The sequence below is a fragment of the Hemicordylus capensis genome, chromosome 4 (genome assembly GCF_027244095.1).
Source record: "Hemicordylus capensis ecotype Gifberg chromosome 4, rHemCap1.1.pri, whole genome shotgun sequence".
Taxonomy (NCBI): Eukaryota; Metazoa; Chordata; class Lepidosauria; order Squamata; family Cordylidae; genus Hemicordylus; species Hemicordylus capensis.
Window position 1 is genome coordinate 216409179 of NC_069660.1, and position 576716 is coordinate 216985894.

Consider the following 576716-nt stretch of genomic DNA (forward strand, 5'->3'; position numbering starts at 1 on the left):
CTGATTTTCTTAAATGAAGCATTGAATATTTCTATACGATTTTGATATTGCATAAGCTTTTCATAAATGCTAGCTGCTGTTGACATCAATTTCAGCAAATATATTTAGCACAATACACTAATGTGCTGGCGGTAAGCTGCTTAATGAGTCTTAAGGGAGCTCTCTTCGGTTTGTTTTAAATGGCAGCCGCAAAGAGGAGAACAATTAGCTTCCAAAGATGTGAGATTCTGTAGTGTATTCCTAAAGCACATTTCTCATCACTTTAGCAGAGCAATGTAGCACTCACAACATTATATGTGAACAACTGAAAATGCTAGCGCTAAATTGCACAAGCATACATTTCATTGTCATTGTGTATGGTATATTCTTTATGCAAGAATGTCTCATCATTCTCAATACTCTTTTCCATTTATGAGAGTCAGTGCACACAGTGGTTGTTATATCCACTCTTGGACCTCTGCATTTATTTGAAGATAGGCAGGGTGCAGACTAGCATTGCTCTTGCATCATGTGAGAAAACATGAGCCTCTAAGTGGTCTGTGCTACTCTGCAATGGTTCATAACCTCTAGTGGAAAAATTTTCAGACGTTTATGAGATCGCGTAATGTGTTGTGAAATGTGTAATATGCTTTGCAACAATTAGCTAGTGTGACATGTTGCAAAGAGGTAGTGCAACATCTGTGAGTAAAAGAACTAATCTGGAGCAGAGATCTGCAACATCCTTACACTGGTGAAGCAGGGTTGTGATAGCACACCATTAGTCTCAATCCTGCTCAATGTAATTTTGATAGCACGTTTGGAAGAACATGGGTTTGCTATTCCATTTGTTTTCATTATTAGAACCTTCATTTATTTTGTTATTCTTCAACTCACACTTTTATTCATAATGAATGCTGTCCATTTTCATTATCCCTATTCATTTTCACGAGGGGAGACTTACCTGTATTGCTGCTGCAATACACTGTTGGCAGCTTTGAATGAACACTTGGAGAATGGAGCAGACCCAGAGTGCTCAATCCTATTCCTCCCCTCCACATGTCCATATGGTGCTCAGGGACGGCCCTTTCATGAAGCGAGGTGAGGCGATCACCTCAGGTGTCAGATTATTGGGCACCACCAGTGGGGCAGCAAGATGTCCCCATTGCTATCATAGGAGTAGCTCCTTGGGACTGATCTAACTTTGCAAGGAGCACCTCTCCTCAGACTCCTCCCAAAACTTGCAAGAAGCACAAGGAGGAAAGAGGAAGCTGCTGGCAACCTTCCCCCTTCCCCACTTCCATTCCACTGCAAAGGTCGGTTTTGAAAGGGGGCTGGTCTCTGCTGGGTACATAGGGCAAGCTAGCATTTAGCGTTCACCTCAGTCACTAGAAAACCTTGGGCCACCCAAACAGGGATTGAGTAATCAGGCATATGTAGACTGGAGGGATAATTCTACAGTATTGTGCCAGCAGTGAAGATTTGTGTGCTAATTGTAGGCCTGTGTGATTTCAGAAAATCCAGATTTGGATTCAACGTGATCCAAATTTGACAAAATTGGATTCAAATTCTATGGGCTCTCGCAATATTAGATATCAGATCAGATTTAGAATTCAAATCTGAATTCTGATTTAAATTTGGATTTTCCCCAATAGTGGTCAGTGGGAAATTTTTAATTTTTTTCTTTAAAATGGCTAAAAATAGTGAGACGTGGCTTGCATCATGCCAGAAATTTACAAAAACTTCTGAAACTGAAGACTCCCTTGGACAATCACTCCACCAGCATATGGAGGAATCTGCCCTTTGCCTTCATGAAAAGGGGTCACAGCATGTTCCCTTAGCCTCCCTTTTATATTTCCGGACTGAATGAGCATGCAGTTATGAAATCTGGCACACATGCATTACACATTGGCAGGACTCTGTGTATTTATTTTTTTTTTAAGATATGGGCTAATCCCGGTTTTTGGTAGATTTTTTTATTAAAAATTCTAACAATTGCTAAAAATTGTGATAGCAGGCTTGTTTCAATCCAGAACTTTACAAAAAGTTCTGGATCTGAAGCCCCTCCTTGAACTATCATCCCATCCCCATGTGGAGGAAAAAGAACATTCCTTTGATTTATTTTTTCTTCTTCCCCACTTCAGGAACAGGCAGATGTTTTAAAAGGGATTAAAAGAACTGCACAACTTTTAATCCCTTAATGGCAAAGTGAGAGATTCTTTCTAACCACAAAAACAGAAATATTCAAAGAACATTCACTTTTACTGACTGTGCTTCTGCAGTGAGGAAGGTAAAAAATAATATAAAATCAAAATAATTTCCTTTTTCCTTCACGTGAGGGTGGAATGATGGAGGACTTCAGAGCCAAAACCTTTTGTAAAGTTCTGGCTTGAAACAAGCCAGGTTTAGCCCTTTTTTCTATTTTAAGAGGGTTTAAAAAAAAAATCTTTAAAAAATCAGAAGAGTTACCCATAGCCTGGGGCAGGGAGCGGAATACACAGAGTCCTGTCAATGTGGATTTCATGTGTGCCGGATTTCATAATTGTATGCCCATCCATTCAAGAGATATAAAAGGGGGACAAAAGGGGCATGTTGTTACCCCTTTTCATGAAGGCAAAAGGCAGATTCCTCTACATGGGAATGGAATGATGGTCCAAGGAGGATCTTCAGTTTCAGACATTTTTGTAAAGTTCTGGCTTGAAACAATCCAGATTTCACTATTTTTCGTATTTTAACAAAAAAAATTAAAAATTCACCAAAAATCAGGAGATTAACCAATTATTTTCAAATTCACTACAGAGGGCCCTGGCCCCCTGACCCACATGTGTGGCATGTTTCAAGGCTCTAGAACGAACCTAGAGTGTTTTTAAAAAAACAAAAAACAAAACAAAATCCCCATTCAACTGTAAGGGGAAAATCTTATTCCATTTTGTTAATTCTAAAATTCTGAAGTATTTCCAAACTTAATTTTTAATTTCATGACGGGGTGAGGCCTGGAATGGGCTGAAGACTGCCCGGACAGGGCAATTTTACACATAATGGAAGCCGGTGGGGGGAGGGGGAACTTCTGGAGATTCCCTCCGTGGCCACAGAGAAGTCCCCCAGAGGGGTAAGTACACACACACAAATTTTAATTGTTCATGAAACCCCCTCCGAACGGCCGGGTGGAGGAGTCGGTAGGACCAATAGGACCATTGAACCTATTCACACATCCCTATTTAGCAGGGGTCAACAGGGCAACACATACAACATGTACAAACCAGGTTCAGACCTTGGGCTGTAAGCATTTGCAAACCATTGTTTGTTCAGATGGAATGGCATTCTGTGGTTTATCTCAAGGATTAGTAGTTCCGCATTACTAATCATGGTGTGCAGTGGAAGGGGATGATGGGGGCAGGGGTGATGGAATTCACAAGCCAAGGCTCATTCTTATAAAGCATGGTCTGAATGGCTCCAGAGCTTTTGTTTATTAAACTATATGCATACCAATATGATAGATATATACATTGCTTTTCAACAAAAGTTCCAAAGTGATTAGATAGATAGATAGATAGATAGATAGATAGATAGATAGATAGATAGATAGATGTGGCTCCCTGTCCCCAAAGGACTCACAGCCTTTTAAAAAAACCAACCTATAAGGTAGACACCAGCAACAGGAGGGATGATGTGCTGAGGATGGATATGGCCAGTTGCTCTCCCCTGCTAAACAAAGATAATCACCATTTTTAAAAGGTGTCTCTATGCTCAATTAGCAGGAAAAGAAAAGAAACCTTTTTTTTCCCCAATGGAAACACAGATGTACGTATTTCTAATGCTGCACTAAGGTAAGAAACGGACTTTCAGAGGGTGGAATCCAAAGCATTGATTTTAATTTTCAGCTGCTAGCTGATCATAAGCTAGTCGCTGAAAATTAAAATCAATGCTTTGGATTCCACCCTCTGAAAGTCCGTTTCTTACCTTAGTGCAGCATTTTTCCCCTTTGGGGCTTATTCCCTTTGTATTGGCCGATAGCTTTCAGTCTTCCTGGACACAGGCACTGCTGGCAAAACTCTCCTCACTTGGCTTCTCTTTAGAATATTTGTTATTATTAGGATATAATCAAGCCAAGAAGACTCTCAAACAGAGGACTTGGACACTGAGCATCAAAATGACCAAGGTGTCATCCCGCAGATCACAAGTGGAAGCCTTGGCGATCTCAGCCAGGAACCAGCCAGTTATTTATTGACACACTCTCTATCCAACCATCAGAGAGTATTCCTCAGAGCAAGATATGATGCCTTACCATTGGCAGTTTTTTAATGGGAAATTTCTGAAAATTCCTTCGGCCAGGAGGATCTGCCCTTGTCGTCTGTCCACCACGTGTTGCTATATTGTCCCTTTTATAATGACAGTTGACATAGTCTTGTTACTCCCTTGTTATTATATTACCCCAGCCAAAGTGATGAATTTCATGTCACACTTTCCCTTGCAGACAGGAAATCTTCTATCACACACAAGGTTGCCAAATTTCATGCAGTCACTGTTAAGACCTGCCAATAATTAAACTTCTACCCTTTAGATCTTATCATACAACATTTACTCTGTCGGTGTACTGTATAATAGATTTCTTGTCTGAATGTTGTATAATATGTTGTGTTTACATCTGATCTATGATCGTAATAAAGCTATTCATTCATTCATCTGGATGTCTTGGAAATTTTTTTTAATAAGAGTTGAATCAACTTTACCCACGAGTCAGAAAGGAATATGCATCGTAAAAGGACACGAACAATTGTCTCAATGTCATCAGAGCCATGTGGACATAGCCACTGGGAAGCAGGAATTTTGCTTTAGATGTCCTCTAAAAATGCCAAGGAGAGAGAATTAAGAGAACTGATACTTAAAATAAGTGAGTGAGAATCGGTAAGCTGCTGGGAGAGATCTAAAGGACTAAGAGATTGGTGTATACTTGAAGTTTGACTTACATCGTTCTGGAACTCCATGTCCCAGTCTCATTGTTTATATTGGCCTTATCAAATACTGAGGATAATAAATATTCAGGAGAGAGGCCATATGAATGTGCTTCCACAAATTTGACCAGGAATTATCAGACAATATTAAAGAGATCAGCCCAATTGGAATTAGATTTAGCCTGGGCCAAGCAGTTAGAATAACTAGCCAAGCTTTAGCTTCAATTCTAAGTAGCCCAGCCTCCAATCTCAAGGCCGCATTAGTAACGCCTCTAGGAGGTCAAAAATAATGATCTTAAGAATCAAATTGTACTTTTTTCAGAGGCCCAAAATTAGAATAAGGGCTTAGTTGTGCTCCATATAGAAGCTGTGCTGTCGATTTTGCCATAAATAATTTAATGGCAGCTGGATGAAAATTCCCTCCATGAGTGCAGTGAAATTGAACTCATTTATTTGAGCCAATCTCCACTGGTAGTTATGAGAAGTAATCCTTAAAATAACCCTTTAAGGTTAGGCAGTATTATTACACCGAGAGAATCCTGTCTAAGGCTACTGAGTTCACAGCACAGTGGTGTGATTTGAACCAAGGACTTTATGATTCATCGTTTAGTCAGTCACTAAAGCCTGATATGATAAATATCACACACACACACACACAGAGCCTTCTTCAGGTGTTGAAAGACAAAGGGATGCTGTACCCACAAGCCCTGCCCTAGCACTGATGTGCCCAGAAGCCTCAATCCTACACTGAACACTTTTTAAAAATTGCCTGATGAGATTTTGTATTAGAAGCATTTCCAGACATGTGTTCAGTCTGGGATGGTCACACTTTGTTCATTCACTCTTTATACACAACATCATCATCCATCTGTTGTACACCTGGAATGGCATAGCCAGCACTGAGCAAGGGCATGCACTGCACCAGAGGCGTAACTATAGGGGGGGCAGGGGGGGCACATGCCCCGGGCGCCATCTTTTCTGGTCACGTGGGGGGCGCCGCCATGACCAAAAAAAAAATTATTATTTTTTTTTTAATTTTTTGTTAATACAAATGTTTCCTGCTCAGTGCAGCAGCGCTGCAGCAGTCAAGGGAGCGCGTCGGCGCCCCCTCCCCCACGAGCGGTCCCTTCTGCGCCGCCCGTGGCCCCCCCCCCATTGCTTTGCTGGCGCCTGGCAGCCAGTCAGTGGCCTGGCTTGGCGGCAGCGGGCACTTGTGAGGAAAAACCTAAGTATAATGTAGTATGTTGGGGGCACGGGGGGGCACCATTTCAGTGCTTGCCCCGGGCGCCATTTTTCCTAGTTACGCCTCTGCACTGCACATAGGCTGCAAGTGCCCATGGGTGGCTGGAGACTGTGCTTGCTGCCTCACCGCTGCCCTAGAGTGCTCACCCCCACCTTGGTGCCCCGCCACTGCCAGACTGAGCTCTCCCCAACTTCACACCAGCACAGCACTAATCCCAGCAAGAATAGATGATCCCTTTAAGCAGGCCTGTTTTCACCGGCAGTTGGGGTGAGCACAGCCCAGTGAGCAGGTCAGTGGTGAACGGTGAGCAGTGAGCAGCAAGCGAAGGGTGGTGGGGTGAGCAATGAGTGAAGGGGGCAAGGCGGAGTGGCCAGCGAAGGCGTGAGCAAAGGAGGGGTGGTGACATTGAGACAATTGGCTCCACTGACAGTGAGACAATTGTTCATGTCCTTTTACGATGCATATTCTTTACTGGCTCTCGGATTTTAAAAAAACAACAACTTCACATTTTGTCACTGGATGGCCACCAACCTAGCTATGCCACTGCAACCTGCACTTAAATAATAATCTCATTAATAGAGAAAATCTAACTTTTTTTAAAAAAAAGTTGCACTATGATTGCACATGTAAGCTGTTGCTAGCACTATTCTTTCTTTCTTTCTTTCTTTCTTTCTTTCTTTCTTTCTTTCTTTCTTTCTTTCTTTCTTTCTTTCTTTCTTTCTTGTCCAGATACAACAGACCACAACAAAAAGAGGAGGGGTAAACGTGGGAGGGTCAGTCTGCTGTGTCCCAAACACAGTGTCTCAGGGGTGGTCAACCTGAGGCTTCCTGGCTGTTGTTGGACTACAACTCCCATCATCCCCAGATACTATTGCAGCTATGGATGATGGGAGCAGTAGTCCAACAACAGCTAGAGAGCCTCAGGTTGGTGCCTCCTGCACAATATCTACTGCAGTAATAGATGGGAAATTGCAGTTCCGCATGCAACTGCAAGTTGGAAAGCAACAGCTGGTTGGTGCTACTACAAGGAGGCATCCAGAAGTGCCCCCCCCCATTTTCCATACTCCACAGGTACTATGGAGGCTTTTCTTGACATGGAGATACAGTGATGGGGAAGACTTCACCTATTGAATTTCTGCCTGGTGGAATAGTTGGCACAGGAACCCTTCCAGAAGAAAGGTGGCAACTAAGTCTTTCTTGCCTTTCCTTTCTTTTTCTACACTTGCCAATAAACACGTGAGAAGGGCAAATGCCAGCAAAGCCAGGTTCCTTTGGTGCTTTTTGCTTTTCCTTTTGTGCGGAAAAGCTGCTAGGACACCTTTGAGAATGTTGGGTCAAGCTTCTGAAGCAATAGCAGCAGCAACCTTTCTGAGCCAGTTTGGCGAGGAAGGAAGTGGTTGGTTGAGCAATCCGCTTATAGCCCTGTGTGTTGTTGCCCCTGCATTCAAAGGGGTGACAAGAAGATGGTCGTTCAGCAGGCAGGCAGCTCTAGCCCAGGGCAAAGCATACATTAGCAAGAGACTGGTGATTCCAGCCTCGTACTTGCACCCATCCAAGAAATGTAAAAGCAACATTTTAATCATCACTCCGCTGAAGCAGCTGTGTGCTAATTAGATTATGGCTTCTGAATTTCAAATCGAAAAGAGCCTGCCTCAAGCTGTCGTTCTCTCTCTGCATGACTTCATGTCTGCCTCCTGCTTCTATCTGCAAGCTCACCAGGCCCACTGCTAGGACACTGACATTCAGGGGGCAGATGGCATGAAGAAGGGTGCATAATTGTCAAGATTTTCTGAAGCACGTGTCCTCAGCTTCAAACAGTTTCCATCAAGCCCCTTAAAATCTATATCTATATCTATATCTATATTTCTATCAATCTGAAAAATATGGGAAAGCAAATCTCAGGATTTGTCTGAGCCATTCAGCCATTTCAAAGCTTTTAGTCTGAAGTGTGGAGTGGACTGAAGGAGAGGGGTTGTGCCCTTTGTTTGTAATGGACAATATCTGTGCCAAGGCACAAGTTCCTAATAAATCATATTCAGACTTATTATGCTGAGATGTTCTCTTTCTTCCCTTTGTTATGCAAAGAACTGGCTGGTGATTGCATTAGCCATGCAAAGATATATTGTAGTGGATGCACACTGGGGTTCTTTAGGATTACCACACCAAAAGAGAACAGGAATTCACACTTTTATGTGCTCACAAAGCACCATGAACAACAAGGTCCAGATACAACAGACCACAACAGAAAGAGGAGGGGTACATGTGAGAGACTCAGTCTGCTGTGTCCCAGACACAGTATCTCAGGGGTGGCCAACCTGAGGCTTCCTGGCTGTTGCTGGACTACAACTCCCATCACCCCAGATGCAATTGCAGCTGTGGATGATGGGAACAGTAGTCCAGCAACAGTTAGGGAACCTCAGGTGGGTGATTGCATTAGTCATGCAAAGCTATATTGTAGCATATGTGCACTGGGGTTCTTTAGGATTACCCCACTGAAAGAGAACAAGTGTTCATACTTTGATGTGCTCACAAAGCACTTTGGACAATCCATTTTTGGCTTGTGTTGGTAAGTAAACCCTAGTAAGCAAATGCATTTTGTATCACTTCAAGGACTTGAAAGGGTTTGTGAGCACAGACATTAAGAACACAGCCCTGCACTGACTTAAGTGGTGTACTTCGATCCTAACAGTGTTCAGTAAGACTTAAGTATACAATGAAGCTATATTTCACTGAGATACTCAATCAAAGGACAGATTTTGCAAAGGACAGATTTCGTTTCTTTAGATTATTTAGGTGGGGAAAGAGTCTGTAGTAACCTGGGGGGCCCTGGGCCAAAGGTAGTCCATTATTGAGGCTACCTAGCCCCCTCAGTTGCCAGCTAGAAGCAAGAGAGAGAGAGAGAAAGAGAAAAGTGGTATCTGTGGCAACAGAGCTTTCTCACAGGCGACTTGAGGTGATGGGGCTTAGATCTACAATGCAATGCTCCCCTTTTCAAAGTGGCCCTTTCTAAGAAAACTGAGCACTGATGAAGAGTAGAGCTTGACTCCTGGTTAGCGTTTCTTCTCAGTTACTGCCACTAACTGTACACTTTAGCTCCCTCTCTTTGAAACAGGAATAAAAGTAACCTACCTCACAGGATTGCTGGGAGAACAAAGCAGATAGAGTTATGCTATGCTATACTGTGCTATACTTCAGTTATACTCTTGTTAACCGAGCAAAGGGGCACTTCTGAAAGAGGGGACTTTCTTACATTTAGCTGGGAGATGACAACTGGCTAATTAATATGAATAATGGACTTAATGCATCTGAAGTGCAGGCAGAAGGTAGATGGGGATCTACTGGTAGTTCTCTGGGTAATTTGCAGTAGATTGGCAAAAGTTTCTTACTCCAGGCAACAATTGCAAATAAAGCTACACATTTTTTAAAAAAAAATTGTCATGACTAGCTTTGTGCTAATTTCATTCATTCATTCATTTGGGTGTTTATATACCACCATTCGACAAGTTTAATGTACCATATTTACCCAAATACGACTCTGGATTTAAGACTTGAATTTAAGACCTGAAGATCTGAATTTAAGTGAAATACAGGTTATACCCTTATTTCCCCCAAAAGCAAGAGGACTCTGAATTTAAGATGAACCCCTGGTTTCTAACATTAAAGAACTTTGGGGGAGAGGGGGCTAGTCTTCTCTTTGAGTAAATGCAGTATCTGGATCCAAGACTAGCTTTTTTCAGAAATCATGGGTCATCTTAAATTCAGAAAGGTCATGCACATGACCATTTTCTATGGGGCTGGGGAGGGCTAGCGTCTAGGGAGAAGGCAGGACATATCCTACCTTCCTTCACATGATCCTCGCTGCTTGGAGATCGCTTCCACTATGTGCCCACATGACTGGTGTGTGAGTGATCCTGGAGAAGTGAGGGGGTGGGGAAAAGCAGATGGTAGCCTTCTGCATCCCACAATGCACTACACGAGGAGTGAAGTGCATTGGGGGATTTCCCTGCTGCTGGGCACTCCTTCTGCCCGGCTCTATGGAAGCTCAGGATGCAGGCAACCTGAGCTTCCGCATGACCACGCAGTGGGGGAGGAGGGCCCAGGGATTCTTATGCCTTCTAATCCATTTAATCAGGCTACTAAAGATACCCTAGATTTCCCACAGTGATGATTTATGTGATACTCAGGGGCGTAGCTATAATTGAGCAAAAGGGTTCAAAGAACACGGGGCCCCAGCTCCTGAGGGCCCTCCAGATCCACCCCTCCCTATTTTCTTCATTATCTCCCTCACTCTGGGGGGCCGCCAGAGAGAAGGATGAACACGGGCCCCCTCTCCCCTAGCTACGCCCCTGGTGATACTATGATACAGACATGTCTGAAAAATGGAGTGTCATCATTCAAAGGCAAGCACAGGTAAAGGTAAAGGCTAATGTCTGAATTACATGTAACATGGAAGCTCTGTGGTCACCTGTGATCACCTGTGGTTCCACCCAGCCCCTTTTACTCAGAAGCATCTGTGCTTGAATTTAAACCCCAGCAGCAACTTTGGGGAGGGGGCCATTTAGATTGAGAAAGGGCATGAGGAGACTACCTCCCACACCTGAGCAAACTACCCACACCTGAGCAAACTGACAGCCCCCACCCCGCACCGCCATCGCTGTCAATTTCTAAGCAAAAGAAAAAACAGTGATTCAGTCCTAGATCTCCTGTATCAGATGTCATTGGGCTGTATATGGACAACAATAACTGAAAATGCATTTAATTCATTGCTGTCAGTGTTGAAAACTCATTTGCCAGCGCCTCAGAACACTCCCGACATATATTCAACTAAATCCAGGGAAATTTTAGCATTGTTTCTCACCCTTTCTATAGTGCTTGCCGCTGAGATGTTGACCTGACAGCTATGAGAGAAAGATCAGATGGTCCGATGTGCATGCAAGCCGCAATCTTGGACATTTATGCAAGCCAGATTGCTACACTATTCCTAACTGAAGGTGGGTGTTGATTGTCTCCACTCCAGGGCTGGATATATCTTTGCAGCCACCTTAGCTAATCAGCATTTATGTTAAATTGCATTTTCTAAAGCACATGATGTATCAGGACCTGTTGGTTGTCAGGACATAAATGTTTAGCGCTCAGGAAACAACTGCTTCTGAACTCCAGCCAGATGGACTGATTTGCTGTCGGCTTTGTGTATCACACTCTTATGTGGAGGAAGCCTCTCCTTACATTGTTATTGTTTTCTGAGATTTACGTGCACACAGGCTACCAGAGGTGCACCTAGGTAATTTTGGAGCGTGGACCTAAAAGGCTTCTGGAGGGTATTTTAAACACATTTTTAACACAACCACACCACCCAGAACATAATAAAAAGGATTTGGGGGCCCATAGGGGGTATGGAGGCTCTGGACCGGACCGGAAGTCAGCGGTAAGAGCACCTCTACAATCAGGCTACAATCCAGGCAGCTCCTGCAAAGGCATGTGCAAAGCTAGCAAGACCCCGCTTTGAACACCAGTCATGACCCCCACTACCACTACAGAGCTGACAGGGAGAGATTTGGACTCCACGTTGAGGTAACAGTGGAACTAACCACTTGCCTCTTTGCACAGAGCCACCTAGTAGCCCTAATGCTTATACAGCTAACACCACAATCGCTGTTTTGTAAGCTCTTTTAAAACTTCTCAGAATTTAAAATGTGATTTGCCTTGTGTGGTACATGGTAGGGCTGATTAAAGGCCTCACAGAAATAATTGTCCAGTTCTTTGGGCAGTAGACATAGGGGGGGTTCTCATGATCATTTTGGCATTGCAAATTGGGAGGAGGAGGAGGAGGCACACACTCCCACAGCATGTTAAGGATGTGCAGAACCAGTTTGATTGTGAACTGGACTGCTGCCAACTGGACCAGTTTGAGCGGTCTGATCACAAACCACTACGAACCAGTTTGAGCTGGTTCATCGACGTGACGGACCCAGCCGGTCAGTTCTACCGAACTGGTACTCATACCTGCGGTTCGGTCCAAATCCGGTTTGAGTTCAGACCAAACCATGGCAACCGGTCTGTGCACACCCCTACAGCGTGTATCATGAAAACCAGGGGAAATGATGTTGATGTTGGGAGGAGCTTATGCCATCCTGAGCTCTTCCCTTCACCAGTGATCTGGGATTTTGGCGGAGATGGAGTTCCAGTACATCGCCCTTTTGCACCAACTATCCTAATTGCCGGTAGGGGCATTGGGAGTAGAGGTAGTTAGTGAGGGTCTCCTTACCTTTCCCTGCTTGCCTCTACTCTATGACCTCTGCCTTGACTCCTCAGGTACTTCCTGTAGTGAGTCAGTCTTCTTCCTTTCCTCCTAGAGAGAAGATGGAAACATCTCTTCCCCCCCCCCCCCACTATTCATTATGCAGCTGATAGATAGGATAGGTCTTTCCTATCTCAAATGTACTTCACCGATAAACTAGTTAAGTAACTTAGAACCTACAGTGATCACCATGGTTGTTACTTAAATAGCGGCAACAACTAAACTCTTCATTCTGTAACTGGAGTGGTAGCATCCTTGGTGCTTTGCTAAATAATCACAAACCCCAACAGATTTGATGTTGTGTAGAGGACCTCAGGCTGGCATGAGCTCCTTCCAACATTGGCGCCATTTCCCCTAGTTCTCATAACATGCGCCACAAGATTATGCGTGCCCGTGCCCGTGCCTCCTCCTCCTCCTCCTCCTCCTCCTCCTCCTCCTCCTCCTCCCAACCTTTGGTGGTAAAATGATTGTGAGCGGAGGGAACTCCCAGTAACTTAACATGTGGATAAGGGCAGTTGGGCAAGTTTGAGAGACTTGAGAAAGATATGACAGGCTGGGCACTGGCACATGGTGGCAAAGTGGGGATCTGGAAAGGGTTTTTTTTTTTAAATCCCACTGGAGGGTCTTTGGATGGTTAACCCACTTTACCCTCAAATGTGGGACAGAAACTAAGGGAACTGCAGAATGAGGGGGAGTCATCAATCCAGAAAGATAAGCAGAAATCGCACTGGGGGAAAGCTAGGAACATAGGAAGCTGCCTTATACCAAGTCAGACTTTGGTCCATCTAGCTCAGTATTGTCTTCAGACTGGCAGCAGCTTCTCCAAGGTTGCAGGCAGGAGGCTCTCCCAGCCTATCTGGAGATGCCAGGGAGGGAATTCGGAACCAAATGCTCTTCCTAGAGCAGCCCCATCTCCTAAGGGATCTTGACATGTTGCTCATATGCAGTCTCCCTTTCAAATGCAAACCAGGGCAGACCGTGCTAAGCAAAGGGAATTTATTTTCTCATTTATTCATTCAAAATATTGATACTACACCCCTCCTGTACACTACTGCTCGGGGCGGCTCACAACATTAATCAAAAGATACAATGTAAAATAAGACCAATAAAGTTAACCAAATTTAAGTTAAACAAGTTTAAAAAACTAGGCTAAAACCACATTTAAAATCACAATTTTTTGAAAAAGTTTCAAATTAAAAGTTATTTTAAAAGCTAAAAACAGAACAATTCATGTTCACTCCCATAAGACCAGCTCTCCTCCTGTCATGCCAGATCAATTATGGTAAATCTGAACTCATAAGCAGGAAATACCTCTTTAGTCAGATTCTTTTTGTTGCAATTCCTGTTTCCCTACCAATAGCCCCTCAGTCACACCTCTGCAGCAGAACAGTTCTGGGGGAAAGGCTATGACACCTGCAGCCTAAAGAGAATGATAGATTGGTTTGGGAACACTAATGGTGAGTATCTATTAAGAGGGTTGAAACCAAAGTCTAGTACACCTCTGTAAAACTGATCTTTCTATTCCCAAGCATGTTTCCAAACAGTTAAGCAAATCAATGAATTTGATGGATCTAGGCCATGTGCCCTTTACTAATACAACTGTTCACATCTCTCTACTTTGTCTATTATATGTCTAAAATTAGACCATAGCTGGTGCAGGGAAAGGGGCTAGAATGAAAGCTTAAATATTTAAATCATGGCTCCTGTCAACAACTCAGTTTGAAAGCAAGGCTTTTGAAATTGTTGCTGTAAATCTTTCCTTTACAAATTTGGACATTGTTTTCTCCAGCCAAACAGAAATAATGCCTCTCCTTCCCCTCCATGCAGCCCCCTGGGGTGTTTTTTGTGGATTATAATTTAAAAATAAATCTCAGCAGTTTATATAAACAGGCACAGCTGGAAGCTTAACAGTCATGTTCAGGGTAATGTTCTCCTGAACACAGTACTGTACTCTGCAGAGATGGGATGGCTCAGGAATTCAAGACCCATGGTGATCAGCTTTTAAGTGTTACACAATGGGTCTGTTCACACATGCCGCCAAGAGCAGGCTAAGGCAGCCAAGCCCATTCTTGGCTACGCGTGTGTACCACCAGGAGGCGAGCAGAAAGAGAAAGTGGTGCATCAGCAAACCCAGTCAGGGAGCCCGCCATTTGGTCAGGGTTAAGGGTGCAAGGGCGCCCTTAACCCGGGTTAAGTGCTAGTGTGTCGGCGCCATGCAGCGCTGACACAGGAATGGGCTCCTGGCCAGCGCCCGGGGGTCCCCACAATGCACTGTGCACTTGCATGGTGCATTATGGGAGTTCCAGGGGGTGAGATGACATGTCATGGCCCCCAAACGACCCCGCTGCCAGGGGCAGCCAGTGTCCATGTGGGTGCGCAGTCTACATGCCCAGCACAGACCAAGCATTGTCTGTGAGGAAGGAAAGTCTAAGCAGCCTTCCCTGCCACTCCCGCCCTCTCACTCCGTTGTGAGAATGGGCTCAATAAATTGGCAGATACTGCCAATTACAGTAAAGAAATACAATAAATAAATAATTTACAGTCAATAAACTGTTTTGCATCCTAATCAACTGCATACACTGTTATTTTGCTTTAGCATCTGATCTTAAAAATAACCCATTAAGTTAAGCAATCCATCCATCCATCCATCAATCAATATCTTTATTACAGTACTTGACCAGATTTCAGCATTATAATACAAAGTTGACATTCAATGCAGTTGGTACAGTCTGTCAGATATCACAGTTGCATTTAGGTAGAGGAAATTTACCCAGTCAGGGACATCCTTACCTAACTTATAGCGGGGGAGGGGGTGCTTCACCATTGCTTGATGAATCTTGTATGCAATGACACATAATCTAGTGATACAAGAAGTAACAAATACAGTCTTATCTGCAAGAAGATAGGTTACATTGGTCCATTGGTCTCTGAAGGTTCTCTCATTAAGTTAAGCAAAGACTGAGGTAAGCCTGTGAAGTTAGATATAGCATTTTAGCACTAATGGAGGTGGCTTGATAGTGCTACGGATATCCTCTAAATATATATCCCAGGGTAAATTCAGGGGGTGGGGGGAGGCAGTTCTGCACACTGGCAAACCAGAGGAAGAACAGGTCCTCATAATATTACAGACATAACTATACATATGCAGAGTAGTGTTACCAGCTGTGCTTATTCTGCCCAGCTCCCAGGAGCCTCCCTGTTTGCAGTTGCACCTCCAGGCTTGGAGATTGCACTTTGGATATGCTCAGGAGCTTCATCATAATGTGAGCTCTCAGTTTATGGTACACATGGAGAACAGGTCACTTAGTTTGGCAATGGGCTAGTCACCCCTAGATTTGGCTGAAAAAAAGCAAATTGGAACAGGGTTCAAGATGCACCCCCCCCCCCACACACACACCCAGTGCAGGAGCCCCAGCTAAGCAGACTCCAAAGTTAACTATAGCAAAGTTAACTGGCATCAAAGGCCACTCTAAACTGGGGTGAACTGCCTTAACTCCTCTCATCTTCTCTCAAGAGATAACGACTTGCTAACCAGCCAATAATGCCAAGCAGGAAGAAAAGTAGATAAGGTAGTGAAGTAATGATCTCCCCATCACAAAAGGATGAGTCAGTGACGTAGACCAAGAGGTGTGTATTTGATTGAAATTATTGATAGGATTACTGGAGATCCCATCCAGGCACCGATACTCTTTTGCACATCTGCATACTCTGATTTTCTTCACAATCAGCCTTGCACATAGAAGGCAATTCCGTCATTGTTACACCAAGAAAGAGCAATCGGACACAATGCATTCCATGCAGGTCCAGCCTAGCATTTCTAATCAGGAGGAAAGGGCAAGAGGAATTTGCCCCCAATGCATGTTTTGGGATATAAGTATCCCCAGTTCCATCATTCAGTGTCTTACCACCTGGGACTCCAACAAGCAATCTTCATGCCCCCTTGTATGCTATACTTGGGACTCCATTGAGCACTCCTTTTGCTCTCCTGCAACCTACAAAGAGCTACTAGCAGCTTGGGAGATCTACTGTCCAACCACTGCTGCAACCGGGGGTGTCCAGTTTTTCATGCCACTCTCTGGACTGGTCCTTTTGCTGATCCATCCAGCTTGTCTAGCTGCCACAGGAAAAGCTGGCCCCATGGAGGTTCCCTTCTCATGGGTACCTCTCCCATTCCTAATATCTGCAACCTTCCTGCCTCTAATCATGCTGAGGAGCGAGACTCTGTAGTCCTTCCAGGAGCCCTGGGGTCTCGTCATCCAGATCAGGTATATGTGAGCCTTAACACCTCCTTGGGCCCAGAAACTATCTCTTCTCCCCTTTCTTAAATCCAACCCCATCTCTCTTTCTCAAGCCTTTTTCTCTTGCCCGCCTGGGATCTCACACAATTAGACTCTAAGCAAAAATGCCTCATTGCAGTTACAGTAATTCATTTAGAAATGTTTTTATTAGACTTTAAGCTAAAACGCCTCATTGCAGTTAAATGTATTTTTGATAGTAATATTGCCTTAACCACCTCTCTCTCTCTCTCTCTCTCTCTCTCTCTCTCTCTCTCTCTCTCTCTCTCCTTTTCCCCTCCTGCAATAATCCTACAATAATCCTTTCCCCCTCCTACAATCTTCTTTTTATTTTGAAACTTAATCTTGTCTCAATCCAATCATTTCTTGAGGCCAAACATTTGCACAAATTAAAACTGGTGGAAATGACCCCCTTAAGAGCTAATTCCCCCACAAAGCCCGAACATTGGGGTGCTGACCAAAAACACCAGGGCAGTTCCATTAACAGAAGAAAACAAAATACTGCTCATTGGAAAGGAGCTGGGTTTGTGGTATGAGAAACCAAACTAGTGAAGAGGGAATCACAAGCTGTCCCGCTGTGGGGGGACAGGGTGCAGATATTTTAAAAAGAGATAAATAAAATTAGGGGAGAGGGATCAAGGTCCATGGAAAAAAGACTGTGTTAATGTCACACAGTGTCCAAAGATAAATCTATGCATTTCTATTCTTCAGGATGTGATCTGAGGGTGGGAGATTTTCCACATTCCAAAGGGTAACCATGAGGCCAGTGTGTACTGTATTTCTTCATAATGGGGTTTCATGTGTTTTGGACCAGCTGAATAAATGTATACTTTGCCATAGTGTCCCATATCTTGTTGGTCTATTGTTGTTTGGAAGACTGGAGGAAGGGACTTCCAGCTATGTACAATGCATAACTTTGCTGCCATACAGAACTGTTTGAGGAGATCCTTCTGTAGGAAGCCCAGGACATCCTGCTTAGGGGAAGGATTCTTCACTCCTCACCCATGGGCCTCTTTTGCTGTTATAAACAGACCTCCCCACCCTCCTCTCTCTGCATGATCCAGGCCGATCCCTCTTTAAACTTATAGTCTAGTTTGGCTCATTAATAAACTGCAGAACTTGACAAAAGCTCTGTCAGCTGTAGGCTCCCGAAGAAATTAGGTGGAGGTATAAATGAAACCACCATGGCGCAGTAATCAGCGAGGAGAGGGACCGGACATCTTACTGGAGAGCACTGCGAGGTGACAGTGGGGATATGGTGTTCTTTGGACTGGACTTCCAGGCAGAGGTCCAGTCCCCCGCAGGCAGACTAGACCCCATGGCAGGATTGTCCATACAAAATGTGGTATCTCTCTACAAGTCAGTGGGAAGTATCTTATTCAGAATCTCTTCTAAAAATACCTCCCCAAAAGTGTTTCCAGCTTTCCTTGAGTGTGTTCTGGTGTAAAAAAAAAAATAGTGCATTGCAGATTATCTGGCAGGGGGGCAAGGGTGGCGGCGTGGGGTGCCCCGCAAAAGGCCTTCAGGCCCAGGCTTCAAAATTACCTAGGTGCACCTCTGGATATGATAGCTGCTGCCTTAGCACCATACAGCTGCCAAGTGTCTAGTATTGCCCATCATTGGCCCATGCTGGGTGTTGCCAGTCACCTAGCTGCAGTGTGCACGCATCGTGCTGGAGCAGCAGCCCTCTTGCCCCTGCCGCCACTTCACAGTGCTCTCTAGCAAGGGCATTGGGTCCCTCTCTTGATCACAGCTCAGTGCCAGCTGCATTTATGCATCCAATGATCTGCTACTGCGCTCATTAAGCCCTTTTCCCAGGGGTGACTCTCCCATGAAGTGAAAGGAGGCAATGGCCTACGGGAGGGAGTGCACTGCAGGGTGGTGAGTACAGGACCCCAATCGCTTGCACACCGCTGCCTGCCTACCCCGTCTGGCTTTGGCTGTCAGTCCCTCTGTTGGCATTGCCACTGCCATTGCTCCAGCAGCAATGAGGGACTTCCCCACTCACTAACTCACCTGTCTGTTGCTTGTTGTCTCTCCAGCACTGCACCTGTACGCACTCAGTGGGAGGTGGTCCACACAAACAACCCTTCTCACATAATTAGTTGGCAATGGGATATTACATCCAGATGGGAGGGGGCAACATGCACACTCAACTCCTCCTTCTTGTGACTGAGAGGGCCAGCCAGAACCATGGGGGTCCAAAGCGGGGGCAGGGGGGCAAGAGGAAGCTGCCCCCCCAGATTGATCCAGTTTCCATTGGATTCAATGGGGCATACTCCCAGGGAGGGAATATTGCATGCACGCGCACGCGCGCGCGCACACACACACACACACACAGCAAAAAGTCCTATGGATGCCTTGGTCAGAACACCATCTGAACCAGCTCACATTCAGTGTTAAAGTGAGTTATTCCTAATCATGCATGCTGTAGTATATAAACAAGAAATCTAAGAACGAGTATTTGATCAAAATAAAAACGATAGAACACGTATGGCATTAAACTATGGAACACTCTTATGTTCAGCCTTGACACACTTTCCTGGAGTGAGCCCCACTGAAGTCAATGGGACTTATTTCTGAGTAAACAGCACAGTTAGATTTGACATGTGCTCTATGTTAAAAGCTGACAGCAGGCTGTAAATTTAATATTAAATGTTAATATTGAAAATTAAATTGAAAGAGGATCCCAGTTGTACTGGCAAGACACAGCTCATGAATATTATTGAATGGTACTGAACAAGAAGCTCGGGCTCACTGTTCAGGACTGGGCTTCTTAACTCTGAACATCAGCTCACTCGCTCATTCTCTGGCTGCATTCACATGTAATGCGAAACTGTGGGTCCAATGGACCTGTGGCTCCACTCTCCCCCTCCCCCTGCTCTCACATCCAAATTCAGGCATAAAGGAAAGCTCCCTCTCTGCAGTCAACGAGACTGCAGAAAGTCGGGGGAACTGGCTGCGCAGCCTTCCTTCTTGTCTGAAGGACAGCCCATACAGCCAATCATTACCAGAGTTGAGGGAAGAGAGGAGCTTCCTCCCTCAACTCCAGTTGAAGGGGACGCAGCCTGAGGTTCTGCATTCAGATGCAGCACAGGCTGCATCTAGCCATGGGTTGAGCCAGTGTTCCCTCCAAGGTGTGTGCACATGCGTGCACTCACAACTTTTTTGATGTCCGCTCAGTTAATTTTAGATCCTGCTCAGGTTAAATCAGGAAGGCCCCATTCTGAATGCATGTGCACACACGCTGCCTTGATACTGTTGCCCAGAATAAAACTCATTCCGCACACAGATGAAGAAAATTTGAGAGAACACTGGTTGAGGCGACAAAACACTGCAACCTGAGGGTTCAGGCTGGAATTACAAATCTGAAACCCTGGGTTTGTCACCATGCCAAACTGCATTTCCACACATCTGGACATTATGCTTGCGGAACCTCTGGCCCATTCAACTGTGGTTCCATGTTATGTGCGAATGTGGCCTATCTCTCTCCACACATTAGCTGTTCTCAGCTCAGCTCCTCCCTCCACAGCAGAGTTCTGCTCTCATTACACAGCAAGCAAGGCTTTGCAGTTGAACTGAATGAACTGAACATCTCTCCCTCTTTTATCAAGCAGCCTTTACTACAGTAGGACTGTATTTTGCCTGATAATCCCTGGGGGAATTCAGCTCCAGGGATCACCAATCTTAGGAGGGCCTCTAGCCCTTTCTCAGAGGCGTTCTTACCCCTGGATTTCCAGGCTGAAGTCCAGGGCTTCCACAGCCCCAGGGGCCCCCCAAATCCTCTTTAGTCTGTCTCAGATGGTGTAGTCACCCGGCTGAACATGATGATGCTTAATTTGCAGGGGAGAGAGGGGGCCTCTGAAGGCCTCTAGGTTCAGGCTCCAAAATTACCTAGGAGCACCTCTTCCCCTTCTACCACCCTTCTTCCAGGGATATGTATATATGCTGACTTGTATAGCAGCAATCTGTATCTTTAAATAGCGTTACAGACTTTGAATTCTCTTATTATACAGCTTTTCTTCCCTTGTCAAATAGTCTTGAGGTAAGATGGAAAGCTGCAACATGGTTCATTAACAAAAGGCCGCTCTGTTAGCTTTCCTCCCACAGCCACCAAATCCATTAATAATCATTTAGAAATTGGTTTTGTGCTTTAGGGAACATTTGTGTGATTTTAAAAGGAGCCAGCTTCTAATGAAAGCCCTTTCCTTGAGAAAGAGAGGCTGCCAGTTAATGTCTTGTTCCTCTTCTCGCTCTGAATTACTACAGCTTTCTTGATTAGAGGTTGGAGACACTTTCCCAGCATGTTCCTTTGGCTCTGGAAACATTTGTTTAGTAAGTGATTCTGGAGATTTTCCAGTTAAATTGGAAACCATTTAACAGAACAGTTCTTTAAGTGGTGGATCACAGGAGGAGTCTTGTGGGTGGGTCTTCCAGTTGCTGGCACTTGGTGCTTGAGACAACAAAGCACAAAGGGATGAACTGATTTCACTCCTAGGTCGCAGTGTACTTTGTTGGTACTTTGCTGGGTCTCCTTCTGAATGGATTTCCACTATCCCAGACCTTCCTTAAGGTCAAGTTGTACCGTCAAGTCAGTGTTGACTCCTGGCAACCACAGAGCCCTGCGGTTGTCTTTGGTAGAATACAGGAGGGGTTTACCATTGCCATCTCCCGTGCAGTATGAGATGATGCCTTTCAGCATCTTCCTATATCATTACAGGGACGAAAGGGGATCTGACCTCTGAGTGACGTTTTTAGAAGGCTGCAGGGGGATCCATGGTTTGATTATTGGGGGTGGGTGGGTTGAGTTTTATGGATTTGATTAAGGTGTGCCTCCCCCCACAGCCAATTATCTGCCTTTAGCCTGGGTCAAACTACCCATGGCTGCTGTGCAACATAGTAAACAATAAGAAGCTCGCTACACACACACACACTTCCCCAAAACATGGCAGAAGCAAATTCAGGATTATTTGGTCAGGAAGTCATATATTGCCATCTGGCCAGTTCAAGACAAATTGCCACCTGCTGCCACTTGAAACAATATAATTACCATTTGTGGGAATTCACTGTGAATTACCCATGTCAAGCTACAACCCAGAGCAGCAACTGGTACAGGAAAGGTACAAGTGTGGAAAGTGAATACTTCCTTTTGATGTTTCAATAGAGATATCTGTATCAGGCAGTATAGAAATATGATAGATAGATAGATAGATAGATAGATAGATAGATAGATAGATAGATATCCTCTAATGCCTTCCTTCATCTACTTGGGATACTACACCAATTTCTGGAAGTAAATGACCTTAAAACAGCAGTACATATGCTGGTAACCTCCAGGCTTGGCTACTGTAATGCACTCTACATGGAGCTGCTTTTGTACGTAGTCTAGAAACTATAACTGGTACAGAATGGCCAGCTTGGTCTCTGGGACAACCCGAAGGGACCATATAACACTGGTTCTGAAAGAATTGCACTGGCTGCCAATATGTTTCTGAGTGAAATACAAATGTTAATCATTTATATATATAATTATCTAAGGCGTACCCGTGGCTAATCCTGTGTGTAGCAGTTCTCGCGAGAGTTCACAAGCAGAAGCATCTGATTGGGCAGTGGGGATTCCATATGCAGACAGGGAGGAGGAGCCTGTGATGGTTAAGGTCAGTTGGAATGCAACTGTTACTGGCCAGAAGATGACCTTGACTGTAGAGAGGAATCTATATATATAAAAGGATAGTGGGCAGAGGCAGTGAAGAGAGGGATTGTGAGGGAGGAAAGAGCCCCTTCAGGAGAAAGAAGCTGCCATTGTTTGAATTAGATGCGGAAACAAGATGAACAAGATCTGTTAACTCAGGAAGGAAGAGAGAGAGAGAAAGAGAGAAAAAAGGCGGGGAAGAAGAGAAGGGAAGAAAGACAGAGGGGAAAAGTGAATGGAGGAGAGAGAGATATAAGGGAAGGGAAGAGAGAAAGAAGGAAGGGCAAGGGATGGGCCTGAGCCTATCAGTGGCCTGAGGGGAACAAGCGGCCATGGCAGCACCTATTAGCAGTAAGGAAGGGTCCAATCAACCACTGCTGCTGGTTTGGGCTACTGAGGTCATTGGCGGAGCGAGGCAGGCAGGCAATGGATGGGCCTGAGCCTGTCATTGGCCTGAGGGGAACGAGCGGCCATGGCAGTGGCGACAACAAGGAAAGGCCCGGTCAACTGCTGCTGCTGCTGCTGCTGCTGCTGCTGCTCCTGTGGAGAGGAGTGGGAATTGGGCTAAGGTGAGGGTGGGGAGGTCTCTGGGGATGGGGGGCTGCAACTTGGCCAATAGGTGGCAGCAGCGCTGCAGCTGAAATCAAGAAGGGTGAGGCGGGGGGTGGAAGCAATGGGATGGAGTAGGAAGAGCAGAAGTGCAGCTCAGGTGAGGGTGGAGAGATCACTGAGGTGAGCGGGGCTGTGGCAGGGGGTGAGGGGAGCAATCAAGTACTAGCGCACAGATGCTCTGCATGGGTTACGCTAGTTACCTATAAAGCCCTGAATGGCTTCGGTCCAAGGTATTTAAGAGGCTGCCTTCTTTGTCATAACCCCTGTTGCCTGTTAAGACAATCTTGGGAGGTCCAGTTACAGTTGCTGCCAGCTCGTCTGGTGGCGACTCAGGACAGAATCTTTCTTGATGGCCACAGACCATTTGGCTTCAAACACTGTATCAAACAGTTTTGCTACAATTTCTCACAAAAGAACACATGAAAATAAAAAATATCGTACAGATTGGTCCACAATTTCCATTTCCCCCCCTCCTTTTCATCTATTTTCCATTAGTTCAATTTACTTCAGTCAGAGTGCAAGAAATGCATTCATCTATTTTCCATCACATTCACTGACTTCAGTCAGTGTGCAAGGAATGCATTACTGGAATGATCTGTATGAGAAATAACAATTTAGCAAATATTGAAAATGAAAGTTTTGCTCTATTCTAAGGCTTCAGCAAAATGAATTTGAGCTTCGGTAATCTAAATGTTTTACTTTGGTTTTTATTCTGCTGTAAACCGCCCAGAGACATAAGTTTTGGATGGTATAAAAATGTTTTAATAAGTAAATAAATAAAAATAAAATGATCCCTCATCAGTATATGGTTGCTTTGAATTTTGCACTTACTTGCATTCTGATATGCATTACCTCAGGCTAAATCTCTGTTTGATTTGCCACATTCTTCCTCATAAAGGCATTCCTTACTTGTAGTCAGTTTGAATTTTTAGTATAAAACCACTGAATGCCACACAATTAGATCCATATTAGCATGCTGGATCAGGCCGTACCATTCCAAGCAACTTGTCCACATCCTCAGGAGTCACAAACTGAAACTGATTCAGGGTCATCACATAAGAGGAGCTGCTGGACACCTCAGCATCAGACTCTGTAACAATTGTGGAGTTTGAATGCAAGTCAGCCTGAATACAAGATATTTTGTCCACACAAAAACTCATTAAAAACATCACAGCAAGTAATTGTTGGTTCTAAGTACTGATTCAAGGGGGAAGGGGTGCACATTAGCCCCTTCACAACCCTGAACTCCTCCTCCGGACGTGAACTTGAGGAGGTGATACGGGAGGAAAGCAATATGTGTCAGGCCAGAGACCACCTGGGATAGGCCCATAGTCATCATGGCCGCTATGAACTTCTGAGCCACCCTGGACAAATTGGTCCCAAAGTGAACATTGAAGTCCCCTGGCACCACAAGCCTTGGAGACTCCAATGCCAAGCCTGAGACAAAGTCCATCAGCTCAGTTAGGGACTCTGTCGGGCAGCGGGGCAATCGGTACACCAACAGAAGTCCCAGTCTATCCCTGGTCCCCAAACTTAGGTACACACATTCAATATGGTCAGACACTTAGACAAGGATCCTGGCAAGGGAGATATTGTTCTTGCAGACCACAGCCACTCCACCTCCCCACCCACTTCCCCTCCCCTGCTCCTCAACAGAGTACCCTGGAGAAAGAAGTCGGGACCAGACTGGGCCACCAGCCTCCCCAACCCAAGTCTCCGTAATACATACCAGATCGGCCCCTTCATCCAGAATCAAACCATGGATGATTTCAGGTTTATTCTGGACTGACCTGGTGTTACAAAGGAGTAAGACGAGGCTCTGTGGGTGGTTAGCATTGCTTTCCAAGGTCAAAGAGCTGGCAGGACAGCCAGAAGGGGAGACAGCAATTAAGTTTCTCATTTCCCTTCCTCTGCAATGGCCTCCTGGCCTGTCGTCACTTCTATTCCCCACCACCACTGGAATAGCTGCCCCATAATCAGTGGATACACCCCCTCTCTCCCCGTCTCCAGACAGACCCAGACACATTGAAACTCAACTCACCCAAGATTTCAAAGAGAAGCCCAGTTATAATACCCACCCTCCTTTACACACCCATGAGGGATCCTGAGCCCAACAGCCTGGCCCTCACCCTCATTATCCCCCAAAGTGGCTCCCCCCAAAGAGGCCACAGGAAGCGTTCCTAAAAGCCCAAAGCTGAGCTGGTGACCCAAGGAACTGCTGGTCCCAATCCTGCACACACTCCCCACAGATGTTACACAGAGGCAGCAGGCAGCAGCCCCACAAGGAAAGCAAGGGCAGGCAGGTAACAGCAGAAGGAGCCCACAGCACCCACCTGGTCTCTCACCCCAGCACTGGATGGGAAGCAAATGGACTCTCCTTCTCCCCTGCTGGGCTTCTAGCAAGCTAAAGTCACAGGCAGCATTCCTATAAAGCGCACATTAGGGACATCACAAGAGGAGGAACCCCTGCAAGAAACAATTTCCTCCCCTCCCCGGGATTGCAAAGATTTCCAAGCATTATTTAAAGTTGGTAGGGCCAACAATGAGGGGACTGGCTCTGGGAGAGGGTTGAGATGTCTGGAGAGGTGCTAGCCTGCTGAATCCCACTTAGGTGCCGCTAATAGGCTCTGGGAAGGACCTGCAAGGGAGATAGAGGAGACATGTGTGGAAACCTCCCTGCTTTCTAACCATGACGCTGAGGCCACTAGAGGGCAGGCAGATACAACCAATGGGAGACCTGACAGAGAGCTTAGCATAATATGGCTGAGACAGCTAGCACAATATGGCAGGAGGGTTCGAAATATAATATGGATATGCAGGCTTGGACTGGCTAACAGGGCGACAGGGCATGTTCCCGGTGTGCCCCACCCCGTGGGGCACTCCTGCGCCCCTCCACACTCAGCAGCAGTGAATACTCATAGGAACATAGGAAACATAGGAAACTGCCATATACTGAGTCAGACCATTGGTCTATCTAGCTCAGTATTGTCTTCACAGACTGGCAGCAGTTTCTCCAATGTTGCAGGCAGGAATCTCTCTCAGCCCTATCTTGGAGAAGTCAGGGAGGGAACTTGAAACCTTCTGCTCTTCCCAGAGCGGCTTCATCCCCTGAGGGGAATATCTTGCAGTGCTCACACATCAAGTCTCCCATTCAGATGCAACCAGGGCAGACCCTGCTTAGCTATGGGGACAAGTCATGCTTGCTACCACAAGACCAGCTCTCCTCTCCCACCATTAATTACCTATTCTGCTCAAAACCCGGTGCCCACCCCACAGACATTCCACCGCCCTCTCAGTGCCCCCAGTCTGGCCCTGTGGGTGTGTAGCAGAATATGAAAAGGACTGTAGTATACACCATAGAGGCTGTTCAGATACGCGGATTTTATTACTGTTGTTTTGCAGCTGTCACCCATATAAAAACTATCTCTGTGTGTAATGGAATGGAAGCAAGTTTAAAATAAATAAAAACAGCCTACATACAAAAGTACTGTAAGTGATGTGAAGTAATTCAGCAGCAGGTAAGCTTTGAGTTAAGTTTAACTATGATTTAGAAATTGCCTCTTACTTTTGGTCTTTTGTGTTCCACATATTTCTTGACCTGAAATGGCCTTCTGAGAGAGCTTAGAAGTTGCTGCCATCTATGGGTAGCATTACTGTAAGCCATATTATCTACTGTTCCCTCTAACTACCATAGTGTATTATTTCATAAAATAAAAGATTGTATTCATTATGTATACTACACATTCTTAATGTGTGTCAATAAATATCATGGCGAAAGCCTGATTATTATAAGAAATATCTTTTTAGGCTTCAGAAATGAGAAAGAAAAACAATGGCACTATATGTAAACATTTTTTTTTAGGAAGGTGGGAAAAGTTTTTGAACAACTGAATGCTTATACAAGACAGATTAGAGCTAAATCCACTTGGAATTGTTCTATTCTTTTGTCTCATCTGTTTAAAAAACAGGGAGTCCAAATTGAATCTAGTATATTTCCACTGAAGATATTCCTCTTGAGTCAGATAGAAATTTCCTCATGATATTCTTTAAAGTTGTGTAACACGAGGGAAACCTGTTTTGCAGAGATCTTCCATTATTTCTCCTTAAAGAGATTATTTCCATGTTACTTCTTCACAAAATTAGACTGTAGTTTTATCAAAGACAAGATTAATTAACAAAGCCAGACTTTTGTCACAGATAATGCTTTCTTTTGTTTAAATAAGACTTCTCTTCAGTTAGACTTTTTATGCAATCTGCATGTATTTTTAACATATGTAGTGCTTATGCGTTTTCTTAATATACTCTCTCTCTCTCTCTCTCTCTCTCTCTCTCATATATATGGGGATGGGTGGGTTCCTACAAACCCCCTTGGGGTTGTTGTGTAAAGAAATCAGGGACAGCAGGCAGCCCACATAACCACACTCACCCTGACAGCCTTGGCCTATAGCCACACAGGAAGCTGCCTTATACTGAGTCAGACCATTGGTCCCTCTACCTCAGTAGGGTCTACTCTGACTGGAAGCAACTCTCTAGGAGTTTTCAAACAAAAGTTGTTCCCTAACCCTACCCTCCCTGTAGATGCTGCCAGGGAGTGAACCTGGGAACCTTCTTCATGCAAGCATGCAGATGCAATTCCACTGTGCGCAAAGCAGTTTTTAAAACAATTCCCTATGATCCATTTGGTAACTGGCCCTATCCATCCCCAACACAGTACCTCCAGTGACTGTTGCTGGTGTCTATCTTATGATTCTTTTTAGATTGTGAGCCCTTTGGGGACAGGGATCCATCTTATTTATTTATTATTTCTCTGTGTAAACCACCCTGAGCCATTTTTGGAAGGGCAGTATAGAAATCCAATCCAATCCAATCCAATCAATCAATCAATCAAATCTTATTTTGAAACAAGTATAATATCAGACCACAAAATCATGTCTTTTGGGTGAGCTGGAGGAGAAGTGTTAATTTCCCCCCGCTTTGCAGTCTGCAACTCTTTGAAAAGAGTGAAATTAGGTGGATGTTTTATTCCAATGCAAGTTTATAAAAGTCTCATCTCTCCCCTGCCCAGGAAAATGTATGCCCTCTTCACACATTATCACCAACACTCTAAAATCTGGTCCCCCTTCCTCTGCTCTTCTGCTTGTTAGTCAAGCAATTCCCCGCTGCTCCACTTAAGGTGACTGCTTTAACCACTACACCATGTGAAAAAAATGAGGAAATTAAAAGGAGAGTGAGTAAACAATGCTGCTTTGGGCTTCATTCTGTGCTCCCTCCTCCCCCCACACAGCTGTGAGCTGCTGCTTTGTCAGACTGGGGGATGCTGGAGTGTGGCTAAGCTGCCGTTGTCTCCAAGCCAAGCTGCACCACCACACACACACCCAGGACAGGGGCTAAGCAGCTTGTAAACAGACATCCATTTTTTAGGTCCTTTGGTGCATGCAAAAGGATGTACAGCAGCAAATATGCCATCTGCCTTGAATATAAACATAAGGTTTTTGCCCATGTGGGGCAGAGGCACCAGAAACGATTCAACATGTCCTGTTATACTGCCCCTTTTACAAAGATTCCCACACAAGATTCCCCCCCCCCTACTGCAGATGTACCCAGACAGATTGGAGGGGTTCTAGACTAAGCTATTGCTCTCTGATACAAATCAAACTATAACCTACACGGTAGCTAAATTTTGTGTAGCAGCAGTGAAAATATGACAACAATTGTCACAGTCATGATTCAGTTGGTTGTAATTTGAAATTTGATATTTGATCGAAATAAACATTGATTGATATTCATATGCTTTATCTGATTGTTTTCTTCTGGGGTCATATTTCACCTAACAGTCATATTTTGAATGCTCTTTACTCTGATATAGCATTGGCAAGAGAATGTTATGGGGGATAGGACTTCTTACAAGAAACTAAGATAGTAAGTAACCTCAGCCATTCTTGGATAAAAGGTAACGGTGAAGTGTGCCATCAAGTCGATTTCGACTCCTGGTGCCCACAGAGCCCTGTGGTTTTCTTTGGTAGAATACAGGAGGGGTTTACCATTGCTTCCTCCCGTGCAGTATGAGATGATGCCTTTCAGTATCTTCCTATATCGCTGCTGCTTGATATAGTATTTCCCATAGTCTGGGAAACATACCAGCAGGGATTCAAACAGGCAACCTTCTGCTTGCTAGTCAAGCATTTCCCCACTACGTCACTTAAGGTGACCGTTCTTGGATGACCTCTGACTATTTTTGCTCAGAGCCAGCCACATTCAGAAGAATCAAGGAACTTCTGTATTTCTATTTATATTTGACAAGTAAACAATTAGCCACACCTAGGATATAAATTGACCCAAACAGTCTCTGTAAACTGGCAAAAGCAATTGGTTTCTTTTGTGGGTGTTTTATAGCTGCTTCCCTCATACACACAAAGCAATCTTATGTAGATTTAACTAAAGGTTTATTCATCAACAACTCCATTTTCTCCTCCTTTCCCCCCTTGTCCTTTCTGACTCCTCTCCCTGACTACAGGATCCCCTCTGGGATAAACGTCCAAACAATAAACAACTTGTTTGGTCAACAGCTTTTAAAAAGTCTTTAAAAACACATCTCTTCACCCAGGCTTTTAATTAATGTGGTTTTAATGGTTTTAATGCTGTTTTAAAATATTATTTTTAAATTTTTAAATTGTTGTAATGTGTGTGTTCCCCCCACCCCCATTTTTGTCTTAACAAATGTTTTACTTTGTTTTTATTCTGTTGTAAACTGCCCAGAGACGTAGGTTTTGGGCGGTATAAAAATGTTTAAATAAATAAACACATAAGATTACTGGACAGAATACAATACATCCCTCTCCTTTATAACAACCAAACATTGAGCTGATTTAAAATTTAGTGACAAACTATTGAAGTCTTTTAGGTGGCCACCTGTCATGCACAATTAGATTGTGAACCCTTTGGGGACAGAGATCCATCTTATGTATATATTTAATTCTCTTAGCCAGCATGCGTGTCCTGGATTTTGCGGTGGAATTCTCGCGACACATTGCAAGAGTTCCGCCGCTGAAGGGCAAGAGTTGCGGGCAAGAAAAAATGGCAGCGGGCAGTATCGGCGGGCCACAAAATAGCCTGAGGAGGCAGGCTCGGCTGGCCGCCAGCAGGCGGCAAGATGGCCTGGCCAAGTCAGGCCGTCCCGGGAAAGGACAAAGCAGTGGCAGCATAGCCTGGCCTGGCTGCCAGGAGTGGGAGTGGGAGGCAGCGGCGGCGGCAGGACGGCCAGAGGAGGCGCCGGCGAGAGGGGTGAGTGGGAAACAGGCAACAGCGTGAAGCCCTGGGCTCCTGTTGGAGGCCGGGGTGGGAGGGAAATGGGCAGTTGGAGGAGGTTCCCTGTTCGCCACCCGCTGAGGTAAGATGCACAGTGCGGGGGCAGGGGGAGGAAGAGAGGAACGGAAGGGGAGGGAGGACAAGAGAAAGGGGAGAAGGGGGGAGGGGGCAGGGGAGGGAAGACAAGAGAGTGTGGGGTGGGAGGGGGGCAAGAGGGGAACAGGAGGGAGGGGGAGGGGCAGGAGAGAGGGGGAGAAGGGTGGGAAAGCAGGGCAGGGGCAAGAGAGAGGGGAGAAGGAGGGAGGGGGCAGGGAGGGAGGGCAAGAGAGTGTGGGGCAGGAGGGGGAGGGGGGCAAGAGAGAGTGGAGGGGAGGGAGGGCAAGAAAGTGTGGGGCAGGAGGGAGGGGGCAGGAGGGAGGGGGAGGGCAAGAGAGTAGGGCAGAAAGGAGGGCGAGGGAGGGCAAGAGAGTGTGGAGCAGAGCGAGTGGGGCAGAAGGGAGGGCAAAAGAGAGTGGGGCAGGAGATCCGGCCCCAAAAAGTGCACAGATGCTCTGTGCGGGTAGGCTAGTTTATTTATTATTTCTCTGTGTAAACTGCCCTGTGCCATTTCTGAAGGGGCAGTATAGAAATCAAATAAATTAATTAATCATCATCATCATCATCATCAGGGCAGGATGCCTCTGAGTACCAGTTGCAGGGGAGTAACAGCAGGAGAGAGGGTATGCCCTCAACTCCTTCCTGTAGGCTTCCAGTGGCATCTGGTGGTCCACTGTGTGAAACAGGATGCTGGACTAGATGGGCCTTGGGCCTGATCCAGCAGAGCTGTTCCTATGTTCTTAAGTCTTGGGTTCTCTGGAACTGTTAATTGAACTGCCCTCAGGTGTTTGATCAGCACCCCAATGTATGGGCTTTGTGGGGGAATTAGCTCTTAAAGGTAGGTCAGCTCCATGTCAGTTTTAATTTGTACAAATGTTTGAACCCAAGAAATGACTGGACTGAGACAAGATCTAAATTGAAAAATAAAAAGAAGACATTTATTGTAGGAGGGGTACAGAAAAGAGAATTATATGGTTAAGGCAATATTACTATCAAAAATACATTTAACTTCAAAGAGGCATTTTAGCTTAGAGTCCTAATTCTGTAAGTTCCCAAGCAGGCAAGAGAAGGAGGCTTTTAGAGAAGAAGGGGGTCAGATTTAAGAAAGGGGAGCAGAGACAGATGTCAAACCCAAGAAGGGGCTAAAGCTCATATCACCTGTTCTGGATGGGGAGACCTCAGAGCTCCAGGGATGGCAGCAGAAACTCGCTCCTCGGGGACAACGTGGTTGGAAACCAGAAAGTTGCAGGGATTTGTAGAGGAAAGGATGCCCACACAGGGAGTTCCTCCATGGGTCCAGCTTCCTGTGGGTTCTTATGTCCCAAAATGAGTCTTGGGGGCAAATTCCTCTTGCCATTTGTTGTGGATTGCTCTTCCTGAGTGTAACAATGTGTGAATCGCTGAGGCACGCTGGGGCTTTTCTCATGAGAAATGGAATATATAGGCACCAAGGAAGGGGATCTGCATAAACAGAAAAGTCTGGTAATCTAATTGGGGCATCTCTTAGGCAGAGGTGCATGTAGCCCCCACCCCCCACCCACACACTACAAGTTAAGCATCATTTTTAACACATAGGGTCTTGAGGGCACAAACCACACCACCCAGGACAGTCTAAGGCAGGGTGGTCTTGGCAGCAAGTTAACTCATTTTGAGTTACTGCTGGGGTCTACTTAGAGTTAGGGAGGGTGTGCATCTACTCCCCATTCCAACTTGCTTGTTTAGGAGCCAAATCTAGGGGCAACTAGCCCTTTACCACTAAGTGACCTGTCCCCAAGTGTACAAACGGAGGGCTCACTATTACTGTGAGGCTCCTGAGCGTATATAGAGTGTGATCTCCAAGCCTGGAGACTTTGAACATTAGCAGGGAGCAGTGTTCTCTCTAAGGTGTGTGCATGTGCATTCATTTTTTTTTTAAATGTCTGTTCAGTTAATTTTAGCTCCCGCTCAGCTGTGGTCCCTCTAATTTTTTTCATCTGTGTGCGGAATGAGTTTTGTTCTGGGCGGCAATATCAAGGCAGTGTGTGCGTACCTGCATTCAGAATGGGGCCATCCAGATTCAACCTGAGCGGGATCTAAAATTAACTGAGCAGACATCCAAAAACTTGTGAGCATGCACATGTGCACATGTCTTAGAGGGAACAGTGCTGCTCAGGTTGAATCAGGAATGCCCCACTCTAAATGCATGTGCGCACATGCTGCCTTGATACTACCACCCAGTACAAAATTCATTCTGCACAAAAATGAAAAAAAGAGAGAGAGAGAGCGCGCGAGCACTGGCAGGGAGGCTTCTGGGAGCCTGACAGAAAAGCTTTGCTAGCAACAGCACAGGAGCTGTTTGGTCTTCTGGTACCGAGGATTGTCCATCACTTTCATAAGCTTCATCTGTGAGATCAAAACTTCAGCTCCTCTCTTGAGATTAGACTCCCTTCCTTCATGTCTCATGGTATGTATGTTGAGGTAAGTTGTGTCCCATTGTCAGTCACTAGTTCCTTAGGAAGACTTTCTCTCGCAAAAACTAATGTAATAATGTTGTCAGCAAATGAAATTTCTGGCTACCTGGAATAGTAATCCAACATCACTATAACAAATCTTTGTTTTGTGGATTGCTTATAAAAAAGCCCCATTATATCCAGGGCAAGTTTTTCCCAGGGTCCATTGGGATACTCTACTGGAGTCAAGGGGGTGGTAAAAAGTCTACTGTGGTTTGTGAGATATAGCACTAACCATACAGTGCCTGATCACATCTTCAATGTGCTTGTCCATACCTGGCCACCAAACACTTTCTCTGATTTGCCTTTTAGTCCAGCTCATGCCCAGGTGACCTTTGTGGGCAATTTTGCTCACCTTTGCTTGTAGGGAGACCAACAAACGATCAGTCCTCAGCACCAGCTCATTGAGAAAGGACAGCTCACTTGCTATGTGCATGTATGGTTGAAGATGTTCAGGTACCTTGTTTTTGCATGGCCATCCTGTAGTTATGAAAGGTTTACATTCAGTAAGCTCCGTATCAGCATGAGGGCCACTTTCCATTCACAAGATGTGATCACTTCATGAGTGAATGATGCTATTTGCACAATTAAGACTCCTTTATCCTCATCTTCTGGTATCTCCTCTTGGCCTGGAAGTGGAAGTCAAGATAAACAATCTGCAGTTGTATTCTAAAGACCAGGAAGATATTCCCACCTGGAAATCAAAATCCATAAGTCTGGTGATCTATTTGGCTATTCTTGGCGTTGCTTGGCTTGATCCCCAAATAGTAAATAAAGCAGATAGGGGTTTATTGTCTGACTGTAATGTGAGCTTTCTGCTCAACAAGTAAGTCCTGAAGTGCCTCACCACCCAGAAACATGCTAGAGCATGAGGATACATCTTCTCTGAATGGTAAGCTTCAGTAACTTCCCTGTCCCCTTTTTGCTGGGTCAAGACAGCACCCAAACCTTATTCAGAAGCATCATTGGTTACAATAGTGTGCGTGTTGGTGTCAAAAGAAGTGAGAATAGGGCTTTCAGCAATTGCTGATTTGATAGTCTGAAAACTAGCCAAGCCATTTCAAGCCAATCCATTCTCTGCTAATATAGCATGTTGTGATGGTGTTGCCTTTCATTCTCTCAGAAATAAACCAAATAGCTGCTTTCTTTAGTAATAAAGCACTTACCTCTGTGTGGGTGATGTTAATATCTAAAGGTTTTCTTTCCCTTTTTCTGAAACAGTGCAACAAGTTTTGTTCCTTATTTTGCATCATTCCTTACCTTGCGTCATGATTTTTATTATGAGTTTATTTTCTTAAACTTGGCAGAATCTTTTTTTTTTTAGCCTTTTCCAGATGTTCCCAAATCCAAGATGATTTTATTGTTGTCCATTTGTCTGTGGTTTTCTGTTTAAGTTGCTCTATTTGCAGGCTGAAGATTCTTTTCCAGGAAACATAGTATCTTTCCCCCTACTGTCTCTAGAACTAAGCATTGGCAAAGTTTATTTACAGAGCCAAAAAAAAAAAAAAAAAGGAAGTTAAAGATTTGACATTTAGAGATGCTGAAATACTTTCCTCCTCTGCTGGTTTGCTTGGTTTCAAACTGCCTCCAGCCATTACAAATTCCTGTTCTAGAACAAAAAGATAGTTCTTACCTGGCAACCATATCACTCATTTGTGTCTTTAAAAGCGCACAACTGCTTTGCCATGACTATCCCATCTATTCTTGGGGTAGGAGGAGAACCAAGCTGCCCCTGTGAGATAGATGCTGCTGCTTCCCCTGCATCCTCCACACTACTGAGTCTGACCTCAGCTTTAGCTATCACCAAAGAGACAATGAGCACGTCATAACAGAGAAACCATGTGTGCTGTCATAATTATCACCTGCAGAGGTGGGGGCAAAGTATCATCCTTCAGCACTAGCACTTACATGGAGATGTAAGTAGGGAGAGATGTAGCTGGAGAGATGTAGCTGGTGGGCCTCTGTTTACACTACAAACATATATATATGTACATATAGAGATGTGCATATCAGGCGGTATAAAATATGATAAATATTTAAATAAAATATGATAAATAATAATAATAATAATAATAATAATAATAATAATAATTATTATTATTATTATTATTATTATTATTATTATTATTATGTGTTTTATACCAGTTCTAACCTGAGATTTATAGTTTGGAAAGAGTACTGATAATTTTCAGAGTTATTAATCTGTTTGAGTTTCACATTGATCTCTGTGAGGAAATTATCTGATGGGGCCCATTTTCATATCTTACACACAGGTCCCTTCAGAGCTTGTCACACCACTGCCCATTTCTTATGTAGTTTGTCCCTGTGTAACTGCATTAACAAAGCCAAAGGATGTTACAAACTTGTATCTATGCATTTGTTCTTTCTAGAGATGGTCTGCATCTCTTTGTTATGAAAGAAACATTTATCTAAAAGATGGATCTTGGCACAGATCAAGAGTTCTAAGGGTTCTCATAAGCAGAAACCCTGTTTCCAGTCTTCATGTCAAAGGCTTTCCTGGGTAAGCCATCTCCACCTATCCTTTGAAATTCCCAAAAGGAATCTCCCATAGAAAAGCTGCCTGTAATCTGTCCCTTCACTATTTGCCCCATATGCATGTCATATGGTTGGTCTCTCTCAGCTCTGTCCTCCAGGTTTCCCGATTGTGCAGCAGCCCCGCCTGGAGGGTCGGGGAGGGGGCGTTGAGGTCATCTATCGAGAGACCCTCCCCATTTCCAGGTGCCTGGTCAGGCAATCTCAGAATTTTGAGTGTTTGTCCTTGAGGGTGGGCCTCCGAGATAGGCTGTGGATTCTGTTGGTGTACCGACCACCCCACTGCACTTCAGTATCCCTTCCTGAGCTGGCGGGGGTGGTCTCGGAGGTGGCCTTGGGTTCCCCCAAGCTTATTGTTTTGGGGGATTTCAATGTCAACACTGAGGCCCCCCTAGTGGGTTTGGCTCAGGATTTGATGGCCTCCATGGCAACCATGGGCCTGTCTCAACTGGTATCGGGCCCTACCCACATGGCAGGACATACTCTGGATCTGGTTTTTGCCGACTGGGGAATAAATGATCTGGAGGGGGGGGAGTTTGAGATAACTCCGTTGTCATGGTCAGATCATCATCTAGTGGGGTTTAGTTTGACTGCTCCATCTGCCCTCTGCAGACCTTTTGAATGAGCTGCACTGGCTACCAGTTTGTTTCCAGGTCCAATTCAAGGTGCTGGTTTTGACCTTTAAAGCCCTTAATGGTTTGGGCCCGCGATACCTGAGGGACCGCCTGCTCCCAAGGGTTGCTGCCCGCTTGACAAGGTCATCTGAGGGGGCTCCGCTCCAGGTGCCGACAATAAGAGAGGCTCGGTTGTCGTGCACGCAGGACAGGGCCTTCGCTATTGCTGCCCCCAGACTCTGGAATGCTCTCCTGGTGGCTATTCGCTCCTCGATCTCCATCACAGCTTTTAGAAAGAGTGTAAAATCTTGGCTTTTTGCCCAGGCATTTATTTGATTCACTGCTGCTGCTCTTTGTATTCTGTATTGCTTTTATGCTTTTGTTATAAATTTTTAATCAGATTTGCTTAATTTTTTTTCATTTAATATTTTAATTGTGTCTTTCTTACCATCTTGTGTTTAAATTTTGCTGTAAACTGCCTTGGGATTGTTTTAATGAATGGCGGTATATAAATTTATCAATCAATCAATCAATAAGCATGTCTCAGCAAGTGACCCCAACTAGTTGAAAAGACTTTGCATAAAAGTTTTATTTGAAGCTATCTTCAGTAGCAAAGGGAATGTTCATAAGGATTTTTAGTTCTTGTTTATTTAAGTAACATTGAAGTTGTAATGCAATATTGCCACCAGTCTGAAAAGGGTCAGAGCTGAGCTTTTGTTTTCTGCTGTTTTTCGGTTTTATGGGGAAATGTAAACAGACTGCATCTGTGTATGTTCTGCAGATTACAACTTTTCTCTTTGTATTTCCGTTGGAATTATAAGATTTTGATCTTTTGTTTCACAGACCAAAGGTCATGTTGTTTGTTTTTGTGACTCATTGTGCATTTGAGGCAGGAATCCACGTGGAAATCTAACGCATCCATGAGGATCTGTGCCTTTGATGTATTCACACCATGGCGACACGGGGAAGAACTGGATATATGACTTTTATGATGTAGTCTGTGGACACAGATGAAATCTGACTTGCTAAAAATCTTTAGAATTTGCTTAGAGGCTCTTGCCACATTCGCATGTAATTGGGCAGAAGTAGGGGCAGTTAAACGGGGAAAGAATAGGATTCCTTGTATGTCCAAATGCAGAGTCCCGTTCAAAAAGTAACTGAGGCTTCCTTCCCCAAACTCCAGTTTGAATCCTCAGGTTGTTGCAATTTTTAAGCTCCTATCCGAGGTTTGTATTTGAGGTTGTTATTTCCGAACACTGAACTGGAGGCAGACTTCCGCGAGACCGGAATTCTCCTCCCGAGTCCTGACGCTTCCCCTCCCTCTCTCCATTCCGATTGGCTGCCGAGGCTTTTTGCATTTTTCTTCCAGAGAAATTAATCTGTGGCAGCAAAAATAACTGAATCTTGTGACACCTTCAAGGCTGCCATACTTATTGCAGAATTAGCTTCCGTGCATTGTGGTCCTCGAAAGCTTAGGCTAGAGCGAACTCGTTAATCCTTATGGCGTCATCATGAGACTCCGCCTTGCCTTTTTCCTGCGCCTGCGCTCAAAAACAGCCCGCCTCTCACGGAAGCGCATGCGTACTGCCGGCTGAGCAGGAACGCATTTGTGCCGCCGGAACCAGCAAGCTAAGTACTGGGCTGGGCAGCTGGAAGGAACGGCGGGGCGGCTCCTGTAGCTATGGAAGAGCGAGGGAAAGCCCTCAAGCCTTGACCTCCACAGACGGCGACGCAGGGATGGTCAGAGGTCAGGCCGGAGTGGTGAGCTTCCTCGTTCAGCGGGAACGAAGCTCTCTCTTGCTCGGTGCCTCGCGGAAGCATGTCGTAGGCTCACCCCTCGCCCGCCGTTGCCTTGGAGACTGGAAGCAGACGAGTGGTGGCGCGCGCCTGGAAACGCCACGACTCGCCAGAAACGGCAGCGCGAGCTCAACAGCGCGCGGCGGCGGCGGCATTGGCAATTCCAGCAGCAAGCATGTCCTTTCCCTTGGGGTGGGGCGGCGCTCCGGGCCCCGCTTCCTCAGCCTGGGCGTGGGTCGTTGCCGGGCCGTGGAAAAGCCAGGTGAGATGGGCTGCGGCCCGAGGCAGGTGGGAGGCTGACCGGGGCTCTTCTGGAGCCTTCCTGCTACTGGGAGAAAGTGAGATCAAAATGATTTTTAAAACTCTGCGATAACGACTCCTGGGTCAACATCTAATCGTGAAAGCCTGCGCGACGTCGTTATAGCACTCACGTTCATGCAAAACGTTCATGAAAAGTGAAAGCTCATTCTCAGTTGAGAGTAGTGCAAGTGAAGTTAGTAAATTCTGTCCCATATTTGACAGTTCTTTATACATTTCAGCTTTGAAAAAGAGCACTCCCCTTCCAAAAATGGCAAGATACATTCTAAAAGCAATGTTCACATTTGGAAAACTTGTCACCAAACTCTTCCCACACCATACCACCTCCTTGTAAGGAAATTATCCTAATGGGTAATCCAGCCCTGCAGAAGCCCATTCTGACACATTTGACATATTAGGAGATCTGTATATTATTTGCAGTGCAAATATTACTACTACTACTACTACTACATTTTATATCCTGCTCTTCTTTCAAGGAGCTCAGAGCGGTGTACTACATACTTAGGTTTCTCCTCACAACAACCCTGTGAAGTAGGTTAGGCTGAGAGAGAAGTGACTGGCCCAGAGTCAACCAGCTAGTTTCATAGTTGAATGGGGATTTGAACTCGGGTCTCCCCAGTCCTAGTCCAGCCCTAGCCACTACACCACTCTGACTCTATAGATGTAAATATACATCTATAGATGCATCTGGGGGGGGGCTATGATTATGAGAATGCAAGTACTAGCTGGGTTGGGCACAGAGTATCTGCACCTTTAATTCTCCCCAACTATCCGCCTGCCCCTGCCACTGTTTCTTTCTTCTGCCTGCCGTCACCATTTTGCCCTTCTCTCTACTCCCGCCTGCTGGCACCCACCAGCACTGTCGCTTTCCTGGCCGGCCGGCCGCCTCAGCCGCCGTTGCCTGCCTGCCCTCGCTGCTGTTTCCTTCCTTCTGCTGCCAGTCGCCCCGCCTTCTCTGCTCAGCCGCGGCACCATTGTTTTCCCGGCCAGCCTCCCATCAGCCAGCTGCCGTTAACTCCCGGGCCCACTGGCTGGTTGGCTGCCGCCACCATGTTCTTTCCTCCACCATTCCTGTTGCTATCCTATCTGGCAGCATTCCGAACTCTCGTGAGAGTTTGAGAGCTGCTACGCATGGGATTAGCCACGGGTATTAGTGATGTGCCTGGACCAGTCCGGAGGCCATTCTAAAGGCCTCCAGAACAGTCCGGACCTGGGAGATTTGGGTGGGGGGTTGCTTTAAGAGCGGGGGGGGGTTTACTTACCCCTCCCACCGCTTTCCCCCTCCGTCGCCCGTAGTTCTGGTAGTAATTGGGGCGGCAGGATACCTCCATGCCACCCCTTCCCCAGTTTCACTTGAAAAGGCTCCCAGACCCAGAAGACTTATGCGCGTGCACATTGCCTGTAGTTTTTCAAGTAATTGGAGTGGCAGGATTCCTCCCTGCCGCCCTTTCCCCGGTTTCACTTGAAAAGGCGACCCAGAAGTCTTCTGCGCATGTGCACGTCACAGAGACGTGAAGCGCGCACGTGATGTGTGTGCACGCAGAAGACATCTGGGTCTGAGAGCCTCTGGGTCTGGGAGTCTCTGTGACGTGAGCGCACGCAGAAGACTTCTGGTTGCCTTTTCAAGTGAAACCGGGGAAAGGGAGGCAGGTAGTAATTGGAAAACTCCAATTACTACCGGAACTACAGGCGACAGAGGGGGAAAGCGGTGGGAGGGGTAAGTAAACCCTCCCCCTGCTCTTAAAGCAACCCCCACCCCAGTGCCGGACCGCAGTTCGGCAGTTCTGTGCACACCCCTAACGGGTATGCCTTAGTAAATTATATCTAAAGAAGAAGATTACCATCTCTTTGTATTGCACTGGAAGCAAGTACCAAGTAAGTGTATTTAGGATTGAGAGCCTAGTTATGATGGAAACTGTACTTTAAAAAACCCATCTTGGTTGTTTAAAGCTGAAACTCAACTGCTTCTTCCCCCTCTATGGCAAAATGAAAAATTGTTGCACTAGAGGTAAGGGATTTTACAGTGATTCAGGACTGCAAGTTTGGAAGGAGTTGCATGTCAGTGTACTATTGCTGTATTTTATTTTATTTATTTATTTGATTTATATACCGCCGTTCCAAAAATGGCTCAGGGCGGTTTACATCATAGTTAATGTTTTTGACACATTTCTGTGTGCTTTCCTTTTAGGTGTAAATATTTGTGCATCACCATTACAAATTGAAAACAGCAAGGGGAGTTTTTCCCTATCGGGAAGCAAAAAGCTTTATTTTGACACCCATGCCTTAGTGTGCCTCCTGGAAGAAAATGGCAAGTTTTCTGCTCTGTGTGTTGGTGTTATGAATAACTGGTTTTTGTTCTATTTAAATTTCTTGTTTCTTCAGGGATTGTGTGTGTGTTTGCATTTATTGTTGTGTTTTTGTGGGCACAGGTGTAAATGCTTTTCTTCCCCATTACATTATTTTAAGAACAAGTACCGTAGTAGGTGTCAGACAAAAGATCTGGTAACTTTATAAGAACATTTCCTTCTCATAATGCTGATTTTCCTTTTCCAGCCATCCCTGCGCTTTGGCAAAAGTAATTGTGTTTCATTTTCTAATGAAACAACCTTGCAGAAAGAAAAAACGTATCTAGATTGGGGAGTAGATGTTTGCAACATGTTAAATCCTCATGTAGACTAGTACCTGCATGCGTGATGATTTAAATGAAGAACGTTGCCCGTCTGCAAGCAATTGTGTCATGAGTTGCTAAGAGAGCCTTTGTTTCTGGGAATATTGTATGTTAACTCTTTCAGGTTCCAGACTATTTGTTTGGCCATGTTGTATATGAATTACTCATGGTTAATGCTTGTCCAATTATAGAGGTTTCTCAATTTTGCAATGTTCTGTATTGTTCTAGGATTCACTACTCAGCAATCCGAGATCATTGTACCTGCTTTAATGAACGTCATGAACAGTAACATGGATGTGATATACAAAGACATGGTCACAAAAGTACAACAGGTTAGATACAAAAAAATGGAAGTTTCTGTAACATATGTTAGTCAGATATATAATGGGTTTTGCAAAACAGATGATGTGAAAAACTAAATCCCGTAGCCATTTAACTATTCAGAATTGATGTAATATATCCACCCTCTGAAAGTTTGCTGATATGATTTAATTTAGACTGGATTCTTGCATTTACTTACCAAGACTGTGTAATCCTGTGAATGTTTACCAAGTTATTCTTGTACATCTGTGTGAATCTGACATATATCCATACGAAACCGCATATTGGCATACATATCTACATGAGTGTTGTGAAAAGTAGGCCAGGCCATGACAAACTTTCTTTTGACTTAGGAGCCAGATTCACATTTTAAAAAAAATAAAAATTGAACTTGTAAAATACTGCATTGGATACAATGAGAATCCAAAAGATCTAATGAAACAGAATACTATCAGTCTTAAAGAAAATCTAATAGAATTTGCAAATATGTCACCAATTATAATAGAGGCATGTAACAGTCCAACATTGATACTAGATGACAATAGGATTTCATTTAAGTTGTGAATGGGCAACTGAACCCAACATTGGGAGACTGAATTCTTGCAATCTTCAAGCCACAGAGGAAGACCACTAGAGGGTCGAATCACGTCTGGCTTCAATTTAAGAATCTACTGACAGTCTCTTTTATAATAAGTGTGTCACACAAGCTTTTGGATTAATGCTAGGACTTTTTCACGTGAGGACTGTCAGTTATTTCCTTGACTGGTATGGATTTGATTGTATCTCCTAGAAACACAATCATGTTTTATGAACAATGAATTGATATTTGTAATAACATCATCATCATCATCAAATATTTATATACTGCTTTTCAACAAAAGTTTCCAAAGTGCTTTAAATAGAGAATGAATGAATGAATAAATAAACGAATGGCTCCCTGTCCCCAAAGGGCTCACAATCTAAAAAGAAACACAAGATAGATGCCAGCAACAATAACTGGAAGTACTGTGCTGAGGGTGGATAGGGCCACTCTCCCTGCTAAATAAAGAGAATCACCACATTAAAAAGATGCCTCTTTGCCCAGTTAGCAGTAATAATGATTACTTTTCTAATTGATTTACATATGAGAGCAGTTATTTTTATTATATAGATTATTTGGACTGTTGCATGCCTTTGTTGTAATTGGCAACATATTTGCAAATTCTGCTATTTTTTATAAGATTGATAAATATTGCATTGGCCCAAGATTCAAGTCACTGGGATTTCAGAGGATTATTCTGTTTTGTACAGTTCCCATAACTATTTGCAGATGACCTAGCAGGGGAAACAAACACTGGGATAAGATCGTGTCTGTAGGTCTCCAATCTGCGCTACTGCTTCTGACTTTCTGGACAGAGCTTATGTGCATATACAGACAACTGAGTGCATACACAGAGTTTGGGGGGCAACAACCCTGGCCGCCTCCCCCAGCATATGTTCATTCTCCTTGATAGGTTTTCTGCAGTGGGCCCTCATTATTTTAGTCATTACATGCTGCATTAATGGAAAAAAAGTATTTCAAACGGATTTCTTTTATTTTAAAAAGTGGGATTTTTTCAGTATTTTTAATTACAGGCACAAGCAGGACAAGGATGGGTTGCTCCCTCTTCCTCCTGCTCACGTCTGCCCATCCATGGCAGTCATTCAGTCCTGTTACCACTGTTCCCTTGAAGCTGAGTGGCTGCGTGCCCATCCTCAAAATTTCTGCCCCCGCGCAGCAGTTTCAAGGAGCCACGCAGAAAGTCTTGCTTGCCCCGGTGCTGCGATGAATTGCCACCTGCTTGTTACTTCCGCCCCTCACCTTCCCCTCGCCGCCACTGCCTGCATTGGCTCTTGCCCTGGCCAGAGCGGGACAATTGGCTCTCCTACTCTGGCTCTGGATGGGCCCTGCTGCCATTATCAAGGCGTGTACATTCCTGCCGCCATTTACAGTAAAAAAAAATGCTCTTCACTTTTGCATGCGGCTTGAGGACGGAAGCGGAGTGACTAACCTTTCCAGCCAGGGAGAAGAGGCTGGTGCTGATGTTTCTGCCACCTAAATGTTAAGTCAGTTTTCCCATTTTTGAAAAAACTTCATGCAGAAGCAACTTGTCTCCCTCTTTCCAGTTGTTGGGAATTTGAGTTGTGTGTCTTGCCCCCCTGCCCCAGCTGCCCAAGCTGCGGCTGCCTGTGCTCTTTCTAAAGTGAGTTCAGGTCAACTACTTGTGCACATGCCCTCTAGCAACTTGGCTGGTGTTTTTGCACAGCCATTTTACCCACGTGCATCAGCGGCAGCCCTTTCACAGGTTACGCAGCTGCCCTTGTGTGAGTTCCAGTGAGGATAACACAGAGCTGGGTTGCAGGAGGTAGCCTCCTCCCAAGAAATGCCTGGTTTTTTGTTAACGGACGCAGAGTACTGAAGCACAGCAACAGCACCGAAGCGGTCCATGAGATTGCAGGAGGAAGGCAGGGTGTTGCTACCAACCACTGCCTAGAAGGCAAGTTGCGTAAATCCATTGTATTGCTGAGAGGCACTTTTGATTTATTTCTAAGACAGTATTTTGATTGATTAGAGGAACAGAAGTTCTCAGACTGTGCAGGGTGGGAGGAATTTGCCTGACAGACTCCACCTTTAAGCTCTAGACATGAGGGAGGGAAGGATCCTTATATTTTTTTTTTATCATAAGGAACATCTGGCAGACATACAGCATAGAGATAGAACCAAACCATGGGCAGTGCATGTTAAAGAACAACATCAAGACAGAATAGTGAGTACAAAGATATTCACCTTGGCTGTGGAGACAGATGTGAGGAAACAAAAAATCAGAGAAGCCATATAGATGGATAGATAGATAGAACAGTTGCACACAACTATAAATGTTAAAGAGGAAATGAGGGAGGCAATGAGATTCATTGGTTGTTGAGTGTATGAACTTCATTATGCTTTTGTGTTCTTTTCCCTCCTTCCACTGTCCCCCCCACCCCCGTATGTGATATTGGGAGCTGCACAGGATTGGTTGATTGCCTTCAGTTCTTTGGCTGGATCATGGTGTGTTGTGTTTGGGAACAAGACTCACCCACCTTTGTATGGCACTGCAGATGATGTCTTGCATCAAAACATTTGCTGTTTTGCTACATCTGTGGTTTAGTTTTTTGAGTTTTTAAATTTTTAACTTTTCAGTTGTGCATTAAAGAAGGTCATGGGGGGGAATCTTTGAAGTGTGGAAATGCATATCTCATTGCCCTTATATCATCTTATAATAGTATATACTAGCTGAGCCAGGCACAGAGCATCTGCACCTCTGGCCCCCCCACCTGCCGTCGCTGCCTTTTTCTCCCCCCTCCCCAGCTTTCTGGCTGGCCGGCCAGCCCACTCCCCCGCCCGCCACACTTTCAGGCTGGCAGGCCAGCCAGCTCACTTCTTCCCCGCCCCTGCTTGGCGCTTTCTGGCTGGCCGACCTGCCACCTCATCCCTCCTGCCAGCCAGGCTGGCCCACTGCCGCCACCTCCTCCTGTCGGCCCAGCCCACCGCTGCCTGCTGCTGCTGGCCGGCATCCCTATTTTCTCCCTCGTCCCCATCGCTATCCTATCTGGCAGCTGCTTGTGAACTCTCGCGAGAGCTGCCACACATGGGATTAGCGATGAGTACATTTAAGAGAATTATATATAAAGAAGATTGTTTATATTATGTCCATTATACTTATATTAGTATTTTTTAGAACAATCATAGTATTTAAAAATATATATATTAATGTATAATGGATACAAGTCCCTAATACTCGTTAGTTTGGGTTTTTTTGTCTCTCCCCCCCCCCCCCCCGTTACTCTCAGGCCTGGTCTTAGCATGAAACAAAATGATTAAACTCTGCCCCTTAAATTTGTTCATTTCTCTTTTTTGGAATACACACAGTATTGCAGCCTTTGTTACCAAAACTACAAGTCCCAGAGTGCGACTGATTATGCCTTGCTCTGGTCTCTGGTACAGCTGTTTTACAATAGCAATAGCGCAGCCAGAAACGTGTGTTTAAGGTATAAAACTACTCTTCCCAGCATACAAATAGGAGCAGGATTTGGCTCTGATTGGGTGAGCTGATGGTGGTGCTTTCCATGTTGTGGCGTGGTTCTCCTTTGAATCAGTTTCAGCAAGTATCTAGGGGAGGCAATGGCAGAGGAGCCTGTCCAGTCCATCTTGCTCGTTGATGGGTTTCTGGGCTGGCTGTGTGTTAAGGAGTGAAGAGGGTACAAACTGTGACTATTGAGGGGCAGACAGGTGGGGTTTTTTTTGTCACTCAGAGCATTGGGTGAGGGCTCAGATGAAGTACTGGTCTGATAAAGTAATCTGCACTGGAGGGTGATAGATAACTAGCATGGTAAAGCCTTGCTTGGATAACTGGGACTGAAACGAAAACTTCTTTGGGGCTGGAACAGGCAGGGAACTATTTTTTTAAAAAAAGTTTATATGGCTGCCGAGCACGTAGCACCAGAATACTCCCTTAGGTTTACATAGGGATTAAATGATTCCCTGTCCCCAAAAGGCTCACAATGAGGAGGAGTCTGTTTCGTATTTCTGTTACAACCATCATTCATGGCCTTTAAAAATCTGCTTCTGAAAATTGGGGTGTACAGTACTAACACCTGATGCATAAAAATCTGATTTTATAAAAAGATAGAATTGTAAAATAATACTTTCCTCCCATATTTATGGGGTGTGTGTATTCTATCATGGCACATAATAATGCACATGTGCACACACTAAACACATTAAAGTGGCAAGTGTGGATCGAAAGTGGCAAGTGTAAACTGATGCACATTGAGACAAAGAACTCCAACCTCAAGTATATGCTAATGGGATCTGAGCTGTTGGTGACTGACCAGGAGAGGGATCTTGGGGTCATGGTGGACAGCTCGTTGAAAGTGTCGACTCAATGTGCGGCCACTGTGAAAAAGGCCAATTCCATGCTAGGGATCATTAGGAAGGGGATTGAAAATAAAACTGCTAATATTATCATGCCCTTATACAAAACTATGGTGTGGCCACACCTGGAGTACTGCATACAATTCTGGTCACCACATCTAAAAAAGGACATTGTAGAATTGGAAAAGGTGCAGAAGAGAACAAACAAGATGATCAAGGGCCTAGAGCACCTTTCTTATGAGGCTAGGCTACAACACCTGGGGCTATTTAGTTTAGTAAAAAGACGACTGCGGGGAGACATGATAGAGGTCTATAAAATCATGCATGGTGTGGAGAAAGTGGATAGAGAGAAATTCTTCTCCCTCTCCCATAACACTAGAACCAGGGGTCATCCCATGAAATTGATTGCCAGGAAATCTAGGACCAGCAAATGGAAGTACTTTTTCACACAATGCATAATCAACTTGTGGAATTCTCTGCCACGAGATGTGGTGACAGCCAACAACCTGGATGGCTTTAAGAGGGGTTTGGATAATTTCATGGAGGAGAGGTCTATTGATGGCTATTAGTCGGAGGGCTGTAGGCCACCTCCAGCCTTGGGGGCGGGGTGTCTCTGGGTACCAGTTGTGGGGGAGTAACAGCAGGAGAGAGGGCATGCCCTCAACTCCTGCCTGTGGCTTCCAGCAGCATCTGGTGGGCCACTGTGCGAAACGGGATGCTAGACCAGATGGGCCTTGGGCCTGATCCAGCAGGGCTGTTCTTATGTTCACTGCCTTGCTACTGCTGCTCAGAACAAAACTCATTCCACTCACTGGTGGGGAAAAATTAGAGGGAACACTGCCTGTTACCAGCCCTGCAAACAAACAAGGGCTTCTTGTTAAGAAATGTGAGAGTTTGGTGCAGGGAAATCCCAGGTCATATTTGCTTCATGACAGTTTCTTCCATTAAGAGCAATGCTCTGTCCATGTCCTTCCTTGGCAGCCCCACAGATCAGAAAAGGTCTTTCCTTTTAAGTGCCAGGCACATTGATCCATTGTTGCTGCTGTTTCAAATCTCACAATCCCTGTGGCCCCACCAAAAAACTGCATGACCTGTACATTTCCATTCGCATCCACACCCACCCCACCCTACCTTGTAAGCAACTTGAGTTTGAGCTGGTCACAATTATCACTTCAGCATAACTTGCTAAGTTTCCAGACTGTGGCACTACCACTTGCCTCCCCTTGATAGATCATCTACCTAGACTAATCCCTGGGGACAGAATGGAAACCTTGCAGACTGAGATGAGGAAACAACTAGCAGCCTGGGGCACATTGCAGCAAACAGCAGTCTTGGAGTGGCTAGACTGGAATACAAGTGTGCATTTGCTTGCATAACAAAAGAGAGTGACCCTCCTCTTGAAAAGCATATGTGTAGACAAAGCAAGAGGCCATTGGGTAGAGTGAGGAAGTCTGTGCATACTTCCAGTATCCCTTTTTAAGAACTTGGGAAGTAGTAGGATCCTCCTGGCAAAAGACAGTTATATGCATGATTTGTATAAAATCTTTAATCTGCCTCCCCACCCACCCATGCATTTTGACATTGCAAACAAAGAGGGGAGAGGGGGAAGAAGCTCTTTTGAGCTCAGTGGGACCCTCTGTGTATGTGCGTTGTGTAGCCATGCTTCAGGAGTAAGTTGTTGGCCAATTTAAAATTACTGAATAGCAACTGTGCAAGATTCTTGAATATATAGGAACAGAGGGGTGAATATCTCAATGGAATTGGTGTTATTGAGCTAAAGTGGATGTTTTTGTGTCTTTCTTTGAAGGAAATTGCTCTTCAGCAGATAATGTCTCGTATTGGTGTTGTGAAGAAAGATATGATTATTTTGGAGAAGAGTGAATTTTCAGCACTCAGGGCAGAAAATGAGGTAAAAGCAACTTTGCTTATTCCAGAGTGCACATTCCAGAGTTATTTTAATGTGTTAAGTAAAACCATTGCTGCTTGTAATGGCAGAAAATTGTACGTCTATACTCCAATCTAAAGGGATAGATGGTGATTGTTGTTACTAAAGTTTGTTGATGAGCCTTTAGTTTTGCTGCATGCTATATATCAAACATTTAGGATTGTGTTTTTGTATTTTTTGAAAGAGTAAAGATAACAAAAGTAACTATGGAAAGCAATATAAGGAGATTACTTTTGACTCTAACTGGACCTGGACCTGGGGTGCAGTGCAAACAGTGGTGTTTAGTTGCTTTTTATTTGAGTGGAATTTTGGTTTATGTTGTTTCTGCACCCAGTTATTCAATTAGCTGTAAATACTCACTCAGACACAGCAGGCATAATTTAAGTACACTGGTGCTCTAGCCTAGGAGAAACCAAATGAGAAGTTTTGATTTTTGTGTGTGTGGAGGGGACACACACACACACACACACGGCCATCATTGCATACATAAGGTCTTACTATTGCCTGCCTGTCTGTCTTTATTGAAAAGCTCCGGAGCTGCTTTCCCCATTAGAACCCATAGTCTAATTCAAAAGCCCTAACCATGTAATAGGTATATAATTTAATGCAGGTCTTGATAATTTATTTCTGGATCTAGGAGTTGGCCTAAAAAAGTGGGCACAGGACAAAATTACTGGACTAGTGATGGACACTGAGGAGGTGGAGGGTATATGAGCTTCTTCCTATCCCCTATATAAGTAACATACCTAAAACAGAAATAGAACTGCCTGGCACAAACACATATTTTATTAAATAACTCTACCTGGATGCCATAGTTAAATTTCTAGGTGCCATGGCTCTCTGGTGCCTGTGATTTGTTAAGCCCTGATGTAATGTAACAAGAATTGCTAGATAACATTGGCATTCCAATATGAATGTCTCCAAAGTCCTATCATAATACCTCTCTCTCCAAATGCTCCATACTTTCAGTGTCTGCACGTGGTGCTGGGCTCTTGAGACAGGTTTGGGGTTCTGTTGATGCATCACTCACCTTGCTGCTCAACGGTTTCCCTTGCCCAAGTTGTTAAAGGTGGTCTCAAGTGTGGTGTTGAGAACTCCAAGGCTGTGCTGTATGGGGTCTTTTAATGTCCACTCTCAAGCCACGTCGTTAGGCCCCATTCGGAATGTCATGACAACCATGGGCCCAATTCAAATGATTTCTGGCTCCACACACATAAGGAATTGTATGTTGGTTTTCTATATGTTAGTGGATAGAGTTGATCCATGGGTCAAGCAGGTGGTGTCAAATACCATTGTCATGGATAGATCACTATCTCATTAAACCTTAACAACATAGGAAGCTGCCATATACTGAGTCAGACCATTGGTCTATCTAGCTCAGTATTGTCTTCACAGACTGGCAGCGACTTCTCCAAGGTTGCAGGCAGGAGAAGCCACTGCCAGTCTGTGAAGACAATATAGATAGTGATCTATAGCACGATAGCACTATTCAGACATTATTCAAAGAGATGCTGTACTTACTTACAGCGTCTCAAATGCAGCTGGAAGGCCTGGCCTGGTCACTCACCCAGCAGTCCATGATCCATTATTACAGTGGCTGTCGTCAAAGAGATGAACACTTCTATGATGACAGGCACTTCTGTGATCTAGAGGCTGGGCACAGTATGGTGTCTCTTTTTAATAACATCTGAATAGGACTCATGGATTGACCCACTCCATTTCTGTAGGGTGGGGGCAGTGATTATTTATTTATTTTACATATTTTTATACCGTCCAAAACTTTTATCTCTGGGTGGTTTTATAATATAACCATTATAATGGTAGGCTTATAGAACCTAGTTTATTTATTTGATTTTACTTGTCTGCTCAGCACTCTCAGTACTTGAAACTACCAACTCCTCCTTCTGGAAAATTCTGAACTACTTCTATTCCTAAACAGACTGAAATCGCATGTGCAAAGACCCAGTCTGGATAGTAGCGTAGTTGTGGTGCAGTTGGGCCAAGGCAGAAGAGTTAGTTAAGGCAGAGACACAGTACAGGAAAGGAGACAAAAAGAAACATTAAAAAAATAAGAGTTTTATGGACAGCCTAGGCAGCCAGAGTTCCCTCTAAGGCGTGTTTGCACGCTCACATGCTTTTTAATGTCTGATCAGTTAATTTTAGATCCCAGTCAGGTTTAATCAGGAAGGTCCCACTCTGAATGCATGTATGCTCACACTGCCTTGATATTGCCACCCAGAACAAACCCATTCCGTATACAGACGAAAAAAATTAGGGAGAACACTATAGACAGCTTGGGAGACTGCTGCAGTTGCATATGTGAAGCATGTATTGTACATATCATTTAAGATTTAATTTAATAAAATAGGTATTTTGTTTGTGTGTGATTTACTTCTTACCATTCCTAATGTATTGCTGCTGCATATGCAACGTGACACAGGTAAAGGTATCAATTACATTTTCTAAAAAGGTATGATTTACTAATATTTACTACTGCAGTGCACTCTGTTTGGGGCTGCCTTTGTATGTAGTCCTGAAACTACAATTGATTCAGAATGTGGCAGCCAGGTTGGTTTCAAGGTCATCTTGAAGAGACCATATTACTCCTATTCTAAAAGAGTTATACTGGCTGCCAATAAGTTTCTGGGCAAAGTACAAGGTGCTGGTTATAACCTCTAAAGCCCTAAACAGCATAGGCTCTGGGTATCTAAGAGAACATCATCTTCTCCATGAGCCCCATCACCCATTGAGATCATCCGATAGGTCCGCCTTCAGCTGCCACCAGCCCGTCTGGTGGCTACGCAGAGGCAGGCCTTCTCTCTTGCTGCCCCAACACTCTGGAATGCAATCCCTGCTGAGACGAGAGCTTCCCCATCTCTGCCAACTTTTTAAAAAATCATTAAAGACTTACCTTTTCACCCAAGCTTTTTAATTTAATCGTGGTTTTAAATTGTTCTAAGGTTTTTACTTTGGGGTTTGGGTTTGTTTTTATGTTGTTGTGAGCTGCCCAGAGATGGAAGTTTGGGGCAGCATAAATATTTGATAGATAAATAAAATACATCCTAAATGAATAAAAAATCAAGTTGTCTAAAAAACATTATACGTATACCCGCCTAGATGTTGTATATGCTTTACTTAGTTGTAAGTTGGCACGTTTTAGTGATCAGATCTGCACCATTGTTTAACAAATATGTGAAGAAGTATCAGTGGGAAACTTGATTTAAATCAGTTTTTTTCCTGTTCTTTTGGAGATTTATATCAGTGATTTAAAACTCCTTGATTTAAATCAACCTACTCTGCCTTTGGGGTCTAAAATGTTGCCCAGGGAAAAGAAATGATCCCATCAACTTATTCATATATATTGTGTACATATATATTTAATTGAAGAGATAAACAGTATCTGCATGAACCAAAGAAGCTATTTACACACATACAAAGGAGCAACATACACAGTTGAGTCTTTTGTTTGCAGTCAGTGAGTCAAGTAGCAGTTTAGTTTTGAAGCATTTTGAATGGTTGATTTTTAGAAGCTGTAGCAACAAAAATGACAGAAAATGTCCTGGCTGCATGTGTGATTCCCATTTGCACACACTCTGTCTGTGATCCAAGACTGTATTTGGCAATAAGTAGCATTACTCTTATATTCTTTCTTAATGTCTTTTTTATTATTATTGAAAGAAAATAAAACTTGAACTTCAGCAGCTGAAAAAGCAAGTAATGGTAAGATACTTTTTTGTACCTGAATAAAATAACTATATTAAGAATAAAATACTAGTTAGCCATATAATGTTTGTGTTTTTTCTGTAAGGAGATATTTTAAGACAACTGGTGCTTTGTGAGAACAAACAAGCAATTAGCATTGTCAAAGGTGGTGGTGGGAGCACCAACTAACTGCCTACCAGTCCAGCAGAGTTGCCCCTTCCCTCCCCAAACCATAGATGACTGAATGCAGGGTGTTTCTTCTGTGCAGCAGTCCTCTGTGGATAAAGGACCAGATCTAGAACGGCAATCCATGTGAAGCAGTCCATAGTGTTCTGTACTTCCATCATTGCTGAAGTGCAATTCAAAACCTCCTTTTGCACTGAGGGTATGAAACATGCCTTATGTCAACGATTTTTGTAGAAAAAATCTTGGTTATATCTGCACCAGCATTTCTGGGCAGGGTCTGCTGCAAATACCTGCTGTTGGAGAGCGTTTGACCCACAGTGCGTTTTTTGATGAATTCAGTTTAATTGGAGGGATGATTCCCTCCAGGTTCAGAAGGAGGACTGGGACTCCTCCTGAGCAAATTTGTGGGTCCCCAAGTGATGCCATTTAGTTTAGAGAATGGTGTGCCTGTTGTCATTTGCAAGGGGGAAAAAGGAAAACTAATGCCAAAAATGTCTAAAAGACAATATATATAATGTCTTTTAATAAGACAAGTCCAACCAAGATGACTTTGGAAAACAGCCCCCCCACCCCCATTGTCTTGTGAGTCAGTTGTATGGCATTGTCAATTTCTTGAAATGATTGCTTGGATTATATTTCTCATAAGAACAGCCCTGCTGGATCAGGCCCAAGGCCTATCTAGTCCAGCATACTGTTTTACACAGTGGCCCACAAGATGCCTCTGAAAAAACCACAAGCAAGAGGTGAGGGTATGCCTTCTCTCTTGCTGCTGTTCCCCACTACTGGTATTTAGAGGCATCTTGCCTCTGACGCTGGAGGTGGCCTAAAGCCACCAGACTAGTAGCCATTGATAGACCTGTCCTCCACGAATTTGTCTAAGCCCCTTTTAAAGTCATCCAAGCTAGTGGCCATCACAACATCCCATGGCAGAGAATTCCACGGACTAATTATATGATGTGTGGGAAAAGTACTTCCTTCTGTTGGTTCTAAAATTCATGGCCTTCAGTTTCATGTGATGACACCTGGTTCTAGTGTTGTGAGAGATGGAGAAAAAATTATCTATGTCCACTCTCTTTATGCCATGCATAATTGTATACACCTCTGTCATGTCTCCCCATAGTCGCCTCTTTTCCAAATTAAAAAGCCTTAGATGCCGTAGCCATGCCTCATAAGGAAAGTGCTCCTGGCCCCTGATCATCTTCTGCACCTTTTCCAGTTCTACAATGTCCTTCTTAAGATACAGTGACCAAAACTCTACACAATATTCCAAATGTGGCCCTAGCATGGAATTTGTCCTTTTCACAGTTGCCGTGCAATGGCTTAACACTTTCATTGAGCTGTCTATCACAACCCCAAGATCTCTCTCCTGGTTAGTCACTGACAGCTCAGATCCCATCAGTGTGTGTATGAATTTGGGGGTTTTTTTGCCCCAATATGCATCACTTTACACTTGCTTCCATTGAACCGCATTTTCCATTTTATTGCCCGCCCGGCCAGTTTGAAGAGATCCTTTTGGAGTTCCTCACAATCGGTTTTAGATTTCATTATCCTAAATAGTTTAGTGTGATCAGCAAATTTGGTCACTTCACTGCTTATCCATTGTTTTATTGATCGTTGTATTGAGTATATTTGTTACTCCTATTTCTGCTGGCCAATGGCTGTAATAAAAATTGTTGTTGCTTATCCCAACATTTAGATCATTTATAAAGGTTCAAGAGCACTGGTTCCAGTACAGATCCCTGGAGACCTCACTTCTTCCCTCCATTGTGAAAACTGTCCATTTATTTTTACCCTCTTGTCCTTACCAGTTACCAATTTCAGTGAGAAATATAATCTCTCTCTGAACTAAGCCATTTATATCTGCTGAATGAGTTAATCATTGACAGGTGTTTCCAGAAAGGATTGAGGAGGGCAATGGATATTGTATAATAATTACAGGAAGTGCATGTTGAGTTCCTCTGAATTACTGTAACTGAATTTTAAACTCTTAAGTTGTATACCCTTTCATCATTTGTGTTAAAGGCACAGCTGCATGAATACTATGCAGTATATAGTTTGGTGAATAGTTTCTAAACATTTTAGTATAATACTAATCCAATGCAGAATGTAAAGAAAATTTTAAGTATAGCATTATATAAATTTTGTGTAATTTTTCCTCTAGGATGAAATTTGCAAAGTTCGTACGGACAGCAAACTCGATTTCAACGTAGAAAAGAGCAGAGTAAAAGAATTGGTATGTAACCTTCCTTTTTAAAGGGTTTATATAAAGATTCTTTTGAAACACTTGGACAAAGATCTTTGTGGTCCGTGAAACTTCTTGTCTTAAAGATTATGTGAGATGTAATCTATGGGAATGGTGTTGTAGTGTAGGGTTATATGTAAGTCCTATTCAGACTTGTTATACCTGTGTTCAGATGGCTGTACACACATACATGTTTTTGTGTGAAAGACTGTACCTGCTTTCATTTTAAAAATGAATCTTGGTGCAGGCTCCCTGATATGCAGGATGCAGATAGGAAGTGCACTACTGTAGTTGCATTTAACATGACATGTGAATAGCTGTACCTGTGTAAAGGTCTGTATTTTGTACATTGTACACAGATTATTTGAGTGTTGGACATGATGTGCAAATATGGCTTTAGTCAGTGTTGGACATGTTGCTGAATGGAAACAAGGATTAGTAACTATGTCTTCATCTCCTTCAAAACATGAAATAAAGCCATTTCAGGACATTGCTTCAGCATATTGTGCCCTTTAGAATATGTGAGAAGAACATGATATACTTATCCATGTGTACACTTACTCATAAACAAATCCATTTTCCCGTATCCTACAAAATCATTGCAAACATAGTCTAAAAATTAAATTGACTGGTATTGAGTAGTCCTTCAAGTTCTGTGTAGCCTTTTAAATATTTATGTTTAAATGTTAACTAGTTGTCAAAAATAGCTATGCTTAACTAGTTGTGTTGACATGATCAGCATATGCAGAAGAACTTCACCATTCACAGAGCCAGCATCCGCAATTTCACAAACCTGTGGTTGGGTAATTGACACCCAACCTTGACATATGCAGGGGGGAAATGGCAAAAAGTGGGTTAATTCTGGTATCCATTTTGTGGATCATTTTTCTTTTAAAAGAACCAAAAAAACACTGCAATTTTTCACAGAAAAACCCAAATTAACTTTTGAAGGGCATTGCTGGACACCTGGAGAGCATGGCATGGTACGTTATTTCATGTATTTCTCTATTTTAAGCCTTTTTTGTCCTCCCAAGAACCTAACCCTCTTGAATCCCATAGCCTCAATGACTCGGTATCTGCAGTTTCATTATCCGTGGTAGTAGCGGATAACGGAACCCCGCAGATACTGGGGTTCTCCTGTAGATGAGTGTAGAATAGAATATTTTAAAGCCAAATGTTTGTGTTCGTGTTCTCTCTCTTGCACAAACGCACACCAATTTTGATGGAAAGTTCTAATGCAATAAGGCATTTTTAAAACAGAAGGTAATCAATTTCTCTTTTTCAGTATGCACTTAATGAGAGAAAACGGTTGAAAATGAGAACAGAAATAGTGGAATTGGTAAGAACTATACACTTAATAGTCCTCTCCATATCAGTTGTGCAGACATATACAACCACCATTAATGCGAATAATGGTGTAAAATAATGGCAAATTCCGATTTCTATGTGCTGAAGCAGAAACATGTCCCTGAAGGTGTAAAAATAGCTAGTTTTTATAACTGAATTGCAAAGAAAACAATGCAAATGCCTTGTTGTGGAAGATTTTTTCCTGATGAAGTTCAGCAAGTTCAAAATCACGTATGCAAAATTAGATGATGTCCTCTGTCCCTCCACCCCTCTGTAACTTCTGCATTATAGTGTCTTTCTGATTTGGACATAGAAAAAGCCCTGGGATTTTTTGATTTCTTTCCTGCTAGCTTACATCTTGCTTCAGTAAGTTACTGCAGTGCTGTACATGCCAATGTATATTTTAACTTCCCAGATTGATATGTCTCTTCCATTGGCAATATTAATGAAGACTGACAGATTCTTGAGGGCTTGGTTCAGGTTAGTGAAGAGCCTCTGATAAATAATATTTGATATGAACCTCCTAAGGACATATGTAAGAACAATACTTTCTATCAGCCCTTACTAGCTGTCCCTTTCTGGTGGGTGTCAGCTGCTTGGGGTCTTAATTCTCCCTCATTTTCAGCTGCCAAACATTAAGGAGATTCACAAAAACAGAATTTGCTGTATACGTATAGCAGCATCAAAATATGTTTCAGCTGTAGTCGTATTTACACTTACCTGGATGTAAATCCCACTCAACTCAGTGGGGCATGCTTCTGAGAAAGCATGTATAGGATTGCCCTGTAAGTAGGGAATTGCTATAGTTCTGAGGAAATGAAATCTTAGAAAACAGTTTTACTACTTTCATGTATATTAAGTTTGTTTGTAAATTTTGACTTCATCTTGAGCAGGTATGACCTAATCTTCATGCTTCTTGAAAATAAGTTCATATGATTTTGCAATTGCATTGGGCAGTTCTGATACGCTGGCTTTCCTTTGGAAGAGTTAGCTAATAGATACTACTTGGACAGACTAGACAAGCTACAGAGTAAGTAGGAATGGATTTTTAGCCTATAAATGCTCTGGAATAGTTGAGGATTAAGGAGAAGAGTATAAGCTAAATGACTAATTGTAGGAAAGCATTTTGTATACCATAGCTTCACAGCAAATAGTAATTTTGCATTGGTAGTAACAGGATAAAATCTGTACTAATGTAAGAGTAGTTCCAATAGTGCTTTTCAGGAAAGTTGGCCGCCTGCTTTTTCAAAGGAAATGTCTTAACTGTACTGAAACGTTGTTTGCTTTTGCTTCTTGAAGCATGCACATCAAGATCGAGCTTTAACACAGACAGACAGGAAAATAGACACTGAAGTTGCAGGCCTGAAAACTATGCTTGAATCGCACAAACTTGACAACATTAAGTATTTAGCAGGTAAGGAATTATATCATGATATATCTGCTTATTCAACAGTCTTGGTTGTCTGCTATGTATATGTTGTGTTTAATATTTGTTACATCGAATGTGCTGTTCTGGTTGCTTGCCTAGAGTTACTAATTATGTAATGGAGACATTACATAATTAGTATCTGGATATTAGCACCTTATCTGAGGTGTGATCCGTTGAATCCATAAAGCAATTTGTATAGACTATTTTTTCATACTTCTGAGGATAACTATCCTGGAATGGGAAGCTGTTCCATTCTCTTTAGCAGTTGTAGCTGTCTAACCTAGAATTCTTTTCTGCTTCCCACCCTCTACCTTTTTTCACTTGGTGGCCAAGCCCTCCTTCTAATTGTATTTGTATTCTGGAAATGTTGATCATGGATTGTGATCCTGCAAGCATTGGTTTCCATGTCTAATAATGTGTAGCTGCAGGCAGGATTGAAACATTTTAATATTTCTACGTTGCTAGATTTGTGTTTTCAAAGGATTGAGATCTAACTTTGTGTACTCTTCTTCCCCACCCTTATTTTCTTCCAGGTTCAGTATTTACATGCCTTACAGTAGCACTGGGATTTTACCGTTTATGGATGTAACAGAGCATCTGTTTAAAAAGGACTTGTACTATCTTGCCTTAGAAAAAACAAAGCTTCATTGTACCCTAGCTGGAATCATTTAGTTTTGTCTTCAGAGTCACTGCCATTGTATTTATTTAAAACTCTCTGGAATGTAACCAAAGAATGTGCCTGAAAATGAATGTGTATATATCAAAATATTGATAGAAAGTTGGCCTGAGTTGATCAACCATATTTTGCACAGCAATGTCCACCTATATAAATCTGGTTTTGAGGGGGAGGTGGCAGTTTCTGGGTTACAGTAATCAGGGGTGTCCTTGGGGCAGGGCAAGTGGGGTGACCGCCCTGGGCCCTGCTCTTTTCACCCCCATGAAAATTAAGAAGGGGGCCCCACATTGGCTGACTTGCACCATGCCCGGGCTCTCTAAGGACACCCCTGATGGTAATTCTAAAACATTGGGTTATATACCAGACACATCAAATATAAATATAGTTTAGAAGGAAAATCACCAAGGTGTCTTTTGCTAAGTTCTATTGTAGTATGCAAGACTGTAAAAGCAGAAGTCCGTACATAGTGAATGCAGGGGGGAATTGACTTCATTTCTTCAGAGCTGAAAAGTCTTGAGTTACATCAGAGCTCACATATTTCCTCTCTGTTAATAAAACACGCAGTAAAGTCTTGTTATCAGTGGCCAACTTCCATATTAAATTTGCACTCGTGGAAGAATGTTTCTCATCGCCCAGGGAAAAAACTCTTCCACAAGAGCTACGTTAGTCTGGATGTCAACCACTGTGTTTTAACAGACCAGCTGCTTTCATTGTGGTCTGCTGTTGTAAATTTTTCATCCAGTTAATCATGTTTTATGAGGAAGTGTAAAAAATAATGTTGGTAAGCAAATGCCAAATAGACTTGAAACTACATCCTAGCTGTTACCTTGATTCTAAAAATGGATAAAATAAAGCACAGTGAATTGTATTGGCTTTTTGCATGGGATATTGCAAGCCTCTGGCACTTCTTGATTGAGAGAGATGGACCTCTGTTCAAGAAAAAGGTAAAACCCCTTTAGAAGGAAAATAAGCTAGATGGCCTCTCATTATCTCTAGGCTAGCAATAAAGTTAAAGCAAAACCCAAGCTCAAATGCAACCCAGCAGCCTGAAAACTCATTAGACTGTTGACTTATTTTAGATGTCTTAAGTGTTTCAGAACATCTGCTAGAGTACTTTCTAGTAACTTTAGACTAACTGGTAACTTTAGACTAATTACTTATGGATTTTAACTCTTTTAGAGCAAAACCTTGGCAGTAAGTTTGGAAGCTACAGCTCGAATGTCTTTCCAGTGCAACAATTCTCAAATACTTACTTGGAAATAATTTATGTTGAAATCAGAACAGAATTGCCCTGATTCAGAGACTACGTAAGGCCTGTCCACTAATTTAAATGAAGAGAGCAGATCCCTGTATGAAAATAATGTACATATAGATTTGATCTCTCCATTGAAAGGACCTGTAAGAACTTGGTTTTTGAGGCCTGGGGCAAGTGTTCCGTAACCTGTTTCAACTTCCAAATACTTATCCCTCATTCGTCGAATCATAGCACTGAAGGAGAACTTGTAGGCGCCTATCTAGTCCAAGTCCCTGCTCAGTGCAGAAAATCCAGATCTCCAACAGGTGACTGTCCAACCTATGCTTGAAAACCTCCAGCAAGGGAGAGCCCACCACCCCTTTGTAACTGGTTGCATTGTCAAATGGCTTTTACCATTAAAATATTTCTCCTCATGTTTAACCAGTATCTGCTCTCTTGTAACTTAAGTGCATTAGATCTAGTTTTGCTCTGAGGTAATAGAAAACAAATATTTGCTCTATGGAACAGCTTTTTTCAGGTATTTGAAAGGTGCTATTATGTGTCTCTTCTCCTCCCCCCCACCCCCCGGCGATCTTTCCTTCTTCTGGCTAAACATACTCGGTCCTTCTCATTCATTCATACTCATTCCTTCAGCCTTTCTTAATGGAACTTGTTTAGCAGACCCTAGCCATTTTCACTGTATCCTGAATTCCTTTCAAATGTTTATATCCTTTTAATGTATAGCACCCAAAACTAAATGCAGTATTCCAGCTAGGGTCTAACTACTGCGGAATAAGGTAGAACAATTACCTTGGAAACCATAGTTCTATTAAAGCAGCCTAAAATCTCATTAGCTTTGTTCATCCCAAAAGCTTTCTCACATGTGCTAATGCCAAGCCAGGTGTTCTCCATCCTATCCCTGTGCATTTGATTTGCTTTACCCAACTCTAGAAGTTTGCATTTGTCTCTGCCTTACATTAGTTTCAACCAAGTTTTCTATGTTACAATGGTTATTTTGAATTTTATTTCAGTATTAGTTATCCCTTCTGTGTTGTCTGCAAATCTGATGAGGATTCCCTGAATCCATTCATCTAAGTCATTGATAAACATGTTGATGAGTGCTGGGCCCTGGGACAGAACCCAGTGGATTCCCCATCAGAACTTTTCTCTCATTTGATAAGAAGCTGTTGATGCACTCTTTAAGTCTAGTTTCCAAGCAGTTGTGAAATTCGTCTATTATCATCTAGCTTATATTTGACCAGTTTGCTAACCAAAATGTGGAGAACTTGGTCAAGCATGTTGCTGAAATCAAGATAAAGTATGTCTGTAGCATTCCCACAATCCACTAAGCCAATAACCTGATAAAAGTAGTAAGATTAGGATGGCAGAATTTATCCTTGATAAATACATGACTTCTACTGATTGCTGTCAAGAGACTTTTACAGACTGACTGCTTTATAATCTGTTCCAATATCTTCCCTGCTACCAAAGTTAGGCTGACTGGTCTAGTTTTCTGGATCCTCCTATCCCATGTACGATTGGTTCATTAGCCCATTTGTTTATACCCTAGGATGCAATTCATCTAGCCTTGAAAACTTAAACTCATTTAAAATAGAGAGGTATTTCCTTACCTAGCTATATAATTCTCCTACACGTACCCATTGCTAATCCCATGCATGGCAACTCTTGCAAGAGTTCGTGAGTGAGTGGCCAATTAGTGATGGGGACAGGCAGAAAAAAACTGCTGGCCAGGAGAATGGCCGAGCAGCTGGGGAGGAGAAGAGGTGGCCCAGCTGGCCATCCACCGAGGGAGAAAAAGAGGCTGCCCGCCTGCTGAGGGAGCACGAAATGAAGATGGGGAGGATAGGGAGAACTAGGGGCACAGATGCTCTGTGCCAGGTCAGCTAGTTCCTTATTCATAGAGAAGTGCAGTCCTGACCACCTTTCATACTCCTTTTGTGGGGCTGCAAGCAGTTCTTCTCTTGTGAGAAGACAAGACAGGAGTTGAGCAGTTCTGCCTTTGTTACCTGTTAACATTTTGCCATCCTGACTGAAAAGCAGGCCTGCCATTTCTTAATTTAGGACAGCAGAAAGAGCCCTTTTTGTTGTGCCTAAAATCCCTCTATAGCCTCAGCTCATTTTGAACGTTGGCTTTCTTAGCACTTTATCTACAAGTCTTGGCTACTCATCTGTATTCATTCTTGGTGACCTGTTCATCCTTCATTTATTATACATGTTGTATTTTTTTAAAAATTATAAACCACTCCAAGGGTGTTGTCAGTTGTGAAGTATACAAATTTAATAAATAAGTGCTTGTGTGTTCTGTTTTTCACTAAGCTTTTTGTGCAGTCACATTGGCTTTTTCAGATGTCTGAATTTTCTCTCTTTGAAATTGTTTTACTAGCTCCCAGTAAATTGCTCTCATCAATGTCTGCATAGCCAGTCATTTACTTGAAGTATTCTTCTCTCCCTTTGTAGTTCCCTGTCTTTTTATGGAAGAATTGACACCACCACCTGAACCTCAAGGTCCTTCCCCTCCCTTCCCTGTTCTTCATAGCTGGGTCTGATGCGGTTCGTAACTGTGCACTGGGAATCTGTTCCCAAATGAATTGGCAAGAAGGGATAATTATCCCTGGACTTCATATGTCTTGGCAACCTGTCCTGAATCTGCACACCAGAGAGATAGGACACTTCACAAGCTAACAGGTCTAGTCAGCAAACAACTGCCTTTGTACCTCTGTTGGGAATCACCAACCACACCACCACCACCCTTCTTCCTGCAGGTGGTACTTGAGACACATCTGTCCTTAAAAGGTTGTGAATTTTTTTTTTGTACCTAATGAAGCCTGCTGTATCTGTCTTCCATCAGGGTACTAATTTCTTACTTACAGAGGTTCACTGGCAGTCATTCTCTTCCATTCTCCCTCTTAAAGATGTTGTTTTCCTTCAGTCTCTTCCTGTTGTTGTCCTTGTTGCAGTGTCTCCTGCTCTGAGTGCAACAACTCCTCATCTTTGCTAATGTAGCAAAATGTAGAAACTCACTCCTCCTGTGCTCCTAACTTCTCTTCCAACAGAGGAACCAGCTTATGCTTGAATGGTTCATGATGCTTTTATTATGAAACCCAAGATAACACACACATTGCAAGTCACCACACAGAGCCCTATATGTTCTAACCGCTAACTCTACTGATGAACCGACCTTTGCTGCTTCTTTCTCTACATCACTTGAAAGTTGCCTGGGGTCCTGTGATTCACTGTTCTTTTCCCTTTTTCAACTGTTCTTTCCTTGTATTTTAAACTGCCAAAGATTGACAAGACAACCATCAACTACCACTCCTGTTTCAACAGATAAAAGTAGACTGCTGGGTTTATTATAAGTGATGTACTTTTATTTTAGCATCCCCTCCTCAACCCCCCCCCAAACACCCCACCTGTGGCCATTCTAGAGTGGTTGATTAGCACTGCTCAAAGTTGTTGTTTTTTAAGCAGATGAGTAGAACTTGCTGAGTAATAGTTAGATCTCCGTGTGCTGGATGGGGTTACACTCCCCCGGAAGGAGCAGGTATGCAGCTTGGGGGTACTCCTGGATCCAGGCCTCACTCTGGTATCTCAGGTGGAGGCTGTGGCCAGGAGTGCTTTTTATCAGCTTAGGCTGATTCGACAGCTGCATCCATTCCTAGAGGAGGATGACCTCAGAACAGTGGTGTACGAGCTGGTAACCTCCAGGCTTGACTACTGTAATGCACTCTACATGGGGCTGCCTTTGTACATAGTTCAGAAACTTAGCAAGGCTGGTCTCCGGGACAACCCGGAGAGACCATATTACGCCTGTTTTGAAACAGCTGCACTGGCTGTTGATACGTTTCCGAGCACAATACAAAGTGCTGGTTATTACCTTTAAAGCCCTGAACAGCTTAGGTACAGGTTACTTTAGAGAGCGCCTTCTTCAGTCTGATCCCCACCTCACGCTAAGATCATCTGAGGAGGTCCGGCTCCAGTTGCCACCAGCTCATCTGGTGGCGACCCAGAGGCAGGCCTTCTCTGTAGCTTCTCCTGGACTGTGGAATGTGCTCCCTGCAGACATCCATAATTTGAATTCTTTATTGGAATTTAGGAGAGCCCTAAAGACCTACCTGTTCGGTCTGGCCTTCCAGTGCTCTTAAATTGTTTTAAAGGGTCTTTGATGTTTGTGAACCACCCTGAGCTATTTTGTAAGGGCAGTCTAAAAATCGAACAAATAAAATAAATAAATAAATAAATAATATTGAAGGGGAGAGAATGTAGAGCATTCTAAGGAAGCTAGCCTTACAAAAACTTTTAACCTTTTTGTTGTCAGTAAACTTCATAAAATTATATTTGAAGAAATACGTAACTTGATCCAAAGCTGCTTTGTACCTAAGATTATAATATAGTTGAAATGTTTGTATAACTATGTTTCTAGTATAAACCTGTGATGAAGAATATTTTGTAAAGAGATACCTTGTTGAATGAAGATACCTAAAAGGTTAAGTGGTTAGAATTCACTTCATATTTATCATTAATGTAGTATAATTATGACCCTGTATGTAGTTATTTAGAACTGTGTTCTAAAGTGTGTCTGTGGGATGCACTCTTGAATAAGGTGCTTTGCATTATGTCCTAAGTCCCACGTGAATTTAGTGTGTCTTGCTTCAGAGTATATATGATTAGGGCTGGACTGTAAGTCATTATTGTTGGGTATGTATATAAACACACTCGAATTTACTCGTATTTAGGATTGGCAACATATGCAAGATGTTGCTGTTATTAAAAATGCCTACATGGTAGCTACTTAGCCCCTTTTTCTCGTGGCTAGAAATCCATCTTGGAAGTTACCCACTTTGATACAGTGACTCAGTTCAGATGAAACTTGGAACCAGTATTGAATTCTGGTTTTGTGTGACATCACCTAGCCTTAGTTGTGTGCACTTCCCCTTCACACATGAGGAAACATTTTATTTCCAATGCTATCTTAGAACAAGCCAGGCTGTCTCATTTGTCCAAACTGGGTTTTGCTGACTTATTCTAAGCAGAGTTTTAAAATAATGCAGGATCTGAAACTCTAACCCAGTGCTTGCTCCTGAGGCCAGGATTTAGTCCTGGCTCTGGGCCAATGTAACTACAGTACTTGTTAGTAGCTTCACATTCATTTCTATGCCCCACCATGCTTATTTATACAGTGATATCTATATTTGCAGTTGGTGTCTCAAATTACCCAAATCTTTGGTTTTATTCTTTACATTAGAGTCCAGAATTTTACATTCACACTTTTGTACTTCTGAAAAGTAAGATTTTCATCAATATTTAATTACCATAGACTCTCACTCTGGAATAGAGAATGAATGGGTAGGAAAAATGATAAGCATTGGCTTTAAATGGCATTGATGTCTTAGAGTAGTTGCAGGGGAGCAATGGCAGGAGAGAGGGCACGCCCTCAACTCCTGCCTGTGGCTTCCAGCGGCATCTGGTGGGCCACTCTGCGAAACAGGATGCTGGACTAGATGGGCCTTGAGCCTGATCCAGCAGGGCTGTTCTTATGTTCTTATGAGTACCACATGTCTATTTTTGTGATCCTAGGTAAGCTTTGATGTGCAGGGATGGAAAGAGGAAGTCAAGGAAATCTATTCCCCCAGTTCAGTTGCCTTACTTTTTATGAGCTCCCTTCTTTTTTCTCTCCCACCCTGTACTTGGCCTTCTGTGCTAAGCCAACACCCCATCCCCCCACCACACTTCTACCCTACATTCTCACACTGCTACTATTTTCTCAGTTTAATTATTAAACTAGCTTTATTATTGCAAGCAAGTTTCCAGCAACCTAGTTCTGAATGACTGCATCTTTTTGTTTCCCATGATGTAAAAGGCTTATATTAAACATGTCAGCAAATATGTTTAATCGTAAAATCAAAGTATTTCTGGGATTGTACTATATATGTAGGCTGCAGACCTGAAACTAGTTTGTGCCAGAATATTTATATATGAAACACATTATCTATGAATAAATGACTTCAGGCTGGTTTCCTTTTGCCTTTAATAATAATGTATTGTCTACTTCTGCAGAGTTTTGTCTGTACACCTAGAATCCTCTGCTTGATGTGAGCAGAACATAGTTGTGTGCACTTGATTCTTAAATACAGATTTTGCCACTGCATAGAGCAGGCAGTATGCCTGTGCAAATATTCAGCCTCAGTCAAGCCAAATCATTTTCATTTGGCCTTGCATGAAGTCAGCCACTTCAGGACTTGCCTCTACACAAGGCAGCTGAAGAGGGCTGCTAAAAGGGATCATCATCCATAGGAACACCCAGGGACATCACAGAAGCTGTGCAGGGCAGTATAGAGTCTCTCCTAGCACTTTCTGCCTAGGGCTCTAAATAAATAAGTAGTTATGGTAAGAACTAATCTGCCTGCATTCAATGTAATCGTAATTTATAATTACCAACTTTTGCCTAAAACATTCATGTGTCCATCTTTAATTGGGGTGGATGACATCAGAAACTATGCCATTGAGGTGTCCCTCAATGTACCTACATTGTAGGTATAATGTTAGGTACATTGTAGGTGTCCCTACAACTGTACCAAATTTGGTTAGCCCACTTACACCTTGAACATTCACACATCTGCCATCTTGAATTGTGGATGCCATCATTACAAACCATTGAGGTGGCCCTACAGCTGTAGCAAATTTGGTTCAGATTGGTTAGGCAGTTCACAAGTTAGCCCACTTACGCCTCAAACTTTCACATGTCCACCATCTTGAACTGGAGTAGTTAACATAATCACAGTCTGATGTTGAAGTGTTCATACAACAGTACCAAATTTGGTTCAAATCTGTCCAGACATTGTGAAGTTGACAGGGGCACAAGAGAGAGAGGTGATCTCATAAGCTTGCTTTCCTTAAGGAATGTAGGCTAAATAAAATGATTCAGTTTCATTGCTTTGAGCCTGAATCTTTGCACAGGGCTCTAGATGAAATCCTGTTGAAATTAATGGGACAAGTTAGTTATGACTAACCTGTAGGGTGTTACTCAGTACTATTTCTTTTCATGGACCTGCTTGCCCCAGGTGAGAAGGCTTAACATTTTTTTTTTATTATGGGTTAAAATATCAGTGTACATAAAGTAGCTTAATTTTATCTAGAAAACTTGTAAACTGCCCTTCAGCATATAGTTGCAATTTTCAGCTGATATGAATAAAGTGTATGAGAGGAACTACACTAACTAGTCAACTCCAATAAATTCCACTTATTCTTGAGTTCTGACCAGTCTCTGATGTTATGCAATCCAGATTTGTCTTTTGACCAGGAGTATGGTCTGGAGCATAATCTGTTGCAAACCACAAAGCCAGGGCATGGTAAATTCCTGCCAGATCTTGTTCATGTCCGTTTCAGTTCACTGAGTGGCATGTTAAAAATATGGATGTGTTTTGAAAGCCAGAGCTTTGAAACTACAATAGACATAATGGAGGAGGATCAGATTTCCCCAAATGAGTAACCTAGGAAGCATTAACTAAGTGTCTTGCCTCCTTAGTTTCTTCTGGTCACATGGCTAGGACAATGTGCAAGTTTCTGACAAGCATACCTTAGTATGTGAAAACTAAATATATATGTAAAAAGTAAAATTTTGTATCTTTCTGCCATGGAACACAGCAGTTTTTGGCATTTTTAAACAGTGCTAGAAACCTCTTAAGATTCATTACAAATCAATGAATAAACCGATATGTTTTAAAGTCTGCACTCTTTAGTCTTCAGCACACCAGGGTCAAAGAAAGCAGCAGGAGAAAAGGGAGGCTCTCTTGCTGCTTCCTTCTTAGCCCCGCTCCTCATCCTTCCTCCTACTGTCTTCTGATTGTCCCCTCAAGGCTTCTTTTCAAAGCCCTGGCTTCTCTTCTCCCTGATCATTCCTTGGAAGGAAAGGCTGCACCCTGGAAGGGAAAAAGTGCCAGTGTGCCACTACAGCCAGTTTAACAAGCCCCTCGCTACATGGAAGGTGGGGGAGATAACCCTAACTGCACAGCAGGGGCTAGGTTTGTGTGTGGGTGTGCAGCTAAGCCTCTTCTTCCCAAGAGACCCACCCAGCACTGACTTGCTGCTCACCAGAGGAGGGGGACTGGAACATAGGAAGCTGCTATATACTGAGTCAGATCATTGGTCTATCTAGCTCAGTATTGTCTACACAGACTGGCAGCAGCTTCTCCAAGGTTGCAGGCAGGAATCTCTCTCAGCCCTATCTTGGAGAAGCCAGCGAGGGAACTTGGAACCTTCTGCTCTTCCCAGAGCGGCTCCATCCTCTAAGGCAGGGTTTCTCAACATGTGGGTCCCCAGATGTTATTGGACTTCAACTCCCATAATCCCCAGCCCCAGTGGTCTTTGGTTGGGAATTATGGGAGTTGAAGTCCAATTACATCTGGGGACCCACACGTTGAGAATCCCTGCCCTAAGGGGAATATCTTACAGTGCTCACACTTCTAGTCTCTCTTTAATATACAACCAGGGCAGACCCTGCTTAGCTAAGGGACAAGTCATGCTTGCTTCCACAAGACCAGCTCTCCTCTGCCTGGCACTTACCACATCCTGGAACTTGCTGGTCTCCACTAACTTCCCAACCAGCCAGCCATTTGACTGAAGGTTTTTAGGTCTATGCCTCCACTTCCTCCAAACAAAAAAACAGCATGGAAAATCAGCTGAATAGCCAATGAATCAGCAAGGTGGAGTTCTCACCCTCATTTTTGCCTGGGGACGGAGACCAAGGGAATGCACTTGTGACTTGTGTCAAATATCATAACAAGGAATTGTGTACTACAAAGTGGTCTGTCCGAGTCAGGAAAAACAATTTTTAAATAGTAAATTATTGCAATGTAAAGGACATGTGAAAGACAAATGTTGCACATATGCAACATGTGTGTATTATTCCTCCAGCTAACTGCGCTGTGCTGAATAATCAACAATTCCTGGCTGCAATGAGCCCTCAACAGGCAAGATTGCTCGCTTTCATCTGGATCTGAAGTGTGCATCCAGTGTATGGTATGTAATAAGTACAAAAGAAAATCTTCTGCTGTATAACCTCATTCTCAGGGCTAGAAAAACATTTTCTCATTGTCCTCATGATCATCACCATTGATTTAAATGGATAGGGCACTCAAGTTCACTATTTCCAAAGTTCTTCAATATAATTAATATTCATATTATCCATCTCTTTAAATGTGTGATATGGAAAAGTTACTAGCTTAGATATATCCACTAAATGTTCAAAATCTAACAACAGGGATGGAGTTTCATTCCATCTGGACCAAAGAGCCCTATTAGCAGATGTTTAAGTTGAATCAACTGGAAGTTAGCTGTCTCAGATAATTCATATTCAACCCTATACATACCAAGCAATTTAAAAACAAAGTCAAACGTAATAAGCTGATCCAACATATTAAGGCTATTGGCACTCATGGAGGAAGCCAGCCGGCGGCCCGTGTTCCTTCCACTGGTGGCTCCCCGTCACGCCCCCTGCGTCTGACATCAAACAAGTTCAAAAAAACCCAGGCCACTGTCAATCAGGGGCCGCGCCTGGCACCCCAGCCACGCCCCTGCATCTGACATCAAATGCAGGGGGCTTGACTTCACTCCCAAAAGAGGCTGTGCAGCTCCGTTTGTGAGCATATTCTGGCCAGAGCCACATTCACAGCCTGGCCACACTGTGAACGCAACCTCAGTAAAACAGTGCCACCCAATCCCACATCCCTCAGGCGATCCAGAAGAATACCATGGCTAATGGTATTGAAAGCCACAGAGAGATCCAAAAGGATCAGCAGAGTCACATTCCCTTTGTCAATAGCTAGTTGGAGATTATCTATCAGGCCTACCAAGGCAGTCTCAAATCCATATCCACAAGGAAGTCATTTTGAAATGGGTCTAGATAATCTGCATAATCTAAAACTGCCTGGAGCTGAGAGGCCACCACCTGCTCAATCACCTTGCCCAACCATGGAAGAATGGAAACAGGTCTGTAATTCACTAATTCTGAGGGATCCAGTATAGCTTTCTTCAAAAGTGGTCTAATAATAGCCTCCCTAAGACAAGGAGGCATCCTACGCTCCTCAGAGAAGCATTTATCATATCTACCAGATGAGATAAGCCAAGTTGGGCAAGAATCAAGAAAACAGGTTGTAGGACGTACAGTCCGAAGCAGCTTGTCCACTTCCTCAGGAGTCACAAACTGGAAATGATCCACTCTACTCCCATAAGAGGAGTTGCTGTACACCTCCACAGTAGACTCTACAATAGCTGTGGAATCCAGCTTGGCCCGAATATGAGAGATTTTATATGATATATAATATATGATATATAAATATGAGACTGTACAAAGTCTTTACATTATACATGACATGGAAGTTAAGATAGGCACCTTAAGTTCTAATTTCCTACACAAGTGAGAATTGACAGCATCTTAATTCTTATCTGAAATAAAAGATTTTTAGTTTGCTGACTTTAATATTGTTTGGTGGTGGTGGCAAGTTAGGAGGTGGAGTTTTTAAAAAGGGACATATTGTTTGTGGTTCAGTTCAACAAAAAAGCAGCCCCGTTTTTGAGCAGCTTCAGCCGGCGCTGGACTCCCAGCCTGGCCAAGAGCACATCTCCTTGCCTTTACAAGCAGAGAAAGAGGCCCACACAGCCACAGCACTGGCTTTAATTTGCTGTTGACTTGCAAATGAGGCCACACCGCCCCGTTTGCAGACGCAGTCATATCCTTGCATGACTGATGTCGGACACAGGGGTGTGACGGTCCCTGAGTGTGGTGGCCCAGATTCTTTAAACCCACCCCTCGCACAATGGTGGCTCCACCCCATTGTAGAGATTATTATTGCTCGCCACTTGAGTTTGAAGAGAGGCACATTTACAGCATTTAGGCACCTTCTAAGCGGCCATTTGTGGGGGACATTTTGGAAAGTGCTCTCTTCAGGCCACTATATGGGAAAATGGCATGTCTCCCAATAGATTTGCATATGCATACAACATCCATCTGAACAATGGCACTGGTTGCTGGAAGTGAAATATTTTGGCAATATTTGATGTTAAGTTCCCCCTCTCCCAATTAGAGAGACTATAATACTTGCCTCATCTGCTGGATCGCTTGGTTTCAAACTGCCTCCAGCCATTACAAATTCCTGTTCTAGAAGAGAAAGATACTTCTTACCTGACGGCCTTACCGCTCATTTGTATCTTAAAAAGAGCACAACTGCTTTGCCATGACTTTCCCATCTGTTCTTGAGATAGGAGGAGGAGAACCAAGCTGCCCCTGTGAGATAGATGCTGCTGCTTCCCCTGCATCCTCCACACCACTGAGACTGTCCTGAGCTTTAGCCATCACCAAGGAGCCAAGGAGCGCATCATAACAGAGAAACCATATGTGGTGTCATAATTGCCACCTGCAGCATTGGGGGCAGAGTATCATCCTTCAGCACTAGGGAGAAATGTTGCTGGTGTGCACCTGTCTACACTACAAACATATAGGTGTTTTATACCTGTTCTATCCTGGGAATTATAGTTTGGAAAGAGTACTGATAATTTCCAGAGTTATTAATCTTTTTGAGTTTCACATTGAGCCCTATGGGGAAATTATCGGATGGGACCCATTTTCATATCTTGCACACAGGGCTCTTCAGAGCTTGTTACAGCACTGCTGGCAGAGTTATTTTGGGTGGTTAGAGGAGGACTATTATACGTCAACACACAAGGAAAGGAGGTTACATGATTCAAATACTTGTTATGGCTTACTTGCAATACACTTTGTGGACAAAATGGCTCACATCCATTCTGACTTGGATGCCACGGTTAGTGTGCTGCCAGTGGATGTGCCTTTTGGCATCTGCTTGTCCTGTTGGGATGAATACTTTTCAAGCTGTACAATCTGAGGGTGTGGATGTGTTGGACAACCCTTAGTGTGGTGAGATCAACCATATGCATACCCAACATTTGCTCTTCCTAACTGGTAAAGGCTAGGGAGAAAAGGCTGGTAAAGAGGGAGAAGGGGCTAGCTGTGTGGGGAAGAGAGCAATAGTGCTTCCTTGTGGGATAATATTGTTCCACCAGTCCTGAAGGATGCAGTAGTAAAATCTTTGCTGAAAAAGCCCTCCATGAGCCCCAATATATGCAACATTTTCTGGTCTCCTGTAATATTTGGGGAAGCTGTTCAAGCATGTGGTGGCATTTCCTTTAGTTGTGCTCCAAGGCCTTTGAATTTCTTAAGGACAATTGAAGTTTAACTCAGAGCAAGCCCATTCACAGTGGGTATTTCTACCCACTTGTTTAGCCATTTGTTGGGCCTGAGCTGTTCTTAGGAATCAGATTGATTGCCTGATCCAGAGATCTGTGTACTCAGAAACGTAGATCTCTTGTGCAGGTGGAGTCTTCAGTGGAGGAAATTGATTATTGCATGTGGAGTAATGTGTGCTACAGATCATGGGTCTTTTTAAAGGAGGAATGTATAGTATTAAGCGGAGGGCTTTTCATGCAGATGATCCCAGGTAGGGCTGCAAAAGAATGAAACTCTGGAGAGCTGCTGCCAGGCAGAGTATACAATATCGAACTAGATGGATCAAGGGTCTGGCCTGGTATGTCAGGTTCATATATTGATAAGACTGATAATATATTGTTAAGAAAATACAGCTGCAGATAAATGAACCTGTTATTGAAGGGCCAGAGTTCAGAGGGGTTGTCACATGGCCTTGGATCAGACTTCTTGTAACGTCAGAATACAAATAGTGTACAGGATCCAGAAGATTTTGTCGGCAGCCTGAAGTAATCCATGCATGCTGCCCTAATTATAGTGTACGACTAATAGTAGGAGATGGAATTTGGAATGCCAATGATGACAATTTGGATGTCTTTTTAAGGCAATATGGAGATTGCTTTCTTGTTTTCAAAACATTGTGGAAAGGTGTTCTTTGCAAACAAACTGGTCCTCGGATGAAGAGACAAGGACTTAATAATAAACATGTAAAAATGGAAGAAGCAAGGAATGAGTAGGGAAATTGAGATAAAAGAATTAGGTGTTCTTAATTAACTTAATTAGGTGTTCTTAATTAACTTAATTAGGTGTTCTTAATTAACTTAATTGGCATTGTTTTTCACTTTCTGTGGGCTTATCATTTTGCCTCCCAACTCTGAAATCTTTGAGACAGTGATATGGGAAACTGGGTTACTTGACTGAGGTGTGGGTGTATTGTTATAGGCCAGGTTGCTGGTTGACTAAGTGTACATCTGTCATTCTTTGGGCTGGCCATTAAAAGCAAGGCAAGCAAAACAGATTTCAAAACCAGGTCCAAGAGAGGCATGAACTTTAAGTAGATGCTAGTTTATTAATGCTGCTCAGTACAGAAGTCACAGCCTGTGCCACAGAGAAATGGTTAAACCTTTATGTGGAAAGAACAGAGCAAGTAACAGCAGCAGGTGTCTTGAGTAGAAGATAAATTGTACAAAGTGGAACTACATTTCCATTGCTGTATGGTGAAAATTAAAAGATTCTCTCCAGCAGACAATGGCCTACGGGAGCCCAGGCAGTTGAAAGTAGTGGTGCCAGCCTCTTTCCCCCCCCCTGGAAAGTCTCCTGTGCTTTTAATAATTGCATAGCAGCCAAAAATACAGCATCAAATACTATTCCTAGCCTTGCTGTGGTGGGAATCGCCTTGCAGTAAAGGGGAAGCTGTACGCTTGGTGGTTTACGGTAAAACAATAAAAATTACAACAGAATAAAGAGATCAAAACATTACAACAAATTAAAATTTTAAAACAAGGTTAAAAACTATTAAACAGTATTTAATTAAAAGCCTGGGTGAACAGATGTGTCTAAGGACTTTTTAAAAGTTGTCAGGGATGGGGAGGCTCTTATTTCAGCAGGGAGCACATTGCAAAGCCTCAGGGCAGCAACGGAGAAGGCCATTTTGTGGGGGGGGAGAGGCAGAAAGCATATCCTTCAAAGGGGAAACAACAAAATGGCACAGTATTTCTGTAAGGGAAGGGATAGTCTCATACTCCCCTCCCCCCCCCCTTTTAAAGCACCAAATGAGCACTTTTACTAAGGTGAGTGCATGCTCACCTTTTACCAAAAACAAAACCCCAAACTCTGCATATAGTTCCAAAACTGCTTGAGTACTGGAAGGTGTGAGACTTACAGAAATGTACATGTATATATATCAGTGCAGGAAAGGAGGGAAAGGCTTAGCAGGTACCTCCTCCGATGTTATAAGACAGAAGGGAGAGGGGAAAGTTGCCAGTGATTATTTTGCAAGAGGGGGCTGGAAAAAATGTGTTGGCTTGACATCTTGGCTAAATTACTAGCAGGACTTGTTAAGTAATCCTTCAGAGTAACTCTTGAATATTACTACTGACTAACTTAGTCTGGATGTCATCTTTTGCAATAAAATGAGGAAAGGAAGGCTTCAATTGCTTTGAACTTTGTCAGCTGTACAAATCCTAATTCAGGTACAGTTCTTATTCACAGTTGCTGTTCTTAAATATTTTAAGTGATTAGATCTATAATCCTAATGCATTCTTAGTAGGTAGTAAGCCCCATTTAACTTGTGAGCAGACATACTTAGGTTTGGGATATTAAAGAGCTTGACTTATGATGCATTATAAATAAAGGGCCCTTTCTCTAGAACTTTAAACCAGTTAGTGCTAAGCAATGTAAAGTATTTTTAAAGGTTTAAAAAATGCTTAGTTTGGAATACAGTAACTGGAACCTAATTTGCTAAGAATCCATGCTTCTATTACATTATGACACTGAACTCTCTTCTTGTCTCCTTTTATTGCTTTGCTCTTGGAACATAAAAGAGAATCCTAAAAGAATTAAGAGTTATGTTAAAAAATGCTCTCATCACTATCCATAAAATCTGCAAGGGGAAGAAATCCCTTCTATTCGTTACAGCCTCTTAATAAAAACTCTTTGCAATTTAGTTAAAAGAGACACTGGTATCTCTAAAAGAAGTGTTCTTTAATTCTGCATGAAAGCAATCATGCTCTTATCTGACAATGAAAGTCTTGAAGCATTCAGGCACTACAGTACCATTATATAGATTTTAGAATTGCATTGAACCTTTACATAATACACCTGGAGAAATAGCACTTTTAATCATTGGATTGGGGTCCCCCCCACAGGGGGCTACAGGTGCATCTTTGTCAGTTTTAATGGCTTTTTCTTTATACTTGTCACTTGGCTGCATGCCATGCTGTCATTTGACATGTGCACAATCATGTGGAGATCAATGACATTGCAACTTCATTTGATTTGCTGGTCGAATGACCGTAACAATAAAGATTTGATTTGACTTCATATGTGCCTTCAGAATAAGGGCCCATAAGAATGCAGGCCTGAATAAAGGAACACCATAAAAACACAGGCCATCATCCAGATTAACATCGTTTGTATTGAAAAACGTTGTGCACGAACGCAACAGGGGTGGGGGGTGATTCATGCCAACCTCCCCTTCCCTCTGGAGCCCACTGTGCCTCTTGAAAATACATCCTTGAAGGTCCTACAACACTCAGGGATATAATTTTAGGAGGCACAGTGGGGCCCATTAGTCTGGATGTCAGCCAAAAATACTTGCTTGTTCCTTCTATCTCCTTTCCGAAGTTGCAGCTGCTGGCGGTCCAGGGCAGCAGACTGCTGAAGTGAATTAGAGAACTGAAAGTAAGAGATGCCGATGATAGGGTTTTCCTTTTTGAAACCTTCAGTTTCACAGTTCTGTCATCCTGGCAATGTTTTCCTGCTCTTAAGTTGACTCAGTCCTTGCTGCCTCTTATTTAATGGTAACAGTGAACAAGTTAACCTGTATGACTAGTCAGCCTCTGAGCCTACATACAAGTAAGAAGGCATAGAATACCAGGTTGAGAGTTATTGGTAGAACAGGAATATCACCACAAATGTTTTGGAGAAAGAAAGCTTCCCCCAGACATTTGGACTGTTTTCTCAAAATGCTGTCAAAGGGGGCATGAGCTGTCCTTAAATTCCTTTAAAAAAAAAAAAAGGCCTGGGGCTAAGGCCTGCACAGAACTTGGATGCTATGGCATCTGTCCTGGAAGGAAACTCTGGTCCTTAACTGAGGAAAGGCTGTTGGTAAGAAATGCGCTCTGTACTTCCTCAGAGGTACTTTTGTTGTTTCACCTTTTTTTTTTTTTTTAAAGGAAACAAATATGTCCAAGGGTGGTGCTAAATGGTGAAATGAGCTCCCAGAATGTCCAAATGTCCTCCTAAGACCAGTTCCCTTCTATTCTTGTCCTATGTGCTGTGTCTTGAGTTTCTCGGGTTCACAGTGTGTTCCCAACTGTGGAGTAAACGGGTGCTAGGGGGTGCTACACTTTTTCTTACTTTGCTGTCATGCCTCGAGCAGCAGCAGCAGCCTGACAGAAATTTAGCTGCTGAACCTTTTCATGGCTTTGAGAACAGTGGTAGGAGAGGTTTCAGTGGCTAAATGTTGCATGTCAGGCTGCTGTTAAAGGCCAGGGGCAGACAAAAAAAAGGGGTGGGATGGGGAGGGCAGAAAAACTCTACATTTATGTCACATTTATTTATTTACTACATTTATATCCTGCTCTTCCTCCAAGGAGCCCAGAGCGGTTTACCTAATTTATGTTTATCCCCACAAAAGCCCTGTGAGGTAGGTTAGGCTGAGAGGTAAGTGACTGGCCCAGAGTCACCCAGTGAGTTTCATGGCTGATTTAAACTCAGGTCTCCCCGTTCCTAGTCCAACACTCTAACCATTACACCTCATATTAGAATCATTAAAGAATTCTGGACTATAGTCAGTAGATTTGATAACTTTGGGTTTTTTTGACAGCAGAGAGAGCTCCCTGTTCCACAAATGTCTCTTACAGTTGTCATGGTACAATACTGTGAGTACTAGGCCCTTAAATGGCCTGTCATAAAAACAGAGCACAGTGACACATCTCAAATGGTCATCTGTACAAGCTGCAACTTGACTTTTAATCCTTAATCTATTGGAAAGATCAGGGGCTAGAAGAGAAAGGAATGATTGCTAGAGATAAGTAGTGGTGTTGCATTGACATACCTTAAATCTGGCATTGTACTTGTTCACCCAAGGGAGAATTCTGTATTTAATCACATGATTCTACTGAAGCAGATTTCCTACTATGAAATATTTGAAACTGTAAATGCTGAAAGATGATTAGAATGAGATGGTGCCTTCCAGACTCGGGGTGGAAAAGGGGGTTAACAGATGTTAACAGATGTGTAAGACTCTGGGTAACTCCTAGCTGACTCATCATCCCTGATTCACCAGAAAAGATTCCATAACAGTTGAAATGTTGCTACTCAAAACATGCATTGCTTATTTCATTTCCCACCACGAATCATTACAGGAGGAAGAAATAAACAGCCCAACCTCCTCTTGAATAGGTAAATATAATGCCTGATATTTGGTCAAACAGCATACAGTGAAGGATATTCATTGCTCATAATGTCTCAGACACAAAACCAAGCATGTTCAGTTAAAACAAAAGAGCAGATGTTAAATAAAAGGGATTTCCCTCCCCTCCAAATTATTATACATTGGTTTGGGAATTTTCCAGAAATAAAAAGATGGTGTCTTTGTTTTTAAGGATAACTTGGTAAGGATCTACTGAGGTTGGTCAACCATCTTCTCCTTCCTTAAGACCCGGCAAAAGAGTTTTCTTCCAAAGTATCAAATACTGCTATGATAAGGGATGGAATATAGGGCGGTGTGGACTTTCTGTTGAGGAGGCAAAGCTGGCTTTAACTTATACTAGAGATCTAATTGGTTGTCAATGTGGAAAGCAATTTTTGTCTGTATCAGGCTGCCTACTGCTACAAATAATGCAGTGGGGGCAGTGTTCCCTTTAACAGGGATTCCCAGATGTTGACTACGACTCACAGAATCCCCAGCCAAAGGCCACTGATGCTGGGAGTTGTACTGAACAACATCAGGGTATCCCTGTTAGAGGGAACAGGCATTTGCTTTTCCCTGCAATGTGTAAATTATTTCTTGAAACTTTAAGGCATCTCTGGTCTGGAGCATCTTGTTTGTTCTTATTTTGCTTGTGATATATACTAATTTGTATGCAGGTGTGAGCTAGGGATGTGCAAGAATCAAGGTTCGTGCACTGATTGGAAGCACAGCCCAGACAGCTTTAAAAGTCAGGAGAGCTGGTCCATACGTGCTCCTCTGCTGCTCCACATGACTTCCTGCTGTAGCACACTGCCCAACACCCCTTGCACGCACACATACACATGGCCTCCATGCATGCGCAATGACCATTGGCATGGTCAGCATGGTTGCTCACTATGCAAATGGCCTCGGTGCAAGCATGGAGGCCATGTGCGTGCTGCCAGGCTGCTGCTGCGCGAGGAGTGCTCGGGGGCACAGTGCCGCAGCTGGGAGCTGTGTGGAACAGCCGAGGAGCCTGCTCTCCTCCCTGCCAAGGCTGTGCTTCCAATCAGTGCACAAATCTTGATTCATGCACATCCCTTATGTGAGCTGATAATGGAAGACTAGGACAATACTTTTTATGTCTAAGTCACAATCTGAAAGAGCTCTCACTCTCAGAAAAGATACCAACATTTCAAAATAGGCATAATATCTCACACACAGAAATTCTCTTTTGGTGAAAGAATGAGTGACTGATTAAAGCAGCTCTAATTAAAAGGCCACTTCTTAACACCATTTGGTTTTACATTATCACTAAGGTTGGTTGATTGGAACCCCTAGCTTTTACATTGATAACACTCATCCTGAAGAACTTAATACTTCTGTGTTTTATAACTGGTTCCCTCATACACATTAGGGAATCTTATGTAGATTAACTAAAAGTTTATTCAGCAACAACTCCATTTTCTCCTCCTCCTTTCCCTCCCTTTTCCTTTCTGATTCCTCACCCACTACTCTCTCTACAGCAGGCCTGCTCAACATAGATTCCCCAGCTGTTTTGGGACTACAACTCCAGGCAACGACGGGGGCAGGGGCGGCAGTGAGGAACGCTGCCGCCCCAAAAACTTTGTTTTAAACTGCAGCACCGGAGGGGGAAGAGCGGCGGGAGGGGTAAGTTCTACCCCCCCGCCCTTAAAGGTAGACCCCACCTAGGTGCCGGGGTGCCGAACCGCCGGACCGGTCCGGCTCCGAACCGGTCCAGAGGTCTCCAACATGGCCTCCGGAACGGTTCGTGCACATCCCTATTCTCTGATGTCCAGGATTGATAAAGAAAAAGTACCTTCAGGGGTTGTGCAGGTCAGGAAGGTGGAGAAACAATTAGCAGCAGCAATAGTAGAAAGCAGTACAGGAATGTAGGCCCAGTAATGTAATGAAATGAGGTTGTAGGAACATTCACAAGCATTGCAGGCTCATACACTTAACTGGTTCACAATCTCATCACCAAATGTTTTACAGCTGTCTCCCTCATACACACAAGGAAATCTTATGTAAATTAGCTAAAGGTTTATTCAGTAACAACTCCATTTTCTCCTTCTCCTTTCCCTACCTTTTCCTTTCTGACTCCTCCCCACACACTCTCTGCAGGATCCCCCCCTGGGACAAATGTCCAAACAAACAAATTGCAAAAGATTACTGAATGGAACACAACATTCTGGAAGATTGCTTTCAGTGTATAATTGGCAAATTATTTTCAGTCCTTAATATATTCAAAGAAAGAAAATGTTGTTTAACTTCACATGGTATCAACAAAAGATTAAGGTTTCTAAAGGCACTAGTGTCAGAACAGAAGAAAACAACTGTTCATTCTAGTGGCTATTAAGCAGAACCTTTTCACAAGGTTCATTAGTAACACTCTTCCCCAACACCACCCTTCAACTTGGCTAAGCCTCAAACAAATTTATGCTTAGCAATGGTTACACCATTGTTTTTTGCTCACACACATACTTGCTGCAAATTACATGATGCCCAAAATGCTATTTGTCTCCTAGGTGTTCTCTGTCAGACTCCTTGCTACTTTCCCTCAGGATGCGGGGTTAGGTAGCATAACAAACTAGACTCCTCCTACTGGACACTTGAGCATCAGGACCCAAGCACCTTATATTCTGTGCCAATGTGGCCAAGGAGGAAGCTTCTGGCTTGCTTTCTGCAATGCTTCAGTACCACCAATCAAGCTCAGCAATGATCAGGTGATGCAAAGGGCAGTGGCGGACTGGGTCTAAAAATATTCATTGCCAGGAGACAAAGGGGGCCCATCCACAACTATAAGGCTATCATTTACTTTTTATAAGAAATAAAAAAAAATTTCAAAAATACATAAGTGGAAAAAAGGTACAATTAAATTTTTTGCAAAATTTATATTTTTTAGTAATTACAGTGTACATACAGGTATATTGTACATATTACTGGCAGTATACAGTACAGATAGTTATAACTGAATTTTTAATTAAAAAAAATTAAATAAATGGTGGATATTTTTAAATAGTTTGCTAGTACTGAACATTTTACATATTAACAGGTTGTTCAAAAGCATATTTCATGCAGTCCACTATATTAAGAGCAATCGTTTGAGTTAACTAGATGATTGTGTGAATCTGTCAATAATTGCTTCTGCATCCAATTCATCTAACAATTCCTTTTTAATGGATAGCAACATGTATGATTCCAAGTTCTCCTCAGACAGTGAATTTCTGAGCCTTGTCTTTATGATCTTTAGCTTTGAAAATGTCTTCTCACAGTGGACTTGAGTAACTGATAGTGTGCAGATGACTTTATAAAGTGCATAAAGGTTATCATATGCCTTGTCATGAAGTCTGTTGGATGCCAGAATTTTTAGTACACACGATGGGCAAGTGCTACAAATTTTACACTTGTTGCAACCGGAATCCATATTCTTACCATCATTAAGCAAAGCTTTAATACAGCAAAGTTTGAAGCAAAAGAAAACAATTCCAATATTACTTTATCTTTGCTGATTTGCGGAGACAGCTTAATAATACCTTCCAATGCTTCATCTTCAAGGACATTCTCTGCAATAGTTTTAAACTTTGCTGGGTCCAAGCAGGATAAATCTTTATACAACTTTTTGTGTTGTACAAAGCGTGAATCTAGTGACTGGACAATGCGGTCCATTATTAGGTTAAACACATTTACTCGAAAATCAGCTAGAGAATCTGAGGAATTTCCTTCATCATCTATAAGCTCATCTGCCATTCTTTTCTTCTTCCTCTGCCTCTTAACTGGCAATGCTGTTTCCAAAGAGTCAATTTCCAATGTTTGATTTTCATCCATATTCAACTGTGAAATTTTGTCATTACATTCGTTTACAAATTCCAGGGCCTTGCTGTGAACGTTATCAAATGTTCTTGTCTGTTCCTTCAACTTTGTTGTAGCTGAATCTACTAAACTCCATACAGTAAACATATCTAAACCACTTGTCTGTAAATAACTAGAAAACAGGGCTGTAGTTTCAAATATATACAAGTAAGTAAATGCTGTCAATATTGTTTCATACTTTAGAAGACTTTGAAGTAAAACATTTGCTTCTTGTTTTGTTTTTGCATCAAACTTGTCTGAATCTTGTATCATTGATAAGCATGTCAATAGATTTACAAAAGTACTGACAGCAGCAGCATCAAAACGTCTAAATATAGTTGTTGCTGTGTTGGATTTTCCTGAACATCTTGTCTCACCAATTAGCTTTAATCGTTTCATTTTTTTCTTGTCCTAGATGTTTTCCAACAACTTCTATCCATACAGCCATTCTCTTGTATGATGTTTTCACAAAAGTTGCTAAATTGTGGAGCAAATTGAAAAAAGAAACTGCAGGCACGCAACATTTTGTTGTTTCAGTTATCACCACATTCAAGACGTGAGCATAGCACCATATATGAACATGTTGATCAGCCACATCAGTAATTTTACTTTGTAAACCACTATACTGGCCATGGTAGCTTGCAGCTCCATCTGTACTATCAGATAAACATTTTTTGGGATCAATTTTAAGATGCTGTAATGTTTCAGTCAATAGATCAAAAAGTCCCTGTCCTGTACCATCATAACTTGGCACAACTAAAAGTAGTCGCTCACAGATAACACCTTTAAGCACATACCGAATAATAATGCTAAATTGATTGATGGATGAATTATCTTGTGTTGAATCAACTTGAATAGAATAATAGTTTGCTTGAGAAACTTCATGACTAATTCCTTCTTGTATCATATTCTTCATAATTTGGATTAACATGTTAATAGTTGTTTTACTCAGGTATGTAACAAGTCTACCACGGCTTTTACTTCGAGCCTTTCCTTGTTGTTCTAATCGTTTGATTCATTGTGTAGACTTGTTTTGTACTGCAGAAACATGAGCTGGGTCATATTTTGCAATCAACTGCACTGGAGCTAAAAAATTGCAATGATTCAGAATCTCATTATCCAGAGTGTAGGCCGATTCATTTCTGTGACCTTGAAAAGGAAGTGCTTGCTTGCCTAACATCTTAATGATGCCTATAATCCTCATGACAATGCTCCTCTGCTTCAACACTTCTTCTCTATTTTTAATTAGTGAAGATGCAAAAAAATTATCTAAGGTGCCATCATTAACCACACTGATAAATTGCTGAACATTTCTTACATGTGTTGTTGTCGATTCATGTAAAGCCAAGCTCTGGCTAATACGCCTGTAGTCACTAAAGCCACGTACAAAGGGTGATGGATTACAAGTGTTGGGAGACTCAAAGGCCAAGCAGTATGAACAATATAAGCACCTATTTTCTTTGTTATATGTTAGCCATTTTCTTGGGACTGAGTCATTCATAATTTTCGTCTCATACAAACGAGCGTCAAATGGCAGATCATCAAGTGGCTGAAATGGATGTTCAGCAAAAAACTGTTTCAGATTTGCTTGTGATGGATATTGGAAGTTTCCAGCAGTTGATCTTGCATTTTCTTGTGTAGGTTCATTTATAGGATGTGCTTCAGAAACCAAGTCATTTATGCCTGAAGGTATATCTGATTCCCTGTAACTAGTTGAAGCTATGTGTTCAGATGTTGCAACTACAGGTAGTAAAGATACTGGAACAATGAGGCCAGAAGAAGTACTGGGCCTGGGTTGGTGAGTAAAGGATGCTATTGTCTTTGTCTCTACATGCAAAGTAGCTCTTTCCTGTTCTTGTAACTCACAAGTCATTGCATCATCACCATGAGTATTGTTTCTTGCTTCTTGATTGCAGAACTGTACATTGATGTGGATGCTTGTTGTGGTATTGTAAAATCTGTAATAGACCTGCATCGCTTGGCTGATTCCTGCCTTTCTGCTTCTTGTCGCTTTTTGCGTTTCAGTGATTCAGATTTATGCTTTTCCTTTTCCATTCCATTCTATTTCTTTTTTTCTTTTTCCAAGTCAAGCCACTGAACAAAGCTCCCCAGAGAACCCTGTCTCAGAGGAGACCTCACTTCCTGAAGGCCCAGCCAGGGTGTTACAGATTTGGAAGGTGCAGGAGGAATTGAACAGGGATTATATGGAACCTGTGGGAGTGAGTGATGAAGAGGTGGTGGGCTGGAGGGGCAGAAGTCCCCCTTATTAAGCCTGATCTGGTGCAAAAGAAGCAGTACTTGCCAGGCAGGACTTATAAGATCAAGGGATAAGAAGTAGGCCTCAGGCTTCTGAAGAGTAGACAGCACCTACAGAGCCCCAGCCCAGAGCAAACGATCCCAGAGACATCAATGCAGACAGTTTACTGCAAGGGGAGCATGCTGCTCGGCTGCAGTCGTGTTCTGCTCTGATCTACTGAGAACCATTTTAACAATCACTTTAATTTTAACACTCCACAGTAAATGATAGCCTTGTAGTTGTGGGTGGCCCCCTTTTGTCTCCACAGTATATCAGGGCCACAGTATATAAAAAATATTAATTAAATACATACCTTTTATAAAACACAGCAAGCATGAGGTGAAGAGCTGACGAAGCACACTCAAACTGAGGATGCCGACGCAATGAAAAATATTTGCTGTCTGTGCAATGTGGGCATGGGCAAGAGCTCGCAGGTCAAGGGCGTAGGGGCTGAGCAGCGACTCGTGGAGGATCTGCTCGAGGGCCAGCTGCATGGTGTCGCTCAGCGGCATCAGGCCCATGCTGGCCAGCGGGGTGGCAGCAGCAGTGGCAGCAACTGCCGCAGGAGGCGGCAGAGGCAGGTGGGGGCCGCGGCGGGCATGCTGCTGGAGGCTCACCAGCGCCCGCTGCCCTCCGCCAGGCGCCCCTGGCTGGCTGGGCATAATATTCTTAAATATAAAGTATCCTTGAAAAATGATTTTATTACATTTTAAAAAATTAAAATAGTAATACAACATAAATTTTAGTTGCATACAGTAATAATATTGGAACTTCTATTATATTTTCAAACTACTAAAAGGTCATTAACATTTTTAACATATTGTCTAATGTTTAAGGGGGCCCACTTCATCAGGGGCCCACAGGGCCCACTTGCCATTGGGCAAGCTGACACCCTGGCCAGTCCGCCACTGGCAAAGGGCCAATAAAATTGAAGCTGGTCCTATCAAGCTGTTTCAGACTGTGGTCAAGTTCCTTAAGTCGGAGCTGTAAGATGGGGTGGAAAACTATCAAGACACTCTTTTCTCAGCTACTTATAACGCTCCAGTAACATGATATGGTGGGCAAAATGTGCTAACTAAATGTGTCATGAAGGCCTGGGTGTGATGAGCATATGGGACATGAGGAATGTGTCTGCCATTCAGTGCTTTGTCTTCCATTCTGTTAGATGCTTCCTACTGATTAAAAATCTTGTGAACAGCACGAGGTAGGCAGAAGATGTGACAAGAGAAATAGTTGTTATCCTGTCTTGAGGAAAGCTATAGAAAATAATTTCTAACTTTGGATACCCAGTGTCAGGTGAAGTAAATAAGGTGTGTAAAGGAAAAAGAAAGGAGGGATTGTTGAGACTACTGTCACTAAAAGGTTGTGAGTGATCACAATACAGACTCTGATGAAGATGGGTGCAGAATTTCTCATCATACCACTGTACCGCAGTGAACATGTAAAAGAACTGAATTATTTTTATGTAGTGCTCTTTGAGTGCTTAAAGGGATGTAAGCTATTTCCTAATAAATTATGGTGACTGCAGGCACAGACTATAAACCATACTGGGTGAAGATGGAAATGCTTTAAGACAGAGACTGGTAAATTTGGAGCATCTTTTTGAAATGTTATCCTAAAATATCATTCCACTCAGACAACTCCAAAATGGGTTCCAGTCTTCCAGAGGTACAGTTAAATGCAAAAGAGCTTCCAGAAAGTGAGATGGTTTTATTGATTTGAACTATTGCCATTCACAATGCAGGTCTCATCTGGACAAAGATCAATGAAGTAATAATCCCAGCATGACAACTAGTTCTCCCAGTAGTATTTGTTATTTAGGAGGCCTGGTTCATTTCCCTTCTTGTCCTGATTATTTTATTTACACACACACACACACCGAAAGCCAAGTATCCAAGTGTCATTTTCTAGTTGTAGAAAGCAAGATCAATCTGCAGCACTGGGGGAAAATATGTTACTCATAATGGAATGATTGGCCTTGTTTTCAAAATTAGTCCCCGTTGCTAGCTAGTCTATTTATAGATGAGGCTACCAGAAGTATATATCACAGAGCTTACACTGAACTCCCATGAATGGCTCCGATTGGGCTAAAATTAGTTGCACTGACATCCAATTGAAATTGAATTGAAAATTGATTTTTTTCTAAAAAAAAAAATTAAATTGTTGTAATGTTTAAAAACTTTTCATTTTTGTTTTAACTAATGTATTATTTTCTGTTTTTGTTTTTGTTTGTAAATCGCCCAGAGATGTAAGTTTTGGGCGGTATAAAAATATGTTAATAAATAAGTGAATAAATAAAAAAATAAAATAAAATTAGGGGTGTGCACAAACCGTTATATTGCAAACCGGTCTACCACAAACTGGGCCAGTTCGGTCGCAAACCAGACTGGCGTCCAGGAGAGGCAGTCCACTCCATGATAGAACCGAAATGAGCCTGGTCCGTGGTGACTGGTTTGAATTCCCTTTTACAAACAAAGGGGAATCCTGGATTTAATAAGGCTTCTAAAGGGCAGCTGGGGGTGGGGGTAGCAGCGGTGAGAGGGCACCTTTTAAAGTAAATGGAAAGTGCTCACTGGTCTAACACCCAGCAGCCCACCCATGTGGCACAGTTCTGAAATTGACCTGGCCTCCACAGATGGTTCATGGACCAACCAGTTTGTGGACCAGTGGTTTGGTTTGAAATCAATATGTATTCAAACCAAACCGCTAAAATCAGTCCGTGCACATCCCTAATTGAAACCAACTTTGCTTAACTTCGTTGCAGCTAACTTTGGAGTTGCTATGTATAAGCTCAGTTCTACTTTATATGCTGCTTTTGTTGATTTTAGGTTTGTTTTTGACCTAATTTCCAGACAAAGGTTGTGTGGCAAGCTCAAGGATTCTTCGGTGGACCATTGCCTACTTCTTTTACTGTATAAGATCCATGAGAACTCATGTTTGAAAGTTTGTTGTAGTGCCCAGGGCCATTTCACAAAAGATGTTGCGACTTGCAGGGGAGTTAGGCAAGGCTGTAATTTGGCCCCATTATTATTTGATTTCTATATTAATTCTATAGTATTCCATCTGGATATTTTGGCTCATCACCCCCCATGCACACACACAAGTTGGCTAATAAGCATATCACAATCCCTTTTTATGAGGACGATGCCGTTATACTATCTCAGACTCCTGTTGGCTTAAAAAAAAACCCTACACTCTCTCGCCATGTATTGCAATGACCAAGCATTCGAGATCAATGATTCAAAGGCAAAGGTACTTATAACCACGAAACACCCAAAGGCCCAAAATTGGTCCTTGAATGGTCATAACTTAGAGCAGGTTAAAACTTTTAACTATCTGGGTGTTGTTTTCAAGCCTCCGGTAGACAGTGTGCACATCTTGACTATGTTCTACAAAATGCTCAGAGGTCTGTGTCCGCAATTCATTCCTTTTTTCGATCTGGATGTGCTTTATTTATCCCTGCTGCAATAAAGGTATTCCTAGCCAAAGCCTGAGCCCAGCTCCTGTATGGAGTGCAGCTCAGTCCTTATGGCAATTCTGCATTATTAGAATCAGTTCAATCCAAATTTCTGAAAAATATATTTCAGGTGGCCTGCTGTGTGCCCAATGCAATTCTCCATCAAGAAGTAGGTATAGTTAAAGTGGAGAGTGGATTGTGGATAAGCATTTTTGACTACAGGATGCTGGTCTAGATGGGCCTTGGGCCTGATCCAGCAGGGCTGTTCTTATGTTCTTAACACAACATTTTTTACATTTTAAAAACTGACCAATCAGGTAAGATTGATTGGTACTGAGTATTTGGGAAATCAAATACCACTCACCAACCCAAAGTTAGGGACAAAGGTTGCAAACCAGAGAAGAGAGCTCGTCTTGTGGTAGCAAGCATGACTTGTCCCCTTAGCTAAGCAGGGTCCACCCTGGTTGCATATGAATGGGAGACTTGATGTGTGAGCACTGTAAGATATTCCTCTCAGGGGATGGAGCGCTCTGGGAAGAGCAGAGGGTTTCAAGTTCCCTCCCTGGCTTCTCCAAGATAGGACAAGATTTTTTTTTTTTATAGGACAAGATTTTTTTATTGAACCAACGAACTACCAAAGCATACAGTACGTTGCCAAAGCACAATTATATACAAAGTGGTTGTTTGTACATGATATATCTACAAAGATTTACACACAAGGATTTGGAAACCCACAAGGTTATGAAGTATATGCAGATAGTACTGTAACTCGGGGATGGGGGATTTCAAGGCACATCAGGTAATGGTGGGGGGGGTCATTTCCACAATTTGTCCCATTGCTGTTTAGAAGAGATACTCTTGGATACACATAACCATACAAACTTTTCCAGAAGAGATTTACTGTCTCATCTGCGTGAACCTCTTGGTCACGTCTTCCCTCCCTATTCCTATGCAGGAGCATTGCATAAATGACATACAGGTTTACTAACCTGAGAGAGATTCCTGCCTGTAACCTTGGAAAAGCCGCTGCCAGTCTGTGAAGACAATACTGAGCTAGATAGACCAATGGTCTGACTCAGTATATGGCAGCTTCCTATGCATACTTATCTATGCATACTTACCTGGGAGGAAGTCCCACTAAGTTCAGTAGAACTCTTTTCCAAGTACAGTAAACATGCATAAGATTGGGCCATAGGACATCTATGTAACTTTCGTTTAATGATATAAGATATTAAAACAAATGATGAACATATACTTTCTATGGACGCTAAGGTAGTGCTCCTGGGACTGCAATCCGATGCAAAGACATTTACTTGGGAGCAAGTCCTACTGAACTCAGTGAGACTTGAGTCATTCCTGAGTAAACATGCACAGACAGGGCTTCATGCAGCTTCCATCAAGTGGCCAGGTCAAAGGATCTTGAATTAAGTTTATAAACATCTCAGGTAAACAGGTAAGGTGCTGTCCAGGGGCAGTCAAACACTGCAATCCCGCCCCCTTGGCACAGGTGGCCACTGGCAAGGAGCGGGGCGGCGGGAGGACAAGCTGTTCGATGTTGTTTTTCTTGCACACAAAGACCATCCCTTCTCGGCAGCAGCAGAATGAATACTGCAGGCGCCAGCCGCCGGCAACCACCTCCCGTGGTCTATCTCGCGGTAGCGCAGCCGGACCACTTCCTCCCTTTCCCCGCCCGCCCTTGTGCGCAGCGTGGCCAAGCCCCGCCCCCACCCTCACGCACGCACGCACTCCGTGTCACTGACTGGAAAGGAAGCGCCTCCCCTCAACATTCTGAGCCGCCGACGCCGCGCAGCAGCTCAGCTGATCTCGGGAGGGCGTAATCTGCGGCGGCTGCACCATCAGAAGCAACAACAGCAAAGTATACACCGCGCAGTCAGCAGCACCGCCCGGCGCTCTCACAACCGCGCCCCCCCCCGTCGCGCGTAGCTTCCCAAGCTCGGAAGCCGCTGTACGCGCACGCACGCGCGCTCTCGCGCGCCCCCCCCCCCCTCCGCTTGTCGGTTCGCGCTCAGCCGGGTCCCTCAATCGAGCTTCGTCCCTCAGTGTCTTCCCCCGCTCCTCCTCCTTCTCCCCTCCGCATCTCGGACTTGTCACTCCAGTTTAGGGCTGCCCGTGTAAACACCTCCTTCCAATCTCCTCTCAGCTCACTTCAGCAGCGGGCGAGGAGGCTGGCATGTCCGGGCAGCAGCCGCAGCAACTCCCGGCGACGGCTCCTCAAGCGCCGAGCAACCCTGCCCCATCGGCGGCCTCGGCCGCGCTTCTGCTTCACCCGCCGCCGCCTCCGCCACCAGCCACCTCGGCCCCGCCGCCGCCGCCGCCACCGCCGCCTCCTCCACCCGCTATAGCAGCGCCGACACCCTCCGCCTCGTCGTCGGGCTCCGCCGGGCCCATGTCTGCCGGGAGCGGCGGCGGCGGCGGCAGCAGCAGCAGCGCCCCGGCCCCTTTCCCTCACGGCGGTGACCCGGCCCTTAACGAACAAGAGAAGGAGCTCAAGCGGCGTCTCAAACGGCTCTACCCGGCCGTGGACGAGCAGGAAACGCCGCTGCCCCGCTCCTGGAGCCCGAAGGACAAATTCAGCTACATCGGCCTCTCGCAGAACAACCTGCGCGTCCATTACAAAGGTGAGAGGAGGGGGCGACCGACGAGGCCGCTGCCGCCAGCCAGCCAGCCCCCCACCCCCACCCCCCCGACACGGACCCCCTGCTGGACAGACTGACAAACTTCCCCGCCACGCACGCCAGAGGGACTGTGGTCACTCGTCAGGGGGCCTAGACTGTTCCCTCTCTTAATCCAGATAGATCGCTCCCAAACTCAGCATTTCGCCACGTCCCTCCTTGTTCTCCCAGACGAAACGCCCGTTGGACCAATAAATCCCTTTCTCCCGTGTCTGAAGTGAAATTGTCCTTGTCTTCCCCGCCCCACCATTTCTCTTTATGCCCTCGTCAAACAATATGCTTTCAGCTCCCCTAGGCCACCCTCACACGGATCGGATGGCACCTGCCTCCCCCCCGCGCACACACACACAGTCGACCCCTTCCTTGAGTCTTTTTGTGTTCCTCGTTGTTGTCCTTTTTTCCATTCCACCTTCCGCAGTTTCTCAACCCGTTCAGCATTGTTGTGTACAATCTGCTCTGTTCTGTAAACTAGGCCTGGGATTTCCTCTCTATCTTAAACCAGATCCCTTTACTCCTATGATGTTGGGGTGGAGTGTGTGTGTGAAAGATCAGAATAGGTATTTCACCTCTGAGACCTTTACTCCTCCACTTCTGCTTCCCCAGGTAACCGATCCCCCCTTGTTAGGGAGCAATTGTATTTTTAGAAGGAACCCCACATGGGGGAGGGGAAATGAAGAAAAATAGAACAACAGGAAATAATTCTCATTGGGTCTGCTGAAGAATTTAGGCAACCCAAGTGGATTCAGCCTGACTATATCCCTCCCCTTAGTTTGTTTTTCTCCACCCCTCTTAGATGTAGAACATTTGGATTCTCCTTTGCTTTCTGGTTTGGGAGAGGAGAGTATATAAACTGGCAGGTTTCTTCAGCTGATCAGTTCTCTTGTTGAATAACAGCTTGGGGTCAGGGGAGGAGAAAAGCAAGTCAGTCAGTGTGACGTGTCCAATTAAAAATAACCAGTTAGGGCAAGAAATGTGTGTTTGTTTAGCAAGAGAGCAAAGGTCAGTAGAAGGTGGAAGAACAACAGACGATAAACTATTAAGCATGGAAAAGAGTGAGGGGGGAAAGTTAGAACTATTGTTTCTAGGAATTTGTCATGTGTAATATCGGATTAAGAAGAATAACCCTAAAATATAGTTTGTGTGAGAGATTGTTTCTGATATTCATGAGGGGCAAGTAATGGTTGGAGAAAAGTAACTTAAAATATAACAGGAATTGAATTTTCTGATGTGCTGAGGATTCATGGGACAGCTGATATTTTTCTCCTACAATTTTAACTAGAAATGACATACCAAATGAAATGCATTTATGTAAAAGCAAAATAACATTGGAGGCAGCTGGTAAGTGCTTGTTGTAGGACTATGCTATTAAAACTCAAAGCATATGAGTTCATGCTGATCTAGAAAAACACAATTCTGCTGTTCTATTTTAAATCGTGTTCTGAATTGGTACCAAAGGCAGACTTTGGATAGATAATCAGAAGAATATAGACAGAGGGCAAAGTCTTCTAAAAAAAATTACTCCACTTTCTTGTAGAACCAAACCAAGAAGGCTTATAAAAATAAGGTACAGTATACAGAATCCTAAAAAACACACACCCCTAAACAGAAACAAAGCAAAACATAATGCCCACACATACAAAGTCATAAACAAAAAGCTAAAGCTCAGAAAGCAACTTTTTCTAACAAAATCAGCCTCCAAAAACTAATCAGAGAAGCCATGTTTTAATTTGGCACTTGAAGTAATAGAGCACAGGTGACAGGTGGGCCTCCAATAAGAGGGCATGGACACAGTTGGTAGTTTAACTGGAGCAAGATGGCAAAGGTCCCTAGGAGCAGGGGGTTTTCAAATGACTGGAGTGTGTACAGGAATGTGCACATGAACATGCGTGTCTTTCAATACACAAGTCACAAAGTGTTTAAGGCTTTAACAGTAAGAACCAGCAGCTTGAATTGATTCCAGAAACAACTGGGTAGCCAATGCAGATCAAATAACATTGCAGCATATATTGCAATTGGGGTAATATGGCTCCCAACAAATATTCTCTGCTAATAGCTGGATATGCAGCATTCTGGCCAGTTGAACCTCTTCAGGGCAGCCTTTTGTAGCATATATTGCAAAAGATCAATCTGGAAGTGGCCTGATAACTGCAGCTAGGTCAGACTTTTCAAGGAAAGGCTGCAGCTGACCTAAATAGAATAAAGAGTCCAGTGTGGTTAGTCATTCCAGAGTATACAACAGTGAAATTCAAGTGAAATCTTGATAAACATGTCACTGTTTGTTCAAAGTATAGGAATATTGTAGTGCAAATATATTGGTATTTGAACTCCATGTGAGGCTTGTTCTGTAAAACACTATTATAGGTGATAGTGTATATTAAGTACAAAATATTAATTAAACATTGTTTGCCAGCTGAGAAGAGCTGGTAAATTGATCATGATATTCCCTCTTAAGGCTAGAAAAATATTTCCATTTTCTGTACTTCAGCACTGAGGTTTTAGGAACCAGAACTGAAATTATATTCCATATCCCTTAGGTGTAAGCGTGACCAGAACTTTGGATGGCTAGAAACCCAAGATTCCTAAACCACTTGCTTTTCTTATGATATTTTTTGATGGAGATGCTCTGTCAGGAAAACTCTGTCTATAAGGAAGTGTGGTATTAACTTGCTTTCTGTTTGGCTTTTGTTCTGGTTAACATGCCTATAATGGGTTTAGTAACTTTTGCTTGCTATTATCTGGTGGCTTGTACTTTGGACTTAATGAAGTAGCAATATTTATGAAACAAATTTTGTTTTTTCTTTTTGTGTAATATTTAGTTAAGTAAATATAGCATAATTGTGGTTTGGCTGAAGGTAAAAGCTTGTTAGCTTTTTTCTTTTTTGTTGTGCTGCAGTACTTAAAAATAGTAGTGCTACACTTTCTTTAGACAACATGCAGGGTGCTGTGACTGCACCTCTGAAGAAAAAGAAAAGGCTACATAATTTATTACATGTAGACAAGTGTGCATCTCTTTGTGATTACTGTTACTGAAAAATACCTTTAGTTAACTGAAGATGTAGTGGGAAGTACATTGAAAGCTTGACTAGGCAGAACTAGTTCTAAGGAAACAACTATTTGAAGCAGAACTAGTTCTAAGGAAGAAGTTTGCTTAAAGAGAAGTAGTGTGAGAGGAGACTATAACTAATTCATTTAGGCTTATATAGAAAGATAGTGAGAGCTCTTTTTTCCATTGTTTGGGATGGTAGCATTCTAGAACAATTTCTTTATGTAGGCAACAGCCTGAGTATAAACTACTACAACATTTAGTGGTGCCAAAAATGGAATAAAATGATGAAAGCTATTTAGAGAAATAACATGTACTTAAAATAACCTATCAGTAAAAGATTGAGAGTTGGTCTTGTGGTAGAGAGCATGACCTGTCTCCTTACCTAAGCAAGGTCCACCCTGGTTGCATATGAATGGGAGACTACATGTGAGCACTGTAAGGTATTCCCTTAGGGCAGGGTTTCTTAACCTTGGGCCCCTAGATGTTGTTGGATTACGACTCCCATCATCCCCAGACATGGCCTTTGTGGCTGAGGATGATGGGAGTTGTAGTCCAACAGCATCTGGGGGTCCAAGGTTAAGAAACCATGCTTTGGGTATTGGGCTACTCTGGGAAGAGCATCTAGGTTCCAATTTCCCACCCTGGTATCTCCAAGATAGGACTGAGAGAAATTCCTGCCTGCAACCTTGGAGAAACCACTGCCGTTCCCTATAGACAGTACTGAGCTAGATGGTCCAATGATCTGATTCAGTATATGGCAGCTTCCTGTGGTTTGGTTATGAGAGTTGACAACTAGGAAAATGACAGTTGTATATTTGCATAGAATGACATTCTGAATAAGTTTTTGCATAGTATGAAGTTCTGAATAAGTTTGTTTTGGCAGCCGTAGCAATGAAATGTAAACCGTTTAGAAAACCTAGCATAAAATAAGCAGGGTGCCTTTATAAATCTAATCTAATCAGAGTTTGGACTTCATGAACATGTGAGAAATTTCTATAGCCAGCTTCATGATGATGGAAGAGTAAGAAATGGTGTTGGGTGTGTGTAAGATTTTTTTTTAGTGCGGGGGAGTGGGGTGGAGATTTATTTGGTGGTGTTACCTTGTTTAGGTCTTTAATATATTTTATAGCAATACATAATATGTCTGAGATAAGAAATTAAGCAAGACTTTGTTTACGTGTTTCTGTATATAGAGGTAATTTTCTCTTCTTTGAATACGTTAAACTGGAGCCCTAGAACAGATTTCAGTGGAGTTGCCCCTGTTTTTCAGATGGTTTAAGTTTAAATGGTCTGTGGTAAGCTCTCTATTAAATCCTCTCCTGCTCATTATTGATTCATAATGTTAGTAATAGCATATTTAGCTTTGGGTTGTTCGTAAATCATATATATACACACACACACACACACACACACACACACACACACACACACACATATTCACTAGAATGTTCATTCGATTTTAGAATGGCTCTCTACTTTTTAGATTCCACTAACTTTCAGAGCTGGTGTGTAGTAAGCTGTTTTTAGCATCCCTTCTGAGAAATCCCGAGTCAGTTTTTAAAAACTTCTAGTACACTTGATGGATGTCCTTTTCCTGAATTCCAATAGTAGCCTGGTTCTCCCCTTCTTCTCATATTCATCAGTTACTTTCTTCCTTTTCTGATGTTTTTTCCATTCAATGTAGATTGTAAGATGGATGAAACTGCATTAATTCAAGGAACCTTATAATGTGTGCTAGTAGAACAATGGATAATAAAATTGCCTTTTACCTTTGCTCTCAGAACCAGGATAATCTTGTAACAATGTTTAAGCAGGATTGCTCTGTCTAGTTTTACAGATGTTGTAATTACTGTTGGAATGTAACTTAGGTGTTCCATACTGACATACATGGAAACAGGAGTATGGGTGCTCTCATTTTTTTCCTTTGCATTGCAGGATGACTTCTGTTTCCCCCTTGTCTTTGCTCTTCAAAGGATACATATACCAGGCTCCAAAACAAATGCTGACTGTTGCTCCCTTCCCCCATGCTTTGAGCAGCCTGTCATCTTTGATTTTTTCCCAAGTACCTGTGTAGTTATCTCTTTTTAAATGTTTAATTTATATATATTTAATCTCCTCTGGAAGAGGCTTCATTGTTGACAAGAACCAACCAATCAGTAGGGATGTGCAAACCAGTTCAATATTGAACTGATTCACACTTGAACCAGGCCAGTTTGGATGTTAGACCTCAAACTGGACCCGGTTTGGTCTTAGGTTGAACTGAACCTGTTGGGCCGGTTTTGGCCCAGTTTGAGGGTGGGGATGAGGCGTTAAAATAGTGTAAAATAAGGAGTTACTTTATTTGCTGGTGGCTTCGAGGGGGTGCTGTGGCAACTGCGGCGGGGTCTCCCGTGGCTCCCCCATTGGCCTCCCCCCAAGTCTCCTAGGGCTGGTTCGGACCTCTGCGCATGTGCACAGTGGCCATTTTGGGGGGCACCACACATGCACGTGGGCCATTTGTGTAACCATGGTGTGGTCATGCAGATGGTCTGTGTGCATGTCTGGTAGCCCCTAAAATGGCTGCAGCAAGTTCAGAGGGCTGAAACGGCCATGAAACAGATAAGTAATTCCTTATTTTACACCATTTTAATGCCCATCACCATCCTCTCGCCAGGGCCCCTGTTCAAGGGGGCAAAATCAAACATGCCCAGTCCAAATCCGGTTTGGATTTGAACAGAACCGAGCAAACTGGCTTTGTGCACATCCCTACCAACCAGTGCTGTGTAGCTCCAGTTTCTGCTCCAGACCAGAAGAGGTTTCTCCTGAGCTTCATCGTGGGAGAAAGATGGTACATGTGTGCAAAATACAGTGAAGGCACTTCAGAATTAGGTTCCCTGCTGAAACCTATATACATTCTGTAGGCACTTTTAGGCTGTAATACGGTTCCCAGTTACCTGAAAATGAATACCGTGGGGCTTCTGAATAAACATCCAGGAGACTGGGCAATCTGTTTCCAAAAATATGCTGTGGCTCTAGCAATATTTTATACGACATATGATTGTTGCCGCAGATTAAGGCCATAGATAAAAATGTATACTTGTTGAACAGCAATTTGAAAGGGGTTTGCTGTTAAAATAAAATCTTAAACTATTAAATATATTTTAAATGTTTCTTCATACTGAAACTCTGTAGCACTAGATAAGCACTAGTGATGAATATTGAAGTTAACTATTAACTAATTACACAGTTTAAATATGAATGATGATTGAGATAATTTTGATACAATAGATTTAATGGCAGAAAGATAACATGTCAGATAGTGGCTATAGTCCTATATATTTACTTGGGATGAAGGTCTATTAGTTTCAGTGAGACTTATTGTAGTGCAAAAGATGAAGAATTACAAGAATTTCTTAAAAAGAAATGAAAAGATTGACAGATTAGGATTTTGTCGTGTGTGTGTGTGTGTGTGTGTGTGTGTAAAGCACATTAGTTTAATCAAAACTTGTTGGCTTTTCTTTTACTGGTGTCAAATATTTCTAGGTTATGGGTGTCAAATATTACTAGGTTATGGAAGTTAAATGTAGCTCTAACTCCAGAGGATTAAATATCTAAGGTCTGAGAAATGTTGATTATAGAAAAATTGTTCCAATATTGAAAGGATTCAAGGGGAAGGAAACCTGAGGAGTTTCTCAGGACCTGGTTTCTTTTTATTTTAAGAATGAAAAGGCCAGCCTGGTTGAGGTGTGTGTGTGTTGTGTTTGTGTGTGTTTGAGACCAGCCTAGAGTGATGACTGGTCTTCCTGATTTGGGCCTTGCCGGGAACTCAGTATAGCATCTGTATAGAGAAGGTAAACGGGGAGGTGAAACTGCTGTGATCTACAAATTCCATCTTGCTCACTGGGTGCCCACTCTGACAAACTACCTCTGTCAACTATTATGCTTGCTGTTTCTGTTCTAGGGGATAGATTAGGAATATTGGAGTACTGCCAACTTGCTACCTATTGAAATTTCTGGGGAGCTCACATATGTGGTCTTGGTCTTGGTGCTTTCAACATTTACACCGCCTTGTTAGGTTGCTCAAAACATAGTGGCCACCATATGACTGTCCTCATGTACTGGCATCAGAATATACTTGGAAGATCATACACTAGAGTTGGTCTTTTGTTCTTTTGAAATATTAACTGTGTCCATTTTTGAGTAGGGATGTGAAAAACATTTTGACATTAGAAACTGACTGTTTCAAGTGTTTCAAGCTCAAAACAAAAGTAAAAGTAAAGTGTGCCGTCGAGTTGGTGTCGACTCCTGGCGACCACAGAGCCCTGTTGTTTTCTTTGGTAGAATACAGGAGAGGTTTACCATTGCTATCTCCCACACAGTATGAGATGATGCCTTTCAGCATCTTCCTATATTGCTGCTGCCTGATATAGGTGTTTCCCATAGTCTGGGAAACAAAACAAACTGCCCTTTAAATAAAGGGCCTGTTTCGAGCTTAGAACAAAACAAACCCATTTTGAAGGCCCATATTCCTCTTGCTGATTGGTTTTCTGACACTGGCTTGAGATCCAATGGGGGTTTGGGGGAAAGGTTAAAAATGTGTTTAAAATCCCCTGCTTGCCCATTTCTGGTGGGCCACTGTGCGAAACAGGATGCTGGACTAGGTGGGCCTTGGGCCTGATCCAGAAGGGCTCTTCTTAAGTTCTTCTTCTTATGTTCTTTTATGAGTTGGGTGGTAGGTAGCACCCATCATGCACCTCCCCCCTAGCCACTTTGGTGTCCCTAGAAGCTACCCATGGGGAACAATGGGGTATTTCAAGTTTCCCCATAGTTCCCTATGGCTGAAACACTCAAAACGTTTCGAGATTTGTTCTCTTGAAACAACTGGGACGACTGCTGCTTTGACAAAATGTTTCGGCCATCTGTGATTTGTTTTGAACTTGAAACAAAATGCAATATCTGTTTTGTGCACATCCCTAGTTTTGAGCTGAACTTTTGAAGACTTCTGTTGAGTGGTCCCTCTGATTTTTCCATTTCTGTGCAGAATGAGTTTTGTTCTGGGTGGCGGTATCAAGGCACTGTGTTCGCATATGCATTCAGAGTGGGGCCTTCCTAATTCAACCTGAGCGGGATCTAAAATTAACTGAGCGGACATCGGAAAACTTGTGAGCGCATGCACGTGCGCACACCCTAGAGGGAATAGTGCTTCTGTTAACATTATTGGAGAAAGGAAGTCACAAGTGATTTCAGGTCTGCATGTGCAGACTGTTAAAGTAATGTGAACCATTAAAAGTAATTTATTTTGGTAATTTTGGGGGGAAATATTAAAGTTGATTAGATTGCATTCTGTGGAATATTTGAGAACTTAACCTCTAGTATTAAAAAATTGAAATTTGTAGACATTCTCTCAATGTGCAATCTTGGTGTCTTACTGCACAATTCTGTGCATATTTACTCAGAAACAAGTCCCACTGTATTCAGTATTGTTTACTCACTCCCTAGTAAGCTTGTTTAGGATTGTACTTCTAGAAGCATTAGATTATTAGGATGTTCACCAAAAGGCACGCTATGTTGTCTGTGAATGCTTACAAACTGTCAGTGTTTTGGAAGGGAAAATTACTTTCCCCAATATCTCCTATGTATGTATACACCATAGTCTCTACATGTGTATATAGCTTTGACCTCCTGATGTTAAACATTTGCCAATTCTAGTGTCATGGTTGCTAACACTACATTGATGTTGTGGCAGTTTGCCTCATCCATTTGCTGCCTAAGGAAGTTTCTCAGTTTGCTTTCTGTTCATGGTCTGACCCTGTACATCTTGGTTTTGTTGTGTAAACAGCATGCATGGAGAGCTTTAATGTGTTGCCCCTGCTGGATTCCTAGTCCATATCTGGGCCTTCCACATATGCTGTTTCATGCAGGGTCAAATTGTACATTAGCAACATATAGATGGACAGGATAGAAATGACTGATGTTAGTATTCTTCTTGTTCCTCGTGCAGTATTGGAATTAACTGCTCTTACAATAACAGAGCTGTAGCTCAGGGCTTGATGAATCCCAGGCACCAGGGAGCCATGTCACCTAGAAAGTTAATTGTGGCATCTCGGCTTGGCTATTCAAAGATAGTCAAATATTTTATTAATTTCCCCAGACAGCCCTGTTTCTGCACTAAGTATTTTACTTGTCAAGGCCTGTTGTAGCTTTACTTAACATTTTGATTCAAGGTCAATGCCCAGGTTTAATTTTTGAAAATACATGCAAATGTGTGTCATCCCATCTGTCATCTCATTGCCAGACTCCGTATAATTTGAGAGATATGGTATATTTCAGGATTGCAAGTGTCCAAGTAGCTTCTATATCTGCAAATATTTTGGTGCTCTAGCTAAATAATGATTTGCTGGTTTGAGAATTATAGTTAAATTGTCTCCTTAAGTATGGCAGGAATGAATACTTGTTTCTGTTAAGTCTTTTAAAAACTAATGTTTCCTTAATTTGTCAAGTAATTACTCATTATAGAAATAAAGTGACTGTAATATAATCATTTCAATATACTAGGACTACAATCTTGCACACTGTCAGGCTACCCATTGAGGTCAGTAAGATTTAATCAGTCAGTGTGCAGAATTGCAGCATGGATTATTAATACTGTGTTACATCGGTAGAGAAATATATAAGCATTATTTGTGGTCAAATAATGTGCTTTCAGCTATAGACCAAATTTCTTCATATATAATGTTAGTAAGCATGCCATACAAGAACAAGGATAATGCATTGTTGCTCTATAGCACAAACCAAAACAATTAGTTCTTGTGTTTCATGAGCACTAGTAAAATATTCTTGAGCATTTTCTTTAAGTAATTTTAAGTAAGCAATTTAAGCATATGTAAACTTGTAAGATGCTTCATCTTAAAAATGAGTAATTATACAACTCTGAAGTTGTATTTTCAAATGATCTTCAATAATTTAAAGCATGTTATAGATGGATTTGATCTTCTAGTTGGATGATATTAGGATAACTGAAACTTTTAAGCTTTGTGTATCCTTATTTCTTTTTAATTTGCTGTCTCTCTCATGTGACTGTTAAATTTAAGCTGTGTCAATGTATTTTGCAGGCCATGGAAAAACTCCAAAAGATGCTGCTTCTGTTCGAGCTACACATCCCATACCTGCTGCTTGTGGAATATACTACTTTGAAGTTAAAATTGTCAGCAAAGGAAGAGATGGGTAAGACTATTTCATCGTTGTTTCAAATGCAGCTTGCTTCATTTCATTTCATGTCAGCCAGTGTGGTGTAGTGGTTAGAGTGCTGGACTAGGACCGGGGAGACCCGAGTTCAAATCCCCATTCAGCCATGAAACTAGCTGGGTGACTCTGGGCCAGTCACTTCTCTCTCAGCCTAACCTACTTCACAGGGTTGTTGTGAAAGAGAAACTCAAGTATGTAGTACACTGCTCTGGGCTCCGTGGAGGAAGAGCGGGATATAAATGTAGTAGTAGTAATAATAATATCATTTATCAACCTGCTAAATAATAACTTTAATGAACATGCTGAAACATAAGATTCTAGAATGTTATGTATACCACTACTTCAGTTTTGATGAAAGGTATAGGGATTTAATGACAGAAATCAAGTGGTCTCTGCATATTTGAAGGTTTAATCTAAGTTATTGGACTGAAGGCTTTTACCACTACAGACCAACATTGTATCTTCAGTTTCCATATAGATAATTTGATTTCTCAGGATTATCTAGCTGACTGCTTTTTACGTTAAATAAACTGAATGCATTGCAGACTGACACTTTTAATTTTCACTGGTAATTATTTGCTTTAACTAGCAAGTGTAGTCTTGAATTTCCTGAGCAATTCATAAGGGAGTTCCACATGTGCTGTATGACAGCATGTGCATAATACAGATGTTTTTATGAACAGAGGCATAGCACCTGGTCACTTCTTGGTTTGTTCTGTCCTTTAACCCAAGGATCCTCAACGTTGGGTCCCCAGATGTTATTGGACTTCCAACTCCCATAATCCCCAACCAAAGGCCACTGGGGCTTGGGATTATGGAAGTTGAAGTCCACTAACATCTGGGGGCCCAGCGTTGAGGATCCCTGCTTTAAGCAGTGTAGCATGCTCAGGTTTTGCTTTTTGATATCACTCCAGAAAATTCAAACGTTGTAGTTTATTTTAAATATACCATCTTATGGATTGGGAGTGTGGCAAAGAACTAAAGGGTGTTTGATATTTTTCTTGTGTGATATTTTCCTGCTGAAAAATCTCGTTAGAGCTGCTATTTAACCCCAAAGATACCAAATGGCACAATCAGGGTTCAGTTCATTGATTTTTGATGGGAAAATGGTGTAGAGGTAAAGGGTTCTAACTCTTTATCTCTGTGCTGCGGTTCCAATCCAGATCAGGCTCCTGTTCGGGTACTATGCTTAGGTAATATATGCCCCAAACTAGAGCATGGTGCACTTAACATTGTATCTGCTTTGGCTGCTATTTACTGTTCTTGAGATTTAGTTAGTTAATGTGTCAGGTGGTAATGGATGGCTTTGTTGTTGAGGCCTAAGGATGTTGACAAAATGTTTGAAGGTATATATCTTACCACTTCATATACATCTTGTCTTATAAGATTGAGCAGGGATGGGCTGACCAGTTGAGTCTTGGGGGTTATAAATGCTTTCCTGCATGAAGATTTTTATGGTACGAGACCAGAGAACAAATAGAAACGAGGAGAATGTAGAATTACAGAAAAAACAATACAGCTTATAGCTTACATTACATCCATTTACAATATTATGGATACACTAAATGAATACTCCAAGACCAATACTTCCCCTGACTGTATGAGGAGACAGTTCTGGTTGCACTAAAGGAAACAGTTGTGCAGCTACTCCTGAAATTTTTATGCTGGATCCAGAGGATTGTGCCAAGTATTAACTAGTTGCTAACATACTCTTCTGGGGCAAGATGCATGCCTGAATGGTAGCCCAACAGTTTCTGACGTTCTTGGATCACACTGATTATACAGATCATTCTCCAGCAGAGGATAAGGAGTGCAACCAACAGCAGGTTGCTCCTAGATAGAATTAAATCAAAACAAGAGCCCTGGGTCGCTGACCTCCCCCCCCATGAGTGGGAGGAGCTTCTACTGAGAGCTCAGTTCCTCCCTGTCTCGCTCCGAGAAGGCAGGGTAGCCTCGATGGTCTTCAGTTTTCTTCTATTTCTGGCCTTATGGCCAACTAAACCAACTAAAAATATCTGGAATATTGATCAGGGAAGGTTTTTCTTTGAACTCCCTAGCCCATGGAGCAACCGGCTTAATTTAAAAAAAAATGTTTTTTTAATTAAGCCGAGGGGAACATGTCTACCAGGGAGTCAGGCCCTGAAGCAAACCGCTCTGAGGCGTCGACTGTTTCTGCTGGGCCTGCTTGTGAGGCTTGCAATGCAGGCTTTGGGGCTGAGCCATCACATTAAAAAATAATAATGGTGGAAGGCTCAGGCGTGCCATGTGCCTCCTCCATTTTGGGTGCAAAAACCCGCTTGGCAGCACCGCTTGCTGAGGGAGCCACATCAGTGTCGTCTTTGTCTCTGGCTGCTGCAAGTTGGGAGAACTCTGAGGAGGGAGGCTACATTCCATGCCTCTTGGAGGAGGAGGAGGATTGTGAACAGCTTTTTGTGGGGGATTACTCCCTTCCCAGTAATGTGCAGCAATGGCTGCAAAACATGGTGCTGAGGGAGGTGAAGGGCCTATTGGGGCAGCAGCAAGCCTGCCACAACGAGGTGCAGCACACGAAAGGTTTTTGGTGCCAAAGTGGCCCCAGTTGCTACAGCCCAAACACCCCATTCCTGCTCTCATTAATCAGAGGAGTCCGAGTGAGGATCACCAGAACCAAGGGGTTTGGGCAGGAGTGGATTGGGGAAACCATGTCTGGATGGTGCATTGCCAGTAGTGCCTGATTCCCCAACCAGAGTCCCCATTCAGAACCATCACACTTCGCCTTTACCTCAAGACTTGCTTAGAACAGTCAGGTCTGACAGAGATGTCTCCTCCACTTCAGGGGAATCTAGTTCGGGTGATGACTGGCAATACTTGTCTGAGGAAGAGCCGGATGGTGAAGTGGCGCCCAGTAGGCTCTTTAAACAGGATGACTTCAATGTTCTTCTGCTCAAAATGCTTAGAGTGCTAAAACTGGATGCCACTAGCAGTGGTGAGGGGCAGGGAGGCGCTTCTATTGAGGGAGAGTCTCAAGTGTTTCCAGAATCAAGAGGAGCAGATCTCCATATGCCATGCCAGAAATTCTTTAGGAAAGCCTTTCTGGAGGAGTGGAGAGCCCCAGGGGCTAGTAAAAATCTCCCACATGTGCGAAGCACTTGTATTAATTTGATCACAGTGCTATGGACCTCTTGATTTCCCCCCTTATTTATGCCCCAGTGGCGGCTCTGGTCAGTGGGGCAATATTGGCAAAGGATGGGGATTATTTCCTCAATGATTTTGAGGACAAGTGCTGCGATTCCTTACTCAATCGATCAATTCCTTTATTACAGTCTCAGACCAGCACAGTTTACAAACAGAAGCCCAACAAAAAAATCTACATAACCTATAGGGTTATGATACAGTAGTTAAGCATAAAGGTCAGTTAACAATGATTCTTAATGAACTCTTAACGAATTTTACTGGCTATTGAACAGAACTTAGCCACATTATAAGCTCTCAGTCCATTCTGGTCAGTTAAAAGATAATCAAGATAAAAAGAATCTGTACAACCTGGATGGCAGCTAATAAAAGGGGTTTTATTTTTTCCTCCATATATCTCAGTAAAATTGACAGTAAAGGAGCACATGAGCCATTGTTTCAATATTTCCTGATTTGCAAGGCATTGCATCATTCCTGTGTCAGAGCTCTACGGTATTTTGGCACCGTTATCTGGTTTAGTTATCTGGCAGGGTTGAAACTCAGAACTTGTTGCCCAAATGGACACCAACATGAATAGAGCCTTGTTTAATTTGATGCTCCATGTCATATATTCTTCGTCTGAGTTTGACCCTAGCATTTTCATACCCTAGTTTTATTGGTGCAAAAGGGGAGAAACCATTATGATGCAGCCTTTCATCCAGCTCTTTTCCACCTGGATTGATAGATATCCTTTAGCACAAGTGGAGCTAGACCTGCAGGATAGAAAACCAGCTTCATCCAGAATTCGAAGATATTAATCCATGCTCTGGCCTCTACGTTAAGTAGTCCTGCTTCCAGACAGCACTGGGCACACATTGGGGAACCTGAAAAATGTTCCTCAGGAACTCAGATTGCACAGCTTCTCCCTTAGAGAAGTTAGAGTACATGCCAAGTTGAGCTCCATATAGGAGCTGTGTTCGTACTTTGGCCAAAAAGAGTTTTATTGCGGAGGACACCCCGGGAGCAATGGAAAGATTGAATTGCTTGTGCACTCTTGTGTGCATTCTGCCTTACATATTCTCTGTGTGCACCCCTTCTATCTGAGGACTGGGACTAAGGTATTTGAAATATTTAACTTGTTCTAACCTGTGACCAGTTCCGAATCTTTGGTCCCTTTACAAACACCAGGATCCTAGTTTTGTTAGAATTAATTTCTAAAAGTTATTCTTTGCAATAGGTAGCAAGAGAGTGCAAAGCTCTTCTCAGCCTATTGGACAGCATCATCTGCATATAGAAGTATAGCAAGATGTCTGTCTGCTAATTTTGAGGGATAATGGTCTAGATAGATTATCTAAATGGGAGACGAGAGTTAATATAAAAGTTAAATAGCAGCAGAGCCAAAATACATCCCTGTATGACTCCCCTGAATGTTGGTATTTCCTTGGTGAGGTGTCCCTGAGTGCTGCACTGCACCCTTACATGAGTTTTTGGATAATTTGAACATCAAAAGAAGTAAACAGCGGTCTACTAATGATCTCAATAGCTTACACCAAAGTTTCTCGCTGGGGATCAGGTCAAAAGCAGATCTAAAGTCAACAAATCCTGCATATAGAGCAGAGCTGGATTTGGAAGTATATTTTTCTACTAGATGTAGTATTAAAGCAGGGTACATAACAGAACAGCCTGCGTGGAAGCCAATTTGCTCCTCAGCCAGGATATTTTCAGAATCCATCCAGTCTAGTAAACGCTCATATAGATGTATGCCTAGCATACATCTTGCTCACTATACTGAGAAGAATAATAGGTCAGTACTTTTCAGGTAGCTTCCTTTCACCCTTTTAATAGATTGGGATTATTGTTGCCCCTCCCCAGTCCTTAGGGACATGTGCAGTCCTATGTATGAAAGAAAATAGAGGCGCTAGGACTGGGACCCACCATGCCAGATTTTTCCTGATTACTTCCGCAGATATGTAATCATTGCCAGGGGCTTTGCCAAGTTTAGGCTGCCTTGCTCAGGATTCTATTTCAGTACAAGACACTGGTGGCCACTCGGGCAACTGACCTGCATCCAGATCTAGGCTTGTGACAGCTACTTCATCTTCTTGTGCAACGTTTGGTAATGCTCCTCCCATACAGGTGCAGGTATAATACAATCAAGGTAGGATAACGCACGCGACAGATGGGAGGCAACTATACACCAAAACAGGGATGAACTTTATGCCTTATTCCATGGTTGCATGCAGCCTCAGCCTTGCCTGTGTGGGCAGCTATGGCAATTTCCCTATTCGCAAGGGCTTCCATTATGTGGTCAAAGGAACTGATTGACCTGGTACCTCATGGTAATCCACGCCTGAAGCAGGGACTTACCAAACCGCATAATGCTGCTGCATATGTGGCAGATACCAGTATAGATTCTTTGCAGTTCTCTGCACGTTCCTTGACAGGAGATGTGTTGGTTAGATGGCAGCTCTGGTTGAAAAATTGGCAAGTGGATCACAAGCCCAGGTCTAAACTGGCAAACTTTCCTTTCGCAGGGGGAAAATTATTTGGGGAAGCATTGGCCCCTGTCCTGAGACAAAAGAAAAGAAGAAGGCTATGCCATCTTCGACTATCAAAGAGGAGCAAAAGGATTTTTGGCAAACAATTCCTTTTGTAATTCTTGTCCCTTTTGTGTTAGGGGGCAACCTAGACTAGATCGTTTCCAGTGGGACCGGGATAGGGGCCTAGCCAGGGATAACACCCAATTCAAGGGTCAGCAGAACATCAAGGGCTTTAAATGCCCACAGCAGTGCCAATGACTCAGTTCCTCCTCTGATTGGGGGCTGCCTGCAAACGTTTGCTAGTGTGTGGGTGCAGACGATATCAGACTGATGGGTTCTGGAGTCCATCAGGGATCAAGTGAACAGTGCGGTGGTGGTCTGAAACTCGCACTGGTATGTGCGCAGTGCTAGTCCGAATGTACAACATTATTTCATAAAATTCATTAATAACAGTGAATGGATGCCAATGCTACATTAGATAAGCTCAGCAATTTCAAAGTTGTAATTAATGTTTTTCAGGTGATTATATAGGAGGCGTGTGAAAGGGTACATGTGTTTTACTGATTTATTGCGTGCTAGCTTAACCCACACAGAGCATCTGCGCACTAGTACTTGATTGCTACCCTCACCCCCACCACAGCCGCCTCACCTCAGAGTTGTCTCTACTCTCACCTGAGCTGCGCTCCTTCTCCTCCATCACCCTCATCCCTCTTGGTTGCTCCTCCATCCTGTTGCTCTATGCCCCTCACCCCTCTTGATCGTGGCTGCTGCGTTGCTAGTGCCGATTGGCCAAGCCGCAGACTCCTAACCCCCAGAGATCTCCTCACCTGAGCCCTGCTTATCCCTGCAGGAGTAGCAGCAGCAATGGCCCAGGCCCTTCCTCACTGCTGCGGCCATTGCTGCTTGTTCCCCTCAGGACACTGACAGGCTTGGGCCCGTCCCTTGCCACTGCCAATGGCCTTTGTAGCTCTGAGCAGTGGCGACAGTTGACTTGGCCCTTCCTCGCTGCCACCCTGGCCACTCATTTTCCTCAGGACATTGACAGGCCCAGGCCCATTGCTTGCCCTTCTTTCTCTCTCCTCCACTCACTCCTCCCCTCTGTCTTTCTTCTCGTCCCTTCTTTTTTCTTTCTTTCTCTCCGTTCTTGAGTTAATGGAGCTTGTTCATCTTGTTTCCTCAGCTATTCCACACAGTGGCAGCCTCCTCCTGAAGGGGCTCTTTCCTCCCCCACAACCCCTCTCTTTGCAGACCCCTGCCCACTATCCTTATAGATAGATTCTTCTCTCCTCTACAATCTTCCCACCAGCAGCAGCTGCATTCCAACTGACCTTAACCGTCACAGACTCCTCTTCCCTATCTGCATATGGAATTCCCAGTGCCCAATCACCACAGTGCTCCTGCTCTGTTACCTCCAATTGGTAAAGCACTGTGTTGGCTTGCCATCATGGCTTGCCATGGACCACCTAAGCCTTTTAGATAGATAGATAGATAGATTCCAATAAAATTATTTCCACATAAAACTTTGAATTTATTTCAGTAAAATAGTTAAAGCACGTGAAGTGTCTTTGATTCCCCTCCCCCCAAATATTTTAGTTCAACTACTTGGCTATTTCAAAAACTTTAGAGATAGTGCGGGGAATCAATATGATGGTGGGTTTTTTTTTGTTTTTTGTTTAACTGCATAACTAGGTCAAATAACATGACAAATCAGATCATAATCTAGGGCATCAAAAAAACTTGTATAATTTTTTGAGGGGGGAGAGCAAATGTTCAGCAAATGGGCAAATTTCTCAATTCAAATTTTTACAGAAAAACTGCATCTCTGAATATCTCTGCTGTTTGAGGTTACACTTAGTACAAAACAAAGCTACTTGTTTACTGACTGACCAAGTGCATGGAATATGCATCGTGCCAATTTTGAAACGGCCGATTCCAAGCCATTTAGGATTTTACAGGTATCTCCTCCTGTTTGAATTTGCCCAGGCTCTAAGAGCCCATCCTTGTTGGTCCTGCTCTTAAACCCCTCACACCCACCCTGCTGTCTGACATGAAGCAGATGGTGACCAGAAACGGCTGCCTCAGTTATGGCACCTTGTGTGTGGTGTTCTCTTCCCACAGAAGGTCACCATCTCTATATTATTTTCATTGCCAGGTGAAACCATTTTATTTGCCCAAGCCTTTTAGATATTCTTGGTTTTATGTTGAGCTTTTAAACTTTTTATCTTTTTAAAGATAATGTTTAAATTGTGGTGTGTGTGTGGTCTATTAATTTTGTTGTGTACCACTTAGAGCTTTAACTGGAAAATGGCTGTTTAATGAAGACAAATAATTATCAGAATAAAAGTGGTGCATTGCCGCTCTGATTATCTGTGTTGGGATTGCCCAGAGGTATGCTTGTTCAGGTGTCAGGACTTGACTTGTCTGAGTTTGTGTTAGTTTTCCCATTATAACAGTATATGTATCCTAGTCTGTACTGTAGTCACCTTAAGTGGCTCAGCAGGGAAATGCTTGACTAACAAGCAGAAGTTTTCTGGTTCGAATCGCCGCTGGTACTATCTTGGGCAGCAGTGATATAGGAAGATGCTGAAAGGCATCATCTCATACTGTGCGAAAGGAGGCAGTGATAAACTCAGGGCTCTGTGGATTCCAGGAGTCGAAATCGACTTGACGGCACACTTTACCTTTACCATTATCATAGTCTGTAGATTAGGATCTAGCAGTCTGTGGCAATAACTGCTCTAACCAAAGTTACCACCATCTTCTGCAGGTAAGGTACAGATTAGGGATGTACACAAAACAGATTTTGCATTCTGTTTCAGGCTCAAAGCAAAACACAAAACAGCCGAAACGTTTCATCAAAACAGTGGCTGAGTCGGCTGTTTCGATGAAACAACTGGAAATGTTTCGAGTGTTTTGGCCAGAGGAATAATGGGGAAACTCAAAATACCCCATGGTTCCCCATGGGTAGCTCCTAGGAACACCAAAGTGGGTTGGCTGGTAGTGCATGATGGTTGCTACCTAACCCACAAAAGAAATGGGCAAGTGGGTGATTTTAAACAAATTTGTAACCCTTTCCCCAAACCCCACTAGGATCATATGGAGATTTTAGGGAAAGGTTAAACGTTAGTTAAAAATCACCCACTTGCCCATTTCTTTTGTGGGTTGGTTGGTAGGATAGCACCCATTGTGCCCTACCACCCAACCTACTTTGGTGTCCCTAGGACCTACCCATGGGGTGTTTCGAGTTCCCCTATTATTCCCTAAGGCTGGAACAAGTTGCACTCCGAGTGCATGCACACAAGTTTTGCATTGCAATTTGTAAAAGGGAATCTGTCCCTCCCAACACAGTGCACACATTTCAAACAGTCCAAAAATAAACAAAAAAGTATCACTGACCCAGAATTCACTGCCAGCCAAGTGCCTGTGCTGCAGTAACATCATTGGCACAAGTTGCTCTCTTAAACACAATTATGGCTCCTTGCATTATTTCCTAGCATTGCAACAGCTGCCACAGCAGCACCCTTACTTTGCAGCAAACATAGCCATAAGATGAACTAGAACAACGTCAGCCTCATTTTTTGCCTGAGTACACTTTGCAATGCAGATTGCAGAACAGACAGTGAAGCACACGTTAGTTTCAAGGCCAGACATGGAGCTTATCACAGCAATCACCAAGAAATATTATACAGTGTGTGTGTGTGTGTGTGTGTATGCACACAGAAAGAGTAAGAGAGTGCTGCAACTATCCATTTCTTGCCACAACACTATCTCACAAACAAAACCAAGCACAACTTAAGGAGGGCAGCCACCCATTCTGCCTTTGTCAATCTGAGATCCAGCAAAACCAGATATTTATAGCAGCAGTAGCACAGCATATTATACTCAGTTCTGAGAAAAGAAAACCACAAAATCAAACCTACATACCTTCCTCCTCTCCTGTCGTGATGTATCTTCTTCTTCAAGAGAGGCACAGTATAAGGGCTCTCTGCTTCCCAGTCCCTTTGAATACATTTTGGATTTGAAATTCCTTTCTTTTGTTTTCCCGCTTCCTCCTCCTTCACCTCAGGCAGTGGGAGCAGAATTGCCCATGTTAACAAGCCAACCAAGAAGCAAAGAGACTACAAGCCAATCGGAAGGCAGTGCTAGAAAACCAATAACCAAGAGAAAAACAGGCCTTCGGAATGGCACTCGAAATGTCAATGTTTCGATTGAAACAGGGTGGTTCTGCTCTGAGCTCGAAACAGACTCTTTAAAAACAGGTTATGTTTTGAGCTCGAAATGGCCCGTTTCAAATCTAAATGTTTTGCGGTCAAAATGTTCTGCACATCCCTAGTACAGATCTTTCAAGGATTACTTGAAATATGCTCAAGTAGTTTAACAGTTCATCTGCTCTTGCGTGTGTGTGAAAATCCAAGTACCAGGTGGATATTTCCTTTATGTGGCATTTTTTTTTTTAGCTTTCCTTGAACTTATGATATTTTGGGAAGTGTTACTAGGCTGATGGCTTATATGAGTATATCTTATTTACCTTCCTATTTGTGTATTCTATTTTTGATATTGTTTCCCTTAAGAGTTTGATTTTCTTGTGTTGCGCTAATCCATGTGCATGTTGTAACAAGTTCTGGTAAGAACTAATCTGCCTACTTTCTTTTCACTATAATCTTAATTGATAATTGCCATCTTCACAAGTTAGCCTACTTGTGCCTTAAATGTTCATGTGCCCTCCAACTTGAGTTGGAGTGGATGACATCATCACAAACTATGCCTTTGAGCCTTTGTGTCACTCAATACGACTGCACCAAATTTGGTTCAAATTGGTGAGACAGTCCACAAGTTAGCTCACATGTTCCTCAAATGTTCACTTATCCGCCATCTTGAATCAGGGTAGATGAAAAGAGACAGCTTTGGGAGGACATGATAGAGGTGTATAAAATTAGGCATGGAGTAGAGAGAGAGTAGACAGAAAAATTTGTCTCCCTCAGGGGTGTCATCTCCAGGGGTCATCCCATGAAACTGAAGGCCAGGAGATTTAGGACCAACAAGAGGAAGTACTTTTTCACACAACACATTATGGAATTCTCTGCCATGGGATGTGGTGATGGCCACTAGTTTGGGTGACTTTAAAAGAGGTTTAGACCAATTCATAGAGAGCAGGTCTGTCAATGGCTGCTAGTCTGGTGGCTATAGGCCACCTTGATCCTCAGAGGTAAGATGCCTCTAAATACCAGTTGCAGGGGAGCAACAGCAAGAGAGAGAGCATGCCCTCATCTCTTGCCTGTGGGCTTCTCAGAGGCATCTGGTGCGCTACTGTGTGAAATAGGATGATGGACTAGATAGACCTTGGGCCTGATCCAGGAGGGCTGTTCTTATGTTCTTATGACATCATTAAACTAAGCCATTGGGGTGTCCGCATTTGTGTCACACTACAATTTTACCAAATTTGGTTCAGATCAGACAGTTGACAAGTTAATATCCTTGCACCTCAAATGTTTGTCTGCCATCTTGAATTGGGGTGGATGACATCATCACACACTACACCTTTGCGTTGTCCCTTTGTGTGGTTCATATTGGCCCAAGCATTGCAAAGTTGATAGGGGGAACACACACACCGGCAGAATGCTGGGTGATCTCATAAGCTTATTTTTGATAAGGAAAGTGGGCTAAAAAGGGTTTCATGTAGTGCAGTCATCTTGTACCATACTTCAGACTCAAAGAAATCAAGATTAAGCAAACTTTCTCTTTATTTATAGAATGCTTCTGCAGCTAATACAGCTATTTCATGCTCTTCCTCTCAATCTCTTAAACTATTCACTCCACCCTTTCACTTCCTGTTCTTCCTCTCAACTCTTCCTTTCTGCTGCTGCTTCTAATAAAACATATTATTACACAATGAGAATGATAGGTCCCTGTACTAAAGGGTTTGCAATCTAACAATGGACAAAAGGGACACAGGGATAAATGGGGGAAGAACATGTGACTATTTTTGAAAACATAGTTAAGATAAATTGCAGTATAGAATGAAGAGCAAGAAGCTGGACCAAAGACTTCTCAGAAAGGTGGGTTTTGAGGAGGGAGCTGAAGGAAATAAATGTAATATACTTTGGAGATGCCTTGGGAGGCACTTCCAGGTATAAGGGACAGCGGTGGAGAAAGTCCTTTAAGGAAGCAGGACACCTTTGGATGGCTGGAGATGGTGGAGCTCAGACAAAGGTAGGAATAGGTCAGGGTATGAGATCTGGTGGGAGGGTGCAAGATTGTGGAGAGTTTGGGTTATTACAAAATCCAGAAGCAGACAGAAGGTGAGTGTAGAAAGAGGAAAATTATATGGTCAGAATTACTAGAGAGGTGAGTAATTTTTGCAGCAGGCATAGGAAAGTTGAAGGTGGCCCTGTTGTAAGATTTAAGGATGAGCAGGGGTGCTGGCAGCCACCCGCCTTTCTTTTTTCCTTTCCTCTTTTTCACCACTGCTGTCTGTCTGTCTGTCTGCCTATTTCCTTTGTTAGTGGCCTGCGCGCCTGGCAGCCTTTGCTGCCAGCCATCTAGTTGCCTTCACTGCAGTCATGGCATTGCTGGCACTGAGAACAAGCCTCCCTTAAATGGGCTGCCTGTTCTTGCTCAGAGTAACATTAGAGAGCACTGAATGTGGAGAGGCAGCTGGTGGCCCCAAAGCAGCAGCAGGGCAGTGGCAGCCCTGGTATGGCCACACTTACGGTCCCTATGCCCCTGTTTTGCAACAAAGTTCTAGATAGAGGTGAGGAGACTGAGATGAGACAATTGAAGACCAGAATAGGCTTGTAAATAATTACCTGATTGCCTAAGGAGAATAAGATTTTCCATCAGGTGATCAGACAGTGAAATGTAGAGAATATATTTCTTTTTGTTAACCCACAGATGATTAGCATAGCTATATATGGGCTGGTGCCATAGTAAAGGTTATTAACCTTTGTGGACCTATATGTAGGGCTGCTTAAAAAACTCTCTTAAACCCATGTGGAACTTAATTATGGCTTCCTAGGTATTTCTAATCAATGTATTCAGAAGATTCTATGCCTATCTGTCAGCTTCTGTAAAGATGCACTGGTATTTTTACAGATTACTAAAGTTACCTCAGGTTGAAGAGGAAGGGGTGCAGATGAGACTTGTATTGGACTGGGTAGATGTGGAGGATGCAGTGAAGAAGTGTGTATTAAGCATGTGGATTTTACTTGTGGAGTTGTAAAGGATTAAATAACCTTAGAAGCATGCTGGAAACTGCTTTGTACTTATTTACATACTGTTCTGATTGTGACTTAATTGGTATTTAACACCTGAAATTTGTGGAGGAGGGGGGAATGGCTGCAGTTATAGAGACAGCAGAATGGGACTTGGGGTGGCGGGTGTAAGGAGAATATAGAACTTTCAGTCCTGACCACTTTGTCCATGCTTTACAGGTAGACCTAATTATCCGCAAGGGTTTCATTCCCACAAATTAGCATGGGTAATGAAACCACAGATAACGAAGTATTGCAGTAAATGGGATTGCAGGGGTTAGGTTCCTAGACTCTGCAAACAGCACTTTAAAACAGGCAAAAACGGGCCAAATGCCTACTGTGCTCCACGGGCCTTCTGCAGTGCAGGGATGCCCCTGCCCAGTCCCAAAGTCCCTGAAATGCCACCAAAAAAATCATGTTTTTAAAAAAACACAAATGAGCCACAAAATGGCTCTTATCCAGAAAATGGTTATTTCTGGCTATCCCCAACATGTGGATACATGAGTTTAACCCTTCCCCCTGCTTTCCCCCCATGTATGCCAAAGTCGAGTGTCTATTACCTCACTGCAGATATGCGAATCCGCAGATGGTGAATCTGTGGAAAGAGAGGTTCTCCTGTATAGATAGTCTACATTTCTTCTGCAGAAACCTCATTTCAAATAAGATATCAGTTTGATTCTAAATGAGTCTCTGTAGTGATCAGCCACCCCTCCCTCTAAAGAATTAACAGGGAGACAATCCTTGTCTTGACTGATACGCTGGTGAACTCTAGGGTAGCCAATCAGTACACCAGGTGGGTGGTACCTAGTGAGGGGTTGTGGGGAATTCTGAGAACAAGAAGTACAGGTCTTTGTTAGGAGAGATGGACATGTGGCCATGGAGGATGGCTGCAGGAAAATGACTCTGCGGATCCTTGAAGGATAGGGGAGGAAGCTTGAATTCTCTTCTGGAGTTTAGTGACTTCAAGGAAAGGAAGCCTGAGCTTTGGCTTCGGGAATTTTAGTCTAGGGAAAAGATTGTTTAGTCAGACTTTGCGTTAGAATTTTTGTTTCTTTGGTGTGTGTTTTGCATATTATTTATTAACTACATTTTTATACCGCCTTTCTGCCTTGACAAAGGCACCCAAAGTGGTTTACAATATTAATCATATTCCTGATACGGTTTTTATTATAGTTTACCTGCAACGTAATTGAAATAAGAAACCCTAGCCTATGTCCATTCTACCTAGGGCGTTGCAAAAGCCTGTGTAGACATTTAAGCGTGCATTAACGCAACCTATTTTTGTAGTCTTACTAAGTATTCTTAACTGTATCTAAAAGCTAGAAAACCTCAAATGGAAGCAGTTTGCAGTAATTGAATAAAACTGTTTTTTAAAAGTTCTTTTCTTTTTACAAGCCTCTCCAAATTGGTTTTTAACTCAAGAAAAAGTGGGGGGCAAAGGGGGAGTCTTCTGGAGCAAGCATGTCCTCAGACATACAGCAGCTATCAGTTTTCACATCCCATGTAAGCTTACACGTGGAAGGTTTTTTTGTGTATGAGTGAATTTGCCCAGAGGGACCTTGGATTACAACACCCAATCCAGTGGTCCAGTTCTCTGCAAGTTTTAGGGTGCTTGGTGGGAGCAAGTTGAACCTTCCGGAAATTACAGGATAGTTTTAGGAGAAGCCTAGTCAGGCAGCTCGGCAGGGGTGATTCAACATTTTCTTTCCCTCCCGTGAGCTTGCTCTGAGACAAAGGCTTTAATCTGCTACAGTCTCCTAGCTTTATGTTGAATAAATAAATTCTCGCTGTTCAAGTGGATCCTTGGTTGTGTGAAAGCATAGCCACAGCATAGTTGAAAACAACTTACTGAATGTTAAAATGCAACACACCTGTGTTCCTCCAGGTGGAAGCTTGGCTTTGGCTAATATAAATAAGGGGGTGTGGGAAGGAAGTAGCTCCTGAAAAATGTGGGGGGAATTGTCCCAGATGAACCTGCTGGTAAAAAAGATATCTTTTGCATCTTTATTAGAATCCATTGCTGTTAGCAGGGTTCAGTAGTCCTTGTTCTGGTTACACCAGTTCCTTGACTCACAATCTGGGAAGGTCATCTGGCAGATGTTAATATGGCAGACTACCGTAACATTTCTAGTGATGTCGTCGTCCAGGTGAAAGAGTATAGAGGGACCTTGTCTGATGTATTGGTGTCACCAGCTTCACTAATTTGGCCTGTAATAAAAAAAAAAAAAAGCAGAGTATAGTCAGGGACTGGAAACATGGGGTACACTCCTGAGCACTCCTGTGGAAGTGCAGTTCTGTTCTTGCAAAGAAGAGGCTAAGGGTGTGCACCTGCCTTTTTGTGTGTGTCTGTTCTAAACACTAGATACGGCCATATCATTTTGGGTCTGTTATGTCAAAGTACATGATTTAGGAAGGGAGCACACTTGTAATACAGATGATAATGGGGACTTTAATTTCCATAAAATGGAAACGTAGAGCCGAGTGAATCACTGGGCGTACACTCTGACATGGCTGCATCAGGGGAAGCAATCGAGTATGATGTGTGGCAGTGGACACAAAGTAGAGGGAAAGGAATTTGTTTTCCATCTGAATTTGGATCAAAGAGAGGAGAAGCTGTAATGGGATGGTATCTCCTTGTGTGGTTTGTATTGAGAAGCATGCTTGCGGTATTGAACCCATAAAAGCTGGTGAGTATGTCTGAAAATGAACGCTCTAGTGCTGGTGGTGTGTCATCAAAAAGCAGTAGAGACTTGCAGTCCTCCAGTTCACCTAGCGCAGGGTAAACGTCACCATTTCTGCTGTGCACAGACTGCTTTTCCACCTCATAATTAAAAAGATGTTTTCTATGGCTCCATGTTACTGTTGCACCAACAGAAGCTTGATAGGAGCCCCCTAGGTGGTTGGACATCATAGAGAAAGAGCTAGGTTGGGCAGGTACTGGAAATGTTGCCCTTTCAGTAAAGATTAATCCAAGGGCTGCAGCTGCTGCACTTGAACCTACAATAAACATTTGTCCTACAGAAACAGGGCTAGCTTATCCTATATATTTCTTCTTACACCAGCTATTTTGGATGGTCATAGACATGCCTTTTTAGCCCACGTTCCTTAAGGAAAGTAAGGTTATGAGATCATTTGGCATTCTGTGTATGTGTGTCTCCGTGTGTGTGTGTCCCCTATCAACTTTGCAATGCCTGGACCAATATGAACCAAATTTGGTACAGTTGTGGGGGGACACAGGGATACTTCAACAGTGTAGTTTGATTATTTCATTCACCCCAGTTCAAGATGGATGTACATTCACCCCAGTTCAAGATGGATGTACATTTGATTATTTCATTTCACCCCAGTTCAAGATGGATGTACATTTGACGTGCAAGTGGGCTAACTTGTGAGCTGCCTAACCAGTTTGAACCAAATTTGCTATAGCTGTAGGGACACATAGGGACGCCTCAGTGGTATAGTTTGTACTGATTTCATTCACTCTGATTCAAGATGTGGACATGTGAGCATTTCAGGTGCAAATGGACTAACTTCTGGACTGCCAAGTGGACACATAAATGTTTGAGGCCACAAGAGGGCTAACATTTGAACCACCTAACTGATTTGAACCAAATTTCCTAGAAGTGTAGTGAGTGACTAATAGGGACAACTCAACAGGGTAGTTTGTAATGATGACATCCACCCTGATTCAAGATGGTGGACACATGAACAGTTGAGGCATGTGGGCTAATTTGTAGGCTGTGTAATCGATTTGAAGCAAATTTGCTACAGTTGTAGTGAGTGACACATAGGGACACCTCAACAGCATAGTTTGTGATTATGTCATTCACCCCAATTCAAGATGATGGATGTGTGAATGTTTAAGGCTGAAGTGGACTTACTTGTGAAGATGGTAATTATCAATTCAGATTATAGTGAAAAGAAAAAGTAGGCAGATTAGTTCTTACCAGAACAACTTGGATTGTGTGTGTGTGTATATATGTTTTAGAAGGTTGACTTTCTTCCTCTTCTGGTATAGCTTATTTTCATCATCTCCTTAGCCAGCCAACTAAATACTATCGCATTTTAGAACTGTTAACTCCTGGCCCTTCTGAATATGCAGTAGTTGTTGAACCACAGATGGATAAAGATTTTGGCTTCTACATCTGACTAAAACTTGACTTGCTTGTCTCTTTGGATAATTGTTATATCTGGGTAGAGGTAGTGGATGTAGCAAGTGCTTGGGGTACTCCCATAATTGACAATAATTTGTTCTGCAGTAGACCTGGGGGCAAGTAAGGAAGGTTGCAGAACCCAGAAATTATTTGGAGGCTTCACCAATATACTGCTAGACTACCAGGACAGCAGGTTTCTACCTGATTCAGGCCTGTTTTTGCAATTTGGGGGTGATTTGGGTTTTTTTTTAACGGCCTGGGAACCTAACCCTCTCGTTCCCATAGACTCAATGCCTCATTATCCATGGTTTCTTTACCCACGGTAATCTGCGGGAACGGAACCCCTGCACATAATGAGGCCTACCTATATTCCGCCTTTCATTAAAACAATCTCAAGGCGGTTTAGAAAACATTTAAAATAATATGACTATAAAACAGTTACACAATAAAAATATTAAATTGGAATATAAAAATATAAATCTAATCAAAAGTTTAAAAAACATACACAATAAAACCATAAAATAAAGAGCAGCAGCAAAAAAACCACTCATATAAAAAGCCTGGATAAAAAGCCAAGATTTAACTTGATTTCTAAAAACTGTGATGGACACTGAAGAGCAGATGCCCACCGGGAGAGCCAGGGGTGTAGCTATTAGGGATGGGTCCGGACCGGTCCGGAGGCCATTCTAAAGGCCTCCAGACTGTCCGGACTGGTCCGGACCTGGCTGGTTCGGTTCGGATGGGGGGGGTTCCTTTAAGGGCGGGGGAGGGTTTACTTACCCCTCCCGCCGCTTTCCCCCCTCCAGCACGCGTATTGTATGTAGTAATTGTGGTGGCAGGATACCTCCCTGCCGCCCCTTCTCCCTCTTCAGTGCAAAAGGCTTCACGGAGCCTTTTGCGCACGAGTTTCACGTCTCCCCGAGGGGTAAGTAAACCCTCCCCCGCCCTTAAAGGAACCCCCAACAAAGTGCCAGACCGCAGTGCTGCGGTTCCGTGCACACCCCTAGTAGCTGTAATTGAGCGGATAGGTTCAAAGGACCCGGGTGCCCCAGCTCCACCTCTCCCTATTTTCTTCATTATCTCCCTCATGCCGAGGGGCTACCAGGGAGAGGGGCGAAGATGGGCCCCTCTTGCTGTTTGTTCCTAGTAGCAAACAAAGAGCAATTTTGTTGCAAAGTGCAGTACCTCCCTTCTCCTTGCAGGGTGACAATAAGGGAGGCGAAAAGAGAGTTTGAGGAACATTTAGCTAAAAGTATCAAGGGGGATAACAAAAACTTGTTTACATCTGAAGCAGGAAATCTGCCAGGGAGGCAGTTGGACCATTAGACAATGAAGGAGTGAAAGGGATTATTAAGGAGGATATGGTTGCAGAGAAGCTAAATGAGTTCTTTGTGTCAGTCTTCATGGCAGAGGATACTGAGCATATACCTGTTCCTGAACCAGGCTTTTCAGGGATGGAGGCTAAAGAACTGAGTCAGATAGAAGTGACAAGAGATGTTCTCACATAACACTAGAACCAGGGGTCTAAACTGTCTGGAAAAACTGAAAACTAACAAATCGCCAGGGCTGGATGACATGCATCCAAGAGTCCTGAAAGAACTCAAATGAGAAATTGTCGACCTCCTTGCTAAAATATATAACTTATCCCTGAAATCAGGCTCTGTACCAGAGGACTGGAAAGTAACCAATGTAACACCAATTTGCAAAAAGAGATCCAGGGGCGATCCAGGAAATTATAGGCCGGTTAGCTTAACCTCCGTTCCAGGCAAATTGATGGAAAGCATCCTCAAGGATAATATTGTAAAACACATAGAAGGATGGGTCCTGCTGGGAGTGAACCAGCATGGCTTCTGCAAAGGGAAATCTTGCCTCACAAACGTTTTGGAGTTCTTTGAGAGTGTCAACAAGTGTATGGATCAAGGTGATCCAGTTGACATAGTATACCTGGACTTCCAAAAAGCTTTCGACAGAGTTCCTCATCAAAGACTCCAGAGGAAACTTAACAGTCATGGGATAAGGGGACAAATACATGTGTGGATTGCTAACTGGTTGAAAGAGAGGAAACAGAGGGTAGGTATAAATGGAGAGTTTTTACAATCGAGGGAAGTAAGAAGTAGGGTCCCCCAGGGGTCTGTATTGGGACCAGTGCTTTTAAATTTATTCATAAATTATCTAGAAGCAGGGGTAAGCAGCGAGGTGGCCAAATTTGCAGATGATACCAAACTCTTTTAGGTAGTGAAATCCACAACGGATTTTGAGGAGCTCCAAAAGGATCTCTCCAAACTGGGGGAGTGGGTAACAAAATGGCAAATGCGGTGGGAGTGGGTAACAAAATGGCAAATGCAGTTCAGTGTTGGCAAGTGTCAAGTGATGCACATTAGGATGAAAACTCCTAACTTCAGGTATACGCTGATGGGATCTGAGCTGTCGGTGACTAACTAGGAGAGGGATCTTGGGGTCGTGGTGGACAGCTTGTTGAAAGTGTCGACTCAAATGTGCAGCAACTGTGAAGAAGGCCAATTCCATGCTAGGGATCATTAGGGAAGGGATTGAAAATAAAACGGCTAATATTATAATGCCCTTATACAAAACTATGGTGCGACCACACTTGGAGTATTGCGTAAAATTCTGGTCACTACATCTAAAAAAAGTACATTTTAGAACTGGAAATGGTGCAGAAGAGAGCAACCAAGATGATCAGGGGCCTAGAGCACCTTTCTTATGAGGCAAGGGTACAACACCTGGGGCTATTTAGTTTTGAAAAAAGACTGTGGGGAGACATGATAGAGGTCTATAAAATCATGCATGGTGTGGAGAAAGTGGATAGAGATTCTTCTCCTTCTCACATAACACTAGAACCAGGGGTCATCCCATGAAATTGATTGCCTGGGAATCTAGGACCAACAAACGGAAGTACTTTTTCACACAATGCATAATCAACTTTTTCACACAATGCGTAAACAAGATGTGACAACCAACAACCTGGATGGCTTTAAGAGGGGTTTGGATAACTTCATGGAGGAGAGGTCTACCATTGGCAATAGTTGGAGGGCTATAGGCCACCTCCAGCCTCAAAGGCTGGATGCCTCTGAGTACCAGTTGCAGGGGAGTAACAGCAGGAGAGAGGGCATGCTCTCAACTCCTGCCTGTGGCTTCCAGCGGCATCTGGTGAGCCACTATGTGAAACAGGATACTGGACTAGATGGGCCTTGGGCCTGGTCCAGCAGGGCTGTTCTTATGTCCTTGTCCACCATGTCACCACTGTGTTCCCACCATTGTGGTTGCTGACGTTCTTCTGTCTCTTGCTGCTGCTATAACTATTCCTAATCCATGGAATGTAGTACAGCTCTGTGTAACCATCTGGTCTACCTTTGATCCATCTGTAAATCATCTGATTCAGTTTTGATTGGTACTTTTCAGATTGTGTTGCCTGAGGCTGTATACAGGTTGCTTTGAGGTCTGAGGCTAACCATCTGTGCACTTCACCTTTGTCCCTTGTGGTTTTTAGGTTTGCTAGGGGTGATTGGAATCTTGGATCTTAGGGGTGCTGGGAAAGACTTCTACCTGAAACCTTGGAGAATCAGTCAGTACTGAACTAGATGGACCAACAGCCTGACTCTGTATAAGCCAGATTCCTATATTCCTATAAGACATGCAATTTAGAAGCACAGTGGTGTTTGTAGTGGCATCTCAGCTCATTTTTGATGGTTATTGATTATTTAGATCATTTCCAATCCAGCTTCCCATTCGGTTTGGTCACCTTTGGATGACTTTTGCTAAGAGATTAATGGAGGGGATATTGCCCTCTTGATTTTCCTGGATATCTTGGTGGATTTTGGTGCCATCAAGCACAGTATGCTTCTGGATTATCTCTTTGTTGGGATTCCGGGGGCACTGTATTGGCGTGGCTGTTATCTTACATTGAGGGCCATACCTAGAATGTGGTGCTTGGGAACTACTGCTGCTCTCAAACTATTGTTTTACAGGATACTGTTCTGCCTCCATGCTGTTTAAAATATGCATTAAACCACTGGGGGAGGTCACTGTCGTAAATCTGTTAGCTCGGCTAACCCAACAGAATTTACAACCCCCTTCAGCACTCCCACTGTGAGTTAACAGAAAGTAGCAGCGAAGCTACGTGAAGGAAAATAAAAGGCTCACAAAGAAAATAGTAAATGAATTAAGTCCCCTGAACTGAACTAGGTACCCCCCCACTCAACAATAACTGAGTAATAACTGAAAAGAAAACACAGAGCAAGGAATGAAAAAAGAACAAAGGACACCAGAACAAGGAATTAACGGAACAAAGCAGGAAAGCACAAACAAGGGCAAACTGGAGCTCGGAAAAGTTTGGAATTCAAAATAGCACACGGTCTGCGGTCAGCAAAAGTTGCTAACAGCATCTGAGCAATTGACAGACTGCTAAATATATATGGCTCAAGAGAACCAGCAGCCAATCAGGCTTCCCTGAGTCAGCACTTCTGCTTCCTCTCTTGTGATCTCCTGTGCCTGCGTGACTCCCACTGAGCTTTCCTCTTGAGATGTCTTCTCAAGACAGGTGAAATCCCAGCCTCCTCCTCATCAGAAATCATTTCTGGCAGCTGTTATGAATCCTCAGCTCCAGAGTCTGGTCTCCCTGCCAAATCCTGTTGCTGTGCCTCTTAGCCCTCACTAGCAGGCGAATCCTCCCATTCCTGCTCTGACTCTTCTGAGTCAGAAGTCTGAGCCATGACGGTCACCCAAGATTATGGGCTGCAGTGTCACCAATATGCAGATGACTTGCAGATCTACCTGCTATTTGGAGAAAGTGCTTGTTTGGATGAGGGCAAAAGCTGAAACATAATCCAGATAAATTGGAGGTGCCCTGGGTTGGAAAACATGCCAATCTGGGTGGAGATTGCACTTCACTTGAAGGGTGAAGCCTGCAATCTGGGGGTATTTGTGGACCTGGCATTATTCCTCATTTTGTCAGTATTCCCAAGTGATATTAGTTGGCCAGAGTACCTTTTATCAGCTTCAGTTAGTATGCCAGTTGCAACCCTACCTGCTAGAGGTGGACGTGACTTCAATCACCCACACACTGATAACATGCAGCCTGGATTGCTGTTATGTGCTTTATGTGGGGATCCCTCTGAATTTTCTTCAGATTCAGTTGATGTGGAATGCAATTGCAAAAATCCTAGTAAGAACACTACAGTATGTTAGCATGAAAACTCTTCTGCACACATTGGTTTCCAATTAACTTCTGAGCCTTATTTAAACTTTAAAGCCCTACGTGGTTGTGGTCCAGATACCCTGGAGTGCCTTTACCCATACAAACATGCCTGGCATTTAAGGTCAACTTTGCAAGTCCTGTTCTTTGGCCCATCGTTATTGCTGTTTTGCTTGGCAGTGACCCAGGATGGAGTCTTTTCTGTGTTGGCACCATGGGTCTGGATGCCCTCCTGGCAATATTTGAGAAAGCTGCAAAGACCTCAAGGAAGATGTCTTTTAGTTGAACCAGTTCTCAACAATCTGTGTGGTTTTAATCTGCTGATGTTTTGACCTGTGTTTATTCTGTGGTGATTTTTGGTTTTCATAATGTTTTTATTGTGGATTTGAGGAAATTGTAAGATGCCTTGTGAAACCATAGTGTTTGAAAGGCGGAATAACAAGTTACATAAATGTGTATGTATGCTATTTCTCACTTTAGGCTTTCAGTGGGATTTATTTTGAGAGAAAGAGAGCAACTGCCTTTGAATAAAAGACTAAGATGGTGCTTAAAATAAGACTTTGGTTAACTATAGTGCATGTAGCCTTCATGTCCTCTGTACTAGAAGTGTTTAATTTTCTTATTGTCTTACTAAACTGAAAGCAAAAGTAATAAGTAAAACAATTATTTGAATAAAAGGCAAAGATTTGTGGCTTCTCCAGAAATTCAGTACATCTTTCTGCTTATTAGCCATCAAAATAACATGTTCCATATCAGTGCTATGAGAAACTAATTAGATAGTCTCCATGCCAGCCTGTGTATGTCTAATTAAATAGCAGCTTCTAGTAATATTGTATTTGAAGTGATATATTTATAAAATACAAAAGATAAATAAACTATCTCTTATTTCATTTTACAGTTATATGGGAATTGGTCTCTCTGCTCAAGGTGTGAATATGAACAGACTACCAGGTATTTATTGTTGTTGTTGTTTTCAAACATTTGTTTCTGTAACCAGTTCATTTTAATAACTTTTCTAAGGGAGAACAGTAATTGTTTTATAGTACTTGTAGTCTGGGATCCTTGTTGTGATTCTCTGTTTGTTCATAGATATTGGCATGCACTTGTGTCTGCACTGACTCCAGAATTTCAGAAGTGGTTTTGTGCAGGTTGAAGTAGGCTGGTTCTGCAGTAACAAGTGGGGATATTGAAGCTCTTCCTTCTATTTACTAAAATGTGACTGTAGCAGTAATAAAAATACCATCTGTGTGCATCTCTCCCCTAAATGCTGCTATGTTTGCTTCACATTAATACCAGTTCAATTAAGCACACCATCCAGAAGTTAGAAGAATGGACTCTAGGATATCAGTTTTGCATCTGTTTGGTGTGATAAGCTAGAAAAGTCATCCTCCAACACAGAATGCCTGCTTAATTATGTGTTACTTGAAGTGTTACTACTTGCACAAAGATAAACTTGGGGTAGAAATAAGCCAGAGATGTATACTGTGCATGCCACAATTACAGGAGAATGTTTTCCCCATGACCAGCTTTGCCTAGTAAGCCCCCAAATTTCTTTTTAACTTTGAGCTGGAAAAAGTAAGTAAGTAATAATTTATTATGTTCAATGACCAGTCAACATACACACCAAAATATAAATCAGCATAAAACAACACAAAATCAACAGTAAAACTTGATAACACCACATCAGGTTATGCAAAAATCTCAGTTACCACTAAGTTGCTCCCGTCTCAGTTTACAGGCTGCTGCACAGAATCTTGCTGTCCCCGCTGCGACAGCTGCATGTTGATCCACCAGAATATAGGAGATGTAATACTCTTCTCATTGACGAGGCCTATTTTTTTAAAATGGTTCGATCCAGATAGTACGAATGCCTCTACAACAGGCACAGTGTAAAAGAACATGTAAGACAGACTCAGTGTCACCTAACCACATGGACATAGCCCGTTCCTTAGCGGTATCCCCTTAAATCTGCCAACCAAAACAGCTGAAGGCAAGGCATTAAATTGTGCCAGTGAAAAGGCTCTCCTCTGGTTTAAGGTGGTCAAGTGGGTAAGGTATGCAGCTGGCTGGGGGTAGTTTGAAAAACCACCTAAAGTGCTACTGGTGATAACCAGACTTAAATCTACTTGCTTCTCCATATCTGCCACATGCTGCTTAATAATTTCTTTGGCAGCATCATGACCCAAAGCCAATAAATATTGTGGTGAGAAGCCATATTTGCCCAAATTGTCATAGAGGCTCTTGCACCAGGATGAGTGAAACTCATCTTTCAGAATCAAGGGGGCAGGGCCCTGGGGGCAGGCATATAATTTAAGCCAGTGGTTAAATGTACAAAGCCACGCCTGTGCCTCAACTCTGGTCAACCCTGTTTCTAAATGCAAGATAGCTGTTCTATGTAGGACTTTTAAATTTTATTAAAATTCCCACTCCTATCTATACGCATAGTTTTTAGCAGCCCATTACTGTATAAGCTTTCCTCCCTGGTCTTTTGGCATTAAGATATATCTTTTGGATCACTAATCTTCTTCTATATAATTATTTCTCCAAGACGTGCTGGAAAAAATGTGTGGCGGAAATCTTGCAAGAGTTTGAGAGCAGTACAGAAAATGGCAGAAATCTTGCAAGAGTTCACAAGCAGGACATAAAATAAGAAATAACAAGTGCGGCCAGTGGCGCCGCACTGACGGGCGGAGGTGGCCAGTGGGCGGGGGCAGCAGGTGGAGGTGGCCGGCTGGCAGGAGGAGGCTGGCGGCTGAGCCATGCCAGTGGGAGGTGGCGGGAGGAGGCGGAAGAGCGGAGGCGGGCGAGTGGGAGAAACAGGCCAGCAGGAGGAGGCGGCCTGCGGTGGCTGACGGCTGGCCCAAACTAGGGGCACAGATGCTCTGTGCCTGGGCCAGCTAGTATACCCGATTTTGTGTTGTGATCACTGTCTATTTCTGGACACTTCAAAATGATGTATGAAAATTCTAATATAATGATATGTTCACTTTAGGTTGGGACAAACATTCATATGGTTACCATGGAGATGATGGACATTCATTTTGTTCCTCTGGAACTGGACAACCCTACGGTCCAACATTTACAACTGGTGATGTCATTGGCTGTTGTGTAAACCTCATCAACAATACATGCTTCTACACCAAGAATGGACATAGTTTGGGTATGAAGACGACTTGTTAATAATACTTAAATTCTGTGAATACACCTAATGAAATTGTGATAGTGCTCCCAAGACAAATTAATTCGTCAGACTTGTAATTAACTTTGACAGGCAAACTAAAAAGGAGAGAGAGAGACCAAAAGTTCAGCAAGTAATGTTGTGTCAAATCTAGGATGGCACTTGGGTTCTTACATCAAGTCTCTTTTCAGAAGCTCTTTGAAGTTTGAGAGCAAATTTTTTGAAATGTAATATACAGTCACTCACCTGAAAGAAAAGTAGTAGTCAGATTTAAGGCAGAGCCTAGTAATAAGATTTATTTACTTACTTAACATATTTTTATACTGCCCAAAACGTGCATCTCTGGGCAGTTTACAAGAAAAAACAGAAAAGTTAAAACATTAGTTAAAACAAATAAGTGACAAGAACAAAAATTAAAACATTGGTTAAAATATGACAGCAAAAAGTTAAAACATTACAACCATTTAAATTTTTAAAACAATATTTTGAAGCAATGTTAAAACGATTAAAACAGTACAGTGGTCCCTCGACTTACGAACTACTCGACATAAGTATTTTTCGAGTTACAAACGGCAGTTTTAGATCCGGTTTTAGATGCGGTTTTTTCGACTTACAAATTTTTAGATGGGGTTTCCTCGACTTACGAATTTTACATGCAGTTTCCTTGACTTGCCTGCCTGTTTACTGCCTGTTTATTCTTGAAAAGAAATGTTCCTGTGCAGTTTGCAAGCCTTACTGGGGGTCTGGGTCTTTTTTCTAGGCTCCGGAACGCAGTAATCCGTTCCCAATGCATTCCTATGGGAAACCGCTTTTCGACTTACGAACTTTTCGACTTACAAATGTGCATTCGGAACGGATTAATTTCGTAAGTAGAGGGACCACTGTATTTAGTTAAAAGCCTGGGTGAACGGATGTGTCTTTAAAAATTGTTTAAAAATTGTCAGAGATGGGGAGGCTCTTATTTCTGCAGGGAGTGAGTTTCAAAGCTTTGGGGCAGCAGCGGAAAAGGCCTGTCCCCAAGTAGCCACCAGATGATATAGTGGCAACTACAGGCAGACCTCTCCTGATGATCTCAATATGCAGTGGGGTTCATGTCGAAGAAGATGTTCTCTTAAATACTCAGGGCCCAAGCCGTTTAGGGCTTTATAGGTTATAACCAGCACCTTGTATTTTGCCTGGAAACCTATCGGCAGCCAGTGTTGGCAGTATTGGCAGCAGGGGCGTAGCTATAATTGAGCAAAAGGGTTCAAAGAACACGGGCCCCCAGCTCCTGAGGGCCCTCCAGCGCTATTTTCTTCATTATCTCCCTCACTCTGGGGAGCCGCCAGAAAGAGGGATGAACACGGCCCCCCTCTCCCCAAGCTACACCCCTGATTGGCAGCATAAGTTGTGTTATGGCTGTCTATAGAAGGTCTGTGCAAATATTTGGCTTCAAGTACCCAAAGTTGAATGATCCACACAGCTGCCCTGGCACTGCACAGAGGTGATCATTATCACCACTCATCTCAGTGTCCTGCTGTGCTTTTCTCAGTGCTGGTGGAGCTCCTTAAAGAGAAACTGAGCCCCAGCAAGTCTGGGAAGGGGAGCACTGGCAAGTGAAGTCCTTTCCAGTGCTTTCTCTCTAGAGCTCTGCGGGAAAGCACTGTTTTGTAAACTGCCCAGAGAACTTGTGTTTTGGGCGGTATAGAAATGTATTAAATAAAAGGAAAGGAAAGGAAAATAAATGAATGAATGGACCCCACTTCCAAGTGATCACTACGTGCCTTCCTAGATGTCACTGAGGCTTCACTGGAGCTGGGAAACATACAACAGTGCATGGAGTTAAACAGTGGGATTGCCTCCATGTGGTGCTGCCAGGCTGTACAGATTATTCAGAGCCAAATATTTAGACAAGCCTAATCTAGAAATTGGAACTCATTTTTAACTCTTCTGTAGGCCTGATATTTCCCCAAGGCAAAAGTTGTTCTTGACAGAGTTCCATGTTTTTACTAGTCTCCCCCTCCCACTGCCCCCTGTGTTCACCAGGAAAATGGAGAACTAATTTAATCTACTAATTAGAATAGTGGAAGGAGATTGTTGTTTGGTAATACCTTTTCAGTGATATGATCTGATTAATCTGGATTGAGATCTGTTGAGATCCATAAAAATGGGTAATGCTCCTGTGCAGGACGCTTGCGGTAGAATGCTGTAGCTCGTCGAGGTGACTGAGCCCCGCCAACACACCTTCAGGGTTCTGTTTAAAGGTGTGCTGGGCGCCTGTTCTTCAGTTCTTTTCTGACCACCGCTGTGTTCAGTCCTCAGGCTATTGCTCCTCATTAGTTAAGTTCTTCTTTCTGAGTTTATCTGCAAGATTTAAAATATTGTACTGAATTTATTGGTTTTGACTTGGAAACAGCTTCCAAACTTCGCTGTTTTTTTTTTCCAAATTTGGAATGGAATTTGACTACGAGTTGGAATATCCTAAAAATGGCTGAGGAGAAACTGAGCTTCAAGAGGTGCACTGGCTATAATGCCAAGCTTCTCCCCAAAGATCTCTATGACTTGTGCTTAATCTGTCTGGGAGAAGAGCACAATGTCTCTTCATGCAAGATATGCCTGTCTTTCTCAAAGCAGATGAGAAAAAAATCGGGCCTTGTGGCTTTGCGCAATCATCTTTGATGAGGTGCTAAGCCCTTCAACATCGGGAGAACCCTGCCCTATGACCTCATCATCGACTTCGAAAACTTTGATGTCGACATCTAAGCGTCCTTCTACAAAAACACAGCCAGCAACATTGACCTTGGCTTTGGCATCATATCAAATCTCCAAAATTTCTTCGAGGTCTGCTCCCCCTGCAACACTGGAGTGTTCGAAGTCAAAACGAAAACATTTGGGATTGGAGGACCCTCCCTCTTCCCTGAGAATAAAGAAATCCAAAACAGTGGATTTAACTAAGGAAAGGACACAATCTCCTTCAGGTCTTCAGAACATGCCCTTGAAATCCTCGACCTCTGATGTCGGGATCAACAAGCATCACTCAACAACATCGAGAATTTTGACTTCTAAAGAAAAGGAGTAACCAGCATTGGAAACATTGAGTGTTTGATGTCGACTGCACATTGACATCGAGAGCCCTCCCACTATCTCCGGCTCCTACACCAATAAACTCTTTGCCTCTGTCGACACCTGCAGATCAACATTGAGAGACGCCTTCGGTATTGACCCAGGTTCTTAGGACTCCAAAAGTGTGAGTTTCTCTTCCAACTTTAAACACGCCAGTTCTATCGGCATCGAGGTTGGTGACTCCTCATTGTCAGACTGAGATACTAACTTTCGATGTCAAGTGGGAGGACAGGGAAGTGGTATTGGACTCTACCACTGCTCACACCTTGCTTTCTATTCTCGATTCCAGCTCCAGCACTCCCTTGACATCAGCATTCAAAGGTCCCCCCCACCCCCCAATCACTGGAAGCAGGAACTCCTGGGGAATCAGTTATAACATAGTCCTTGGGCCACAAAACACCAGGTACACTAACTGTTGCCCATTAGATAGACCCCTTGCCATGACATGTGTGTGGTTTTGCTCATTTATTGGCTGTGGGGGCAACACTGGCATTGGCAGCTATGAGGACTAGATCTTGTGGTTTCCCCTACGACTTTCAAGAGGATCAACCCTGGAAGTCTATTTACAAAAGCCTGGAGGTTAGGACACAAACACTAAGTATTCCAACTCCACGAAAAACTACTACTATTGAAACACAAACATACGTACCACCTTCTCTGTCTCATTCACCTTCTGATCACCATGGTTCTTCTGACTTGGAGTCTAAACCAGATGACCCAGACAACAGAGTTGATCCTCCAGTTGATGTGGCTCCAACCACTCTTGTCTCCCCTAATGAAATGATTTCATATCTTCATCATGAAATCTGAACTAGCCACTATTAATGACCCCATCTATAATTTTATGACTAGGTCTGAATCAACTCAGCCCATGGCTCTGCCTGTTCTCCCAATCATTTCACGAGCTGCACAATGTGCATGGGAAGTAATACATACCTCAACCCCCACATCTAAGCAACTGGAGAGTTTATATTTGGTACAGGTGAAAGACCATGACTATCTTCTAAAGCATCCCACGCCTAATTCCCTAGTCATCAACTGTGCTACATTGTCATCTTCTAAGTCTGGTCACAGACATACTACGCCTGTAGACAAAGAGGGGAGAAAAATAGACTTTTGGGGAGAAAATTTTATTCCACTTCGTGCCTATCTGTTAAGATAGCGAACTATTCAATGTGCACAGCAAAATATACTCATGGCTTATGGGAGGTTTTACAGAATGCTGTGGAGGTCCTCGCTCTGGAAGAATTTAAAAAGCAATTCCAAGACACGTTGGATAAATTGGCAGCACTTATCTGCCAACAATTAAGCATTGCAAAACACCTGGCCAAGTCTGGATCATGCTCTTTGGCGGCTGCAATCTCCCTGCGAAGGCACACATGGCTTTGCTCTACCAATCTGCAGTGTGACATGAAAGAAAGAATTGAGGGCTTATCTTTCAATGGTAAGGGCTTCTTCAGTAAGGACACTGACTCCACCATGGAGAAAAGGAAAAAATCGAAATTCACCATTAAAACTTTCACCGTGTCAACATCTGCCACCTCCTATGGCTCCAAATACTGTCCTTATTCAAGTCAGAAATCCACATTTAAACATCAGGAACACCGTGATTTTAGGAACCCACCTTACCACAAGTGTCCATTTCACGGCAAGGGGAAGTCAAGCCAACCCCAGCATACAAAACAGACTGAGCCTCAGAAACATCTTTGAGGTTCAGACCCACCCACTGTCACCGCTAGACTGCCTCCTTCTCCCGCCACCAGGGGCCACAACATCTTGGCAAGTGAGAAACACCAATCTCACAAACACTCTTCTCTCGCCAGTGACCAACATCAAGCTAGCATGCCATGCCCCCGCATGGCACCACATAACATCAGACTGCTGGGTTCTAAAGATCATATCTTCAGGCTACACCATAGAGTTCAGAACAACCCTGAAATTTACAGGGATGAAGTTCACTCAACCCTCCCAGGCGTTATTAGAAGAAGTGAAAGAGCTATTAGCCAAAGGGGCTATTGCCCCAGTACAGTGGGTGCACAGACAGGAGGGGTTTTACTCCAGATACTTCTTGATCCCAAAGAGAGATGGTGGCATATGGCCTGTCATGGATCTACACCACCTGAACAAATTTGTCACTGTGCAAAAGTTCTGTATGTTAGCGTTACAAGAGATTCTACCTTTTCTATACCAAGAGAACTGGCTTGTGAGCTGGATCTCAAGGACACATGCTTCCACATTGGCATCAGGGCACGACACAGAAAATATCTGAGGTTTGCAGTAGGAAATAAAGTGTACCAATACGCAGTCTTACCCTTTGGACTTGCCACCGCCCCCAGGGTATTTACAAAATGTATGGCTACAGTGGTTGCTTGCCTGCAGACCCAGGGCATATTGGTCTATCCTTACTGGACGACTGGCTTCTGGCTTCCAAAAACAAAGAAGAGTTACTTTCTCAGACAAAATATGTATTCTCTCTCTTCTAAGATTTGGGGATCCAAGTCAGTTGGAAAAAGTCCAATATAGAACCAGTTAGTGTAATCAACTACATTGGAGCAGTCCTAGACACAGAAACCAGGAGGGCATATTTACCTCAGGAATGCTTCCAGGGCATCAGGGACCTGGTTCTTCATTTCCAGCAACATTCATCTCAACCAGCACAACTAATTCAAAGACTCCTAGGTCTTATGACATCCTGCAACACAGTGGTGCGATATGCCTGGTTAAAGATGCACAAGTTGCAACTTTGGTTTGTGTTGGTCTTCCACCTGAATGTGGATCGTCAAGGCCTACGTCTAGTGATCCCAGATTAAATTCTTCGCTCACTTACCTGTTGGTCAATGGGCAGGAACCTGTTGGAAAGGGTTCTTTTTCAAATGATGACTCCTTCGATCTGGCTAACGACAGACACCTCTCTGCTAGGCTGGGAACCCCACTGCAGAGTACATCAGATACAAGGCAAGTGGACCCTTCAACAAAAACAATGACATATCAATTTCCTGGAGCTTCTGGCTGTCTTCAAAGCAATGAAAGCCTTCCTACCACTTCTACAGGAAAGCACTGTACAAGTGCAGTTGGACAAGACCACTAGTGATGTGCATGGTCCGGACCGGCACCGAGGGGGGAATCTCCCTTTAAGGGCGGGGGGGGGGGTAGAACCTACCCCTCCCGCCACTCTTCCCCCTCCGGCGCTGTAGCGTTAAGTGAAGTTTTTGGGGCGGCAGCGTTCCTCGCTGCTGCCCCTGCCCCCGTCATTTGTAAAGCCATCGTAAGAGCACTCTTAGAGCAGTACACATGCGCTGCTCTAAGGAGGCCCTAAAAGAAAGACGATGGATAGAACTTATAACAGCCCTTAATAATAAGGATGAAGCCAGTTTCTGGCGCTTAGTATCCGGGGTTAATTCGCTCCCTAGACAGATTGCAATTCTGGAGGAAAGATGGGTAAACCATTTTACTAAAATCTATGCTGCCCCACAAGTACACTTAATCTCTCCATTTCGGCCCAGCATCCCTCCGGAGGAGTTGCCTGTATGGCCTCCAGTTACCACTGAAGAAGTGGAGGATTTGATTGGACAGCTAAAGAGAGGCAAATCCCCAGGAAAAGATTATATCCCCCCCCGACTTTTTAAGGGCCAACGCCAGTTGGTGGGCTCCGCTCTTAGCTTCCATGTTCACTTACATAGACCAAACAACAAATATCCCGAATGGCTGGGGACAGGCAATTGTCGTCCCAATATACAAAAAAGGCCCGCCTGATGACCCGTCAAATTACAGGCCCATAAGTCTATTAAGTGTAATTGGTAAGTTATACGCTAAACATCTAAACTCCAAATTGTTGGACTGGATGGAGAAAGAAACCGTTCTAAAACAAGAACAAGCTGGGTTCAGAAAAGGGAGATCAGTGATGGATCACTGTTTGGTCCTCCAATATTTAATAGAGAAATACGTTGAGGGCAGAAAGGTGCCATTATATGTCGCCTTTATAGATTTCAAGAGCGCCTTTGACTCAATATCCAGGGACGCTCTCTGGAAGAAACTCGCGAATTCCTCTATCGATAAGAGATTGTTGACCCTAATATATAAACTGTATCAGAACACAAGTCTGAGAGTAAAATGTGATTATAATGGCCATTTATCCAGAGAGAGGAAGTGGGGTCTGGCAGGGATGCATATTAGCACCAGCTCTTTTCAATTTCTATGTAAACGGCCTAATCACCCATCTAAGGCAAGCTGAAACTCACACACCAAAGATAGGGGATAGGTGTTTACCTATCCTCATGTATGCAGATGACATGGCCTTACTGTCACAAACTAGAATCGGCCTAAAAAGAGCGCTAGAATGTCTGAGTCTGCACTGCAAAGAGGAATCTTTGGAAATGAATTACACCAAAACCAAAACTGTGAGATTTGCAAAGAAGCAACGGATCTTCAGATGGTCTATACGCGGAGCCAGAGCAGAGCAGGTGAAGGCTTACAGATACCTGGGCGTGGTGTTCCAGTTCAATGGGGGTACTTCTATGCACATCAGTGCTGTTAAAATGAATGCCACCCAATCTTCTATGGCAATTAGGAAATTTTTCTGGGCACAAGGTGGTGCCTATATTCCGGCAGCAAATAAAGCTGCTCAGCTGCTGTACGGGGTTCAGGTTAGACTGCCAAAAGACCTACAAGCTTTAGAAAAAGTCCAATCAGGCTTTCTGAGATCGCTTTTGGGGGTACCGAAATGCGTCCCGAACTCTCTAATAAGGCTGGAGACTGGGCTCTTGAAATTAGAGACCAGGGCCTGGCTTCTTATCATCCTATATTGGATTAAGATTTACCTTTACCTGGTAGGACTTATACCTAACCTCCTTGCCGTCACCCCACAACCCCGTTGGTGCTAGGCGGTTGAGGAGAGACTCCGGAGGATGGGTTTCTGCCCAGCACAATTGCTAGAGTGTGGCGAGTCAATGGCAAGACGCCTAGTTAAACAAAGGCTCGGGCACATAAACTGTCAGGAGGAAAGGGCCTCTATAAGTAGGCCTCCCCAACTGCTAAATGCTTAGAAAGATTGGGCCACTTATTTTTAAACAATCTATTCACCAAAACTTCGCTGGGCATTTACAAGAGCTTGCTTGAATGCCATACCCTCAGCGATGTTATCAGGGAGATTTGAGAGAAAACCTTATGATGAGAGATTAGGCCCTTGCAGATCTGCCCCTGAAACATTGAAGCATTCACTGCTACACTGCCCGCTTTATATCGCTGAAAGAGACTTGTTCTTATCCCAGTACCTGAAAGGTTTCAAAAGCCACTCGGAGGAAATGATTCTTACATATTTACTAGTAGATAGGGACCCAACAATATCCTTGGTGGTTGCCAAATTCTGTTATATATTAATCAAATTAAGAGAGGCTAGAACACAGCAATCGGCTACTGCCAAAGATTCTTGATTTTATGTATGTGACAATATTTTAGTTTCTGTTTTTGCTTTTTATTTACTGAGTATATTCTGCTTGTATTACTGTTTCATCTAAGATGGTAAATAAACAACTAACTAATATAAAAACATAGATTGTACTAAAAAGATTTAAAGTACAAGCATAAAATAACCATACAAAATACAAAGAAGCAGCAGTTAGAGACAATAATATAAAAGCCTGAGTAAAAAGCCAAGATTTCAAAGACTTTCTAAAAACTGTGATGGAGACTGAGGAGCGAATAGCCACCGGGAGTTCATTCCAGAGTCTGGGGGCAGTAACAGAGAAGGCCCTGTCCTGTATGCACAACAGCCGAGCCTCCCTCATTGTCAGCACCCTGAGCAGAGCCCCCTCAGATGACCTCATCAAGTGGGCAGCAACCCTTGGGAGCAGGCAGTCCCACAGGTATCCAGGGCTCAAACAGTTAAGGGCTTTAAAGATCAAAACCAGCACCTTGAATTGGACCCGGAAACAAATTGGTAACCAGTGCAGCTCTTTCAAAATAAGTGTGATGTGGAACAATCCACTACAACATAGTATGCAATGGTAGAATTTGACATTAATATAATGTCTTAAACTGGAACTAATCAGATATTCTCTAATCTGTTTAATCTACAATTTTACTTGATAGATAATTTTCCAACCCTGTTGTCCTGTCTCCAATGCACCCCCCCCCCCCGCTTTAGCCTACTTTCCAGTAGGCTTATGTGATCACCCAGCATTCTGTGTGTCCGTGTGTGTCCCCCCACCATCAACTTCGCAATGCCTGGACCAATATGAAACCAATTGGGTACAGTGTAGCGGCACACAGGGACACCTGTGTGTGGTTTGTGATGGTGTGGTTTGTGCTGATGTCATCCACCCTGATTCAAGATAGTGGACGCGTAAACTTTTGAGGTGCAAGAGGACTAACTTGTGAACTACTTAACCAATTTGAACCAAAATTGCTACAGCTGTAGGGACACATAGGGATGCCCCAATGGCATAGTTTGTGATGTCATTGTGATGTGAAAGGAAAGTAGGCAGATTGGTTCTTACTAGAACAACTTGTTTTTGCTATGTAACATTGCCTGACAGCAATGTTAGAGGTAACTTCTGGGTGCTCTGCTTGTATAAATAATGTCTAGGGACTTATCTAAACCACAAATATTCCCTGTCCTAGCAAAATATCTGAGATCTGTTGCTTCTTGCTTTAAAACAAATCAGTATTTTAAAATTCTTGTTCCATGCAGATCTTTACAGATAAGAGGATAGATCTCTTCCCCAGGGGGCTCACAACCTAGAAATATACACAAGGGAAGGGGAAGAATGTGCTTCTATTTCATGGGCATGTATTTGAGTTTAGTTACAGAGATGAGGGTTTTCTGGAAATATTTCCCATGCAAATTTTGTCCTCATTTGCATACAATTTGCATTATTTTCTCTCTCTAAAAAAATACTATACAAATTGCCCAGATGCCCTAAATAGATTATGATCCGATGTGGTATGCTTGTTTGACCTATTTATACAGTGTAAAATTTCAACCATATTTCTTACACTGTATATCAAAGTTTCAACTGAAATATTGGGGGCAGGGGGGCGGTATCAGTAAAGACACTTCATATACTTGTTATACTAAAACAAATTCAGAGCTTTCTGTAGAAAGATATTTTTATTATTATAATAAAAATTATTATTTTTATTACTCATATTGGTAAAACATAAGGTTTAATCACCTGAAGATATAATCCTAGGTATAATCACCTGAAAAACAGGTGAGTACAGTTTTGAAATTGCTGAACTTGTCTAATTGCATTGTCATCCATTCATTGTTGCTAATGAATTTTATGAAACAGTGCTGGACATCCAGACTCTTAGACATATTTTGGTGACACATGTTGGGCTTTGAAGGAAAGTGAATGTTTGCAAAAGTTGTCCCTTCCCCCACTCAAGCAACTGTGCAGCAGTAGTGTGGAACATTCATTGCTTCATGTGCAAAATGCTAGTCCGGATGTCAGCCAATGAAACTTTAGAATTGGAAAAATTTCCACTGGAAAACTAAAGTATGGGATTTTTTCTGGGACATTTTCCACCCCACATCTCTGGTTGCGGTAGGATATGAGGACTACAGAGTTCACAGAAAAGTTCACTTTTGAGGAGGGATATGAAGGAAGTTAGAGAGGAGGCAAGTGATCTGGAATGCAGTTCCAGGCATAAGGACCAGCAGGAAGAAAAAGGTGGCATCATTTGAGGGAGCATAAGACCTCTGAATGGGCGGAGGATCAAAGGTCATGGGCAGGATATGAGAACTGAAAGCTAGGGAGAGACAAAGACCATGGAGAGCTTTGAAGGTCGGGATAAGGAATTTGTGCTGGATCTGGGATTGAACAGGAAAGTCAACATTATGTCAGCTTATCTCAGAGTACCAGAGTTTGGCACTAAGACTTCTGTATTGACTATTGAAATACGTCTTTTTTGATTCGGATATGTCATAGCACAAATTTTAATTCATGTCTCTTGGTTACAGGTATTGCTTTCACAGATTTGCCGGTAAGATCAATCAATCAATTCTTTTATTACAGTCACCGACTAGCACAGTATACAAACAGAAACCCTTCTTCTGTGTTGCTGAAGGCTTTTTATGAATGCTCAGTTTTGATAAGTTTTGGGAAACTACTACAACTGCTGTCTCCAGTTTGCTGCTGTCTCCAACTAACAAGTTTCTCTGCACACAGAAATGTTGATGGAAGAAAACTGTATCACTGTTGAGATTGAATGTAGAGGTGGCAGGGAACCCCTATTTTTTTCTCTTATAAATGACCCAGGAACGTTTAAAATAGTTCTTTAGTCTGGCTTTCATATTTGGTGCTTAAATTCTGATTGTTCTTTTTTTTTTGTTATAGCTTACAGAAATTTTGTTGGTTTTTACCTTGCATAACTTGCTGAAATGCTGATTTTAAAATAAATATATTTGGAATTTGAGAAAGAAAAGTATTAATTGCAGTATTCCCTTGCAGCCAAATCTGTACCCTACAGTAGGACTTCAAACACCAGGAGAAGTAGTGGATGCTAATTTTGGGCAACACCCATTTGTGTTTGATATTGAAGACTATATGCGAGAATGGAGAACCAAGATTCAAGCTCAAATTGACAGATTTCCAATAGGAGATCGGGAAGGAGAATGGCAGACAATGATCCAAAAGTAAGGATTTGAAGATAATGAATATGTGCATGCTTTTTTAAACTATTAAGATTTAAGAGATCTGAAAACTCAGTCTGTCACAAATGCTATTCTGTATTTATGTAGTTACAAACTTGTGTGTCGATGATGGGTTAATTTACATCCTTTATTTAAAATGTGCTGTGTGTTTCTGAGGGAGATTAACTTATTTGGTAGATTTTGTTTCCAGTGTTTCTGTGCAGCTGGTGAATGAAAAGAATCATGGGGTGGATTCTAAGGAGTGAGAGTGGAAGGAAGTTCTCACAAGTTAACTTCCTCACCCCTTCCTTAACACAGCAGCCTCCCTGATCCCCTGAAAATCTGCTCCTGAGGGTCAGGGGACCCTTCAGAATATAATGGTATTGGATGCAGAAGACTGAAAGGAGATCAGCAAAAATCCTCTTCCCTTGTACAGATAGAATTGCTTTTCCTACACACATGAGCTACTTGGAATCTAACTCGTAGTTCTCTGGCCTGCTTCCCATGTAATGAATGAAAGATATGAGTGCACCATTGACTCATTCCTATATCTGAAAATACATTCAGGTATATTATAATGGTGACAAAGCGTTGATTCAGACATTGTGTGGAATTTTGGTTAAAGCTGGGTTCCATCTGCTATATATAAGTTTCAGGAGTGCACCATTCCCCCCACCCCCAAATTAGCATCCACTTCCTATCTAGGTTAAAATAAACTAAGTTTGGTTGTCACATTCAAACCTGATCACTGTTTATTCTAGCCTGCCTGCTTCAGTAAGCAGAGATCTGTACCCAAAGTTTAAAGTAAGTTTCAGATCTCTCTTGTTTTCTAATGAAGTGAGACAGAGATATGTAAATGCATTTTTTGCATTTGAGAACATGAAACACATATAAATGATAACTTTGTGTGGAAGTTGTTGATTCAAATTAACAATATTTGTAGTTTTATTAGTTATAAAAGGGCATATGAAGTTTCAATGAAGTCTGCATATGTTTCAGAGTAAACTTGCCTAATGTACTTATCAAGGATTCTTTAGAGTTCTTTGGTTGAAAGTTGCCTCTAAGTTATATTTTTACTTGCATATGTTTTGACCTTTTAACAGGATGGTTTCATCTTATTTGGTACATCATGGGTATTGTGCAACAGCAGAGGCCTTTGCTAGATCTACTGATCAGACTGTACTAGAAGAATTAGCTTCCATTAAAAATAGACAAAGTAAGCTTTACAAAATGCTATATTTTACTGTCTGATCTGCGATCGTATTAAAGTTACTTGCTATATTTTAAAATACAAATATTTAAATGTTCAGATTATGGGAAAGAATGCTATATTTGAACTAAGAAATTTCACCATGGAGTTTTTTCTTTTAAAAAATCTCATCAATTACCAGTTGTCTTATGAGCTTGTTTTACTATAGGTGGTCTGTTACCTATACCTTTAACGTGAAGTTTTAAAGAAAATAAATTGTATATCTGGACTGTTAACTTGATATAGCTGGGCTGTCAACTGATTTAAAAAATTGGTTCTTCGACGTGGTCTCTGTCTTTTACACAAATGGGCTATGCATCTGCACAGAGACCTCTTCGGAACCTAACAAGCTCAATTCTCCTGCTTTGGGCGGGAACCCCGCCCCCAGCCACTATATGCGGCTGCACCACTCCTCATCCCCTCAGTCTTTTGTCGTCTGCACTTCAGTTAACATTGTGAAATCTGCAGCTCAGCAACAAATAGGATTACTATCTATCCCCTTGTTTTTTCCTGCTTTCTTTATTACTTCTTATTTGTTCACGTAGTAGTGTTTTTTTTCTTGGTGTCTTGTTTTTAACGAGTTTTTTCCCTTCTTTGGAGCTCTGATCCCGGCTGGGACAGAGCGTGGTGGCCAGCCTACGGCGTTTATGCGGGGCACGATGAACTTCAAGAAATGTGTTCATTGCGGATCTAAGATCCCTTCCCCCAATACTCATACCAAGTGTCTTCTTTGCATGGGGGAATCCCACATTGTCGAGACCTGTCTTCACTACCAGAGGTTTACGAAGCAAGCTCGCAAGAATAGGGCTTCTCGCTTGCGTGCAGCCCTGTGGGACTTGGCTCTCCAATCTTCGGAAGCCTTATCCTTGAAGTGCTCTGTTAAAATGGCTTCTTCAGTACAGTCGGAGCGTTCAGAATCTGCTCCCGTCGAAGTCGAAAACCCGGTCTCTGTACCAGTTTCGGTGTCTGCTGTCATCGATCCCTCGATGGTTTCAAGTGCCTCGGCGTGTTCAGAGGACTTGCCTCAGCATTCTCTGCCTGTGGTGCCAGACCCTTCTTTGACCCTTTCGAAGCCAAAGAAGAAGATACTGAAGTTGCCTCATAGTTTGCTGGCAGGTCAACACCTCCTCCTATCCCAAAGGAGAAGACGGCCACATCGGTTCCTACGTCGAAGACCCTGACAGCCAAGAAACCTAAGATGGATTCTGGACTGGACCGTGCATCTCTGGATCGCCCAGCGAGGGCATCGGCCCCGCCGATTCCGAAGTCATCAATTTCTGTTTGGCCTAACTCGCCTCTGGCCGGGAATTCTTTCGGCAGGACGCCTGATCATGGCCACACAAGCAGGGAGCTGTCGGTGGCGACAGATGAATCCGAATATGCTTCATCCGAGAAGCAGGTGTATTCTCCGGACAAGCCCACTGAGGATGTGTTGTGGCTGCCTCAGTGTCGTTCGTCTCCTGGATGTCAACAGGAATGTCTCCCTCCTAGGGATCGGAGTTCCTGTTGGACTTGGAAGATCGCTCCTCTGATTATAGACAAGATCGGGACTGGGACCGTTATGAGCAAATGTATGCGGACCGGTACCGTGTGCTGGATCGCCGTTCCCCCTTGAATGAGGTTGAGCCACCCTTTTATGGTGTTTGTCGCCGATACTTGGGGACATATGTACGTTACCGAGTGGACTATTCTTCAGACTACTCAGATGGAACCTCCCGCCTTGGAACCAATGGCCCAGGATTCTTTGGCACCTCCCAAATTGGATTGTGAAAGCCATCCTAGCTCTCCAGGACTGGAAGCTGTCTCCCCGTGGTCGTCTCCACCAGACATACAATTGGATTCTAAGCCCATTTCTCCATTGGAGGACTATAAGCAGTACTCCGCTTAAGTGGCCCGTATGGCTTCTGCTTTGGGAGAGAGCCTTGGTACACAACAGAGGGGAGAATTGGATCCCTTGTTCAGCCGTATCGATGTGGAGGCCAAGGTACCAGCCGCTTTGCCCCTTAACTTGGCTTTGTTGGGGGTCATGCGGGGTCATTGGAAAAAGCCTGCAACCCTTTCACAACCCAATAGGCGCTTAAAGAACTTCTATAGGGTTCAACTGCAGGATGATACAGCTTGCTTGAAGAATCATCCCACCCTTAATTCTATTGTCGTTGAGGCGTCTCTGCAAAAGGCCAGGGGTCACAGCCAGTCAGCGTCGGGTGACAAGGAGGGCAGGAAGTTTGACTCCTTTGGGAGGAGGCTTTACTCGGCCTCGGCTCTCCATTTACGCGTGGCCATCTATGAGGCCTACAATGCCTGTTATAACCATTTTCTGTGGGAGTTGCCAATCTGGGGGCCCTGGTTTCTGTTCCTGGTACTTTATCATGCTGAAACTGGACGGAGGTCAGCGTCCTATACTGGACCTCAGGGCCCTAAACAGGCACCTGGTGTACAGCTGCTTCCAGATGTTGTCAGTACCGACCATACTAACTATCCTAGAAAAGGACACGTGGATGGTCTCCCTAGACTTGAGAGACGTGTATTATGTCTCGATACGCCCTCAGCATTGATGCTTCCTGCGCTTCCAGTTGGGGGGATCCCGTATCAATTCAAAGCCTTGCCGTTCGGCCTCATGATGGCGCCGAAGGTTTTTACAAAATGCCTGGCCCCGGTGTGGTGGCTTTCCTGCAGGGTTACAGGTCCTGCCATATCTAGATGATCGGCTCATCCTGGCGAGCACCAGAGGAGCGGTCCTCGACGCCCTTGAGATGGTCATGGATGCTCTGCAGGTTCGGTTTCCAGATCAATTTCGAGAAATTTCAGCTAGAACCGACCCGCAGGATACAGTTCATAGGGCTGATCTTTGATATGGCCGTGGAGGTCTTCCTCCCCAGCGCTCGTATACATATTCTCAGGAGGCTGGCCTCCGTTTTTCTAGCCAGGGGCCCACAGACTATGAGCTCGGTGCAGCGCTTGTTGGGACACATGGCTGCCACCACTTACGTGCTCTCTCAAGCATGACTTCAGATGCGTGTCATTCAAAGGTGGTTCTTGGACGTATTTGATCCCCTTCGGGACCAGGCTCATTTGGAGCGTATGCTTCCTTGGTGGGTGCAAGAGACTGCTTTATGGTGGGCCGAGATTTGCCATCTGAACGTTGGCACCCTTTTTAAGGCTCCCTGGTCATGTTGGGTGATTACGACCAACACGTTGGAGCTCGAGTGAGGGTATACTTGGACAGATTTTGCCTGAGTGGGCATTGGTCTCCCAGGGAAAGGACCCGGCACATCAACTATTTGGAGTTGTTGGCCATATTCCATGCACTCAAAGGGTTCTTACTCATGATTGCGGGTTGCTTGGTGACGATGCAAACGGACAATACAATGGCAAAAGCCTACGTTGACAAGGCGGCATGTCTTCAAGGAGCCTTCTGTTCCTTTCGCTGGACCTTTGGCACTGGAGCATGGCCTCAGGCAGTCTACATCCAGGGTTCCCTGAATGTACAGGCGGACACGTTGAGCCGATTTATGACTGCCATGAGTGGACCTTGCCATGAGTGGACCTTGGACCATGGGGTTCTCAGGGACCTGTTTGTAAAATGGGGTGTCCCAGCTCTGGATCTGTTTGCTTCCCAGGACAATGCTTGATGTGCCTTATATTGCTCCAGGGGAGAGGAAGGCGAGGGCTCTCTAGGTGATGCCTTCATGCTATCTTGGACGGGCCCTCTACTGCACGTGTCCCTTCCATTCCCCCTCATTCAGAGGGCCCTGCACAAACTGAGGGTGGATCATGCCAGGGCCATCCTGATAGCCCCATGGTGGCCCAGGAGGTCTTGGTTTCCAACCCTGAGGTGGCTAACACTGGCTTGGATGTGCCTTCCCGTCCTTCCAGACCTGCTGTCGCAGGAGAGGGGAAGGGTGCTCCACCAAGATGTTTGCCCCCTGCACCTGACGGCCTGGAAGGTCCTGCTGACTTCCCACTAGAACTCAGGGGCATTTTGCTTGCAGCCAGGAAGCAGTCCACGAGAAGATCCTATGGTCATAAGTGTTTAACCCTTCTGTGCAGGATGTCTGTACATATCTGCTCTCCCTTAAAGAGTCTGGTTTGAAACTCTCTTCCCTTAGGGTCCATTTAGCTGCCCTTTTGGTGCATGCCCCAACAACCCGGGTTTCTCAGTTTAAGGACTCGTTAGTTAAAAGCTTCCTGAAAGGTTTGCCCCATGTTTTTCCGGATGACCCTGTTATGTCTCTGGCCTGGGACCTATCTGTGGTTTTGGCTGGTTTGCTACGGCCTCCCTTTGGGCCTTTGCCTTCAATTGACCTCCGTCTCCTGACCTGGAAGGTTACCTTTCTGGTGGCCATCACCTTCGCTAGGGTGAGTGAATTGCAGGCCCTGAGGGTTGATCTGCCATATCTCCAGTTTCACAAGGACAAGGTTGTGCTCAGTCCAGATGTCCAATTCCTGCCTAAGGTGGTCTCTGTGTTTCACCGTTCGTTGCCACTTACTTTACCTGTGTTTTTTCAGAACCCTTCCTCAGATACAGAGTGCATTTTACATCGTTTGGATGTTTGAAGGGCATTATCCTTCTATGTCCAGAGATCTGCTGAGTGGGGGAAAACTCATTCCTTGTTTGTTCTCTATGATGGGCCACGTAAAGATCTTCAAGTGTCTGCCCAATCCATGTCTAGATGGATAGTCTTGACAATTGAACTTTGCTATCAACTGGCTCATAAGCAGTTACCTACAACCGTTAAGGCGCACTCAGGTCCGTAGTGGCCTCTGTTGCCTTTGATCGTGCGGTCCCATTGGATGCTATCTGCCAGGCAACTACTTGTGCTTCGCCCCACTCGTTTATCCTCCATTATGCTATTGATGCCAGGGCACGGAATGATGCTGTGTTTGGCAGGAGTGTCCTGCAGTCCATTTTCAGTTTATGTACCTGTTTCTGAAATAAATACTTCTGGCAGATTACATATTGTTTCCGTTTCTTCCCTCTTCCTTGGGTGCTAGCTTATGTGCCCATTTATGTAAAAGCCAGAGACCATGTTGAAGAACTACCTGTAACTTTGGTTCTTCTAGTGGTCATCTGTCCTTTTACACGCCCTCCCGTCCTCCCTGCAGGGTCTCCTGAAGCCGGACTGAGGGGATGAGGAGTGGCACAGCTGCATATAGCGGCTGGGGGCGGGGTTCCCGCCCAAAGCAGGAGAATTGAGCTTGTTCAGTTCTGACGAGGTCTCTGCATAGGTGCATAGCCCATTTGTGTAAAAGGACAGATGACCACAGAAGAACCAAAGTTACAGGTAAGCAACCTGTAGTTTGTTAATCTACCTTTTAATTGATGAATTAAATTTGAATGAATTACAACCTCAACATAAGCTCCTTCTAAAGATACTGATTAAAGTATAATTTACAATTTTTAGTCATCTTTTAATATTTTCTTTTTTACTACCCCTTATGATGTAGCAGAACCAAAATAGCCTTAAAAAATTAAATGCTGCTGCTAAATCTCTCGTCACCAATTACCACTGGACCGTAGTTATTCCTCAGTTTAAGTTGTGGTTTGGTTTACCTGCTAAATCAACTGACTGAAGCTTGCAGTACACCCTGTAGTTAGTCTTTTCCTTAGATCAGGGGTTCCCAACCTTTTTTACAGGTGTACCCCTTCTGTTTTAGACCTTCATCTCGGATACCCCATGGAGATTTTTAGTGTGTGTGCGTGAATGCACGCTTGCTCACTCCAATCATTGACTTACATCCAGGCTGAGTTACTCATGAGTACTCCCATTGAAATTAATGGGTAAGTTTACTTGTCTATTAATTTCATTAAGACTGCTTATGAGTAATTTAATCTGGATATAAGCTAGCGATTGGAGTAGCCTGTTGTATAACTAACATTTAAGACAGACAGACAGACAGACACACACACACTCTTTAAGTGTTACAGTTGAGACAGGCCACTCCATTTGCTCACATCCATGCTAAGTTACTCATAAGCTGTCTTATTGAAATTAATTAATTAAGCAAACTTCCCCCATTAATTTCAATGGGAATGCTATTTTTCTGAAGCCTGTCAATCAGGCTGAGGGGAGGGGTATGCTGATCTTCAGCAGGTAGCCAGCCAATCCTTGCCCTCGACCCCAGATACATCACTGAGGGCATGTTAGCTTCAAGCCAGCAGTCCTCAGATGGGGAACAACAGATAACATGACTGCAGCATGGGGAGACAGGAGGGCACTGGGCACTGCCTGGGAACCCTTCAAGTACCCACTGTTGGGAATCCCTGCCTTAGATTAAATGTGGTGTCTGTGATAACAGAAGGGCTTTCTTGATTAGTTCTGTCAGATGAAATTGGAGGAATTTCATTGCCTGGCTGCCAGTTTTCTTAATTGTCATTACCACTTCTTGTGTGTGTTTCTTTTCCTTTGCTTATTTTAATATGTATTTGGATTTTAAATCTGTGAACTGCCTTGTAGATGTAAAAGGCAGATATAAATGTTAAACTATGTGTATACAATGGAGAGAATATGCTGAATTGTGCAGTTATAAAACATGTAACATTTCCAGTAACACATTGCCCATCTGCTTTTGTTTGCTGTGCTTTTAGTTGTAGGGGATCCAGCTTTAAGGGCATAATTCAGTGAAAACTAGCTATGATTGATTTCCATAGGAAATTTTTCATCACATGCTTAATTTTTTCATTGAAATTAGTGAAACTTGAAAGTACTTAAATTTTTGGCTGCATTTTGCCCTAATCAGATTATTTTCTTTTTGTGAACAGGAATTCAGAAACTGGTTTTAGCAGGAAGAATGGGAGAAGCCATTGAAACAACACAACACTTGTATCCGAGTCTACTAGAAAGAAATCCAAATCTTTTATTTGCTTTGAAGTGAGTCTCTAAGTAAAGTGTGTGTGTGTGTGTGTACGTACGTACACATACGTACATGCACTTGGTCACAAATTTCAAGCTTCCCTTCCTAGTGAATTACTAGGTAATATGTATTAAATTACTAGTAATCTTCTTGGTTATACTTTGTGCTGCAAGACTATGGCTTGGATCCTAAGGTGCTCCTGATGTATAGAAGGCACAACCTTCTGCACAAGCCCCACCGCACCCTGGCACACTGCAGCCCCTTGCCTCACAGTCCTACACTTTGTCGGAGGATCCTTTGAGCCTTAGGTTGGTGTTATGGAGCTGCAGTGGAGTGGGAAGGCATGAAGAAGTGTCCTTGCAAACCGTTTGGGATCCAACCCTATTTCTGTGAAGTGTCTTGCTCTTGAGAATTTCCATTATTTTAAAAAAGAACACATTTCTGATCCTGATAGTTTTATGGAACAGTTTTAGATATGAAGGTAGTATCCGCTTATGCCTGGTCTCTGTGAAGCTTCTGGTAGCACCTTTTGCATCCCTGTCTTGGCACCTGGATGCTTGTTGCTCACTAGTGCCACAGAAATGCCACTGCTTTCTCCCTTCTGTAATTCCAGCTCCTAACCCCTACCACAAGCAGACATTACGATCCTCTTCGCATCATGAACGTGAAATTAAGTTAATAAGATAAACTTCTGTTAATTCCAGAATATGTTTAGCATGGGTTGTTTGTTTGTTTTTTAAAGTTAAGTTGCACTTAAAAGTGCCCCTGTTGTGTGTTCATATTCTCTGTTTTATCATGTATTCCTCTTAAAAAAGAGGAAAATGTAGGATTGTAATGCTACCTTTTCCCAATAATTAACATCCTATCATTTTCAAGAAATATTTCTCACTGGATACTTATTATTTCTAGCACATTCTTGAATGTCTTTTAAGTTAATTTAAAGCTAACTCTTTTCTCATGTTTTCTAGGGTACGTCAGTTCATAGAAATGGTCAATGGTACAGACAGTGAAGTTCGATGTCTAGGAGGTCACAGTCCAAAATCTCAAGATAGTTACCCTGTTAGTCCTCGATCATTTAGTAGTCCCAGCATGAGCCCCAGCCATGGAATGAATATTCACAGCCTAGCATCAGGCAAAGGAAGTAGCACACACTGTTCTGGTGAGTTGAAGATGACAAAGGTGTGTTTATAGAGCAGGAATTCTGAGCCTTCAGAGTTGTGTTTACTGTTTGTCCATTATGAGCATATGAAATACTGTGTTGCTGTCTTGCAGCATTTAATGGGTGCAAGGCATTAAATGATGCACCCCTCCCCTCCCCCTTTCCCAGGCAGCAGTTTTTTAGGGGAGGCTCTGCTCTTCTGCGCTACTCTCTTACCAGTAGTGGGGCTAGTCATGGGAGCAGTTCCCATTGTGCTGTATTTTGTATCCGAGGGTAGCCATATGAAGGCTTTATGTGTGGCCATTAGGTAGTAAAAGTGCATGGCTAAATGTTGGTGGCCCGTGCTGCCTCCCTTAGTTCTTCTACCACCGCAGTGATAGCATTGTGAAGAACGTTTTCTCTCCCCTCCCCTGCCCAGCATCACTTTTCTTTTAAATCCCTTTAAAACAATTCCTTTTTAGTCTTCCTTTTCTTCTCATATTTCCTTCTCCTGGTTTCCATATTTTTCATGTCTTCTCCTTCACATTGCCATTTCCTCTGCAGCCACAGGCTTATGGCACTACAGAACATATTAAAGTGCGAAACTTGTTGGGTGTAAGTTTCTTCTTACCAGTGATTATCATTATTGCCTCCTGTGTCAGCACAAAGTTGAATCCAGTAGGCACTTTGGCGGGCTGGGGGGATGCTTCAGGCCTTTGATTCCTTCACACACACGAACGAAGGCAGCTTTATCTGCCACTAAGGCACCTCCTGAACATCAGTCTGCACCTGTTCTCATTTCCACAGCTCCATGCATTTTCATCAAATGCGCAGTTGTGATTATTGCTTCTTTGTTGCCACCACATCACAATATTTTAAATATTGTTGGTTACTGATTGCCTGCTCTCATCATTGCCTTGCCCAGCCACCTTCATATAACCCTCTTGTCTACTCAACTGCCTTTTCAGCTGCAACAAATCAGCACTCCTTCCATTCAAGCCTGTTCTTTTTCAGGATCATGCTAGACTCTTCCTGAGCCACTCCTTTCTCCTCTTGGACTGTGCTCAGGCTCTCAGTTTTTGCATTAATGGTGAGCTTCGGGCACCATTCTGCCTTTGCTATCCAATGTTTCAGGGATGCCACCATGTCAACGGTGCCCTTTGCCATCTCCACAATAGACATTTGCAATGTTTGCTTTTAGACTTTTTCTGCACAGCCCTCCACCCCCAGTTTAAGCTGCTGCACATCCCAGTTAAAGTTTGCTGCTCTCTCCTTTTGTTGGCATTCCCTCGCCAGTCTCCTGGTAGGAGGTTTTGCACTGCCTTGATGCCCCATCTCACAGTTGCCTTCCCCTTGGGTTGCGATGATCACCGTAGAGGATACACAGTCAGTTTGATCTATGGACATTTTGGTCAGAGACTGAGTGGTGCAGATAGCTACAAATAATGTCGCCATCAAATGCTATATCAATAGTAATATGGTTCAGGATCCTGATCAGTTTTCTCTCATGTGCTCTCCTCTGGAACTGGTGTCTTGCCCACAGTGCTAACCCTTCTGTGATAAAATATCTGAGAATGTTCTTGCTGAAGTTCTTGGCAGGAACCTCTCCACCTCCCATGAACAGACACTTATGTGTCAAATTCTACAGCCCGTTTTCCGAATACAACCTTTTCACAGTTTGTATGAAGTGGAAAGGGAAGTAAGTTGGCTATGGGAGAAGAGCCCCCACCCCCCATTCCATCAGGTATCCTGAGACTGGAAGCAGATTGTTTTTTAAGATTAGCCTGTTGGCCACATTACACTACCAAAGTATAAGCTGAATAATGGTATGAATAATCAATATAAGCATAGGCTCTGCTATTTCAAATACTATGAAAATTGTTGTTAAAAATATGAAACATTTTTGTTTTAGGTTTTGAAAGTAGTTGCAGTAATGGGGTGATATCCAATAAAGCACATCAGTCTTACTGTCACAGTAAACATCAGTCTACCAGTTTGAATGTACCAGAACTCAATAATATAAACGTAACAAGATCACAGCAAGTTAATAGCTACACCAGGTGAGATGCAGTCTAGCTTGATGCTAGCCTATTAATGTCATGCTGTTTGTCCTTTTATGTAACACAATGTAATAATTATGTTTCAAGTATAGACTTCAATGCCCTGGTTTTCAATACATTTATACATTTTGTATTTAAGTTGTTGTTAGCTGCCCTGAATCTAAAAGAAGCTAGAAGTGAATGAGTAAGTTCACTTGCTCAGAACACTACATTCTGGTGTGCTAAGATGATTAGTTATATATGTTAGCAGCCAAGAGCCATAAGGAAAGAAATTCAGAAATATCCTTTCTTAAAATTAGAAAGGACCTATAATTGCCAAATCCTTGTAAACTGAAGCCACCTTGTATCTGCTTTTATAAGGTAAGGTGGGGCATATCTTTTTTAATAAATCAAAAGTATGATTGTACAAGTTTGCAGTTCTGAAACAGAACAGACATTTAATATTCTGGCTTTAATATATTTGAGTTACTATTTATCAGAGCTTCATCGTATTGAGTGCTAGACTAGCATGCTCAGTTGCCCCATGTTTCAGTAATAGTATGTTTTTAACATGTTATGTTAGACCCAATATAATATCACTTTTTGATGCTGAAGAGTCCAGATAGATTCCTAAACTACCAGAGGCTGAGCTCTCTTACCCCAGAGCTGTCTGTATCATCTGATAAGTGGTGAGGAGACTTTTACCATATATCAGGAGCAGATGTGTGGTAAGCTTGTCTGTATCCACCCATGGTTGGGTTGTGTGATGCAGGGAGGTGAAGATGAGAGCCAGTTCCAAATACTTATGCTTTTTTTTTTTTTTTTTTTGCTTTTCGGTAGCAATGATGTAGATATGGAAACAGATCATTATTCCAATGGGGTTGCAGAGACATCATCCAATGGCTTTTTAAATGGGAGTTCTAAACATGATCATGAAATGGAAGAATGTGATACAGAAATGGGTCTGTAAAAATATTTCTTACATAATACAGAATCATCATAAGAATGTTATATTCTATTTGCGGTGATTTCCATATGAAATTGAGACAATTCTTTTCTTTTCAAGCAACTTGCTGGATATAACTCTTAAATTTCTGGTCACCATATCTTAAGAAGGACATTGTAGAACTAGAAAAGGTGCAGAAGAAGGCAACCAAGATGATTGGGGGCATAGAGCACCTTCCTTATGAGGCAAGGCTGCATCACCTGGGGCTTTTGAGTTTAGAAAAGAGATGGTTGATGGGAGACATGATAGAGGTCTATAAAATCGTGCATGGTGTGGGGAAAGTTGACAGAGAAATTTTTCTCCCTCTCACAAAACACTGGAACCAGGGGTCATCCAATGAAACTAATTGCCAAAAAGATTAGGGCTGACAAAAGGAAGTACACACAACACACAATCAACCTATGGAATTCTCTGCCACAAGATGTGGTGACAACCAACAGCCTGGATGGCTTTAAGAGGGGTTTAGATAAATTCATGGAGGACAAGTCTATCAATGGCTACTAGTCTGAGAGCTGTAGGTCACCTCCAGCCTCAAAGGCAAGATGCCTCTAAATACCAGTTGCAGGGGAGTAACAGCAGGAGAGAGGGCATGCCCTCAGCTCTTGCCTGTAGGCTTCCCAGAAGCATATAGTGGACCACTGTATGAAACAGGATGCTGGACTAGATATGCCTTGGGCCTGATCCATCAGGGCTGTTCTTAAACTCTGATGAAAATGGGTGCTTCATGGAAGGGCTCCCTAAATATTAAATGTATGTCAGACATTTGGATGAAGACTATTTAGTTCTTCGGTGTTGGATTTTCACTTTGCTCTGGCTATATGTAGAACAAAAAGCCTGCATTGTGTTCTGTATCTATATGTAGACAAACCTGCATTGTCTCCTGTGCTAAGGAAACATTCTGGATTGTGATTTATTTTTCTAGATCTCTGGAGTGGATGCTTGAAATAGTGGCATTCGCTTTCCCAGCTCTAGTACAGTATCTTCAGAATTGGTGTAATATTGTGACATAGTTGAGATTGGATGAAGTCTACTACCTTGACCACAGATAGTGCTTGAGGTGTTTTCTGTTCACCACAGTTCATAATGTGCATGGGTTTGTTTGCATTTGCAAACATTGTTTGCCTGGGTGTGTCTTCACAACACTACATTTTCCTGGCTATAGCTGTTGTACAAACAGTCTGTGTAATGAGCTATACTGCTTGTTACAAAGATGGTGTTTTTTGTGAGAGTCCCCAAATCCCTTTTGTCCTGCAGTCTTATCAAGCATTAACCCAGGGTTTGAGATTCAGAATGATCTCATCTGTGTAGGTGGTCAGATAACGAGAAGCCAACACTACATACACATAGGAGGAGGAGAAATCAATGAATTTCAGTAGATGTGGATATAGGGCTTGGGGTAGTCAGACTTAGTGCTCAAAGCTGTTTACAGATGCGCTTTTCAGACTTGAAGATATTGTAGAACTGTCACTGCTGGCACCACACACATTCTGTTGTATGCATCCCACCCTGTCAAATTATCTGGTCAAATTATCTTTGTAAACTTTAGTAGTGTGTAGTGTTGTACCCTGGAACAAGGTACACCCATTTCCCTTCTCCAACCAGCAGTGCTATGCATGTATATTTTGGGGTGGTTGTTATTGACACACACTGTATCATGCCACACAACATTTGCCCCAGGCTGTAGAAATCATCATTGGTACCAGTGTTCCCTCTAATTTTTTTAATCAGTGAGCTGAATTAGTTTTGTTCTGGGCAGCAGTATCAAGGCAGTGTGCGCGCATGTGCATTTTTATGGGCCAGCGCCACTATAGCCACACACACACACACACAATATAGTGCTAAACCAGCAACACCAAATTCTCCATGATATACTGCTGTGTGTATTTTTGTGTGTGCTTATGTCAGATCAAGCAGTAAAACATTTTGTGTAACCTGTTCTAGAAAGACGTTTGAAGGATTGCACATAATCTTTTAAAATAAAACAAATTCTTTTTTTTTTTTTAAAACAAAACAAGTATTGTGGGGTGGGGATCCTCCTGCCCTGAGCATCATAGAACAAGGAGGTGAGGTGGTACCGTGGTGGTACGATAGGAAAAACACCAGCTCTCTGCCATACAGAACTCTGGGAAGTTTATACAATAATTGTTTTTTTTTTTTTTTTTAATTAAGTATTAGTTGCTGGTATGATGCTGTGGAAAGAATACACAATCTGGGACCTGGGTGCCAAATCTGAAATGAAAGGGAATTTTGCTTTTTTGAAAGTTGACTAAGCAGTTACCCAAATTAAAGAACAAACCGTGGTAAAAATGCTTTAATTCTCTTTTTTTTTAAGTAGGGAAGGTAAATTAGTTTTTTAAATATAAAAAAGATATATTATAATTTAATACTATCTATCTATATTATTAATTCTCCAAGACAGGGCCATGCGTGGGGAAGTGGCAGAAAGGAGGCGATTGGCTGACAGAGGGGGAGGGAGTTATGGAGCAGCAGGAAGTTTTGAGGAGCGGCTTGAAAGCAGTTGGCTCGGGAGCACCGTCAAGCAGCAGGGAGCCCGGAGGCTGGGGATGGCTTCGGGAGCTGGACAGTTGGCTCTGGGGGCTGTGGGAGGCAGACAGTTGGCTGAGCTGTAAGCGGCAGGGAACTCCGAGGATGTCAGGCGAGCGGGTGACAGTCCCTGGCAGTGGCAGGGGGAAGCAAGGACAGTGCGAGACAGAGATAGAAAGATGGAGAACAGAGAGAGAGACACCGAGAGGGGGGCTGTGGGGAGAGCGAGCAAGAGAGTTGTGGTGGTGGGGCGAGAGTAAGCGAGAGAGTTGAAGGGGCAGCGAAGGAGTTGTGAGGGTGAGGGAGGGAGTTGTGGGGGGGGGCAGATCATTGTGGGGGGCAGTTGAGCAAGCAAGAGCATTGCAGGGGCGGCAAGAGAGTTGTGGGGGCTGCGAGAGCGAGCGAGAGAGTGAGTTGTAGGGGCAGCGAGAGCGAGAGTTGTTGGGGCGGTGAGAGAGAGAGAGTTGTTGGGGAGCCAGAGCATTGTGAGGGGTGGTGAGATCGAGTGAGCAAGTTGTTGGGGAGTTGTTGGGGAGGGATGCCACAGGCTCAGTGCACAGATGCTCTGTGCAGGGTCAGCTAGAATTATATTAATATAATAAAAACAGCAGTGGGTGGGAGTCGTAATTTCACAGCTGGCGGCAGCAGCTGAGTGGCTGCTTGAAATAGCTGGAGGAGTAAATTTAGTGCACGGGCATGCACCTTAGAGGGAACAGTGATTGGTACTGTTGACAGTTTTTTCAAGTATTGTTTATTATATGCATATCCAAATGTAGCTCTTTTCCAAAGAGGAAATAATAAAGCTTTCTCTCAGGAAGCTGCCTCTATTCAATTAAAATTTTCATAGTTATCAAATTACCACTGTTGGACCAAGACTAGTGCTATGGCAGTGCTAAAGGGGGAGCTGCTGCAAGGAAATGATCATTTGTCTGTATGCAACTGAAGTCCACGACTGGGGCATTGACAATGACACTCTCACTTTAAGACACATGGATGGTGGTTCCTCATATTTTAAGGGTTAGGGATTTAATTCTAAGCAGATTTAATTATGAGACTTGCACTTAAACAAAACGCCAGTTCCCACTTTGCTGTCATAAGTTTCCGTCTTGTACCATGTTGGGCAGGAAGCAGAACCTTTTGTTTAAACTACACACTCTCCACTTCTGAATGGTAGGGAGACATCTGGAGTGAGACCCAAAGTGAGAGCCTGTATCCAGAAGGGGAAACTGATGCTGCTCTCACAGGCAAGACTATTTCAGGCATGGATGGATGGGCTCTTTTGATTCTGGCCTCTGCAACACAAGCATAATACGGGATGTAGTGATGCCAGATGTGCTGCTGCTGCTACTACTACACATATTTTTATAGTGTGTTTCAACAAAAGTGCTCGATGCCGTTTGCAGAGAAAAGTCTGAAAAGTGCTCACAGTCTAAAAGGAAATAAAAGATAGACACCAGCAACAGCTGCTGGAGGAGTGCTGTGCTCGGCTTGGATTGGGACAGTTTCTCTCCCCCTGCTAATTAGAAAACTCCCACTTCAAAAGGTGTCTCTTTGCTTGGTTAGCAAGGGCTCCTGCAATCTGAAATACTTGTTTCCTGCTACAGTAAGTCCTAGAATCAGAAATGTGGTACCCTGCATGATGAACACAGTGGCCAGGATTCAGAGAAATGTGAAACTAGTTTTCTGAATCCCAAGTAGGAGTTAGACTTGTTTCTCTTGAGCAGCAGTCCTCCATACCTCATGGACAACAGCTTTTGAATTTGAGGAAAATTTCAAAAGCAATTTGTAATGTGGCATAGGAGTAAACTCTTTTATTTATTTAAAAGAAAAATCCACTAGGCTAGCACAAACCTCTTTCATGGGCCTCGCTTGTTCCTTGGCTCTTGGCCAGTGCACCTTCCATGCAGCCAAGAACTCTTCTAATCAGATTGTTCTGTTTGTAGGGTACTAATTAAATTGGGTGATAAGGCCCTTTTGCAAGTTTCTCTTCTGAGGGAGGCAAGATTATAATGCATCTGTTCTGTGGAGCTCACTTCCAAGATAAACCCACCAGATCCTCATCCTAGGCAGTAAAATGTCTTCTGTCAGGCCTTTTGACACTTTTGTACTGGGGGTTCTGTGTAGTTTTTTTTGTTAAATTTTATCTGTTTTGTTAATTTTACTGTTAAACAAATATGCTGCTTTGGGAACAGCAAAGCTGAAAAGTGGCTTATAAATTCAAGTTGCTAGTAATAGATAATTCAAAGCCTGAATTATTCCCACCACCATTATTCTTTTGAATAATTAAATGAGTCAGCTGTGTGTTCTTGTTGCTGTGCTACCTTAGTGACGGACCCTTGTCATTCTTGCAGAAGTTGATTCCAGTCAGTTAAGACGTCAACTGTGTGGAGGTAGTCAAGCAGCCATTGAAAGAATGATTCACTTTGGCAGAGAATTGCAAGCAATGAGTGAGCAGTTAAGAAGAGAATGTGGCAAAAACACAGCAAATAAGAAAATGCTTAAAGTAAGTGTAAATACCTTGTCAGTAAAATGTAAGCTTTGGATAATTTCATTATATTAAATAGTAATATGTTGCCTTTAGATTCCAAGTCATTATTATTTCACTTAATCTGTGCCTTGAGAAGAGGGGTGAGGGAAAGGTGTAATTTAGTCAGCAGTGCTGAGCAGATAAGTTATCTCTGTACAGTGTGTTGATTGCAGCGATTTCCTTATATCACACAGGCCAAATAATAAATGCACTACAGGTTGTATCAGATACATAGAGATGGTAGGAAGAACTGTGGTGCCAGCTTTTCCTTTTGCATAAATCATTTATAGACTGTAGTGGAAAGTTCCCATGCAGAAACTATTGTGCACTCTGACTAGATGAAACCAGGTGTCCTGTTAGCATCCCTTCCTTAATCTGGAATATTTGATTCCAGATTTGACAAATATTAACTGGTTTGTTTGATTTTGGATTGAGTAAAATAATGAATACTGAAAACAGTTTATTTTAATTCTAGAATTCTATAAGCTTGGGTAGTGACAACATTAAGTCCTTTTTTCTTCACAGGATGCATTCAGTTTACTTGCATATTCAGATCCCTGGAGCAGTCCAGTAGGAAACCAACTGGACCCCATTCAGAGAGAACCCGTGTGCTCAGTTCTCAATAGTGCAATATTGGGTAAGCTCATGGGTTTTCTTTTTCATAACTCATTTCTTAAGGTAATCCAAGCTTAAAATAAATTTATATGTTTAAAATGGTGGATGAATGTGTTAATGCTTAAGAAGGACAGATGGAAATGTCAGAAGATCTTAATAAGTTTATTTATTGTCTGCCCCATAACAATTGTTCTCGGACATCAATAAATGTTGAAATAGTCCTTATTCCAGGACTGACCAGTAAAATACATTTACCATGTCACCGGTGTAAATACAAGAGGACGTCTATATTCATGGGGGTTCTGTTTCCCACTGCAACCGCAGATACGGAAACTGTGAATATAGAGTCATTGGGGCTGTGGGATAGGGTCGGGGGTTAGGTTCCTGTTTGTCAGAAAAATCGGCCAAATTTCAGGGGAAAGCTGCCTAGTGTCCTTCACTGGTCCCGTTGAGTTGAGCTGTGTCCCCGAATGGCCAAAAATCACAGGGTTTTTAAGCGGAGTCATTTTGAGGCTCTCAAACACAAAATGGCGGCCAGAAATGGTTAATTTTGCTTTGCCTGCTGAGATGATATAACTGAGTGTATACCTCTTCCATTAATGTCAGACCAGTACCATGAACTACTTGCTTCTCTTTTAGAAAGAAATGATTAAATTACAAGTATTGATGCCCTCAACATTTAGTATCTTCATTCAGTTAAAAGAATAGTGGGGAAAATGTTAATGCTCTGTTTCCAGTTGACATGCTTAAGCTCCTCAAAGTCCAGTTGAGTTAGTTTCCCCCTACCACCTTTGGAAAAATGTGTAGGGTAATTGTTTTTCTGGAGTACATCACAAACATGCATTATTGAACCTTTCCAGAGACCCACAATCTACCAAAGCAACCTCCACTTGCCCTTGCAATGGGACAGGCTTCGCAATGTCTAGGATTGATGGCCCGGTCAGGAATTGGATCCTGTGCATTTGCCACAGTAGAGGATTATCTACACTAGCTATGCATATGAAGATGTCCAAGGTGTATAATGTGGCATATATTCAACATGAAAGTAGATCAGCTCTGCCGATTGGAGTTGGATTTTTTTTTTAATTATGTACTAAGAACAGGTCTGTTGCTTTACATTGCTTCCTAGTTTACAGCATGACGCAAATGATTTTCTAACTTACTGTTGGGAGAAATTTTCTGTCCTTAACCAGAGTTAAATATCATCGATAACATCAGATTAAAAACCCTTTAAAGAATTATTCCAAACAAACCAAAAAAAAGTCTTACCTTCGTGGAAGGTGGGGCAAAATAGACAATGTTGTGGATGTGTTAGTATGTGGGTGATGTAAACTTCAAGCAGGATAATTTGCCAACTTCCACCCCCATTATTACATAGATCAATCAGTGTAATTTGCAAAATGCATAAATACCTGACAGTTTGGCTGTATAGTATTGATGGGAAGAAATGTTTTTAATGTGTACTGTAAAACTTGAAATACTCAGGAGCTGAGTAAATATGTTTGTTGCTACTTACAATCTCAACCTGTTTCCTAGTGGGTTTTGTTTTAACATGGTCTTTTCAACTCTGTTTCCTGTTTAATTGCAGCCAACTTCTGTAGACTCACCTGTTTAACTGTTGTATTATAACAGTATTACATGTCAACACAGTGTGGTTATGGCCTATTTATATAAAAACCAAATATTTAGTCAATTTCAGTCTTAATTTAATCTTTGTACACCCTGCATTTTTAAAAGTGCTTAAATTAGTACTCTATTGCAATAAAATGTAATATCATAATTAACCAGCCATTAAATACTTCTACATATGGTAGGATGGCTACCTTACCTTTTTGCTCATGTGTTCTGTTTTAGATCTTGAATAATGAATTTCTAAACCTCAAGTACATTGAGATACACCACTATGTAAAGTATAACGTGTCCATATGTGCACAGGGACAAGGTCATGTTGCTGCATCTGACTAGAATTGTTTATCCACCTCCCTGGTTTCTGGATTTCTAGCAGTTATTTCCCTGTGCTTGCTTTTTTAAATGAGAGAGTTCAGATGATCAGGAAGCTGAGCTCTTGTACCCCCAACCACAGAAGCAGAATATACACAGAGCTGTGCAACATTCCTCCCCTGGCAGCACACCCAAGCAGAGGAAAGGAGAATCCGTTATCCCCAGCAGTTTGGCTTCCACAGAAATTGGAGGAGGCTCTTTTGGAGGGCATTCTGTCTGCTCTTATGCTAATCTGTAAAACTAACTTCAGAAGAGTGGCTTGCTGCCCTCCTGTATACTGTGAAACATTGACTGCATTTGAAACATTGCAGATACACTTTCAGCACACTGAAAATAGCTGTAAGCTGTTAGTCCGGAGTCCTGTTTCTTAGTAGCCCTTTGTGTGTGTGTGTGCAAATTTAATTTTTTTGTAAAATTAAATTTAAAAAGAAAACTGAAGCATATTGGTGTCTTATCAGCTTTTAATCATGGTCACCAGTTCCATGACTCAAGGCCCTTATTCCTATAAAACTTGTTGGCATACCTTTTTCCTGTACAATGACCTAATCTTACCTACCATAATCATCTTGCTTTCTAAATTACAGCGGGGCAGTATCTGAAGTAGCAGCTGCACAAGGTTTCCAGTATTCGGCAAAGTGCAAGGGCTAGGCAGGCAGTCATGGGGCACTATTCCCACACACCATCAGTCGCCAACTTCTGTGCCAGTAATGTAGATTAGGGATGTTAAACATTAGGCAGTTAAGTGTTTAACTGCTAAGATGAGTCTTATCCCGTAGCGATTTCTAGTAAACAATTAAATGACCTTGCTCAATCTCTTACTGTGTGCAGGCCCTTTGGGGTTAGTGTACACACACACACACACACAACCTGAGACAGAAAAACATGATATAATTTTTGTCTTCTAGCAATCGGATGCTGCGGGTGATTCTTTCCTGTGGGGTTGGGGTTTGGTTTTTTTAATGCAGCTGTGAGTGTTTCCTGTTAATAACTTTGAATTGATTTGTATTTAAATGACACATCTGTAGTGCAGATTGAACATTTATGGTAACTATCCTCCTGATTTTTCAATCAGCTGCTTTCTAACTGATGGACTTGGGCCCTAGTCCCATTGAAAACAATTATAGAGTGATGCACCTTGAGGCAATAAATAAATATATTCCACTTTCACATCTGGTCTGAGCTCTTGGTGACCAATGAGGAAAGGCATCTTGCAGGCTGGGGGTGTCATGGTAGATCGCTCACTGAAAATGACTCCATGTGCAGCAGCCCTGAAGAGGCAACTTAGGGATCATTAGGAAGGGGGTTGAAAATAAAACAAATATATGCAATTGTACAAATTCACTGGGCTTCCACATTTGGAATACTATGTATAGTTCTGGTCACTGCTTCTCAAAGATTACAGAACTGGAAAAGGTACAAAAGAAGGCAATCAAAATGGTCAGGGAGCTAGAGTATATTGCTTACAAGGAAAGACTAACATTTGGGGCTTTTTTGTTTAGAAAAAAGTAAACTAAAGAGAATCATACCTTTATAAAACTATGCATAGTGTTTGGATGGTGGTGATTTTGTTCTTCCTCTCTTGCAACATTAGAACCAGAGATCTTTTCATGAAACTGGCAGGAAATGTAGAACAGACAGTAGTAGTAGTACTCCACACTGTGAAGGATCAGTCTATGGAATTTGTGGCCAGAGGATGTGGTAATGGGCAGCAGACGAAATGACTGTATGCTGTCTCCAAGTGCAGGGACAGTATGCTGCTGGCTATCCATTAAGGGGGAACAGGGTATGCTGCATACCTGTTTGTGGGCTTCCCCAGAGGCATCTGGGTGGCTCCTCTAGGAAACAGGACCCTGGACCTAGGCTAAAGCAGGGCTGCACAACCTTGGCCCTCCTGCCAATGTTGAGCTCCAGTTCTCATCATCCCTACTGGCCATTGGCTGGGGATGATGGGAGCTGTAGTCAACAGCAGCTGGAGGGCCAAGTTGTACAGCTGAGCTAAAACAGGATAAGTGACCTTATGATGAACTTGAGTACTTTGTCTAGTACTCAATTCTTAAGTAGACAGAATTGACAGCTCTGAAAAGCAGGGTGGTGTAGTGGAACAAGGTGCAAGAGAAACAAGATTAAAATCTCCACCAAGATAGGGCTAACTAAATGCGCACACTCACACACAATGTACTCCATTTGTGCTTCAAAGAGGCAGAGACAAACAAAGGCCTCAAGGATATTAAAAAACTGTTTCAAGGTGTAAGCATTCAGTATGCAGCACCTACAAAATTCAGTTTGAGAACTAGCCTTAGAAGCCCCTTTTCAAACCAACCCATCTCCTGGGAGCACGCAAATGGCAAAGTTTAAATATAATTAAGGAAGTGCTTATTTACAGCATAAATTATCTGAGATGTCAATGTAACAATTCTTTATTTCTGAAGGGGTGGGGGGGGAACTTGAATACAGATTTGTGCAATGTAAAGTTAGAAGCCGTTTTATCTTGGTCAGTTTTCTGGCACTGGTCAAAATGTAGCCAAGTTACTCTTCAGGTGGTTGCCTTTTTTGAAGAGATCTACCACTTTGTAAACTGTCTTGCTTTTTGTTTTTTCATTTTACCTGAGGTGAGCAGAAAGGCAGGCAGTTAAGTGAAGTGTGACTTGAGAAACTAATCATACTCAAGCCAGATTGTGCCCCTACCATCTCTTCCGTTCACTATGAACAATCACAGATATTCACTTTTGATTTTTAGTTACTGTACAGATGGGGATTAAATGTAATGCAAATTTGTTTTCTAGTAAACAAGTCTTTCAGTTACTACCATTGTAAAAATTAAGACTGCTAATATGAAATAGGAATTTCATTGGAACAGCAGAATTTCAATTGGAAAGTTAGGTCCAAATGATACAAGACTAGGGTCCAGAAATGCATAAATCAATACTTGTTATATAGAAACAAAGTATATGGTCTGGAATATGCCTGGTTCAGAGCTCACACATCATCCAAGGATTAAATAAATGATTTCCCAGCTTTAGCCCCTTTATCTGCAATATTTGGACAATACTTGTCTACCTTCAGGGTTACCATAAGAATTACTGAGAAAGGATGAAGCATTTTGAGCCCTATAAAGCACTGCATAGTGTAATAGTGCCACAAGTACCTCTGCTCAGGAACTTGCTGGCCCTGTAATGCCATCAAATAATGCCACCAGCTTAAATTAACTTGTCCCAACCAGCATCACCTGTAGTCAGAAAGCAAGATGCCTTAGGAGAACTTCAGACGGTTTGCCTAATTATCACTTCTGTGTAAAGCAAGTGTGTCCTGTGACAGTTTCAGCACATGCACCTTTGTCACACTTAATAGTGCACTTTTTCTAAGTGGAAGCAATACCCAAGGAGGAACAGAAGTGATGAAGCCTTTAACAGAAATACTGTAAGATTTGTTCTTGGCCAAGCTTTCCATTAAAGACAGTGGCTGATATGATACGCAGAGTTATGCAGCCACAACACTGCAACCTGGGGCTGCTAAAGGCTTTGAATGAGGTCCCGACATTATTCAGAAACAGAGATGCTACAAGCAGCACTCGTGCATTGCAGCAAGCGGGGGTGGGCGGACACCTGCACCACTGCTTTTTCTGAACAATGTCAGGGCTGCAGCATTACGGCTCCATAACACTGTCAATCATGTCAGCTAGTGGGTTATTTAGTGTCAAGCTTGACATTAAGACACTTGGGCAAAGCAGCAGCTTCCGGAAGACAAATTTAAATTCTTATGGACAGCATCTTGCCATGTGAATCATGGGATTTTATTCATGCCACAGTCAGTTTCCCCACTCCCCACACAAAATGTAAACTTACCCCAAGAACTATTCACAAACTGGAATGCAGCTTTTTTAACTGCTCGCTTCTTGTTTCCAACAGAAAAAAACTCATTTGCTGAAATGGCAAAAAAGTCATTTGATCAAACTATGCATGTAACTGAATCTAGAAGTTCTACAAATGCGTCCAGCAAAGGAACTTTACCAGTTGTTCGGTTGCTGCCTGCTCCATAGAGGTGCCTTTGTACAAACTCTTTTGCTGCTTGCTGCTGCCTGTTTAAGTCCTGATCTTTTAACCGCACAGCCCGATAGCTTTCCTGGAGTCTAGTGATGAAGCGGAAGGTTACAAGCTGCATTACAATGCATCTTGCTTCAGCAGAGTTACATTTGCCAAGCTGGAGTCAAGCACTTCTCTACTTCCTTGCATTTGATCAAATGTGCTATTTTCATGTTCCTATTATTTCCATCATCAAGAGGACGCATAGTTAATTTCACTTGGGATCAGAGTCAAAACTAATCTATTGCATTTGAAGAACTAGCTTTTCATAGTTCAAGAAGGTATTACTTAATGAGCATCACCTTACTCTCTATCTATCCCAGTTCTGATGACTGGTGCACACGTGATGGCACCCCACAGTTCCCAGCCTTGAAGTATGTGGTGCTGCCACTAGGTCAGTACCTGGGTCATGCTAACATGGGCCTTTCCTTCATGTAAACAGTTTCCTCCACATGGGTGGTGTATGTGTGGCCAATGAAAATATTATAAAGCACCCAGAGACAGATTTTGGGTGGGTAGTATGTGTTAAATCAATAACACATGAATGTGGCATGTTCTCAAGGCTGTGCTATTGCAAAAATTGCTCAAGACAAATCTGAATGTCTAGCTGACATACTCCTGTCCAGCGGATTGTTCAGGGTTGTGAGAGAGCTAGAACATGCCCCCTCTAACCTGAATCAGGATTTAGAACCATCAATTGTCCACTGTGATATTTTTGAGTTCAATCTCTCTTATTCGGGCCGACTTCGATGGCAGTGTCTGATGTGGAAGTGTCCAGGAGCTCCGCTTATGTGGTTAGGCTAGATTAGTTACATATTACTCCTGAGGATGCTGACAAGCTGCTTGGAGTGGTGTGGCCTACCACCTATTCTCTTGATCCTTGTCTAACATGGCTTATACTATCTGGCAAGGGGGTTAAGCACATGAGAACAGCCCTGCTCAGCTAGTGATACCAAATCAATAAGCTTTTCTCCCAATAAGATAAGACATACTAAGAAAGAATTGCTCAACCATACTTGGTTCCCAATATTTCCTCTTCACTGTCTTCCACTGTATGTTCTGCTCTCTCATTTTCACTTTCAGACTGAACATCTTGATCTATAAGCAATTTGATATTTTCAAGATTTCACAACTGCTGTCAACAAAGACCACATAGAAGCAAAGAAAGTATATTTCAGCTAGTTGCAAGTACATTCTAGGAATATTTTACAGCCTTTTGAAATATAAACCACTGGCACAAGGATATAAATTAGGGACTCCAGAAATACCTGTTAACAGAAGTACACCAGTTTAGACACATTTAAGTGGCTAAAGATGTCCATTATGAACTGTTTTTACTATACAAGCTTTTTGAGGGAAGGAAAAGTGACAAACACAACAGCAAAACATGAACCCGACAAAGTGAAAAACTTAGTATCTCTACTAGTAATGGCCAATGTTGTATTTCACTGGCACTATCTGATACAGTTCATCCCAGTTATCATATAATCCATGTATTATGCACAGTGCACAGTAAAGGTTTTTAATATTGAACAGGGTTTTACACATACCTTGCTCTGGTGTGTCAGATGGCTTGTTTTCACTAAGGAAATAATAACTATATTTAGGAAAATATTAATGAAGAACATCTTGACAACCATTCATGTATCCAGCAATGGCACAAGTTAATAGGGGGGTAATTAAAATATGGACATTTTAAAAAACAGTTACATTGCTAATATAGACAGACTTGCTTGCCCATCATGAGTTTAATTTAAAAAATGCATCTGGAAGGCTTTTGCAGATGTCTGAAGACAAAAGAATCCACCCCATCCCTACACATTTGCTATTAACAGAAGCACTTTGAAGTTTTTGCCATAATCCAGATCTCTTTTGTGCAGGAGATATGCCTAAGCCCCATGAGACTCCTGTTCTTTCCCCATTAACAGTGACCTGCCACTTCACAAGCAAAAAGAAACCTAAACACCACACCACACTTTTGGGTTTCAAAAGTGGCTTGTCATGCAATTGAGGGAACAGGTTGCTTTTTAAAGAAAAAAGCTAGATGGCTACATTGAGGTTAGTTATATTTTTCTGAACTACAGCCAAAGGCAGCACACAGTTCAATCGTACTGAAGCTGGAACACTCATTGGTTCATCTGCAGTTGCCACCGGCTCATCTGGTGGCTACTTGGGGATGGGCCTTCTCCATTGCTGCCCCGAAGCTTTGAAACACACCTGCTGAAGCAAGAGCCTCCCTGTCTCTAAGAACTTTTTAAAAGGCAGTCAAGACACATTTGTTCACCCAAACTTTTAATTAGATACTGTTTTAATAGTTTGATTTAATAGTTTTAACCTTTTAAATTTTAAATTGTTGTAACCTTTTTATTGGTTTTTATTGTTTTGTTGTAAACCGCCAAGAGACTTGGGTTTTGGGTGGTATACAAATATGTTAAAATAAATAAATAAATAAAATAATAAAAATCTGTACTAGAACATCTTTTGCTTACCTATTCTTTGTTGATGATGCCAACTCTTCTAACACATTTTCAGGAAGCAACTTTCTTTTCTAAACAGAATAAATAGCTTTTGACAGTCCATGTTTCTAGCAAACTACTTTTTACTAGACTATCACTCTGGACAGCAGTAATCACACATCTAGTCTTCAACTGAAAGCTTAATTGTTGCTAACATGTATAGGAGTGGACAGATTGGTGCCTAACAACATTTATAGTGGGAAAGGGAAAAAGGTTTCACCTGAAAATAATTTTTTGCTGCTGAAAGATCAACTGCCAGTGTATGCACAAGGTTGTGGCTCAAGTTAAAATCCAAGGCAATGTGTCCCTGTCAACTAAGATTCTGCTGGGGACAGAAAATAGGATATTACCATCATATCCTGCTTATACACAGCCCAGAGGCATCTGGTTGGCCATTGTTGAGAAGGACATTGGATCAGATGGAACTTTTGTCTGATCTAACAAGACAATTTTTTAAAACATTGTTTATTAATACAAACGTCCTATAACCATATGCAAGCTGATTCTCCCAAATACCTTATGAAACAAACATGTTGAACTGAGTGAGGTGGGAAGGGAAAGAAAGTAATATTTTATTATGGACAAAGAGGAAAAGGTGGGGAAATGGCAACGAGAAATTATCCTGCCCCTTCACTTTGTTTGCGGCAGCTTATAATAGCATATGTATCCAACAATACCTTTTACTGAATCACTGTTTTGGGAGGGTACTAGAGTTTTGAACAGAGAGCAAATGTTGAATCCTATGTATATATCATAAGCTGCCACAAACAAAATGAGGATACAAAATACAGATGAATAAAATACAGTGAAATAGTTGTCTTTAAAAAAGTACCGAAGCTGTAAGAAGTCTCACCAATTGAAGATAGAGACATGTTTCACACGCTTTTATTTTAAAAACACTCCTCAGCAAGCAACTTAAAGAAACAAAAAAAGGAGCAGCATCTATAAAAAAGTAGATCTATTATTAAGTATGGCCTTATTTTTTTTGAGATTTGGATGAATCAAAGTTAACTTGCACCTACTTTTCTAGTTTACAAAAGGTTTAGAGATTCCTCATATAGCACCTTGAACTTAATATTAATTAGACAGTCTCAGCCTTGTGTTGAACAAGTGGGGGGGGCAGTGTGTGAAGCTTTTGTAGTGTGGGGGATATTGATACACACTAAACAATGTAACATATAAAACAGCCCAAGAAGTAGAGACAAGGAAGTGAAGCATTATTACCTTTTGTTCCTTAAATAGTTCTTCTCTGTGTCGTCTCTTTTCTTTCAAGATAGCTTTTTCTCTAAGGAAACAAAGTGGGAAGAACATTTTGAGTGATTGCACAGAGTCTTCTCTAGGTAGGAAAGGAACGATTGTGCTGTTGAGTCAGTGTTGATTCCTGGCAACCACAGAACCATGTGGTTTTCTTGGTAGGATACAGGAGGGGTTTACCATTGCCTTCTCCTGTGCAGTATGAGATGATGCCTTTCAGCATCTTCCTATATAGCTGCTGCCCAATATCGGAGTTCCCCATATTCTGAGAAACACACCAGCGGGGATTCGAACCAATAGCCTCCTGCTCTTTAGGCAGGTTGCTTCCCTGCTGTGCCATTAGGTGGCTTCTTCTCTATGTACACATTTGAAAAAGAAAGAAGAGAGCAAGAAAAGGATGCTTGTTTACATGATCACAAGTGTCACAACTGTGATCATATTCCAACTAAATATCCCAACTAAAGAAGAAACAAATACTGGTGTTTGAACAAAAATTGTATATTTAATATCATTTGTAATCTGAATAGGAGAACATATGAACTTTCAGCACCCAACAAGGTTTTACTGTAAAATCTTCAGAGAAACCTAAATGTCAAGTTACTCCTGTAAAGATGTGGGGCTACATGAGGCAACATTTAACTCTTACAACTTATTGCATGTTAGTTCTATCTATATAGGCATGATCACTGCCTCAGGCACACTGTAAGTATTCCTTTATTAATCACCTGGATTTCCAATAAATAGTAGCATCAGCACACCATCACTTAGGAACCACCTCTGCACACTTCCATAAACCTGGTCCAACTGTACACTCTAAGTGGGCCTGTTAATGAGACTGGGTGAGGCAGTCAACAGATTCCTTGCAGACTCTCAGTGTCCATCCCCTCCAAACTTCCGCCACGGCCAGGATAGTCATAGCTGCCCTCTAGCGCTACTTTCCCACGCGTGTAAAACAATCGCTTTGTGTCAGCTGAGCTTCGTTGCCGACCACTTCCTGGTGGCCTTTGTTTCCCCATCGGAGCGCCTCCCGTTTCTTGGCGGCGCCCCACCTCCTATAACCGCGGCCGCCCCAAGTGCGAAGCGCGGCGGCAATTCGGTCTAGCGGCGAAATTCGAGTCCTTGCCTTACCTGCGCGCGCGCTCCCCAGCCAACCGTCGCGCATCCTCGGCCGCGACTCGCGCGCTTTCAAAGGTCACCTCCTCTGGGGCATCGTCGCTTTCTTCTTCTTCTTCCGAAGTGGCGGCCACAGCAGCTGTTTTCCCCGCCGGCATCCCGCGGACCCTTCTTGCCGTCATCTTCCTTCATCAACCTCCGACTGACTTTTCACCCCGTGACCGGAAGTAGCCTGGAGCGGAAGAGTCCCCAAACAGGAAGCGAAAAAAGCCGGAAGAGAAACGGGAGGCTTTCGTCGAGCCCGTCACATGGCAACCCCGCGCCTAGCAACATGGGGCCAGTGGATACTTTCCATTTGAGAAGCGACTTCGTTCTCTGTCTCTATGGTACAAACAAGTTCACGCGCTTCCGCCCGCTGCCTCGAGACTCTGAAAGCCGGGTTGCAATTGCGTGTGCGCTCCAGCGTGAGGCGCTAATCCAGGGAGATTCCACCACCACCACCCCCAGGAGAGGCGCCGCCTCTAGCATCTTTAAAATAATAATAATAATGATGATGATGATGTATATTTGTGGTTACAGCAGAAGCAGCAAAGAGCCGTGTGAGCTATCTTTTAAGGTGATCCATGAGATTTTGGAGCGTGTGCTGTAACTACATACATACTAATGCAGCTGCCCCTAGTCTGAAAGCCCCTCACTCAATACGAGGAGGGAGGCGGATAGTGATCCGGGGGGCAGGAAGCCTCGAGCGCTGAACAGGCCGCGAAGCAGCCGTCGAGGCGACGCGCGGAGCTCCTGCTACGACCGCCCCCACCACGCCAGATGGCATAAACTGAAGTCATCTCAATGGGGTGGGGGAGGGCGAGGGATTCGAGCGTGGAGAAGTACCGTAGCTTCAGCTGAAACCAGAATCTGGGAGGCTATCATCCAGGCCGGATTTATATTATATGAGCTATGTAAACACTGTCACCGACGACAACCCGATTACTCAGAAGAAACCCCGAGTTCAATAGGGCTCCCCCCCCCCCCTTTTGGCAGTTCTTCCAATTGCGTGTAAAAGCAATTGGGACGTTAAAACAAGTCTGAATCGGGCCAGCGTTAACCCTTCTCCATTGCCCTATGAACCCTAGAAAGAAGGGAATGTTACAGTCACTGTACGGCTCCCCTCAAAAATATCCCCCACCCAATACACCCCGAAGCAGCTATTTCTATACGAGAAGACTCGTGGGGGTTTAAGAGCTGCAGAGAAGAGGACGCCTCTTCTGCAAGTGCACCTTAGGGGTGTAGCTATAGTTGAGCAGACAGGTTCAAAAAAATAGGGAGGGGGCAGCAAGACACCCCCCCGCTATTTTCTTCATCAACTCACTCACTCTCAGGGGTTGCTGGGGAGAGGAGAGGACGCGGCCCCTTCTTCCCTAGCTAGCCCTGTCCCGTTGCACCTACTAGAATCTTCTCAAGAAATAACCCTTCACATTATTTGCTCAAATATAATTCTGTTTTTTAAAATCCACATTTCTGATTATTTTGGCTAGTCAAAGGAATTACTAAACTAAGGTTAGCCTTTCATTCAAAAATGTATTTGCATATTACCTAATTTCAAATATGTGTTTAAATTGTCTGTTTTTGAGAACAGACTAGGAGGTTGAAATTTCAAAACTAATTTTCCTATTGCTATGGCCCAAGGGGGGGGTGGCCAAGGTTCAGGAAAACCTGCATCCCTTGTACTACTAAGAATACATTTTCCTTTGTCAATAGCAAAGCTTCCAGTGAGCATAGCCAGCAGAGCAGATTTTAGTGCGGGATGAAGTTTAGAGAGGACCTTCTAAAAATTATAAGCAGGAGCTTCGATTCTTATACACATTCATATGGAGTTCAGAGTGCTACATAGATGCCGAAGTTATACACGCACTTTAGGTATTACAAGATGGAAACTCAAGGACTGTGCTCAAGCCAAAAAGTTAGCACTTTTGTTCCACAGTAACACAATATGCACCCCTATTCTGTTTCTACAATTAACAGATGTAAACAAATCATTGCAGCACTTTGTCTTGAGATTTATCAGCACACAACCTCACAGTTTGATCAGCAAAATAGTTTTGAAATAAGGCACTAAAATAAGTTAAATTGATGCACTAATGCAGCAGCAGCAAAGAGAATTCAAAGACTAATAAGTAAACCCATGAATACAGAAATGCAACATTCATATGAATTGTGAAAAGCATGTATACTATGCAAACAGATGCTGCTGCTTTTGTACCTTCAATTACTCATACCAATAACCACAAAGAAATGTGTACTCTGACACATGAAACCTTTTCTAGGAGTGCCCTGTCTAATAAGCAGGACAACCTTGTTTTATTGTGTTCCTAAAAAATCCTAATGTGAGCATTCATTTGCTTGCTTACCATTTTCAGAATTTTAGAGCAACTTTAGAACATTATTTTGCAAGTCATGTAGTCACAGAGTCATCCCTCTGAGTTTATGATTCATCAGAGATACAGTCTGACAGATAGGAGCACCAGTGTCCTCTTAGCACTACTATGATACTACACTTGGAACAGTTAATATTTTATTTCACACACGTTTTTGTTAGAAAAACTGTAACAATTTTTCCAATGTCCCAATTCATAATAATTCTTGTCCTTTGCTCTTTCTTGTAATCAATCAGGGACTCATGATTTGTTTTGTTCAGTGCCATCCTCAGATCCAGTTTCCCAATCATATGTAGACTGTTTTATGCAAGGTCCGGTCCTCTTGTATAGACACCCTGTTGAAATTAGCAATCAGATTCTTCTGTGCTTGCAGTGAATATTCACGAGATGATTTCCATTTTATGGCGAGCAATTGCTGGGGGCAGGGTGGTACCACAGGGCCCTGGAAAATGGAACCTGAAAGAAGCACAAAATTCAAGACATAAATAATATTTCATCAAACATCACAACAGATTTGCAATAATTTCTGGGTGGTTTAAACAATATTCTATCCTCCTAGCTCACCACAGATGGTGTGGATGTGCATGCACCATAAACCCACATGTCATATTCTCCATCACCAAGGACGACGACAACAACTAGTCACATTCCTGCATCTGGGAGCCAGATCTGGGCATGCTGAAGAGTGCCGGGGGTGGGGGGGTGTACAGGGATGCAACCATGGTAACATCCCCACCCCAGCATGCAGGGGCACCTCTTCCTTTTTGTGTTGGAGGGGGGAGCAAGGGTTAGAATTACAGACAAACTGCCCCCTCACACAATTAGAGTCTCTCCCTGAGTGAATGAGTGAGTGTAAAATACATAATAGAAATACAGACAAAATACTCTCCTCCCACAGAGAGTGGTGCCCCTGCATACAGGGGCGGGGGAGGGGGGCGCATCCTTTCCACAGAGTATTATTTGCACCAGTCTTGTATGTTTTTAAATCAGCCTTGAAAAATGGATCTCACATTATAAGAAACCTAAGTACATAAGTACATACTAACATGAAATACAAATCTTATCTTTAGCTACTATTAACCTCAAAGCTACTAGAAAGGAAGATGAGCTTTTTGCCAGCACAGCAAATCTTAAAAATGTAATGTTGGTAGAGATGTGCACAGAACACATTTTACATTCTGTTCTGAGCCCGGAACAGAACACAAAGCGCTGGAACGTTCCGTCGGCACAACCGGCAGAATGAGGTTATCCCTATGGAACAACCCCGTTCCGACCTGGAACACTGTTCCAGGTGGCCAGTGGTGGGGGGTAGGAGCGATAGGTACCTTTAAAAGTTGCTGTTAGCAGCGATAGTCCAAGAAGCATCGCAGCTCCTCTGACTATCACTGCTAACAACAACTTCTAAAAGGTACTGCCCGTCCTCAGCCCCCTCCCCCCACTGCCTGCCCGGAAAGTTCTGGGTTGGAACAGTGTCGTTCCGAGCCTGAAACAGGTTAAAATGGCATTCTATTTAGGGATGTGTGGAACCGGTTCAGGGTCGAACCGAACCCCCCCCCCAGTTTCATCCAGACCGGAACCAAACCCCCGCACGTCTGCAATTTTTTTTTATTTTTACCTTCAGCCCCTTCGGGGGGCTTCCTGTAGGCTGTGGGGGTGTGTGTGTGTTTCCACAAGCGTTCCCCCTCCTGCCGCTTGCCTCTCACAAAGCCGCCGTGGCCCATCCGGGCAGCCGTATATCGGCGCGATGGCCATTTTGGAGGCCACCGTGCATGTGCAAATGGCCTCTACGAGGCCTGACATGGCCCAGTGCCTCGCAGACATTTGCACATGCTCGGCGGCCATTTGTTTTGTTTTTGTTTTTAAATTAAAACTGGCCACCAAAAAAACTGGCCACCGCACATGCACAAAGGCCCAAACAGGCCCCACGCCGCCACTTTTTTGGTTGCCACCCCCACTGCATTCTTCCCAGCCACCCCTCTTCTTCTCCCCCTGCCCACAGCCACTGCATCTGCCCGCCTGCCAGGCCCACCTGCCATTCGTGGCTACTTCGGCCACCCACCATTTGCTGCTCTGGTCATGGTGGCCGCCTGTCGGCTGGGCCCGGTTACGGCCGCTGAAGCCACTCCAGCCACCGGTCACAGCCGCTCCAACTGGCCACCCACAGGTCATAACCGCCCGCCTGCTAGGCCTACCTGCCACTCAAGGCCACCCATCAGCTTTCTTCTCCCTGCCTCCCCGCCCCGGCCATTCACTGGCCGCTGCCCACACCACCCCCCGCCCCGCCACTCATGGGCAGCTCTCTTGTGAGAACTGCCAGGCATGGGATTAGCGATGGGTGTGCCTAAAAGAATTAAATATATAGATTATCCCACTGGCTTCTATACTGCTAACCAGGCTTCAAGGCAGGTGCTTCAAATTCACTGGTCTGTAGATTAGGATGCAAATTAGGGAATGGCATTGACTTCTGTGATAAACATTTCAATTGTTATATTAACATTAATGAAGCTCTCTCAGTAACAAAATAAATTAGCATTTTACCTGAATCTTTCTGTAGCTGGAGTGCTTTGCATGTTGAATTCTGCAACTGGCACTCCTCTGGCAGAGACCTGAGGAGCAAACATAGCAGCAGGATATACTATAGAAGAGGTGCCAACCTGAGAGAGGAGAGAGAGCACACACACATTATACAGCCAAAGGCACCAACACAATGACTGAGCTCAAGTATTAAGTAAACTTACCCACATTTTTGGCCCAATACAGACATCACATCTCCTAACTTCTTAAACCAGAGATCAAGAAAACACGACGAGTTCATCCCTACTTCTTTCCCCTTTTCAGCAATAATGATGGAAAGTTTAACTTGAGTTTCCAAACCACCCTCAATCTAAATCTAACTGTAGTTACCATTAACCACAGACAGGTTGCAGACATAACACTACACTATGGCTAACATTGAAAAAGAAGAGAGTGGAAAGCTCGTACAGGAGTACACGTCCATGTGTTGTTCCCCAACTCAAACATGTTGGTAGAGGTGTGCACAGAACACATTTTACATTCTTTGCCCTTTATGTTATATATCAGTGTTGTGAAGTATTGTGAATAATGTTACATTTCATAATTACCATCAGCATCCTTCCCTGACATGCAGTTAAAGTTAAAGTTATAAACCTTCAAGCATTAGAAGCAGAAAACCAATATATCACTTACTACCAAACAAAGGTCACAAATCTCAAGCTCTTTTTCAACCTCTGTAAGGATATCAGAATCCAAAGTTTCTCCAAACCACACAACATGAGGGCGCAAGAGGCCACTGCAGTCTTCACATCTGTTAAAAATAAAAAAGATATGGTGAAATTATACCTCAAACCAGAAGTAAAGCTGCAAAGTAAAACAATTAGAAATCTTCAGTTAATTTACTATGAAGTCAGTAATCATATCAAGGTAAAACAGGTTGCTTACCTGTAACTTATGATCTGGATGTGATCTGTTGTATTCATAAGAACTGGGTTTCTGCGCCTGCGCAGGGAGCTCCCGGGCTGACTAGCTAGCTCCTCTTCGCGCCCCGCCCATCTGCACGTGCCTTGCAGCTTCCGTTGGAATCGACGGTTGGGGCGCCTCTCCTTCAGATTTCTCGCAGACCGCCATATAAGTGACGATCCGTACACCAGCATCCACTAGTCCAGGCATTCTGCAGCGGGGCCGGCTGAGAGGGACTTATGAATACAACGGATCACATCCAGATCATAAGTTACAGGTAAGCAAACTGTTTATCTGGATTGTGATCCATTGTATCCATAAGAACTGGGTGTTTAGCAAGCTACCCCATAAGGAGGCGGGTGCAGATGACCCCCAGCTATGCCAACACACGTTTCAACACTGATCTTCCAAAATTCGCCTCCCTAGCCATCCGCAGATCCAGAGCATAATGCTTTACGAATGGTAGATGCGATGACCATGTCGCCGCCAGGCAGACATCTGCCATTTTAATGCCTGACAGATGTGCCGCAGACGTTGCGTAGGCCCTAGTAGAGTGAGCCCGAACCGTCTTTGGCGGTGTTATCTTCTGGCTTTTATAGGCGAGGAAAATCAGTTCCACTAGCCAGTGAGCAAGTCTCTGGCGAGAGATTGGACGGCCCTTGCTACGCCCCCGGAAGGAGAGAAAAAGCTTTTTACTCTTCCTAAAGTCATGAGTTCTCTCCAAATAGTATAGGAGTGATCTACGCACGTCCAACGTGTGGAGGGCCTTCTCTAAGTCCGTCTCCGGACTACTGAAAAAAGTTGGTAGCACTATGTCTTGATTTAAGTGGAAATCTGTTACCACCTTCGGCAGGAATCTCGGATCGAGACGCATCACAACCTTGTGTGGATAGAATTGAGTGTAGGGTCTATCCATCCGCAGGGCCGTCATCTCGCTCACTCTCTTAGCCGATGTAATGGCTACCAAGAATGCCACCTTCAAGGTCAGAAACTTCAGTGGAACAGTCGCCAGTGGCTCAAAAGGTGCCTCCGTTAGGGCAGAGAGTACTAAAGACAGACTCCATTGCTCCATTGGGCTGCGCACAGGCGGGTAAAGGTTATTAACACCCTTCAGGAAACGTTTACATTCCGGGTGGGAGAAAACCGTGGACCCATCCCATCCCCTGTGCTTTGACGAGATTGCAGCCAAATGCAGCTTAATGGAGACATTCGCCAATCCACTCAGTTTGAGCGATGTCAGGTAACGTAGCACATCCCGAGGGGTCGCACGCAATGGCGTGACACTCTTCCCCCTCATATAACTCTTGAAGCGGTTCCACTTGCAGGCATAACTGCGTCTTGTCGACGCACGCCTACTGTTTAGTAAGATGTTGTTTAATAGTTGATTCTCCAAGCGGTCAGCTTGAGAGAGTGCACATCGGGGTGTAACACCTTTCCGTGTTCTCTTTGTAACAGGTTTGGAGCCTTGGGGAACTTGTGGAACACTGAATGAGACATTCCCAGAAGTGAGGCAAACCACGGCTGGCGCGGCCACCATGGAGCCAGAAGTATGCATTTCGTTTGGTCCCGCAATATCTGCGCAACCACACGGCCCATTAACGGCAGCGCGGGAAAAAGATATAACAGTCCCGTCTTCCAGGCCCGTTGAAAAGCATCCCCCAGGGATCCTTGGCCTATGCCCGCACGCGAACAATAATTGACACACTTTTTGTTGGCAACCGTGGCAAATAAGTCTATCGATGGGACCCCCCAGATCTCGAACACCCTGTCGAGATACATCGGGTTGATTTCCCACTCGTGTCTTTGGTTGAAACTGATGTCCCTGCTGAGCCTGTCGGCCAAGCAGTTGTCTACACCCTTTATGTGTATTGCCACCGGGTGAATTGAATGTTGAATGCACCAGTCCCATATTTTTCTCGCAAGTAGGCAAAGAGACAGTGACACTGTCCCCCCTTGATGGTTGAGGTAGGCAATCGCCGTCGTGTTGTCTAACTCCAGCTGTACTGCTCGTCCCCTTATCATAGGTTCGAATGCCCTTAGGCCCTGGAACACAGCCAATAGCTCCAAGTAATTTATATGCTGAAGTCTCTGCAACTGGGTCCATGTCCCCTGCACGCATACGCTGGCGCAATGCGCACCCCAGCCCGCCATCGAGGCATCTGTCATTATCCGGGAGGTGGGCTCCTTGGACACAAACTCGACTCCTTTGCCCAAATTGCCCATGTCTAGCCACCACCCCAGGCTGGCGAGGACATGTGGTAATGTCAAGTGCATATTCTGGCCATCCACATTGGGTCGGAAGTTGTGGAGAAACCAATGCTGCAATGTGCGCATGTGGAGGCGCGTGTGTGACACCGTTGCGGTGCATGATGCCATCAAACCCAACATCCGCTGGATTTGAACCGCTGGCTGCCGTGGAGTCCTCTGAAAGTGACGTATGAGTTCATGCATTTGGGTAATTCTTTCCGCAGGTAAGAACGCCCTGGCCAATTCCAAGTCCAGCACCGCTCCGATGAAGTTCACTCGAGTCATGGGTTCGAGTCTCGACTTCTTCCAATTCACATTGATGCCGAGGCACTCCAATAAGGCTAGCAGCATCTGCACTTGGCGGGTAAGTAAACTCCTGTCGTGGCTCACCACGAGCCAATCGTCTAAATACGGATACAGCCTCAAGCCCTGAGTTCGTAGGTGGGCTACAACCACCACCATCACCTTTGTGAACACTCTGGGCGCAGTAGAAAGTCCAAATGGAAGCACCACATATTGATAGATCTGTGCCCCTACTGTAAACCGGAGGAACTTGCGGTGACTCTCCTGTATCCCGATATGAAAATAAGCGTCCTTGAGATCCAGAGTAACTGCTCACTGTTCGTTCACCAGCAGAGGCAGAATTCCCTGCAGCGTCACCATTCTGAATTTCCTGGTCCGAATGAAGAGGTTGAGCCCCCTCAGGTCCATTATGGCTCTTATTCCACCGTCTCTCTTTGGTATCTGAAAATACCGGGAATAGTAGCCAGTCAGTCTGTTCGCCCATTGCACCCGCGTGATCGCCTGTTTCTCCAGCAGCACCTTGACCTCCTCCCGCAACACCTCTGTGGCCGGCATATAGACCAGTCCAGAGAAGGGAGGCCTTGTCTCGAACTCCAACGCATATCCAGTCTGCACTATTCTTAGTACCCACCGGTCGGATGTTATGTTGTGCCATGCTGGCGCATGGCTTGCCAGTTTGATGTTGATCCTGGCAACTACAGGGCCGATGTAGTGGGTCCTGGATTGTAGCGTTGGACTTAATTGGCTGCTGCAAAACTGATGCAGTGGACGAACAGTCCCGTCAAAAGCTCTTGCTGGAAGCGTCCTTGTCGCCTTGACGAGCTGTTTTTCCTTTTTGTTTTTGGTTAAAGCCCTTACCGCGTTGGTAAGGTCTGAATTGCTTTCGGTATTCTTTGCGGTCCCGATACCGATCACTCTTTCTCTGATAATAAGTGCGGCTCCTTGCAGTTGAGCTGGAACCGCTCGAAGGCACCATAAAGGTGCGGGCAGTGAATTTAGATTTTTTCAACGTCTCCATTGACGTGTCCGTGTCCTCATGGAATAAGCCTTTGCCGTCAAATGGCAAGGACTCGACTTTCTCCTTCATGTCTGTCTGCAGGGTTGCTGAGCGAAGCCACGCATGCCTGCGCAAGCTCACTGCCGTCACCATTGCTCTCAATTCCGTCTCTGACAAGTGTTTGAATGCGCTCAGTTGTTGGCGCGTTATTGCTGTTGTTCTTTCGTACACATCATTAAATCTCCACTGGAAGTCCTCCGGAGATAAAGAGGATGAATCCTGTAAGAGCGCATCCCAAAGTAAATGGTTATAGCGTGCCATACATGCCGCATAATTAGCAATACGAATTGCTAAACTGGAGGTGCTATAGATCTTTCGACCCATAACGTCCATTTTCCTCCCCTCTTTGTCAGCAGGCGTGGAATGACGGTGTCCACTCTTGGTGGATGAAGCGCAACTGACAACCAAGGAGTTCGGTATAGGATGACGTAACAGGTAAGAGTTCTCTCCTTCAGTCACTCTATACAAATTCTCAATGCGCTTGGAAGTCGGAGCCCCGACCCCCACTGAGTCCCATGCCACCTTCGCAGCCTTGTCTATCCCAGGAATCATGGTGAGGGCAACAGGATGCGAAGTCTTAGACCGCTTCATCATATTATAGACCGGGTCAGCAACGTCCGCATCCGGAGAGCTTACGTCCATGCCCAGGGCTTCAGCGATGTCCCTTATGAGGATATGGTAAGCTTTCAATTCCTCAGTTGGCGAGGTGGATAGTTTTGGTGGCACATCCGAAGGGGGGTCCGACCTACGACTGATATCATCTCTGTCAGAGGCCGGTCCCGACTCATCGTCCTCACTGTCATCAGAGGGTGAAGATGATGGTTCAGAAGGAGGAGGTGTTGCTTTCCTCTTTCTTTTCCCAGCAGGTTTTTCTGGCATCCTCGTCTGGACCACAGGTAACTGTGAATTCTCTGGAAGGTAAGTTTGAACTTGCACCAATGGTGTTTGTATAGGCAAGTTCACAGACGGCCCCTGATGGTCTGCATGCTCTGACTGCAGCAGCGGCTGAGCAAGTTGTCCAGCCTGCACAAAATTCCGCAGCTGTCGACAGGAAGCCGCGAAACGTCGCACCCGAGGGGGTACTCGAACTCGACTCCAGCAGTTCTCTAAGTCCGTCCCCGTGTGTAGCCAGACTCGGAGTCCTCGGCATCGAGGGGGACTGTGCCGGCATCAATGCCGGTGACAAAAGATGAGGAATCCTCCTCAATGTCGAAGCCGTCAACACCGACGAAGGAGCAGTGCTCACATTCAATATCTGCTCCGGCACCGTGGACGCCGACGGAGGAATGGCATACACCGCCTGGGCAGTTATGGGAGGCTCCGAAGCCGAGACTTGCAAATGCCTCGATGCCGATATCGATGTCGATTCCAATGTCGATGCCTGTCCCAGGCTGCCTTGGTCCAATCTCGATGTCGACGCTGGTGTCGATGTCGAGACTAAAGTCGATGTCGAAGCCGAAATCATCCTGACCGTCGATACCGAAGGTGTCGACGTCGAGGCTGTAGGGGACTCAGCCGAGTCCACGTCGTAAATCTGTGCTGCCGTCGGTGAGGGAGTTCGATGTCGAGACTCCTCACGATGGCGACCTTCCCTCTCAGAAGCATGACGATCTCTATCCTTATGCTTCCGTTTTTTTGAAACCTCCTTTGGTTTCTTAAACAGAGTGTCAACAGCGGTTTTAGACTGCGTATCAGCAGACCCACTGGAACCCAATCCCGGGGAGCTTGATGCACCGCACTCCTTCGACACCGAAGCTCCCGATGTCGATCCGGAACTCATCGACGCCGACGGACGAGGAGTTGGCGGTCGAAGTGCCTCCTCGTATAACGCCGCTCGAAGCCTGAGAGCTCTATTTTGTCTAGTTTGTTTTGAAAACGAGCAGCATATCTTACACGCCGCCGTGTTATGATTCTCTCCTAGGCACATCAAACAGGCGTCGTGATAATCAGTCGAAGGCAACTTTGCTCGACACTTTTCACACCGTTTGAATGTCTTCTTAGCTTCCATTGTCCAAATGCCGTTCCAAGTCAAATTCAGTAAACAATCTTAGGAACAAACAAAGCAGAGTCCGTAATCAAGTCCGTTCGCCGTTCCGAGTCAAAACCGTCCTGTACAAACTTCGTAGTTAGAATCAGAGTCCCAAAATCAAGTCCGTTGTTCGTTCTGAAGTCAAACCAATTAATCCGCTCAGTAGAGAATAGTCAAACAGTCCGAAGTCAAATTTTTGATAACAATTGAGGAGCAACAGCCAAGAGGTGTAAGCGCTTTGGCGGTCAAGAGAAAACTGAAGGAGAGGCGCCCCAACCGTCGATTCCAACGGAAGCTGCAAGGCACGTGCAGACGGGCGGGGCGCGAAGAGGAGCTAGCTAGTCAGCCCGGGAGGTCCCTGCGCAGGCGCAGAAACCCAGTTCTTATGGATACAATGGATCACAATCCAGATTATTCTATTATTTACATTCTTTAAAAAAAAAACCCAAAAACTAGTGGAAATAATCTTACTTATTCCTAAAGCATCTCTAATACAAGTAATTAATACACTTCAGAAATGTTCACCCAATCCAAGAACTACCACTGAACAAACAAAGGGTGTAATCCATCCACTGACTGATTTTAATGTAAATACATGCATAATCTTCTCTTACTAAAACCAAAGGGGTAGGAAAGTGTTTAACTCTGGCTGGATCATGCCCAACTTTCAATTAATAATTAATCAAATAAAAGGCCAAGCCAAACTCAGTATGAAGAAAACTGTATCTAAAGCCAGCACTGATCTCTTGAACTTATTATCTTCTGCTACAATTATTATTATTATTATTTATTCTATTTCTATACCGCCCTACCAAATATGGCTCAGGGCGGTTTACACAGAGAAATAATACATAAATAAGATGGATCCCTGTCCCCAAAGGGCTCACAATCTAAAAAGAAACATAAGATAGACACCAGCAACAGTCACTGGAGGTACTGTGCTGGGGGTGAATAGGGCCAGTTACTCCCCCACTGCTAAATAAAGAGAATCACCACATTAAAAGGTGCCTCTTTGCCAAGTTGGCAGGGGTTAATGAAGATTAAAATAAAAAGTAATCCTCATTCCAACCCCAAACATCTTAAGGGGAGTAAAACAATGACAGCCAAAATTCTGTTTATTCAGAATACAGTCCCATTGAGTTCGATGGTACTTATTCTAGTTTCTCCTAACTTCTTCAGGGGTGGAGGCATATTAAGATAGTCCTCCCCAGAGACTTATGATATTGATGGCTTCTTGAGTGTCTCAGAGGTAATTTTCTGCCTATATCTGGTGGTCCTGTCGATTCATCCACTGGAATAGGGAGAGGCCATGAGCAGTCGGTATGACTGCTTCTAGATACCCTCTCCTGAACTGTAGGGCCTGTCCAGCTTCTTGGTTCAATGAAATGTTTGGGCAAACAGCTAGAGTGCGAATGATGGAATACTTGCGGTGAATCCAACTAAACACAGATTAGTGCCCATGTTAGGGAGTACTCTGTGGCAATGATGGTGACAATAAAATAAAATAAAATAAAATCTGCCACCACTGCATCTGCACAATATTGCCCAGCAGAGATTTTCTGAGTAGCATTTCCACAATCTGCCCTGCAGGGAAGCTGATGAAACTCTGGTTAATTCCCTGGTCTATTGACTTTGGAGACTGGCTGACACTAGAGTAGAGATAGGGTCTTCTTGGCGGTGCACCACAGTTGTGTAACACTCCCCGCAAGAAGTGCTGGCAGGCTCCTGTTCTTCCTGTTTTCAGATATTTGTTACATTTTTATACCACTTTTCTACCTTGACAAAGGCACCCAAAGCGGTTTGCAATATTAAAACAAGCAAATTACATATAAGTTGTAATTTAATTACATATAAGTTGCTTGTTTTAATATTGTAAACCACTTTGGGTGTTTTTGTCAAGGCAGAAAGGTGGTATAAAAATGTTAGACGATTAATAAAATGTCTCAGGCTGTTGGTCTTTTCAGGAGCGGAGGACAAGAGCTCGCCCGCCTGGGTGCCTCATTTCTTAAGATGTTTTAACTACCTTTTTATTCAGGCAGGCATTCAATGATTACTGCTATAATTGCTTATTACAGTTCATTTTCTATTTTCTGAATTGTTTTTAATATTTATTTGTATACCATGTTGAGTGCACCTTGTTGTAGAAAAATGGGATAAAATAAAAAAGTTTACTTAGGAATGCAGTTAAGACACACATTTATTTGGCTAGTTTATAGCCTGATTTTCAGCCAGTGTTCTCAAAGCAGGTCACAATGGAAAACTTAAAATGTCAATACAACTGCAGCAAGACCTCATTAAAATGACAGGTTTTTGTATCCCCAACACCCCAGTGACATGGCATCTTGGCCATGAAAGGCTTGCCTAAGGAGATTCATCTTGACAGCTCGTTTAGAAGAGTCAGTCTTCTGGATCTGTGACACTGGACTTGGTAGCTGATCCCCAAAACTGGGGGACTACTGCCAAAAGAGAGCACAATTGCCACCAACCTGATAGATGCTGGGACTGCCAAGAAGTTTTTGTTCCCAGATCTCAACAAGCAGGTAGGAATATGAGGGAAAAGCCATTTCCTCGAGTATATGGGCCTATATTGGGCCTAGCCCATAGAACTGAAGTTATGTGCTTGCTGCAGGTAACACCAGATATTAACCTGACTGCTGGATTTTAGACCAATCAAAGTTTTCAAACTGCTCTCAAGGGCAGCCCCACATAAAGTGCATTGCGAGAGTAAACTCAAAGATGTTTCCACAGTATGCATGCACTATATTGTTTAGATGCCTCTCTTCCAGGAACAGGTGTAGCTGGTGGATCAGCCAAGCCTGATAAAATGTACTCCTGGCTGCAGCCTCAACCTAAGAAGTCCAGATCTAGGGGCACCCTCAAGCAATTAAATCTTCTTGTGGGGGTGGGTAGAGTTTCATCCTCTTGCAGAGGCAGGCACTTCCACCACTCTACTGGAATTAGGGCTGCCCACTATTAGTAATTCTACCTTGTCTGAACTAAGTTTCAGTTTAGCCACTCTCACCCAGACCTTTATCAACTTCAGAAAGGTGCACCATTCAGAAGCTGGATGACCTGATTCAGATGGAAGAGACACCGAGTGGCATTTTCATATGGATGACAGTTCATGTCTCAGAATGACCTCAACCCACTGATTTTATGTAAACATTAAACAACATGGGAGACAGCATAGACCTCTGAAGAACCCACAAATGGGCTCCAAAGGAACAGCCCTTAGTATCAACGTCTTGAACCAACAGATACAGACATGCAGTACGTATGAACACACACACACACACACACACACACACACACACACACAATCTGTAACACAAATACATAGTGCTTGCAGTCAATTATGCTCTGTATCTCCATAGGATACAGTGGACAACAGATATTATAGGTTAAAAAAGAAACTGGCAAAAGTTTATTTGGTTAAATGTTTCAGTTTCTACCTTCAGCAGTAACACAATGCTCTTTGATTTCAAAACAGACAACCAAACCAACAGCTCCATGTTACTGATGAAGATGAAAACTGAAATATTTAAATAATGTTAGGTTTATATCTGTTTTGTTAAGTCACTTAAAAAAACACCACCACCACCACCATACACATATACACAAGTACAAAGATTTTCATGATCTACAGCAGCTCACCACTCACCGGGGAAGATCTTTCACAGGAATTCTGGCATCTTCAACATCAGGATCTGGAGCACTGGAATTGGAAAAATAAAGTTAAAATAGAAAATATAAACATGCAAAAAATCACATGCCATTTCATGCATTTTCTTTCCTATCGAGGACACATTTAGCTTCAGCTATTGAAAATAGGTGATCAGCAAAATATAGACCTTTCTTACTGAAAAGCTACCTTTACATAAGGAAGAACAATTACCGTGAGAAAAGTTTAAGGACTGAGTGCCAAATAAAATAATTGTACTCTTATGAAAAGTAAGATATTTGTGAAAACACTGATATCTGGAAAACTCTCATAAAACAACTTTGCCTTTCTCTCTCTTGTCCATTTACATTTGAAAAATTGTTCTATAAATTTGTCCAAATATTGGGCAACTGTTCAAAAGCCTAAAGAATGGGCAGGAAAAATAAGCAATACAATTTGACTTAACACATACTTGTTCTTAATGACCAAGTTGACTTACTCTGCTAGTGGAAGTAGTGTTCCACCCATTTCCCCCACCTTCTCCTCTCCCTATAACCCTGAGCCCCCCAAAAGTTGTTTGTGAGTCAAGGGACCCTCAGCACTGCGCTTAATGGTGGGCAAATGACTGTAGGCAGGGGGGAATTCCCAGGAACCAACTGGAGACACCTTCCATAGGCCAAGGTGTCTCTGCTCAGTCTTCTGAGATCCTGCTTCCTTCTGCAGCCACCTATGCTGCATCATAAGCTGTTGCCAAGAGCCCCTTAACCCTCACGATCAGCTTTCAGGGGGTGGGGGCTACAGGGGAGGAAGAGGGAACAAGGAAATTGGCAGAATATTGCTTCTATAAGTGCACTCAGTCTGGATGCTTCCCATGCATGTTCTTAGTTTCTACATCAGGCCTATGTATGTAGCCTTACTTAGAAGCTAAGATCTCCATCACTACCCATTGCCACAAACTGCAGGTATAATAGCACAGATCAATTACCCTTTTCCAGCCAAAGCAGGGCAGATTGGACTCTTGTGATTTGCTGACACATTTCCACAACTAGTGCATCGGGTTTTGAATAAGCTACCTGTGAGAATACACATTTTGAAGTTTGACTTAATGGTTGGTAATACAACATTGTTAAAACATACCAGAAGCATGACTCCAATACATCTTGAAAGAACTTAGAATGAACAACTTAGCAATTGCACTCTGAAATGTTACTGTAAAGCACCTACAAGTGAAAGTGTATTGGCTAGCTAAAAGGAAACTATTAAAATGCTTACTCAACATTTAACATACAGACTCCAAAACTCATATAAATCAGTATTAAGCTACATGATTAATATAGTAATTTCCCTCAGCAGTCTCCATTACTGTGGTTTGTTTCATGACTGCTCAATTATAGTACACAAAATCACAGGCAGCCACATTGATAAATTGTTTTTAAGATCCATCAAAAAAACCCCTTTATTATGACCTATTAAAATGCTAAAAAGTAGCAAGCAGGAAGCCTTTAAGTTCTTCAGAACTATTCAGCAGGCCGGATATACAGCAAAACAGCATGGGGTGAGGGAGTGGGAAGAATGGGTGTGACAGAAAAGCCCCAGGGTCTGTAGTTTATAAATTTAAGGTAGACACAGGAGACTGTAAACAAAACCAAAAAACCAAAAAAACCGAGGAATAGTCATTTGCTCCTTTATCCCATTAGTCCCCTGCAAAACATCAGTGTAAGTCTGCTTATAACCTATATTCCATCTTTGCAAGTATCTTGGGGCTTTTCCATTGTGCACCTTCTCCCCACCCTTGTTGAATTAACATACTAATAACTTTTTAAAAGAAATCACTGGGATATTTTGAAAGCTATTTTCCTTGAGGCAACTTATGACTGCTTAAACTTGTACAGGTGTAACTTGTTATCCACAGGGGTTTAATTCCCGCTGTTTTCTACAGATAACAAGGCACTGAGTCTATGAGGTTTGGAAGGTTAGGTTCCTACAGGGCAAAAAAAGGGCCCAACACAGTGGAAAATGGTGGAAATAGAAGCAAAAAAGTACTGTACCATGCTCTGCAGGTCTCCAACTGTCCAGCGATGCCCCTCCAAACCCCCAATTTGGGGGATTTTCCTCAATTTTATTTATTTATTTATTTATTAACAGAAGAGATCACTTCCAACCACCACAAACCACAGATAAGCAGGTATTAACCCTTTTGGTACCTGTGTATGCTGAGGTCGGGTGCCTATTTATGGACCGTGGATATACAGAACCATGAATAGTGGTACTGTGTATAGCGAGGTCTACCTGTACCAAGAAGGACAAGCTACAAATACAAGTTACACACTCTAAAAATAATATATTGTTAGATGCAAATCTTTTTTGTGAGCTTATTTTTTCAGTCTTCTATAGAAGGAAATCAGTTTTAAAAGCCTTCTAAAAAGTGAAGAAGAAATATGGCTTAGGGATGTGCACGAAACACATTTGTTTTGAGCTCAAAACAAAACACAGACGGCTGGAACGTTTGATTGAAATAGTGGTCAACCAGGTTGTTTTGATGAAACAAAACTTGAAACATTTCGAATGTTTCGGCCAAAGGGAAAAATGGGAAAACTCAAAATACCCCATTGTTCCCCATGGGTAGCTCCAAGGGACACCAAAGTGGGTTGGGTGGTAGGGTATGATGGGTACTACTTACCACCCAACGCACAAAAGAAATGGGCAAGCAAGTAATTTTAAACAAATTTTTAACTTTTCCCCCAAGCCCCCATAGAATCACAAGCTAGTACAAGAAAACTAATCAGCAAGGGGAAAACAAGCCTCCAAAATGGTGCTCGAAACATTTGGAATCAAAATAGGATTGTTTTGAACTCGAAACAGGCCGTTTACAGAGAGTTTTGTTTTGAGCTTGAAACAGCACATTTTGAGTCGAAACATTTCTTGAAAAGTTTTGTACATCCCTACTATGGCTGAAATCTAAAGAGTCCTATGCATAGCACTTTTGCATGCACAGACATTCTGCTGATTCTTGTGTCTTGCTAGAGTATCTTGGGTAATACCCCAGCTCTTGAGAAGTAACTATGATGAGAGGGTTCAACTTAAAATGGAAGTCCTAAACTACACTTGTCCATGCATGAAGCTATGTTTAACCCTTTTGATCCTTGCCTTGTTCTTGCATGTAATTCTTACTCTAACTGCAGACATTAATTTCTAATTTGCCTTCCAGTGACAATTTACACACAAGCTTCATGACTGGATCTCCAAACATCTTTTTGTTGTTGTTTTTAAATGAAATGAGCCCCTGGTGGCGCAGTGGTAAAACTGCCACCCTGTAACCAGAAGGTTGCAAGTTCGATCCTGACCAGGGGCTCAAGGTTGACTCAGCCTTCCATCCTTCCGAGGTCGGTAAAATGAGTACCCAGAATGTTGGGGGCAATATGCTAAAATCATTGTAAACCGCTTAGAGAGCTCTGGCTATAGAGCGGTATATAAATGTAAGTGCTATTGCTATTGCTAGTGCTAAATGTAGTTCTGAGAAGATGCCAGTTTGATCAGTGCAATGGCACTGGAGAAAGAAGTGTTTAGCTCTCTCTCTCTCTCTCTCATGCTGCTTTCCCAGTCACAATCCCTTCTTCCAGCATTTAACCCCATGAGGGAGAAAATATGGATACAGATCCCCCCCCCAATACATGTTTGTCCCCAAGTCATTTACAGAAGTTTTATTTTATGCATGTCTTCAAGGAGATCCAAGACAACATACAAATGGTGTTGATGTACATTGATTATACAAATCACTTGCATAAGGGACAATGAATGAATGAATGAATGAATGAATGAGACAAGAGACATTGCGGGGGATCCTTACCATGAATTTCTAAGAGATGCTTTGTTCCTGCTTTTCTGTGGAGTTCATCAATGTTCTGCGTGATGACCACAACACTCCTGCCTTGCTTGCTAAGCCTGGCTTCACACTCTGCTATGGCAATGTGTGCTGGGTTTGGATGTTTACTCATCATAAGCTCCCTACGGTAGTGGTAAAATTCCCACACCCTAGATGGATTCCTTGCAAAAGCTTCTGGAGTAGCTAGTTCCTGCAGAGGGAGAAAAAATGCATTGCTCTATTGGTGGAAAATACTCTCATATGATTATAAAGTCTCACATACATTTGAAAGCAGTTGTAAGAATACATGCTCAGAGATGTGCTAGCTAGAATTTTATGACTTGATAAACTAATTGAAAAAGGAGCCCAAGATGGGTGCGAGTTTCTGAAGAAATCACAACCCATCCCCATGAAAACATAAATGGGAGATATATAAGAAAGTCAGTGTGGCTACACAAGAGGTCTAGTGATTAGCCAAGCATTAAAAAAATGGACACAGAAGAAATGGAAGGAAAGAGAGGTCACCAAGGATGAATACAGGATAATAGCCCAGACTTGTAGGGACAGTGTCAAGAAAGCTAAAGCTCAGAACAAGCCGAAGCTGGTGAGAAACAGTAAAAGCAACAAAAAGCTATGATTGAAGTAAAAGGAAAAAGGAAGGAGATGGTTAGCCACCAGCAATGTGATACAGCTGCAAAAAAAGGCTAATGCAATTTTACGCTGCATTAACAGAACCATAGTTTCCAAGTCACAAAAAGTAATTGTTTTACTTTATTCCACACTAATCAGACCTCATCTGGAGTGATGCATCCAGTTCTGGGCATCACACTTTAAAAAGGATGTAGACAAACTGGAATGATTCAGAGGAGGTCAATGAAGATGGGCAAACAACCCTATGAGGCAAGGTTTTAGGACCTGGATATGTTTAATCTGGAAAAAAGAAGACTGAGGAGGACAAGAAAGCTATCTTCAAATACCTAAAAGGTTCACACAAAGAAAAAGACAAGACTTGTTCTCTGCTGCCTCACAGGGCAAGACTAGACCGAACGAGCTTAAGTTACAGGAGGAGAGATTTTGGTTGAACATTAGGATAAACCTCTTAACGGCAAGAGCTGATTGATGATGTAACCAATCACCTAGGGGTGGTGAGGTCTCCCTCACTGCAGCTTTTCAGGCAGAGGCTGGGCAGCATCTGTTGGGGATACTCTAGCTATGCGTTTCCTGCATCGAGCAGGAGGTTGGCCTTGATGGTCTACTTTATGATTCTAACAACTGCTTAGTGTTTATACAGTGCACTTCAGTTTCAAACTGACTGAAATAATCAAGCCTAAGTCCAGGTTTTGTTTTAAACCATATCTTGCGAAAAAGTGGAAAATTTAAACAACACAGCCTAGGCCAGTGTGTCACAATGTCAGGTTCCAGTATGTGTACCTCCATAACCCACCAGGGCTGCACGGAGGCAAGACTCCCAGGGCTGCACGGAGGCAAGACTGACTACAGCCAGTTCCATACAGTACCTTGCATTTCCAGTGCTAAGGAAGCTCTTCTATGGAACTGGAGCCCAGGAGACATTGGAAAAACATGTGGAGATGGCTGGGAAGTGTAGTCCTCCCAGCACTTTCCCCATGGGGAAAGCCATGTTGCCAATGTCCCTGTACACCTCACCAGCCATCTCAGTGGGCTCTGGTTCTGTAGAACAGAGTTTCTCAGTGAGGTACATGCTTGGGAGTACAAGACGAGGGGAAAGAGAAAAGTGCTGGCTTGCCTTTGCTGCTCAATCTTAGCTATTAGTTACTGCTCAGTTATGAGTGATAGTATCTAGGGGAGAAAGCCTCCCTCAGGAATACGGGGTAATAGTTGAGGGTGGGAAGAGAGGTGGGAGATAGTAAGCCTGCCTGGGACAGGAATTTGGGTCACTGACTGACCAACTGAGGAGGGACGAAAGGAGAAAGCCTGCCTCTAAGAGGAATACTGGCCATCAACTGGCCAATAGCTGGGGAAGGGCAGGAGGAAGCCTGCCTTGGAGGGAAATATTGGACTAGGCAAGACAGAATGAGACACAGAACTGAATCCCATGCTTGTGCCACATGCACAAACAAGCTATGTTGCTGCAGTAGAGAACACACATTGTGTAATCCTGCAAGAATTGAGAGTCATTACTATCTGTTGAAAGTGTTTAGAGACCATAAGAGCTCAGACAGAAAGCTGCACTCCTTTTGCTTTCATTAACTTACATAAACCTAAGGTGAATTGCAGTGTACAAATTCAGGTTCCAGTTGCTGCTGATCAAAAGTGTACGTAGCTTACCAATATGAAAGGCTAGGAGAGTGATTCAACTCCTCTTACCTTGACTGGTGGCTAAGGATTCTTACGTTTCTTGAAGCAAGTCACGCCTACTAAGCTAGGATAAAATACATAACATCTGCTCTTGTTGGAAGCTAAATGATGCCCTTGCCCACCCCCACATAACACAGGGGTCAGGGATTTTAGGTTTTGAACCTTTTTATTTGTTCTGGGGAGATGGGTTAATTTTCTCCTAGTTCAACTGGTCTGGTTAAGAAAGCAGGTTTTTTCCTGCTGCAGTTTACCTGGAAATTGATGCCAATTCCTGATACACAATGCATGCTGTGAAGAACTGACTAGTTAAGAATTGTTTTATGTTTTTATACTATGCTTGGTCTGAGAGTTAGTGAGGTAAGCATGGCAATTGTTGCTAAGTACTGGGATTGACAAGGAGAGTTCTACAGATCTTAGAACCTAGGAAGTAGAGTAAGTTGGAAGTTAAGCAAGGAAGACAGAGTCAATTGTCAAGAAAAAAGATAGCAGAAAGCAACTCAGACTATAGTATAGTAAACTGTATCTGGTTGTGCTTGGAACTGTGTATTTCTTGGGAAGAATCAACTTGTGTTCCAGTTGTTTTTGGTTTTTTTCTTTGTGAAAACAAGAAATCCTCTTTATTTTCACAATATTTGGACTTTCTCTACTGGAGTAACACCCAATTTTTAAAGCATTCCCCAGCTATCAAGGGCAATAACTATTATAAGAGGACTGCTGAAAATAAATGACAGCAGACAGAGAAACCATCACAGTGTACTACTATAGACAGATCTAATGCCAGCTTGTACCTCACAAGGCCCCTAATGAAGGTAAGAAAGTGAGATGTGGCCTTTTTGAATAAGAGCAGCCACAATCTTCCTTCTACTAAGGGCCATCCCCACAATTAGGGTTGCCACCTGTCCCCTCTCTGTCTTGCACACTCTCTCTTTTCCTCTCTCTCTCGTCCCCCTTCCTCCTCTCAAAATCATGGCAGAAAAATTAGCTGCACCATTTGAGACACTTTAGACTTTCCAGCAATACTTTGCTATGGCATGCTTTGCACAGCACTAGGTTCAGACCTCTTAGCTCTGGCCATCATCACTTCTAGTTTCAGGTAGATATTTTAGTTCGGCACCCCTGGTGTGAAAATCAGCAGCCCTACCCAAACTAGACTGGACATGTCATGATCCTATATATATAGCCCTCTTTCCAACACATGGTACACGTTACTGTAAATATAGAACCAACTGGAAAATTGAAGAGGTACTTAAATATTTCAGAAGTTAGGGGTACTTGCTATGAAAAGACTGAGAAACACTGCCACAAGAGGGGCTCCCCTGGTGCTGGAAGTGGCAGCTACCACTGTACAGGGAGCCGCCCACACTGGGAGTGCTTGCCTCCACGCAGCACCAGGGTGGTGGTACACATTCCGACGCACAGGCCTAATACAAACATAGGCCAACAACACAATTTCATACACAGAATTGAAAAGCCAATCAACAGGGATGTCATCAAATATAAAAAATTTTATCAGCAAGAGAGAGTTGCCACTCAAATATAGCCACTGGTACATAACATCTTGGTTAATAAGGTAAACCCTCCAAATGCACTGTAAGCCAAGCAGATATTAGTGACAATATTGATACACTTCTTGTCAACAAAAAGTTCTCAAAGCCGTTTACACAGCAAGCGGAATGAGGAAATGGTTCCCCATTACATAGCAACAGTCACTGGGAAGGACCCTGTGTTGGGTTGAGTAGGGACAGTTGCTATCACTCCGCTAAACAGAAGAAAGCCACCAGTTTAAAAAGGTGTCTCTTGTCCACTTAGCAGAGGTTGTTAATGTCCACAGTGCAGAAAGAGGAGCTGACGTTGGGAGATACTGGCTTGCTCAAGGTCATTGGGTGAATTCATGACTGAAGTGAAACTTGAACTGGGGACTTCACAGTTCTCAAACTTAGCCATTATGCTATTCTCATCCATTAATTTCTTCAGCTGCTTGGAACAAAGATCATATTCAGAATATGTGTAAACTACACAATCAACCTAACAGGACATCTCAATACAGCCTCAGCAACAGTCCTAGACTTAAATTAATCAGGGCATGCATCCAAAGCAAGGGTGGAGCCTGTCCTTTGTGCACTGCATAGAAAGACTTTTAAAAAGTGACTAGTCTTGGAAGACAGCTTAGTTGCTTGTGTCTCAGGGGGTGGGGGGTGGTAAACTGATGTATTAATATGCTGTAGGTGTTGCTAATATGTTTGTTACTTACTTTAGCCCAAATATGAAAAGGTAATGAGTGACATCTGGAGAAACTGAATAACATTTATGTTTGCTACAACTATGCAGTGGGACACAGTATGAGATTACCTTGAAAAACTATTCCAGTTGGTATCATTGCTCTCTTACCTACCTTCCTGTATATTAGTATATATGATCAGCCACACACCAGTTGTGTTGTTAAAGCTGGACTTTTGGATACAAGTCCAGAGCCCTCCACCCCATCCCTAGGGTTCAGAGGAACCTCACCCCGAGCTACAGAGATGCTTTCTCTCCCCGCCCCCGCTTCTTGCTGAAGAATCTGTTCAGGCTGAAAGGCAGCAGCCAATGGTTCACCAGGTGAGCTGCAGGTCAGAGGCTGTGCCAGGTTCTTGCCCTACAGCCGGTCTGAACTACTAGGCTCCCTTTTGGTGCCACAAAGGACTAGGGTCCCGAAAGGCTGCTGCAGAACTTTCTTGTATCTGTGGCTGCAACCTGCAAGACAAAGTTTAGACTAGAGCATGCATGCTGGGCAGGGTGATCATTGTTGAATGAGATGGAAGGTTCACGCTAAGCAACAAACTTGAGTATAGCTGGCCAGACCACCTCTTCACTCTCATATTATTTATCTATTAATTTATCTTATTTATCTATTATTTATTCTTCTATGCAAATTGCTTTGAGAACTTTTATTGATTAGGGTGGAGGGGGGCTCAACCAACTTTCACTGACTGGGGAAGGAGGGGGCCAACAGGGGGCAAGGCCATTAGGTCCAGAGTCTGAAATTATATAGCTGTACCCCTGCATTCACTTATGTAAAATAAAGTCTAACTGGCTTGCATTTCACAGTCAAGTCTATATTATGTCCTTAGGTTTATTAATTAATAGTTCTTGGCATCCTGAATAGGTGATTCAGATTTTAGAATTAGTTATACAATTAATAACACACAGTGGACAACATGAAGAACACTTAATGCAGTGCTTATGAAAAATCGTATGGGTGATCAATTTCCAGAGAGAAGCAAGGATATTTTTATGTAGTTTGAAGAAATAATGTCAAAACATGAAGAAGAGTCACCAACATTTACAGCTGCTGACAACTCCTAGAAGCTAAGAGTGGTACCTGAGCTTGCCATGTCCTCCAGTAGCCCCCTGCACCTCTGAAGGTTGGAACGCCACTCTCTGCACTGACACCAGCCCCTGTAATAATAGCTATATGCTTTGCTTTAGCAAATACTTCTTGAAAATCAGCCATATCTTTAAAAAAAAGGGGGGAGGGGGAAAAAGTCAACACATTCCTTTCTTTTTTTAAAGATAAAACATTTTGAAGTAACACAGCATTTTTTTTGTTTTTTAAAGAAAGGAGATCCCTAAATTGAAATTCTTTTCAATTCTGAAGATCACTGGATAGCTCAAGCCAACTCAGCCTAATCAGATCTGCATGCTTTTTAATTTTTGGTCTTAAACTTCTGGAGACCAGAACCTGAGGCCATGTTTGACAAAATGTAGGTTTGAATGTTGGCCCTACAAACATTTAAGTACACCGTAAGCTCTGAAAATAGTATATTAGGGCCACTGCAAATAAATGAATTATTTATTCATCTTAAAACCTCATGTACTCAAGAGGATATACTATCAATTTGTAAAGGTTATCCAGTTCTTTAAAAACATGAAATGAAAATAATTTCTTGGAAGTGTCTTTTGCATGTATAAAGTCTCAATTTCAATTTCCAGTTAAGGGATCACAGGTAGAAAGGGTGGAAAGTACTGAGAATTAAAACCTGCTGGCGATCCAAATTGAGAGCACTTCACTTTGTGGAACTGTAGCTTTATTCAGTAAAATGCATCTCTTCACATATTCTTACAGTATTTAAACATGCCAAAGTAAAAAACATGGATCTCTGTTGAATGGTGATTAATCCATTTTAACCAACATCTTATTTATCATAATTAACCAGGTCTTTCTGGGTGCAGAAATAATTAGCCTATTGCTGGGTAGTTCCATATATTTGTAATTAATTATGGACACATCCATTTGTAATTAATTATGGAAAGTTAAGCATCATAAACCCCTCCTGTATTCTACCAAAGAAAACCACATGGCTCTGTGGTTGTCAGAAGTCGACACCGACTCGACAGCACAAGTATACCTTTAAGCACCATTAAGTTCCACTTTACTGTGTGCTAGATTGTGCCCTATGATTTGAAAAAACAGGTCCAGTAGGTGTATCCAAACTCCAACTTCCATGCACACTATCTGGTGCTCATGCAAGTGAGGGTAACTTTTGCTGTTATCTTCCCTTCCCTCTGAGAGCTGGTCTTGTGGTAGCAAGCATGACTTGTCCCCTTAGCTAAGCAGGGTCTGCCCTGGTTGCATATGAATGGGAGACATGCGTGAGCACTGTATCTAGGTTAGGGCTATTGAAGAGCATCTAGGTTCCAAGTTCCCTCCCTGGCGTCTCCAAGATAGGGCTGAAAGAGATTCCTGCCTGCAACCTTGGAGAAACTGCTGCCAATCTGTGTAAACAATACTGAGCCAGGTGGACCAATGGTCTGACTTCGTATAAGGCAGCTTCCTATGTTCCACTTCCCTATGCATCTTCCTCGAAATTTATGGTTGGGTAACCCTCAGGAGAAGATTCTCAGGGGTGCAGTGAGTGGGGGGGATCAGCAAAAGTAATTATTTGCCTCTTGCATGAGCAATAGACAGTGCAAGTGAAAGTCAGCTAGCACTCATGAAAGATGGGATTTGGATAAACCCAACAGACATTGTAGGTTTATAGGAAATTCGTGCACAAATTCTCCCGCAACAAATGTACATATACAATAATGGTTTAAGAAAAGCAGCAGAACTGAGTAAATTTCAATGCACATTTTCAGACAGAGCTATAAGAAGAATACAGTGAGTTTTTAAAGGCTATTAAAACAACAGAAATGGCAAAATAACTGACATATTTTTACTCACCCCTAAAATAAGCAACTTACTTGAAAATGTCAATTTCTCCCTTAGAAATATCTTTCCGTTTCAGGGTGCAACACCACATTATGAAGAAAACCCAGGACTGGAATCCCTGTTTTCCCCATAAGGCAGATATACAAATGGGAGGAAGCACTTGTTAGTGTGAAGGATGCTTAGCCCTTCTCTGGTTTGCTAATTCTTCATTGCAAATGCCTCCTCAGGCTGTTTTTAAATGCCCTTTTCACTCAGCTGGGTTCCAAAGTTAGAAGAGAGACTAGCTGGGTGGGAGTGGCTTTTGTAGGGGGAATCTAGGTAAGCATGGGAGGATTTACTGCCCCTTCTTCCCACAAATTCTCCCTGCATGCTTTCTCCAAAACAGGCAGTTTCCCTTGGAGAGAGACAGAAGTTATTTCCTTGTGAAGATGATGCCTTAAGTACACTTTAAAAACCCACAAAAATAGTGAGTTTTTAAAAAAGGAACTAAGTCAAATGAACCCACTGTTTGTATGACAGTCTTCGTCAACAGTGCCTCTCAAAGAACAAGTGATTCAGATGGGGATGTGGATTGAACATGGCAACACTTCAAGTTTTTAGAGTTCAAGGTTCTCTCAGAACACAAGGAAAAGAAGGAACCAGTTTACAGATATCTTATCTTGTGCATACACAAAAACAAAAGTTTTCTTACTTGAACTGGGCCGAGCCATTTCAAAACAAGTCCTTTGTTTCTTGGAAGAAGCAGGTTTAAGTCCACAATATACTTGAGAAACCAGCCTTCGTGTAGTAAAGTGAAAAAGATTCATCAGCATCACTGTACAGCACTAATTCATGTAGGGGAAAAAATAAATGGAAAAGTTTCAAAATGTTTGTCTGACTAAATGGTAAAGAAAACTATACAAGTAAGGTTACAGGGAAATTGAATATCTTCATCAAGGTGCACTTATTTGGGATTTTCCAAAACAGATTGTGAGGAGCTCCAAAAGGATCTCTCTAAACTGGGTGATTGGGCAACAAAATGGCAAACGCGGTTCAATGTACGCAAGTGTAAAGTGATGCATATTGGGGCAAAAAAACCCAACTTTGCATATACAGTGATGGGGTCTGAGCTGTCAGTGACTGACCAGTAGAGAGATCTTGGGGTCATGGTTGACAGCTTGTTGAAAATGTTCTCAGTGTGCGGCAGCTGTGAAAAAGGCAAATTCCATGCCAGGGATCATTAGGAAGGGGACTGAAAATAAAAATATTAATATTATAATGCCGTTATACAAATGTATAGTGTGGCCACATTTGGAGTACTGCATGCAGTTCTGGTCACCATGTCTTAGGAAGGACATTGTAGAACTGAGAAAAGTGCAGAAGAGGGCAACCAAGATGATCAGAGAGGCCTGGAGCACCTTCCTTATGGAGGCAAGGCTACAGCATCTGGAGCCTTTTAGTTTGGAAAAGAGGCAGCTATGGGGAGACACGATAGAGGTGTATAAAATTATGCATGGAGTAGAGAGAGTTGGCAGAGAAATTTTTCTCCCTCTCTCACAACACTAGAACCAGAGGTCATTCCATAAAACTGAAGGCTCTGAATTTTAGGACCAACAAAAGGATGTACTTTTTCACAAAGTGCATAATTAATCTATGGAATTCTCTGCCACAGGATGTGATGATGGCCACTAGCTTGGATGACTTTACATGGGGTTTAGACAAATTCATGGAGGACAGGCCTATTAATGGCTTGTAGTTTGGTGGCTCAGAGGTAAGATGCCTCTAAATACCAGTTGCAGGGGAGCAACAGCAAGAAAGAGGGCATGCCCTCACCTCTTGCTTGTAGGGTTTTCAGAGGCATCTGGTGGACCACTGTGTGAAACAGGATGCTGGGTGGGCCTTGGTCCTGATCCAAGCATATGTTCTGCTCCCTACACTGGGTTTTTTAAATAATTCCTTACCATGCTCAGAAAGAGATTACTATTGCCACTGTGTACTATAGAGCTTTACAGCTCTGGGAGTTCCTGACACACTTGGGAGAGCATGGGAAGTAAAACACCACTACTTGTATGGTGAAACTTCATGGGATTAAAATGGGTTTATATGTGCATTAGGTCTGATGCATGATTCTGAATTACAGTCACAAATAGTGCTTGAGCACAGGGGTTCTTAGTCCTTTAATTTGGCCTTTGGTAACTCTGCTACAGAATTAACATTCAAAATTTCATAGTCCAGCTATCTTATCAACCTGTTTATTTGTCCTGTAGTTTTGATTAAATAATACATATAAGAAGAAAAAAGAGAATTTCATGTCTTCCTGAAAATACAATATACGTTAATAGTATATATTAAATACCGAAAGAAAAATTAACATATGATTATTGGCTTCACAAGGCATTTATTTCTAAAGGTTTCTCACATTTTCATTCCTACTTGTGTATCAGCATTATAATAAGAATTGAGGGGAAAGTTCTGCATGAAAATTCATTAGGGCAATTAAAATATTGTTTGTAAATAATTTTTTTACCATAGTCCTAAACTCTCAGTATGAGCAAAGTTAAAATATATATCACTTTCAAACACAGAACTAGAACTAGAGGGCTGTAAACATGAGACAATTTGGATTAGAATTACCATGTGTAAACAAACAAGGCCAAACACCAAGAAGAAGAAAGACCGACATTGCAGTTTGTGGCAAGTGAACGCTTAAATCACGTAAGTTCATGCATCTCAATATTTAAGTTAAGAACAATAGAAGCAAGAGTACAATTCAGGAAGTAATTTGCTGGCAAAAACCAAAGGCATTACTATGCACTGTACATGCTTGTTGCTTTGCTCACATTTTCCTTTCCAGAGGAAGCTACAGATTTTAAGTGACTCTGAGATTTGAATCACAAACTTTGTGCTCTGGAGCTTGGAATTAATCTAGTGAGCTGCATGAACTGTCTGTGGCAGCTCATTTGACAAGTCAGAGCAGTAGCAAAGAACTTGAGTACTGTAATGTGAACACCTGAAATATTAGGCTGTTTTAAGATGTTAATAATTCTAACCTTGACAGATACCTTCGTTTGAAGTAGTTATAAAACATTATTCTACTTGGGGGACTAAAATATATCACTCAACCCTGCAGTAACTCTGCCAACCCAACTAAACAATTCTCTTGTCTTGTATATATCTGTCCTGAACCATATTGGTGTGGCCTGAACCCATCCAACCCTATTCACACATTATGTTCAACATTTTTCGAATGTACAAAGGTACCAAAGGCATAGCTATAACTGAGCAGATGCGTTAGAAGAATACGGGCCTCTCAGGACTTGAGGGCCCTCCAGATCCACCCCTCCCTATTTTCTTCATTATGTCTCTCACTCCAAGGGGGCCTCAGGAGAGAGGGGTAAACATGGACCCTCTCTCCCCTAACTACGCCCCGACAGGTACATGATTCACACATTACGTTGAATACAGGTACAGAGTACACTTCTTCTCTGTACCATACATTCGAAGGACCTATACCCAGGTTCACTTTTAAGATGAAAACAGGTATAGTCACTCACACTGAAACATATACAAGTTAACAAATCTGTACACTCATACATCATAATGTGAATAGGGCTATACTTTCAGCCATATTTGTCCTGCTGCAGACAAGTTAGGGAGTTACCACTTCCTCCTCCTTGATCCATGTGTGTGTATGTGTACACACACACAGAGTTCTGAAACATCTTGTTTAATTGAAGAGTCCCTCAAACAAACAAGATTAGACAATATTATTATGCACACCATAGTCAGGACATTTTAAAAGCATCTGTTGACCTATTCAAGATGAAAAAAGAGGCCCATACATTTATATGCAGAATCTCACTCTCAAGTGTTTGGACACTCCTGCTCATTACACATAACTATGTATTAAGTCCCTCTGAAACCAGTAGGATTTGCTTTCAGATAGCAGCCCTATTCAGAGATTACATTGCATGTGCATTTGGGTGTCAGTACACATGTACAATCAACCACACAAACACCTGTACGTATGTTCATTCTAAAAGTGTCCCTCAGATGCACAGTACAGACAGAAAGTAAACTGCTGTACATATGTGTACTGACCTATACATGCATACACAGGATGACATACTAGTGTAGTTTCCTCACTTGTCCTTTTAATTTCAATTAGACTACTTTGAGTACTTTGAGAGCCAGCGTGGTGTAGTGGTTAGAGTGCTGCACTAGGACTGGGGAGACCCGAGTTCAAATCCCCATTCAGCCATGAAACTAGCTGGGTGACTCTGGGCCAGTCAGTCACTTCTCTCTCAGCCTAACCTACTTCACAGGGTTGTTGTGAAAGAGAAACTCAAGTATGTAGTACACCGTTCTGGGCTCCTTGGAGGAAGATCAGGATATAAATGTAATAATAATAATAAACAAGCCGACCCCGCACAGAGCATCTGTTCGCTCTTTGGGGCCAGCTACCTCTCCCCTACCCCCTCCTGCCCCAGTCTCCGGCCAGGCCAAGTGGATGGCCGGGTCCGCCATCACCGCCTTGTATCCGCGGCCAGGCCAGGCCCACCGCCGCCACGACCACACTGCCGGGCCGGGCCGCCCCCACCGCTGCCACCTCACATCTGCAGCCGGGCTGCTCCGCTGCTCCTCCCGGGCCCGCCGCCGGCCGGGGCCCGCTACTCTGCCCGGGCCCGCCACCTCCGCCTCGCCCGGCCTCGGCCTTGCCCGCCCGGGCCCTCTGCCTCGGCTCCGCGGACGGGCCCGCGGCCACTATGGCTGCCCAAAGCATGGCCCGCCGCTGGCTGAGTTCTCCTGGGTGCGCCTTAGCCAATCAGGCGCCTCCGCAGCCCAGCCAATCAGCTGGGCTGCCGGGACACACGTTCTAAAGGCACACCCAGGAGAATTATATATATAGATAATAATGTTTCTCAGTATGTTAGCTACTATACACAGACAATGTGCATTGAACATACCATGTGGAAAGGGTTTGAATGTTTAGGGTTATGAGCTCTATTCAGACATTATGATGAACGTTTGTATAATGTAGACAGCGTACACAGGTACCATTCTTCAGACGTTATGTTGAACACAAAAAGAGCAGTATAATTCCTATCTGTATCATGCAATTGAAGGCCTGTATCTAGGTTCACTTTTAAAATGGACACAGGTACAATCATTCACATAAAGAAGTCTACAGACATCTGCACACCCATACAACATCATGTCTAAGGAGGGCTAGTTTGAAGAATAATCTGGAGGTGCATACGAATATCAGTGTGTTAAGTGTTGAATCTGGACATTCGAAACTCCCTCTATTGGGCTGTTAAACTATTTGGAGTCAGCCTCAGTTTCCCAAAACTGCAAAATGAAAACAGCTGCCAAGGGCTTTTTACACCTTCAAACCCTGCACAATCACCCTTCTTCTTTCCACCCCTACCACTTCCTAAGAATTTCAGGGGGGTGGTGAAGCAAGTTTAAGAACCTAAAGATCAAGAAACGAGCTTAAAGGTCTATTTACTGCGGGAAATCTGCCATCCTCAGGCCTTTAGAGACTTCTGTCAGCAAAAGAGAAGTGTTTCGCCAGTCGGGGGGTGGGGGGGGGGAGAAAGAACAGCTCCCGCTGCACGCCCCTTTCTAGCAGTTTCTGTGGATGGGAAATTGGGGGCGGGGGGGCCTCCAAAACGCCGTCGCGGCCTCCAAAAGCCTCCAGAGCCCCCGCAGCAAGCGCCGCGCGTACTGTACTCACCCCACCGCGGTGGTGTCAGCTGAGGCAGCAGGTCCAGCCTCCACCAGGCAGAGCCGCAGAAACAACCGTCGCCACAACAAGACAGGGAGGAGGGCGGGGCACAGCCGGGGGAGCAGACCGAGGCGACAGCAGCAGCAGCCGCAGCAGCAGCCCCTCGTGACGCTCGGCACGTCTCACCCTCCCGGGACGCAACCTGACGGAGGAGGACGTCGCCGCAGGGTCCCGTGCGTCGCTAGGCCACGCCTCCAGCCCCCCTTTCACATGCCGTCGTCTTCCGTCCGTGCTCACATGCTCACATCAAGACTGAAGGCCACTCGCAGGCCTTTGCGACACCATCTATTTAGATGTCATCACACACACACACACGTTTTTACATCTACAAGGGCGGGAACTGGTGCTTTGGATACTTTCCGCGAGATGGCTTGGTTTTTGTTTCTAATCAGGGCGGGCCAATCCTGTATGAGGGTGATGTTTGTTCCAAGTTCCTTACATATAGTTTCCCAAAGTGCAGATGCAGTCAGTCGGTATTGCTTTCAGGGCCGTATAAAGAGATTTGGGGGCCCACTGCAAAGTGAGTTTTATGGCCTCTTGAAATATATGCCGCGCCTATTTTTGCTCTTCTACAAACCCCCTACAGCCCATGGCGAGGGCGGGGCGTGCCGGGCGGGGGTATGTAAAAAGTCGGAGAGAGCAGGCAGCTCTATAGTCACACTCACCCTGGCAGCCTTGGCCTATAGCCACACAGGAAGCTGCCTTATACGGAGTCAGACCATTGGTTGCCCTAGCTCAGTAGTGAAAAACCTTAAGAGAATTGCTGCTGAAGTTGTTCCCTTCCCTACCCTCCCTCCAGAGTCCAGGGGAGATGCTCTTCAGGGTGTGTGTGTGGGGAGCTTTTAAAACAATTCCCTTTGATCCATGATCCACTTTGTAAAATTGTATTTTGATGGAAGTATAAGATCAGAGCATAAAATCATGTCTTTTGGGTGAGACGGGGATTTTAATTTTCAGCTTTGCAGTTTGCAACTCTTCATTCATTATGGTCAACACTCTAAAATCTGTCCCCACTCCTTCCATCTATGCCTTCCTTCCTTCCTTCCTCCACTCCACTCCCACTTCCGGGAAGACCACAAGCAGGAGATGAAGCTCTAACCTTAATATCTCAGGCCCAGACTAGGCTTTTTCCAACCTTGCCCCTGAGATTCTTTTAACCTGACTCAACAGAAATGCCAAATTCATGTCAGCACACATCATTGTTAATTAAGAAATAAAAGTACCTTACACAGCATATCATAAAGGACTCCACAACTTGCCACAACTGGAAATCTTATAGAAATTATCTCTTCTCATGTATCTCAAACTACATAGATTAGAACTCAATTTATTGATTGATATTAGATCTTAAATTATACCTACAAAAGCCAAAATAATTATGATTGGACAACACTAATAAAAATAAGAGTCACAGGTGAATGTATAACAAATCTCAAGGCTTACTGAAGGAAGGCTCTTCCTTCAAGGAGCCCGGAATCAGCCTAACAGGGTTGTTGCAAATCCACCGAACAGGGTTGTTGTGAATAAGCATAGCCACGTGTTAGGTGGATTTGCAACAACCCTTTTAGGCTGATTCACAACCAGCCTGAGAGATCACTGGCAGAGTCACCCAGTTAATTTTATGGCTGAACAGGGATTTGAACTCTGGTCCTAGTCCAACATTTTGACCTCGGGCTGCACAACTTCAGCTTTCTTACAGATGTTGGACTACAACTTGTAATCCAACATCGCAGGAGAGCTACAACTCCCATAACCCATGACTATTTGGCCACTGTGGCTGGGGATGATGGAAGTTGTAGTCCAATAACAGCTGGAGGTTCAAAGTTGTGTAGCCCTGCTTTAATCACAACAATGGGGGTGGAGGGATTAAAAGGAAATATAATATAATATAACACTTCACTTACTATGCTGCTTGGGGCTTCATTTTGAGCGTCCTCCTCCCTCCACACTGTCTGTGAGCTGCTCCTTTGCTGGACTTGAGGCTGCTGGGGTGGGGCTAAGCTGTTGTGTTGTCTCCAAGGCAAGCTGCATGTCCACATATACCCAGGACAGGCGCTACGTTGCTTGTAAACAGTCACACATTTTTAGGTCCCCTGGTGCATGCAAGTGGATGTGCAGCATCAAATATGCCATCTGACTTGAATATAAACATATGCTTTATCTGATGTTCTTCTGGGGTCATATTTCACCTGACAGTAATAAGCTGAATGCTCTTAAAGCTGATATTGCATTGGCCAGATAAAATTATGGGGGGAAAGACTTAGAAGAAATCCAGTAGGATTCCAAGAAGTCTTGGAAGGATTTAGTGTTGGCTGTGCCAGTGATTCTGTTGATGCCCTGGTGGAGAACTGGAACAACAAATTCACCAGGGCAGTAGACATGATCTACTGCAGGTCAGAGGGTATACCCTCTGACCTGCCTCACAATTGGCCCTTTGGTACATGGAATAACTATGGGAGCTGAAGTGACAAGGTAGAGAACTAGAGCGCAAGTGGAGTGACAGATTACAACACAGAGTGCATTTGAAAACCTATGCTCAGTCCATACATGTGGTAATTCTTTTCTGCCTGCACTGCATCCGCAAGCTCATGTCCAGCGAAGTTATTTAGGGTTGTAAGAGGATTAGTACATGCCCCCCCCTTCCTTCAGTCAGTATTATTTGGGACCATCAATTACCTGTCATGAAGTTTTTAATGAGTACTTTGTGGATAAAATATCTCATATTTGGGCTGACAAACCACACAATAGTGTCTGATGTGGAGGTGTCCAGCAACTCCTCTTATGTGGTTAGGTTGGATCATTTTAAGTTTGGAACTCCTGATGGTGTGGATAAGCTTCTTGGAATGGTGCAGTCTATCACCTGTTCTCTTGACCCTTGTCCAACATGGTTTATATGGTCTGGCAAGGGGGTTGCTGTAGAAGGCCTGGTAGACATTATAAATGCTTCTCTGAGGGAGGACAGGATGCTTTCCTCTCTTAAGGAGATGATCATTAGACTTCTTCTGCAGAAGCTTACATTGGATCTCTCAGAGACTAGTTAAGCAACTATAGGCCTGTCTCCAACCTTCCATGGTTGGGCAGGGTAACTGAGAGGGTGGAGGCCTCCCAGCTCCAGGCAGTCTTGGAGGGAACTGATTATCTTCTAGACCCATCTCAAACTAGTTTTTGGGTGAGACTGCCTCGGTTAGCCTGATGGATGATCTCTAACGGGGAACTGACAGAGTGGGAGTGCGACTCTGTTGGTCCTTTTGGATATCTTGGCAGCTTTCAGTACTATCAACCATAATATCCTTCTGTACCATCTGAGAGAGTTGGGAATTGGGGGTACTGCTTTGCAGTGGTTCCGCTTCTACCTCTTGGGCAGATGCCAGGTAGTGGCACTTGGAGACCTTTGCTCTTCAAAATCTGAACTTTTATATGATGTCCCCCAAGGCTCCATACTGCCTCCAGTGCTTTTTAACATCTACATGAAAACGCCGGGAGAGATAATTTTATTCATTCATTCATTCATTCATTCGTTTATTTATTTATTGTTAAATTTATATACCGCCTTTCATTAAAGCAATCCCAAGGCGGTTTACAGCAAAAAATTTAAACACAAGATGGTAAAAAAGAACAATTAAAATATTAAGTGAAAAAATATTAAACAAATCTGATTAAAAATTTAAAACAAAAGCATAAAAGCAATACAGATTATAAAGAGCAGCAGCAGATAATCAAATAAATGCCTGGGCAAAAAGCCAAGATTTTACACATTATCAGGAGATTTGGTGCAGAGTGTTATCAGTATACTGATACTCAAATCTATTTCTCCATGTCAGCATCATCAGAAAAAGGCGTAACCTCCCTAAATGCCTGCATGGAGGCTGTGATGGACTGGATGAGGGATAACAGACTGAATCCAAATAAGATGGAGATACTTATTGTATGGGGTTGGAACATGGTAGACAATTTTGATCTGCTGATTCTGGGGTCACACTTCTGCAAAAGGACCAGGTACATAGTCTGGGAGTACATCTGGGCCCAAACCTCTCCCTGGTGCCTCAGGTTGAGACAGTGGCCAGAGGTGCTTTCTATCTTCTATTATCTTGCGATGAACAACCTCAGAATAGTAGTACATATGCTGGTAACCTCCAGACTTGACTACTGCAATGCACTGTATGTGGGGCTGCCTTTGTATGTAGTCCAGAAACTACAGTTGATACATAATGCAGCAACCAAGTTGGTCTCTGGGTCATCTCAAAGGGACCATATCTATATAAAACACTGAGGACATATGTGGCCAGCCCCACTCTTGCCCCTGGCTAAACCAATCAGGGCATTGTCGAGGCGGCAGTGACGCTCCAAGGGGCCAGAGGTGGCGGTGGCAGCTCCCGGCCAGCCCTGCACCCACAGCACAGCCAACCCTCAAGGCGGAGAAAGAAAGAGAGGTAGGAGCAGAACCTCTGTAAGACAGTGCCTTCCACCCCTAACACTCTCAGGCGTTCCAGGAGGATACTTTGGTCGATAGTATCGCTCCAAGCAGCTTGTCCACATCCTCAATTACGTTGATGTAAACCACACAGAGATGGAAGTTTGGGGTGGTGCACAAATATAATACATAAATAAGAAACTTAGATAGTAACTGCCAGCCACAGCTGTTCTTGCTCTGAGCCAGCCAGGTATTCAGAAGAATTCTGGGTATTTTGTTTTTCTATTGACATTTGACAAGTAAACTGTTAGCAGCACCTAGGATGTAAATCGACCCAGACAGTCTCTGTAAACTGGCAGGAGCAATGGGCTTCTTTTATGGGCTTTCTTGTTTGTTTCACATTATAATATTAACATTGCTTTGCAAAGGGAGTATACCTATGCACAGTGCACAGGAGGCAGCATAGAATCAGGAAACTAATGATTACATGGGGTAGAGCGAACGAGCAACACAGAGTGGGTAAAGTTAGAAGGGGACAGCTTTTGTGAAGTTGTACAATCAAGGGACTAAAAAGCATATGTATATTTTGCAGGGGTGGGGGACACTTTACACAGAACACTGAAAACAGGAGACATAGAACATTTTATATTTTGGGGCTTGCTTATTCACTAAAAATAACTTTCAAATCTTTCTCTAAATTCTATCTTTCTAACATACTTGAACTTAAGACAGCAAACATGGAGTACCTAGGTGGGTTGCTCTTCGGACATACTGGCCCAGGCCTGCTTAGTTTTAAGAAGGTTGCTGTTTCATATACCTTTCGACCAGATCATTAGTTACCAACGTTAACTGGCAGAGTGTAATTAAGGCGCAGTGGGGAAGTAACTTGCTTAGGGAGCAAGAGGTTGCTGGTTCGACTCCCCGTTGGTGTGTTGCCCAGACTATGGGAAATGCCTTTATAGGGCAGCAGTGATATAGGAAGGTGCTGAAAGGCATCATCTCATACTGTGCGGGAAATGGCAATGGTAAACCCCTCCTGCATTCTACCAAAGAAAACCACACGGCTTATGGTCACCAGGAATCGACACCAACTCGATGGCATAACTTTACCTTTACTATGAGGTTTAGAATGGCCTTGAAGATGAAGGCACATGAGAATCCATTGTTAGAACACAGGGATGTTCAAGATACTCTTTAACCCTCATTAGTATGTTCTAATCAAATGCAAAATTCTGAAAGGGGAAGCAGCTCTAGTTTTCCCCAAGCAATCAGACTCTGGCTATTCTAGCATAAGGAGGGGATGGTTGGATATTGATACAAATAACTTGTAGGATTCTGTAGCATAATTTCAAAGCCAAGCATTCTGCATATGGAATTATATGACTGCTTATGAATATTGGGGGCAAAAGTCAGAAAAAGGTACATGAGCAATCTGAGTTCCATTAATTTCAATCAGACTTTGGCATGAAATCACTCTGGATCTTGCCCCATGTGAATTATGTACGGAAAGTTGCAGATTTATAATTGTAGAGAGAGTTGGATAGTAGGCCAAATAAACAGTCTGTTTCCAAGTGCAATGGAATAGTGATCCACTTGTGCCGTTTCTTACTCAAGTTGGTAACTTTCATTCATGTAAACCAAAACAGAAGATAAACTGAAGCTCACAGAGATGGACAGCTCTGAATGGTTGAACACATTTTCTTGAATCCTTAAGTATCTATATCTAGCTTTTATTACATGCTAGTTGTTGCAAATGCCTGCATATTTCTAAAACTCAGTTTTATCTGCATCCAAAGAATGGGTTATGGAAAAATTTCTATTAATGCACACATATGAAAATGCATACTTGCTAGTGGTGGATGAAAAACAAAGCTGATCAGAATAATTTTTGACCAAGTTTTGCAAGTGACCTATTCTTTTAAATTTATATTTATTTTGAATTTTTAAAAAATAGACACCAAGGCTAAGTAACATAGCAACAGACTTATGTTCATTAAAAAACAAGCCAGCTGTATACAAAACAAATCAATTCCAGCATTTTCATAATACCTTGCTAAATACCAACTACAAAAAACTCTCCTGTTAATTTTAAGCCCAAATACCATGATCAAGATCAGGACATCAAAGCTATATGGGCTACATCTTCCAATGAAATGTGCATGTGTATGCATTAGTGGGAAATAATGTGCTTTGGAGTGCACGATATTAGAACTGACACACTAAAAGCAGTGGCTTACATCCAAACTAGCAGTTACACATGGGGAATTCTTCTGGGTGCAGACAGAGGAGAGGGATGATTTTTAATTATTCCCCCCCTTTCCCTTTGCAGCCACCTGTGTCTTCCAAACATAGAGGGTTGCAGGGTCTCAGGGATAGGTGGCTGCAGAAGAACCATTGAAAACTGCCCTTTTTGTCTGTGTACAGAAACATTTTCCAAATGCAAACTCTTTGTTTGGATGTAGCCCAATGTGTTGGAATCTAGATTAAAACAGTATTTGACAAGACAAAACACAAAAAAAATGTTTTGTAATGTTTAGGTCCACTGCAAATTCTGGCCCTCATAATAAAAAGAGATAAGATTCTTTGTGGCTACCCTTACAGTCACAGATTCAAATATGACTACACTATTTATCTTAAACGTTTCAGAAGTTCCAGCTCTGGGACTTTAAACATTTGTTTAGGACCAAATTCCAATGTTACAGTACATTTATAGCTTTTCCTATAGGCAAATATTTATTGCCCTGGGATCATTACAGTGATTATTTATTACTGTACAATGGTGAATTGCATCTACTATTTCAAATATGTGTCAATTTCAGCACTAAAGTACTTTATTTCAGTATGTGCAGATGTACTGAAGTGAACAGTAGTTACTTCACATTGGTTGTTGGGACAGTACAGAAGTACTGATGAAGTTATTGATGGACCAAACAACTATTTGTGACTATGGAATATAAACATAAGCAACTGGAGGTATTTCCTTGTAGCAACATACATTCTAACAATTTATAAATTGAATGTCACCTATATGGCAATAATATTATATATATCATAATCTGTTCAAGAAAGCACAATTATTTCATTGTAGGGGCTTTTGATGGACCCGTGATGAATACACTCCACTCTTTTAATACTGTATTCTCTTTTAAATGTGTATCAAAAGGTAAATGCAGCATATGCCAAAACTATGAATTAGTAACTAATTAAGTCTTTATCTCCAATAAAGTCTTGTTACAGAATGTGAAGTCAAATAGGCACAAACATCAGATCAGAAGTAAACCATCTGTATTCTAACACACAAATGTTCTGTACCAATTAAATACAGTATAGCAGAAATAGAATATAAATTACACTTATTTACAGTAAATTGTAAAATACTTGGAGTCAGCTTACTATACATATACATCAGAGAAGAACAGCAGCTTTTCTGTAAGGTCCCATTATCTCAATTACTTTCTAAAAAATAAAGAAAAAATACAGCAGGCCATTCATCTCTTCTCTTTTTACCATTTGCTACTTTACAAATATCCAAAATGGTATCTACACATGGAAGAGCTCTCCAAGAACTCAAAAGCATCATGCCAAATCCACAGTTAAAAAATGAACTTTACAGATCACTTCAGAACACATAATCTGAGCTTGGTCATAGCCAACAGCAGTGTACAGTTTGTAGTTGTGATTCACTACTGCTGCTTTGTTTCTTCTCCCTGTTTTCAAAAGAAGCCATTTGTTGAAAATTTTGTCCGCTTCCTCCTCCGCAGTAATACTATTTCTGCACGCCTGGATGGCCAGAGTTGGCACATGAAATGCCAGACATACAAGCTTTAGCCATTGCTAATATTTTCAATACATGTTAAGTAAGCACAGTGGCAGGCCCGTAGGAAGACAAAAAAAAAAAAGAGCAGTCTCTTCAGTGTGCTTATTAAACACAGAATGTAAGGCAGCATGGCGCCTGGTGTTAACCTCTACAAATATGGCACCAAGCTATCAGTTAAAACAAACATGTACAATAAAAATCAAGATATAAACAAAACATATGTCAGTCAAATACAAGTTCTTTGGTAATTAACAGCATATTGTCAAATTTTCCCTCAGAGAGAGATTATACACACACACACACACACACACACACACACACACACACACCACTAATTTCCCACACAATAAAATATCTTGTTTAAAATATGATCTAGTAACGAACAGTCAAGTACCTCACATTTTATCTACAAATTAACTGTAATGTATAGCTATATTTAGGCAAATGATAGAGTCATTCTCATATATATATATATTCAGAGAGTTATGTCCACAACTCAAACATTCAGCAAAGACAGATAAAACTATACAATCGCTTCGAAAAGTGTTTCCACACAGTGATGTGTGCAGCAAGTGCAAAAACAAGAACTGCAGCTTCAGTTAATCCAAGATTTCCTGATCTCCTGTTTTCTAGAAAAAGCAGAAGCAGCTGCATCTCCTGACCGACAGAGGGCTTCTGCTCCTGCTTTGGAAGAGGGTGACTCTTGAACTGGATTCTTCCACTTCTCCATGTTGGATGATACCTGAGACTGTGAAGTGCTACTGCATATCTTTGTTGGAATTGGTGCTTTAGTGAGGTATCCAGGACGAACAAATACCCCATGTCGTGGCTTGCATCGGAAGTACTCTCTGCCTTTTACAGTTCCATCGTGTTTCCCTTAAAACAAACGCACAATATTAGAGGACTACTTTGGCATGCTATGTTTGAATTCCAATTAAAATATTAGTCTAGAGCTAGAAACCTGTAACCATTAGAGGAATTAAATTCTGGAAATTTTCAAGAACATTTGTGGGGATAAATAATCTCACCAGATTGAGACCCAAAATTAAGAAATCTACGTATATATTTAATTCTCTAAGATGTACTCGTGGCTAATCCCATGCGTGGCAGCTCTTGTGAGAGTTCATGAGCAGCTGCCCGATAGCCATGGGTACGGGCAAGAAAATGACGGTGTTAGTTAGCTGGCTGCCGCCAGGCAGAGAAAGTGACCGGCAGACAGGCGAGAAAACTACAGCGGCTAGCAGAGAGGGCAGCGCACTCCCTCTCCAGCCTGCCTGCCAGCCAAAAAGGAAAGATAGCCCGGCCCGCCGGGTGGAAGAAGGCAGTTGGCAGGCGGGCAGATGAAGCTCGCAGGTGGTCAGAGGAGAGGGCTTCGCACACTCTGTGTGGCCTGCCAGCCAGCCAAAATGGCCTGGCCGAAGGGAAAAGTGGGGAAAGGAGAAGTGGCGGGAAGAAATGAGGCAGTGGGGAAATGAAATGGGGCTGAAGCGGGGGAGAGACAGGGAGAACTAGGGGTGCGGATGCTCTGTGCCAGTATATAAATACCAGTGAGCCTGGGCGTAGAGCATCTGCGTCTCCAGTTGGGCCCAGCTGTTCCCCACCCATGCTGCTGCCGTCTCACCCCCAGGGGCCAGGGCCTCCGCCTCGCCATCCTCCTTGGGGCGGCGGGGCTTCACCCGCCTCCTGTCATCGTCCTCCTCCTCAAGGTGCTGCGACCGCCTCCCTCCACCTCCATCATCCTCCTTGAGGCAGCGGAGCTTTGCCTGTTGCCCGTCCTCCTCCTGCCGTCCTCTCACCCGCCGCCCCAACTGGCTCCTGGAACACACTCCTCCCTCTTTTGCACATGTTGCCCCCTCTGGGCCCACCATTGGTTGTGGCTGCAGCAGGGGCAAAGCTTGCCATATCCCCATGCATCCCCTCTACAGGAATTAATTATATAGAAGATAGATAAGGATTAGGTGGTCCGTGGCAAGCCCCACCCACACAGTGCTTTACCAATTGGAGATAACAGAGCAGGAACACTGTGGTGATTGGGCACTGGGAATTTCATATGCAGATAGGGAAGAGAAGCCTGTGATGGTTAAGGTCAGTTGGAATGCAGCTGTTATGGGTGGGAAGATTGTAGAGGAGACTATATGTACACACACACACACACACACACACACACACACACACACACACTCCGACTATATATATGGATAGTGGGCAGGCGTCTGTGAAGAGAGGGGTTGTGAGGGAGGCTGCCACTGTGCGAGTTAGATGAGGAAACAAGATGAACAAGATCTGTTAACTCGGGAAGGAAGAGAGAGAGAAAAGGGAGGAGAAGAAAGACAGAAGGGAAGAGCAACCCCAGGAGGGGGAAAAAAGGGAGGAGAAGAGAGAAAGAAGGAAGGGTGAGGGACAGGCCTGGGCCTGTCAGCGGCCTGGGGGGAATGAGTGGCCATGGTGGCAGCAGCGAGAAAGAGCCTGGTCAACTGCTGCCACTGCTTGGAGCTACAAAGGCCATTGGCGGAGGCAGGGAGGCAGGCAAGGAACGGGCCCGAGCCTGTCAGTGTCCTGAGAAGAACAAGCAGCCATGGCAGCAGTGGCAGTAAGGAAGGGTCCGATCAACTGCTGCTGCTACTCTTGCGGGAAGGAGCAGGGCTCGGGTGAGGCGGTCTCTGGGGTTAGGGGGCTATGGCTTGGCCAATGGGCACTGGCAACGCTGCAGCCATGACCAAGAGGGGTGAGGGAGATGGAGCAACGGGATGGAGGAGCAACCAAGATGGATGAGGGGATGGAAACAATGGGATGGAGAAGGAGGAGCAGGAGCGCAGCTTAGTTGAAGGTGGAGAGAACTCTGAGGTGAGGGGACTGTGGTGGGGCATGAGGGCAGCAATCAAGTAATACCACGCAGATGCTTTGCGCAGGTTAAGCTAGTCCATAAATAATATTTTATTGAGAAACTTGTTCAAATGGCAATGAATTTACTGATAAAAATATATGTAATTTAAGTAAAATTAAATTTCATTGAGTATAGAGGCTGACTGCATGCTTTCAATCTCTTAACCATGGTTAAGCGATAAGGAGTATGCTACAGGATCACGTGTCCTTTCTCCAGCCCCTCTAAAGGAATTCTCTCTGCCAGCCATAATTAATCCCCCTCACTCTTTTACCATGGGTAACGTGTACATTAACACCAGTGTTAAGCGTGGTTAATACTCACCAAGATCCCTTTTAAACACAATTTGCTAACCAAAGCTGATCATGGAAGAATACATTTAAGTATTAGCAATGGTTAAAGGTTGATGTAAGTCTTAACAATGTAATGATGTAAGTCTTAACAATGGCAAAAGGACAAAGGGATTCATCAATTAGAGGAAGAAGCATGTGACCTGACAGCTCTGATACTGCCGTAAGTAGAGAAAAGGACTGAGAAATTATGTTGTCTCATCTGGTTATATACAGTGTTGAGCATCATAATAATTTAATACACCTTTGTTCACTGTACTTTACTGTGCCACAATTTGCTTATGTTGTTTCTTTAGTAAGTAATGGTCTTATATAGTGACCATGAGTTGTTATGGGCATGTTGGGTATTGCACTTGCTCACTCTCTTTCCTTGCTGACTACTGACTGTTATTGTTCATAGATTTCTTTTATCTTTGTATAGTTGGTTCAATGGAAAAATTAAGTGTAGGAAATTCTCCTTTTTTGGAAAATTTCCAAGCCCACATCTCTGCACTTAAATTAAGGGAACCAGTGAAAAAAGAAGCCCCCCAATACTACCCAAAATCCTCAGTAAATTTCTAAACATTCTCCAAATTTGTAGATATTCAGGGAATAGTCAACTTATTGAAGTAGAAATTAGCATTTAACAGTATCTGACAGCTGAACTTGCAAAAGATTTTAGCAGATTTTGTACTAACTTCATCTATCCATCCGCCAGTCAGGAATAATCTTCTTGAACATACACAAATAAGAAAATTTCAAATTTTAATGTCAAATTTTAACTCTTCAAATTTAGAATTTGAATTTGTAATCCAGAATTGTAAAGTTTGTAAATACTTCACATTTTGAATGTTTAACAATTTCATTTCAACTCTAAGCTAGTAGTAGGTAGAGATAAAGATTATTGTTCAAAAAGTAAAATCATGATTTCTTACCCATCTGGAAATGTAATTCAACGCCAACCCAGGTACCAGTTGAAAAATCCACAGGTCCAACATATCTTACTATGCCAGTCTTATTACTACCAATACACACTTGTTCCCCCACTGCCACCCAGTTAGGGTGCTCTTTGGAAGCAACATCTGTACAACCAGAGGAATCTAAATGTTTCTTTGCAGTAAAACCATCTGCTAGGAAAGAATCTGCATACATCCGACAATATGAAGCTTCTGTTACAATGGCAGCCAATAAAGGGGGTTCAATACTGTTGGACAGATGGTATTCCACTGGTGTAATGTCCAGATGGCTCACAGGATTGTCTTGGTTGCAAGTAGTTTTCGAGAAACCTGAGGCACAGTTAATGCCAGCTGTTGAGAGATTTTTTCTTCTACTAGAACCACCATTTGAACAGAACTGTGAAATTACTCCATATTCAAGTTCCTTTCCATCTTCAACACCCATGAATTCTGTAAATGCATAATCCTCAAACACATCTGAAGTGTGTTCAACTGTTGCTTCCCGAGATGTAAACTCAATCCCATGTGGTGTGCTTTTATTAGCTGAGGATTCCAAAGATGAACCATGTGACTTTGTGGCACCTGCTTCAGTGGTACATTCAGACAGTGTGATTTCTCTTCCTAAGGCACTGTTTCCTTTGATTGATGACACAGATCTCTTATCTTTAGCTAAGTCCTTTCCTGATTCTGAGGTCTCTTTGTTTGAAGATCTTAAATCATGGGCTACAGAATGGTCACTGGAGTCCAAATCTCTCATCTGATTGGCTAATTGGTCTGTACTATCACTACAAGGGACAAGCATATCAGACAAAGTTGCATTAGAGGCACTGTGGGAAAAATAACCACTAGTAATACTGCTAGTGGTGGGGCTACGGGATACCTCTTTATCAAGGACACGAGTGTTTACTAAGTCTCCTTTACAAGATAACCATTCCCTGTTTTCCAGGCTAGCATTGTAAACACTGAAGTCAGCAAACTCCTCTGGCACATACGGCTTCTTGTTAATGGCCTCCAACTCGTCATCTTCCTCAGAATCCTGCTGAAATGTTAAAGATGTATAGTTAGTTCTCTACAAAATTTTATAAAGTTTACAAAAATATTGCTTTCATTCCATAGCAAGGATGGTGCACTTTTTTCCTTTACAAAAAAAGAAAATGTGAAGTAAAAATTTAAGTTCTTGTATGAACAACAGGTATGATGAATACATAGTAAATAAATACTGTTTAGTCAACACGGTCTGGAGGCTCAGTGTAATACAACATACTAGATGTTTTATAACAAAACTTGACCTGTCTTGTCTTACTTCACATAAAACTTGAGTTTATAATTTTAATGTTTTACAGTTAATGAAAGCAATTTTGCAGCTGTTCTAATTAGAATATATTTATTTTCTTTGGCTGCAATTCCATATGCTTAAATGTAGCAGCATACAGCATTTTCAAAATATGTGCAATCAGAACAAAATAGCCACTCATGCAATTTTCTCACAATGGCAGATACAATTTGTGTGATTTGATCACATGAAATCAAAATATACAGAGCATGCTGTTGGGTATCCAAGAGGCAGAAGGGAACATGAAGGCTTTTCAGTTACTTAGGATCCGATTAATGGAAATGAGGCGTTGTTTTATTGGATGAGGTAAAATAAGTATTGAATTCTAACAAGTGGTTTCACCAATTTTGTTAAAGCAGAATTACTTTCAACAAAAGTGTATTAACAAAAATTGATCAAGTATATTATATCCTATAGTATTATATCCAAAAGGATTATATCCTACATAAAGAAAAATGGCATGTATCTTTGTTTAATACTGGGTGGTGGTTTTTTTTTTTTTTTTTTAGTAAATAGATCAAATGTAATGTTTACAGTTTTTGTACAAGACTACCCAGTTTTTAGCCAAACTATTATCTGGGTATCAGAGCAGCCACTTGGATTTGATTTCAGCTGTTCCTCAGTGGCTATTTTAAAAGCACTTGCCATCCACAGAGTTTCATTTTTGTGATAATAAAGATGGTTGCCTTTCCAGAACTTAGAAAAAAGCATTATGGCTGGGATAAAGGGGAGCCTAAGCTCACTCAAGGCTTGTGCATGTCCAATAAAAGTTTGATTTTTTCCTCCAGATCCATTCACTTCCAGTGCCATATCAAACTTTTTTTTTAAACTTCCCATAGCAAATAACAGTTTGCCATAAGGAAAGCAGTTACAGTTTGGGGTTCTTTTTGCGGGGGGCGGGGGGAACGGGGTGGGAATCTAAAGCTGTTTAGGCAGCTGGGACTAGTTGCCCAGTTCTTTGAATCCTAAACAAGAATTTGGTCCCTAAATTTTAAGGTATTATAAAATAAAATTGTTTGGTCCTAATTAAGTCCCACTGGTGACTGACCACACAGATTTTAATGCAAGTTATTTTTCCTCACCAAAAATACAATATACAAATAGTTTGTTTCTATTCTTTTCTTAAGGGTGTTAGTGCAGATAGAACTGGTGCTGTGGTGGGCTCTGGACAACTCACTTCCAGACCAGCTGCTCCCCAAGCATACACAGCAACCACATGTCAAGATGGCATTGGCAACTGTGAATTAGTATACGAGTTCCCTTTCGGAGGAAATGGTGTAACAATCTAATCCTGTCCATAGATTTACAATCAAAAGATGTACAGGACTGATAACATTTAATCTAGGAAGGGAATGCAGCATTGAGGTAATATTTTCATGAAGCTAGCTATGAAAAACAATTTACTCAGGAACAGATAATACTGACATACCTGAAACAGTAGGGCTTATAAAAGGTTCACCAGGCTTATGGCTCTCTCATAAAACTACAGGACTGCAATGCTTGCTTTTGAGGCGGTGAGATCAACCCAAATAATCGTTTGCTGCAGTTGCAAATGTTTAGGAGCTGCTTCCAAATACGAAATCAAGATGCACAAGACAGTTGTGATTTTTTCTCACAATGGTATAAAAAATTTTTTGCATATGGTTTCCTGTGTGCAGGAAACGTATCATATACAAAATGGCTTTAAGACTTTTAATTTTCTGGGAATGCAGAACAGGTGGCTCTGTAACACAGGCAGCCACCATCAACAGAAGAAATTCTGATCATTCAGACAAACTATGGAATGCTTTTGTTCTTTCTAAACTGTCTGTAGCACCATTTGCAGGTTTTATGCATTTATATACATCTACTCTATTATCCAGCTAAAACTATAATAAAAGAAAAACTTTGCTATGGAATTACCTAGACGAGGGTTTCTTAAACTTGGGTCCCTAGATGTTGGACTACAACTCCCATCATCCCCAGCCACAAAGGCCATGGCTGGGGATGATGGGAGTTGTAGTCCAGCAACATCTGGGGACCCCAGGTTAAGAAACCCTGACCTAGACTGTCTCCTGCTTCAGATCAATCTTTGCATGTTCTCCAGCACATATATGTGTGTGTACACACACACACACACACACACACCAAAGTTTGTTCTACCCTTTAAAAGGTCAGCTTTATACACAGGCCAACTGATTTGCAATGATATTGCTAATACCCATAAAGAGACACAATTTCTCATAAACTGAATTAAATAAATACATATCTTGTATGCTAGTCAATGGAAGAATATAATTGGTTGTATCCTAAGCAAAAGGAAAACTGTGTTAGGCAACTTTACCAAGCTCGCTTTCACACAGCAGACCCCTGCATCCCTGAAAAGCCCTCATGAGGATTTGGGGACCCTTGGGAACAGAATGACACATGGCAGAAGACTGCAGAGGGGAGGATTTTAATTCCATCAAAATGAGATGGAAGCACCTTCTGTCAGTGGAGCTCTACTCACAAAAGGTGCTCCCATCTCATTTTGAGCTGGTGTCCCCCCGCCACTTACCCCCTCTTTGGGTCCAGGTCGGACTCAAACCGAACCAGCCAGTTCCGTGCACACCCCTACTGCTGGATCAGGCTCAAGACCCATCTAGTCCAGCACCCTGTTTCATAGAGTGGCCCACCAGATGCTGCTAGAAGGCTATAGGCAGGAGTTGAGGGCATGCCGTCTCTCCTGCTGTTACTCCCCTGCAACTGGTATTCAGATGCATCCTGCCTCTGAAGCTGGAGGTAGCCTATAAGCCCTCAGACTAGTAGCCATTCCACTACTATTCCACTACTTCTATGTTTGATTCTGCCTTCCTTCTAGAAACACTCTCCTAGTAGTTTATCATACATGCTTGCAATAATGCATAAATAGCAGCATGAAAATAAATAACTTCACCTTTGCCCTAAAAACTGACAAGATACTATGCAGGGCTAGATTTATTTTGTGGAAAAAGTTCCAGCTATTCTACCTGTGGTGTTCTCCAAAAGCTGCTATGACAATTGGAGGACTTTTGCTGTGAACCAGTTTGCAATTAGGACTGAAGCTTGGCCAAGGTTAGATGGCAGGTCCAATTACCACTTTCTGAGAAAGTGACTCTAGATTATTAAAAACTACAGACTTGTTTCATTGTTTGGCTGTCAAGTAGCTATTTCTAATGAGTGGTACAAAAGGGTTTTTTTTGTTTTTTTTAAATGACTTTCACCTGTTCTCTCTGATATATTAATTCAAAATTCCACAATAATCCTCCTAATCTTACTTGGGTATATGAAAGCAAAACCATATAGTCTGCATAATATAATAGATTCAATTTGTGGTACAGTGCCAATACAAAAAATATTGTCAAGATGTACTGATCAGATCTTCAGTGCAGTGTTACCTGTTAAAATTGACTTTTATAACTTAGATCCAGTAATCTGCAAGATGGGGCTCACCATTCATCAGATTAAAAAATAAAAAATAAAAACTAGTCCAGTATAATCATTTCAGAATCTTCTTCCTTAATCCTCCACTAGCTCAGTTATCAAGTCAGCACACTGTGTCCAGTCAAGCTCCTGGAACAAAGGGAAAAATTCCTTGCAAACCTTTTCTACTCTAAAAGCCTCATTCAAAGAAAATACAAGAGCCAAGGGAAAATTATATTTGTGTAGGATTAGATGGACAGGATTAGATAAACTGAACTATAAGAACCTACTACAATATCTGATTTCTGTACCTTGAACAAAATAGTTTCCATTGATATCTAAAATTAACTAAATTTTCGAAGTGATTCCCCATTTGCAAAGTGTATAATCCACTCAAAATGTTCTTTGTGCATTCTTTGCATCGCAGTGTAGTACACTGTTCAATAAACCAGAAAGTAATATAGGGATTATGCCTGTTCCAATAGCTCATCATCAACTTCATTCAGCTGTCCATAGGCTCAGTATTACACAGAAGGATAGCAGCTGCTCCTAGAGCATAAGGCTGAACACAGTTGTCCAGACTCACATTCTCATTTGTGACCTTTGGGGAAATGTTACAAAAAGGGCATGGCATAATGGTTAACAATTCACACATATACCTGATTTTTATATAAGATCAAGAATGAAACTTGCCTATAGTCATTCCATTGAACATGTACTGCCTTTTGTTGTAATACGTTTATTCTTCAGCATTTTAATATTACTTTAGGGCTCACGGGTAATACTACTGCACCTCCAACCAACTTGTAGCTGTTCTGTTTTTATACATGATACACCAGATTTCTCCAGAGTAATCATACAGAAGACGGCAACACAAGAACAGTATGATCACAACAGTAGATCATTTAGGCCACCATAAAGATGGAATTGATAACAGACCAGATGAGAGCTAATAAACTGAAGCTCCACCCAGATAAGACAGAAATTGCAGCCCTATTCAGACACTATATTGAACATGCAGACAAATATCTGTACACATGTACTTGATTTTGTGTGAATTACTGTACATGTATTCACTTCAGAAGTGAAGCTGGGTACCGGCCCCTACAAATGCAGGGTAGGAAGTGTACTTGACAGGAAATGCACATTAAACATAATGTGTGAATGTGTACAGGTATGTGTGTATACTGCCCACATAATGTGTAAATAGGGCTTCTGTTGGCAGGAGGTTCCTTCTCCAGGGAAATGGTATTCAACCTGTTCTGGATAAGGTTGTGCTTCCCCTCAGAAGTGATCAAGTTTATAGTCTGGGGGTGCTGACAAATTGAGTACCATCACCCAACCCAAGACTCAATCACTCAATCCATGCAGTTGAATGCAGCACTTTTCAATAAGCAAGATTGGTGAGCCAGGTACAACCTCCTCTAGACAGTGAAAGCCTGGTCACAGTTATCAGAGAGGCCCAAGGTACGGCAACACTTAAAGCAAGATACCAAATGTAGTCTGCCTTGCCCCAAAACCTGGTGGTGGTGGTGGTGGGGGGCTAAACCCATTTCAAATCCAATCCCTCCAAGCTTTGAAAGAGGGATAATGGGATGGAGAGGAAGGAAGGTTGCCAGCAGCTTCCTCTTCTCTCCTTGTGCTTTTCAGAAGTTTTGCAAGGAGTGGTGAAGAGCTGCTCCAATGACAGCATCAGTGGGGGAGCATCTTGCTGGCATACTAATAATCCCCCACCTGAGGTGATTGTCTCATGAAAGGACCGCTCCTGACAGTTACCTGTGTCTTGGTAACAAGACAATTTAGGAGATTAGACTGTTGCAGTGTGTCACACATATGGCTTCCTTTGAAGACTTCAGTTGGTAAACTAACAGCCATATTTTGTACTAACTGGGACTGTTACCAGTATTGAAATGGCTCTTGGCCTGTCTGTGGATACAGTTCACAGTGATGAAATGGATTACTTTCAAAACCCTGAATGGTTTGGGACCTGTGTTCCTGAAGGATCACCTTCAGCCAAAACCTTATGCTCATCTTCAGAGACCCTCCTCAGAGTTCTTCACCCTCTGAGGTTAGGTGGGTAGTGACTGAGGAGAGGTCCTTCTTGGTTGTGACATCTAATATGTGGAGTACCCTGTCCAGAGAAACTCATCTGGTGTAAACTTTGATGGTTTTCTGACACTTTGCAAAGATTTGTCCAGGCATTTCAGCATGCTCTGCAGCAATTTAATGGTTTTGCTGGATTTTATTGATTTGTTATGACGATTGTTTCTGCAATTTTATATTGAATTTTACTGATTTTTAAAATTATTATTTTAAAGACTATGCTGTCCTGGGAGTTTTATACTGAAGGGTAGTGTTATTCACTTAAAATAAAATGAAAATAAGGACTGATAGATCTGGCAAATATGAAAGCCAGACAACATTTGGATTTAATGGTGAAAGAAAGTACAGGAATAGCATTACACACTTGCCTTCCATTATGCCACTAGGTTTTTAAGAACGTTCAAAGTAATCTATGTGGACTTGGCTGGAACTCGGCCCATGTGAAAAAAACATTACATTTCATAGTAACACACAGCTGTCATACAGCCACCAAATATTTTGCTGAATCAGCTGCTTTCTAACAAGAATAAGCTATATGGATCTCATCACAGGGTGATGCCAAGAGTATAACTGTATATAGTTGAAGAGTTCATGCAACCAAAGCAGTGAAGTAAATAGGAAACAGTACAAATACATTATATTTATCATTTCTTAATATACTGGTCGTGTGTAAAATAATTGTGATGAACCCTGACTTGGACTACAGACAGATATTTCAAATAGCTCTTGGACTTCAAACTGTATAGCTAATTTCAAAAATGTGCATGCCAAATAACTCACAGATTAGAGAATTAACTTGAGTTCATACTACCAGATTTAAAAATATTGCCCACAGGGATAACAACAACATGCAGGGACAGGGTTAGAAACACTAAGAGTTTAAAGCAATGGCAAATCAAATATTTCATGAATCTGACCACTTTTCCTCACATACTAGTTGCTCACCAGGTACTGAAATGCAGGTGCCCAAGCCTCAGTTCCTAAGATTTATTCAGTTTGGTTTCTTGATTTTCCCTTCCAAATACATTTTAGTAGAAATTATGGCTTATACAAAAATATTCAGTGCAAAACAGCTTTTACATGGATAATATTCAGAGTGAAATAGTTGTAATCTGTCATATTGTGTTTTAGCATTGTTTTATTGATGTACTGTGTATATTTGTTACTACCATTTTTGCTGGCCAATGGCCGTAATAAAACTGATGATGATGATGAGTGAAATAGCTTTTATTTTCCTAGTTGAGTGTTGATATCTCTGCTCTCATTAGTGATGCAGACCAGTTTGATGTTCTTCACAGTTAGATTCATCCCTTAAAATTATAACACCACTTATGACACAGTAAATAAATTTTTATAATGATCTCCACTATTCTCTACTTAATTATACTTTATGACATCCAGATAAAACATTCACATGTGTGGTGATCACTATGCAACATTATACTGTATAATGCTTTTTAAATTTTTAGGTTTTAATCTGTTTTTGACTTTTAAATTGTTTAAATTGTTTTAAGTTTTATGTATATTTAAACTTGTTTTATGTTATTGTTAACTGCCCAGAGATGAAAGTTTGGGGCAGTGTACAAATCTGACAGATAGAGAGATAGAGTTCACTAGTCATGCAAGGAAGCAGAAAAATCCTAACAATTAAAAATGCAAAAAATAATGGGCGCTTGGTAATTCTTGACACTTACTGGTAATTCTTAAGATTTTAATTGGGAAAAATGAAGAAAAAAATGACATTTACAGGTAAATCTGAAACCCAACAGAGTGCCATTGGTAAGAGAACAGGATTTTCACAAACAAACTGTCTTGCAAGAATACATACGAGTGATTAGGCCAATGAAATATCACAAATTATGCATTCTGTCGCATGCAAACAAGCTAATGTGCAATTAGATTATAAGCACACTTCCCCCTTCTCTCCACAAATGCCCGTGATAGGGCCTTAAACCACCACTAGGCATTATGACAGAAACTGATGCAAAACTTACAATCTTCTCCTCATGAATGCTATTGTGCTCTACTGGCATGCTACTGGCATTGCTTCCTGAAGGCATAACACAGCCAGCATTATGTACCTGAGATGATGGCATGCTCTGCAAAGGTTAAGACACACACAACATCACACAAAGAAGATACTGACATTAAACCCATGCAGGTTAGTAAAACAAGAGGACATTTTATTAAGAAAATAAGTTGAAAATTGTACTACAGCCATGTTAACTAAGGAAATGCATGCAACATAGTCTTTGGCTTAAGAAGCTTTAAATTGTGGAAAATATGAAACATTTTTCAAAAATTGCCCTGTAATTTAACAGGACAGATGTTTTTACACACACACACCCCCAATAGGACAGATGTTAATGCACACATGCACACACACAAATGTTTTAGACACACTCCGTGCAACATGTTTACCAAAAGGGGACAAAACTGAAAGAGGACATCATTCCAATAAAGAAAGAGAACAAGAACTAACACAATTTTAATATGAGATTCCAAAGGCTCCATATCATAAATCCACGCTTCAAACTATCTGTTAGGTATGGACAATTACTACTACAACAACAACATATATATATATATATAGAGAGAGAGAGAGAGAGAGAGCGAGAGAGAGAGAGAGAGAGAGAGAGAACTTAGATTTATTTCAACTACCTACCTCTTTGCTAAGTAGAGGTCGAGTTTCAAGAGAGGTCTTTTTGTTCTCTTCTTTTACAGGCATTAAGGGCTTGAAAAACTTGGGTGGCTGTGGAGAAAATGCTTTAAATGGGCTGACTATTGATGCATGTAGATTCTCCAACACATAACCTTGAAGAACAGGAAAAAAGGTTAGCTTTTCTAACATGTAACTGCAAAAACAAAAAGGAAGTAAAATAAGGTAGCCCAGAACATTAGACTCTTTTAATATGTTACATAATTTGGTATTTATGATCTTACTGCTTTACTCACAGGGGGAGGGAGCAAAAAGACCCTTCCTTGCATTTCAGGCCTCATTTTCATTGTTTTAGTGTTTGTTTTTACTGACCCAAGTTAAAAAAATAAAATAAAAAATTCTTACCAGAATCTTTATTTTTGTGAGGTGAATCTCTGGGCAAAGTACCATAACATGAAACATCTTGATAACTGGAGGAACAATCTAATACATCTAGATGGCTTTCTGACCAACCCTAAAGTTATAAGCCACCAGAAAAATCAAAGGAAGGAAGGAATTAAAAGGTTAATTTTTAGTTTGCAAGTCAAAGAGTTCTCTTTGAACAGAGCCTGTTTTCTAATATCACAAATGCTAATCTGGTTTATTTTGTCATAATCAGTTACAAATACACAATGAATCTCTTGTGTTTCCTGGTGAAATAGGGGGATTCCTAGGGTCTCTCCCCACTTCCAAATGATGAATTCATCATTCTTTAACAAACATAAGAAACCTACCATGCCCACCACTCCACCACCCACATAACTGAAAACATTTCATAGAGCCAAAACAAACTTTGCTGAGTTAAACAGAAATGACATAGTTACTCCAAGATTGTTGTTATTGCATGACTCGACAATAGTTAAGGCTTTCTTCTAGTGAAGATGAGAGAAAGGGTATTTCTGTTCTACTACATTTTCAGATGTCATAGAAGACTCAAAACTGTGTGCCCAGTTTGCTTTTATACCTTATCTTCTTCACAGCCAGAAAGATCTAACCGGCTACAGGATACCTAGAAAACAACAAACAGTTATGAGCCAAATTAATCTGATCAGCTTGATAAGCAGTTACTTTGGCTCCACAGAAGAACAGCCGCCTCGTCTCTCTTCACCTTTCACCAGCCTAGACTACATTTGTAAGTCCAAAATACAAGCGACTGACAAAACAGGGCAATAGAATTTCAGGGCCTTAGCATTTATCTCTCATTTCTCCCACACTTAGGAAAGGACTACTATATCTAAATTATTCCTGACAGATGACTACTGAACATTTCACCATTTCCATAATTTCCTCTGACAACTTACTCTAACTAATCACTGGGAGAGAAAGTCATTTAAGCAATTTGTCCTGCAGTTCATGCCTTAGTTCTAGATTGCCACAAAAGGCAGCTGGGAATCTATTACTGTCTTGTTTTAGCATCTCATTTGAAAAATGTCCCTTCCAATTATTTCCAAGCTCAAATATCTAAAACCTTAAACATTTTAGTAGTACTACTAGTTTGTCACCTGAAAGAGCACCTTACATTGTGCACATTTGGTGTGCTAATACTCCTCCGTATGTGTCGAGTCTTAGTAGAAAGAGCTTCTTTGACTGTGACTGCCTGTGTTAAGACAGGAGAGAGAGAAAGACTGCCAGTTTGTTTGTTTATTGTTAAATTTGTATACTGCCTTTCATTAAAACAATTCCAGGGTGGTTTACACAAAAATTAAGAACGACTATAAAAATGTCACTTAAAATATTAAGCTAAGATATAAAACAAATCTGACTAAAAAGATTTAAAATACAAGCATAAAAATGGTATAAAATACAAAGAAGCAGCAGTAGAGACAATCATATAAAAGCCTGGGTAAAAAGCCAAGATTTAACACGCTTTCTAAAAACTGTGATGGAGACCGAGGAGTGAATAGCCACCAGGAGAGCATTCCAGAGTCTGGGGGCAGCAACAGAGAAGACCATGTCCCGTGTGCACGAAAACCAAGCCTCCCATATTGTCAGCACCGGGAGCAGAACCTCGTAAGATGACCTCATCAAGTGGGCAGCAACCCTTGGGAGCAGACGGTCCCTCAGGTATCCCGGATCCAAACTGTTAAGGGCTTTAAAGGTCAAAACCAGCACCTTGAATTGGACCCGGAAACAAACTGGTAGCCAGTGCAACTCTTTCAAAATGGGTGTGATGTGATCCCAACAGGTAGCTCCAGATAAAACCCTAGCTGCCGCATTTTACACTAGCTGCAGTTCCCAGATATTCTTCAAGGGCAGCCCCATGTAGAGCGCATTACAGTAATCCAGCCGTGATGTGACTAAGGCATGTGTAACTGTGGCCAGATCTGCCTTCTTGAGAAAGAGATGCAGCTGGTGCACAAGCCAAAGCCCTGCAAAGGCACCCCAGTTATAAAGCCAATCAATTAAAGCTCATTTTAGAAAGGCTATATAAAGCTATATATATTTATACTGCTGATTAGGATGAGATAATATTGGATCTCTGTATATATTACTATTATATCATATGTGTATTACAATGTATGCTTTAAATTTTGGTCTATGACCGTAAATAAACATGACTGACTATTTATACAGAGAGTGCATTATTAGTTTTGCATAAGCAGATATTAGGCAAGATTGTAATTTTGATGCCTCTGAAGACAAAGGACAGAACATTGTACCAAAATTCTATCATCAAAGCAAGTTCACATCAATTGAATTTGCTACCACCTAATAGTAAAGGTAAAGAAGAGGAAGAGAGCTGGTCTTGTGGTAGCAAGCATGAATTGTCCCCTTTGCTAAGCAGAGTGCATCTTGGTTTGCATTTGAATGGGCGACTACATGTCTGAGCACTGTAAGATATTCCTCTTAGTGGATGGGGCCATTCTGGGAAGAGCATTTGCATGCTTGCATGCAGAAGGTTCCAAATTAGGTCCCAAGATAGGGCGGAGAGAGATTCCTGCCTACAACCTTGGAGAAGCCGCTGCCATAGACAATACTGAGTTAGATGGACCAGTGGTCTGACTCACTATAAGACAGCTTCTTATGTTCCTAAAATAAAAGTAAGGGATATCACCAATGGTCACAGTTTTTTTAAAAAAGCTATACAAAAGTTTGGAACTCATTTCTACTTGCCTGTCTTAGTCGTTCAAGACTCAAAATATTTTCCACCTGCAACACTCCACGTGTATACTTTTCAATGTAAGTTTCGCCATCAGACGTACCCTCATTTTCACTCCTAGCTGCCATTAGAGCCAGAGTCTCTCGATCTTCAATTTCTTCTGTGGCCTAAAAATGAAATTTTATTTGTTTAAAACCGAGACACAGTTTGAAGTGGTCTTTCTCTCAAACAAAACAAAGTAATGTTACATCAAAGGCTCTTAAACTGTATTTTGAAGAACTAGTTTGCACAGTTCTCCTTTACTTTGGCCTTCCCATTTATCCTAACCTGTTGAAAGAACCACAGTAGAATTTACCTTTGGTATATTGGACACTATTTCATAGGTCACACCACAAGCATACCATATATTCTTTAGGGATATTCTTCTTTTGAGACTCTGGGTAAAACTCTAGAAAAAGTAAAGGGGGAAAATTCAAAATACAGGAAAAAACATCAATTTTTGAAATACCTTTTGGCATTTAGTCCTAAAATTACAAATCTATGTTAATCCAAAAGCAGTTCACAACTCAGTTCATTTACACCTCTCTTTAATCAGACATATGTTTACCAACTATTACATATGAAATGGACAGAGATATCAAATGGAAGTTCTGCTGCATATGCAGCAGTTTTTTAGAAGGCTATCACCTCCTTGTCATGTTTTGATCAGCACACATCTCTCCCCTTTGCTGCATGGGAATGTCCAGTGAGTGGACAGTAAACACATGGCATGGAATTCCTCACACCCAGTGGGTATGAACCTAGTAACTGCCTGGACAGAGAAACAAATAAGTCATTCTGAACGTTTCAGGGAAGAGTGGATTACCCTGCAATTGGCTGTGTCTCTGTAATAAGCACACATGTGGCACAGCAGACACATGCAGCACAAGAGAAAATGGGACACTGACATCTATCTAACGTTGCACCAAACTGTAATTCTAAAGTTGCTTCTCTTCCTTCTTTATCTAGCAAGAAGGTTAAAAGGATAAAAAAAAAAATTCAATAGTTTGCAAAGAGGTGGGAGGTTAAGTCTAGAATTGTCCAAATTATCACCCTGGCCAAAGAGGAAGGTAACTATAGAAAGATACTCCCCCACAGACTGTACAGAGACTTGAATGCTTAAGACACCTGACCAGCGCTAGATCTGCTAAAAGAAATACTAGACATGCAGATACTGTGCCACATAGAAAGGTAAACATTAGACTTGTCAGATGTTATTCGAGTTACATCCTTAGGACTCAGATCCGGAATTTTGGCATTTTATACGACTGGTGGAAGCTCCTTCCATAAATCAAAGGAGAATTCTGCTCACTCAAGGACCCCTTATGTGAATGCAACTTTTCTGTTCACCTACAGAGCTTTCAGTGGTAGTGGTATTTTACTTTTGTACCAGATTGTGTAGGCTATAAATGTATGTACAAGAACATGGAATGGATGTGCTTCCTAGTTTAGTTTATTTACTTCTCATTTTCCTCCCAATTTATGGTTAAAAAAAAAAGCCAGAACAGGATATACAAAACAAAGGAAATCTGATTTATATTAATAATTCAATTACCTGTTTGTTGTAAATATTAGCTGCAATCCTTTTACGTAACACCAGCTCCATTGCAGCAGGATGGCTGAGCTGGACTGTAACCTTCACTATCAAATAGATCCGCTCATGTTGAGGTGTTACCCTATTCAAGTGCACTGAATCATGCACAGAAGAGTCCCAGGCAGCAGTGGCTGAAACCTAATAGCAGAATTTGGTAGAATATGAAAAAAAAATTGACCTAAATTGCTTCAGTGTAGATCTAAAATGCAGGATTACTGAATACAATTAATATACTATTTATTAATGCAAGCAAAAAACCAGGACAGCAAAATGGGGATGGCAGGGTACAGCACTAACAAGAGAATGGCTCCAGTCCAGACAGGGCTGTCCTTAGGGCATGGCAAGCAGGGTGACTGCCCCAGGTCCCGCTCTTTTAACCCTCATTAGAATTAATTAGAAGGGGGCCCCACACTGCCTGATTTGCCCCGGGTCTCTAAGGACAGCCCTGAGTCCAGAGGAAGATCTGAAACATGCAGCAGTACTTGCACTTCATTTCCCAGAAACATCCGCAAGCCCTCAATCCAAAAAATGCACCTCGAGATGGCATTTAAACTCAAAGGGGGTGAGGTGGCAGTTTTCAAAGTGTAAAAAAAATAGATACCCATGGGCGGGGTGGGGGGAGGTTTCAAGATGGCGACAAGTTAGCAGCTCCACTCACGAGCTCCTGCCCTTAAAGCAGCTTTCTCCCTTCTGGACCAAAGTTTCCAAGCAAAACCATGATGAACAAAGGCAGGAAAAGAACCAGGAACAGCCCAAACAGTGACCATCACAGAGACCACCTCTCAAAAAAGGCAGGGACGCAGATGAGAATTGACTCCTATCTCCCTGCCTCTGTGTCGAAAGGAGCCATGAGTACTTTTCTCTGCAATCCCCTATGATTTACAGTCCTAGGCATGCACTCCCTTCTTCTCCCAAGGAGCTTGCTACAAGTGAGACAGCATTACATCAGGCTGCTCTCACCATCAACTCCGGCCTGAGAAACTCCCCAGAAAAGAGCAACAGGGAACCCAAACGTCCCAGATGTGCCCCCAGCCTCCCCCACAAATTCCTTACCTAATGTCCTCCTCCTAGACACCTAATGTCTCTTAACAGCAGAAACGGCTATTCACATTCTAGGGTACCAGCTGAACTCGCCCTCGGCAACACTCTGACAGCTCCTTTCCTTGTTCTCTCTGCCAAACCCCTAAACAAGACACCAGTAGGGCCCCCTAAAACAAATTGCCCTGTCATCTCCTCATAAGTATTTCAAACTAAACAGGTTGCTTACCTGTAACTTATGATCTGGATGTGATACGTTGTAGCCATAAGGATTGGGTTCTGCGCCTGTGCAGGGACCTCACGGGCTGATTGAGTAGCTCCTCTTGACGCCCCGCCCTGCCTGCATGTGCAGTGCCGAGTTCGTTAAGAGTGGCGGTTGGGGCGTCTCTCCTTCAGTTTCTCGCAGACCGCCCATGGTGACAATCCGTAAGATGAATTGTCTCCCTCCTCCAATTAGTACTGCAGCGGGGATGGCTCGGGAAGGACTTATAGCTACAACGTATCACATCCAGATCATAAGTTACAGGTAAGCAACCTGCTTATCTGGATTGTGATCCATTGTAACTATAAGGATTGGGTGATTAACAAACTCTCCCTCTTGGAGGCGGGTGCAGTTGACCTGTAGCGTAAGCTAAAACCCTTTTTAGAACAGTTCTTCCGAAATTTGCCTCCCTCGCCATCCTCAAATCTATAGTGTAATGTTTGATGAATGGCTGTTGAAAGGACCATGTGGCCGCCATGCAGATATCTGACATCTTGATGCCTCACAGATGGGCTGCTGACGCTGCATAAGCTCTAGTGGAGTGTGCATCCACCGTTGTGGGTAGCGTGACCCCTTGACATTTATATGCTTGGAAAATGAGCTCTACTATCCAATGAGCAAGGCGTTGGCGTGCTATCGGAAGCCCTTTACATTTTCCCTTGTATGAAATAAAGAGTCTCCTACTCTTTCTGAGTTATGGGTCCTTTCTAGGTAATACAAAAGGGTTCTCCACACATCCAACGAGTGGAGTGCCTTCTCCAAAGCCGTTTCAGTGTCCTGGAAGAAGGTAGGCAGGATTATTTCCTGATTTAAATGGAAGTCAGTCATTACTTTCGTATGGAAGTGTGGATCTAGCCGCATAACTACTTTGTGGGGATAGACTTGAGTGTAAGGCTTATCCATACAAGCCAAGGGGAAGAAGACAGAAGGGGAACAGCTTGGGTGGGGCACTGACTGACTGCTGTCTTTGCCTCTGCCCCACTTTTCCTCAGGTGTGTGTAACATCTCCTTGGGCTGCTGCTGGGGTTTTGGCTGCTGCTGCTGCTATATAGGGCAGGCTAGCCCAAGGGCTCTCGTCCTTGTGGCTCTCTGCCATGGGGCGAGCTGCCTGAGGCCCAGAAGATCTCTCTCCTTCTGCCCTGAAGATCCGTCTTCCCACAATTAAGAAGTCAGCAGGAGACTATGCAAGCCTGGTTTTGTTTTGTTTTTTAATCAAGCCAAGAAGCCGTGGTGGGTTAGTCTGGGGAGATGTGTCTGGGAGAGCAAAAAAGTGGGTCTGGAGTGGGGGCAGCAATATCACAGGTAGTGGGCAGAGGGAGGTATGGCGGTGGGAGTTGGGCAGGCCGTTACAGGGGAAAACGGTCCAGGCAATTGAGGCCTGTTCCTTTTTCCAGCCCTTCTCCCAACCCTCTGACCCTAGGGAGCTCTGAGAACACTCCTTCGAGGATTAGGGTGCTGCTGCTGAATGCCAGGTCAGTTAACGCAAAAACATCTCTCATCCACGATTTGATTGTGGATGAGTGTGCTGACCTGGTATGTGTGACAGAGACCTGGTTGGATGCGCTGGGCGGGGTTGGTCTCTCTCAGCTTTGTCCTCCAGGTTTCCAGATCGTGCAGCAGCCCCGCCTCGAGGGTCGGGGAGGAGGCGTTGCAGTCATCTTTCGAGAGACCCTCCCCGTTTCCAGGTGCCCGGTTAGGCAATCTCAGAATTTCGAGTGTTTGTCCTTGAGGGTGGGCCTCCAAGATAGGCTGGGGATTCTGTTGGTGTACCAACCACCCCGCTGCACTTCAGTCTCCCTACCTGAGCTGGCGGGGGTGGTTTCGGAGGTGGCTTTGGGTTCCCCCAGGCTTATTGTTTTGGGGGATTTCAATGTTCACGCTGAGGCCCCCCTAGTGGGTGCGGCTCAGGATTTCATGGCAACCATGGGCCTGTCTCAATTGGTATCGGGCCCTACCCACGTGGCGGGACACACTCTGGATCTGGTTTTTGCCGACCGGGAAATAAATGATCTGGAGGTGGAAGAATTTGAGACCACTCCCTTGTCATGGACAGATCATCACCTGGTGGGGTTTAGTTTGACTGCTCCGTCTGCCCTCTGCAGGGGTGGTGGGCCGATTAAGATGGTCCGCACCTGGAGGCTTATGGATCCACTTAGATTTCAGACGGCCCTCGGGGAGTTTCCAGTGTCCAGAGCTGGTGACCCTGTCGAGGCCTTGGTGGATCTCTGGAATGGAGAGATGGCCCGGGCTGTTGACACGGTTGCCCCCAAACGCCCTCTCCGGCTTGGTGGAGCCTGTTCTGCTCCTTGCTTTTCCTCGGAGCTTAGGGCGATGAAGCAACTCGGACGACGGCTGGAATGACGCTGGAGAAAGAGTTGTCACAAATCTGACCGAACACGGGCTAGAGCCCATTTTAGGGACTATGCCGTGGCGGTGGGGGCGGCGAAGAAATGCTTTTTCTCCGCCTCCATTGCGTCTGCTCAGTGCAGACAAACAGCTGTTTCGTGTGGTGAAAACCTTGCTCCACACATCCCCCCGGACAATGGGGGAGGAGTCATCTACAGCTCTTTGTGATCGGTTTGCCTGTCGCTTTGCAGATAAAGTCGCTTGCATCCGTGCTGACCTGGACTCCAGAGTTTTGGCAGTTCCGGCAGACGTGCCTTTGGTACCATCTGGTCCCGTTGTGTTGGATTCTTTTCGGTTGGTGCGGCCTGAGGATGTGGACAAGATCCTGGGCAGTGTGCGGGCGACTTCGTGCGCGCTTGACCCTTGCCCTTCATGGCTAATAAAAGCTGCCAGGGAGGGGACAAGCAAATGGCTGGAGGTGATCGTTAATGCTTCATTAAGGGAGGGCAGGATGCCATCGTGCCTTAAGGAGGCGGTGGTAAGACCTCTGTTAAAAAAGCCCTCCCTTGATCCCTCCAACCTGGACAACTATAGACCTGTGTCTAACCTTCCCTTTTTGGGCAAGGTGATAGAGGGTGTGGTGGCGTCCCGGCTGCAGAGGGTCTTGGATGATACGGATTATCTGGACCCTTTTCAATCTGGCTTCCGCCCCGGGTATGGGACTGAGACTGCCTTGGTCGCTCTAGTGGATGACCTATGCCGGGAACTAGACAGGGGGAGTGCGTCCCTGTTGGTTCTGCTGGACCTCTCGGCGGCGTTCGATACCATCGACCATAGTATCCTTCTGGGCCGCCTCTCGAGTATGGGAATCAGAGGCACTGCGTTGCAGTGGTTCTGGTCCTTTCTTGAGGGGAGGGTCCAGAAGGTGGTGCTGGGGGACTACTGCTCGGCCCCGTGGCCGTTGGCCTGTGGGGTCCCGCAGGGTTCGGTCTTGTCCCCCATGCTGTTTAACATCTACATGAAGCCGCTGGGAGAGGTCATCTGGGGATTTGGACTGAGTTGTCAGCAATATGCAGATGACACTCAGCTCTATCTCTCCTTGTCATCTGATCCTAGGGAGGCGGTGGATGTCCTGAACCGGGGGCTGGAGGCCATGATGGGTTGGATGTGGGCTAACACAAACTGAAATTGAATCCGGATAAGACGGAGGTACTGTTGGTCAGTAGGAGAGCCAATCGGGATGAGGAGATTTTACGGGTTCTGGATGGGGTTGCACTCCCCTTGAAGGAGCAAGTACGCAGCTTGGGGGTACTACTGGACCCGGCTCTGCTTTTGGAAGCTCAGGTGGAGGCGGTGGCCAGGGGTGCCTTCGCACGGCTTCGGCTGGTGCGCCAGCTGCGTCCCTTTCTCGAGAAGACAGATCTGGCCACGGTTACCCACGCCTTAGTCATGTCGCGGCTGGATTACTGTAACGCGCTCTATGTGGGGCTGCCCTTGAAGAATATCCGGAAACTGCAGCTAGTACAAAACGCGGCAGCGAGGGTTTTATCCGGAGCTGCCCGTTGGGAACATATCACCCCCATTTTGAAAGAGCTGCACTGGTTACCGGTTCGTTTCCGGGTCCAATTCAAGGTGCTGGTTTTGACCTTTAAAGCCCTAAACGGTTTGGGCCCGGGGTATTTGAGGGACCGCCTGCTCCCAAGGGTTGCTGCCCGCTTGACGAGGACATCTGAGGGGGCCCTGCTCCGGGTGCCGACAATGAGAGAGGCCCGGCTGTCGTGCACTCGGGACAGGGCCTTCTCTGTTGCTGCCCCCAGACTCTGGAATGCTCTCCCAGTGGCCATTCGTTCCTCGGACTCCATCACGGCTTTTAGAAAGCTTGTAAAGACTTGGCTTTTTACCCAGGCTTTTACATAATCGTTTTTACTGCTGCTTCTGGGTGTTTTTATTTGTTGTATTGTTTTATGCCTGTTTTTATATGTTTTTATACTTTTAGCATGATGTTTTTATTGTGTGTTTATTGTATGTTTTTAACTTTTGTAAACCGCCTTGGGGCTATCTTTTAACGAAAGGCGGTATAAAAATGCATAAATAAATAAATAATACACAGAGCTGTCAACTCGCTCACACGCTTTGCCAATGTGATTGCTACGAGGAAAGCGTGAGAAGTATAGTTGCCAGAGGTTCGAACGGTTGTTCTGTAATTGATGACAACACCAAAAACAAGCTCCACTGCTTCATTGGTTCACGTACATGTGGATACAAACTGCTGAGGCCCTTCAACAAATATTTGCATTCCAGATGGGAAAACACAGTTGACCCATCCCAACCTTTATGTCTTGCTGAAATAGCAGCCAAAGTTTGATGGAAACATTGGCCAAACCCTGCAACTTTAGTGATGTCAGGTACAAGGCAACGGAGAAAACAGATATAGCAGTCCCACACTCCAGGTGTACTGGAACACATCCCCTAGGGACCCCTGTCCTATGACCGCACGAGAACAGTAGTTGGCACTTTTTTGTTGGGACGTCTCACAAACAAGTCTACTGAGGAGACCCCCCAGTTCTCGAATACTTCCTGGAGATACGTGGTCTTTATCTCCCACTCATGCCTCTGGCTGTAATCTGTGACCCTGCTGAGGCTGTCGGCCAAGCAATTGTCCACCCCCTTTATGTGGAGTGCTATTGGATAGACAGAATGCTGTACGCACCAATTCCATATTCTTTGGGCAAGAAGACACAGGGACAGAGAGACTGTTCCTCCCTGGTGGTTGATGTAGGCAATCGCCGTCGTATTGTCCATTTGTACTTGCACGTTTGCCCCTCTGAGTGGCAGCTGGAATGCTCTCAGGGCTAGGAATACTGTCATCAAGTAGCTGATATGCTGCTGAGTTTGGGATTGCATCCCTGCACCCCCCAACCCGTCAATGATGCATCCGTCGTCACCCAATGGGTGGGGGCTAATGGTGCGAACAGAGCATCTTGTGTCAGATTGCGCTCCTCCATCCACCAGCACAAACTGTTTAAAACTACCTGTGGCATGGTCAAGCGCATGTTCTGACTGTCTACATTGGGGCGAAAGCTGCGGAGGTACCAATGTTGTAGCGTGCGCATGTGTAGTCACGTATACTGAACAGCTATGGTACAGGAGGCCATTAGGCCTAGCAGTTTCTGAACCTGCACTGCAGGTTGCCTCGCAATGTCCACAAATGGTTGAATGAGCGAGTGTATCTAGCAAATGCATTCTAGTGGCAAATACGCCCATTTCTCCTAGTCTAGCACTGTCTAGCACTGCACCAATGAAGTTTATTTGTTTCATTAGGGTGAGATTCAATTTTTTCCAGTTGATGTTGATCCCAAGGTTTCCTAACAGGTGGACGGCCCATTGAATCTGTTGGTTCAAGAGTTCCTTGCTGTGACTGACCAGGAGCCAATCGTCTAAGTATGGACAGACCATCATCCCTTGCGTCCTCAGGTAGGCTACTACCACCACCACAACCTTGGTAAAGACTCTCGGCGCCATTGACAGGCCAAACGGGAGAACCATGTATTCGTATATTTGACTTCCCACCGTGAACCTGAGATATTTGCGATGGTTCTCCTGGATGCCTACATGGAAGTAGGCATCCCTCAGATCTAATGTTGCTGCCCATGTCCCCTGGACCAAGAAGGGCAGGATAGACTGTAGTGTCATCATTCTGAATTTCCTGGTCAAAATGTAACAGTTGAGACCCCTTAGGTCCATAATAGCCCGGATTCCGCCATCTCTCTTCGGAATCTGGAAATACTGGGAGTAATAACCCGATAGTCTGTTCCACCCACACCTGCGGAAGACATGTTCCCCCTACCCACACAGGCAGAAGCACCACCTCAGCTTCAACCACCAGCCATGTAAGCACCACAGCTCCAGCCGCCAGCCAGACAACCTCATGGCTGGTGGTTGAAGCTGAGGTGGTGCTTCTGCCTGTAACTGAAGAACAGGCCCCTGTGGCTGTACCATTGGTTGTGGAGCAGGGGGTACCTGCAGAGATTTCCAACCCAGGTAATCAGCATAGTCTCCTGGCAATGTATGGCAGAATCCGCAGGGGTGGGTTGGTTGCACTGAAGGCACACTCTGATGTGCCTTCTAAATGCTGTGGCACACTCTGAAGTTTTAAATGCTGTATCGATGTTGAAGGTTGTCCTGTAGAATGCAACAATGTTGAAGCAGGCACACGTATCTCCAATGTCTGCCGTAAAGGTGAATAGGAAGGGGTCCTGGGCAGTCGAACGGGTTCATCTTCATCACGGTCATCATCGAGCCCTGTGCTCAGGAACCCACGGAAAGCAGACAACGACCGAGTACTCGAAGCTGAGTCTAACAGGTCATGTAACTCCATACAACCCCCTCCATCTTGCGTTTCCAAGCCTGGTGTCCTAGGCATCGAGGGGGATTAAAATGGGGTCCGTGCTGGAGACAGCAGATGAAGGACCCTTCCCGCAGCTGCAGTCAAAATTGGTGCTGACGTTGATGTCTATGGGCTGCTATGAGCTAGGGCCAGTTCTGTCGTTGTCAACGTTGATGTCGATGTCAATGGAAGCTGAACCATCGATATCATGGACGATGTTGAGTTTGGAAGATGAGCCGTCGATGTTGTGGTCGATGTCGAGGATGTGCAATGGACTTGCGCAGCCAACAGCAGGCATGAGTCTGGTATCGTTCTCAATATCAAGATGGGAAGCTGTCCCGCCGATGTCTAAGCAGATTCGTCCGAGTCGCCCTCAAAAGCCTGTGCAGATACAGGGGAGGGGGTATGATGCGCCTTTAGTACTGGTGCTTCCAAACCCTTGGCATTTCCTTTTGGCTGGCGTTCACGATCTCTGTGTTTCTCCTTTTTATATACGTCCTTGGGTTTCTTAAAAACACCCTGTGTTCTTCGTTGCGCCTGTCAATGCGGTTTTAGACTGATTTCCTGCAGTTCTGCGGACATTTGACTCCGTCCCTGCAGTCAGGGAGCCCGAAGTGCTCAATGTCAACCAGGCGTTCCATATCGATGGGGAGTCTGGTGAAACACTTGGCCAAGATGTAGGCGGACGGAGTGCCTCATCATATAAAGCTGCCCGAAGGCGCAGTGCTCTATCCTGCTGCCTTGTTTGTTCTGAGAAAGAGCAACAAACTTTACACGTTGCAGTATTGTGCTCTTCTCCTAGACACAATAAACAAGTGTCGTGGTAATCTGTCGATGGAAGTTTGGCGCGGCATTTAACACATCTTTTAAAGGTTTTTTTCACCTCCAATGCCTGATAGCCGGCTAACAAAGGTAAATGATCCTTCACCAAATCAGTTAGTCCGTCACGCAAATTCAGTCCAATATCCGTTCAAAGGTCAAGTAACAAAGACTAACGATTTTCACCAATTTAGTTCCGTAAAGAGTAAATTGTAAACCAGTCCAAATCCTAGTTCAAATCCAAGTGGTCCGTGTATTATTCCAAATCCGAGGAGCAACAGCTAAGAAGTGTGATCGCTAAGGCGGTCAAAAAGAAATTGTAGGAGAGACGCCTCAACCACCACTCTTAACGAACTCGGCACTGCACGTGCAGGCGGGGCGGGGCGTCAAGAGGAGCTACTCAATCAGTCCATGAGGTCCCTGCGCAGGCGCAGAACCCAATCCTTATGATTACAATGGATCACAATCCAGATCCTCAAGTACTGCTGCATATTGCAATGAATCACATCCATGTCCAGAGATGGTTGCCTTGCAAGGCAATAACATTTTCCCTAAGCCAACTCTTTAATGGCACATAGACTTGGAATCTTTCCACTTCCGATCCAGTCATCCAGAATTCTGGTGTGTCTTGTTCTCCTTTTCTCAAGCAACTCTCTTACTAAAACTCATGTGAATGGGATGGGGTGGGGGAGAGAGATCTTCTCTTTAGCTTCAATATTACAGACATAAGAGTTTTCAGAGACTGTGCAGTTTGGCCTCTCCCAGAGAGAGCAAAGAATAATATTCCTCCTTCTGAAACTGACTTCGCTGATAAGGCCCCCATGGCAACAAACTCAGACTTCATTTAACATCCTCTCCAAACTTCAACAGATTAACCCTTTACAGCCTGAAGAGAGTGAAATCCAACAATCCATAGATTCAGATTTTGCTGAATTGATGATGCAACTTGCTGTTCGAAAGAAAGAACAGCCACCACTAGCCCACCTCTCCACTTTTCTGACTTTACCTCCGGTTCAGACAGTGACAGCAAAATGCTGTCACTGAGGCCTCCTCCCCAGCGCCTCCCAACACAATGAGTGAGTTTTTTCCTGAGCTTGCCCAACCTCCATCTTCTACCCCTCTATGGAAGCCTTCCTCTGACAATGAAGAACCCCAGGCAAGCCACATAATTACAGCAACTTTAGAGAAAGGGGTGTCCACTCCCCCTGCTGTACCCCAAGAGCCCCAACCACTATCTGCAAGCCCTGGGGATCTAGGAATTGGGGAAGTGCCTCCACCACCACTCCCCCAACCACTAGATACAGACATAGCAGCCCAAAAGATGAGGCCCTTGTATCATCTGCACAACCCCAAGAGCTGCAACCACCACTCAAAACTCTAGAGGATCTGCTGAAGCCACCTACACCCTTGCATAGAAACAATGCTACCCCAGAGGAAGGGGATCACACATCGATTCACTGCCCCAGCAGCAACAGTAGCTACACAACCCCCAGGGATACTGCCTCGTTTGCCATGGTCCTGCAATGTTGTTTGCCAATGATTCCCATTTTGACAACATCACTGCAATAATCTCCCCAGTCTGCCTGACCGAGTTGGGGGAGCTGCCGACTTCCTTTGTGGAGCCTGCATGCTCAGAGGGAGGTTTGGTGGCCCCTGAGGCGAGAGCACAAGAACATGCATGTGCTTCACCACTCCCATTTTTACAAGAGCCACAGTCACTCAGTGTCCCTCTTAGAATGCAGTTGGACTCAATTGCCTCAGAACCCAAACACATGAATACTCCCGGAGACCCTGGCACCATGCACACTCCCCCCACCTTGACCCAGGATACCCCACTGGCAACTCCCACACTGGCTTGAGCCCATAGCACTACACTCTGACACCCAAGAGACCAGCATAAAGTTTCCCTTCCATCCTGGAATGTGGTAGGCTGGCATGCAGCTGCAGAGATGTTTCCTTCACCAACTACATCTCCCAGAACAACATCATAATGGCACAGGAAACCTGGACAACTGAGGATCTCACACTTAATGGATTCTTCTCTTACTCAGAAGACCAGGAATAGAAACTGGTGCAGGATGGGGCAGACCCCAAAGGAAGACTGTGGATACTAATCTCTACTACTTTGCATACAACATCAGCAAGACTCTGCCCATACAAGCATTACGCTATGGCAGTGCCAATTCATTTCAGACACTGATCCCTCCTACTAATTAACATTTACTTTCCCCCACGGTGTCAGAAACTCCAGGTCAGAAATCTATGGGCTGAACTGGAAAACTGCCTTACAGACCTTCTCACCCTCTCAAGCTCGCAGAAAGACATCTCTACTCTGCTCTATGTAGATGATGCAGCAATTCCCTCTAGGACCCCCATAAGTCTCAGAAGAGCTCCGAGGGCCCTTGCCCAGTACAGCAAGGAAGACCAGTAGTAAACAATTATCACAAAACCAAAATCATGACCTTCACTAAGAGACCCAAGACACACTCCTAGCATATAAATGGGCACAAAATCAAGCAGGTCTCATGCTTTAAACACCAGGGGGTGAGCTTCTACGCCTCTGGCATGAGAAAAGCTCAGGGCCCCCAGGCTGCCCAAAACACATGCACCACTGCTACCCTAAAATTATTCCGATCAAGAGGAGGTCACTACATACCTGCAGCCCTTAAACTGTTTCAAGCCAAGCCGCTGGCACTGCACTCTAGGGTGCCCAAACAGGCCCCTTCTACAACTTTGCCCCACTGGAGCTAGTCAAGTCCAAATTCCTAATAACAGTTTTCCAAGTACCATGGTGTGTCTCTAATGCTAGCCTAGAGGCAGGTCTGGTGAAAGTGGAGGCCAGAGTTTGAATGGCCAAACTCAACTACTGGTTCACACACACTACAGGACAACTACCAGTCCATCTGGAAATGGACACTTCTTACAAAAATGTTATCCTTGGGGCGCTCCCCTCCTACTTTCCATGGGCCACAAACAGGCAAACACACTCTAATGGACATAGACATAACAGACATAGAGTACCAAATCAATTTATGCGGGTTCCCAAACTTCCTCATCAATAAGACACAGCACATCTCATGCTGTATACCTCACACAGCTGGAAGCCCCCAAATACATAAGGCTTTCACCCTAGCCCGCTATGGTGTCCTTCCTTCAACTATGCTAGAAGGTAGATAAAGGAAGATACCCCCCTTCCCAGAACGCCCTGTGATTCTGGGTAAATTTAAACAACAGAGCATGTCCTCCTCCTTATTTGTCCATTCTACAGACACATTGGTAATGCCCTATTAATCAAGTCCCCAGGTCCTCAAGCCAATTCTACATCTCTCTCGTGCTCTCTGACTCCAACCCAGTTATCATCCATAATGTTGCCAAGTTCTGCACAGCAGTGTGTAAAATTTGTCAGGTCCTGGTAGAAAGAACTATGCAGGCCCAACACAACACATGGTCACACAGCTTAGTTTTAAGTCCCATAGCATTTTATAGTTTTACAGATTGATTTTAAGATTTCAACCACTTAAAGCTTTTATACATTCTCATCAATTTTACACTAATTTTGCCGGTTCTAACTTCAGTTTCAAGACGGCTCACCACAGTTTAACAGTAGCTGTATCACCTCTCTACTCTCACAGTACCAGGCATAACCTGTTTTAATGCTGTTTAATGTAACCTACTTTATGCTGGTCAAAGTTTGTAATAAACACTGATTTATTGATAGCTACACACTTGCAAATTTATTAGTCCCTAATGATAATATTCTCTGCATTGGATACAATGTATTTTACATTCAAATGGGTATCATGATTTATTAGGAGGCGAGGCTGGATGGCTTTAAGAGGGGTTTGGATAACTTCATGGAGGAGAGGTCTATCAACGGCTACTAGTTGGAGGGCTATAGGCCACCTCCAGCTTCAAAGGCAGGGTGCCTCTGAGTACCAGTTGCAGGGCAGTAACAGCAGGAGAGAGGGCATGCCCTCAACTCCTGCTGTAGGCTTCCAGCAGCATCTGGTGGGCCACTGTGTGAAACAGGATGCTGGACTAGATGGTCCTTGGGCCTGATCCAGTAGGGCTGTTCTTATGGCTCTTTACAGAACCTCTGTATGATGAAATGAGTTATCACATCTTTTTACTCGAGAGTCAAAGTCTTTTGAACAAATTTAAATGTAACTTGTAAAGAAAGATGCTAGTGGCTTGGTTTCCTGGAAAAGGTGGGTACTGATACACCAGAGGCAGTAAGACAACAGACAAACAAGTGGAAAATACAACAGAAGGGCCAAAGACTGGAAGCTGAGAGGAAGCTATTGCTGTCAGATTTATTAAGAACAACTCTTTAAATTTTTATTCATGGAAAGAATCTCTCAACCACACATAGAAAGGATCTAATCAAAGAGCATTTTGTTAAGGTGTTATTCTGATACAAAGCAGAATTTACACGCTTTTTCAATAAAAACAAAGGTGGACAGGGTAAATGCTAATGCTTGAGATTTGAAAGATGAAACATAGCATTAAATGTGTTAAATATTAATAACAGAACCATCAGTGAAAAACACAGCAGAAATATAAAAAGCAAAAATCAATCATCCAAGACAGTTTGCTAGTCATTTACCTCATCCTTACTGTGTTTTATGATCGGCAAATAAAAGAACTGACTTCCATGTTCCTTTGGTAGAATTGAATTCACTCCTGATGCATGTGGACCTATAAGCTGTTCATTGGCACTGAGATCATCAGCTAACAAGTGAAGAAATCAGATTGATTTATAATATAAGTTGTAACTCAAATAGTTCCATCTGCCCCAATATTCAATATAATAAACTTATATTCTAATCTTAAACACATTACAAAGAAATGTTTCAGATGGACTCATCTGAATATCACAGACCTGGATATCAAAGACCTATCTCAGTTGTCATATTAAAAGCATACTCTTATACATGTTTACTCAGAAGTAAGTCCCACTGTGTTCAATGGTGCTTACTTCCTAGTAAGTGTGTTTAGGATTGCTGCCTGTTGATGTGTACAAATACAATAAACTATTCAACACATGCAATCATAAATATAAATTGTTCCAAGCCTGAAGATGTTGAAAGAATGTGGCTGATGTACTGTGCGAAGTTCCATGCATGTTGCAATGGAATATGTGTGCAGTTGCACAAGAGGGTTCTTTGTGCAAATGCAAAAATTGTGCACACACAGTTGTGTGATGGATGGCCATTATTTGCCATGACCATCCATACTGCACCTCCACTCATACGATGTTTACATTTGCACAAAAAACACTCTTGCACAACTGCGCACACATTTTGTTGCAATGCACATGGAACTTTGCACGTACTGTCACCCAGTGTTTTTCCACATTATGGTTTTCCACTGTCCAAGAGCCGAGTTTGCATTTCTCTATAATATTTTCTATATCTTCTAGGAACACTATTTTAACTGGGACTTGTAAGTACTTAAATTGTGCTAACTTGTGAGCCAATTTTACAATTCTGCTTCTCTGAAAGTTGGATGTTCTAGGACAAGAGCAAAAGTGGGGGGGAAAGCTAAAAGATCTAAAAGTCTCTTTAGAATGGAGAGCCCAATTCAAAAACTTATTTATTTTCTATGCAACAGTAAAACAGCAATATGAAACTCTAACCCCCACCCTTAAGCAAGCTGTGGCTTACCATTCAAATCAAGGAAAAGTACAGGTATGTGTGTTTCCATTCCAGATGGTGGGATCCTAACAGTGACAAAGCATCTCAATTAACACAGTATGGCATACATACATTGATAGAGAAACACAACTTTTCAGACACAGTAGCCTAAATCCAAACCATTAATTTTTATTTATTTATTTATTTAACATATTTGTATACCACCCAAAATGCAAGCCTCTGGGTGGTTTACAACAAAACAATACAAACAAGTAAAAGTTAAAACATACCGTGAATGTTTCCACACACAGAGACAGCAGACGAGACTTTCAGGGAACCCCCTTCTCTCTCTGCAGCCATTTGTGCCTCCTAAAAAGGATGTCCCTGAGGGTTCTGCAACCCTCATGGACATATTTTTGAGAGGCACAGGTGGCTGCACAGAGATAGCAAAAGAAAAAGACTATAAATTACCCCTCCCCTCCATGAGGGCTCAAAAGTATTCCTGGCATGCAACTCTTAGTTTAAAAGCCAGCCAATAATTCAAAGTGGCATCAACGTTAGAAATAAATACAATTGAAATGTATAAAGCATAGCATACATTAACTAGCAGCATATACCATGCTAAAAATAAATAAATAAATAAATAATCGAATCAAATAAATAAATAAATAAATAAATAAATAAATAGATTATTTTTGTGCAATGTTGCATATTCCAATTTATGATAGGAATTGTAACTTCAAAACCTCAGTGCCTGGAAAACTAAAATATGAACTGAACATTAAGCCAAAAACCATGACAGTGGTTTTCAAAAAAAATTCATTCATGAAGATCCATAGTTTGTACTGCAACATCACTATAACAACTATCCTTTTCTTGGGACACACTACTATTACTACAGAATTTATATACTGCTTTTCAACACAAGTTCCCAAAGCAGTTTACATAGAGAAATAAGAATAAATAAATAAAGATGGCTCCCTATCCCCAAAGGGCTTGCAATCTAAAAGAAACATAAGATAGACACCAGCGAAAGCCACTAGAGGGATGCTGTAGTTGGACAGGGTTGGAAATGGCCAGTTGCTCTTCCCTTGCTCAATAAAGATAATCGCCACTATGGATAAGATGGCCTTTGGATTCACTCACTTTCTTTACTTCTCAGGAAACAGGATGTGTATTCAGCACTCTATAAGATCTGTACATACTGGCCACCATCCTGTCTAATGAACGTACGTGTAAGGAGGGCTCTGCCAGGAGCCCATGCACAATTCAGTGACAGGTTTCTGATCTTATAGAGTGTTTCTGGAGCATGAGCACTGTTCACAAGTCTTAGCCTTTGACCCTTTGACATCTCAGCATGTGCAGAGGATTGGACGAGTTGCTGCAGACTCACTGTGTCTCAACAGGAAAACAAAAATAAAATACTAGAAAAGGGAAATAGGTGGCTTTAGATGCACCACTCCTGTCAACAGAAAATCTTGCTACCAAATTCCTCTCTCCTCCCATAACATTTTCCAAGAGTGAATACCTAATTTCTTGTACACTATTTTTCTAGGACTATGGCTTCACTTATGAGGAATGTCTTATTTTTGTTACATGCAAAGTACAACACACATCAATCTCTCTCCATTAAACATAAAAAATGCTATATGCTGCTGCCTGAAATTTCAAAACCAATTGTCACCCTATAATCAATGTACTAGGCAGCCTTGGTTTGGATTCTCAATACAATACCCTCAAATAAATATTTACATTAAATAAATCCAACCAGATTTTCCTAACACTTTTAAAAGTTATTCTTGAATGAGGAAATTCAGCAACAGTTTCTTTCATAGAGGATACTATACCTAACTATCCTGTGAAAACACCCAAGAAAAAATATTAAGAAATCTGTAATTATCCCAGTATACAAAAGTTATCGACCTATTCTCCACTATAACATAACATGTTACACTTTTGAGAAATTCCAACTAGAGATTTTTTTGTGGTTTAATTGTGATTTTTCTACACCCTGAGGGATCTACTGCAGTATGTGGCATAATATACATTTTAAATTAAAAACACCTCCTTGCATTGCAGTAAGTTATCTTTTCTTCAAATCCTTACTAGATATCTCTAGTGGATATCCACTAGAAGTTATTTTGCAAGTTAACTATTATGCATGGTATTTCTCTCCACCTACCAATTTGCAGGAGCACCTGGGATCCCACTGTCTGGTGCTGGGACTAGCACAGCATTTCTTTCTTCTGTTAGTCCCACCCATTGTTCTACAAGCCGCGCTTCTCTTTCTGTTTCATCTTCTGTTTTCTCTATAATGTGAGAATGGGACGGGGAGAAATAAAGAGCATATTAGAAGCCTGACTTTTGTTCAGGATAAGAAAATGGAAGTCTGTCTTTAGATTACAATAACTGCAGATCATCTCTAACGAAGCCAATGATAACTCTGTCACTGCTGGTAGGTTTTCGATATTCACTTTGTAAAGTGTTGGTCATTATGTTCATCCAACACGCCCCACCCCCACCCAATGGACTAGGCAGTATTACTTTTCCATGGGATCACTCTCAGCAGAGAAGAGTTCAGATCCTACTGATGGCAACTGATCTTTAAAGGTAGGCTGCCACCAGTTGAAGACTGGCCCACAGTAGGGATGTGCATGAACCAGTTTGGAGGCCCTTTTACAGACCTCTGAACCAGTCTGAAGGTCTGGTGGTTCGTAGTGTTCCAAGGTGCGGGGAGGGGGATAGCTTTAAGGACTGGGGAGGATGCTCTTAAAACACCCCCCCGCCCCGTGTTTCCCCTGCCAGTGCTGTGTCTGAAAATGGTCCCACGGGGTGGCAGTGTACCTCCTTGCCACCCAGTGTATGTCGGACTGGAAGTGCTCGGTGCGCACATTTCCCTCTCGTTTCAGGGATAACACGGCCGGGGTGGGTGGGTACGGAGGAGAGCACCCTCCCTCCCACCTTCTGACCGGCAGGCACTGGTTACGTGCACACCACTAGCCAGACTTAGACATGGCACGAACAAACCCGGAGACTGTCCAGCTTGAGAACTCCTGACACTGCACTGCCTATAAAGTCTACAAAGCCCAATTTTAGACAAACAGTATAGTTTAAAAGTAGACAATAGCATAGAATACCACAATGACTGGACACAGCATGCGAGCAAGAGTTTTGCAAGTACTCCTCTACAATCTATTTTATAATCAGACTGAAACCACTTCTAAGTATGCGAGTGGTCTTTTAAATTTTTTTTGCAAACAATATTAAATTGGGGAAATGCAGAAAGAGGATTAAAGAACTATACACAACTAAGAAAGAAAATACAAACAAAAACTAACACTAAGTTTTATCTTAGTTAGCAATTAAGCAGGCCTTCGGCTGAGCATCTTGGCTGAAGGAGTATTAGTCCTTACAGCATTCCCCTGTGGATATCAGCTTTGAGGATGGAGATTGGTGATAACTTACTTGGGCTGAGTTCAAATATTTTATAGGAACTGAAGCAGGGTAGGTTTCCCACTTTTCCAGGGACGGTCATGCCCTAAATCCAATGAGAAGGCTCATCACATCTCCAATGTGGCCTATGCCTCTTGCCAACCTGACTTTAGGGTTCTCTCTCCAAACTTAAGGTTCTCCCACCTACTTGGGTTTTGACTTACATTACTTACAGGTGTATCTGGACTGAACTGATTCTCCTTTGTGAAAAAAAAGGATTAAGGTTGAACCTGGATAGCTGAGTACACTAAATTACAAAGTGTGAGAAATGTAAGTCCCTGTACAAGAAACTAAACCACAAGGAGTACAAACCTTGTTTATTGCTGATTTTTTTAATCTGCTCATCTAAGTATTCTCTACGTTTTATAAGTGCTTCAGACCATTTTTCTCTCACACAATTTAAGTCTTCCTCCTATTGAAAAGAGAGAAAATTTTTCTGAACATACAACATACCCTAAACGATCCAAAACATTTAATTATTGCAAGGTTCAGTTTTGATTAGAGAGGTTATTGAATAGTTTTGATTAATGTTACAGAAACATAAATTTTTCATTTACATTAGAGGGATTAAACAGTGCATCACCCAAGAAGATAAGCTCTCCCAACTTGCAAGTAGCGAAAAGGATAAAAAGCTTGAATTGCAGCTGGTGTGCTGTAATTTGAACTGTGCCTATATCTGGTGCACATACGTGATTTAGATCTAAGCAGAAAAATAATGCAGTGGCCAACCAACTATTTAGTTGCATATGGAACTGAAGAAGATTATAGGCGTATCATCAACTTAAATACATTTAAACCGCATAAATTCCATCACTAGTAGGGGCTACCAGAGCAACAAAATAATCCCCATGCAAACATAAACCCATCATGCAATCATGCTTTCTGACAGAAAAATTGATCCATTCTTCATAACACATTATCAGGAAGCACTATGAACAGCTTGAAGCAAGTTAGTAGCTCATGTGACAGCAGCAGATGCGTATGTTTAAACCTGGATCTACCCATGTTACACTAAAAGCAGGGAATGCTAAACCCTCCCATTGCCTGCAGTTTACACACAATCTACCCCAACACCACTTTTCCCTCAGCCAGACTTAATAGCAGAAATGTCCCCATCTGAAAGAAGAGAGCTCTGGGAGAAGTTTTGGTAAGTGGTGGGTAGGAGAAGGTTCAGCCCATTTACTCTTTAAATTGGAGCCTTAGCACTCACTTTCTACACAAATGGGGCAGATCCAGGGTTAAAGTACATAAACCTGCTGCCATGTATAGTCTGAGCCTTAGGTTTCCGCAAAAACTGCATTACTCACTAGGCTATTTGAATAGATACCCAAATATATACGTATGCTAGTTTTGTTGCTACTTAAAAATTAAATAACCTTCAAGCTGGGGAGCCTTAATATTTAATTCTGAAATTTATTAAGACTATTGTCATTAGAGCAACAAAATTTACAGATGATTTTATCAAAGAATTTATTTCACTTTGTTTTTGCAAAAAAACCCACTGTTATTTAATGAAATCTATAGTAAGTTCTGAAGGCTGAATAATTCATTTTACATCTAATAGTTCACATCAACTGACTTAATTTTGCTTTAAAGTTTAACTGTACATGAAATTGTGTGTGCATTCATATTCCTTTTTAGAGAATATTGTTTGTATTAATGATGAACAAATATTTATTTTAAAAAACAATTTCACATAAGGTACAGGTATCTGTATGAAAATAAAGCTCCTAGCTTTCTGTCTGAATCCTTTCACCCCATAACTCATGTCTATAGGTATCTATGGCACAGCTGATAGGGATGCCACATGAAAGAGCAGAGTGCACAATCAAATTAAACTGAAACAGCTTGTTCTGTAATCAATAGTATCCATTTAATGCAGAGAGTATTTCAAAGCTACTTTTGCATGTGCTAATGCTCTTCTAGAGACCCTTTGGGGTTGATGACTATTAGCATTAGCTGTGCCCCATGCCACGTGATTTGACAGCAACAGCAGCAATACCTGATAACTATCCATATCACCACCATCATCATCTCCTCTCTGGTAGAAAAAAATAAGCTTTGTAAAACACAAAGATCATGCATTTTACTTGCTAAGACAAACCAAATAAGAGCACACACAAATGTAACAGGAACACACATTAGAATAAAAACCAGAACATCCAACATACTTAATCCAAGTTTATATGTTACCACCAGAATGGCAAAGAGAACAGACAGGTGCCTCTCCTCTTTAACACACACTGCAAAGGACACAAGAGCCAGGGTTCCCATTCCAATGTCTGACCATGTAGAGGCCTCACTCATGCAGTTAGTTTCCTTTATTTTTAAGGCAGAGAACATCTGCAAATGGGGCCTCTCTGCAACTGAGTGTTAGAAAGAGCCCCCAGTTCACACTTCGATGTACATGACAGAGAGTGACCCACACACCACTCTGTCACTGATAATGTATGAACTGGGGCTTAATCATCATGCTGTCAATCTACAGATCCTTGTTTTTAGTTGGTGGGTTGTATGCATGGATCTGCCAAATACATGCACTGATCACATTGAGGTAGAGGGTGGTCTTCTATAAGTCTCTCAAAACATTTCATCAAAGTTATAAAAATTATCTGCACTAACCATCTCTTAGGGAAAGTGCACTTGAAATTATATATATAGCCCAAGATTCTAGGGGTGTTTACCCCCCATCCATCCAGCAAAGTGATATTTGCCAGATCAGAGTGCATTATTAATCTATGATTTACTATTCTCTAGTCTGGCGTATGGTTGAAGAAAGGTGAATAAAAAGGTACTAAGGTAGGCGTAAATTGGGTATAAAGCTAGACTATAAAATAGCCAACATCCAGATCAAAGTTGTACTGGCTGGAAAACATTTTCCATTGTGCAAGAAAGAAAGAGAAATTTCTGGCAGTTTACATACCTGCTTCTTTCTACAGATGCCAGAGCCACCCCGCAATTTCCCCCCCCTTTTTTTCTTTTCTTTTTTAAAATTTTGTCAATTTTATTAAAACATAAAGCAGAAAAAAATACAGTATTATAATATTTCTTTAAGCAAGTACTAAAAAGAAAACATTCTAAATATATTAACAGTTCTAAGAAAGCTTGGCAGCAACAATCAACATTTTATTACACCTGATCAGCACTTGGTTGCATAAAGGTGGATACATAAAGCTTCACAAATCAAATCCAGACAATGGGAACAAATGATGTTACCCCCAATTTTTCACCGAGTGTCCCCCAAGTGCACAGGAAAGCAGGGGTCAGCAAAAATCACCCCTCTCTCACTGTGCAATGGCAAATGCTCTTCTGCCAGTGTGACATTAGTTTGGATATTAACCAGTAAGTCACAGATCAGTCTTGGGCTGTGAAGAAAAAACATTGCTTACCTGCAACTTTTGATCTTTTGGTGGTCTGGTATCATTCACAACATGGGGCTCTGTGCCTGCGCAGGAGTCTGCGCGGAAGGATTATGAAGCTCCACCCTTCACACGCAGAGTGCACTCAGTACTTTTGGCGCCAGAGCACTCTGTTCCTGGACAGCTGCTATGTAAACTGGAGTTCTTTTATGACAAAACAGGTAAGTTTGGAAAGTACATCCATTAGACAGGGAGGCTGGGTTGGTGTTGTGAAAGATACCAGGATCACCAAAAGATTATTATTATTATTATTATTTTATTATTATATTTACATTTATACCCCGCTCTTCCTCCAAGGAGCCCAGAGCAGTGTACTACATATTTAAGTTTCTCCTCACAACAACCCTGTGATATAGGTGATTGGCTCAGAGTCACCCAGCAAGTACCATGGCTGAATGGGGATTTGAACTCGGGTCTCCCTGGTCCTAGTCCAACACTCTAACCACTACAACACGCTGGCAAAAGATCAAAGGTTACAGGTAAGCAACCTGTTTCTCTTTGTGGTGGTCCAGTATCCTTCACAATGAATGTAGGCAATTAGAGAGCTCCCATAGAAGAAGGTGGGTCCAAGGATGCCAAATTAAAGGACCTTCTTTAGCACTTCATGCATAAAACCAGGCTCAGCTACTGAGCAGATGCCTAAGGTGCAATGTTTGTATAGTCCAATGGTCCAAGGTCAGTGGACCATATAGTGGCTTTGCGAATATCAGATAAGTTAAAGCCAGACAGGTGAGGAGGCCATGGCTCTGGTAGAATGGGCATTGATGGTGCAAGGGGGTGTAACCCCTTGCTTCTCATGGCAAGTGTAGATAAGTTGGACCAATCATTCAGATAGTCTTTGTCTACAGGCTGTCCTTTGTGAGCATGTTTAAGAAGTTAACAAAAATCTCTTGGATTTTCTAAAGTCTTCAGTCCCGTCCACGTAAAATAGTAGCGCCCTGTGATCATCTAGGGAATGTAGGGAGCGTTCAAGGGGTGAAACAAGGTTCATTAAAAAAGGTTGGCAATATAATGACCTGGTTAATGTGGAAGTCAGAGACTACCTTGGGTAGAAAAGCGGGGTCAATGTTCATGACTACTTTGTTGGGATAGAAAAGGGAGAAAGGCACTCCGACGCTTACGGCAATCAGTTTGCTAACCCTTCTGGCGGTGGTGATAGTGATAAGGAATGCCATTTTCAGAGTAAGTAATTTAACAGGTACCGAGGACAGGGGACTAGGGAGCGGCTCCAAGGCTCAACTGGTTTCCTCACCAGCAGGAAAAGGTTATTTAGACCCTTAAGAAACCTCTTACAATCAGGGTGGGAGAAAAGGGTCTTAGAACCCCAGCCTGTATGCATTGCAGATAGAGCCGGCAAATGGACTTTAAAAGAAAGGCTAGAATATTTTAGGGAGGCAAGGTAGAGGAGGACTTGATATACAGATGCTGTAGATGGGTCAAATCCCTTTGACTTTGCATAAATTATAAATTGTTTCCATTTGCAGCTATAATTGCATCTAGTGGAGGACTTTCATTAATGAAGAAGGATGTTCTCTAGAAGTTCAGCCTCTATACAGTCATATTCAGGGTCCAGAGGCTGTGGTGAAGTACCCTGCCGCTATTTTGGTGTAGGAGATCGGGGTGTTGGTGGAGAAGATGGTGGAACCCCTGAGACAGTCACAAGAGGAGAGGGAACCAAGGCTGTCTCGGCCGCCATGATGTGAGTAGGATGGCTTTGTTTTGTGGAATAGCATTTTGCTCAAGTCCTTAGGACAGAGAAGTGTGAGAAGAGGTAGAATAGTTGGTTCTCCCAAGGGATCTAAAAGGCACCTCCCACAGACCTTTCCCCACTGCTGCCCTCGAGCAGAAAAGTTGACATTTTTTGTTGTGTTGCAAATAGGTCCACTTGAGGAGTACCCCACTGTTGGAAAAGAATGGTGAGGATGTCTTTGTTTAGTTTCCATTCATGTTGACAGGCTGCATTCATCTCTCTGCTGAGATTGTCAGGATATTGTTGGCACCCAGGATATTGCCGACACCCTTTATATGGAGATCCAGGGAGTGGATCCTATAGTGAATGCCTCAGTCCCAACGTTGAATGGCAAGACTGCAGAGGAATTTTGAGACTGTGCCCCACTGGTGGTTGATATACACGATTGCTGTGATATTGTCTAGGGGCAGTTGAATCATTTTGCTGGATGGAAGTGGGAGAAAATACTTCAGGGCCAAGAGGACCACAAGAAGTTCTAAACAATTTATATGTACGAGCATCTGTTGGAGGTTCCACAAGCCTTGTGCATGAAAGCCCACATGGTGAGCACCCCAGCCCTTTAGGGAAGCATCCATTGTTAAAGTTATAGCCGGTGTGGGAGGATGGAACAATGTTGAAGTTTGTTGGCAGAGTAAACCAGAGAAGAGAGTCCAGTACAGTTTGAGGTACTACAAGCCGCATTTGTTGGTTGTCCATGTTTAGCTTGAAGCTGGAGAGGAACCAGAGTTAGAGATGCTGCATGTGCAGTCTCAAGTAACTGACAGTTGACGAGCAGGATGCCATTAGGCCCAGGAGACATAGGATGGTTTGAGCTTCTTGGGTTGGATTGGATCTGATACAATGAATGAGATTTGTGACTGAGAGTCGCCTCTCTTCTGGGAGGAATGCACATTTCACATCCATGTTGAGTATTGCTCCTTTGTAAGGAAGAGACTTCTGGGGCAGTAAACTGAACTTGTCACAATTTATTAGGATACCCAGGTTTTCTAGGAGATCAGATAGATTTGTTCGGTCTATGTGTCCTTGTCCATCAAGGTGATCAGCCAATTGTCCAATTATGGAAATATCGAGACTCCCTGTGTCCTGAGATGGGCAATGATAGTGCTTGCACATTTCGTGTAGAAGCATAAAGCCGTGGAGAGACCAAAGGGAGAACTGTATATTGGCAAATCTGATCCCCTACAGTGAATCAGAGATATTTTCTGTGTTGAGGATGTATTGTCACATGACAGTAGGTATTTTTGAGATCCTGAGTGGCAAGAGCCAGTGTGGTGTAGTGGTCAGAGTGCTGGACTAGGACCGGGGAGACCCGAGTTCAAATCCCCATTCAGCCATGATACTTGCTGGGTGACTCTGGGCCAGTCACTTCTCTTTCAGCCTAACCAACTTCACAGAGTGGTTGTGAAGAGAAACCTAAGTGTGCTGTACACCGCTCTGGGCTCCTTGGAGGAAGAGCAGGAGATAATTTTTTGTTTTGTTTTAAAGGCCACTCTCCCCCAGCCAGTAAGGGAAGTAGTTGTGTAGTGACCAGGCTCCCCTCCCTATAAAGAGTTAAACGGAAGTAAACTCTTCTCTTGAGTGACAAGCTGGTGAACTCCAGGGCAGCCAATCAGTACCCTAGGTGGATGGGACCTAGAGAACTGTTGCCAGGAAGGAGGGAGTTCTTTGTGAGGAGAAGCTAGGCTGGAGGTGCACAGGAGGACATGTGGCCATGGAGGTTGGCTGTAGGAGGATAACTGTAAAGCCTGGGAAGACAGGATTACAGGAGGCTTGAAGTCTCATCAGGAATTGGTGAGTTCAACGAAAAGGGACGTTCAGTCTAGGGAAAATTTGTTTAGTCAGACTTTGCATTAGAGATGTTATATTTCTTTGGGGGGTGTGCTCTGCATATTCTGGATACTGTTCTATTACAGTTTACCTGCAACATAATTGAAATAAGAAACACTAGCCTACGCTCAATATCCATAGGGTGTTGCAAAAGCCTCTTTAAACATTTAAGTGTGCATTAAGACAACCTATTCTTGTAATCTTACTAAGTATTCTTAACTGTATCTAAAAGCTGAGAAAGCCTCAGACAGAAGCAGTCTGTAGTAATTGAATAAAACTTTGTTTTAAAGTTCTTTTCTTTTTACAAGCCTCTCCAAGTTGGTTTTTAACTCAGGAAAAGGGGGGTGGGCGAAGGGGGATTTATCTGGTGCAAACACGTCCTCAAATATTTAGCAGCTATCCGTTTTCTCATCAGGTGTAGGCTTGCATGTGAAAGATTTTTGTACTTGTCCAAGAGCAAAAGTAAGAGTTTTTTCTGGGTTATCCCAACCCAAGCCCAGAGTGTTTCTGTAGACAAAAGGGGTTGTGGTGGCAGCATTTTGAACCTACCGATAATACAGAATAGTTTTAGGAGAAGCCTAGCCAGGCAGTTCAGCAGCGATGATACAGCATTTCTTTTCCTCGCATGAGTTTGTTCTGAGACAAAGGCTTTAATCTGCTACAAGCTGTTGTAAAGTCAGCATCCAAAATTTTCTCATATGGATGTAATTATTTAGGGAGTGCAAATCTAGGATAGGACACAGCCCTCCAGATCTCTTCGGGACCTGGAAGTATCGGGAATAGAACTCTGCCCATTTGGTCTTTAGAGAAACAGACTTTATAGCCCCTTTGGATAAGAGTGCTTGTACCTCCGCTAATACAGGAGCTGCGGGGAGGGGGGTTGTTTTATCTCCAGGAAGCGGGGAGGAGTACAAGAAACTCTATGGTGTAGCCAGTGGAGATGATACTTAGCACCCAGGTGTCAGATGTGATATGATGCCAGGGTGCTAGGTAAAGGGCGAGCCGGATACACGTAGGAGAGGTTCCAATGGGCAAGGTGATGGAGAAGTCAAAGGCTCAGTTTAGATTAAGCCTGACCTCTCACATTTGGGTGTTTGTCAGGACCCGTGGTTGGGACTGGGAAATTAGTGTTTCAAATATGTAATTTGTTAAAATAAACAATATATTTATGACCCTTTTATTTATTTGAAACCTTTTGGTTCTTTATTATGCTGCATCGACCAAATTAAATCCTATTTGGGGTTTTTAACACTAACTTTGCTAGTGTGCCCGAGTGGTAACATGGGGAAAATGAATAGGAGACAGTTGAAACACTTGTACAATTCTAAACCAAGTAAAATAACTTCATTCTTGTACAATAGCTTCAGTGGTTTATTATTCACTACAATGTAGGGCCAAATATATAATGGTTTCTGAGACAAAGGAACCTTAGAACTAGCAACATCTTATATTTGGTACTTATATACTTATAGGAAACTTTACTGGTATACAACCCTCCTGGCTAGATATCCTGTATAATCAACCATACACACCCAGCATGTAGTCAAGCTTGCTCTACAGAGGTCATGCCTGGTGTGTAAAACCTATCCACCAACTGTGTTCCCTCCAACAGGGATTCCCAGATGTTGTTGACTAGAACTCCCATAATCCCCAAGCAAAAGGCATTGCAGCTGGGGATTCTAGGAGCTGAAAACCTGAAATAATATGTGATATGAGGAAAATGCTAAAGATTCTCTCTCTCTCCCTCTCCCTCTCTAACACACACACACCTCCAATACTGCAGGATATCCCAGCCACTGGTGCGCCTCTTTCAACCTCCCCATGTGCCAGCTGAGAAGTAAGGAGAGTGGACATTTAGATGTTAAACCTCTCCACCCATCAGCGGATGGGAGGGAAGGTTTCAAGTTTAAATGGTCACTCTCCCCGCTTCCCAACTGTTGCAGAGAGGCTGAAAGAGACCAAGTATGACTGGGAAAGTTTAGTTATCTCGGAGGTAAAACACCATGAATAGGCTAAACTACCCCCACAACAACAAAATTGGTAGACAGGTGGTCCATAAGGGAAACTGCGGATATTGAATCAGTGAATATGGAGGGCCGTGTGTGTGTGTGTGTGTACACACACCCACACACACCCACACCCCCCCTAGGCATTATGCAGAACAAAAGATATGGTTCCTGAGCAGCCAGCATATTAGAGGGCAATGGGAGAATACAAGGAATTAGCTTTTAAACAATTTATTTGTTGCATCTGTATACCGCCTTTCTGGCTCGACTAAGGCACCCAAAGTCATTTACAATATTAAAAACAAACAAGTTACATAACATTTACAACAGGCAGTGTTGTCTCAGACCATTGGTGGTCTTTTCATGAGCTGAGGACAAAAGCTCCCTAGCCTGGGTGCCTCATTTTTCATACATCTCAGGGCACACCATTCTTTAAGTACCCCTGGGAAGATGGGGTGGAACTGTGCCAACAGTCTTCACAGGCCACTGCTGGTCTCTATGGGAGTCAATGTTACATGCTCCCATGGCCCTGACGTCTCCTTTCTAGTTTGCCGTGGAATACGAAATTTAAGACTAGAGCAGGGGTTCTCAACCTTGGGTCCCGAGATGTTGGACTACAACTCCCATCATCCCTGCTGCTGGCCATTGCGGCTGAGGATGATGAGAGTTGTTTTCCAACATCTGGGGACCCAAGGACTACAGATATTTCAAAGTAGTTTTTGTTTAAACGGTCAAGTAACATGTATGCTTTATAGTTTTATTATTATATTAAACATTAGTATCATATAATTGGATTCTTGTTGGTATTGGGGTAGATGGTTTAATCCAAATAAGGTTTTTGTATTTTTGCTTATGTCAGTAAATACACACACCAACAGTGTAATCCTATGCATTTTTACTTGGGAGTAGTCCCACCGTCTTCAATGGAGTTTACTCACCAGTTAAGTTTGTTTAGGATTGCAGCTCAAATCAAGTGAGAAGGCAATAGGTGAAATAGTAGAGAAGTTGGTCTCAGTTGTACAAACCTCCTTTTTTTCAAGTCCATGGAGATTTTAAAAAATTAAAAGTTCAGGATCAACACTTATTAGTCTTTCAGAAACTTGATTCTGATTAGGGAAGAAATTTCAGATGGCAGTACTTTCCAAGACTTTATTGTTTAAATATCATATTGGTTCCATGTAGTGAATCTAATTCTGTTAAATAAACTTCTGTCTGTAACTGGGATTTTTATTTTATGTGATCACCCAGCAGAGAGAGAGAGAGAGAGAGAGACAGAGAGAGAGAGAGAATGTGTGCGCGCGCATACAACTTCACAATGTTTGGACCAATATGAATCAAATTGGGTACAGTTGTAGGGACACTCAGTGGTGTAGTTTTGTGATGTCGTCATCTACCACAATTCAAGATGGTGGATGCATAAACGTTTGAGGAACAAGTGGGCTCAACAATGTAGTTTTAAATACCATCCACCCCAATTAAAGATGGTGGACATGTGAATGTTTGAGGCTGAAGTGGCCTAACTTGTGAGGATAGTAATTATAAATTAAGATTATAGTGAAAGGTAAGTAGGCAGATTAGTTCTTACCAGAAGAACTTGTTGATATGCCTCTGACACATTAATGAAAGTGTGGGATATAAATTCCTTTAAAATTAACAGAGATAATCCTCTCTAATAAAACGCTTGGTGTCCGTCCGTGGACGGACACCAAGCGTGCGTTCGTGCCTCGACTGTTCTGAGCGTGCGCGGAGCGCACGCTCAGAACAGTCCAAGGGAGACACGACCGCCAGCACCCGGCGGCCATCTTGGGCGGCCAGAAGTGGCCGCCCGAAGAAGCCGGATAAGCGGCGGCGGGGGACACTGGCCGAGGCGGTGGCAAAGCCGCCGCCTCGGCCAGAGGATGCGGCGCGGCCAAGGCGGCGGCGGAGCCATGGCCGCGCCACTGAAGCCGGGCGGGGGGAGGAGGCGGCGGGGGAAGCCAGCCGAGGTGGCAGCCGAGCCGCCGCCGAGGCCTGGCGCCGCCGCCGCAGCCGGGCGGCTTGGGGCCCTTGCCTGGCCGGGGAGACCGGCCGCGGCATAGAGGCTGGCGGCGCCGCCGCCACAGCCTATATCCATCTTCCCGCCCTCCCAGCTGCCCGACTTACCCTTCCCCGCACCCCCCCCAAAGGAATAAGGGCCTCCGCGGCCGCCAGAACTGCCCTCCCGCCCTCCCAGCTGCCCGAGCCCTACTCACCCGAGTCAGCCCGCAAGAGCCGGGCGAAGTGCAAGCGTGTTTTCAAAAGGTCCAGAGAGGAGCTCGCAAACAGAGCTCCTCTCTGTGCTAAGTCTCTTCCCGAACGAAGAGACTTAGCACAGAGAGGAGCTCTGTTTGCGAGCTCCTCTCTGGACCTTTTGAAAACACGCTTGCACTTCGCCCGGCTCTTGCGGGCTGACTCGGGTGAGTAGGGCTCGGGCAGCTGGGAGGGCAGTTCTGGCGGCCGCGGAGGCCCTTATTCCTTTGGGGGGGGGTGCGGGGAAGGGTAAGTCGGGCAGCTGGGAGGGCGGGAGGACGGTTATCGGCCCCTTCCCTTCCTAGCGCCCGTTATTCAACGGGCTAAAATTTACTTGTGATATTAATAATATCTATAGAGAAGATAAATACCATCATAAAATTTATTTTAACTTATATCAAGATTTATAGACCTGACAGTCTAACATTGAGTTGAATCCTAAGGTTTCCTTCCTCTGGAGGAAGCAACTTTAGGATACATTCTACTTTGATTTCCGAGGCTGGAGACAGACCCTACTAATTTCCTCAGAGAACTGGAAGAAGTTTGAAAGGGGAATTGTTGCATGTGATGTATACACTGATCCCAAAGTCAGCTCTGGTAAACAGGTGTTGCACATTTTTGTATTGCTTCTTTTGATTCCAATTAATTAGGAGAAAACATAATAAAACAGGCACTCTACAGATGGTATGGCAAGATGAGTCAAACATACAAACCAAAAACAATTCTACCCCACAATATACCTTAAGGTCACTTAATCCTCCTACCTGATAACTGTCCAAACCCCGCTGCAGTTTGGTTGATCTGGCACTCACACAGCCAATAGAGACAGACAGAATGGCTTCCACTATAAGTGGCAATGTTCCTGAATGCTGCACTGGTGTGACAGTCACCTGAACTCTACGAGAATGGCCCTAGTCATATAATGAGAACAAAAATTAATAATATTGTAAAAGTTTACTAATATGTTAATATTGTTTTCTGCATGGAGAAAAAGCTTTGTACCTGTCTAAGCTGGAAAATCCCGCCTGTGTTTACGTCCTTTGCCTGGTGGAGCTCCACAGCTGTATAATCCCCCATTTCGTTCAGTTCTTGAATTGAAACCCACATTTCTATTCGACGTGTTACTTCATTCCACCTAGAGTCAATCCAAAAAGTAGTAAGAACAGTATGGATACACTACTATTACCACAGCAGTCTCTCCTCCAACTTGCACCCAGAACAAGACTGCTGCAGAGATCAGAGCTCGATGACCGCACAGGCAGCCTTCATTTTTTGTTAGAGAAGTAGACTGTGAACCTACTTGAACCTACTGTGACTTATGCAGAGCAGAGAGTCTGGGAAAGGCAGAGACCCCACCCAGTGGTCTTGAATTCTAAACAAGGCTAGATCCCCACTTGGAGTAAAAGGGGTCCTGGAACAATATCACCGAGTAAACCCCTCTCAGATGTAAACAAAGCATTTCCTACTACTTACGACGATTAGATTTGGCTCGCAAGAGCTCTTTTGATCTAGCACTTCTATCTAATACTTTTAAACACTTCTATCCTGGACCCCCTCCCCAATAAAACTACTAAGTAAAAGGTTTTCCTGCCATTGCAGTCCCTTTAACTCCAACTCAAAATAATCCTTTAAAAAACCCTATAAAAAGCTTTGACTAGTCTGTGGCTACAGAAGTGTAGGACTCTGCAGACATTCTGCCTTGTACTGCTCTGGAGCTCTACCCAGCAGGATGCGTGAATCTGCATCCTATCACTACACTTCTCAGTCTTACGGTGGTCAGAAGCCATGCGACACTCCCGATTCAAATAATCTTGAGCTCAAATCACTGCCAGTGGCCACTGTCAGACAAGGGCTTCTTGCAGGTCACCCTGCACAGGACTACTCTACAACCCATCAATCTTAAGCTGAATCAATCAGCTCAGTGGACTTTGGAAGTGGGCTTACAAAAGACAAACAGTGCCCACAACTGCCCTGGAGCCTCCTGAGCAATGCTAAGCCTTTGCTCCCTTATTGCCTTTTGGAATTTGGCTGTTGACATATTCATAAGCCCAAATGGAATCCAGTGCCTGGACAGGTCACAGTTGGTTTGCCCCATACTTGTGGACACCACTGCAGTATGGACTAGGGATGTGCACGAACTGGTTCGGAGGCCCTTTTACAGGCCTCAGAACCAGTTCAAATGCCTGGTGGTTTGAAGAGGGGATATCTTTAAGGACGGAGGAGGGTGCTCTTACCCCTCCTGCCACGTTTCCCCTGCCGGCACTGTCTTTTAAAATGGCCTGGTGGGGTGGCAGTGTACTTCCCTGCTGCCCCAGTGCCCCCTCATGCTGGAAATGGCTGTAAGTGCCCAGCCAGGCATTTCCAATCCGAGGAGTCACTGGGGCAGCAGGGAGATATGCTGCCATCCCGACAGACCTTTTAAAAAGCCAGCGCCGGCGGGGGGAAAGCAGCGGGAGGAATAAGAGCACCCTCCCCTGTCCTTAAAGATACCCCTACACACACACACACACACACACACTCAAACCGGCAGGCACTGGTTCCATGCACACTACTAGTATGGACCTCTGGGAACTGCTTACCTGATGGCACACTCCAGTCCCATCCACACTAAATTACCTTTGGTCCCAACAGAATATCCTACCAACGCTACCCCTGTTGACCCCTTGAAGCCACACCCTGGCACACACAGATGGCACCTGCCAGGGAGACCCAGAAGTGATGCTGAAACTTTAGAGTGCACTCAGCTGAGGGCATCGGCTTGCCAGGGCAAACTACTGGAGCACAGCTGTGGCTGGCTCAAGACAGACCTAGAGAGAAAAGACAAACTTCTGGGAGAAGACTTGGTCTTGTGGTAGCAAGAATGAATTGTCCAGTTTGCTAAGTAGAGTCTGCCCTGCTTGCATTTGAAGACTACATGTAAGCACTGTAAGATATTATCCTTAGAAGATGGGGGCACTCTGGGAAGAGCACTTGCATGCTTGTATGCAGAAGGTTCCAAGTTCTCTCCCTGGCATCTCCAAAATAGGGCTGAGAGAGACTCCTGCCTGCAACCTTGGAAAAGCCACTGCCAAGCTGTGCAGACAATACGGAGCTAGATGGATCAATGATCTGGTATAAGGCAGCTTCCTATGTTCCTATGAGCTTTACAGAGTAGAGGAAGGAGTTACCTAAGGAGCAGCTGGTGGAAAGGGGCAAGGAGGAGAAAGAAGACGGCAGCAGATGGCTGGACCATAGAAGGAACAGTCAGAAAGAGACACCTGTGAGGGAAACGAGGAACAGTGTGGCTTGGACCCCCTTCTTTCCACCCCTGTGGGAAGGAAAGGGTAGGAAGCTTGGTGGGGTAGAGGCCCTGACAATGGTTTAAAGGTGCTCTCTTTTTCCTTTCCCCCCCCCGCCATTTTCCACTTCCAGCAACAAGGCTCTGCAAACTCTTCTTCTCCATTTTCTCTAGAGAACCTTCAAACCTCAGTGTCCCCAGTCATGGACAAGCAACCAAGGGTCCACGCATGTATAGCACATAAGTCTGAGCAAGTATGCCAACACTTTAGGGGAAATATTCTAGAAACATTGTCTTTACTCACTACTAGGGATGTGCACAAACCTGTTCAGAGGCCCTTTTACAGGCCTCTGGGAGGTTCGAAGTTCGAAGACCGGCGGGGGCACACTTTAAGGGTGGGGGAGGGTGCACTTACTCCTCCCTTTGGCGCCTGGTATTTCCCAAGTCCTACGGGGTGGCAGCATACTTCCCTGCCACCCTATTTGCTCTTCGGCTGAAAGTGGCCGGACGTAGCTGGTGAGCACACACACACCAGCTACTTCTGGCCGAAGAGCAAACAGGGTGGCAGGGAAGTACGCTGCCGCCCCGTAGGACTTGGGAAATACCAGGCGCCAAAGGGAGGAGTAAGTGCACCCTCCCCCACCCTTAAAGTGCAACCCCCCCTCCCCACTGAGCCACCCGGCGTGGTTCTGTGCACATCCCTACACACTACAATAGGCCTGCAACCAACAATCTGGCCAGTAAATTCTCCCAACCAAAATAAATGAAAGAATCAGCAGATTTTGGGGAAGATTTCTTCCACTTATCTCCCTCACTGCCAACACATGCCCTTTCACATTCATTTGTCCCCGCTTTCATAGGTGTGTAATCTCAAACCCATCATCCTCTTTATCATTTTCTGCACATTCATAGCACATCTACTCGCTCTCTCCTTCCCTCACCATTGCAGTAAGGCCTCAACACCTCAAATACAATACCATAGAGGTTTACCTGTCTCTCAGTGTTCTGGTTTTTGCATGAAGAGAATCCACTTCCCATATGGAACTGCCATTCCCAGCACATCGGTGACCCCAGACCTCAATAGCAAGGGCTCCATCTGCAATGAACTCCAGAAATTCTTCTGTTACGTTCACCACAAAATCCTAAAAAAATGGATTTTTACTAAAGTAACCTTGAGATAGTTTTTATTAGTTCAATCATTAAAAATTTTAAAATTTATGAATTGTTTGAAGTGTTAATGGGTCAATGATTTTTTGAGCCAACAGCCTCTCTTGGGTAGTGAAAGCTTCTAGTGGAGAAAACTCATTCTAGAAATCATACATGCTAGCTTAACCCGCACAGAGCATCTGTGTGCTAGTACTTGATTGCTCCCCTCACCTCAAAGATCTCTCCACCCTCACCTGAGCTGCACTCCTGATCCTCCTCCTCCATTCCGTTGCTTCCATCCCCCTCACTCCTACTGGTCACTCCTCCATCCCTTTACTTGATCCCCCCACCCTGCTTGGTCATGGCTGCAACTTTGTGGTGACTATTGGCCAAGCTACAGCCCTCTATCGCTAGAAACCTCCTCACCCTCACCTGCTCCTCCCCACAGGAGTAGCAGCAGCGGCAGTTGAGCGGGCTTTTCCTCACTGCCGCTCGTTCTCCTCAGGCTGCTGACGGGCCCGGGCCCATCCCTCGCCCTTCCTTCTTTCTCTCTTCTCCTCCCTTCTCTCCCCCCCCCCTTCCTTAGTTAACAGATCTTGTTCATCTTGTTTCCTCATCTAATTCACACAGTGACAGCCTCCGTCTCCTGAAGGAGTTCTTTCCTCCCTCATGACCCCTCTCTTCGCAGACTTCTGCCCACTATCCATACATTCCTCTCCTCTACAATCAAGAACATCTTGCAACCAGTAACAGTTACATTCCAACTGATCTTAACCATCACAGGCTCCTCCTCCCAACTGAATATGGAATCCCCACTGCCCAATCACCATAGTGCCACAGGCTCCTCCCCCCATCTGCATATGGAATCCCCACAGCCCAATCACCATGGTGCTTCCGCTCACAAACTCTTGCGAGAGCTGCCCTGAATGGGATTAGCCACGGGTATGCCTTAGAGAACTAGATAGATAGATAGATAGATAGATAGATAGATAGATAGATAGATAGATAGATAGATAGATAGATGTTGTGCCATAAATATTTGATGCAATACTTCACAGATTTCTGTTTATTAATACTTCCTTTCAAGTTATATCACCATCTATAATCAAAACCCAATGTTATACGAAGATAATAGACCCTGTTTATACGAAGATAATAGACTCTGTAGATGCCTGCCTTAGATACACTTGGGTTTATTAGAATTGCAAAAGATACAGGCAAGACTATGAACCATGTGAATAACTCCATTTTGGATTCTCTGAGATGCCTTGATCATTTTGGAAACTTACATATGTTTAGCTCTGTTTGATAGCACCATCCAAGCCAAACAATGAGCTAGCTTACATAAAAACAGGTTGCTTACCTGTTACAGATAATCTTTGGGTAATCCAGGACCATTCACAACATGGCTAATGAACCTGTGCAGTAGCCTCTGCAGAAGCATTTTACAGCTCCCCAAAGCGCTCTGTAGCTATGTCCTTCACGCACAAGGCACCATTTGCTAAGTTCCTGAATGACTGCAGAGAAGCTGAGATCTTCCAATTGAAAGACTGAGGTAAGTGGACCTGAAGAATAACATCCGAGTAGCAGGGAGGCTGGGCAGGTGTTGTGAATGATCCTGAACCACCCAAAGATTACCTGTTACAGGAAAGCAACCTGTTTATCTTTGAGGTGATCCCAGGATCATTTTCAACATGGGTGTTTCGTGAGCTCACAGATGAAACTGTGGAAGGTTCAAGGATATTAAAGCATCTTTTTTAGAATTGCCCATCCAAAGTTAACCTTCACCAATACTAATTCCAGACACATGTGCAGAGGAGGCTGCCATGGCCCTCATGGAATGAGCTTAGATGTTAGTTGGAGGATTGACTCCTTGTTGCTCATAGCAAAGGAAGATCACTTCCACCACCCAATTTGAGAGTCTTTACCTGGAGATAGGTCTCCCTTTGTTCCTGCCTTTAAAGACAATAAAAAGTCTGTGAGACTTATGAAAGATCTTAGTTCTGTCCGTGGAGAATAAGAGGGCCTTTCTGACATCCATGGAGGGGAGAGAACGTTCCAAAGGGGTGGCTGAGTTCATGAAGAAAGAAGAGAAAACAATATCTTGGTTGACATGAAAATCAGACACTACTTTTGAAGTAAAGGAAGGGTCTGTTCTCAAGAGCACCTTATCTGGGGGAAAAATCTCATGTAAGATGAGTCTATTCGCAGGGCCATGAGTTCACTAATCCTTCTAGCCAAGGTGATGGCTACTAAAAAAGGCAGTTTTTAGGTAAGTAGTTTCAGACATGTGGATGCTAATGGTTCAAATGGTGACTCAGTAAAGAGAGAGAACCAGAGAGAAACTCCACGGTTCTATGGGTTTCCTGAATGGAGGAAAAAGGTTATTTAGGCCTTTAAGGAACCTTTTCATGTTGGGATGAAAGAGAGTCTTTCAGTCCCAACTGGGGTGAATTGCCAAGAGGGCAACTATATGAACCTTTATAGAAGAGTGAGATAGGCCAGATTGTTTCAGAGAGGTGAGATACAAGTTTCCAGGCAGTTAGGTTCAAAGTCTGTGGTGGAAAACATGTCCCCCTGCCTGGGACAGAAGACTGTGGTGATGGGGGAGGCGAAGGTGGTTGACCCGGGATAGATAGAGAAGAGGAAACCATGGCTGCCTTGGCCACCATGGTGTGAGAATGACACATGTAGTTTTGTCATGTAGTATGTTGCTCAGGAATCTTGAGAGCAATGGAAATTAGGGAGTGGGGGGTGGAGATAGGTATAACGTGTAACCCTTCCAGGGAATCTGGAAGGTGTCACCTAGTGTCCCATTCCCACCCAGGAGCAATAGAGTTCACATTTCTTGTTGGTCAGGGTCACGAAGAGATCTATTCATGGTGTTCCCCATTGATGGAACAGGCTGGAGAGAACTTCAAAATTGATATCCTACTTGTGGTGTTGTAGAGTATTTGTCTTCCTGCTCAGGGAGTCTGCTAACATGTTGGACTCTTATGTGGAGTGCTAGAGGGAGAACCTTGTGGAGTACAGAGCAGTCCCATAGTTGGATTGTTAGATTGCAAAGGGATCTGGATACATTTACCCCTTGATGATTTATATAGATGATTGTCATGGTGTTGTCGAGAAGCTGAACCATCTGATTCTTTATTAATGGTATAAAGGATGTGAGAGCTGGGAAGACTGCAAGGAGCTCCAGGAAGTTGATAAGGAGGGCAGAGTGGTGGGAGTTCCACACACCCTGTCCAATGCACTGAAAACCCAAGACACACATCTATCATGACCATCAGTGTGGGCAAGGGAGGTTGAAAGGGAACTCCTTCAAGAAGGTTCTCTGGAAGAGTCCACCAGTGGAGTGATTTTAGGACTGACTGTGGGAGGACTAGCCACATGGATTGGCTATATTCTATTTGAACGTTGACAGAAACCATGTTTGGAGACACCTCATCCAGAGATGGGGATACCTTACTGTGGTGGTGCAAGATGCCATCAAATCTTAGAATCTTTGAACAGTTCTTGCCCATTTTTTGGGGGGGTGGGTTGGCTGTAAATGTGGGAAGCAAAGATACAATAAACAGGTGTCTTTCTTCTGGACGGGAGACTCTTTTCAGTTGTGTGTCCAACAGAGCTCCGATGTAGAGTATCTATTGTGAGTGGAGGTTTGATTGCTTCCAATTGATTCAGAGGCCCAGGTTTTGGAACGTAATGTATGTGGGTAGACAAGGAGCTTTTGTCTGTAGAAGTCACCATCCAATCATCTAATTAAGGGAAGATGGCGATTCCCTGAGACCTCAGATGGGCTATGACCGCACTCATACACTTGGTGAAGACTTGAGGTGTGATCAAGAGACCAAATGGCAGCACTGTGTATTGGTAAGCCTGATCTCCTAGGGTAAAGCAAAGCAACTTCCTGTGTTTTGATCTTATCCCTATATGAAAGTAAGTGTTCTTGAGGTCTAAGTTTGCTAGCCATTTTTCTGCTGCCGATAGAGGGAGGATTTCTTGCAGAGTGATCATCCAAAACTTCCTTGGATAAATAAATTTGTTTAGTTAATGCAAGTCTAGAATGGGACAAATGCCCCTGTACCTTTCTGGGACCTGAAAATATCTGGAATAGAAATCCTTCTTTAGGCCCCTCAATGGTACAGGTTCTATTGGCCCTTTCTCCAGGAAATCCTTGACTTCTGTATCTAGGGTAGGAGTCAGGTGGGTGTATTTTACCCCTTGAAAAATAGGGGTGGTGGTAAATTTGATTGCGTATCTAGTGGAGATAATACTTAACACCTAGGTGTTGGATGCAATGCGGCACCAAACTGTTGAGAAAGGGGCAAGTCCAATAGTTGAAGGGTCTCTTGAAAGGCAGGACAGAAGAACAGAGTGATAAAAAGGTGCAGTCTGGAATCTTGGAGACTATTTTATTTTTGATTTTGTCTTTGCTTTGGACCGTAGGGCCTCTTCTGTCCACAGAGAATTGTTTCCAAGTTGTTAAATTGAAACCTTTGCCTGGTGTATTTCTAGATAGTCTTGGATGTAGGATTGAGACGTGGAAGAAGTTGTGAATGTTTTTGCTGTGTATTTAGATTTTTTCATCTATTCCATAGTGTCATCAGTTTTGGAGATAAATAAGCCATCTTCCCCAAAGGATTGGGCCTCTGTTTTTTCTCATGTCCATTTGGTGAGACGTGGAGTGGAGCCAAGCACGCTATCTTAAAGAAGCAGCTTATACAAGCAATTGGGACTCCGTTTCTGTCAAATGTTTGGCAGTGCTTAGGTGCTGATGGGTAATGTTGGCAGACTTGGACAATCTCATAGAATTTAGTACACAAGGACTTTAAAAAGGGGTTTAGACAAATTCATTGAGACCCGTCTATTAGTGGCTACCAGTCTAGTGGCTATAGGCTACCTCCAACCTCAGAGGCAATATGTCTAAATACCAGTTGCAGGGGAACAACAGCAGGAGAGCATGCCCTCACCTCTTGCTGTGGACTTCTCAGGGGCATCCAGTGGGTCACTGTGTGAAACAGGATGCTGGACTGGATGGGCCTTGGGCTAGATCCAGCGGGGCTGTTCTTTATCTTTAAGTATCTTTAATGTCCTCTAAAGTGATCCCAGATGGAATAGTGGTATTTGGCCATATAGGCCATGGAATTTACTATTTTAATAGAGAGGCAAGAAGCTGAGTAGAATTTGCACTTCATGACATCCAATTGCCTTCCCTCTTGGAGCAGAACACTTCCTTCCCAGTTTACTCCCCATGGTACAGCAGTCCACTACTAAGGAGTTTGGAGGAGGATATTTGAAAAGGAAGGGGCAATCATCGTCCTGAACTCTGTAGAGATTTTCTAAACACTACAAAGTGGGAGAGCAGACAGTAGGGGCTTCCCAGACTGACTTAGTTGAATTGATGAGGACTGGCAGAATGGTGAGCGCTGCTGGTTGAGTCACAGAGGAGGAGGATATAAAGACATACACAGGATCTTTTACTTCAGGAATTGGGGACTTTAGCTCCAGTCCCAAAACTCCGGCCATTTTACTCACCTGTACATGGTAATATTTAATCTCAAGAGAATCAGGAGGAGGGGTAGGGGCGTTCTCATCCGGCAACTGATTAGAGGATTTTTTTTTGTTAAGATGGAGTTGGCCTCAGAATCAGAAGATGAGGTATAGTAATAATCCATATTAGCTTTGTCAGGAACTTGAAGTTTGTCCTGCCCACTTGGGGTAGAAATAATCTGAACATCTGGCAATGTAGAATGTGTATGCACATCCCTGTTAGGAACAGGGGGCTGCACAGGATTATATGGGAGAGAAGGTGGATTCAGAGACCTTTTAAAAGAGGCATCATGTCTCTTCCCTAAACTTTGATTTTGGGGAACTGAGTTGGATCTCAATTTCTATAGCTTCCATAAGTGAAACTCACAGTTTGTAGGGTAAGCGTGGGGATGGCATATAGTGGGGATTCCTGCACCTCCCCATAGTATGGATACAGCCATGCTCTAAGGCTTCAGGGAAGCTCCAATAATCCATGCACCATTCCAGTAAGGAAAGGTGGGTCTGAAGAGTGGAATCCCTATGAGATATGTAGGGCAAAGAGAACATGGAGTAATTCTTGCAGGAGAGGTGGAGGGTGTCTTGGGAATTGACACAAAGGCCAGAACCCACGTCCTCCTTGATATCCAAGCCATGTAGTGAAAAACCTTTGAAAGTTTACCCAAGTGAGGTTGCATAAGAAGAGCCCAGAATAGATTTGCTGTAGTGTAGAATGGGTAGCTCCTTCAACATCGATGGTGTTGTATGGAAATCAATTCTGAGATCGACTGCCATAGCGGGGCTCTGTGGCATGGAGGATGTAGATGCAGGAGCCATGGGCATCATCATCTATATCAGAGCAGTTGAAAATTGTAAAAGGCATAAGCAACAGACAATTGAGGGCTTGGTCAATGTCATGATCATTGTTTAAGTCGAAGAAGGCAGTGGCACTGGTACTGAAGGCAGTGCCAGTATGGACATCAGGGTTGAAGACGGTGCTGGTAACTGTACCAAAGTTGATGTCAAAGTCAACGGAAGCTCTTCAGAAATTATGAGTAACTCCAGGGAGAAAGAGAAGGAATCTCTCAACACTATTGGGCTGGACCATGGAAGGAGAGGGAGTGCAATGTCGAGCTTGAGAAGCTAAAATTGCCGGGGCCGAGCTCAGACACTGGGACGGAAACTTAGCAGTTGATGGATGGGTTCCCCCCCCCCAATAGTCTATCTCAATCAATGTGCAGATTCTGGCATCAAGGCAGACAATGTTAACACCGATGTCAAAGAGAAAGTCTTACTATGCTTGGATGCCGAATGGGATGCCAAGTAATCCTCACAGTGTTTCCACTTTTACTGGTATTTATGATGACCTTCCTTAGAGGAGTCATGTGGCTTCTCAAGACCTCCTTAGAGCACTCCAATTCAACGTGTTTGGAATGGGAGGTTCTCTCTGGCAATAACTTAGACCCCAGCGTTGACTGGGCATATCGATGGTACTGATGGCATCACCGGTAAAGGGGGTAATGTCATATGAATGTGTGTGCGCTCGTGCGTGCAAAGCATTTTTGTACAAGGCAGACCTCAATCACAACTCCCTACTCTTCCGAGTCTGTTTAGAGAACGACAGGCAGGTCTTACAAGTATGAATGTTATGGTCCTCTCCTAAACACAGCAAACAGTGTTTTTGTCTATCAGATGACGGGTGAGTACTGCTGTACGAAGTACACTTTTTAAAAGTTTTCCGAGAGGCTATTAGTCCAATAAAATGCTAACCAATAATGAATCCTTAAAACAATCCGAGACAAAAGCCAAAATGAATAAAACAACCTTTCTCTCTTTCTAGGAATTGAGCTTGAATGAGGAGTGAACCTTCAGCGAGGCACACACTCTGGTGTTCAAGACGGAACTGAGCAAATGGTGCTCTGCTGCCAAAAATACCAATTGTGTCTTGTGCACAAAGGGCGGAGCTAAGGAGTGCTTTGGGTTGCTGTGAAATCCTCCTACAGAGGCTATTGCACAGACATATACCCATGCTGGGAATTATCCTGGATCACTTCAAAGATCCTTTGTTTTGTTTACTATTATTTCCTGATAATATCACCTAGATACTCTATTAAATCACTTTAGGAAGTATAACTTTGTCACAGATATCAATATATTGCACTCACACTTTATGATAAAGATTGCTTAGATTTGCGGTGCTTCACATTTTATTAGAAAAGGCCTTATGCCCAGATCAGCCAAGGGAACTCCCAACTGAGGCTGGAAGAGAAAGGCTGTCTTAAACCATAACACAGTTATTCCCCATGGCTTGCAATTGTTTTGAGGGTGTTCTGGGGGCCATGTGTGATGACAGCTGCTAAGCGACAGAATGTGTAGCAGACTGAGACACTGAATAGGCCTGGACAGGGTTTTATTCCCACAAGAACACGTGATTGTGTGTGCACATACATCCACATTTTCAAAATAACAGAATTTATAAAACTTTATCCATTCCTTGGTGCATTGTGAAGGCATCAGATATATTTATATGCATGACATACTACAACATATTCTCATGGTACTCTAAACAAAAACAAACAAACAAACTAATAAAATTACCCTAGAATGAGAGAAAGTCACTGTAAATTGGGCATCCTTGCTTAGAGGTGAAGGCACATCTGGATCTACAACTGGTGCTGCAACAGTTGACTCACATTGATCCCAGAAGGTATATTGACAAAATACAAAGTTTGAGAGATTTAGTGGGAGCCCTGTTGCTTCTTTTATTCTTACCTAGAAAATAGTAAAACTGTAATTCAGTATATTGACATACTAAACATGCATTTCAAAACGGAATATTCAATCACAAAATTGAGAACTAAGTTTCTGATGGGACTTAAAAACTTAGTCTAAGTCACAATACAAACATAGGCTTTGCTTTGCAAGTCTACATATTTGCCTATGGTGCGCACTGATAGCTCAACCAGGGTATGAATATTTCCCATAACAATTGTATATGTTACAACCAGGCTTACAAAAGTATCTTACAATTATATAATAAATATTTGTAATATATTTAACAATAGGTCAAAGTATCTGATTCAGAATATACTTCCTATTAATACACATGTGTCACCCAGGCCAGCACTGAAAACTTCATATCCTAATGGGGTTCTGCGCGTATGCAGGGACCTCACAGATAGATTGACAAGCTCCTCGAGCCGCCTCCAACTGCCCTGCATGTGCATCGTGCTTCTGTTATCTTTGGCAGTCAGGGCATGCCTCTCTCAGTTTCTGTAGACCGTCATTTGTTGACAATCTCTCTTTTTGTGTTTTTTTTTTCAGCTTTGATTTCCGCAAGGAGATCTGGGTGGGTTTTATGAATACAACGGATCATTTCCAGATCATCTGTTACAGGTGAACAACCTGTTTATCTGGATCGTGATCCATTGCATTCATAAGGAATGGGTGATTCACCAGCTTCCCTTCAGGTGGCGGGTATCAAGGCAGGACTTTAGTAGAGAATGCTTTCCCAGCCAAAAGGCGACACTCTGTCCAAATGCTCCTTCCCTAAACTGCCGGAGATCTAGTGCACAGTGCTTTATAAATGGTTGGCGTGTCGTCCATGTTGCTGCCCTGCAGATTTCTGGTAATGTCACTCCTGCAAGATTAGTAGCTGAGGCCGCATAGGCTTTTGTAGAGTGGACTCTGAGGGTACTTGGAGTCTATGCACCTTGAGCATCATACGCCAGATTAATAGCCTGAATGATCCAATGGAATAGCCTTTGTCTTGATACTGGCATGCCCTTGGACCGACCCTTATATAGCACAAATAGCTGTTTCATTTTCCTAAAGCCCTTCGTAGCCTCCAGGTAGTACAACAGTGCCCGGACATCTAAGGTATGCATGATTTTCTCCAATGGTGATTCTGGGTTTTGGAAGAAGGCTGGCAGGACAATATCTTTGTTTATATGGAAATCAGTTATCACCATAGGTCTGAGCCGCGGGTCTAGGCGCAGTAGGACCTTATGCGGGAATATTTGAGTATACGGCCTATCTGCCTGTAGAGCTGTTAGCTCACTAACTCTTTGCGCGGTTGAATTGCCACCAAAAAAACAGTCTTCAATGTTTTTAACCTTAATGTCACTTTTGCGAACGGCTGCTTCAGTAGTGCATTTAGTACAAGAGTCAAGTCCCACTGTTGCACTGGCTTCCTTATTGGTGGGAAGAAATTGTTCATTCCTTTGAGATTTCTTTTGCAGGCAGGATGGGAGAAAACTGTTGTGCCCTCCCAGCCCTTGTGCTCTGAAGAAATTGCAGCCAAGTGCACCTTGAGAGATGTGTTTGCTAACCCTGACATCTTTAAGGTAGTCATGTAGAGAAGAATTTGTCTCGCAGTTGCCTTCCTTGGGAAGAACCCTTGTCATCTCACATAAATTCCGAATCTTTCCCACTTGCTGCTATAATTTCACTTAGTGGAAAGTCTTCTGCTATTAAGAAGAATTTTATCTAGTAGCCTATTCGCCATGGGGTTAGCTTTAACGTTTTGACTTGTGGGTGTTGTATTAGCCCCTGACTTTGATTTAACAGGTCTGGCCTGTTCGGAAACCTGTGGTATGCTCCTTGTGATATTTCCATCAGAGAAGCAAACCATGGCTGCCTTGGCCACCAAGGCGATATCAAGATGCCCCTTGTTGCATCCCTGAGCATTTGAGACAACACCTGTGTTATCAATGGCTGTGGCAGGAAAAGATAGAAAAGTGCTGTGGTCCTTTGGTGCTGAAATGCATCACCTAGAGAATCCCTTCCATGTCCTACACGTGAGCAATATGTCCGACATTTTTTGTTTGCAGCAGTTGCAAACAAATCTATCATAAGGCAACCTCATTTGGCAAATAAGGTTTGTAGATAGGTTGCATTCAGTTCCCATTCGTGGTTCTGGTTCTTCAGTAGCGTGTGACTGAGTTTGTCCACTTGTACATTGTCCTCCCGCTTTATGTGTATTGCAGATGGGGTAATGCCGCGACGCACACATCAGTTCCACAGATTTGACTCAGTAGACACAGGGAACGAGATACCATTCCCCCCTGCTTGTTTAGGTAAGCTATTGCTGTGGTGTTGTCCAACAGACTTGTACTACAGTGCCTTGCAAAAGCAGTCTGAAGGCCTTCAACGCCATGAACACTGCAAGAAGTTTGAGATAATTTATATGCTTCTTTCATTGGGCTGTTGTCCAATGTTCTTTTATCTGATGGTGGCTGCAATGTGCTCCCCAACCCCAAAGGGAAGCATCCATTGTCAGCCACTAAGTGGGGATGCTGGGCTGAAATGGCATTCCAGACTGCAAATTGGCTTTCACTGTCCACCACTTCAGATGCATCAATACACTTCTTGGTAACACGAGGGTCTTCTGCTGTGAGTCCCAATTTGGGCGGAAGTTGCGCAGAAACCACCGAAGCACCCTCATATGCAGTCCGGTGATGCACACCATGGCGGCGCAAGAAGTCATCAGTCCCAGCAGCCTCTGTACCGTCTCTGCAGACTGTCGCGGTTCTTCGTCAAATTGATGTATTAAGTCTCTGATTTGGAAGTACCTGGTCTCCGGCAGGTAAGCCTTTATCACACCCAAGTCAAATTCTGCTCCTATGTAGCTTATTCATTTTTGTGGCACCAAATTCAACTTCTTCCAATTCGCATTTATTTATTTATTTTATTTTATTTTATTTTATTTTATTTTAATTTAATTTATATCCCACCCAAACATACATCTCTGGGCAGCTTTGATGCCCAAGTCTTGTAGGAGCCGTAAGACAAATTGGATTTCCGAAAGTAACTTTTCTTTGTTGCTGCTGACCAGGAGCCAGTCGTCCAAATAAGCATAAATCACGATCCCTTGTGTCCTTAAGTATGCCACGACAACTGCTACTACTTTCGTGAAAACACGTGGTGCCGTAGACAGGCCAAACGGCAAAACCACATATTGGTACACTATATCTCTGACCGTGAACCGCAGATATTTCCAATGTTTTTTGCGCATTCCCACATGAAAATAAGCATCCTTTAAGTCTAGGGTTGTTGCCCATTCCTCTCTGGCAAGGAGGTACAAAATGCCCTGTAGAGTTATCCTGAATTTCTGAGTATCTATGTAATGATTTAACTCTCTCAGATCCATTATCGCCCATATCCCCCCATCCTTTTTGGGGATTTGGAAATAACAGGAGGAGAAACCAGTCATCCTGTCCATCTGCTGCACCTGCACAATTGCCTGCTTTTGTAGCAATGCTTGCACTTCCTCCTGTAGAATCTGGGTTTGTCTGGTGTACTTTACCCCCCTGAAAGGGAGGCAAAGCTTTGAATTCTATTGCATAACCAGACCTTATGATTTTCAATACCCACTGGTCCGATGTTATGTTGTGCCATGCTTGAGCATGGCTTGCCAGCTTGATGGATATGCTGACACTCACAAGGCTGATGTTTGTAGCCTTGGGGGCTGAAGAGTGCATTATTGATTGTAAGTTCAGTGGATGGACCGAACTATCAAAGAGACTGCTTAGATTGATCTCTGCTTTGTTTCTGGCCTTTTGGTTTCTGCCCATAGGGCTGATTGCATTGGTAAGGCCTATATTGCTTCCTAAACTCTCTCTTGTCTTGCCTATAGGAAGGACGATGTTGCTGCCTTCCATACATGCTGTTGTGGGATGATTTTCCCGGTGCTGACGTTGACGCCATGAAAAATTTCACAGTGAATTATTATTTTTTCCATGACTCCATGGTAGTATCAGTGGACTCTGCAAATAGCCACTTTCCATCATATGGGAAGTACTCTATTCTGTCTTTAATCTCCTGCTGAAGGTTCATGGATCGCAGCCATGCATGGCAGCGAAGGGTCACTGCAGTGGTCTTGGCCTGTGACTCAGTCTCTGCCAAATGTACTGAGCAGATGTCTGGTTACAATAGTAGCCTTCTCATACGTTTGCGCAAACTTATCCTGCAATTCCGAGGGGGACATTGTCAGTGAGTCCTGGAAAAGGACATCCCAGAGATGGTGTCCATATCTCACCAGGCAGGCTGAGTAGTTGGCAGTTTTAACCGCCAAGCTAGAAGTTGCATAAACCTTCCAACGCAAAACATCAAGTTTTCTTCCCTCCTTCTCCGGAGTGGTATGTCGCTGTCCTCCTCTAGAGGATGCACATTCTACGGCGACGGAGTTTGGAGCTGCATGAGGTAGGTGTTCTCCTCCTCCTGTGTACAATACAGCCCCTCCAGTTTCCTTGATCTGGCTGTAGACGTTTGTAAAACCTTCCAAGCTGACTGCGCTGCCTTTGTTATTGCAGGGAGCATGGGAAGGGACACTGGATGGGATAACTTTGCCCTCGCCATCATGTTGTAAACTGGATCTTTAAGATCCAACTCTGGCTGTTTCAAGTCAAGGCCCAATGCCTCCACCATCTCTCTTATCTGTGCATGATAGGCTTTAAGTTCCTCTGTTGGCAAAACAGAAGTTTTAGGCGTGACCTCAGCTAGAGGATCCGATTCTACTGGGCAGGATTCAACAATGCTCTCCTCCTCCGTTTCTGATGCATAAGATGTATCATCATCACCTTCCTTCGAAGGCATGTCTTGAGGGCTTTTAGATGGGCTAGGAGGTCTCCTAGTGGATCAGTCCATTGGTTTCACTGGTAAGTTTGAAGCATGTGTCTGGGTTGCCATGGTTTGGCTTGTGGATGTGAATTGGGCAACCCTTACTGGGACACTCTGCGGTGGTGGCGCTACTTGCTGACGTAGTGCCTCCTGTTGGGCTTTCCAAATCTTATATTCAGCATAATCTGCTGGGTAAATTACAGATGGGTTATGGCGGAAACCACAGCCATGGTAACTTGGCTAGGTCCTGCAGAAGAAGAATAAGCTTGGGGTGATGCATATGGAGTATAGGTTGTGCCTGGACACACAAACATGGGTATAGACCTGGACAACCCCAGTCTGTCAGTTGCCCGAGTCATTAGTAGACCTATTGGACTAGTTGCTGTCGATACCAAGTGCAGTGGAGCAGCTATAGACGGTTGCACCGGGTTCGATGGCTGTGCTTTAACTGGGGATATCAAGGGTGTCTTCGGTATCGTATGCATCACATCCTCGGTAGTGTGCTCGGCACTGAGACCAGAGAAGCCTCTAAATGTTGAGCCCAAGGGTGTACTCCCACTGGATTCCAAAATGGCCATGAGTGATGTTTTTGTTTTTGGGTCCAATGCCACTTCATGTTCAGCAGCTGTTCCTTCTCCAAAGTCTAAATAGTCACCCGGCTGGTACGTGGCTTGCGGAGTTGGTGTCGTCACTGGCAATTGAATAGGGCTCTGTGCCAGAGTCAACGACATTCTGCTGTGGCAGACCAACACAGCTGAAGTTGAAGACAAAAACTGCTTCAATACCTCCTTCGATGTAGACAACGATGCTGACAGAGATTCCGGCGAAGTAGGTGACTGCTGCACCCAAGGTGATGGTATGATTTGCTGTGTGGAATCCCATTCCTCCACTTCAGTTTGCAAGCCCGTTGGGGATGGAGTTCCACTTCTAACATGTGTTTTCTTTGTTTTCTTTCTGGGAGGCGAAGATTCCGCCTCTTCATCTGTCGATGAGAGATGCCTGTGTTTTTTGTGGCGATGGTGTCTCTTTTCGACAGTTTCAGGTATTTTAAATGCCTTTTGCTGGTGCCTTTCGACTGCAGTTTTGCAGGAGTCCACCGACACATCCAGGGGGTCCCTTTCTGTCAACACGACCTCAATTCCATAGGTCTCTGTGTCAATGGGCTTGACGCCGACCTCAATACCGGCAGGCTCGACACCGACCTCGATGTCAAAGGTCTTGGAGTTGGTGGTCGGAGAGCATCATCGTATAAAGCTGCCCTCAATCTTAATGCCCGGTTTTTGAGTGTGTGTTTGGAGAACGAGCAGCATATTTTACAAGTCGCTGGGTTATGTTGTTTCCCCAGGCACAGTAAGCAAGCGTGGTGGCTGTCCATTGACGGCAGCTTTGCTTGACACTCGGTACAGCATTTAAAAGTCGTTTTCAGTGGAGACTTAGATGCCATTGCAGGTCGTTTGTTTGCTTGTTTTTGCCTGTTCCGAGTATCCCCCGGGCAAGTCTGAGGGAGACTTCCATTTTTTTTCTTGTTATTTTATGGATTATCTAAAACCGTGTCCATGTTTCAGTCTGAGTCGAAGTTCCAGTATGTGGCCGTATTATTTTCCAAAGTCAGTTTACCGAGAGACAATCAAGTTTATTCAAGTTTTAGTTTTACGAGGAGCAAACAGAACTGAGGTCTAGACGCAACGGCGGTCCAAAAGAAACGGAGAGAGGCATGCGCTAACTGCCAAAGATAACTGAAGCACAACCCACGTGCAGGGCAGTTGGAGGCGGCTCGAGGAGCTTGTCAATCTATCTGGGAGATCCCTTCACAGGAGCAGAACCCCATTCTTTATGAATGCAATGGATCATGATCCAGATTGAAATTATTACTTATTTTAAATGATGAATAGTTGATTGATTTTCTGCCAATCAAAGATGAACTTTTTCTAAAACTGTCAGCCAAGGTGGTGATCATAACCCTGGCTTTGTAATATTAACATAGGTTCATTAAAAACTGAATGGAGATTTCTAAAGGTGTATGTTAACTACAACATAAGTTGATCTAGTGAATCAGGCATCTCCTACAGCAGTATTCTAGCAAATCCAAAAGGCTCAGCACAAGGCAGTCATCAGACTTGCAATATAATCTGTTTCTAAAAACTGTGTCTAAGCCATAATATTTTCACTAAAAATCGTTTTCCCACAGGAAACAATATTATAAATGGGGGGTTGGTTCCTGAACCAAAGCCAGATGCCCTATTTTTCCCCTGCTACTGTAAAACCTGGTGTTGTGTCCATCACAGACATGCAGCAGAGAAGTTGATGGTGGACAAACAGAAGTTGTTCACACTCATCACCACCCAGTCTGTTCCCACACACTACAAGCCTTTCCCCTTCCAGCAGTGAGATGCTGAATACATCTGGAGGGCCATTGGGAATGCCACCTGCCACCTCTCCCATCTAACTTTGCTAGTCCAGCACCTTCCCAGACCACATGCCACTTCCTGCCTGCCTTCCTTTCTTCTCCAGTTAACCATGGCCCAGGAAGAGGACAAGATGGAGACTAGCTACTCAGTTGCCTACCTTCCTGGTTCTTTCACACCTTTCTGGGAAAGGAAGAGTGGCAACTGGGCAGCTCGCCTCCCTCTGCCTGGCTAACAATTAGATGAGGAAGGAAGGAGGGCAAGCAGGAAGCAGTGTGTGCGCTGGGAATGGGCTAGGCTCTTTTCCTCTTGAAGAAGAGCACAGCAGCTGAGTCTTTAGGAGGAGGAGACATGGGGAATGGCAGTGGGGGGGACCATCTTGGACAGTCAGTCCCTCCACAGCCCCTGATGCAAGAGCAGCAGCAGCTGCCCTCAGGACTACCAGTCTTAATGACAATAGGAGTCTGAGCCACTGCCATCCCTTCCTCCACCTTTAGCCTAGGCAGCAGAAGCTAACTAGCAGAGCCTCCCCTCTCATGGCAAGTGTTGTAAAGCAATTTATCAATGTCTTAAGTGCCGTTCATCTTAACTAAAACACCTTAAAAGTAGAGGACTGACTGTATTGTTAACACAGTTGCCCTTCAAACATAAATATATGGTATTGCCCTAACCCTGCAGGTGAGCTTTTTAGGCCTGTGAATAATTTCTCCATTGTTGTCCATGACTTCCAGACTTCCACTTTCACTGGAGTTTTCAGATGAGTCATCTCCTTCCACTATACGTTCTGGGACAGCACCAGTGACACGCATCACTTCAACATGCAGACGCCCTGCAACCTGCAACACAAAAACATTAACATTTAAGGACATTAGGGCAGTATATAACAGTAGTCTTATCTCCCCCCCACCCACCCTACCCTCACACAAAATCATACCTTCAGTAAACTAAATAGAAGAACAACATTTTGAGCAAAAAATTGTAGGGCACACACTACTGGGCTCAGAACGAACTTGAAATTAACATAAAAGAATCATCTCTCTCTCTCTCTCTCTCTCTCACACACACACACTTCCAATGCACTGCCACCAAAATTCATGAAGTTAGTAACGAACTGAAAGGTATTGAAAATTCCTTTGCATGGTCTTCCATGCAGTCACCTTTCCAGTCTCCAAATTAAGCATAATGGAACCCTGTTTAAAGAATCAAGTAATCTGCAGTGAAAATTTTGACTGTCTATATTTAAAATTTAGCCCCTTGGTCCTCAACATTTCCTTCCATTCTACTTAATCAACCTAAATTGCTCAGAATTCCACCTGGCTCTAGGCCATGTGAGATCGTCCTTCAGCCTCCCTTTTTCACTGACCATCAACTTGTTGACTATATCCCCTATTTCCTTCATCACATGCTTTGTCTCCTCATTGCTACCCAGGGCTAATAGAACTTGCAATCACCAGCAGCTATACAACATGGTGATGTTACATCTGGTGCCCGCTATGTAACATAGGCCGTTACGTGAAGATGCATGCACTGATCATGGAAAAGCTTTACTGGTACAAGCACAATACAATAAACATCAGGAATTTAACCTTACCTCCCCCTGCTGGCTAATTATTGGCACTGCATACTGAAGTTTAACATCACAGAAAAGGCACTCCAAAAACACATTTGCGACACCAATTAAATTATGGTTTTCTTGCGCTTCATAAAAAGGGTCACCTTTTTTGCCGGTAAAACTTTTCATCTATTTTTTTAAAAAAAGACAATTTTAGTTTTAAAAGCGTAAGTTTAGTAATCCAGTATGGATGTGCATATATTGAATAATGATGAAGCTACATCCTGTAATGATAGATATTTAAGCCTCAGATCAATCACTGAGCAGCACATTTGAAGCAGACTAAAGGGACAAAGAGATTGAGGAAGGAGGAAAATAAGGCAAGAGATAGGTCTCAAATAAGAATTGAAAGAGTGGCTATATTTGCAGCGAGCAGAACTAAAAGAACTGAGTGGGGATCTTCTCCCCCAGCTCTTAAAGGCCATCTTACGCTGATGGGGAATGCTGACGGGGCCTAGGGCTGCCAGCCTGCTACCACAGAGGATCCACACCGCCATAGCGGCGCATAAGGTAAGCTCCCCCCCCCCACTTGCCCTTTCCCAACTCTGTAGGGTTCACCAATGCTTCTAAAACGGGAATCCTTACTGGATTTCCCCTTTAAAGCGCTAGAACCAGGTCAAACCGGTTTGACCCAGTTCTAAGCACAAACCAAATGGCTCGCAGACCAGGTGGTTTGTTTGAGTTTGGTTTGGTACACACCCCTACTCAGGTACATCCTTTTCTGTGTCGCAGAGCTGTTCTGGGAGAAGGAGCAACAGGTGACGTCACATTCAGTCCCCTCAGAAGCTCCTTTTTCAAGAAGCGTTTTGCGACACCTTCCTTGTTTCATGAGGGCTCCACTACCTTCAGGGACAAATATCTATCAGTTGCACAGCAATTTAAGGGGAAGACAGGTACCTCCAAATTTGCCCTCCATACTGTGCATGGGTGCAGCCTTAAAAGGGAAAACTGCTGAAATGGGAATGTAGTAGGGGTGAGCGGACTGGTTCGACCCAGTTGAACCAGTCTGCATTCAAAACAGACTGGCCCCAGTCCAAACCAGTTTGGGGCAATGATTGTAAAGGGGAATCCACTGAGCATTCCACTTTACAAGCAAAGGGGGATCCCCAAAAGGGCAGGAGAGGGCGTTGAGAAGGGAACTTGTCCCTGGCAGGGGCTCTGCTAACCCCACCACCAGTCTCTGCAATAGCAGCCCAGGCCATTACACACACAGGGGCCATTAGAATAGGTAGCCCAGTGCACTTGTGCAAGAGCACCGGGCTATCTGTTCTAATGATCTCCGTACATGCATGGAAGCCCACTGTACACTCTGCAGTTACTGCACCAAGGCTTGAACTGGGCTGCAGCCACCAGCCCAGACTGCTGTTGAGGAGGCCGGTGGGGGGGGGGTTAGAGGAGCCCCCTATTGTCCCACAGTCAGTGGGAAGGTAAGTTCCCCTCTCCCCTCCACCCTTAGGGAATCCCCCTTTGCTTGTAAAGGGGAATCCTCAGTGGATTTCCCTTTATAAGCATTGACCAGAACCAGTGGCCAGGTTTGATGGTCGAACCAGACTAAGCCCGGTTCAGCTGAAATCAGACTAGGCTTGTTCAAATTTGAAGCAAACCATCCATATTGGTTCTGTGAAGATCCCTAGTGTGTAGTTCTCTGTTTCATGCCTGTTTTGGCAATCCAGATCTGAACCATTGTTCTATGTATAGCTGAACATACATGCCAAAGGGCACAAAAGCAAGCACCAGTGTAAAATCTGATGCATAACAACACACACAATCTGTTTTCTAAAGATGGTATATTTCCCAAATCTAGGGCCTTCCTTCCACTCTGTTCACCCTTAGCATACCAGAGGAGATATAAGTCTGGCAGGCTAATTCACAATAATCTAGACACTCAAAGATGACTGTCTGAACCAGGCCAACTGTGTGTGCATTCAAAGACATTAAACTACAACAACTGATTAGGATGATCATACAATTCAATATGGCAACGGTATCTGGCAAACAGTACAGGGATTTCCTCATAAAATGCAAGTCTGTATATGCAAATTTACATAAAAGCAGTATTTGAAAGAAATATTTTGGCCATATTGAAAAACAGATTCAGTACCTCGTGGACCTTCTCCTTCCATTCTTGATACAGATCTCTCATATCAATTAACTTGTTCTCTAGTTTTTCGATTGTCCATACTTGACTACCTTTACCTTTTCTTCTTACTTGAATAGCTGGTTCACTTACAATTGCCCCTCTCTGAATAAAGAGAAGACAAAACAATATAGTTGGATAAACACACACACAGTTTCATTTCTAGTATACTGCCTATTACATACTTATTACTCTCCACTCACCCTATTGTGTTTTCAAATTATTAATAACAGAAAGATAGCTGAAAATAGTCTTATTTAGACTTCTATGTAAGAAAACACACTTTCTTTAATATATACTTATGTATTCTTAAATGCAACACAGCAAGCAATTATCTACAGACATAGATGATACAAATATGCAGAAAGCCACGTTACAGACTTTTAACAAGCATGTACCTCCTCAGATATGGGGGAACCTTGTTTGAAAGTATGACCATGTCAAGAAAAACCCACATATGAAAAGCTAGCTTTTCAGAAAGGAAGCTTCTAATTTAGCATGCTACCTTTCTATGTTCAGAGAGTATTGAAAAGATCCCCATTCAGATTGATCCCCTGTGCAATCTGAGGTGCTAAGTGCCTGTGGGAGCCATCACATATGCCCTCACTGTCATGTTTGAATCATCCCTTAGTCATAAATTGTTGAAGTGAACATTATATAGACTGTAATTACAAATAATTCTAGTACAATGTGCATTTCCTCAGTATAAAACTATAAATATCACAACTGTCTGGGGAAACACATCTGTATCAGTATAAACATCCTACTTCTATGAAATATTTACACAAATCAGACAACTCTGAATTTAAGACAACCCCTTTAGAGATTAAATACAGGTTTTACCTGCATTTTCTCAAAAGGACTCTAAATTTAAGATGACCTGATTTCTAATAGCAAAAATATTGGGAAAAATCTAGTCTTGTGAATACAGTACAGTACAAACGTACTGAGACAGAAAGATTTGAGAAGCTACATTTATTCTGTGCTTACGAATTATCTTATTTGTGTGTCATTTACTCTTCAAACATATACACAGCCAGAAACTTCCAAAATCTATTTTAGACCCAAATGACTCTGCATCATTCAAAGACTTATGCTGAAATCAAAAGTTTCAATTTTTTCATTTTTGTTACCTTCCTATTGGCACTCAGGTTAGCAGCAGGTATCTGCAGTGTCACTTGATAATCTGTAAGCTTGTGCATTTCTTCAGCTAAGAAGTTTGCTTCCCTCACTAGTGTATTGGCCTTAACTATCTGCTCTCTTAGTCTAGCCAGGCTCTGCCGAAATAACTCATCTCTGTAGGAGAAAAAACAATATGGAAAATGTGAAGAAAGAAACCCATTTCTTTTACTAATGGAATATTAAACTGCCCACAGACGGAAGTTTGGGGCGGCGCTCAAATATAATAAATAAATATTGGGAAATTTGTCGAGGCCTTTGAATGAGAACTCAGTTTAAAGAAGTATGAAAGAAACAAGCTTGCAGTTCTGATCTAGAATAGTTTTGCCTTAAAGTTTTCAACAAGAGGCTACAATAGTTGGTTTCCTGAGAGGTTTGTTTTGTTTTGTTTTAAATATTTGCCTCCACTTTTCTTAAAAGTCAGAACAGCTATTAGGTAAGAAAATGAATTTTGGCATACAATGATCTTTATAGGCATTCTGATGATAATTATAAGTAAGGATGAAACCTACAAACTTTATGTAGAGCTGTAATGTGCTTCTTTTAATATACTAACACAATAGGGACAAGTACTTATTTAAACAAGTACTTGTTCTGAGGTAAGTCATCCTCAGCCTTTATACACCTAGTTCATGGGTACATCCAAAGTTTTAGTAGTAGATACAGACTCTGAAATGACTGGTTAGTCAGGAGTTCCCTCCTCATTTATGCCATCTCCTCATAATGAAATAATCTTATATTTTAAGCAGCATATCACAATGCTGCTACAAATTCTCAGAAAACTCCAAAGTTAGCAACACTGCCTATATGCGGGCCACACTACACATTGTTTAAATATGGAGTTTGGCCCTGCATATTTATTTTTAATTGTGAATAGGTATCGCAGGGCAGCATGGAGGAGGAGGATTATGAAAGGTACCACAACCTGCAGGGTCCTGATGGAAATTGCTCTTCCCATAGCTATCCATAATATTATATATATATATATATATATATATATATATATATATATATATATATATATACAGTGTGTGTGTGTGTGTGTCTGTGTGTGTGTGTGTGTGTGTGTGTATATATATATATATACACACACACACACACACACACGGCCAAAGTAAAGTTTTAACAAGAGCAAGGAAGTTGTAGCTACAATACCCTATTACTCTCCACATAAATAGGCAAGTGTAAATACTTTCCATTAAATCTAGATGGACTAAGTGCATCACCAGTTGATTTTCTACATCCTTGATGATCAGTTAGCAGTTATAGCCAAAATTACTTTCTCTCTCTCCAATATATGAAGAAAAGAAATCAAAATTAGAGTTCTTGATATAAAATTATCAATAAATAAATATACCATTTATTAGCAAAATTGCTAAGATCAGAGAGACAAGATCAGGCACGTTCTGGGGGTTCCAATAAAGTAATCCAGCATGCTCCACATCATAGAGATTTTTTTTTTAAAAAAATGTCTGCATCAGAAAGTGCCTCGTCCTCAAAGAAAGCCTTCAAATTATGACGCCCTTCTATAATAAACTGAGCATGTTTAACTCCCATTTAAGCTGACATTATGAAAGCAGGAAGCAAGTACAGCCACCCACATACAAGGAGCAAGAGACAACTGGGATGTGTAGTAGTTTCCCCCACACACAGATCTTTTCATGAAGCAGCAGCTGTCATGGCAGGGCAAGCAGCTTCCCCATACAATGATGCTGCACCACATGCCAGAAGGAGGAAAAAGCTGAAGAGTTCCCTCACCAGCAAATTTATTTGTGAGGGTGTGTGTACAACTACACTGTGTGGGCTGTTTCTGTGAGCTTAGAGGGGAAAAAACTTCTAAAGTTAGCTAGATTAGGGGGTTTGTGGCATAGCAGTAGCTAGGCCATATTGCGCCAACACTGTCGTGCTTTAAGCAGCTCTCCCTAATGCAGAAAGAAAAAGAAAACAAAGTCATTTTGCAAAATTTCACAAGTCTCTACTTGTTTAGATCCTCATTAATCTTGGTATTAGACAACAATGCACTCTATATATACAGCTAAATCATGGAATTAGGGTTGCCAACTTTGACTGAAATTATTCCTGGAGATGGTTTTAATTCAGTTTTCCACCCAATATTTTTCACAATATCAACCCATGAAGGTCTCCAGGACTGCTTTCAACAGTCACCTGGTGACTGGTACACAGGGCTGGATTATGACGTGCTGAGGACCTAAGCTGCGTCAAGCTTCAGAAGCCCCATAACATTACTCAACAGGTTGGAAGTCCTGTCTCAGTGTGTCACGCTCACCACGCTACTCATTGTTATAGCAGCATTCATCTGAAGAGACAAACACTGCCTGTAATCTTAATTTTCCCTTTCTCCTTTATTTTCCAACCAATTATTTAAAACTTGAAATTTAGTCATTTTTTGATATTCAGAGGCCCCTTAAAAAGATGAATATTAAAAGGAGTGAAGTCCTTTTAATGCTTTTTAAAACGTCTGCTTGTTCCTGCAATAGGGAAGGAAAAAAAAATATAATTCAAAAGGAAGGTCCTTTTTCCTCCACATGGGGGTGGAATGATGGTCCAAGGAAGGTCTTCAGTTTCTAAAGTTTTTGTAAAGTTCTGGCTTATTTCAAGCCAGATTTCACCATTTTTAGGCATTTTGAAACAAAAATGTCAAAAATTAATCAAAGATCAGGGAATTATTCTTATTTATTTTTATTTCTTTATTACATTTTCACACCACCCATCCCATGGCTCTGCGTGGTTTACAAACTAAAACAAAATATAATAATTCAAAAATCAAACGTGAAACCATAACATCTGAACAATTAAAACAGTTCAAAACAGTTAAAACAATAAAAAACAGTTTAATAATCCTGGAAGGCCAGACGAAACAAATAAGTCTTAAAGGCTCTCTTACAGGCTGATAGTGTATTTAAACCACACATTTCTGTGGGGAATGCATTCCACAACCTAAGAGCGACTAGGCCCAAGTCGCCACCAGATGTGGGGGCAGCTGGAGACAGACCTCTCCAGATGACCTCAACAAGTGGTGGGGATCATACAGAGGAAGCCATTCTCTAAGGTAACCCAGACCTAAGCCATTCAGGGCTTTAAAAGGTAATAACCAGCACTTTGTATTTTGCCCAGAAACATACAGGCAGTCAGTGCAGCTGTTTAAGAACAGGCATAATATGGTCTCTTCAGGTTGCCCCAGAGACCAATCTAACTGCCACATTTTGAACTAACTGACGTTTCTAAACTACATACAAAGGCAGCCCTATGTAGAGCACATTGCAGTAGTCAAGCCTGGAGGTTATCAGCTGTTGCACCACTGTTTTGAGATCATTCTCTTCAAGGAATGGATGCAGCTGTCGAATCAGCTGAAGCTGATAAAAGCTTGACCGATTCTCTTCAAATTCACTACAGGGGCCCGAACCACGTTTCCTACATGTGTGGCAATTGGCGAGGCTCTAGGACCAACCACTTCGTTTTGGTGTTTCTTTTTTTCTGATTTCCTGACTGACCACCGGGGGGGCGGGAGGAATTACTTCGCATTCAGAATCTGACCTGATATCCAAAATTGCCAGAGCCCATGGAATCCGAATCCAACATTGTCAAAGTCTGATCTGAATCTGAATTCAAATTTTCTGAACAGGCCTAGCATCATGTAGTTTGAATAATGATACATGCCAATGCTACTAATAATTCAGACCTAATAGAGCAATTGTTCCTTGACAGATTATCAAAATTATGTTTTTCTCCATCAGTCACACAATATCTCAATGAGTTTTAGTTTAAGCATCAATGTTCTCACCTCTCTTCTGACCAGAGGCTCACTTTCTGCTGAGCTGTCTGGGCAGTGTCAGAAAGTCTGTCATTACAGTGCTGATACCGCCTCTCTGGAGAGAGTTGCTGCCGAAGCTGCTCTAGCTCACGCTCATACATCATCCGCTGCTCCTCCAAAGCACTACGTTTTTCCTCCAAGTATTGCTTCTCCAACACCTGGACCATGTTTTGTACCGGATCTAGAGATAAGTTACCACCACATTGTTGCAATTAATACTAGTGCAACAGCCAAAGTATTTATTTTATTTAAAATGTTTATATCCTGCTTTTCATACTCAAGTAGTATATGTTAGTTAACCACAATGCCCAACATACTAAGTAAGAGGTGTGCAAGGGGGATACATCTGGATAGAGGAGAGGAGCAATTTTTGGTGATCCCCCCCGCCCTCTGCAGCCACTTGTGCCCCCAAGAAATATGTCCCTGAGAGGTTGGGGGACCCTCCGGAACATATCTGGAGGAGAGACAAATAGCTGCAGAGGGAAGGAGTGTGTGTGCCAAAAAAGCACACCTCCTTTCTGTGCACAGAAACATTCACCCTGTACAGCTCTTACTCAGTATGTTAGCCACTACATTAATTAAAATACAAAAGATAATAAAAACCATGAAAGCACTAAAAGGTACTTAGAACAGAGGCAAGCTGAGGTGGCATCAAGGCCCTCAATATAAAATGAAGATCGCTTTAAATAGATGGAGTTTTAAATGGCATAAAAAACAAGGGACCCAGGTGGCAGGCAGATCTCCTAGAATAGCGAGTTGTGCAGTACGCTATGTTACTTCTTAATATAGGTAAATCAGACAACTCCACAGCTACAAGGGTCCAAAGGCAGGATAAGGGTCCAAAGGCAGGAGCCCCTGGTGGCACAGTGGTAAAACTGCCGTCCTGTAACCAGAAGGTTACAAGTTCGATCCTGACCAGGGGCTCAAGGTTGACTCAGCCTTCCATCCTTCCGAGGTCGGTAAAATGAGTACCCAGAATGTTGGGGGGCAATATGCTAAATCATTGTAAACCGCTTAGAGAGCTTCCAGCTATAGAGTGATATATAAATGTAAGTGCTATTGCTATAGCTATAAATAAAAATATACAATGCATCATTTTCTAATACAGGGTCCCATACAGGGAAATGGAAAAGGAGAGGATTAGGAGGAGTTTAGAGATTTACAAAGTAATGTCTCTCTCACAACTGGCTGCAGAGGAGCCATGATTAAGACTTCCAGGAAGCATGTCAAACTGAATTCTTTGAGACTTGTTTCAGTCTGTCAGAAAGGAAACAACCTTAGGCAAACATGATTTACTCCATTATAGCTTCTATTCTCACAAAAAATCAAACAATCTTTATTACAGTCTTTGATCAGCATAAAATAGCATACATTAAAGCAGCATTGAAGTGGGCTATGCCCGAGACTGTTGCTGAAGAGGAGGAAGGTGGTGGTAGTTGTGAGCTATAAACTGCTTCAGTAGCCACAAAATAGTATGTACAACTACTGAATATACATGCCAAGAATACACGAACAGTTACAAGAATTACTTTTCCTTTTTTATTAGAAGAGAACAGAGTATGCAAATATTCTATGTTTTACATTTCCCTATTTGATATATTAAGTGGTTCTGAAAACATTTGCTTACCATTGCTATTCAGTGCCTTCATTATAACTTCCATCTGTGCAAATTCATAGTTATAGTCTGGTTCTGAAGAAGCTTCACTAGCTGCATCCAGATCATGTTCTGCTAACAATGTTTCTTTTTCAGAGTCTTTCAGCCAATCTCGTCGCTTCCGCTTAGGTAGGTTAATTCTATTTAAAAATTAAAAAGGCACTTAAAGATTTTAGAAAATTACAAATAATGTATTATAAGTTTTGAAAAACACAAGAAGAAAATGACTATTATGTGGATAAGATCCTTTACATTGGAATAGTTGGGCAGGGAGGATTTTTTCTAAAACTAAGCTATAGGTAACAGGCTAAATCTACAAATGTGATTTTTGTTCATTGCACAAGATGAGCGTATGTCAAGGTACCCTAATTGCTCACTCCTCAACTTTTTCTCATGGCTATCTATCAAACCCTTACAGTTTTATGAAACTGCTAACTGACTTGGAGCATCCAGAAGAAGAGAATGCATCCTTTCACTAGCAGTGAGTACTAAAGTGTTATTCTTCCCAGGACCAGGGTGAGCATGTTTCTTTTTGGTCAACTTGTCAAACAGGATGAAACAATAAATTTGACACTCTAAAGTTTTATATTTGCCATACTCAGTGCAAGTTATTTGGATGCATGATTGAAGGATGCATGCTACTTGGCACATACTCTTAAAGGCTTAATGCAAGAGATCACAGGAAGTCTTGACTAGAATTCAGACAAGATTAACTTGATTTTTGAAAAAGTTTACTTACAGATGCAAACTCTTCCCAACACATTTAGCATGATAGGAGAAACATTTAGAAAAGATTGAATGGGCTGGTTGAAAAACCTAGGTGTATTGGATGCAGTCCATAAGTTGTATCTCTGCCCTAGGGAACTTAAATCTACTGCATGATGATTCAAAATTCGGAACTGTCACATAATTCCATTTTTTTAAACAAAGGCTTTAACTAAAGAAGAAATGAGGGGAAATTGTTCATTACTGACATGTTGATATAGCTCTATAGATAAGATCTGGGAAGAGATACAAAAATGCTACCTAAAGAAGTGGTTGTTTCCCCATAGGATTCTATCTCCATGCCACAGCTGCGTCACAGAACACACTAAAGTGCCATTTACACAGGATCTGCAAATAAAACATGACAAAGACAGACCAAAATCATCCTCTAGTATACAAACACTAAAATTCCTCCATGGTGAACTTCTCCAAAAGCAAATTCCATTTGACATAGCTATTCATTGTGATCCATAGGAGGGTAAAGAAACAGAGATAGCATAATTCCCTCCTACCAAGTGGTCACAACTGTCCTTCACAGGAGTGGGGAAAGGGGCGAGGATGTTTAGAACCACGTTAGAGAGAAAACAGCCTTATTCATGTGACATACATCAGGTGTGACACATTTGCATTCTGCCTCATGGCCCAACCAAAACATATACAAATGGTGGGAAGAGTAAAGAAAAAACTTGCACATTCTGCAGCACAATTATATGTGCCTTCTTCATGGAGTCTGGCTCTCATTTTAACAACTAAGAATTCCATTGTTCTCAAGATGTGTGTTAACTCTTCCTGGAGACTTAAGTTAAGTCTTCCTGTGGCTTGAGAAGCATTTCAAACAGAAATGAAATCCTCTAACCATTTTCCATTCAAACATTTTGGACAGACTGGGTGATGAGTCTGCATATTGAGCTCCTCCATTTACTGGGCTGGACTGAAAAGTTCAGAAGACGACTCTTTCTGTGAAGGAAGGGAATCTTTGGATGCAATCCATTATTAGTATTGCTTCATAATGTTGAGTGCCCAAGAGAGGCCATCAGGTTTTCAAACCCTTTTCATCTGTCATCATTTCCTTCTGGACATGATAAACTTACTTACTGCATCAAGTAAACATGTTCTTATCTCTTCATCTGCCTGTCCATAGTTCTTGGATGAATGCAGGAGTCAACAGAAGAGTTGCCTATTCACTGAACTTGAAGGATGGTATTCTCAGTTAAGTATGAGAAAGTTTACTAAGAGAAACCCCTGATCTAGTTTTCCTAGCCTCACAGGTAATTTGCATTGAATAAAAGCACAAAACTTGGATTCAGTGTTAAACTATGAAGGCTCTAAGAAGAAGCTAATTCCTACTGACAAAATATGTTTATTAATGCTGTAGCCGCAGCAGCTCCTGTTGTAAACAGGGGAGACAACCTTCTATTTTAAAAATACAATGCTCAGCATATACGTTTAAGTAATTGGGTCATCACAGGCTCTTCACTGTAAGCAGTCTGCTACAAACCTAGTTGAAATCTCATTACTGAGGCTTACACATTTGGCACTTCCCCAATGATAAAAGGTCTTCCAAAACCAGGTTAGTGTAACTAAAGGAAGTTTATTCTGCATGTTAGCAACAGCTCAAAGAAAATATTTTATATTACAAGCTTTGAAGAAAATTTGTAGAAGCAGCTTTTGTATAAATTCTTCTTTGCCTTTTAGTGTAAGTACAGAAAAATAAGGAAATTAGTAGTTTTGCACCTAATTTTCACAAAGGCAATATTTAAGCAGCTCTTTTACTTCCCTCACTTTCACACAGAAAATCTCAAGAACCCCATGTGCTAAAATAACAACCATCTGAAACAGCATATTAATTCTTCTCCATATCACAAAGAAGTTACTATCAATCATAATAAGAATCAGCAAAGGGATGATTCATTTATTGTCAAGCTGTAACTGTGGTAACAAGGTTTGTGCCTAGTTAGGCATTTTGGATAAAGCACAAATTAAACAAAGCCTATTTAGTTATACATTTTTTCCAGTGACACACTTTTTTGTTCTTGCCAGTCAAAATGACTGACTAATTCCAAGCAATGGAATTCCACCATAACTTTGAATATCATCTGTTTGGAATTTTGTACTAAAGTCTACAGTACTGCAGTACAAAATAATAAGATACACCTTCCAGAAAGAATAGCAAAGATTATCTGGAAATAGTATCTACATGTTGTTTACTCTACTTTATCTAGTTCTGTTATCTAATATTGTGTCTAAGTGGTAATAGCACATTTGTGGAAAATTGCAAGCTTCACAGTAAAGTAAAATGAAGGCAAGATATGCATATTAAAAGGCAAAATCTGGATGTATAGTATTCTCTCCATCATGTTTCAGATGGCGGGGGGGCAATGAATGAATATGAGAACTGCCCATAACTGGGTGGAAGTACACATCTGCATTTTTAAAAAAATACCATATGTACCCAAATAGGACTCTAAATGTAAGATAACTCCCTTAAACAATACAGGTTAAATACAGGTTATACCTGTATTTACCCATATGGAAGAGGCCTCTGAATTTAAGATAGGAAAAAGGAAAGATTGTGTCGTCGAGTGTCGAGTCGGTGTCGACTCCTGGTGACCACGGAGCCATGTGGTTTTCTTGGTAGAATACAGGAGTGGTTCCACACAGTATAATGCCTTTGCCATTGTCACTGAAGTGAGCATCCGCCTTCAGCACCTGCCTATATTGCTGCTGCCTGATATAGGTGACTACAACTATATATTTACTAGGCACAGTCTGGGAAGTACACCGGTGTGGATTTGAACTAACAGCCTCTTGCTCCCTAGGCAAGCTGCTGCACCACCACAGCTGATAATAATCCCCCTCAATTCTGATATCAAAGAACTTGGAAAAAACCTAATCTTGGATTCAGGTAAATACAGTATTATATTACAAACATAGGCACACCCTTTTGTAAGCAGATGCCAAAGTTTTGGAGTAGATTTGGCCTGCTGTCCTTACCTTGCATTTTCTTTCGGTGTGAGAGAAACTTCTCCATCGGGCGCAATATCTATCTCACAATGTTCTGGTTGGATCCCTATTCCAAACAACTGTATATCCTGAGAAGTATCTGCACCAACTCTGGTGTGATCCTAATTAAGACATTAAAAAGGCAAATAAAATATGCTGCTTCTATTAACACAAGTGAATGTGTGTTATGAATCAGGAGCCCAAGCCAACAAGGTGAACGCTTTGGCTGCTGGAAAGTAACTCAAGAAAAGACGCTCCAGCCGCCAAAATAAACAGTCGCAATGAGCGCGAGGGGTGGTGTGTGAGCGCTGCAAGGAGCTAATGCATTCCACCGCAAGGTCCTGGCAGGTGCAGAGCTCAGATTTATGAATATACAGTGGTCCCTCGACTTACGAACTACTCGACAACCGAATTTTTCGACTTACGAAAGGAAAAAGTGGCTGCACGCTTACGAATTTTTCGACATCCGAACGGAAAACCGTTGGCGGTTTTAGATGCGGTTTCCTCGACTTACGAATTTTTATAATGTGGTCGTTGCCCCATGGCGAGCAATGCTCCGCAGGAGTTTGCAGAGTTTGCATTTTGCATGCCTTTAAAGTGCACTTGATAAAGAGTTTTGCACATAAAACTGGGTGTCTGGGTCTTTTTCCTAGGCTCCGGAACGAATTAATCCGTTTCCCATGCATTCCTATGGGAAACCGCTTTTCGACTTACAAACTTTTCGACCTACGAATGTGCATTCGGAACGGATTAACTTCGTAAGTCAAGGGACCACTGTACTACAGATCATGATTTCCCCATATGGATCAATGGGAAACGACAGGTTGCTTAGCTGTAACTTGGGTTCTTCTAGTGGTCATCTGTGCTCTACACAATTGGGCTTCACGCCTGTGCAAAGACCTCGGAGTTTTTCCAAGCTAAATTCTTTCTCTAAGCCTGGTAGTTAGCAATTCGAAGATGTAGGGTGGAGATAGAGTAGAGTCATCTGCCAAAAGCATCCAGCTTCCTTCCCTCATCTGGCGGGGCAGAGCAGTCCCTATTCTTGGAGACTGAGTACTCAACAAGTACTCAGTTACAAGTCAGGTGTCTGAGGAGGAAGTTTCCCACCTGTTCGTCCTGGATATGGACTCTATAAAAGCTTTTACGTTTCTTTGTGGGATGGGACAGAAACGATGGCTTTTTCCAACATGATTTCGTGATGTCCATAAGAGTGGCATTCATAGGGAGAGACACTGGGGGTCGTGTACCTCCCTCAATTTGACTGAAAAGAGAATCAGGATCTGATTCAGCTTGTTGTGAGAGTTGTACCCCTAAGGAGTTAGCCATGTGAGAGATGTAGTCTGCATAAATTGTATAGTCCCCCGAAGGAGAGTTAGGTTTTTGATCAGATAAGAGCTTCTGTGAAGATGATCCAAGAAAGGCTAAATCAGAGAGGATCCGGCTTCAGAATCTTAATAGTCAGATTGTTGATCAGAGGACTCACCCTCGATATGGGATAGATGGTTAGGGACGTCTGGGGTCTCAGTGACCTCCCATTGTTTAGAGTCAAATTGTGTAGAGGATGGAGGATAGGCCAGATTATTCCAAAGTGGGACCTTAGGAGGCAACAAGGAGGTTGACCTAGGTGGAGGAGGTGGTGGTTTTTGTGTGGTGGTCGACTGTAAATGAGGTTTGGCAGTCTTAGGAGGCGGAGGCAGGATCCTGGTTGGTGGTCTGACAATGGTGTGTTGTGGTGTCGAGAGTGGTCTCTAGGGGCTCTCCTGTAATCCCACTGGTCCAGCTGGGATGTGTAATGGCGAGAAGGTTGGTATTTAGGTCACCATGGAGACTCATAGGATTAAGATGGCTTTGATGGCTAAAAGGAGCGAGAGCACTGGTGGTCTTCGTAAGTGGTGTAATAACCGTCTTGGTAATATGCTCGTCAAAGTTGGCTAATGTCATATGTATAGTCAGGGTAGAGCCTCTCGAATTCATAATCGAAGTCTTCCTCAATGAGGTCAGCCTCGGGTTCCGAAACAGGTTTGGGTTCATAGGTGAGGTCCTCGATTTCGGATTGCACGGTGAGAGGGTCCTTGGTATCGAGGCCCTCTGCGGCATCAAGGCAATCCTTGGATTCAAAGGTGTCCGGGTTACTGGGCAGCATGAGTTCAAGGCTCTGTTCCTTGGGTTCAAGGGGTGTTTTATGCTGTGATGGCAGATTGGATGAAGACGTTAACTTGAGCTTCTTCTTTCTGGTAGGAGGGTCAGGTGGCAGGGCAAGTTTCCGCTTTAGAAATTGCTCTGTGCCTGAAGCCTGTCGTGGCTTTTTCTTCTTTAGAGCCAGGGATGCCGTGGAGTCTGTCGGTTTTGACATCATCGGGACTGCAGCGGTTGGTACAGAGGGAGCAGCCGATCCTGAGGAGGGCAAGGTAGGAGCCGTAGGCTCTAGAGGCAGCTTGGGTCTGGAGCGTCGGACGAAGTGTTGGACAACAAGTCTGTAGATGCAAAGGGCTGTAAGCCTGAGCCTGGTGGGGAAGCGCTGGCCACCGCCTGCATAGTAGAAGGCTGAGAGGCTGCCTTCTCTCAGAGTGCCTGCTCCCAGAGCCAAGATGTTAGACGGGAGGCTTGGTTCTTTCTGGCCTATTTGGTGAACTTTGCACAGTGTGTGCAGGCATCTACTTTATGTGCCTCGCCAAGGCAAAAAAAGCAGCGACTGTGTCCATCAGTCGAGGGGATCTTGGTCCTGCACTGGACACAGAGTTTAAAGACAACCTTGCTGGCCATAAGAGGTAAGGGAAAAGAAAAAACACTGAGCCCCATAGAGGTGGGGGAGGGGGACACGATGGAAACAAAAATGCTAAGAGAGAGAGAGAGAGAAGATAGAAAAGGAGGAAAATACGAAGGAGATTAAGAAAGAGATAATTACTGTTGAACTGCAATTTAGCTTGGAGTCACTCAGAGAAGAAGTCAAACTGTCCACAGACGAAGAAAGACTGAAGAGGGCATCGCAAGCAGCTGCATATCACTGGAGGGAGGGGGCGGGGCTACCACCCAAACGCTAAAGAAGAATTTAACCTGGAGAAACTCCAGTGAGGTTTCTGCACAGGCGCAAAGCCCAGTCGTGTAGAGCACAGAGACCACGTTGAAGAACTAAAAAAATATTAGTTCATCTCAAATGGCTGGGCAGAAAGCCCTGAAATTTCATATCAAGTTCTTACATGATGACAGCATTAAATGTATAGATCTTCAAGGAGTTCAGTCCACTCATTGATTTTTAATGATCTCCCTTAAACGTCCACACATCATATAGGAACTTCATGTGAAAATTCAGGGCTTTCTTACCCAGCTATTCAGGAGGTATTAATATTTTTGAGTATTCCATTCATCCCTACTGGGTTAATGTTCAGTTTTTGCACAAAGTTCACTTCAGAGCTTGCTACGGTACTAAAGAAAAGCCTGACAATATGAACATTCATTGCACATATTCTGAGCTACCCCAACTGATACATATTCTGTATCAGTGCAAATATATTGCACATCTGTGCAAATCTGTATATCTGCAAATCTGTGCTATATCTGTGAAAATATATTGCACATATTCTGAGCTACCCCAACTTTTTCCCTGATGGATGTACTAATTATGAAATCTAAATCTACAACAGTATTAGTTGCATACATATAAAATAACATATGCTTAAACAGTTCCTTATGATCTAAATTTCTATATCCTGAGCCAATTATATTATATTAAAAAGCTTAACATTAAGTATCAACTATAAAGCAATGCTAATTAAAAGCGATTTCAAGAACTTCACAAGTCAAAGAATTTAAGAGCAATATAAGGATTTTTTACAATAATTTTTGATTTAGAAAAATGAAGTGTTGATTGATATAAATATTTGTTCCTTCAAAAACTTGCTGGAGTTTCCAGCATCCAGTTGCACAAATTCCATTTCCAATTTAACATGGAAAGGTTGTTTGTTTTTAATAAAACACAGAATCTCCAAAGCATGTTTCATTCAACATGTGAAGCAAGTATTTTATATCCTTTTTTTTTACCTTTAAATAATAAACCAATAATTCATTGAGTGCAGGGTCTGCATTTAGATTCACCAGATAGCACTTGTCTTCCCCAACCTTGATACCAGAAAATTCAAGAGAAATACCCATGCTCTCCAGCTGCTTTTGTCTCTCCTGTAAAATACACAGAAAATTTTAATTCATCAGACGTCGTTAGTTTAGGTGGTGACAAGCCTAACAGTTATGGTTTGGATCCAAGGAATTATGAACAGAAGGACAGCAGCTCCTAGAGCTATTCTGTAAAAGTATCTACAATCGTTTATGCAGTTTTATATGCAGGCTCTACATCAGCAATCATGCTTCTACCTGTGCAAGAGGTTGTAAAACCTTAAGTGGAAGAACATCTTTAGATTTAGACTTTTTTTCATACAATACACAGTCACCACATGTAAAAAAGGACATTGTAGAACTGGAAAAGGTGCAGAAGAGGGCAACCAAGATGATCAGGGGCCTAAAGCACCTTCCTTATGAGACAAGACTACAACACTTGGAGCTATTTAGTTTAGAAAAAAGACGACTGCGGGGAGACATGATAGAGGTCTATAAAATCATGCATGGTGTGGAGAAAGTGGATAGAGAGAAATTCTTCTCCTTCTCACATAACACTAGAACCAGGGGTCATCCCATGAAATTGATTGCCAGGAAATCTAGGACCAACAAACGGAAGTACTTTTTCACACAACGCATAATCAACCTGTGGAATTCTCTGCCAACAGAGAATGTGGTGAAGCCAACAACCTGGATGGCTTTAAGAGGGGCTTGGATAACTTCACGGAGGAGAGGTCTATCAACAACTACAGGCCATCTCCAGCCTCAAAGGCAGGATATCTCTGAGTACCAATTGCAGGGGAGTAACAGCAGGAGAGAGGACATGCCCTCAACTCCTGCCTGTACGCTTCCAGTGGCATCTGGTGGGCCACTATATGAAACAGGATGCGTCGACCTCCAGCAGGGCTGTTCTTATGTCCACAAGGCATAAAACAGCCTTTCCATGAATGAAGACTTCATCACATCTGGAGGAGCAGTTCTGGATCCAACCCAATAAAAAGAGTTCACATTAATAAACTAAAACCAACCATGATTCTTGTAATGCTACAAGAATAGGACTAGCTACACAAATTGAGTGAAATATCTAGGAAGTCTTTCATCCATTATGACTCTTGCTCTTCAATCTATGAAACCGATTAGTAAATTCATGCATGCAGCCCTAGAAACTTTAAAACAATGATAATATTAAATAAAATGTTATAAAGTATTAAAAAATTGCAAGCTGATGTTAAAATGTCAAGAAGCCCTCAATTTAAGGAAGACGTAAGGGGCTTATAATTTTTGCTTGTGCTTTTAAAAGCATTAAAATTGCCAGTTAAAATAGTCACCCTAATATCCATGACATGTAGCCAGTTAAAATATTGTACAGTCTCTTACACTGTGCTGGCTTTACAGATTAGGTTCCCTACACCCACATATTGCCTTGGTCTTTCAGCTTGACAGTGGGTTAGAGAAGGATATACCTAGACAGAAATGAGAGATGTGTAGTTTTCTCAGTCACTTACTAGTGATGCATCTGACAAGTTTTTCCTTGGTGCATCTCTACTAGGGATGTACAAAATGTTTTGCTCTTGAAACAAAAACGCCCTGTTTCGAGCTCAAAACTGAACAACCCCATTTCAACTCAAAAATTTTCAAGTGTTTCGGACTCTTGGCAATGGCGTCTTGATGGGAGGATCTCAGCTGCTGGGCTGCTGATGCCTCCTTCACCTATTTGGTCCATAATTCTTCAATCGGAATGATTGAAGACCAGAGTGCATGTGGAGCTTGACCTTCTCCTTGTCTAGGGAGATTCCAGGTTTGATAATGCCTGGGAGACGCCTGGACTGCCTTGGAGGACGGATCTGTCCACCTCAAGCCCCGGACTGAGTAGGACGTGGCACAGTCACCATGCTATCTACTTTTTATGCTAAATCTCTGAGCCTATAAGAATCTTCCCCCTCCCCTCCTCTTCTTATGTATTTTAGACATTTTTTACTTTTTCCTGTGTTTTTCTTTTAAATCCGTTAATAACTCCCATGGACTTTTTAGAAGGTTACTCCGATGTTCCAGACTTAAGAGGAGAGAGTTAGACTGAAGAGACAAAGAATGTTATCATTCCTCTGCTTACAATTTTGGCTGTATAAAAGGACTGAAGAAAACTGCAGTTTGAATTTTGGTTACTGATGAAGGTGCCTTAAGTTTCAGATGTTTATGTTGCAGTTTAACTGTTTTATTGGAGCAATCATAATTAACACATAAGAAGATTTAACAACGACAACAGTGAAACCCTGATTGGAATGTCTACAAGATTTACAGTTTGTTTACGTCTTAATTGGATTTACAACATTTATCAGAGTGGGAGGTTGTTGGTTCCCCCCCCCCCACACTTTTGATTGCTGTAAGGAATAGACTGGACTGTGATTGAAGGGCTCAGAAGTATTTTGAGTGTTTGCAAGATATCTGGGTTTTTATTTTTTAAAAGGTAGCTATTTGAATGCCATACACTGACTTCTTTCTATTTGTCAGACTGGGAAGATTTTGTTGGATGTGTTAAAATTGGGTATTTCAGAACTTTAATTAGCCTAGGGAAAGGATTGGATCAAAGTAATTTAAATTTTGTTTTTTGATTTACCCTGTTATTCCACTATGAAAAATTTTCAGCTTCTTTACCTCGGAAGGATTTATAGTAAAGAGCCCAGATCTTCCTTTTCCCTCCCTCCTCCTCCCGCCCACCTGGAAGAACATATTTTCTCATTAGCATCTGTGGTTTTTGGAACTATCATCTACGGAGACACATTCATTGTTCTGAACTGGAAGGATCTTTAGCAAAATGTATTGTTTTTCTCAGCACAGGAATTTATTCTCCCATCAATCCTGTTACAGTTGTGTTTAGTCTTCTATTTCCACGATAGACGGAACTTGTTACAAGATGTCACTACAACTTCTTACCACATGAGGGAACAAGATTGTTATACGTTTTCACTAAACTGACTTTACTACAATTGAGATATTTTACTTATATTTGAAATTAAAATTGAATCAATACAAAGAAGATATTAAGACATGGAGAAGATCAGCATGGCCCTTATGAATGGATGGTATCTAAATGTTTGAAATAGTCCTTATTTTGTGTCTTACTGGGTACCTCAGTACCCAAAATAACTGTAATTTTTATTTTAATAATATTGGTTTTTATTCTAAAAAAATAGGTTTAATTTTTTTTTAAACAATTGGAAACATAAATCTCCTGTTTGAGCATTTTCAAGTATTTTGAGAAAACTGGAGCTTGAATTAAATACAACTCTTTATAAGATATTAGGGACTTGGTTTATTCTGGTTTTGACAGAAAATCTCGGACATTAAGATTTATAATCTCCTTGAACTTAAAACTTCTTCTAAAAGTATTGTTTGTGCTGGATTATGAGCCTTAATTTCATAATTTGTAATTGGTTTGGCTTTTTCTTTGACAATTAATTCTAGGGATTTCTGTTAGGGCTTCTTCAAAGATTGGTCATTGGTTTCCCCTGTATACAGTTACGTAAAAATGCATGAAAGGGGATTTGAAGGAGAGGTCTTGCTTAGTTACATAAAGATTGGTGTTATTCCCTGTGATAATAATTACGAGGCTTGGAATAGAGAGACAGAATTGAGAGATCTTATCTAGTTATATCCTAAAGATAAATGGTTGATGTTATAATTATCATCATCTTTTGCCTGTTTTGGAGGATAGATATAAATAAGTAATTATTTTATCATGATTAATATACTTTATATTAACCAGATCAACTAGTTTTTAAAACAAAAGGAGAACTTTTCATTGAAGGGATTTAATGCAGAAGAATATGGTTCTATACTAGAGGTTAGATCTTTTAACCAGTTTTTAAAGATTATCACTAGGGAGATTGAAGTTTTTAGTTGTATATGTCTATCCTCCCCCTTATTTTTCTATGTTGGTTCGTTTGTTAAACTTTGGCTTGCAACACATCAGCAATGTTAACATTAATGTGCTTCAACACATTAATGCTGGTATTATAACAAACAATTATTGGTATTGATAATTGATAATAATTAATATTAATTATTAATATATTACAATAAAGTAATAATATTTTAAACTTATATTTTAAAACTTTTTGAGACTTTAAACTTAGATAGTCTGTTCCATGGGGGCTCGCTGAGTTTTGCTTCGTTCTGGATTTTTCCTCCTCTGCCCCCCGCCCTTTTGTCTTTTTGTCTCCCTCCCCCTTTTTTTTGATTTGAAGTATATGAAAGGTTATGGACTTATTAATACAAGTAAACCTGTAACTCATTTTTTGAAGAATTTCTAGGGAGAAGTAACATTAGGGAAGAGTATAAACAGGTTGCTTACCTGTAACTTATGATCTGGATGTGATCCGTTGTATTCATAAGAACTGGGTTTCTGCGCCTGCGCAGGGACCTCCCGGGCTGACTAGCTAGCTCCTCTTCGCGCCCCGCCCGTCTGCACGTGCCTTGCAGCTTCCGTTAGAATCGACGGTTGGGGCGCCTCTCCTGCAGATTTCTCGCAGACCGCCATATAAATGACGATCTGTACACCAGCATCCACTAGTCCAGGCATTCTGCAGCGGGGCCGGCTGGGAGGGACTTATGAATACAACGGATCACATCCAGATCATAAGTTACAGGTAAGCAACCTGTTTATCTGGATTGTGATCCATTGTATCCATAAGAACTGGGTGTTTAGCAAGCTACCCCATAAGGAGGCGGGTGCAGATGACCCCCAGCTATGCCAACACACGTTTCAACACTGATCTTCCAAAATTCGCCTCCCTAGCCATCCGCAGATCCAAAGCATAATGCTTTACGAATGGTAGATGCGATGACCATGTCGCCGCCAGGCAGACATCTGCCATTTTAATGCCTGACAGATGTGCCGCAGACGTTGCGTAGGCCCTAGTAGAGTGAGCCCGAACCGTCTTTGGCGGTGTTATCTTCTGGCTTTTATAGGCGAGGAAAATCAGTTCCACTAGCCAGTGAGCAAGTCTCTGGCGAGAGATTGGACGGCCCTTGCTACGCCCCCGGAAGGAGAGAAAAAGCTTTTTACTCTTCCTAAAGTCATGAGTTCCCTCCAAATAGTATAGGAGTGATCTACGCACGTCCAACGTGTGGAGGGCCTTCTCTAAGTCCGTCTCCGGACTACTGAAAAAAGTTGGTAGCACTATGTCTTGATTTAAGTGGAAATCTGTTACCATCTTCGGCAGGAATCTCGGATCGAGACGCATCACAACCTTGTGTGGATAGAATTGAGTGTAGGGTCTATCCATCCGCAGGGCCGACATCTCGCTCACTCTCTTAGCCGATGTAATGGCTACCAAGAATGCCACCTTCAAAGTCAGAAACTTCAGCGGAACAGTCGCCAGTGGCTCAAAAGGTGCCTCCGTTAGGGCAGAGAGTACTAAAGACAGACTCCATTGCTCCATTGGGCTGCGCACAGGCGGGTAAAGGTTATTAACACCTTTCAGGAAACGTTTACATTCCGGGTGGGAGAAAACCGTGGACCCATCCCATCCCCTGTGCTTTGACGAGATTGCAGCCAAATGCAGCTTAATGGAGACATTCGCCAATCCACTCAGTTTGAGCGATGTCAGGTAACGTAGCACATCCCGAGGGCTCGCACGCAATGGCGTGACACTCTTCCCCCTCATATAACTCTTGAAGCGGTTCCACTTGCAAGCATAACTGCGTCTTGTCGACGCACGCCTACTGTTTAGTAAGATGTTGTTTAATAGTTGATTCTCCAAGCGGTCAGCTTGAGAGAGTGCACATCGGGGTGTAACACCTTTCCGTGTTCTCTTTGCAACAGGTTTGGAGCCTTGGGGAACTTGTGGAACACTGAATGAGACATTCCCAGAAGTGTGGCAAACCACGGCTGGCGCGGCCACCATGGGGCCAGAAGTATGCATTTCGTTTGGTCCCGCAATATCTGCGCAACCACACGGCCCATTAACGGCAGCGGGGGAAAAAGATATAACAGCCCTGTCTTCCAGGCCCGTTGAAAAGCATCCCCCAGGGATCCTTGGCCTATGCCCGCACGCGAACAATAATTGACACACTTTTTGTTGGCAACCGTGGCAAATAAGTCTATCGATGGGACCCCCCAGATCTCGAACACCCTGTCGAGATACATCGGGTTGATTTCCCACTCGTGTCTTTGGTTGAAACTGATGTCCCTGCTGAGCCTGTCGGCCAAGCAGTTGTCTACACCCTTTATGTGTATTGCTACCGGGTGAATTGAATGTTGAATGCACCAGTCCCATATTTTCCTCGCAAGTAGGCAAAGAGACAGTGACACTGTCCCCCCTTGATGGTTGAGGTAGGCAATCGCCGTCGTGTTGTCTAACTCCAGCTGTACTGCTCGTCCCCTTATCATAGGTTCGAATGCCCTTAGGCCCTGGAACACAGCCAATAGCTCCAAGTAATTTATATGCTGAAGTCTCTGCAACTGGGTCCATGTCCCCTGCACGCATACGCTGGCGCAATGCGCACCCCAGCCCGCCATCGAGGCATCTGTCGTTATCCGGGAGGTGGGCTCCTTGGACACAAACTCGACTCCTTTGCCCAAATTGCCCATGTCTAGCCACCACCCCAGGCTGGCGAGGACATGTTGTGGTAATGTCAAGTGCATATTCTGGCCATCCACATTGGGTCGGAAGTTGTGGAGAAACCAATGCTGCAATGTGCGCATACGGAGGCGCGTGTGTGACACCGTTGCGGTGCATGATGCCATCAAACCCAACATCCGCTGGATTTGAACCGCTGGCTGCCGTGGAGTCCTCTGAAAGTGACGTATGAGTTCGTGCATTTGGGTAATTCTTTCCGCAGGTAAGAACGCCCTGGCCAATTCCAAGTCCAGCACCGCTCCGATGAAGTTCACTCGAGTCATGGGTTCGAGTCTCGACTTCTTCCAATTCACATTGATGCCGAGGCACTCCAATAAGGCTAGCAGCATCTGCACTTGGCGGGTAAGTAAACTCCTGTCGTGGCTCACCACGAGCCAATCGTCTAAATACGGATACAGCCTCAAGCCCTGAGTTCGTAGGTGGGCTACAACCACCGCCATCACCTTTGTGAACACTCTGGGCGCAGTAGAAAGTCCAAATGGAAGCACCACATATTGATAGATCTGTGCCCCTACTGTAAACCGGAGGAACTTGCGGTGACTCTCCTGTATCCCGATATGAAAATAAGCGTCCTTGAGATCCAGAGTAACTGCCCACTGTTCGTTCACCAGCAGAGGCAGAATTCCCTGCAGCGTCACCATTCTGAATTTCCTGGTCCGAATGAAGAGGTTGAGCCCCCTCAGGTCCATTATGGCTCTTATTCCACCGTCTCTCTTTGGTATCTGAAAATACCGGGAATAGTAGCCAGTCAGTCTGTTCGCCCATTGCACCCGCGTGATCGCCTGTTTCTCCAGCAGCACCTTGACCTCCTCCCGCAACACCTCCGTGGCCGGCGTATAGACCAGTCCAGAGAAGGGAGGCCTTGTCTCGAACTCCAACGCATATCCAGTCTGCACTATTCTCAGTACCCACCAGTCGGATGTTATGTTGTGCCATGCTGGCGCACGGCTTGCCAGTTTGATGTTGATCCTGGCAACTACAGGGCCGATGTAGTGGGTCCTGGATTGTAGCGTTGGACTTAATTGGCTGCTGCAAAACTGATGCAGTGGACGAACAGTCCCGTCAAAAGCTCTTGCTGGAAGCGTCCTTGTCGCCTTGACGAGCTGTTTTTCCTTTTTGTTTTTGGTTAAAGCCCTTACCGCGTTGGTAAGGTCTGAATTGTTTTCGGTATTCTTTGCGGTCCCGATACCGATCACTCTTTCTCTGATAATAATTGCGGCTCCTTGTAGTTGAGCTGGAACCGCTCGAAGGCACCATAAAGGTGCGGGCAGTGAATTTAGATTTTTTCAACGTCTCCATTGACGTGTCCGTGTCCTCATGGAATAAGCCTTTGCCGTCAAATGGCAAGGACTCGACTTTCTCCTTCATGTCTGTCTGCAGGGTTGCTGAGCGCATGCCTGCGCAAGCTCACTGCCGTCACCATTGCTCTCGATTCCGTCTCCGACAAGTGTTTGAATGCGCTCAGTTGTTGGCGCGTTATTGCCGTTGTTCTTTCGTACACATCATTAAATCTCCATTGGAAGTCCTCCGGAGACAAAGAGGATGAATCCTGTAAGAGCGCATCCCAAAGTAAATGGTTATAGCGTGCCATACACGCCGCATAATTAGCAATACAAATTGCTAAACTGGAGGTGCTATAGATCTTTCGACCCATAACGTCCATTTTCCTCCCCTCTTTGTCAGCAGGCGTGGAATGACGGTGTCCACTCTTGGTGGATGAAGCGCAACTGACAACCAAGGAGTTCGGTATAGGATGACGTAACAGGTAAGAGTTCTCTCCTTCAGTCACCCTATACAAATTCTCAATGCGCTTGGAAGTCGGAGCCCCGACCCCCACTGAGTCCCATGCCACCTTCGCAGCCTTGTCTATCCCAGGAATCATGGTGAGGGCAACAGGATGCGATGTCTTAGACCGCCTCATCATATTATAGACCGGGTCAGCAACGTCCGCATCCGGAGAGCTTACGTCCATGCCCAGGGCTTCAGCGATGTCCCTTATGAGGATATGGTAAGCTTTCAATTCCTCAGTTGGCGAGGTGGATAGTTTTGGTGGCACATCCGAAGGGGGGTCCGACCTACGACTGATATCATCTCTGTCAGAGGCCGGTCCCGACTCATCGTCCTCACTGTCATCAGAGGGTGAAGATGATGGTTCAGAAGGAGGAGGTGTTGCTTTCCTCTTTCTTTTCCCAGCAGGTTTTTCTGGCATCCTCGTCTGGACCACAGGTAACTGTGAATTCTCTGGAAGGTAGGTTTGAACTTGCACCAATGGTGTTTGTATAGGCAAGTTCACAGACGGCCCCTGATGGTCTGCATGCTCTGACTGCAGCAGTGGCTGAGCAAGTTGTCCAGCCTGCACAAAATTCCGCAGCCCTTGCACTGGTTGCATTTCTACCTGTGCCGCTTTCCAACGCAAGAACTCTGCATAATCATCCGGCACACCATGGCGGAAACCGCAGGAATGAGTTGGCTGCAGCATCGTAGAGCACCCGACATCGGTTCTTGGATCCTGGACCACTGCTGGTGTCAGTGAGGCAACATGAGGCAGATCAGCCAGCTCTCCACCTCCAGGACCCTCGTCTAAGCCTGTCGACAGGAAGCCGCGAAACGTCGCACCCGAGGGGGTACTCGAACTCGACTCCAGCAGTTCTCTAAGCCCGTCCCCGTGTGTAGCCAGACTCGGAGTCCTCGGCGTCGAGGGGGACTGTGCCGGCGTCAATGCCGGTGACAAAAGATGAGGAATCCTCCTCAATGTCGAAGCCGTCAACACCGACGAAGGAGCAGTGCTCACATTCAATATCTGCTCCGGCACCGTGGACGCCGACGGAGGAATGGCATACACCGCCTGGGAAGTTATGGGAGGCTCCGATGCCGAGACTTGCAAATGCCTCGACGCCGATATCGACGTCGACGTCGATTCCAATGTCGACGCCTGTCCCAGACTGCCTTGGTCCAATCTCGATGTCGACGCTGGTGTCGATGTCGAGACTAAAGTCGATGTCGAAGCCGAAACCATCCTGACCGTCGATACCGGAGGTGTCGACGTCGAGGCTGTAGGGGACTCAGCCGAGTCCACGTTGTAAATCTGTGCTGCCGTCGGTGAGGGAGTTCGATGGCGAGACTCCTCACGATGGCGACCTTCCCTCTCAGAAGCATGACGATCTCTATCCTTATGCTTCCGTTTTTTGGAAACCTCCTTTGGTTTCTTAAACAGAGTGTCAACAGTGGTTTTAGAATGCTTATCAGCAGACCCACTGGAACCCAATCCCGGGGAGCTTGACGCACCGCACTCCTTCGACATCGAAGCTCCCGATGTCATCCGGAACTCATCGACGCCGACGGACGAGGAGTTGGCGGTCGAAGTGCCTCCTCGTATAACGCAGCTCGAAGCCTGAGAGCTCTATTTTGTCTAGTTTGTTTTGAAAACGAGCAGCATATCTTACACGCCGCCGTGTTATGATTCTCTCCTAGGCACATCAAACAGGCGTCGTGATAATCAGTCGAAGGCAACTTTGCTCGACACTTTTCATACCGTTTGAATGTCTTCTTAGCTTCCATTGTCCAAATGCCGTTCCGAGTCAAATTCAGTAAACAATCTTAGGAACAAACAAAGCAGAGTCCGTAATCAAGTCCGTTCGCCGTTCCGAGTCAAAACCGTCCTGTACAAACTTCGAAGTTAGAATCAGAGTCCCAAATCAAGTCCGTTGTTCGTTCTGAAGTCAAACCAATTAATCCGCTCAGTAGAGAATAGTCAAACAGTCCGAAGTCAAATTTTTGATAATAATTGAGGAGCAACAGCCAAGAGGTGTAAGCGCTTTGGCGGTCAAGAGAAAACTGCAGGAGAGGCGCCCCAACCGTCGATTCTAACGGAAGCTGCAAGGCACGTGCAGACGGGCGGGGCGCGAAGAGGAGCTAGCTAGTCAGCCCGGGAGGTCCCTGCGCAGGCGCAGAAACCCAGTTCTTATGGATACAATGGATCACAATCCAGATCTATAAATATATGTATCTTTTTGTTACAAATAGATCCTTTTGATGTTTTGATGTTTGATGTTCTTAGAAGTGTTGCTGTCAGTTTCAGTTCCTTCTCCACAGAGGCACTACAGAAGTCTCAGTTCGATCACCAAAGTAGCATTTTTAGTTTTCATATGGTTGCTCCTTTATGGTTTGCTTTGGGAAATAGGTAACCGTCCAATCAGTAACATACCTTAAAGTTCTGATTATGTTTTGTTTACAGGAAATCTAACCAGAATATAGAAAATTGTGGATGTAATTTAAAATAATCAAAATAACTGTAACATTTTTGTTTTAGTAATAGTGGTCTTTATTTTTAAATAATTTGATCTCTTCTCTCTCTCTCCTACTTATAGTCAAATTACCATTTTCTCCAAGACAAGATTATTATTTAGTTATTAGTTGACTGACAGGTCCGGTGGGAGTTGCTTAATTACTATTTTCTCTTTCTTATAATTGTCTTCTTTATATCAACTGGGTGTGTGTTAGAAAGTTATTGATGGGCAAGATCTAGCTTATTTTTGCATTTGTTCTGTATGTAAACAATTAACTATGATAAGTATGAATGAAGGAAGCACATACATGGGTATGAATATGTGTGATATGCCATATTATGTGTTATTTGGCAAGTTGGTGGCTCAGAGTTGTAACCTTTTTCTTACTTTTCTATATAATAAAAAGCATTTTAAAAAAATGTTTCAAGTGTTTCAAATGCCACTTTGGAGGAATGTTCTCCCTTTTCTGATTGGTTTTCTGATACTGGTTGATTGGCTTCCGAGGATGACTGTATCTGGTTTTGCTGGATCTCAGATTGACAAAGGCAGAACTTTGGTGCCTGCCTGCCTTTCTTGAGTTATTTGATTTGATTTGTCTGTGAGTGTTGTGGTGAGAACTTGACAGAGAGTGTGTGTGTGTTTATAACATTTCTTGGTGACCGCTGTGATCAGCTCCATGTCTGACCTTGAGACTAACTTGGGCTTCACTCACTGCTCTGATCTGCGCTGCAATGTGTAATCCGTCAGATGTGGCTGCAGTTTGTCTAGTTCAGGGATTCTCAACATTGGGTCCTCAGATGTTATCTGAGGACCCATAATCAACTCCCATAATCCCCAGCCTCAGTGGCCTTTAGTTGGGGATTATGGGAGTTAAAGTCCAATAACATCTGGGGACCCAACATTGAGAATCCCTGCTCTAGTTGAGCGTGGGGCTATGCTTGCTACTAAGGGTACTGCTGTGGCAGCTGTTGCAACACTAGGAATGTAATGAGTCATAACTGTGTGTGAGAGAGCAACTTGTACCAATGATGTTACTGCAGTGCAGGCACTGTGGCTGGCAATGCATTCTGGGTCAATGATTCTTTTTTGGTTGTTTTTGTACTGTCTTTATTGCATGTTTTTCAAGGCAGGGTTGCAAAATTGTGCACTCTGCTTGTTCTGGCCATAGAGAACAATGGGGTATATCAAAACACCCCATCGTTCCCCGTGGGTAGCTCCTAGGGACACCAAAATGGGCTGTGTGGTACATGGTGGCTGCAACTTATCACCCACACCACAAAAGAAATGGGCAATTTTAAACAAATTTTTAAATTTTACCCATAGGATCCTATGAGGGTTTCAGGAAAATCTTAAATATTTGTTAAAAATCATCCGCTTGCACATTTATTTCGTGAGTTAGGTGGTAGGTAGCACCCATCATGCTCTACCAGCAACCCACTGTGGTGTCTCTAGGTGCTACCCATGGGGAACAATGGGGTATTTCAAATTCCCCATTGTTCTCTATCGCCAAAACACTCAAAACATTTCAAGTCTGTTTCACTGAAACAGCCAACACTGCCACCATTTCGACAAAACTTTCTGATCATTTTGGTTACGTATTCTTCACTATGAGTCCCACTACCCATTGAGATAAATCAGAGAGGTTCGTCTGTAATTGCAGCCAGCTCATCTGGTGGCTACGCAGGGACAGGTCTTCTCTGTTGCTGCTCCAAGACTCTGGAATGCGCTCACTGATTAAATAAGAGCATCTCCATCTTTGACAACCTTTAAGAAGTCTAAAGACTTATTTTTTCACCCGAGCTTTTTAACTGGACTGTAGTTTTAAACGTAAGCTTTTCAATTTTTAATGTTTGATGTTGTTGTAAACTGCCCAGATGCCCAAGTTTGGGGTGGTCTACCAATTCAAATAAATAAAATATGTTTTGTGCACACCCCTAATCTCTACAAAGCATAACACTTCCCCTAAAGGCCACCTACTATAGTAAATGTCCAGGGGAAATCCAGTCTGCTCTGGGCTCCTTGGAGGAAGAGCGGGATATAAATGTAAAAATAAAATTAATTTTCTAAAAAGGTTAGCATCTCTGTGACTTTTATATATTTAATTTAACACATTTTAATACCGTCCTATATGCAAGTCCCTGGGTGGTTCACAATCTAAAAACATAACAACTAAAACATTAACACAATTAAAACATTTTAAAATATAAACTCTAAAACTCAAAACTTTAAAACTATAAACTAGAAGCCTGATTAAACAGATCCAGAGAAGAGTAGGTTCTAATTTCATTAAGAAGAGCGTTCCAAATTCCTGGGACAACCCTAGAAAAGGTCATTTCGAGTTGTCACCAACTGACCTGGTGACAACTGCAACCAGACCTCCCCAGATGATCTTAATATGTAGTGGGGTTCATGAAGAAGTTGTCCTCTTAAATAACTTTGACCCAAGCCATTCAGCGTTTTATAGGCAATAACCAGCACTTTGTATTTCGTCCGGAAACTTATTGGCAGCCAGTGTAGTTCTTTTAAAATGGGTGTAATATGATCTCTTCAAGTAACCCCAGAGACCAACCAGGCTGCTGTATTCTGTACCAAATGCAGTTTCCAGACTATGTACAAAGGCAATCCAACATAGAGTGGAGAAGAGGGAGGAGTCAAAGAAACTGAAGTTTTGCATTTGGATATAAAGCAAAACTACAGCTACACTATATTCAGGTACCCAATCCAACTTCAAACCTAGCATTCAGATCTTGGTTAGACACTCATAAATACACCGTGGTTAATGCCATGGTGTGGGTTCAGATGAAGAAAGAAACTAAGGTTCTATGTATCTTAACCAATCCTCTGCATGACTGAGTGTGTTAAAGTTTCACCACTTCAACAGTTTAATTCAATTTTAGCAGCAAGTTGTCTGTCAGAAGTAACTGACTAATGTGGGCCCAATTAACTTGTCTGCTAAAAAATAGAAACTAATCTTTTTAAAGCAATTTGAGACCTATTTGTTAAAATAGCGAAATGGAACTTCCACACTGAGAAGCAGTACACGTCTCAAGAGCCGATTCTGGACAACAGAATCGACTCTAAAACAACAGGAAGAGTCCTGAGGCTACTAAGTTTATGTTTTGATAAAGTTGTGATATGTTTAATCTCTGAGCATGCACAGAATACACAATGTTGTCTCCTTTAAGCCAGAGGCTCCCACTTAATGGTTACTATCCCTTTCTTGTCTATAAAATAGGACAATATATTTTACTAGCGGGACTGGGCACAGAGCGTCAGTGCCTCCGGCTGGCCCAACTACCTGCTGCCGCCTTCTTCCCCTGCCGGCCTAAACACCACTTTTTTCTTGTTTTCCCACCCCAACGCTTTATGGCTGGTTGGGCGCCAGCTTCTTCTCCCCCCCCCCTTTATGGTGGACTGGCTGGCAGACTTCTTCTCCCTCCCACCACCCCTCCCCCAATTTCTGACTGGCTGGCTTGGGTGCTGGCTTCTCCCCCCCTCCCCCGCTTTTGTGTGGGCTTCTTCTCTCTCCCGCTGTTTCCTCCTGTTTATGGCTGACTGGCCCACCCACTGTTTTCTTGCCAGCCACCAGCTTCTTCTCCCTCCTCCTCCTTTTCTAGCCAGCTGGCCTGCTCACCACTTTCTGGCTGGCCAGGCTGGCTTCTCACCACTTTCTGGATGGCTTCTTCTCCCGCCCACCCCTTGCTGGCTGGTGGGCAGGCCGGCTTCTTTTCCCACCCCCATTTTCCACCACCACCACCCTGCTTTCTGGCCACCTGGTGTTTTCTTCACCAGCCACAGCTGCCATTTTCCTCCCTCCCACCTGTCCCGTGACTATCCAGCAGCTCTCTGAACTCTCGCGAAAGCTGCCACTCATGGGATTAGCCACAGGTATGCCTTAGATAATTAAATATATACAGTAATCCCTCGACCTACGAACTACTCGACTTACGTTATTTTCGAGTTACGAGCGACAAAAAAGACTGGAAGTAGTTGCCGGTTTAGATTCAGCTTACTCGACCTATGAATTTTTAGATGCGGCTTCCTCGAATTACGAATGTTTTCAGACTTCCGTGGTGCGCTCCTCGACTTACGAAAATTTCGACCTCCGAACATGCGTTCGGAATGGATTATTTACGTAAGTCGAGGGACCACTGTAGATAGAAGATAGATAGTCTATGAAATATTTTCTCTTTAAATACACTGAAGAAATCCCATCCCATGTGATACTAAGTATGTCAGAGCTATATGAGCACAGTGTGTGTGCTGGGGGAGGAGCAGTTTATTCCTCCTCCCCTTTTAAAAGTTATTTCTGTTTCCCATTCCCAATTTTTGAACAGGGATCTTTCTATGAACCCCCCAAGTTTTTGTTTAATTAAAAGCTATTTATTTATTTATTATTTGTTATTTATTTATTAATTAAAACTTTTATACCACCCTTCCAAAAGGCTCAGGGCGGTTTACATTAAAACACCATTAAAATCAATTAATAATTAAACAAAAATTATAAAACATAAAACAATGATTAACAATTAAAAACATCATAAAACAACAATTAAATAATCAAAACAATTTAAAAACAAGTTTTAAAAAGCTGAGAAAGCCTGGTTGAAGAGATGTGTTTTCAGGTGTTTTCTGAAAATTGCCTGAGATGGGGAGGATCGTATCTCAGCAGGGAGCCGTGTAGCCACCAAACGAGTTGGCGGCAACTGGAGATGGACCTCCTCAAGTGACCTCAGCGGCCGGTGGGGCTCATAGCAAAGAAGATGCTCTCTTAAATACCCAGGACCTAAGCCGTTTAGGGCTTTATAAGTTATGACTAGCACTTTGTATTTTGCCCGGAAACCTATTGGCACCCAGTGTAACTCCATCATCAAGGGAGTAATGTGTTCTCTCCGAGATGACCCAGAGACCAACCTGGCTGCCGCATTCTGAACCAACTGAAGTTTCCGTACTATGTACAAAGGCAGCCCCACGTAGAGTGCATTACAGAAGTCCAGTCTGGAGGTTACCAACAAATGTACCACTGTTTTGAGGTCACTGATCTCGAGAAACGGGCGCAGCTGGCGTATCAGCCAGAGCTGATAAAAAGCACCCCTGGCCACCACCTCAACCTGAGAAACCAAGGAGAGACATTGATCCAGAAGTACTCCCAGACTGCGAACCTGTTCCTTTTGGGGAAGTGTGACCCCGCCTAGAACAGGCAGATCAAAATCGTCTCTAGAGTTCCGACCCCGCACAATAAGTACCTCCGTCTTATCTGGATTCAGCTTCAGTTTATTCTTCCTCATCCAGCCCATTACTGCTTCCAGGCAGGCATTTAGGGAGGATATGCCAACTCCTGAAGAAGTTGACATGGAGAAATAGATCTGGGTGTCATCAGCATACTGGTAACACCCAGCTCCAAATCCCCTGATGATCTCTCCCAGTGGTTTCATGTAGATGTTAAAAAGCATTGGAGAGAGTATGGAGCCTTGAGGAACACCATACTTAAGCTCAGATTTTGAAGAGCAACAATCTCCAATGAACACCATCTGGAATCTGTCCGAGAGGTAGGAGCGGAATCACTGTAAAACAGTGCCTCCCACCCACAACCCCCTCAGACGTTCCAGAAGGATACTATGGTCGATAGTATCGAAAGCCGCCGAGAGATCCAAGAGGACCAACAGAGTCACACTTCCTCTGTCAATTGCAGATCATCCATCAGGCCGACCAAGGCAGTCTCCACCCCATAGCCCGCCCGAAAACCAGTTTGAAATGGGTCTAGATAATCAGTTTTTCTAGATAATCAGTTTCTTCCGCCTGGAGCTGAGAGGCCACCACCCTCTCAATTACCTTACCCAGCCATGGGAGATTGGAAACTGGCCTATAATTGCTCAACTCTGAGGGATCTAACGCAGGCTTCTTTAGAAGAGGTCTAATAATTGCCTCCTTAAGACAAGGAGGCATCCTGCCCTCCCTCAGAGAAGCATTTATGATTTATACCAGGCCGCCTACAACAGCCTCCCTGCTAGACAGAACAAGCCACGTTGGACAAGGATCAAGAGGACAAGTGGTAGGCCTCACCGCTCCAAGCAGCTTGTCCACATCATCAGGAGTCACAAACTGAAATTGATCCAGTCGAATCATATAAGAGGAGTTGTCGGACACCTCCAGTTCAGACATCAAATTAATTGTGGAGTCCCCATCTAGGTCGGCCCGAATCAGAGAGATTTTGTCTGTGAAAAATTCATTAAACACACCACAGCGGGTAACTGATGCCTCCAAATTCTGGTTCAAGGGATAGGGAGCAGATACTAGTCCCCTCACAACCCTGAACAACTCCGCCGGACGTGAACTCGCAGAGGCAATACGGGCAGAAAAGAACCGCTTCTTTGCCGCATGTATCGCCTGAGCATAGATCTTTAAATGTGCTCCATGTCATAATCTGTCGGATTCGAGTCGAGTTTTTCTCCACTTGCACTCCAGTCACCTACCTTGCCGCTTCAGCCCCTGTAGATCTTCCGTATACCAATGGACTAATTTTGAAGCAGGTCAGAGGACACTTAGGAGCAATCGTGTCTACTGCCTTGGTGAGCAAGTTGTTCCAGTTCTCAACCAGGGCATCAACGGGATCACCAGCAGAGCCAACATTAAATCCCTCCAAGGCTTCTTGGAATCCTACCGGATCCAGTAACCTCTTCGGGCAGACCATTCTAATAGGCCCCTCGCCCCTGCAAAAGTGGAAAGCGGTTGTAAGTCCAACCTTAACCAGATAGTGGTCCGTCCATGACAATGGGGAGATCGTAGGAGTCCCCACCCACGGAACACCACCCTGATCAGAATAAAAGACCAAATCAAGCATGTGACCTGCAATATGCGTCGATCCAGAGACTGCCTGGGATAGGCCCATAGTCATCATGGATGCTATGAACTCCTGAGCTGCCCTGGACAAATTGGTCCCAAAATGAACATTGAAGTCCCCCAGCACCAAAAGTCTGGGAGACTCCAACGCAAGTTCCGCGACCAAGTCCGTGAGCTCAGTAAGGGATTCCGTTGGGCAGCGGGGCGATCGGTACACCAACAGAAGTCCCAATCTATCCCTGGTCCCCAAACTCAAGTACACACATTTGATATGGTCCAATACCCTAACAGGGACCCTGGTAAGGGAGATGTTATCCTTATAGACCACAGCCACTCCACCTCCCCGCCCACGTCCCCTCACCTGCTCCTCTACAGAATATCCTGGAGAAAGAAGCTGGGACCAGACTGGACCACTAGCCTCCCCCAACCAAGTCTCAGTAATACACATCAGGTCGGCCCCTTCATCCATGATCAAATCATGGATGAGTTCTGATTTATTCTGGACCGACCTGGCATTGCATAGGAGCAAGGTAAGGTTATCTGGGATGTTGGCAGTGCTCCCCGAGGTCAAAGAGCTGGCAGGACAGCCGGAAAGGGGGACAGCTACTAGATTTCTGACCACCCTTCCCCTAGAACAGCCTGCTGACCTGCCAACATTTCTTCTTCTATTCCCCAACACCACCGGAATAGCTGCCCCACCTTCAACGAAGGCACTCCCTGGATCCCCATCTCCAGACAAACCCACACACATTACAACTTCAACCCAACCTCAGCACAACTTAAAACTGATTGAACAGAAGCCCCACTATTGAATGCCTCCCTCTATACAAATGGTTGGACAAAGTGTCCAGCCCTCGCCTTCGTTTCTCCCCCGAAGTGGCTCCCCCAAAGGGGCAACCCCCTTTTGTGTTGCCCCTTTGGTGGTGACCCCGCCTGTGGCAGGCCCGCCGCCACCGGCAGTCTTCCTATATAGGCTGAGCAATAAGCTCAGCAGGTGGAACCAGGAAAAACTGCCCAGGCACCCGTACAGCCCCAGTCCTGCAAAGCCTCTCCGCAAGCAGTCCTGGGGGGAGGCAGATGGCAACCAGGGAGGGCAGAAGAGAAGAGGCAGGCATCCCAGTCTCACACCCTGGGGGAGATGGTATCCTCTTCTCTTCTCCAGCAGGCTTCTGAGGGCTGTGGCCACCGGCAGTCTTCCTATATAGGCTGAGCAATAAGCTCAGCAGGTGGAACCAGGAAAAACTGCCCAGGCACCCTTACAGCCCCAGTCCTGCAAAGCCTCTCCGCAAGCAGTCCAGGGGGGAGGCAGATGGCAACCAGGGAGGGCAGAAGAGAAGAATTTCCATTATTCCCACCCTATTTTTAAAAATCCTTTTAAAAAGGTATTGTTCTTTTACTTACTCCCCTCCCACACTTTAAAAAGGTTTTTCCATTATTGTCCTCAATTATGTGGAAACCTTTCTATTACCTCCCCCTCCCTTCATTAACAGTAGGACTTACTCTGGAGTAACACACAAAAGACTATACTGTTGGGCAGCTGCTGTGGATGCAAAGAAGCTTAGCAAGACAGCACTCTGCTCTGAGCAAGGGTCAAATTCAACACACAGTTCAGTTTCCTATGGTAGCTGAGTTGAATAACACAGCTTTGGAACAAATGAAGAAAACAGGAATGGTGCACTGGCAGTTTATTAAAATTTGCCTACATAAATGGCAAATTAATGCAATATGTACAGAGCAAACAATGCAGTATTTGGGGATCATTTCTCAGGCCTCGGGTAATTGGAAAGCTCAAATTAATTATGCTGTGACAAATGCCCAGAGGTCTGCTACAGCTATTTTAAGATTTATTTGGCTCTATGGGGAGTAAATATATTCCAGCAGCTATTAAGGTATTTCAGGCCCAAGTGTTATCTCAGCTATTGTATGGTTTCCAAATCTGTATGCTCCATTACTATCAGCTTTTGGAGAAGGTACAGTCTAAATTCCTTAGGTCTATTTTTGCAACTCCATGTTGTATGTCTAATGTTATTTTACAATTGGAGGCAGGTCTCCCGAGATTGGGCCATTTTGTGGATAAGTACGATATTAGAAGATGAATACCGCTCTGATTTGACAAGGTCAATTATTGAAAAGCTCAGTATGTATAGTCTCTCGATGGAATATCTATTCCCATTAGGGTATGAAAATGCAAAATCTATAATAAAGCAATGAGTGCTGGAAATGGAACATCAACAAGAATCAAATCCAGCACCTATTTATGTCAGAATGGGAAGTGTTAGGACAGTTCAAAAAACAGCTATTTGTATAATTTGACATCTCCAACACAGAAAAGAGCATTGACATCTGCTTGTTTGGATGTATTGCCATCAGCCATGCTGGAAGGTAGGCAGGTACCAGAGCATCTCTACTCAGAACAATTATTCCCCTGTGGGAATAGAGAGGTTGAATCCAATAATCAAATACCTTTTTACTGTCTTTTTTAAATCATGATCTGCATCTTAGGCTTATTACACCCCTTCTAAATAGATACTCAATTCTGATGATTTTTATATAACATTTCTTCTCTGGTAAATGTGCTGAAGTGTCATAAGTGGCTAGATTTTATGTAGCAGCAGGTAAAATCCGGAAATGTTGTGTTAAGAATGGTTAAAATACAACATCTTGTTTGCTGTAGTCCAATGTATAAAACAGCCTTTCTGTTGAAGTCAAGATAATTACACTGGTGTCACAACCAGCACTTGGGCATGCTCCAAATATCTGAAAAATCCACTTTCTTCAGCTCACACAATGGTGTTTGCGAGGGGGAGTACATGGACATAAAACGGAGGGGGGGGATTGCCATGGGAATTATTTTATTGGACTTTTTAAAATTGAGGTTTGGTATATATTTTTATTTCTTGTTTTGTTTTTTATGTCTAATATTCTGTTGGCTGGATTTGACTTTGTATTGTATTTGATATTATATTTCCAGCTGGGCTTGACTTTGTATTATACTCTGTATTCTGCTGGTCTTAAACTGTGAAGGAGGAGGAGGAGGAGGAGGAGGAGGAGGAGGAAGGTCCCAATGCATTTTGAGTGGAACTCTTCTCCAGGGGAAGAGATTAATAAAGGATGATGTACAACTTATCAACAGCTACTAGCTCAAAGCAGGCAGCAACCATCTTTATTGAGGGAAAAGGCTGCTGCTGGAAAGAGCAAGTCACTTGACTTTTGCTAAGATATCCAGTTCTGGGCACTACATTTAAAGAAAAATGTTGGTAAACTGGATCCAATTCAGAAAAGGAGGTGGTGAGGAATCTGGAAATGAAATCCTATGAGGAACAGTTAAAGGATCTGGATATGTTCAGTCTGGAGAAGACTAAGAGGAGATGATGCCAGCATCTTCAAACATCTGAAGGGCTGTCACACAGAGGGAATGGTCTTGCTCTCTGTTGTTCCTGAGGGCAAGACTAGAACCAATGGGTTGAAATTATAAGGAAGCAGATTGAGGCTAGATGATAAGAGCAATTCCTAAACTGTAATAGCTGTTCAACAGTGGAAAAGTCTGTCTTATGAAGTGCTGGGCTCCCCACTTCATGAGAGGTTTTCAAATAAAGGCTTGGCAGTCTGTCAGGGATTCTATAGTAGATTCCTGTACTAGCAGGGTATTGGACCAGAAGGTGTCTAAGCTCCATTCCAACACTCACATTCTATGAAATGTCATAAGTTAATAACCCTGTTTTAATAAGGATTTCACAAAGGCTCATAACTAGAGAAATACTGGCTGAAATCCAGACTAGAAATCCGGACTAAGTTCAGCAAGAGAAATGATTCTGCTTGCACAAAGACAAGGGTGGAGATTTTTTTTGCAATCCCCCCACTTCTCTCTGTTGCAGTCTGTGCCTCCCAAAAATGTGACCCTGTAGTCTCCAAGGTGAAGGCACTTGCCATCTAGTTGCTCTGTGTCCAATTTATATTCATTTGACAGTATGATCAAAAGAATGCCCGGGACTTGTAATGGTAAAATGCAGTTTTCATATCTTAACTTTAAGCATATAGAAAGAAAAAAATGAATCTGAATATAAACTTTTAAAAGAAATCTTTACTATTCTTTCACAGTAACTAGTAGCCACTTAGTACTAGAAGTTGTAATGAACAGATAGTTGGTTAATGGGTGCTAACACATTTTCAAATTCATGCACAAGTTAGTTGTCTGACTCAGTTGCACCAAACTAAGCCACACATTCATACCCTGTCTGGGTCTTCCCCAAATCTGAACTCTTCAGCTTGCTTTAAATGGGTCTGCTTGGTGCTCACACATGCTCATTTCAATACAGTGAAGTCAGACCTATCACAATTATTTAATATAATGGGTAACATTTAGACTTCTGTAGACTTTGGTGGTACACTTTAAACAAACTGTTATTTTTGTGAACATTTATACAGTGTGCAACTTCATTTAAGCCTTGAACAAGTCTACGCAAGCTGAACACATGTACTAGCTGGCAGTCCATTCAGCATAAATAAAAGAATACTAAAACTATATGCAGGGTGAATGGGAAGTTGTACAGAACAAATTTAGCCAGAAACAATAATGTTCACACAGTCCGACTGCCTCTGGAAATATAAAAAAAATTCATCATGTGAACTAAGTTATATCAAGTAGGTATTTAACACAAAGTGTATAGAAAATAAATACCTGTGCAATTTCTTCTGTTTTCCTTAATTTCTCCTCCCAGGTGACCGTCAGTTCTTTTATTAGTTTTTCAGATTCCTCCAATTTTTCTTTTAATTCTGGTGCCTTCATAGCCTTAATATCCAGTACAGGAGAATTACAATCATCTTAAAATCCTCAATTTAGTCATAATACATTTTAATCCTGTTCTGCAAGTCCTTGTTTCTCCAAAATATCAGTCAAATATTTTTTTAAAAAAATGTATGAACTGTGAGCAGAGTCACCTACTTGGAACAGAATTACTTAACACCCATATTTTTCTTTATTTTATTTATTTGTATTTCTGTTTCATTTATATCCCTCTCCCGCTTCTCACAAGGAATTTCTACACAGCATTTTGTCACACCAAGTTATGATGCAACTTTTATAGACAATTCAAAACAGTCTTATTCTTGATCAATTTCCAAAGACAAACTATCACTTCTTTTCTATTCTTTGCTGTAAAACCTAAACAGAATAAAAAGCACATTTTACTGAACTTCAACAGCCAAGGAAAATTCCAGCATTTACCTCTGCCTGAGAAAGTTGCTCTTTCAGTTTCTCTACTTCTTCACGTAGTTCTCGGATGACCCTAGCATTTGGATCTTCATTTACTATAGCATGGTTAACTATCCTTTTAGCCCTGTCAGCGTATCTCAGTGTAGAGAGAGTTTCTTCGTAATTATCAGCTGCCGGACTGATTGTAGCTATCATGGCCGTTTGGCTATTTCCTCCCAAGTTGTCCTAGAGAGTATATTTATGGAATGTATACAAGATATGGGACAGACTGATAGAAATGTACCATATTTCATTTAAGACACACTATTGCAAAATCAAAGGGCACCTTTCCACCTACACCAGATTACAATGCATTTGCTATTTTTAGTTCTCAGAATTAGTAAGAATTTTGACAAAAAAGAAAAGGTTGGCAAGTAAACACTTGTGTCTTGAAATATTATGGTCACAAGAAAAATCAGGATTATGTACTGTTACACCAGGAACAGGTTGTATATATTATATGTTGTACAAAATAAAGTCATACTTCCCGCATGACCTACAGATAACAAATTTTGCATACACAATCCTGCCACTGAAATTAGCTGAATGCACTCCTTTTTACACCAGAATATGCTAGGAAAATGATTTAAATAATTTTTTTGGTATTGTAAATAAAAAATTCTGAATATAATCAGCAGATTTTAAGGGTAATAATTCATATTTTTAACACTCAAAAATCAGAACAGTAATTCAAACACAGCATCATGCCCAAGAGAAGCAGAAGATTTTTCTAAGATTCAAATTTACCATATATGGTAATAATTCAATTAAATGAGTAATGTTTGAAGCTGAATTCCTACAAATGCCTAACTGTTCTTTTATTTCCCTTTTGAAAGCGCATTAATTTAAAAAAACCCTATTATATATTACTATTACAATCAGCGTAATCTATGCTAAATGGCTTTGCCCAGTCAACAATAGGCCTCACCCACTAATCTGCAATATTTCTCAGCTCATTCAAGACCAATAGTTTGTATGCGTGTGTAAATATGAAATCTATTTCTCCTTTAAGTATGAAACAGAGTCATCATTTACCTTGAGAAGCCAAGTGAGTACAGAATCTCTGTAAGGCACAAACTTGTTCTTCCCCTTTCCTGCTGCTTGGTCTGCAAGTGATGAGATAACCAACCCTAGTGTTGAAAGTGACCTAGGAGAGCAGCAAATTGTTATCAGCTTGAACATGTAACTTAAAAATACAGAACAATTTGACAAAATATATAACATAATATAAGAAAAGCAGACTTTGCAATATATAACAAACTCAAGAACTTGTGAAGAATTGAAATGGATGTCAAGAGTAATAGGTATCTCTCCAAGACGAATGACTGAGGAAATAGCTTTGAAACCAATGCATCCTGAAGGTGTTACATACAGCACACACATACTTCAAGGTCACAAAGAGTGCTAATAGTAGGCAGTAAGTGGAATACAATGCAGTACCACACACAGTCAGTTAAATAGCAGTCCAAGAAAAATACCTCCCAAGAACTGGATCGATTAAAAAAAAAAAAGATGCAGCAAAAGAGTAGGATTACACAAGGAATGCAGTCTTGAAGATACAGTAAAGTAACGTTTTAAACCAATCTAATCTACTACCAATCTATAGAAGACTACACCCAAAACTTACAATGGGTCATGATTTAATAAGCAACAACATTCTAATAAAATTAGTAAACCTTTAACTCTGTAGTATTTGCATTTCAAAGAAATAACCAGTACATACTTTATAACAAACCAAAATTAAATCAATTACTAGAATGCAACTGTTTAAAGATTTTAAAATCAACAATATTAGAAACTGTTGCAATACATTAAGAAAAATATCAGCTCTAATATATCTGGAAGTATATGATTAATTTTGATATATTCCATATTATGTATAATATTGTTAACTCTAAAAATAAATTATTCATCATGTATTAGGAACACTAAGTTTCCTTAGAAGCCTAAGATGGGGGCATAGGAAATAAATAAATCTGTAAGGCTTCTCTCTATCTTTTTCTACTTTATAATTTATTAAGTTTTTAAAAAAATCATATCCACATTCAGCTTATATAGTCTCAACATTTCTTAACCCCCCTCAAAAAACCAAATTGGTTAATACTAATCACAGCATATGAAACAAATATCTAATATCCTGTGAGAAACATGCCGTATTCTGCCAATATTTGGTAAACATAATCCAGTTTTCCACAAACTTATTAAATTTCTGTCAACTTTATTTCAACCTTATACAACTTGTAAGTTTTGCCATAACTGCACAATCATATAATTTTGATTTCCATTCTGATCTTATAAGAATCCGAGCTTTCCCCCAATGTTTTGCTTAACATGTTCTTGCTAAAATTATCAAATAAAATATCAGCCCCCTATATTGTACCAGTATTTTTTTAGATACAGTATATTAATGTTTTTAGAAGTTGATCCAATTCTAGTCAAATTCCTTTTTCCACTATTGCCTCCCTCACTTCAGACCAAAATGCTCTTGCCTTACTACATTGCCACCAAATATGAAAATATACCAACAATAATATCTTTTTAATGCCCAAGTACACTTTGCTACTGAAACATATTGCAAACAAATCTTTTAATCAAAACAGAAAAGAGGAAGTGATTAACAGAATGGAAAGTAAGACAAGGTATGCCCAAATACATAATGTTTCAATATATATGGTTCAGTACATATATGACTTCATTCTAAGCACTAGAATAAGCATGCATTTCTGCATTCTCTCACACAAATAAGATTATTTTCTTCTTTTCCATATTTTTTCCTGAATAGAAATTCTAAACAATGTGTGGTTTTTTCACACTAAACAATGGTTAATTTAGGCTTCAATTCATTTTCAAGCCAGTAGTCCCCATCAACTAACTTTAATTTAAAAGCTTATTAACCAGTTTGAGTAAAGCAGCAGTCTACCAGAGAGCTGTTTATACAAAGTCACTGCAGAGCTCCATGCATGAATTCTAATAGTAACGGGCTATTGGCTAACCTGAGTCTATTCTAGGTTGGGATGAAGTTTCCAAAGCCTTCTAAAACTCACTGCATCTCATTAAGTTGCACATTAGATTAAAGTTCAAATCAAGATGCAAACAGTACCATATGGAAGGCCTCAAAGTTCTCATGATATCTTCTTACAAGCTTTCACAGCCTTTTTGGGTACATGCTTGTGTAGACAAACTTAATGTGTGGTGTGGATGACAATGAATATGATGGGCAACATTCTCTTTTGTTGCTGAAGACATGCCCCTGTGATTAAAGAAGTTACTGCCAGCCATACCTGTGATCACCCAAATCACCTACTATGTTTTTCCTCATACTATACTGCTCTATGCCGACGATGTGGTTATATTATCCACAACACTCGTTGGCATGTGAAGAGCTTTGAGAATACTTATGCAATTTTGTGAGAATCAATCTCTTATCATTAATACCAAAAAGTCTAAAGTCATGGTATTTAGTAAGAGACCAAAAAACCATAAATGAGTAATAAATGGCATCAGGGTTCAACAGGTTAAAATTTATAAATATTTAGGCATTGTTTTTCACTATGGAGGGTTGTGGAAACCGTATTATGAGTATGTGGCAGCAAGTGCCCAAAGCAGTGCAACTGTGGTTAAAAAATTATTCTATACTAAAGGTGGATATTATATTCCGGCAGCCCTCAAGGTGCTCCAGGCCAAAATATTAGCCTAAATTTATACGGGATTGAGATCTTCCCTATTCTATTCTAACTTTTCTATATTGGAAGCTGTTCAGGCGGGCTTCCTTCGGGCTATTTTTCATCTTCCTAAATGAGTTTCCAATGCCACCTTACACCTTGAATCTGGAGTGATTAGAGTTGAAGCCCAGGCCTGGTTATATCTGATTATTTTTTGGTTTAAACTCCAAGCCCACCCCTTGGGCCTTGTGCCATTAGTGTTGGAAGATGAATCCTGGCGAAAGAACTCACAGGTCATCCTTGGCAAGTGAGGGTTCTCATAGCAATATCTATCATCTTTAACACCTGATGTTGCTAAAAAGTTAGTTAAGCAAAGAGTGCTATATATGGAGAAACAAAGAGAACTGAGTTTGATTACTGCAAAGAACACCTTAGGTAGTTTTTTTAACTATCCCAAGCCAGCAGGATACTTGATACGCCTGACCACTTTAAGTCATAGAAGAGCTTTCTCACAGGCATGCTTTAACGCGTTACCTTCTGCGGTGTTAGAAGGGAGGTTTAAAGGAATTCCCTTAAGGAATCGGTTATGCCCTTGTGGCGCTGGAGTTGTTGATTCGGTAGCACATGTCCTTTTACACTGTGCCTTTTATAGGACTATCTGCCCTATATGGATAGAAGCTCTTTTAAAAGATAAACCGGATTATTCTGATGATTATTATGTTTCTTATTTTTCAATGGATCGCCATGCGGAGGTTACAGAGAGGATTGCAAGATTTTGTGCTGCGGCATGTAAAATGAGATGAGATAAACTTAGCTGTGTATGACCTTGCCATCTTTGTAACTCAGTTTTATCTAATTTATTCTTTTGATATTGTATATTTTTACTGTATTGTATTGTTTTTATTCCTTGTTTTCTTGGTCATGGACTGTAATAATAAATTTGATTTGATTTGTTTTTCCTCATACACCCCACCCCACTACAAACACCCACACCTTGTAAATAAACAGGGAGAGAAATGTATACAATTACATGACAGCATAGCCCTGTTATCAGTCTATGTAAATGTGAGTTTAGTTATGCTGTATTTTCTTAACAAAAAAAGCTGAGTAGCAGGAACAGCTCTACTGCAAGCAAACCCAGCAGCTTTAAAAACTCATATTTTGGAGTCAGCAGTGTGTGGTTTGTCTTTCCAGAGAAATTATTATAACTGAAGCAGTGATGTCATTTTACTTGTTTCTGTGAGAATACAATAGTCATTGTATTAAATTGTCCTGTAACTCACTGCTTCAGGGAAGCCAAGATATCTTTAAAGGCTACACACCCTTAAACTTCGGCCTGCTCTCTGTTAATTGCTCTTCATTTTTTTATAACAAAACCCAGCAAGATTTCAGAGTACTGGAAAAGTCCAATTATTCTGGAAGTTGTTGATGGGTTGGGTTGTTTGATGCAATACCCACAACTGCCCTGGGGAAATGGGTGTGTTAAAAACCCTTAATGCATGAGCACCTTTGAATTAAATGGGTGCTGCTGTCATTTCAAGTTAAAGGGCTCCCTTGAGTCATATGGCTGGCTCACCACTGAAAAAAGTGAACAGAAGATAGGCTACACTTGCATTTAGGATTTAAAGATGTAGTTTGAATGTAGTCCACTCACTAATTTAAAGAGCCTTCTGACAACTGCAGATAGAGAGCATGTGTATTTGGGAAAATTAACTTCACAAATGCACTTACTTGTTTATATTGCTGCCTTCCTTCAAGCGTTCTCCAGCTGCTCCTGTTTTAGATACCCGTTCACTACCAGCCAAATCTACCAAGCTGACTTTGCTCACTTTCTCTCCAGAGTTCTAAACAACACACAAGAAATGTTAACATAAAACAAAGAAACTTACATTCAATAGCCTACTATGGACTTCCACAGTATAAGAACTGGAAGTGTAAAAAAGCCTGAGCACAGCAATAAGCAAGTCTTTTATTAGCCCTCAAGTCTTTCACACATTGTTATATAGTAAAAATAATCCATAATAATCCAAAAGCAACAATACTCATAAATACTCGTTCTTTTCATCTCTAATAAATGTATGTACATAATTATTATTTTTTATTTACCCTATTAATAATAAACATGGCCATTTTTCATTTAGTTATATATGACTTACTGGCATCAAAACTCTGCATTGCCCTGAACAGTTGCAATAAAGATAGTTTCCCATTTCCTTATTCTCTCTGCCACACCATGGCCATGAAACAGGATTCTATTTATCTGCAAAATGTTATTCTTTGTGTATTCATATAAAAGTGAACATGAAGGCATGGAGACAGCCAACAGAAACAATTTTTTAACGTTCAGGATCTCTGGCAGCTCAAATTAGCAGGTTAGAGAGACTAAACAGTCCCTTCACTGAGGCTTATATGTTTCATGCCTAGACTTTTAGTCTAGTCCTCTCCCCAATATTCTAGCCTTCCAGTCAAATTAAAATCTCCATGAGGACACTATTAAACAAGCGATCACATGCACTCTGAGGTGGCTTTTAAAAGGTCTATACCATGTGCTCCCCTGAATGCAGCTATAGCTCCTCTTCTGTGAATCTCAAGTAATCAGTTAATATCACGTCCCACCAGACTGCTTAATTGTCTGCCCTCCCTAAAACCCTCAATATGGTCATCTGGCAAACAGATCTCTTGGTACAATTTTCCTTTCTAATCCCTCTATCAATCTCACTAAATATTTCTTTCAGTGCACAAGTTGGAATTGCCCAATGGTTACTGATGAGTATGTCAAGTTAACTGCTTTCAAAAGGCTCCTGATGGGTGTCTTGCCCCTTACCATTCCCACTGAACGTGGCCGCAATAAGGAGATATTAGACCAACACAACATAGTCTAATACAGGTGGACCTCGTTATCCGCAGGGGCTCTGTTCTCAGCTACAACCAAAAATAATGGAACCATGGATGGGAGACCTTGAGGCAATGGGAATTGGAGGATTAGGCTCCCAGAAGTAAAAAAAAAAACTGCTCAAGAATAGCCGAAAACAGCAAAAATAAGAGAAATAAAGTGCTATATCAAGCTCTGCAGGTCTCCAGCTGTCTAGCAATGCCCCGCAAAAACCCCAATTTCAATGATTTTCTGCAAAGTATGAGAAATTTTTAGAAAACTAAAAGCCACAAAATGTTTGCCAGAAATGACCTCTGAGGTAATTAACAGCCACCTAGGAACTGTGGATAGGTGAATTCCTACCATTTTTGAATTGCCTATAACAAGGTTGGGTCTCTCTTGCCTGACCACGGATGCGCAAAAGCTGGGACCACAGATAAGGAGGGCCGCATGTATGCTACACTAGATCTAGGTATATGTTAATAAGATATGTTGCATCATCTGTAATAGCAAAATAAAATATAGTATCTGATAGAAATGTGCACCCACAAATGACATCATGATTTCAGGTAGTTTTTGACAACCTGGTTGTCATAAACCCTCCTTACTGGGCAAAAAGGCACTATTTAAAGTGGTAGTTCTCCCATATTTAGCAGATGAACAACATTCCCTATGCATTTCATATCATCCCTTTCAGTGGCTGTTGCTGATGTTCTTTTGTTATTATTATTATCTATATTCTGCTTTTCAACAAAAATGTTTACAGTGTGGTTTACACAGTACAAGGAATGAGAAAGTAGTTCCCTGTATCAAAGGGGTCACAATCTTTTTTTAAATAAAATAAAAAACATGATGAAGAGACCAGCCACCGCCATTGGAAAGACACTATGTTGGGTTGATTAGGGACAACTGAAATTCCTTTGCTATAAGAGAGCCAACACTTAAAAAGGCGACTCTCTGCCCAGCTAAGAGGGCTCTCTCAATTTTTTCCAGTCAGGGAACCCATTAGGGATGTGCACAAATCCATTTTTTTTATTCAATTTGTGCCCAAAACAAATCACCCCTGATTTGTTTTGTATCCAAATCACCCCAGATTCAATTTGTATTTGCTTTGATTAGATTCAGATTTGGACCGATTCGGACCACCTAATAAGGTCCTGGGGCACCATATTTGGTGGTGGGTAGGTCCCCATGGGTGCCACATACCACCCAAATTTCAAGGCAGCAGGATACCTGGTTGATTTTTAATGATTTTTTTGACTTTTTACTGATTTTGAACACTTCCACCATAGGAAACAATGGGGATTTGAAGTTGCCATATCCTAACCCTAAAACCAATACCCAGCTTTCATTTGAAAAACAAAAACAAAAAACCCCCCCTAAGCTCTAGCCCTGTAGAAGTGGAATTATGGAGCAAAGTGTGCAGTCATTATTTTTCAAGTGTTTGGATTCTTTGTTGTATAATAACTTTTCCTCATAATGAATCCTTATGAGGATTCATTGCACACCTTCATTTCTTCTGTTCATTTTGACTGTCACTGGACAGTACCAACTGTCAACTGCCATGTGCCAACTACACCCCCCCCACCTGCAAGGCAGTGGGGTACTCATTTTAATTTTTAGGAATATTGAAATGTTTTGATTCTTTGGTGTCTAATAACTTTTCCTCATAATGAATCCCTATTAGGATTTATTATACGCCTTCGTATCTTCTGTTCATTTTGACTATCACTGGACAGTGCCAACTGTCAACTGCCATGTGTCAACTACACTCCCCCCCACACACACACACACTGGGGTACTCAGTTTATTTTTTAGGTATTTTTAAGTGCTTAATTTCTTTGGTGTCTTCATTACCCACCTTCATTACTTCTGTTCATTTTGACCCCACTGCTTTGCAGGTGGAGGTGGGGAATTAGTGGTATCCTATGTTCCAACTACCCCACAACCCACAAGCCACTGGGTACTCAGTTTATATTTTAGGAATTCTTGAAGTGTTTAGGCTTTTTGGTATGTAATGAATCCTCATAGTGATTAATTATGAGAAAGGTAGAAACCAAAGAGCCTAAACACTTGAAAAAAAAATCCTAGAACATAAACTGAGTAGTACTCCACTGCCTTGCAGGTGGGAGTGGGGTGTAGTTGGCACATGGCAGTTTACAGTTGGCACTGTCAAAAAGACAATCAAAATGAATAGAAGAAATGAAGGTGTGTAATGAATCCTCATAGGGATTCATTGAGGGAAAGTTATTATACACCAAAGAATCCAAACACTTGAAAAATATTGACCACACATTTTGCTCCATAACTCCACTTCTACAAGGGTTAGAGCTTAGTTTTTTAAAAAAATGAAAGCTGGGAATCTAGGGGAATTAATAGGAGGGATCTGAATCTCGAATTGATTCAAATCGAATCAGGTGTGATTTGATTTGTACCTGAATCTAGCCAATGGACCACAGGGGTAATTTGTTTTGTCTCCAAATCACCCAAATCAATTTGCACATCCCTAGAACCCATTTCTCAGACAGGGAACCCTGCTAACTGAGCAAAGAGGCACCTTTTAAAAAGTTGTCATTCTCTTTATTTAGCAGGGGGAGAGCAACTGGCCCTATCCAATCCCAACACAGCATCTCTCCAGTGGCTGTTGCTGGTGTCTATCTTATGTTTCTTTTTTAGACTGTGAGCCCTTTGGCGACAGGGATCCATCTTTATTCATTTATATCTATGTAAATCGCTTTATAAACTTCTGTTGAAAATCAGTATATAAATATTCGTCGTATTCTCATTCCTTTTAGTACATAATCTGCTTTCAGAACTTTGTGTTGACACACAGTATTAGGAATGTGCATGAAACACTAAACCCCTGCAACATTTCATTGGAACAACTGGTTGAGACAGTTGTTCTGATGGAATGATCCCTTTCCAACTCAGAAAATTCTGCGTGCCATTTTGGATTCCAAAATGTCACTCTTATGGCCTCTGCACACATGCGACAGCCATTTGCATGGTGGTGCTGACCATGCAAATGGCTGCCACACATGCGCAGAGGCCAGAAGAGCACCATTTTTTAATCCAAAATGGCACTCTAAACGCTCGGAACATTCCAACTTGAAATAGGCCGTTCCATTCCGAGCTTGGAACAGGCCCTTCAAATGAAGGGAATTCTGCTCCAAGCTTGGAACACTCAAAACTGCCCATCTCAAGTGTGGAACGTTCTGCGCATTCCTACACAGTATTAACAGCATCAGCCTATAAAAGGCATTATTACATCATGTGCCACAAATTTAGCTCTTTATCCCCAATTATGGAATATTATTTACACACCTACAGCAATACAACCTTTGAGACTTAGATGATTTCTATACATTTCCTTTCACATTCCTTCTACAGTATAAATCATAGATACAGACACCCCTATTTCAAATATATTTGTTTGAGATAGAGCAACCTTATTATAAATGAGATTGATTTACACGTTATTACTACTATTATTATTTATATAACACTATTCAACAAAAAACTCTCAGTATTTTACACAGAAACAGAAGAATAAGAAAATGGTTCCCTGTCCCCAAAGGGCTCTCAGCCTAAAAAGAAACACAAGGCAGAAACCACCAAGGTCGCCACTGGAGAGATGCTGTGCTGGGGTTGAACAGGGCCAATTGTTCTCTCCATGCTTAAATACAAAGAGAATCACAGCACTTTGAAAGATGCCTCCGTCCGGCTAGCAGGGAACAAATTAACATGTTTAGGATCACAACCCCACCCCCCCAAATTTTTAAGCCTTAGGCTCAATTCACTTACGCCAGACTGCAGGTCATAAAGTGTCTGAGTTATTATAATATTAAATACAGCATGGGAGCGGCTACTTTCCTCATTCATGTTGGTTGCTGCAACTGTCCGAGACTTGTTTCCCTCTGACATCAATGATTCAATATCCTGAAGTGTAACAAGACAGAAGGATGCAACAATTAACTTATTCTCCCCAATTTACTTTCATCACCCAATTAACCTATTACATAGCAAAATGTGAAACATGATATTTGGTGAAACCTAAAAATGAATGTAATTTTTCATGTTCTTTGTGCCCCCTCTTACAAAACTCTGTTCCATGACATACTGATGAAAGTCTACACCTGATAATCTTTTAAAGACTGAGCTAGGCTTTGGAGCTCAGTATTAACCCAGAAAAGGATGCAGAAATTTCACTGAATTTGATAACATTTTAGTCTAGTCTGCAAGAGGCTGGACTTTGGGAGTCTTCAGGATGGGGTAGACTAACTAAATATATAACTTTAAGTCCACTTCCAACACATCCTACTTATCCTTAGCTACACGTTACTATGACCTCAGTGACCATATTCCAAAACATTTTTTCTTTTAATGACTCAACAGGCCAAAACAAATCTATCTGAGCAGATGAATACAATTGACGGTACATATGCCACATGGAACTATGGTTTATTTAATCTAACTGTGCTTAGCATGCATGTGCAAACACATGGCAGTCAATCAACCACAGTTTATTTCAGGAAGTCTAATCAAGTTCTGCACCCAAGGTTTGAAGTTGGTTTGATAACGTTGGTTCGTCATCAGTGTAGTCTCACAGGATGCCTCAACCCATAATCTTGGTTTTGTCTAACTCTGCTTTCACAGGGCTTTCACATAGAGATACTAGCCCAGAGCAGCCAGGAAACAGTCACTTTAGGCCTCAAAGGTATCTTGCTGGTGCTAGCTCTAAACAGTCACTCATCCCCAGTCTGCCTAGCAACATTTTAAGTCATGTCTCCATTTTCTGCCTGGTAACAGTCACTCAGACATATCCCTGTTCCTTTTAAATGCAGAAGCTAAGCCAAACACACCACAAACAAATGAAAATATATGAAAGGCATCCCATAGTGACTTATCCTGAAGCAAAACATCACAGAAGCGGAAAAATATTCAATCAAGGAATTTTAAACATCAAAGAATTATTAATCCTTTAACCAGTAACAACACAGTACTCCAACTCTAATTATTGCATAGTTGCTTCATGACTCCATAAATGTTTTCAACACTGAAAAAATACAACATATGCTCAAACTGCTGAATTGCGTCTCAGACAACAGATGTTAAGCTGATTCGAGGTGTGGGGGGCAATGGTGTGTGTAGCAGCAAGCTTAGAAATACACTTTGGGTGAAATCAGCTATCCAGGGCAGTGGGTAGGAAATTCTCGACTGTGCTTGGTAAGTGACCGTAGAGGGGGGAGGGGATGGCTAGAACAAGAATGTGCTCCTTTTGCTTGTACAATGTGCTTAAAGCTGCAGGAGAGAGCTCTGAGAAAGGGCGGAGACCTCAGGGAGGAGCTTGTGCTGGGCTTCCACACACCCTTTCTAATTGGGACCAATGGCTGGAGAGTAGCTGACAAGGCCAGGCCTTGCAAACAGTATAGAAAAGAAAAGCAGCATGTGATTTAATCTGGGGACTTCATTTGAAGCAAAGAGAACAGGGGAAATGCAAACAAAACAATATAGCAAAACAAACTAAGACTGGGTGATCATCTCTGGTGCCAATCCAGATTTTTTTTTAAATCCTTATCTAAAATAAACCATGGCTCCACATGACATCTGAAGCCACCGATTGCATCAACCCACTTAGTATTAATACTATAATGGTCTCAAAGAGCAATTTCACTGAAAATCACTACCTCCTCCACATGTTCTGCTACTCATGCATATTTAAATTCAATATTAATGTTGAAACTTCATATTTAAAAGATTTCTCTCTCCTTCTGCCCAAATGATTTATGTCTTACATTTTAGGAGACAGAAGACAGCTGAATTAGTTGTATCTTCTTTAACTGACATAATTTTTGTCAGAGATTAAGCTGCAAATATGAGTCCCATGGCAAAGTCTTTTGAGAACTGAGAATTCTATTACATGTGGGTTCTTTTTACTTGTTTACTTGACCATGGTTTGGAGTGCTCTCTGATTAGTCCACTATGATGCATACTCTTCAAAGACAGACTTGGTTGCATGTAGAGTAGGAGACACTTCCACTCCCTCTCTAAAGCCAGTTTCTGTTGACGCAATGGAAAGGATAAAATCCCCTAACTCCAGGAGCCTTTCCTTCCAAGAGAGATTAAGAGGACTATAAGGAACCACTATACAGCTAATTAGGATGGGTGTTAGACCAGTGCCAAGCAAACAAGTAGGAGGAGAGTTCACAGATAAGCAAATTATCCATTCCTCCTACTTGTCACCCTCTAATGGCCCAGGACTCTGGGGCATTCCTAAGCAGCACCCTTTAAACTCTGGGTGGAAATAACTGTGGGATTTTTAAGGCTGAATTGCACATTGAAGTATCTTTGTATCAAAGACTGCTTCAGTAGCTCATGTGTGCACACCACATTTCCGTGACCATTTACATCCCAAACAGGGAGGCTCCTGCTCCTGCCTCCATTGTGAACCGCTTTCTCTTCAGAGTGGAGGCAGGAGAAAGATTGGCTTTAGAGAGGAAATGAGCATTGTCCCCTAGCCACCAGTCAAGTCTTACTTTGAAGAGCCTGTCTCCTAGTGAATGGATTGGAGAGCAGGCCAAAGTCCTGAACCACTGGAGGGTGACAAGTTTATTATATTATATTATATTATATTATATTATATTATATTATATTATATTATATTATATTAATTCCATTTCTATACCGTCCTTCCAAAAATGGCTCAGGGCGGTTTACACAGAGAAACAACAAATAAACAACATAAATAAAATGTATCCCTGTCCCCAAAGGGCTCACAATCTAAAGAGAAACATAAGATAGACACCAGCAACAGTTACTGGAAGTACTGTGCTGGGGGTGAACAGGGCCAGCTAAGTTGGGAGGAAGCTCTGAATATTACACATCAGCCTGGAATATATACAAGAATATGAAGTTACCCTTTATCCTTTAGAAAATATTAGTATGTATTTCTATGTTTATACTTTTCCTAAAAATTATAATGTTTAATGCATATACCCAATAAAGTTATTAGAAAATTACAGAAAATGGCTTACAAATTATTTTCCTTGCACAGGTTTCATACATATGGTTCCCTCCCTCACATCTGAAAGTGTACATAAGTGAGTGTTCATATTCACCCATTCATCTGTGCCAAACTAGTTAAACAAAGTGGAAATCTGACAAATCTCTAGTTAAACAAAGTGAAAATTCTCTTCCACCCCAACCCCAGGGACACCATTACATTCACTAGATTTTTGTCATTTACCTACCTCAAAGCTAGTAACAGCTAGCTGAGACAAACCGTCTACATATGGGCCCAAGACTTTGTGCTCACGAACCTTGAGGGACTGTCGACTCCTTTGAAACAAAAGTAACTGTCTTAGTCTATAATTTATCAGTAACCATTATTCAGCCTTAACCTATCTAAAATATGTATACATCACCCTTTAGGAAAATGTACCAGCGTGCTGTACATGAAAACACCACACAAACAAAATATCAACAGCAATATCATAAAGCCATTATAAAAATTTGGCAGAGCAGAACAAAACAACTCAGTTCACATAATAAAATGCCTGGACAAATAAAAACATCTTTGGCAGGCACTGAAAATATCTTGAAAATAAGTTTTCCTGTAGGAAAAATTTTACTTCACTAGAGAGGAAATTGTTATTTATTTGAAACGTAAAGGTTAAGGACAATTATTGCACTCAAGCAATTGCTGATAATATTATAAACTAGTTTTCAGTATTTTTCCAATAACTTGTTTAACCTATAATCTCCCAATATTTTCACAGTTTATTTCTATAAAACATGGGGGAAAGAGCTGCAAAATGCAATTTATAAACCAAATAAAGAAGTGAACTGCACCCCGCCCACCAAAAAGAAAGAAAGTCAGGTTTCCTCTGCCCCAATCTTTGTACAGTTACCTGTTCAGATCAGGGTGCCACTGAACAATGCAATAGTAGTAGCACAGAAAATGCTCCCATTGCTCTTCAGAAATCATTATCTGGTACACACATACCATGAGGTTAACGTTGTAAACAAGCTGCCTTAATTATCACACTTACAGCAGATAAGCAGCATTTGAACTTTGGTTAAACAGCTCTCTATAGTAAGCACACTCTGGTCCAAACTACATGCAATGCTGGCAGAGTTAGGTTTTTAAAAATAGGTCTGTACAATTCCCATGAAAAGCAGGAGAGAAGGTGCTACCTGACAGGCTAAAAGATTGTGCTAAATCTTTCTGCTGCTCTTACAACCCAAATCCACCACCTCCATGCACCTTTCCCCCAACTGTACTAGAAGTGAACCTGGCTGGGAAAAATGCTTCTAGAAAAAGCAGCTACGGTTAGAAAAAACTATGGGCAGGAAAGGATTCAGCACCCATTCTACCCATGCATCCTTTGACCCTTTACATCACACACAAACACCTATTTTACACAGGGAAGAGGCAGTCATACATTTAAAGATGCAGGTCTACTATCACCACATGGTGTTTGAAGTACATACATAATATGTACTATTTTCTAATCTGCTATATTGACTAACACAGCAACAAAATTACTCACCCCTTAGGATCTAGTAAATCTCTGACTTTCTCATTATAGATTTCCATATAGGATACTTCAACTTTAAAGGTGTGTGAATCATTTTCTTCTGAAGTGATTCTCTGAAATAAAGCACAGCAGAGTCGTGGGATCAGACCCAGCTGCTCCGTGTTGCCCATCATTGAGAAGGACTTTCCTGAGCCTAAGAAGAAATCAAGAAAACATACATACATTTCAAACACTGTATTGAAGTATTTGTAACCTATCCAGTAATTTCTTTTACACAGTCCAGTACCTCAAGCAAAATCCTTTTATCAAAGGATACACCTAATACAACTGGAAAATATCTACCTTAGGTGCATTTATTTTGGAAGTATTATAAATACATGACAACCGAGCAGGAGACAAGTACCAGCAATATCGTGATTGTGACATGGAATTGTTGCTAGGAGTTTTGTATGTTTGTTTGTTTGTTTGTTTGTTTGAAAGCTTCTTCACCATGCTTCTGCTTCAGCAGTGCCTGCGAGTGCTGAGGACATTTCCAGAGACTGGAACCTTCCAATCATCACTTCTATTCTTGATTGTGCTAGAAAATGATCCTATGACAAAGTAGGCTCATTTCCTTTCTGAAGAAGGAAAAATGGCAACCAGTGGGAGCCAGCCTCTAGGAATTTTCTCAGCACTACCAGGCACTGTTGAAGCCATCCGCAGGAGCACAATTTAAAAAAATACTTTTAAAAAAAGGAAACAAGACCCACCACCACCAACCAACAGTAACTGTGTAGAGCAGGAGACTACAATTATTTTTCCAGGTAGTTATTTTTGGAGGCTTAATTACAACACCACTGTTCAGAGATAAATCGTTACAGATACCAAGTAGAATGCAAGCTTCTAAAACTATAACTATTTCTTTTTGACCAGCAGACAACAAGCAATATATGGAGTAAATTGCCTTTCCACTCCTTCAATGAGAAAGCAAGCAACTGTCTACATTATTAAAATGAAGTCCTTTAATTGGAAATAAAATGCTGTGCAATAGTGTATCTACTCCATTTGTGAGGGACATGTACACAACTTAACTTTCCAGAAAAGTATAAACACTGGCAGCTAGTCTTCTGCAGATGACTTATCTTTGTATACTGTCATCAGCAAGTGTACAAGGTCTTGATATGTGCCTCTAGCACAAATATAAATAGCAAGTGCAACCACCTACTACTTCAGATTATCAAAAACATTTGCAAGATGAGGGCATCCGCCAAGAGAGCTCAAAAAAGTTCTCACCGTAGAAAAATGAGCATTCTACCCACCCTAAAGTAAGTAAAGTAGATCATTGCACTCTTCTGAAATGAGTACAGGAGAGGATGCATATGCATGTATAACTTGAAAAAGTAACTAAGAAGTCTCAGATTCCAGTCTTGCAATATTGTAAACTAGCCGATCTTATGCAGAGCATCTGCACCCCTAGTTCTCCCTGTCTCTCTCCCATCTTCATTTCATCTTCAGCCCCAGTCCGTTCCCCCGCTCCAAGTCCACTTTCCCTCACTGCCCGCCCGCCAGCTAGGCCACCGCTTTCCCTGACTGGCCATCAACCAGCCTGACTGCCTCTTTCCCTCCCTGCCGGCTGGCCTGACCACCATCCACCCGTCCCCACCGCTATCCGGCAGCTGCTTGCAAACTCTCATGAGAGCTGCCACGCATGGGATTAGCGACAGATACATTTAAGAGAAATATAGAGAGACTGAAACCTCTTTGAACAGATAAATACAGAGTACATAGCTTAAGAGAATCCTGAATCACCAGTTCTTTTTTTCAGCTTGGAGAACATACTGTATTGTTAATTTATTTATCATTTGTCACATCAAGGTCACATACTCCTGTATATGCAGGATAACTAAGTCTTACTTTGTTCAAATAAATGTACATAGGCCTGAAGACCCTAAATGCTTATAAGGTTATGATCAGAGGAGTAATGTCTATAATCACTCACCTGGTTGCCACTGACAACCTTGCATTTCTGTTGGAGTGAGCAGCGTTGAAGAGAATTAATTCTTCTAACTGTTTTCACGACTCCACACTCTGGACAGCACCAGCTTAAGTAGCTAAACAAACTCCTAGTAGCCAGCTTGTATCAGTTGCCATTTTTCCCCCTCTAGGAGAAAGAAATGTGCCAGGAAATGACTCTGCATCACATTGTAGAATTATTTCCTGGCACATTCTAAAGAGAGAGATAAATGTTCATCCAGCACATGGCAGGCACTGGGGACATTATCAGCATCCCCGTCATCAGCACTTGAGGTGCTGAAGCCAGTGCCCACAGAAGAATGGGAGGGGGGGAGTTTTAACTCCCTTCAACACCTCCAAAGTAGGCAAGCACATATATTTGGGCAGGTAGAATTTGCAGGGGAGGGGGGAGAGTTAATTACAAAGCTGATCAGAAAGTTTCTGCAGTAAAAATTCAAATATTCCATTTACATATTTAGTTATGTAAATTTAGTATAATATGCCCATCTCTTTTAAAAGTTCATAAAACTAGTGCAAGTATTTTCATTGTTGACTCAACTTGAAATCTCAACTGATGACCATTACCAGATCATTTAAGAACTGCTACTTCTAGACCTCTCACTGCAAAACTCATGTACAACTGAGAAGCACCGACCAACCACAACATGATGCCCACTATGTTCATGCAAAAGTAACATTACCCATCATCCTGCAAAAAAGGTAACCTTTTGGTATGAAAAACATAGAAGTGAGCCATAACACTCCAACTTATTTGGCTCTTCATGCTGAACATGTTGCCCACAATCTAGACTCCTGCTTCACTATGCTATAGTAGCCAAACACAGCATTCTGTCTTCTTTATACCACTGGTTGATCAAGCAGAATATGAGTTTTATTTCTGTGACAAGGCAGTAGACCTTGAATGGGTATTATACATATAATCAATCTATCTTCTGGAAATATAAGAGAGCCACATTTCAATATCATTTCTATTAACAATATTATCCTTCTGCTTCACTAACATTCCTGAAAAATAATATAGTTCTGGTCAGATCCAAACCAGGTACACTAAGTACGGAAGTTTTCATAATTAACTCAGTACACAAATGCATGGATGGAGTCATTTGCTTTGATCTGTGCTGGATCCATTTATAACCTACTAAACTGAAATAAATACGATACTACTAAAAGGGCACACTGGTTGAGAATTCCAAAAACTAAATCCACGAGTAAAAATGGGCATTACCTAAACAACTGGTTATGCTTTTATTTTTATTAGTTCTCCTAAGTTACAAATGCAAATATTTATTGACTCGAGTTCCTTCTTAATAATGAATTTTGTGTTGCTTTAAAATACACATATATACACACCTCATTCATCAGAGACAGGCACAAACGCAAAAGATTATTACACAGTGTGGGATGTTTAAAGTTGCTTCAGATTTATTTATTTATTGCATTACTATACTGCTTAGTATAGAAATCTCTAGGCGGTGTACTGATTAAAACAAACAAAACACTTAAAATTCATAAAAACATTAAAATCACAATAGATAAACACATTAAAATTTAAAATTTTAATGCTGTTGGATCACAATAGACTAAGTTGATTGAACATATTTTTAAAAATACAGTTAGTAAACCTAGTAGGGTTTTTTGCCACATAATACTGTATTTAGTATTATGCAGTAGCACATAAGATTGTGAATCCTAGCTGCCTCTGCTATAGCGATAGTAAGAATAATGTGCTTTATATGCTCACTTAGGGTGAAAAACAGTTTCTTCCCTTGCTTTCAACTTCCACTCTTCCTGCTTTGGGACATACCCCTTCCAGATATAAACAAGAAATACTAATCTTCAAGTTAGTTAATCCATCCGAAAACTACAAAATTAGTGGTGCCTGTAGAGATTAATAATTCTGATTTCTCAAAAGTTAGTTGCTTTATTTGTAACACTTTGTTCAATATTGTAACATGCCTATAATATACCTGTGATGAAAGGGTATACCAGAACAAAGGAACTGATCACAAGTTGAGATGGCCACTGTGCTATTGAAGCAATAGGAAATACTAATTTGAAAGATTATTAGGCAGTGAGAATTCTGTGGGAGATGAGCAAGCGAATGACAGACATAGGTGTCTGGCACCTCCTTCTCTTTGTCTGAAGCCTAGAACATAGCAGCAAGCTCCTGGGGCAATGACTCACAATACAAAGAAAAACATTCCCATTTGTAACCTCAAAGAACAATATTCTCACCTGTTTGTCCATAGGCAAAAATGCAAGCATTATATCCCTGAAAGGCCTTTTCAAGAATTCCTTCGCCAAGGCACTTGAATACTACTTCTTGACCTACAAAATGTAATGCATGTCACTTAACACTGAGAGACAAAAACCTTGAACTTTAAATAATAAATAACAAATAAATAATAAATGTTTTATAACCATTCTGAACCTAAGTAAACCTCCATTTTTTGGTGGGGTTCTTTAAAATAAAACAAAACAAACAATAATAAATAACTTAGTTTTCGCTGCTTAAAGCTGGCATCTACCTCTATGCCTAATATATGGGTGGAACATTTTTAACTTCAAGAATCACAGAGACAGTAAAATATTGGTCTCAGTAAGCCCAACCAATGTTGACAATGCAGTATGGAAACCTTTGAGCTGAAGCAAGCTTTTCTAAACAGAACAACATCTAGGCTTTCCCCCCTTCAAACTAACTAACAGGAGGAGGGGAGATTTTGAGGGGCTGGTTTCTCTTTAAGGGATAAGTCCTAGTCTCTCTGTGGGCGTTATTTGCCAGGGTTAGCAAACTCCAGTGTTTTTGTTTGTCCCTGGCTAGAGGAGGTGAAGTCAACTAGGGCTGTGGGAGGCCCCACATTCCTTTGACCCACATCCTGTGTCTCAATTTGAAGCCTACTCTCTACATAAGAGGTGAAGGCCCGAGAACATAGTGAACAGGGTTAGCAAAAAGGACGCTGGAGTTTTGTGGGAGTTTAAAGGGAAGTGTGTGCGGGAGCCCAGAACAAGCCCCTGTGATCACATGGAGCCTGGTGGAGAAGAGAAGGTAAGTACAAATCCCTTCCTCATATAATTAGTGATTTCTCCCTCATATTCTTGAGAAAGGCTGTTTGGTCCGTTAAATAGCTAGCCATTACAGCTGAGACCTATTATTCTAATAAATTATCTCTAAATATTGTAAACAGCCAACAAAACCAGTATGAAGATAGAGTCAGCAGGGAAGGGGGCACTTCCCAGTGTATTGCACAGAGTGCCACATCTATGATTATTTGCTCCATGGTCAGAGGTCATGGGTGTGTGCTCGGTACAAGGAGTTCCTGGCTCTCAGGAAACAAGTTCATTCCCTTGAGACCAAGGTGGAGGATCTGGAGAAGCACAGAGAGACAGAGAGGCATGCAGACAAAACCTTCATGGATGTGGTAGAGGCATCCCACTCCAGGGCTGATAGCTCCTCTGCTGTCAGGGAGAATGAAGGTCTCGGGGAAGCAGGACATCAGTCTGAGGAAGAGGGAATGCTCCTTTAGAAGGGACCCCTTCCATGGAAGATGAACCCATATCCTCTTGCACAGGGGATACTTCGCCTCCTTGTAGTGGGTGATTCAATCATTAGAGGTATAGAGATATGGGTTTGTGACCCGCATGGCGACCACATGGTGACTTGCCTACCTGGTGCGAAGGTTGCAGACATCACACAGCATCTAGACAGGCAGTGCTGGGGAGGAGACAGCTGTTGTGTTGCATGTCAACATCAATGATGTGGGGAAATGTAGTCAGGAGGCAGGCAGAGCTGAGGGGTTTCAATGCGTGGATGAGACGTTGGTGCTGAGAGGAGGGGTTTAGATTTGTTAGGCACTGGGATACATTTTGGGGCAAGCAAGGCCGGTACAAAAGGGACGGGCTGCACCTGAACCAAGATGGAACCAGAATTTTGGAGCTTAAAATCAAAAAGGTTGCAGAGCAGCTTTTAAAATGACGCCTGGGGAATAGCTGACAGGAGCTGGGCAGTATCCGGTTCAGCAAATGCCATCCCTTAAAGTGTGAGGGTGCAAAGGATTCAGATAAAACAGAAGGGGACAGTACAGAACCACATAACGAGCAGACAGAAGGCTGTGCCAACTAGTCAAATAGTCCAAAGAAAGATAGCATACACAGGTAAGAGATTCAGTGTATAGGTGCTTATATGCCAATGCCAGAAGCCTCCAAGCCAAGATGGGTGAGCTAGAGTGATTGGTTGCTAACACAGAAATAGATATAGTGGGCATAACAGAAACATGGTGGAACAGTGAGAACCAGTGGGACACTGTTATCCCTGGATATAAACTCTATAGAAAGGTCAGGGAGGGGTGCCTTGGAGGTGGAGTAGCAATGTATGTTAAAGAAGGCATAGAATCTAACAAGCTAGAAAACCTAGGTGGACTGGAGTCCTCCACAGAAGCCCTGTGAGTGACAACACAAGGCTTGAAAGCAAATGTGCTACTGGGGATGTTCTATCACCCTCCAGTTCAAAATGCTGACAGTGACTGGGAGTTGCAGAAAGAAATCAGGGAGGCGTCAAGGAGAGGCAAGGCAGTAATAATGGATGACTTCAATTAGCCATATATAGACTGGGTAAATTCACAGTCAGGTTATGACAAAGAGGTCAAGTTTCTAGACACGCTGAATGACTGTGCCTTAGAACAGTGGGTCTTGGAACCAACCAGAGAGAAGGCGACCTTGGACTTAATCCTGAGTGGCACCCAGGACCTGCTGCGGGATATCAGTGTCATCGACCCTTTAGGGAACAGTAACCACAGTGCCATCAAATTCAGCATACATGTGGGGAGAGAATTACCAAAGAAGTCTAACACAGACATTTGGAATTTCAGAAGAGGAAACTTTTCCAAAATGAGGAGTATGGTGAAAAGAAAGCTGAAAGGGAAAATCAGGAGAGTCACTTCACTCCAGAATGCATGGAGTTTACTCAAAACCACAATACTAGAAGCACAGTTAGATTGTATACCCAGAAGAAGGAAAGGTACCACTAAATCCAGGAGGATGCCAGCATGGATAACAGGTAACATCAAGGACTCCATAAAAGGGAAGAAGACTTCCTTCCGAAATTGGAAGGCCTGTCCTGATGAAGAGAACAGAAAGGAATACAAACTCTGGCAAAAGAAATACAAGGAGACAATAAGGGAGATGAAAAGGGAGTTTGAGGAACATTTATTATTATTATTATTATTATTATTATTATTATTATTATTATAAGGGGCATAACTACCATTAGGCAAGGGGAGGCGGCTGCCTGGGGGCCCCCACGCCTCGAGGGGCCCCCCAGAGGCAAGTCACATGTGAAGTGAGTGTGTGTGTATCAGTGAGGGGCCCATTTTAAAATTTTGTCTTTGGGCCCACTCCAGCCTCGTTACGCCCCTGATTATTTTATTATTATTATTATTATTATTATTATTATTATTATTATTAATTCAATTTCTATACCGCCCTTCCAAAAATGGCTCAAGGCGGTTTACACAAATAAATAACAAACAAACAAGATGGAACCCCGTCCCCAAAGGGCTCACATTCTAAGAAGAAACATCAGATAGACAGCAGCAACAGTCACTGGAAGTACTGTGCTGGGGGTGGATAGGGCCAGTTACATTCCCCCTGCTAAATAAAGAGAATCACCAGGGTAAAAGGTGCCTCTTTGCCCAGTTAGTAGGGTGGAGTACTTACTCTATTTAGATTTAACTAAAAGCATCAAGGGGAATAACAAAAACGTCTTTAAATACATCAGATGCAGGAAACCTGCCAGGGAGGCGGTTGGACCATTAGACAATGAGGGAGTGAAAGGGACTATTAAGGAGGATATGGAGGTTGCAGAGAAGCTAAATGAGTTCTTTGCATCCATCTTCATGGCAGAGGATACTGAGCATATACCTGTTCATGAAACAGGCTTTTCGGGGATGGAGGCTAAAGAACTAAGTCAGATAGAAGTGACAAGAGATGATGATCTAAACTGTCTGAAAAAACTGAAAACGAGCAAATCATCAGGGCCGGGTGGCATCCATCTAAGAGTCCTCAAAGAACTCAAATGTGAAATTGCCGACCTCCTTGCTAAAATATATAACTTATCTCTACAATCAGGCTCTGTACTGGAGAACAGGAAAGTAGTCAATGTAACACCAATTTTCAAAAAGGGATCCAGGGGCGATCCCGGAAATGATAGGCCGGTTAGCTTAATGTCCATTCCAGGCAAATTGATGGAAAGCATCCCAAGGTTAAAATTGTAAAGCACATAGAAGAACAGACCCCGCTGGGAGAGAATCAGCATGGCTTCTGCAAAGGGAAATCTTGCCTCACAAACCTTTTGGAGTTCTTTGAGAGTGTCAACAAGTGTGTGGATCAAGGTGATCCAGTTGACATAATATACCTGGACTTCCAAAAAGCTTTCAACAAAGTTCCTCATCAAAGACTCCTGAGGAAACTTAGCGGTCATGTGATAAAGGGGCAAGTACATGTGTGGATTGCTAACTGGTTGAAGGATAGGAAACAGAGGGTAGGTATAAATGGAGAGTTTTCACAATGGAGGGAAGTAAGAAGTGGGGTCCTCCAGGAATCTGTACTGGGACTGGTGCTTTTAAATTTATTCATAAATGGTCTAGATGTAGGAGTAAGCATCAAGGTGGTCAAATTTGCAGATGATAGCAAACTCTTTCAGGTAGCAAAATCCAAAACAGATTGTTAGGAGTTCCCAAAGGATCTCTCCAAACTAGGGGTGTGGGTAACAAAATGGCAAGTGCGGTTCAATGTTGGCAAGTGTCAAGTGATGCACATTGGGACGAAAAACCCCAACTTCAAGTATACACTGATGGGATCTGAACTGTCAGTGACTGACCAGGAGAGGGATCTTGGGGTCGTGGTGGACAGCTTGTTTGTCGACCCAATGTGCGGCAGCTGTGAAAAAGGTCAATTCCATGCTAGGGATCATGAGGAAGAGGATTGAAAATGAAACTGCTAATACTATCATGCCCTTATACAAAACTATGGTGCAGCCATACCTGGAGTACTGCGTACAATTCTGGAAACCACATCTAAAACCAAGATGATCAGGAGCCTAGAGCACCTTTCTTATGAGGCAAGACTACAACACTTGGGGCTTTTTAGTTTAGAAAAAGACGACTGTGGGGAGACATGATAGTGGTCTATAAAATCATGCATGGTGTGGAGAAAGTGGATAGAGATAAATTCTTCTTCCCCTCACATAACACTAGAACCATGGGTCATCCCATGAAAGTGATTGCCAGGAAATCTAGGACCAACAAACAGAAGTACTTTTTCACACAACGCATAATCAACTTGTGGAATTCTCTGCCAACAGAGATTGTGGTGACAGCCAACAACCTGGATGGCTTTAAGAGGTGCTTGGATAACTTCATGGAAGAGAGGTCTATCAACGGCTACAGGCCACCTCCAGCCTCAAAGGCAGGATACTTCTGAGTACCAGTTGCAGGGGAGTAACAGCAGGAGAGAGGGCATGCCCTCGACTCCTGCCTGTAGGCTTCCAGCAGCATCTGGTGGGCCACTGTGTGAAACAGGATGCTGGACTAGATGGGCCTTGGGCCTGATCCAGCAGGGCTGTTCTTATGAGCTAGAGAATTCTTCTTCAGGCTGGATGGTAATGTTTTTATGCATTTGGTAACAGAAAAAGATGTTGTACCATTTTAAGAACATCTGTTCTCATGATGAGTTCTATGTAAATCAAAAGCTCACATACTAGGTTATGAGCATTATGGTGAGCATGGAACCAATCTGGGCGGTTTGGTTTGGTTCTGTACTAAAAGCAGGTGGAACCGGTTCAGCCCAGTTCTTTCTGCTTGCGAAGGGGAATCTGGTAAGGATTCCCTTTTACAAGAAGAAGGGGGAGGAATCCTATGGGAATGAAAGGGAAGGGTTGGGTCACCTTATCTACCACAGCATGGCTCCTCAGCAGCAGCGGCAGCTCCCCTAGGCCCACTGGTGCCCCCCCCGTGCAGGCTGTCAGGGGTCATTAGAGTGACCTCTGTGCATGTGCATGTGCAGGGGCACCATGTTCTTCTATGCCTTCTTTCTTATTTTACTCCTTCCCATAAGAAGCTGAAGTGTAAATAATATGTTGATTTTGGTACATTGCAGTTGGTGTCATTCTTAGTACAACCTACAGGTTTCTAAAGTGTTTAAATCACTCAGGTATTTTTTACCCCCCAAACCAGATTGATGCAATACATTTGTAGTATCCTTGAGGTACTACTTACCCTCAAACCAATTGTAGAGATATGTGATGTTTTATGTCTTCTAAGATGTTTTATTAGATTATATTTACATTTTCAGTTTGAATAGAAATCTTGTAAATTGAGTATTTGATATGTGTGGGTCCTGGGTTTCTGCATTTTACTTGGCCAGATTTTTACTGTGCTGTCTTTGTGACATACTCTGGGGTCACATGATACAGACATCTTGTTGAAGCTAAGTAGGTCCATAGCTAGGTTATTGCTTGGATGGGTGATTGCCTAAGAATGCCATGTAAACTGCCTTGAACTCCACAAGGTGGAAGGGAGGAAGGGAGGAGGTAAAATATAGTCCTAAGGGAAAGCTAAAGGAGAAAGTGTCATCAACATAAAATGCACTTAGGAAGATAGTCAATGACAATTTAGATGCAATTCAACATACTGTACTGTATTTTATAGAGGTGTGCACGGAACTGCGGAGCTGCAGTCCGGCACTGGGGTGGGAGGTTCTAACAAAGTATGGGGGGGGCTTTACTTACCCCCCAAAGAACGTCACCGTATTCTTTTGATTAAGCGGGCGGCATACCTCCCTGCCGCCCGCTTCATTCCCCCTCTGGCGCGGCTCTTCTCCTTTAAATTCTCCATCGGGCGGCAGGGTATCTTCCAGTCCCTGCCGCCCGGCTCTTCAATGTCCCCGATCGGCTGGCGGCCGCCCCCTGTGCAGCCTCAAGACCCCTGCCGCCCCTTCCCTTCCCATTTCAAGGGGTCGGCAGGAGAACTCCCCTGCCGACCGCGTCCCCTTCCCCGGCTGCACTGCAAATGGCTTCTAGGAAGCCTTTTGCGCAGGCGCACAAAAGGGTCTTGAGGCTGCACAGGGGGCGGCCGCCAGCCGATCTGGGACATTGAAGAGCCGGGCGGCAGGGACTGGAAGATACCCTGCCGCCCGATGGAGAATTTAAAGGAGACAGACAGAGCCGCGCCAGAGGGGGAATGAAGCGGGCGGCAGGGAGGTATGCCGCCCGCTTACTCAAAAGAATTCGGTGACGTTCTTTGGGGGGGTAAGTAAAGCCCCCCCCGTACTTTGTTAGAACCTCCCACCCGAACCAAAACCACGCGTGTCCGGACCGGTCTGGAGGCCTTTAGAATGGCCTCCGAACCGGTCCGTGCACATGCCTAGTATTTTACACTAAATATATGCTTAAAATAATTCACTATAATGCAATTTAATTTGCACAGTATAGAATACATTATTTCTACTGCAGTCAATGGAGGGATGCTGAGTGAGGAATGATAATGGACTGCAGTGATTCAGGCTTAGTAATTTTTTCATTTGTTAGCAACTTGGAACAAACACTTGCTCATTACAATTAGATATTTTTGCTATTCAATAAAATGTGCCAAGTAATAAGTTTTTAAACAGATCATTTGATGCCTTCAGTAGATATTTCTGCTAGACTACACAGTTCTCTCTTCCCAGTTTCTAATGCTAAGGAAATGTAGATAAGAACATGATCTGTATGGCTTCAGTGTTGCTTCACCCTGCAGTTTCTTTCTTGCTCAAAGTCATAATTAATTCAATGAAAAAAGGTAAATAAATGCAACTAAAATTTAAATTTCTACAACCAAAGAACTGTTATGGGGGCCAAATGAATGTACAGACATGCAGCAAGCAATTTCCCATGATTTCATCGACAGCTAATAAAACACTCACTTTACAGAGAAACATGGGCTTTTTTTGCCAAGTGTATGACCAAACAACAATAGAGTTAAAATAAAAGTCAGCACTCACTAAACAAAATAAGGATGAATAGTACCGTGTGTGAGCAGAGAGGGGAGAATATACTTCCTGTGAAGCAACTACTCATGGAGGCATACTCATGGGAAATCTTATTTTGGAAATTGGAAATCTTTATGAATTTAAGGATGATCTGGAAGACAAATGTTGGTTCTTGGTAGCTCCTGATCATGGCTAATTTCTGAGAAACCCACGCTCAGGGATGAAAAAACCTCACAAAACTGACACTCAAGGATTCAAGTTATTCATTTAGATCTGTGCAGGACTGGCACCTGGTTTCTGATGTTGGCTCCTAGGCACTTCCACTTCAAATATTGTTCTAATCCTCTCCATCTGGAATTTGAATTCCTAAATAGTACTTTCCAGCTGTACACCTCCATGGAAATAATTCCAAAATCAGTCAATGGAAGAGACCTTCAGGCAAGGCATTGGGATTTTATAAAAATAAAGCACTGGGAATAGAAGAGAAGAAAGGCCTTGAATCTCTTTCTCCAGTAGACCAAGCTGTCAACAAAAAAGGCACCACCACTACTTTCTTCTCAATAGATTTTAAAAATGTACATAAGCAGGGAATAGAAAGATCGGGCTCCTTCCCTACTCAATCATTTTTAGAGGAAGGATGTCAAGCATGCTTGTGGTACTATGCTGATCTTGTGGTACTATGCTGATCTTGTGGTAGCAAACATGAATTGTCCCCTTTGCTAAACAGGGTCTGCCCTGGTTTGCAGTTGTATTGGAGATGTGTGAACACTGTAAGATATTTCCCTCAGGGGATGGGGCCACTCTGGGAAGAGCATCTGTATGCATGCAAGCAGAAGGTACCAAGTTTCCTCCCCGTCATCTCCAAGATAGGGCTGAGAGAAATTCCTGCCTGTAATCTTGGAAAAGCCGTTTCTAGTCTGTGTAGACAATACTAAGCTAGATGGACCAATGGTCTGATTCAGTATAAGGTTACTTCCTTTGTCCCTATGTAAGAGTTTCCAGCAGGACAGGTAGTCCTACAAATCTCAAAGTTCAAGAAAGATCCCAAGACCTATTACTCATTATTCCAAGTGATAGTATGAAAATCTATCACTCTGGAAGCACTGATAAGAAGAGCTTGCTAATCCATTAGCCACCACAGACCTGTAACCTTCCACATGTACTATCAGAAAGTATACTCAGCAGGATTCACTAGGCTGTGAAGATAATATGGTTGACATCTCATGCAGAATGTGAATAGAGCTGACAGACAAGTAATACTTTAGGTGATCATTTCAACCCAAGATTATGCTAGCTCTAAATACCAATAGCCATGTTCATAAACATATTTTAGTCCTGTTTTATTTTCAAAGAGAGAAAATTAAGGCAACAGATGTCAGTCTCTTTTCAGAATAGAATCCATAAGTTGTCTGTTATAATAATTCATTTAAAATATTAATTCTCTGCCCCTCCAGTGCACTACTGATCAGGGTGGCTCACAAAAAAATAAAATTTCAAAGAATATGGCTCTTCAACCCTCTCTCAGGGTCTCTCTGTCCATTACAGTGACAATAATTGCTTTCTTTCAAGGAAGTAATTTTATGGTGATTTTATCTGGGATATCTATGAGACAGCAATAGCAATAGCACTTACATTTATATACCGCTTTATAGCCGGAGCTCTCTAAGTGGTTTACAATGATTTAGCATATTGCCCCCAACATTCTGGGTACTCATTTTACTGACCTAGGAAGGATGGAAGGCTGAGTCAACCTTGAGCCCCTGGTCAGGATAGAACTTGTAACCTTCTGGTTACAGGGCAGCAGTTTTACCACTGTGCCACCAGGGGCTCTTTGATGTCATAAGAGATGTCATAAGAGATGTCATGAGAGGACTTGCAAGAGATTGTAGGGAAAACAGAAGAAAAGCACTCAAGGGTATGTCAGTAGGACTTCACAGAATTGACACTTTTTGACAGGAAAAGAGAAGAATATACTTCTATATATAAGTGGTGTATAAACACTGAGTAAGACAACTGTCTAAGAGAATTAACTTTTAGTGCCTTGAACTTCCAATTTAAATAGATGCAGACTGTGTCATTGGGGAAGTAAAACAGAACTGAATTTGACAGAGTCTGCAACAGATAGCAACTGCTGTCAGTAGGAACTATTTCATAACAGGTTGATGATTCAGAAGATTCATACAAAGCTGCTGCTTTAATAGAGCTTGTTCATTTACTAGAAGAAAAGAACCACAGCTTTAGCAAACTGGGGTAGGATGCAGAGGTGAGCATTTAAGTAATCAGCTACCAGATCATAGTAATAATGCAAAGTTATACCTGCATATTTTTCAGTGTTTGATTCATCCATAGACCAAAAGCAGTAATCAAAGGCAAACACCTATGTAAAAAACAAAATAACTAAATTAAAATCTTCCAAAAGCAATCATAACTCATACCACTTTGATTAACAAATGCATCAATATTAATCTTTGGGAAACTAATAAAGTAAAATATTTCATAATCTGAAGATTTTTCTTTGATAGTTTACAGCCATTTGTTTTCCTATCTGGGCCACCACACTAACAACTTTCTATATTGGCATTCTACTCTTAGAAACTGACAAACACTAGTAGTAAAAGTTGTTCCTCATTGTTCTTCATTCCTAGCTGTGAATTTAAATCTATAGCAGGATATACCAAGCTAGTGTCAAGTACTCCAGTTCCAATATTTCAGAGAGATCAGCGCTTTTCCAGATAGCGTTTTATGATTTCTGTTTCTTATGCACAATGTTGCTGGATGGCCAGGTAATGCACAGCCCTTACTGCATTTTTTTTGCTGATGAGTGGCCATTCAACCTGTGAGAGTAGCCATAACATTTCAAACTACTTTATCCTAAACATGCAAGATAAAATAATTCGGGAGAAGAAATGATGTCTGGACAGATTCGGCATACGTTGTACTTTAGAACAGCTATTTTCTTACAGTTTTCTTACAACTAAAACTGAAGTTGCTTACATGCAATTGTTATTTTGGAATGATCTACATACACTTAGTCAGTCAGAAAGTCACTATTACACACATGGGCAATAGTACCAGGCCATAAACACAGCCCCCCCCCCCCAACCTGGAAATGGTGTGAAATAATTGAAGCTATATGGAAGAAGTTGCCTTCCTCCTCAATATGGAACTTAGCTGTTGGGTACTGTTAGAACCTGTTCGATATTGGTGCATGGGCTCCAAATGGGGATGTGGTCAGGAATACAATCAAATTCAATGCAGCCATTTCTAAGACATATGGTTCCAAATTACTCTTAAACCCTTGACTCATCTGAAAAATAATCAGCATCTCTATTTGCATTTCAGATGATTGATACATTGTGTAAACAGTACCACATTGAGCACTTGGCTGGTGTGCAGTCACCACCCGCTATATGGTTGGTGTGTTCAGATATACACTACAAGTAAAGAAGGCATCCCTCTTCTTCCCAACCATTCAACAAGCAGAATGCTCTTTCAATTAGCAGAAGACGAGTAGCTCCTTATTTGGGAAAGGGGGACTGCATTAGGCAAAATTCCAGAGAAAAACAGATTGCTTACTAGTGAACCAACGATATTTGAGTGGTCCTCGTAAATTCACCACTTATGGGGGTTGTGCCTACACAGAACATTTCTTTAGCTCCTCAAGATGTTCTTATGGCATCCTCACATGCCTAGTGTGACCATTCAGAAAGGGCAGTTGGAGCACTGGATCCTCAGTACCTGGATGACCACCACTGGCAAAACAATCATCCAAGAACCAAGAACCTATGAAGGTAAGTGAAAACACAAGACCAATGGCACCTGCAGTGGGATAGGTGGGCAATTCATGTGAATGCATGAGGATCACTCAAAGATCAGTGTTTACAGGTAAGCCACCTATTTATCCTTGTTGTGGTTCTCCATGCATTCACACTAATGAGAGATTAGCTAACTTACCTACACAGAGGAGGGAACAGGCAACAATAGGTATATGTGCTTTAATACCCCTCATTCAAAGGATGCAGCTACTGCTGATCAAACATTAAGAGCATAGTGCTTGACAAAAGGCAATGCAGAAGACTACAAGGCTGAATGTCCTGGCTGTAGAGGACCCCAATGCTCTAGTAGAATGAGCCTTTATATTCAAAAGCGATTTGCCATTTCAACTGCGTTTCTTGCCTCAACCACCAGTGTGAATGTCCTTGTTTTGAAATTCTCTTCCTTTGTCTTTCCTGAGGCAGGAATTGAACAATGCCTTGTCAATCCTGAATTGTTCAGTCCTGTCCAAATAAAGTCAGTGCCCATCTGACATCCAGATTATACAAAGGCTTGTCCAGTTCTGACTCCAGATATAGAAAGAAGGCAGACAGAAAAAGACCATGGTTTCTATGAAAAGATGATGACTTTTTAAGTCTGAAGGATAGGTCTGTCTTAAAGCCAAGCAAAGCTGTCTTTATCTTTGTGCAATCTCAGAAACAGCAAATCAAATCTCAATGCTAAGAGGTCACTGTCTCTTCTGGCCAATGTTATGGCTACCAAAAAGGATATCTTCAAGGAAAGTTGTCTAAAAGAGGCATAGGTTCAAACAGCTCTGTCATAACCGCTGACAAAACTAGAGAGGCTTCAAGATACAATTTCTTTTACTGGTGGGAACAGAATACCTCTCAAATCTTTTTGCTTAAATGGTAAGAGAACACTGTGTTAGAATCTATGGCAATATGTGTCAAAATATCTGCAAGATGGACCTTCGGGAAAATATTGGAGAGTCCAGAAGCATTTAAAGATTATGTATTTTAAAAGATCTGATTTACAGATGCACACTCAGGATTAAATTTATTATTTACCATGTCCATACTGAACTTCTTCCACTTCAAGATATAAGCTTTCCTGTTGGATATCTTTCTGCATGCACGCCCAGTACTTCCAGCCACAGAAGAAGAAGGGGCAGCAGGGAGGTATGCTACCGCCCCAAGGGATTTTAAACAACTCCAACGCTGGTGGGGGGAAGTGAGTGGGGGGAAGTGAGGGGGAGGGGTAAGTGCACCCTCCCCCACCCTTAAAATCCTACCCCCACCTGGTTCTGTGCACATCCCTAGAGGGGGGCACTTTGGGAAGGAATTTCAAAATGTATTCAAAGGGACTGGGAGGCAGAAAGAGAGCCCTTATGCTGCTCTTGAGGAAGAGAATACAACAGAACAAGAAAGATGGAGGTTTGATTTTGTGGTTTTCTTTTCTAAGCACTGAGTATAATGTTGTGCTGCTGCTATATAGCTGGTTTTGCTGGATCTCGGAGCAATAAAGCCAGAACTTGGATGCCTGCCTGCCTTTCTTGAGTTGTAGTTTGTTTTGTTTGTCAGGAAGTGTTGTGGAGAGAAATGGAGAGAGAAAGAGAAATATTTCTTGGTGATTGCTATGATCAGCTCCATGTCTGGCCTTGAGACTAACTTGGGCTTCACTTCCTGCCCTGGTCTGCTCTGCAATCTGCATTTCAAGGTATACTCAGTCAAATGTGCCTGAATTTTCTCTGGTTGAACGTGTGGCTATGCTTGCTGCTAAGGGTGCTGTTGTGGCAGCTGTTGCAACACTAGGACTGTAAAGAGCCATAACTGTGCGTGAGAGTGCAACTTGTGTCAATGATGTTACTACAGCACAGGCACTGTGGCTGGCAGTGGATTCTGGGTCAGTGATTCTTTTTTTGGTCATTTTTGGACTGTGTTTGAAATGTGTGTTCTATGTTGGGAGGGACAGATTCTCTTTACTGTGTGCTTCTGCAGTGTTTTTCAAGGCAGGGATGCAAAACTGTGCACTGAGCTTATTCCAGCCATAGAGAACAATGGGGAATTCAAAACATCCCCTTCTTCCCCATGGGTAGCTCCTAGGGACACCAAAACAGGTTATGTGGTACATGATGAGTACTACCTACCACCCAGCCCACAAAAGAAATGGACAAGTGGACAATCATAAACAAATTTTTAACCTTTCCCCATAGGATCCTATGGGGGTTTCGGGGAAACGTTAAATATTTGTTAAAAATTGCCCACTTGCACATTTCTTTTGTGGGTTGGGTGGTAGGTAGCAACCATCATGCCCTACCTCCCGACCCACTGTGGTGTCCCTAGGAGCTACCTATGGGGAATAATGGGGTGTTTCAATTTTCCCTTTGTTCCGTATGCCTGAAACACTCAAAATGTTTCAAGTCTGTTTCATCGAAACAGTCAGCTCTGCCATTGTTTTAGCAAAACATCTATCTATATATTTAATACTCTTAGGTGCACCTGTCGCTAATCGCATGCGTGGCAGCTCTCACGAGATTAGCGATGGGAGACAGCAAGGGGGGAGAAACAGCGGCCCAGTGAATAGCTGGCTGCGGGAGGAAGTGGTGGCCTGGCAAATGGCTGCCCGCTGGGGGGAGCAGGGAGAAGGTGGGCAGCTGGCAGACAGGCAAGTGGCCCCGGCAGGTGGCCAGCCATAACTGGCAAGCGGGCCCAGCAGACAGGTGGCTGCGAATGGCAGCCGTGAACAGCAGGTGGGTCTGGCAGGTGGGCAGCTGAGGGTGGCCAGAGTGGCTGTGACTGGTGGGCGGGCCTGGGTGGCTGCAGCGGCCACAACCGGTGAGCAGGCCCAGCAGACGGGCGGCCGCAACCAACGGGCGGCCGGCTGAAGCGGCCGCAAATGGCAAGTGGGCCCGGCAGGCAGGTAGATGCAGCAGCTGTGGGAGAAGAAGAGGCGTGGCTGGGAAGAATGTGGTGGGGGTAGCAAGCAAAAAAGCAGTGGGGGTGGAGGGACTAGGGGCGCAGATGTTCTGCGCTGGATCAGCTGGTTCTTACTAATGGTGAAAGAATTTTATTGGGCTGTGGACTGATCCTGATATGGAAATAAGAATGCTTAGATCTAGTGCCACAAAGCACTCTTCCTTCATTAGAATAGGCTGTACATTTGTACAGCCTCTGTACATTTTTCATGCCTTCTACAAGTTGGTGGTACCGATAACAGCATTATTCAAGTCTAGGGGTGTGCAAGGAAATGCCAGGGGTGCTCCAGTTCAAATTCAAACCAACTGCCAGTCCACTAACCGGTTCGTTAAGACAAGCTGGCAGTTCAGTTTGTATTGTCAAACTGGCTTCGAGTGCCTTCCTTGTAAAGGGGAATCTGGTAAGGATTCTCCTTTACAAGCAAAGGGGGATTCCCTACCTAACATGGTGTTTGAGAGACTCGCAGGCAGTGTTCTCTCTATTTTTTTATTTTCATCTGTGTGCAGAATTAGTTTTGTTCTGGGCAGCAGTATCAAGGCAGTTTGTGTGTACATATATTCAGACTGATTCAATCTGAGCAGGATCTAAAATTAGCTGAGAAGACATCAAAAAACTTCTGTGCACGCGCATGTCTGCACACCTTAGAGGGGACACTGCTGGCGGGAGAGAGTGCACCTTACCAGCTATGGTGGGGGCTCCCCAGCAGTTGCCCCTCTTGGCCCCGTCTGTGCTCTCCTCTGCACTGTGGGCCAGTGGGTGGCCCAATTCTGGTGTGTGGGACGGGGGGGGGGGGGACACTGGCAAGGCCGAGAGGGGCTGCTGCTACCGTGGAGCCACCACCAGCAGTAAGGTGTCCTCTCGCTGACTCCCCCCTCAAACACCATTTTAGGTAGGGAATCCCCCTTTGCTGTACCAGTTCGATCCGAACCGGGACCAGTTCAAACTTGGACTGCCCCCTTTTAGGGAGCCAGTCTGGTTCCAACTCAAACTGGGCCAGTTTGAATCAAACTTGGTTCAAATCAAACCAGTTCTGCACACCTCTATTCAAGTCTATTTGGCTGCCTGGAATAAAACCAGTAACATGGATAATGCCACAGAATAAGGGGAGCAGGGGGATGAATTTAACTACTGTGTCTTCTTCAGGCAGGAATGGTTCTTTTATAGGAAGACCCAATGTCTTAGCCATTTGCAGGACATGCAGATTACCTTTTTTTGTTCTTCTGCTGGAAAGGATTACTTCCTGACCAACATGGAATCATCTGCTAAAGATTCAGATGAACTATCTATATATGTGGCATCATCCTCTGACTCATAGTTTGCTTAGGACCCAGAATCTGCAACATGCTGATCCTCATTTTATCTTACAGGTGCATGTTATGGAGGCAATTAGACATCATTGTCTCCAATTTCCCATGGTTGGGCAAGGTGATTGAGAGAGTGGTGGCTAACAACCTCCAGGCAGTTTTGGAGGAAACAGATTATCTAGACCCATTTCAAACTGGCTTTAGAGTAGGCTATGGGGTCAGCCTGATGGATGACCTTTACCAGGGAAAGGGAGTGTGACTCTGTTGGATCTCTCAGTGGCATCCGACAGCATGGTATCTTTCTGGATCGCCTGAGGGAGTTGGAGGAGGCTTTGCTCCTTTCTTTCAGGCAGATTCCACATGGTGGAGCTTGGTGACAGCTACTCTTTGAAACAGGAACTATTATATGGAGTCCCTCAGGGCTCCATCCTGTCACCAAGTCTTTTTAACATCTACATGCAACCACTGGGTAAGGTCATCAGGAGATTTGGTGCGGAGTGTTATCAGTATGCTGATGACACCCAAATCTACTTCTCCATGTCAGCTTCATCAGGCAATGGCATAACTTCCCTAAATGCCTGCCTTGAGGAAGTAATGGGCTGGATGAGTGACAACAAACTGAAGCTGAACCGGAATCCAAGCAAGACGGAGGTGCTCATTATGAAGGATCAGAATTTGAGGGATGAATTAGATCTTCCTGCGCTGGATAGGGTTACACTCCCCCAGAAGGAACAGGTATGTAGCTTGGGAGTGCTCTTGGATCTCACGCTGGTATCCCAGGTGGAGGCTATGGCCAGGAACGCTTTCCATCAACTTCGGCTGATTCTATAGCTGTGACCATTCCTTGAAGAGAATAATCTCAAAACAGTAGCGCATCAGCTGGTAACCTCCAAGCATGACTATGCACTCTATGCTATTGCAATGCACTTTACATGGGGCTGCCTTTGTACATAGTTCGGAAACTTCAGTTATTTCAAAATGCGACAGCCAGACTGGTTTCTGGGGTAACCTGGAGAGACCATATTATGCCTGTTCTTAAACAGTTGTATCGGCTGCCAATATGTTTCTGGGCAAAGTACATAGTGCTGGTTATTACCTTTAAAGCCCTAAGAGGCTTAGGTCCAGGTTACCTTAGAGAGTGCCTTCTTCTGTATGATCCTCATCGCACATCTGGTGGCGACTCGGAACTGGGCCTTCTCTGTAGCTGCTCCTGGCCTATGGAATGTGCGCCCGGCAGATATCCATAGTCTGGGCTCATTGTTGGCCTTCAAGAGAGCCCTAAAGACTTACTTGTTTGGCCTGGCCTTCTAAGGTATTTAGATTGTTTTTAAGAATTCTTTATTGGTTTTAAATCACACTGAACTGTTTTAAATTTGTTTTTATATTGTTTTAACCTATTTTAAATGGTGTTTGTTTTTGTATCTTACTTGTTGTGCACCACCCAGAGCCTTTGGATAGGGCGGTATAGAAATGTAATAAATAAATAACAATATGAAACAGATACAGATAAATCTGCTGCCATCAATACCAATATGGATATTACCATCTTTGTTGAAGATACAACTGTAGTTAACAGCAAGAGCCCCTGTAATGCTAACTGTCCCGAGATAGGAGGCAATAGTAGCTCTCATCATCATCATCATCATGTTTCCTGGACCCGTTCTCTATCTGGTTGCACAGACAAGGTTGCAGAAGATTAATCCTCTCCACATCATAGAAAGACAAGATGGGATGATGTGGAGATCTATCCCTCCAAACAGTATGACAGTATTGAGGATGATACAATGAATAGTGGAAATGTTACATGTGCCTAGCTTACAGTCAACATTCGGATGTGGTCTCTCAACCCTGAGGAGGCCAAAGATTCCTGTAATGCCACTATTGATCTGGGCATTGCATTATCAAAGGTTGATAATGTTCGTCTTGCAATAGTCACCTGAGATTATAATAGAGGGCATTACAGCTGATGTTAAGCCTGATATCAAAGCAGAACAACGTGCTAGTTTATATAATGCAGCTCGCAACTGCAGTTCTAAATTTTTATGAATTTGCTTGAAAATTCCCAACAAAAATTTACATGAGTTTACTCTGTGGTCTTCTCCCAGGCACAACCACCAACCATCGTGATCATTTGTAGAGGGGATCCTTGCCTTACAAAAACAAAAGCTCTTGAAGTTCCCTTGGTGCTGTTGAAGCTGTTGGAAAGGAACTGAAGTACAACACTCCAACAACCCTTCTCTAACAGTCACATTAGTCATGCGAGGGCGACATCAGAGCATCACAAATATCTAAAGAAATTTTAGGCGTTGACTGCACAGGTAGAAGTCCCATTAGAATAGAGGACCAAGACAAGCAGGGGATTGCAATGTCTCATTTACTATCTAGGTTGTTCCCTATATGCCATTCTTATAAAACATTTTGCTATGATATTATCTACTTTAGGTTCACACTAAAGCAAAACATGCTGCTATTCCTCCTCTGGTATCAGAATGGTGATCTGTTTAGGAAATACATGAAATATGTTAATAACCACAATTAAAGAATGTTTCCCAGCTTATTTTCTTTATTCATGCTCCTAAAATATATTTAGAAAAGCAGTCTAAAAATTGCTGAAGACTTATGTCTATGCCAGTACAGAAGGATGTGCACAAAAGAGATCTTGTGCTTCATTCCGAACTCAGAACAGAACGCAAGATCCATGAAATGTCCCATCGGAACAACCAGTCAAGCCGGTTGTTCCATCAGAATGGAACAACCAGTTCCATCAGAATGTTCCGAGCACCATCCTGGAATCCAAAATGATGCTATTCTGGCCTCTGCACACAAACACACAGAGCGGCTATTTACCTGTGGTGCTGACCACACAAATGGTCAGCACATGTGTAAAGGCCAGAAGAGCGCCATTTTGGAGCCCAAAGTGGCGCTCAGAACATTCTGAGTATTTCAAGCTTGGAACAGATTATTCTGTTCCAAGGTCGGAACAGGCCCTTCATTTGAAGAGTGTTCTGTTCCAAGCTCTTAACAACCAAAGCACCCATCATCAAATCTCCCAAGGTATTTCTTTTCCCCAATGAATGGGGTATTTTCCTAAAATTTCAGAATTCATTGTATTATCAACTGTTACTCCTACGATACCTATTTAAAAAATCAGTGCTCTAGCTTATAGTTTTCCTTTAAAAGTACCCTGAAATTAGCTGAAAATTTGGATATCTCAAAAAGAGACTGAAAACATACCCCTGTTGGCTGATCCAATCATAACATTACTTTCTTGTTTTGCTCTGGGCAGAGATACTGCAGCTCATTCTGCTGGGTTTATCTGCCTTCTTCTTTCCTGCCAACTAACAGGCCTTAAAATTATTAAAGTGAGCCAACTACAAAAGGGGGGGGGAGCAGGGACACGGGGGAAATAATCCAATTTTGCTACTAAGTAATGAGGTTGCAGCTCTGATTTAGGTGGGATACTGCTGGGGAAGGGGAACTGAGGCACTTGCTCTTTCTTGATACTGCAGGCCTTTGGTGTAAAAGATGATGGCAGCTCTGGTTTGGGGGGATACTGGAGGAGGCCTGAGAAACCCTCTCTGGACCATCGTCTCTAGTGATCCTGGGGGTGTGGCTGGAGTGTTGGGGAAGCAATAGGCAAGCAACAGACAACATCTGGGGTGGGGGGAAACTTAGGAACTTTCTCCGATACTGCAGGCCTTTGGCATGTGAGTTAGTGGCAGCTCTGATCTGTGGGGGGGGGGGGGGAGTTACTGGAGTGGGGCTGAGAAACTCTATCACCACCTCTAGTGATCCTGGGAATGGGGCTGGAGTATGAGAGGAACAGAAGGCAAACGACAGGCATCTTTGCAAGGGGGTGTTTATTTCATTACACTGAAAGACCAATAAAGCTGTGTTTCCCAAGTCTCTCCCATGCTCCTAAGGGAGAAATACCTGAGCTGGGAGGGCCAAGAAGATGGAGAGGAGCAGAGCAGGAAGGGGCTGTCTAACAAGTGTATAGAGAGTAAAGTGCCTTTTACTTGGGGGGACCCAGATCTTATGGTACTTCAGCTCCAGAGATACCAGGAAAATCTGTGGTATCACTTAATTTAAGGTAGGGATAAACCAACCGCACAATCCACCCCCACTGCCAAGAAAGATTCCATCTGCCTTGGAATCCCTACTCTTTAATCCTGGGTGTGTGGAAGGATGGTACTCTACAGTAAACAGTACAGCAATATACACAAGCTGCAATGGTGGAAGAAAAAAGAACTCTGCCTATGTATTGGCACCACTGGTGGCTTTTTCTCCAAAGCAACCACTCCAATTAAATCAGAGCTCCCTACAACTTATTTAAAACAACAAATAATAATTGTTTGGAGATCCAGTCATGCATTTCTCATACCTCAGAGTTCACACTAAGTAACACACATATAATCCAATATATCTAATCTAGCAAAGCAGACTTGCTGAACATGTGCACCTCTCTTTGACCATCAGTGAAAGCATACTAAATTAAGTAGTGTGCCGTCAAGTCGATTTTGACTCCTGGTGCCCACAAAGCACTGTGGTTTTCTTTGGTAGAATACAGGAGGGGTTTACCATTGCCTCCTCCCATGCAGTATGAGATGGTGCCTTTCAGCATCTTCCTATATCACTGCTGCCCAATATAGTACCAGCAGAGATTTGAACCGGCAACCTTCTGCTTGTTACTCAAGCATTTCCCCATTGGGCCACTTAAGGTGGTGAAAGCATACTAGCATATACTTATTCAAACACATCCCTCTACTACACCCATTTTCCAGATTTTTCTCTGCACTAAGTAAGAACTTGAAAAAATTAATGCAGGAAGTGGCCTTAAATCACATCAGAATATAAAGTAATGGATTTGAAAATCAAGTGAACACAGCTTTCAGGCACATGTTAGATATTACTGTGAGCATCATGGTCTGCATTTGGACAGCCAACGTAAGAATGGAAAAAATTCACTTACCTTCGGGGGTCTTCTGCAGGATCAAAATTGAACAAAAGCAACAGAGAGTTGTCAATTCATCACCCATGTAACCGAAAAATATTAAAGAGAACAGAAATATAAGGTTAGTGCCTGAAACAATTAGAATACTCTGTACACTGTAAATGATATTTTACTGACTTGAGAACACAAAAAACCCCACCTTTTTCCCTCCAAAAAAGTAAAAACAGACAGTTTTAAGAAGCTATGCATCTATTCCATCCCACGACGACAAAAATATTTTTCAAGGAACAACTCATATTGTTTGCTGGTAAGTAGTACACCCCTGCAGAATGTAGCAAATGACAAACAGTTCTGCTTCAACAACCCAAACATTTAAGTTAAAGGTAAGACATTACGATATTTTGATGGTACCCTAAATAGGTGCTGCTTATTTATATGATTGATATGAAATATAAGCCTAGATTTCAAGCATTTTTAGACAAGCTAAGTAGTTTTTAATTTGCAAAACTATAGTTTATCTACAGCCAGTGATGTTAAACAATAAATCTTGTCATTTTAACTTTAAGATTAATGTGATCTGAAATTTGAGAACAGTGTTGACTTGACTGATTTTTCACTCAACTTATCTAGGCGTTTTGAGTAGTTTGAGAGAAGATTTTGAATTTCCTGAAAATTGGAAGAACCACCATGCAAAGTCTGATTAAGTTATTTAACAGGTTTTCACCAAAATCTTCTTTAAGTGAGTTTCATAATGACCACATATGATTTTCCAAGAGACTTGCTATTGTGGCTGTAAGATTATGTTGTTGCCCTCCAGAGTGGAACGTTTGGGCACTATCCCTCTTGACATGTTAACAGATCTCCCAGGATGGATTCATTTTAAAGTCAGGGGCATAGCAGAGAGAGCCCTGAGGGAGGAAAATGAAGATGGGCACCTGCATTCCTCCATTCTCATCTTCTTCAGAGGCCAAGGCTCAGCTCCAGAACATGTGAATAATGAAGGAAGGAGGAGACTACTGAGCATGTACAGAATGATTTTCCTTCAGCACAGATAATCTGTATACTTCTACACCTGAGTGGAAGCATTTCTGGTGCAGACTATGACTTCCAGGCAAACTTGAGTACCAGCACTACTTCTTAAATGTAAACTATAGGTGTATTGCAAAGCTTTAAGACCACACCATTTGATGACACTTGGCAGGCAAATGTCTGTGTCTGTCTGTCTGTCTGTCTGTCTGTCACACACACACACACACACACACACACACACACACACACACACCCCTCATCTCAATTGTAGTTATGCTTCTGCTTAAAATCTCCAAGAAAACAAGAAGTAGAACTAACGTTCTACTTGCCTCTTCTTTGAACAAGTGTACTTAGGATCCCCTCTCATGTGCTGTGAATTTGATTTGTCTACAAATGAGTTTCAAATATATCTTTTCCTATACTTTGAGTGGCTGCCTTCTTGACACAGGGAAAAAACAAAAACAAAACCAAAAAAACACCACCCCTGTCAGTTCCCTAGGACCTCCTCCCATGTGCTGTAAATTTGGTTCGTTTCAGATTGTAAATGCAAGCATTATTAGAGGGAAACACATGCATATGCACACACATATAAACATGGTGGTCTCATAAGCCTTCTGCTTGGAAAGTAGGCTAATATTACCAACTTAAACCATTAATTCCTGTTTCCTGAACAAGTATGAAAACTGGAGTCCAGGGCCTTGCCTTGATTGCATTATGGGGTGTGGTTGCTCAAGTCCTCAGGGAAGGTCTTTTGTCTAAGCCCCACCTTCCTGCTCCATCTGGAATCTGGCTTTATGACGTATTCAGGAATGCAGGGTGGAAGCCCAGCCTCTCGGGCTGCTTTACCAACTTAGTTTGCATGACTCTGCTGTTTGATTCAAATTGAAGCAGTTTCCCTTCTGGCACCAAGTACATGTGAACCTTGGTAAACAGGTTAATTCAGTCCCACTTAGGGTTTAGAACAAAGTTTTCAAGGTGGAAGGTAGGTTGCCTGGCAAAATTGAGCAATAATGGAGAAATCAATATATCAAACCCTAAATATTCTGATTTGATACTTTAAACTTCTTCTAAGCATCTCTGAATAGTTGGTCATTCCCAAAAGATGTGAAAAAATAAGCCTATGGTTCTATAGTATCTGGGTGTCCTTATGAAGATGGCATATCTTTTTTAAAGTTTTAGAAAACACAACTTTTAAAATGTTATCTGAGATTAATAATATCAGTTCTAATGCCTCCAAATGACAAGCTCACAAGTGCATTTCATCACATGGATGACCTAATTCAGCAAGAGAGAGCTACATCCAAAAGCAAGTTTCTATGCATGTAGGAAATACAGGCTTGCACATGAACACATCTGCACTGTGATGCTCATAAAAATAGCCAAATGTGATTATTATTGCTAGCACTGCTTTTTCTGCAGGCTCCCAGAAGCCTCTCTACTTATGTTTGAGACTACAGGTGAATGGGTCTCACTTTTGACATGCTCAGGAGCCTCACAGCACCGTGAGCTCTCCATTTGTTGGCATATCAGGGAACCATCACTCAATAGGCAGTGGGACATTTACCCCTAGATTTAGCAGTTGCAAAAGAGCCAAATTGAAAGGGAGCTTGCCTCGTACCTTCCCCATGCTGGGATACCCAAGTAGACTCCCGAAGCTAACTCACAACACTTAACTCTCTGTTCAAAGTCTCTCTGCACAATAGACCCTCCCTTCATTTACCTCCCACCCACAGACACCTCAAACGAGTTAAAAACCAATTATCTCAGCAGGGAAGTCAGGTAAGGCCCCACGAATGTGCACTCCCTCCCCATCAAAAGAAGGCTGGAGTGGGCAATAGGAACCCAGAAATGTACTCATTAAAACGCTTATTAGTTCACTATGTGTTTCCAACCAAAAAGAGTTTCCATGTTTGCATGTTCAACCACTCCATTTGTATCATCCTAGTCACTCATTGTGTTGTAGTGCAGCACAACAGACAAGACAATGGGATCTTTTGAGATTCCCCAGAACAACCCTAGTTTAAAAAAAAAAGTTGATTGGAATGTTGCCCCCAGACATGTTATTGGGTATATAAAATAGCAATAGCAATAGCAATAGCACTTACATTTATATACCGCTCTATAGCCGGAGCTCTCTAAGCGGTTTACAATGATTTAACATATTGCCCCCAACATTCTGGGTACTCAGTTCCATGAAATCCCAGTTCCATGATTCAGTGTGCTCCTTTGTGACCCATACACACCTTGGAGTAGCCACAGCTTCGGCGATCTGCTGTTGGCATGCCATCACACCAGGCTGTGTCCAGCTTTTCATGCCAATTTCCAAATCAGTTATCTAGCCAAACCCGATCTGCCCAGTCTTCCTTGCCAACACAGGAAGTTGGATCCATGGAAAAGGCACCCTTGTGGATTCACCTCTATCATCTAACCCCTGCTTCTAACCAAGCTGTCCCTGAGGAACAAGGTCCCTCGGTTGTTCAGGCAGCCCTGAGGTCTCTGCGCCAGTAGAAGCTCAGGTAATATGAACATTTGCCCTTCACTGGAACCATCTCTATTCCTGCTCCTTTTTCTTAAATCCAGCCGCCACTTTCTCTAGCCTGCCTGGGAATTCATATCATTAGGACATTAAGCGAAAATGCATCTTTGCAGTTGAACATACCTTTAATAGGATTGCTCTAACCACACATTTCTTTCCTCTGTACCCCTCCCTTCAATAAACCCTTCTTTTGATTTTTGAAAGTTCAACCTTGTTTCAATCCAATTATTTCCTGGGTCCACACCTTTGTGTAAATTTAATCTGATGTGAATCTGAAATTTAAACTGTCCTAGGTAAAAGTTAAAGTGTGCCATCAAGCTGATTTTAACTCCTGGCACCCACAGAACCCTGTGGTTTTCTTTGATAGATTATGGGAGGGAAGGTACCATTGTCTCCTCCCATGCAGTATGAGATTATGCCTTTCAGCATCTTCTTATATCCTGCTGCCCGATATAGTACCAGCGGGGATTCGAACTGGCAATCTTCTGCTTGTTAGTCAAGCATTTCCCCGCTGCGCCACTACCCAGAGCTAATTTCCCCACACAAAGCCTGAACAGAATTTTGGGGGTGTTTACCAATCACCTTGGGGCAGTTCCATTAACATTATATGAGGATGTTGAACCATATCAAGCGCCACTAGATGATGTATGCAGCTAACCAAACATGACTAGAGCTAGAACAGGATGGGCAAGTGCATAATTTATATGTGCAAACCTGCCATCACAAAACACACACCAAAGACAGAGGTTTCATACCACTTCAACACAATATTTTTCAGTTAGGGCAGTTCAGATAGACTGAATAACAGACGATGATCTAGTTAGATATACACATATATGGACCAGTTCTAAATACCTTTTCCAGAAATGGCATAATTAAAATCTTTAAAACCACAACATAGAAATTAGACAGATAAGAGTTTAGTTCCATATAGTAAGTCCCAAGTTTCCACTCAGCAATCTCAGTTTCCTGAGAGATAATGGAAACAACATTTCATGTGTTACTCTGGATAGATACAGTCACTAGCAATTTCGCTTTGCCAAAAAGAAGGGTGTGGGAGTACACAGAAGAACATAACTACTGTTAAGAAATCATCTCAACTACATTATCATGAATGAGCTAAATTAACTTTTCTTTGCTCCTGTCCAATATCACAATATGCTTCGGAGAGCGGCCTCTACCCTTTATCATTTTTTCTAAGTTAAAACCTGCCTTCCTCCTGTTAAAGTGACCAGCCTGCCCTCGCCAAAACGATGAGCACCTCAAAATAGAGATGTTGAAACACTTCGAGCACATCCCTAGCATGCATTTGGTTTTCCAAGCTACTGCTTGGTATTTTGAGTGCAGCGGGCTGCATATGCATCCACTTTCAGTTAACCCTTTGTGTGTGCTAATCTTAATTGCTGCTGAGCTGAGTAGTCGTCACCTCAGTGAGAGAAGCAGCTAATCCTTGATACAAAGGCTCTCTTTTTCTCTCCCTCATTTGTGGGCAGTAGTGGACATTGAAGCTAAAGATTTTAAACAATGGGGGATTTCTATTCTATAGCTCTAAAAAGTGCATTGGGACCAAGTTGAAAAACCTTCAGGTCTTCCTTGTCCAAGTCTAATACCACTATACAGTGTTAACACATGCCTTGGACCAATTCTACATCCCCCTCTGCATAAAAAAGTATGCTATTTTTATTTTTTAAGAAGCAAAGACATTTCTCATTTGTTTTCTGTGTTTTGCCTCTTGCTAAATGATGGGCTATGTTTAATTTTGTCCTTAGGCTGTTATCCTATGCATACTTAGGAGTACCAGTCACTGAATATAGTGGAACTTACTTCTGAGTAAACATACATAGGCTTGAGCTTCATGTCGGTTCTGTCATGCATCTTATTGCGCTGGCTTCTACTAGTATGAGAGCATGCGGTCTTTGGAGTTACACAGAATGTTTCAGCCTGATGAAGGGTTACAATATGTATAGTTCATATTTGTCTGCTTGATCCCAGACTCTGTTTTTAAAGCCAGGGCTCCATCTTGACAACAAGGAAAGGGGATCCCTAAGCATATACAGAGTTCATTTCTCTCCCCCACCCCTCACTGCCCCATTGGCCACCAGCCACCACTGTGTGCAAGTGACAGCCAGTCAGAAGTTGCTCTGAGTCCTTTTCAACAAGTGGCGGGCAAACTGAAGGCATCCCATTAGAGCAGTTCATTTGAGAGATGAGCCCCTCCCTCTCATCCCCAAATTGTTTGCATATGCCGGAAGATTTAGGGAGGTGAGGAGCTGGTGGCAAAAAACCCACTACTATGCTAGTAGTAGTCCAATGTTAACAGTCAACATTTGTAGGCCCATCACAGAAACACTCTAGGCTTCCAAAAAAAGTGGCTAAGTAACCCACACTCCTCAATCACTGCCCATCTCTAGTCATGAGCATGCTTTAGTAGAAAAGAGGTTCAATAAATTGGAATGGAGGCAAAGTAGATAATCCAAGCCTACATTCCCCACACCTTATGCCCTCTGTGCCTACTATGTGGGAGGCACGCACAAACAGCTGAAGTCCAACCACCCTGGGGCAACAAGATGTCATGTCATAGCAGTAGTGAATAGTGGATCCTTCTACAACTCAGCACCATTGAGTCTAGTGAAATCATTTTTTTTAATTTGTTTGTTTGTTTTTTGTTTGTTTAATTTCTATACCGCCCAGACTTTCATCTCAGGGCGGTTAACAATGACATAAAAACAATTAAAACAAATATAAAAGGTTAAAACAGTTTAACAGTTTTTTAAAAGTATGAAATTAAAACCTACAAATTAAAAAAGCTGAAAAAGCTTGGGTGAAGAGATGCGTCTTCAGATGTTTTTTAAAAGTAGTCAGAGATGGGGAGGATCGCATCTCAGCAGGGAGCACATTCCAAAATCTCGGGGCAGCAATCGAGAAGGCTTGTCATCATCATCATCATCATCATCATCTTTACATTTATATCCCGCTCTTCCTCCAAGGAGCCCAGAGCGGTGTACTACATACTTGAGTTTCTCTTTCACAACAACCCTGTGAAGTAGGTTAGGCTGAGAGAGAAGTGACTGGCCCAGAGTCACCCAGCAAGTCTCATGGCTGAATGGGGATTTGAACTCGGGTCTCCCCGATCCTAGTCCAACACTCTAACCACTACACCACACTGGCTCTCTCATCACTGCCATGTTTTCCATCCAGGTTATCTAGCAAGTCACAGACCTACTGAGGGATGGAAGTAGAGGCTGAGGAAGGGCAGAATAGATTGCTTCTTCCCTCCCCTCCAGCTGCCTCCCCACATTACAAATTATCATGGATCTTCATTTGTTTAATTATATACTAAAATGAACACCAAATGTCAAAGCCAACACCACTTTTCCCAATTAAGCAACGATTTAAAGACATTAAAGTCATTCATCCTAAGAAACATTTACATAAATCTTGAGAATAAAATTACTTATTACAAAACACACAAACATACATCTATTGGATGAAGAGGATCCAAATATACTCAGTGCCATGAGATATTAAAAACCCCAGCTTTTTCATTATTCTTTATTTCAAGTGAAACAATAAACCATTTTTTTCTACACGATGAAATTATTCTCCACCAGATAAGTACTGTACAGCTATTCTGAACAAACAGGTCTAATTTAAATACAAGAGAAAAAACTTATCAGCAAGCACAATCATTTCCTTATTGGCATAGCCTACTTATAAGCATGGAAACATAATCTCCGTTAATGCAGTAAACAGTAATTGATGTGAGCTCAAGAATATAAACAATAATGAAACTAAGTACTAAGACAAATAAAGATAAAATAATCAAACTGGCAAGTTATCTACTATAAATGTAGAAAACCTATTATCAGAATTAGCATTCTATGATTCTACTCAGTTGGCCAAAAGATGAGAAAATTCAGAACATATCAATGTTCAGTTCAACCTATGACACTCTGGAACTTCCAAACTCCAGCAGAACAAATGTTGAGCTTTGATCTTAAAGAGAAAGAACAATGGAAATAAATAATTGGACAAAACTTTTCCATGTTTGATGCAGGGCTCAAACTGGAAAGGAACACTAATTTAATAGAAACAATACTGGAACTGACAAATGGAGGACTCTGAAGTGGAGACTGACTATGTAGTAGCATATATTTGGGGTTTACAGTGAACAACATATATAACCCAACAAATCTGTATGATTGAACACTATGTAAAATTTAAATAACAAATCCCTAAAGCATCTTTAAGATCCTGTTTTGCTTTCTACTTAAGACTAACTAGAAAGAAATGAGAACTATAAGAAGCTAAAGATTTAAAGCCAATTCTCTTCTCCTGACCCAATTCCAAAGCATTCATTCAAAACTGGACAATCTCTGTTGCAAATTACTCAGTATTTTCAAGGGCATTTCAGAAATTTCATACATTAAATTGTAACTATAAAGAAAGCATCCACTATCATGCTCTTTAGATGCTGCTCAATCTATTGTAATGTTAACAAAGCAGCAAGGAATTACATTTGTGATTACACAAAGTTGGTTCTTCATTTTTCTTCCATACACTTTAGAGCAAGTCCAAAGTGCTAGATATTCACTATGAAGCCCTCAGTGGCTTGGGTCCAGGGTACTTCTCTGTCATGAACCCTGCCACCTATTAAGATCACCTGAGGAGGTCTGGTTATGGTAGACCCCACCCACCCACTCCGGTTCATTTGGTGCTGACTCAAGACCGGGGCCTTCTCTGTGGCTGCCCAGGGGCTTTCAAAATAAGGGCATCTCCATCAGCCTTCCCTCTAAAGTGTGTGCCTGTACACACGTGCACATTCCCCAAGCCCTCCATGCAGCTTCCTAAAACCGCCACTCACTGCTGCTGCAGCTTCCCCACCACCCCACCACCTTTCCCCATCACCTCACCACCTCCACCTCTCCCCACCTGCCATGGGCTCTTATTAAGAAGGAGGGAATCGTCTAGGCTCTTCCTTCTCTTTCCCACCCCTCAACCAGCTCGTCTGTTTCCAGAGCTTCTCGTTCTCATGCCTGCAGCTTTCATCTCCTGACACCCAAAACTTCAGCCCTGCCCCTGGCCGTCTATTTTCAGTGCTTCTCCTTGGCTGAAAAAAAGAAATGCCTTCTGGAGCAGCAGAAGAATGCATTAGCATTTTGTATGCTAATTGAGTCTCAATTAGAGAAGAACAGGGGGCCAGAGTGCTCAGCAGGGAGCAGGCTGGCAAGGAAGTCCGTTTTATTTGCTTGCTGTCCCAAAGTGTTTGCTTTAAACATCCCTTAAATTTTAGAACAATTACTTTTCAGCTCTAACATACTTTTTTGCTTTAAAAAATCATTGATTGCTTATTGGTGCATGATGCTGCTATATGCTTTTAGCTGTTGAGAAAATGGGAGCTTGTTAGTTGGTGAGTGATGGCATCCATTGTCCAATTTTGCATTTGTTAGGTGTTGGGGAAATACCTTGCAAATGGAAAATGGGACAATAGGTGCTCTGCTCTTGAGGGGGAATTCATGGCAGGAAAGAAATTTCATGATTTATTGAGTATGGGAATCTGAGGTACTGCGTTGCAGTGGTTCCGGTCCTTCCTTGGGGGGAGGGTCCAGAAGGTGGTGCTGGGGGACTACTGCTCGGCCCCGTGGCCGTTGGCCTGTGGGGTCCCGCAGGGTTCAGTCTTGTCCCCCATGCTGTTTAACATCTACATGAAGCCGCTGGGAGAGGTCATCCGGGGATTTGGACTGAGTTGTCAGCAATATGCGGATGACACTCAGCTCTATCTCTCCTTGTCATCTGATCCTAGGGAGGCGGTGGATGTCCTGAATCGGGGGCTGGAGGTCGTGATGCGTTGGATGTGGGCTAATAAACTGAAATTTAATCCGGACAAGATGGAGGTACTGTTGGTCAGTAGGAGAGCCAATCGGGATGAGGAGATTTTACCGGTTCTGGATGGGGTTGCACTCCCCTTGAAGGAGCAATTACGCAGCTTGGGGGTACTACTGGACCCGGCTCTGCTTTTGGAAGCTCAGGTGGAGGCGGTGACCAGGGCTGCCTTTGCATGGCTTCAGCTAGTGCACCAACTGCATCAGTTTCTCAAGAAGGCAGATCTGGCCACAGTTACCCATGCCTTAGTCATGTCAGGGCTGGATTACTGTAACGCGCTCTACGTGGGGCTGCCCTTGAAGAATATCCAGAAACTGAAGCTAGTGCAAAACACGGCAGCTAGGGTTTTATCTGGAGCTGCCCGGTGGGAGCACATCACACCCATTCTGAAAGAGCTGCACTGGCTGCCAGTTCATTTCCGGGTGCAATTCAAGCTGCTGGTTTTGACCTTTAAAGCCCTTAACAGATTGGGCCCAGGATATTTGAGGGACCACCTGCTCCCAAGAGTCGCTGCCCGCTTGACGAGGTCATCTGAGGGGGCTCTGCTCCGTGTGCCAACATTGAAGGAGGCTTGGCTGCCGTGCACTTGGGACAGGGCCTTCTCTGTAGCTGCCCCCAGACTTTGGAATGCTCTCCCAGTGGCCATTCGTTCCTCAGATTCCATCACAGTTTTTAGAAAGCTTGTTAAATCTTGCCTTTTAATCCAGGCCTTTATATGATTGATTTTATTGCTGCTTCTATGTGTTTCACTCGCATATAGTTTTTATATTTGTATTTTATAGATTTTAAATTAGATTGGTTTTATATTTTTAGCTTAATATTTTTATTGTCATTTTTACTGTATTTTTTTAACTTTTGTAAACCGCCTTGAGATTGTTTTTAATGAAAGGCAGTATATAAATTTAACAATTAAATAAATAAACAGACAAATAAATAAATAATATACTAATACTGTATTATCTGTACTATCAGAACCAGTTTTAAGTACAGCTTTGTTAGCTAGCTCCTGGGAGCGTGCAGACTTCAGCATGATGCAAGCTGTAGTATATATCACTGGTATTGTATTAAGAAAAATGTCATTTACCAAAGTTCTCTGTTTATATCTAAATATTTATTAAGGGCAAAAGTGCATGTTTGGACTCTTCAGAAACCAAGATTTTATTTTCTATCTTGCTTAAAATAGTCCCAAGGTGACTAATGGCAATCAAAACAAAATAGTGTGATAATACTATTCTACCATCTGCAGCAGTGTAATAATACTATTTCTACCATACTAATTTGAATATTGAAGTATTATCACTTCCAGTAACTATTTGTTGAAGTATTGCCTTGTTTTTATTATACTTAGTAATAAAAGAGTAGAAGTGTAAAATACACTTCTTTTTCCTTCCATATTTATGGTACTTAGTAATGAATAACTAGTTTCAGTGTTAATAAGCTACAGAAGAGGGGGTGGGTGGGGTGTAAAATATTTTACACGCATGACGCATTGTTAACATACATTTGTGTGTGAGAAAGATAATTCTGTGCACACACTGCCTTGAAATTCCATCCAGAACAAAACTGTTTCCACTCACTGATAATAAAAATTAGAGGGATCACTGATCACTTTTTAGGAAGACCCTCAAGACACACCTGTTTTCTCACACTTTTAACTGAAAATAATTTAAATTGTTTGTTTTTATCCCATGAAGTTTTTTATTCTGTAAAATTGTTTTAATGGTTTTTACTTTGCTTTATATTTGTTGTGTTTTAAATTGTGTACACCACCTAGAGATACACATATCAGGCGGTATATAAATATGATTAGATAGATAAATAAATGTCTTCCACTACTGCAGATGGACAATATATCTGAGTTTAAAACTTCCCTGAAAGTAGAAAACTAGCATATCAGGGAGAGATTAGGGTAGAACCCTTGATCCTGACATGTTGGCTTTCAATTAACAGGGAATTTCTGACACAGGAAAGCTCAGACATTTGTGCCAGACAAGCCAGACAGATTAACAGAGCCTAATTGTACATAAAAATTGCACAATACACTTCTAAAATGAGGAACTAGATTATAAACATTCAGACTAACAGGTCATAGTCCATTAGTAAGATGCCTACTGGTTTCGGTATGCAGTGTATCAACCAGGAAAAGATACGGCTAAAATGCCAGCGTCGTGTAGTGGTTAGAGTGTTCAACTACGATCAGGAAGATCTGAGTTCAAATCTCCAAGGGCCAGTCACTTATCTCTTAATTTAATCTACTTCACAGCATTTTGCATAGAAACATATACTATTACATAGCTATGATTTGCTTTCTGTCTTTAAGGTTTCAAAACAATAAGTTTGAGAAATGGAAGTCCAATTGACCAAGAGACACACAGATATTTTATTTATTCATTCATCTTTACCTTTATGTCCCACTTTTCCTCCAAGGAACCCAGAGCAGTGTGCACAGTTATGTTTCTCCTCACAACCACCCAGTTATGTTTCTCCTCACAACCACCCTCCTCACAACCTAACCTTAGGCTGAGAGAGAAGTGACTGGCCCATGGTCACCGAGCAAGTAACATGCCTGAATGAGGATTTGAACTCATGTCTCCCAGATCCCAGTCCAAAACTGTAACCACTACACCACACTGGCAGTGGACTGGCAGTTCAGTCCACTGAACTGGTCACTGCAGATGCAGTGTGCAATTCAGTGTTCTACTGTTTCAATATCCTATTGCTGGAACCACATTTTTCCATTAAGCGTGCATTGAAGTGTTTCTGTGGATCAAAGGAAAACCCTTTGAAATAAAATTGCAAAAATTTTCAAGTCACAGGGGCAACTAGTCTGAATACATCAATGCTAAAAAGAAAAATTCAAATCTAAGCACGGCTTTATACAGGAATTAATAAAATATCAAGATTCTTTATAATAAAAACCAGTTATATTTCCAGGCCCAATTAAGCAAACTATACAATGAAAGAAAAAGGCCCAATCAGGTAAGGAGGGGAGTCCCTAAGAGCCTTATATCCTGGGAACAGTGACCCTCCCAGATGGGGAACCCCTTTCTCTTGAGGCAAGTCGAACTATATACATCCGAGGGTGGGCCAGATGGACTATGATCCCTGGGGGAAAGAACCCTTCAGGGTAAGAAGCAATGTTCCTTTCCTCCCAGAGATTGTATTCCATCCTACATAGTGGGACATGCCTAAGCTGAGAACCATTTGTAGGGAAACGGATGTCATCAGATCATCTGTTGGAGAACAGTACAACCGAAGGCAGCCTGAAAATTCTGGAAGGCTGAGATTTTATAGTGCTTGATAAAAGGTGTGGTGGAGGACTACGTGGCCACTCAGCATATTTTTGTGAGAGGGGTTTGGGCAGAGAAGGCAGCCAAGGAGGAAGCACTACCTGTGGAATGCGCCGCGATGTTGCTGGGTACAGGAAGATTAGAAGTTTCATAGGCAAGGGTGATGCACTTGTGGAGCCAAGACGCCAACACCGACTTTGAGGCTTTGGATCCATGTGAGGGGGGTGGAAAGAGATGAATAGAGAATCAGACTGGCGTAGAAGTTTGGTACAGCGCAGGTAAGTTCAGAGAGCCCTACAGACGTCCAGGGTGTGCCAGGTTTTCTCCCTTGGGTGGGAGGGGGAAGGACAGAAGGATGGGAGAACAACATCTTGGGCTTTATGAAAGGTGGAGTTGACCATGGGCAGGAAGGTGAGGTCAACCCTAAGTATAATTGTGTCAGGTATGAAGGTACACAGTTCTTCCCATGATGCCAGCGCTGCAAATTCTGAAACTCTGCAGGCTGAAGTGACTGCCACCAGAAATAATGTTTTGTACGATATGAGTTTTAAAGGTATTGCAGAAAGCGGTTCAAAGGGGTGTCTAGTCAGAGCATTAAGAACTTTGTTCAAGTTCCAGGAGGGAAAGCGGTGAGTGGGGGGAGGAGCTATGTTCAATGCCCCCTTGAAGAATCTAGATATGTGAGGATGTAGGTCTTTTGACCCATGTACATACAGGTAGAGAACTGAAGCTAAGGCCAAAGCTATGGTGTTTCAGTGTATTGGGGCGTAACTTAAGGGCAACACCTGCTTGTAGGAAGGCCAGGACTTCTGGTACTCCCACTCTGAGCAGGTCAACGTCTTTTCTTCTTGCCCATCGTGAAAAAGCTGCCCAGGTTGTTTGGTAAATTCTGTTGGTCAACGGTCTACAGGCTGCCAGAATCGTATCTCTTCCCTCTGTGTACATTTTTACACATAACTCTTTGTTTGGATGTAGACAACTAAAATCCATTCTATCTCTTGCAAGTTTGCCACATAAAAATTAAGCACTGAATATACAACAAAAAGTTAACTTATTTGCGACTCACTTTGTGCACACCGACACACAAAAATGTTTTTGTTCCAGCCTTATTCTTTCCAGAACCTTGGATTTACAGAGTAAGATCTTTAGAATTTAACTATTCTACTTCTATGAGGAATGCTCAGTATCATTTTCAGGAAAAAGTATAAACTTGCTGGGCCGGGCGCAGAGCATCTGTGCCTCTAGTTCGCCTTCGCTGCCAAACATGCCCCGCCTCCACCAACATCCTGCTTCACACAGTGGCCCACCAGTGCCTATGAAACGCCCACAGGCAAGAAGTGAGGGCATGCCCTCTATCCACTGTTGCTGCCCTGCAACTGGAATTTAAAGGCATCTTGCCTCTGAGGCTGGAAGTGGCCTATAGCCACCAGACTAGTAGCCAGTGATAGACCTGTCCTCCATAAATTTGTCAAAGCCATTTTTAAAGCCATCCAAGCTAGTGGCTATCACCACATCCCATGGCAGAGAATTCCATAGATTAATTATGTGCTGCGTAAAAAAATACTTCCGCTTGTCGGTCCCAAATTTCCTGGCCTTCAGTTTCGTGGGATGACCCCTGGTTCCAGCGTTATGAAAAAGGGAGAAAAATTTCTCTCTGTCCACTCTCTCTACCCCATGCATAATTTTATACACCTCAATCATGTCCTCCTGTAGTCGCCTTGTTTCCAAACTAAAAAGCCCCAGATGCTGTAGCCTGGCCTCATAAGGAAGGTGCTCCAGGCCCCAAGGCATCTTCATTAGCCTCTTTTGCACCTTTCCCAGTTCTACAATGTCCTTCTTGAGATACAGTGACCAGAACTGCACACAGTACTCCAAATGTGGCCACACCATGCATTTGTATAAGGGCATTATATTAGTAGCATTTTTATTTTCAATCCCCTTCCTAATGACCCCAACCATGGAATTAGCCTTTTTCACAGCTGCTGCACACTGAGTCAACACTTTCAATGAGCTGTCCACTATGACCCCAAGATCTCTCTCCTGGTCAGTCACAGCTCAGATCCCATCAGTGTATTTGTGAAGTTGGGGTTTTTTGCCCCAATATACATCACTTTACACTTGCTAACATTGAACCGCATTTGCCATTTTGTCGCCCATTCCCACAATTTAGAGAGATCCTTTTGGAGCTCCTCACAATCTGTTTAGGATTTCATTACCCTAAATAGTTTAGCGTCATCTGCAGATTTGGCCACTTCGCTGCTTACCCCAACTTCTAGATCATTTATGAACAAATTAAAGAGAACTGGTCCCAGTACAGATCCCTGGAGGATTCCACTTCCTACTTCCCTCCACTGTGAAAACTGTCCATTTATTCCTACCCTCAGCTTCCTGTCCTGCAACCAGTTACCAATCCACAAACGAACCTGTCCTCTTATCCCATGAATACCAAGTTTACCTAAGAACCTTTGGTGAGGAACTTTGTCAAAAGCTTTTTGGAAGGCCAAGTATACTATGTCAACCAGATCACCTTTGTCCACATGCCTGCTGACACTCTCAAATAACTCCAAAAGGTTAATGAGGCAAGACTTGTCCTTGCAGAAGCCAGAAAGGCCTGTTCTTCTATATGTTTAACAATTCTGCCCGTAAGTACACTTTCCATCAATTTACCTGGCACAAAAGATAAGCAAACCCACCTGCAATTTCCCAGATCCCCCCTGGATCCTTTTTGAAAATGGGAGTTACATTAGCTACTTTCCAGTCCTCTGGTACAGAGCTTGTTTGTAGGGACAAGTTACATATTTTTGCTAGGAAATCAGCAATTTCACATTTTAGTTCCTTCATAACTCTTGGGAGGATACCATCTGGCCCTGGCAATTGGTCGATTTTTAGTTTTTCAAGACAGTTTATAACATCCTCTCTCATCACCTCAAATTGGTCCAGTTCTTCAGCCTCTAAGCCTGAACAGCTCAGTGTTGCAAAGACAGATGCAAAGAAGTCATTCAGCTTCTATGCAATCTCCTTATCATCCTTAATAATCCCTTCACACCCACACATCACCTAAGGGTCCAACTACCTCCCTGGCAGGTTTTCTGCTTGAGATATTTAAAGAAGTTTTTGTTATTCCCCTTGACACTTCTAGTTATATACTCCTCAAACTCTTTTTGCACCCCTTATTGTCTCCTTGCATTTCCTTTGTCAGAGTTTATGTTCCTTTCTGTTCTCTTCATTTGTGCAGGACTTCCATTTTCTGAAGGAAGGCCATTTTTCAAATGAAAAGTTCTTCCTGTACCAGTCAAGAACTCACCATCCATACAGAGGACACGTGTGCAATTCATTGTCATTAAACCATTTGCAGAAAGATTATAATCTGTCAAATAGTTCTTTTAATAATCATTATAAAGCCTCTGATGACTTTTATACCTTTTAAGACTATGGCTAAAAGAAACCCTCCAGATGAAAGGGTTTAAGAAAACAATACACATTGAGAGGTATTTAATACACATATGAAGAAAAGGAGGAAGGTAGAATTGCATGATATTGTTACACTAGTAGTTTGAGCATTCTGCTGTGTATGTGTGTGCAAATGTGCAAATTGACAACCTTAACTGCTGCTTTGAAGGTTTTTTCCTCAACACCTGCAGAGTATGGTATCGTCTGCTAGAACCTGCTTGCCTGTGGCAAACAACTGACCACAGCAACTTAAGGCAGGGAGGACTCTTCCTCACAAAATGGCTGCACTCAGGCTTTGTTGAGGGAAAGCCCTCCCAGCATAACTGCCCACACCAACAGGGATAGAGGCACAAAACAGAGCTGTCATACAGCTGTCTTATTTGATGCCAAGCAGCACATGAAAACTAGATACATGACTCATGTACCCTTAGAAGCAGTTCAAAAGGACCCACAGAGGTGGCTTCCATATCACTGAGTATTTTGGCTAAGACTCGATGGGGGAACATGCAGCTCAGCCACTTCTGGTATTGCCATTCCTCCCTGCTGAGGCTTCCAAGTGAGGAACAATTTGTAGAACAACTGGTGGCAGCAGCACAAGGAGGGAAGTAGCAGCAACAGTAATGCAGGTGGGCAACACAGGAGGTTGGCAATCAGGTCAAATTGGTACTGCCCAACCCGGAGCAGAGGCACAATGTATAACAGTTGTGAAATCTACTTTAACCATTACACATCTATGTGTAGGAAAACAGTAAGAGCAGGCCTGTTCAACTTAGGCCCCCGCCCAGCTGTTTTTGGATTACAACTCCCATAATCACCAGCCACAGTAGCCAATAGCCAAGGATTATGGGAATTGTAGGCCAACATCTACAGGAGGGCCAAAGTTGAGCAGGCCTGAGTAAGAGCATCATGTAGATCACATGTGGATAACACTAAAGTTTTTATTTCACTGGCCAGCATCCAGAGCAGCACTAGCAAAATACCGAGTTAATGCCAACAGTTCTCCCCTTCCCAACCAGGGTAGAAGGGTCTTTCAGTGTCTGTGTGGTTTCCATGATCACCTCCTACCCCAACAGGTACTGATGCTCACCCCATTGTAGAGGATACTTCAACCCTCAGGAATTGATTTTTGAGCAGTTTGGGGGGCCTCAGGAAGAATCAGCTTGTGTTAACTCTGACTTCTGCTAGCACTGCTCTAGAGACCTACCCTTCTTTGGTCTGATATCCCTAAGCATTACAAAAGACATTTTCTTTATTCAATTTTCAACTTTGCTCCTTGTCTCAGTTATTTGTCCTTCTCACCTTTATGTTACATAGTTTCAGTTTTTTATTGGAAGATTTTCTATCATCTTGTACTTTTTTAATGCACTTTTTCTTCTGTTCACTTACACTTTCTCATGTCAGTCAGTTAACTCTTGTGTTTTTCCTCTGCTGACTTCATTGTTATGCTCCTATGATGCTTTGCTTAATTCAGTAGCTCAGTTTCCAATTGTAGCTTAGAAGATGAGTACTCTTTACATAAATTCTCGGATTGTGACAATTTCCTGCATTATACTTATACTTGCCCCTCTTTCTCCATCTGTTTGCAACATTATTTTTCTTCACTAGGTCTTTGTTGCTTGACCTCAATGTCTTTTTCATTTCCCATTCCCTTTCATCCCTCCTTCTTTACTATCTTCTCAAACTTTTCTTGTTCCTCTAGGTCTTTCAACTTGCATTCTTGATCCTGTTCCTTCTCATCTCCAGTCCTCTATTGCTACTGTTTATAGTTTTTACCTAATATTAACCTTTTAAAAATCCTGCTTAATTGCCTTCTGTCTTTAATGAGATCACTAATGGAACTTGTATCATAAGTTGACCATGCAGAGACCTAATCACGACCACATTAAACCATGTAGAGGCCTAATCACAGCCACTGAAGACCAGCGTAACAAAATATTTCTACTGGAGCATCTGGGGATGCTAATCCACTGAAGTTCATGCACAGGTTCGGCACTGCCCCAAGGGGTCGGGGTAGCGGTGGGCTGGATCTTTAAAAATGAAGAGAGCAGTTCCTTACCTGCTCTCCACCACTCCATGCAGCTTCCTGCTGCATGTATCATCAGGACCTGCTCTCCTCCTTTTTAAGAGATCCCGCTCACCGCTCACCGCTCCCCTACACCCCGGCGGCACAAAACCTGTGTATGGACCTCAGCTCATGCACATCCCTATCCAAGATACACTTGGACATTGACAACTTCAGCAACACGTTTGTTTTGTACAAACAGACCTTCGATATGGTTTGGGTGCTTAAGTACAGTGACATTCAGGAAGCACAAAGAGCATAAGAGCCTGTTAGAAAAATGCCTGGCCCATGTGAAATTCCAGATGATTACACAAAATATGACCAACCAACTTTGCAAGACAGCATAATTAGAATCTCAAGACCTATCTAAAGTTGTATAAGAAAATGCTTCTTCAGTGAAAGCTGTATTGCCAGTGTTGCTGCTATTTTGGTTTGGTTTTCAAACAGAAATAAAACTTGAACCTTATCTGCAATACCTTATTTGGAAGTTGACAGGAACCACTGCAGAAGAGATGGCTCCTATATTTTCACTTTGCTGATACATACAGATACTATTTTGCAAAACAAAAATAGAGCAGTGTGCATGTGTGACTGTTTGTACACTTCCACACATACACTGATACTGTACCCCATAACCAAAACATGTGAAGTAATTAATTTCTGACCATTAGTAAAGTGCCTTTTACATCAAAGAGCAAACATGAGCATTCTTGAAACCTCCTTGAACTCCCAACAAAAGCAATTTTCAGAAGATTCTTCTCTTATGGCAGTTACAACTTCCATAGCTAATTAGAGTTCATTTTACACCCTTTCCTGTGACAACTTCAGGGTAAGAAGGAGGTAAATTGAATGAGTTGCTTAGGAAGACAAAGGCCACATACAGAACGGACCATCAGCAGAGTCATTATCTTAATTTACTGGATCTTGACATGTGCAAAAAGGATACAAATAGAGCTTGCAAAACAAAGCAGGAATCTTCTGACAAGAAAGTACTAGCTCAAAAGCTAACAAGATTTCATTCACCACGGTACTGTATATGACCAATACATTGTGACTTTTAAAGGGCTAGAGTCATGCTAATGTGCTCTAAGACAGCGGTCCTACCTGGTTGCTTAAAGGGCATTTCTAGTAGCTAGTGCCAATCAAATGACATGTTAAGGACAAGCTTGTAGTGGAGCACATAGGAAGCTGCCTTATAGCAACTCAAACCATTGGTCCATTTAGCTCAGATTTATTTTTGCTGACTGACAGCAGCTTTCTAAGGTTTCATGAAAATCTTCCACAGCCTTAATAGGAGATGCTAGGGCAGGCTTCCTCAAACTGCGGCCCTCCAGATGTTGCTGAACTACAACTCCCAGCATCCCTAGACACAATTTTATGTGGCTGGGTATGCTGGGAGTTGTAGTTCAGCAACATCTGGAGGGCCGCAGTTTGAGGAAGCCTGTGCTAGGGTCTGAACCTATAACCTCCTGCACACAGAGCAAGTGTTCATCCTCAGAATTACAGGTGCTCTCCTGCAGGTCACTGAAATTAAGTTTATGGTCACTACTGATGACCTGTTAAAAACATTTGTTGATCCTTGCTCTTCTTCCCACTCTAGCTAAACTTCCAGAAATCAAGAAGGGTGCCAGGGGCTGCCATTATCTAAATCTAGGAGTTCCTAAGTCTACAATGAAAGATACCAAGTCTTATATGCACTTTCCATAATGCACCTCTATACGAGATAAGACAATGCTATGGAACCCGTACATGGAGCTCCATCTCTTAACTTTTTTTTTTTTTTAAATAACTCAGTAGCTCTTTAGGAGTAGGTAGGGTGGTGCAATTTTTATTCGCAATAGGCAGGGAACTAATTATAATCTTAAATGCAAGATGCCCATATTTTATCTCAATCCTGTACACCTACTCAGCAGTTGTGTCAACACTGTCTCACAACAGAATATACCATCTGGAGAGTGCCATGCTGGACTATTCAGCACTGGCGGATGCTGTGTTGCACAAGCAACCTTATCTTTGTAGTACATATCACTCAGAGCACTTGCACATCAGTATGCACTACACCTGTAGCACAGTGAAGGACACAAGGGACATTTGCATACTACTGTCTATCCAGTGTGAAGTAGATCCATTGATTTGTATTTATGCTAACAAAGCGCAAGGAAAATTTTCAGAATAAGCCTTAGTAAATTCAAATATAGAGATTTCAACTTCTTCTTGATGGAAAACACATCTTTATTTTAATTTCTTTACACAAAAGGAAACCAATAACTCAGACTATGATGGTGACAGATAAAGTTTGTTGCTGCATGGTTTGGTATATCTATCTTCTATATTATTAATTCCTGTAGATAGACCAGGGTAGATGGACCAGGGGGGATGCGTGGTGATGTGGCAAGCTCCACCCCCGTTGCAGCAGCGACCAATGGCGGACCCAGTGGGGACAACACATACAAGGGAGGAGGGAGGAGCGCGTGCCAGGAGGCAGTTGGTGAGACTCCATAGGGGTTACGGTTGAGGGAGGTTGTGGCGACGAAGGTGAACGGTTGACCGGCAAGGAGGAGAGGCGCCTTCGGGAGCTGCTGGGCCTCCCGACGGCTGACAAGCACTGGATGAAAATGGCGGCCCGCCACCCGGTGAGGTGAAAGGCTCTGTGTGGGGTCAGCAGAGGTGGGGGGAGGGCACGAGCAACAGGGGTGGGGGGAGGGCAAGAGAGACTGGGGCAGGAGGTGGGGGAGGGGGGAACCGTCGTCCCCAAAGAGAGCACAGATTATTCAAGTAACTCCTAGGGATGTGTGAGCCAGACGTCTTTGAGCCAGCCTGTTCTAGGTTTCAACTGAACCAACGCCCAATTTGAAGAACTAGCTCATAGGCCGGCTTCAGGGGTTTACTTGTAACAGGGAATCCCGAGAGGATTTCCCTTTACAGTAAAGGGGGATCCCCTAGCATAAAGGTGGGGGAGGAGAGAGAAGGTATTTTTTACCTTTAAAACGTCAGGTGCCAGGCATGACAGAGGCAGCAGTGGGGGCCCCTCCAACCCTTCCCCTGACAGACTCCTAAATGATCACCTGGGCCAGTTGAGGCCCAATTCAGGTCTCTGCGCACACTGAGAGCCATTTCCAAGACCTTCGCACATGCACATAGATCATTTGCGTCACCCCATGGTGATGCAAATGGGGTGTGTGCATGTGTGGATGTCACAGAAATGGCCTCCAGGCATGCGCAGAGGCCCAAACTGGACCACAGCTGGCCTAGGCCGCCATTCGGGAGGCCAGGGAGGGGGGATTGGAGGAGTTACCATTATCGCCTGTGCCATCTCCAGCACATGATTTTTAAAGATAAAAATTACCTTTTTTCTTCCACCCCTCACCCCTTCCTTTACTCTAAAGAATCCCCCTTTACTTGTAAAAGGGAATCCTTGCCAGATTTCCCTTTATAAGTACACCCCTCGTCAAGCTGGTCCGCAAACCAGTTCAACTGAGCTTGGACTAGGCCGGGACAGTTAAAATCCGGTCTGGATTTGAACCAAACTGGTCTCACAGCCGACTCACACATCCCTAGTACCTCCTTGAGCTGTGTTATACCACAGGAGTACAAGCTACATGAGGATCAGTTCATTCCATGCATTGGATACACAAGTCTTAACTGCCTTGAAGCTTAGGACTCCTGTTGGAAAATCCCCTTTGGGACTTTTCTATATATATTTCATATGTTTACAGATCTATCTATCGATTTGTGATGACTTTTACCTTTACCCTGGAGAGTAATTTTTGTCAATTTTGTGTGTGTGTGTGTGTGTGTGTGTGTGTGCGCATGTGTGTGTATTTCCCTATCTGGATTTATACAGATATTATTCAGATTACTTTTATGATATGTTACCTGTCTTTCATTAAGTAAGAATACAGACTGTGGTTCCAGATTGTTAATATATTTATATTTTGGATTAAAATATCTATATATATATAATTCTCCTGGGTGTGCCCAGGAGAAATGCGTCCCGGCAGCCCAGCTGATTGGCTGGGCTGCAGGGGGCGCCTGATTGGCTGGCAGCACACCCAGGAGAATTCGCTTGCTGGGCGGCTACGGAGGCAAGGCGGCGGGCCCAGGGCCGCGGCGGCGGAGCCCAGCGAGGCGGTGGGCCCAGCAAGGTGGTGGCGGCCCCGGCCGTGAGGCGGGGCGAGGCGGCGGGCCCAGCGCGATGGCGGCGGGCCAGGCCGTGGTGGCGGGGCCCAGCGAGCGGCGGGCCCAGCGAGGCGGGACAAGGCGGCGGGGCCCAGCAAGGCGGCGGGGCTGGGCCCGGCCGCGGAGGCGAGGCGGCGGGACTGGCCGGGCTGGGCCCGGCCGCGGAGGCGAGGCGGCGGGCCTGATGGTGGCACTCTGGGGCCAGCCGCGGCATCGGCGGCGGCGGCACTCTGGGGCCGGCCAGGCCCGCTGGCGGCGGCACTCTGCCCCGCCGGAGACGGGGGGGCGGGAGGAGAGAGAGAGGTAGCCTGGCCTGGCTGGGCCCAGCCGCGGAGGCAAGGCGGCGGCGGCCGCACTCGGCCCCCGCAGGGCGGCGGCGGCCGCACGGGTCAGCTAGTAAAGATATAAAACATATATCAGCATTTAGCAGGGAGCTTTTTGTTCACCAGATTCTGAACAAAATCAGACCAAATGGCAGGTCCTAAATATGAGAAAGAGGCCAAAAAAAGGTCCCTGCTATGCATTTCTGTAACTACCATAAAAAGAACTTCATTTTGGAAATCCCAGAACAAAGCCAAACTACAAAGATAGAAACTAGCACACCAAGTCTGGAATCCTATGCACCAGAGAGTAAATCCATCTGAAATCAAGGATTTACTTTCAAGTTAATGTGAATGGGATTATGCTGTATGTTAGATTAAGAACACAGCTCACTTCCACAGCAACGCATCTGTGTTTTCTGTTAGCAATTGTAATCAGGAGTGGCTGGCCTGTGGGCCACATATAGTTGCTCAACAAATATGCTAGAAATCACAGCTTTCACAATCACCCTGAAGCAGAACTGCAATAAAAGACTAAGAAACCAATGCAAACAAAAACCTAATGAAAAAAAATCCAGGGCTAAGAACAGCCCTGCTGGATCAGGCCCAAGGCCCAAGTCCAGCATACAGTTTCACACAGTTGCTCACCAGATGCCTCTGAGAAGCCCACAGGCAAGAGATGAAGGCATGGCCTCTCTCCTACTGTTGCTCCCCTGCAACTGGTATTTAGAGGCATGAGCCTGGAGGAATCATTCATCAAGACTAGTAGACCTGTCTTGATGAACTGGCAGACCTGTCTTAATAGACAGGTCTTCCTGTCTATTGATAGACCTAACAGACCTGTCACTGATAGACCTGTCTTCCCTGAATTGGTCTAAGCCCCACTTAAAGCCATCCAAGCTAGTGGATCACCACATCCTGGTAGCAGATAATTCCATAGATTAATTATGTGCTGTGTGAAAAAGTGCTTCCTTTTGTCAGTCTTAAATTTCCTGGCAATCAGTTTCATGGTTCTAATGTTGTACGTGAGGGAGAAAAGTTTTTCTCTCTCTCCACACCATGCATAATTATATAGACCTCTATCATGTCTCTAAGACATCTTTTTTCTGAACTAAAAAGCCCCAGATGCTGTAGCCTTGCCTCGTAATGAAGGTGCTGCAGGCCCCTGATAATCTTGGTTGCCTCTTCTGCACCTTTTTCAGTTCCACATTATCCTCCTCAAGATACAGTGACCAAAACTGTACACTGTGCTCCAAATGTGGCCACATCATAGATTTGTATATATTAGCATTTTTATTTTCAATCCCCTTCCTAATGATCCCAACCATGGAATGCACCTTTTTCACAGCAGCCATGCACTGCTGTGACACTTTCAATGAACTGTCCACCATGACCCCAAGATTCCTCTCATGGTCAGTCACCAGGATCTCATCAGAATATATGTGAATTTGGGTGTTTTTTTGCCCCAATATGGATCACCTTACAATTACATTGGATCACATTTGCCATTTTGTTGCCTCCTCACCCAGTTTGGAGATATCTTTTTGGAGCTCCACACAATCTGTTCCAGATTTCACTACCCAAAATAGTTTGGTGTCACCTGCAAATTTGGCCACCCTCACTGCTTACCCCAACTTCTAGATCATTTCTGAATAGATTAAAAAGTTCTGGTTTCAGTACAGATCCTCGAGGGTCCCAACTTCTTACTTGCCTCCATTGTGAAAACTGTCCAATTATTCCAACTCTGTTTCCTGTCCTTCAACCAGTTACAAATGAACCTGTCCCGTTATCCTATGACTTCTAGGTTTGCTCAAGAGCCTTTGATGAGAAGGTTTTTCAAGCGCTTTTTGGAAGTCCAAGTATACTATGTCAACTGAATCACCTTTATCCACATACATGCATGCTGATACTCTCAAAGAACTCCAAAAGTCTGAGGCAAGATTTACTTTTGCAGAAGCCATGATTCTCCTTCTTCAGGTCCGGTTAGGTTTTAACAGTTTTATCCTTCACTATGCTTTCCATCAGTTTACCTGGAAAAGATGTTAAACTAACAGCCTGCAATTTCCTGGATTCCCCTTGGATCCCTTTTTGAAAATTGGTGTTACATTGGCTATTTTCCAGTCCTTGGTACTGAACCTGATTGTAGGGTTACATTACATATTTTTGCAAGGAAATCAGCAATTTCTCATTTGTGTTCTTTAAGAACTCTCGGTAGATGCCATCTGGCCCTGGCCATTTGTTAATTTTTCAAGACGGTTTAGATTATCAAACTGAGATGAGACAAAATCTTTTGTCAGAGTTTGTATTTCTTTCTGTTCTCTTCATTTGGGCAGTATTTCTTACACTGAATTCTTACCCAGGATTGGCATGTGCTATCAACTATGGCCATTTGAACAGCTATCATATCTTCCATCTGCTCTTTTCCTGGTTCTACTCTGTCCCTTTCTGGTTTATCTGTACCATTTACATCCTCACACCTTAAGGGATTACATTTGTTGACTGCCCAGCTTCTGTCAGCTATCCCCAGGTGTCATTTTAAAAGCTGTCCTAAGCAAGAGCAGTCTGGTTCCATCTTGGTTCAAGTAGAGTCCGTTCCTTTTGTACAGGCGTGTCTTGTCCCAAAATGTTTCCTAGTGCCTAACAAATCTAAAACTCTCCTCCCAGCATGCCCATCTCATCCACGCATTGACACCCCTCAGCTCTGCCTATCTCACTGGTCCTGCATGTAGAACAGGTAGCTTTTCTGAGAATGCTACCTTGGGGGTCCTGGATTAAGATTTTAAAATTTAAAGTTACTAATCTGAAATCTCACTACAGAGATGTCTTGGGTTGTTGTTTTTTAAGTTTAACTATTTTGTTATTATTTTAATAGTTTGTTAATAGTTGATAGTTCTATGAAACAGAACGGTCTGCAATGTTTTCAGCAATGTCAGCCATGCAAGTGTCATTCTTACTTACGGTCCCATATTCTGAGACACACAATTTTAGTGCCTGATTTAGTCCACTGCATCTGAGCGCAAGAGATATTTTATGTTAAATACTCTAAATGACTGTGTGCTGCACCACAAAAGTGCTTTAAAAATATAGCATTTAATCCAGTGTTGATTAAAAAAAAAAAGCTGAAGGCAGACTGTAATCTGATCTTCTGCACAGAGTTACACGCAACAATAATCTGGTAGTATGCATTCTGACAATAACTTTGCTAGTGCTCCGAGTCCTTTTTCTACAGAATTAATTAAGAGTCTTGACAACATTTGATCAAACCTGGGATATATTACTCAATCTTATTTTCCATAATACGTGTTCCCCATCACAACTTGCTTTCAAATTAGCATTTCTTGCTTTCAATAAGGAGGGGAAGTCTTTTTCTTCTTATTATTTTAGACAATGAAACCTCAAGAGCCTCTCCCAAAACTTGGAAATAACTTGAATGTTTTGAGGTAAGACTACTACCTAATCCCTTTTTAAGAATTAAATCCTTTTTGCTGTTGCAACAGATGGAAACAACTTTACCCACCACATACCTCTGTGCTTTAAAAAGGGAAATTTCCTTTTGTCTACTTCACAGAAGTTCTGCCACACACAAACTATATTAGTAATTCCATGCTATGCATGTGCAATAAACACAAATGAGTAAATTTTTCCTAACTTTTTTGGCCAAGTGGTATGCCCCACGCAACTTTTAAAACTGATCACCACAGTAGTCAGGATTTTGCCTGGATAGAAACCTGAGTTTTTCAGGTTGATGGAAACCTTGTTCAGGTTTTCATCAACCTAAACATTAACTACATCCTAGTCTTATATACCAATCTCCTGGCCTCATAAAGCAACGTCAGAAGCAGAAGATCATTCATGTTGGATATTCACTTCTACTTCCTTCTTTGTTCTTTATGCCAATATTATTTTACTTATTTTTATTCTGTTGCTGTTTTAAAACAATTTTGCCTTCGATTCCAAAAACTGCACATATACTTCTTGATCCAAGACTAACCCAGCCACTTACTTGGTTTTATACTTTAAAAAGAGCTTTAGGTCTTGAATTGTGTATTGGGGGTGATTTTCAGGCAACATAATGTGGGATCTGCAAGTCTTCTGTGCAAGCTCTAAACACCATCTTATTCACAATCCACAAACTCATATGTGATTCTGTCGTCCTTCCTAGTACAATCTCATACTCTGGCAACACGCTGAGCAGCAACCTCATGCAATTTTTACAGTGCCACCAAACCCAGCTCTTTCATCCTGAGAAGAATGTGTCCCTTTCCTCAGTTGCTACGAAAGTAGTGGATGGATTTTTCTCTGAATGCAAGAACTGGCCAGCAAGTGGTGCTACAAAAAATCAGCTTATGGCCAGAGAATAAAACCACACTGGGAAGGAGCATGAAGCCTATACAAGCATGCAACTGCAGGTAAGATGGCATTTGCTTCTGTGGAAGGTTTGCAGATCCCACCTTTTGTCATCTGAAAGAGCCCCAAGTATCTAAAGGCTTGAATGGGTAATATATTTCCCATAGGTCAAGCCTTGACAAATTTTCTTTGAATCTAGGAGTCAGTCTAGAAACTTGGGAGCCAAACAGTGGACACTAGGGATGTGCCCGAATGTTTCCTAAAAGCCCCATGTGCCATCAACATGCACATGGCATCTGCACATGCATGGATGCCATGTGCATGCAGACGGCACACGGCTTTTTGGACACATGCTGTCACAGCGGAAAGCTGGAAGTTCCTTAAAGATCCCTTTTTAATATCCCTCGAAGTACTCCAACTGCGCGTTGGGCACATCTCTAATGGACACTTCCCAAAATGCTAGACTTAACAAGAAACATTGTGGAGGATGTGGGAAAATGGGCTTCTCTTTATCCCCTTTACAAGTAACATACTTAGAACAGAAACGGGACTGATTGGGACATATAACAATTTATTAACTAACTCTACTTCTGAATATCTTAGTCTAGGCATCACTGTTAAATTTTTACATACCATGACTCTCTTGGCACATGGAATTTGTCAAGCCCCTGCCACAGGCTCACAGAACCAATCCAACAAACATATAAACCAAGACTCCAGAGTCACCGGCATTTAACAAGACTGCAGTGGTAATAGTGCAACCCTTAGCTACACCAAGAAATTGATGCTATGTACTGGTGTGGATAGTTCATCGGTGATTTTCACTATTTTCCAGCGCAGGCCACTGGGGGGGGGGGGAGCTTCAAAGAGAGAGCCATTTCCCACTGTGCTGAACTTCAGTGCTGGGAGAGTCTTTTCAGAGAGATGGAGCCCTCAAGAACTCTTTGGGGAAAGCACTGGGAAGGGATACACATGGGGGTCCGGTGGGGGAGAGGGGGCAGTTCCACCCACCCACCCCCAGATTGAGCCAGTCCATTGAATTCAATGGGGAATACTTCCAAGCAAGAGGGTATAAAATTACAGGCTTTCCCCCTCCCCCTGGAAAAAGTCATCTAGACACCCTGGCTACACTTCCCATTCCCAGAACTCTCTGCACACCTTCCAAGACGGTACAAGGGCCCAAGAGGGTTCCATTTCACTTAAACAAGTCCCAACCCAGCACCAGGCAAAGGGCAGCACTGCATGGTAGGAATGATCATCTTTGCATGGTGCTGTGCAGGGTAGTCAGCTTTAGCTGAAGTTTCACATAGACCCAAAAATAAATTAGTCAGGGAGACACACTTAGGGATGTTGGGGGCCACCACTGACCCCTGGACCTCACAACGAAGAACACTGCAATACATGAAAGTAATTCTTTTAAAAGGATAAAACACACATGGCTAAACTGTCCTAAGAATAAAGCCAACCTGGATGAAAACGGTAGGTCTGTTGCAACTTTTGGCAGGTATTACTTACAGAACAAATTTGAATTCTGCATTTTACCCCTTATTTTCGAACTTCAGTTGCAAAAAAGGCACTCTTTCAATGTTATATTATGGGTGTATACAGTAGTAAGCAAGTAGTATAAATATTTACAGTTATTTTGCTTAATCTTTTAATCAAAAATGAAGAACAAACTAACAAACCATGCAAATATAATCACACTGTAGAATTCACAAAATAATTGTGTGTGTGACAGACATAACATTTTCCAAACACAGAGATAGCTTTGGAGGCTGCACACAGATTGTGGGGGGAAATAAGGTTTCAAGATATTTAAGCTTCGAGTGCTCCAGCTAATTTCTTCCTCATCAAGGAGAGTCACTCAAGTTTGTTCATTTTTGATCCAGTAAGTTCCTGTACTACCTGCATGTATGCAGTCCACACATCCTTCCCCAGCAGATCTTTGTGTGAACAGGATGGTTCCAACCTGCCATTTCAAATGGCAGGCTGCAGACCTCCCACCTGCAAATACAGTATATCCACTCTCTACAGTATATCTACATTCCTTGCAACGTCTGTCCAAACATACCAAGAAACACTGTGGGAAAACTTAGATACAATGTAAGGCTACAACCATCTCAGATGCAGTACATGCTTTCTGTTCCAGTTTGGCTGACAGGGACCTATAACATGACAATTACTAGATTGTACTTTTGAAATATACAAGGTAGTCTAATTAGTCTATACTTCACATATTCTTTCATGGAAGATGAGACCATTTTCCATAAACAATTATTATGCCACAGACTTCTAAATATTTGATCATATCAATAAGATTTCATATAAGGTTGAGTTATAAAATACTCTTTACACTAGGCATGAAAGACCACACAACCGTAATTCTTTCAGACTTCAAAATTAACAGTATGGTATCATTCCAACTACATGCAGACATTTATTGTAATCTGGGAAAAATCTACTCAGATCACCAGTAATTGGGTAAAGTGTTATAATCACACAGATGTCATCAAATTAGATCTCCTACATAAAATATTTTTTTTTTTAAAAACACCCATACCTAAATCATTCACTACAAAGATACATCTTACACAGCATGCTATAACTGAAGTGGGAGGATGCTCCACCATTGAGATTTATATACTAAAAATGATTATGCATTTAATGTGTTTTCCCCGGAATTCTTTCACTGTATGAAGAAGAAGCAGAAGAAGCAGAAGCAGAAGCAGAAGCAGAAGCAGAAGCAGAAGCAGAAGCAGAAGAAGAAGAAGAACAACAACAACAACAACAACATGATGGTGGTGGTATAGTACTTAAAAGGAGGAAATAATAGCCTTGAATGATCCATGTTGATTTGACAACATCCACAGTGGTTGCGGACAAAATACCCAGTGGTGCTGTCACATTGACAAGTGGCATCTTTTATCCAAAGTGAAAATGAAATCTCAAAGTTAAGAAGTTTTAGGAGATTTCAAGTGTGGCATCCAAGAGAACCACAACTCAGTGCCTCAACAAATCAAATGTTTGTTCAGGGGCTCAAGGTTGACTCAGCCTTCCATCCTTCCGAGGTCAGTAAAATGAGTACCCAGAATGTTGGGGGCAATATGCTAAATTGTTGTAAACCGCTTAGAGAGCTTCGGCTATAGAGCGGTATATAAATGTAAGCGCTATTGCTATTAACAAAATCAGAAACCTATTGAAGTGTATATCTATACTGCCGCTACTATACAGTAAAATGTAATGCAAACTTCATGCTATATTTATATTAATACCCAATTTCCAGTACTTAACTCAAACAGAATGCTAAATTTAGCAGTGCTCCTCACCTCTAATGATCTGTCTGAGCTGCAAGGATAACTATCAGGTATAAGCATAATGATTCCTGCTGCATCCACAGGAAGTTAATCATATTTAAAGACTTACTAATCTTTCACAAACTACAACATATTGCATAGTTGGGATGTGCAACATGCAATTTTTCCCAGTTAAAAAAAGTGATCTCTTTGCATTTTTCTACCAAAGAATATTCCTAAAGTTTGCAAAATTAAGGTAATCTGTTTCACTGGATCAATTTTTACATGGGGAAGCTTGCATCAGGAACAAGTTCTGTGCAACTCAAGAACTTGTAGAACCCATACCAACATAAGCTGCCCACATTTTTGAAAAGCCTTATTTGAGAGCATTGATTCAGAACAGCACAGAAAACTCTTCCTCAAAAATCTACTCTGATATTTCTAAATTTGTAAAAGGACTATGATTTCTATAAAGAACCTCTAGAAATTCAAGTAGATGCTTACAAACACATGGGGGAGGGGGGAAGTATTGTGTATGGACTGTTAACAAGTAGAAATGAGAGTTCCTTCCACTTTGATTTACTATATATCAGAAAAACCAGCATTCTGTAACCTGAACTGTGGGGTTTTAATAATGCAGTTTGAGAATGGCACTCCATTGGAATAGTATCTAGGTCACCGTCTAGAATGTGATTAGTTAAATGCTGCTAAAGCAGCTCAAATGCTTTTTTCCATTCAGTTTTTTTAAACCTACCCAATTAAAAGCTAGCACTTCACAAGCTGAACAATAACTTCTAACAAGAAAAGCAATTTAAGAGAGGTCAAAATCAGATTATTTTTTACAGTTTCCTACAAACAAAGGCAAAGTGCTGTCAGCTGTTACTCTATCTGCTACCTCAGGCAGGTGATATTTAGAGCGTCTGCAGAGCAGCCTCTTTCTGACTGATAATTCCTTCAGATACATAGGCAGTAGCTGCCTCATTTCATTTGACACTTCATTTAGATAACTTTCAGTTGAGACTTTTGCAATAAACACCAACTCCCCAGAGCTGGAAGCTTTCCTCAACTTCCTCGAGGCTTGAAGCAATGGTAAATCAAGCACAAGCCACATCAGCCACCAAATACCACCTATTTGCCTCCATTGTTTATCATGGTTTTCGTGTTCTTTATGAAAAGTGATCATTGAAAAGGAAACAATGTAAATTAAGAAGACAGACAATGTATTTTTTTAAGCCTGTACACTAGCAACATACCTTAGAACTTTAAAAACAATATGCATTTCACTCCCTGTTCCCGGGGGGTTCTCCCCATTATTTGTTCATTCTATGCACACACACACACCCAAAAAACAGACTAGGCCTCTTAGAAACACAATTTAGTCCTACACAGACATTATAGCAAAAAAGCTGCATTCACGTACAGCTCTGAAAGGCAGAAGTTCTCCCCTCCCCACCTGCACACACGCACACACACACACACACACACCAGTCATTCCCCTCCATCTCCCTCCTGCAGAGCTCAGTTACCGTGGTCATCTGAAGAAGTGACTTCTGTAAGTACTTCTGTGATCAGCAGCCTGGGGCACTTCCCTTTGGGGACAGCGAACCATCCTCTTTTTTTTACTATGTAAATCACTGAGACTTGTTGAAAAGCAGTATATAAATAATAGTTCTACATACTCAAGAGGCCTTTAGACACACGGTTTTTCATACAGCAAACTCACATGCCATGTGGCAAAGAAGTTATTGACATGGCATAGGAGTCAGCTCAAAGAAAAAGGAAGGGAACCCCCAGCCAGCTGCACCCAAGTTCTTAGTAATGCCTAGAATGACTCTTCGGATGTCAAGCCAGATATTGCAAGTTAATATTACAGATGTTCCTCATTCCATTTCCACCCACACATGCAAACAATCTATGAAGGAAGACTGCAAATTAAAATTTATTCATTAAAATAACAACTTTCAACGTATAGGTAAAAAATCCAAATAAAATATTAGTTCCTTAATCCGAAATATGCGTGAAGTCATCCTGTTACAGAATTACATACAACTGAAGCCTGCTGTGTAAGGTAAGTTCATCATACTAACAGGCTGACCCTATGCAGAGCTAGACATATCTAAGCCCATTGTCACTAATGGGCTTAGTCATATTGAGTTCTGCATATTACATGCAATTTTATTAAGCTATTATTACACATCAGGGATTGGAGTTAAGCCAGCAAAGAGAAGAGAGTTGTATTCCAAGATATTTTATTGTTTAAGTGATTTAACAACTCAATTCTATACATGTCTACTCAGAAGTCCCACTATTTTAGAAGGGCTTATTCCCAAGTAAGTATGCACAGGATTGCAACCTTAATAAACTTTTAAGTGTTACCCGCTAAGAGCCTTTGAGATGGCATAAGCTATAAATCTAAAAAATAATATCAAGCACATAGGCATGCAGCAACATAGACAGATTTTTAGTCCAGGGCTTAACCATTTCCAGGTGCCTGCTTCTCATGGCACCTGAAAATTTAAGTGTGGTGCTTGAGCCAGGCAATGAATGGATGAAACCAGAAGGCAATGAGCAAGCAAGGTCAGGTGCTGGGTCGCTCCCTTCTCCTGGTTGCATCAGTCCATTGCCTGCCTAAACCAGATAGAGGGAGACCATGAGGAGGGAGCAGCCCACCCCATCCCCAGCTTTGCTTGCCCATTCCTCCTACTGGTCGTGTCTGTCCATCACCTGCCTGACAAGAGACAACCAGGAGGAAAAATGAGTAAGAGTCCACCCCTCTCATGGAGGAGAGGGCATTGCTGGGGGTGAGCAGTGAGTCTGGCCCTCCCATGGAGTAGAGGGCAGTATTTTATTTTTTTGTCAGATTTGTATACCACCTTTCATTAAAAAAAATACCAAGGTGGTTTATAGTATCTTTAAGACAATACAAATATATCAAATACTTAACACAATACAAATATTAAATTTTAATATTTAAAATAGTACAAATCTATTAATGCTAAACACATATACACAATAAAACAGTAAAAGATGTATTGGTATTGCAGCTCCTAAATTTTGTACAGTTCCTAAATTTTGGGAGTGGCTTCTAGAGTCAAAGAACATTTGTGGAGGCCAGCTTTTCAGGTACTTCATAAATTAATTATCCCCAGTGCCAGCAGTGTAGAAAGCTGGGCAGTGGCCCAGGGACAGGCCACAGCAACATTTCTCTCCTCCCTATGCTGCAGTCACCACGTTTCCTCCCCCAACGCCACTGCCTTGCCTCCACCACGTTGATCTTCCGTGCCTGGTTGCACTTCCTGCCCCATTGTGTAGGCTGGGCATGCTCCCACGCTGACCACACTCCTCTCTCCAGCATCGTCATGGCCAGCTGGGAAGGATTCTCCAGTCTGGGGGGTGCTTGCTTTGTACAGCTGGATGCTTCCTTTTTCTCCAAAAATCTAGCCGGTTTGAAGCAAGCACTTCATAGGCTAGAGAGAGAAGCCACTGGGCATTCCTTCCCAGCTGGCCAGACTCAGGAGGAAAGGAGCACGGCCAGCACATGTGGCCTCTGCGGTGGGGTGGAGGGGAAGCCCGGAATGGAGAGGAAGGATGCAGAAGAGACAAGGAAAGGTGGTGGTGGGAGGGAGAAAACACCACCATGGCACAGGGAGAAATGCAAAGGGCAACGGGAAAGGGTGGTGAGGGGCATCCGCGGTGTGTGTGTGAAAGGGAACCTTCGTGGCCCACCTGGGCCCCAGGGACACACGCACCCCCTGCTCCACTGTCCCTATGCACCTGCCCAGTGCTGTTTCCACTCTGTCCCTCTTCTAGGCCAGTGTTTCTCAACCACCGGTCCATGGACTGGTGTCAGTCCGTGTGGAGTTTAGTGCCGGTCCGTGCTCGTCCCCAAAAAACAATTTCGAGCCAGTGAGGGCCATTAAGCTTCCTCGAAATGAACGTTATCCCACCAGCGAGGACTGCCTACCTAGATATGAGCTCTGGAGAGCTCCCAGTGGCAGTGCCCCCCCGCTTGAAATTGTTTTGGGGGGGTGCCTGGGGGTGGGGGCGAGGGGGGGCAACCCCTTTACTAATTGCTGGTCTGGGAAACTGCACACAAAGAATGTACCGGTCCACGACTCCAGAAACATGGAGAAACACACTGTTCTAGGCTATAACACACATATGCACGACACCAATATATGTTACTGTAAGATACAAGCTGCTGTCAGTTACAATCCAAGTTCAAAACCACATTGTGCCAAGTTGCACTGATGTATCAGCCATGGCAATCCATTTTGGCTCAGTCAGTGGCACACAGGATTGGGCCTTATTTGTTGCATGTGTCTTATACACCTCTCCATCCTGAAACACTACTGATGCCTACTGATGGCAAAACTGAAATACTAATGTCACAAAAGCTAGAATTTGGGAAGCACAGGAAAGGCCTTACAATTAGTCAGTACACCAGCTGTATCTTCAAAGTAATTAATTCTGTTTCTTAATGAACTGTTTCAGTTAAGCATTACAACCCCCAACCTATTATTTGCAAAACAATATACTTTTGAAAAAATAATCACAGCTGAGAAACCCAGCAAACAAAAATATATTTAGAAAGTCAACTGCTTACAACAAGCAACAGGTAGTTAACAAAAATTAGATAACGTAACTTTTCCTTCTATGTCTCCTCTGCACAACTTCCTCTCCTAACCCCTCATGAAGGAAAAATCTGATCTATTTTTATAGTCTGGCGCATTGGTATTTTGGATTGTTTCCAACTGCTCTTTTCAAGGCTTTACCAGATATCTAAATTATTTCTGCACTCTATTCATTAAAATAAGCAAAAATGAATAAGGAATCCAACTGTTCATGTATGTTGGAATCTAATAAACAACCTGAACAACTTTCACTACTGCCCAAGAATCCAGAGTATTATTTTGATCCCTAGTTAAACCTGAATGCTACATGAAGACAATAATGTTACTGGGCAACACTATCGAAGACTATAGTTTTATCTCAGGGGCGTAGCAAGGTTGGAGGGGGCCCAGAGACAAGATTTTAAAATGGGCCCCTCACTGATATACACACACAAACACACTTCACAATATATAGTGCACTCACACTCACATCCCCATTATGAATATGGTGAAAATCTAGTTCACATTGAATCTAGTTTTTTTACTCTCTGCTCCTGCCGATCTCCAAGAGACTCAATATAATTCATAGGGGGTGCAACATGGGCGGGTGGGGAGTCATGTGATGTGCCTCTGGGGGGTCCCTCGAGGCAGTGGGGCCCCAAGACGACTGCCTCCCCTTGCCTAATGGTAGTTACGCCCCTGTTTTATCTCCACCATTCTTAGTAGCTTGTTTAAAGGTGTATATTAATATGTTCAACATTCAACGAGGAATAACTAACGTTTTACCTGTGCAGCTTGACACACAGGCTGTTCCAGATTCATTCAATTGACATTATTCCTCATTTACACTGCTGTGAATTAGAGGAGGTTCATTCCCCATTCCCTTCCCCCCTAAGCAGAGGCAATTTACAGACATGGCTGCTGCTCTGTTAATAAAACCACACACATACACACACTCCATATGGCTTGAAGATTTAGATTTGGGCTTTTCACCTGTTTTCTCCCTGTTTGTTGTTTGAAGGAGGAGGATGCAACACAGTTTGATTCCCTTCCATCTCCACAATGCATTTGGTATTCAACTCCAGCTCTGGAACATAACACAACAGAAGACTTCAGAACATTCCCTTACAGAGTGATATACATATTTTATCCCTTGCCAGCAGGACTTTTCCTGTTTCTTTCTTCTTGTGTCTAGAAAACAACTCCCATTTGCTGCTAAGAGCATAGGAAATGATATGGGTGTTGCTCTCCAAAAAACTCTAACAAGTTACAGCAAGAAGTTGGATGTCTACAGTTCAACTGAAGTCCTTCAACAGTGAGGATAGGATAGGTGGTGTCTGAACTACGGAGCCCACATGGGCATCTTTCTGAACAGTATGATTCTTCAATAACACTCTCCTTACTTGCCTCAGAGCCCCACTGCAATCACATGGGTTGCAAGCTGTCTCATGTCACATATGAGATTCTACTACTGTATTGTGTTATCAATGCCATGTTCACAAATCATTAATACAGATTACGAGCCCCATTTCACACACACAACTGTGCATTTAAAGGGCAGGGAGAAGATTGTGCTCTCCCTTTCGTTAACCACTATGACTGTGGTAGCAACAGAGTGATTAAAGGATATTAAGGAATAACTGAGCCACATTAAGCGATATTCAATATGCACTTCAAGAATGAAGGGACCTTGAAAGGCAGAGTACAAACTTCACTACTGAAAGACGGTACTGCCAGCGTCTTTGGGGGAGGTTATCTAAGGAGAAATCGCCCTATGAGCCAGCCAGCTTCCCCACCCAACAAGCGAGAAAACGAGTTCTCCTCTTAATAGGCAGCTTTGCAGCGACTTGCGTTTGTCCCGAACTGCTCCACGCCCCTCATATGAGAAAGAGGCAGCCGCGCTCCTTCTAAAAACTCCGGATTGTTCGACGAGAAGAACCTCAGGCTACACATTTACACCCGACCCCGATCCCCAGACCGTCGCCAGTTCCCAAGGGAAAGCTGGTGGAAGGCACCCCCAGCCCTGCCCAAAACAAAAGTTGTAAAGAGCCAGGGCGCTGCCATTCCGAACTCTCCCTCCGCAGCCCCATCCCGGGCTACTTTGCAAACAAGTTAGCCCTCGGAGTCGGGAGAGAGGGAAGAAGGGGCCAGGCGGCAGCACTGGGAGGGGAAAGATGTCTCGATGAAGGGAGGACGCGGACAGTCCGAAAGCGCTGCAACTTCAGGGTGCTTCTGGTTATTACCTCTCCGGTTCATGGGCCGGACTCTGACGGCAACCTTCACCTTGGTATCCGACATCTTCCCTAGCGACGGCAGAGGCAGCGTGGGGCGCCCCAGCCGCAGCGGCGAACGTGACTCCAAGTCCTCCTCTGCCACACGCACAAGCACAAGCACACAACCAGCCGCCTCTCCCGCAGCAGCAGCCGCCGCCAGCGGGAGACAGTCGGCGACTCAAGGTAGAGGCGGCGGCGGCGGCAGCAACAGCTCTCGAGGGCGCTCCCCCAGCAGCGCTGCCAACGAGGAAAGCGCCGCGCCGCCAGGGTCCATCTCGGGCCGGCGGGAGTCGAGGAAGACAGAGCCACCCACAGCAGGTTGCGAACCAGAGACGCGAGAAGAGGTTCAAGAGGACGCGGCGGCGCTTTCTTGCTCAGCCTCGCTTGCTAGGCAAGCCCCGCTGCTCTTTTCCCTGCCGCCTCCTCCCCATCCCAACCGCCATCTTCCAGCCCCCGCGGCGGCGGCGGCTCCTGCCTTCGTCTCTCCGCTCAGCAGCCTTTGCTGAGATTCCAGGGTCAGGCAGACAGGGGGCCGTCGGAAAAAGGCGGAGAGAGCCGAGCCACTTCGGGACGGAGAGGCAAACGTTTGCAGGCGGAGCTGCAAGGTCCTGCCAACGACCATGCGCGAACGCTCTCCGACGCTGCCTGCCCACCGGGACTTGGGGTTGGAAACGCGCTTGCGCAAGCGCCAAAAGAAGAACCACCAGGGGGAAATGTTCGGAGTGCTCGCGCAAAGTGGAAGAATCCCTCCTTCGGGTCTCAAGTTGAGGAAAGGAGTGGGAGGTGATAAAAAAGCGCGCACAGCACGTTAGGCAGCAAGGCTGAGTTTAAGGCAGTGGAGAAGTAGGAATGATGCCGCATGACCTTGGCGACAGGCGAAGGGCTGGAAACCGTGAGGCGTATCTAGGGAAAATAGCGCCTAGAGCAAGCCCTGAAATTGCGCCCTTGTCCAAACAGGAATGATGGGACTTGTAGTCAACAATATTTGGAAATCCCTGTTAAAAGGAACACTGTACCATCTAGGCATGGTTGTTGATCAAAACCTGAAAACATGAGCCATCTCTGTAAAAGACTTAGAACAACAGTCAGGAGTTATGTGAGGATTCCAAGTGTCATTTTCTCTGTCTCATATCATGCTTTTAAAAAAACATGACTTTGTCCTAGACTAGAGGATCACCTGCCCAAATAGCCACTAGCAAAACAGGGGAAGAAGAAGGTGGTGGTGGGGGTGTGTGTCTATAAACCAGTGAATGATTCCTGCCAGCCTTTGTCTTATGATGACTGTTGGCTCATGATGGGGTATATGTGCATTCACCACACTAGTGCTTACTTTGACACCAGGAGGGAGGAGGATACATTAATTTTCCACTCTAGATAGAGGAATTTTCAACAGGAGCAGACAGCCAAGTTCTGCCAGGGCCAAAGCAAGCTCCTGCCCGACTAAGAAATCATTGTAATTTGCCCCTTCCCGTCACAAGCAGTGTGCTGTTCTTTTATTATTGATTCTAAATCTCAGATATCCCAGTCATGGATGGAAAATTCAAGGTCAGTTTTCAAGAGACACATTTTCTACATGGAAGTTTCTTCTGTGCAGGTGTTGTGCAGAAACCCATGTGTAGTGACTGCCAGGGGCATAGCAAGGTTGGAATGGGCCAAGATGAGATTTTAAAATGGGCCACCAGCCCCTCAATGTCCAGGGCCTCCACAGACCCCAGGCCCCCAAGGATTTAAGTCTGATATTTCAAAATAAGTATGCTGCCTGGAAATACATTTCACTGAATACACACACGGACACTTCACAATATATAGTGATATACATTGAGTACTATATATTTGTGCTACTTTTAATGCCTAGAACACACCAGAAACACTAATTATTAAAATGGCCTCCTCGCTGCAGTTTAGCAAAGGAGACTTTCAACCATGCAGGATGGTGAGCCTATGTTTGTTTTCTCAGAATTCTTGAACAAATTCAGTAAAGTTTGATTCCAGGAGATTTTTCACACGAGGCTTTTAAAGCCCTTTAATACACATCTCCTCTGGAATGGAGGTGCTGCATTCACATGTTGGCCAGATGTACCCTGAAGTCCTGTGAGTTATTGGAGAGCAGTTCACACACAAGAAAAATAAAATAAAAGCACAACACATGCTTCACAGTACTCACTCAGACCTTCTGGGTTGCAAAACAACTTGGACATAAGTGCATTTATACATGAATGAATGAATATAATATTGTTTGTTCCAGAAGTTTTTGTAATTTTCTGCCATGAAACAAGCAACATGCCTTTTTAGATAGTAAAAAGCCAGAAATTTAAAGCCAGAAATTTTTCAATCTGTTTTAAATTAAATATTCAGAGACTTCTCAGTCTCTCCCCCCCCCCATATCAAAGCCCTATGGCAAGCAGATCCCTATATACCTGGGGTGGGGGGAGGGTAATCACAAAAAGGAATTCACAGTCTACCTTGCAAAAGCTGTGTTGGATGGTCTGGGCAGAGAACTCGTCCATCCTGCCTCCTTTCTGGCTTGCGGGGGAATGCCAAGTTCAGGCTTCAGGGAGGCCTACACGGAGGCCTCTCTGGAAGCCCCGCCCACCTGCCAATCAGCTGAGAGGCGGGGAGAGAAGAAGAGCTCTCTGCAGTTTGCAGGCCACTTGGATCCTAGGCCAGAGCCAGAGGGCAAGGCAAGCAGGATGAGTGGCTGAGGCAAGCAAGTGGCTGAGGGGCCCTGGGGCCGGGCCAGTGGTGGCAGGAACTGGTGTGGTGCCCCCTCCTCAGTGGTGCCTAGGGCATGTGCCCTGGCTGCCCCCCCAAGTTCCACCCTTGAATGCAGGTGGTGTGCCTTTCTCTTGACAAGATGCATCCTTTCGTGCCTCGTTGCAGGCACTGTCATGGTTAGGTGTGCAGTGGCTTGTGATATCCATGTTGAGATCTGATTTGGCGATTTTGCTGAGCCAAGGCAAAGGGATGTGTATTAGTTGCTAGGCAACAGCAAGAGACTTTCAGCTGCTGATTTGTTGGCTCCCCGACCCCTGGGCCAAATATCCCATTACTTTGGAGTTGGCTCTGGGCTGGCATATATTGATACAGATATGAACTATTCCCTATCAGAAGAAAAGAGAGAGAGAGAGAAACTATTTGCTAAATGTGCTTTCAAAATTCAGCCATCTGGTCTTGGCAAAATAAGGAAATTCTATAAAAGTAGTTCTATTTTTATTAAGGGGCATCCAAAACAGTCATATCTCCTGGAGCTGTTTATTTCTCTTAAGTTAAAACAATTAGTAGACTAAGTGTTGGTCACTCTGGCCAGGAAATTGAATCCTTTTAAGAAAATCAATGTATGACCATCCAGTTAGCATAATGTTAATAAAATGTAATAATGGTGTCAGGATTACAGAAACTCTCTCTTCACTTTTAAAAGGAAACTGACATTGAAGATTGGATGATATTCCTGAACCATTGCCAGAGTATCAAGCTTGTTGCCTAGAGCTGTCTGAATCAGGCACACCATTTGTCTGAAACATCACCTCTTTGCATTACTGCATTCATGGGCACAGCACTCCCATGGTGATGTGTTGTTCTAGGTGCAAACACAGCCCAATGTATCCCATTAAGAAGGCATCTTCTGTTGATTCTAATGATTCTTCTCAGTGCATGCACAATGAGCCTCAAGAGCAAACGTATTCTTGTCCTTACACTTGACCATCTTTAAGGGCTCTTAGAGATGGTCAAGGACAGGCATTCGACCACTGAGTTGTGTAGCTAATGCAGTGGTCCCTGCATTGCTGTCTTATTTCATTGTCATATCAAATCTAACATCTGCAGTGACAAGTGCTCTCTTTCAGGCTTTCCTTCTTCTCTCTTCTCCGGCAGAAAAACAGCCTGGAGGCTAAAGGTCTAATCTCATTGCTGATCCTGCATTTGGGAGGAGGCCTGCTATATAGGGGGCCTCTTCATTCTCTTTCCCTGAAGTATCAGCAGGGATGGATTGCCCTGGGTGGAGGTCTGATACAGAGCTCTCATGATATAAAGGTGGTCTCCTTGGGTTCTTCTGCCAGAGTAAGGCTGGAAGGTCCTGTGAGGTGGCCTGATATGGAGGCTGCCTTTTTTGGTTCTTTCCTGTCATGCTCTACAGAGAGCCACCCCCATGGCTTTTCTTCCTGCAAAGGAAATGGAGGTGCCACCTCCTAGCTGTTCCCCCAGGACCAAATCAGTCACTCAGTTTGACTCCGCCTGGATCTAAGCCTCCAGCTGCTGCTTTGGCTCTTGGTGGAAAATAAGAGGGCTGGAGAATAACATTTGGCCTCGAACTTGGGCCTTCCAGCTGTTGTTTGATTACAGCTCCCATAGTCCCCAGTAGTCACAGTAGCCTATAGTCAGGGTTGATGGGAACTGTAGCCAAACAGCAGCTGGAGGGCTGGAGTTGTGCAGCCCTGCCCTAAATCAAGCTTCCTCTTCCGCATCACCATTCCATCCTCTTTCACACGGGGCAGATCTCTCTTCAGGGCCAAAATCCAGCCTCCTAGACATACATGTTGGGGCAGACAAGCTGTGTATGAGCCTCCTGGCAAGGAACTGTCTATCTTGAGCTACATCTTGAACCTCTCAAACATCTCTTGGCCCTGAGTGGAATGGCCAAGAGAGTCTTTTCTGTAGCTGAGTTTGACCCAAAGACCTTTTTACCCAACTCTACCCAAAGAATATTCAAAGCAAGACAAATGTATTTCCCTTAAAATAAAACATTTTATTTTTTTTAAACAATAAATATGCAAGTTTTATTGCTGTTCTATCTCTACATCCTATTAAAACAAATATTTAATTTTTAAAAAATATATACACAGCATTTTATTGCTACTTATGTAAATAGTAGTACAGTTGTCTCTTTTAATTTGCCTTCCCCTTCTTCCTCAGCAACGTCTAGCTCCCTTGGAGGAACCACGATCCCCATAGTGGCTTCCACCCTGGCCAGTCTGCTCCTTAGCCGCCTCAATTGTCCCCTCAGTGCCTTGAAGCTTTGTAAGCATTCCTGGCAGCTGCGGAGGTCTCTTTGGCCTTGAAGGAGAGAAAACAAACAGGGTGAAGGGGCCTGTCCTCCACCATGTCAGTCCCTGCACGGACCTCTAGTCCCCTTCCATGCCCAGCACAGACTCCTCCTCTCTGTCTTGAAAACCCTCCATGGCTATGTACCCACCCACCCTGGTGAACCTGCACCCCGTCAGGTTGATTTTTGCTCTTCCAGCTTCTCTGTCTTCAGGAGCCACCTGAAGGTCTCCTGCTCTCTAAAACAACTCTTTCTCTTCTCTCTCGCTGACCCTTGGGTCTGGAACAGCCACTCAGATGTGGCCCCTCATCTCTCTCCTATACCTCCAATAATACCTGAAAACCCACCTCCACTGCGCAGCCTTTGGCGTAATGCCTCAGTAGAAGCAGCTCCATCAGCTTGAATTGAATGCCCCTTATGCTTTCCTCTCCCATTCCTCCTCTTCCTCACTTCTCTCTCCAAAGCCAAACTTTTGACTGTATGCTCCTGGTGGCAGGGAACATTTGCCCATGTATATTGATGACACTATAAGGAGGATTTGCAATATGCACAATTGTATATCATCCTCCTTGGTTTCCTGTTTTATCTCAGCTTAAACTCAAAAGGGCTGATATTTGTTTTCCTTTTAGCATTCATATTCTGCTCTTCCTCAAGCAGCTCAGGGAGGTTTATACATGGTTATTTTTTCCTCACAATAACCCTAAGAGGTAAGTTAGGCTGTGGGACAAGTGACTGGCCCAAAGTCACCCAGAGAGTTTCATGACTGGATGAGAATTCAAACCTGGGTCTCCCTGGTCCTAAGGAGCTGCGGCTGAAATACATACACATCTTTCCCCCACTTGCCCCCACCTCAGCTTCCCTCTACTTCTTCTGTTGTATCCCTGCCTCTGTTTTTAGACTATAAGTTTTTTAGATTGTAAAATCACAATGAGGATGGAAAAGGTAGAGGTTATGGAGTGCTGCCTCTGTGAGACTTACGGTCACGCAGCTGATGGACCTGCATCTCTACCAAACTCTGCAGAGTTTCTTTCACATTGCTGAGGTCCGGCTCCAGAGGAGGTGGGGAAGGAGGAGAGGTGGAGAGGGATGCAGGTTGAGGGAAGAGGTGGAGGTGGAGGGTGGGATGGAGGCAACCTCAAGGGAGGCAGAGGACAATGATGAATCAGACCCAGAGGGCTGGAGAAGTGCAGCAGGGCCTGCAGGAACATCTGCAAGAGAGAAGAAGAAGCAGGAGGTCAGCTGCAAAGGCTGACATCCTACCACACCCACCATCACTTGCCCTCACTGCTCACTCTGAGAAGCTGCTTGGATTACAGGCACTGGAGCTTGGACACATGAAAGACAGAAAACGAAGGAACACTTCAGCAAGCACTGACAACCCATTCACAGGCCTCCCCTCTGAAACCTTAGATGCAGACTCAAATCAAGCATTTCAACATGAAATAAACAAAAGAGCCGTTCTTAGCCCAGCAGCAATTTCAGGGCCATGCTGTGAACATACCTTCCCTTTCCCACCGCTGCAGCCGAACCTCACTGCGGATGAGCCTTGTCCGCATGTGTCCAATTTGCAGGTTGATGGCCCGGAGAGAACGAGGGAACTGTTGGGAAATGCGGCGAACCCTCAGTTATGCAACAAAGAGAAAAAAAGGAACAAATGTTGTATGTGTTGACCAGGCTGAGTGCTGGTGACTTGCAAAAAGGGCAGTGTTGAGGCTTAGTCCATCATGTGGGCTGGGTATCAAAACTGCAGCTGATTTTTGTGATGGGTGTATATGCAAAAGGTTTCTGAGGTGTCGCAATACTTACGCTGCTGGACATAGTCGTGCTGTAACCCTTTGAGTTCTACTTCTTGCTGAAGATATTTATCAGCAATGGAAGGTTCTAGTAAGGGCTCTGACACAGAAGGTGCTTCCTTTGGAGTGTCTGTGAGGATGGAAGGACCTGGCACTGAGGTATCCTCAATGAGCATTTTCCCCAGCACTTTGCCCAGGATGTTGTTGGTGATGCGAGGTGCTGGAAGGGGTTCTGGCACGGAGGGTTCCTCAATGAGCGCTTCCCCCAGGATCTTGTTGGTGATGCGAGGTGCTGGAAGGGGTTCTGGCATGGAGGGTTCCTCAATGAGTGCTTCCCCCAGGATGTCCTTGGTGATGTGAGTTGCTGGAAGGGGTTCTGACATGGAGGGTTCCTCAATGAGCGCTTCCGCCAGGATGTTGTTGGTGATGTGAGGTGCTGGACGGGGTGCTGGCATGGAGGGTTCCTCAGTGAGCACTTTTCCCAGGATGTCATTGGTGATACGAGGTGCTGGAAGAGGTTCGGGCATGGAGGGTTCCTCAGTGAGCTCTTCCCCCAGGATGTCATTGGTCATGCGAGGTGCTGGAAGGGGTTCTGTCACAGAGCGTTCCTCAGTGAGCTCTTTCCCCAGGATGTTGTTGGTGATGCGAGGTGCTGGAAGGGGTTCTGGCATGGAGGGTTCCTCAATGAGCGCTTCCCCCAGGATGTCATTGGTGATGTGAGTTGCTGGAAGGGGTTCTGGCATGGAGGTTTCCTCAATGAGCACTTCCCCCAGGATGTCATTGGTGATACGAGGTGCTGGAAGGGGTTCTGGCATGGAGGGTTCCTTAATGAGCGCTTCCCCCAGGATGTCATTGGTGATACGAGGTGCTGGAAGGGGTTCTGGCATGGAGGGTTCCTCAGTGAGCTCTTTCCCCAGGATGTTGTTGGTGATACGAGGTGCTGGAAGAGGTTCGGGCATGGAGGGTTCCTCAGTGAGCTCTTCCCCCAGGATGTCATTGGTCATGCGAGGTGCTGGAAGGGGTTCTGTCACGGAGCGTTCCTCAGTGAGCTCTTTCCCCAGGATGTTGTTGGTGATGCGAGGTGCTGGAAGGGGTTCTGGCATGGAGGGTTCCTCAATGAGCGCTTCCCCCAGGATGTCATTGGTGATGTGAGTTGCTGGAAGGGGTTCTGGCATGGAGGTTTCCTCAATGAGCACTTCCCCCAGGATGTCATTGGTGATACGAGGTGCTGGAAGGGGTTCTGGCATGGAGGGTTCCTTAATGAGCGCTTCCCCCAGGATGTCATTGGTGATACGAGGTGCTGGAAGGGGTTCTGGCATGGAGGGTTCCTCAGTGAGCTCTTTCCCCAGGATGTTGTTGGTGATGCGAGGTGCTGGAAGGGGTTCTGTCACAGAGCGTTCCTCAGTGAGCTCTTTCCCCAGGATGTTGTTGGTGATGCGAGGTGCTGGAAGGGGTTCTGGCATGGAGGGTTCCTCAATGAGCGCTTCCCCCAGGATGTCATTGGTGATGTGAGTTGCTGGAAGGGGTTCTGTCATGGAGGTTTCCTCAATGAGCACTTCCCCCAGGATGTCATTGGTGATACGAGGTGCTGGAAGGGGTTCTGGCATGGAGGGTTCCTTAATGAGCGCTTCCCCCAGGATGTCATTGGTGATACGAGGTGCTGGAAGGGGTTCTGGCATGGAGGGTTCCTCAGTGAGCTCTTTCCCCAGGATGTTGTTGGTGATGCGAGGTGCTGGAAGGGGTTCGGTCACGGAGCGTTCCTCAGTGAGCTCTTTCCCCAGGATGTTGTTGGTGATGCGAGGTGCTGGAAGGGGTTCTGGCATGGAGGGTTCCTCAATGAGCGCTTCCCCCAGGATGTCATTGGTGATGTGAGTTGCTGGAAGGGGTTCTGGCATGGAGGTTTCCTCAATGAGCACTTCCCCCAGGATGTCATTGGTGATACGAGGTGCTGGAAGGGGTTCTGGCATGGAGGGTTCCTCAGTGAGCTCTTTCCCCAGGATGTTGTTGGTGATGCGAGGTGCTGGAAGGGGTTCTGTCACAGAGCGTTCCTCAGTGAGCTCTTTCCCCAGGATGTTGTTGGTGATGCGAGGTGCTGGAAGGGGTTCTGTCACGGAGCGTTCCTCAATGAGCTCTTTCCCCAGGATGTTGTTGGTGATGCGAGGTGCTGGAAGGGGTTCTGGCATGGAGGGTTCCTCAATGAGCGCTTCCCCCAGGATGTCATTGGTGATGTGAGTTGCTGGAAGGGGTTCTGTCATGGAGGTTTCCTCAATGAGCACTTCCCCCAGGATGTCATTGGTGATACGAGGTGCTGGAAGGGGTTCTGGCATGGAGGGTTCCTTAATGAGCGCTTCCCCCAGGATGTCATTGGTGATACGAGGTGCTGGAAGGGGTTCTGGCATGGAGGGTTCCTCAGTGAGCTCTTTCCCCAGGATGTTGTTGGTGATGCGAGGTGCTGGAAGGGGTTCTGGCATGGAGGGTTCCGCAATGAGCGCTTCCCCCAGGATGTCATTGGTGATGTGAGTTGCTGGAAGGGGTTCTGGCATGGAGGTTTCCTCAATGAGCACTTCCCCCAGGATGTCATTGGTGATACGAGGTGCTTGAAGGGGTTCTGGCATGGAGGGTTCCTTAATGAGCGCTTCCCCCAGGATGTCATTGGTGATACGAGGTGCTGGAAGGGGTTCTGGCATGGAGGGTTCCTCAGTGAGCTCTTTCCCCAGGATGTTGTTGGTGATGCGAGGTGCTGGAAGGGGTTCTGTCACAGAGCGTTCCTCAGTGAGCTCTTTCCCCAGGATGTTGTTGGTGATGCGAGGTGCTGGAAGGGGTTCTGGCATGGAGGGTTCCTCAATGAGCGCTTCCCCCAGGATGTCATTGGTGATGTGAGTTGCCGGAAGGGGTTCTGTCATGGAGGTTTCCTCAATGAGCACTTCCCCCAGGATGTCATTGGTGATACGAGGTGCTGGAAGGGGTTCTGGCATGGAGGGTTCCTTAATGAGCGCTTCCCCCAGGATGTCATTGGTGATACGAGGTGCTGGAAGGGGTTCTGGCATGGAGGGTTCCTCAGTGAGCTCTTTCCCCAGGATGTTGTTGGTGATGCGAGGTGCTGGAAGGGGTTCTGTCACAGAGCGTTCCTCAGTGAGCTCTTTCCCCAGGATGTTGTTGGTGATGCGAGGTGCTGGAAGGGGTTCTGTCACGGAGCGTTCCTCAGTGAGCTCTTTCCCCAGGATGTTGTTGGTGATGCGAGGTGCTGGAAGGGGTTCTGGCATGGAGGGTTCCTCAGTGAGCTCTTTCCCCAGGATGTTGTTGGTGATGCGAGGTGCTGGAAGTAGTTCTGGCATGGAGGGTTCCTCAGTGAGCTCTTTCCCCAGAGTGTCCCCCAAAACATTGGGGAGTCCCCCAGAAAATGGTGCAACATGGGTTCAGTTTCTGGGATGACCTGAAAGAGAGGAAATAAAGCAGGAATCAGGAAATGATCGTGGCTTGTAGGCCTGATAGGAATGGCCTCCCTTTTCTGCCTAGGTTAGCCAGCTGGGAAGTAGCCTGGGATTGTGGGTGAGGTGGGCCACCCAAGGAAACAAGCAAGGAATGAAGAGGAGTACATTGCATAGCATGTACTGGCAAGACAGCCCTCACCAAGTACACTTCAGAAGGGAGTGCAATGGCCAGGCTCTGTCTGCTGTACATACAAGTGCAGCTGCCTTCTACCAAGTCATACTCTTGGCTCTCTTGGCTCTACTCTGGCTGGCAGCCACTCTTGGACAGAGGCCTTTTCCTAGCTAGCTAAGATCCTTTAACAGAAGATGATGAAGTCTCAACAGGAGACCTTGTGCATGCAAAGCAATTGTTCCACTACTGGGCTATAGGCTCTCCCTTCTGTGTGAGGAAAGAAGCTTCTCCTTTGAGCAGAATGGGAGCTGATGGTTGACATGGACTATCTCTGGGTCACGAACCAACCCCCAGTTACAGCCTCTTGGCCTAGTGGGGTGGGGGGGTCTTGAAAATCTGCCTGGATGCCATAAGCAGGAAGCATAGCTGTGATCTCAGGAATGCGGGCCTGGCTCCTAGAGGTAGAAAACTGTGGTCGGAGAAAGAAAGAGTCTCTTTGGACCAAGCTCAGAGCACATTGGCCAGGAAATGTTGCCCTTGTTTTCAGGTGATCCTCCAATTCCATCTTGACCCATGTAATTGTCAAAAAATGAGATAGTTTGGAAACAATTAGCTTCCTCTTCTTGAAGGCAGGGAGAAAAAGACCCAGAGGATGTCTTGGGGCTGGGTTTGGGCAAAGGGTTCTCGCAGGACTTTTTCAAAAGTGCACAACCTCTAAAGGAGAATGACCAAACCTACCTGCCTGCTGCCACAGCCCTTTCCCCATCTCCTCCTCTAATGGAGGATAGCTAGATGTGACTCACAGAGCCCCCCCCCCCAGTCTCCTCTAACACTTTCGGCTGCATCAACAGCAAAGGATAGAGGTGGCTGAACCTGCCCTTCTGCTATCCATCCATCGGATGGATGTCTGCCCATCTCTCTCCATTGTCTAAGAGAAACAGTTCTCCAAGGAGGCTTTCCCTGGGGGGCTGGGGAGCCCTGAGGAGAAGCAGGCACTCTCATTATTCACTTACCTGTCAGTGCCCCCTCTTCATCTTCATCCCTGCAGAGATAAGGAGAAATATTCTTAGTAGCAAATCACAGGAAAGAGAGGGTCTCCTCCCCCAGTAATACTAGGGGTATCACTAGTATTACTAGGGGTATTACTAGTATGTGCCCTCCCTCTAATTTTAATTCACATGCAGCCAGGTATGTCCTCTCCCATAATCCTTCTAGCTGGCCCTGCTAATTTTGGATGATTCCATAGTTGGGAGCAGTGAATGTAATTGCTGTTGAATGTCACTCACTGCATTTTGCTCAAGAGTATTTTTCATTGAGGATTGACTGGTTGTGGCGGGGCGGGGGGTGGGCCTGCTCTCGTAGTTCACAGTCATGAGGCCAGCTTTCCCACCCCTCTCCAGTGTAGTTTCCCCACTTTTTAAAAAGTCCCCCCCCCAAAGGGACACATACATGCTGTTTTGTGTTTTAAATAGGAGGGAGGCAGCCTGCCAAAGGTATCAAGGGGACAGTTGATGAAATTGGCATTTGATTCAGCAGCCAATTACTGGCATTCTGAACATGGAAAGGAGATGGGCTCACCTTGATGAGGCAATATATGCCACACCTGGGTTTGGGCTATGTCTGAACACCTCCCCCTCATCACTCCCCGCCCCCATCCCTTCAGCTGGCCACACCAGAGCCAAAAGCATTAAGAGGAGTCAAGGGTAGAGAAGAGAGCAACTCACTTTGGTTCTGCCTCTGGGTGAGACCTATGGGAACATGAAAGAAGAAAAGGTTAGGCATGTTCTTGGAAATAACATGGGGGTGCTGGGGGGCAGCTTTTGAAGTCAGCTTCAACTGGTGGGCAGGATTTTCCCACAACCCCCCAAGTGGGCCCACAGGAGCCAGCCAGTAGCTCCTGAGTGATACAGCTTCACCGGTCGAGGACCTCCAAACTTAAGAAACACAGTGGAAATCAGCCAAGCAGGTGACCTTCGAGGGCCGCCTACATTTCAAGGAGAAGCTGTGTGGTGTGAATAGTGGTGGTGAACTTGTGACCACTGAAGTTCCCACAGGGAGCACAAACACGTGTGAACACAGCAGGCTGGGCTTCAGTTTTCTGCCCAGACAGGCTAAAACAATGGAAGGGCATCTTTAAAAACCAAGTCCACACCGCCATTAGATTTTGCTTCACCCACCATGCCAGAGACTTACCTGCAGGCCACACATGACCAACAGCCACCCATCTTGACAACTAAGCTGATAAGCTGCTAATAAACTGACAGCCGAAGACAGCCAATTTATCAAAGATGCTTCAGCTAATCTAAAACGCTGCCAAGTGAGCCTGCTGCAGAATCTTCGCAGGTTTCCAAGGGGAACCATGATGGCAGAATTCTGTGGCTGACTGTGAAGTCACAAGTTACTGTTACTGGTCATGCTGGCTCTGGTTTGAATCCAAACACTGTCTTGGGGGTGCAGCTCAAAGTGTCAGAGCACCAGGGGTGAGTCATCCCAGTCTTGCCCTCCCCTGCTCCCCACATGTCACTTTCTATTCATTTGACTTTCCCCTTCTGTTAACAAATTCTGAAGGAAGGGGATGCTTGTGGATAGGGGTGGGCTGCAGCCGCTGCTTGTGCAGTTGGACACAAAGTTTATAATAAGCCTTGCATGAGTCCTCTGTAACATCTGAGTCCTCTGTAGCATGTAAGAGGGCAAAGGCAACAGTCACATCCATTGCATGTCCCCAGCTAATTTCCCACCTAATCACTTAGATTATATTTCCACCTAATCACTTGCTGAAGTCCTTTAGCTAGGAAATTCCTCTAAATCACATTCAGCACTGAGGCCCGTCTCTGTTCAGAATACACAAAAAGAAAGTCAATTAACTTGTGGAACTTATCACCTCTAGATGCGGTGATGACCACTGGCTTAGATGGGCTTGAAAGGGGGTTAGAAACATTCATGGAGGAGGAGAGATCCCTCTGTGGCTATTAGTCATGATGGCTATAGAGAACCTCCAGGTGCACAGGCAGAATCCCAGATGCTGGGGACATGCAGTGGGTGCGGCTATTGCCTTTGCATTCTTACATGTTACAGAGAAAGCATGCAGGTTTATTATAATACTTTTATTTTATATAATATAATATAAATAATATTATAAAACCTACTTCACAGGGTTGTTGTGAAAGAGAAACTCAAGTATGTAGTATACCACTCTGGGCTCCTTGGAGGAAGAGCGGGATATAAATGTAATAATAATAATAATAATAAACTTTGTGTCCAATTACACAAGCAGCGGCTGCAGCCCACCCCTACCTACAAGTATCCCCTTCCTTCAGAATTTGCTTACAGAAGGAAAAAGGCGAATGAATCGAAAGTGACCGAGAGGGAGGGAGGGGAAATAAGAAGGACAGAGGGGAAGCACAAAAAATGAAGATGGCTCACAAAGAATAAGAGGGCGCAACAGAAGGCTGTAATGTACTTTTTGTATAAGGTTATGACAATGGAAAGCAAACAATTATCCCCGCCCCCTCTGTTTCTTCTTAGGAAACAACCCACATCCTTATTAAACTCAATAGGCCCAACTGTACAAAATCTTAGTTTCCGCTGCATATAGTTTGATGTACTGCACATTAAAATGAACATTGGACAAAGGGACCTCCTCTCTGTCCTCTCAAAAGACCCACCATGGTAGCTCATGGCCCCACAGGGGATGGATGAATCCCGCTAAGGATGCTACTCTTACATTTTTAGGCATTCTAGCGATTGCCTCCTTACAGCTATTATTTCTGCCACTATAGTTAAACCATATGTTGTTGTTGGAAGTGCTTTTGCTTAATGTTTTGCTGACATTCTGTCAGCTGGTATGTATCCCTCACTTCCTGCCCCTCTGGCTGCTGCCGCCACCAACAGCACGGCAATTACTCTCCAGTATATTATTTTATCAGGAAGCAAAAAGGTGTGACACAGAAATACGGAAGCACTCAGTTGCTGTTGAAAGTCACTTTGCTCAGTGTGTTTTTTGCTCAGAATGTTTTTCCTTGAGGATTGACTGGTTGGTAGGGTGTGGGGGGGCAGAGGTGCTCTTACCCCCGGACATTGGGGCCCTGGTCCATGGCCTCCAGGGGCAGACTCCAAATGGTCAGCAGGGGCCCCTCCTGCAACCACCTGTGCCCGCCTCGCCACACCGTACCTCCAGTATTTTTGTTTTGTATAATTTAAGCAAGGAGTGGCAGCTGGGGAGTGAGCTTAGCAAGACTTGCCTACCTGCTCCCCCAGTGTTGTCCGAAGTGACCGCTGGGCTTGTCTATTCAGCCCAGTGGCTCTTGATAACTGCGAGGTGCTCCAGCGCGTGGCATCATGGGCTTGTGGCAATCTGTTTTAACTGCACCGGTGTACTGTAGCACCTCGCAGTAAACAAGAGCCTCTGGGCCGAATGGACAGGCCGAGTGGTCACTCCGGTCACCACCACCAGGGGGTGGGAGGCAAGTCCTGCTCAGCTCACCCCCCGGCCCACCCCTCAGCCACACACATGCTATGGTGGCTTGAATTATGCAAAAACAAAAAACAGAGGCATGGTGTGGCGGGCGCAGGGTGGCTGCTGGAGGCACCCCAGTTGCCTAGGTGCATCCCTGGCACGGGGAAGGGCGGACCTGCTCTCATAGTTTACAGTCATGAGGCCAACTTTCCCACCCCTCTCCACAGAAGTTTTTCAACTTTTTTAAGAGTCCCCCCCACAAAAAATAAATAAAAATAAAGGACATGTTTCAGGTGAAAGAATGGCAACAAAAAGAAGAAGGACCTAGGTGAGTCCAATAGAAACTCTATATTGCACCACAAGAACCCACCCACACAAAACCTTTGCTGTATTGCAATATTAAATAAATCTGTAAAAAGACATTAAGGGGACACATTCAACTGCAACCTAATATTGTAAGGATTTTTCTCAAAACATACCAAAGGATGAAAGTTGCTGGATATTTAATATATACTGTTTTAGAATTACCCACATATATACTCAAATCAATACATAAACCCTTAAAATCATCGAAATTCACATATACATACACATTAAAATAACCAATAATACCCATTATGTTAATATTTCATATGGGCTAATACATAAAATCTAAAAGCACCCAACTATTCTTTCAATAATCCCTTCGTTTTATAGCTTCATGAGTTCCAAACTTCCAAAAGGTGCACAAATGCAAAGAAGGGGTCACAAAACTCTATATGGACTTCTTGTACCACATGTGCTGATGTTTTAAAATCCACATCCATAAGTAGCTTCCTCTGTCTCAAAAAGGTGATAAACCAGCTCCACATTCTACAATGCATGTGTAAGCAGTCCTTTCTGTACTGAGCTGAAAATGCCATCAGATAAATTCTGATTTTATTTATATCTATAGCCCTATTCAGATGTTAGATTACGTTCAGATGTTACAGATGCTACACATGTACACATTTTTCTGTGAATGCTTGTACATGGATTCATTTAAAAGGTGGACCTGAGTACAGGCCCCTCAAACACAGGCTACAGGTAACTTGAGAATAGGGCTTATTTGTACACATAATATGCTTTCAAGGACACTGATTCCAAGTATGCTTACATGGCAGTCCAAGGAGCACACTTCAATTTCCTTAAAAGAAAACAGCACTAGCATTTTTTGCTGTTTTTGTAATATCTTTTATTGACTGACCAATCAATCAAACTATATCGGGGCTATCAATGGCCAGTTATGGAGAAGATGGTATTTTGCCATAGGAATGTTTACAAAGTATATAATGCATAAAGGTGGCATAAAGACACTGGTTGATACTAATGCTGACAAGGCACATGTGAATCCATGTCAGCATCCAGACTGCTGCTGCTCCATTGCACTCGTGGGAGCAGGGGCGTATCTAGGGTGGGGCAGGCAGGGCACATGCCCCGGGCGCCACTTGAAGGGGGGTGCCATTTTTTAAAATTAATTTTTTTAAATGGCCACCAAAAACAAAATGGCCACCGTGTATGCTCAAATGGCCTCTGTGAGTCCCTAGGCCATGCCAGGCCTCGCAGAGGCCATTTGAGCATGTGTGGAGGCCATTTTGTTTTCAGCCATTTTTAAAAACAAATATTTTTTTAAAATGGCCACTGCACATGCTCAAATGGTCCCTGCGAGGCCCTAGAGGCCAGAGGGGGGAGGTGAACCTTTGCAGACCCCCTCATGGCCTTTAGGAAGCCCCTCGAAGGGGCTACAGGTGAATTGTTTAAAAAAATTAATATAATATAAGTCACTGTACACATATTCAGATTGGCATTATGTACAGAGAAGCAGGGCTTGTGAATACTGAGCTGAAGCTTATGAGCTAGGATTGTATTCATTTGCTCTTACTTTGCTTCTTGTGATAAGTGAGTTAAATATGATCCTTTATAATAAAGAGCCAGGGTGTGCGTCCGTGTCTCTGTGCCCGTGTCTTCCTCGGCCGTTCTGGGCATGCACGGAGCACGGCCGCAAGCACCAGGCAGCCATGTTGAGGAGAGAAGCGGGCCGAGAATGGCCTACGGGGAGGGCAGAGGCGGAGGGTCCAGCCTGGCCGCGGAGGCCGGCCGTGGAGTGAGCTGACCGCTGTTGGGAGCGGGGAGCAGCTGGGCTCGCTCCGGCCGAGCGGCTCTCCGAGGCAGAGCGGCAGCTGCTCTCCGGTGCAACCCCGGCCAGCCGGGGTAAAGCGAGCGAGCGAGTGAGCGGAGTGGAGCACTGGCTGAACAATAATAAGCTGCTGCCGGCTCCTCCTGCTGCCGAGTCTGATGGACGGACTAGCTGACTAGCTGCGTGGGGGGGAAGGAGCGAAGAGGCTGGGGGGCTCTCAGGCACGGAGCAAGCCAGCCAGTGAACAGCGGCCGGGCAGTGAAAGTGGAACGAGCCAGAGCGGCGGGCAGAAGAAGCGAGCAGCGCATGGTGGCGGATGCTTTCCACGGCTGGGGGTTGTTGGTGGCGGCGGTGGCGGCCAGCAACCATTGGAAGTGCCGCCGCGTGGGGAGGAGGGAGACAGGTGAGGCTCAGCCACCGTGCTTGCCCTTCATTGGGCCGTGCCCACAGACCCCCTGCCTTCAAATTCTCTTTTGCTTTTGTTGGGTTGTGCTCCTTGGGACTAGCCTGGCCACCCCTTCAGGGCTGGGGTTGGCCCCAGGCTCCAAGTCACCAGGAGAAGGAAAGGAGTAGTCTTGCATAGGAATATAGGAAGCTACCATAGACTGAGTCAGACCCCACCTCTTCTAGCGCCCGTTAATGTAACGGGCTCAAAGTTACTAGGGGAAAGGGGAGCAAAGCGGGGAACATGCGGACAGGGAGCAAAGCAGGGACTATGCGGGACGCAATAGTGGTCTACTAGCGCCCGTTAATTTAACGGGCTTAAAGTTACTAGTGTCTTAATAATATGGCTATTAATGGTGAGTTTGTCTTTGAATCAGTGTGAAATCCTTAGTTTTAAGGCCCACTGGGAGTTTCTTGCTCTCTTTCTCTCATTTTAACTGTCTGAAATACTAGAATATATTCCAAGCAGTGACGCAGTTTACTCTGCATATCCTTTAATTATTTTCAGAGTATCTGGGAAAAGTCAAATTCTCCATTTATTTTTTAAACTTATGTAATAGTGATGCTACAGTGCATAGTAGAGAATTAGATAGGCACTTCTGTTTAGTTTTCCAAGTATACCTCCACATAGTATTTGGGTGTTTCATGAGCCCCAGCATACTGAAATTTGTAGTTTTCCAGCATTTTTTGGTCTGGCTATGTCCACTGCCATATAGTTTTTGAAATATTAAAAGATTAACAAGCTTGACTTGTATTTTTCAGCTGATATTATGGTAAAGTTATCTGAAAGATGTGTGTCAGATGTTTGGACAGGGGGCGCAATTTCAGTGCTTGCCCTAGGCGCTATTGTCCCTAGATACGCCTCTGCATGCTATGGTGGGCATCCAGGGAACAACGGAGTCTAGGACTGATAAGGGGAAAATACCTTCAGGGATTGTGCAGGACAGGAAGCTAGAGAAACAATCAGCAGCAGTAACAGCAGAAAGCAGAGCAGGCCCAGTAATGCAATGAACCGAAGTTGCAGGAACACTCACAAGCTTTGCAGGCTCACACTCTTAGCTGGCTCAAAATCTCATTGGCAATTGTTATAGCTGCTTCCCTCACAAACACAAAGTCATCTTATATAGATTTAACTAAGAGTTTATTCAGCAATAGTGATGTGCACGGTCCGGAGAAGTCCGGACCGGCACCGAAGGGGGGCCTTGTTTTTAGGGTGGGGAGGGCTTGCTTAGCCCTCCCGCCTCCTTGCCCCCGCCAGCGCCCGTATTTTCTAGTATAGGGGCGCTGGAAACCAGCCGTTGCCCCCCGCCGCGGCGGCGGCGAAAGAACTCCCCATGCCAGCCCTCCCTCCCTCCCAGCTAGCTGCCCGCCCGCCCTCCCGCCCTCCCGCCCGCTGCTCACCCGCTCACCGGATAGTAAACGAGAGGAGCTCCGGCACAGAGCTCCTCTCGTTTGGAAGGCCTCCGGCAGAATGGTGTTTTGCGCGCGCGCGCATGCGCGCACCGCAAAGCACACCGTTCGCCGGAGGCCCGGTCTATCCGCCGGGAAAGGGCCAGGTAGACCGGGCCTCTGATCGCTGGGTAGACCGGGCCTCCGATTGCCGGAGGCCCGGTCTACCCAGAGATCGGAGGCCCGGTCTACCCGGCCCTTTCCCGGCGGTTAGACCGGGCCTCCGATCGCTGGGTAGACCGGGCCTCCGGCGATCGGAGGCCCGGTCTACCCAGCGATCGGAGGCCCGGTCTACCCGGCCCTTTCCCAGCGGGTAGACCGGGCCTCCGGCGAACGGTGTGTTTTGTGGCGCGCGCATGTGCGCGCGCGCAAAACACCATTCTGCTGGAGGCCTTCCAAACGAGAGGAGCTCTGTGCCGGAGGTCCTCTCGTTTACTATCCGGTGAGCGGGTGAGCAGCGGGCGGGAGGGCGGGAGGGCGGGCGGGCAGCTAGCTGGGAGGGAGGGAGGGCTGGCATGGGGAGTTCTTTCGCCGTGGCGGCGGCGGGGGGGGGCTGGTTTCCAGCGCCCCTATACTAGAAAATACGGGCGCTGGCGGGGGCAAGGAGGCGGGAGGGCTAAGCAAGCCCTCCCGCCCTTAAAGGCATACCCCCCACCCGGACCCGAACCAGGCAGGGCCGGACCGGTCCGGCAGTTTGGCCATTCTTTGGAATGGCCGCCGGACCGGTTCGGGCACACCACTATTCAGCAACAACTCCATTTTCTTCTCCTCCTTTCCCTTTCTGACTCCACCTGACACACGGGCGTGGGGGGTAATACCAATACCAATTGGGTGTACCAACAACACAAGACTCATTTTTAAATAATTTGCGATGTGTATCCATATTTCTCTGTTGTCGCCTTCTTCTCCTCCTCCTCTTGAAAGACAGCAGCTCTTCAGGCTAAAAAACAAAAACTAAATGGCAGTGCTTCATGGTGCAACCACCTCACCTTGGCACACAACCTTGTAGTGAGGCAAGATACTTCTGAATCTAGGTGGCCAGAATTCTGGCTTACGGCCCATTTGACTCACGAGTATACCCCTTACCAGTTGCAGGCGAGTAACAACAGCAACAATATATATATATACCGCTTTTCATCAAAAGTTTCCAAAGCTTTTACATAGAGATATAATAAATACCTAAATGAAATTGATCCCTGTCCCCAAAGGGCTCACAATCTAAAAAGAAACATAAGATAGGCACCAGTAACAGTCACTGGAGGTACTGTGCTGGGGGTGGATAAGGTCAGTTACTCTCCCACTGCTAAATAAAGAGAATCACTATGTTAAAAAGGTGCCTCTTTGCCCACTTAGCAGGAGAGAGGGCATGCTCTCAGCTCTTGCCTGCGGGCTTGCCAGCGGCATCTGGTGGGCTACTGTGTGAAACAGGATATTGGACTAGATGGGCTTCCTTGGGCCTGATCCAGCAGGGCTATTCAGAGGATTCACAGTACTTCACATACATTGTATCAGTAATTCTTATCGCTCTGTAAATCAGTATTATCTCCATATTGCCAATGGGAGGCTGTGGCTGAGAAATATTGCCTTGCTTAAGGTCATGTAATGAGTTAATCGTTGAAGCCAAATTCGAACTGTGGGGTATCACAGTATACACTCTAAGCTCCTAATTTATCCTATTCACAGTCTCAAGAGCTCAGTGAAACTGAACTTATGAAGTTCATGAAACTGAACTTATGAAATCAGGAATGGAGTTATCTCAGCATGTGCAGCACTCTTCCTTCACGACTACGGGTGCATATGAATAAGAATATGCGATTCAATTCAACCTCAAATCAAATTGCAGACCCCCAAATTGATTCGTCAAAAGCGGCTGGCTTGGCCAGCTGCCTCGACAAATCACTCCCGATTCTACCTGAATCAATTCAAGCGATTCAGACACCATTTTGAAGCATGTTTTGCTGGGGAAATGGCACTCCCCCCCCCCCCCCCGGGAAGGGCTGGTCTACCAATTGGGATAAGTGGGTAGACCAGCCCCAGACCAGTACCTCTGCTAACTGAGCAAAGAGGCACCTTTTAAACGTGGTGATTCTCTTTATTTAGCAGGGGGAGAGCAACTGGCCCTTTTCCATCCCCAGCACAGCATCCCTCCAGTGGCTGTTGCTCATGTCTATCTTATGTTTCTTTTTTAGATTGTGAGCCCTTAGGGGACAGAGAGCCATTTCATTTATTTATATCTATGTAAACCGCTTTGGGAACTCTTTGTTGAAAAGCGGTATATAAATATTTGTTGTATTTGTACTCTGAGGCAGGCTGATGCACTGAGTCTGGAGTGGAGGTTTGGTTTACCCACTGATCCTAACTGGTAGACCAGCACTCCCTGGAAGACCTGTCCTCTGAGTGGGGTGACATGCGAAGTCTGGAGCAGAGCATTAGTCTACCCACTGATCCCAATAGGTAGACCAGCTCTCCCCAAAAAACCAGGAGAGCTGGTCTATCAACTGGGATCGGCGGGTAGATGAACTCTCCACACCAGACTTGGCACGTCAGCCCACCTCAGAGGACAGGTTTTCCAGGGAGAGCTAGTCTACCAATTAGGATTGGTGGGTAAACCAACCCTCCACTCTGGACTCAGTGCATCAGCCCACCTCTGAGAGCTGGTCTACTTGCTTATCCCAATTGGTAGACCAGCTCTCTCTGGAAAGATGTGCCTTTTTGAGTCCTGTTTCCCCAGCACAACGGGCCTTGAAATAGCGCCCAAATTGTTCAAATTGATTTGAGTCAAATCGGGGGTGATTCTATTCTACCCCAAATCTGGCCCTTTGTTTTCAGGGTGATTCAGTTTGGGGTAGAATCATTGAATCACCTCTGGTTTGACCTGAATTGCACATCCCTGTTCACAATGGGGTAGTGAATCCTATCCTGCCCTACTGCGTCTGTAATTAGTGTGAAGTCAATAGCTGTGACCAGGGCCACAGACAAGAGGGTATGGATGGAGGATCTATAGTTGAGGTGTGAGAATGAGAGACTGTCATCTGGCTAGGCTTATACTGCTAGTTGGGGGCCTGAAGACAAATTGTATACTGACCATAAGAACACAGAAAGAGTCCTGCTGTCCAAAGGCTCATCTAGTTCAACATCCTGTTTCTCACAGTGGCCTGATGCCTCTGGGAAGCCACAAGCAAGAAATGAAGGAAACAGCCTTCTGCTGTTGCTGCTCCCCAGCAACTGATATTCAGTGGCATACTGCCTTTGAACCTGGAGGCTCCACATAACAGTTATGAGTAATAATCAGTGATAGACCAGTCCTCCATGAACGTGTCTAATCCCTTTTCAAAGCCATCTAAGATAGTAATACTACCATATCTTTTGACAGTGAATTTGATACATACATTATTTGCTGTTTGAATAAGTTCTTTCTTTCTTTCTTTCTTTCTTTCTTTCTTTCTTTCTTTCTTTCTTTCTTTCTTTCTTTCTTTCTTTCTTTCTTTCTCTCTTGCCTATTGATTTCACTGGATGACCTCATCTTCTAGTATTATGAAAGAGGAAGACATTTTTCTCCATTTCCCCCAAAGCATACATAACTATAAGCCGTGGTCATGTCCCTCAATGTCTTCTTTTTTAGCCTACTTTCCAGTAAGTAGGCTTATGAGATTACCCAGCATTCTGTGTGTGCATCTGTTCATGTGTTGGTGTGTCCATCCCCCGCATCAACTTCACAATGCCTGTACCAATATGAACCAAATCGGGTACAATTGTAGGGGCACATAGGGACACCTTAATGGCATAGTTTGTGATGATGTCATCCACCCCAGTTTAAGATGGCAGACACAAATTTGAGGCGCAAGGGACCCAACTTATGAACCCCCGACTGATTTGAACCAAATTTGCTACAGCTGTAGGGACACATAGGGATGCCTCAATAGCGTAGTTTGTGATTATGTCTTCCACCCCGATTCAAGATGGTGAATGCGTAAACATTTGAGGTGCAAGTGGGCTAACTTGTGGGCCATGTAACCGATTTGAACCAAATTTGGTACTATTGTAGTGAGTGACACACAGGGACACTTCAATGGCATTGTTTGTGATGATGTCATCCACCCCAATTCAAGATGGCAGATGCATGAACATTTGAGGCACAATTGAGCTAACTTGTGAACCACCTAACTGATTTGAACCAAATTTGCTACAGGTGGAGGGACACATAGGGGCACCTCAAGGGCATAGCTTGTAATGATGTAATCCACCCCCAATTCAAGATGGCAGATGCATGAACATTTGAAGTGCAAGTGGGCTAACATGTGAACTGCCAAACCAATTTGAACCAAATTTATTCCGGTTGCAGGGATAGTGAGAGGAAAGAAGGCAGATTAGTTCTTACTAGAACAGTTTGTTCTTAAATAAAAAGATTCAGATGCTTCAGCCTTTTCTCATAGGGAATGTAACCCACTTGGTAATTTTTGGTTGCCCTTTCCTGTATCGTTGCCAGCTCTGTTATATCCTAGCCCTGTCAGAAGCCCTGGATATGGCTTGTAGGCAGGCTTCAAGTTTGGCACTTCTCAATTTGAAAATTACACCATCAGCATCAGGATCCTCTGTGACTAAATATTAGAGACAGAAGAGCCAACACCCAGAAGCAGGGTGCAGTAAGGATTGCACAAAGCAGTTACCAGCAGCTGCCACTGGAGCAACACTGTGCTGGGGCTGGATAGGGACAGTTACTTTCTCCTTGCTAAATACAAGAGAGTCATGACTACTTTAATTAAAAGGCACCTACCTGCCCATTTAGCAGGGGTTATCAGTTGAAAACTGCAGTCCTGACCCCCAGCATTCTCATTACTTTTGTGAGGTTGCCTACAGTTCCCTTCTTGGAAGAAGATGGAGACAAACTAGGAGCTGATCAGCTTCACCTTCTCTTTCTCACCAATTAACATTTCAAAAAGCTTGCAAGAATTTTGTACAGCCGTCTCCTTCCTTTTCTTTTTAATTCAAACATACTGAAAAAGCCTTTTTTGTTGCTCTCTTCATCTCTCCCAAGCCTCTGCTTTCACTTTCATGACTGGCTGAAATCCTGACTAAGGGCCAGTTCAGATGATCACTGACTGGCACGGTCAAGGATGTGCGGAGGGTGCACCCAACCTAATATCACAGAAGGATGTCCCAATGCACTCTCAGAGTACCCCTTCACTGCATGAGGTGAATTGCCCCTCTACATGCACCCCAAAACCCTGTTTAGGCAGATCCCAACTGCAATTTGTTTTTAATTTCCTTCCTTGTTGGTTTTTATCCAAATGCTGCCCACTGAGCTTTCATGTTCCCTCTCTTGGATTTCTGTGCAGGTGTTCACATTTTTTATATATAGTGACATATAATGCTTTCACAGCTGGTACAGGTGGAGCAAGGGGGCAGTAAACGAACTGCAGGTGAGGCTCATTCCTCCTCATCTCTTCCTGCCCCAGTTGCTTTGTTTTGCCTCATCTCCCCGACAGCCATGTTAACCACAGATTTTGGGGAGCCAGCAGCCCACATGCCAGGCGGGAGATGAGGCAAAACAAGGCAGCCGGGGCAGGGAGAGGTGAGGGGTAATGAGTCTCACCGGCAGTTCATTAACCGTCCCTCTTGCTCTGCCCATACCAATCACTAATGCTGCTGCTTATGTAGACTGTGTGATCAATAACAGATTCCACAAGTATGAGGCCCTTTGTCTGCCCCATAATGTGACACAGCTCACTTACTTGAAGCCTCTCAAGTTGTACTAAACATCTACCTTTCTTCCATGTCCAATACTTAGCTCTCAAACATCTTAGTAAATCTAAAATCTCATCCAAAATAAAACAGATTCAATTCAATCTCTCTTCTCGCCTCTCTTTTCTCAGATGATGGATGATTTATGTTCCTGACATCAACAGAAATCCCTTGTACTGTTTATATCACTGGAAGGGCTGCCCTTGTTGACATAATCTGGTAGAATATTTTTTTAATTAGCCCAGGGAGGGGTCATGAGCCCCTCTATGAACATGCCCCACCACCCTCAACTAATAGGAAAGGGTTTTCATAGTGCTAAATTGTTCGGGGATGGCTGTGAAGTAATTGAGTGGCTGCAATCTTGTGCACCACTTTATTGGCTTTTGGTATTGTTTGACTCCTCTCTCAGCTCACCACCCTTGACCAATAGGCATGGGTTTTGAGACCCTAGCGCTCGTTTGTTTTGCTGGATCATAGTTAATGTGAGTGTGTGATTGAATAGTATTTCTCACCCTGCATGTACTCTACCATTTGCTTGCTGCACAGCCATGGAATCCTGGAGCGATATCCTTGTGGGGCCTTTGGAGCTAACTATGCCACTGGCAGTCATGAACACTAAACCCAGAAAGTGTTCTATCCGCACAAGTTCTGAGGATGACAGGCATCCACTGACCAAGGTTCCAAAGACTGAGAAATGCCTGAAATGTGGCAGGAACTGATAGCAGCCTTTTCAGCAGAGATTCCTGAAAAGCTGGTAAATTTGAGGAAACGTTTGATGGGTGCCAAGGATCTGTAAAAGGAATGTAAAGAAAACTGAAAATATGTTATTCGTTTCCTAGGAAATCAATGCAGATGTGCCAAGCAATCAAGAACCAATGAAGACATTCAGAACGTGACAACCTTTAGCAATAATTTACTTACTTACTTATTTAATTTATATACCACCTGACTCCGAAGGCTCTAGGCAGTTCACAAAAATAAACATAATAGAAACAGGATAAAACCAACTATTAAACAACAATTAAAATATTTAACACATTCAAAGATTGCAGCAATTAAAAAATTTAAACAGCAATTAAAAATTTTAAAAATGCAAAGATTACTAAAACCCTGGCTAAAAAAGTGTGTCTTAAGCACTCTTTTAAAGGCTGGTAAAGATGTTAAGCCACAAATGTCTATAGGGAGCACATTCCACAGCCCAGGAATGACTATAGAGAAGGCGTGCTCCCAAGTCACTGCCAGATGAGCTGTCGGTATACGGAGATGGACCTCTCTTGATGATCTTGATGTGCAGAGGGGATCATGCAAAAGAAGGCCCTCACCCAGGTAAGCTGGTCCTAAGCCATTTAGGGCTTTAAAACCAGCAGTTTGTATTTTGCCCGGAAACCTATTGGCAGCCAATGCAGTTGCTTTAAAACAGGCATAATATGGTCTCTCTGAGAAACCCCAGAGATCAATCTAGCCACTGCATTTTGAAACAACTGAAGTTTCCGAACTATATACAAAAGCAGTCCCACATAGAGCTCATTGCAGTAGTCAAGCCTAGAGGTTACCAGAGAGTGCACCATAGTTATCTGTTGTATTGTTTTTATGCCTGTTTTTATATGTTTTTATACTTTTTAGCTTGATGTTTTTATTGTCTTTTTATTGTATGTTTTAACTTTTGTAAACCGCCTTGGAGTTGTCTTTTAACGAAAGGCGGTATATAAATGCAAAAATAAATAAATAAAATAAATAAATGAGATCATTATCTTCAAGGAACGGACATAGCTGTTGTATCAGCTGAAGTTGATAGAAAGCACTCCTGGCCATAGCCTCAACCTGAGAAACCAGAGTGAGGCCTGGGTCCAGAAGCACTCCTAAGCTACGTACCTGTTCCTTCTAGGGGAGTGCAACCCTATCCAGAACAGGAAGATCTATTACATCCCTCGAAGTATGTACCCTTACCATGAGTACCTCCATCTTGTTTGGATTCAGCTTCAATTTATTATCCCTCATCCAGTCCATTACTGCCTGTAGACAAGCATTTAGGGTTGCTATGCCATTTCCTGATGATGATGTCATGGAGAAATAGATTTGGGTGTCATCAGCATATTGATAACACCCTGCTCCAAATTTCCACAGTGAAACCCAGGGTCTTCCCATTCAGAGAGACACAGGAGTAGAGTGTGAGTGCTCCTAACATGTGTACAAAGATTATTTGGATAATGAAAAGTGCTTAAATAAATAAATAAATAAATAAATAAATGCCATTTCCTTACACTTTAAAAAAGAGAACAGCATTGACAACACAACAGCCACCTCATATTACCTTGAAAAAATCTTCTGAGACTTCAGTTTGATGAATCACGGTTGTTCTGTTTTGCCCAGGAAATGGAGATCAGCTATAACAGGACTTGTGCAGGCAACTTTTCACGGTATTCTGAATCATTGTCTACATGGATTTTTATTTGATTCCAGTGTCAGAAACAGTATTGAAGTACCAGGTTACACTTTTCACAAATGCCTTAGCTGAACAGAAAGGCATTTCTTCAGAAAGCTTAGACTTTTGTGTTCAAAAATATACTTTAAATTTGTAGTGCATGTTATTACCAGCATTGCTTATGTTTTGAAATGCTTACTCATGTCACAAACGATTTATCAGATTTCGATGCTGATCACTACAGTTGGGGAATTAGATGAGCTGCAGAAAGTTGTGGAACAATTAATAAGAGCATCTGATAGGTGAATGTTGGAAACCTAGACTGTGTGATGAAGGGAATTATAAATCATTTCTTAAAACTTGTGACAGTGTGATCAATAAAAACAGTTTTATTTTAAAATAAGTGTCTCTTTGCTATTAACATATTAAACCAGAAGGGGCAGATATAAATAAGGGGCTTTTATTTTGAAATTTGTGTTATAATTTTAATCCAGGAGAAGCGGAATGTTCCAGGTGATACATTTGTATGTCATTTCAACATAAAAATATTGAGATGGAGATAGAAAGCATCTCTGCACCCATATTTACTAATATTTGTAAGCACTCTCCACTTCCCCATATGAAGAATTTCCAGGAGTAGTGCTACATGGTCCATTTTCTTTGGATGAGGAAGCACTGATGATGTGTGTCTGGCGCCCACCCCACCCCACCCCACCCCCCGGCCTTACCAGCTCTGACATCCCCTCGGCAGCCAAGGCCAGGGAGGCCCCAGGCGGAGCAGGCAGCAGAGCAGCCTGACGAGCAGCCAGCCGAGATGCCCTGGGACCAAAGATCTGGGCTAGAGGGGCCGGGAGAAGGGCGGGGGCGAGTGAGGGAGGAGGCAGCAGCAGACAGAGGCACAGCTGTGGAGGATAAGGGTGAAAGCAGCCTGATATGGCAGGGTGGAGGTCCAATTAGCAGGGGTATGGGATGCATCATTTGTCAGGAGTGATTTAATGCAGGCTTGGCCAGTGATGAGGGGCAGTTGGAGGGCAAGTGGTGGAGGCCTCTGGAGAGGGACCTCAAGAAGCCTGGAGGAGAAGGACTCAGGTGAACCAACCCCCTCCTCTCAAAAACTCTTGAGGCCCTGCTTGGGGGAGGTGAAAGGGAGAAGTAAGACAAGAGAATGGCCGTGGAGAGACCAGTGTCGTGACAATGTATAATGTCCTTAAAATATCTTATATCTATTTCCAAAATATTTAGGAAACTTATTATCCTTAAGGATATATAACTGGAGCACCCTATCCCTCAGATACATTGCTTTCACAAAAACCTGAAGGAAAAAACCCTAAAGAGGCCCCCCAAAATCCAAAACTGCTCAATGTAACTTAATAGAGTGGAATGGTCATGGACTCTGGGGGCACTTAAAAGACAGTCATGGGGTGGAGCTTCTACTTCTGAGGGGGAAAGGTGTCTAAAACATTTTTGTTTTCTCACTAGCCATTTCACAGCTTTGTGTTTCTGAGGGTGAAGGGGTTTGATATTGGGAATTCTCTCTGGTAGAAACCCTTTTTCATTATAGCAGAGTGCACAGAGGAACAACACAGCGGAATTTGGTTAGGCATGTGTGTATGCGGAGAATAAAATAACTTGGAGCCCGTTCATAGTTTCAAATCAATATAAGTATTTATTAGAGAACTCCATTCTAGATAGGAAAGTGAGGAGATAGATTCTCTAATCAATCTATCTAGCTGGAAGCAGATGGATTCTGCATCTCTGCACACATGGTGCAGGGGAGAGGAGCTTGCATGTTGCAAGGTAGAAGGAAGGGAAGAAGAAGGAAGTGGCTGGAAGGAAGGAAGTGTCCCTGAGAGTAGCAATCTACATTCCAAAGGGATAGTGTCAGAGCAGTAGAGAAGGGATGACCAATGTCTTGACCCTCTGGCCCTCTGACTCACTAGTCTCTCCTCCTATGTCACTGAGACCAGAGACAGTGCATAGTCCTAACATTTAACACATTTAAGCCTTTGGTATGTGGGATTAACCTTCCAAATAGCATACAGATGGGTCTACATTCTCCTGAGGAATTGAGGGGGAGTTGCCCCCTGAATCTGTTGATCTGCTGATCTTTGTATGTACACACACACACACTCTAAACCATGGATGCACAACTCAAATGCTCTGGTGGGCCAAAACCAACCATGACTTGGCGTGTGGAGGCAGAGGCCAATTTTAAACTAAAAAAGGAATTTTAAATAACTAATCAATATTAAAATAATTTAATAATTTAGAATAATTAATAATGTCAATTTTTTTAATTAGACACATTTTAGATTATGAACCACCCAGAGCCTTGCATGTGGGGTGGTACAGAAATGTGCAAAATAAATATATTCTTTAATTAATTTACATTTTTAATAGCAAGGGGAGAGTGGGCCTGTGTTTGGCCCTCCACTGCAGCAGCCTTTTGTAGGGCTCTCCCAGCAGGGCTGTAAGCTGGCCCTGGCGAGCTTGCTGAGGGAAAGGGCAGAAAGAGCAGTGCCAAGGTGGGAGCCTACTGAGAATGAGGGTACGCATGCACCTGTGTCTCCATCAGGGCGCATGCATGCCCTCATTCCCTGGAATCTCCCAGCCTCAGCAGCAGTAGAGGGGCGGGGTGTGTGGGTGTCCCCTGCCCCTGGTCCCACAGCCCCTTGCTACTGCTACCGCCACGCTTTCCCCCACTGCTCACCAGGGCCAGCTCCTGGCCCCAACAGCAACAGAGGGGCTTGGGAGCAAGGGTGAGCGGTGGCAAGGGGCAGCTGGTGCCACACAGTGGCAGCACCTATACCCCCAGTCCTCCATTGGCTCCATTGCAGAAATGTGCCCACAGGCTGGATCCGGCCTCTGGGCCGTATGTTGTGCAAGCCTGCTCTAAATTAACAGCATTCACAATTAGATATAACCTATTCTATGATCCCTTTCTCTCCCTACAACCTCAGCCAACATACTGACCCCACACCAAGCTTTAACTCTTGAAACTTTCGGGCTGGTTAAAAAGGAGCTGGAACAAAGCAGCAGTGCCAGGTACCTCCCAACTGCAAAAATCGGAACAAATAAAACTTGCACACAAAGTAAGACCCACATGAAAGTAGGGGCACCTGTCTTCGCTGCTAACTTTTGTTTTTTCACCATGCTTCACCACCTGTTCAACTAAAACATGGGAACCAGGGATATACGATGATGTTTTGTTGTGGGTCCATACTTGTTTGTCCTATTTATAAATAAATAAGTAAAGTATATTGGCCGAAAGTAGGCACCCAGACTGTAACTAGTGAATTTACTACGCCTGCTTCAGATTCCCCAAAGGAGCCCCTGCACCCTAAGTGTTCAATATTTAGCCACCTCATAGCTTCAAACTCTCAGATAGTGTTTTTTTTTTTTTAAATAAATTCAAGCTGTAAAAAATAGTCCAGAGTGCTTGCAGCTGTTTCTGTCCTTCCCCCAAAATTCTGATAGGCGACACATTCTAAACATGAGCGTATCAAGAAACGTTAACAGTGCAATCCTAGACATGCTGACATTGAATTAAGTGAAACTTAATTCTTAATTTAATTTAACTTAATTCACTGAGTTCAGTTAGGCTTATTCCCAGCTAAATGTGCATAGGATTGCAGCTGGTTGGGTGGTGGTGGTTGTTTTGTCATGGTTAACCTATTGTTAACCTTCATCAGGCAACACTTTAGGAAAAGATTAGTGACAGATATACTTGCTGCAATCAAGACAGCCCAAACTGATAACACTAATGATATGAGTTTGTGTTACATCATATTCATTTCCTAGATTAATCTGGAGAGGCATCCAATGAATGGATGCAACCCGCCTGCTATTTGAATAAGCCTTGAATTACTGTACCAAATCCATTCAGTATTAGCAAGGACCAATTTCATTTTGTTGAACTTACAACGTTGGGAAGTAAAACTGAATTTCAGTGGAATAATGTATATCCTATTGTTCCCCCCTGCCCTGCCCCCGGTAGATTAAACAGAACATTCAAAGAGTTTTTGCAATCAGTTTCTATAATTAAGATTACCCCATTGCAAATGGATCAGCATTTATCTACATACTCTGGACTGTTAAAAACAATCTTTTCAGGTGAACAGTTTTACTTAAGATGTATTGGGGCAAAATCAGCCACGCCCACATCTGCTTAATATTTCCAAGATCATAGGGAACCTGATGTAATATCTTTCAACCTATTCAGTAACTGGATTATCTTTTGGTTTCTGTTATTACCCCACTACAGTATTTTAGCAGTATTTTCCAGTTTCTGTGAAGCACAGCAGAAAAGACATGTAAGCAAGTCTGGATTAACATTATTGTTAATAATAGTGAGTTACATTCTGTGCAGCACCCCACTGATCCAAGAGTAGGACACACACACACTGATTCCATGCTACCCCAGAGCCCATCCATACAGCTAGTGAATGCGGAGAGGCTCCATGGCTACTAAGAATTGTGTCATTTCTATAGCAGTGACTTCCCATCATTCTCAATGGGACTAGCATTGCCACAGCAAGGACTCAATTCTTAGTAGCTAGCCATAGAGCCTCTACATTCACTAGCAGTGTGGGCGGACTTTGGAGCAGTTTGAACCACTCTTGGATTAGTGGCACACTGCGCGGAATGTAAGCAACTATTTATGTATCGCGTTATCAAATCTGTGTGAGAGTAATTTATTCTAATGACATTAAGATTTAATTACATTAAAATTCTGAGGGAGAGCATTCTCTACTCCATTGCTCTAAAAATTATGAGAAGAAACCATGCTGCCTTATTTCACCTTATAACTACTGACAGCATACATTAGGGAATGTTAAACTGATGTGGCAGTTATGAAAAGTGAAAAACTCCTCTCAGTGAAAAACACTTATTTTCTTTTTCTTTTGGTCTCAATGCCATAGTTGATGTGAAATTTGTTCGCAGTAGTATGTGGAATTAAATGACATTTAAAGAAATAAAGTTTTACTTTATTAGTAAGATGCTATGTGTGGTGTAGTGGTTAGAGTGCTGGACTAGGACCTGGGAGACCTGAGTTCAAATCCCCATTCAGCCATGAGACTTGCTGGGTGACTCTGGGCCAGTCACTTCTCTCTCAGACTAACCTACTTCACAGGGTTGTTGTGAGGAGAAACTTAAAGTATGTAGTACACCGCTCTGGGCTCCTTAGAGGAAGAGCGGGATATAAATGTACAATGAATGAATGAATGAATGAATGTTAGCATCAGATATTCGCTATAGCATTGTCTATAAAAGTCAACAGAGGCTTTGTCACTGACTTCGGCAGGCATTTGTTCAAGCCATGAACAATCTCAGTAAAGGCAACATTATTTATGGTGTGGAAAATTTATAATAACAAAGTTGCAATATTGTTTCTGACAAAAAGAGATAACAAGATGTAATGAACTTGAACCTACAGACACCCGAGAGTCCTTAAAGAACTCAAACGTGAAATTGCCAACCTCCTTGCAAAAATATGTAATTTCTCCCTACAATCAGGCTCTGTACCAGAGGACTGGAAAGTAGCCAATGTAACATCAATTTTCAAAAAGGGATCCAGGGGGCATCCAGGAAATTACAGGCTGGTTAGCTTAACGTCTGTTCCAGGCAAATTTATGGAAAGCATAGAGAAGGACAAAATTGTTAAGCATATAGAGGAATAGGCCCTACTGAAGGAAAACCAGCATTGCTTCTGCAAAAGTAAATCTTGCCTCACCAACCTTTTGGAGTTCTTTGAGAGTGTCAACAGGCATGGATAAGGGTGATTTTTATTACTCCCATGGGAGTCATGGAGGAGGATTCCTCAGATGAAGACCCAGAGCAGGGGGGAGCAGGCTAAAACTCCGGTCGACTCAGCAGAGCCAGAGCTGACAGGCTTGCAGGCCCCTCTGCCTCCTTCCCTCCCTCCCTCCCTCCCTCCTGATGACGCCTCCGAGGCTGCTGAAGTCGAGGTGCCTGCTCCAGATCCCTGGCAGTGACATTTGGCCAGAGTACAGGCTCAGAGGGAGGAACACCATAGGTTGGAGAGGCTGGCCAGAAGGAACAGGTTCTAGCTCCGACCCAGCCACATTTCCCTGACAAGGCTCAGCTGCAGTGATAGGCAGGACTCTCAGTACACTGCCTATTTAGAGCAGCCTGAAAGCTGGGTCTGTGCTGGAAACAACGTCCATGGTGACCAGCCCTACCGTGAGCAACCTTGACCTTGCCATCTCGACCTGTTTATTGAGACTGACCACGATTCATGTTTACTCCTGATCCTGTAGAATTCCCAGTGTTGATTTCTGGCAACGTTTGTGACTACTCTTCGTCTCTGTTCCTGTCTGTCAGCTCTCCCTTCCTCTCTGAAAAGAGTGGTTTTCACAGCTGCTGGGCAGTCAGCCAAGGCAGGTCATTACAGCAATCAATTCAACATAGAATACTTGGACTTTTGAAAAAGTTCCTCATCAAAGACCCTTGAGAAAACTTAGCAGTCATGGGATAAAGGGACAGGTTCATGTGTGGACTGATAACTGGTTGAAAGACAGGAAACAGAAGGTAGGTATAAATGGAGAGTTTTCTAAACGGACGGAAGTAGGGCCCCCCAGGGATCTGTACTGGTTCCAGTTTTTTTTAATTTATTCATAAATAATCTAGAAGTTGGGGTAAGCAGCAAGGTGGCCAGATTTGCAGATGACACCAAACTACTTAGGGTAGTGAAATCCAAAACAGATTGTGAGGAGCTTCAAAAGGATCTCTCCGAACTGGGGGAGTGGGCAACAAAATGGCAGGTGCGGTTCAATGTTAGCAAGTATAAAATGGTGCATATTTGGACAAAAAACCCCAACTTCACATATATGCTTATGTGGTCTGAGCTGTCAGTGACTGACCAGGAGAGAAAGATCTTGGAGTCGTGGTGGACAGCTTGTTGAAAATGTCAACTCAATGTGCAGCAGCTGTGAACAAGGCCAGTTCCATGTTTGGAATCATTAGGAAGGGGGTTGAAAACAAAACTGCTAATATAATGCCCTTAAATCATTAATCTAATCAAATAATTAAATCATTGATTAAAAATTTGTATAAATATATGGTGTGGCCGCATTTGGAGTACTCTGTAAAGTTCTGGTCATGATACCTCAAAAAGGACATTATAGAAGGTGCAAAAGAGGGCAACCAAGATTATTAGAGGCCTAGAGTATCTTCCTTATGAGGAAAGGCTACAACACCTGTGGCTTTTTACTTAGAAAAAAGATAACAGAGGGAAGACATGATAGAGAGCTATAAAATTATGCTCAGTGTGGAGAGAGAAAATTTTGTATCCCTCTCATAACACTAGAACCAGGGGTCATCCCATAAAACTGATTTCCAAGAAATTTAGGACCAAGAAAAGGAAGTACTTTTTCACACAGAGCATAATTAACTTGTGGAATTCTCTGCCACAAGATGTGATGACAGCCACCAGCTTGGATGGCTTTAAGCAGGGCTTAGACAAATTTGTGGAAGATGCAGGTCTATCAATGGCTACTAGTCTGAGGACTTTAGGCCATCTCTAGCATAAGAGGCAAGAGGCTTCTAAATACCAGTTGCAGAGGAGCAACAGCAGGAGAGAGGCCATGCCCTCAGCACTTTCCTATGGGCTTCCCAGAGGCATCTAATGGGCTACTGTATGAAATAGAATGCTGGATAGATGGGCCTTGGGCCTGATCTAGCAGGGCTGTTCTTATGTTCCAAACTGTCTTCAAGGGCTACCCCACACAAAGCACATTGGGAAGTCCAATCTGGATGTCACCAAAGCATGAGTGACTGAGGTCATGTCTGATTTATCCAAATAGGGTCGTAGCTGGAGTATCAGCTGGTAGAAGACACTTCTGCTCACACTTGCCATCTGTGCCTCCAAGGACAGCACTGGGTCTAGAAGCACCCCCAAGCTGCAAACTTGATCTTTCAGGGGGAGTGTGACCTTATCCAAGACCAGGTGTACCACTTGAATAATCAGTTTTACCAACCCAGAGCACTTCCATCTTATCTGGATTACGTTTCAGCCTGTTTCCCCCTATCCAGCCCAACACCGCCTACAAAAACCAGTTAAGAATATCCACTGTCTCCCTGCTATCTGCTGACTCAAATGACAAGTAGAGCTGGGTATAATCCACATACTGATGACACCACAGCCCATACCCATAGATGACCTTTCCCAGTGACGTTAAACAGCACGGGGGACAAAATGAATCCTTACAGCACCCCATAGGCCAGAGAGAGACCAAGGGGTGGAGCAGGCATCCTCCAGCACCACCTTCTGAGTATGACCCTCCACGTAGGACCAGAGTCACTGTATAACTGTGCCCACAAGTAAGGATGTGCATGAAGCATTTCGGCATCTCTAATCTGAGGCACTGAAATGCTTCGAGCTGCCCCAGCCAGATCATTTTGGCGGGTGGCAAGCGAGCGTTTTAAGAGGAGAAGTGCAGGTCTTACCTGCCCCTCCATCCCCCCCCCCGGCACTGTTGGTATTAAACACTGTGCAGCATGGCTACAGTGCTGTGCATGCATGGACACCATTTACATGCTGACGCCACCCTTGGACTGCTGGGAGCAACACTGCAGCTGTGTGGCATGGCTTTTAATACCAACAGCGCTGCAGTGGAGCAGCAGAGAGGCAGATAAGACCTGCCTTCCTCCTTTTAAAGCACCTACTCTCCACCCCCTCCAAATGTGCACGATATGCTTCGTGCACATCCCTACCCACAAGTACCAACCCAGAGAAAATTCCCAGAAGGATACCATGGACAATGGTATCAAAAACCACTGAGAGGTCCAGGAGAATCAACAGAGCCACACTTCTTCTATCTCCTGATGTAGGTCATCCACCAGGGTGGCCAAGACAGTTTCCATCCCATATTTGCCTTGGAAGTCAGAATGGAAATCATCTAAGTGACCAGTTCTATCCAGTCTACCTGGAGCTGAGCTGCAACCACGAGTCCCAATGCACTGTCTTAAATGGGAGGTTAGAAATTGCCCAAAAGTTGTTTAAATCAGCTAGGTCCAGTGAAGGCTTTTTAGGAGGGGCTGACTCCCCTTTAAGATAGCAGGGACCACCCCTTGATTCAAGGAGGCATTTATCACCCCCACCACCTATGAACCCAGTTCCTCCCTGGCCGCCTTCACCAACCACAAACGGCAAGGGTCGGGCATGCATGTGGCAGGCCTCAGACTTTCAAGCGGCCTGTACAGCTCCTCAGGCAACACCAATCTGACAAGACCAGATGGTGCATTGGCAACACCCAGTTTTAGTTCAGCAGAAACTTTAGCATCCAAGTCAATGTGGATATCAGCAATTTTATCCACAAAATGTAATCCAAATTGGTCACAGCAGGCTGCTGAATGTTCAATTTGATGGTCTGTGGGACTCTCATTAAGAGACTCTGAACCACTCAAGAAAGTTCTGCTGGATGACATTGAGTGGACACAATGGTGGCAGAGAAGTAAGATTTCTTCATCCCCATCACTGCCACAGAGTAGGCCCCATGATGGGCTCTAGTCCTTATTTGGTCATATTCATTCCAAGCTTTTCACCGATGACACTCAAGCTGTCTACCAGCCTGCTTCATTGCCTGCAATTCCAGTGGTGGCTGGTCAGTAAGGAGAGGAGGGACTTCCCTTCCCACACCCCAATCAAAAATAAGCTAGTAAAAATCAGACTTACTGGCTGTCAGGGAAATCTCCAGAGCAGGGAGCTTTCTCAGGCCCCTCCTTCCCTGCCTGTAATTTCCTCTTTTGGTCTTACTGGCTGGAACAGCTGCTACTCAAGCTGCACCAGTCAGTCTGATTCCTAAGGGGCTCCTCCTGGCACTGCCCCCAGGAAGAACTAAAATAATGGGTAAAAATTCACTTCCTGGTTGCTTCAGGGAAAATATTTTTAACACATGTTCCCCTTCTTCCTGGGGGCAGTGACAGGAGGAGCCCCCTAGGAATCAAACTGGCTGGAGCACCTTGAGTAGCAGCTGTTCCAGCTGGTAAGACCGAAAAAGGAAGTTATTACAGGCAGGAGAGTGGGGATTAAGGAAGCTTCCTGCTATGGAGGTTTCCCTGGCTGATGGTAAGCCAGATCTTTTACTAGTGTGTTTGTTTGGTGGCAGGGGAGATGCAATCTATGCTTTCTCCCTTCTGTCCCTCTTTCTGCTCTTTGCTTCTGCTTTTTGCCCTGGCTTTTCTGCTTTCTGTCCCTGCTTTTCTGTCTCCCCTGCCCCCCCCCCCCCCCGCTTCTATTTTCCTCTGTGCTGGCAGGCTTGGGTAAATACACATTTTTAAGAATGTGAGCCCTTTGGGGACAGGGAGCCATCTTATTTGTTTGTTCTTTCTCTTTGTAAACTGCCCTGAGCCATTTTTGGAAGGGCGGTATAGAAATTGAAATAATAATAATAATAATAACAACAACAACAACAATAATGGACAGTGAGGTGGGGGTAGGCTCCTGCCTCAGTGACTGGATTCTACCCTGCCCTCCCACCCCAATGTCCACCAGCTCCTACTGCACAATTCTCCTGTATATCAGTGGGGTCACTTGGGCTCAGTGGGCTGGGGGAGGACGTGTAGGCACAATCATGTTAATAGTAGTCAAGGAAGTGGGCATTATGTTATGCGCAGATCTGAGTTGGAGCAAGAGGTTCCAAAGAGGTCTCAACTAACAACAAGGCCCCATCCAAGCCCCACTCGGCTATGTGATTAAAGCAATTTCTGGATGTAGCAAAAAGGGGTTTAACAAGATTTCAGACAGTATTTAAATATGTGTCATGTTTGTCTCTTTCCCAAGCCATTAAAATCTGGGGACCAGAAATTATAGCCTGATATAGGGCTGATTATAGGGCTGATACCTGCTCAATACACATCACAAATCTATAGGTCTTTTAGGAAATCCACCAACAATCTCTTTTCAGTTTATTAAAACAGAAACACACAAATTGCTTAGGTAACAGAAAAGGGTGGGGGAGAGGAAGGCAGCTTTCTTTAGTTCAATTAGTACTTTAATCACTATGGCAGTATGTTTTGTGATAGGCAGCCAGAAACAATGTAGTAACTTGTGTGTGAGAGAAAGAGAGCAGGGCAGGGATATTGATATTATCCAATGAATCTTTCCAGCTTATGCAAAACACAGCAATGAACATTTAAAGTGAGATTAGACATTCAACTGTCTTATATCTGAGGCTTTTGTTTCACCACACTAACTTTTAGTTCTCATTTTTGTACATGATTTCAGAGCTGCAAAATGAATTGCTTACCCTTAAATAGCAATTAACTGCCACAGTCAGTCTGCAACATGTACAACATAAATGAGCGTAAGCTGTGGAAAGGACAAGCCTTCCATTATTCACCCCTTCCTAAAAAGCATTCACTCTCTTCATCATGACAATAAAGAATGTCTGGTATGCAAGTATGGCTGAAATGGATCCCTGCAGTTCTATTGTGAATATGAATCCTGAATTGAGACTATGGGCTCCTGGTAAAACAAAGCAGGAGGCCAACTCGTAAACATGGCTGGGTTATTATTTATGGATCCAGGACAAGTGTATTGTTTTTAATTACACTTTCAGAAATCAGCACATGAAGAATAATACAACTTTCCATATTAAAGAGAGAATAGTGTATAAGGATGCGGACACTCTTTAAATATAGCTTTCCAAAACATAATAAATAATGACCAACTTTCTATAAAGTGGCAGTCCATTTGCGTACTTTCACAGATTCACACATCATAAGTAAATTTCACCATAATGTCACATCCCATGCTCTATAAAATCATTCCAAAAGAGGAAATAATTTATTTTTTCTTGAAATAAAAACATTAAGGGCATTTGCTGCTTCTAGCCATTTATAAAACGGGTCTGTTGATAAGATACCAAAAAAATCCAAATAGGTCATGTAGTGGGTCCTTAGAATTTGCATCTCTATCTGTCATTTGCTCAGAATTTACCTAAACATGTATCTCATAGCCAGACCAATAAACCAGTCATACTCTCTGCTTTGAAGACTTTAAACTCATGGGCAAGTCATCTGAAACACAGACTGATAGGACCATGTAGAGAGTGACTTTCACCTTGTGCTTCCATTTTAGTACTCAAGTCAGGCAGGCATCAGGGTTCAGTGCTCTTGGACACTTGCTGAGACCCTGGAACCCTCAGAGAGTCCATGACCAATCCCTAAGGCGCCCTGCAATGGCAGAGCTAGAACTCTGCTGCTGTCATAGAGCCAGCGTGGTGTAGTGGTTAGAGTGCTGGACTAGGACCAGGGAGACCCAAGTTCAAATCCCCATTCAGCCATGATACTTGCTGGGTGACTCTGGGCCAGTCACTTCTCTCTCAGCCTAACCTACTTCACAGGGTTGTTGTGAGGAGAAACGTAACCATGTACACTATTCTGGGCTCCTTGGAGAAAGAGTGGAATATAAATGTAGTCATCATCATCATCATCACTTCCTCTAGGCCATCTCATCCACACATGGAAGTCTCTCCCTGAGATAATGGCAAGGTAAGCCTCACCACAATGGATTTGGGGGGTGAGGGCTGCCTGTCCTTTCATGAAGGAAGGGGGCAGGTGTTCTGCCAAGGGCCCCCTCAGACCTGGAGCCAGCCCTGACTCAAGTATAAAATACACACATACTGTATTTGCTATGAATGGCTCACATCTATAATTCACAACTTCAAAATGTTTGCAAGTGCCCCTCCCCATTCTTTCCTGAGTATTGCTTTACTTTGAAGGGCAATGCTGCCACTTATAGATACATGCTCTCATGAAGGGTAACCTACACCTTTCTTATAAGGAAACCCCAATGATCATTAAAAAAAAACCACAAATTAAACATGGCTTCAAGGAGGGGAGCAATTTTGAATGGAGGAGTGGCAAATGAAGAGAGCCTTAATCCTTTCCCACGCAGCCATTCCTGACCCCCTCCACACCGCCCCAACTGCCTCCAAATGTTTTCCCTTTCAGGCATTCTCCCCAAGCTCTTCACCTGTTCCCTTTCAGCCATTTCCCACCCCTCAGCTGATTTCCCCCCATGGAGTTCCAGATGCAGTCAGCACACCGACCCCACAGGCTTTCTGTTTTAATTATAGGCAGGGAACACCTAAGATTCCTATAAAAGATCACATCCTTTTGAAAGCTGTTAAGGGGCAACTAAGTTGCAACTAAGAACGGATTGTTCATGTTTATGGAAGTGTGATATGATATAATTGAGGGAGTTGTTGCAATGCTGTTTCCATGGAAAGAAACATCAAGTAGGAAATTATCCTAACCTTTTTCTTGGACAAAAGACATTGCAGTCTGCGTCTCCCACATACCTGATAAGCAAAACTTCCCCTACCTCGAGGCACACAAAAATGCCATCTGTTCATCAGAACAGGAAGCATGTCTCATCTCAATCAAAATAAATAACACATTTCTAGAACCTATCATTCAAATCAATGACTGTTATGGGCTGCATTACCCATATTCACGCTTTTAAAAAATGTATCAGAGCCTAAAAGGCATTCTTAGCTCCACTTTCTGAAAGTTGCCTTCTCTTCTATATTCCATATAATCTTATATATGCAGGAGTAAACTTTCCTTGAGCTTCTGTTACATTAAGAGAGGAAGTGTGGTATAGTGGTTAGAGTGTGGACAAAGATCAGGATAACATGGGTTCAAATCCCCGTTCAGCCATGAGGTTCATTGGGTCCTTTTGGGCTAGTCACTAACCCTCAAGCTAACCTCCTTCACTGGGTTGTTGTGAGGATAAAATGCGAGTTCCCCATGTACACTGCCCTGAGCTCCTTGGAGGAAGAGTGGGATATACATGTGAGAAGTAATAATAAAAATTTATATTTTTATATAATGAAAGTGAATCGTGGGGTCCATTTTGCCCGTGGGGGGCTGACATAATACCACAGGTGATTTACACAAGAGGCATTGGACTTGCTACTTTATTACTGTTACTAAATATTTCTGAATACAAGCTGATTTAAGTAAAATCTCAAATTTTATAGCTCTTATTTTGACTCTGGCTTCTCCCCATCTGGATGTTGAAGTTTTTTTTTAAAAAAAAGGTTTGTGGTCTCTCATGAGTCACTTATGGATTTCCTTTTTAATCTATCAAAGGATGTTATGTAAGAAAAAAATTCGAACTTACAGGTTCAAGCTACTGTATTCCCACCCCACCCTGGCACCCAGCCCTAGTAGCTAAAATATCTGTGATAATCCTTTATTATTAATAATAATAATAATAATAATAATAATAATAATAATAATAATAAAAATAAAATAATAATTCAATTTCTATACCGCTCTTCCAAAAATGGCTCAGGGCAGTTTACACAGAGAAATAACAAACAAATAAGATGGATCCCTGTCCCCAAAGGGCTCACAATCTAAAAAGAAACATAAGATAGACACCAGCAACAGTCACTGGAGGTACTGTGCTGCGGGTGGATATGGCCAGTCTCTCTCCACCTGCTAAATAAAGAGAATCACCACATTAAAAGGTGCCTCTTTGCCAAGTTAGCAGGGGTCTTTTGTAGATGCATCATTGGTTGCTTCTATAGCACAATAAGTGATTAGCTATCTGGTGTCCCAGAAGTGGCCCTAAGCTGGGGGAGAAGCTCCCAGGGGGAGAAGATACAGTGGTAGGGCAGATTGGCTGTTTTTAATGCAATGAGTATGCTCCAAGAAGAATGGTCATCCGTTGTAGTAGTTCCCAGTAATAAGAAGGGGAATAATTTATGAGCCCCCGACCCCAATCTGGATATCCTAGAATAAAAATGGTCAAAGATTATGACTATTAGGGCCGAAATACATGTTATATGCCACCATGTGTATCTTTTATTTTATGTGTATCTTTCTTTTGTTTTTACTGAAAGTGTCCCCTAAGATTACAAATCTCAGTGGAAGAATGAAAATAGGAGGACTGCTCAGCTTCTCTCTTCCAGCCACTTGAAGTATTGGGGGCCATTTTTCATTAACAAAATAAAATGTCAAAGAAAAGATACATGCAACAGCATATAGCTTGTAGTCTGGCCTTCACATTCATCCAAAGAAGAGATTTAGCATGATAATATAGATATACCAATCAAACAGCTTGCACTTTGCAAGTGTGCCTCTCATACCACAAAGTTTGGACTTGCTGTGTCTAAAAGTACCCAAGAAAACTGCCAAAGTTTGTTTGAACCCTAATTCTAATTAATGCTTTTCCAGTGCGACAGTTTTTCTGCATTATCTGGGAACTGAATAAATTTCCCCAGGTTTTTTCTTTTCTCTTTTCCCGTTTTTTGGGCGAGGTCTGGAACCTACTTGCAAAAATGGCATGTTTCTATCTTTTGTGGTTTGGTCTGGGAGTTTCATGTCAGTCAGTGAGTCAGTGAGGCCCAAGCAGCTTTATGTACATAGATATATACAATTAAATCACGGTTCTTTTAAATCTGCAATGGAATTGTATTAATGTGATGAAATCAGCAGTCAGCCCCTATATAGATCTGCATCGTTACAAAAGTGCATTGGAGCAATATACATTGGTAGATACAGAGACCCGTGTGAGGCCAAAGAAGCAGCTGCAGCTCTGTCCCACAAAAAGTGCATCCTGTGCAGCACTATTGAAAAGGCTTCACTGTTCATCCTAGGCATGCAAGTCTGCACCAGCTAAGTTGGCTCCAAACTGTGTGAAATAATGTTATGCTGACACAGAAATGAATCATCCCTATGCATACTACCATCCTGGCCCCAACATGCTCCTTCTTTGCCCCATTTTGTTCTGCTTAACTGCTTTATATAATGACATTGTAATGCGTCTGGTGACCGCAGCTGTTCCCAGTGTAGCAGCACCAACTGTTCCAGTGTGGCATTTCCTGGGCCAGCTCACAATTGGCAGTGCAGTGTCATAAATCATGACCTTATACTAATGCAGAAGTTGCTGTCTATCCTCCTAAACACTAATTTGCTGGCATAGAGGGCCATGCAGTCTAGATGAAAGAGTGCTTTCACAGGAACAATCTATCGCCCAGGAGAAACTGTTCTTGTCCATAACCTAACACAGAAAGGATTTGAGTTGTTCATATACAGCTTACTGCAATAATTCCTATGAGCACAGCTGACTTTAGCCACATCAGGTAGACTGGATTCCATAGGACTCATACGTACCAGCAATTCCCACAGGAGTCTGGGAGTTCTGCATAAAGAACCACCATATACTTTCTTTGTGGACCATTTCAGTTTGTTCTGGGCTGTATGAAAGCATCCTGCGTATATATCAGCTAGTGGTATACACTTTTAAAGAATGATCTCCACTATCTAAGACAATCAGAGAATTATCTTCTGTGTAAGTCAGGGCCAAAGGGTAAGACAGACCCTGGGTAACGAGGGGTTTACATACAGGGAACTCTTCAGGTTTTCCAAGGCAAAATATTGCTTGGTTATAGGCATCCGTTATTATTATATGACCCTCCCTGCTGAAGGCTACGGCACTGGCACTGATTTTGGAAGGAAATACTAGACTGAGGCCAAAACTGTCCACCTGACTAATGAACTTCATATCTGCACTGAAGATTTTCACTCGTATGCTGCTGTAGCTTGGACCTTTCCCCATCATATGCTCTATTACTGTGATAGCTCCAGAGGTCTGAGAAACAGCCACCTTTCTTGGGTTACACAAGTTAGAACACATCTTTTTCACTCCCTTTAATTCCCCCCTTTTAAAGTCAGCTGTCAAGCGGTACAAAACACCTGCATCTGAATCAGTCATGATAATATCATTCTGAGGCATAGTATCCAGACCCCATGGTAAACAAAAAGATTCTGAGATTACTAGCTTGCCTCTGCCATTAAAATCAAACACTTTGACAGAACGGTCCCCACTGTCGGTGACAACGATGTGCCCATCCAACGTGACTGTGACATCGGTCGGATACCTGATGTCATTTCCTGCCTCTCCTCTTTCTCCAAATTGCTGTATGCAGCTTCCATTGAAAGTAAACAGCTTAATCCTCTTCTTGCCATCGTGAGCTACTGCTACACAGCCAGACCTCTGACACACAGCGATGCCTGTTGGATTGATCAGTGTCCCCCATCCTCCAAAAGAAAGACTGAATGTTAAGACTTGAGATACTGATGTAGCCAAATCCTCACCTCTTCCAATTTTCCTTCCTGGAACCAGAGCATTATTAACTGAAGGGTTCAAGATTTCCATCAGGTGTAACAAAGGTAAGCAGTCACTGGTCTCAGAAGACTTGCAAGCTCTTCGACAGAAAGGACATTCCAACTTGAAATTGCGGGGGTGAGCTAAAGACAAGACACACTCCAGGCACATAACATGTCCACATGGTAAGTTCTTTGGCCGTTGTTTTTTCTGCTGGCTGTATTTTTCAAAGCACACTTTGCATTCAAGCAGACTGGTCTCCGTCTGATCAATCAGCTCTGTTGTGATTTGCATTTTCTCAGTAGCCTTGGTAGACATTTGCACAACTTGGAAGATTGTTGCCCTGTCAGTGCTGTGCTGTTCTGGGCCCCTCTGGTCACGTTGGAAGGTCACAAGACTCTTACATCAGAGGCCTTTACAGAGCTCAGTGCATCCTATAGTCCACAATGAAGGCTTTGATTGTCATTTGCTGCCCTCTCTAGGAAACCCACTGAATAACAGATTCACAAAAGCACCTGCAATGAGAGCTCCAGAATACAATTAGTTATTTATCTTTAACTTTCCTTCTCTGGTTTATTTTTAGCTTGGGGAAAATCTCTCTCTGTCTCTCTCTCTCTCTGCACTGAAGATTTTCACTCGTATGCTGCTGTAGCTTGGACGGCATATGTGTGTGTGTGTATATATACATATACATATATATATATATATATATATATATATATATATAATTTATTTATTGTTAAATTTATATACCACCTTTCATTAAAACAATCCCAGCAGTTTACACAAAATTAAAAACAAAATTATAAAAATGACACAATTAAAATATTAAGCTAAAAATATAAAACAAATCTGATTAAAAATTTAAAACACAAGCATAAGAACAGTACAAAAAACAAAGAAGCAGCAGCAGAGACAGTCATATAAAAGCCTGGTAAAAAACCAAGATTTAACATGCTTTTTAAAAACTGTGATAGAGACCGAGGAGTGTGTGTGTGTGTGTGTGTGTGTATGAGAACAACTGTAATGCATCCATTTAATTTATCCATGGCAATCCAGTCCAGCAAGTATAATGTCATAATACCATTCAACTTGTCAGGGATCAATGCAAGATGAAAGTCCACTAAAACAAATAAAGGGGCTGGGGAGAAATTTGTTTTTCAGAAGTGCTAGCTGTTTTCAGCGTTCAGCACTAGCCACTTTTGTAACTTGCTAAACACCCTGCCCAAATCAAATTAATTATTTAGTAGGAGATCAGTTAGTATTATTGCTTTTACAGGGTTGTTCTTGTCGCTGCCTCATTTATTTTTCTTGCTGCTTCTTTCCCCACTTTTCTTCTGACTCTGCCCTTTTCTAACCTTGCTGTATCCTTCTTCCCCTTGCTGCCCCTTTTGGTCCTTCCTTCCCCACCTCCACAGTAGCAAGGGGCAAAAGAGAAGAGGGCTCCTGCAGTTTTTTTGATTGGTAATTCAGGTTCCATATTGATTGTTGGTTCAGATTCTTTCAATAGTCATTTAGAAGACAGAATGTTTGGATAGCATCTCACCTGCTACCTGAGCAAAGAGGCACCTTTTAAAAGTGATGATTCTCTTTACTGAGCAGAGGGAGAGCAACTGGCCACATCCATCCTCAGCACAGCATCCCTCCAGTGGCTGTTGCTGGTGTCTATCTTTAAAAAAAAAAATATTATTGGATTGTGAGACCTTTGGGGACAGGGAGCCTATTTATTTATATCTATCTAAACCGCTTTGGGAACTTTTGTTGAAAAGCAGTATATAAATATTTGTTGTATTCATATTCGTATGCAGATGTGACAAAAACTTCACCCAAAAGACACTCTTCTGCAAATTTGTCAAATATACAAAAGTCTTTTCCCTTTTTTTCTTATTGTTACCCTATACCTTCCAGCCTTTATTAAAACCCTTCAGAACCTCCTTCTCTTTATTTTCCCAACCTTTATGATCTACATTTGAAAAATTAAGTCGAACAGCCCCGATTTGCCTGGTTTCACTTTGGGCAAGTGTACAAGATCTAGTATTTTCATATATCCTGGGCATGATCAAAGGAGTTCTGCCTTTTGTTGTGTTTTCTAGCATTTTTCATCAGCTAATATTATACCAACACAAGGGAGAAAATCTATTGTGAACTATAACGAGAATCTTTGTGCTGTCAGATGCTGCTCAACCATTGCTGATGTCCCTGCTTCAGCTAATAAAAATTAGACTTCTGAAAAAACTTCTAGTCTGGGACAGAAACCATCCCCTTTCATTTCAAGTCTCAAAAGTAATATCAAAAAGCAGGGACAAATAGGCGGGGGAAGCTGTTAATAAAAACAATAGCCCACCGATAATCATCATCAAAGAGAGGTGCCCTCAGGAGCAACAAACCCTGGATATTGCAAAGTAACAAGGAAGAGTTATCTTTAGATTGATAAAGTAAGAAAACTCCTTGACAGAAACCAACTAGTTAGTGCTGAACTACATATTATGAGGAATGCATGAGGTTTGTTTGTTTTTCATTAGCCATTGAAGAGCCTGGTTTAGATTAGAACTATGGCGTATTGGAAGGGGAGAGCTGACCCCCTCAAAACTCTACTATTTCCCAAAATTGCCTTTCCAAAGCAGCTATTTGCTCCCCAATATTGCTCCATAAGCAAGATCAACCCTAAATTTAATAAAACTTCAATCCCACATGAGGTTCACCTAGCTTCTTCACTTTGTTCTTTTTGTTCTTTTTCTAAAAAGGTAAAGACCTTTTTAGGAACATAGGAACTTAGGAAACTGCCATATACTGAGTCAGACCATTGGTCTATCTAGCTCAGTATTGTCTTTCAAGACTGGCAGCGGTTTCTCCAAGGTTGCAGGCAGGACTCTCTCTCAGCCCTATCTTGGAGAAGCCAGGGAGGGAACTTGAAACCTTCTGCTCTTCCCAGGGCGGCTTCATCCCCTGAGGGGAATATCTTGCAGTGCTCACACATCAAGTCTCCCATTCAGATGCATCCAGGGCAGACCCTGCTTAGCTATGGGGACAAGTCATGCTTGCTACCACAAGACCAGCTTTCCGTTCCGCACAGTTTCCGAACTAGGACTCATGACCTGAAAAATCCAGACAAGAAGATCCATTCTTTTTGTAAAAATCAGACTCTACCATAAAAGTTGTATAGCTGCAGATAAGAACACACCAACACAGTGCTCATGCAACTTTGTGGAAGGTAAGTGTTAACCTTTGAACCGTACGTTATGATCCTAATCATGTCTATCAAACATCACTAATATAAAAAAGTTGGAGCAGTCCACACACAGCAAGTGAGCAGGAGTGGGGAGAATAAGAGACCCGTCTGCTGGAAAATGCACTCATTTACTGGAACTTTGTGCCCTGTCTTCCCTGCAGCATCTCCAGTGCAGTCCACAATACTGCCTACCACACTTAACACTGATATTGTGCCAAGGCGGCACACAATTCAGTGAAAAAAACAAACAGATATTCCTGGGAATCTGTGCAGTTTGGCCCTCCAACCCATTTGAGACCACAGAAGCAACCCTGCTGCATCAGGACGTGGGTCCATCTAGTCCAGCCATAAGCTCCAGAGAAGCTTCAAGCAGGGCACAAAAGCAAGATCCACCCAGTGTTATGTGTCGCCCCAACAGCTGGCACTCAGAAGGATGCCAACTCTGAACATGGAGCTTGACACAGTTAACATGGCCACTGGTAGATCCAGTCTCCAAGAATTTGTACAGCCCGTGTGAATGCGATCGCCACATCTTGAGGCAGTATCGCACTGGGTAAGCAGTATATAGAAATATTTTGAATCATCATAATTACCAGGAGCATAAGGATTGGGAAGGGGAAGAAACCAGAGTCCCAACCCGCTAGGCTATGATCAGATTGGCCCCCTCCCCGACCAAGACCCCGCCGCGACCCTTCGCTCGCTCTCACTGACCGTTCATGCAGGCCTTTTAAATTTTGATTTTAAACTAATTTGTAGAGAGTTTTAAAACTGCTTTGTGTTGTATTTTGTATTTTCTTTCCCCCCCTTTCCCCCCCTTTTGGTTTGTTATGATTTAATGTGTTGTTTGTTTTTATTTCATGTTTTAATGTTGTGTTGTGAGCTGCCCAGAGAACAATTTGTTATGGAGCAGCTAACAAATAAAGTGTATTAAATTATTATGTATATATATAATTCTCCGGGGTGTGCCTTTCGAACGTGTGTCCCGGCAGCCCAGCTGATTGGCTGGGCTGCGGGGGTGCCTGATTGGCTAAGGCGCAGTGCACCCAGGAGAACTAAACCAGCGGCGGGCCGGGCTGGCGGGCCATGGTGGCTGCAGGCCCGGCCGCATAGGTGAGGCAGCGGGCCCGGGCGAGGCGGCGGCGATTGGCCCGGGTGGCCGAGGCGAGGCGGGGGCGGCAGGCCCGGGCGGCTGAGGCGAGGCGGCGGTGGGCCCGGGCGGCTGAGTTGAGGCGGCGGTGGGCCCGGGCGGCCGAGGCGAAGATGGCGGGCCCGGGTGGCCGAGGCGAGACTGGCAGCCTGGGCAAGAGGGTGGGGGAGAGGAGGCTGGCCGCAGAGGCCAGCAAGCAGCGGCAATGGGCCTGGCAGGCCCGGCCGCAAAGGATCAAGGCTAGGCGGCAGCGGAACCGGTGGTGGGGGGGAGAGGTAGCCGGCCCCAAAGAGCGAACAGATGCTCTGTGCAGGGTCGGCTTGTTAATTATTATTTCTTGTTTACACAGTCAGACAGGTGTTATTGACTAGTTTGTTTTATCCAGACATCGAGTCCTTCCCAAGGACCTGGGATGCCAGAATTTTATTACCGATATTGTTAGTTATTATAGATATCGTTGCAAAATATAGGCTGTTCCCAGTAAAGCTGCTTTTTGTAATTGGCTGATGGTGATTTCTGTGGCTCCTATGGTGTTGAGGCGCTCTTCAAGGTCTTTTGGAACTGCACCTAGGATGGCAATTACCACTGGGATTATTTTGGTCTTTTTCTGCCACAGCCTTTCAATTTCAATTGGTAGATCTTTGTATTTGGTGATTTTTTCTATTTTTTTCTTCTATTCTGCTATCCCCTGGTATTGCTATGTTGATTATTTTAACTTGTTTTTCTTTCTTCTCAACTACAGTTATATCTGGTGTCTTGTGTGGCAGATGTTTGTCTGTTTGTAGTCGGAAGTCCCATAATATTTTTGCATCTTCATTTTCAGCAACTTTTTCAATTTTATGGTCCCACCAATTTTTGGCTACAGGTAGCTTGTAATTTTTGCAGATGTTCCAGTGTATCATCCCTGCTACCTTGTCATGCCTTTGTTTGTAGTCAGTCTGTGCGATCTTTTTACAACAGCTGATTCACTGTTTCATCTGCTTCTTTACAAAGGTGGCACTTGCTGTTTGTTGTTGACTTTTCGACTTTTGCTCTTATTGTATTTGTTCTTAGTGCCTGTTCTTGTGCAGCCAGTATTAAACCCTCTGTTTCTTTCTTCAAGTTGCCATTCTTAAGCCATTGCCAGGTCTTGGTGATGTATATTATGCAAACATTGACCACTAGTGATTTTAAGCCCGCTAAATTAACGGGCACTAGTAGTACTTTGGTGCCGCCTATCTCCGCCTCCTCTGGCTGCAGCGCACCCGCGGGGAGTGTTCTGCTTAGTGTATACTTCTGACTTGGTTTTTTGTTTCTTTTTTAAAAAACTTTTTTGGCTTGGTATTTGGGCTGCTGCCGCCATTATGTGCCGGTTCCTGCTTCTGATCCTCCCGGTGCCCGTGACTGCTTTAGCGGCAGGGCCGGTTCCGCCGCTGGCGCCTCTGTCTTCCCGGTCCCCTCTTTCTATGGCCGTTTCTGCCTCCTTTACCTCCGCTGCCCTCCCAGTCCTCTCGTACCCCCTCTGCCCTCCTGGCCCCCCAGCTGCCGCTTCTGCCCTCCCCGTAGCCCGTTCCTCGGCCGCCTCTGCCCTCCTCAGCAGTTGGCCGCTTCTGTCCTCCTTCCCTGCACTCAGTCTGGATCCTGTCCCCGCCGTTTGTTTCCTCTCTCTGATCGGGCCAGTCCCGCCGCCGCTGCCGCATTTTTCCGCCACCCCCCCCCACGGTCAGGCCGGTCCCTTTTCCGCTGTTCCCCCCTGTGCAGTCAGGCCGGTCCCGCCGCCGCTGTCTTTCCCTACCCCGCGTCTTTTCCTGCCCAGTCTTTCCCTGCTCCCAACATGGCCGCCCGTGTCCCTGCGGCCGTATCTTTCTCAGACGTTCTGGGCATGCGCTCTGAGCATGCCCAGAACGGCCGAGAAAGACACGGGCTGCAAAGACACGGGATTACAACCAAGGGCTTTATTATAGAGGATGCGGTGGCTTATTTTTCCATTTTTCTGCTCGGTTCTTGACTTGTTCTTTCTTGTAGGCCTGCTTTGTTTCATTGGTGTTGAATAGTTTCTCGTTATTGATCATTTAAAGTGCATCTTCTTCACTGTCCTTGATATATTTTGCAAGGCCTCTTTTCTCCTCCTCTACTGTTTGATGGACTTGCAGCATTCCTCTTCCACCTGAGCTGCGAGGGAGGTATAGCCTATCTACATCACTGCCGGTGTACAGAGCATGATTGATGGTCATGATTTTCCTGGTCTTACAGTCTAGCGTCTCTAGCTGGGTCCAGTCTATGATTCCTGCAGTGTATCTGATAACAGGTATAGCCCAGGTGTTTATGGCTTGTATGGTGTTCCTGCCATTGAGTTTGGACTTGAGGATTTTTCTAACTCTCCTGATGTATTCACTTCCAATTTTTCTTTTAACTTCAGTATGTGCGATGTTATCAGCCTGGAGAATGCCCAAGTATTTGTAATGTTCTTTCTCTTCCAGGTTCTTGATGTTGCTTCCATTGGGCAGTTCTATTCCTTCTGTTTTTCTTATTTTTCCTCTGTTCATTATTAATGCAGCACACTTGTCTAGTCCAAACTTCATTGCTATATCGCTACTGAATACACGGACAGTGTTTAGCAGTGATTCAATTTCTGACTGGGACTTTCTATACAACTTCAGATAGTCCATGTACAGCAGATGGTTGATTTTACTTGATGTTTTAGATGTTTGGTATCTGAGGCCTGTTTTGTTTAGTATTTGTGGAAGTGGAATCATGGTGATTACAAACAACAGAGGGGATAGTGAGTCTCCTTGGAAAATACCTCTTCTAATGCTAACCTGTCCAAGTGTCTCACCATTGATTGTAAACTGTGTACTCCACATGCTCATTGCTTTTTTAAAATAAATATCTGAATATTTTTGCTGACACCAGTTGTTTCTAAACATTTTAGTATCATTGTGTGAGGCAATGAGTCGAAGGCTTTCTTGTGGTCAATCCATGCAACACTTTAGTTTTGTTTTTCTTCTCTTGCAATGTTCTAAAATCATTTTGTCAATCAGCAGCTGGTCTTTTGTGCCTCTGGTGTTCGAACAATTTCCTTTCTGTTCAACTGGAAGCTGTTAGTTAATAAGTATTGCATTACTTCATCTGCTATTATTCCAGTTAATAATTTGAACATGGTTGGCAGGCAGGTTATCGGTCTATAATTACTTGGAACTGCACCTTTTGCTGGGTCTTTCATTATGAGATGAGTTTCCCCAGTTGTTAGCCATTGTTCAATATCACCTCCTTGCAAAATGTGATTGAACTGTTTTGATAGTTGTTTATGAAGGCTTGTTAGTTGTTTAAGCCAAAAGCCATGCATTTCATTGTCGCCTGGTGCAGTCCGATTTTTAATTTTCTTTGCTCTTTCACTTATTAATTCTGGTGTTATTATTAGATCTTGCATTTGTTGGTTACATTTTTCGACTTCGTTCACCCAGCCTGCTTTTTTATTATAATCTATTGGATTGTCCCCTAATTTCCCCCAGAATTGCATTGTTTCTTCTTTATTTGGTGTTTCTAGGTTTCTTGCAGTTTCTCCTTCTATGCTTTGGAAGAAACGTCTCTGATTCGACTGGAACTGGAGATTCTGCCTGTGTTGTGTAATTCTGGCTTCATATCTGCTAATCTTCTTTGACACTGCTGTTATTTGCTGCTTTATTATTTCCAGGACTTCTCTAATTTTCCTTGAATCTAGGTGGTATTTTTGGAGCAGATACTGTTTGGTGTTTTCATTCTTCAGCTTCTTGTCTTTCAAATCTTTCAATTTACTAGCATCTGATATAAGGCTGGAGATTTTATTTTCTAATATAATCTTCCATTTAGGTGATGCACTACTTTCTTTTTTTACTGGTCCACTGATCTTATATCCGAGCTCTTGTGTTGTTATTGTTGCTGCACTGTACATTAGTTGGTTTGTTTCTTGCAAATTATTGGTTGTTATTTCTGCAAGTGCAGCACTGACATCTTTTAATGCCTGAGCAAGTTGTTTTTTGGCAACTCTTTTTAGAGCTGGAAGTCGAACCCTGGTGGTTGTTTGCTTCATGTGCTCAGTTATTTTTTGCTTTAGTTCTTGTTGCTCTTCTGTTAAATGGCATTCGGGTTTTTGAGGTGAAGGCAAAGGGGAGGTTGTCTGGTTTTGATTTTGAAAGAGTTCAGCAACAGTGGCATCCTCTGTTTCCAACACCTCCTCCACCTGCACCTGAGTAACTTCTTGAGCTGGTGGTAATTCTTCTTCCATATCTTGAGCCTGTGTTGCTCTTTGCAGTTCTTCCAGCTCAACTCCTGTGAATACTTTATTTCTTATTATGAATCTTCTCTGGTGATGACCGATCCAGTATAGATTTATTAAAGTTACTGTTGGAAGTTTAAGGACTTTGCTCTGTCTCTTGTCTCAGACAGTGGAGGACAGACTAGTAAGTCAGAGGGCTAGAGGGTCAAGACGTTAGTCATCCCTTCTCTACTGCTCTGACACTATCCCTTTGGATATGTAGATTGCTAATCTTAGGGATTAACTTCCTTTCTCTCTCTCTTTCCTACCTGCCCTTCTACCTTGCAACATGGCAAGCTCCTCTCCATGCACCATGTGTGCAGAGAAGATGCAGAATCCATCTGCATCCAGCTAGATAGATAGATTAGAGATCCTAACTCCTCACTTTCCTATCTAGAATGGAGTTCCTTAATAAATGCCTTATATATTGATTTGAAACTATGAATTGGCTCCAAGTTCCTTTACTCTCAGCATGCACGCATGCAACTAAATTCCACTGTGTTGTGCCTCTGTGCACTCTGCTATAATGAGAAAGGGATTCTCTCACCACAGAGAATTTCCAACGGGTTATGGGAGCCCAGTATTTTGAGCTACGTGTACTGCAACTAGAGAGTTAGTTTTGTTCCAGGAGATCCAGTGAGATCTAGCGTGGACACTTCAAATTGCTAAACTGCAGCAACTGCCTTTTGGAGCCAGTGAGGATGGCTACTTACCTAGAGGGATAACTCAGGCTGACTGTCCTGAGTGCAGACAATTATTTGGAATGGAAAACCAGACCGAGGCTTGCATTGCGCGCTGAAGGACTCGAGAAAATTACTGAGGAAGAGCCGCTCGCAGAAGGAACCACAGCTACTGAGAAGACTGCCAGACAAAATTGGCTGATCAAGGATGCGCAATCTCAAGCTTTGATTGCAGCTTCTGTGAGTAAAAATAACCTTTACACGATATGTGATCTTGGAACCTCAAGGGAAATGCTAAGCAAGCTAGATTCCTTGCATTTGAAGAAGGGGTAGGCATACACTTTTAACTTGAGAAAGAAAATGCAGGATATCCAGTATAAAGATGGGGACTGTTTTGCTACATATATGGGATTTCTAGAAGATTTCTTTTTTCAGTTTAAAGCGGCAGGGGATCAATTTACAGAGAGTCAGAAGCTGGAAGCTCTGTTCCTAAGCATGCCCCCCAGCTATAGCAGTATAATCGGCCAATTGGAAACCCACACCAATCTAAGCTTTGAGGAAGCATTACAAACATTATCTTCTGAAGCAAACAGGAGAAAAGTTTTGAATTCTCGCTATGAAAGTGAATTGGCAAGTAACTTTGCTCTTAAAGCAACAATTGATCATTCCAGAGGAAACCCAAGGTGGGGAGGGAATGCTGCAGGAGGAAACCGCATGGGGCCCCCACATTTACATACAAAGAGATCTGGCTTCATTGCCAAGGAAACTCAGTCCAGAGAGAGAGGTCACATGACCGCCAGCAGGAAGACTGCTCCTGAAATGAGGCCAACTGGGACTAATGTCTTTAGATGTTTTCTGTGTAACCAATTTGGCCACAAGGTGGTGAAGTGTCCCAAGAATCAGCCAAAGAAAAGTAACTTTACAGAAAGGTCTTTTAACAATAATTTTAATGTTTGCTTGATGCAAAGTGATGAAAAGTTCATTTTTGATTCTAGTTCTTCGGTTCATATATCAAATAATCTGGATTTCTATACTGAAGAGACTGTTTATTTGGGCAATAATAACTACAATTAAAGCCAAGAAGAAAGGTGAAGGAATTTTGTATTGTAAATTGCTGGATGGATCTGTTAAACCATTTTTTCTTAAAGATGTTTTGTATATCCCTGACTTCTCAAGCTCCTTGATTTCAATATCCAAGCCAGCCTTTGAACCAGTTCAGAGGGTGGGGGATGTTCTTTAAGGGGCAGGGTAGGCGCTGCCTATCTGCCAGCCCCTGCCTCACCACTTTCTCCCCACCGGAGCTCTCGCAAAAAGCGGGTGTGCGGGGCTACAGCATGCCTCCCTCCAGCCCTGGTCAGCATCGGCATGGAAGTGGCAAGGAAGGCATGCTGGAACCCTGTGCATCCACTTTTTGTGAGAGCTCTGGCAGGGGAAAAGCAGTGGGGCCTGATAGGTAGGCAGCACCTCCCTGCCCCTAGAACACCGTTCCATGCATATCCCTAACAACATCTTGAGTACTCACCTAATATGTAGAAATGTAATTCCCCCTCCTTAGGTGAGACAAGAGCTGTAGAGGAAGTCAAGAGAACCTTTTCTGGAAAGGAGGGCAAATCTTATGGAGTAATCTGTCTTGGACTTCCACCCTGGATAGGCCCCAAGATATTCTGTCTTCATGATGGAAGGTATACAGGGTGAGATAGCTGGGAGGGCTCCCAATTCAGAGGGCCTTTGGGTAGAAACAGCAACCAGAAGTCTAACTTTGTGATACAGAAAGTTCTAGGGAGACGCTGTTTGAAAGGGGGCCTAATTAAAGCCTTGAGGATTAAATTTAAGTTCTATGTCAGGCAACAATAACAATGTACTACAAGAAAGGGGGAAAAGGAAACTTAGGAAACATGTCACATGCCGGTGAGCAGAGACTCTGTTTTGATTGTCGCCGACTATGATGCTTCAGAACACTGGTATGTGACATTTCAAGGTATTGAGCTTTAAGCACTGCCCAATCTCTTGCAGGAATGTTAGGATGTTATATTCAACCTACTACATCCTAGAGGTGTAATTCGGTGCTTGCATTGAGAAGATCTTCATTTGATAGGCATGTTTAGTAGAGCCCTTCCTTGAGTCACCTAAGATGCAGGTATTCAGTATATTAGAATTCAGTATACAGGTGAAACTCGGAAAATTAGAATATCGTGCAAAAGTCCATTAATTTCAGTAATGCAAATTAAAAGGTGAAACTGATATATGAGACAGACGCATTACATGCAAAGCGAGATAAGTCAAGCCTTAATTTGTTATAATTGTGATGCTCATGGCGTACAGCTCATGAAAACCCCAAATCCACAATCTCAGAAAATTAGAATATTACATGGAACCAAGAAGACAAGGATTGAAGAATAGAACAATATCAGACCTCTGAAAAGTATAAGCATGCATATGTATTCAGTACTTGGTTTGGGCCCCTTTTGCAGCAATTACTGCCTCAATGCGGCGTGGCATGGATGCTATCAGCCTGTGGCACTGATGAGGTATTATGGAAGACCAGGATGCTTCATTAGCGGCCTTCAGCAATTCTGCATTGTTTGGTCTCATGTCTCTCATCCTTCTCCTGGCAATGCCCCATAGATTCTCTGTGGGGTCAGGTCAGGTGAGTTTGCTGGCCAATCAAGCACAGTACACTGTATACTTTTCAGAGGTCCGATATTGTTCTATTCTTCAATTCTTGTCTTCTTGGTTCCATGTAATATTCTAATTTTCTGAGATTGTGGATTTGGGGTTTTCATGAGCTGTACGCCATGAGCATCACAATTATAACAACTTAAGGCTTGACTTATCTTGCTTTGCATGTAATGTGTCTGTCTTATATATCAGTTTCACCTTTTAATTTGCATTACTGAAATTAATGGACTTTTGCACGATATTCTAATTTTCCGAGTTTCACCTGTATTTACTGAATAGCTATTTACTGAATAGCTGAATAGCTATTATTCAAATAAAGTGTCAATTTAGCTCCATCCAGACTCTTATGTGTAGGATGCAAGACAGAACCCTCGGAGATCTCGCGCTAGCCTGATGAGCACTGGGAACTAAGTATACCTCAGCCAGATGGAATTACTTCATTGACTAATGCACTGTTTTATATAACCTTGTTGAGCAATTTGGGAATCATAGGGAATGAAGAGAAGCCATAAAGAAGTGATATGGGCCATTTCATTAATTTACCCCAAACCTGAGCTTGCCTTTCTTTTTGACAAGGCTTTTGAGAGACCTATCTTTTCTGAGTGGTAGTCACCCCCAATACCGGTCCACCCAAATCCATCCTGAAATCCGATTTCTTCCCTACAGACAAGGCTGTTATTTTTGCACCAGCTAAGGAGCCTTCATAATGTGGCTGGGTGGTTAGCAATAAGCTAGGGATAAGGCATCTATACCTTTCAATCCCTTTCCCTAAAGGTCTCACCCTACCCCAGTTTCTCTCATTTTAACTGTGATTGTTTGCAAACTTTCACATTAGTTTTTCACTCCAATTAAATGCCCATCACATGTCCATTTGCTATTATTTTCAAGAGGCATTAGTCTTATTAAATGGTCAAACTGAAAAACAATTTAATTAAAAATTTAATAAAAAAATTTATCAGCATCAATATTTTATCAACTTTTGAAAAGATCCCAAAGGTCAAACAAGCATTCAGACAAAAAAAGTTTACAAACTATTTTTTAAAAGGAAAAAATGATAAAACACACAAAATTACACATTTGTCTGGATTGCAGTACAATACCCCCCAACCTTTAATCTGTGATGCACTTTACCATAATCAGTACAAAAGTACTTTATATTGCATACATTAATACATACATTTCATAACTTAATTTACAGTAAATTAAGCACCCGTTCTAACAATATTTTGTTAGCTCTATTTGTTACAGAGATAAAAATAGCATTTGTACTACTGAGTCCATTATGCATGATTGTGGTTGGCATCCTCATAAACATATGATATATTCCATGTTTGAAGAGGGTTTTTTTTAACAAAAAAACACCCTCCAATGTTTCACTATCAAAATTATTGCAAATATTATATTAGGTTAATATTCTTTCCTCAGTTATCCCATACTTAATAATAAAGAGATTTTACTATCAGTGAAAAGTCAGTTCCTAACATTTCCCGAATAACTTACTCAACAGACTTCAAAAATTAGAAATTAATGTTAATTTCACGACACCCTTTTTCATGTTTCTTTTCTCCAATTTCCCACCGAGAAGCACCCTGACAAAATACAGAGGTAACATGTTTTCTTGCTGCTTGCACCACCAGCTGCATCTTCTCACTGTTACTTCTATCCTTCCACAAGCAAAAGAAAGGGGTCTTGTGGCAGCAGCTGCAGGACTTTGCAGTAAAGAAAAGATTTCTACAATAAGGCATGGACGGACAGAGGCAGAAGGAGCAGCTGCCTCTTCAAAAGGAAAGATTTATGTAACATATCAGACAGTGTTAGATGACAGCCCAGGGAATGAATAGCACTAGTCATATGAGGCAATTGAACCAATCATCACCCTTTCCTCAGATCTCTATCTATTGGTTTCAGTGATGAATCAGTCCAGACAAAAAGGAGTGACTAGAGATATCACATGGTTTGATCCACTAGAGATCTCTTAATTGGTATGCAAATCAGAGCCACATTAGTATGCAAATCAGAACCACAGAGCCACAGTGGTTTTTTTACATATAAAAATTACATATACACAAAAAATTACATATAAAAATTACATATTAAAAAGACTCCTGAGGAAACTTAGTGGTCATGGGATAAGGGGGCAAGTACATGTATGGATTGCTAACTGGTTGAAAGATAGGAAACAGAGGGTAGGTATAAATGGAGAGTTTTCACAATGGAGGGAAGTAAGAAGTGGGGTCCCCCAGGGATCTGTCCTTGGTCTGGTGCTTTTTAATTTATTCATAAATGATCTAGAAGTTGGGGTAAACAGTGAGGTGGCCAAATTTGCAGATGACACCAAACTATTTAGGGTAGATAAATCCAAAACAGATTGTGAGGAGCTCCAAAAGGATATCTCCAAACTGAGTGAGTGAGTGACAAAATGGCAAATGTGGTTCAATGTTGGCAAGTATAAAGTGAGGCACATTGGGACAAAAAACCCCAACTTCAGGTACACGCTGATGGGATCTGAGCTGTCGGTGACTGACCAGGAGAGGGACTTAGGGTCGTGGTGGACAGCTCATTGAAAGTGTCGACTCAATGTGTGGCAGCTGTGAAAAAGGCCAATTCCATGCTAGGGATCATTAGGAAGTGGATTGAAAATAAAATGGCTAATATTATAATGCCCTTATACAAAACTACAGTGCAACCACACTTGGAGTACTGCGTACAATTCTGGTCACCACATCTAAAAAGGAGATTGTAGAACTGGAAAAGGTGCAGAAGAGGGCAACCAAGATGATCAGGGGCCTAGAGCACCTTTCTTATGAAGCAAGACTACAACACCTGGGGCTTTTTAGTTTAGAAAAAAGACTACTACAAGGAGACATGATAGAAGTCTATAAAATCATGCATGTTGTAGAGAAAGTGGATAGAGAGAAATTCAATTCACTGTTATTGGCAAAATAGAATTTTCTCTCTATTGTATAACCTGGTACCAATGGTAAACAGTGCTGAATTGCATAGTGGCCACTCGAAATGACTGGAATTAATGTCACATCTCACCTGGCTAGGTTGGAGCTGAAGAAAACAATTTAGCAGCTTGAATTTAGCAGAGAAAGGAAATACTGGCAGACTAGCCGACCCCGACACACACCATCTGTGCGCTCTTTGGGGCCGGCTACCTCTCCCCGCCCGCCACCTGCCCCAGTCTCCGGCCGGGCCCAGGCTGCTGGGCCGAGGTGCCACCGCCGCAGTCGAGCCTGCAGCGCCACCTCGCCTCTGCAGCCGGGCCTGCCGCCACCTCCACCTCGCCTCCGCGGCCGGGTCTGCCACCACCTCGCCTCCGCGGCCGGGCCTGCCGCCGCCTCGCCTCCGCCGCCGGGCCTGCCCCTGCCTCGCCTCACCTCTGTGGCCGGACCTGCTGCAACTGCCACTGCGGCCTAGCCCACTACCGCCGCCGCCTGGCCCACCACTGCCTTACCGGCCAATTCTCCTGGGTGCGCCTCAGCCAATCAGGCGCCTCCACTGCCCAGCCAATCAGCTGAGTGCCGGGACGCACATTCCAAGGCATACGCAGGAGAATTAATATAATAGATATTAAGGCTTGCGGCTAAGTAGTAGTCTTGGGAAACTGCAACATTGCTTTTGAGGAACTAATGTCATCTGAAATTTACTGAACTGAAAACTGAAAACTCATCAGAAAATTTGAGACTGAAATGGGAGAACTAAAGAACATGAAATCATATTTCTTTCTTATATATAAATTTTACTATGCTTTTTGTTACCACTATTCAGCCTCATTTAAGATTTCTTTACTTCACGAGCTGAGCTTCAGTGAGGAGGCAGAATTTTAAAATCTTGTCTCTGGGCCCACTCCAACCTTGATACGCCCCTGCCTGAGGTACTGTTTTTGTTTTTTTTACATCTACTGTGTAGGCTAAACTCCTCCTTGCCACCCTTATTTTTGCTTTTGTAATGTCTTAGATTGATTACTGCAACATGCTCTACATGGGGCCGCTCTGGCAGACAACTAAGAAGCTTCAGCAGGTGTGGAACACTGCTGCTTGCCTCCTGGAGGGTGTGGGAAAGCAGGAGCACAAACAACCAATTTTGCAGTGGCTGCAGTAGTTGAACTACTGATTTAGTTCAACTAAAAAGGTTGAACTAAACCCTTAAATTCCTTCATGGTCTGAGATCTGCATACCTATGGAATCACCTTTTCTCAAATGTTTCGCCTCATCAATTAAAACCTGTATCGTGTCTTTCTCTATGCTCTGTCATTGCATGAATTAATGCTGACCTCAGCCAAAATTAGATCTTTTCAAGTGGTCTTCCCAGTGTTGTGGAAAGCTCTTTCAGAGGTCTACCAAAGCACTTCTATGAGCATTCAGAATGGGCTATATGACCTTTCTATTTCAAACAGTCTTTCTCTGTGGTCTCCCCGAGATTTTGGAATGTGATCCCTGTCAGAATAAAAGCTTCTCCATCTCTGGCTGCCTTCAAGAAAGTTCTTAAGACACAACTACTTCTTTAGGCTTTTTGTTAATATTTTAAAATATTGTTTTAATTGTTTTTAACTGTTTATATTGCTTTTGTTGGCTGTTTTTAAATTCCTGAATTTTATGCAAACCTCCTGGAAATGTTTCATATCAGGCAGGTTATCTTTAATAAATCTATTATATATTTTGAAGAGTTTGTTTATGGCATAGTTTGTGTGAAATAAAGCTGTATTTCCCAATTATCTAGATACCAAATTTTGCCACTTAAATTAGCAATGCACAACTTTTTACACGGGAATGTGCTTAGTGAACATTCAATTTTTATTTTTGGTATTTTTAAAAAGAAAGAATTCTGAATATCATAATTCCCAATTACCTACAGCTACCAAATTTTGCATTAACAATCCTGCCACTGAAATTAGCTGAATGCACTATTTTTCACACTGGTATATGCTTAGGAAATGGTTTGAATGTGTGATATCATCCTATATTTAACTGTCATTGTTCTCAGCAGATTTTTAATGCTCAACAATCAGTTCAATAACTCCAAAATGATATCATGCGCAAGAGAAGCAGAAGATCTTTCTTAGATTCAAATTTACTATGTGTGGTCATTATTCAATAAAATGTATAATGTTTGAAGTTGAAATCCTACAAATGACAAACTGTTCTCTTACTTCCCTTTTGCAAGCACATTAATGACAAATTCTAGTACATATGCTTAATTGCTTGAACTTTCCTATAAGTGTAATCTATGCAAAATGACTTTGCCCAGTCAACAACAGGCCAACCTACTAGTAAATAAATATTTAGAAATATATTTGGGAGCTGAAGTAGTTGAGTGAAGTTCTTAATTTGTTGCTGTTTTCTGAAGATGTTCTAACTTGTTTGTAGCTTTTTGTTAACAGATTATACTAATAACAGATTATTTCCTATGATCATGTGAATCTTTCCTCAGCTTTCTGACTGTACAATCCAATAGCTTCTGCAGGATGTTTATTGAAAACAGGAGAAAATAGGATTGTACAGAAGACCCCCAAACATTCACAGTGTTGGTGAACTCAAATTTTTACCATTTTAAAATGATGAAATAGTTCAGTTGACCAAACAGATAAACTTGACTATCATAAGAGAGTTTTCAGAAACTGAATTTAACACAGATGTTGCAAGGCACATCAAATATCTAGAAAACTACTCATTCTGAATGGGAAAATATTCAAAAGAAAGATGTTCTGCAATCCAGTTGTCAAGTCTCTCCCCCCTGCCCACACACTTGTATTCAAGACTCTTAGTACTGTATCTCGCTATTTTAACACAATTGCATATATTATTTCGCAGAAATAATCAATTCCCCATTTTTTGTGTCTCTCCAGGAGGCCATCTTTTTTTTCAAGACACTTAATATCACAGCATTTTCCTGAAAAGAAAGTAAGAACAACAAATTACTTGATGGTGCGATTTACAGACTATGTGTTGGATCCCAACTAGGACTTCCACAAGGGAGGGTAATCTTTGCCAATCCCCTCTTCCTTCTGCTGCCCCCTGCACTCCCAGAAATCTGCTTCTGAGGGTCTATCAACTCTCAGGGACACATTTTGGGGAGACAGAGGGGGTTGCAGAGGAAGGGGGTGGATTAACAAAATTGCCCTTCCTCCCACACAAACAGAACTTCTTCCATTCACCAAAGTGCTACTTGGAACCCAACGTAATCCTATTTTTGTTGTTTTTGGTATGATAATCACATTACCTGCTATGCACTTAGTTGTATTAAAAAACATGGAAATAGGCAAGCAATTATCACATTGCTGACAATTGGGGGCACAGGGTGTGGATCCTGACTATTCTGACAATTCACCTAATCTGGACAGTGGTGCAGAAAAATTTCTAGTATACATGTGTGGCACACTGCAGATCCCAAAGGCTGGATATACATCAGAGAATACCTGAAAGAGCTCTAATATACTTAAGTCCCCTGAGGGGCACGTTAGCTATTCCCACAATCACCAGAAAGTGGGCTAAAGGAGCCTAGCCTGCTTTCTAGTGATTGTCGGAACCACCGGGCTCGCAGGCAAGCCCGGTGGTTCCAAAGTAGAAAGCCCGCCTAATTCCCCCTCCCCTTAAATGAAGTTAACGGAGCAAGCGCTTCGTTAACCTTCTTTTTTTGCTTGTGTGCTGCCACAGCACATGGCAACACATGAGTAGACTCCCAACTGGAAGGCTGCAGCCAGGCTCCTGGCCTTGGGGGTCTCTCTGGAATGCCCCGTGTGCTCATGCGTGGCATCCTGGGACTTCCAGAGACCGGGCGGCCTCCAATCTCCTCCGCAGCCCCTACCGGCTCTGTGATGGAGCTGGAGGTCGTATGGGTGGCCAGTCTGGCCACCCAGGGCTCAAGGTCTGATCGTCTGCGGGGAGAACAGGCTAAGCCTGCTCTCCCGGCAGCAGCCCTACAGGCTCTACATGTAGATCGTGTGTAGAGCCTCACTGTCTAACAGAGCTGAAGTGGGATAAAAGATGCCAGATTGCTCTGAAGGTAGGAATTTTGAAGCATTCAAAGAGAATAAGAACTGATCCAAGAACCTAGGTTAAATTACTGGGAGCCCAGCACTGAAAGTAACCTTGGACGACAAGGAGGTAGTATCTGTTAGACTAGAAGTGCAGGTTCATGTTTCTCTTCCCCAGCACAAAACAATCGCCAACTACACCTCTGGGGGAAATAATGGTTTTTGAGGGCATCAGTACATTTCTGATATCTGTTTTCAGACTGCATGTGCTTCCAGATCCTGCCTAGGAAGCAAACATCTGTACAAACTATCACTGTTAGTTTTTAGTGGGAGAAATGCCCATTCTCTGCCTATGTGAACGTACATTGGATCTGTCAGTTTCATTCTGGTAGATACTGAAACTGTATTCAGTTGACTCACCAAATAAACTGTTCACTTCAGAGTCAGGAACGTAGAATGGTGGACCTGAAAAGAAATCAGCAAACCTAATCAGGGGTGGGGGTGGGGGGAAATCACCAAATTGTATGTGCTCCTAAATTTACTTTGAGAACCCTGATATTATAGCTGGGTTCTCAACACATGTTTAAAAATAAAATCTGGTTTCATTTCAACCTGGTTTAACAATAGTGGATAGGTGGGCTTGTTTGTGAGAAAGAGGAAAGTAGTGTGAGGAGGCCTTGCACAATCCCAGAGGCTACTCCTGATCCCTAAACCCTAGTCCCAGTTTTAGATCTGAACTGGGCCCAAGAGTTGCAATAGATTCACGCAACCACTTTCCCTACTACATGGTGAAACCCCCCCTTTTTTAAAATCAATGTGGTGGAAAGCCATGAACTTCTGGAGTGTGCATTCTTTTGTGTTGTTTGTTAATGATTTGACCTGTTTTAGGCTACAATTCTATGCACACCTGACTGGGAATAAACCTGAGGGAACACAGTGGAACTTACTTCCGAGTACGCATGCATAGGATTGCATAGTTAATATCTCACCCTTGAATTAATTTGTATTTGAACTGGAATTTTTATAAGCTGCCTGGGGATGGGGGTTCAGTTTCAGGTCTGAAAGGCCAGGAAAAAAAACAAAAAACGATAAAATATCAGAAAGCACCAAATGTGCCCTGGGATCACAGGCCAGATACATCTGGCAAATCTGACTTTGCAGGCTTGGTGCCCTGTCATCTCATGCCCCAGCATCATCATACTGTATATATCACTAGTCATGAAACACTTCGTCCCAAAAGATCACTTCATGATGGAAAATTAGTTGCTGTGATCCATAAAGAGTCTCATGATTCCTAGATTAAGATTAGACCACAATCTCCTACCTTTGTGTTTGCTTGCATCATAAGAACAGGTGACCAGAAGACAACAACACTTCCTGTCCATTAGTGATAATAGCAAATTGGCATAGCTAAAAACAAAAACAAATCAAATATTGTGTCGTCTATTTGTGTATATAAACAAAGCGTCAGAATGTAACACCAACAATTTGATCATTGCATAGCACTTTGCATTTTGAGTTCTGTATATTATGGCCCCATATGCCCTACTAAGAGGTGGAAAGGTGAGAGGGCACTTCAGACACACCATTACATGCAGAAGACATCCTCGACCCAAGACATTCAGTCCTTTGGGAACTGTGGAAAGCCCTTTGAAATGAACAACAATCCTCTCACACAATTCCCATTCATTTAACTGAGGTTTTGGTAGAAAACTTCAGGTGAACCGGGGGAGAGAGTGGGAGAAGAGTGCTATTTCAATTGAATTTACTGCTCAGGCTCCAAGTTGTCTTGTACCAACCCTGAACAGGATGCAGGGCTTTCGAGACCTTTTTTATCACAACAGAAATCTAGTTCCACCCATGAGTTCAGGTTTTATAGTTCACAGGGATGTTGGTTGTCAGTCTTAAAGGGCAGAGGTGAAGACGATGGTCTTAGACAGGCACAGGTCAAATTCCAGAGGCACCAATCAAAGGGGGATAGGGGAGATAACACAACTCAACAGACAAATGCCAAAGGCAGCAACTGAAGCTCCAACGGGCCAGATGCAAGTGACATAGTCAAATGCTGGCAGGCAGGTGGTCAGGTTTCAAAAGTCAGTAATACAAGGGAAAGGAGCAGAAGGGCAGGGAAAGGAAAGGCTTCAGGAGTCTGTAGAGCAACTGCTCTGGCTGATGTGGTTGGGAACCAAGCTTGGGACAGCAGCTATATAAAGTCTAGCAGGCCCCTACTGCCCCCCCCCAGATCATCTGATCCTATTGGGCTGACAAGCTGCAGTATGCCATCCAGCCATTGTCAAGATGGTGCTGCAGAGCACAAGGATCTGCTCAGCACTTCCCTCTGCTGATGAGCTGAGAGAATGGTGCCTGGGTCCTATTGCCATGGGCCGAAGGTTGAAGATGCTGGCACCTTAAAAGTTACGCTAGTATTTAAGTACTGAACCCAGTTTCCCTAACTGCAATAACAAGTTAGATATTATTCAAAACCATGTGTCGTTATTAGGGTATTCCCAAGTGGCAGAGTGAATGACTAGTGCAAGTTATTCATCAGTTATGTCAAGGAAGAAATGATTGATTCCTTAGAGCGAGGGGTGAGTAAATTACATAGAGCAGATCTCAATGTTAACACAATATATGATTCAATATAAATCACTAACCGTTCTCTGTCACAAGGGTTAACAGCTACTAGAGATCCCCTGTCCCAGATTCCATTGCATTTGCCAATAACTGTGCTATAAGCAGAGGGAGGGGAAGTAAAGAAAATAAGGTGCATGTTACAAACAGTAAGTATTTTGCTTTTATTATCTGTGGGACAGGAAAAGCAGATCTTCCACAAAAGAATATAATTTTAAATTACTGCACAGACCTCCCACTCTGCATGAGCAATCACCCAAATGATGCAACTGGGATATTTATTTGGAACATTTTACAAAGCTGACAAGAAAACATAATATTGTATTGTGCGCAATGTGGCTCACATGCTGTGTGCCTCTGTGTGTGTGTGTGTGTGTGTGTGCATGTGCTATGAGCACATGAATCTGGGGGTAAATGAACACAATCTCTCCCTGATTAGTGTATTATGGCATGAACAAAACATCACATGCCACACACTGTGTAAATGTAAATGCTTAGGCCAGGGTCCAAAGAACTGTGAAACTAGTTAGATGAGTGAAGGGGAGTTTAGACTGGTTTTTCACAAGAAGTAGTCACTCTTGTCATACCACAAATTTCCTTTGAAACTGGAGTTGTAAAAACAGTTTCTAATATAGCATATGGGTCAGTTATGTTGCCAGACTGCCTCACCTCCATCTTGGAAACTGTGGCTTTGACTCACTGAGCTGCACAGACACACATTTGGTGTCAGAAGGAAAATGACTTCCATTTGGACCAAAAGGCAAACTAAGATGTTGCAAGCAGCCTGAGCAGGCAAGGAAAACACCCTGAATCCTTGAATACTTAATAAAGCCAAATTCCTGATGGAGCCAACAGGAGTCTTACATAAAAGATCATCCCTGAAAACCTGAGCAACTGCTCCCCAAAAAGCGATCAGGGCATAGACCAGGACAAGCTGGCAACCTAGAGCCCTTTTGTTTGGTCAGCCATCTGAATAGTGTCCCATGCATTTCCCCAGATCCTGCACTAGAAGATTCCAAAATAACTGCTTCCCACCTGCTCCAATTTTTATGCCTTTGGAGGCCCTGCTGGGAGACTACAGAAGGGAAAGCCTATAAATAATCTTTGCCCTTAAATGCATGTGTGTGACTTCAAAATAATCATTATTGGCTTTTTGTGTGGGTTCTGCCGTCTACTATTCTGAAGCCCACCCAGCCAAGTGCCTTTGTGTGTTCAACACAATGACTGAAATATCAACTGATGACATGCACATGTGAAGCAGCCATCACAAAAAGAAATGTCACAGAAATTTCATATCACCACACCTGAAATACTCTTCAACAAAGGCAATTTGTATGTGATGAAACATGTATGAATAAATCAGGACCAATGTTGACTTCCAAATATATATCTTAGGGTTAAACAAGACAAGATGTGCCATACACTTTTCCTGGCAACTTTAACAGGCAACATCTAGAAAAGTTACTAATCACTAAGCACCACTGATATCAGTGTGACCGACTAGTCATGACTAACTTAGTCTGGATGTTCAATGGTGGTGGTTTGATCTTTATTGAGAAAATGGCATGGTGGAGTGTTGAACCTCCCTCCCCCTGATGCCATGATCCTGATCAGAATTAATTTCACCCCTTTGGGTCAATTAAAAATTAAAGGGAGAGGAGAGCTGACCATCAGTCTCCATCGTCTCAGCTAGTTTGGCCCTTAGATTCTATTTAAACTCCTCCACAAAAGATAATGATCAATTTCTGCAGTTCAGGAATAATGTAACAATTCTTGTTGAATATTAAGTTTCGTTGGCTTTCCACAGTTAAAGAAAGTCTAAACCTAAAACCGGGACTGGCTGCAAGCTTTTAAGAGGCCTTCAACAAGTGCCTTTGTGGACTCCCCAAGCCCTAGTGAAAGCTGACAGGATCATGCTGCCGCTGTGGGCACTGGGCAAGTGGAGGACAGCTTGGGACATTTTTATGACCTGCACCCTTGGCCAGCATCTTGACTTGGTTGACCCCTGCCTAAAGGCATCACACTGGGAATTATCATATTCAAAATAAAATTCACTAGCTGCCCAAATCACGAGTTTGTCTAGTTAATTAAAGAAAAGTCAGGAGTCTAACTTTAAATGATAACCACCCCACACACAAAAAATTACTGATATGGAGTGAGGTAAGAAACCATATAGAATAAATAATCATAAATTCAAACAATGCATTTTTGAATTAATTAGTTTTTAACTGGGTTGTGGATATGATACTCCTCTTTCACATTCTGTCTTTGTTTCAAGCTTCTTTCACAGCACAATGCAATAAGCTAGGAAATTAGTTTAGTAGGGTTTTTTTAAAAAACAACAACAACAAACAACAACAACAACAACAACTGTTTTATATTGTTGCCTTATTAATTGATGTTTTAACTCTTTGTAAGCTGCCTTGGTGGCAAAGAGGAAAGGCTGCCTAAACTATGTTCAGACTGCATTAGTCTAGCCTATGCAAAGGGGTCATCACATGGACATATAAACACTCAGAATTCTTCAGGATAAGTTTGGGATCTACGCTGTTTTGCTTAAGAGGTAAAAATAGGTTTCATCCTGTGCATAAGAGTTAAGCAACCAAGCCTTTCCGTGTCACTGATTACTGTAACAATTCTTGTTACTCAGTAACTAATACAAAGTAATTAATGTGTAAGCTGCAAGTACAACAAAGTACAGTAAAGCACTTTCAGTGTTTATGAGAGATATTTTATGAACAGAGAAACGTTTTTAGTGGCTCACAAAAAGCTATATCCTAGTTCTGGGAATAATAAAGTACCAGTGGTGCCATATTAAGATGAAGATTATGCCATGCCCAGCATATGCTACACTCTTATTTTCCAGGAAACCTGCATTGGAATCAGACCAAAAATAGCACTATCAAAAGCATGCCTGATTGTGGAAAGATTGAAACACACCATTTTGCTCCTACCTGGTCAAATCAAAGATACTGCAACAGTATAAAGAAATATTCCCAGATAGGCTCTACAGTGAGAAACATGGAAAGAACTTTCAGTTAACATTTAATAACAAGACAGAATGAACAATTAGTAAGATGATCTTTTTATGCGAAGATCCTTGAAGCATCATTTATATCCCACTGTGACTTTGCAGGAGGGATATACACATTTAATGGGTATGGAGGCTTGAACAGCCTTAAACACATGAGTTGTCTAATGGCTACATCCAATGTGGTTGATTTCCTACACACATAGGATTTTCTTCTATAAAACTGTGTGCTAACTGCATGTAAATAATATAAACTTCCCAGTGTGGGTATGGGCAGTGTGATAAACGAACATGCTTTCATCACATTTTTATTTTATTTTAAATATTTTATTATTTATATTTTATATATATTTATATATTTATATTTATATATTAAATATTTATAAATATTTATTTTAATATTTTATTTTAGTTATTCAATTTCTATACCGCCCTTCCAAAAATGGCTCAGGGCGGTTTACACAGAGAAATAATAAATAAATAAGAGAACATTAATAACACTTCAGTAGCATGAATCAATGTGTTTGATTGTTGTTGTTGTTTGTTTGTTTGTTTGCTACAAGAAGTGCATTAGAGGAGATGAAATACTTTTTTTAAAGACAAGAACTGTAGTTGGCTTGGTGCAGGTGTTATGTAAATTAAGTGTTGCAAATCAGGAGCAAGATTTGAAAGCATGCAGGCCCTTCCACACACCTCCCCTCCTCTGTACAGAGCAATTTTCTATCCTCACATCTCTCCCCAATGTTTAGCATTACAAGTGCACTGATATAAACCATGGTTACAAGAATGTACCTTGAATTTATTACATAACCATGGTTTGCAGAGAAAACACCCCCCCCTCTATTTCAAAATATGGGGTTAACCTCTAGTTTATGAGGGAATTGTGCTTTACTTCAGTAGTGGCCGGTGTGAGCACTGCTCTGTGTGTGTGTGTGTGGTGGTGAGAGGCACCTTTAAGCATAAATTAGTAGGTGCTTACTTCCACTCCGGCTGTGCCTGCACCTGCTCCAAGCAGCAGCGCGATGCCCAGTACTCCCTGCGGCGGGGGATTGGCTCCATGGAAGCCCGGCGAGTGGCGAAAATGATCCTCCACCGCAGGGAGTGCTGGGCGGTGCACTGTTGCTCAGAGCAGCTTGCAGGTGTGGCCGGAGGTAAGCACCTACTAATTTATGTTTAAAGGTGTCTCTCGCCGACCCACCCCAACCCCCGCTGCCCCAGCAGTGCCCACATCAGCCAACACTGCTTTACATTAATCATGGTTTCCATCAGTAACAAAACACACATGATTAACATTGGGAAAGGAAGGAAAATGTCTCCAGGCTGGGCAGGAAGGAGCATGTGTTCTCGATGCCAACTGCTGATTTGCGAACATGATTTGTAGGGAGCCAGGGTTGCATCTAGACCAGGCCCTTCACAGCCTTATGCTTAACTGTATAAACTTCCACATTTTTCTACTATGAAAACTGTAGAAATGGTTTGCCCAATACAAACCTTAAATAATTTCGCTCCAGGGATCTCTGGGACTGTTTCTTCAGTAAAGGAAAGGTTTTGTTCTGCAAAAAAGTCCTTCAGCGCACTTTCGCTGATTTCAACACCAAGCACATGATGCCCCATGTCAGCTAACCTATGTGTGACAATAAAAAGCAGCATGTTTACTTATGTTTTATTGCATACAAGTAAAACTGAGCTTGGCTGGCAATATGTAGGATCACTTTAGTGTTCAAGGAATTAACGACACTTTCTGGACAAACATGAACAAGAGAGACCTGGTACAGTTTTTATTTTGTTTTAAAGAGAGAAATAAGAGAAACAGGAGTGGGGTGTCTAACCTTTCCCTCACCTTCATCTTCAAACTTCCCCTCCCAGGTATTTCATATGTATTTGCTTTTGATGTGTGGTTAGCCCTTGATAATTCATGGAAGGGGAACAATGAAACATGTACAAATTTATATATGAGAAAGACATGTAAAGAGAGTGGTTGTTTCAAGTATATGGGTTTCTCCTATAGGGAAGGAAAACTTCATATGAGCAAGGATATACATTTGAGGTAGAGTGGCGTGGCATGGCTGCTACTCCAGACTAACTACAAATATAAAATCTGGCTGCATTCGTCTCTCTCAAATGTTAGAAGTTACAATCTGCAACTGACTGCAAGAAACATATTGGCTAAACCTGCTCTATCCCTGGATTCTTCATAAAGAGCAAATCCTGGTATTATACTCCTAACAGATGTTCTTTGTTCTCATCACACTTGGTGAACAAGCCAAGATATTAAACCAAGATTATATCCTAGATCAGGCTTGCTCAACTTTGCCCCTACCCAGCTGTTTTTGGACTACAATTCCCATAATCCCCAGCCACAGTGGGCAACAGCTAGGGATTATGGGAGTTGTAGGTCATCATCTGCAGGAAGGCTGAAGTTGAGCAGCTCGGTCCTAGATACAGGGAGTTTTCAGTTACATGAAAGAAAATCAGCAAAATAAGATTGAATCTTAAACAATTCATTTTACCATTTCATTTCAATGGCTTTGCCACAAAGTGGGACAAATATCTTCAGTCCACTCCTGCCATTGAGAAGCATATCCAAATACTTTCTTAGAAGTCTGCAGAAAAGGAAATTATTTTAACAACATGTATAACTGATAATTTCTGACTGATCTTAAAAGTAGAATGTGATAATAGCTTGGCTAAAAATGCTTACTTATTCAGCTAGAGAGACAACTTTGGGTTTGCAAGTCTTAAGAATGTTACTAAAAAGGACTGAATTGATACAACACAGGTGCAGGAATGCATACTGCAAACGCGCTGGCACTGTGCCTAAGATATACAAGAGACTGACACATGGGGTCTATATGTCTAAATACCCCAAACGATGTGACTGACTAAACTATACAGGGGATGATCATCACCCTCTTGCCTTGTGTCTTACTGGCCACTATTAGCAACAGAATGAAGAGCAGGTGGAAATCTGATTGGATCTTATGGGGCAGTTCTTATAAATGAAATATTGCCTCACTGAGACTAGTAAAGGTAAAGTTGTGCCATTGAGTTGGTGACCACAGAGCCCCATGGTTGTCTTTGGTAGAATACAAGAGGGGTCTACCACTGCCATCTTCCACACAGTATGAGATGATGCCTTTGCATCTTCCTATATCCCCTGCTAACTGAGCAGGGGAGCACCTTTTAAAGGTGGTGATTCTCTTTATTGAGTAGGGAGAGAGCAACTGGCCATATCCATCCCCAGCACAGCATCCCTCCAGTGGCTGTTGCTTGTGTCTATGTTATGTTTCTTTTTGAGATTGTGAGCCCTTTGGGGACAGGGAACCATTTTATTTATTTATATCTATGTAAACCGCTTTGGGAACTTTTGTTAAAGAGTTGTATATAAACATTTGCGTCGTCGTATTATTATTATCATATCACTGCTGCCTGATATAGGTGTTTCCCATAATCTGGGAAACATACTAGCAGGGATTTGAACCGGCAACCTCTTGCTCCCTAGGCAAGTTACTTCCCTGCTGCACCATCAGGTGGCTCACTGAGACTAGTACCAGTTTCTAAATGTTCAGCATTTTCATGTGTTTTTCTCATGACAATGAGGACTGGAAACATGCTTTCTGCAAAAGAACGAACAAGATTCGGCAGTGGCCTGCAGATTATTTTATAGGAAGGATTGGACTGGTTCAGATGCAACACTAAACGTGATTTAGCATTATGTGAACAAGCTTAAGACTGCTGCTGGCTCACTCATCCCCTCTTCCCTCTCTTCTTGTTTACGAGAGGATGACAGTTAAAGCTTTTGCTTTCACATTAAAACAAACCACATTACATATGAATTTGGGGAGCCATAGTTTGTTAACTAGCTAACTATAGTTAGAACAAGTCAGATTGTCAAGTGAATCAAACTGTAGTTAACAAACGACAGTGCCCTGAATTCATACATAAGGAAAGCTGCAATTCCTTCAAAAATGAAAAAAAACTTTTCACTCTTCACATGCATGCAACAGGAGGAGAGGGGAGGGTTAATGCATTCTGTGATTATGTGAGGTAAAGAAGATTGTTTGGATTAATCACTCTGTATTATCAACCTTCAAAATAAGGAACTGAATATCCTTATTAAGCCTTTTATACACATTGTGAGCAACATCCAGACTAGCAAGTTATAACTAAGCACTACTGAAATCAATGAAACAAGTTAGTCACAACTAACTTAAGTTCTACTCATTTCAGTAGGATTTAGTCATGACTTATTCTGGATGTTGGTTAGCTTAAAAAAAAAAGTCATGTGAGATAGCAAGTTTCCTCAAACGTCCATCAGCTTTATCATAAGTGCATAGCTAGGATTACATACGGATGAATTTCTTCATTATGAAATCCAATATTGTTTGTTTGCCATTTCTGCAGCCATTCCTCTTCAGTCACCTGCCTGTCTTTTTGAGTCTTAGCATTACCATCATCTTCCCTTCCAGGTGAATTTAAGGAATTTTCCATGGTCCAGGCAACCTTCGTAAAGAGAAAAGCAAATTCCATGGCCACTTGTGAATCATTGGTTAAATATCCACTTTGTTTTTAAGGCAAAACTTTTGCATATATTCAAAGAAGAATGTTTTCCCCAATGCAACTTTAGTTCAGTAAAGTCTGTAGAATCATGTTAGAATACAGCATTGTAGAACCTGTAGATAATCCATCTGTAGTATGTACAAAAAAGCCTAAAATGGATTTCCTTTGGAAAGCACAGACAACATGGTTTCCCTCTCAGAATGTGCCTTAACTGACAGGCAGTATGCAAGCCATTCCATAGCATAAGTCCTATAGACAAAGCTCAGAGTATGTACTGAGTTCCTGAATATGTGCATACCAGTGAGGACCTAGAATAACACGCTGCAGTATATCAGGATTCCAGCCAGCCTATGTGGGACTACAACTATACCAAATTTGGTCCACATTTTGCTTGGGATTCTGGGAGTTTTAGTCAACAACATCTGGGAATCCCTGTTAGAAGGAACACGGCTCTCCATCCCCAGAAATCAGGGAATACAATACTGAAGGTAAGTTCTCCCATGTTAAATTGTGTGCTTTCTCTAGATGTGTGTGTAGTCACTTACATGAGTGTGTGGTTAGATCTGAAGATGGGGGACAGGTATATTCTCTGATGGTACACTTTGATCCACATCTACATATCTGTAAAGCATTCCAAAGTCAGATACTTTGATGTTAGGAGGCGGCACTTGGTTGCCCAGCAACTAGCCTACAGAACACTGATGATGAAAGGCAACTGTCAAGTTCTTCCTGCCCTCTTAGCCCAGAGAGGTGGACATTTGGTGCTGTGGGTACAGCCCAATAAGGTATGGATCATGGAGAGGGGTGTGGGTTGAGACTGTGGACCTAGGGAGCTTCTGCTTGAGATTGAGGTCAGTGAAACCTGGTGCCAGACCTACTCAGCATGGCTGCACACTCCATTGTTTTGCCCAGCTAAGCCTGCTTTGAATGCTGGTCACTTGTATCTTCACATCCCTAGAGAACACAAGGGATAGGTAGGTGTAATTATTATTATTATTATTATTATTATTATTTCAATTTTGATTTCGTATACACATGCATGATCATCCCTTGTTGGCAGTAGCATTAATGGGTGACTTGCTATTTATTGTTGTTGGTTTTATCAAAATGTGTAAGCTATATTGAGAGACTCTACCTGGAAAGGCAGAACAGAAATTCTGAGCAGCACAATAAGAACATAAGAACAGCCCTGCTGGATCAAGGTCAAGGCCTATCTAGTCCAGCATCCTGTTTCACACAATGGCCCACCAGATGCCTCTGAGAAGCCTACAGGCATGAGGTGAGGGCATGCCCTCTCTCTTGCTCCCTTGCAAGTGGTATTTAGAGGCATCTTGCCTCTAAAGTGGGTGGTGGCCTTAGCCAGCAGGCTACTAGTCATTGATAAACCTGCCCTCCATGAAATTGTCTAAGCCACTTTTAAAGCCATCCAAGCTAGTGGCCATCACCACATCCCATGGCAGAGAATTCCACAGATTGTGTGCAAAAGTCCTTCCTTTTGTTGGTCCTAAATTCCTGGCCTTCAGTTTCATGGGATGAAACATCCAGTCTAGACAGTCATAACTAAGCACCACAGAAGTAAATAACATGAGTTATTAATGACAAATTTAGTCTGGATGCTGCCCACTATAAATAAACAGTGTATGAATAAGTCGTCACACTTGAAACATAGACAACACTATTAAAATACAATGATTTTCAGAAAATCCAGTTGTCCACACATTCATGTGCGGTGGGTCAAACCTATGCATTTGTATGCCTGCAGCATTCAGTGTTGATATGCATGTTTGAAATCACAGATTTTGAAACAGGAGGCAAACTCCAAAAAGGTGCAGAAAATAGAAGAGAGTTTAATATGAAAATGTGTCTCTAGAGGCTCAAAGCATTTTGGCAAGTTGTTGTCTGGGGCAAAAAGAGAGTTTCTTTCAATGGTGTGGATTCCCATAAATTAGGACTGTCCTGGCTGGTCTGCAACCTCAAGTCTAGTTCTAATTAATGGGGATCCATTGCTATTGGGAAAAACTCTCTTTGTTCCTTGGAAGAAGGCAGTCTGCTGAACACACTGGGCCCACAGAAGTACATTTTCATATTAATTTTTTTGCACCTTTTTGGAGTTCTCTTTCTTTTTTGCCCCTTTAGTTTGAGCGCCACCTTCCTTTTTCCTTTATCAGCACAGATACTACACTATTAATAGAACTGTAATATATTCTCACACATATGCCTTTTTAACTGAGTTAGTTCACACATTCAGTCACCAGTCATCTAGTTCACACATGCATGTTTATCACTTGATTACTGCAACAGTAAATGACAATGTGAATGGACTGTCACAAATATGGTACTACAGTGCTTTATAGTGGACTAGAAACATTGGACCAGAAACAGAGACCCTCAGGTTCAAATCTGTGCTCAGTAAAGCTCACTGGGTGACTTAACCTATCTCATAGGGTTATTGTGAGGACAACAAAGGGCAGGCAGGATAAATATTTTGAGTTCCTTGGCAGGGCAGGATAAAAAAATAAAACACAAAGTAAGTACAAAGGAATTAGGAGTAGAGAACTCAAATGATAAACATTCATGTTTCTTAATCTGCTCTTGGTACTGAAACGCAAAGTGATAAGGAAGCAAGACATATACAAAACGCAGAGGTGTAATTATAATAGGGCAAGGGGAAACAGTTGTCTGGGGGCCTACTGTCTTGGGGGGGGGCCCAGAGGCAAGTCACATGACTGACTCCCTCAGCCGCGCACCTGCCCGGGGTTCCTTTAGTTGTATTCATCCGAAATTGATGTGAAATTGATCCTCCGAAATTGATGTGAGTGTTAAGACCTGAAGCTACCAGAACAGCATGTCTTTCTCTAGTACCATTAAATGACTTGCATCGTCCACAATTTACAAAACCTTTAAAAAAATAATATATTACTTCAGTGAGGGGGGGCATTTTAAAATCTTGTCTCTGGGCCCACTCCAACCTTGCTATGCCCCTGACAAAATGCCCTTGTGAAACGTCCTCTAAACTTTCCCCTAATTTACAGCTGCTCAGTCATATGTTCACTATGAACATAGAAACGTCATACTGTATCTAACCTACTTTACCGCCTGCTTCTTCTTTTGAATTACTGATGCAGAGTGCAGAATAGATCGCTCACTAAGCATTCGAGAAATCCCTCCCCAAAGTGCTTTTTCTGTTCTCCCAAAACATATATCAAGGTGTCTTTCCTCCCGCTTCCTTAAAAAATTAAATAAGGCGTTGCTCTCACGCTTTCCCTCTGCACCCGCCTCGCACAGATCTGAACTTAAACTTACCTTGGGACGCAGCAGCAAGAAAAAATAATAACGATAATAAAATCCCCGTAATCTGAACAAAGAACGACAGATATGGGAGGGCGGAGAAGTTTGGCTGGGTGGCTCAGCCAGGAATGCAAAAGAACCCAGCAAGCCCACGACAACCACTGAGGCGCCTGATTCCGAGGTAGCGCTCTACGGACCTCGCTTGCCCGCCGAGGAAAGGAAACCAGAAGCGGTTGCAACATTGTCTCCTCCCCTTCGCTCCAGACGCTACGCGCTGAGGACAGCGGAAGCAGCATTGGGGGGAGGGGGAGGAGGAGGAGGAGGAGGGAGGGGGAAGAGCTGCATGGTGGTGAAGCCCAGCCGTGCGGCGGTAGGTAAGTGGCTTGTTTGTTTCTCGGCGGCGGCGAGGGCTCCCTTGGCTGGGGAAGCCATAGGGCAAAGGGGCTGCCGCAAAGTCAGGAATGCCTCCTGCCTGGCCAAGGGAAAGGAGGCTGCTGCTGCTGCTGCTGCTGCTGCTGCTGTTGTTCTAGCTCCAACCTGCTGCGGCGACCGAGTGGGTGACAGCAGGGGCACAAAGCAGTAGCGCCGGCTGCGGTTTCTTCTCCTGCGGGGTCGGTGGTCTCTGCCTGGTTCTTCGGGGTCGGGACTTCGCTCTGCAGGATTTCTAGCGTGGGTGTGGGTGTGTTGTGTGTGACTACTTGAGGAGGACATGTGGGCAGGTCGTGGGGCTTCTGGGGAATTTGAACATGGCTTTCTTTGAGCCAGGGATTGCGCCCCATTCAGTGCCAGGGCACAGCCCCACATACCTCCAGGAATGGTCAGGAGCATGTGCCTTGGAGCGAAGGGCAGCGTGTCTTCCGAGCACTATTGTGGGATAAAATAAGCGAATCACTAAAGAGGCACGTCGAAGGAGAAACCCTAGAATAGCCTTTACCAGTCTGGCATTGGGGGAGGGCCAGAGGGTGTGACTTCTAGGTAAGCTGGAGCCCCAAGACCTCTCATTTGAGGAGCAAAGCACTTGGGAGTTGAAAGAGATTATGCCTCCTTGGTCTATCCAGGTGTATCTTTGACGTGCAAGTTTGGCTGGGCATTTAAATTTCAATTTTCAGGGAGTTGTTGGGTTTTTTTAAAACGTGGGGGGATATGCAGTAATGGTACTCCTCCAAACCTTCAGTCTGGGGGTCCAAACCACTCCACCGCTTCAGATTCTGCCACCTCATTCTGCTGCATCGGTCCATACCCAGCACTACCACCTCCCTATAGCACCGAAAACAGAGGGGATTTGTCCTAGGACATTAGGCAGTGTGTTCTAGATGTTTGCATTTATTTTTATTGCAAGGAAGGGCAGGTTTTAGGATTGAAAGGCAGATTAAAACTTTTTTAAAAATAAACCCAGACTAATAAAAGGCTACAGATAACCACTTCCCCAGGTGGCTACAAATGCCATAAATGGCTACCATATGGATCCCGACCATCTAAATTCACTCTTTTTTTCTGGTTATGGGGAGAGTGGTGAGGAGCCCTTAATATTTATTTAGGAAAGGAGTTCCCAAACTCATTTGCCCAAGTTCCTCTTCAGTGTTTCAGTCCGTCTTTGAAAGCTGCCTCTTTGGGATTCAGACAGACAGAATTCCAAAGAATTGGTTTGGACAGGCGTCAGGCAGCTCACATTTTATTTTATATTTTAATTAGTATATTTGTATACCACTCTATAAAAAATTTAAAAAGTCCCTGGGCAGGGCATGCTGAAGCCAGGGACATGGTGAGAATGTGCCTGCCCTGATTTCACTAAAGGACATCCTGATGCACTGTTGGGGTGTCTTTTAATTTTGTGAGAGAACTCACCCTCTGCAGATGCTCCAAAACCGTGTTTAAACAGAGTTTTGGAGCGCACACAGAGGAGCAATTTGGATGAATATCCCGCTCTCACAATAAAAGGACACCCTAACAGCGCATCAAGACGTCCTTCAGTGGTGTCAGAATGTCACACTCCAGGCACAACCGCATGCTGCTCACACATTGGTGCTCAGAGTCTTGTTCATCTGAAGTGGTCCAGAGAGAAATGTGTTACCTATCCAGTCAGGATCAATTGCAGTCTCTAGCCCTATTCAGACATTAAATTGTATGTGCATACAGATGTCTGTACACATGTACATGTTTTTGTGTGAATGACTGTACATGCTTTGATTTTAAAAATGAACCTGGTTATACGTTCCTCAAGTGCAAGGTGCAGACTGGAAGCATTCTACTGTACATTCATTTAACAGAACATGTGAATATTGTGAGGCTATGTCCATTTGGGAGCTTTCTGCATTACCAACTTGGTGCTTTAGCACTAAATCTGAAGTGGGACATAGCAGTATTCTCCTTCCTGTGGAGGAAAGGGAGCTTCCAATAAGGACACATTCTCTCACTCTCACTCTCTCTCTCACCATGACAATATGTTATATGGAGCATGTGATAAATAATTTTTAACTGGGAAGATAATATGTCCTTTTACTGTGCTTCTTTCTTTTCTGAACAGGATTGTAATAATACAGAGTGCTTTGGACTGGCGTTAATTTGACATTTGAAAACAAGGTGATTTGACACCAAGGTGAGCAGAATCCTGCTCTCCCTGCTGTGGAAATTACTCCAGTGAACATAATTATCTTCTTTCTAGCATAATTATACAGCCCACTGTCCTGTCTGTAGTTTGTGGGGTTATTGTGAAGCTGATAGCCTGTAGCTGTCCATAGTAAGGATATACAATATATATAAATTCCTCAGTTCACTAAGCCAATCTACATTTTAAATGGAACAACACTGAATTGTTTCATTTGATTCCAGAATACTCACTTAAATAGTGACTTGATAATGGAAGAAGTTGTATGCATTTATTGTGCATGCAAACTTTGTAAATGTATTCTAAAGAAGTTTATGTTCTCCATTAGTGTTGTGCTGTTGATTGTACCTCAGAATATATTAAAGGTATCAGTTTGCCCAGATGTAAATTGGGAGTTTTCTTCCCACAAATGTTTAGGTGTACGGTGACCTACAGGCTTCACTGTGCAGGACAGTGACAGGAGAATAATGGGCTCCCCATGGACCAGAAGACAACTTGACAGCTTTTCAAGAGGCTGCCTCCATGTATAAAATAGACTGTGTTCAGCATACTGGTGGAGTTGACCTCCTGAGTCAGATGTCCCGTGTTGGGTTAGATTACTGAGTTTTTATTTACTATTTTTAAAAAGTTTTAAAATTGGAAGCAGAACAACTGGAACAAGTAAAATCGGTGGAGGAGGAAATAATGGATTATCAAAATAGTTCACTACTCTTAAGTCATATTTATATTCATCTTTTATATCGATCATATTATTGTTTTGACCTGTTTACATATTCAAAGGACTTCTTTCACTTTCAGTTTGCATAAATATATTTTCTTTAAAAGACATGCATTTCAAAATAAAAGTTACTGCCTCATTTATGCTTTTCAAATGAGTCCTTGTACTTCAGGTGGGGACAGAGTAATGGTTAATCCACTAACATTAGAAGCACACTGATAAATATGTAAAAGCCATTTGGAATTAGCAGATGCTATCTCTTTCTGCAACACCACCATTAACTCCATCCTAGGAGCAGTAATAACATTTCAGTGATAATTGCTATCTTTAGTAAATCTTGTGTGTATATAGTCTTGTCTGGCTCTAGCAGAACTCAAACTCTCAGGCTAGCTGATTCCACATAGCTTCTTTTTGAGAGAGGGGTACGCTTCATATCATGTAGTCTGTTTTTCTCCAGGTCTTTGTGCTCCTGTTTGGCTTCTTTTGCATCAGCATTAATATAAGTAATATAACTGTAGCATTAAAAACATTAAAATTAAATAAAAATATTGGGTAGCATTCAGACGAATCTTGTGCTAGTGTAAATGCTGCTGTACCAGCATAAGGATGTAGCATATGGTTTTTCAAATCTCTTTATTAAAACAAATTCATGATGCCTGCCGCCACCTGTTGCTCCCGGTGCCTCACCTGGCCGTGGTTTCTGGCTGTCTGGCTGGAAAGCCAGCCCGCCACCACCCCCTCCCTCCCACCTGCTCCCGGTGGCCAGCCCACCAGCGGCATCCCTGGTTTCTCCCCCATCCCGTTACTAATCGGCAGCTGCTCACGAACTCTCGCGAGAGCTGCCACACTTGGGATTAGCGACAGGTATGCCTAGGAGAAATAAATATATAGATGTTCAAAGTGGAAAGCATTTAGAACATAAGAACAGCCCTGCTGGATCAGGCCCAAGGCCCATCTAGTCCAGCGTCCTGTTTCGCACAGTGGCCCACCAGATGCCGCTGGAAGCCACAGACAGGTGTTGAGGGCATGCCCTCTCTCCTGCGATTACTCCCCTGCAACTGGTACTCAGAGGCACCCTTTGTGTGGTTCCTTTTCCAATAGTGGCAGTACAACTTTGTGGAGCAGCATAGCAAGCTCTCTCTGAGTATTAGTCAATGTTATCCATTGTAATGCTGCTCTTCTGAAATTCAAAGTGGTTTATCCCCCCCCCCCGCCCCCATATTTGAAAAGCATTCTTGGAAGCATGCTGCTTGTTGGGATAGATGCAGCATTGGAAAGATATGTTGAAACTGCAGGGGAATTTGCTAACGCGCTTATGATGTACTGATGCTGTGAGGGTGATTATTATGAAGTTATTGTTATTTATGTGCTACAACATGTACTAGTGTATAATCAGTTCTAGCAACTAGAATCGTAGCTAAAATATGACCTAGATTATTCACAGTTCTTGGACTGGTATGAGTTATTTAAAGATCATTATTACTGTTGGTATATTTCTTCCTTTCAGGCCCTTCTCCCTTTTCTTTCTCTTTCTTGTCTTTGCTACCTGTTGCCTCTCTAAAGATCTTACAAACCAAGAGTCCTTCAGAATTTAACCGCTGGCTGCCTGTGTGTGTAGGGCATTCTTTATTTTCCATGATAACTTTGCTGCCATGCATTCCCTGTATACTGTAGCTCCATGGAGTCTAACCCCACTGACTCCTTTATTTTTTTTCTTATAGTCCGTTCTCAATCTAGGATAAAAGCTGGTGCAGTCAGCAAAGCTGCTGGTCTGTGCAGTGTTAGAGTGTTTATCATGGGGAAAGCTGAAGGGCTTTTATCCTAGTTTGGGAAGGCTCATTAGGACAGAGGCTGCACTCTACACCAGAATGTACAAACTAACTTTGTTGAATGTGGGGCAGCTATTCCGGTGGTGGTGGGGAATAGAAGAAGAAATGTTGGCAGGTCAGAAGGCTGTTCTAGGGGAAGGGTGGTCAGAAATCTAATAGCTGTCCCCCTTTCCGGCTGTCCTGCCAGCTCTTTGACCTCAGGGAGCACAGCCAACATCCCACATAACCTTACCTTGCTCCTCTGCAATGCCTGTCGGTCCAAAATAAATCTGAACTCATCCATGATTTGATCATGGATGAAGGGGCCGACCTGATGTGTATTACTGAGACTTGGTTGGGGGAGGCTAGTGGCCCAGTTTGGTCCCAGCTTCTCCCTCCAGGATATTCTGTAGAGGAGCAGGTGAGGGGACGTGGGCGGGGAGGTGGAATGGCTGTAGTCTATAAGGATAACATCTCCCTTACCAGGGTCCCTGTCAGGGTATCGGACCATACTGAATGTGTGTACTTGAGTTTGGTGACCAGGGATAGATTGGGACTTCTGTTGGTGTACCGATCGCCCCGCTGCCCAATGGAATCCCTTACTGAGCTCACGGACTTGGTCATGGAACTTGCGTTGGAGTCTCCCAGACTTTTGGTGCTGCGGGACTTCAATGTTCATTTTGGGACCAGTTTGTCCGGGCAGCTCAGGAGTTCATAGTGGCCATGATGACTATGGGCCTATCCCAAGCGGTCTCTGGGTCGACGCATATTGCAGGTCACACGCTTGATTTGGTCTTTTATTCTGATCAGGGTGGTGTTCCGTGGGTGGGGACTCCTACGATCTCCCCATTGTCATGGACGGACCACCATCTGGTTAAGGTTAGGCTTACAACCACTTTCCACTTTCGCAGGGGCGAGGGGCCTATTAGAATGGTCCGCCCAAAGAGGTTACTGGATCCAGTAGGATTCCAAGAAGCCTTGGAGGGATTTAATGTTGGCTCTGCTGGTGATCCTGTTGATGCCCTGGTTGAGAATTGGAACAACCTGCTCACCAGGGCAGTAGACACAATTGCTCCTAAGCGTCCCCTCCGACCTGCTTCAAAATTGGCCCCCTGGTTTACGGAAGATCTACGGGGGCTGAAGCGGCAAGGTAGGTGACTGGAGCGCAAGTGGAGAAAAACTCGACTCAAATCTGACAGATTACGACATGGAGCACATTTAAAGATCTATGCTCAGGCGATACGTGTGGCAAAGAAGCGGTTCTTTTCTGCCCGTTTTGCCTCTGCGAGTTCACGTCTGGCGGAGTTGTTCAGGGTTGTGAGGGGACTAGTATCTGCCCCCTCTCCCTTGAACCAGAATTTGGAAGCATCAGTTACCCGCTGTGGTGTGTTTAATGAATTTTTCACGGACAAAATCTCTCGGATTCGGGCCGACTTAGATGGAGACTCCACAATTAATTTGATGTCTGAACTGGAGGTGTCCAACAACTCCTCTTATGTGATTCGACTTGATCGGTTTCAGTTTGTGACTCCTGAGGATGTGGACAAGCTGCTTGGAGCAGTGAGGCCTACCACTTGTCCTCTTGACCCTTGTCCAACATGGCTTGTTCTTTCTAGTGGGGAGGCTGTTGTAGGCAGCCTGGTAGAAATCATAAATGCTTCTCTGAGGGAGGGCGGGATGCCTCCTTGTCTTAAGGAGGCAATTATTAGACCTCTTCTAAAGAAGCCTGCGTTAGATCCCTCAGAGTTGAGCAATTATAGGCCTGTTTCCAATCTCCCATGGCTGCGCAAGGTAATTGAGAGGGTGGTAGCCTCTCAGCTCCAGGCGGTCTTGGAGGAAACTGACTATCTGGACCCATTTCAAACTGGCTTTTGAGCGGGCTATGTGGTGGAGACTGCCTTGGTCGGCCTGATGGATGATCTCCAATTGGCAATGGACAGAGGAAGTGTGACTCTGTTGGTCCTCTTGGATCTCTCGGCGGCTTTCGATACTATTGACCATAGTATCCTTCTGGAACGTCTGAGAGTGTTGGGGGTGGGAGGCACTGTTTTACAGTGGTTCCGCTCCTACCTCTCGGACAGATTCCAGATGGTGTCAGTTGGAGATTGTTGCTCTTCAAAATCTGAGCTTAAGTATGGTGTCCCCCAAGGCTCCATACTTTCTCCAATGCTTTTTAACATCTACATGAAACCACTGGGAGAGATCATCAGGGGATTTGGAGCTGGGTGTTACCAGTATGCTGATGACACCCAGATCAACTTCTCCATGTCAACTTCTTCAGGAGTTGGCATAACTTCCCTAAATGCTTGCCTGGAAGCAGTAATGGGCTGGATGAGGGAGAATAAACTGAAGCTGAATCCAGATAAGACGGAGTTCCTTATTGTGCGGTGTCGGAACTCTAGAGACGATTTTGATCTGCCTGTTCTAGACGGGGTCACACTTCCCCAAAAGGAACAGGTTCGTAGTCTGGGAGTACTTCTGGATCAATGTCTCTCCTTGGTTTCTCAGGTTGAGACGGTGGCCAGGGGTGCTTTTTATCAGCTCTGGCTGATACGCCAGCTGCGCCCGTTTCTCGAGATCAGTGACCTCAAAACAGTGGTACATTTGTTGGTAACCTCCAGACTTGACTTCTGTAATGTGCTCTACGTGGGGCTGCCTTTGTACGTAGTCCGGAAACTTCAGTTGGTTCAGAATGCGGCAGCCAGGTTGGTCTATGTGTCATCTCGGAGAGACCACATTACTCCTTTGTTGATGGAGTTACACTGGCTGCCAGTAGTTTTCCGGGCAAAATACAAAGTGCTAGTTATAACTTATAAAGCCCTAAACGGCTTAGGCCCTGGGTATTTAAGAGAGCGTCTTCTCCACTATGATCCCCACCGCCTATTGAGGTCACTTGAGGAGGTCCGTCTCCAGTTGCCGCCAACTCGTTTGGTGGCTACACAGAGACAGGCCTTCTCGGCTGCTGCCCCGCGATTGTGGAATGCGCTCTCTGCTGAGATATGATTCTCCCTATCTCTGGCATTTTTCAAAAAACACCTGAAAACACATCTCTACAACCAGGGTTTCTCCGCTTTTTAAAACTTGTTTTTAAATTCTTCTGATTATTTAATTGTTGTTTTACGATGTTTTCAATTGTTAATTATTTTTTATGCTTTATAATTTTTGTTTTAATTATTAATTGATTTTAATGGTGTTTTAATGTAAACCGCCCTGAGCCTTTTGGAAGGGCGGTATAAAAGTTTTAATAATAAATAAATAAATAAATAAATAAACGAACTTCCTCCTGGTTTTCATTCTGCAGCACGATGTCAACTGGGAGGATTCGAACAAAGAAGAAAACGCCAGCTGTGGACCAGTCTCCTGATAACCTTCCTTTGAGAAGTTCAGGGAGACAGGTACTTTACCTCATTGTAAACCTGTAAATGAAGTGTGTACACACATATGATGAAATTTGGTATAAAGTTAACTTGTTTCATTCTCTGTCTCCATTCATTAATTCATTCATTCACATATGATAGATAGATAATCTCTGTCTATCTATCATAGTTGCACACTATCCCCAACTTCCATCACTGGGCAGTTTACAGGAACATAAAACAAATTAGAAATTAAAACCTCAAAACAATTTAAACCCACAAGTCTAGTTAAAAAGCCTGAGTGAATAAATGCGTCTTTAGAGTCTTTTTAAAAGTTGTCAAAGATTATCTCAGTGGGGAGCGTATTCCAGAGTATCAGGACAGCAACAGAGAAGGCCATCCTTGTGTAGCCACCAGATGAGCTGGTGGCAACTGCAGACAAACCTCTCTGGATTATCTTAGTGAGTGATGGGACTCATAGTGAAGAAGACATCCTCTTAAATACTGTGGGCCTAAACTGTTTAGGGCTTTATAGGTTACTAGTAACTTTAAGCCCGTTAAATTAACGGGTGCTAGTAGACCTTTGGGGCCAGCTAACTCCGCCTCCTCTGGCAGAAGCCGCGGCTTCGCCGCTGCCTCGGCTGCACCTCCTTCCCACCCCACTCTCTTGCCCTCCTTCCCCCTCCCACCCCTCTCTCTCACCCTCCCCTCCCTGTCAGCCTCCTGCCCCACTCCCTCTTGCCCTCCCCCCACCCCACTCCCTCTTGCCCTTCCCCCTCCCCCCTGCCCCACTCCCTCTTGCTCTTCCACCTCCCACCTCCCCACTCCCTCTTGCCCCTCCCCCTCCCCACTCCTCTTTCTACGGAAGCATACCATCTAGTACATATGGGATGGGGGCACTAAATTAAGCCAGCCCGGAAGGAGGGACCTCGAACGGGAGCCAGGGCTGCTGCTCCTACCCACACCCACCAGAGGGTCTTAAAGGCGGCCTCCTCGCCCCAGAGCGGTTCCCTAACAGGAAAGGGGTCGCAGTCCCTAAAGGGGACAGTTCCTCCGGCGGAGCCTGCCTAGTCATTAAGCCCATTACATTAACGGGCGCTAGAAGAGTTTTGTAGAATCAATCTTTACTCAGCTAGGAGGTGGAAGTTAATTTTAAATAGAACCTCTACAGTTAAACCTCAGAGGGGCATATATTCCCTTCCTTACACATGCTGCGTGTGTGTCAACCCCCCCCCCCAAACCCCACACACGAAGTCATTGCCTACTACAGGCATGGAAGAATGCTCAATCCTAGCTCTTGGCTCTGGGGACGTCACACTGATTCCAATGTGACTTATTCCAGAAGGCGTGGTGGTGTGTTGCGTGAAGTTTTGTCACGGTACCCAACTGGAGAGCTCTGTGTTAACTAAGGAGGAGAGGAGACACGTGGAGCCCAAGAGGAAATGAGCAGGCATGCAGCGAGAAAAGAAAGCAGCAGCATGGCGCTGGAGGGTGGGTGTTGCAGCGGCTTCTCCTCTGAACTGACAGTGCCCTCCCCTCCCACCCCGCCAAACTCCAGCCATCTTCTCCTGCCATTCGCTCACACGTGCTGACCGCAGCGGCTTCACTTTCTAAAAGCAAGCGGGGGAACAGCCGGGAGTGAAGCCCCCCTGCGGGGAGCCTACCGCGCTCCCAAGCGGGAACCCCTTCTCCACTCTCAACCTCAGGGCATGTGAAGGTGAGGGAGAGGCACTCTGCGCACGCTCAGGGGTCTCTAGCCAGACGGGTTGGTGCCGGGGGCTTAGGCTTAGCCCAGGGGAGGGTTGCCTTACGCACAGTGTCCAAGGGGGTGCTGAGATGGTGGAAGGTGAGGGCGCCGAAGACGAAGCTCGGCAGCAGGGCCGTGGTGCTCTCCCCCTCCATGCCCCAGCCGGGCGCCGCCGAGTCTGCTTCCAGCTGCTCAGCCCGTCCGCCCGCCCGGCTGTTGGGCTGCTCTTCCCGGCGGCGGGAAAGGCTGCAAGCAGAGCAGAAATCACAATGGCTGCTGCTGCTCTGTCCAGGGCCCCAGAGAGACCCAGGCAGGTAGGCAGAGACCCCTAGCGCCCGCAGGGAGCACCGCCCGTAGCATCCGCGGAGGTTGAGAGAGGAGAAGGTGTTCCCGCTTGGGAGCGCGGTAGGCTCCCCGCAAGGGGGCTTCACTCCTGGCTGTTCCCCTGCTTGCTTTTAGAAAGTGAAGCCGCTGCGGTCAGCACGTGTGAGCAAATGGCCCCCGCTGCCGTATCTCCCCTCCCCGTAGCCCATTCTTCGCCCGCCGCGCTCTTCAACATGGCCGCCGTGTCTCTGCGGTCGTATCTTCCTCGGACGTTCTGGGCATGCACTCCGCGCATGCCCAGAACGGCCGAGAAAGACGGGCTCAGAGACACGGGCGGACACCCAAGCCTTTTATTATAGAGGATAACCAGCACGCATTTTGCCCAGAAACTTATTAGTATCCAGTGTAGTTCTTTTAATATAAGAGTAATATGGTCTCTTCGAGATCACCCAGAGACCAACCTGGCTGCCGCATTCTGTACCAACTGCAGTTTCTGAACTACATACAAAGGCAGCCCCCCGTAGAGTGCATTGCAGTAGTCAAGTCTAGAGTTTACCAGCATGTGTACTACTGTTCTGAGGTTGTTTTTCTCAGGAAACTGACACAGCTGGCATATCAGCTGAAGCTGATAGAAAGCTCCTTTTTCCACTGCCTCAACCTGTGACAATGAGGAGAGGTTTGAGAGAGAGAGAGAGAGAGAGAGAGAGAGAGAGAGAGAGAGAGAGAGAAGTTGAAAGAATTAGGACTGAGAACGAGAGAAAGAATTAGGACTTTAATAATCTAATTGCAAGTTTGCCAAATCCCGTATAATGGCAGCTCTCTATATAAATAATTTCATATAATATGTGTGTGATAAGCGGGGTTTTTTTTTTTTTTTTTTTAAACCCTGTCTTTCAGTCCAGGGACTTTCGGGCTATTTTACAACATAAAAATAATCTTTAACATTATAATTAAAATGACAGTTAAAATAACAAAGCAGTAGATTGAGACTATTTCTGTGAATCAAATATTTATTGAAACGAAACATTTTTGTTATTTGGTGAAAGGCAAGGAGTAATGAAGATATGTAGACTTTCATACTAAGTCAATAGAATTTATCTGGCTTAGATTCTAATAATTTGATGTTACTGCATTGCCACTGAAGATGTGTATCATCATGGAGGAAATGGAGAACCCTTATGGTTTCTAGAATGAGCGCTTTGGACCTTAATGTGTAGGGGGCTGCTCCCAAGATCTGCATAAATAAAGCTCATACAGTGGTTTTTGAACTGTTGCAACTAAGAGCTAGTTGTGGCTCTACTTTTATCTCAATTATCTTTTCCATATTTTGGTGTGAACAATACATGCATACATTTCTTTTAATAAGAAAGTTATTTTAAAGATATGCTACTTAAAATGTTTTCTTATCTTTATTTTATTTTAAAAAATATTTTAAAGGATTTATTAACTGCCTACAGAAGTAGTTTTGTACCACAGTGCCTCAACAAAATACCAGTTATTTCTGTATGCTGCTGTAATGATGAAAAACATAGACTGCTGTTAGCATATAATGGTATAGCTTTAGAACTGTTGTGACTCTTTAGTCACATTGTTGTATTCTGTTAGGTAAGGAAGAAAGCTGCTGAAACAGTGGAGGATGATGAAGATGCATCAGAGAAGAAGTATCGAAAGTGTGAAAAAGCAGGATGTACTGCGACATGTCCAGTTTGCTTTGCAAGTGCTGCTGAAAGGTCAGGGGTTCTCTTTTCCTTTCTGAGTTCCCACTTTCAGCAAGTGATCTTCACCTCAGCAGATCCTGTTTCAGTTTGTTAATGATCACTTTTAGTGGAGGACAGTAAACACAGGTTGACTCTCTTCATTGGATTTTGGGGAGTTGAACTAAAATTGTGAATGTCTCAACTCTGTGAACGGTGAACAAGGTCTTGTGAATGCCGTGCCCTAAAACACTAGAAATCTTGTTCATTTAGTTGTCCTCTGGCTTTTGAAATGTCAACAGGTACTGGCCACATGCTTCCAAGTACACCTTCAGCACACTAAAGGACCAGAAACACTCTGTTTTTAAAAAAAATAATGGAGCTGCATTTGTACCCAATACCGCATTTTTACAGTTTTCTGTGCTCGCAAAGAAATCACATACATACAGCCCTGTTGCCACTTCAAACATAATGAGTAGAGAGTGTAGACTACCAAAAAAGAGAGTACTATTTGCAGGCATCTCCGTGAGATTTAGAGACAGGAGCTGGAGTTGCAAGAAGAAACAGTTTGAAGGGAACACTCAACTAGGCTGCTTGTTCTGATCTGTTGGCAGCAGCACGCCCTCAATTCTCTCATTAAATAATGCTTTTGTTCAAGCAATTATGGAGTCCTTCTATTACAGGTCAGCATATAACTGCATGAAACAGCTGCAAAACTGGAATGACATAGTTACCAAATGAATTTGGAATGTATATTCACAAACCACAATATGTCCTCAAAATATGGATAGGAGAAAAAGCATAATACTAGCTCTCAAGAATAAGCCAGCTTAAAAACTGAACAAGATTTCAAGCCAAATGAAACCTCTTTTGCTAATTGGGTGGACACAGACTAACAGGAAACAGTTACTGCACTGCCATTTCCTCTTACAGTTCTCCATTTATCAATTCCCCAATGAAGAAAGATCAGAAATGTAACTTGCCTATTATCAAACAAATGCTGCAAGCCTATATACACTTACTTGGACATAAGTCCAGCTGAACTCATTGAGTTTTACTTCTGAGTAGACATACCTAAGCATGCATTGTAATTAAGTATACAGCCCTCTAGTTTTGTAATAAGCATCTGGACAGATTTATTTTTTTTAAAGTTTAATCAGAAAGGGGCGAAAATACAAGTAAAAATGGAGCTATGTTATTATGAAGCCTTGCATAAATATATATTAGATGAGTGCCATTCCTACATTTAATTCAGGGTTAGATATAAATAAGTAGCACTTTTAGACTACTCTACCTCTATGATGTTCTAATAAATTTTCAATGTATAGAACAAAGCATATAATTCTTTGAATTTTCAGATTTGTTTTCTTGTGTCCTAGATGTGCTAAAAATGGGTATACATCAAGATGGTATCATCTCTCCTGTGGGGAACATTTCTGTAATGAGTGTTTTGATCATTACTACAGAAGGTACTCTTAAGCCTTACACCGCTATGGTTTTTTGTTTACAAGATGTGTACAAGAAATTTAATGCCAAATTTTAATCATAATGTATTTTTAAAAAGAAGATATGTAAGACTCTTTCTGTTGAATGCATATAATTTTGTGATTTAGTGTCCCTTCTGATTTTCAGGGGAGACTTGAAGTGACAGACCTGTATTTATAATGGTGTATAAATGGCAGGGGACTGAATCAACTAAAATTCGCCACTGATAAATGCCCATCTGGTATAGTGGTTAGAGTATTGGACTAGGAGTGGGGAAAGTCAGGTTCATATCCCCACTCAGATGTGAAGCACGCTGGATGATCTTGGGTCATTCACTTTCTCTCCACCTAAGCTACCTCATAGAGTTGTTATGAGAATAAATGGGGGTGGGGGAAGAGAACTTTGCACACTGTCCTGAACTCGTTAGAAGCAGGGAGCAATAGAAATATAAAGAATGATGATGGCTGGAAATCTGTTCTTGTGTCTGTTTATTTTAGAAGCCATAATAAAACAAACATTGATTAAAAATACGCTCTTGTGCAATAACTTTATATTTCAAAGGTAATAAGTGTCTTAAGTTTTTTTAAAAACTGCATTCTCTAGCAAGTATATCTTTTAGGAAGCCAGAAATAGTGGAGTAACCACATTTCCAAGATAACTAATACGCTATGCTGCCAATTGTAAACAATATCACAGCATGCTCTCGGTTAGAAAGTGTGCAACACCAGTAGGATGTGCAAATGGTTTCGTAGTACATAGGCTGTCTACTAAAACCTGGCTGCCCTGGAAGACCAAGTTTGTGTGGACAGATGCTATCCCAGTACTGAAATTGTTGTGTTGATTAGGAGAGCCATATCTCCCATGCAAATACATCCCTGGATTTAACATAGACAGAATATGTTTTCCAAGTTACTAGATGAAACAAAATTTTAAAAACATATATATTTCCTCTGTTCTTCCTTACAACCTCTGCTTATTTAGAACAGTATCTTGATTAGCAACTTGTTTCTTAATGCCTACTTCTTTTTCTTAGTGTTCCATGTTTGGACTAAATGTTAATATTAAAATACACTGAAGCAGGTCCATTCATTCCCTCTACTTACCATTTACTTTGTCATACCTCTTAGTCATAAGGATGGCTATGAAAAATATACTGCCTGGAAAAGAATTTGGACTAGTAACGGAAAAAGCGAACCCAGCCCTAAAGCCTTTATGGCGGATCAGCAGCTCCCTTACTGGGTAAGGACTTAAAAGTTAGTACTACTTTAATTTTCCTATGAAGAAGCCAGAAAGGAGAGGAGTAATCATGGATGAAGTGGGTGATCAAGGATGAAGTGCAGTCTGCATCTACCTTTGGTACAGTCTGCACCTATATCTTTTAAAACAAACAACCAAAATAACTGGTTCAGATCTACTCTAAAGAAGAGATAATGGGGAGAGTAAGTGTCATGGTCAGCTCAAGAGAACCCCTTTCACAAGCTTAATGGAAAAGGTTTAGTTAACTGAGCAAAGAGGCACCTTTAAAGTGGTGATTCTCTTTATTTAGCAGGGAGAGAGCAATTGGCCCTATCCATCCCCAGCACAGCATCCCTCCAGTGGCTATTGCTGGTGTCTGTTCTATGTTTATTTTTTAGATTGTGAACCCTTTGGGAACAAGGATCCATTAAAAAAAATTATTTATTCATTTATTTATATCTGTGTAAACCGCTTTGGAAACATTTGTTGAAAAGCGGTATACAGTATGAATATTTGTTGTTTTGAGGGTGTTCTCTCCCCCCATTTTAGAGATGTCCTCTCCTGGCAGCTGCCCTTGCCTTCTTAAAGAAGTCCTCCTGATCGTTTGAGAGCCCCATGTCTCTCTGTACACTTTGTAACTAGCGTGCCTTTGCTTCTTGATATATTAGAAAAACCACCATTTTCTGAACTCGCCCCCCACTCCAGGTGCAGTGTACAAAGCCAGAGTGTGGAAAATGGCGTCAGCTGACAAAGGAAATCCAGCTTACCTCACAAATTGCCAAAACATACCGCTGTGGCACGAAACTGAATAATTCCACCAAGGTACCTTAAACACCAAGACTTACTGAAAATGCTGGTAGTATTGTTGTTGTTGTTGTTCATCATCATCCTTTGTTATGGTCACTGACCAGAGATCATATAACACAGCAGATTAATAACAAATTCCATGCATGTCAAATAATATGTTGTCATAGTTGGAAACTTAGCCAAGGAAGCAACTCTACGTATATTACAGTTTGAAGATGGATATCAAATTACAAATTATCCACATTTGTCTAAATAAACTGATCTAACCCATTAATTTATATGTTTTTTAAATTAAACTGATAACTAATAACAATCATATTATCTCCTGCTACCCCACTAATGTTAACTTCAAGCCCACCATCACATAGAAGAAGAAGTCACTACATGGCAAATATTTGCAATGAAATAAATAAATGTAAAAGTTACAGTAAAGTAGTACATGGGCTGATGTTTCTGTGGCACCTGAACTATAAAGACAAAGATGCTCAGCATACAGCAGGTTATTGTATTTCCCTTTCAACTCTCCAGTATGGAGAACATTAAAATGTGTTAGTGTTGGAGCTCTGTGTTATTTTGGAATAGTGATCTGACTGAGATACCTAAATGGCTTATATGAAATAAGTTGGCTACCTAAAAAAAAACATGCTTTGGAATTAGGCTCTGATCAGTTTGGCAGTCCAGGTTGCATGTAGCCCATCAGAATAATACAGGTGGGGTGGGGCTTGGAAAACCTGGAGGCTTAGTGCCCCATGCAGTGTTTGCAAGATGGGTGTGAGATGTGTTTGTGAGAGATGTTAGTCATGTTTCTCTGCTTTTGTTTTGTTTGTTTTCTGTACCATCTTTCTACCTTTTAAGAAAGCATTCTAAGCAATGGCAATAGGACATCATAAAATGTTATGTTTTGCTGCAGGTGGAAGGCTCAGACCAATGCTCCATGCCTGAGGATCTGGTAAGCAATGCGCATTAACCATGCTTCTGGTCCTGGAATGAACTGTAATAGTGAGGATGACAAGAGGTGGTGTGGTTAGTAGCAAATAAATTGGCACAGGTAAATCTTCCTGTCTTGACTTTCCAGCTGTTGGCTGTATGGCAAGGTCAAATTTTCCCAACCAATCCAGTAGAGCCAACACAACTAAGGAATACTGGTCTGGTGTGTGATTTATAAGGGGGCTCATGTGGTTAGTCTCCTTCTCCTGTGTCCAGACAGTGAAGATCAGTCTGTGTATTGTTTTCTGTTTAAAAACAAGTCAAAGAGCCCTACCTTGACTGCTGTTAATCACAAATTCTCTATGGTCATACTTGCAGTACCTGGGACTCTTGGTAGACTTGAAGAGAGGGATGTTTGAGAGCTGTGGCAGCTAGCTACAACTTTTGATGCTTCACCCCATTGGATCAGATGCCAAGGTGTGGTTAGGCTATTTTTCACAGAGATGCTTCCCCACGCTCCCAGCAGTTTACGCCAAAGAGGCAGGCAGCTTCTCCTTGGATCACCCTTGTATAGAAATTCAGCTGCATAGGAATCCCTGTAGGAAAATAGAATTCATAAGGAAGTAAACAACTTTTGTATGAATCCACCTGTGTCATATGTCAATGCTTTTATTATAATTAGGACTTGGGAGGAGTCAGGAGAGCAAAGCCTTTCTTTTTTCTGATCCACCCCCACTCCCTGTGCTCTTTTCTAGAGAGTTGCCGAAGTTTCGGATCACTGGTGGTATTCAATGCTCATTCTCTCTCCATTGCTGAAAGACAGTGTGGCTGCTCCTTTGCTGTCTGCATACTATCCGGACTGTGTAGGCATGAGTCCATCTTGTACCAGCACTCACCGATTGCTTGGTGAATCAAACACAGTAAAGATGGAGCACTTAAAAACTCCACCTACTATTGCTGGTAAGGCCTCCTTTCCATTTCCACATGGATGCTTTATTTCTCTCTCCTGAATATTCTGCGCTTAGATGTGATTTAAACATGACAAGGTTGCGTGGGCAGTACTTTGCAGGTGTTCTATGTGGCTACTGTCTCATTGTAAAAGCAACTTGTCATGTGCAATAGACCATTTGTATGCACTGTTAGACCAGCAGCAAAGGCCAGTGCCTTTTTAAATAAGATGGCAACTGCTATGTGGTTAAGCACTTTCCATGAAGCCTTGCCATGTTTAAAAGCTTCACAGTTTAACCATTATGTTGTATAGTAGATATGTTGGATTCACAGAGGCCCTTGATTCTTCTGTTAGAAAATTAGGTCATGCTAAAACTTTAGTAAATATAGTTCATTCTTTTATTTTATTAAATGAGTTGCATATTGGTTCATTTGCTATATGTTGTCTCAGGTGCCGTCAGGCAGTGATAAGACCAGTGAAGATCACAAATATTTAAGTAGCAGAATGTCATTTTAAGAAATAGGTTCCCCCTTTCCCTTATATAGGCAGCCAACTGCACTAAGTAGATTTCATTTTTAATAGTTTTAAAATATTTAGAATAGATTTTTAAAAAAGGAATATACTGCATGTGTACACATCTAGGTGCTGAGCATTTATTGAACCACACTGAGAGTTCTTTATTATCTTTCAGGGATGAACAAGTACTTCCAGCCTTTCTATCAACCCAATGAATGTGGTAAAGCACTGTGTGTAAGACCAGATGTAATGGAACTAGACGAACTCTATGAGTTTCCAGAATTTTCCCGAGACCCCACCATGTACTTGGCTTTGAGAAACCTCATTTTGGCTCTGTGGTACACAAACTGCAAAGTAAGCAAGACTGAAAGCTTGACAAATTTTCAAAGGATTATCAAATAACAATCTAACTCTTGGTAGGATATTTAATCCAAATCCAAGGAAGGTTGTCTGGATGTTTCTTACATTTTGCCCATCTTATGTCTTTGTGGCATGATCAAAATTGCCTTGTCCACAATAATGTGCACATGGGAGCTTCTCCGTGTACAGATTACTTTGTTCTTTCAGTGGAGGTGGCAGCTCTGCATGTGCAAAGAATGCATGTACTTAGTTGTCCTCTTCATGAGAAGGAATGGGGAATCTTGTAGAGCAGGAGGGATATGGAGGGAGGGATATAGGCTTCTGTCCCCCAACACCACACACACAGGTGAGGCAGTGTCCTGCAATAGAACTGTCCCAGTTAGGTGTAACTATGGCGTGCCCACAGATGGTGGAGAAAAGTGCCAGAAGAACGTAGTGTCCTCATATATCTCCATCCCCTTAAAAAGGAGAGGAAACGCCTGGGGAATGTGGAGCTAAGGAAATGGACAGCAGACCTTGCAACACTGTATACTACACAGTACACTATACTTTCAACTTGCTCAGTTGAAAGAGAGCAAGTCCACTCTCCATTCCTACTCTCCTCTGCCTCCCCCGCCCCCGAAACACATTCAGCAGCTGAGGGAATTTCCATTAGAGGATGGTTGAAGCAAGACCCTTGTGGCCTCTAGGAAAACACATGTAAGCACATGCTGGTGATGAGGGAAGTGTGAATAGGCAGGGAGCTCTGGGGGTGTGAATAGGCCAGGAGCTGTGGATCTTCTGAGGTTGTGTGCTTCAGACATTTTATTCAGTTCTAAGAACAGTCTCTTATCCTCATTTCAGATGGGATTGTTTTGCAGAATAATTCCATGTCTTAGAGTGTAAATGGCCTTAAGTGACTGTGGGAGGTTATTTTAGAGTGGCTATTTTTGGACTTGGATGATTAGCAGCTAAATCTCATTATTTGCAGCCCAGTTTGCCCTGTGGCTTGAATAGGCCAGTTTCTTGCCTGTGCTAACAAGGTCTTGTCCTTTTTGCTCTCTCAATACAGGAACCTTTAACCCCTCAGAAATGTACTCATTACATCATTGTCCGAGGTCTTGTGCGTATTCGCTGTGTTCGGGAGACAGAGCGGATTCTTCATTTTATGACCAGAAAAGGCCTGATTAATACAGGGATTTTGTCAGTTAATCCGGCCCAGCCCCTTCTTCCCAAAGACTACCACAGTGTAGGTATTCTAAGATTCAGCATACTAATAAACTAGTTCTAGAAACTTTGGATGGGAGAGGGGGCAGGCAGGCAAAAAGAGAGAAAACTCCTTTGAGAAGCTTGTTACCGAGTGTCCAGATATTTCTTCAGATGGACTGCTTCCAAAGAATAATCAGATTAAGAGGCAAACCCATTTGATGATGCAAAACTCGGGAGACTATCCTTTTATTTTCCCTTCAAACCACAAGATCCTCACTCTGCATTTCAGTACTTTGTACCGTATTTAGCTGTAGTCCTCTCCAATGCCTCAAAAGCAGGGAAGTTCCCAAAACTTAAATTCAAAAGTTCCATTAGTGGAGAAAGAAACGGGGGTAGGGAAAGTGCAGATTTAACAGTGATGATGAACAGATTTGATCCTTAAATCTTTTTATCTCAGATTAAAAAATTAGTAGCTTTTTTTCTTGTTGAACCCATACATTAGGAATAGGGCAGGAGACAGTTGACTTAAAATAGCATGCACAGCATCCACTTATTCTCCTTTTGGCTGGAATTTACTGTGAGTTAATGGCAGCTGTAAGTGCCACTTACTTACGTTGTATGGGCACAAGCAACCAAATTCCCAAACACTTGAAACTTTGTTTGCAATAGCCTTTACCTATATGCTGATGAGTGAGTTGTTGAAGAATTATCTTACAAAGCTAGATCATTGCATTCATTATGGATGCCTGTCCTCATCTATGAAAAATTTCCAATGTGAATTGAGGTGCATGTGCTTAGTTTTAGATCATTGTGTGCAGTGATCCAATTTGTGCCTAAACATCTAAAAGTTGTCTTATTCATTTTTTTCTCTTCTCCTTCATTAAAGAAATCTGTAATTGTGGTTGGGGCTGGTCCAGCAGGATTAGCAGCTGCGAGGCAACTTCAGAACTTTGGAATTAAGGTAAGACCTGTTCAGATAAAACAGTATTCTAATACTCCTCTGTTTCTCTCCTTCTGGCATATTTTTATTCTGTTAAGACTGGACTCTTGCCACCTGATTGTGGAGAGGTCTGCTTCAGGGTCTGTGAGGCACAATTGTCTGTGGCAGGGAGCAGACCTTTAGTTGCCGTGAGACGGAAGAACCAGGACTGGTTTGAAGGTGATTATGGTACATGGTTGCATGACATGCTGCAGCTTATGCAGTTTGATGAGCCTTGCAGGCTTGGCTGGCTTGTTTGGTTATGTTCCCTTGTTTTTGAGGAGATTTCTGGTTTATAAACAACCGTTCCCTGACCCTCCAAGGTCCCAGGTTCAGGACTCTCTGCAGGTTCCGGTAATGATAATTCTCCTAGAAGCTTGGCAAATTCTTAGTAGAGTGACTTTTTTTTTTCAGTCTCTTGGAATCTCTAGGTGATCATGTTGTTGAAACAGCCATCTTTCTTAGTCAATATTCTTCTTTCTCTGTGTTGCAGGTGCTTGTGCTTGAAGCAAAGGACAGAATTGGTGGGCGAGTGTGGGACGACAAAACATTCAAGGGACTCACTGTGGGAAAAGGGGCGCAGATCGTTAATGGCTGTGTCAACAATCCAGTAGCACTAATGTGTGAGCAAGTGGGTTTGCATTCTTATTGATGGAAACCTTGCAATTATGAAGCATATCGATAACTGTACACAGATCTGTTCATTTCACAGAAATTTTTTTAGGCTGCTATGAACCAGTGGGAGAGCATGATGAGCTTGGACCTAAGCTATCCAGGTTGGAGCTGAATCTTGAATGCATTGCTTTACTCTCGCCATTTCTGAAAGAGTAACATTTAGGATCTACCTCACAGGATCATGAGGAGGAATGGGATAGGAAAAGATGGTTACCTTCCTTAGAAACAGATAGTTCCTTAGGAACAGGGAGTTCTTCACATTTATTTTAAAATGTTGGCCACTGCCATTGATTGAACTTTTTTTTTTAATCTCTCTCTCTCTCTCTCTCTCTCTCTCTCTCTCTCTCTGATATGATAGCTCTGAATTAGGTATACCAGATTCCCTATTAATGACCAGTTGGCTCACAGATTCTCAGAAACTAGCAATTTCTTGCTCAAAACAACTTGTGGCCTTTTAAAACCTCTAAAACCTGCTGTTTGGAATGGTGACTCTACATAGTTGATGAGGTTAAATCTGTAACTGTTTTATTATAATAAATAATCCTGATCCCCATAGTGTGAAGTACGCAATGAAGCCATTTTATCTTTAATTTGTTTTTGTTTGTGGTCTAGTCAGAAGAGTTGTGTAGAAGTATGAAAACTTCATTACAGCAGCATCCTATTACTTTGTTTTTTTGTTAACCAAATTAATTACCTTTTTGTTTGTGTGTTAACCGAACATCTGAAAATCGTTCAGTAACTCTCTGACTTTCCCATCCTTGTAATCCTTTCTTTTAAAAGCTGGGTATTAAAATGCACAAACTTGGAGAGAGGTGTGACTTAATCCAGGAAGGTGGAAGGATAACTGACCCTACTATAGATAAACGCATGGACTTCCATTTTAATGCTATCCTTGATGTTGTAGCAGATTGGAGAAAGGATAAAAATCAGCATCAGGATCTTCCTCTTGGAGGTAAGGAGAAACAATTTAAGTGCAACATTTTTTGTTTCTAAAAAGAACAAAAGAATGCTGAAGTTGTTATAGTACAAGAGAACCGCATTAATCACAGACCTGGCATCTGCAGTTTCGCATATCCACGGTTGGGTAATTGCCAATTGACCTTGGTATTCGCAAAATATTTTTGCATTAAAAAAGTCAAGACTCACATATCTGCAGGTTGGGTCATTTCCGCCTGCCATTTTGAGGACAGGAGACATCTTGTGGTGTGTGTGTGTGTGTGTGTGTGTGTGAGAGAGAGAGAGAGAGAGGATTTTTCATGAAAAAATCATGACTTGTTTTAAACTTTTGGGGGCATTGCTGGACAGCTGGGGATACATACAGTGTGGTAGGGCATTCCCTTACCCCCAATTTCCCTCACTTTCAGCCCATTTTTGGTCCTGTTTTCGGCACCCCTTTTGCACCATTTTTGCCCTATTGCCCCATTATCTGCAGTTTCATTATCCCACCCCCGCCCCACCACGGAATGGAACCACCACGGATAATGGTTCTCCTGTACCAGAAATTTGTACCAACTTTCCTTTCAGTCCCTGCATTATATTTGCTTTTAAAATTGACCTTCAAAATGCACAGCAGGACTTTTCAGTCACCTTCTTCCTCCTATTGCCACCCCCATCCCCCCCCCAACATCAACAAATGCTGGGGACTCTCTTGATTGCCATCCCATTAGACATGAGGATTGCCAGGGGAAGAGAAAATCGACAACTCCATGTGTTCATTGAAACACTTAGAGTGTGTGCATGGGGTTCTCCGGATTCTCTTCAGTGTACTGAAATGCTAAATTAAATCCATTAGAAACTTCTCCTGCGCAGTACCACTTTAATGAATGGGAGCAGGGCAGAACTACATATGTGTTCTGAAAAATCTATTAATTCCAGTGGAGCTTTCAGAGAAGTTGTTTGTGATAGTTTCTACTCTTTATTTAAAACTTAGTACTGTAATATTGACTCTAGATTTGTTTCCATATCTTGCAAAATGAAAATACAAATATTGCAATCAGAATACATTAGGATTGTAGCACTTAATTGACTGAAACAATAGGATTTTATATTTGCTACTGCTGTTTTAAGCTGTAGATCTGGAAGTGATCTGTTGTCATAATGAGAAATGGATTACTACACCTGCGCAGGGACCTTCCGGATGGATTAATCAGCTCCTCTCTGATGCCCCTCCCTACTGTGCACATGCTCTGTGCCTTCCTTTTCCCAGCAGTTGAGAAAACCATTTTGTCTCAGTTTCTTTTTGACTGCTGATGCATTGAGACCTGTGGTTTATTGTTCCTCATTTTATAGAAAAGAAAATGTTACTTCAGACAGATATTTCAGTGTTTCAGACTTCGGACTGTGAGCTGACTATTCTTAGGATTTTGGACGTTGGACTTGGTTGTCACGGTTCCACGGCTTTGCTGTTGGAGAAGACATGACTGAGAGTGAAAAGACTACATTTAAGCATTGCTCTCAGTGTAGGGCTAAACTACTCTTGACTGATTAACATGATCTCTGTTTGTTCTGCTTGGATGAACAACATGTCCCACCTTCTTGTAGGATTTGTAGATCCTTTTCGAAGCGTTGCACCTCAGGGTGACGCTGTATGGAGATGCACTGCATCCGCCGACACCGAGGCCGGAGTTGACACTGATCTCGGGATTGACACCAGGCTGAAATCTACCCTCTCAGTGTCCAACCCAGAGTCTGTGCATGCACAGTCTCAAACCCCGAGGGATAATCTCTAGGAAATTGTCTTCAAGAAACCCAAGTCTACCGACACTGGGCATAAGATACATAAGTGACATCATGCTACATCAGATAGTGAATCACCACCTCCAAAACACAAGTCAAAGTTGACCCACTCATCAAGGTCGAGGATGCCTTCGCCATCGACTGTCCAGTATCGCCACCTTTACTGTTGACAGACCCGTGGATACCATCCTCAACTGTAACGCTCTCTGGGCCATTCATCCCACTGTCGGCATCGACACATATGGTGACACTGACACTTCCATCGGTACCGACAGCAAGTTTTACATCGACTCAGTTTTTTCTAGTGCCATCGACATTGGTTGTGCTCTCGACCTCCTCAGTGTCTTGTGGTAGCAATCTTGACTTGTCCCTTTAGCTAAGCAGGGTCTGCCCTGGTTGCATATGAATGGGAGACTAGAAGTGTGAGCACTGTAAGATATTCCCCTCGGGATGGAGCTGCTCTGGGAAGAGCATCTAGGTTCCAAGTTCCCCCTCTGGCTTCTTCAAGATAGGACTGAGAAAGATTCCTGTCTGCAACCTTGGAGAAGCCGCTGCCAGTCTGTGAAGACAGTATTGAGCTAGATAGACCAATGGTCTGACTCAGTATATGGCAGCTTCCTATGTTTTTAATGTTCCTATGTCCTTCGATACCAAAGTTAGCACCTTTAACCATGTTCTACCAACTTCTCAGAGGGCTACCATTGTTCCGCAACCGTACAAACCGTTGCCTCTTTCTCCAGCTAGAACACTGCTGAAATCCCCGATGTTGCTGTTCGATACCAATGACGATAACCTCTTGAATCAGGGAACTGTGAAATCCCTACTGAACTTCTTGGATTCCTCTACAAGTACTCCTTCTGGTTCCACGTTTCAAGGTTTCCTTACTGGCGGTTTGGACATGGAGGTTGATGGAGAAGAGGATGTGCCTCCTAGGACCCCATCGACGTCCCCTTTCAGAACAATAGCCAGGTCTTCATCTTGCCAAGTTCCGACAGTAGTCCCATCTGCTAATACTTTGACGTGGAAACCACTGTCTGTGTTGGTCCCCCCTCAACAGAATGTGCCTCAAAAACACTCCATTTGTGCATGTGGTTTTCGTCATAACTTCTCACCAGCAGCACAATTAGATTGGGCAGAGTTCTAATTGTGGAAGATGCAACTTGTGCTTCAAGGCCTTATTCTGCATCAACCAGTGGGGACCATTAATCAACTAGTACCTCTGGTACAACCTCTGGTACTTTTACTTCCTCGACCCACTGGGGCCCCAGTGGTTGTAAGCCAATGTGTTGAAACTATGCTGGTGCCATTGGAAGTGCCCTTGGAGCCGCCACCTCAATTTCCCATTGTGCCCCTTGGAGGAGTTCCAGATACACTTCCACCCTGCTGCCCAGTGGAGCTTCTGACCCCAGTTGAGCCCATTGAGTCCTCTTATGACTTTTCAGAGTCCTCGGATACTGACACAGAAGGGGAAGATGGCACCCAACAAAATCCTTTGGATCCACCTTCGGATGTTCCTCCGAAGCTGTCCACTTATCCAAACAAAGAACTGAAATCATACACCAAAATGATTCAGCAGATGGCAGAAATGCTGAGTCTAGAGGTCAAGCACCCTACTACCAACCTCGAAGACCCCGTATACAAAATGATGGCAGCTGTACAATCCATGCAGCCTATTGCTCTGCCCATGTTTCCGGTCTAAAGTGGCTAAAACTGCATGGGAAGTGTTGCAAACATCCACGCCTACGTCAAGACGTTTAGAGACTCTGCACTGCATACAGGACAATGATAATTCCCACTAACTGAAACATCCCATCCCAAACTCCTTAGTTATAGACTGCACATCTTCTAAGTCTGGGCAATGACATACTAACCCTTCTGACAAAGAGGGTAGGAAACTCAACGTCCTTGGGCGCCGCGTCTATTCCACTGCCAGCCTTTTTATTCGCATAGCGAATTATGCAGCCCGCATGGCCCACTATAATTATTGTCTCTGGGACTCTTCGCGTAAAGACCTTACCACATTGAAGCCAGAGGACTTTAAGAAATTTGATGAAATGCTTAATAAGTCAGGTGACCTCACTGAGTCTAGAACAATGACCACCGCAGTCTCCCTCAGGCGTCATGCCTGGTTACGATCTACCACGTTGCATAACAACATGAAAGACCAGATTGAGCATCTTCCATTTTATGGGAAGGGCCTTTTTAGTGAACTTATGGATGCAATGATAGAAACGCTTAAAAAGTTGAAATTTAAGGCCAAGAATTTTTCTGCTGCTGCTGCCTCAGCCCAAGGCTTCTCCTGTTACCGGACCTATAACCGTCAACATTCTGGTTTCAAGTATCAGGACTGCAAAGACTATAGGAAGCCTTTCAAACTTTATCAAAAAATGAGCTATGCCCCCAAAAATGAGAACCAAGGCCCTTGTACTGGCAAGGACAGTATCAAACAGTCTCTTTTATCTCGGAGACGGTCCACCACTTGCACCATCATTGCCAGCCAAAGCCTTAAGCACCAATGGCCGTCAATGGCATGCCTTCGATAATTTGTTTGCCACCCAGCGTCATCAGGTTGGCCAGCCATGCTTCAGCATGGCATCAGATAACATCCGACCAGGAGGTCTTAAGAATTATCAACACTGGTTACGCTGTCAGGTTCATAACTTTGCCAAGATTTGAGGTGTAAAGACCACTCACCCGACCATGGCCCTGTGGCAAGAAGTGCATGTTTTGTTGGGGAAAGGTGCAATAGTACCGGTGCGGTGGACTGACTGACTGAAGGGATTCTACTCATGCTATGTCCTCATCCCCAAAAGGGACGGAGGACTATCTCTGCAGCCTGAATCAACATGTGGATACACACAAGTTCTGTATGACAATGTTGCAGGGAATAGTACCGGTGCGGTGGACCGACTGACTGAAGGGATTCTACTCGTGCTATGCCCTCATCCCCAAAAGGGACAGAGGACTATCTCTGCAGCCTGAATCAACATGTGGATACACACAAGTTCCGTATGACAATGTTGCAGGGAATTCTTCCGTTCCTAGCCAAGGAGGAGTGGCTTGCCACGTTAGATCTTAAGGACATGTACTTTCATATCAAAATCCAGGACAGCCATTGGAAGTTCTTGAGATCTGCAATAGGAAATTTAGCATTCCATTAAAGAGTTCTGCCCTTCGGCCTTATCAACAGCACTGAGAGTCTTCACAAAGTGCATGTCAGCGATCATAGCTTATTGACAAACACAAGAGATTACCGTTTTTCCATACTTCGACGATTGGTTCTTGGTAAATCCTGACAAATCGAAATTGGAATCTCAGATCCAATATACCCTATGACTACTGAAAAACTTGGGAGTCCAAGTCAGTTGGACCAAATCCAAACTCCAACTGGCCAGATTGATAGATTTTATAGGGGCTGTCTTGGATACTCAAACAAAAAGGACCTATTTGCCTCTGGACAGGTACTAGCAAATCTACGCACTTATGTGCCTCTTTGAGGATCATCCCCAACAATGGGCCAATCAGATCCAAAGGCTGCTCGGTCTAATGGCCTCATTCAAAGCTACGGTTCTCTACACTCGACTGCGAATGTGTTATCTTCAGTTGTGGTACCTACACTCATTCCGCCCGAACTTTGATAGTCCGAGGATGCTGCTGGACATTCCCCCACACGTTCTAAAGTCACTGAGGTGGTGGAAAATGAGGGAGAACCTTTTGAACGGAGTGTCCTTCGATCCTCCAACTCTGATGCAGTGTGTCACAACAGATGCTTCTCTGATGGGTTGGGGAGCCCATTGCAGATCCCATCAGGTTCAGGTTCTGTGGACAATGCAACAACAAAGTATGCACATCAATTTCTTAGAATTGATGGCAGCTTGCCTGGCGCTGAAGTCTTTCGCGCCCTTCAAAACACGATTGTGCAGTTGCAAATGGACAATACCACAACAATCACCTATGTAAATCGACAGAGTGGCACGGTGTCGTGCTCCCTGTGTGCTCTGAGCACCCAGTTGCGGAATTGGTGCATATCCAGCAATGTTTATCTCATTGCCATCCACATCAAGGGACTGGAAAATATCCTGGCGGATGACCTCAGCAGGGCTTTCAGGAACCAGCAGCATTACGAGTGGGAACTGAAACAATCGTGCCTAGATCGTTTGATAGAAAGATGGGGCATTCTTCAGGTGGCTATGTTTGCTTTAACCGCAAACAAGAAAATTCCATGGTTTTGTTCCAGAGCAGGAATTGGGCAAGGGTCCCCGGGGAATTCTTTTCAGCACTACTGGGGGAAAGGCCTCCTCTATATGTTTTCCCCTCAGCCCCTGGTCACCCGAGTGGTAGGCAAGCTAACACAAGACAATGTAAGAGCTTTTTTAGTGGCACCATGGTGGCCTCGCCAGCCATGGTTTGCATAGCTACTCAGACTGACAGGGAATGACTATTGTCACCTTGCACTGGACCCCAATCTACTTTCGAGAGGTGGAGAAAAAATATTTTCTTCCATCCCTTCGGACGTTGCAACTAACAGCGTGGAAGGTCAGTTATTGAAAAATATCCTTCTGAACTCTCGTTAGGCCTCCACCAGGAGGAGTTATGCGAGTAAGTGGAAGCGCTTTGTAATTTATGCGAGAGGGCATGGGTTCCACCCGTTCAAGGCCTCTATTAGTCAGGTCTTGTTATACTTAACCAGCCTGAAAGAAGCGGGCGTATCTAATGTGTCTCTGCAGGTTCACCTGGCTGCTATTTCGGCAAAGCAGAAAAGCTGGCAAGGTCATTTTGCCTTTTCACATCCAATGTGCAAGGAGTTCTTGTGGGGTATTAATAACCTTTACCTCCCAATAAGACACCCTACTGAACAGTGGGGCCTATCTCTAGTAGTGGCCTCCCTGATGGACGCCCCTTTTGAATCTCTTTGTGAGACAAGCCTACGTTACTTGACCCTCAAAACCATCTTTCTAATCGCTATCACTACTGCCTGGCATGTAAGTGAACTAGCTGCCTTAAGGGCAGATACGCCTTATACACAATTTTATCTTAATAAAGTGATTATGCGAACTGACCTCGCTTTCTTACCAAAGGTAGTGACTGCCACTTGAATCAAAACATAGTGCTTCTATCATTTTTTCAAGAGCCCGAAAAGCGATTGGAGAAAGCATTGCACTCTCTAGATGTAAGGAGGTTCCTTCTGGAATGGAACATATTAAACAAACTGAGATGCTCTTCATTTTATTCAACGGCAAAAATAAGGGCCTGTTTGTGTCTAGACAAAGACTGTCCAATGTTAGTGGAGCTCATTTTCTTAACATATAAGTTACAGAATCAACAACCTCCCAAGCTGATAAAGGCACACTCCATGAGAGCGTATGCTACTTCCGCTGCACATGTATCTGGTCTTTGTTTCTAAGACATATGTGCAGCTGCTACATGGTCTACACCCTTCATAAAGCTCTGTGCCATAGACTTACATATGGCGGCGGAAGCCAACTTAGGAAGAGAGGTACCAAAAAGAGTTCTTCAATAGTGGGTGAAATGGCTGCACCCATGGAGGTAAAAGCTAGCTAATCACCCTTTTCTCATGATGACAACGGATCACTTCCAGATAAACAGGTTGCTTACCTGTAACATGATCTGGAGGTGATCCGTTGTCAGTCATGAGACCCACCCATACCTCCCCTCTGCAGCATTTTAGGAACAAGACTGGCTTACCTGGATCACTGGATCACAAGGTGTGGATCATCTATCGTCAGACGGATCTCCAAGAAACTGAGGCAAAATGGTGCCTGACTGCCAGGAAAAGGAAGGCACAGAGCACGTGCACTGCAGGGAAGGGCACCAGATAGGAGCTAATTAATCCATCCGGAAGGTCCCTGTGCAGGTGCAGTAACCCATTTCTCATGACTGACAACAGATTACCTCCCTTTACAGGTAAGCAACCTGTTTTTTAAAATAGCTGTGAATTAGTTTGTTTTGTAATGGATTTTATCTTGTGTTTAAAAATGTTATTTTTGTATTTCTGTTACTTTGTAAAAAGTGGACTCTAATAATGTGTTCTAGATTAATCAGGTAGGTTTTTTTTAAAAGAATGTTTATTGCCTATGTACCATGGGTGGCAGGCAGACTCCATGTTAGTAAAGTATTCTTCCTCTTTCACATAGGAGGGAATGCATCTCCTTAGGTAGTATCTGTATGACACGCAGGTGCTCCAATGGAAGAAAAAGCAAAATTTCTTTTTCTTCAGATCTGTTGTTGTATTCATATGTAAACTTAAACCATTGATTAATCAGGAGTTTTAATTTGACTTAGATTTTTTTTAATCAAGTGAGTGCCTTAGAATTTTGCCAAATTGCTACAAGCTAAAAGTGTGTCCTGGGCACAGAATTATGGTTTCCTTTACATAGAATCTGGAGGAAATTCTGAGTCTTAAAAATAAAGGGCATTCCATATTAGGTTTGCTGGATGGATTAAAGTCCAGCAATGATGGGTTCAACGTATGTGTGGTGGAGGTTACTCCCACCTACTGCTAGTAGCCTACCCATTTTTAAGGAAAATGCTTCCATGCAATGAATACTCTTCAACCAAGGTTAAGCACTTAAAGTCACATTAGTTTCAGTGGATTTTTTTTAAAAGCATATACTCACCTCTCTTTGAAATTGATCACATGTAAAAAGTGTTTAGCTAGATTGTAGCAATATTCTAAGTATTAATAGCACAAAGAATTGTTCACTTCTGACCAAGCTTCATTTTAACACAAGCAAGAATATATAGTCCACATTAAAAAGTTGTTATTGTTCAAAGGATGAGATTTTAAGATAAAGGAGCAATTATTGCTTACCATTGAATATTTTCCCATCTTACAGATAAAATCCAGGAAATCTATAAAGTTTTCATTCAGGAATCTGGTATCCAGTTCAGCGAACTGGAAGAGAAAGTCCTTCAGTTCCACCTCAGTAACCTTGAATATGCGTGTGGTAGTAATCTCCATCAGGTAAGCATAGGTTGTTAGACAGAAAAAACTGGTAACACAGCCCCATAAAACCAGTCTAGTTCAGCGGTTTATGTATAGAACTTGAACATATAGACTTGCTCTATTGTTGAAGTACTTGTAGAGTTTGACAGATCTGAAACTGTTATACAAGTGGTTCTGGCCATAGACTGTGGGGGAAAAGTGGAATGGTCCTATACAATCAATAAGTGGACTGGTTCCACAGAACCAGCAATGACATGTAATTTACTTGACTGCTTAATATTGACATGCTAGCTAGCATATCCGACCTGTGCTGCAAGATGTGAACATTTTGCTTCAGAAGTGTTTGAGGTCTTCTGGGCAGCCCATCTTGGAGTGCTTGATATGTGACGCCTTGAGTTACAAAGTAGAAGAGATTCCATAGCTGTGACTTGAGATAAGGTGTCTTTCATCAATATCCCACTTAAAAGAAGGGTGTATCTTGGCCGGCTTAGATCCGAGACTTGGGGAGGAAACGGATCAGCTTAGCTTACTCACATAATGGCCCACTTCCAGCATGCATATGTCAAGTGTTGTGACAGATGAAAATAATTATGCTTTCGCTACAGGTTTCTGCACGCTCTTGGGATCACAATGAATTCTTTGCTCAGTTTGCTGGTGATCACACGCTCTTAAGCTCAGGATACTCTGCCATAATAGAAAAAATGGCTGAAGGTCTGGACATTCAGTTAAAGGCTCCAGTGAGTATAAAAAAGTGGAAGAATGGCCAGTTTTACTCCCTCTGTCTTGTACAAGCATTTCATCTTATTATTATTACATTTATATCCCGCTTTTCCTCCAAGGAGTCCAGAATGTACTACATACTTAAGTTTCTCCTCACAACCCTTTGATGTAGGTTAGGCTGAGGGAGAAGTGACTGGCCCAGAGTCACCCAGCTAGTTTCATGGCTGAATGGGGATTTGAATTCGGGTCTCCCTGGTCCTAGTCCAGCACTCTAACCACTACACCAAGCTGGCTTACTAGTGCCTGGTGGTTTTCTTTGTGTTCACGCAGATGGGCCTGAGCTTTGGGAAGTTCAAGCTGTTGTTTCCATTGATGTTCAATTTATTATTTGCTCTGGAACATATTTATTTTATTCTATTTATATACTGCCTGACTCCCAGGCTCTTGGCGTTTCAAAATACAATAAAACAAATAAATTAAAACAATTTAAAAACATTCAAAGATTACTAAAAGCCAGGCTAAAAAAATGTCTCAAGGGCTCTTTCAAAGGCTGACAAATCTTTTAAGCCTTGAATACTTATAGGGGGTGCATTCCATAGCCCAGGAGTTACTACAGAGGAGGCCCGCTCCCGAGACACCACCAGAAGAACTGGTGGCATCTGGAGGCAGACTTCTCTCAATGACCTTTATGTGCAGTGGGGATCATTCATATGTAGGACATATGCATGTATCTTCCTATCACTTATTTTCAGAGATTCTTGTATTTTGCCACCATCATACCCTATCAGCTCAGGATGTATTACAGTATAACTTTACTGTATGCTATACAGCTGTGTATGCTGTATACAATACAGTATTCTACGCTAGAGGGTAGGTCAAGAAAGGGAGATCTGTCTAAGCACACTCCATGAACTACATAGGATTTAGATTACTGAATCGAATGTTCAGTATTAATAATGTGCAAGTGCAATGGGATCAATCTACTGCACATACCTCAGGAAAACAGAGGAATGAAACGTACAGATTACAAAGACTTGTACTAATGATTTAGCATTGCACATACATATATTTCAGAACTGTAGGTCACCACTTCTCTTTTTAAACAGGTCCGCAATATTGACTATTCTGGGGAAGAAGTCCAGGTGACTGCAACGGACGGAACTCTGTGGACAGCACAAAAGGTGACATTTGTCTTCCGCAGCTGTATTTTCAAGAGTCAAAATAATGGCCACTTCTTATTCAAAGTGACACACATGACTGGATTTTGAAAAACTTCTTGTAGCCTGATCCTAAGAGGCTGCTTTGACTGCTAAACAAGAAATGAAAGTGGCATCGTCAGCTAATCAAGCAGGGCAGAGCAATTTCCTTTTTCAGTTGCCCTGCACCAGCTGAACTCCCCATCCTTGTGTTTTTACTTACCAATATAAATCTCTTATATTAGTAGTAAGCATTCTGTCATGGCCCAAGCATGGGCAGGCAATGAGGTGCTACAAGGTTAAAGGAACAGAGTAGCAGATTTTCCTATGGTAAGGAGTTCTGGCAAGCAACAGGAATTCTGGGGCATTAAATTGCCATTCAGGCTCCACACTTGCCCAGCCTAGCTTATAATTAGTCCGCATTTTATATGGAGGGGGAAAGAAGTAGTCATGTTAGTTTTCTGGTGCCTTAACAATCTTCATTTTTAGTAGCATGAGAGCTGGCGTAGCATAGTGGCTAAAAGACTGAATATCCCCTGCTAACTGGCAAAGAGGCACCTTTTACCGTGGTGATTCTCTTTATTTAGCAGGGGGAGAGTAATGGTGTCTATCTTGTGTTTCTTTTTATATTGTGAGCCATTTGGGGTCAGGGAGCTATTTATTATTTCTCTGTGTAAACCGCCCTGAGCCATTTTTGGAAGGGCAGTATAGAAATCAAATTAATAATAATAATAATAATAATAATAATAATAATAATAATAATAATAATAATAATTATTATTATTATTAATAAAGGAACTCTGCGGCTTGAATATATCCTCTGTCATGAACTCACTTAGTGCCCTTAGAAAAGCCATTTCCCCTCAGCCTCCACTCCCCAGCTGCAAAGTGGAGATAATACTTTACAGGGTTGTTGTAAAGATTATGCTTTGGAAATACTTCAAAAAATGCTATACAAATGCTAAATATTTATTATGGGCTTTCCTAAACAAAATCCTAGTTCATTGTTTTGCTTGGTAACTGGTTTGTGTTAAATTTTTTATTGATCATTTTCATTTTCAGTATAATTACAGCTAGGAACATAGGAAGCTGCCATATACAGAGTCAGACCATTGGTCCATCTAGCTCAGTATTGTCTACACAGACTGGCAGCGGCTTCTCCAAGGTTGCAGGCAGGAGTCTCTCCAGCCCTATCTGCAGATACCAGGGAGGGAACTTGGAACCTTCTGCATGCAAGTGTTCTTCACAGAGTGACCCCATCCCTTAAGGGATGGGCTATTAAGGGGAATATCTTACAGTGCTCACGTAGTCTCCCATCCAAATGTAAACTAGGGCAGACACTGCTTATCAAAAGGGACAATTCATGCTTGCTACCACAAGACCAGCTGTCCTCCCCGCAAAAAACTTGTGTTGAGGGCTGACTTTCAATAGATCACAGTGAAGGAGCTGCTCTGCTATGTATGAAACCCTGACTGTTTTTCCTTTTCCAGGTTTTAATTGCTATACCTCTGGCTATTCTTCAGAAAGGTGCCATTAAATTTAATCCAGCCTTGCCAGAAAGAAAAATGAAAGCCATCAATAGTTTAGGAGCAGGAGTCATTGAGAAGGTAAGAGTTCTTATTTTATCCCTTGGTGTGACATACAATATCAACTGCTTTAGGTACCTACTCTACTGAATTATCGGGAAACTTCTTGCAGTTGGCATTGTGGAGTAGCCAGTGGATACTTTCATACATCAGATCTGCACAAAATAACATAACTTCTAAGTTCAGATGCAGAACACCCCTTCTAATGACATATTTATTTGGATTTATAGCCACTCTATGCTGAGGCTTGTGATGGGTAACAAAAGGCCTCTTCACAGGAAAAATAGAAATTAAAACCATTGGCTGATATGTTGAGCAGTATAACGTGAGTAATGTTATACTATGCATATATAAATATATGCTGATGGGATCCGAGCTGTCAGTGACTGACCAGGAGAGGGAGTGGTGGACAGCTTGTTGAAAGTGTAAACTCAATGTTGGGGGAGACTAGTGGTCCAGTCTGGTCCCAGCTTCTCCCGCCAGGATACTCTGTAGATGAGCAGGTGAGGGGATGTGGACGGGGAGGTGGAGTGGCTGTGGTCTATAAGGATAACCTCTCCCTTACCACAGTCCCTTTTAGGGTATCAGACTATATTGAATGTGTGTACTTAGGTTTGAGGACCAGGGATAAATTGGGACTTCTGTTGGTGTACCGATCACCTTGCTACCCAACGGAATCCCTTACTGAGCTCACGGACTTGGTCACGGAACTTATGGCATATCCTCCCTAAATGCCTGCCTGGAAGCAGTAATGGGCAGGATGAGGGAGAATAAACTGAAGCTGAATCCAGATAAGACTGAGGTACTTATTGTTCAGGGTCAGAACTCCAGAGATGATTTTGATCTGCCTGTTCTAGATGGGGTCACACTTCCCCAAAAGGAACAGGTTCGCAGTCTGTTAGTACTTCTGGATCCACACCACTCCCTGGTTTTTCAGGTTGAAGCGGTGGCCAGGGGTGCTTTCTATCAGCTCTGGCTGATACTCCAGCTGCGCCCATTTCTCGAGATCAATGACCTCAAAACAGTGGTACATTTGTTGGTAACTCCAGACTTGACTTCTGTAATGTGCTCTAATGTGTGGCTGCCTTTGTACGTAGTCCAGAAACTTCAGTTAGTTCAGAATGCGGCAGCCAAGTTGGTCTCTGGGTCATCTCGGAGAGACCACATTACTCCTTTGCTGATGGAGCTACATTGGCTGCCAATAGAGTTCTGGGCAAAATACAAAGTGCTAGTTAAAGCCCTAAACGTCTTAGGCCCTGGAATTTAAGCGAGCGTCTTCTTCACTATGAGCCCTACCGCCCATTGAGGTCATTTGAGGAGGTCCGTCTCCAGCTACTGCCAACTCGTCTGGTGGCTACACAGAGACGGGACTTCTCGGCCGCTGCCCTGAGATTGTGGAATGCGCTCCCTACTAAGATACGATCCTCCCCATCACTGGCAATAAAAAAAACACACATCTGAAAACCCATCTTTTCAACCAAGCTTTCTCAGCTTTTTAAAATTTGTTGGTTTTAATTTTGTGATTGATTTTAAATTGTTGAATTGTTTTAACTTTTTATATGTGTGTTAATTTTTTTATGTTAACCACCCAGAGACGAAAGTTTGGGCGGTATATAAATGTGATGGATAGATGGATGGATGGATGTGCGGCAGTTGTGAAAAAGGCCAGTTCCATGCTAGAGATCATTGGGAAGGGGATTGAAAATAAAACTGCTAATATTATCATGCCCTTATACAAAACTATGGTGTGGCCACACTTAGAGTACTGCGTACAATCCTGGTTTCCACATATAGAAAAGGACACTGTAGAACTGGAAAAGGTACAGAAGAGGGCAACCAAGATGATCAGGGGCCTAGAGCACCTTCCTTATGAGGCAAGGCTACAACACCTGAGGCTATTTAGTTTAGAAAAAAAGACTGCAGGGAGACATGATAGAGGTGTATAAAATCATGCATGGTGTGTAGAGAAAGTGGATAGAGAGAATTTTCTCTCACACACACATAACTCTAGAACCAGGGGTCATCTCATGAAATTGATTGCCAAGAAATTTAGGACCAACAAACAGAAGTACTTTTTCACACAATGCATAATCAACTTGTGGAATTCTCTGCCACAAGATGCGATGTTGGCGACTAGTTTGGATGGCTTTAAGAGGGGCTTGGATAACTTCATGGCGGAGAGGTCTATCAACGACTACTAGTCGGAGGGCTATGGGCCACCTCCAGCCTCAAAGGCAGGATGCCTCTGAGTACCAGTTGCAGGGGAGTAACAGCAGGAGAGAGGGCATGCCCTCAACTCCTGCCCGTAGGCTTCCAGCGGCACCTGGTGGGCCACATTGTGAAACAGGATGCTGGACTAGATGGGCCTTGGGCCTGATCCAGCAGGGCTGTTCTTATGTTCTTATTATTTTGATCCACTTGTACCATTGCAAGCTCACAGTGAAGTCCTGGTGGTCTTGAGCTTTTTTGCAAGAGTGCAAATACTTTGAGTAGTGCACATGGACACCAGAAATGCAAGTTAGATTGGAAACACATTGCTTGACTGTCAGCTACATGTGCTATTCAGAATATTTGCACTCTTGTGCAAAAGCACTGGGGCTTCACTGGGGCTTTAAACCACTGGGGCTTCACTGCAAGCTTGTAACAGCACAGGCAGATCAGCAGGTTACTCTGCTCAACATGCCAGCCACTGAAATTTACCCACCTTAGTCTTTCATCCAGCCCAGTGCGCTATCCACAACTCATTTTCAGGTTATGAAATAGAGAGCTGTTGTGGCACGTTTGGGCTAGTTCATTGCAGTGAAGATGGTGTGTGTGTGTGTGTGTGTCTGTGTGTGCATCTGTGAGAGTGTGCCCATAGTAAAAGGAAATGTAGCTTAGTTTTGTTCAGCATTAATTCCCATTATTTTGATTTGTGTTTGAAAATCTTGTCTCAGGACTTGTCTATACTCCTAGCTGACTACAAGTCAGAGCAAGCTAAAGTTAATTTTAGCTGTTTGCAGCATGTTCCCTGAAGATAGTGTCTATGTCTTTGGAACTTGTATTTGTGTGTTTCAAAACATCCTTTTGCTGCTGTTCTTAAATATGTAAAGGTTTGGGGGAGAGGGGAAAACATGCTAGAGATCAACAAATCAGTCCTATGAATATTTTCATAGGATTTACTCCTATGAAGTAAATCCTCCTGGGTTCAATGGAACTAACTCGTAGCAAATTGCAGCCTGAATCAGCAGAGGATTTGTTTTTAAATGATAGACACAGGAATTTTTTATAGAGGCTTGGACCTTTGTAAAATCTGACATTCTAATTCCTGCTCTCTCTTGCTAGATTGTACTACAATTTCCTTACAGATTCTGGGATAGCAAAATTCAAGGAGCTGACTTCTTTGGCCACGTTCCACCAAGTGCCAGCAAGCGCGGACTCTTCAGTGTTTTCTATGACATGGATCCACTGGTAGTGTATTTACTTTGTGAAGGCTGCATATCTACAATTCCTGTTCTTCATATTGCGGAAAAAATTGGAAAAATGACAGGCTTTAAAATCTCTTACTTTCTATCTTTGTTTAAATGTAAATTGGCAGGCTCTCATGTAGAAATCCAACTGCTTCCATGTGTGATTGGTGTTTAGAAATAGATCTTTTATTTTTTCTTTTTAAATCCAGTGCTTTGTTATAATACAGAAATGTTGAGAAAATTACATAACCACCCAGATATTTTACATGGGATGCAATTATAAAGTTGCTCTAAATGCACATAGGATTTGATTCTCCTGGTAAAGCAAAAATTTATGAGAGGTGCCAATAATATTTCAATTTTTACAAGATGGGTGGCATTGCTTTAAGAGAAGCTACATCTTGAGTGGCACAGTGGGGAAATGCTTGACTAACAAGCAGAAGGTTGCCGGTTTGAATCGCCGCTAGTATGTTTTCCAGACTATGGGGAACACCTATATTGGGCAGCAGCGATATAGGAAGATGCTGAAAGGCATCATTTCATACTGCACTGGAAGAGGCAATGGTAAACCCCTCCTGTATTCTACCAAAGAAAACCACAGGGCTCTGTGGACGCCAGGAGTAGAAATTGACTTGACGGCACACTTTACTTTTACTTTATTGAAGAGGGGCATTTGGCTATAGAATGACAATATATATGTTATAATTTTCCTTGTTTTGTTTCTTGTTCTTAGCGTAAATGCAGTGTTCTGATGTCTGTAGTTACTGGTGATGCTGTGGCAATTATTAAGAACTTAGATGACAAACAAGTGCTACAGCAGTGCATGACTGTACTCCGTGAGTTATTCAAGGAACAGGTAGGCTCCCCACCTTCCAAATAATGGATGTGTAGATTTAAAGTAAGCCTTCCACAGGACATATCTGACCTTTTGTATATTTCTGATTGATAGAGGTCTGAAGTTAGTTTAACTTTAAAACATGATAGATACAGTGGACCCTCGACTTACGAAGTTAATCCGTTCCGAACGCACGTTCGTAGGTCGAAATTTTCGTAAGTTGAAAAGCGCACCCACGGAGGTCTGGAAACATTCGTAAGTCGAGGAAACCGCATCTAAAAATTCGTAAGTCGAGGAAGCCACATCTAAACCGGCAGCGACTTCCGGTCATTTTTGTCGTTCGTAAGTCGAAAACTACGGATGTCGAGTAGTTCGTAAGTCGAGGGTCCACTGTATTTTCAGATATTTCGTAAGATTAAGAAATGAAGATGTATGATATGCATCAAAAAGATCTACACAAGACAGTGTTTCTTGCTTATACTTTTATAAGGAACAAAAAAAATCTTGGGAGAGGGTTCTTCTTTAAAAAAACAAAAAATAAAGGACCTACTTTCTTAACTGACAAACCTTTACACATGTTTGTCATGCAGGAAGTGCCAGACCCAATCAAGTACTTCGTTACACGATGGAGCAGAGACCCTTGGATCCAAATGGCGTATAGTTTTGTAAAGACAGGGGGCAGCGGTGAAGCTTATGACATCCTAGCTGAAGACATACAAGGAACAATCTTCTTTGCTGGCGAGGTGAACATCTTGATTATGTGCATTTAAAAAAAAATGGAATTCAAGCCCTCTGAAATGCTCTACAAGTGAGAGCAGGGCAGAAGGTATGCAAACTCTGAGGAGGCATTGTGAAAACCTACTGTAGTTAAATCAGATGAACAGAGTGGTGAACAGGGACCTCATTTTAGAGCCTGTAAGGATATAAGGAGCTGTCTTGCAGTTAGACCAATGGTCCATCTTCCTGAGTGACAGCAGCTTTCCAATGTCTCACTCTGAAAAATCTTTCTTTGCTCTGCTATCCAGGATATTTTAAGTGAAGATATTGCGGTTTGTACCTAGGACCGTATATAGACGGACCTATATCATCTTTTCTTTAGGCCTGATTTGGAGGCTGAAACTGCCTTGTGTTGGTTAATGACATTTCCAGGAGTTAAGTAGGAATTGTGTTTCTCTTAATTCTCCTGGGCCCTTTGATGATACACAGTATCATCATTGTCATGATATCGTCCTGGACTTCTTGAAAGGTCAAGGCACTGCCTTGCAGGGGTCTGCTGCTATCTGACAAGTGGTTCCAGAAAGTGTTGCTGGGGGATTTCTGCTTCACACTATGAGAATTAATCTATGGAGTGCTGCAGAATTCCATCTTGTTTCCCATGCTTCTGATATCTCAAGGATTTGGAGCTTAGTGTTAGCATATGCTGATTATGTCAGTTTTCTCTCTCTCCTCATCCCAGTGAGGCCATGGATTTTTTTAAACTGATGTCTGTAATAAGAAATGGGTTAGATTAGGGTTTATAAACTAAAGCTTTGTCCAGATTCCAGACTGAGCTGTTGCTGGTCAGCTGACCTAGGAGTAGATGACAGGTATGTTTCTGATGGAGGAGTGATTCCCTTGCAAGATGAGGTTTTGGGTGTTCCTGCACCTGACTCTTCTGTTGAATTCTCAGGTAGCAACTGTGGCCAAGAAGCCTACCAGTTACATCCTCTCTTGGGAATTGGAGATCTAGATCCCAAGATGCAAGCCTTGGTAGCCTCTAGGTTGGACTGCTGTGATGCACCCAATGTGGGGATGCCTCTGAAGAAGACAGTTCAGCTGGAGAGGTTGCTTGCACCAACCAAAGAAAATGTTAATTCTCAAAGGCACGATTCAAAGTGCTGGCTTTGACCTGTTACATCCTTAATGGTCTTAGTCCTGAATATCTGAAGGAATGTCTCTCTCATATTCTTCCTCCTGTTTCAAAGATCTGCCCTTTTGTGGGTACTCCTTCTCTCTGGACTACAGCTGGTGGCCACCCAACCATCAGTTGGGCCTTCTATCTGGTAGTCCCTGAAGACCTCTCTGCCTAGGGAGACATGAATGGCTAGCTCTAAGGATGTGCACGGAACCAATTTGATCCCTTTATGGGCCTCCGAACTGGTTTGAACGATCGGCAGTTCCACCGGTTTGAAGGTGGGGGGGTTATCTTTAAGGGTGGGGGAGGGTGCAGTTACCCCTCCTTCCACTGGTGTTTGGTTTTCTGAAAGTCCATTGGGGACTTTCCTGCCACCCCATTGCCCCCTTGACCGGAAGTAGTTGGAAGTACCGGATGTGCCTGCATGTTTCAGGCATGTGCGTTGCGTGTGTCGGGCACGTCGCAAGCACACGTCCGACGTGCTCGCGAGTGCGCCTTGCACAGGCACGTCAGGTACTTCCAGGTACTTCCGGTCAAGGGGGCAACGGGGTGTGTGTGTGTGTGAGGGAGGTATGCTGCCACCTCGGCGGACTTTCGGAAAAGCAGAGGGAGGGGTAAGTGCACCCCCCCACCTTTGAACATCCCCCACTCGTTTCTGTGCACATCCCTAGCTAGCTCCTTTGTAGAAGAGTGAAGACCTTCACTTTTTAGGAGGGCTCCCTAGACTGAACGTGTGTATTCTGCTGAGTTTAAATGTGTTTTAAATTACTGGGAAGCATTAATTTTATCCTTTTGCTGGGTTTTATTGTCACCTTTTAAGTGATTTTGTTTCAGTTTAATTCTTATAAATGAATTTTTTTAAAAAATCACTCTAATTAAGCTGCTTCGGGAGCTATGTTTTAGTTGGAAATAGAGATGGAAATAGTAACTTAAAATAAATAAGTTCTGTCAGCAGACTGTGGTGCTTCCCCCTAATCCTGTTAAGACATCAGATTAGCTGCATGGTGTCCCTTACAGGTTTCTCTGTACTCTAAGAATACATATCTGTACTTCAGAATCCTAATAAAGATGGAGGCAATTCTTTTTCTTGCAAATAGTCAATGTAGGATATCCCATGATCATACCATTCCTATTAGCTGTTAACTTTGGGTAAGGTCAGCTTATGAAAATGGCCTGTGATCTAAATCTTGTTCACAGCTTATTTTATCAGGTTGTATTCCATATACATATTTGAGCAAATTAAATTTGAAGCTTCCTGGGTGAGGTCTCTGCAAGCAATCAAGTATATAACATTTATTTATTTATTTGTTTGTTTATTTATTTATTTATTTATTTATTTATTTCATTTATTTATTTTATTTATATCGCACTCTTCTTCCAAGGAGCTCAGAGAATACATGTTTATTTTTATCTTCACGCAAATAACAAATAACAATTGTTTTTCTGTTTTCATATGGCAATCTCTCAAATTACCTTTCTATTTTTAAATAGGCCACAAACAGGCACTTTCCCCAGACAGTTACGGGAGCCTACTTGAGCGGCGTTCGAGAAGCAAGCAAAATAGCAGCATTTTGAATACTAAACTACTGTTTACACAATTTTTTTTACAACAAATTCCTCCAGTTCAAACTCAGTATTCTGGGTGATTTGTCATTGCCCCAAGTGATACTTAAGAATGTGGTACCTGAAGTGACAATCTTCATCTCTTGTTCCACCTTTTGTCTTCATTTTTTAACACCTGAGGATGCAATGATACTGAAGTCTTATGAGCACAGCATGCCAAAATAGCAATTATTTATAAGCAGTGCAAGCAGATGAACAAGCACATAGACAAGACTTTCCATTGTGGTCCATCTGAGATAGATATTTTGTAGTCTGGAATATTGTTGACTTAAAAATGGTGGTGGTTGGTGGACCGTTAAACAGCTCACATGTGGCCAGTGTTGGAACAAGAACAATATTGGTTGCCTCCAATCATGTTTGAACATGTATGTGTTCGTTTGAAACCAAACTGCTAGAGGTGCTCATAAATGCAATCATAGGGCTTGTTGGTGATGTTCGGTCTTCTAATTAAAGAAAATAAACCAATACTTTAGAAACCTTCCTCTATTATTTACTCAAAGAAAATGTCACAACAGTATGTTTTATGTATATAATGTAATGGGGCTTTGTCGTTGCAGATCATGTAAATAGCCACAAAATTAACATTTTGCTGGTCTATTTAATTTTGTGTAGTGAAATTTCTAAATCATACAAGATGTGTAAGTGGAATCATTTATATATGTATAATTGTGAAAGCATGGTAAGGATCAGCCAGTGGAGACCTGAGTGAAGCATTTAGATTTTGTGCTTAAAAATAGGGAAGAATGCGGTCAAATGTTGCATTTTATGAAGAATTAAAATATTATATGGTATCAAGTTAAGCGCTTATAAGTCCCATTGACTTTAAATGAGAGACTTAAGCAGACACCTATATTTCTCCTACTGAAATCAATAGGACTTGAAAATGCTTAACTTAGATTGCACGCGCACACCCTTTGATATGTACAAATTTACTTGTGGCCATAAAGCCTGCTGAAGAAAAAGCAACTTGTATTCTAGTTGCACATTATGCTAAATAATACAAACAAAGTGGTTGAAGATATTCTATGTATGCACACAGAGGTCTTTTATCAGCTAAGTTTTGCATTTTTTGTTTTGAAAAAATATTGGAAGGGAAAGACAATTTCAGTATGGCAGCATGGGCAGTCATTTTTGCCATTACATACTGAAAAACCTCAGAAAATGTACAATTGACACTTGTGTTTTGCTATTAAAATGCCAATACATACAGATTTTGCAATGTATAAAGTTCTGAATAGTAACTTGGTTTTTAAAATCACAGTAGAGAGAAGAATGGAAAGTAATCTCCTGGTAAGAAATTATCAAGGCTTTCTTTGGTGTTGAACTGCTGTTGGCTTTTATTACATTCCGATAGGTGGAGTGTAACTGTGAATGCTTTTAGAACATGTAAAATATGTGGGGTGCTGCTTTCCCTGCATTTGTTCACCTTTACATTTGAAATTATTCCCAGCATTTGACCAGTGTCAGTGCTTGGCTAGAACAAGTTACCTAGCCTATATCTAAATCAACAACTACTACTAGATCTGCTACTCTCCTTAATACTTCGTGATCCTGCTGGTGACTGATGTGCAAATCTATCTTAAAATAATTTAAATGAGTGTGAGAGAGACTTGCCTTAGGGAATAACTGAAGGGGCAAACTGAAGCCCACATGCAGTGGTACATGCATGTGGAAGCAAAGCACTTGGAATTTGAAGCAAAGCACTTGGAATTAGGTATGACTGTAAGCATTTCTATAGAATTTAGTATTGGGACAAGGGAGAGTCATTTTGTAAATGTGAAACCATTTTCTCTATAAATACCTGTAAATTATTGTTTTGTGGAAGTGTTTAAATGGCAGACACACCTGTTTATAATACACACACAAAACTTCTAAGATATGGAGACTTTTGTACATTTATTTAAAACCTAAAATATCCAGGAAGAGGCAGAGGGTTCATTTCTAACAACTGATCCCAAAGAATTAAAACAGCAACAAACCTTTTGAAGCCTCTTGGAGCATCTTCATTTTTTCTACTGTGTACAAATGACTGTATGCCTTGTAAATCAAGGAAAACATTAAAAAGCAGTCTTCTAGCTGTGGAGCATGATGGTGTAGAGTATATTCTGTGTGTGTGTGTGTGTGTGTGAGAGAGAGAGAGAGAGAGAGAGAGAGAGAGAGAGAGAGAATAGTGGCATAATAAAACTGGAAAGTGCCCATTCCCTTGTGTTGATACCTATTGAAATATTTTTTTAAAATCTACAGCCCTGCATGTAATGAACTTTATATGGATTTATAACCTGTCGTCTCCTAGATAAAGATCCATAGGATGACAGTACATGAAAACTCATTCACCATAGTTACCCAAAGAAGAAAACAAGTTCTGGAATGCTGACTTCTGTTGAGCCTGAGCAGCAGGGAAGTAACTTGCCTAGGGACCAAGAGGTTGCTGGTTCGAATCCCCGCTGTTATGTTTCCCAGATTATGGGAAACATCAATATTGGGCAACAGCGATATAGGAAGATGCTGAAAGGCATTATCTCATACTGCGTGGGAGATGGCAATGGTAAACCCCTCCTGTATTCCACCAAAGACAACCACGACTCTGTGGTTGCAAGGAGTCAACACCAACTTAAAGGCACAACTTTAGGCAGTTCTTGAGTTGACAAACAGCCATAGATGTTTCTCTACCTAATCTCCCTGGTTGCAACATTATTTTGAATCCAATGCTGTGGTGGTGGGGAGGTCTTGCTTATATAATGCCCAGTAGATCACTACTCTGGCCCAAGATCTATTTCTATTTGGAAAAAAATCCTCCTGCCCCATTCTTTCCGTGCAGGGAAGAGGGGAACTGTTGACAAGTGAAGCTATAAGCAATACCGTATGAGCACAGGGGAGGCTAGCTCTTTGACGGTTATACATCTGCTCCACCATTTCCCTCTCCATCCAGTGAAAGTCAGTCCTGACAATATGGAAGAGAACATTTTGCCTCCTTTATTGTATACTCAGGCTGTCATTCTAAGCACTTGTTAAGACCACCCATGGAAAGCGGAGGGACTTGTTCCTAAGACCACAGGCTTAGCAAGTTTTCACATGCATCCTCCACCCTGTCTTCTGTACAATGTCAGGAGGAAAACAGCAATGCCACGTGTATCATGAAGTTGGTAACATAACACAAGGGGTTGCAAGTAGCAATCCTCTAGCAGGATTTTGCTTATGGGCAGCTAGTTCCTAATGTCACACCTTTCATCTTTAAAGCTTTATGCAAAGACAGGCTGCTAGCTGCTATGCTCTTACCAGCCAGTGCCTCCTTTATGTTTGCCAACCACGTAAAAAGCCCTCACCCTGCTTGGAAACTTCAAGGGTGGGGCATTGGCAGAGGGAATGACTGCCATGTTCCTCAGGAATAAAAACTGAGCAGGTGCTGAAGTCCTGGTTGCCAGGGCAGGGAATCATGGTGGCGGCAAAGCAAGCGATGGCTGCTGCACTAGCAGCTGCTCCTGTTTCTTGCCACCTGCAAGCAAGTTGCCCCTCACTTTGGATAATGGGAGTTGTGATCCAACAGCCAAAGTTGTGCACCCCTGCTCTAGAATAAAAATGGGAGCAGCTGCTGAGATTGCCTCAGAATGCACTAATGGCACACTGAATGACACTGCCTGCTCGTATCGCTTAGCTATCTATTTTCTGCTGGAGCAGGTTCGGCTGGGCCCACAGGGCATATTCCCACTGTGCCCCAGCTCCCACCTGTAACTACCCCTTCTGCTCAAGACCTGGTGCCCTCCCCACATATATCTCACCCCCCCCCCCCCGCCGTGCCCTCAGTCCGGCCCTGTGCTGGAGTGCTAAGATTAATTAAAGTGCATGACTTTAATGCACTGGAGGGGCGGGGTATAAATATTTTAAATAAATAAATAAATGACTGGATCATGGCGTTTTGAAGTCTTCTGACTTGTATCTCTTACAAAGATTTAAATGCTAGCCAAAGTTGATTTCTAATGAAGACATTTTAACTTGTTTCTGTTTTTTTAAATGAAGATTTCACTTTCACCCCAAGTTGTTAACCTCTGTTCAAGGAGCATGAGCTTTTCTGAATCTGATTTCTTCTAAGAAGATTTCATTATTATTTTAAGTTAACAATTTTGTACAGAACTAATGAAAGCTTGATGATTAACTTGCTTCCATCTTGTGAAAACTTTTATTACTATTCAAAGTGGACATTTAATTATATTTTATTACAGTCTATTCAAATTATTTACTCTCTGCGTACTTTAAACTTACATTTGGTATACATATAGGCTCCTGGGGTGAACTGATGCTTCTCTGTGCACTTGGAGAGCAAGTGGAAGAAAACAACAGCTTTTCTAGATAAACCAATTACAAAATTAAGTAATGCCACGGGGGGGGGGGTGAGGTGTAGCAGAGAGAAAATGACTAGCCTCATGATTATTGTAGAATAAGATGTTACTCTGGGATACAATCCCCAACACAACTCTAGATGGAGGCAGCACATCATTCCTTCCTCACTGAAATGGAAGACTGAAATTATGACCCCACTCCCCACAGGACCCTCAAATCTAGAAAGTTATGGGATGGTGACCTGATAGGGCTCTAAATGCTCCTTATAAGAATTCTCAGAACCGTGTGCAACTCCCACAGAGAATTCTATGACCAACTGGAGGCTTTAACTCTGGAGCTGCCTTAAGGAAACATTGCTAAAGAGAGTCACTAGAGAATGATCTACTCTTTGTTACAGTATAGTAGTCATGGCTGAGACTTGTACTAGAGCTGTGTGAAGAAAAAGCCCATGATCTCTGATTTTAGTCAAGGGAACAATCAAACATCTCTTGTCTGTACTCTCTTAGAATGCTCTCCAATTGTCCTATATGACTTCCTATCCTATGATACTTCTCTCCAGGATTCTTAAAAAAACAGTGGAGCAGGCAGATTTAATTCTGATAACGATTTTCTGCTCTAATGGTGTCGGTTGGTAACAGATCTATGTGGAAGTATGGCAGTAACTGTGCCAGTGATTATGCTTGGCTCAAAGTGGGGAAAATAGGTGCTGATCAGCCAATAGCGCTATTAACCTTAAAGTACTTTGAGAAAGTTGGTCATGATGTGAGCGTGTTGGAAAGGACAAGAGAAAGAGTACACAAGTGCCATGAAAACAAAAGAGTTGCTTTATTGAGGAATATGATAGGGTTACAGAGAGTGAAAAGAGGGTGGTTAAACAAGATATTAGCACTTAGTGAGCTCACCAACCATGCTCTTCCTGTAATGGGGTTTGGCAGACTCTCTGAAGACGGCACAGGCAGCTCCTAAAGCACATTCGCCAGGTCATAGAGCTGAGAAGAAGAACAAGTTTGAGGGTGAACAAAAGAAAAATAGAAGAGCCATTTTTCATAGCTCCCTGGGATGCTTTTCTCCAGTTGGCTCAAGCATGTGGTGAGCTATGGGGTGTAGAGATTGATGCCTTCTTTGGGGAGGGTTTTATAAGCAAAAACATACCCTGAGGCATGATTGAAGGGTTTGCAGAAGTATAAAGAGGTAGATATCAGGGGTGCTTGCTCCATATAAGGCATGAATATTGGGCATTCATTTCTCCGGTGTGTTCCGTAAACAAAAGAAATGTTTCACAAAAGATTGCTGAAAGCAACCTAAATAGAAATGGGTAGTGGTGGTGGGGCACATTGGGTGAATAATGTCAAAAAGCACAATTTTGTTCACAGCAGGGAGGAAGCGAGATGAGAAGTTCAATTTAACCTTGGGACTTATATTTTCATAAGGGAGGAAGAGATCTGGCATTCTATTGCTTTGGGTCTCATTTATTCTTCTGATTTCGTCTGTGTCATTTTTATAATCTTGTTTTAAAATTTTGCTGTAAACCACCTTGGGATTGTTTTAATGAAAGGCGGTATATAAATTTAACAATAAATAAATGAGGAAATGCCTTATTAGAACAACCTATCACTTTTGAAACACAGTCAGCTATAGCTTCTCTTCCAAGCAGGCTAGGAAAATGGCTAAGTTTCTCTTGTTTGATGAGTGTATTGAAGCTCCCAAAATAGCACAGAGAGTGAGGCTGGTAACAAGGTACCTGAGCCTACATGGATGCTTCCAGTTCAGCTTGACCCATCATACATCAGACTCAGCCTGGCCAGGCCTTACACAAGGACAGCCCTGCTGCATCAGGCCTAATGCCTACCTAGTCCAGCATCCTCTTTCACGCAGTAGCCACCAGATGCCCCTGAAGCCCACAGGCAAGAGGTGAGGGCATATTTTCTCGCCTGCTGTTGCTCCCTTTCAACTGGCATTTAGAGGCATCTTGGTTCTGAGGCTGGAGGTGGCCTATAGCCAGCAGACCAGTAGTCATTGATAGACATGTCCTCCATGAATGTCCAAGCCCCTTTTAAAGCCATCCAAGCTGGTAGCCATCACCACATCCTGTGGCAGAGAATTCCATAGATTAATTATACACTAGTGGGCCCGGGCGCAGAGCATCTGCGCCTTTAGCTGGGCACAGCCGTCCCCCACCGTCTCGGGGACTGGGGGCAGAGCCAGCTGTGCCGCCGGCGGCTCCCTCCGCCTCACCCCCCCCACCATGCTGCCGCCTCCTTCTCCCTCCACACACCCCTTTTCCCCCTTGCGGCGGTGCTGCGCCCGCCGGCCCGACTCCTGTCACGTGCTCTTCCCTCCCACCCTTGCGGGGGCAGGGCTTGCAACATCCTGCGCATCCCCCCTGGCCCGTCTTCAATAATCTCTTTGCATAGCTGAACCCACGTCCCACTGCCGTGGCCGGCCGCCACCACCACCGTGCTGCCGGGCCGCCTCCACCGCACCACCATCACCGCGCTGTTGGGCCGGGCCGCCCCCTCACATCTGCGGCCGGGCTGGGGCCCGCCGCGGCCTGGCCTACGCCGCGGCCTGGCCCGCTGCCTTGCCTCCGCAGCCGCCCAGCCAGGCCATGGCCGCCGCTGTCCTCCTGGGTGCGCCTTACCCAATCAGGCGCCCCCACAGCCCCCACAGCCCAGCCGGGACGCATGATCGAAAGGCACACCCAGGAGAATTATATATAGAGATTGTGTGAAAAAGTACTTACTTTTTAGGTCCTAAATTTCCTGGCCTTCAGTTTCATGGGGTGACCCCTGGTTCTAGTGTTGTGAGAGAGTGAGAAAGGTTTCTCTCTGCCCACTCTGTTCCATGCATAGTTTCGTACACTTCTATCATGTCTCCCTGTAGTTGCCTCTTTTCCAAACTAAAAAAACCCAGATGCTGTAGCCTTACTTCATAAGGCCCCTAATCATCTTGGCTGCCCTCTTCTGTACCTTTTCCAGTTCTACAGTGTCCTCCTTAAGATACGGTGACCTGAACTGTACACAGTACTCCAAATGTGGCCACACTATAGTTTTGTAGAAGGGCATGATATTCATATTTTTATTTTCAATCCCCTTGCTCATGATCCTGAGCATGGAGTTTGCTTTTTTCACAGCTGCAGTGCATTGAGTCAAAATTTTCAATGAGCTACCCACCACAACCCCAAGCTAGGGCTTCCCTTCCAGCCTGCATGCACAGACCTCGGTGCACTCTTCCGCCCTGGCTGTCCTCCTCATGAGGAGACTCGGCAGGGCGACAGAGGCTGCTGCTCAATGTCTCTTCTTTCTTCCTTGTTGCTGCAGTGCCGCCTCCACCTCAGCAGCTGGTCCGCCACTCAGCCCTACTCCATGCCTTCTCTCCCCTCTGGACAACTCTCATGAGATGGGCCATGTTCATACATCTTTATATTTAAAAGCTTTAGGATATTTCCACAATTTGCTTAACCTATTGTAAATGTTTAACATATTATCAAAAGTGCTTTGAAGAAATCTATATGGTGAACTCTGAGCAGCATCTAGAATGATGTTTATGCAAGCAGTTCTCCCCAGTGTCTTTCCCTATTTGCAACTCTCAGGGGTCTGCTGAAACATCACTCCCCAGGGACTCATGGGCTCCCCAGAAGCACTTCACCTGGGTACCAGGGCATCTTCACTTTCCCGCCACCACATTGCAGCCCACAGTTGCTATACATCTCTTTTTTTGGCAGGCCTATAGGACTGTAGCTATAGAGGAGATTCTACTAAGAGGCGATTCTCACGACCGCCAAAAAGCAGGCTAAGGGAGCCTAGCCCGCTTTTTGGCCGTGAGCTGCCACAGGAGACAAGAGGCTCCCAGCAGCAAACCACCCAAACCACCCCTCCCCTTAGCCCAGGTTAGTGGAGCGAGCACTCCACTCACTGGGGGTTACCAGATCGTGTGCTGCCGCACCACGGCAACTCATGAGACCCCCCAACCGGGAGGCGAAAAAGCAGCTTCCTGGCTCATGGGTCTCTCCAGAATGCCCTGCGCACTGCTGGAACTACCGGGGGCTGTGCGGCCCTCAAACTCCCAAGCCCTCGCTGGCTCTGTGACAGAGCCAGCAGTTGTGTGGGTGGCCACTGTGGCCACCCAGGGACGGCTGACTGATCGTCTGTGGGGAGAGTGGACTTAGCCCACTCTCCTCGCAAACCCCATCCAGGCTCTTCTCACTGATCGTGAGAAGAGCATCTAAATCTCACTTAGGTGTCTCTGGGTTACTGACCTTTGTGGTATTGCATTTTTGGAGTGAGGCAGGTGCTAAGCAAAGGGAGGGGGGGAACATTCTGTGAAAGCATGAGAGCTGCTTAGACACTGGAGCAGTTTAAGATTGGTCTCTCTGCTGAAGGTGGAGTAATAGAACAAACCAGGGTTGCAGCAGTACAAACCAGGATTCTGGGTTCAGATCTACAGTTGGCACAAACTGTGGTTAAACACACTAGCTTCAAACAATGACAGTAGTTTCTTACTGGGTAGCTTTTCACAAGCCATGGTTTGTAGACAGGCATTGGTTTGATCAAATCAATCATCTATATTATTAATTCTCCTGGGTGTGCCTGATTGGCTGAGGCACACCCAGGAGGAGGGAAAGAAAGGGGGGGGGAGAAGTGGCAGTGGGGAAGAGATGTGGCTGGGCCTGGCACGGGCTTAGGAAGCGGAGACTGAGGCAGAAGGTGTGGGGGTGGAAGAGGTAACTGCCGGCCCCAAAGAGTGCACAGATGCTGAGCGGGGTTGGCTAGTCATTGAGTTAAACAAGCCATGGTTAATGTTGTATCTGAAGTCAACTACTGTATTAAATACTTGTTCAGTAACCCCATAAGTATTGACTTAAGACAGGGGCTTCCATATAAATGCTAATATATTTAACCCAAAAGAGACAACAGTATGCTGCTATTATAATTGCAATATTTTAGTATTATTTAAATACAGCATCTTTCCTGTAAATATGCAGTGTTCACTACAGTTTCTTCCATGTTGCAATAAAGCTTAAAAACATAAAAAACCACTTTAGTAAATAGTTTTGTTCCATTCCAATATGAAAGACTATATTTGTACAAAACAGCCATTTAGCTGTCCCTTTCCTAACCCTTAAACGTAACTGGTTAGTTTGATTCAACATGCCACATCTCAGATTTACCAGCAGGTGTACCACAGGTGGCAAATTAGCACTAACAGTTAATCTAACAGCTGTCAATAAACATAACGACGCCTTATTTTCCACTAGCCCTATTGGTTTAATATTGAAAAAAATATGGTTGGTGGATCAAAAGATTATATATTTAGTCATTTCTTTTTGACTGTTACCAAATTAAATTGTAGGAGGCTACATGTGTATAGATGCAAAACTGCTGATAGATTTTCTTTCCAAAGAAGTCAGCTGGGGTTATGTTTTAACACACCAAAACATGCACAAAAGTGTTAAATGCTATCTAAAGCTCTTGTTTCTACTCTGATTTTGTCATTTAAAAAAAAAAAAAATCTCAACTTATATTGGACACAGTATCTCTTGAATGGCATATAAATTATTTAATCAAAGCATGCAATATGCTCTTTCAGAAGGTGTTTGATAATGTATTATTTCAAGAGATATTTAGTTATACAGAAGACAGTGAAATCAAGAAGCATAATAAAAGGGTCATGTGGAAGAGCATTTTCTCACGTGGGGCACACCTTTTGAACATCTTGGTCTAAAGAAATGCTTCCATTGCCATTTGTTTGGAGGTGACACCCTGTACCTTGCCAAGAATGAGGACTGCTAATGGAAGTATGCAAACTGCAAATGTGCATACATCTGCTCAAGGTAAGCGAGGATCAGAAGCGCAAGCACAGAGATAGCCCGATCTAGATAGTTTGCCTCATTACTTGAATTTGGATTCCTTTGGACCTTACAAAACACTTTCTTCTAGATGACACACAACAGGCACCTTTGGTTCTATATCAAGTTTTACTGTACATGTATTAAAGTATCAAAATATACATTTTCCTTCAAGACATTTATTGAATACAAAAACTTACATTCAGCCTTAATATAAAGAAGTACATGCAAAGAAAGTAGTAAAAATGGTAGCGATCAATCAGATTACCAACTGGCTGAATATTTTCAGAATGCAGATCTATGACTTTTGATTTATCTACACATTACTACAATATTTAAAATCTGCCATACTTGTAATCAATACAGTCATGGAGGGTATTAGTTACATTTCACATTATGACACATACTTGTTTGGCATCTGTTGAAATTTAATTCATGATCACATGTGTCCCTTTCATACCAATAAAAGAGTAGACTAGGGGCAGGTACTTAGTCTAAGACCAGTAAAACTTGGTGAATTGTTTGCAGAATGAAGTTTTAACTGAGAAGAGTAAACAGAACCAAAGCAGCAGGCGTCTAAAATATTTAGACTATAGCCAACATTTAGGCACCTATTTTCCCATTATGCACTAGGGATGTGCCCAAAACGTTTCGGAGGCCATTGTAAAGGCCTCCGAAATGTTTCGGGGCTGGGGCGGGATTCAGTGCTTCGGCACCGGCGGGGGTAGCACTTTAATGGCGGGGGAAGAGTGTACTCACACACACCCCCGCCGCGTTTCCCCCGCCGGCGCTCTTCAAAGTCCAAGCCCCTCGGGGCGGCAGCGTTCCTCCCTGCCGCCCCGTTCCCCCCGTCGGCCGGAAGTGGCCAAAAGTTGTGAGCGCACGCGCCAAAACAGATAATAAGTTATTCCTACATAAGGGGATTTGATTTCCCCCAAAGATTCTGAGCTTGAGCAGTGGGTACGTCACACACTGCCTTTTCTCAAATCTTTGCCCACCATAGGGAAGGTTGAGGTTATCTTTAGAAGGCAAATCTGCATCCTGCCCCCCCGCCCCAATGTATTAGCTTCAGTGTATAGAGAATTACGTCAAGCCTTTGAAACAAGGTCAACTGACATCCCCTCTACAAAATGAAACACTGAAAAATGAGTACAATTAAGCTTTCCTTACAAGGTAAGCTATATATTTTGTATTGTAGTTATACTTGCTTCTTAACTAATCTCAGCTCCATTCCTGAACACTGACAATGGTCAAATCTTCTAAAAACATTTTTAAAAACACAACACACCTGATTTGAGACAAAGAAATCTGAATTAACCTTATATACAACAGAAAGCTCTTAAAAGTACAAAAATAACATTTGTGAGTTACCATGCTTTAACAATTCTCAGGTGTATACACATGCAAGACAGTATAATATAGTTTAGAGCATTTGTGATCAGGACATGGAACTTACTCCTGAGCAAGAGAATGGGTATGTATTCAAAATAGTTGTAATGCCCAATACTGCAATACTTGACTCTCTCTGCATGCATATGTGCAGATACAACAGCTTTCATATTACTTGATTTTTAAAAATTCTCTACATTACAATGCACTAAAAACTTCAACAGCTATAGAAGATCTGCTTGTACAAAGAAATTTCATGATGTACAAAGTAAAAGCAAAAACATTTATTGCCATGCAAAAAAGCTATAAACTGCATCCAATGCAATTTAAGAAATTAAAGCAATTTCCATTAACACTCAGAACATTAAGCCAGTAGAATCATCCCTGACTAAATACTATCTTTTACCAAAAGGAGAAGAGGGGGGAGAAAACCCATCAAATCTCTCTCTCTCACTCACACTTACACTCACACTCTCTTGCACTCACACACACACTTGCTGGTGTTTGTAAAGTATTTAAATCCATGGGAACATGTCTGCAGCGGTTTTCTTCCCATCAGATCATGAAATGAGCTAAAAAGAGAGAGAGACAGGAGTTGTGCATTTTTAATCTTTTGCCTTTGGGGCGGTAAATTTTCCTTCCCAAACACATGTTACTAGGGCTGCAATTCTAACCACTTACTTGGAAGTAAGTTCAAGGGAAAACCACAAGACTTGCATGGTAATAAGGGTTAGGCTGTAGTAATTTGAGGACACAGCATGAAACCTGATGAAGTCCAACAATGTACTAATTTTAGTAATCCCAATTATACAGGAAACGGGAACTCATATTCACCAAGCTGATCGCTTTTTAACGGCTGGCTAATGAAACAATTAACATGACCAACTTGGCTGAAGAGAATGATTTGCATTTTGGGTGAAATGTTATGCTTTTTAACCAATATTTTGAAAAATCGGGAACTAAGTTAACTCCACAGTACTGCATAATTAAAATTGATCATAATTTTGCAAGCTACTGTTTGTATTGGCTATACATATGTTTATGTATACTTGGTAAGTATGGCTTGGTCACTAAAGAATTAACAGATCATAAGGTATGCAGCCAGAGCTTCTTAGTAGAGCAGCCCCTGCGTTGCCCAGGAAACCCTGTATGGAATACTGCAGGGGAGGAATTGATAGGCAGTTAACAGGCTTGTTATGAGAAGATTTAGTTTTAGAGTTGGTCTGACTCTCAAGAGGAGTAGAAGATAACTCTGTTTGAGAAAACAGCTGATTTTTAATTAAACTGGGGGGGGCAGATTTTGGTCTAACTCAGGAGGAGTGGTACGACTAATTCTTTCAGTTTAATAAAACAAAACAAGTCCATTAAAATGGAAGAACTTTAAGCTCACATATACAGGGAGTAGGGATGTGCAAACCGGTTCGGTTCCAAACCGGGGTGGTTCGTTTTAAACCGGTTCGAACCCCTGAAAATTGGTAGGTTGGTAGCTGGCACCCAGGGGTACCTGTCACCCAAACCCCAAAGCAATCGGACACTCGTACGATTTTTTATGAATTTTTGAAAAAAAAAAATTCTCATAGGATATAATGGGACTCGAACCAGGCCATTATTCCTTATTGTGGAGCACCCATGGGTGCCAACAACCATGCATACCCTGAAGCAATCAGACACCCCTATGGTTTTTTATGAATATTTGAAATATTTTTAATTATTTTTCACATAGAGTATAATGGGACCCGAACCAGTCCATATCCACTATTGTGGAGCACCTAGGGGCACAAAAGCGGGGTGGGTGGTAGACAGACAGGGGTGCCTACCACCCAAAAAATCCCAAGGCAATTGGACACTCCTCTGATTATTGGTGAATTGTTAAAGTATTTTTGAATTCCTCATAGAGAATAATGAGGATTGCAGCAAATGTATAGCTTCACGTCGGGGGGAAAGGGGTGTCGTAGAGTGGATTGTGGTGGGTGGTAGTTCCTAGGGTGGGCAAGGAAGCTACCTGAATTATTTGAAAGGAATTGGGCAAAGGGGTGATTTTTGGTTAATTGTTGAAGTTTACGTGTCTTTAAGGTTTTCCCCCATTAGATATAATGAAGGGTGTATCGCTTCACGTCGGGGGGAAAAGGGTGGCCTAGAGCGGTGTGGGGTTGGTGGTAGTGCCAGTTAGGAGCAGGGAAGCTACCTGAATTTTTTCAAAGGATTTTGGCAGAGGGCTTATTTTTGGTTAATTGTTTCTGAGGTATTGAGTGTGGATTCTATGATAGCAAATGAGATTTTCAATGAGACACCATGAATCCACTCTAATATGCTATCATAGAATCCACACTCAATACCTCAGAAACAAGAGAACCCTGTACCCCATGGGTTAGAAACCCATGGGGGTGGTTGGCACCCTATGTGCATTACACCACCACTCGCTCTGGGCCACCCCAGCACCCCCCCAAGTGCACTTATGGGGCTGCTGAAAGCTCCATTATAACTTATTATGAGGAAAAACCTTAAAGACGCGTAAACTTCAACAATTAACCAAAAATCAGCCCTCTGCCCAAATCCTTTGAAAAAATTCAGGTAGCTTCCCTGCCCCTAACTGGCACTACCACCAACCCCACACCGCTCTAGGCCACCCCTTTCTCCCCGATGTGAAGCGATACACCCTTCATTATATCTAATGGGGGAAAACCTTAAAGACACGTAAACTTCAACAATTAACCAAAAATCACCCCTTTGCCGAATTCCTTTCAAATAATTCAGGTAGCTTCCTTGCCCACCCTAGGAACTACCAGCCACCACACTGCACTCCACGACACCCCTTTCCCGACGTGAAGCTATACATTTGCTGCAATCCTCATTATTCTCTATAAGGAATTCAAAAATACTTTAACAATTCACCAATAATCAGAGGAGTGTCCAATTGCCTTGGGATTTTTTGGGTGGTAGGCACCCCTGTCTGTCTACCACCCACCCCGCTTTTGTGCCCCTAGGTGCTCCACAATAGTGGATATGGACTGGTTTGGGTCCCATTATACTCTATGTGAAAAATAATTAAAAATATTTCAAATATTCATAAAAATCATAGGGGTGTCTGATTGCTTCAGGGTTTGCATGGTTGTTGGCACCCATGGGTGCTCCACAATAAGGAATAATGGTATGGTTCAAATCCCATTATATCCTATGAGAAAAAAATAAAAATATTTTTCAAAAATTCATAAAAATTCGTACGAGTGTCCGATTGCTTTGGGGTTTGGGTGATAGGTACCCCTGGGTGCCAGCTACCATCCTAGCTACTTTTCGAGATCTGAACCAGTTCGGATCCAAACCGAACCAGGGGGTGGTTCGGACAAAACCAAAACCGAACCACCCCCTCCTGGTTTGGACCAGGTTCGGATCTGAACCGAACCGGGCGAACCGGTTTTGTGCACATCCCTAACAGGGAGAGTTGTGAGGAGTGGTAAGTTTGCCTTAGGGCTTCAGGGAGAAGAGTGGAAGAAAAGGGAATTTGGTCTTAACGTAAAAGAACTTAAACTGAAAGGAATAAAGTAAACATAGTCAAAGCCATCATTTGAAACATCAAGTGAAACATAATCCGGTAACACTCAAGTGTATTATCGGTAAGAAATCCTTTAAAAATACAGTGACTACCAAGCATACCAGCCACTGAAGTTGTTAAATACTAGCTTCAAAGTTATATCTGTGAGCAAGTTAAGCATTCATACTTTGTAAATATAAACTTTAGTATGGGGTTTTTATATGAAGTGAGGTGAAGTCTCTTTTCCATCTATGCCTACATGCTTAGCCTCAACATAGGCTGCCAAGAACAGCAGCTGGTGGACCTGTGCTGTAGCAGTGCAAGAAGTGCAGGAGAACATTATATAGCTTTTATTATACTGTATACTGGGGAAAAGCCTTAAGGAAGGGCATTTGAGTCACAGGGCATCCAAGTAACATCACAGCTAGCCAGAGGATCTCTTCATTTAGGAGCTGTCTGTCTCCAGACGGCTGCTACAGGAATATTCCATTCAATCTGAGGTGGTGCATTTGTGGGAAGGATGTGGCTGAAGGCACAGCTCACTACTTGTTGAATTGTCCCACTTATGAGGCAGCAAGACACAAACATTTGGAACCAGGTCTTTTTTTTTTTTTTAAAGCTAAATGTTCACGTCAACTAATAACTGAATTTCTCCTATCAGAAATGGGCAAACAAACAATAGGGTGGCCTTTGCTACAATGGATAGCAGCTACAGTGTAGGCTGTGAAAGGTTTCTGTTGTTTTTTAAGGTAGTGGCATTCCACAAGACTGTACTACTGCTAGTGGAAGAGGAATAACCTGAAAGCATGTTGCACATAGTCCTCCCTATTAGGACATATATGGGGTTTTGCAACAAGTTGCATAAGGAGTTTCTCATTTGCATGTATTCAGTCTTGCACAATAGGTTGCACTAGCGCAAGTAGTTTTGATCAGAGGTGAATGTCTGTGTCTTTATGCTTCTGCAAGAGTAGTCTGGATGCTACTAGGAATGTGCACAAATCGCTGTTCAGGACTCATACCGGGCACCTTGAAAACGGAAGAGAACGGGCGCATACCACCACCTCCTCCTCCGCTCACCACCACTTTCTGTATTGGTGGCACTCCCCCCCCCCGCCCGCCAGCTATCACTGTGCGCCAGCAGCACCCTCCCCAGTGGCTCTTGCGTGACACTGACACACAGAGCAGCTGGGAGGAGTGTCGCCGATACAGGATGTGGTGGTGGACAGCAGCAGAACCGGTATCCAGCTCTCTTTCTGTTTTCAAGGTGCCAGGGATGGGTTCTGAATCGTGCAACTCTGATGGATACCAATGAATAAAATTCAGATGCAATTTCAGGATCTGCGCTTAGCACTGGAGACATTACTACTTACCCAATATTTCAATTTAAAAAGCAGATAGTTTTTCCAAATAGAGCATTATGATTACCACATGATATTTCACGGATCATGTATTTACCTCTTTCACTGTCTTTTTGATGAAGTCTTTCCTGTCAGACAAGTCATAATTGGGATAGCTTTCATAAACCTATAACAATCAATTTAAAAACCAGAAGGTGAGCAAAGCAATTCAGTTAGAATGCACTTTTTGATCAAACCAGATGTTATGCAGGAGATCAGCTATGGCTTGTGTGCCAGCTGTGATCCTACTTGGAAAATTCAGACCTGACCTCAGCCAGTAATGTAAGGGTGACATACAGATTGGATTACTGCAATGTGAACTATGTGGGGCTGCTCTTGAATACAGTTCTGAAGCTTCAGCTGGTCCCGAAAGCTGCTGCCAGGATGATCATGGGTGCTAGTCACTTTTCAAATATTACACCCATCCTGTGGCAACTTGATTGGTTACCGGTCTGCTTCTGGGCTAGATTCAACCTGTGGGTTTGACCTTTAAAGCCCTTTACATCTTGGATACCTGTTGGACCACATTAACCCATATGAATCGGCCAGGACCCTCTGTTCATCATCTCAGGCCCTGCTCACAGCCCCATCATTGACTGAGATTCAGTTGGTGAAGACTCAAGACACTGCCTTCTCAGGAATTTTTGGAATACTTCCCAGAAGATCTTTGCTGTACTGCCTCCCAAAGGGTTTTTTAAAAGATTTAAACATTCATCTACTTAGAGAAATTTTTTAATGTATTTCACTGCAACGTGTATCTAATGGGTTTTTAATTTAAAATCCAGTTTTAATTTGATCTATTTTAGTTGATCTATTAATTTTATACTGCTTAGAGTTTTCTTTTGTTTTTAACTTTATACTGTTTTTATTGTTGTGCTATTGTAAGTTGCCCCAAGCAGTATTGCATTGGAGGGGTAGGAGATAAGTGTTTTAAATAAACTAGCTGACTGGGCACAGAGCATCTGCACCCCTAGTTCTCTACCACCTCGTCCCGACTGCCTCCTCAGGCTGGCTCCTCTGCACCCGGGCTCTACCGCCCACCCAAAGGCTGGAACTCTTGCGAGAGTTCCTCCACGCTTCCCCGTGCATCCAAGAGCGGCCCGTTAATTATATAGATAAAGCAGGGGACACATTATTCAGAGAGGGTAGGGCTACGACCATGGAGAGCCAGGTTCAAATCTGTCAGCTATCAAGGTCAGTGGATGACCCTGAACCATTAATCTTGGTGCAAAACATTTGCCAGAGTTGCTGGGAGAACAGTTTATGCCAATGCCCTTGAAGGACACTGGCGAATCTGGAGACTAGAGACTAGACTTAATTACTTACTTACTTAATTTTAGGATCTGATACATGCAAACTGTGGTCCTCCATCTTTCAGGCATCAACCTAAATATATATTGCTACTATAGACAGACAGACCAACCATATTGTAGTAATGAATTTATATGGCCCTTAATGAAAATAGGAGGTATCAACTGAATTCACTTCAATTTTGGCTGAACAAGGAAGTTTCCAAAATATTTTTACTTTGGTTCTCCAAGATCTCTTAACTAAGCCACAAAATAAAAGTATACAAACCACCCTGAGCCATTTTTGGAAGGGCAGTATATACATCGAATAAATAAATACAACATAAAATGTCACATACCTACCTCTTTACAAATCTGTTTCATGGTAACTTCTTCTAAATTTGCATTAGCTAATAGCTTTTTCACAGTTTCCTTCAGGTCTTCATCTGTAGGTGGCTTTTTCAACTTTTTAATTAAAGGTTCATCATCTGAACTATCTTCAGATTCACTTTCTGAATACAAAGTTATTAAGCGTTAAATGCAGATACTGACAATCTGTTTCTTTCCCTGAAGTCAACATTTCAACCATGTGGTCTATGTTCTACACAGAGACCAGTTCATATACAGCCATACTCCATGCCTCAAACAAAAAAGTCGTGCACAACTAGTTGCATATACATTTTTGAACTTGTGTTTTTCAAACAGCCTCATACCAGATGGTAAAGGAATTCTGAAAGAGGGGGGGTGGTTTTAAAAGTGGTCAATAGGTAACCCCTCTATCAGGCAGATATGGTTAAATACCTGGCCATGAATTCTGTTCCTCCAACTCTACAATCTCCAGCCAAAGGTCTCCTGATCCTTTAAACCTCCATTCAGTTTTAATTGCTGCAACTTGTGCCCAAGATGCCCTCGCAGAACATTGTGAAAGGCTTTGTTATGACGCCTTTGGCTCAGCTCCCTACAGAAATGTTGCCTTTAAAAAATGTAATTATGTTTGCACATCTACCCAGTTACCATTGCTTATGTCCCATTCCCGATGGCTATGCCAAAAATCTAGACTGCAAGTTCCTAGGGGCAGGGACCTATTTTGTTTTTTACAATAAAAAGGGCACACTGATAGCAATATAAGATGTGTGTGGGGTGGGGAAGAGTCAGAAATCCCACAAGGCATGGCCAACCCCTATCGCTGTATTAACTTTGTAGGAATTACACAAAATAAAACCAAATGAGAAAATCGGGTATTGTGCAAAAAGGGGAAGGAGTTCACTTGTGTTTGAAATCATGTCTTTGGGAACCGGAAGCTCCAAAATGCACACAAAAACTCTTGTTGAGGGCCTATGTTTGTACATTGGATATACCAAGAGAAGCATACCAGAATCTAAACCCGTCCCTGATCTTAAATACTGAGTCCGTACTCACATTGGCATGGAGTAAGTGCCAATACTTACACAATGGCCAATTCAAATCAAAGCACACAAAAGCCAGATGGCAAACCATTAACATGTAGCCATTCACCATATGCAAACTCCACTTCTCCCTGTAAAATCCTAGAGGTGGCATGCCAAATACCAGAGACGTGTAGCTCAACTGCAAATGAATGGCTGTGTAGTGTCTATTACCTGGTTGAACATAGCACATTCACTATGTGAGCATTTGTTTGTATGATTCATCCCCCCCACCGCCAGTATGCCAGCCCTAATTGAGGCAAGGAGGATTTCACAATCATTTTACTGGGACAAAAGTCTTGATGCCTTAGAAGGATGGGGAATAAATTGGGCCGAGATGCCTCCCAAAACCTTGCTAGACAAGGAAAAAAGGCCACCAAATAATTATTCCTGTCAATGTTAAACGTACACTCAGGTTTCTAGACCTCAATTTATTTTTTAACGTACAGGTTATTGTAACATCTCTTTTTATTAGTTCAGTCAATATACAGAAGGACCCTAAACAGGCTTCAAAGCAAATTATAATACCCTTCTACCTGTCTTTGGGTCATAATAATGTCAAGTTATAAGGATCGAAATTCAGACGTTTCCTTACAACCTGCCAAGCAGCATTCCTTCTGTTTGTTTTTATCTGTGTTTGGAGTGAGTTTTGTTCTGGGCAGCAGTATCAAGGCAGTGTGCATGTACACATACATTGGGAGTGGGGCCTTCCTGATCCAGACTGAGCAGGATCTAAATTTAACTGAGCGGACATTAAAAAAAAAACTTGTGAGCATGCGCACATGTGCATGCCTTAGAGGAAACACTGTTGCCACACCTTTCAAGTGGGTTCAATACTACAGTTATAGGTGTTGGATGTTTAATGAAAGTTGAGCTCAACAATTCTCATCCTTTGAAGATCTAATTGTATGATTTCGAGGTGCATCCAACTCCCAAGTTTTTCTTGTAGGCTTCAGCAGCCAATGGTGAAAACAGGAAATCAGAAAGGCTATAGTTAAAGCCATTCTACTCCACTGTAAGTTGCATTTTATTGACTGCAAGTTCGAGTCTGCCCACAGATGCACTTTTGAGAGAGGCTTATTTACCTTTTTTGGAACTGTTCTGATTCTTCTTGGTTGTGCTGCTATCTGCTTTCTTTACATTAGCATTCCTTGTGCCCTTTTTGCTCTTTGGAGCCGTCTTTTGCTTGGGTTTTTCTTTTTTTGATATTTTTTTAGGTTGCTGTAGGAGAAATTTAACACATTAAGTTCTATGACAACACTCTGCCCCTTCTAATTTTACAGTATCTACTTAACAGTTTATGGCTAGGAAACTCTCTCTGCAGCACATACAGGGACCCTATTCAAACAATTTGTAACTGCATTTTATTTCTAATTTCAGCATAATTATTCCTGCATTGATGGAGAACAGGCACCTCTGATTTGACAGGGATGGCAAAGATAATCATCTTACATTACACAACAAGAAGGGTTGCATCTACATGTCTGAAGTTAGCATAAAGACTCCTTTTAGTATTTTCTTTACTCTGATCACAAGCTGGAATTATCTGGGGTACAATGAATCAAGTCTAACCTTCCAGAATACACTGGTTTGTGAACTTGGTTTCACAGAATCCAGCAGCTACATGTTTTTTATCATTAAGGAAATATTTCAAAGGTGACCATTTATCAAGCTACAGCATTTCCCTCCATATCCCTGCTGTCATCATTCCCCCTGCCCTTTGGGGATGATAGCATACTGTAGCTTGGGCTTTAACATGGACAGTTTACATTTAGTTTTTACCTCCTCTTCACTTTCTTTGTCTTCTTCAGATGATTCATCCTTCTCTTTCTTTTCATCTTCCTCACTACTAGATTCATCTGACAGAATCTCAGGACATTTGGTGCGTTTGGCCTTTCGTGCTGTCCCAGAGCTACTACGTTCTTTTTTACCACCTTTGCTGGGTGTTTTCTTGGACTTTGGCAGTGACTATTGAATATTGGAAATAAAGACATTTATAACTAGGTGTCATCAGCATACCAACTCACCACACCAAATCCCCAGATCTCTGCCAGCAATTTCATGTAGATACTGAACAGCATGAAGGACAATGTAATCTTGCAGGAGGTCATAAGTGATATGGCATCATATGCTTGAAAATGTAAGGAACTTTAACATCACAGTTCCAAGACTTCTATGTGCTCTCAGGATTTCACCTTTTTTCCTCACTAGCAGCTGCTGCTATAGCTTACTTGTCTGCTACGCAAACTTTGGGAAGATTGGGGGACAGAGAAGAGATCGGCCAATGGTATACAATACTGCCAGATCAAGCTTTCCAAAATAAGGGAACACAGAAGTGGTGGGATTTGAAATAAGGGACACGCACAGTTTCCAATGGAAGTATAAAGTGCAGAATGTATAGGACAACCATTGGGCCAGTTCAGATGTCATGCGGAGCCAATATTAACCTTGATTTTTTGCAATCTCTCAGAGCCTTGAGAGCACCCACTTTCACCTTCCCTCCAAGCAGGAGCCTCAGAAAAATTCTACTTCCACTTATGGTTAGAAATGAGCCAAGATCAGTTGCAATGTCTGAACCAACCCGTTTCTTCTAGCTGGAGATTTAAATAAACCAATATTTGTCCAAATAATGGGCTCAGGTTGTGGTTTATTTTAAGGCCTCTGGTTAGAGTAAGCTAGGATTGGTTGCTCTGAACATCACAACCAATCCTGGTTTAATTCTAATCACAATCGGAAGCAGAATTATTCTGAGGCTTGCAAGTGAAGGGGAATGAGAAGGGGAATCTCATGCTCTCAAGGCTCTAAGACACTGCATAAAGCCCCAGTTTAATTCTGGCACCATGTGACATCTGAACCAGTTCACTGTGTTCTAAATGGCTATGATTTGCTGGCTGTGGGTTAGCCTTTTTAAAATAAAGATTATTTAGTAACCCTACTGCAGGTCAAAATGTTGTTTGGTGTTACAAACTACTATGGAGAATGACAGCCTCTATAGGTGCTCAGCGTTTTGTGTTTCCCAAACAACTCAAAGTCATGGCATATAAACAAAATGAGCAAAGCATTTTCCCATCTCTGGCTGCCTTTAAGAAAGCTCTTAAGACGCACCTGTTCTTTCGGGCTTTTAGTTAAAAATTGTCTATACCATATATTGTTTTAAATGTTTCATTTTTATTCATTTTAACTGTTTGTTGTTTTTAGATTTTTTGAATTTTATGTAAAGTGCCTAAAGAGGTTTATTAGGCAATTTATAAAACAGTTTTTGCACTGTGGCAAACCACACGTGATTGATTGATTAAGTGATGTCAAGTCAGTGTCAACTCTTAGCGACCACATAGATAGACTCTCTCCAGGATGATCTGTCTTCAACTTGGCCTTCCTCATACTTCAACCACAAGTATGGCTGCTAAAATACAAATCTAAATTCCTATCTACTGCTATTTTGGGGAATCAACAGCAAATTCAAGTTATAAAAGACAATCACCAATATTTTATTTTCTTGTTCCTCCCTTCCAATTCCAATTCAGATTACAAGAATGAGCTAATCATAGCTTTATTATATCTCATTCTTACCTTGCCTGAAGGTTTTGGATGCATTAAGAAGTTTAAGATTCTGGATACGAGCTCACTATTAACTCCTGACCTTTCCAAATCAAGAACCTCACATATGCTTTTCAGCATTGCATTTCTGTATCTGCAGAAAAACATTTAATCAATCATCACAATTCAACACATAGACCCAAATATAGCTTGGAAAATATGTGTATGTGTATATGTGTATATGTGTGTGTGTGTGTGTATAGATAGATCGATATAGAAATAAAATTTAAAATATTTATATCCTGCCCCTCCAGTGCACTATTGCTGTGGGCAGAATAGTGTATATTCTATTTGTTTGAACCACACTAAGTACTTTAAAAACATTAACATGGCAGAAGATTTCTCAAGCTTTAATTTGGTACAATTCAGCCCATGACAAACATTTTAGATTCCTTAAATAGCATAAACTAGCTTAACCCGCACAGATAATCTGCGTGCTAGTACTTGATCGCCCCCCTCACCTCAGAGATATCTCCACCCTCACCAAAGATGCACTCCATCCCCCTCACCCCTCTTGCTGGTGCCTACTGGCCAAGTTGCAACCCCCTATCCTCAGAGACCTCCCCACCCTCACCCAAGCCCCACTCCTCCCCACAGGAGCAGCAGCAACACCCTTCCTCGCTGCCACCACTGTCATGGCTACTCACTTCCCTAAGGCCCGGGCCAGTCCCCTGCCTGCCTGCCTCTACCAATGGCCTTGGTAGCTCCAAACAGCAGCAGTGGTTGACTGGGCCCTTCCTTGCTGCCGCCACCATGGCTGCTCGTTCCCCTCAGGCCACTGACAGACCTGTCCCTAACCCTTCCTTCTTTCTCTCTTCCCCATCCTTCTTTCTCTCTCTCCTCCACTCGCTCTTCCCCTCTGTCTTTCTTCCTCTCTCCTTTCCTGAGTTAACAGATCTTGTTCCCTCATCTAATTCACAGTGGCAGCCTCCTTCTCCTGGCTCTTTCCTCCCTCTCCTCCCCTCTCCTCACAGATCCCTGCCCACTATCCTTTTATATAGAGATTCCTCTCCTCTGCAATCAAGAACATCTTCCGACCAGTAACAGCTGCATTCCAACTGACCTTAACCATAGCAGGCTCCTCCCCCTATCTGCATATGGAACCCCCACTGCCCAATCACCACAGTGCCACAGGCTCCTCCCCCATATCTGCATATGGAATTCCTACTGCCCAATCAGGTGCTTCTGCTCACAAACTCTTGTGAGAGCTGCCACGCACAGAATTAGCCATGGGTATGACTTAGAGAATTATAGATAGATAGATAGAAGATAGATAAGGTAAGAAACAATTTAGTGCTAGTAAGCTATTTCATCTCAGACATAAGTTCCTATGTGCATAACACAAGTCATCCTTCAGCAAAGCTCAAAAATGTGGTTTGAAAGAGTATTTATATGAGACATTAGGCAGCCGCCAAAATAGGGTTTGTGCAAGTGGAAGACATTCTCCCCACACGGTGGGGAGTAGTTATTTCTGCTGATCCCTCTGCAGCCTCCAGAATTAGCCCCCTAACCACCCCCATCGCTGGGCAAAATTGGATTGGGAGACACTCAGAGAGATATTCCTGAGAGGTGAAGGGGATGAAATCAGCAAAAAATGCACCTCTTCCCTCTCTTTGCACAACTGAATCATCATCTACTCACTGAAGTACTCATTTGGATGCTGCTCTTTATTAATTATGTCCTGAGATACAGAACTGGGCTCCAAGCAAGATTTAGAATGTCTGTATTAAGATAGATCTGTTCAAGATTTAGAATGTCTGTATTAAGATAGACAATACAAGCAAAGAATTTTAAAAGCTTACTTTTTTAACATTTCCTCCTTTTTCTTATATTGGTCACTTCCTTTTTCAAATGGGAACCCACTGAACTGGCCCACATTCTTCTTTAATGATGCAACCTAAAATAGAACAAAGTGAATTTTAGATAAAGTGTGCACAGATATCAACTAATTCCAGGTTTTATAACTTTTTATTTTACAAAAATACAGAGTTCTTCATGGAAAAATATTGGTTGTTTAAGCCCCGGAGTTCATTTTCAGGGCTACAAAATAAAACTGCTTAGTTATATTTGAAAAAGAAACATAACAAATATTTTAAGATATTCCTTCCCAATAAAGGAATTTTCACAAAGAGCCCCTTTCAACTCTGATAGGAGGGGGACCTGTTACAGGCTGCATAAGTTAATTTTTTGAATAAGAGTTGTGGTAAAATAAGAGTGTTTACTGTAGAGAAAATATGGACCAAAATATTGCTATAAATGTGGAAGCTATTGTATGAAAGCTGTTTTCACATTTTTCTCTGTTTAGACAAATTTGGAAAAAAGTAAGGATCTAGTCCAACTCGTTTCATGAGGACAGAAGTTATATGGACTTGTTCTTCTTAAACAGCACCCTCCCAACCAAATGCCACATGGCAAATCATTTTTTGAAATTGAGAGGAGTTTCAAGCAACATTTGTATGCAGTCTAATGCTCAAAGAAAAAAGAACTGAGCATGTGGTCTGAAGTGCAAAGGGGGGGAAAAACAGACCTTAGGCATGCCTAAAGTAGCCAATAGCCTTTAAACCCAAGCCAAATCAGATGTCTATCAATTTCAATGGAGCAAGTTTCAACATAGGAACCCTAAGGGTGACAACTGTAAGAAAGGTGGCTTTTCTAGATTTCATGCCAATTTCACCCCAGTGCTGAAGTAGTATTTTATTGCAGTGGCATTGAAGACAATGTTGTAAGACTTCTTACTGTGCCTGGTCTATTGTAGAGAAGCTTGTGCAGATTTCGAAGTTCATCTGTTTTCTTCTTGCTTAAGAAGTACTGTATCCTTTCAATTTCACAAAGTTTTTGTCCCTTTCCTGGAAGTTAAGATGTATCATATTAAGAGTCTAGTCACAGAACTAAAGCAGTATACTCTAGGGTGATAAACAATTACTAGATCATGTTATTAGTCAAACTACCATGAAATTGAAGAGGGCTTGTTTATTATAGCTATCAAATAGTTAATCGGTGATCAGTTAAGAACAATACTATTTTATTACTGACAAGGACTGCAGGCTTGCATCTTCTTAAATTTGACTTTTAAAAAATATAGGCATATAATATGCCCTTACTTGAGAGTCAATCAAGTGCTGAAGTAGTAGCTTTCTTCAAGCATGTCCACATTTTGATGTAATGATCACAACACATAACCACCTCCAAACTTATTTGTAGGCAGCAACGTTAATGGAATAAACTTAAAGGGCTCAAAGGGACCAGAATAAGGTTCTTAGTATTGCTGCAAAAAGGCAATTTGTCCTATCACACAGATGTCAAAGGCATTCCAGCTCTGGAATGTCAGCGATATCAGTGCCACCCAAAGGGTTTTCACAAGTCTAGTAGGAATAGGGTTCCTTTCTGCCTCTCTGGAGCCCACAGGAGTCACAGAAGGAGTTATATACCTACCAGGGAGGGAGAGAAAAGTGACTTCCTGCAAAGCCAAGCCAATTTATTCAACCATACTTCCAAAACATAGGACCAAGCCTCAACTGCTCTAATGAAAGTTTCTGCATATGCCATTGCAGCTTAGCACTATGCCCAGGGCTGGGCTAAGCAATTAAACACCAGGTCTAAACATTTGTTGTGCTCCATTAAAATGAATTCTAATTTAGCATTTGTTAAAAGACTAGAAAACCAAAAAAGGAATTCATGCTCAATATACAATAGCCCTCTTCCCACATTATGAGCACCAGTCACACTCTTGCTTACAACTGTAAAAGTGGGGAGCAACCTTCGCCCTACATTGCCACTCACCTCTCCAGCCAACCCTCGGGTGATCCAGGTTGCAGCTTATGGAAGAGCCGGCTTTCATGCTTACAGTGCCGGCCCCTTCAGACAAACAGGGCCATAAGCATGAACGGTCACCTGGAGGTGGTGAGTGACAGTGCAGGGCGGAACCTTCTCCCCACTTTTGCAGTTGTGAGTGTGCCTGGCGCTCATTCCATGAGGATAGGTATAATATGTTTAAAATAACTTGCCTGGTGTAATTGTAAAAGGTTCCTTTTGTAATGAGGACACTTGCATGGTCAATCTTTCTACCTTTTTCTTCTCTCTTTTTCCTTCAACAATTAGGCTTTTTTCTGAAAGACAATCAAATATATTTTTATTAAAATTTAGAAAATGCTTCTATGTTACCATATGGGGCGGGGGAGGGAAGATCTGCAAGATCTCAAGTACAGCTATGCTCTTCTAAACAGCACAAGAGCAACATCTCAAAGTGATGGCAAACACAGAACCCTTGAGAGACAGACAGATTTTATACTTAGGCACAATCCATCCTTTCCCATGTGCAAAGCTGTCTAAACAGAAAGAATCCGTATTCTAGTGAGACTGTCTCCTCCTCTATAGACAGCTGTTAGCTGATCACACCACCATTATCTGTTTCTTAATCACTTTGAGTTTGTCTTCTGACAAAAATAAGGCAGGATAAAATTGTTTGAAAAATGTCAGACAATTTATGTTTATCCTGCTCTTCCTCCAAGAAGTTCGGCTACATACATTGTTCCCTTCTCCTCCATTTAATCCTTCCAAACAGCCATGAAGCCCAGGAGAAGCACTAGCAAGTGATCCCTGGGCAATCGATCCCGCACAGAAGCCCAGTCGTAGCACAGAAATGGATTCCCAACCAGTACTTCCCCTGAATGTGCAAACCAAGGAAAGCAGAGGGAGCAATTCATCACTTCCCTACAGCATAGCAGGGGGCAGACACACTGAGGCAGATACCCAATGCCATTACCCTGGGGCTTCAGGTACTAGAACTTCCTGCCCACAACCCCATATTCATAAACACATGACACAGTGTGCCACTTGGATACTCATTGCAGGGCAACTGCTTTTCACTCATGGTGAGGAACAAATTATACGGCCGACTCAGGCACAATGTTAGCTCCTCTAACTGTAATATCTATTTTACTTGTATTTCTTCTAGTAGCTTAAAAGCATGAGGAATGCAGTTTCCACAGATAAGAACTGTAAAGACAATGCAGGAGCAACGACACACATTTGGCTCTGGAAGAGAGGGACACTTACTGAAACATTTTGACAAATCTAACTTCATCCTCTCCACAACTACACCCACCACCACACCCAGTCTAATGATAAATATTTACCAGTGGACCAAGAACTCTTGCTGTGGAAAACACGTGTTAACATAATATGCATTGAACTCCTTACAAAGGCTGAAAAAGCAGCTATATTGGGGGCAGGGGAGAACAGACTAGTACTAGCTCATCAAAATACAAACATTTTTGTAGTGATTCTAATTAAAATACGGATGGAAATGGTATCACCAAGCTACTTGCCAATGTTGGAACCCTAAAATAAGGAGAGCAACTGCTAGACTGGAATAATGGAGAATTCAATGAGAACAAATAGTTCAGACTACCTGTCTCCATAGGCCCCTGGGAACCAGGTGAAAATAATCAATGCTTTCTCAAGGGCTTACACGCAGGCCAGCACAACTTCAGCCCTCCTGCAGATGTTGGCCTCCAACTCCCATAATCCCTGGCTATTTGCCACTGTAGCTGGGGATTATGGGAGTTGTAGTCCAAAAACAGCTGGGGGGTCAAAGTTGAGCAGGCCTGGCTTACAGTTATCTAAGGTTTAAAGTAGAAGAGCAATATTATGCAAAACAGGAAAAGTACATAATTTTACAGCATCCCGAGAGATGCTTTTTATCTAAATCCCCATAAATGCACATAAATGCATCCCGAGAGATGCTTTTTATCTAAATCCCCATAAATGCACATGCAAAGTCATGTCGTCTAAGCATGTCATCAGATATTGCTTATACCCTTAGTCTACATGTGAACAAAGCAAAGAACTAAACCAGACTCTGTTCTTAGCATAGACTTAGTGCCTGAGATCCATGCACATAACTAGAAAACATTTTTCTTTGCAGTCTTTTACACCATGTTGGATTTCACTCTAGAGGGTCTCCCAACCTTCAGGAACCAATGGGATAGGGGATGCAACAGGAAGTAGTAGGATTGAAAAAGTCTTGTTCTTAGGTATGATCCTCTGAATCTAGGCTTATATATTTAGCTTAGCTCAAGTTCCAGTACTCTGTGCCTAAACACCCACCTTTTTCTTCTTCCTCTTCCTCCTCTTCATCACTATCTTCAGCTTTGTTTTCGGTTTCTGGTTCCCTCTCCTCCATTTGCTTGGCAGACAGAACATCTTCTTTTTCAGAAACAGCAGTCATGACTGGTTCTTCTGCATCAAAATAAGGCAAAAATACTTTTATACTAAAGCCATATTGACATTAGCACTAGAAAGCGTGGCTCTCAATCTTTTTTGCAGTCAGGATGGAGTTGCAGCAAATTTAATAGGGAGTGCTCAGTTACTTTATAATGATTACAAGTACAAATTAAATAACTGTATGAATACTTTAGTACAGTTTGGCATCATCTGCTTCAAATATTAATGTTATTTTAAAAAACAGCTAATAAAATATGCTGCTAAACATATGATGAATAAAGAGGAAGCAACAAATGCAAAATTATTTGCAAACATCAAGAAAGTTACTTATTCCAAGAAACAACAAGCTAGTTATGCACAGTACCTACTTTCTAGGGATGTGCATGAAATGGATTTAACAGCACGCAACCCAGTTGTTTCAACGGAACAAAACTCGAAGTGTTTTGGACAGGGGCAACATATGGGGCAACTCAATACAGCCCACTGTTGCCCATGGATAGCTAGCTCTTAAGGACAGAATGGGTTAAGTGTTACGGCATCATGGGTGCTACCTATTACCCAATCTACAAAAGAAATGGGCAAGCAGGCAATTTAAAAAAATTTTTTAACCTTTCTCCCAAACCCCCATAGGATGGCAACCCAGTGATAGAAAACCAATCAGCAAAGGAAAAAACAGGCCTCCAAACTGGCAATCAAAATGTCAAAACGTTTCAAATCGAAATGGGGTTATTTTGTAGGGATGTGCACGAAGTTTCTTCGGCACCGGCGGGGGTAGTCCTTTAAGGGCGGGGGAGGGTGAACTCACCCCTCCCGGCGCATATCCCCCACCGGCGCTCCATCATTTTAAGCCCCTCAGGGCAGCAGCGTTCCTCCCTGCCGCCCCGTTTTTGTCATCGGCCGGATGTGGCCTGAAGAAATAACCACGCGTGTACCCGTCGTGCGCGCGCACCCATATGGCAGACGGGCGCGTGCATGCCCGCAACGGGCACACACGCGCTTGCTTCTTCCGGCCACTTCCGGCCGATGACAAAAACGGGGTGGCTGCTGCCCCGAGGGGCTTAAAAGTGACGGAGCGCCGGCGGGGGATATGCGGTGGGAGGGGTGAGTGCACCCTCCCCCGCCCTTAAAGGACTACCCCCGCCGGTGCCGAATCACCAAAACGGCCCCCGGAGCCGAAACGTTTCGGAGGCCTCCATAATGGCCTCCGAAACGTTTCGGGCACAAGCCTATTATTTTGTTCCAAGCTTCAAACAGGCCCTTTATTTAAAGGGTGTTTGTCTTGAGCTCAAAACACTCTGTTTTGAGTCAAAACATTTTGACGCTGAAACATTTTGCACATTCCTACTACTTTCTCCTTTTATTCATGTACACAGTTTTCCATTAAGTCGCAGCTTTGTTGCTGTTAAGGTTTCAAGCACACTATTTCAGTTCTACAGATATCTGAAGATGACAAGAAGCAAGTTTATAGGTTTTACACAACTACCTGCTCCTCAATATTTTTAGTAACTTTTTTGTACTCATGCTAACTACTGCCTTTAATGTATCCATACTACTTTTCCAATCCCAATGATGGGATTGCTTTTAAAATCTCAAATTCTGCGGCATGTAAGTACAGGGTTCTGATTAAAGAGTGCAAATTGAACTACATGAAAAACAAACTTGCATATGAATTACACAAATTAGCCTAAACACACGATTTGGTAGGGATGTGCCCGAAATGTATTCGGCGCCTGTGGGAGTGGTACTTTAAGGGCAGAGGAGGGTGTACTCACCCCTCCCGCTGCATTTCCCCCGCCAGCGCTCTGTTATTTGTAAGCCCCTCGGGGCGGCAGCGTTCTTCCATGCTGCCCCGTTTCCCTCATCGGCTGGAAGTAGCGACTGCGCGTGCATCCATCATGCTCCTGGCGCAGTCACTACTTCCGCTCAATGAAGGAAATGGGGTGGCATGGAGGAACGCTGCCGCCCCGACGGGCTTACAAATACCGGAGCGCCGGTAGGGGAAATGTGGCGGGAGGGATGAGTACACTCTCCCCCGCCCTTAAAGTACCACCCCCGCTGGCGCCGGAACCCCCCCCCCCCCGAGCCAAAACATTTCGGGCTCAAGCTTACGATTTGGAATTTGTTACAGAGTCCTAGTTATAAAGATCCCCAGTCATTTCAGTGGAAAATGCATTTCACAAACTGCACCATGTGACCTCTTGGTAGCAAACAGTGGTGGCTCCTGTGCAGAGTCAAAGTGGGCACAGCCCCACTAAAGATCTCCACCTGCCATGTTACTCACCTAACAACAAGCTGCAGGCATAATTTTGAATTCAGTAACATATGCATCCTCTCTATTTCTCAAGACTCTACTGTTCCAGGACCTGCAGTTTGTGTAGCTCCAGGCTCTGTGCTCTTGATGGACAACGTTAGCATAAGAATTCTCTCCCCAACTTTAATATTAACGAGACTCCTAGCCAATAATCAGCTTCATGGTTGTTGTCACAAGGTGGGCTAGTCCACCATGAGCTACAGCCAATACGGAAAATCTCAGTTATGATTGATTTATCTGACCACTAATCAGGAGCACCTGGAGGCAGGCATAGTTTTTGAATAGGTCTGGAAGGAAGCCCCATTTTTATTAGAGGGAGCACACTGTGTTAGTGTTTCATCTTTTGTGAAACATGATTGTAGTTTTTGCAAAATGGGGCACTCAATCTGCAAGCAAATGGAGTTCAGAAAAGGTAGGAACCCAAGTGAGCCCTCAGAAGGCAATGGCTTCCTCCAGCATTTGCTGAGAGCTTTCCTCTTGTCCATGCTGAAAATTTCACTAGGAAAACTTAGTAACATTCAGAGATCTAAAAAATTGGGTGGAAAAGAAATAGGATATGGTGAACTGACAGCCATCTCCTTTCTTCCCCCTTGTTCTGGGATTTTAATGAAAGCCTGCTGCTAGTTCCCTAATCTTCCTCTTACTCTCTCACCTCTCTGGAATAAGGAAGAAGGGCATTTTTTAGCTTCCAAATAAAGCCAGGCATTTAAACTAAAACCACTAATGGGACAATTTCAAACTTAGACACACATTTCAGATAGGATAATACAGAAATACTCATTTTTAATTTAATTCTGATATTATTGTCTTCTGTTTATAAGCAACCTAACGGGCACAGCTTGGAAACCAGGCAAGTCCAAAAGAGTCAAGTATAGTCCTTATACCATTTTTTTGTTTGGTGTTGGTTGGTTATTTTGTGTTTAACTTTTTTTTGGTAAGTGGTAGTACATATGAACACAGGAAACTGCCATAAACTGAGTCAGAACATTGGTCCATCTAGCTCAGTATTGTCTTCAGACTGGCAGCTGCTTCTCCAAGGTTGCAGGCAGGAATCTCTCTCAGCCCTCTTGGAGATGCCCTCTTCCCAGAGAAGCTCCATCCCCTGAGGGGAATGTCTTAGTGTTCACACTTCTAGTCTCCCATTCATATGCAACCAGGGCAGACCCTGCTTAGCTAAGGGGACAAGTCATGCTTGCTACCACAAGACCAGCTCTCCTCTCTTTTCAATACTAGCAGAACTGAAAAGATATCTTCAGCATAAATTCTGTGGTCAGGTCTGATCTATATGGCTTAATTTTCAAATCTCATAAAGCAAATGTTGCACAGAACTGCAGCCAACTCTATAGAGTTTATTTCAAGTAAAGCCTTAATGAATTCATTGGGATTTACTCCCAAGAAACTGTTGTGTGCATAGGATTGCAGCCTAAGGACATATCCCAGGAATGTTTATATTGTGAGAGAGGGAGTAAAAAGCTTGCATTTTTTAAAGTATGCATATTTGTGAGAAGAAAGAAAACTAGTGGGCTCTGTGTGTGCAAGTGGGGGCAAATACCTTGTAGTATTTTCAAGCAGTGTGAAACTTTAAAATACAGTGTAACTGTAGGTGCTCAAGAACCCAGCCCCGCCACACTTCAGATGGCCTTCTTAGCCTAGGTCTGCAAGGGAAGGAGAGAGCTGAGATTGCCAGGGTCGGGTGGGAGAAATGGAGGCAATTGTGAAAGAAGACACGGGATGGAGCTATTGAGGGGAAGAGGCGGCATGGGGATTTGAGAGAGAGAGAGAGAGTGTGTGTGTGTGGGGGGGCGATTGCTACTTTCCTCACTGACACCTACAGTTAACCAATCTAAGGCCACAACTGCTTTACTTGCAGCCAACCAAGGGGCAAATTTAATACTAAATAGCCGGCTACCAAGTTCTGATATGAGTGATGGAGATTCTGATTGAGCGTGAGCCAAGTAAACAACTTTACAGACTAGAGAAAACCATGGGCTGGCGATTGCCCTTCCACTTCTTTTTAACGGATCTCAGGGTTGGGCCTGACTACTCGGAGCCCCGCTTATGGTTAACCCCCCTCCCCTCCCCTCCCCCCCCAAGGCAGCCGCCGCCACTGGCAGCAAAAAAGGAGCGAAGGGAGCAATGAACTCGGGCATAGAGACCGGCTGCTCCAATCCACACACATCTGGCGAAGAAGAGAGTGGGGCGCAACTGTGGGGCACACAGCTGGAACACGCACCTCGCACGCAGGATGTTCCGTAGAGGAACGATCACTCTCCGTGGCTTCCATATTCCATCACTAACACGGGGTGGCCACCCACTTAATTGCAGCGGGCAGGGGCGAGAGGGCACCCCCGCTGCCTGCAGCGCACACCCCTCGGCCCTTTCCGGGCCGCAGCAGCCGGCTGTTTACTTCCCTCCTTCTCCTTCCCGCGCTGCCGTGACGTGACGGGCGGGGGTGCCAAGTGGGGCTAACTCGGGCTCTTCTCGAACGTTCTTGGGCGCTCACCCTCCCCTCTCAGCAGCACAGCCCCCCCCCCCGACTTTTTCCCGCGCCCCCGTGGGGCGACTTCGCCAGGAGAGAGAATTAAAGGAGAACTCACCGCTGGGACTCTCCCCGCCTCCCACCCAGCAGCAGCGTAGTTCCTACGTCGTCGTCTTCCCGCGCTGCCGTGACGCTAGGAGAACCGTGGGGGCGGGGGAGAAAACGGAAAAGAATCTGCTGAAAGCCCGTGTCCCGGATGTCTCGCGAGAGCGAGCGGCAACCAATTACGTGCTCGGTGCTGGTTCTGGCCGGAGTGAGGCAGGTTGTGTGGCGGCGTGTGTGTCAGTCAGAAGGCATTGTAGGCTAGGTTGGGAAAGTTTTATTGGTAGTGGAATACCAAACTCAGGTCATTAGGGAGTAAATTAGGACCTATCACTTTGTGATCTCTTTGCTTCTTTTTTTTTAATATACAAGAAGCCGTTCATCAAAGGGAACAAATGGGCTGGGATTCTGGGACCTCTGTTTTGGGGGCAAAGGAGACTATAAAAAGCAGTTGAGTTGATGCTGAGTTGTATTGAAGAGCACGCTTCAGCCACTTGTAGAGCACTGAAGCGGATGTGTGACATCGAAATGTTTGTTGCCTCTAACATCTGTTTTATGTCTTGTTTTGTTTTACTTGCCTATTAAAGAGGTCTTGGGGAAAAGCTTGTGTTGCTTTGGAGAATGCGTATTTCATCACTGTTATACCGTCTTATTCAAAAAGCAGTTCATCAAAAAGAATTAACAGGTGGTGGAGTTTGTGAATTTGGGCCCTCTTTGCAGTTTTAATTGCCTACAAAAACGGGTTCATCAAAGAGAACAAACCGGTCTGTGAATCTGCCCCCACTGCTTTTTGGAGGTCTGCAAATGGCACAGTGGGGAAATGCATGACTAACAAGCAGAAGGTTGCCGGTTTCAATTCCTCGAACCCCCGCTGGTACTATATCGGGCAGCAGTGATATAGGAAGATGCTGAAAGTCATCATCTCATACTGTGCAGGAGGAGGCAATGGTAAACCCCCACCCCCCTGTATTCTACCAGAAGAAAACCACAGAGCTCTGTGGGCACTAGGAGTCAACACCGACTTGATGGCACACTTTACCTTTAAGAAGCTCATCAAAGGAAACAAACTGGGAGTCTGAATATGGACCCTCTTACCTTTTTCGGGGGGGGGGTTAACTAAAGGCAATTCATCCAAGAACAAACTCGTCTGTACAGTTGTGACCTCTTTGCACTTCGTTTTGACTACAAGTTTAAACAGCCTCTCGGATCTGTAAATCATGGGCCTCTGCCTCTTGACTGCAAAAAGTAGTTCAGAGTGAACAAAACATGGCCCTCTGTCTTTTGTGCACTTTGCTACACAAATTCTTCATCAAAAGATGCAAACTTGGGTCTGTGAAGTTGGAGTTTCTTTGCAGTTTTTGGCTGCAAAAGGATTTCATTAAAGGGAACAAGCTGGGATGCTGTGTTCTGTTATTCTGTAGTGAGCAGCATGTGTGTGTTTTGCTATTAAATGCAGTTCATCAGATGAAACTGGGGTGCTGGGATCTGTTAATCTGGGACCTTTTTCCACTTTTTTTGGCTTCAAACCAGTTTATGAAAGGGAATAAATTGAAGGTGTACACATCTGTGACTCCTTTGTGTTTTCGCAGAGGCTGCAGCAATGGGGAGGGGTGTGGCATAAAAGAAATTCATCCAAGGGAGCCAGTTGGAGTCTGAGATGAACCTCTGTGCTTTTTGTGTGTGTGTGTGTGCCCCAAAAAACAATTCACCAAAGGGCAAACGGGTGCTGGGGTCTAATAATACTCCCCCCTTGTCTTTCTCTTGTGTTTTTCTGACTAACTTTCTCCATTAATACTACTACTATGGGTATGTATATGCTGCTCTTCAACCAAAGTTCTCAAAGCAGTTTACATGGAACACAAATAAATAATAAATAAGATGGCTCCCTATCCCCAAAGGGCTCACAATCTAAAAAGAAACGTAAGGCAGATACCAGCAACAGCCACTGGAAGGTTGCTGTGCTGGTGTTGGATGGGGCCAGTTGCTCTCCCCCTGCTAAATACCGTATAAGATAATCACCACTTTAAAAGATGTCTCTTTGCTCAGTTAGGAGGGATAGGAAAAATAATGATGGCAGGTCATGCTGCCAATGGGTCTCAGTGTATAACATTTCAAGGCTTTATGTTAAAAAATAAAATAAAATAAAATAATTGTTTGACCGAAGTAGCAAAGAATTTACAAAAATAATAGGATGTTGATTAATTCAACTGGTCAATGTATGATTGATCGATTTGTGCCTTCTAAAAATAATTATTCAAACAATGATACAGTGTTGGTGAATCTATAGATACATAAATCATCTTTAAAAGTTTGGTAGTGACTTTCTGAGGCAGAGAGTCATTGCAAGATGGTTTTGCTTTCCATTCACTGTGTACTGCATTTTATTGAGAGTAACAGAATAAACTTCATGCAATGGGAATTTTGTTTGTTTCCTCAGGAACTTGCAAAGTATAAAGAACTGTAGTTAGAAGTAAAAGGTATTATTGCCTATCTAGTGATGGATAAAGCACACACTGACAGAAATGGCTTTGACATGTAGCTACTCCTCCCAGTCCAAAGGGCAAAATGCAGACATGCAGCATATTTCAAGATAAGCATGTGAAAAGCCAAGCTGAAAACTAAAGCTGTAAATAATGCCAGGAATAGGCAAGTCACTGTGTGTAAACTGACTCTAGACAGAGAATCCGTAGAGATAGCAGATAATCACCTAATATATAATTCACTTCTATCAAACTAATAATTAGGCCAGCACATTTTCAAAGACAAGTGAATACTGTAATGAAAAAGGTTAAAGATCAAGACCAGTGTACAGAGTCTGCGAATGCACCTGGTTTCCATTGCCATGAATGGAATAGATACCTTGTTTCTATGTTTGTCACACATAATGATACAAAGAATAGGCTGAAATGTATTTATTCAATGAGCTTTGATGACAATGCGATCCACTTTCCCATCATGATATTTTGGGTATTAATTATATATGTCTGTGAGTCACCTGTGCAAATACAACATTAATTGTATTCATGTTTGATAGGACTCTGTCATGTTGAATTTCTTGCAAGCCTTATGCACTGAATTATGGAAAGGTCCATAAACAAGTAAATGATAGTTTTGCAAACATTGATTCATATCCAGGAAATCCTCTGTTCATGTCCATTCTCATAATTAAATATTCAGTAAGTCTGGTATACATTTATAATCTGTATGCTACACTGTAGGTATGCAACAGATTTATTTCATTTTGCCAAACTGAGATGCATGAAACCTAAAGAGCAATACCTTCTTGTGCTGATTTGCTATGCTGTTTTTAGGAATACCCATATAATAAATACTTGATTTCTAAAAATATATGACATTACATCATTCTCTAGTGAGTACACAGGAGTCCTTTCTCAGTAAAAGGCAGTAGCTGTGGGAATCCTTAGGCAGACTCTTTCTAGCACCGTATTCCTGAGATGTAGAATGAATTTGTTCTTTGTAGGAAGAGGCGGCGGCGGAGGAGGTGCCTTCAGACACAAGCTGCCTGTATCAATTGCTGTGGACAGACTGTTGCCATTGTAAAGCCCCTCTTCAGGCTAGGCCAGTTCTTGGAAGAGCAATTCCCTGTTCTCAGCCCAAGCTAAAAATGTGTGTGTGGCAAAGAAATCCCTGTAATAGGTTGCCCTACTCTGCTGGGATATGGAGATTCTGAACTTCTGCAGCTCTTATCTGCAGGAAAAGTTAGGAATTTAGGGGAGAGTGAGAAACGACAAGCCAAGGAAAGAGGGTTTTGTTGTTACTTGAAGCTGTCATTAGTTTCTTGATCTGCTGCGCTGAAGGAAAGGCTGCAGTTACAAGATAACAAGCAAGATGTATCCAGCAGAAACAGTTCCCAGTCTGTTTGCGGCTTTTTATTAACTGCCAAGTCAGAGGAGAAAGGTGAGACCCCTCTATCTACGCAGCTGGACAATGGTAAATATTGGACTTTTTCCAGATCTTATCGTACATGTTGTGGATTGAATTGCAGCCCCCTCTCCCTGATCTTTTCTGTCTTTGTATGTCTGCCTTTGCAGATTATCGGCTTTACACAGTTATGGAAAGACATTGCATTCATATTTGTGGTGAAGTGTGTGTGTGTGTGGCGTGCGATGCCTTCTAGAAGATCAGTTACTTTTAACACAGTTTTCTTGAAGCAACTACACCCACTAGCATAGCATTGGCAGTCTGCATACACAGAGGAAACTTGTGGTGTGGTTGGAGTTAGTGGAAATTTGCCACTGAATCCAAGGGAGCCAGAACGTTGCCCACACAGGCCTAATTAAAACATGAAGGGTGTCCATAAGTTAAAGAATACAATTTTGGTCATTTTCAAAACCTAGCCATTTTGCAAAATTGTAATCATACCCTAACATTTGACGGAGCAAAATAGGCTTATTTGTGTTAATATTAAATTAACTTCAAGTTCATTATGTGGCACTAAAGGAGCTATTTCTCTGGGGTGTGATGGCATCATTACCCAAAAGTTTGTGATATATTAAGTTCAAAAGAGGTATTTCCTTGTATCAACCAAAAGAATTTTTTTTAAATTTAGCTGCTATTTTTGTTGTCACTGGGTACCAAATTACTAATGTTTTCAGAATGTTGAAAACATGAGTCTCTTGTTACCTAAAAGGCAGACTGTGTTCATGCCAACAAAATGGGCACATGCAAGCAAATTCAGTTCAAGGTAGCAATCTGTAAGCAAAAGAAAGAGGCACGATTAGAAGGTGTGCATTAAGAGTAACAAATCTCCTTTCCTATAACGGGTACAAAATCCAGATTAGCAGAGCCACTATGCTACAAAGGAGGGGCCAAATGACAAGGGCCCTAGGCCATGAGGATGGCCCTGTCCAAGTGACAATACTGTGCTCCACCAAGAACATCCACGTTCTAGAGAAAGTTTGTCACAATTCAGTTGCTTAGAGAAAACACATTTGCTGCTGCCCCATTGGTTCACTGTCCTGTTTCATGACTGTGCTCTTTCTCAATACAGTGAGTGGAGTGGATCCAGCTCTCTCTACTGAGGTGGAAGGGAAAGAAGGAACAAGAGCTTCCGGCTAAGCATGTGCTGCTAAATGTGATTGTATAACTAAGTCCATAATTCATTGCTATAGAAGTCACAAAATCAACTGGGAAAAATCAAAAGAATTTAATGCTACTTATTAGTTCATACAAAAATGTGAAACTGCCTTATACCTCCAGACTATTGACTCATCTAGTAGAGTACTCCCTATTCTGTCTGTCAGTGGGAGACCAGGTCACAGGCAGAGGTCTTTTCCAAGCTTGCTATTTGGTGCTAGAGATGTCAGGACAGGGGCATAGCTACAATTGAACAAGGGAGGGAAGCATTTCACACCCGGCTTTTAGTTTGCAAGTCTTCTTGAATGGAGGTATGCATTAAGAGAGCCCGCGTGGTGTAGTGGTTAGAGTGCTGGACTAAGATCGGGGAGACCTGAGTTCAAATCCCCATTCAGCGATGATGCTTGCTGGGTGACTCTGGGCCAGTCACTTCTCTCTCAGCCTAACCTACTTCACAGGGTTGTTGTGAGGAGAAACTTCAGTATGTAGCTCTGAGCTCCCTGGAGGAAGAGCGGGATATAAAATGTAAAATAATAATAATAATAATAATAATAATAATTCACATATAGGCTAATTTCACCCTGAATTTTATTCCTGCGAGCTATCAGGGAGCACTTCACACACAATTCGGGTTTTTCATTGCATGTTAGAGTGTAGCTCGAATTATATCCAGGGTTTAAAAATCCATTTTTTGGTGTCGGTTTTGGGGGGCAACTTTGAACCCGCAGTAAAGTCTCGCAGAAAATCCACAGTAAAGCCTGCTGTCTGGGAAAGCTCAGGGGGGATGTCTCCCTGGGCTCCTGAGCCCCCCCCCCCCCGCTGGCTGGATGGCAGCTTGTTCTTTGTAGTCCTCATGACTCTGAAGAAGAAGCGGGGAGAGGCCATGTGGTGATTGGCTAGTACACATTGTCAATCAAAAGGAATTTAAACCTAGGAACCTCCTCTGGAGAGAATTCCTAAGGGACGACTTTTGGAATGGAATGAACAGGTGTCTATACAATTCAGTTGGAGCTTATTGACCTTCTCAGATAGGGCTGGAGGGAGCCGGTATCTGAGAGAGAGGGCTAGCTATAAGTACGAGAGTTTTGAATACCAGATTGAAATATGAGAAACAAGTATTTTTCAGCCCGTTAATTTAACGGGCGCTAGTCTGTGCCCTCAACCACCGCCTACTCCCACCCGGGCCCACCGCCTCCTTCGGCCGGGGCTGGCGCCATCCGGGGCCACCGCCGGCCTCCCTGGCCGGCCCAGGCCCCCCACCACCTCAGGCCTCCCATCTCAGGCCCCCCACCACCTCAGGGCTCCCTTACCCTTCCCACGGCCGGTCCGGTTCCGCGGCCGACGCCTCCGGGCTTCCCACGGCGGCCGCCACCGCCAGTGGGCCCAGTCCTTCTGCCGCGGCCAACGTCGCCAGCGGGCCCAGTCTCCTGCCGTGGCGGCTGCCACCAGCGGGCCCAGTCTCCTTGTGGCCACTGCCGCCACCATTGGGGCCAGTCGACCCGCCACGGCAGCTGCCACCAGCGGGGCCAGCCGGCCGGCCGCGGCCACTGCCGCCTCGTTTGCAATCCCGCCGTGGCGGAGCCGGATCCGCTGCCGCCGTTGCTCCTCTCCTGCCGGTCGGGCTTGTTGACATTGCCTCCCTGCAGCCGAGCCGGGTGCGCTGTCGCCGCCCCTTGCACTCAGGCCAGTCACTTCTGCCGCCTCTAATCTCCCCGCGGCTTCAGTTAACACTCCCGGCTTTTTTTTTTTGGGCCCCTGCTGCTCTCCCGGTTCCTCCGCTGCTGGCACAGCCCTCCCGGTTCCCCCACTGCCGCCTCAGCCCTCCCAGTTCCCCCGCTGCTGCTTCTGCTTTTCCCGGTCCCCCTGCCGCTGAACAACATGGCCGCCTGTGTCTGGATGGCCGTATCTTTCACGGTCGTTCTGAGCATGCGCTCCGCGCATGCTCAGAACAGCCGGGAAAGACACGGGCCGAAGACAGGCACGGGATCACGCTCTACCATATTATTATAGAAGATGATGTAGTGACTAGCAAGTAAAGACTAAGGTGGTTACTTTGTTTCAGAAACCATTATGTGTGTGACCCTACAATGTAGAGAATAGAAACCACTGAAGCTATTGTACCACAATAAAGTTATTTTCTTTGGTTTAGAATTTTAAAACTGTTTCAACTGTGTCTACCCCCCATGTTACCACTTGGGCGCAATACCAAAATTAGTGTAAAGGTAATGTGTGCCATCAAGTCAATTTTGACTCCTGGTGCCCACAGAAAACCTGTGGTTTTCTTTTGGTAGAATACAAGAGGAGTTTACCATCGCCTCCTCCCATGCAGTATGAGATGATGCCTTTCAGCACCTTCCTATATTGCTGCTGCCCAATATAGTACCAGTGGAGATTCAAACCAGCAACCTTCTGCTCATTAGTCAAGCACTTCCCCGCTGCACCACTTAAGGTGACAGTCAGTAGGGATGTGCATGGAACTGTGGTGGGGTGGTTCGAAGGTGGTGGGGGTCTCCCTTTAAGAATGGGGAGAGGGTGCACTTCCCCCCCCCCGCCCAGCGTCTGTTTTTTTAGCAGCCCATCAGCGCGGCAACGTACCTCCCTGCCGCCCAGTTGCCCTCCTCTTCCGGATATGACCAGAAGTCGCTGATGCGCCTGCATGTGCCGGCACACCAGCAACTTCCAGTCATATCTGGAAGAGGAGGGCAACGGGGTGGCAGGGAGATATGCTGCTGCCCCGATGGGCTGCCAAAAAACCCAACACCGGTGGGGGGAAAGCACCGGGAGGGGTAAGTGCAAGCTCCCCCTACTCTTAAAGGGAGACCCCTGCCGCCTTTGAACCAGCAGAACCACCAGTTCTTTGAACCAGTTCGGAGGCCCATAAAGGGCCTCCAAACCGGTTCCGTGCACATCCCTAACGGTTAGTGTAAAAAACCCCAATTAGGATTTAATTTGGTGGTGGCAGTGTAAGAAACAGAGGATTTAAAACAAATCAAAAGGGTCACAAACATATTGTTTCTTGTAATGTCTTTATATTTTAAGCACTGATCACCCCGTCCCAACCTCGGGCGAATCCCTGACAGGCCCATCTTTACCTTTTATCCCAGGGTCTGCTCCAACCTTGCTAAGCTGAACTGTCAGGAGTGGCAGTTCTGCTTGACAATAGACTGGGGGAAATAGGTGAGGTTGGGTTACAATGAATGTCAGGGTCCCTCCCTGACGCCCCTCTCAATTCCAGGGAGGTTATTTCTTTTTATTGTTCTATGACAATAAGAATAATTCCCAGGTTCTGGGAATTAATTAAGTTTTTACTTCCCCTCACTGCCACCATATAAATTCTTGTTACTCTGCTCTCGGTACTCAACTCCTTTGGCTACGTAGCCTCGCAAGCGCAAGATAGGCATATATGTTCAGGATATAAATGAAACAAAACTTGAAGTATAAAATGAAAACAAGAATAACTTTATTATTTACTGATTAGAATAAAGATCTCTGCAAAGCAGGGCCCACAGACTTTTCTACCAAGTTCCTAGGTACATCAGCTGTTCCACTTTCTGAGTGGTCCTTTCTTTCTGGATAAAATGTAACATATAGGGGGGTGAGATAACTGGGAAAGAGGAGATAAAAACTGGGTTTGTAAACTTGATGAATTCTTCTAGACCTTCTTGTCTATTACTAGGAGCTGCCCAGTACACTGCTGGTTCTCCAGCCTCCACACATTCACCCTTCAAGTTCCACACAATCCCCTGAACAATCTCTCCTGTTCAGAACACACACCTCAATCTCTCATCCCTAAGTTCACCCACCTCCTACTCCAATGCAACTAACTGACCAGCTAAAATGAAGTTAAGTTTGCATGGTGATTTGGGTCTGGGTGGGAACAGTCTCAAAGCTGTGCTCAGGCTGCTAGGCATTGCTTGTGCTGGTCAAAACTAGGGATGTGCAAAACATTCTGATGTCTAAACATTTCAACTTGAAATGGGCTGTTTTGGGCTCAAAATAAAACACCCTTCAGATAAAGGGTCTGTTTCGAACTTGAAACAAAACAACCCCATTTTGATTGAAATGTTTTGAGTGCCATTGTAGAGGTCTGTTTCCCCCCTTGCTAATTGGTTTTCTGGCACTGGCTCTGATTGGCTTGCGATCTCCTTGCTTCTTGGTTGGCTTACCATACAATTCAAGTGTTGTCATGGGCAACTGTGCCCCGGTTGGCTGGGGAGGAGTAGGAACACAAAGAACGGAAATTCAAAATGTATTCAAAGGGACTGGGAGATAGAGAGAGCTCTTATATTGTGCCTCTCTTGAAGAAGAGGATACATCAGGACAGGAGAGGCAGAAGGAAGGCTTGATTTTGTGGTTTTCTTTTCTCAGCATTGAGTAGAATATGCTGTGCTATTGCTGCTAAAACTATCTGGTTTTCCTGGATCTCAGAATGGGAGACTTGATGTTTGAGCACTGTAAGATATTCCCCTCAGAGGATGGAGCTGCTTTGGGAAGAGCAGAAGGTTCCAAGTTCCTTCCCTGGCTTCTCCAAGATAGGGCTGAGAGAGATTCCTGCCTGCAACCTTGGGAGAAGCTGCTGCCAGTCTGTGTGAAGACAATACTGAGCTAGATAGACCAATGGTCTGACTCAGTATATGGCAGCTTCCTATGTTGGGTGGCTTCTGTCCTTGAATTGTGGTTTGATTTGTTTGTGAGATAGTGTTGTGGCAAGAAATAGACAGTGGCAGTCGTGTGTGTGTGTGTGATATTTCTTGGTGATTGTTGTGATGAACTCCATGTCTGGCCTTGAGACTAACTTGTGCTTCACTCACTGCACTGGTCTGCTCTGCAATCTGCATTGCAAGGTATACTTAGTCAAAATGTGGCTGAAGTTGCTCTAGTTGAGCTTATGGCTATGTTTGGTGCTAAGGGTGCTGCTGTGGCAGCTGCTGCAATGCTAGGAAGTAATGTAAGGAGTCATGTATGTGAGAGAGCAACTTGTGCCAGTGATGTTACTGCCGTGCAGGCACTGTGGCTGGCATTGGATTCTGTGTCAGTGATTGTTTTTTGGTCATTTTTGGACTGTGTTTGAAAAGTATGTTCTGTGTTGGGAGGGACAGATTCCCTTTTACTGTGTGCTTCTATTCTGCAGTGCTTTTTAAAGGCAAGGTTGCAAATTGCACTGCAAATTGCAATGCAAAACTTGTATGGGCACTCTGTGAGTGCAGCTTGTTCTGGCTATAGGGAGTAATGGGGAAACTTGAAAAATCTCATTGTTCTCCATGAGTAACTTCTAAGGAACACCAAAATGGGTTGTGCAGTAGGACATGATGTATGCTACCTACCACCCAACCCACAAAAGAAATGGGCAAGCAGGTGATTTTAAACAAATTTTTAACCTTTCAAAAAAACAAAACAAAACACCCCATAGGATCCTTCCTTTGAGGAAAGGGGTTTGAAAAGGGGGAAGGTTTGGGGAAAAGGTTAAAAAAATGTTTAAAATTGCCTGCTTGCCCATTCCCTTTGTGGATTGGGTGGTAGGTAGCACCCATCATGCGTGTGTGTGTGTGTGTGTGATATTCATTGAAACAGCCTGTTCAACCGCTGTTTCAATGAAACATTTCAGCCATTTTGCGTTTTCCCCCGAGCTCGAAACAAAACGCAAAATTTGTTTTGTGCACAACCCTAGTCAAAACCTGCTTGCCTCCAGATTGCTATTCCTAACAACACTTTCTTAGAATATGGCAGGCTAGTATGCCTGTTTGCGAGTTCCCACCGCCCAAAGGTTTATTCACACATCTTTAAAATTAGAATGATCATCTATTAAAGAGAATGTCAGGATGAATCAAAATATTAGCACTTGTTCTACCATGGGATAAGTTGTATGTCCTTAAATACAACTGCACTACGGCTAATTTAATATTATCAACAGCTGTAAAAGAACTAGCATACAAGAGGACAGAGTATAGTGCAGAGGAGGGGTTTTGGTGTCTTTTTGGAGCAAGGATAGAGGGATCAATGTTGATCTCTTCCCTAAAGCTGTATAACAACCAGCTTAGATGGCTTTTTAAAAGGATCAGGCAAATTCATAGATGATGCCTTTCCAACAGCTATTAGCCATAGCTATGTGGAACCTCCAAGCCCAGGGACACTACACATTTGAACACCAGTTGCTGGGCACAAATAACAGGGGAGGACCTTTGCTTTTCATGCTCTGCTTCAGGGATCTGGCTGGACACTGTAAATGGAATCCTGGACCCAATGGACTTTGGGGTCTGACCGTCTGATACAACAGAGCTGGCCCTGGAGGAGAAACAGACATGGCTGGAGAAGGAGCAGATTTATCTGAACAGCATTTCCCCTTGTGCTCTTTCTTTCTTGATTTCCACTTGCTTTCACGTTCCTTCTTTTGCTTTCACTTTCCTTCTTTGCCTTTGCCCAAAGCTGCTTGAGCTGGCATGGTTGATTCAGGCTAATGAACTTTCAAGGGCTTGAAGTAACATATTATCATACTATGTTTTTAAGGTCAGTGCTGCAGGTATAGCAATAGAAGATCTTTCTGGGGCAGCAGGGGAAAGATCCTGATGGCACATACAGAGACAGGAGAGAGTACACACAAGTTGAGTTTGCAAACTGAAAGCCATCACTTATTCTCTATAGACACAATAGGTTTGATTTTTTTTTTTTAAATAGACCGGAGTTTTTTTAAAAAGCAGAAAACTCTTGCATTGTTGCATAATCACAGCTATGGATTTCTCTATTGATTTCTATTGGCAGTTCTCACTTCTGTCCTAGGAGATATTTTAAAAATGGCATCTCAATGGGAACTAGCAAATGACCTATACAATGAGACACTTCTCTCTGGACCTTTTAGATCTTTGTGGAGGCAAAACCAAATTAGAACCATATTACTCTTGTAGTGTCTTTTCACTGTGGACCTACTGTCATGTCTTCAACAGCAGCATGATATGATATGGAAATCTAGTATAGAGATAAGTAATGGGAAAAGCTATAATGTTGAATTTAATTTAGCACCTGCCACATTTTACTTCAGAGTCACCTTAAGGGCGCAGGCGCAGCAGGGAAAAATGCTTGACTAACAAGCAGAAGATTGCTGGTTCAAATCCCCGCTAAACACCTATATCGGGCAGCAGTGATATAGGAAGATGTTGAAAGGCATAACCTCATACTGCACGGGAAGAGGCAATGGTAATCCTCTCCTGTATTCTACCAAAAGAAAACCATAGGGCTCTGTGGGTGCCAGGAGTCGAAATCGACCTTTACCTTACATTTTACTTAAAGTTATGTCCCTTACTAAACACAAGTGTTCAGTGATAGTGTATGCTAAAATGACATTTCCATGAAACAGGTCTGTCAAACTCGAGGCCATATATTGGCAAGCAAGTTTTAAACAAGGGTTCAAAAAGCATAAAACACCTGGAAGGGATAAAGTCATGGCTGACATGCACATCTTACGGTTGGGAGGGAGGTTACATTTAAAAGTCTTGCCATAAAATAAGGAGTATCTGAATATCATGTATAGTAACTTCCCTGGTTGGAGGTGAACTACCTTCATGGAACCACAACATATTTTCCACTTGGAATTTTGACACTCTCAAGTCTAATATTCTATTAGAATTAAGCCAACATATCACATTTTTGGCATATTAGTTGTGTCTGACCTTTAAAAAAAAACCCCACCTTTATCCCATCAATGTAACTTCAGTTTTAAAGACATGTGGCCTGGATTGACTTGGATTTCTCTCTGCTGATCATGTGCCAAAACAGCTTGGCTTCATCTTCCACAAACAACAGTGCCTTTATTATTATGATTTTTGAACTTTTCAGGTTCATGGCAAGTCTACAAAAAGCACAGTTCTATTACTGTGAGGAGCTTTCTGGGCCATTAGCAGCAACTGGATCAGGGTACAGGGAATAAAGTTCTGACAAGAAAGATAAGGGCTTAGTGAACTGCTACATTCACTAAGATTAGATGGTTCGGCAAGCAGAATCCCCTAAAATATGAGGGTACAAACGTTTCAGAGAAACCAGAAGGGGACAGAGCAGAAGCAGGAGTAGAGCAAACACATGGCAGCTGGTTATATATATATAACAGTAAAGGAGATAGCACACACTAACGCTAGGTAAAAGATTTGGCACATAGGTGTTTATATACCAACTAGCTTAACCCATGCAGAGCATCTGCACACTAGTCCTTGATTGCATCCCTCACCCCTGCCACAGCCCTTTCACCTCAGAGTTCTCTCCACCCTCACCTGAGCTGTGCTCCTCCTCCTCCTCCATCCCATTGTTTCCATCCCCTCATCCATCTTGGTTGCTCCTCCATCCCATTGCTCCATCCCCCTCACCTCTCTTGGTCACAGCTGCAGTGTTGCCGGAGCTGATTGGACAAGCCGCAACCCCCTAACCCCAGAGACCTCCCCACCTTCACCTGAGCCCCACTCCTGCTCCTCCCTGCAGGAGTAGCAGCAGCAGTTGACCAGGCCCCTCTTCACTGCTGCCGGCCCGCCGCCATGGCTACTCGTTCCTCTCAGGACACTGACAGGCTCAGGCCCATCCCTTGCCTGCCTATCTTCTTCTGCCAGTGGCCTCTGTTGCTCCGAGCAGCAGCAACAGTTGGCCGGGCCCTTCCTCGCTGCCACCATGGCCACTCATTCCCCTCAGGCTGCTGACAGGGCCATGCCTGTCCCTCACCCTTCCTTTTTTCTCTCTTCTCTCTCTCTCACAGCTTGCTCTTCCCCTCTGTTTTTCTTCTCCTCCCTTCTCTCTCTTCCTTCCTGAGTTAATGGATCTTGTTCATCTTGTTTCCTCATCTTATTCACACAGTGGCAGCTTCCTTCTCCTGAAGGGTTTTTTTCGTCTTTCCTCCCTCACAACCCCTCTCTTTTGCCGACCCCTGCCCCCCCCCTCTCTCTCACACACACACACACACACACACACGTATGTATAGATAGATAGATAGATAGATAGATAGATAGATAGATAGATAGATAGGATCTTCTCTCCTCAGTGACAGCTGCATGCCAACTGACCTTAACCATCACAGGCTCCTCTTCCCTATTTTCCTATGGATTTCCCATTGCCAGTCACCATGGTGCTCCTGTTCTGTTACCTCCGATTTGATAAAGCACTGTGTGGGCGGGGCGTGCCACACACCATTTGCCAAGACTACCTAAGCTTGATGCCAGAAGCCTCCTAGCCAAGGTAGGCTCTTGAGTAAACTTAGCAGTCTTAAGGGGATAGGTTCTTGAGTGAACTGGTAAGTGGTTGAAGGACAGGAAACAGAAGGTAGGGGTAAATGGACAGTTTTCACAATGGAGGGAAGTAAGAAGTGGAGTCCCCAAGGATTTGTACTGGGACCAGTGCTCTTTAACTTGTTCATAAATGATCTAGAAGTTGGTGTAAGCAGCAAAATGACCAGATTTGCAGATGACAACTAAACTATTTAGGGTAGTGAAATTCAAAAGAGATTGTGAGGAGCTCCAAAATGATTTCTCCAAATTGGGTGAATGGGCAATGAAATGGCAAATGTGGTTCAATGTAAGCAAGTGTAAAGTGATGCATATTGGGGCAACCCCCCCCCCAACTTCACATATATGCTGATGGGGTCTGAGCTCAGTGACTGATCAGGAGAGATATCTTGGAGTCATGCTGGACAGCTTGTTGAAAGTGTTGACTCAGTGCATGGTAGCTGTGAAAATGGCAAATTCAATGCTAGGGATAATTAGGAATGGGATTGAAAATAAAAATGGTAATATTATAATGCCCTTCAACAAATCTATAGTGCAGCCACATCTGGAGTACTGTGTGCAGTTCTGGTCACTGTATCTTAAGTAGGTTTGTCTGAGAGATACTGATAACCCCAAGTCACACAGTGAGCTTCATTGCTGAGCTGGTAACGAGAACTCTTAACTACTACATCAAAGTTGGGCTGACTTCAAGCTTGCAGATTCTACTTCCCCAGAACCCCAAGATCCACCAGCTGGAGCCATGTGCGAAACATGGGTGGTGGGGGGAGGGACATACACATAGAAGGAAGCAACAGAGTGCTTCTGAGCAGATGCCCAGCTCAGGCAATTGTTTTCCATACTACAAATGAATTCACAGTCCCACAAAAAACCCTTCCTTGTTTTTGCCCAAGCCTTCTTTGCTTTGGCAACCTAACTGAATTGTTTTTAAAAGGCCTTTTAGTTATTACAATTGCTAAATCAATTGGGAGTCAGAAATGCTTGCCAATCTACAGCAAGTCTCACCCAGAGATCTATGACTACCTGCCCACTACCTGCTTCTGCACTACATCAGATTGGTCCCCAGCTAATTGATTCTTCTTCAGTCAGCACAACAGCCTAGTCTATAGCACCACAACTGTTGCTTTAATAGCTCAACTCCTCTCCTGAGCCAAATGGATCAGTATATTCATTCAACTTTAAAATGTTTGGTGTTGCTGGTAAATGTGCTCTTATTCTAATTCTGAGCAATTCGGTACAGTATTAATATTGTGGTGTTCTAAGGGAAGATTTTTAGTTAAGAAATGGATGACCTTCTTTATATAACATCATCCTTAAACAATGATTTTGCTTTTCTAGGGATACACTATCCATATTTTACCCAGTGGCTTTAGAAGGCCAGGAGAGATGTATGTTTTAATAGCAAGTTATGTTCCGCAGAAACCGCCTGCTATATTCGCAAAGGGTACAGAGAGCTACACAAAGACATGACTGTGAAATGAATGACCTTTCAGACCACTTACTGCAGTTCTCATTTTAAGGCATGGAAAAGTACACATTAACTAAATAAAGTTAATCTCTGTTCAGAAGTCCATAATAAACAAAATGTTGTAACAAATCTAAATTGCTTGACTGGCACAGTGCTGTTTAATATATTTATTATTATTGAGGAGACATTTTCCCTTTTTCCAGTCCTTTTTTTAGACCCTGCACAGACAATCCAAACTGCTTGTGGTGAAGGAATGCCACTGGTGGTATTTTAAAAAGAGATTTTGGTTTTGTAAACATTTTAGGAGTGCAAAGAGCAATGCCATACAATGGGGGAAAGCTGGTCACATTTATGGATTGGTTTTTCTACTAATTGCCAGAATTTGATATCACTGCATCAATTTCCAGGGAATGGAATTCTCTGATTGCTATTTGAGACTGCTGAGCACCCCATGAAACCAAGGTGCAGGAAGAGAGGGAATCGTAATTCAGCAGGATAATACATTTGCTCTCATTCATGAAAACATACGTGATATGCACAGAACATTCTTGACAGCACTTTACTAATACTGCTACTCTACCCATTTGCAGCTCATAATCCCATCAAGAATGTTTTGAATTACTACACAACATCACAACAACAGTGACAATAGCCCTGATCAGGCATTATGCAAACAGGATGCTGTACTTGTACTGCACCCCCAAGAATGCACCCCAAGGTCTGCCTCTACTCTCCACCCTTACAGCGTTTATCTGTAAAGATGAACATTATAATCACAGAGAGATTCTCCCTATGATGTGGAACCCTGGAGGTGCCTCAGCATTCTGACCACAGGGAGAATCTTTCCATTAGTAGAAGGTCAGACAAATGCTTTGAGTATGAAGAGTGGGGACTGGTGTTTTCACGCACGTCAGAATGAAGGCAGGTTCTCAGGAATGTTGTATGTGAGTTTGCCTGACACCTGAACTGAACTAATAACTGCTATGATACATGGGAAACATACAGGTGAAACTCGGAAAATTAGAATATCGTGCAAAAGTCCATTAATTTCAGTAATGCAAATTAAAAGGTGAAACTGATATATGAGACAGACGCATTACATGCAAAGCGAGATAAGTCAAGCCTTAAGTTGTTATAATTGTGATGATCATGGCATATAGCTCATGAAAACCCCAAATCCACAATCCCAGAAAATTAGAATATTACATGGAACCAAGAAGACAAGGATTGTAGAATAGAACAATATCGGACCTCCGAAAAGTATACAGTGTACTGTGCTTGACTGGCCAGCAAACTCGCCTGACCTGACCCCATAGAGAATCTATGGGGTATTGCCAGGAGAAGGATGAGAGACATGAGACCAAACAATGCAGAATTGCTGAAGGCTGCTAATGAAGCATCCTGGTCTTCCATAATACCTCATCAGTGCCACAGGCTGATAGCATCCATGCCACGCTGCACTGAGGCAGTAATTGCTGCAAAAGGGGCCCAAACCAAGTACTGAATACATATGCATGCTTATACTTTTCAGAGGTCCGATATTGTTCTATTCTTCAATCCTTGTCTTCTTGGTTCCATGTAATATTCTAATTTTCTGAGATTGTGGATTTGGGGTTTTCATGAGCTGTACGCCATGATCATCACAATTATAACAACTTAAGGCTTGACTTATCTCGCTTTGCATGTAATGTGTCTGTCTCATATATCAGTTTCACCTTTTAATTTGCATTACTGAAATTAATGGACTTTTGCATGATATTCTAATTTTCCGAGTTTCACCTGTATCCATGATTATAGGAGTCCTGTTATGAACATGGATCCCTGTTTTGTTCTTTAAATTGTGGTTCTTAAATGTATTTCCATCTCCCCAAAATTAAGATAATCTGCTAATTTATTCTTATTTATTTGTTAGAGAAGCTAAAAGTTTTAGAGGCACCTTTCACAGCGATGACTCTTTAATATTTAGCAGAGGGAGAGCAACTGTTACTATTCATCCTCAGCCCAGATTGGGATCTCTTCAGTGACCATTGCTGGTGTGTCCTTTGTGATTCTTTTTAGAATGTGAATTACTCTTTGGGTAGTGGGGGGGGCATTTTCTTATTCCTTTCGCTATGTAAACCACTTTGAAAATGTATTTGTTGCAAAGCAGTATATAAATATTAGGATGAGAAGCCCTTCAGAGTTGCTACCTATAATATAATTCATGTTTAATCCTAGGATATATTACTTTTGTTTCCAGTGAGATGTCTGTTTTAATAATCCTTCTAGGATATTGGTTATAGTCTGGAATAGATCCTCGTCTGACATCTAAATTTATTGAGAAAGCCTGCTTGCGAACACTAGAGGGCTCTGTATATAATAATACCATGGCAATGGCACTATAATACTACTTTAGCTTGGGTAAAAAATATCTCTTAAGTGTGCATAGGATTGAAACCTTAATATAGGGAACAAAGCCTACTGACTTTGGTGGGATCTATGTTAAAGTAATCATGCATAGGATCTGAATTCACTCTTGCCATACACATGTAAGAAATAACTGAGAAGATATTTATTTCTTGTATTGAAATATAATGTACACTTACCTCTCTGTTAAGTGTTTTTAAATGGACAAAATCAGAATGGATTTTGTTTTTCTTTTAACTCATTCACTTTGGGAGGAGAATTACTAGATATTCTTGTCTGACTGTTTTAGTTCAGTTCTTCCATGTCACTCGAGGCACGTGCTCGAGGCACGTACCCAGTTTATTTTCCAACATGTTTACACATTTTTCTTCCTTCCATACCTTTTCCTTATGGAACCAATGATTTCAACCATATATTCTTCTTATGGCATTTCATCTCCCCCACTTTTTTCGAGTTCCTGCTGTTGCATGACGGAGAATGAGAAAGGAGTATACAAGATTGAGAGAATTTTGTATTATCCCTGAAGCAACATCTTTACCTTTCTGACCACAGTCTACATTACTTTCTCTGTCTGAATCATCTGATTCAACATGCAGAGATGTATGTGGAACAATCCTGTCACAGTCCAGTACTTTAAATATGTTCTTTCCCGGATATGTACATTTTTCACAGTCAAGGATAACTTGACATAGGGGTTCCTCCAAGCAGTTGCTCCCCTACAAGGGTGGCTCCAAAGAGGGGGTGAGGAGTGCAAATGCCCCCTCAGACAAGTAGCTTCTGTTTCACAAATCTAAAAATGTGCTCCCCTCGGGTGGTTTTCTGCTGTTGCCACTGCTCCCCTAGAGGTGGTACTGGCTGTATGTGAGCCATAGACTGGTGGACTGGGAGTTCCATGCAGTGCAGTAGCTTTGTGGAACAGCACAGGCTTACTATAACCATAGTCCTATGATGTGCTCTCTTAGTAGAAAAAGACTTACTGGAGATAATGCAGTACCATAGTTAATTGGAGTGAATTATGCAATAGCCCAATCAGGAAACTGATGGAATGACCTCCCCCCCGCCCCCGGACCCTTTTATCCCATCTGGACATACCTCCATTGCATTTATTTTGGAGAATAGCTGCTTCTGGCTGCTTCTAGTGTTCCTCTTAGCCTTGTTTGTGATTGGCATAGCATAGCATAAGGATGAAGAACAACCTTGCCTCTGACCGGCTGCAGGGCAGCATGGTTGTCTGTGGAGAGACAAGAGGGACCTGAGAGTAATGAGCAGAAGCTGCAACACGTAGTTCCTGTGACTAGGTGCTGGTGAAGTGCTGTTTCGTTTATCAGACCCATTTCTCAATTGATGGCCCTAATACCCATGTTTGCTGATTCATGTGTTGGTGATAGATAAAATCGTCATTAAGATTACTCCAATTTTTCACCCATCCTTTATGAGGAATTATAACTTTATCTCCTTTTACTGTGCAGCCTGTTCCTTGTTCTGGTTCTCTTCCTACAAATAAAACATCGTAACTTCTTGATCAGCATTGCTAGTAGATTAATCCACACTGTGCTCCCTATTGCCTTCACTGATATACAGTGGGAATTTAGCTGCATTGGAGATTTCTGGCCCACAGTGCTGTCCTGTCTTCATAGTTTGTTTATCATATACCATCTGATATATGTATCTCTAGGGAGTGTATATAATCCAAAATACAATATAAAAACAGAATAAAAACAACCGAAACCCTTTCACAGAATAAAAACAATTGAAACAATTGCATAGAATAAAACAGTAATAATTTCACAGGATAAAATAAAAGGTTTAAAATTAGTTTTAATTAAAAGCCTGAGAAAACTGGTTTGTCTTAAGGGCCTTCTTTAAAATAATCAGAGATGGGAAAGCTCTTATTTTGACAGGGAATGCATTCCAAAGCCCTGGGCAGCCACAGAGAAGGCCCGGCCTTGAGTCGCCACCAGACGAGCCAGTGGCAGCCATAACTGGACCTCCCCAGATGATCTGAATAGGTGGCAGGTTTCATTACAACAGAGGTGCTCTCTTAAGTACCCTGGACCCAAGCTATTCCGGGCTTTATAGGTAATAACCAGCACTTTGTTTTTCACTTGGAAACATACTGGGGAGCCAGTGCAGTTCTTTTAAAATTGGTGTTATATGATCCCTTCAGGTTGTCATAGAGAACAGTCTGCCTGCCACATTCTGTACCAGTTTCTGGACTATGTACAAAAGCAGCCGCACATAGACTGCATTACAGTAGTCAAGCCTGGAGGTTACCAGCATATGTACCACTTTTAAGGTCATTTCTTCAGCATTCAACCCAGATGTTCAGTCCTCAAAAGGTAATCTTCAGGCTCCCACTTGTGACAAGGATATTCCAGCCACTGAAAGAAATCCAAATATTCAAAAGCATACAGGAATGCAGAATCCTCAAAAACAGAGTGATCTTTGGACTCCCTCTTGTGGCAACCACCCGTTACAAAAATACTCCAGTCATGCATATACAACACCCCCCCCCCCCAAAAAAAAAACACCCAAAAAAGTTCTGGATCTGAAAAATTAACACTCCATAGTTCAGTCAGGCAAAATTTATTTATTTATGTATTTACATTTTATATCCCACATTTTAGATAAAATGAAATGTTATAACATGAAATTTTATATAAAAGCATTTTATATAAAAGCATTTTATATAAAAGCATTTTATATAAAATGAAAGGGGGAGATTCCTACACCTTTTAACAAAAATGTTTACTGAAATAGTTCTACTGAGTAACAGGATCAAACATTCAGAACCAAACACTTCATTTAGTAATTTATAATCCACCGCAACCTTCAACTCAGCAAGCCATTACCAAATCCAAAACTGCCCCCAAGTTACGTACTTGTTCTTTAGGGGGAGTGTAACCTCATCCAGAACGTGCAGATCTAAACCATCTCTCGGATCTTGACTTCCTACAATCGGTACTTCCATCTTATTTGGATTCAGCTTCAGTTTGTTATCCCTCATCCATCTCATTACCGCCTCCAGTCAGGCATTTAAGGATGCTATGTCATTTCCTGATGAAGTTGATATGGAGAAATAGATTTGGGTGTTATTGGCATATTGGTAACACCCTGCACCAAACCTTCTGATGATCTCTCCCAGCAGTTTCATGTAGATGTTAAAGAGCATTGGACACAGTGTGGAGCCTTGTGGAACTCCATAAATCTTGCTTTGCAGAGCAACAGTCTCCAAGTTACACCATCTGGAACTTACCCAAGAGGTAGCAATGCAAGCAGAAAAGAATACCTGCTTTGTCCTTGCATTCCAAGTTTCAGGAGTAGAGCTGCCCTGTGAGTGTTTGTGCCTCCAGTCCTGAGATGGAGCACCTGTAAATGGTATGATAAGTGTTAGTAATGTTAGGGATGTGCGGTTCGGTCCGGATCCGGCGGTTCGATCCCGGACCGAATCGGGCCCTTCTGGGACCGAGCCGGACTGAATTCGAGCCGGTTCGGTACCGAACCGGCTCGGGTTTCCCGAACCAGTCTGGGAGTGGAATTGAGTCTCTGGAGTGTCTCTTGAAACTTTAAAGTGTGTCCTCCATTTTGTGTCTCCTTCCCGAAACTTTTGCTCCTCCTTGCATCCATTTTGTGATGCTATTTCCAGGCATTGTATTGGCTGCGCTATTGATCCTTGATTGGCCAGAATGAGTCCTTTGGTCTGGTAGGCTGCTTGGCTGTTGCACTGTTGAGAGCTGGCACCCTGTTGGCCGTGGGGGGAGTGCAAAGGTGGGGGCTCCCAAAGGAGGGAATTTCAAACCTATATAAACCCAAGCCTCTTCTCTGGAAACTTCTCTTGGCTGCAGTTGTGGGATCATCTCTGAGACCCTGCTTGCTCTTTTGCTGCTGGTGTCTGCTGTGAGTCCCTGACTGTGTGTCACATTAGTGTGTGTCTGTCTCTCTGCTCTCTCTGTGTGTTGTTGTGTGCCACCTTGTCCATCTGCCCTCTGTCTATCTCTGTCCAAACCTCTTTAATACTTTCCCCTCAACTTTTTCCAACTTTCCCTGTTGTGTTTTCTGTTCTCTTCACCCTTTCTCTCTCAACCCTTCTCCCAAAGTTTGGCTTGCCCTCCTCCCCCCCCCCACCCCCCATCTTCTGCACTGCTTTCCTGTTTTTGTGCCTTGCCTGACTTTTGTTCCACTTTTTGAGTTTCATTCAATTATTGCTTCTGTGTAAATTTATATATTTGCTGATTTTGGTTTTTAATTAATAACTTCTGCTATTGTTATTGCTGGCTGCCTGTCTGAGTTGTGTTCCTGAGGATTTAGTTTATATTATTGCTGCAATTGGATTCCTTGTGTTCTGATTTTGATTGTTAATTTGTTCCCCTCTGGCCCTGCTCCTAGCTTCCCCCCTCCCTCCCTCCCTCCCTCCCACCCAGATAAGATTGTTTCCCTCCTGTGCTGCTGCCTGTTGAGTCTTGCATTCTTTGGATTTCTTTGTGGAATTAGGTTCTGGTTTTGGTTTTGCTCGCTGTGTGTGTCCCACCCACTCCCCCAGTCCCTCCCCCTGGTAGTTGTTACCCCCCCCCCCGCCCTGAGACTTTCTGGCTGCCCTTTGGTTTCCTTTTTTTTTACTTTGTGTATAGATTCTTTTGATTCAAATTTGATTGTTCCCCTGTGTGGCCCTCTGCTCCCAGCTTCCCCCTCCCTCCCCTCCAGAAACCCACTCCCCCCACTGCCACCTCCTCCTCCTCCACTCCTGCCCTGCCTGCCCCCTCCCACCCAGACTGAGTGTTGTTCCCCATCCTCCCTGGTGCTGCTGCTGCCTGTTGAGTCCTGTCTTAGTTACTTTGGTTTTTTGTGTGAAATCAATTAGCTTCTTTTGGTTCTGGTTTTGCTGTGTGTGTGTGTGTGTGTGTCCCATTCCTCCCTGCTGGTTGTTGTTGGTTCCTCCCCCCCCCCCAGACTTTCTGCCCATTGGTCCCAGGTTTGTTTGTTTTTTTGGACTTTTTTTCATATTGTTTGGTTTGCTTTGATTGATTCATTGATTGTTCCCCTCTCTGTGTGGCCCTCTGCTCTGCTCCCAGCTTCCCCCCTCCCTCCCCTCCAGAAACCCACTCCCCCCACTGCCACCTCCTCCTCCTCCACTCCTGCCCTGCCTGCCCCCTCCCACCCAGACTGAGTGTTGTTCCCCATCCTCCCTGGTGCTGCTGCTGCCTGTTGAGTCCTGTCTTAGTTACTTTGGTTTTTTGTGTGAAATCAATTAGCTTCTTTTGGTTCTGGTTTTGTTGTGTGTGTGTGTCCCATTCCTCCCTGCTGGTTGTTGTTGGTTCCTCCCCCCCCCCGACTTTCTGCCCATTGGTCCCAGGTTTTTTTTTTTGGACTTTTTTTCATATTGTTTGGTTTGCTTTGATTGATTCATTGATTGTTCCCCTCTCTGTGTGGCCCTCTGCTCTGCCCCCTCCCACCCAGACTGAGTGTTGTTCCCCATCCTCCCTGGTGCTGCTGCTGCCTGTTGAGTCCTGTCTTAGTTACTTTGGTTTTTTGTGTGAAATCAATTAGCTTCTTTTGGTTCTGGTTTTGTTGTGTGTGTGTGTGTCCCATTCCTCCCTGCTGGTTGTTGTTGGTTCCTTCCCCCCCCCCGACTTTCTGCCCATTGGTCCCAGGTTTTTTTTTTGGACTTTTTTTCATATTGTTTGGTTTGCTTTGATTGATTCATTGATTGTTCCCCTCTCTGTGTGGCCCTCTGCTCTGCTCCCAGCTTCCCCCCTCCCTCCCCTCCAGAAACCCACTCCCCCCACTGCCACCTCCTCCTCCTCCACTCCTGCCCTGCCTGCCCCCTCCCACCCAGATTCATCCCCCTTTACGCATACTAATCCCCCCAAAACACACCCTGCCCTCTGGTCTCTCCCCCTCTTGCCCCCCAACTCCCTGCTACATACCCCAGACCCCCTGAAACACACTCCACCTCCCAAACACCCTCTGTTGGTCTCTCCCCCTCTTTCCTCCCTGACTCCCCGCTACATACCCCAGACCCCCTGAAACACACTCCACCTCCCAAACACCCTCTGTTGGTCTCTCCCCCTCTTTCCTCCCTGACTCCCCGCTACATACCCCAGACCCCCTGAAACACACTCCACCTCCCAAACACCCTCTGTTGGTCTCTCCCCCTCTTTCCCCCCTGACTCCCCGCTACATACCCCAGACCCCCTGAAACACACTCCACCTCCCAAACACCCTCTGTTGGTCTCTCCCCCTCTTGGGACCGTCACTGCTGCTGCTGCTGTCCTCCTCCCACACCCGAATCCCCCTCCCTGCTGCTACATTACAGCTCCTCCTCTCTTCTTCCTCTCTCTCTCTCTTTCTCTCTCCTCATCCCTTTACTTCTTCTTCCTCCCACAGCTGCAGCCACACAGTATCCTACCTCCGACCTCACCTGGAGGTCCCTGCCATCTTTTTTTTTTCTTTTGAAAGTTGTTTTATTTCATTTGTCTCTGCTTGGGGGTGAGTTGAGCAACAACACATAAATAGTGTTGTCTCCTCACTTCTGCCCCTCCATCGTTGAACTACCCCGGTTGCCTGTGCCTCGTGCGGCCGCCCTGTTGTGTCCCAGCCCAGGGGGTTGGCTGGCGGCGGCGCATCCGTGACCAGCAGTGAGCGGCAGGAGAAGGACCGGAAGAAGAGGGGTTAGTGCGTGTGCAATTGTGCACCTTTTGTTGCCCCCTTTCTCTCCCTAGCTGGCGGTTTTAAATAGGGACACCCCTATCTTGAAATGCATTTGGGTGTGGGGAGGAGGGAGAGGAGATGTACCGTTGCAACTTGTGTCTTCATGCCCAATAAAGAAATTGCTGCTGTGTGTTGCGTTGCATTGCATGCGTCTTGCAGGTGGTTTTTGAACAGGTGCCTTCTTCCAGAATATTTCCTTGCCTCTGGGGCAGTCTGAGTGGGGTCAGGGGATCGGATGCTGCCACTACATGCTGGGCCAATGCCACACCAGAGTGTTTCCTTGCCTCTGGGGCAGTCTGAGTGGGGTCAGGGGATCGGATGCTGCCACTACATGCTGGGCCAATGCCATGCCAGAGTGCTTCCTTGCCTCTGGGGCAGTCTGAGTGGGGTCGTGGGTTCTGATGCTTCCACTACATGCTGGGCCCATGCCACGCCAGAGTGCTTCCTTGCCTCTGGGGCAGTCTGAGTGGGGTCCTGGGTTCTGATGCTGCCACCACATGCTGGGCCAATGCCACGCCAGAGTGCTTCCTTGCCTCTGGGGCAGTCTGAGTGGGGTCCTGGGTTCTGATGCTGCCACTACATGCTGGGCCCATGCCATGCCAGAGTGCTTCCTTGCCTCTGGGGCAGTCTGAGTGGGGTCCTGGGCTCTGATGCTGCCACTACATGCTGGGCCAATACACACATATGATGATGATCATGATGTTCAATCCATGAGGCTGCCATCAAGTGTTTGCTGCTGCTTGCTTGCCATGGCATTGGGTGGGCAGAATCACAGAGTGGTTGAGTTCAACCTCTGTGTAGGTGTGACTGGGTTCTGGTTTTGGTTGTGTGCAATTTAGAGTCACTAAATAGGCTGCATTGAGTTTGATGCTCCCCCCACAGGAGCATTACTTGAGAACCACCCCCCAGAACCCACACTTTGTGTTCCAGTTCACTAAATAAGGGTTTCCTCCTTTGATCTGCAGGTTCCCAAGCATTGACTGCGTCCCTCCCCCACCCCCGGTAGGTGCTGTCCCCTCCCCCCATCCATCCCCCCCGCAAAAAAAGTTAAAAACTTGCCACCCACACCACAACTACTCCACCCAACTGCCCGTGCCACCCTCCCACACCAGGGGTCCCCCTATTTTTTTAACCCCCTATTTTTTTAAAAAACCCTCCCAGACCCATCTCCCCAATTGGCTTGGTGGTTGACTCCCAAATTCTAAAAGGACACCCTCCCCCTCACTTCGATTGGCTTCCCCCCCCCCATATCAAAAAGTCTTCCTTTCCCCCCAATTGGCTTCCTTTTTTGAAAACAAACTTCCCCCCCGCCGCCTCCAAATCAGCTGCCTTTTTTTTGGCCCCTAAGCCCCTCCAAATTATTTTTTTGACCCTGTCTGGCCTTCCTCCTAAAGTCTCCCTCCTTCTGACCTAGCAGCATGTCTGAGCGCCGTGTGGCGGGCAGGGCTCGCTCAAGGCTGGCAGGCAGAGGTGGGAGAGGCCAGGTGCGGGGTGCGCCTGCGGCACGGGGAGGGAGAGGACGCGGGGAGCCTGAGGACACCCCAGTTCTCCCCACTGGAGAATTCTTTGCTCCGGCCCCATCTTTGGTGCGCAGGATTCAGTTCCCCACGCCTGCTGCCGCCAATCGCGGCAGAGGCAGAGGCACCGTTAGGGCTGTGGCGGGTCCCTCCTCGCCGGCGGCACCAGGTGCTGCTGAGGTACCGCCAGTTGTTGAGGTGGAGGAGACTGTGGAGTTGGAAGAGCAGGTAGAGGGCGGTGAGGACCGTGCGGCTGGCAGCGATGCAGCCAGGTTCTCCCTCCCTCTGGGGCCCCTTCCCCCTATCCTTTCGCCGCTCAGTGGGGCCCCCCCTCGTGAAGCCCGACACTCTGGTGGGGAGCGGTCTGGCGAGGTGGTGGAGGAGAGGCCTGCCTCTCCGATGCCAGTTGAGCCGGGCCCTTCCTCCGCTGTGGAGGGCAGAAGGGGCGGGTTGGGTGGCAGCAGTGGGCAGGCAGCGGTGGCCGCCCCCCCCCAGGACTGCAGCCACCCTGCGAGAAACGGCCTAGGACGGCGCCCAGGGCGCAGGAGGCCAAGGGCAGTGGTGCATGGGTGCATTTTGAGGTCCCTCAAGATGCCCCATTCCACGCCCGCTGTGTCCACTGCAGGATGCTTGTCAGCCGTGGAAGGGACCCTGCGCACCTGGGTACGACGCCTATGTGGAGACACCTAGAGCGTCACCACCCAGGTCTCAGGGGACAGGCTGGCAGCGCTAGTGCGCCTTGTGCATCTGCCACTAGGGCGGGCAGCGGCAGTGTGCCAGCCAGCAGGCAGGCTACACTGCCCGTCCAGCGGTGGACGCAGTCCTCGGGCAGCCAGCGTATTGTTTGCGTGGACCATCATCACCTCACCCGCCTCATAGGGGAGATGATTTCCACCGATGACCAGCCGTTTCAGGTGGTCGAGAACAACGGCTTCCGCCGGATTCTCCAATACCTGGCTCCCGAATACGTCATCCCCTCAAGGACCACGTTCAGCCGGAACGTGGTCCCTTCCCTTTACCGCCGGTGCAGGGAGCTCATGTCGGCCGAGCTGCGTGCAGCTCCGGCCGGGACAAGCATGCATTTCACGACTGACCTCTGGACCAGTGTCAGTGGGATGCACGCTTCTTTCCTGGCCCTCACTGCCCACTGGTGGGGCCCGGAGAGTGAGGGAACCTCCGCGGGCGATGCTTCCGGGTCCGGCGCGGCTCCCGCTGCACTACGGCACAGGTGGGCCGTCCTGCACGTGGAGACGATGGACACGAGGCACACCGCGGAGGAGGTGGCGGCCGTACTCGACCGCCAGATAGAGGAGTGGATTGGCGGGTGTCCACACCTCTCCCGCGGCTTCATTGTCACCGACAATGGAGCCAACGTTACCGCCACTGTCGAGACAGTCATGGACTGTGTGAACATACGGTGTATGGCACACACGCTCCATCTGACCGTCAGGGACGCCCTTGGCCTTAAGGAGCTGAAGGCGTCCCAGGAGAAGGGGGCCCGCCCCATCCCAGCTGCTGTTGCTGCCACGGCCACGCTTGTGGATAAGTCTCGCAAGCTGGCCGCCCACTTCCACCGCAGCGAGAAGTCCAGGAGACTGCTTCGCCAGAAGCAGGATGACCTTGGCCTTCCTCACCATCTCATCCCTATGGATGTGGAGACGCGGTGGAACTCCACCTTCCTACTGTTCCAGCGCCTGTTGGAGCAGGAGAGAGCCCTTGTCGCCCTGGCGAGGGACGAGTCCTTGGATGTCTGCGACTTCTCGAACGCAGAGTGGAAGCAGATGTCCGAGGCGGTGTCGGTACTCGAGCCCTTCCAGCTTGCCACGAAGGGCTTGTGTGGCGACACCACTCCCTTGAGCCAGGCGCTGCCCACAGCTGTTGGTCTAGAGAAGCTGATGGGTGGACTCCATATCTCTCTGACCACGCCAGAGGGTCGTGCTCTGGCTGGGAGGCTGAGGTCTGGGGTTGACAAGCGGCTCGTTGATGTGCTGGGAGACAGGGAGGAGTATGTCCTCACTTGTCTCTGTCACCCAGCCCTCAAGGGCAATGCCGTGAGTGCCGACGAATTGCCCAGGTGGAGGGGCATCCTGGTCGAGAAGGTTAGGTAGGAGGAGGCCGCTAGGGCCCGCAGAGACCAGGGTGTTGGTAGTGGTGCGGGGGCAGCCCTCGCGGCCCAACCCGCACCCAGCAGCAGCATGGGCGGCCAGCCGGCGTCAGCTTCCCCTTCCCCTCCCTCTTCCCAGTCCAGCAGTGCGGCATCCCAGGCGGCGCCATCGCAGCAGCCACTTGCTACCGACTCGAGATCCGCCCAGTGGTTTCAGCGTTTCTGCTATGGCGCCATGCCTGGTATGCAGGAGGCTCGACCTGCCAGGCCCCCCTCCAGTGCTGAGCAATGCGTTGCGCAGTACTTGGAGGAGCCTGTGGAGGGAGATGGTGTGGACTGCGCACAGTTCTGGGCGAGCCGCCGCCAAGTCTGGCTGGACCTGGCGGTGGTGGCTGTGCGCCTCCTCTCCTGCCCCCCAACCAGTGTCCAGAGCGAGCGGGTGTTTTCACGTGCCGGGGACGTGGTGACACCCTCTCGCTCCCGCTTGGACCCTGGTCTGGTGGAGCAGCTGGTCTTCCTTAAGGTGAACCTCCCCCTGTTGGGCTACCCCAAGCTGGAGTTTGAGCCGGGCGAGTGATTACCGTGGGTTGCCCCATGGTTGGTCACCTGCCTGGCTCAACCTCTGTGCTTATCCCTCCCCTCCCCCCTTCCACCTCTAGCTGAGCTGACGTGACAGATGCTGAGCCGTGCCAGCCAGTCGCAGTGTGTAGTGTGCCCACACAGAGATGCAGTTGTAGTAGTAGTTGTAGTGCTGCGACTGGCCAGATGTTTACAATGCCCACGCCCACCTAAAAAGAAACCCAATGCTGACCAGCACAGGCCCTTTATCTATCCACCTGTCAGCATTTGGGGACCTGGCGTGGGCACGGCACACCCTCCCAAAGTAGCACAGCCCACAGAGTACTAGACTTAGCGGCAGTGGCGGGTATACGTTCTAAAATGCAGTGTAGATATGTAAATACTGTATGTAAATAAACATGTAAATAATTTTTTCTTTAAAAACCCCATGTTAAAATCAAGCCTCAAAATTATGCAAAAGAAAGAAAAAAAGGTGACAAAGGGAGAACAAAATGATGAATGCCAAATGAATTGATTTTATTGAAAATGTTACCAGAAATCATGTGTGGGGGGCTTGGTTTACATGGAGAAAATGATTGGGTGATTTTTTGAAATGAAACGAATGAATTATTATCATCTTATGTTCATCTTGATTGTGGTCACTGTTGATGTTGGCTGATGGCAAAAAACCCAAAACCATCAGAATAGCAATGAACTGGCTGCCAACACAACATATTGATTGATAACTGTGCAGGGGGGGAATTGGGTCTGTGTGTGTGTGTGTGGTGCAGGCTCAGTCTGTCTCTTCCTGTTGTGTGTCTGTCTGTCTGTCTGTGTGAATGGATGCCTAGCACTGTCTCTGTGTGTGGATGCTTTCTGTGTGTAGTGTGGTGTGTGTCTGTCTACATGTTTTTTTTCCTCCCCCCCATGCCTCCCTCCATCCTTCCCCTCTCATCCTCTCCCCTTCCTCTTCACCACCTTCCATCCTCCCTCCCTTCCAGCCCACCACCGCCTCACCTGCCCCCAACCCCGGTCTGGCAGATGATGAGAGTCTGGTCTCTCCCACCGAAGCACACACGTGAGCACGTGTGTGCACAAATATGTGGCTGACCAACTCTGAGCCGGACCCTCCCCCCTTCAATCCCCTCTACATCCCTCTCCCCCTCCCCTTTCCTCCCCCCTGCCTCCCTCCCTGCCTCCCTCCCCCCTCCTAGCTAGCAGCGCACACATACACACACAAAACACCTGTGGTGGCAAACACCACCAGCACACATGCACTCACACTGGTGCCACCACCTCTGCCTTGGGCCTCTGTGTCCTTGAGCAGATATGTGGTGGTGGACCAGAGAAGCATTTCTTTCCAGCAAGGCAAAAGGCATGCACTCACTGCACGCACACACACACACACACACACACACGAAGAGGTGAAAAGACGAGAAGAGGCAACTTCTAGAACCAGCAGCAGCAGGTGAGTGTCGTGTAATTGTGTTGCTTCCCAAGGCCACTGCCCATGCTCAATGCTCAGTCTGCTGAAACTAAAGAACTAGCTACAATCATCCTTCCTCACACGCAGCTCAGCTCAGCTCAGCTGCACAGCACACTGACTAACTAGACACTACAGCTGGTGGTAGAAAAAACAGAAGTCTAGATTCTAGAAGATGTCCTGGTGGATTTTAAACTTTCAAATCTGTGCTAGGATTGCCTCGCCTCCTCCTCCTCCTCCTGCCTGTAATTGTGCCCTCTCCCCTTGCAGTTGCGCCGTCGTGATGGGTTGGTGATGTGCGTGCGCCGTCTACTTAGCTCTCTCCTCCTCATGTTGGCTGGGCTTGCCAGGCACTGGCTGGCAGCAGCTGTTGGCTGTGTGCTAGGCTCAGGCTGTGGCACGCGTGACTGGACTGGGAATGTTATTGTAGCGGCAACACTGGTTGTGGTGGTAGCAGTAGTAGCTGTTGCTGTTGCTGGGCTGGTGGCTGCTGGCCTGTGCTGACTCTGCGCACTTGGTCTGGTCTGGTAATTTGGATGCAGATGTAGGGTGTGTGTGCATCATCCATGGGGAGCAGCAGAGCAGAGCAGAGCAGGTTGGCTGGCTTCTGTCTGTCGGGCCTAGTCAGTGGCAGGCACTGAGTGAGGCGGTGGTTTCTTTGGGCATCACATCACCCATCATGCAGAGCGGCAGGTCTGCTGCTCTGCTGCTCCGCCTCCTGCTTCTTCTCTGTGTGTGCTGCTCTTGTGCTTAGTGTGCTGCTCCGCTGCTGCTGCTGTGCTGGCAGGCAGCACAGCAGTGGCCTTTTTGTTAGATCAGAGAGTGGGTGTTGTCTCTCTGAGTGTCCTCCTCTTACTTGCTTGGATAGGAGTGGTGGTAGTAGGTAGGCATTAAGATGGACTGACTAGGTGTTACGTGTTAGGGCACCCAGAGAGAGGGGCCAAAAAGATGGGGTGGCAATTGTTGGGTTGCTCCTAGTATTATTGGTGAATTTTTGAAGAAATTTTTT

The 576716-nt window shown here is 43.4% G+C and overlaps 10 protein-coding genes and 1 pseudogene across 46 annotated transcripts; 4 read left to right on the plus strand and 7 right to left on the minus strand.

Annotated features, from left to right (window-relative positions):
• Nucleotides 1-37671: 37671 nt before the first annotated feature.
• Nucleotides 37672-58557, plus strand: MCUR1 (mitochondrial calcium uniporter regulator 1). 2 transcript variants are annotated; one of them, XR_008306580.1, is made up of 10 exons: nucleotides 37672-38184; nucleotides 40429-40548; nucleotides 41137-41240; nucleotides 47970-48071; nucleotides 51786-51827; nucleotides 54157-54228; nucleotides 55523-55576; nucleotides 56000-56064; nucleotides 56884-56998; nucleotides 57547-58557. XR_008306580.1 is itself a non-coding variant. In XM_053248119.1 (9 exons), the coding sequence occupies exons 1-9, from the start codon at nucleotides 37863-37865 to the stop codon at nucleotides 57600-57602; spliced, it is 987 nt and encodes a 328-aa protein (XP_053104094.1). In that variant the 5' UTR covers nucleotides 37675-37862; the 3' UTR covers nucleotides 57603-58557. The 2 variants fall into 2 exon arrangements, 1 of the variants encoding a protein (XP_053104094.1); XM_053248119.1 differs by lacking the exon at nucleotides 56000-56064 and having other exon boundaries at nucleotides 37675-38184.
• Nucleotides 58558-87815: 29258 nt separating this feature from the next.
• On the plus strand, nucleotides 87816-157282 carry RANBP9 (RAN binding protein 9). Of its 2 annotated transcripts, none has more exons than XM_053250841.1 (14): nucleotides 87816-87833; nucleotides 98788-98899; nucleotides 122125-122177; nucleotides 124219-124386; nucleotides 135470-135492; nucleotides 135960-136144; nucleotides 137245-137357; nucleotides 144154-144262; nucleotides 145214-145404; nucleotides 147296-147443; nucleotides 148263-148384; nucleotides 153324-153475; nucleotides 154025-154136; nucleotides 154975-157282. In XM_053250841.1, the coding sequence occupies exons 3-14, from the start codon at nucleotides 122129-122131 to the stop codon at nucleotides 155103-155105; spliced, it is 1503 nt and encodes a 500-aa protein (XP_053106816.1). In that variant the 5' UTR covers nucleotides 87816-87833; nucleotides 98788-98899; nucleotides 122125-122128; the 3' UTR covers nucleotides 155106-157282. The 2 variants fall into 2 exon arrangements, with proteins under 2 accessions (XP_053106816.1, XP_053106815.1); XM_053250840.1 differs by lacking the exon at nucleotides 87816-87833 and adding an exon at nucleotides 87885-88596.
• A 1234-nt stretch (nucleotides 157283-158516) lies between these two features.
• NOL7 (nucleolar protein 7) lies at nucleotides 158517-165391 on the minus strand. The gene is made up of 8 exons (XM_053250848.1): nucleotides 165093-165391; nucleotides 163935-163995; nucleotides 162684-162742; nucleotides 161745-161791; nucleotides 161211-161292; nucleotides 160123-160241; nucleotides 159958-160035; nucleotides 158517-158719 (listed from the first exon to the last, which is right to left on the minus strand). Exons 1-8 carry the CDS (start codon nucleotides 165257-165259, stop codon nucleotides 158676-158678), a joined length of 657 nt encoding a protein of 218 aa, XP_053106823.1. The 5' UTR covers nucleotides 165260-165391; the 3' UTR covers nucleotides 158517-158675.
• Nucleotides 165392-167384: 1993 nt separating this feature from the next.
• SIRT5 (sirtuin 5) lies at nucleotides 167385-199466 on the minus strand. 6 transcript variants are annotated; one of them, XM_053250844.1, is made up of 9 exons: nucleotides 199345-199466; nucleotides 192362-192494; nucleotides 189841-189974; nucleotides 184128-184353; nucleotides 181266-181353; nucleotides 180281-180334; nucleotides 170714-170831; nucleotides 170045-170160; nucleotides 167385-167962 (listed from the first exon to the last, which is right to left on the minus strand). In XM_053250844.1, the coding sequence occupies exons 2-9, from the start codon at nucleotides 192480-192482 to the stop codon at nucleotides 167887-167889; spliced, it is 933 nt and encodes a 310-aa protein (XP_053106819.1). In that variant the 5' UTR covers nucleotides 192483-192494; nucleotides 199345-199466; the 3' UTR covers nucleotides 167385-167886. The 6 variants fall into 6 exon arrangements, with proteins under 6 accessions (XP_053106819.1, XP_053106820.1, XP_053106817.1 ...); XM_053250845.1 differs by lacking the exon at nucleotides 199345-199466 and adding an exon at nucleotides 197390-197668 and having other exon boundaries at nucleotides 170045-170112; XM_053250842.1 differs by lacking the exon at nucleotides 199345-199466 and adding an exon at nucleotides 197390-197653.
• Nucleotides 199467-203748: 4282 nt separating this feature from the next.
• KIF13A (kinesin family member 13A) lies at nucleotides 203749-394592 on the minus strand. 21 transcript variants are annotated; one of them, XM_053243911.1, is made up of 40 exons: nucleotides 394507-394585; nucleotides 390765-390858; nucleotides 354788-354800; nucleotides 344079-344139; nucleotides 333978-334070; nucleotides 329742-329922; nucleotides 328440-328527; nucleotides 324994-325128; nucleotides 320049-320161; nucleotides 315691-315802; nucleotides 314629-314841; nucleotides 314083-314193; nucleotides 291569-291703; nucleotides 287522-287652; nucleotides 284789-284875; nucleotides 283736-283902; nucleotides 282079-282289; nucleotides 278231-278393; nucleotides 277062-277202; nucleotides 274940-275089; nucleotides 274020-274184; nucleotides 265922-266095; nucleotides 257639-257790; nucleotides 254374-254506; nucleotides 254136-254282; nucleotides 244104-244142; nucleotides 242414-242513; nucleotides 240792-240918; nucleotides 238640-238695; nucleotides 237580-237704; nucleotides 224083-224259; nucleotides 222844-222936; nucleotides 222499-222655; nucleotides 220908-220981; nucleotides 220353-220397; nucleotides 219755-219863; nucleotides 219356-219504; nucleotides 218685-218789; nucleotides 209814-210873; nucleotides 203749-206544 (listed from the first exon to the last, which is right to left on the minus strand). In XM_053243911.1, the coding sequence occupies exons 2-40, from the start codon at nucleotides 390824-390826 to the stop codon at nucleotides 206264-206266; spliced, it is 5835 nt and encodes a 1944-aa protein (XP_053099886.1). In that variant the 5' UTR covers nucleotides 390827-390858; nucleotides 394507-394585; the 3' UTR covers nucleotides 203749-206263. The 21 variants fall into 21 exon arrangements, 15 of the variants coding, with proteins under 15 accessions (XP_053099886.1, XP_053099884.1, XP_053099883.1 ...); XM_053243909.1 differs by lacking the exon at nucleotides 394507-394585 and adding an exon at nucleotides 392015-392695 and having other exon boundaries at nucleotides 209814-210870; XM_053243908.1 differs by lacking the exon at nucleotides 394507-394585 and adding an exon at nucleotides 392015-392695.
• LOC128325458 (uncharacterized) lies at nucleotides 294626-294749 on the plus strand (annotated as a pseudogene).
• Nucleotides 394593-396764: 2172 nt separating the features above from the next.
• Nucleotides 396765-399940, minus strand: LOC128322190 (diacylglycerol kinase kappa-like). The gene is made up of 4 exons (XM_053242978.1): nucleotides 398889-399940; nucleotides 398584-398680; nucleotides 398061-398290; nucleotides 396765-397093 (listed from the first exon to the last, which is right to left on the minus strand). Exons 1-2 carry the CDS (start codon nucleotides 399877-399879, stop codon nucleotides 398613-398615), a joined length of 1059 nt encoding a protein of 352 aa, XP_053098953.1. The 5' UTR covers nucleotides 399880-399940; the 3' UTR covers nucleotides 396765-397093; nucleotides 398061-398290; nucleotides 398584-398612.
• Nucleotides 399941-433389: 33449 nt separating this feature from the next.
• NHLRC1 (NHL repeat containing E3 ubiquitin protein ligase 1) lies at nucleotides 433390-436664 on the minus strand. Its single transcript, XM_053247439.1, has one exon. The coding sequence runs from the start codon at nucleotides 436611-436613 to the stop codon at nucleotides 435411-435413; it is 1203 nt and encodes a 400-aa protein (XP_053103414.1). The 5' UTR covers nucleotides 436614-436664; the 3' UTR covers nucleotides 433390-435410.
• A 12560-nt stretch (nucleotides 436665-449224) lies between these two features.
• On the minus strand, nucleotides 449225-469055 carry TPMT (thiopurine S-methyltransferase). 3 transcript variants are annotated; one of them, XM_053247442.1, is made up of 10 exons: nucleotides 468808-469055; nucleotides 466383-466458; nucleotides 465296-465447; nucleotides 463455-463547; nucleotides 462436-462568; nucleotides 460868-460920; nucleotides 457937-458011; nucleotides 456607-456692; nucleotides 455703-455747; nucleotides 449225-454198 (listed from the first exon to the last, which is right to left on the minus strand). In XM_053247442.1, exons 3-10 carry the CDS (start codon nucleotides 465433-465435, stop codon nucleotides 454086-454088), a joined length of 738 nt encoding a protein of 245 aa, XP_053103417.1. In that variant the 5' UTR covers nucleotides 465436-465447; nucleotides 466383-466458; nucleotides 468808-469055; the 3' UTR covers nucleotides 449225-454085. The 3 variants fall into 3 exon arrangements, with proteins under 3 accessions (XP_053103417.1, XP_053103416.1, XP_053103415.1); XM_053247441.1 differs by lacking the exon at nucleotides 466383-466458 and having other exon boundaries at nucleotides 468808-469054; XM_053247440.1 differs by lacking the exons at nucleotides 466383-466458; nucleotides 468808-469055 and adding an exon at nucleotides 466050-466171.
• Nucleotides 466201-513256, plus strand: KDM1B (lysine demethylase 1B). Of its 6 annotated transcripts, XM_053247436.1 has the most exons (22): nucleotides 469139-469166; nucleotides 471317-471388; nucleotides 477225-477318; nucleotides 480956-481080; nucleotides 482424-482513; nucleotides 483657-483768; nucleotides 484471-484587; nucleotides 485483-485521; nucleotides 486255-486459; nucleotides 487140-487318; nucleotides 488376-488552; nucleotides 489399-489473; nucleotides 489985-490122; nucleotides 490947-491118; nucleotides 499760-499887; nucleotides 500475-500606; nucleotides 501696-501770; nucleotides 503276-503392; nucleotides 506696-506821; nucleotides 507554-507676; nucleotides 508246-508398; nucleotides 511041-513256. In XM_053247436.1, exons 3-22 carry the CDS (start codon nucleotides 477229-477231, stop codon nucleotides 511122-511124), a joined length of 2457 nt encoding a protein of 818 aa, XP_053103411.1. In that variant the 5' UTR covers nucleotides 469139-469166; nucleotides 471317-471388; nucleotides 477225-477228; the 3' UTR covers nucleotides 511125-513256. The 6 variants fall into 6 exon arrangements, 5 of the variants coding, with proteins under 5 accessions (XP_053103412.1, XP_053103409.1, XP_053103410.1 ...); XM_053247437.1 differs by lacking the exons at nucleotides 469139-469166; nucleotides 471317-471388 and adding an exon at nucleotides 466201-466289; XM_053247434.1 differs by lacking the exons at nucleotides 469139-469166; nucleotides 471317-471388 and adding an exon at nucleotides 466343-466478.
• An 8209-nt stretch (nucleotides 513257-521465) lies between these two features.
• DEK (DEK proto-oncogene) lies at nucleotides 521466-545283 on the minus strand. 3 transcript variants are annotated; one of them, XM_053249068.1, is made up of 11 exons: nucleotides 545135-545283; nucleotides 540110-540241; nucleotides 538006-538107; nucleotides 536738-536847; nucleotides 535804-535898; nucleotides 533975-534095; nucleotides 532187-532372; nucleotides 531490-531625; nucleotides 529323-529471; nucleotides 527729-527797; nucleotides 521466-523316 (listed from the first exon to the last, which is right to left on the minus strand). In XM_053249068.1, exons 2-11 carry the CDS (start codon nucleotides 540228-540230, stop codon nucleotides 523305-523307), a joined length of 1101 nt encoding a protein of 366 aa, XP_053105043.1. In that variant the 5' UTR covers nucleotides 540231-540241; nucleotides 545135-545283; the 3' UTR covers nucleotides 521466-523304. The 3 variants fall into 3 exon arrangements, with proteins under 3 accessions (XP_053105043.1, XP_053105044.1, XP_053105042.1); XM_053249069.1 differs by lacking the exon at nucleotides 545135-545283 and adding an exon at nucleotides 544771-545024; XM_053249067.1 differs by lacking the exon at nucleotides 521466-523316 and having other exon boundaries at nucleotides 527702-527797.
• Nucleotides 545284-576716: the final 31433 nt, after the last annotated feature.

Excerpts from the sequence above, each read along its gene's own strand:
- MCUR1 (XM_053248119.1), top strand. The coding sequence starts at position 37,863 with ATGGTCAGAGGTCAGGCCGGAGTGGTGAGCTTCCTCGTTCAGCGGGAA. Across the intron at positions 51,828-54,156 it reads AGCTGAAAAAGCAAGTAATG|GATGAAATTTGCAAAGTTCG; the intron begins GTAAGATACTTT and ends TTTTTCCTCTAG. Across the intron at positions 55,577-56,883 it reads GAACAGAAATAGTGGAATTG|CATGCACATCAAGATCGAGC; the intron begins GTAAGAACTATA and ends TGCTTCTTGAAG.
- RANBP9 (XM_053250840.1), top strand. The coding sequence starts at position 88,149 with ATGTCCGGGCAGCAGCCGCAGCAACTCCCGGCGACGGCTCCTCAAGCG. Across the intron at positions 98,900-122,124 it reads GTCAGCAAAGGAAGAGATGG|TTATATGGGAATTGGTCTCT; the intron begins GTAAGACTATTT and ends TTCATTTTACAG. Across the intron at positions 148,385-153,323 it reads AGAATGTGATACAGAAATGG|AAGTTGATTCCAGTCAGTTA; the intron begins GTCTGTAAAAAT and ends TCATTCTTGCAG.
- NOL7 (XM_053250848.1), bottom strand. The coding sequence starts at position 165,259 with ATGACGGCAAGAAGGGTCCGCGGGATGCCGGCGGGGAAAACAGCTGCT. Across the intron at positions 163,996-165,092 it reads GCTGGGGAGCGCGCGCGCAG|AGAAAAAGCTATCTTGAAAG; the intron begins GTAAGGCAAGGA and ends TTGTTTCCTTAG. Across the intron at positions 161,293-161,744 it reads ATCTGACACACCAGAGCAAG|ATCAAGATGTTCAGTCTGAA; the intron begins GTATGTGTAAAA and ends AATTGCTTATAG.
- SIRT5 (XM_053250844.1), bottom strand. The coding sequence starts at position 192,482 with ATGCTGATGAATCTTTTTCACTTTACTACACGAAGGCTGGTTTCTCAA. Across the intron at positions 170,832-180,280 it reads CCTGTGAAAGATCTTCCCCG|ATGTGAAGACTGCAGTGGCC; the intron begins GTGAGTGGTGAG and ends TATTTTTAACAG. Across the intron at positions 167,963-170,044 it reads CCAGCTACAGAAAGATTCAG|GTTCCATTTTCCAGGGCCCT; the intron begins GTAAAATGCTAA and ends TGCTTCTTTCAG.
- KIF13A (XM_053243908.1), bottom strand. The coding sequence starts at position 392,069 with ATGTCGGATACCAAGGTGAAGGTTGCCGTCAGAGTCCGGCCCATGAAC. Across the intron at positions 237,705-238,639 it reads ACTTTTCCTTGATTTGAATG|CTGATGATCTCAGTGCCAAT; the intron begins GTAAGCCACAGC and ends TTCACTTGTTAG. Across the intron at positions 206,545-209,813 it reads TGAATTACATTTCCAGATGG|GGAAACACGATGGAACTGTA; the intron begins GTAAGAAATCAT and ends GTTTGTTTTAAG.
- LOC128322190 (XM_053242978.1), bottom strand. The coding sequence starts at position 399,879 with ATGACCAATGACATCCTGGGGGAAGAGCTCACTGAGGAACCCTCCATG. Across the intron at positions 398,681-398,888 it reads GCACGACTATGTCCAGCAGC|TTCCCTCGTTCTCTCCGGGC; the intron begins GTAAGTATTGCG and ends ATTTCCCAACAG.
- NHLRC1 (XM_053247439.1), bottom strand. The coding sequence starts at position 436,613 with ATGTCTACCAAGGCTACTGAGAAAATGCAAATCACAACAGAGCTGATT.
- TPMT (XM_053247442.1), bottom strand. The coding sequence starts at position 465,435 with ATGGAAAATTCCTTAAATTCACCTGGAAGGGAAGATGATGGTAATGCT. Across the intron at positions 462,569-463,454 it reads AAAGCCATTGAAATGAAATG|GTTAGCTGACATGGGGCATC; the intron begins GTAAAATGAATT and ends TGTCACACATAG. Across the intron at positions 456,693-457,936 it reads AACCCTTGTGACAGAGAACG|CTATGCCAATTTGCTATTAT; the intron begins GTTAGTGATTTA and ends TTTTGTTTTTAG.
- KDM1B (XM_053247434.1), top strand. The coding sequence starts at position 466,432 with ATGCTGGTCACTTGTATCTTCACATCCCTAGAGAACACAAGGGATAG. Across the intron at positions 481,081-482,423 it reads TTTGCAAGTGCTGCTGAAAG|ATGTGCTAAAAATGGGTATA; the intron begins GTCAGGGGTTCT and ends CTTGTGTCCTAG. Across the intron at positions 487,319-488,375 it reads TGTGGTACACAAACTGCAAA|GAACCTTTAACCCCTCAGAA; the intron begins GTAAGCAAGACT and ends CTCTCAATACAG.
- DEK (XM_053249068.1), bottom strand. The coding sequence starts at position 540,230 with ATGACTGCTGTTTCTGAAAAAGAAGATGTTCTGTCTGCCAAGCAAATG. Across the intron at positions 532,373-533,974 it reads ATCCAAAACCTTCAGGCAAG|TCACTGCCAAAGTCCAAGAA; the intron begins GTAAGAATGAGA and ends AATATTCAATAG. Across the intron at positions 529,472-531,489 it reads TCAGAACAGTTCCAAAAAAG|AAAGTGAATCTGAAGATAGT; the intron begins GTAAATAAGCCT and ends CTTTGTATTCAG.